At 38.5% G+C, this 576,716-nt stretch overlaps 1 protein-coding gene and 1 pseudogene across 1 annotated transcript; both read right to left on the bottom strand.

Annotated features, from left to right (window-relative positions):
• Positions 1-213,546: 213,546 nt before the first annotated feature.
• On the bottom strand, positions 213,547-550,641 carry CUNH8orf34 (chromosome unknown C8orf34 homolog). Its single transcript, XM_040261349.1, has 14 exons — positions 550,315-550,641; positions 486,250-486,397; positions 474,437-474,568; positions 459,657-459,785; positions 449,321-449,349; positions 435,273-435,445; positions 428,952-429,118; positions 344,201-344,336; positions 305,043-305,128; positions 296,355-296,431; positions 246,036-246,083; positions 236,492-236,585; positions 219,777-219,836; positions 213,547-214,571 (listed from the first exon to the last, which is right to left on the bottom strand). The coding sequence occupies exons 1-14, from the start codon at positions 550,639-550,641 to the stop codon at positions 214,564-214,566; spliced, it is 1,614 nt and encodes a 537-aa protein (XP_040117283.1). The 3' UTR covers positions 213,547-214,563.
• A 113-nt stretch (positions 550,642-550,754) lies between these two features.
• LOC120878810 lies at positions 550,755-572,117 on the bottom strand (annotated as a pseudogene).
• Positions 572,118-576,716: the final 4,599 nt, after the last annotated feature.

The following is a 576,716-nucleotide window of genomic DNA, read 5'->3' as shown; positions in this document are numbered from 1 at the left end:
ATTTTATTGGTCTTCAAATTAAGGTTGGTGGCCAGGTGCTATTTCAGAGCTTCATTGGGGCAACCTCGTGATAAATTTGAGTACATCGAAACTATAAGGAGGTACTTATTTTATACTGGAAATGTAAATACTGGTTTATGAAAACGGCTGCTGTAACAGGAAGTGACTTCATATATCATATATAAGATTGTGGGAAGATCTAGCTTTAAACTGAACGATCATTAAAACCTGGGACATATTGTTTCTCAAGGACTCTGTATTAGAATCCAAGTGACATCTATTTGCATTGTGAGCTTTCTACTTACTGAATGCTAGTGAAAACCCTGTACTTTAATTATTTCACATGTATTTGTATGTTTTCTAATTTTGTATGAAGACACAATGTTAAAGACATATACCATGATCCATAAGCAATCATGTCTTCTCTTTGAGTTATATCCTTTGCCCAGAAATAAATTTTGCTCAATATTAGAGCATGCCTGTACATGAGAAAAGAGCCTCATGTGAAGATTAGGATAGGTGGAGTTAAGTTAAAGGATAGATATTTGAAGTCACAAGACTTGAAAGGAATTCTAAGCACTAGTAGAAGTGTGTTTTAGAAAGATGGTAATGATAACACTGTATGCGAGACAGCAAAAGAGACACAGATGTATAGAACAGACTTTTGGACTTTATGGGAGAGGGAGAGGGTGGGATGATTTGGGAGAATGGCATGGAAACATGTATACTATCATGTAAGAAACGAATTGCCAGTCTAGGTTTGATACAGGATACAGGATGCTTGGGGCTGGTGCACTGGGATGACCCAGAGAGATGATATGGGGAGGGTGGTGGGAGGGGGGTTCAGGATTGGGATCTCACGTACACCTGTGGCAGATTCATGTCAATGTATGGCAAAACCAATACAGTATTGTAAAGTAAAACAAAAATAAATAAAATAAAATACAAAAGAAGTGTGTGAGTAAAGAAAAGATCATTTAACATTTTAGCTTTTCTTTTCTTCTTCTAAAATGGTAGCAATGGGTTTCTGTGTGCTCAGTCGCTTCAGTCATGTCTGACTCTTTGCGACCCCATAAACTGTAGCCCACCAGGCTCCTCTGTCCATGGGATTCTCCAGAGAAGAATACTGGAGTGGGTTGCCATGCTCTCCTCCAGGGGATCGTCCCAACATCTCCTGCATTGCAGACTGATATTAACCACTGAGACAATGCATGCAAAGAACTCAACAACAACAAATATTATCTATCCTTCCTCTCAACAAATACTCTGCCAAGTTCTTTTTGAACCTGCTTTGTGTTTTGCAAAATAGTGTCTAAGTAAAATGTTAGTTGCTCAGTAATGTCCAACTCTTTGACAGACCCTATGGACTGTAACCCTCCAGGCTCATCTGTCCATGGAAGTCTCTAGGCAAGAATACTGGAATGGATAGGCATTCCCTTCTTCAGGGGATCTTCCTGACTCAGGGATAGAACCCAGGTCTCCTGCATTGGCAGGTGGATTCTTTACCATCTGAGCCACCAGGGAAGCCCATCTAAGTAAAAGAATGTGCAATGTGTACATACATTTATGTCATTTATGTACCTGATTTTAAATGTTCATGACTAAGTGCAGCTGAAAACTAAATAATCAAATTATAAAACTTGCTATTTTTCTTCAGGTAAAACATTTTAGAATTTTCAAATTCACTTTGATAAACTCTCTCATCTACTACTTTATATAATTCTTTACTTTGTTAATTGAATTCAGTGAAACACATTCTGTGTGGGAATTCATTCTCAAGAGCAGAACTAGCTCAGGCGTCTATTAGAAGTTCATTTATTCTTCTATCCAACTCTGTCCTGAGTGGGTATGCAGCTGTCTAAGTTTTAGAGCTGTTTTGCAGATCATTTAGAACAATTCAGAGTCAATAAAATATTAACAGTTTGGAAAGCAGGCTATTAAGAATATAAAAATAAAACTGTGGTTTTATAACAAGTTTTGTAAATAAGTAAACATGAACAAAAATTTAGAGATCTCATGACTTTGTTTTAATAATTGAAAAATGCAGCAAAGTTCATGTCTAAGTAAAAATTTTAGCTAGAAAATTTAGGGCATTAGGCCCTATAGATCAGAGAACCAGGGATTTAAAATACTCATAAAATGTTGTCATTCATTTCAAGTATGATTAACTCAGAGGACACAATACACATAAATAAATGTTCTCCAGCGTTCTGCTTAGTCTTTTTATTCTAAGCCTACTTGTACTCTCAGAGAGACTGATTTCTTGATTTTATAAATACGACATAAATTTACAATTGCAGATTTTCACCTTCAGTTCATTTTTTCTCCTGTACTTTAATATTCTATTAGCTCTACTCTTTATAAAAAAGAACTTTTCTGGATTGATAACCATTAGGAACCAAAACTCTTGTCATTTAAGCCTTTTCTAGGTGACAAAAGAAAAATGTGATGAGAAATAATTTGTTTTAAACTTTAAATGAAAGGCATCTTTCTCTTCTTTGCTTCATTAGTAGAGAACAAAATAAAAAACAACCCATAATTTTGGTCTTGTTTTCCAACTTTCATTGGAAAAAAGGTAATCCTAATTGCAAGTAATAAACAAATCTTAGCATATTTAAATTGTGCTATGACACTAAATTACAGAGCCAGTCAGTCAGTTCAGTCCCTCAGTCGTGTCTGACTCTTTGCAGCCTCATGGACTGCAGCATGACAGACCTCCCTGTCCATCACCAACTCCCAGAGTTTACTCAAACTCATGTCCATTGAATGAGTGATGCCATCTAACCATCTCATCCTCTGTTATCTTCTTCTCCCCCTGCCCTCAATCTTTCCCAGCATCAGGGTCTTTTCCAGTGAGTCAGTTCTTCGCATCAGGTGGCCAAAGTATTGGAGTTTCAGCTTCAGCATCAGTCCTTCCAATGAATAGTCAGGACTGACTTCCTTTAGGATGGACTAGTTGGATCTCCTTGCTGTTCAAGGGACTCTTAAGAGTCTTTTCCAACACCATAGTTCAAAAGCATCATTTTTCAGTGCTCAGTTTTTTTTATAGTCCTACCCTCACACCCATACATGACTACTAGAAAAACCATAGCTTTGACTAGATGGACTTGGTTGGCAAAGTAATGTCTCTGTTTTTTAATAAGCTGTCTATGTTGGTCTTAACTTTTCTTACAAGGAGTAAGCATCTTTTAATTTCATTACTGCAATCACCATCTGCAGTGATTTGGGAGCCCCCCAAAATAAAGTCTGCCACTGTTTCCACTGTTTCCCTATCTATTTCCCATGAAGTGATGGGACCAGATGTCATGATCTTAATTTTCTGAATGTTGAGTTTTCAGCCAACTTTTTCACTCTACTCTTTCACTTTCATCAAGAGACTCTTCAGTTCTTCTTCACTTTCAGCCATAAGGGTGGTGTCATCTGCATATCTGAGGTTATTGACATTTATCCCAGCAATCTTGATTCCAGCTTGTGCTTCATCCAGTCCAGCATTTCTCAGGATGTACTCTGCATATAAATTAAATACGCAGGGTGACAATATACAGCCTTGATGTACTCCTTTCCCAATTTGGAACCAGTCTGTTGTTCCATGTCCAGTTCTGATTATTGCTTCTTGACCCTGCATACAGATTTCTCAAGAGGCAGGTCAGGTGGTCTGCTTTCCCATCTCTTGAAGAATTTCCCACAGTTTTTTGTTATCCACACAGTCAAAGACTTTGGCATAGTCTATAAACCAGACATAGATGTTCTTCTGGAATTCTTTTGCTTTCTCGATGATCCAGTGGATGTTGGCAATTTGATCTGTGGTTCCTCTGCCTTTTCTAAATCCAGCTTGAACATCTGGAAGTTCATGGTTCATGTACTCTTGAAGCCTGGCTTGGAGAATTTTGAGCATTACTTTATTACTGTGTGAGGTGAGTGCAATTGTGCAGTAGTTTAAGCATTCTTTGGTATTGCCTTTCTTTGGGATTGGAATGAAAACTGACCTTTTCCAGTCCTGTGGCCACTGCTGAGTTTTCCAAGTTTGCTGGCATATTGAGTGCAGCACTTTCACAGCATCATCTTTCAGGATTTGAAATAGCTCAACTGGAATTCCATCACCTCCACTAGCTTTGATCGTAGTGATGCTTACTAAGGCCCAATTGACTTTGCATTCCCGAATGTCTGGCTCTAGGTGAGTTATCATACCATTGTGATTATCTGGGTCATGAAGATCTTTTTTGTATACTTCTGTGTATTCTTGCCACCTCTTCTTAATATCTTCTGCATCTGTTAGGTCCATACCATTTCGGTCCTTTATTGTGCCCATCTTTGCATGAAAATTTCCCTTGGTAGCCCTAACTTTCTTGAAGATATCTCTAATATTTCCCATTCTGTTGTTTTCCTCTATTTCTTTGCATTGATCACTGAGGAAGGCTTTCTTATCTCTCCATGCTATTCTTTAGAACACTGCATTCAAATGGGCATATCTTTTCTTTTCTCCTTCGTCTTTAGCTTCTCTTTTCTCGGTTGTTTGTAAGGCCTCCTCAGATGACCATTTAACCTTTTTGCATTTCTTTTTCTTGGGGATGGTCTTGAGCCCTGCCTCTTGTGCAATGTTATAAACCTCAGGCCATAGTTCTTCAGGCACTCTGTCTATCAGATCTAATCCCCTGAATCTATTTGCCACTTCTACTGTATAGTCGTAAGGGATTTGATTTAGGTCATATCTGAATGGTCTAGTGGTTTTCCCTACTTTTTTCAATTTAAGTCTGAATTTTGCAATAAGGAGTTCATGATCTTAGCCACAGTCAGCTCCCAGTCTTGTGTAAAACTAATATGGAGAAAACTGCCAATAAATAAAGAATCTGTTTTAGATACTTTTTTCCTGACTAATAATGTCAGAAATACTAAACCTTACTAACTACGGTAAGTGATGGCTACCTATGTTCAGTTCAGTTCAGTCGCTCAGTCGTGTCTGACTCCTTGCGACCCAATAAATTACAGCATGCCAGGCCTCCCCGTTCATCACCAACTCCCGGAGTTCACTCAGACTCATGTCCATCAAGTCAATGATGCCATCCAGCCATCTCATCCTCTGTCGTCCCCTTCTCCTCCTGTCCCCAATCCCTCCCAGCATCAGAGTCTTTTCCAATGAGTCAACTCTTCGCATGAGGTGGCCAAAGTATTGGAGTTTCAGCTTTAGCATCATTCCTTCCAAAGAACACCCAGGGCTGAACTCCTTTAGAATGGACTGGTTGGATCTCCTTGCAGTCCAAGGGATTCTCAGGAGTCTTCTCCAACACCACAGTTCAAAAGCATCTGTTTTTCGATGCTCAGCTTTCTTCATAGTCCAACTCTCACGTCCATACATGACAACAGGAAAAATCATAACCTTGACTAGACAGACCTTTGTTGGCAAAGTAATGTCTCTGCTTTTGAATATGCTATCTAGGTTGGTCATAACTTTTCTTCCAAAGAGTAGGTGTCTTTTAATTTCATGGCTGAAATCACCATCTGCAGTGATTTTGGAGCCCCCAAAATAAAGTCTGACACTGTTTCCACTGTCTCCCCATCTATTTCCCATGAAGTGATGGGACCAGATGCCATGATCTTTGTTTTCTGAATGTTGAGCTTTAAGCCAACTTTTTCACTCTCCTCTTTCACTTTCATCAAGAGGCTTTTTAGTCCCTCTTCACTTTCTGCCATAAGGGTGGTGTCATCTGCATATCTGAGGTGATTGATATTTCTCCCGGCAATCTTGATTCCAGCTTGTGCTTCTTCTAGCACAGCATTTTTCGTGATGTACTTTGCATATAAGTTAAATAAGCAGGTGAAAATATACAGCCTTGACGTACTCCTTTTCCTATTTGGAACCAGTCTGTTGTTCCATGTCCAGTTCTAACTGTTGCTTCCTGACCTGCATACAGATTTCTCAAGAGGCAGGTCAGGTGGTCTGCTATTCCCATTTCTTTCAGAATTTTCCACAGTTTCTTGTGATCTACACAGTCAAAGGCTTTGGCATAGTCAAGAAAGCAGAAATAGATGTTTTTCTGGAACTCTCTTGCTTTTTCCATGATCCAGCAGATGTTGGCAATTTGATCTCTGGTTCCTCTGCCTTTTCTAAAACCAGCTTGAACATCTGGAAGTTCACGTTCACGTATTGCTGAAGCCTGGCTTGGAGAATTTTGAGCATTACTTTACTAGCATGTGAGATGAGTGCAATTGTGTGGTAGTTTGAGCATTCTTTGGCATTGCCTTTCTTTGGGATTGGAATGAAAACTGACCTTTTCCAGTCCTGTGGCCACTGCTGAGTTTTCCAAATTTGCTGGCATATTGACTGCAGCACTTTCACAGCATCATCTTTCAGGATTTGAAATAGCTCAACTGGAATTCCATCACCTCCTCTAGCTTTGTTTGTAGTGATGCTTTCTAAGGCCCACTTGACTTCACATTCTAGGATGTCTGGCTCTAGGTGAGTGATCACACCATCATGATTATCTTAGTCTTGAAGATATTTTTTGTACAGTTCTTCTGTGTATTCTTGCCACCTCTTCTTAATATCTTCTGCTTCAGTTATGTCTATACCATTTCTGTCCTTTATCGTGCCCATCTTTGCATGAAATGTTCCCTTGGTGTCTCTAATTTTCTTGAAGAGATCTCTAGTCTTTCCCATTCTGTTGTTTTCCTGTATTTCTTTGCATTGATCGCTGTGGAAGGCTTTCTTATCTCTCCTTGTTATTCTTTGGAACTCTGCATTCAGATGTTTATATCTTTCCATTTCTCCTTTGCTTTTCACTTCTCTTCTTTTCACAGCTATTTGTAAAGCCTCCCCAGACAGCCATTTTGCTTTTTTGCATTTCTTTTCCATGGGGATGGTCTTGATCCCTGTCTCCTGTACAATGTCACAAACCTCCATCCATAGTTCATCAGGCACTCTATCAGGTCTAGTCCCTTAAATCTATTTCTCACTTCCACTGTATAATCATAAGGGATTTGATTTAGGTCATATCTAAATGGTCTAGTGGTTTTCCCTACTTTCTTCAACTTAAGTCTGAATTTGGCAATAAAGAGTTCATGATCTGAGCCACAGTCAGCTCCTGGTCTTGTTTTTGCTGACTGTATAGAGCTTCTCCATCTTTGGCTGCAAAGAACATAATCAATCTGATTTTGATGCTGCCCATCTGGTGATGTCCATGTGTAGAGTCTTGTCTTGTGTTGTTGGAAACAGGTGTTTGCTATGACCAGTGTGTTCTCTTGGCAAAACTCTATTAGCCTTTGCCCTGCTTCATTCCATATTCCAAGGCCAAGTTTGCCTGTTACTCCAGGTTTCTTGCCTTCCTATTTTTTCCTTCCAGTCCCCTATAATGAAAAGGACATCTCTTTTGGGTGTTAGTTCTAAAAGGTTTTGTAGGTCTTCATAGAACTGTTCAACTTCAGCTTCTTCAGCATTACTGGTTGGGGCATAGACTTGGATTACTGTAATATTGAATGGTTTGCCTTGGAAATGAACAGAAAGCATTCTGTCATTTTTAAGACTGCATCCAAGCCAACTACTGCATTTCAGACTCTTTTGTTGACTATGAGGGCTACTCCATTTCTTCCAAAGGATTCTTGCCCACAATAATATATATAAGGGGCATCTGAGTTAAGTTCACCCATTCCAATCCATTTTAGTTCGCTGATTCCTAGAATGTCGATGCGCACTCTTGCCATCTCCTGTTTGACCACTTCTGTAAGTTTAATATTTGATTCATCCAGCTAACAAAATTTAAGAACCAATATTTGGGCTTCCCTGGTGGCTCAGTCAATAAAGTGAAAGTGAAAGTTGTTCAGTCGAGTCTGACTCTTTGTGACCCCATGGACTATACAGTCCATGGAATTCTCCAGACCAGAATACTGGAGTGGGCAGCTGATCCCTTCTCCAGGGGATCTTCCCAACCCAGGGATCAAAATAGGTCTCTTACATTGCAGGCAGATTCTTTACCAGCTGAGCTACCAGGGAAGCCCAGTAAAGAACCCGATGCAATGCACGAGATCTCTTGCAATACAGTAGACCTGGGTTTGATCCCTGGGTTGGGAAGATCCCCTGGAGAAGGAAATGGTGACCCACTCCAGTATTCTTGCCTGGGAATTCCCATGGACAGAGGAGCCTGGTGGACTACAATCCATGGGGTCGCAAGAGTCAAACAATACTTAGTGACTAAACCACCACCACCAAGGGACAATTTGTTGAATGAATAATTCAGTAAGCAAGTACTTGAAGTAAGATGATAAGATACAAAGAGGAAGAAATAACATGTTTACGGAAAAGCAAGGCTGTAGAGTCCCACAGTCACTGTTTTATTCTTGACGTTGAACTTGAATCCCACACTTTCCTTTACTCTGGGCTTCTCTTTCCTATTTGCTCCCTAGAAATAGAGAATCAGTGTGAGGAATTTGAAACCTTAGGAGAGCACAGAACCAGAGCAAATGCCTGGTTCCCAAAAGTGGACTGATGTAGAGTCTACTGGAGGATTGCATTGGACTGTGAGGTAAATGAGAGCAAACTTGCATTACATTAACCCCCTGAGATATTGGGTGAGCTAGAAACTGTTTCAAACCTATCTTGGCTAATAAAACTACCTCAAAGGATTGAGATTAAGATTTGAGATGAATATTTAATGTACCCGCATAGACGCTCATGCACTGTAAATACTGTACCCCCAATTTCCCTTTCCTTTGATATATAGAGACAATGAAAAGATTATGGATGGACCTTAAGTCTGTCATATAGAGTGAAGTCAGTCAGAAAGAGAATACGGTGTATTAACACATATACATGGAATCTAGAAAAATGGAACTGATGAACCTATTTTGAGGGCAGGAATAGAGAAGCAGACAGAGAGAATGGACTTGTGAACACAGTGCGGGAAGGAGAGGGTGGGATAAATTGAGAGAGTAGCAGTGATATATATCCACTATCATGTGTAAAATAGATAGTTAGTGGGAAGTCACTAAATAACACCGGGAGCTCAGTTCAGTGCTCTGTGATGACCTAGGGTGGGTGAGACTGGGGAGTGGCAAGGAGGGAGGCTCAAGAGGAAGGGGATATATATTTATATATAATTGATTAACTTTGTTATACAGCCAAAAATTAATGCAACATTGCAAAACAATTAGACTCCAATAAAAATATAAATACAAACACAAAAAATGAAATAAGATGTTGCAAAAATTAAAAAAAAAAAAAAGATTAGTGGTTGCCAAGAACGGAATTGCAGGGAAAAATGAATAGAAGTGGACTTGGGGGCAGTGAAAAAACTCTGCATCATATTATAAAGATGGAAATATATCATTATACATTTGTTCAAGCCCTGGGTCCAGAAGATTCCCCTGGAGAAGGACGTGACAACCCACTCCAGCATTCTTACCTGGAGAATTCCGTGGACAGAGGAGCCTGGTGGACTAGAGCCTATGGTGTCAAAAGAGTCAGACATGACTGAGGATCTAACACAAAAAAAGCAAACATAGAATGTTTAATACCATGAGTGAACTTTAAGGCGAACTATTGACTTAGGTTGATTATGATGTGTCAATATAGATTCATCCTTGGTCACAAATTACTGTTCTGGTGAGTGATGTTGACAATGAGGGAGGCTGTGTATGCGTGGAGCAGTGGGTATATGAGCAATCAATCCTGTTCTTAAATTTTTTGTGAACTAAGACTGCTTTAAAAATAATCTTTAAAAGAAAAAAGATTTTTTTAATTAAGAGGGAATAAAACTGGAAGATTCTTTGGTTTAAACTTGAAACTATATTTCACTTGATGAATTTTTCCTATTTCTAACATGAGTAAAACTACATTGTAAGTGTTACCAAGCGATATTGAAATGCTCCTGGCAACCGGGAGAAAGCAAGTAAAATTTTAAAAATAATGCAAAAGAGAAATTCTTCATGAGATTAGATAGGAGTTGGAAATAATTCTTTATGTTATACTAGGGTCTTAATATATATAATCAGTTATGTGTATAAAAGTCACATGTTTAAGAAAAGCTTATTGATGACTAACAAAAGAAACATTTTATGACAAGTTGTGTGTCTTACTCATTTTTATATCTATAAAGTGTAGCGGAGTAGCAGCTATAACAGATAGATACTTGGTAATGTTTGTTGAGAAAATGAGTCAGTGAACTGAGTGAAAGTATAAATTGTAGGACTATTTCTACACTAATGGAGCTTCTAGAAATTTGCATGAAACAGTTCTTTTCCTTTTTTTAATAGTAGAACGACAGTTTCTTCTCAAAGGGAAAATGCAAGCCTATTCTTTATTGTTATCTGTTAAAACTATGGTCTTTTCAGGTATTTATTTACATAAGATCACCTTCCAGATGTGCTGTTTGGTGTCACATGGGAAACATTTATCTTCACATGCTTCTAAATCTCTCTTATATGATTCATACTGAATTTCAGTCCAACCACTTTAAAAAAAATAAAAAACAAACATTCATTCCCCAAGGTGCTCAAGTTCATGCAGTCTCAATACACCCTATAAAGGGCCATAAACCATGTGTGGCAGGACTCTAGAATAAATAGCCCCTTTAAAAAACGGAGCTGCCAACAACATTGAGATTCCATTTTTAAATGATTTTCTGCAAAGTAAACATTTTTCAGGCTTGATCTCTGTGTAATTTTTCACTGGCATTTTTCAAGCTAGAAAAGACCTGCACATGTTCTTTTTGTAAAGAAGGGTTTAATACTCCACTGTGTCACTGAGTCCCAGGGAGCTAATTTGTTCTAAAGACAACATTACTACATCAATACAACGCAGCTTAACCTCCAACTAACCTTATTCTGTTTGCTTTCCACATCCCCACTGAGGTTCTCAGCCAAAACGTCCCCTCAATTCTGGATTCGTTTCTCCCTAGGTGGAAAGTGTGTGCATATAAACTATGCTGCTTTTGTGAATCAGAGAAAGGCAATATTCACACAATCCAACAATCACACACACAAACACACACACCCTCCTTGTCCCTATCTTACAAAATATGGAATCACTTTAGGGAGGCAAAATACTTAACACAGAGATCTACCTTAAAGCAAAGTCCCCAAAGAGAAATTGTAAAAAAGAAACAGAACAAACCCAAATCCACTGTTTAGTGTCTTGGCTTGTCTCTTCATTTTTTCTTTTCTAAGGCCTTTTGCTCTAACAGCTTTTCCCACATGAGCAGATGATGACAGTTCTTGGTGAAACGAGTTCTTACCCGAATTTTATCTGTTATTTCTCCCTTAGCTCTTCTTCTCTCTCAGAGCCAAGATAAAATAGAAGCATTTTCAGTGTTTCTTCATTTATGGAATTCTCAGATTTAATTGATTTGTCTATACTTGAACATGTTAGAACTAGGTCCTCCTCTGTGCTGGTAAGGTGATGTTATTTTCCAATTTTCCCCTGAAAACTCATGAAACATCGGTATGCTGAAACAGTTCTGAAAAACTTTGTTCAGACCTATGCTAGTTAGGCCAGTTGACACGTTCTCAATTTCTTTTACAAAAAGTAAAAAGTCTAATCAGAAATAGTAGCATGAAAAAAGAATGTTTTCTGTTACTTTAAAAGGGTCAATTTAGACTCAGGTGGTTTGCTGAATACTGAGATCAAATCAGACTATTTCAGATGACCATATATGCCCAAGGAATTGATACTAAGCTGTCAAAAAAAAAAAAAAAAAAAAAGAGAGAGAGAGAGAGAGAAAATAAAGAGAATATAAACCTAAATGAGCTTGATAACAGAAGAATCAAAATGAATATCTGTTACCCTCAGAATGACAGATTTTTCTACAAAATTTGTTTCAAGCCTGGACAAGAATTCATAGACATTTTTTATTAGGGAAAGTCTTGATATTTTTAATATAAGATGACATTGTTCCATCACCATCATCTTAGTTTTAAAATGTCTGTAAGCCAGTGCCTTCTTAAAATTTAGAGTGTTATCAAGTCCTCATGGATGTTTGGGAAACAGAGAAGTCATTGTAAAATGTCTTAATTGTAAGTTTATCTGGCCAGAATGGTCAATGGATGAACTACAGAATCTAATTTCTAAAGTTTTTAAGACTATAAATAAGATTTATGTTAGGTTCAAGGTAATTTACATTACTTATACTTTATTGAATTCAATTCCTTGAGAATTGATCATGCAGATATTACTAACGACAATGGATTTTTGGAGAAACAAACAGACATTGCTGTTGCCAGTGGAACTGTATCCTCTAAAAATTCATATTGAAATCCTAACCTTCAGTAGCTCAGAATATGACCTTATTTACAGATAGAGATTTCATGGGATTAATTAATTGAAATGAGATCATTGAGAGGGGTCCTAATCCAATATAGCTGGTGTTCTTATAAAAAGAAGAAATTTGGACAAAGAAGGAGAACTCCATGAGAAGAGAAAGGCAGCATCTACAAGCCAAGGAATGCCAAAAGTTGCCAGCAAACCACCAAAAGCTAAGGGAGAGGCATGGCGCATATTGCCCCTCACTATCCTCAGAAGGAACCAATCAGGCTGACAATGTGATTTTGGACATCTAGCCTCCAGAACTGTGAAATAAGAAGTCTCTGCTGTCTAAGTTGTAATACTTTATCATGGCGGCCTTAGCAAACTTACATGTCTGTTAAAGATCATCTCTTTTGCTGATACTTTCCTGACTCTCAACGTCTAAGTTTACATATTTAATTCAGTGACTTTATATACTTATTTTTCTCAAAGTTACCCGTGGACTGAAGTTTACATATTTAATTCAGTGATTTTATATACTTGTTTTACTCAAAGTTACCCGTGAAGGTTTTTTTCAAAACACAAATGTTTAGGCAAAACCTCAAAACCTACTGACTCAGAATGACTGATGTGGAGGTTAGAAATCAATATTCATAAAAAGTTCCAAAAGGACATTTCTGCATATCTTGTTTTGAGAATTACTGATCTGAAACAGGAGTGGATCTCACAGTTTTGGGGGGTATGGTTCCTTCCTTATTTTGGAAGAGGGTACTCTGGTTTTGTCAGTCTTGGGAGCTTCGAGGCAGTAACTTCAACCTTGGCTACACATTAGATTCATCCGGGGAAGCTTTTAAAAACCACAATTGCAGGGTGTACCCAGATCAAATAAAAAAGAATCTCTGGGGTGAGATCCAGACATGGGTATTTTTTTTTTTTAATTCCATGTGGTTACAGTGTGTACTCAGTACTGAGAACCTCAAGTTTAAGGTTAAGAAGTAAAAATTGTGGGCAATGACGAATCAGTTAATTAATATTGCAGAAGATCAGTTAACTCTCTGAAACCCAAATCAATCAACTAACACTCACCTCAAAATGTACTGAGCTGGTTCTTTCCTCCTTTGTTCTCCATTTCTCCCCTTGTCTGTATCCTCTTTTGATTTCTTTCTCTTCATTAGCTTTTGTCTTTTGGGGTCACTTGATTCTTTTCCTTTCCTTCTTATTCCATCTCTTTTCCAACACTAACTTGAAAAAAACATGAAACTGAAGATGAACACATGTATCATATTTTTGGTCAAGTTTTATTATCCTTGATCTTCTTTTGGAAAGTGTTTGAGCTGAAATATTTTCTATTTCTTTAAGAAATAAGGGCTTAGCGGGTGACTCAGTGGTAAAGAATCTGCCTGCCAATGCAGGAGATGTAAGAGATGCAAGTTCAGTCCCTGGGTCCCAACGATCTCCTGGAGAAGGAAATGGCAACTGACTCCATCCAGTACTACTATTGCTTGGGAAATCCCATGGACAGAGAAGCCTGGTGGGTTACAATCCATGGGGTCACATGTGATTAGTCAGGACTAATCACACATGTGCATTCACATGCATACACACATGCTCTAGAGCCTGGGAACTGCAACTACTAAGCCCATGTGTCACAACAATTGAAGGCCAAGTGCTCTCGAGCCCGTTCTCAAGAGAAGCCACTGCAATGAGAATCCACACACCCTAACTAGAAAGTGGCCCCCACTCACGCTACTTTCTCTAGTAAGCCAGAACAGCCAAAAATAAATGAATAAGTCATCTTAAAATGGAAAAAGAAATAGCATATTTCAATCCACGTTTCATGTTTTCTTAAATATACACACTCTTCACTCCCCACCCTCATTCCCTCCTGCCCTCGAATGAGTGATTGTGGATACTCCATCGCCATAGGATGTTCCAGAACATTGTTGGGTTACACATCAGGCTCTGGCATTAAAGAGCTTGGGAACATTTAGGGGGTGGTCATGTTTTCCCATTCCCAGTTATACTTCCCTGGTGCAGCCCTGAAGAACTTGGAAGGCTTTCTAAGGAGCATGGCAGTCACTGCTAGATAGAAGATGGCAGGGAAGTACGGTATGTTGCACTCAGAAGAAGGTGTTGAGAGGGTAACAATGAGTTGTATCACCACTGATGAAACTTCGAATGGTGCCAAGTGTTAAGAACTGTCAACAGAACTTAAGACTGAACAGCAGATAAACTTATTGGGGGTTGAGTTTAACTCCCTGGCATTCTTTTCTAGGAAAACTCAAGTCTTCAGTTCCTCTGGACTGATGGCTTCATGCTCTTTTTTCTTGTATTGAATACTAACATTTTGTAAAGGAAGAAGCTCTGTTTTACCTAGGTCTAGGTGGCTCACAGAAGTAATTCCTCAGTCAAAGGAGAGTGTACTGCAGTCTTTGTAAGACATCAAATCAACTCCCCCAAACAGCAAACCAGTATTCATGGTATATGAGTCCAAGAGAGAAAAAGTTATCTGTTTGCCACCTATTCTAAACTATTTTAGTTTTTCCTTTTGGAGGGGGGAAGCCCTTTCTCACTTTCTCCTTTTTCTTTCTTTATCCTAACAATTGTAGTAAGGAGCATAGCTTTTACAAATGTCTTCTGTTCCATGGATCTGCATGCACACACAAAATTAAATTTCATTATAGTGTTTTTCAAAAATTGGCCAGTTAGAAATATTCAGTAGAATATGGAACTGGAAAATAGAAGATACCCACATAATTACTTGATCACATTTTTTAAAAGTTCACCAAGTAACCAGGTTTTCATCCAAAATGACCAGTTGTTTTGGTGGGTTCTTTGTAACAGTCATTATTTATTTTGCAGGAAACATGCTCATTTGCTTAGCTAAGGTTTGGGATTTTTTTTCCTTCCTGCTTCATGATAAGTACTGTAATTCTCTATTCTTAAGATATGTGGTTAAAAAGGAAACACAAAACTGCCATTTGGAAAATAAAAAAGTCAATAACTCAGTCAACTGTGACCACAGGATTTTTTATAAAAAGGGTCATGTTAAAACAATGAACCATCCTCTTTCTACCTCCCTCCCTCCAGCATACAGATAGATAAGCAGACACCACCAATCTTATTAAGCTCAGTAAGTATACTAGTATCTCAGGTTGGCTGTAACAAAGGTCTGTAAGTTAGGTGGCTTCAAACAATGGAAACATGATCTCACAGGTTGGGAGGCAGGTAGAAATCGAAATTAAGGCATCAAACAGGCTGGTCCCTTCTGAGGGCCGGAAGGAGGAATCTGTTCTATGTCTCTTGATGAATCTGTTCCTTGCCTCTCCTGGCACCTGATATTCCTTGGCTTGTGGAAACATCACTCCAGTCTCTGCCTCCTTCTTCATGTTATATCCTGCCTGTTTCCCTGCATCCAAATTTCCCCTTCTTATTAGAACACCAACAAGTTTGGATTACAGCCCATCCTAATTGCCTGATGGTCACCTGAATACATTTTCAAAGATTTTTTCCAAATATGGCCACATTCATAAGTATCAGGAAAGGACTTTATCATGTTTCTGAGGGACACAGTTCAACTCACAACTATGGTTTATAGGAAAATTTTGCATATGTCCTAATACAACAGCTGAATTTCAATGTTAGCAAAACAAACTTTGGGGTAAAGAAAGCTGTAAGTATGCATCCAGCATAAGGTGTGCATACAAAATATTTCTGCCTATTTAAAAACTACTCAGCTTGAAAGTGAAAGTGTTAGTCGCTCAGTTGTGTCTGACTCTTTGAAACCTAATGGACTGCCAGGCTCCTCTGTCCATGGAATTCTACAGGAAAGAATACTGGAGTAAGTCGCCATTTCCTTCTCCAGGGGATCTTCCTGACCCAGGGATTGAACCTGGGTAGTGGAGTCTTTGCCATATGAGCCACCAGGGAAGCTCAGTATTACTTTAAGACTTCTCTGATGGCTTAGTAGGGTAAAGAATCCACCCACAATGTAGGAGACACAGGTTCGATCCCTGGGTTGTGAAGATACCCTGGAGGAGGAAATGCAACCCATTTCAGTATTCTTGCCTGAAAAATCCCATGGGCAGAGAAGCCTGGCAAGCTATAGTCCAAAAGATCGCAAAGAGTTGGACATGACTGAGTGATACACACACAGAGCATTATTTTGGTCCTCATTCTAGTTCTCACGCTCCATGAATTCTAGCTTTGTTATCTACTTATTTTTATATCGGTGAAATTCATGTGTTAGTTTTTATTTTTGTTTTAGCTTTTAACCTTTTATTTTGGAATATCTTAACATATACAAAAGTAGAGAAAATAATGTAATGAATGTACATGCTTCTATCCTCCAACTTAACTTTAACATATGTCTAATCCTAAGAGGTGTTACTTTCACACCTCTTACCCACTTTCCACATCCTTCTATATTATTTTGAAGTGGAGCCTAGACATAATGAACTGACATATTTTAAACATAATATTCCAAAATGTGTCTCTGAACATTAAATAGAGCCACAATGCCCTTACCTTTTCTACAAATCTGACAATTCATTAATATTATTAAATATTCAATGCCCAAATTTTCTTACACCTTTTCATTAGAGTTTATTTTTTTAAATCAGCCTTTAAACTACATTTAATGACAAGGTATTATAATTAGTTGATATTTCTATGAAGTCTTTTTTTAATATTTATTTGTCTGGCTGTCTTGGGTCTTAGTTGCAGCAGCCAGGATCTCTGTTGCATCATGCGGGCTCTTTTGCTGCAGTGCACATACTCTCTAGTTGTGGTAAGCAGGCTCTGAAACGCATGGGCTCAGTAGTCGTGGTGCATGAGTTTAGTTGCTTCATGGCATCAGGGATCAAACCCTGGTCCTCTGCATTGGAAAGCAAATTCTTAACCACTGGACCACCAGGGAAGTCCCTGAAATCTCTTTTAATCTTTTTCATTTCCTCTATTTAACACAGATTTCAAAAGGTCATATGTGATGTAGTGCTGTGCTAGTCAATGTACTGGTCTACATAAGATAAGGAGATTGCTCCAGAATGACAACTAAACACAGCTTCCATCAGCTGAACTACAGAGTGTGCTCAGTGTGTAATTGACTTACATTCTGACACAAGCTCCTTATCTCATCGTGGACAAGTAACAAACAGTTCCCAGATTTTTTGGGCTTCTGGGTACCACACTTTGAGAAGCACCATAGGCTGGGTGCTATTCACTGCATCCCCAGAATGTCAGTTAAGATGCTCTTTTGTTTCCGGTCTGTATATATTTTTTCTATAGACTGATAGTCCATTTAGTTTCTTGATCAGATTCAGAATTAATATTTTGCAAGACAGCTTCTTAGATAATGTTGTATATTTTCACAAGCAGGCTTGAATGTCTTGCTATCTCATCTTTTATGGTGTTATCTGCCATTTAGTAATTATTCCTTAGATTTATTAGTTCATAGGTGATGGAAAAAGAAAATAGTCTAATTCTCTCATTCTTCCTTCATTTATTAGCTTGGAAGTTCCTATACTGAGAAGTTTCTTTTTATCCACTCCTGGGTTACTTTGAGATACAGTTTATATAGAAAAGGCAAGATAAATCTTTTTCTTCATTACCAGTTTTCAAAATACTGAGGTGGTTTATTCACTATCTTTTGAAGGGAATCAGTGAAGGTAATGATGGATATGTATGTGTGTGTGTGTGTGTGTGTGTGTGTGATATGTCACGATTTTAAACATATTATTTAACTTCTATGCAGAGTACATCAGGAAAAACGCTGGGCTGGAAGAAGCACAAGCTGGAATCAAGATTGCCGGGAAAATATCAATAACCTCAGATATGCAGATGATACCACCCTTATGGCAGAAAGTGAAGAGGAACTAAAAAGCCTCGATGAAAGTGAAAGAGGAGAGTGAAAAAGTTGGCTTAAAGCTCAACATTCAGAAAACGAAGATCATGGCATCTGGTCCCATCACTTCATGGGAAATAGATGGGGAAACAGTGTCAGACTTTATTTTTGGGGGCTCCAAAATCACTTCAGATGGTGATTGCAGCCATGAAATTAAAAGACACTTACTCCTTGGAAGAAAAGTTATGACCAACCTAGATAGCATATTCAAAAGCAGAGACATTACTTTGCCAACAAAGGTCCATCTAGTCAAGGCTATGGTTTTTCCTGTGGTCATGTATGGATATGAGAGTTGGTCTGTGAAGAAAGCTGAGCGCCGAAGAATTGATGCTTTTGAATTGTGGTGTTGGAGAAGACTCTTGAGAGTCCCTTGGACTGCAAGGAGATTCAACTAGTCCATTCTGAAGATCAGCCCTGGGATTTCTTTGGAAGGAATGATGCTGAAGCTGAAACTCTAGTACTTTGGCCACCTCATGTGAAGAGTTGACTCATTGGAAAAGACTCTGATGCTGGGAGGGATTGAGGGCAGGAAGAGAAGGGGACGACAGAGGATGAGATGGCTGGATGGCATCACTGACTCGATGGACGTGAGTTTGAGTGAACTCCGGGAGTTGGTGATGGACAGAGAGGCCTGGCGTGCAGTGATTCATGGGATCGCAAAGAGTCGGACATGACTGAGTGACTGAACTGAACTGAAGTATTTCAATACACTGTACTTCCCACTATGAATGCTTAAATGATCCCATCTTTGGCCAGTGGGAGCCTTTTCAACTTGACTCCTGAGCCCTTTTGATATACGCTTCAGTAACTTTAATAGATTTCTTGATATCTGGTGCAACTCAGTGCCCCAGGTTCACCTGGGTATCCCTGTGCCTGACCTGAAATCAGTCAAGTCTCTAAGAAGCCCTGAACCTTTTATGGCCTCTGTTTATTGACTGCATTTTTGTAGTACTGTTCTGGGATCCAACTGCCCATTAGATAGTATTTTTAACTTCTTCCTATATTTTATAAAGGACATTGTTTTTTTTCTGAAATAGAGATTATCATGGATGCAACAGAGCGCTTATAGTCTTTGAGTTGCTCAGATAAAACCCAGATGGTTGGTCATAATAACCACAATAAAATTTAATTTTAAAATTTAATAAAGGGAACTTAATGATGAAGTTGCTAAGGTCCCTAAAGGTACATTTTGGATCTTCATCTTCCAATACATACCATTAAAGGTACAGCTGAATACCTGTGAGATTCAGTTCTATTTAGCTATGACAGTAGGTCCAACTGTAAATTCCCCTATAGAGATTTAGCCAACAATCTTTCAACAAACTAGTGCAGGCCAATTTTGGGGGGTTTTGTTTTGCTTTTAAATCACAATGTGGAGGAACTCTTAAGACAGGCTTGGTTTGAAATGATGTTAATTCCAGATTCATCTATCTATTTATTCTTTTGGCATATTTATTGCACACTCCTTAAGTGTATAGGGGGCTGGAGATTCAGAAGTAAAAAAGATAAGTAATTTGCCATCAAATTACTGATACTACATGGGAAAATTAAGTTTCAAACAGTATCTAAGATTTACACAACACGATCTAAGCAGCTTAAGGCAAAATTAAACATTTATTTTTTGAATCTTTAGTTTAAAAAGGTAATTCAAATATACAATATGTTACAATTTTATTATTTTTCATTGTTAAGATAGATTATGGAAAAAGAAAAAAGTCAGATTAATAAAAAGAAGTATATAGTTTAATGAAAACAATGGAACTTTGAGTTAAAGAAAAAAAATGGGTCTTTATCTGTTAAAACTGTGAGGCCTTTAAACCTTGAAGTGCCAGACATCTGGTTACTACAGCCTCAGGGCCACAGCAATAAGCAGGCAAGAAAAAAACGAGTATGTCATTCTTACAAATCCTGACCTCAGACTTGACATAAAGCCAAAGTGTTTTAGTACTTGGCCATGTTATTTTATTGACACATGTCAAATAATTCTAATTTATGGCCATATAATCCTACATCTTGAGGTTCAGCTTTGCAACACACAATGGAATTCAATACAATGATAATGTTCATATTAGAGCCAAGTAAAATGAGAACTCAGGTTTTATGTTGAGCTTCAGGAGTAACAAGGAGAATCATAAAGCATTTAATTGTTTTCATTGTTTTACTAATTCTGTGGCCTGTGAATGTAGTTAGAGCTTTACTAGGCATAGCATTTTTTTACCTTAAATAACCAAGGACACAGTTTGATTTAATAGCTTATGAATATAAAATATGTCATAGGCAAAAGTTTGATGTTTACATGAAATAAATAATATTCAATGGAAAGCTTTCTCAGTAAGGGTTCATTTTGATGAAAGAATTTACACATTATTTTTGATAGATGAATATCTTATTTTTGAATTAATCTAGGAAAAATATTCTCAATTCACTCTGCCATGCATGCCAGTATTGAATATCAGCGTTATTGGCCATTTTCTCACTTATTTTCACATATTAGGTAATTTTCCATTTAAACCAATAAGATCCTATTAGTTGGTGTTAAACTGGATTAAAAGTGCACAAAATGAACAACTACATGCTAATGTTATGAATAGCAAAGCAAAAATTATAAGATAAAAATTAGCAAACAGAATCCAACTGTGTATTTTAACAAGAGATGCAAGACTGTATGTATGGTTCAATATTAGGAAATTCACTAGTTTGATCACCACATTAATAGTTCTATGAAGAAAAATCACACATCAAACATTTAAATAGTGAGAAAGCATTCAATAATATTCCTTCCTTGACTTTATAAACATGTACTTCCACCCCCAAGCTAGCATTTTACATAAATGGGAAACTGGACCCATTCCTACTAAAAACAGGGATAAAAAGAAGAATACCTATGTTACATTGGAGATATTAAACTATGCAGTCAGAAAGGTGGCATTTAAAATAGTATTCATTAAAGTATACTTTTTGAGATACAATTTTGAATATCATCTATTTTCTATTATAACATTAATTAACTCTGTATGTGTGTTTCAGTTCAGTTCAGTTCAGTTCAGTTGCTCAGTCGTGTCCGACTCTTTGTGACCCCATGAATCGCAGCACGCCAAGCCTCCCTATCCATCACCAGCTCCTGGAGTTCACTCAGACCCACGTCCATCAAGTCAGTGATGCCATACAGCCATCTCATCCTCTGTCGTCCCCTTCTCCTCCTGCCCCCAATCCCTCCCAGCATCAGAGTCTTTTCCAATGAGTCAACTCTTCACATGAGGTGGCCAAAGTACTGGAGCTTCAGCTTTAGCATCATTCCTTCCAAAGAAATCCCAGGGCTGATCTCCTTCAGAATGGACTGGTTGGATCTCCTGGCAGTCCAAGGGACTCTCAAGAGTCTTCTCCAACACCACAGTTCAAAAGCATCAATTCTTCGGCACTCAGCCTTCTTCACAGTCCAACTCTCACATCCATACATGACCACAGGAAAAACCAAAGCCTTGACTAGACGGACCTTAGTCAGCAAAGTAATGTCTCTGCTTTTGAATATGCTATCTAGGTTGGTCATAACTTTTCTTCCCAGGAGAAAGCGACTTTTAATTTCATGGCTGCAGTCCCATCTGCAGTGATTTTGGAGCCCAAAAAAATAAAGTCTGACACTGTTTCCACTGTTTCCCCATCTATTTCCCATGAAGTGATGGGACCAGATGCCATGATCTTCGTTTTCTGAATGATAAGTTTTCAGCCAACTTTTTCAATCTCCTCTTTCACTTTCATCAAGAGGCTTTAGAGCTCCTCTTCACTTTCTGCCATAAGGGTAGTGTCATCTGCACATCTGAGGTGATTGATATTTCTCCCAGAAATCTTGATTCCAGCTTGTGTTTCTTCCAGCCCAGCGTTTCTCATGATGTACTCTGCATAGAAGTTAAATAAGCAGGGTGACAATATACAGCCTTGACGTACTCCTTTTCCTATTTGAAACCAGTCTGTTGTTCCATGTCCAGTTCTAACTGTTGCTTCCTGACCTGCATACAGATTTCTCAAGAGGCAGGTCAGGTGGTCTGGTATTCCCATCTCTTTCAGAATTGTCCACAGTTTCTTGTGATCTACACAGTCAAAGGCTTTGGCATAGTCAAGAAAGCAGAAATAGATGTTTTTCTGGAACTCTCTTGCTTTTTCCATGATCCAGCGGATGTTGGCAATTTGATCTCTGGTTCCTCTGCCTTTTCTAAAACCAGCTTGAACATCTGGGAGTTCACGGTTCACATATTGCTGAAGCCTGGCTTGGAGAATTTTGAGCATTACTTTACTAGTATGTGAGATGAGTGCAATTGTGTGGTAGTTTGAGCATTCTTTGGCATTGCCTTTCTTTGGGATTGGAAAGAAAACTGACCTTTTCCAGTCCTGTGGCCACTGCTGAGTTTTCCAAATTTGTTGGCATATTGAGTGCAGCACTTTCACAGCATCATCTTTCAGGATCTGAAATAGCTCAACTGGAATTCCATCGCCTCCCCTAGCTTTGTTTGTAGTGATGCTTTCTAAGGCCCACTTGACTTCACATTCCAGGATGGCTCTAGATTAGTGGTCACACCATCATGATTATCTGGGTTGTGAAGATCTTTTTTGTAGAGTTCTTCTGTGTATTCTTGCCACCTCTTCTTAATATTTTCTGCTTCTGTTAGGTCCAGACCATTTCTGTCCTTTATCGTGCCCATCTTTGCATGAAATGTTCCCTTGTTATCTCTAATTTTCTTGAAGAGATCTCTAGTCTTTCCCATTCTGTTGTTTTCCTCTATTTCTTTGCATTGATCGCTGAGGAAGGCTTTCTTATCTCTTCTTGCTAGTCTTTGGAACTCTGCATTCTGATGCTTATATCTTTCCTTTTCTCCTTTGCTTTTCGCTTCTCTTCTTTTCACAGCTATTTGTAAGGCCTCCCCAGACAGCCATTTTGCTTTTTGCATTTCTTTTCCATGGCGATAGTCTTGATCCCTGTCTCCTGTACAATGTCACGAACCTCATTCCATAGTTCATCAGGCAATCTATCTCTCAGATCTAGACCCTTAAATCTATTTCTCACTTCCACTGTATAATCATAAGGGATTTGATTTAGGTCATACCTGAATCGTCTAGTGGTTTTCCCTACTTTCTTCAATTTGAGTCTGAATTTGGTAATTAGGAGTTCATGATCTGAGCCACAGTCAGCTCCTGGTCTTGTTTTTGTTGACTCTATAGAGCTTCTCCATCTTTGGCTGCAAAGAATATAATCAATCTGATTTTGGTGAGCCGAAATCAGGAGGGCTTAGAGGAGCTATCCCACGTTGAAGGTCAGGAAGGGCAGCTGTGAGGAGATACCCCTCGCCCAATGTAAGGAGCAGAGGCTGTGCTTTGCTGGAGCAGCTGTGAAGAGATACCCCACGCCTAAGGTAAGAGAAACCCAAGTAAGATGGTAGGTGTTGCAAGAGGGCATCAGAGGGCAGACACACTGAAACCATAATCACAGAAAACTAGTTAAAACTAATCACACTAGGACCACAGCCTTATCTAACTCAATGAAACTAAGCCATGCCCACGGGGCAACCCAAGATGGGTGGGTCATGGTGGAAAGGTCTGACAGAATGTAGTCCACTGGAGAAGGGAATGGCAAACCACTTCAGTATTCTTGCCTTGAGAACCCCATGAACAGTATGAAAAGGCAAAATGATAGGATACCAAAAGAGGAACTCCCCAGGTCAGTAGGTGCCCAATATGCTACTGGAGATCAGTGGAGAAATAACTCCAGAAAGAATGAAGGGATGGAGCCAAAGCAAAAACAATACCCAGCTGTGGATGTGACTGGTGATAGAAGCAAGGTCTGATGCTGTAAAGAGCGGAACCTGGAATGTCAGGTCCATGAATCAAGGCAAATGGGAAGTGGTCAAACAGGAGATGGCAAGAGTGAACGTCGACATTCTAGGAATCAGCAAACTAAAATGGACGGAAATGGGTGAATTTAACTCAGATGACCATTATATCTACTACTGCGGGCAAGAATCCCTCAGAAGAAATGGAGTAGCCATCATGGTCAACAGAAGAGTCCGAAATGCAGCACTTGGATACAATCTCAAAAACAACAGAATGATCTCTGTTCGTTTCCAAGGCAAACCATTCAATATCACAGTAATCCAAGTCTTTGCCCCAACCAGTAACACTGAAGAAGCTGAAGTTGAATGGTATGTGTGTTTATGTATGTGTAAATGGATGAAAGGATATGTAGACAATAGCTTAGGAAGAATGCTCATCAACCAACACATTAATGGTGATTATTTATGGTATATGAGGGGATATTTTGGAAAGCTCAGATATTTTAAGCTCAGACAGTGAAGAATCTGCCTGCAATGCAGGAGCCCTGGGTTTGATCCCTGGATTGGGAAGATCCCCTGGAGAAGGAAAAGGCTACCCACTCCAGCATTCTGGCCTGGAGAATTCCGTGGACAGAGGAGCCTGGTGTGCTGGTCACAAAGAGGTGGACACAAATGAGTAACTAACACTTTCACGTCAAGAAATAGAAAGAGCCTTTTGATGAAAGTCAAAAAGGAGAGGGAAAAAGTTGGCTTAAAACTCAACATTCAGAAAACTAAGATCTTGGCATCCAGTCCCATCACTTCATGGCAAATAGATGAAGGAACAGTGCGAACAGTGACAGACTTTATTTTTGGGGGCTCCAAAATCACTGCAGATGGTAACTGCAGCCACGAAATTAAAAGATGCTTGCTCCTTGGAAGAAAAGCTATGACCAACCTAGAGAGCATATTCAAAAGCAGAGACTTTACTTTGCCAACAAAGGTCCGTCTAGTTGAGGCTATGATTTTTCCAGTAGTCATATATGGATGTGAGAGTTGAACTCTAAAGAAAACTGAGCACCGAAGAATTGATGCTTTTGTTTTTTTTTAATATAAATTTATTTATTTTAATTGGAGGTTAATTACTTTACAATATTGTATTGGTTTTGCCATACATCAACATGAATCCACCACAGGTATACAAGTGTTCCCCATCCTGAGCCCCCCTCCCTCCTCCCTCCCCGTACTATCCCTCTGGGTCGTCTCAGTGCACCAGCCGCAAGCATCCAGTATCATGCATCGAACCTGGACTGGCAATTCATTTCATATATGATATTATGCATGTTTCAATGCCATTCTCCCAAATCATCCCAGCCTCTCCCTCTCCCTCAGAGTCCAAAAGACTGTTCTATACATCTGTGTCTCTTTTGCTGTCTCGCATACAAGGTTATCGTTACCATCTTTCTAAATTCCATATATATGCGTTAGTATACTGTATTGGTGTTTTTCTTTCTGGCTTACTTCACTCTGTATAATAGGCTCCAGTTTCATCCACCTCATTAGAACTGATTCAAATGTATTCTTTTTAATGGCTGAATAATACTCCATTGTGTATATGATTTTGAAGTGTGGTGTTGGAGAAGACTCTTGAGAGTCCCTTGGACTGGAAGGAGATCCAAGCAGTCCATCCTAAAGGAAATCCAGTCCTGAATATTCATTGGAAGGACTGATGTTGAAGCTGAAACTCCAATACTTTGGCCACCTGATGCATAGAACTGACTCATTTGAAAAGACCCTGATGCTGGGAAAGATTGAAGGCAGGAGAAGAAGGGGACGACAGAGGATGAGATGGTTTGATGACATCATTGACTCGATGGACATGAGTTTGAGTAAGCTCCAGGTGTTGGTGATGGACAGGGAAGCCTGGTGTGCTCCAGTCCATGGGGTTGCAAAGAGTCAGACATGACTGAGTGATTGAAATGAACTGAACTGAACTGAATTGTAGCCCACAGGCTCCTTTGTCCATAGAATTTACCAGGAAAAAATATTGGAATGGGTTGCCATTTCATTTTTCAGGAAATCTTCCTGACACAATGATCAAACCCATGTCCTCTGCATTACAGGCAGATTCTTTGCAGTAATCCACTTGGGAAGCTCAGAATAGGCCATATCCTTGGTGTAAAAGGCTATACCTGGGTAAAATATTATGCTGGGTTCAGGCACTTGAATTTCACTACTATGTTCATTAAGTAGGTTATGATTCAGTGATTTAGAAAGACATTTGTTTCCCACCTGCTTCTACTCTTCAAAAATCTATTTTTCTTGGCAGAGTCATATCCAGAGATTTGGCTCTATATGAAGTTTGCATTTCCATTAATTCTGAAAAAAATATAGTCAAGGTTTAATGTGTACTTAAATTTTAGTTCAGTTTGCTCTTTTTATAGGCCCCAAGCACAGGTGTATCCAGCTTACACTGGTAATTATGTTATGATATTATGTTATTTTAAGCAGCAATATTGCTTTTGCTGAGAAATAGATTAAATGTGTATAGAAATGACTTTGTATAGGGCTTTGTTGCTGAAATTATTCAGGTGTTACAATAATCAAGTCACCTATATTTTAATAAAACAATAATTCATGAAATATTTATGACATCATCTATTCTGTCCCTGAGAGCATTTTAATTTGTAACATTTCTGTAATGTAAACAAAATATGAGTGGGTACACAAACAGAATCTGGTAGAGCCAGCTACAAGGTGTAGACTCTAAAAGTTATTACTTTATAGGAAGACTTTGACTCTTTAATTATTTAGCAAATTATTATTTAGCTGACATATTGTGCAAGGATCACATTACGTATGTAAAAATGTAGTAAATGTCTATCCTAATAAATTGAAGTATTAGACATTATGGGGACTATGAAGAAATTAAATAAAAATTCCACTGTCAATGAATGAGACATATATTTAGAGATATGACAGAGAGACATCAGAGATTTCTAAAGATGAGGATTTAGAGGATCTCTTGCTTCCCCAGTGGCTCAGAGGGTAAAGTGTCTGCCCACAATGAGGGAGACCTGGGTTCAATCTCTGGGTCAGGAAGATTCCCTGGAGAAGGACATGGAACCCCACTCCAGTCTTCCTGCCTGAAGAATCCCATGAATGGAGGAGCCTGGTGGGCTACAGTCAATGGGGTCGCAAAGAGTGGGACACAACTGAGCGACTTCACTTTCTTTCTTTCATTTTATCCAAACTCTTCATTTCACAGTTGAGGAAACACAGGTCCCAAGGGGAGAAGTAACTGGCCTAAAATAGCTGTGGAGCCTCCAAATGAAGAGATACAAGGCACAAGCAGTCACACTTAAGGCAAATGAAAAATCAACAGATTGATATTAAAAAATACATAGAACATATAAAAGAATGAATTAATGCCATTTGCAGCAACATGGATGAACATAAAAATTATCATACTGAATGAAGTAAGTCAGAAAAAGACAAATATTGTATAATATCTCATAAATTGACTCTAAAAAATTATACAAACGAACTTATAGTACAAAATAGAGGTAGAGTCACAGATATAGAAAACAAACGTATGATTAGCAAAGGGAAAAGGGGGAAAGAGATAAATTAGGAGATTGGGATTGACATATACACACTACTATGTTTAAAATAGATAACCAGTAAGGAGCTATGGGATAGCACAGGGAACCCTACTCAATATTCTGTAGTAACCTATATGGGAAAAGAATGTAAAGAAGAATGAATATATGTACCTATATAACTGATTCACTTTGCTGTACAACTGAAACTAACCCAACATTGTAAATTGACCTTACTCCAATAAAAATATTTAAAAATACATTGAAATGACTAAATCAAATGAAAATATGGGACAGTATTTGCAACATATGGGGAAGACGTAGCCTCATAGCCTGGACATCAACTGTGCCATGACTGACTGTCCTTATCTCACAACCATGCCTCACACCCTTGAACCTCCTGTTCCAGTTCCTGAGAGAAACAAAATCCATTCACCGGTGTCCACAGAACCCAGCCAGTATGATGTCAGTACATCGGCTCAGGAGCGTCACTACAGGTCTGAATGGTGGTGGTAAGTTAGGAGCCAGGGCTCAGAGTTCATGCTGACTGACATCCCTCTGGCTCTACTCTCATCTCTTTCTTCTTTCTATCTTTCCCCCTGTTTTCTCCCAGGATAAAAACAAAAGATAGAAGTCCTTATCTTTGAGAAGTGGAATTTTAGAAACAGAAAAAATAACTTCCTATAGTTTTAAATTTTTATCCTGTTTCTGTTATTTTATAATAAAAAACCAAAACAGTAAGCCTTCATACTTGAAAAAAAAAAGCAATTAGTTTGATGCAGTCCCTTTAATGGACCATAACCTAATGGTGTTCAGTTTTTTAAAGTCACATGATACATGCAATTAACCTTTGATAAAAAAGTTAAGATCAAAGGATGGAACACTTTATTGGTAAGAAGACCTCTAATTACCAACTCATACAATTGTTTTATTTTCTAATTATTTGTTTTTATTGTTATGATATCTTCCTTCTTTATATTTTGACAAGAGAAAATAGTACTGGGAGATAAACCAATATACCATTAAATATAAGTTGGCATATATTTTAAAATATTGTTTTTTAGATGTTTTCCACATGTAACTCATTTTAAACAAACAAAATCTGTTATTAAACTCAAGGCTATCTTCAGTTTACCTATTGATAAACTGAGCTGAGCTAGAGAAAATTGAGTGCCTTACTTCATTTCAAGGTATGACCAAACACAATATTTTGGCATGAGGATAAAGTAACATTCTTGTGTTAGGCAACAAGAAGTGTTTTTAAGCTGCCTCTTCCATCCATATGGGTGACCTAGTAGGAACTCTGACCTCTCTAGAAGCATATATCACAGTCACCAAAAGTGGCCTGTCATCCCTTCTGTCTTTCTTGTAGCCTGGAGTTGACCCAGTAGAACAAATCTGGTTTTATGAAATTTATATTGTGGTTTATTAATGGGTCATGAAATGAGTTTAGTAGATTGCAATCAGAATGTTTTTCAAAGAAGAAAAATACAGTGATACAGTAATAAAGAGAAATACAGTATTTCCAGACGTATTGAGTGAGCTTGAAGGAGCAAACATGAAGATCTTTTACTTCTGTTTACCTGTATTAGCAGAGGCTACCATAACAAAATATCACACACTGGATTGCTTAAACAGCAGAAATTTATTTTTTCACTGTTCTGGAGATCAGAGTCTAAGACAAATTTCCTGGTAGAGTTGGTTTCTCCCAAGGCCTCTCTCTTTGGTATGCAGACAGCAGCCTTCTCACTGTGTCCCCATTGGCCTTCAGTCTACTCGTATTCATCCTTCGTGTCTCTTCTTCTTATACACCAGTCTATTGGATTAGGGCCTTAATGACCTCTTTGAGACTTCATTACCTCTCTAAAGGCCTTATCGCCACTAGTCACATGGGGGTTGGGCCTTCAGTATGTGAATGTTGCTGAAGACATAATTTAGTCCATAACACCACCCTCCTTACTTTTTCCCTAAACCCCCACCACAGCTTTTGATGTAAATGCTAACATTGGAGATATCCTCAGCTATAGAGCAGAAAAATATTTGACTCAAGGTTAATGTAGAAACAAAGTAAACAAAAACTTCAAGGGGAATTAAAGCCAGTGAAAGTGTAACCGTGCAGGTTAAATGCATTTTAAGATAATTAAGCAGCAAGGTTTCTTTTGATTATTTTGAACTCACTGTTCTTCCCTTCAATAGCATACCTGCAGAGGTGTTCATTAAATTTAAATTTAAAAATTGCATTTTAGAAATGCAGCTAGTTTCAGATTTGCTAGATTATAAAGTAAAGATTACTTTTTTTTTTTTTTAATCTTTTGGCCCCATGGCATGTGTGATCTTAGTTTCCCAATCAGGGATTTAACCTGCACCCCCTGTTTTGGCAGCACAGTCTTAACAACTGGACAGCAGGGAAGTCTCTTACTTTGTATTTTAAAAACAAAATTTAAACATATTTGGCACTTGATTATCGTAATCTTTTCCCAGAAAAAAGAATCATAAAGTTTTACTTTTTATTTTTTTTCCTATAGAAAGCTTTCAGATATCTCTATGGTGCAGTACTGTGGTATAACCATGATAGTAGACCAACACATCCATGAAATACAAAGAACATTCTTAGATATTAAAGGAATTGTATGAAAATAAACAAAGGATATTCAAACAGCCAAGTAATGAATTACTTTAAAAATAGAAAGGACAAATTGGTTAACTATGTAAAGAACATGTACATACAAATGAATCCAGGTGAATGTTAAAACCGAACATAAATGAGGAAAACATGAATGAATATGTAATTGACTTTTGGAGTATAGAAAGACTTCTAAATATGAGAACATATAAAAGAACTGTCAAGGAAAAGGTTTTAAAATACCACTTTGTAAAAGATGAACTATTTCTTTTTCCAAAGCCAACGTTAAGTTGTTATGAACGAGAGAGTGAACTGAAACATTCTGCTGTTTCTTTCCAATATCCACTCAAATGACATAAATTGCTAAAGGAACAGGAGTAGTAAATTCACAAGGTCAAAGAGAAGAGAAGTGAAGATGATGCACATGGACTTGGAAGCTAAGAAGGAAATGGACAACTGACGACTGGCTTAGCAAACAAAGAAGGTAGAATTCTAAGTCAGCAGCAAGGAAAGCTGAGAAACAACTTGGTGTGTACTGCAGACCCCAAAAGTTCCGGAGTTAGTGGTAACAGACACCTCTTGAAGTGGACGGGAGGCTTGAGCTGAAACCTGTCAACCAAACAAAAATGCACAACCTAAGGACTTCCCTGGTAGTTGAGTGGTTAAGAGTCTGTTCTTCCAATGCTGGGGGAGAAAGTTCAACCCTTGGTTGGGAAACTAAGATCCCATATGCTGCATGGTGTAGCCAAAAAATTTTTTAATAAAAAGTAAAGATATTAAGAAATGCACAACTTAAAAGTTGAGAATTATGTTTTATTTGGAGGGCATACTGAGGTCTTAACTTAGATCGTTCTGAGGGACTGCACCAAAGAGGTAAGGGAGACCGAGATATAAGATATATAGGAGTTTTGGCAAGAACTGTAAGGTAAGTGGAACATCAAAAGACTATGGTCTATTAAAGAAGAACTAGACATCTTAATGTATTTAGCACTTTCCTTTGTATGGGAAGACACCAGAGTCTGACTGAAATCATTCCTTTGATATGCACCTTAACTATCCCCTGTTCTCCATTCCAAATTCCCTGAAGGTGTGCAATAGAGGCAGTGGTAGCAGGGGCTGATGACTTGATGGCCTGGCCTGGCCACAGAATCCTTTGTTTACTGAAGTGGTGAGTGACATTCTTTGTTCACAGAAGCTAGGAAAGAGGAGAAGTTCTGTTTAAAAAGCAGTTGTATGCTATGCTTAGTCACTCAGTTGTGTCTCACTCTTTGCAATCCCATGGACTGTAGCCTGCCAGGCTCCTCTGTCCATGGTATTCTCCAGGCAAGAATACTGGAGTGGATAGCCATTCCCTTCTCCAGGGGGTCTTCCCGACCCAGGGATCAGATCCAGGTCTCCTGCATTGTTGGTGGATTCTTTACCACCCACTAATCCCTGCACTGATGAAAAGCAGATGGGAGACTTCCCTTTTTTTTTTAACCTGGCAGAAAGTGAGAGGCATATTCTCTGATAGAGCAAAAGAGATGTTTTCTAGGTTGGAGGACACCAGGTATAATTGTAGGCAGAATTATTATGCTGAAAATAGGGAGATTAGGGAAGTATACAATTGAATGCTAAGAAATATCTCCCTTTGCTCCTCATTTAGACTCAGCTCACAGAATTTTGGTGGCCAGATCTAACCTTGTGGGTGGGAAAAGTAGAGGATTTTTTTGGGTGGAATATTGAACAGCCCAATAGAAATAAAAAATTTCCTATGTAATACGTCCCATCCCCCAATGAAATAACATCAACAGCAACAAAGACTTCCCGGGGCATCATTACCCTACAGTGAAGCCCACAATTGGCAGCTGTATGCCCAGAAAGACTGTATCAGTGATTTAGTTTCTCTTGCACATTAGCACACACCCAAAGAAAATTAGACATCTAGAGAAAACTCCAATATGAAATATATTTTTTTAAAGCTACTTAGAAACAATAGAGAAGATTCAAGGATATAGAAGCTTTAAAAAAAATGATAACATTCTCAGAAGGATAAAAGACTGATGCAGCACCTGAGAAGCATCAGTGGAATGCTGCTGCTGCTGCTGAGTCGCTTCAGTCGTGTCCGACTCTGTGCGACCCCATAGACGGCAGCCTACTAGGCTCCCCCGTCCCTGGGATTCTCCAGGCAAGAACACTGGAGTGGGTTGCCATTTCCTTCTCCAATGCATGAAAGTGAAAAGTGAAAGTGAAGTCGCTCAGTCGTGCCCGACTCTTAGCGACCCTATGGACTGCAGCCTACCAGGCTCCTCCATCCATGGGATTTTCCAGGCAAGAGTACTGGAGTGGGGTGCCATTGCCTTCTCTGATCAATGGAATAGAATTCTAAAATTTTACTTTAAGAAGAGGATCAACCTCCCAAAAGGAAATTAAATAAATGCAATAGCAACTTTTGAGAATGATGAGTTAATCTTTCAGAATGTAGAGGGAAAAGATTTTAAAATGGAAAATAACAGGGGAAACATACGAAAATCAGAATATTTGCTACTTAAATAATAAATATTAAAGAGAGAATAGAGGAAAATAGAGGGAAAAAAAGCAAGTAAAATATTTCAAGAACATTTTTCCTAACTAAAGGACAAGTCTCTGTAATGAAAGAGTACATTGAGTTCTTATTACAAATGGATAAGATGGAAACACACCAAGATATAACAACATGAAATTTCAGATATGCTGAGACTAAGAGAAAAAGCCTAAAATCTTCCAGAAAGAAAATAAAAATCAGATTATATTCGGAGGATAAAAAAACTGGAATGAAAGCAGACTCTCAACAATAACCTTTGTAGCTAGAAGAAAATGGAACAATGCTTTCCAAATTCTGAGGACAATTCCAACCAGAATGTGTCAGCTTCAGAATTATTATCTGGGAAGTTTCTTCCATTTTGTTAGGGAATCCATGATGACAACATCTTTAGTTTTCCTTTGGGGCTGGTCAAGATGTCATAGAGTAAAATTTTCTAAACTCTGGATGGAAGGGGGTAAGCTGGTAGCCAGAATTCTATGAGCTGAGTCCAGGAAATGAGTTGTGTGTCAAATCTGGACTATAAGAATTCTTCATACAGCCAGCTGATCAATAAAGTGTGTGGAGAATGAAGATACTCTCAGATATGCACCAGTTCAAGTGGTTTTCAGTCAAAGCAAGGGATTAAGCAAAGAAATCATAAAGCACAGAGTCCCGAGAAGAAGGGTCTAAAGTATGAATGAGGTGAGAAGCAGATCTGTGAGGATCCTATCTGCACAGAACGCCCAGGGAACAGCGTGTCAGGCTGCAGCTGCTCAGAGGCTCTGAGCTAATAACTTCCAGTAGATTAAATTGATAGGATTCGTGATGTATGCATGCTCAATCATGTCTGACTCTTTGGGGCACATGTGAATCTTCCCAACCCAGGAATTGAACCTTCATCTTCTGCACTGGCAGGCAGATTCTTTACCATTTCTATCACCTGGGAAGCCCCCAATTGATAGAATATTTATATATTAAAAAAAAACTATTAGGAAGAAATGTATGCCATTTAAAGAGTGTTCGGGGAAGAATTAGACTGTTCATCTTTCATAATAAAGAGTCAAAAGGTAGTGACTGATGCTTAAAAATTCAAGAAATGGAATTAGAGATATCAATACAACTGCCAAAAGAAAGAGTGAAAGCAAATTTTAATCCCTCTTAGAATAAAGACATTAATAGTGGGAGACTGAACTATAGACAGACATTTATGATAGGGATATAGATAGTTGGATAAATAGTTGATAGGAAAACAGATGAGATGATAGAATGATTAAGCTTTCTAGAACTACTTACCCCTAAATTATTTGCATGTATATCTTTACAGAAATTTAAAGTAAACTAAAAACATGTAGAAATTGAAAGGCAATAGTCAGCAGTAGATTCTACTTGTAACAAATATTACTTTAAGCTAATATTCATAAATTGCAAACTTTTAAAATTAAAAAAACAGTAACAATCCAGTAAGAAAAAAAATGACCAGAGGAGAGATAAAATGCAAGTAAGAAATGTCAAAAAGTACACTCTTTTAAAGTAAAAAACAATTGAAACAATAATGAGCCTTTTTTACCCCATAAAATTGAAAAATATAATGAAGCTATAGTCTTCTACACTGAAACAGATGGTCTTGCATGGACTCCTTTATTGGATCTATGAAATGATTTTATTTTTCCCAACAGGCATTTACCAATAAGTATAGAGAACTTTAAAAATTCTCCTTTTATTTAACCAATAATTCAATTTCTAGGAATCTTTCCAAAGGAAATAAAATCAGAATTGTAAATAAAGTTTTATGTGTGGGGAAATTGGAAGCAACTTAAACATTCAAAATTATGCTGTTTCTGTGTGTTTCTTAGTCTGGCTGCTGTATATACTAGTGATTTCACTTTGTGAACATTTGTCAAACTGTAGAATAATGATTTGTTCACTCTTCTGTGTCTGTGTATATATGATGCAGTAAATGCAACAGTAAAAAGAAAATGGTTAAACACTTAAAAACCATATTTTTAAAAAAATCAATAAAGCGAAATGTTCACATTATAAATGAAAAAGCAGAAGTATAGATGGTATTGCATAGTTCTTTGAAGTAACAGCATAAAAAGTAAACACACAATGTGCTATAGAATTCTGTTATAGGAACATATTCTTATAATGACATCTAAAGTAATAATATTGAAAAAATTACATTTGTGTAACAAGTTTTGGCAAGATTTTTATAATTTGTGATAAAGTTTCTCTTTTCTTTATCAAAGACTTCTGTTATCCAAGTCATTGTGTAATGAGTGCGATACATTTTCTCTCCTTTGGTGTTTATTTTCTGACAGTCTTAATTGCTCTCCTGAACATACAGATTTTTACAATGAGAATATACAAGAGAGTTTAGCAATGTTACTGGATAACTAGAGAAAAATCATGAACATTTATTTACAACAAAAATTCACAGTAGGAAACAAGATGCAAGGCACAGGAGCAAGAAACTAAAATTTAAAAGAACAATGACCAGAAGTGTCTATGGATAAACCTAAGTTATTTATAAGATCTCTACTGTAAAATTTAAAAATCTCTAATAAAGGATTTCCTTAATTATTCAGTTCAGTTCAGTTCGGTCGCTCAGTCGTGTTCAACTCTTTGCGACCCCATGAATCGCAGCACGCCAGGCCTCCCTGTCCATCACCAACTCCCGGAGTATTAGCAGGATTTGTATGTTTGTTTGTTTTTGAAACTTAAAACCAATTCTAACATGCATATGAACAATGTCCCAAGAAAATTTTTAGGAAAAAGAACACCAAAAAGGAAACTTTCCCTATTAGATATTGACATGCTATAAAACTATCAAACTTAAAAAGAACAGTGGTTTTGGCAATTGTCAAATAGGCCCACTGAACAAACAGAAAGCTCAGATTCAGGCTTTTTACATATGACAACTTGATAAAGATGGTGTTACATAAGTTTCAGAAATAAGAAATAATTCAGTAAATGATAAGGAATAATTTGTTCACAGCACGGGACCAAGATAAAGTCTGATTCCTGTCTTCCACATCATATATTACTCCAAATGAATCCTTGGACTAAATGCGAAATAAAGGAATAGAGGAAGTTACATGTATAATAACTGTTTGACCATAAGTAAACATAATGCAAATAATAAGGAATTTAACAATATCACAAGTATAGACTCTATTCAAAAAAGAATAGCAACACCAGTATTAAGAGATAGGTGACAGAATAAGATATTCATAATCTCTAAAACTGGCCATGATTTAAAAGCTAGTATATATAACAATTCCTTGTAAAACAGCAAGAAAAAAAATACCCCAAATACTGAACAAAGAACATGAAAAAAATATTCGGCCTCACTTGTAATCAGATAAATATACTTCAACTAACAAGATAACTTCTTAACTCTACTACAATGGCAAAAGAAAAAAAAAATGTTTTTAAACCCTTACTATAGGGAAATATAGGAGAAGGCAATGGCACCCCACCCCAGTACTCTTGCCTAGAAAATCTCATAGATGGAGGAGCCTGGTAGGCTGCAGTCCATGGGGTCGCTAAGAGTCAGGCACGACTGAGCAACTTCACTTTCTCACATTGGAGAAGGAAATGGCAACCCACTCCAGTGTTCTTGCCTGGAGAATCCCAGGGACAGAGGCGCCTAGTGGGCTGCCGTCTATGGGGTCACACAGAGTCGGACACGACTGAAGCGACTTAGCAGCAGCAGCAGCATAGGGAGATATATAGGGAAACAAAAGCCTTCAAGCATTTCTGATGAAAGGTTTAATCAGAGCAAGATTTCTGGAAACAAATCTGATAGCACTTAATGAAATTATGTATGTGTTAACCCAATAATACAGCAATTCCATTCCTGGATATGTAGCCCTGAGAAATTTTCACACAGCTCCCTAAGAGGATGAAGGATGTGTTGACATGAAGTTGGAGGCCATCCAGATCTCCATCCCAGGGGAATTGATGAGCAAATTGTGATTCGAAATAGGACAGAACTCTCTTCAGCAGTCACTAAGTAAACGTGACTACTGGAGTAAAGAGAACGAGAAGGAGATTGATAGTACTCCATATATGAAAAACCCAATAAAACATACACACACAACAACGTTGCATATTTTTCAAGGAAATGTGTATACTTAAGGACCACACAGGAGGTAGATTAGCAGGATGATATCAACTATACGAGAGTCATGACGCTTGTACAGCTTGGGAGTTTGAAAGAAAATGGAAGAGGAAGAATCAATATAAAACAAAAGAGGACCCTTGTAAATCACAAATGATAGCATGCCAGCAGTTGGGGATTATAATTAACTCAATTCTGTGACCTTGAATATTTATTATATAAATAAATATACATTTAAAATTCTAATCTGTATTTTTCAACCAGCACAGCAGGTGATTCTTAAACAAGAGGGCTATGGACAACACTTGGATAAGCACTGATGAAGTCTGAAATGCTAGGGCCCCACAATAATGGGCCTTGTGATTTCACCTTACAAACAGGCCATGCTACTTCTCCATGGTACCCAGAACTCTTAACTCCCCATCCCCACCCTAATCCCTGGGCCTGGAAATACACTCACCTTCTCCCAGGTGTTTAATCAAACACTAATCTAGTTCCTGCTATGAAGGGATTTTGTGGTTGTAATTAAGGTCTCAAGTCTGTTGACCTCAAAATAGGGAGATTATCTAGTAAGTTTATTTAATCACAGGAGCCCTTTCAAAGTAAGGAATTTTCTCCAATAGATCACAAACCAAGAAGTGAGAGAGAGACACTTTCTAGCCTGGAAGAAAGCCACGTTTTGGCTGTGAAGTACCGTGTGGCAAGAAATTAAGGGTGGCTGTTAGTTGTTGAAACTGGTCTCCGGCCAGTAGCTGGAAGTAAATGGGGACCCTCGTCTTTCAGCTGCAAGGAGGTAAATTCTGCCAACAACCTATGAACTCGGAAGAAGAACTCAAGTTTCAGACAGAACTATGAGCTTGACCAACACATTAATTTCAGCCCCTGAGCAAAGAGTCCAATCATCTGTGCCCAAACTTGCCACCTACAGAAACTGTTATGTAATTAATCTACATCTTGTAAGGCCACTAGGCTTGTGGTAATTTCCTGAGGCAACAGAAAATGACCACAATCTCTGGGTCTTCGCCTGTGTTATTCTCTCTGTTCCTGCTGATATTCCAAGGCTTTTCCTCTGCTCACCTGGCTCTGTGATCCTTTATGCCTCAATTCAAGATTTCCCTCTTTTGAGATGTCCTTGATATCTATTCGCCTATAATATATGTATTTCTACCACTTCACTGCTAATGTATTCTTTTTAATAATATACTTCCATGACTGTTTCTCCTGCAAGTAAAAATTTGTTGAGGACAGAAACTGTATGCCATTTATCTTTATGTCCTTAATCCCAAGGACAAAGAATGGCATATTCTCAGCTGCAAGTAGATACTTATTGAATGAATGAAAGTCAAGAGAACAGAAGATAAAATCCAGGCTTCTGGGTGACTGAAAGGATGGTAATTCCATCAACTAAAGCTAGGTGTATGTGCATGCTAAGTCGCTTCAATTGTGTCCAACTCTTTGTGACCCGGTGGACTGTAGCCTACCAGGCTCCTCTGTCCATGCAATTCTCCAGGCAAGAATACGGGAGTGGGTTGCCATTTCCTCTTCCAGGGCATCTTCCCAACCCAGGGATCAAACCTGCATCTCTTATGTCTCCTGCATTGGCAGGAAGGTTCTTTACAACTAGCACCACCTGAGAAATCCAACTGGTACAGTGACTATGTAATTCATTGTCCAATTGGGGCACTTATGCGTGAAAAGGTGTGCTACTAACAATTACTCAAGGATAACTAGGACTGTTCCTGGTTGAACTGTAATATACATTTTAGCTTCTCCTACGTATAGACTACACAAAACCCCAATGTTGTGTAAAAGTGTATCTCCTTTAACTTGGCAAGGCACCACATTTATAAACACTTGGTGTAGGACTTCCTTGGTGGTCCAGAGCTTAAGACTTCACCTTCCAGTGCAGGTGGTACAGTTCAATCGCTGAGGAGCTAAGATCCCACATGACTCGTGGTCAAAAACACAAAATAGAAAACAGAAACAGTATTGTAGCAAAATCAATAAAGACTTTAAAAATAGTCCACATTAAAATAATCTAAAAAATAAACATTTGGTGTGCTTAAGTTGAGGATGTTTCATTTCTTTAGCATAATTTCTTTGTCTCCCATATACCTGCTCAGATCTGGGTTCTCTTTGTTTTTTTGTTTCTTAGGACTGCCTAAGGAATGATTTCCTTCACTTTGCTCACCGAATTAGTTCCAGTACTCAATATTTACAAGATAGGATACAGCTTAGCGACTGAACAAAAACAACAATAAGCATCTGTGTGATTATGAGAAAAGCATACTTCTCAAAGTTTAAAATCAGGCAGTTAGTTGTAGCCTTGACCAACACCTTGATTTTAGCCCCTGAGGAAAGAATCCAACCAGCTGTCCCCAGACTTGCCACCTACAGATACTGTGATGTTACTGATACATGTTGTTTAAGGCCACAGTATATGCAGATGACAAGTCAAGGACCATAATTTTTATATAAACAAAGGAGCTATTTATAAGAATAACAACAAGCTCCTGACATGTCAGACATTTACTAAATAAGATGTATATACTAGTTCTTTATGTATCTAAGTTGTGTGGTTTCCTGAACTCTTCTGCACATTGAAAATATCATATCATATAATGAAAGTGTGTTCAATTTTTAAAGAAAATTATGCATCAGATAGTTACAAAATAATGATGATGATGACTTGACCTTTCATTCTATAGAGATAAATAATCCTTGTGAGCACACTGAAAAATTCCAGCTTTGTCACTTACTGATTATGCAACCTTGGGAAAGTTCTTTGGTCCCTTTTTATTTTGGTTTCCTATATTTAAAATGGGCTTCCCAGGTGGCGCTAGTGGTAAAGAACCCACCTGACAATCAGGAGATATAAGAGACATGGGTTCAACCCCTGGGCTGGGAAGATCCCCTGGAGGAGGGCATGGCAACCTACTCCAGTATTCTTGCCTGGAGAATCCCATGAAGAGAGGAGCCTGGTGGGTTATAGTCCATAGTCCAAGAAGTCCATAGTCCAAAAAGTCAGGCATGACTGAAGCAACTTAGCATGCATGCATGCCTAAAATAGAAATAATGAAAGAATTTTCTCATGGGACTGTCATTAGGATTAAATGCTGCTGCTAAGTCGCATCAATCGTGTCCAACTCTGTATGACCCCATAGACTGCAGCCCACCAGGCTCCCCCATCCCTGGGATTCTCCAGGCAAGAACACTGGAGCGGGTTTCCATTTTCTTCTCCAATCATGAAAGTGAAAAGTGAAAGGGAAGTCGCTCAGTCGTGTCCGATTCTTAGCGACCCCATGGACTGCAGCCTACCAGGCTCCTTCGCCCATGGGATTTTCCAGGCAAGAGTACTGGAGTGGGGTGCCATTAAATAAACGAGCACAAATAATTTCAAAAAAAATCTAGCACAGAGTAGTTGCTAAATAAGCGGTTTTCATTTTGCTATAACATCCCATGTTTTCAGAGTCTGCTAACATTTAAAGAGATTAAATAGAGCTAGTTGTGAAGCCCTAAGATTCTTGATTTTAGTACAATGCACTGTGGCTGTTTCCTGATACAATTATATGGATGTTGTATTAGTAGCTAGTTGAAATGGCAGACTCTACCTTCCAAAGATGGTCAGGCAAATGACTTCTATCTCACCTCCTCTTTTGAAATGTGACTTTGCCATTCTCCTGAGGATAGAGTTTATTTCTCTACTCCCTTGAATCCTGGTGGGCTCTGTGTGACAGCTTTGCCTCATAGAATATGGCTGAAGTAACTCGTTGCCAGTTCTGGGTGTAGCCCTTAACAGCCTCACAGCTTCTCCTTTCTGTCTCTTGGCATGTTTTCTCTTGGTACCAACAGCCATGCTATAAGTCCAAGTCTAATGAGAGACCGTGTGTAAGTGCCTTGGTGGTTTGCCAGCTGGGCACCAGGTCAAGAGCCCACATCCTGCCAACAACGTAAATGCCCACTTTAGCCATTCTCACCCATCCAGCCTCCGGATAACGACAGCCCAACATAACATGACCTCACATGAAGCAGAAACCCCAGTAAACTCATAGAACTGTGAGAAATTATAAAAAGTTTGTCACTATATTGGGGCATGGCTTATTATATCACAATGGACAGCTAATAGTTATGTGTCTACATTGTTTACATAGAATTTTGGGGCAGAACCAAGGTTTTATCACTATTTAAAGCATTATTTCTCTGGGAAAGGTTTAGTGGATTCTTAGCAGCTAGCATAGAAATCCGATTTAGATAATGTATTTGTAAGTCAGCACCACACGCATTAAAGCTCATCCAGACTCTCAACAATACTTGATTTTTTTTGTGGTCAGAGCTCACCAGGAGAAAAGCTAAGAATATGAGTTAGACATGCTTTGTTACTAGAATTCAGTGTCATCCTATTTTGCTCCATGTTCACCCTCTTCCTCTCTTCCTTTCCTTGATCGTTTGAATGTCTAGCTGCTACCTATGATTACCTATGACTCTCCAACTAGGAAAGATCTTGACTCCAGATTTTTCTTTTTCCCATCAGACAAATCAAAACCTATTTTCAGTGAACTTAAAATACTCTAATAAAAGATGAATGAGGAAATGCTACTGAGACTAGCATCGTGTATATGTAACTCCCTTCAGAGATATCTGCATTTCAGTGAGAGTCACAAACTCAATTCAAAGTAATGAAAGCTTAATGGTGAAGGTAAATAGAATATTTTTTAGGCTTAATCATCATTCTTACCCAGGACATTTATGCAGACACTAGTTAAGATCTGCAAGACAAACCCAACGGTGGATATAATACAAATATATATATATATATATGTATTTCAAGTAATTTCAGAGAAATAATTAATTCATGTGATGATATCAGTGTCAGTTGTAAACATTTTTTTTTGAACTAGTAGACCTTAGTTCAATCATTTATACACATCCATTAGGCATACACATTTGAATTTCTAAAAAGATATTCACATATCACATGGTATATTTCTTGGCTGAAATCCAGCTTCACACGCTGATTTACATAATGCAATTTGAATTAAGACAGAGGCTCTGAAGCCAAATACCAACTTCCCTCTATAAAGAGACTATAAATAGTTTCCTGATGAATATAGGTTAGTGGCTCTCTTCTGTCTTCTTCTGGCCTTAATTGCTGGCTCTCTGATTTTCAGCTATTTTATAAATGTAGCTGTTCATGTCCTCAATAGAGAACAGCCATTCATTATGACATTCATTACTTAGCATTCTATTTGCAGTTCTATTGTGAAAATTAATCCTTCATTTACCTTAAATTAAACATTCTGCCTGTTTTGGAACTCTGTGTTCCTAAAAATACTAAGGGAAGTTCCTGTGGGAGAATGAAAATATCTGAATTTTGCATACACTTGCAAAATTCCAGGACATTATCTCCAACGTAATGACTAATACAAACTAAGGAGCCTGCTGCCTAAAGCTAAAAAATGATTTATAACGGACAAATGGTGAACATTACCCCAGTTAAAGTATTGGTTAAGAACAATTACTCTCATGGACAGTAATCTATGTTTAGAGTTTAAGTATTTGAATACATGATAGGCTCCTATTAAATATCATGAGTGCGTCTCTAGATAATTAACCATCTAATAAGCTTTGATATAAGAAAGACAGATTGTTCCAAGTAAAGCCTTTATAATTTAGATGTTTTGTTTGAGAATTCCAAAAACCTTCCATATGCCCAGTCTGGTGAGGTTTTAATTTATTCTCAGTATTTTCAATTGGTTAAAAAAACTAAAAAGTACTTCTGCCAACTAATACTACTGATACTGTTCCTCCCTGAGTGAACATTTCTAGAAGATTTACCTGAGTCACCTACTGTATAAATTTTTAAGACACTTAAAATGAAGATTAATCATTAAAAGATATGGTACCTCAAAAGTTATTTTTTAAAGCAAGAATTTAAAATTAAATTTAAAACACAAATTTGCAGGTGCATTGGTTTTCAAGACATAAATGTGAATGTATCACTCACAGTGTAAATTGCCAATAATCTCAAAGCATAGTAAAAACTATAAAGATACTTTATAAAGTTTGCTATAAAATTATCTACAGCTCAAAAACATTGCATGGTCCCCTAGCAATCAAGTACCAGAGTGAAGTCCAAGATTATCTGGGATTAGGTCAGCAGCTTCCCAAGAGAATGTGGGCCTCTAATCTAAAATTGTCCAAGCCAGGCTTCAGCGGTACATGAATCGTGAACTTCCAGATGTTCAAGCTGGTTTTAGAAAAGGCAGAGGAACCAGAGATCAAATTGCCAACATCCGCTGGATCATGGAAAAAGCAAGAGAGTTCCAGAAAAACATCGATTTCTGCTTTCTTGACTATGCCAAAGCCTTTGACTGTGTGGATCACAAGAAATTGGAAAATTCTGAAAGAGATGGGAATACCAGACCACCTGACCTGCCTCTTGAGAAATCTGTATGCAGGTCAGGAAGCAACAGTTAGAACTGGACATGGAACAACAGACTGGTTCCAAATAGGAAAAGGAGTACGTCAAGGCTGTATATTGTCACCCTGCTTATTTAACTTCTATGCAGAGTACATCATGAGAAATGCTGGGCTGTAACAAGCACAAGCTGGAATCAAGATTGCTGGGAGAAGTATCCATAACCTCAGATATGCAGATGACACCACCCTTATGGCAGAAAGTGAAGAGGAACTCAAAAGCCTCTTGATGAAAGTGAAAAAGGAGAGTGAAAAAGTTGGGTTAAAGCTCAACATTCAGAAAACGAAGATCATGGCATCTGGTCCCATCACTCCATGGGAAATAGATAGGGCAACAGTGGAAACAGTGGCTGACTTTAATTTTTGGGGCTCCAAAATCACTGCAGATGGTGATTGCAGCCATGAAATTAAAAGACACTTACTCCTTGGAAGGAAAGTTATGACCAACCTAGATAGCATATTGAAAAGCAGAGACATTACTTTGCCAACTAAGGTCCGTCTAGTCAAGGCTATGGTTTTTCCAGTAGTCATGTATGGCTGTGACAGTTGGACTGTGAAGAAAGCTGAGTGCTGAAGAATTGATGGTTTTGAACTGTGGTGTTGGAGAAGATTCTTGAGAGTCCCTTGGACTGCAAGGAGATCCGACCAGTCCGTTCTATAGGAGATCAGTCCTGGGTGTTCTTTGGAGGGAATGATGCTAAAGCTGAAACTCCAGTACTTTGGCCACCTCATGTGAAGAGTTGACTCATTGGAAAAGACTCTGATGCTGGAAGGGATTGGGGGCAGGAGGAGAAGGGGACGACAGAGGATGAGATGGCTGGATGGCAGCACCAACTCGATGGATGTGAGTTTGAGTGAACTCCAGGAGTTGGTGATAGACAGGGAGGCCTGCTGCTGCTGCTGCTGCTAAGTTGCTTCAGTCGTGTCCGACTCTGTGCGACCTCATAGACGGCAACCCACCAGGCTACCCCAGTCCCTGGGATTCTCTAGGCAAGAACACTGGAGTGGGTTGCCATTTCCTTCTCCAATGCATGAAAGTGAAAAGTGAAAGTGAAGTCGCTCAGTCGTGTCCGACTCTTTGCCATCCCATGGACTGCAGCCTATCAGGCTCCTCCATCCATGGGGTTTTCCAGGCAAGAGTACTGGAGTGGGATGCCATTGCCTTCTCTGACAGGGAGGCCTGGTGTGCTGCAATTCATGGGGTCGCAAAGAATTGGACATGACTGAGCAACTGAACTGAACTGAACTGAATCTCACTGAGTAACCTCATTCCTGGGAAATCTTCCTTTTTGTGGGTGATGCAGGCTCTGGGGACCCACAATCTTTTGAGGTTCCACTGACTCAACTAAATAGCTTTTAATTCAGCACAATATTTTAGGAATTCATTACATTACTTCAATTAGAAGTATGGCAGGCTTTATTTGTTATGAGTTTTAAATATTACTTTTTTTTAGGTTTAAATGACAATCAATATTTGCTACAGATCATGTTCTCTGCCTTCTCCATTCCTCTATGCTGATTTGTTTTTTCCATTGATTATTACAATCTTTGAGCACTTTAGAAAAAGAGTCTGTCAATTGTATATTTCTAGTGCTGATACACCTTAAAATATATTAAGAATATTTTAAATTTCTCATTATTTTTACCATCATCAGAATTTTGTTAATATCTTGTGCATTTTTCCCAATACAGATAAGCCTAAAGAAATTCCACAAGCAATGGGATGAAACCACTCCTTAATTTCTATGTCCTATATTCAACCAATCCTCCTGCCAATGCAGAAGATGAGGAGACAAGAGTTTGATCTCTGGGTAGGGAAGATCCCCTGGAGTAGGGAATGGCAACCCACTCCAGTATTCTTGCCTGGGAAATCCCATGAAGAGAGGAGCCTGGCCAGCTACAGTACGTGAGGTCGCAAAGAGTCAGACATGACTGAACGACTGAGCACATACATACTCAACCCAACGTACTGGCTTTGTCAGTACTGAGATCAGAGTCTTCTGAGCAAATGTTTAAAAAAGCCATTATCTTAGCTTATTTTGGGTCAGAATCTTCATCCTTAATTCATACTTTCATACTTTCTTAGAGAAAGCTTATAGAACTTCACATTTTAAATTTCAAATTTGCTTATAACCTATATAATATGTCATCTACTCAATATAACGTTTACCTAGATAATAAACATTTCTATCAATTATTTGGATGTTTATTCCAAAATATAGGAACAAGTTAAAACTCTTAATAGAAGATTGTTCAGCCTTCAAACCTAAGAAGTCATTTCTCTCTAACTTTACTAGTAACCATGAATATTTTAATATAATCTTTGTACCAATCTGATAGTCAAAAAAAGAGCAGCAAAGCCCTTTGAAATATTTCAACAACCACATTTCCATGCACTGAAAAGGAAAACACAACACAAAAATTTCCAGTTAAAAGAAACTATGACAACTCCAGGAAGGATTAGGTTATGCATTTAATAGGTCCCACTGGACTAGTCTATTGGCCATTTGCACACCATGATCACTTAAGGATTTTTTAAAAGTAACCAAATCTGTCACTGTTTTTCCTTCAAGATTTTTACCTTTGGATTTACACTTAGAAAGATTTCTGAAGTTCTGAAAAAAATTCTTTCAAATAAAATAATAAAAGTTGGGTTTTTTTTGTTAAATGACGGTCGATGATAGGTTAAAATGGGATCATGTTGTAAATGCTGTAGATTTTTCTCAGTTCACAAGATTTTATTTTATGAGTCATATGTACTTCTGGAAATCAGATCTGAAATTCCTATAATCAACTACAAAAAGAGGAAGCTCCACTGAATTGCTGATGGTAAGGAGTGTCATGTGGTGGTGGAACTCCAGAGATAGAAATGACAGAGTTGCAATTCAAAGTAGGAGAGAATACATTTCCATAAACAAAATGTTGTGGTCAATCCTTTTATTTGACTTAAAAGTCCCTGACCTTTCAGAAAAACTTCTTTCAGACACAAATATTCTATTCCACATGAAATAGAAAAGAGAGCTTTACAATGGAAAGAATTGGTTCTCTCTCCCTCTCTAACTCCAGTGAAATAAGGGAAAACTTCCTTTATGTTGGTGGCAATTACATTGCAAATTTATCCCATTACTAAAGTAGATTACAACAAACAAAAAGTTTTTATAAAATATACATTCGGCTTTTTTTATGCATTCAGTTCAGTTCAGTCGCTCAGTCGTGTCCGACTCTTTGTGACCCCATGACCCACAGCACACCAGGCTTCCCTGTACACCACCAACTCCCAGAGTCCACCCACACCCATGTCCATTGAGTCAGTGATGCCATCCAACCATCTCATCGTCCATTGTCCCCTTTTCCTCCTGCCCTCAATCTTTCCCAGCATCAAGGTCTTTTCAAAATGAGTCAGCTCCTTGCATCAGCTGGCCAAAGTATTGGAGTTTCAGCTTCAACATCAGTCCTTCCAATGAACACCCAGGACTGATCCCCTTTAGGATGGACTGGTTGGATCTCTTTACAGTCCAAGGGACTCTCAAGAGTCTTCTCCAACACAACAGTTCAAAAGCATCAATTCTTCAGTGCTCAGCTTTGTTTATAGTCCAACTCTCACACCCATACATGACCACTGGAAAAACCATAGCCTTGACTAGACGGACCTTTGTTGACAAAGTAATGTCTGTGCTTTTATGCATTAATTTAACCAAAATCCTGTCCTCTATCTTAATTTCTTTCTGTCCTCAGTTTAGAAAATTCCAAGTTCCTGTTCCATTGTATCTCAAAGATGAGAGACCCAGTAATGATTTTCCTTTTTGTTGTCCTTGTTCAGTTGCTAAGTCTTGTTCATGGACCGCAGCCTGCCAGACTCTTCTATCCTCTGCTATCTCCTGGAGTTTGCTCAAATTCATGTCCATTGTGTCATTGATGCTATCTAACCACATCATGCTCTGCCAGTCCCTTCTCCTCCTCCTCTTCAATCTTTCCCAGCATCAGGGTCTTTTTCAATGAGTCTGCTCTTCACATCAGGTGGTCAGAGTATCAGGGCTTCAGCTTCAGCATCAGTCCTTCCAATGAATATTCAAGGTTGATTTCCTTTAGAATTGACTGGTTTGATCTCCTTGCAGAGATTCTCAACAGGCTTTTCCTTTAGCTTTTTTAAATACCCCACTTCTAGACAAATGCCAAGAAGACACAAGAAGTAGAAAGTTTTATTAAGATAGCAGAGTCTTATGAATATCATTTTAGAATATGAACACCCCAGACCATAATTTTAATTGGTATCTGTTTGTATGTCAATAAAAATGCAAAAAGTAAGAAACAAATCCCCTGGGCCTAAAAGAAGGAAAGAAATCATCAGGGAAATTCCATTTTGATCTGTCAGATCCATCTCGGAAAGATGGAGAAAGACTATGTTGATAATCCCAGTGCCTGTCAAGTTTATTATTTGGCCAACATTAAAAAAAGAAAAATCTGGTAATAGACTATTTTCTCTTATTTGACTTTAAAAAAGTAGAAAATTATATCCTGAGAACACATGAATATATTCTAAAAGGATATGCGTGATTTTCTCCTCCTTGGTGTATTATAATACTGTGGTGTTGATATTTTTATATGACAGAATGGGTGGAAAAGAATCTCCCATCCAAAAATCACTGAGAACTTTATGTGCCCTATTTTGTAACTCTTTAAAATAACTACCTTATTCCTTTACCACAAAAACCTTCTTCTTTTTGACTTTTTTCCTTGGGAACCCATTAAGATTTCTTCAGTATATTTGGTGAAAAGAGAAGTGTTTCAAAGTGTATGATTCAGTCCACTGTTTGGAAACTTGGACTAGGAAGACGACACATTTTTATACCCTATAAATGGAGTGTGACTGACTAAGAAGCTGCTATTCTCAGACAAGTCATGGGATGAGAATATCTGTTAGAGTCTTTTTTATTCTTAAATGAGGTATAGTTGATTTACAATTTTTTTCAGGTATATAGCAAAGTGACTCAGTTTATATATATATATATTACAGAATACTGAGTAGAGTTCCCTGTGCTATACAGTAGGTCCTCATTGACTATCTCTTTTATATACAGTATTGTGTGTGTGCTCAGTCGTGTCCAACTCTTTGCAAACCCATGGACATCACCCTGCCAGGCTTTTCTGTCCATGGAATTTTCCAGGCAAGAGTACTGGAGTGGGTTACCCTTTTCTCCTCCAGGGAATCTTCCCAACCCAGGGGTTGAACCCTCATCTCCTGTATTGGCAGGCGGATCCTTTATCAATGGGCCACCTGGGAAACCCTATATATATATGTAGAGAGAGAGAGTAGTGAAAGTGAAGTCACTCAGTCGTGTCTGACTCTTTGCAACCCCGTGGACTGTAGCCTACCAGGCTCCTCCATCCATGGGATTCACCAGGCAAGAGTACTGAAGTGGGTTGCCATTTCCTTCTCCAGGGGATCTTCCCGACCAGGAATCGAACTCTGGTCTCCCACATTGCAGGCAGACGCTTTACCCTCTGAGCCACCAGGGAAGTCTATATATATATATATATAGTAGTGTGTATATGTTAATCCCAAACTCCTAATTTATCCCTCTTGGTAACCATAAGTTTGTTTTCTATATCTGTGAGTCTGCTTCTGGTTTGTAAATAAGTTCATTCAGATTCTGCATATAAATAATATCATATATGTTTGTCTTTTCTCCATCTGACTTCACTTACTATGGAGAATATCTGTAAGCTTCTACAACTTCTGACAAAAAGATATCTTCTCATTTCTCTCCATACTTTGGATTATCCTTTATTGAAAAATTTTAAATAAGCATTTATTAGCTTCTATAGTATTTCTACAGAATGAATGTGTGTTGGTAGGAAGAGGAAGTATGTTGTGGTTTTCTGTATTTGGAATCTTCCATTTAAGCTATTTAATATTTTGATTGCTCTCTGATTTCTTATGAAATAATTTGATAGTTTCCTGGCCCTGTTTCCAAAAGAGTAAGCATTAGTTCAATGTGACTCTTTTTAAATAAAGATTTTTGAAATTATTTGTTTATTTTGGGATGTGCTGGGTCTTTGATGCTGCACATGGGCTATCTCTAGTTGTGGAGGGCAGAGGCTACTCTCGGGTTGTGGTGAACAGGCGTCTCACTGCAGTGGCGACTCTTGCAGAGCATGGGTTCTAGAGTGCATAGTAGTTGTAGTTGCAGGCTATAGTAAGTGTAGGCTTGGTTGCTTCAAGTCTTGTGGAATCTTCCTGGACCCTGCATTGGCAGGTGGATTCTTAACCACTAGACCACCAGGGAAGTCCCCAGTGTGACTCTTAAAGGCTTAAGAATTTTGATATCTAAATATAAGACCACTGCTTAGGAAAGAATAAAGGTCTTTGCCTATGAGCAACAGCCATGAAGCTACTCAAAAAATCTATAGGATCTCTTCCTAGGTTTTTGTACTCACTTGTTTGTGTTAAGTTCCAATGTGATGATCCATCCGAAAATGAACTCTTTGGAAGGGTAATGCCTAAACTCTAACTTGTGGTCTTTAGTTTTTGTTGTGGGTTCCTATCTTACTGTCATTTAGTGAGTCTTTGTTTTCTACAAAAACATCACAACAGAGCCAGTGTCTAGGCCACACATACAAACATTCTAGACATTCTTTACATTGTTGATGGAAGCAGCCCAGGTAATGACTAAAAAGACTTGAATACTGAGAGCCTTTCATTTTAAGCCCTTTAACATTCCAACATTCCTGTGAATGAAATATAATTCATATTTATGAATGGAGCTAATAAGGAAAAATGGATCCCGTGAAAATATAGTATCATAAAACAAAAATAGAAATACTTTGAATCCTACAACAAACGGCTTCTTCTGATACTTGTCCAAACTTGCTTCAGAAAATAGCAGGGTTTAGGAATTCTTCTAATGCCTCTTTTCCCAGATTAAGCCTTCAAAAAATCCTTACACATTTGTTAAATAGACTTAGAAATTTATTGTTTTAGAAAGAAGAAAGAGGAGCAATTAAAACCACTAGTTATTGTGCCGTGTCAAATTATAAAGCTCTTATATCACTTTTTCCAGTGATTGTTTTGTCTATTACTGCAATAGTATTAATTTTTTGGATTTAAAATCTGAGCTTGGGCCCATTGGAAATAAATTCATAATGAAAAGAAATCACTTGGCTTATAATGCTTATTATTAGTTATTTTTTTCTCCCCAGTACCTCTTAGAGACATTTCATGTATGTTTATTCATCCAAGCCTAATCTAGTGCCTTGTAGGCAGTTCAGTTCAGTTCAGTTCAGTCAGTTCAGTCACTCAGTCATGTCCAACTCTTTGTGACCCCATGAGTCGCAGCACACCAGGTCTCCCTGTCCATCACCAACTCCCAGAGTTCACTCAGACTCATGTCCATCGAGTCAGTGATGCCATCCAGCCATCTCATCCTCTATCGTCCCCTTCTCCTCCTGCCCCCAATCCCTCCCAGCATCAGAGTCTTTTCCAATGAGTCAACTCTTCACATGAGGTGGCCAGAGTACTGGAGTTTCAGCTTTAGCATCATTCCTTCCAAAGAACACCCAGGGCTGATCTCCTTTAGAATGGACTGTTTGGATCTCCTTGTGGTCCAAGGGACTCTCAAGAGTCTTCTCCAACACCACAGTTCAAAAGCATCAGTTTAACCAGACTCTAAATATTTATTTATTTTTGGCCATTTGTATATTTTCTTTGGAAGAAATATCTATTCAAATAGTTTCTTTGCTTATTTTTTAATTGGGTTATTTATTTTTTTGCTATTGAGTTGTGTTTCTTGCATGTTTTGCATATTAAACTTTTACTGGATATGTGATTTCCAACTATTTTCTCCCATTCTAGAAGTTCCCGTGTCGTTTTGTGGATGATTTCCTTTGCTGTGCAAAAGTTTTTAAGTCTGATATATTTTCAGTGTGTTTATTTTTTATTTTGTTGCCATTCCTTCTGTTATTAAATCAAAAGAATTATTTCTAAGATTAATGCCAAGGAGCTTAACCCCTATGTTTTCTTCTAGGAGTTTCATAGTTTCAGGTTTTATGTTCAAGTTGATTTTGAGTTGATTTTTGTGTATGGTGAACTATAAGAATCCAGTTTTGCTCTTTTTCATGTTGAGTATCCAGTCTTTCCAACACAATTTATTAAAAATGTATTATATATTTTTGGCTTCTTTGTCATACTTTACATGTGTGGCTTTATTTCTGAGATCTCTATTCTGATCTACATGTATGCTGCTGCTAAGTCACTTCAGTTGTGTCTGACTCTGTCGGTACCATACAATTTTGATTAGTATTACTTTGTAATATATATAATCTGAAATTAGGAATTGTGTTACCTCGTTTTTTTCTTCTTCCTCAAGACTTCTTGGGCCATTCATGGTCTTTTGTCATTCCATCCAGATTTAAGGATTATTTACTCTGTTCTGTGAATAGTGCCATTGGAATTTTGATAGAGATTGCTTTGAATCTGCAGATGGCTTTGAGTAGTGTTGGCATTTTGACAACATTTATTCTTCCAATCAATGAACACAGAGTATTTTCTCATTTACTTGTGTTCTTTTCAGTTTCTTTCATCAATATCTTACACTTTTCAGTGTACAGATCTTTTGCCTCCTTGGTTAAGGAGGCATCTTCAGTGGAATCCATCTTGGCTAAAAGATGTGTATACACACATGCAAGGATGCTGAGATGTAGCAAATATGAACTCTGAAGCAGGCAAATAAAAATGATTGGCCTAAGGAAACCCAGAAGTGCCCTATAAAAGTAATTCAAACTACCATGAGAGTGCAACTCAGCAGCTCTCCATCTGAGCCCGCCCATGTGTCTATCCACACATGCTGTACTCTTTCCTCCTAATAAACAATTGTTTCACTACTTTCCACCTTAGTATAAATTATTTTCCTGCAAAGCCAAAGGGCCAGAGCCTTGTCATTGACCACTGGTCTAGTGGCTGAAATTTGGTGCTTTCACTGCCACAACCTGACCTCAATCTCCGGTTGGGAACTAAACCCCTGCTTCAAACTGAGGCCACCTGAGATCAATATCATTTACTGAACAGGGACCTTGGATTTGCAGACCCTCCATGACAGACAAGAAAAAGTAAAAGGTTAAGGTATCAATTAAAGTTAGGTATCAATGAGTTTTAAAAAAGCACACTTGAAGATACTTTTGAGGTTTATCTCTTCGAAGAAATAGCTCTTAAATAAAACAAATCAAACACCAACTAGATAATTTCAGTTCTCTTCCAACAATGGCAGCCCAAAATGCAAGGGTTTCAGCCAGATGGGAGTCACTTATATGATATGCCACTGCCCTGGGAGCTAGTTTAGTGCTCTAATGGCTAACAATCACAGCACAATTACCAAATTGACAAATCTGACCTTTAAGGGAGCTGTTTTTGTGTTGAATTCAAACCACCTTTAAATACAAAAAAAGTATATTTTTAGATGTGGTAGAAATGTATCATAGAGTTGGCAAATAATATAGCCCATTTTCTGATTGAGTGATGTATTCCACTTTACTCGGTTCAGTTCAGTTCCTCAGTCATGTCCGACTCTTTGTGACCCCATGGACTGCAGCATGCCAGGCCTCCCTGTCCATTGCTAACTCCCAGAGTTTATTCAAACGCATGTCCATTGAGTCAGTGATGCCATCCTGTGGTTTCAGCATCTCCTCCCACTAGCAGATGCTGAAACCACACACTCATTTTTTTTAATTTGAGTAAATTTTCATCTTTCTGGAGTTTGATTTGGATTTATGGGGAAAAAAATGAGGAGATTCCATTCCACGTAGCTAAAGCAGTAAAGTTGAGATGGCAAAGGAAGCCATGGGAAGCCACATTCTCTACCTAGTTCCCACCACAAAATCAGAAACGGACACTTCACACGAAGCCACTCACCGCACTGCAGCCACACTGGCTGACTTTATTCAAGTCCTTATTTCTTTCACTGGCATTCTTTTTCTTCTCTCATTCTAGTAAAATTGCATATAGAAAAATGGAAACTCGATACATAGGCATTATTCCCCTTGTTTTAAACCTGTAATTGACAGATTGCAAGGAAAGCAAACTCAAAAATCAAGGAAAAGATAGGACGTGTTCTGTTTCAAGCCACTCTGTCTTAAACTAACTCTTTGATACAAAGTGTTCCGATATGAGAGGTACTCATTATTTTAACCACATAAAATATTTCCTGTTAAGGCACAAGGCATTTCTATGAAGTCAGATTTGACAAATGAGGATCAATCCTCATAAAACTATGATTATTTTCCCTTTTTCACTATATTTATACTTTTACTAGCTTCTCAAAGGCATTTAAATGGCTACTGTCTTCTCATGAAGCTACAGCAGATTTCTTGAGTCAGAGATAAGGCCCTTGCCCATCTGCAAAGGATAATCTCCAGGCAAGAATACTGGAATGGGTAACCATTTCTTCTCCAGAAGATCTTTCCAACTCAGGGATCTAATCAGGTCTCCTATATTGCAGGCAGATTCTTTAATGTCTGAACCACAGGGAAGTCCTAATTTTACACATGTATTAGCTTAAAGAAGTTCTCAGCTACCCTCCCTTTTCCACAAATAGGGGGTCAAGTGTTAATATTGGACTGTTTAATTTGAAAATATTGTATGAAATCACTTTGCTGGAGGTAAAGTTCAATTAAAACCTGAATGTAACTAGAAAGCTCTCTCTCTTTGGATATTTAGTAGTTCAGTGAAGTTGAGTCACTCAGTTGTGTCCGACTCTTTGTGACCCCATGAATTGCAGCATGCCAAGTCTCCCTGTTCATCATCAACTCCTGGAGCCTACCCAAACTCATGTCCATTGAGTCGGTGATGCCATCCAACCATCTCATCCTCTGTCGTCTCCTTCATCTCCTGCCCTCAATCTTTCCCAGCATCAGGGTCTTTTCAAATGAGTCAGCTCTTCACATCAGGTGGCCAAAGTATTGGAGTTTCAGCTTCAACATCAGTCCTTCCAATCAACACCCAGGACTGATCTCCTTCAGGATGGACTGGTTTGATCTCCTTGCAGTCCAAGGGACTCTCAAGAGTCTTCTCCAACACCACAGTTCAAAAGCATCAATTCTTTGGCACTCAGCTTTCTTTATAGTCCAATTCTCACATCCATATATGACTACTGGAAAAACCATAGCCTTGACTAGATGGACCTTTGTTGGCAAAGAAATGTCTCTGCTTTTGAATATGCTGTCTAGGTTGGTAATAGCTTTCCTTCCAAGGAGTAAGTGTCTTTTAATTTCCTGGCTGCGATCACCATCTGCAGTGATTTTGGAACCCCCCCCAAAATAAAGTCTGTCACTGTTTCCACTGTTTCCCCATCTATTTGCCATGAAGTGATGGGACTGGATGCTGTGATCTTAGTTTTCTGAATGTTGAGCTTTAAGTCGACTTTTTCACTCTCCTCTTTCACTCTCATCAAGAGGCTCATTAGTTCTTCAATTTCTGCCATAAGGTTGGTGTCATCTGCATATCTGAGGTTATTTGGTAGAAACCTGCATAAATGATACATACAGGAATGGTGATTTTTTTCTATTAACTGTAAAAACTTAATAATAAAATGCTATGAAATCTTACCATAACATTTTCATTTTAATTTATAAAATATATATTTACTCATCAATATTGTGATGCAGAAATAAAGATTTTCTTTGATGATATCTTTCCTTACTAGATTTTGAGGTCTTCCTTATAGAAACTATGCTTTTGTTATAATATCTGTAAATTCAGGAATTAACTTTTCAAAGTAGAACTGTGATTTAAAGATGCATTCAAAGTAATCTGAATGCAAAATGATTCTAAATTTGTGCAACTTTTTTTTAATAATTGACTTTCTCTTACCTAATTCAATCACAATATTTTAAATGACTTTCCTTTATTAGTTAAAAAATTAACTTTTTATATAATCAATAGTTTCAAATTTTTTTCTGATTTATCTTTCCCTTCACACCCATATTCACTAATGTGTTTTTTAATTGCATTATGTAATTACAACAATAAATTCAATTGGCAAAACATAGATTGGGGACAAGTACAACTGATTGTTCTTTCTTTTTTTTTTTGCTTAAAAAAGAGAGCACTTTGTAGAATTTGTAGTCTATTATTATTTGTTGGTTCACTTATATTATAAATTTTCCAAGTGTTTCTTTACTATTTAATTGGGATCTAACACATCACATTTTAAAATATTTTTTTTCATTTTTGCCATTATATATAATAAAGCAAGGTCTTCCTTGGTGACTTAGAAGTAAAGAATCCTCCTGTAATGCAAGAGACAAGGGTTCAATTCCTGCGTTGGGAAGATCCCCTGGAGGAGGGCATGGCAACCCAATCCAGTATTCTTGCATGGGAGATCCCATGGACAGAGGAGTCAAGTGGGTTACAGTCCATAGGGTCACAAAAGAATCGGACACAACTTAGTGATTATACAACAACAAAAACATAATAAAACAAAAACAGTTTGATATATCCTACCACATTTAGAGGGTTTTTTCAAAAAGGGCTGACTTAAGAATATAAATGCATGTAAATGAATATAAATGCAAAATTCACTTTAGGAGACCAGTGTGAGTATTTAAAGAAGGCATCAAAGTTTCTCCCAAGTAGCTACCAGTTATGATTTGTGTAATAAGGTGGATCTGGTTTGAATGCCTCTGGGTACGTAGAAGCCAAGGTTTGTGAGTTTATTTATGCTTACTAATTCTCCTAAGCTCTGCTGCCCAGAGTAGCTAGTTTGAGCTTCTGAAAGGGAGAGACCATGTCTTCTGTATCTTTGTATCTTCAGCAACCAGTGGTGTGCATGTCAGGTAGAAGGGACTCAATAGTGTTTGTAGAATGAATATTTTCCAAATGTACTAGACCCATATAGCCTAGATCTCTCCAATTCTTTCTTACAGTCCTCACAAGACAGTCAAATTCTGCAGATTTTGTCTTCTTTATTTCCACCAAAATGTAGACAACAGGGCAGAGACTCTGGGTATCTCCTTGACTTCTGTACCTTCAGCACCACTCAATGACTGACACATCATAGGCACTCCATAAGTATTTGAGGGATGAAGTCAGCACACATGATTTAAATCCTTCCTATCTTCTCTTTCTCCACTGCTACTGGCCAAATTCAAGTTGTCGAGAGACAGTGTAGATTGAAGCTGAGAGCATTAAGTACCGTCAACTGAGATCTTACTGAAAATAACACTGTTATACTGAGCAAGCTATATAATCTTAGTAAGTCTCTGCTTGCTAATCTTCAAAATGTGAGCAAATCAAACTATTGCTGGTTTAGAACATGTCAGGGTATCTTCTTTCTTTGCTTATGCTGAATTGTATGATTTCTTCTTTCCTGCCTGTGGATGCATAATCATCTTTAAAGACTCTGCTCAAGCATCACTTGCTCTAGGAAGCTTTTCTTATCTCTAATCTGTTCTTGTCACCATTGATTTTCACCCCCAAACTCCCACCTCATGTAAATCTGAACACACCTTCTTTCCCTGTTTACTATTCAGCCTCTCTATCACTGCAATGAGCAAGACATTGCTTTAATTTATTAGCACTTATGTCTTCCTCTATTGGAATGCAAGCTCCTGGTGGATAGGGTTGTGTCTTGTTGACATCAATATTTAGTTAGAATGGGCAATCAATACATTTTGTGACAACTAAAATGGTTTGCACATTAAAGTTATTTTTCCACCACTGGGTCTCTTTAGATCCAATCATATGAGAAAAATAAATCTCAAATTCAAAATACTTAATCAAGTATTTTAATAAGACTTTTCAGCTGGATGCTACAGAAATAATTGCAATAGTATATGAAAGGGAAATATTGATACACAGTAAATAAAGTGATGGGCGAAGATGAGTATGATAAATTTAACTCCAGTTTACCAGAGAAGATTTATAAATACTTACAAAAGTATATAAAGAATAATAATTATCTTTCATATTTGCACATACAAACTTGCATTTATATAAATGATCCATTCAATTGCCTAGCAAAATACGTAAGCTGTTTTTCTTTTTTCTAATAAAAATCATTGCTTTGGCTTTCAGTAATGAAAATAAGTGATCATTTTGACCTCATTCTGGAGTCAATAAAAAATAGCATGGAGAAGTTTGGACAATCAATTGGTTTGGCCTCTAAAGAAACCAAACCTATCATTGTCCCTCATTACACAGTGAATTAATTTAAAATCCTTGTGCCTAAGGAGACAAAGACCCCTTGCAACATGTCCTTATCCTTCCTGACATGCATGGCAGGCATTAGTTACAGTGAAATAATTTCCATCCTGAAAAGCAGTGTATGTATTCATGACACTTTGTCTTTGCCCTAGAGTTTTCTCTGCTTTGAAATCTTACCCAGCTGTCAAAACTTGAATATCACTTTCTCCATGTGACCTTTGTAGATTTCCAAAACTAGAGGTAAACTCTATGTTCTTTGAGGTGCCACGGGACTTCAATTATCCCTGTTGTTACCATCAACATTCTGTTATTCAGAATATGTTTCCCATCATAAGAACTTTCTGGAATACTTGATAACATACAGATGCAGAATGTTCGAAAACTTCAGGGGAGGCCTGTTGGACTCTTACTAGTACCCCCAAGTAAGTCATACTGTAGGGAACATTTGAAAAACACTCTTAATGTGTATTTTAGCCATTTGGGTAAGTCTTATCACTCTTTAAATTCATTTCAATGCCTTATTCAATTTTTTTATTTTAATCTTCCAACATTTTATGCAATATTTTCTATGCATTATTAATTAAAATTAATCTACTTAAATTGAAAATTATCATATATGGAGTAGGTATTTTGCATGTGCCTAAAAATCTTTCCAGAAAAAGTAAACATGAACAATAGAAACAGATATTTGGGATAGTGAGGCAGAACAGTTCACTTGAGAAATAGCATAATGAATTTAGGGCTTCTCAGGTGGCTCAGTGGTAAATAATCCACCTGCCAATGCAGGAGAAACGGGTTCAACCCCTGAGTTGGGAAGATCTCCCAGAGGAGGAAACAGCAACCCACTCCAGTATTCTTGCCTGGAGAATCCCATGGACAGAGAAGCCTACAGTTCCTAGGGTCCCAAAGAGTTGGACATGACTGGGTATGCACGCAACAGCAACACAGTGAGTTTAAGGACATTGGGAATAAAGCATCTGGGTCTGGCTTCCAGATCTGTGGCTCATCAGTTTATAACAAACATTTTCATTTTAAGTCTGCTCATGTTTAAAATGAGGTTGATAACATTTATGCTTTCTACTTTGTCAAATGAGACAGGGTGTGAAATTGCTTTGTAATCATATAAATACTAGTTATTACTGTAGAAGCAACTGTGTTTTGGAAGTTTATGAATCCTAGGAGTTGCATGCTTAAATGGGCTTAGGTAGAGGACAAAGTTCTTAAAAAGTGAAATTAGAAAGGTAAAAGGGAGCTTATTACATGGTTTGACTTTATCCATTTTCCTGCAGGGCTCTTTCCAAATTAAAGGCCTCTGTGAGGGTGGTGATATTTACTAGTTGGTGATTGAAAGCTTAGACTGCCAACTTATTGGGTTGGCCAAAAAGTTTGTTTGCATTTGTCCATACAATGTAACAGAAAAACCCAAGTCAACTTTTTGGTCAACCCAATGCTTTGCAAAATATTGGCTCAACATTTCTGAACCCCCAAATTTGTATCTTTCCAATGTTATATTTTATTAATTTTATTCATGAAGTTCAAAACCCATGTTTTTATATATGCCTTTATATATGTCATTTCTTCCATCTTTCTTACAAACCAGACTTTTGAGCACAGACAGAGCTCTATGAATTGGAGTGGTTGAATGTTTGGTAGCATTTTTAAGCTTGTTAAAATGAAGAATGGCAAGGATGGAATTTAACATTCTTAGCATAGATTAATTAAAGCCCAAGGCCAGAAACTCATAGAAGAGGATAAGTAATAAACTCTAGCCAAACAGGCTTTAAATAATACTAATGAGCATAATTAGTTTCAAAAAGAATTAATCCTTCAGAGTAGAGCAGTAAGTCTATGCCCCAACCAGTAACACTGAAGAAACTGAAGTTGAACGGTTTTATGAAGACTTACAAAACCTTTTAGAACTCACACCCAAAAAAGATGTCCTTTTCATTATACGGGACTGGAATGAAAAAGTAGGAAGTCAAGAAACACCTGGAGTAACAGGCAAATTTGGCCTTGGAATACGGAATGAGGCAGAGCAAAGACTAATAGAGTTTTGCCAAGAAAATGCAGTGGTCATAGCAAACACCCTCTTCCAACAACACAGGAGAAGACTCTACACATGGACATCACCAGATGGTCAACACCGAAATCAGATTGATTATATTCTCTGCAGCCAAAGATGGAGAAGCTCTATACAGTCAACAAAAACAAGACCAGGAGCTGACTGTGGCTCAGATTGTGAACTCCTTATTACCAAATTCAGAATGCAATTCAAGAAAGCAGGGAAAACCGGTAGACTATTCAGGTATGACTTAAATCAAATCCTTTATGATTATACAGTGGAAGTGAGAAATAGATTTAAGGGCCTAGATCTGATAGATAGGTTGCCTGATGAACTAAGGAATGAGGTTCGTGACATTGTACAGGAGACAGGGATCAAGACTATCTCCATGGAAAAGAAATGCAAAAAAGCAAAATGGCTGTCTGAGGAGGCCTTACAAATAGCTGTGAAAAGAAGAGAGGTGAAAAGCAAAGGAGAAAAGGAAAGATATAAGCATCTGAATGCAGAGTTCCAAAGACTAGCAAGAAGAGATAAGAAAGCCTTCTTCAGCGATCAATGCAAACAAATAGAGGAAAACAACAGAATGGGAAAGACTAGAGATCTCTTCAAGAAAATTAGAGACACCAAGGGAACATTTCATGCAAAGATGGGCTCGATAAAGGACAGAAATGGTATGGACCTAACAGAAGCAGATAATATTAAGAAGAGGTGGCAAGAATACACAGAAGAACTCTACAAAAAAGATCTTCATGACCCAGATAATCATGATGATGTGATCACTAATCTAGAGCCAGACATCTTGGAATGTGAAGTCAAGTGGGCCTTAGAAAGCATCACTACAAACAAAGCTAGTGGAGGTGATGCAATTCCAGTTGAGCTGTTTCAAATCCTGAAAGATGATGCTGTGAAAGTGCTGCAGTCAATATGCCAGCAAATGTGGAAAACTCAGCAGTGGCCACAGGACTGGAAAAGGTCAGTTTTCATTCCAATCCCAAAGAAAGGCAATACCAAAGAATGCTCAGACTACCACACAACTGCACTCATCTCACATGCTAGTAAAGTAATGCTAAAAATTCTCCAAGCCAGGCTTCAGCAATACGTAAACCGTGAACTCCCTGATGTTCAAGCTGGTTTTAGAAAAGGCAAAGGAACCAGAGATCAAATTGCCAACATCCGCTGGATCATGGAAAAAGCAAGAGAGTTCCAGAAAAACATCTATTTCTGCTTTCTTGATTATGCCAAAGCCTTTGAGTGTGTGGATCACAAGAAACTGTGGAAAATTCTGAAAGAGATGGGCATACCAGACCACCTAACCTGCCTCTTGAGAAATCTGTATGCAGGTCAGGAAGCAACAGTTAGAACTGGACATGGAACAACAGACTGGTTCCAAATAGGAAAAGGAATACATCAAGGCTGTATATTTTCACCCTCTTATTTAACTTCTATGCAGAGTACATCATGAGAAACGCTGGACTGGAAGAAACACAAGGTGGAATCAAGATTGCCAGGAGAAATATCAATCACCTCAGATATGCAGATGACACCACCCTTATGGCAGAAAGTGAAGAGGAACTAAAAAGCCTCTTGATGAAAGTGAAAGAGGAGAGCGAAAAAGTTGGCTTAAAGCTCAACATTCAGAATACGAAGATCATGGCATGTGGTCCCATCACTTCTTGGGAAATAGATGGGGAGACAGTGGAAACAGTGTCAGACTTTACTTTTTGGGGCTCCAAAATCACTGCAGATGGTGATTGCAGCCATGAAATTAAAAGACGCTTACTCCTTGGAAGAAAAGTTATGACCAACCTAGATAGTATATTCAAGAGCAGAGACATTACTTTGCCGACTAAGGTCCATCTAGTCAAGGCTATGGTTTTTCCTGTGGTCATGTATGGATGAGAGAGTTGGACTGTGAAGAAAGCTGAGTGCTGAAGAATTGATGCTTTTGAACTGTGGTGTTGGAGAAGACTCTTGAGAGTCCCTTGGACTGCAAGGAGATCCAACCAGTCCATTCTGAAGGAGATCAGCCCTGGGATTTCTTTGGAAGGAATGATGCTAAAGCTGAAGCTCCAGTACTTTGGCTACCTCATGCGAACAGCTGACTCATTGGAAAAGACTCTGATGCTGGGAGGGATTGGGGGCAGGAGGAGAAGGGGACGACTGAGGATGAGATGGCTGGATGGCATCATGGACTCGATAGACGTGAGTCTGAGCGGTCTGCAGGAGATGGTGATGGACAGAGAGGCCTGGCGTGCTGTGATTCATGGGGTCGCAAAGAATCGGACATGACTGAGCGACTGAACTGAACTGAACTGAAGTTTAGTTTTAGGAGTAAAGGGATATTTAAGCTTATCAGGCTAGACTGTTAAATGAATCCTGGTCAGCTGGGATGTGTAAAGGTGACCCAGAATGGCTTATGTTCTTTCAGACTGTGGACTGTGATTGTAGTCATGAAATTAAAAGATGCTTGCTCCTTGGAGGGAAAGCTATAAAAAACCTAAACAGCATATTAAAAAGCAGAAACATCACTTTGCTGACAAAGATTCATATAGTCAAAGCTATGATTTTTCCAGTTGCTATGTGTGGATTTGAGAGTTGAACTGTAAAGAAGTCTGAGCACCGGAGAACTGATGATTTCAAATTGTGGTGCTGGAGAAGACTCTTGAGAGTGCCTTGGAATGCAAAGAGATCAAATCAGTCAATCCTAAAGGAAATCAACCATGAATATTCATTAGAAAGACTGATCATGAAGCTCTAATAATTTGGCTACCTGATGCGAAGGGGTGACTTATCAGAAAAAACACCGATGTTTGGAAAATTGAAGGCAAAAGGAGAAAGGGGTGACAGAGGATGAGATGGTTGGATAGAATCACTGTCTCAATGGACGTGAATTTGAGCAAACTCAGGGTGATAGTAAAGGACAGGGAAGCCTGGCGTGCTACAGTCCATGTGATTGCAAAGAGTCAGACATGACTTAGCAACTGAAAACAACAATTAATCCTGGAGGCTTATATTGAGAAGCCAGAACAGAAGTTAGACCAATGAACTCTAGTGGGGAATTATGGTGCCAAGAATTAGGATGACACAAGCAACAGAAAAGATTGGGAAATCTAGAAGAGTTTTAGAGTTGTCTTGCCTGAATCAGAGCCCAGAAGCCTGAGAAATAGTCTAGTCTAGAAGCGATCGCACACTTAACTAGTTTGCATTTGCATATGCCTTTGGGTATGTGGAGGGTGCCGATTCTTACAGGTTTTTTGGTTATAGAAAATGCCATCAAGATGTTGTGGTATTCTAGGGGTGTGGAGAAGGCAATGGCACCCCACTCCAGTACTCTTGCCTGGAAAATCCCATGGACGGAGGAGCCTGGTGGGCTGCAGTCCATGGGGTCGCTAAGAGTCGGACATGACTGAGCGAATTCACTTTCACTTTTCACTTTCATGCATTGGAGAAGGAAATGGCAACCCACTCCAGTGTTCTTGCCTGGAGAATCCCAGGGACTGGGGTAGCCTTGTGGGTTGCCGTCTATGAGGTCGCACAGAGTCGGACACGACTGAAGCGACTTAGCAACAGCAGTAGCAGGGGCATGGTTAAATTAATTTTCTTCTTTCTTTTCTATTTTTTTGTTTAAAAAATTGAGATGAAATTCACATACTATAAACTTAATTTTAAAGGGTACAAATTAGTGGGGTTTTGTTATTTATTCAAGCTTTTAAAATTTATAATTCTTTAAACAATTTTTAAGGGATGTACTCCATTTACAGCTATTACAGAATATTGGCCATATTCCACGTGTTGTACAGTGCATCCTCAGTGAGTTTTAATACATTCACAATGCTGTACAATCACCACTTCTATCTAATTCCCAAACATTATCACCCCCAAAGAAAATCCCATAGCCATTAAGCAGTCACTCTCAAATTCTCTCCCTGCCCCTGGAAATCACCAATCTGTTTTCTATCTCAGTGAATTAGCCTCTTCTGGATATTTCAATATGGGACCTTTGGTGTCTGGCTTTTTTCACTTAGCATAATGTTTTCAAGATCCATGTACATTGTAGCTTGTTATCCATACTTCATTCCTTTGTATTGCTGAATAATACTTCATTGTATGCGTACACAACTGTTTGTTTCTTTGTTCATCCATTGATGGACATTTGAGTGGTTTCCACACTTTAGCTATTATAAACAGTGCTGCCATGAACATTTGTGTACAAATTTTTGTTCAAATACCTGTTTTCAACATGCTGGCTATATACACTGGAAAGAACTTGTTGGATCATATGGTAATTCTATGTTTAACCCTTTGAGAAACCATCAAGATTTTCTACAGTGTCTCCACTATTTTACATTCTTACTGACAAAGTCTGAGGGTTCTATTTCTTTACACCCTTCAGTTCAGTCGCTCAGTCGTGTCTGACTCTTTGCAACCCTGGGAATTACAGCATGCCAGGCCTCCCTGTCCATCACCAACTCCCAGAGTTCATTCAAACTCATGTCCATCGAGTCAGTGATGCCATCCAGCCATCTCATCCTCTGTCATCCTCTTCTCCTCCTGTCCCCAATCCCTCCCAGCATCAGAGTCTTTTCCAATGAGTCAACTCTTCTCATGAGGTGGCCAAAGTATTGGAGTTTCAGCTTTAGCATCAGTCTTTCCAAAGACCACCCAGGACTGATCTCCTTTAGAATGGACTGGTTGGATCTTGTTGCAGTCCAAGGGACTCAAGAATCTTCTCCAACTCCACAGTTCAAAAACATCAATTCTTTGGCACTCAGCTTTCTTCACAGTCCAACTCTCACATCCATACATGACCACTGGAAAAACCATAGCCTTGACTAGAGGGACCTTTGTTGGCAAAGTAATGTCTCTGCTTTTCAATATGCTATCTAGGTTGGTCATAACTTTCCTTCCAAGGAGGAAGCATCTTTTAATTTCATGGCTGAAATCACCATCTGCAGTGATTTTGGAGCCCCCCAAAATAAAGTCTGACACTGTTTCCACTGTTTCCCTATCTATTTCCCATGAAGTCATGGGACCACAGGCCATATCTTCGTTTTTTGAATGCTGAGCTTTAAGCCAACTTTTTCACTCTCCTTTTTCACTTTCATCAAGAGGCTTTTTAGTTCCTCTTCACTTTCTGCCATAAGGGTGGTGTCATCTGCATACCTGAGGTTATGGATATTTCTCCCAGCAATCTTGATTCTAGCCTGTGCTTCTTCCAGCCCAGCGTTTCTCATGATGTACTCTGCATAGAAGTTAAATAAGCAGGGTGACAATATACAGTCTTGACGTACTCCTTTTCCTATTTGGAACCAGTCTATTCCATGTCCACACCCTTACCAATGCTTATTTCCCCCGCCCCCCACCTTTTTTTTAAAAAAAATTATGTCTATCCTAATGGGTGTGAAGTGAAATCTCATTGTGGTTTTGATTTGCATTTCCCTAATGACTAAGGATGCTGAGCAAATGCCTGTTGCCCATTTGCATGCCATCTTTGAAGAAATACCTACTCACATGTTTTGCCTATTCTTTCATTGAGTTGGTGGCCTTTTTGTTATTGCATTCTAAGTGTTCATTATGTATTCTGTATACTGGACCCTTATCAGATATATGATTTGTAGACATTTTTCCCCATCATATAGGTTCTCTTTTTACTTTCTTGGCAATGTCCTTTGTTGCACAAAATTCTTAAATTTTTATAAAATTCAATTTATATGTTTTTTTTTTGTATTGTTAGCCATGTCTGTTGTGTCATATCTAAGTATCCTTTGCCAAATCTGAATTCATGAAGAATTATTCCTATGGGTTCCTCTAAGAGTTTCAGAGTTATAGCTCTTGCATTTAGATTTTGTTCCATTTTGAGCTAATTTTTGTGAATGGCATGAAGTAGAGGTCCAACTTCAGTGTTTTACATGTGAATAGTCTAGTTATTCCAGCACTATTTATTGAAAAAATTATTTTTTCATCATTGATATGTCTTGTTGTCTTTATCTAAAATCAACTGGCCATGGAAGTATGAGTTGATTACTATAACTTGGTTGCTGCTGCTGCTAAGTCGCTTCAGTCGTGTCCGACTCTGTGCGACCCCATAGATGGCAGCCCACCAGGCTCCCCTGTCCCTGGGATTCTCCAGGCAAGAACACTGGAGTGGGGTGCCATTGCCTTCTCCAGTGCATGAAAGTGAAAAGTAAAAGTGAAGTTGCTCGGTCGTGTCCGACTCTTAGTGCCCCCATGGACTGCAGTCCACCAGGCTCCTCCGTCCATGGGATTTTCCAGGCAAGAGTACTGGAGTGGGGTGCCATTGGTAGTACATTTTAAAATTGGGAAGTGTGAACTCTCCAGCTTTGTTCTCCTTTTTCCAAATGGTATCATTTACTCCTAATTATTTTTTAATAGGACTGGTCTCCAAATACAGTCACATTGGGAGTTAGGGCTTCAACATAGGAATTTTGAAGTGACATAGTTCAGTCCACGACAAATATGATGTTACCTATGGGCTATTTTTCATTAATATCTTTCATCATGTTGACAAAGTTCCCTTCTATTCCTAGTCTGCTGACTGTTTTTATTCATGAAAAGGTGTTGCATCTTGTCAAATGCCTTTCTGCATTTGTGTATATGATCACTTGGTTTTTCTCCTCATTCTACTGATGTATTATTCTGTGCTACATCTCACCAATTGATTTTTGAATTTTGAGTCACCCTGCATTCCTGGAATAAATTTCACTTGGACATGGTGTATAATCCTTTTAATATGCTTCTGGATTCAGTTTACTAGTATTTTTTATAGCGTTTTTACATCTATAATCGTAAAGGCTTTTGGCATGCAGTTTTCTTTTCTTGTGATATCTTTTTCTGGTTTTGGTATCAGGGTAATACTGGCTTCAAAAAATTAGTTGAGAATTGTTCTCTTCTCTTCTATTTTTAGAACTGCCTGAGAAAGGTTGGTGTTCTTCTTTAAATGTTTGACAGGATTTACCAGTGAAACCATTTAGTCCTCAACTTTGGTAGTTTTTGATTACTGAGTCAATCTCATTATTTGTTATAGATTTATTTAGGTTTTCTACTTATTCTAGGCCAGTTTTGGTAATTTGTGTCTCTAGAAATTTGTGCATTTCACCTAGATCATCTAATTGATTGGTATACACTGGTATACACAGGTTTACAGTGTTTTCTTATGATCCTTTTATTTCTGTGAGCAGGATTAATTAATAACATGTCATAAGCCGAAACCCACACAGTACAGCATTTACATATTAAATCATGTGTTATACTGATGTCTTCTAGAGTGACAGTGCCCAGAAATCAAGAACTTACATGTTCTTCTTTTAAAGTAATTTTATTTATGCATTTATTTTTCGCTGTGCCAGCTCCCCATTGCTTTTCTCAGACTTTCTCTAGTTGCAGAGAACGGGGTTACTCTTCATCGTGGTACGCGGGCTTCTCCTTGTGGTGGCTTTTTTTTGTTGTGGAGCGTGGGTTCTAGGTGTGAGGGCTCATGTTCTAGTAGTTGCAGCTCTCAGGCTCTAGAGCATGGGTTCAAGAACTTACATGTTCTTCGCTTGGCACCTGGCTTCCCAAAACACTCATGTAAAGTGCTTTCATTTGTAGAGAAAATATTGCTTTCCATCTTACTATGCATCATGAAAAACTGAATACCTTAAAGGCTAAAATGAAATAATAGAGTGGAAATATTAATGACATCTGCTATTATGGGCTCTTAATATTTTCTAGGCAACACACTAAACACTTTATATCATTTAATCCTCATCACAACTCTCCAATATAAGTACTACTTTAACCCCATATTTACAAATGCAGGGAAGGAAACTAAGCCTAAAAATTTTTTTTAAAGAAAAACATGACTCATAAGATCACAGAATAAGGAGCAGAAGTGAAACTTGAACCTAGATCTTTCTGCTCTTCCTTTCAAATGACTACATAGAAGCAGTAGAAATTAGTATTTTTCCATAGTTTGTGAACATTTGGGCACTTATTTCTCATAGAAGAGTCAGTTTCTCAATTCTCCCAATGACTGAGTTGGGTTGAGAATGTATTTGAGTTGTGATTATTTCCTGCTTACACAATGAGAAATGTCACAGGACTTTAAGGTTGTTGACTTGCCTGAGACATTCTGGAAAGAAGTAAAACCATTTCATAGCTGAATAGCATAGTTATTTCAAGGCAAGAAAGTTTACGTAGTTCTAAAAATTTCAATGTAGCATGAAGCACACGAGGCAAAACTGTAAAAACAAATATACCATATTTCAGTCTTTAATGACTCAATAAGGTTTTTATTATTCCAAAGTGGATTTACTTAGACCAATAAATCCAATAATCTAGCTAAAAGGTTCCTTTATTTTCTTTTTGCAGCTAAGCAATGAAATGAATTCTACCTAAAGACAAATGTATTAAAAGCAGATAATAGCATTTTTAAGGAGAAGCTAAGAGAAGGCTCACTGTGCCCAGAATTATCAATGGTCTTACTGTAGACATTATACAAAAAGATTTCTGATATTTTTGGTATAAAGTTGGCAGTTTTATGTATCTTGGAACTTGTAACTCTACCAGATAAGTATACACTTGATTTCACAATTGATGGAAAAAGGATGATTGCAAAAAAAAAAAAAAAAAAATCCAGGCCCATTAAAATTTGGAACATGTAGTTCCTGATTTTAAACCACTGTCATCTCATTAAAATGTTAGATTTATAATACATAACTGAAGATGAAAACAGAATAACTAAAAAAGTAGTGTAATCTCTCTTAAACCAAGGGCTAGTAACAACAATATGAAAGCCTATCCATGAGAAAACACAAAGGTAAAATGCCTCTGTCATCATTTTGTTTCATTATTCAGCAGTTCATTAGAACTGTCTCTTTTAGAGCAGATGGAAGACAATCCCATTTTTATGATTTAGGAAAAACTCTTGCACACACATTTAAGCCAAAGTCTTTGACTGTGTGGATCACAATAAACTGTGGAAAATTCTGAAAGAGATGGGCATACCAGACCACCTGACCTGCCTCTTGAGAAACCTATATGCAGGTCAGGAAGCAACAGTTAGAACTGGACATGGAACAACAGACTGGTTCCAAATAGGAAAAGGAGTATGTCAAGGCTGTATATTGTCAACCTGCTTATTTAACTTCTATGCAGAATACATTATGAGAAACGCTGGGCTGGAAGAAGCACAAGCTGGAATCAAGATTGCCAGGAGAGCTGGAATCAAGATTGCCAGGAGAAATATCAATAACCTCAGACATGCAGATGACACCACCCTCATGGCAGAAAATGAAGAGGAACTAAAAAGCCTCTTGATGAAAGTGAAAGAGGAGAGCGAAAAAGTTGGCTTAGAGCTCAACATTCAGAAAACGAAGATCATGGCATGTGGTCCCATCACTTCATGGGAAATAGATGGGGAAACAATGAAACAGTGTCAGACTTTATTTTTGGGGGCTCCAAAATCACTGCAGATGGTGATTGCAGCCATGAAATTAAAAGATGCTTACTCCTTGGAAGGAAAGTTATGACCAACCTAGATAGCATATTCAAAAGCAGAGACATTACTTTGCCAACAAAGGTCCGTCTAGTCAAGGTTTCTAGTCATGGTTTTTCCAGTGGTCATGTATGGATGTGAGAGTTGGACTGTGAATAAAAGTGAGTACTGAAGATTGATGCTTTTGAACTGTGGTGTTGGAGAAGACTCTTGAGAGTCCCTTGGACTGCAAGGAGATCCAACCAGTCCATTCTAAAGGAGATCAGTCCTGGGTATTCTTCGTAAGGACTGATGCTGAAGCTGAAACTCCAATACTTTGGCCACCTGATGCGAAGAGCTGACTCATTTGAAAAGACCTTGATGCTGGGAAAGATTGAGGGCAGGAGGAGAAGGGGATGACAGAGGATGAGATGGTTGGATGGCATCACTGACTCAATGGACATGGGTTTGGGTGGACTCTGGGAGTTGGTTATGGACAGGGAGCCCTGGTGTGCTGCGGTTCATGTGGTCACGAAGAGTCAGACATGACTAAGCGACTGAACTGAACTGAACTTGCAGTTTTCCTCCAAATATTTTTAAATCTAATTAGGAGAACAAATAGTTCTAAGCAGGTATTAATGAAGATGGAAATTTGTCAACCTGAATGTGGGACAGTGAAACATTATTGTTCCAAAGATTACTACTGGAATCCCTTCCCTGTAAATTATTTTTCATACAACACCTTTCCTCAGGAATCTCAGAATGTAAATGATGGTAACTAAGTAGAAGGAAATAGAATTCTACCAGGAAAATTCTCCTGTGGAAATTCGTTATGCTTTCTCTGATCTTATAGTTTCGAAGAACGCACAATTTATATCAATAGCATAGTTAATCACAGTAAAACAGTGATTCTGAACTCAAGACTATCTGGTTGGAGGCCTGTCTTCACCAAGGTGTGATTATGGGAAGGTCTCAACCTCCTTTTTTGTCTGTTTTTTTCACCTGTAAAAAAGACCAAAAAAAAAAAAAAAAAGACAAAAATAATATCTACCACATAGAGTTGTGAAGATTAAAAGTTTTGTTAAATTCTTAGAACTTCACACAGCACATGGTAAGATGCCAAAAGATTACCTGTCTTTTTTTTCTTTTCTTTTCTAAATGACTTCAGTGGTCTTCTACCAAATCTTTCTGGTGATAATCTTATTTCTATTCCATCCATCACCTGTAATTGACTACAGTGATCTTTCTGTAGGAAGATGACTAGAGATGACATCTCTTTGGTGATACATCTATCTTCTCAGTACTCTTTTCTTCATCTAATACATATTTTCACTTCACAAATAGCTTTGAAATATGTATATATTTTACACAAACATATAGAACATTTTGCTTATTCATTTACTTTACTTTTTATATTTCTCGTTCCCAATCAAATATACACTCCAAGGACAAGGATTTTTATCTGTTTTGTTCAATATGGGCAAGATGTGTGATGCCAAATATTGCAGTGTAATGTAGTCTGGATGCAGCAGTCAGACTTTATTGGGGAAATGCAAAAGTCAAAAAATCATTAAGGAGGAACACAATCTCCATTCTCTCACAGACTCCCAGAGAAACCTTCAAGATACTCGTGGACACACAATAGGGTTGTGCTCCATAGGAAGCATGGTCCCTGGTCATATCTTTCACAGTGATAACGGCCTTGTGTATGTCTATTAGTCAACAGTCAGGTCTCTGGCACCACAAAGTCTGAGTAGAAGCAGTTGTCTGTGAGCACCAGGTGTTAGCACCTGGTGATCCCTTGAGCAGTCTACTTGCTGAATGGCAGAAAGGAGGCCTCCTTCTGCCTTCCGCCATTCCCTTGGAAAGTTGGGTTCAGCGGTTGAGTTCAAAGACAAGCTATATTCCACTAAGAGAGTAGAAAACCCTCTCTCCTGATCTAATAGACACAGAGCCTCAAATTTTGGGAGATTCATTGCCAGGCATCCTGAGGTTCCAGGATAATTCCTCAACGGTAGTAGCTTACACCTTTATCAGCTTACATTTTAGTAGAGGCACATAGCCAAGGCCAAGTTTTAAGGTATTATCATATAACAAGAATAACCATTTCTTTCAGTCCACAAATTTCCAGTTGTGGCTAAGCGCTGAGCAAAGTTTTTATATACATTATTTCACTTAATATTTAAAGTGAAAGTGAAGTCGCTAGTCATGTCCAACTTTTCGCAACCCTATGGACTGCAGCCTACCAGGCTCCTCTGTCCATGGGATTTTCCAGGCAAGAGTACTGGAGTGGGGTGCGATTGCCTTCTCCAGGGGATTTTCCTGACCCAGGGATCGAATCCAGGTCTCCTGCATTGCAGGCAGATGCTTTACCTTCTGAGTTAAAAGGATCATATAAATATCATAAATCACATATTATGTGAAGAAGACATAAGGCTGAGAGGTAATTAATAATTGTTATTTAAGATGCTATCGTAGCTTTCAGATGAACTAGGACTTAAACCCAAATATGAAAGAGAAAGTGAAAGTGTTGGTTGCTCAGTTGTGTTTGTGATCCCATGGACTGGAGCCCCCCAGACTCCTCTGTCCAAGGGGTTTTCCAGGCAAGAATACTGGAATGGGTTGCCATTTCCTTCTCCATGGACTCTTCCTGAACCAGGGATTGAAACTGGGTCTCCCATGTTGCAGACAAAGTCTTTACCATCGGAGCCACCAAGGAAACCAGGGGTAAACCTCAATATATCTGACTACAAAGTTTATGGTATTTCTAGAATAAAACCACACATGTCTATTTCAATGAGATGCAAAATAAGCATTTTTGGTGAAAATTATTTGGAGATGAAAAGGCTGAGAGAGAAAGTGAATGAAAGGAGGGACAGGTGGATCAGAAGAGAACACAGTCTAGTCCACTAACCTGTCAATTGAGGCTTACTCCTCTGACATCATGGAATGACATTAAGAAGAAAAATATTGATATCTGCAATATTATGACATACCTATTGACTGATTTTTGTTGATATGTCTCAGTCTAGGGAAAATCATTTGTAGGAGGGTCATTAACGTTTGCTGAATGTTTTCATAATTAAAGACCTCTATGGCTCTTGAAATTTAAGCAAAATATGATACGGAAACCCAAATAGCTCCCTGAGGTTTAAGTATGCAAATGGGGGCATTTATTTCCACATTCATCTTTGCTCACTCCTAATCTTGAATGTCCTTGATTTCCAAGTACACACGTAAATATGTATATCCACACATACATATATACACACACACACCAAAGCCTAAAATCATATCATGTATTCCAATTCTTAAAAATCCTTTCTACTTCCAAGCACCGAGTTTTCTCATTCGCCCTTCCCTATGGGTTGTACGGCCTCTAGGTGTTTTATTGGCTACTCCCTTTCTTCCCTTCCCTTCTCCTCTCTCAAACAAACTCCCTTTACTTTTTCCATGCAGAGTAAATCAACGATCACTACTAGATTCCTCGGCTCGGACACCAATCCACACCTTCAGGATTTTATCTTTTACTCCAAGTGTTTTTAAATCTATTTTTTTGAACAAAGTCTATTTCCTACCTGTATTAGCTATCTATTACCATTCTCTCCTCCAGGATATCTTCCCAACCCAGGGATCGAAACCACATCTCTGGGGTCTCCTGCACTGCAGGGGATTCTTTACCACTGAGCTTCTGGGAAAACCCAACTATGTAAAAAAATTACTCCCCCAAACTAGTAGCTTAAGACAAAAAACATTATCTCACCATTTCTGTGGGTCAAGAATTCAGGAGCAGGTTATCTGGTGGATTTGTCCCATAAGGTTGCTATGGAGACAGCCTCAAAAACTATAGTCATCCGAAGGCTCGACTGGGGATGAAAGATGGCTCCCTCACAAGGTTGTTTGTAGGAGGCCTCAGTTCTTTGGACTCAGTTGTCAGAAGGCTCCAGTCCTCACAACGTGGACTTTTCCATATGTCTGTCAGAGTAGCACCACAGAATGGCATCCAATTTTCACTGGAGAGGATAATTCTAGAGAGGAAACCTCAATGCCATTTATACCCTCTTCTTGGAAGTTCCACACTGTCACTTCTGCAAAACGCTATTTGTTCAGAGCAAGTCAATATTTATAGCCCAATATCTAGGGAAGGCAGATTGAGTTCCACACCTTGGAGGGAGAAGTATCAAAGAATTTGTTGACATGTTTTAATGCAATCATACTTTTGAAAAGAAATTCTCATGCTAGAATGCATTTTTCTTCTCATTACACATAAAACAGTTTGCTATAACTGAGTATAAATTCTTATAGTAATACCTATTAGAATAAATGCTGAAGCAAGTGAAATACTTGCTTTGGTCTAGAGATGCATATATTTTACTACAGGAAATATTTAATGAATATTGCAAGTAACATTTGCAAGGACTTTGCCTTATGAGCTCTTTAGTGAGTGTGGTCAGGGCAGCAAACATTTCTTTCTAAACACCAGCAGTGCCGAATGGTAAAGAAGTGACAAGTGCAATAAGCATATGCAGTGTTATGATGTATCCATAATGTCTGTCTAAATATGATGACTTGTTTAGTATGATTGTGACATTTTTAGTCTCCTCGTGGATACTACCAAAACTTTTTTCACTAGAAACAAAGATGTTGAGAATCACTGTCCAATTTTTGGTAGTTTTACCTTAAAATGAAAAAAATAATAGAGGATGTGTTCAGTTTAGTTAAAAAGTAAAAAACAGGTAATTAAGTCTAGTTAACATATACTCATCCTCTGTTTTCTCCGCCCCAAAATTATGGTTCTATCAACTGAAAAGTTAACAAAAAACAGTCTACTAATCAGCTGTTTTGCTATTATGAAAAACAAAAGATTAATTTGTCATTTCTGCTGTAAAGGAACCAAGGTGATATTTTGACATCAAACAAAACTTTCTCTCTTAGGCCTCTTGAGTGAAATTCTATCCAGATAAATTGGCTTTATTTAATTTAGTAGCTTTTATTGAAAGTAAACACAGCCTGTCTGAGAGGGAAGCCAGATGTCCCCAGGACCACTGCCACTGTATTCTGCAGTCACCACATGACATGACAGATGAACAGCTGTGAGCTGCTCGCACTGAGAAATCCAGGGGCCCTCAATGAAGATTTACCTTTCCTGTGGCTAGATGAGGAGCACGCTGGGGATTAGACTCCAGAATGGCTGACTCATCATTGCTGATTCGAATTTTCACTTACTGTCTTTGTTCAGCTTGGAAAAGTCCCTTCTGTGTGGCCAGTAAAAGATATGAGGGATGCAGGGCTCCTGGGTGGGTGGATTCCATCGCAGGTTTCTGCCAACCTTCTTCTTGGGGCTGTGGGATTCCAAATGAGACACAGGACAGCTGCATAATCCTCTTAAGCACCATATGAGAGACTCACCATCACCCCCCCGCCCCCCCCCCCCCCACACATAATACTAAGCCATAATATTTAACTCATCAGTAATAACCGTCGGGCTTCAGAATACAGTGGCACTGTTTAACCAACATAATTTCAAGGAGTCACAGAAAAGCATAATTACTGAGTTCTAATCTTTCAAACATATCTCTGCAGGATGGGATTGCTGATGTCAGCATAATAGCCTTTTCAAACTCTGGGAATGTGTGTGGGTATGGATTTATGAATTTTCATTCACTGATTTATATTTTCAGGCTCAATCACTGATATCTCTTTCTCTGATGACATAAGGACAGAAGTAAACAATTGCAAGAGGAAATTTTTAAGAGAAATAAGAACTCCGTATAACTAAAATAGCATGGACAAGCTGTGCCTCTAGCTTCCAGAAGAGAAAAAGGATTCTAGATAAGCCAGGTGAGACACCCCTGATCTGCCTGAATTCTGTGTTGTGTGATGGACTCCAAGACAGTGCTCTTGGCCCCCAGGAGAGTCACTGACAGTTTCTGTTCCTCAAGTGGAAATGGGGATAGACAAGCATGGACTCACACAAAATCCTTTGAACTGGGTCTGAAACTGATAAATGGTCATTAAATGTCATCTATCATTATCATGCAGGAAACAGAAGGAAAAACCCCAACCATTTACTAGCTATTGAGTGCTGCTCTCTTAAAATTTTTAAACCTTTTTAAGAGTCCAGCCTTTGGCTATGTTGTCAGGACTTTTTGGTATATTCCCTAAAGTATGTCATAAATTCAGGGCCACAGATACAGGCTACAGAAGGGTGGCTTACCCTATTATCAGTCATAGAAGACAAATCTTTAGTGGACAGCAGAGTTTTAATTGTAAAGAAGTTTTTTTTTAAAGCTATCTAGATGAGATTTAGGTAAAGAATTTTCCTGCCAAAGCAGGAGATCCAGCAAATTTGGCCATCCTCTCAAGTGGGCAGTTGGATCATGAGAGGTCAACCTAAAGACCATCTTTAAAGCCATAAGGTTGGATAATATCATCAAAGAAGTGAGTTTGACTACAGAGCAAATTGATCCAAGAAGTGAGTCATGGCCCTTGGAATAGACATCATGTGATGAGGAGAATGTTAAAAGTTACTAAGAAGGAGAAGACAGAAAGTTAAAAGGGAAACCAGATGAGTGTGGGATAATAGAAGCCAAAATAAAGCAGTGGTTTCAAGCAGGAATGATTAATCCTGTCTATTGCTGCTGATAGGTGACAAATGATAAAGAGGACTGGGAAGCCATGTATCAAAGAAGAAATGTTGAATGACATCCTTAATGACGAAAACTTTTTTTTTTTGCTGGGTTGTGAAGGGGAAAATCTGACTTTAAGACTATGTTCAGAATTCTTTTGGATATGAAAACTCTCAAGGAGTTTTATAAAGTATAGAAAAAAAATTATGTCACTACCTGGAGATAAGGGGGGTGTCAAAAACTTCATTTTTTTACTAAAAGAAGCAAATGTTTGTATGGGGACCAGTATGATCCAAGAGAGAGAAAACATAATGATGCAGGAGATGAAAGGGATAACTGTTCCCAGAATATTGTTGTATTAAAAAAAAAAAAAAGAGGAATGGGATAGAGAGACAAAAGGGGGAACTATCTTTGGCTAAAGACACAGGTCAGCAAAAGTATGCATTAATGTACACACGGAAGTATTTCCAGGGGAAGAACAGAGATGCAGGAACAGGGAATGGACTGTGGACACGGTGGGGAAAGTAGAGGGTGGGACACACGGCGAGATCAGCACTGATGTATATACACTATAATGTACAAAACAGATCAGGTCAGGTCAGTCGCTCAGTCGTGTCCAACTCTTTGCGACCCCATGAATCGCAGCACGCCAGGCCTCCCTGTCCATCATCAACTCCCATCCATGACTCACATCCATCGAGTCCGTGATGCCATCCAGCCATCTCATCCTCGGTTGTCCCCTTCTCCTCCTGCCCCCAATCCCTCCCAGCATCAGAGACTTTTCCAATGAGTCAACTCTTCGCATGAGTGGCCAAAGTACTGGAGTTTCAGCTTCAGCATCATTCTTTCCAAAGAAATCCCAGGGTTGATCTCCTTCAGAATGGACTCGTTGGATCTCCTTGCAGACCAAGGGACTCTCAAGAGTCTTCTCTAACACCACACTTCAAAAGCATCAATTCTTTGGCGCTCAGCTTTCTTCACAGTCCAACTCTTACATCCATACATGACCACAGGAAAACCATAGCTTTGACTAGATGGACCTTAGTCGGCAAAGTAATGTCTCTGCTTTTGAATATACTATCTAGACTGGTCATAACTCTTCTTCCAAGGAGTAAGCGTCTTTTAATTTCATGGCTGCAGTCACCATCTGCAATGATTTTGGAGCCCCCCAAAATGAAATCTGACACTGTTTCCACTGTTTCCCCATCTATTTCCCATGAAGTGATGGGACCGGATGCCATGATCTTAGTTTTCTGAATGTTGAGCTGTAAGCCAACTTTTTCACTCTCCTCTTTCACCTTCATCAAAAGGCTCTTTAGTTCTTCTTCATTTTCTGCCATAAGGGTAGTGTCATCTGCATATCTGAGGTTATTGATATTTCTCCCAGCAATCTTGATTCCAGCTTGGGCTTCATCCAGCCCAGTATTTCTCATGATATAATTTACATATAAGTTAAATAAGCAGGTGACAATATACAGCTTTGGCATACTCCTTTTCCTATTTTGAACCAGTCTGTTGTTTCTTGTCCAGTTCTAACTGTTGCTTCCTGACCTGCATACAGGATTCTCAAGAGCAGGTCAGGTAGTCTGGTATGCCAATCTCTTTCAGAATTTTCCACAGTTTATTGAGATCGACACAGTCAAAGGCTTTGGCACAGACAACGAGGCTGTCATTTATTGTGCCCATCTTTGCATGAAATGTTCCTTTGGTATCTCTAATTTTCTTGAAGAGATCTCTAGTCTTTCCCATTCTATTGTTTTCCTGTATTTCTTTGCAATGATCACTGACGAAGACTTTCTTATCTCTCCTTGCTATTCTTTGGAATTCTCTTGCTTTATCGATGATCCAGCAGATGTTGGCAATTTGATCTCTGGCTTCTCTGCCTTTTCTAAAACCAGCTTGAACATCTGGGAGTTCAAGGTTCATGTATTGTTGAAGTCTGGCTTGGAGAATTTTGAGCATTACTTTGCTAGTGTGTGAGATGAGTGCAATTGTGTGGTAGTTTCGGCATTCTTCAGCACTGCCTTTTTGGGGATTGGAATGAAAACTGACCTTTTCCAGTCCTGTGGCCACTGCTGAGTTTTCCACATTTGCTGGCATATTGAGTGCAGCACTTTCACAGCATCATCTTTCAGGATTTGAAATAGCTCAACTGAAATTCCATCACCTCCACTAGCTTTGTTTGTAGTGATGCTTTCTAAGGCCCACTTGACTTCACATTCCAGGATGTCTGGCTCTAGGTGAGTGATCACACCATTGTGATTATCTTGGCCGTGAAGATCTTTTTTGAATAGTTCTTCTGTGTATTCTTGCCACCTCTTCTTAATATCTTCTGCTTCTGTTAGGTCCATATCATTTCTGTCATTTATTGTGCCCATCTTTGCATGAAATGTTCCTTTGGTATCTCTAATTTTCTTGAAGAGATCTCTAGTCTTTCCCATTCTATTGTTTTCCTGTATTTCTTTGCAATGATCACTGACGAAGACTTTCTTATCTCTCCTTGCTATTCTTTGGAACTCTGCATTCAAATATGTATATCTTTCATTTTCTCCTTTGCTTTTGGCTTCTCTTCTTTTCACAGCTATTTGTAAGGCCTCCTCAGACAGCCATTTTGCTTTTTTGCATTTCTTTTTCTTGAGGATGGTCTTGATCCCTGTCTCCTGTACAATGTCATGAACCTCCATCCATAGTTCATCAGGCACTCTTGTCTATCAGATCTAGTCTGTCAAATCTATTTTTCACCATCACTGTATAATTGTTAGGGATTTGATTTAGATCATACCTGAATGGTCTAGTAGTTTTCCCTACTTTCTTCACTTTAAGTCTGAAGTTGGCAATAAGGAGTTCATGATCTGAGCCACAGTCAGCTCCCGGTCTTGTTCTTGCTGACTGTATAGAGCTTCTCCATTTTGGCTGTAAAGAATATAATCAATCTGATTTTGGTGTTGGCCATCTGGTGATGTCCATGTGTAGAGTCTTCTCTTGTGTTGTTGGAAGAGGGTGTTTGCTATGACCAGTGCATTCTCTTGGCAAAACTCTATTAGCCTTTGTCCTGCTTCATTCTGTACTCCCAGGCCAAATTTGCCTGTTATTCCAGGTGTTTCTTGACTTCCTACTTTTGTACTCCAGTCCCCTGTAATGAAAAAGACATCTTTTCTGGGTGTTAATTCTAGAAGGTCTTGTAGGTCTTCATAGAACCATTCAACTTCAGCTTCTTCAGCATTTCTGGTCAGGGCATAGACTTGGATTACTGTGATATTGAATGGTTTGCCTTGGAAACGAACAGAGAGCATTCTGTCATTTTTGAGACTGCATCCAAGCCAAGTACTGCATTTTGGACTCTTTTGTTGACTATGATGGCCACTCCATTTCTTCTAAGTGATTCTTGCCCATGGAAGTAGATATGATGGTCATCTGAGTGAAATTTACCCGTTCCAGTCCATTTTAGTTCGCTAATTCCTAGAATGTTGATGTTCACCCTTGCCATCTTCTGTTGATCACTTCCAATTTGCCTTGATTCATAGACCTAACATTCAAGGTTCCCATGCAATATTGCTCTTTACAGCATCGGACCTTGCTTCTATCACCAGTCACATCCACAACTGGGTATTGTTTTTGCTTTGGCTCTGTCTCTTCATTCTTTCTGGAGTTATTTCTCCACTGATCTTCAGTAGCATATTGGGCACCTACTGACCTGGGGAGTTCATCTTTCAGTGTCCTATCTTTTTGCCTTTTCATACTGTTCATGGGGTTCTCAAGGCAAGAATATTGAAGTGGTTTGCCATTCCCTTCTCCAGTGGACCACATTTTGTCAGAACTCTCCACCAGGACCCGACCATCTTGGGTGGCCCTAGACAGCATGGGTCATAGTTTTCTTGAGTTAGACAAGGCTGTGGTCACTGTGATTAGATTGGTTAGTTTTTTGTGATGGTGTTTTTCGGTCTGTCTGCCCTCTGATGGAGAAGGATAAGAGGCCTATGAAAGCTTCCTGATGGGATAGACTGACTGAGGGGGATACTGGGTCCTGTTCTGATGGGCAGGGCCATGCTCAGTAAATCTTAATCCAATTTTCTGTTGATGGGTGGAACTGTGTTCCCTCCCTGCTATTTACCTGGGGCCAAACTACGGTGGAAGTAATGAAGATAATGGTGACCTCCCTCAAAAGATCCCAGGCATGTACTGCTAAAGTCTTGCTCTCAACCCTGCAGCAGGCCACCATTGACCCACGCCTTTGGCAGGGACTCCTGGACACCCACAGGCAAGTCTCCTGTGGGGTCACTGTTCCTTTCTCCTGAATCCTGGTGCACAAGGTTCTGTTGTGTCCTCCAAGAGTTTTTTTCCCAGTCCTATGTAAGTTCTGGCAGCTCTATGGTGGGGTTAATGGCGACCTCCTCCAAGAGGACTTATGCCATACCCACATCCAGAGCCCCTGTCTGTGTGTCAGACCACTGCCGACCCATACCTCCACAGGAGATGCTCAAACACAGTTCTGTCTTGGTCTCTGTGGGGTCCCTGGGTCCTGGTGCGCCCAATGTTTGTTTGAGCCTTCTGAGTATCTCTGGCCTGAATGGGGTTTGATTCTAAAGGCAAATTCGTCTCTCCTACCATCTTGTGGGGGCTTCTCCTTTGCCCTTGGACGTGGGGTATCTCCTCACAGCCACTCCAGTGCCTACCGTCTTACTGGTTTTTTTCTGACCTTGGACGTGTGGTGTCTCCACATAGCTGGTCCAGCGAAGCACAGCCACCGCTCCTGACATTGGACATGGGTTATCTCCAGCACCGCACAGCTGTAAACATACATATAGCTGTATCAGTTCCGTTCAGTTGCTCAGTCATGTCCGACTCTTTGCGACCCCATGAACCGCAGCACGCCAGGCCTCCCTGTCCATCACCAAATCCCAGAGTCCCTCCAAACCCATGTCCATCGAGTCAGTGATGCCATCCAACCATCTCATCCTCTGTTGTCCTCCTCTCCTCCTGCCCTCAATCTTTCCCAGCATCAAGGTCTTTTCAAATGAGTCAGCTCTTTGCATCAGGTGGCCAAAGTATTGGAGTTTCAGTTTCAACATCAGTCCTTCCAATGAATACCCAGGACTGATCTTTGTATACATACATACATACATTTAGCTAATTTATTTCATTGTACAACACAACATTTTAAAGCAATTATACTCCAATTAAAAAAAAAAGATACAGGTCATCAGTGATAACTTGTGATAAGGTGGCATTTAGGGCAGGGGTGCAATGAAGCTAGTAGAAGTGGTGGTGGGATTTAATGGAAGGTGATATTTAACTGATTGTGTCAGTTTTCTCAGCGAGGAGGTAATGTAGACAGTACTTTGATGAAAGTGAATGTTAATGAGAAAGTGTAAGGACTAAACCATTTTGTTTCTTGTCTATTTCTCAACTTTTTTGCAGTTTCATCTTTTCTGAATTTGTTCATTCCTTTCTTATAAAACTTTTGACTTTCCATCTTTTTTTTCTATCCTATTTGATGATGCATGTGTTGTATCTCCTCTCAGAGATTATAACCTCTCTGAAGGCAGAGTTCATGCCAGTTTATCTGTGAATTCCTACGGTTGGATCGCAGTAGATGGTCAAGAAAGATTTATTAAGATAATTAAGTTTTTATGATAAATAAATTTATTTATTTATTTTAAAATGAAATGCACTGTAATGCCCAGAAACTCTTTTCCTTAAGCTAAAATATATTCATCTTTTTTTTTCCTGAAGATCTACTCTGTATTGTAGAAGATTCAGACAAGTTAAATCAATTATTTGGTCCAGTAGTTATTTAAAAAATGTGCATTACAGAAAACACTGTAAGAATGTATTAGCAACATACACTGAACCAAAAAAAAAAAAAACTTTAGTGTGTATAAAATTATCAAATAGCATAAACAGAATTGCAGTTCAAAGAAAGAAAAATTCTTGAAGTAAAGCCACATAGATTGCAAATTGTAAGCAGTGTATTCTACATAGACCTTTAAATGCAATTTTAAAACAGAGTTTTTTAATGTTACCAACTATGTTCTTCTAAAATAATAACCAGATAAAATTATGTAACTATCTTCCAAAGGGTAAAAATATACAAAGAATTATTCTCAAGAAATCACCATATAATAGGGACTACAAAGTGTTGATATATTAATGTATTTACAAATAAAATAATAGTCAGTTGTACTTGGTGAGTAGATTAGGTATTAACTTCAAAAGTTTATATAATTATGGCTCTGGTTTATTTTACAGTATAGATCTAACCACACACTATGTAAATTTAAAAGATATTATATTCACTGTTTATGTAATTGTGTGGTATTTCCTCTAAAATTATAGTGAAAATATCTATAATTAAATAAATGCTCTCCCCAATTACTGAAAAGTCTCATAATCTTTTTGCCTCTGTAAACAAAGAGCTATTGTAACATCTTTATGAGAGATAGCCATTCTTGACATTTCCACACGTTTCCACTTTCTTTTAGAAGAAAGAAGTAACCAATTAATTCAGCAAACATGAGTTATCACATAAATACATTAAGCTTCATATTAAGCTTCAGTAATTAGGGATAATGACACTGTATTCCTCCACTATTACAGATTGGCTAATTGTCTTTTCAATTTATATATTGTGCATTTAACACTAAAACTGTTCCACATATTTCAGATAGAAAATGAATTTTTAGTGATTTTTAATCAAATGATCTATCTTCCATTGGCTCAAATAGTCCCCAAAATGTCAAAGAAACAACTACATCTGGATTCATCTTCAAACTATTTGATGTAACTATTTTCAAAAGGCTGGCTGGCTTAATAAAATAATTAATCAATTTAAACTTTAAGGTTATTGTAAACAGCTGACTTGCAAGCATGTGACTGTTGAAAGCTATCAGCCCTGATCATTTTATTCTTTTGAGTTTCATTTTATCTGCAAATTCATTCTTTTCTTTTCTGGGATTAAGCTCCTTTTTTTTTTTTTAAATTCAGGGAAAATTAACTTTTGGTATGATAGGAGGCTGAGATTTGACATTTAAATATATGTAGCATCTATTATTTCTAAATCTTCAGTGTCTGTGAATATTCCCTGGCTGTACTTCCTGTGGCGGGGGGGGGGGGGGGCTGTCATTTTCTGGGGCTGCTTCCTTACTTCTGGACTCCTCTGCCTTCTCTAAATGGGACTACTTCACTGGAGCTGCCCAGCATTATTGCTTTCCATGACTAAGACAGAACTAGAGAACACTTGAGTGGAATGCTCTGCAGAGTCCATCCTGTCTACCATCTTGCCTTATGGCTGAGGAATGAGGCCTAGGAATGGGATTTAACCTGACTTATAAGAGGCTTCCCTGGTGGCTCTGACAGTAAAAAAAATTTGCCTGCAAAGTGGGAGACCCGCGGTTTGATCCCTAGGTCAGGAAGATCCCCTGGAGAAAGGAATGGCAACCTACTCCAGTAATCTTGCCTAGAGAATTCCATGGACAGAGGAGCCTTGCAGGCTACATCCATAGAGCACCAGAGTCGGGCATGACTGAATGACTGACATACATTGAATAATGAGATAATCAGGACCAGAATCCCAGTCATATTACTCTCAACTGAGTGCTCATATTTTCATGTACTTTTAGGTTAAAATTTACTTTTCCATCTTCCTTCAACAAGAGTTGCCTGAATTCATTTTTCCTTACTTTCCACCAAAGATTTCAAGCTAGAGTATGGTTCTGTTTTCTTTCCTGCGATCATATTCATGTTTGTGACCTAGCTTAGAGCTTGCATGAGTACCTGCAATATTGGTATACCAGCAACCCTTTGGTGATCTGTTTTGTTTTGTTTTGTTTTTTTCCCTCCAAGCAAATGTTATCTAAGCAGTATAAAACTTCTCTTCTGGGTTGATTGGTGACTTAACTGATGCTCCTCAGTCTCCTCCTCTGTGAACTAAAGATGATAATATTCATACTTAGCATCACAAGGAAAAGTAGCCCAGTGACCTTTGTCGATGTTCACTATGTGTCAGACCTCTGGGTCTAGAAACATTACATAATCATTATTCTATTTTCACAAATACTTTATGATTTGGTTCTAATACTTGCTCTGTTTTATAAATGAGCAAACTGAGGTTTAGGAAGTTTAATTAACCTATCCAAGATCTTGCAGCAAGAAAGTGGGAGAGGTAGGGTTTGAACAAAGGCCCTTCCAGTGCACTATTCAAGAGTTCTTAGCACACATCCAGAGAGGACCAAACATGTAATCCCTCACACTCAGTCACAGCATTCTACAAGTGGGAATGATTATTTGGCATTATTTTGAGATATATCTGTTTTGTGGTTCTCTAAAATCATGACAAGGGACATTAAGGAGAAGGACATATACCTCCATTTTTAATATGCTCTACTCACCCATAGTGTAACTTTAGGCAAGGTTCTTATACTAATGGTATCCCTTCTTTCTTTGTCTTATTAATAAGTCACTTAACACAGTCACACAGTCATGTCCAACTTTTTGCAACCCCATGGACTGTAGCCCACCAGGCTCCTCTGCCCATGGGATTCTCCAGGCAAGAAAACTGGAGTGGGTTGCCATTTCTTCCTCTAGGAGATCTTCCCAACCCAGGGATTGAACCTGTGTCTCATGTCTCCTGCACTGGCAGGTGGGTTTTTACCACAAGTATCACCTGGGTTATCTCATAGAAAATGTGGGTTTAGGATTTAGGAGTCTTCTTCTAGGCTCTGCATCTGACCCCTAGCCTCATCTCAAAGTAGAGACACATTCTGCTTCAAAATTTTTACAGGATAATCTGAATAAAAGTGGTATTGAAAGTGTTAATACCAGGTGTTATTTAACAATATTATAAAACTATAAGCTAGAAATAATCATCCTTCTTAAAAGGGTGAAACATTTCAGTATATGAAAATATATTTTGTCATCAATGTTTCTTGTACCTAATCCCTGGACTGTGTTGGGAATTAGGATATAGTATATATTTCTTTACAGATATTGACTACAGCCCAAGAACTAAGCAGAAATAATAGCAGAAAAAGAGAACTAAAAAGATGCTTACTAGTGTAGCACTTTATTGTAATGACTAATCTTACAGTAAGATTTTTAGAATCTGAAGAAAACATATGCTAGCTAGTAGTGTAATCTATATAATTTTGTGAGTTCTTAATTTAAGCTTTGGAAAGTACTTGAAGGTTTGGATCAAGTCTTGGTGACTTGAACCAAAATTTCACTTTTCCTAAGTGACTCTAGAAGAAAAGACATTGTTTGAATCTTTATATATTATTCAGAATGCATCTATTATTTGTTCTTTAGATGACCTTTGTTCCTAAAGTTACTATGTTTAAAAACCACCTCCAAAAAATCAAACAAGAGCCACTTAAACAAGACATGGCATGTTAAGGAAATCACTTTAAGGTATTGTTTGCAGAAAAGACACATTTATTTAAAAGTCCCATATGAAGAGACTGTCTTAAAAACCAATGTTAGAGCCTAAACATGAGCAATCATTTGGTGATAAATATTAGATAAATATTAGGTTTCTCATGCCAGATACAAAGTAAGGCCTTGAAATTTGTTTTCCAATTAGGCACACACACCAATTTGTTTATTATCTGTCTTCCATATTGATGATAGCTTACTTCTCACAAACTTTCTGTTGTAGAATAAGGGACAGACCTGATCTAACCTTAAAAACAGACTAACAGAAATCCCAGCAATGGCACCGCACTCCAGTACTCTTGCCTGGAAAACCCCATGGACGGAGGAGCCTGGTAGGTATAGTCCATGGGGTCACTAAAAGTCAGACAAGACTGAACAACTTCACTCTCACTTTTCACTTTCATGCCTTGGAGAAGGAAATGGCAACCCACTCCAGTGTTCTTGCCTGGAGAATCCCAGGGATGGGGGAGCCTGGTGGGCTGCCTTCTATGGGGTCACACAAAGTCGGACACAACTGAAGTGACTTAGAAGCAGAAGCAGCAACAGAAACCCCAGAAAACACAAATTCTTTCAGTAGCTCTGGAATTAATTAGATACATTGACCATTTTGGAAACTAAAGACATTAACATGCTTTTAAAAAGATAGTTTTGCTCCTTGTAAACTTTGCGAGGACAAGAAAATAAAAACAGCCAGAAGTTAAGTAGGCAGATCATTCAAAGTTGTGCCTTTCGAAGATGGTCCACAAGGAAGAATCATGTTAGAAAAACTGTCCATTCTAGGCGCCCCCATTCCAAATCCACAATAAAAGCACAAAATGTTACCACATGGGACCACGAACCATAAAGTGTGGGTTGAGGGGGAAGTTTGAGCATGTTAATAGTTTACTCATGCAACCTATTTGGATGTCTGAGTTTACTTTTAATTAAAAAAGGGGATTATGTCTAAATACTTCAGAGCTGTTGAGAGTCTGAGCTAGGTTATCACCTGAATTATAGTGAGATCTCAATCAGGTGAAATGTTTTAACTTCAATGATAATGGAAGGCCTGAGGGACATAAAATCATTAACTCATATTCCAGAGACTAGAGGATGCCAGGAAATTTGAAATGATTAGGATATGAAATACAATGCACAATGAACAGAGAGTTCCAGAGGGCATCTCAGTGTCTCTCTGACATGGGATGTCAGGGCATGGGAAAACATGCAGGCATCCACAGGAAGCACGCCTCCTGGCATTGCAAACATTTTCTGGGGTGCTCATGAGGAACAATGGAAGAGAAATGGCCTCTTATCTATTAGCCAGATTTAAGAGTATGTCTCACTGCACATTCTTTCTGTACAGAAAACTTGCCTGAAGTTAGGTGAGGTGCCGTGAAGTTGCTCAGTCGTGTCCGACTCTTTGCGACCCCGTGGACTGTAACCTACTAGGCTTCTCTGTCCATAGGATTCTCCAGGCAAGAATACTGGAGTGGATTGCCATTTCCTTCTCCAGGGGATCTTCCTGACCCAGGGATCGAACCCGGGTCTCCCGCATTGGAGGCAGACGCTTTAACCTCTGAGCCACCAGGGAAGCTGAAGTTAGAATTTATATAAATTTTTAACATTCTACCCTGAAATGGGAAGACTTTGGTTAGGTGAGATAGTAAACTTCTTTCTTTTAATCTACTCAGAGTTTGGTCTTCTTTTGCTGTGGACTGAAAATATCCCAACTGATATATTGAACTTAAGGAAGTAATCAGAAACACAGATATAATTTTTGTATAAGGGTTGCTGTGTTAATTATCATGTCAAAAATGGAAACAATAGCAACTCGTTTAGTGTGGTCATGGCATGACACAGACTAAAGATACTCGGAATATTCCAAAGAATATTCAATGACATTGGAAAACAGACTATGATATTTTCTCAATTCTCAGTTGTATATAGAGGATAAGGCTTGAGTTTTAGATATATATAAAGGCTTCCCAGATGGTGCTAAAGAACCTGCCTGCCAATGCAAGAGACATAAGAGATCTGGGTTCAATCCCTGGGTCAGGAAGATCCCCTGGAGGAGGGCATGACAACCCACTCCAGTATCTTGCCTGGAGAATCCCATGGACAGAGAAGCCTGGTGACCTACAGTCCATGGTGTTGCACAGAGTTAGACATGACTGAAGTGACTTAGCACACATATATGTGTGTGTGTATATGTGTATATATATATATATATATATATATATATATATATGAAGAAACAATGGTTGTTAACATTTTTATGTTTATCTCGTTAATAAAATAAATATACATATATTACAAGGATGTAAATATAAAAATGCTAACAATTGTTGTATCTTAATTTTAGATAATTTAAATTTTTGTCTCATTACCTTTCTAAATGTTTGAAATTGATTTACAGTGAATAGGAAGTATTTTATAATCAGGAAAACACATGTATATATTTAAAGAAGTGCTTCAGGAAATGGAAAACCTTATTTATGAGAAAGTAACTGGGACTCCAGCTAAGAGTAGTTGGGATCCTGGAAGGAGAAACTGAAAAATCAGTGATTAATGGCAACATATTCATCACTTTGCATAAAACTAGAAAAAAACTTGCCCTTCCATGCCTGGCATGTGATAAGCAGTTTCCACATGTTATGTGCTAGGAAGCAGAGCACAAGGGAGAAATAGACATCTTTATATGATTTTTTTTTTTTTTTTTTTTTTTTTGCAGTTTGATGGGGCGTATCTATTATTGGAACTCTGGAAGAATAAGGAAGTTGGCATGATGACTGAGTGTATGGTCATGACCTCAACATTTTCAGCAAGTGTAACTCAGGCATGTGGCTCAGCTCCCAAGCTCAGCTTTCCCAATGTGGTGTTTCCTAGACCCACATTCTTGATGCTTGAGAGTTACTCTCCTGTTAAACACTGAGCCATGTGCTAGAATCATATACCTCCCTCTCAGAATATTTGCCCAACAAAATGGATTAAAGTTGTGTTTGCAAAGGTGGGTTATAATGATTTTACCTATTGAGAGTTATTCATCCGTGTGTTGTTTTTATCATTTCAGATGTTGTTTGTGGAAGGAGAATGTGATTGCTAGCCAAAATCTACATTATGTCATCTGCTCTGTTCTATAAACAGATTACACTCGCTGTACAGACATATGCTGTGGGCTGTGGTTAGCTAATTATGTTTAATCAAATACACACATGTACAATTCATTTTAAAGGGATTAATTATAAGTGCAATATTTTAGTTATGAGGGCTTTTGGAAAGACCTCATTAGAGAAGTACATCAGAGCCATTTACCAGTTTTGTTTTGTTTTTTTAATGACTGAAAACTATTTGGAATATTGTATATAAAAGTGATTCTTGAGAAAATATTCACTAAATACATTGCATATGAGATAATTTGGCAAAAATGCTCATCTATATTACAGATATATTTGCTCCAGGTGCATCTGTTGTCAAAACATAGCACTTCTATTTTTATTTCAAATCTAGCATACAAACTAGTTCCAAATACAGTCATTTGACTAGTAAAGATAAACAATGAAGCATAGCATTTGCCCTGATAACAAATAACTGAGCAAATGCATTTGTTCCTAGGTAAAGTAAAAAAAAACAAAAACAAATTAAATCCATCGTGTCAGACAAGCACAATGTTTATATTGTTCATTCAAACCACTGTTCACCACCACAGACACTTCTGCCTGCCCACTCATTGTCTGTTCTCCCCTTCACCTGTGGTGACAGCACCTGATTTTGACTGAGACAGTATGTAGCCAGGTGTATCATTGCATTTCCTAGCCTCCCTGGCAGCTACAAGTGGTCATGTGATCATCTTGGCCAATGAAGTGAAAGTGGAACTTTGGGGAAGGGAGCTCTAAATAAGTTTTTAAAATGAACCTCAATTCCACTTGTATACAATTTTTGTTATTCCACTTCTTCCTGCCTAAACTGCTGGATGCAGAGAATCCAACCTGTGAATACAAGGCAACAACCATTCATAGGAACTCTGCACCGCGGGTTACTGGACAGAAAGTTGGAAGGAGCCTACATTACTGCTGGTATTACAGAGTCTCCTATAGCAGTTCTGAGCAGCCTACCTCCAGGCATCTTGTTTCATGAAAAAAATAAAATCTTGTCATTTGAGTCCCTGTAATTTGGGTATCCTGTAAATGAGGCTAAAATGCATTCTTTCCCAATAGAAGTACCAATTATGATTGCTAACAGAAGTTTATTGTTTGGTAGTTGTTTATTGTTTAGCAAACTCACTTAAAAATTGCCCATTCCCAATTCATAAAACAACAACAACAAAAATGTTTGGGTGACTCAAAATCAAATTAATGCTTTGGGTAACTCAAAAAGAGTTCTTCTTTCACATCAGCCAACACATTGCTTCTTTGGCTTTAGGCAAGGGCTTTTTAATTCTGAAGACTATTTTTTCCATATTAAAGCATTTATAGTCTCTTTAAAATCCATGGTATCTTAACATAGATGTTTGCGAATGGGTTTCATGTATCCCAAGGTTGTAGATTTGTTCCAGTATTAAATAAGATATTTGAATATCATGAGTTTATGTTTACATGAAGGTATAAGTGAATGTTCTCTCTTTTTTTCAAATTATGAATTTTTAGAAATTGAAGTATAGTTGATTTACAAAGTTTCAGGTGTCCAGCAAAGTAATTCAGTTATAATATACATTATTTTTCATATTCTTTTCCATTATGTTTTATCTCAGGATATTGAATATAGTTCTCTGAGCTCTACAGTAGGACTTTATTGCCCAGCCATTCTATATGTAATAATTTGCATCTACTAACCCCAAATTCCCAGTCCATCTCCCTTGGTAACCACAAGTCCTGCCATCCTGCAGTCCATGGATTTACAAAGAGTCAGACACGACTGAGTGACTGAACTGACTGACTGATTCTCTATGTCTGTGAGCCTGTTTCTATTGAAGAGAGAGGTTCATTTGGTTCTACTGTCTTTAGAATCCCACTTACAAGTTGAAAAGCTAGTCTAACTCCAATCCTCACATCTACAATCCAGTCATCAGGAAAGATAAAGGGTTAAATGAAGGACATGCTACCTCCATTTAAAGATGCTTAGCAGAAGTGGTAGAGGACACTTGCTTTTATTCCATTGGCCAGAACTGAGGCATGTGGTCACAATGAACTGCAAAGGAAGCTGGGGAGTTTATCCTTTAGTGTGTGTAGCTGTGTGCCTCCTAAAAATAATTGGGGAAGTTTTGTTATTCTAGAAAAAGAGAGAATGGATAATTAGAAGACAATGAGCAGTGTATGGCAAACCAACCTAAGAATCTTATAATGAATTCTGTTAGGCATAGATTCCTGCCAACTTTTAGGAGGGAGAAACACAATCAGATTTGTTCTTTTAAAATGTCATTAGTGCAAAGAGTAGATTTGAGAGTGGCAAGGGAAAAAATGAACCAACCAATTGGTTGAGAGGCTACAGTGATAAGAAATGACAATCATAGGGGATACGGAGGATGGAGGATAGTTTTCCAAGATAATTGGAGGATATAATTTTAAAAATTTGATGACTGATTGTGAAAGGATAAGGGAAAGATAGGAAGAAAGATTCTTTAAAAAAAAAAATCTGGTCACATCCAACAAGATAAGAAAGAATTCAGAAGTGAACTTCTAAAAATGGATATAAAGTATCTCAATTGGGCAGAAGTAACCATTACATTTAGCAATCATGGTTGTTGTGCCTTTGGGTGCATTTTTCAGAGGCATCTGCAAATTTGCTCAGTTTAAACTACTATAATCTCAGTAAAGCAAATCTATAGTTTTGGCTATGTTAGCAAAATGGCCTAATCTTCATTCACTAGATCTTTCCACATACAGGAAAAGAGACAATACTAACAAAACTATTAGATTTTATTGTATGCCATTTTAATTCCTACACAGTATGTGCCAAGCACTGTGCCAAATTCTCCTACTCAGTTTTCTCAACTTAATTAAAATAAAAATAATAAACCAAGTAACTTTCCTTGAGTATTTACTCTGTCTCAGGCATTATACCAGTCAGTCTAAAAATATATTCTTGTTTAGCTTCACAACAACCTTAAGATCAGGTAATATTTTTCCCATTTTACAGCTAAGTAAATGAAGGGCCTAAAGAGTTTAAGATACACACATGAGATGATACAGTTATTGACTATCTGGTCCAAACTCTAACCTCTGTTTAAACTCTAAACACCATACCTATTTCCTTAATGTCTAATTGAAGTGAAGTGAAGTGAAGTCGCTCAGTCACTTCTGACTCTTTGCGACCCCATGGACTCTAGCTTATCAGGCTCCTCCGTCCATGGAATTTTCCAGGCAAGGTGCTGGAGTGGATTGCCATTTCCTTCTCTAGGGGACTTTCCCAACCCAGGAATCGAACCTGGGTCTCCCGCATTGCGGGCAGATGCTTTACTGAGGGAGCCACCAGGGAAGCCCAATTTAAAGAAGCATTTGCTAGTATAAATTCTGGGTATGATATGGAAGTGGAGTAACAGTCCTTAGTGTTCATAGGACATAACTTAGCATCCGCTTAATGTCATTAGACATTAAGACATTAGACTGGTACTCCACTTCCATATCATACCGAGAATTATACTAGCAAGTGCTTCTTTAAACTCTGAAATATTTAGAAGTACTTAAAATGGTGGTGTAGAAGCACACAGAGCTTCATGTGATAAGTCTCAGTGCCTTTGGCAAGAGAATTTAAGTCTCTGAGTAATGAAATGATGGGAAGATCAGTACCAGAAGTTGATCAGAGGAAGAGATATCTTGTTGTGGTTTTGGAGGCTCTCCAAATGTATCAAATGTAAATCATTCTATTTAGAGCGCCTTTAATGTGTTTCTGTTCTTTCTTTCTTCAGTGAATTTTCAATAGGATAATGAGTCATGACTAATTCTTCACCACAGTATATATGAGTCAATTTACTCCGGGATATTTTATCATTTTTAAAGGAGAATGTGCTACCACTCTAGAACACTTTTTGCTGCTAAGTCGCTTCAGTCGTGTCCGACTCTGTGTGACCCCATAGACGGCAGCCCACCATGCTCCGCCGCCCCTGGGATTCTCCAGGCAAGAACACTGGAATGGGTTGCCATTGCCTTCTCCAATGCATGAAAGTGAAAAGTGAAAATGAAGTCGCTCAGTTGTGTCCAACTCTTAGCGACCCCATGGACTGCAGCCTACCAGGCTCCTCTCTCCATGGGATTTTCCAGGCAAGAGTACTGGAGTTTAATAGACATTAAAAAGTATAGGTTGATACATGCTGAAAACTATAAAACATTATAAGAGAAATTGAAGAAGATTCAAAGAAATGGTAAGATACCTTTGCTCTTGGATTGGAAAAATTACTCTAGCTAAAATGACCATACTATTAATACTCAAAGCAATCTACAGATTTAATGCAATCACTATTAAAATGCCTGTGGTATTTTTTCACAGAACTAGAACCAATAATCCTAAAATGTATATGGAATCAAAAGACCCAGAATTGCAATTCTGAACAAAAAGAACACTGGAGACATAACTCCTCCAGACTTTAAGCTATAGTACAAAACTACAGTAATCAAAAGAGCATGGTATTGGCACAAAAACAGATATATGGATCTGTGGAACAGAATAGAGAGCCAGAAATAAACCTGTGCACCTATCATCAGTTAATGTACAACAAAGGAGGCAAGTATATACAATGGGGGAAAGATTGTCTCTTCAGCAAGTGATGTTAGGGAAGCTGAAGAACTACATGTAAAGTAATGAAATTAGAACATTCCGTCACACCATATACAAAATTGTTCAATAACCTAAATGTATGACACAACACCATAAAACTCTACTAGAGTACATAGGCAAAACACTCTTTGACATAAATCATAGCAATATTTTCTAGATCAGTCTCTTAAGGCAAAAGAATTAAAAACAAAAATTAAAAATGGGACCTAATTAAATTTAAAAGTTTTCACACAGCAAAGGAAACCATAAACAAAGTGAGAAGACAACCTATGAAATGAGAGGAAATAATTTCAAATGATGCAACTGACAAGGGCTTAATTTCCAAAATATACAAATAGCTGATACAGTTCAATATCAACAACACAACCAAAAAAATGGAAAAAAATACTTTAATAGATGTTTTTTCCAAGAAGATATATAGATGACCAACAGGTGCATGAAAAGATGCTCAATATCATATGACCTCACATAGATCAGAATGGCCATCATCAAGAAGTCTACAAATAATAAATGCTGGAGAAGGTGTAGAGAAAAGGAAGTCCTTGGACACTTATTGGTAGGAATAAAAGTTGGAGCAGCCATTATGGAGAACAGTATGGAGGTTCCTTAAAAAACTAAAAATAGAGTTATATATAATATATAAACAATAAGGGCCTACTGTAGACCACAGGGAACATTGAAAAGAATATATATGTATATATGAATATACATATATATGAATATTTTTATAACTAAATCATTTTGTTGTACACCTGAAACATTATAGATCAAGGATACTTCAATTAAAGCAAGAAAATAAATAATAAGTTTATAAGCAATCTTTTAGGGAAACACTAATCAGATCATTTAGTTAAGAAGTATTTTTGTGTTAGTTCTTCTGTTGTCCCTGACTCTTTGTGACTCCATGGATGGTAGCCCACCAGGCCCCTTTGTTCATGGGATTTCCCAGGCAAGAATCCTGGAGTGGATCGTCATTTCCTTCTCCAGGGGATCTTCCCAACCCAGGGATCAACCCTGGGTTTCCTGCATTGCATGCAGATTCTTTCCCATCTGAGCCACCAGGGAAGCCCTTTGCATAAATTAAGATGCAGCAAATTCCATAATAGATGTGCCTATAACAGCAAAGACGTATTCTAATATTAAACATGAATGAAGGGGAGAAAAATCTACCATGTTGTTTATTAGTAATTTAATATATAGAGAAATATGGGGCAAAAAGTTTCACAGGGGCCTGGATACCTTCATCAGCTGCCTTTCATCATTCTTCTACTTCTTGTTCATCAGCACATACAGGCTCAGATTCTTAGTTACATTGTTAGCTTACATTTTAAATTTATTGTTCAGTAAATGTGTCCTTTGATTGTTTCATGCATCTCAGTGGTGTGCAACAATTGTGTAAACTTGATGCCAAAGATAAGATAGCTATACACATGGTTGAGAGTTAATAAATTTGGCTGCCCTTAAATAAAGTTTACCTCTCTTGCAAATATATTTAAAGCACAGGAATTAAATGACACAAATCCTATTTACTACTGGAATTTAGCCCTATAAATCCCTAGCAGTGTTGAGATTATTTTGAAAGGTTGAAAGAAAAAGCATATGGTGAAAAAAAATTTTTTTGAAAACAGCCTTAAGAAACACACATTAAATATTTAAATATTTATAAGATTAACCTTATATGGAAACTCAAATAGAAAAATGGAAAATAGAAGTATAAACAATAAAGGTATAAAGAATAGAAGCACAATTAACTAGAATCCTTTTTTTTTTTTTTTGTAAAGTACAATGTAAATCTTTGATGGAATAAAATTTTTCTTGCGCTATGTACAAAGATACACAATACACACAGAACACACACATGGTGGGTGGGGGAGGGGAGTTTGAGTTCTTAAGTTTTATCCTAGTTGACCAATGTTAGTGATTTAAACAGATACTAGCTCTGTTGTTAAAGAATCTGTCTGCAATGCGGAAGGCCTCCTACAATGCATCCTGGGTGGTGAAGATACCCTGGAGAAGGAAATGGTACCCACTCCAGTATTCTTGCCTGGAGAATTCCACGGACAGAGGAGCCTGGATGGCTACAGTCCATGGCATTGCAAGAGTTGGACAGAACTTAGCGACAAAACCACAAACTTGTATCAGGGGACTTTTACAGGGGACTTTTGTGAGTAACGTGTGTGTATGTTTTGGGAGTTATGTGTGAATGTGAGTGTGTGAGTATATGTGGTATTTTTACATATTCTTTCTTAAGACATTAAACTTTTTAATCCAGTTATTTCATGCTTTTATTGTGAATTTTCTAAATTTTTAACTGCTAACATTTTAATATATGTTTTAGGTTATTTTGGACTAAATAGTAATTTACTGGTAGTTTAAATCTATTTTGCCCACTGGCTGGATCACTAGAATCTCTTAATGGTATTCTAAATCTGAAGCATCATGTTACATCGTTATCCTACTGGATTTACGATTTATCATAGCTCATAAAGTCATTATTACAGAGTGTCATAATTTTCTTTTTTCCCACTTGTCTTACATACAATTAGCCTTACTGTCCAATTATGAATCTATTTTATGAGTGTATAACCATCATATTGAATTGTAGCATTTAGCTCACATAATTCACATAATCACAAGCATTTCACAATGCCAGTTTAATTACAAAATCAGGATCAGTTCAGTTCAGTTGCTCACTCAAGTCCGACTCTGCGATTCCATCATTCACCAACTCCCACATCTTGCTCAAACTCATGTCCATTGAATTGGTGATGCCATCCAACTATCTCATCCTCTGTTGTTCCCTTCTCCTCCTGCCTTCAATCTTTCCCAGCATTAGGGTCTTTTCCAGTGAGTCAGTTCTTTGCATCAGGTAGCCAAAGTACTGGAGTTTCAGCTTCAGCATCAGTCCTTCCAGTGAATATTCTGAACTGATTTCCTTTAGATGGACTGGTTGGATCTCCTTGCAGTCCAAGGGACTCTCAAGAATCTTCTGCAACATCACAGTTCAAAAGCATCAATTCTTTGGCATTCAGCTTTCTTTATGGTCAAATTCTCACATGCATACATGACTACTGGAAAAATCATAGCCTTGATTAGATGGACCTTTGTTGACAAAGTAATGTCTCTGCTTTTTAAAATGCTGTCTAACTTGGTCATAGCTTTTCTTGCAAGGAGCAAGCGTCTTTTGATTTCATGGCTGCAGTCACCATCAGCAGTGATTTTCAGTTCAGTTCAGTTCAGTTCAGTCCCTCAGTCATGTCCGACTCTTTGCAACCCCATGAATCGCAGCACACCAGGCCTCCCTGTCCATCATCAACTCCCAGAGTTCACTCAGACTCAAGTCCATCGAGTCGGTGATGCCACCCAGCCATCTCATCCTTTGTCGTCCCCTTCTTCTCCTGCCCCCAATCCCTCCCAGCATCAGAGTCTTTTCCAATGAGTCAACTCTTCGCATGAGGTGGCCAAAGTACTGGAGTTTCAGCTTTAGCATCATTCCTTCCAAAGAAATCCTAGGCCTGATCTCCTTCCGAATGGACTGGTTGGATCTCCTTGCAGTCCAAGGGACTCTCAAGAGTCTTCTCCAACACCACAGTTCAAAAGCATCAATTCTTCGACGCTCAGCCTTCTTCACAGTCCAATTCTCACATCCATACATGACCACAGGAAAAACCATAGCCTTGACTAGACGGACCTTAGACGGCAAAGTAATGTCTCTGCTTTTCAATATGCTATCTAGGTTGGTCATAAATTTTCTTCCAAGGAGTAAGTGTCTTTTAATTTCATGGCTGCAATCACCATCTGTAGTGATTTTGGAGGCCCCCCACCCCCGCAAAAAAAGTCTGATACTGTTTCTACTGTTTCTCCATCTATTTCCCATGAAGTGATGGGACCAGATGCCATGATCTTCATTTTCTGAATGTTGAGCTTTAAGCCAACTTTTTCACTCTCCACTTTCACTTTCATCAAGAGGCTATTTAGTTCCTCTTTTTGGAGCCCCCGAAAACAATGTTTGAAATTGTTTCCATTGTTTCTCCATCTATTTGCACTGAAATGACAGGACCGGATGCCATGATCTTAGTTTTTTGAATGTTGAGTTTTAAGCCAGTTTTTTCATTCTCCTCTTTCACCTTCATCAAGAGACTATGTTGTTCCTCTTCACTTTCTGCCATAAGACTGGTATCATCTGATTATCTAAGGTTATTGATATTTCACCTGGAAATCTTGATTCCAGCTTCTGTTTCATCCAGACTGGCATTTCACATGATGTACTCTGCATATAAGTTAAAGAAGCAGAGTGACAATATACAGCCTTGATGTACTCCTTTCCCAATTTGGAGCCAGTCCATTGTTCCATGTCCAGTTCTAACTGTTGCTTTTTGACCTGTGTAAACATTTCTCAGGAGGCAGATAACATAGTCTGGTATTCCCATCTCTTTTAAGAATTTTCCACAGTTTGTTGTGATCCACACAGTCAAAGGCTTTGTTGTAGTCAATGAAGCAGAAGTAGATGTTTTCCTGGAACTCTCTTTCTTTTTTGATGATCCAATGGATATTGGCAATTTGATCTCTGGCTTCTCTGCGTCTTCTAAAATCAGCTTGAATATCTGAAAGTTCAAGGTTCACATACTGTTGAAGCCTGGCTTGGAGAATTTTGAGCATTACTTTGCTAGCTTGTGAGATAAGTGCAATTGTGCAGTAGTTTGAACATTCTTTGGCGTTGTCATTCTTTGGGATTGGAATGAAAACTGGCCTTTTCCAGTCCTGTAGCCACTGCTGTGTTTTCCAAGTTTGCTGGCATATTGAGTGCAGCACTTTCACAGCATCATCTTATAGGGTTTGAAATAGCTCAACTGGAATTCCATCACCTCCACTAGCTTTGTTTGTAGTGATGCTTCCTAAGGCCCATCTGACTTTACATTCCAGGATGTCTGGCTCTAGGTGAGTGATCACACCGTCGTGGTTACCTGGGTCATAAAAATGTTTTTTGTATAGTTCTTCTGTGTATTCTTACCACCTCTTCTTAATATCTTCTGTTTCTGTTAGGTCCATACAATTTCTTTCCTTTATTATGCTCAACTTTGCATGAAATATTCCCTTGGTATCTCTAATTTTCTTGAAGAGATCTCTAGTCTTTCCCATTCTGTTGTTTTCCTCTATTTTTTTTTTAAATTGATCACTGAGGAAGGCTTTCTTATCTCTCCTTGCTATTCTTTAGAACTCTGCATTCAAATTGGTGTATCTTTCCTTTTCTCCTTTGCCTTTAGCTTCTCTTCTTTTTATAGCTGTTTGTAAGGCCTCCTCAGACAACCATTTTGCCTTTTTGCATTTCTTTTTCTTAGGGATGGTCTTGGTCCCTGCCTCTTGTACAATGTCACAAACCTCCATCCATAGTTCTTCAGGCACACTGTCTATCAGATCTAATCTCTTGAACCTATTTGTCACTTCCAAGATTACCCAACCTGGGGATCTGGCAAAGGGACTGAGAAATCCCAGGGAATTTGTCTTTGGAGGCAAGTGGGATTTGATTAGGAGAAGGCAATGGCACCCCACTCCAATACTCTTGCCTGGAAAATCCCATGGATGGAGGAGCCTGGAAAACTGCAGTCCATGGGGTCACTGAGAGTCTGACATGACTGAGCAACTTCACTTCCACTTTTCACTTTCATGCACTGGAAAAGGAAATGGCAACCCACTCCAGTGTTCTTGCCCGGAGAATCCCAGAGACTTGTGAGCCTGGTGGGCTGCCGTCTATGGGGTCACATAGAGTTGGACACGACTGAAGTGACTTAGCAACAGCAGGGATTTGATTAGAACTTCCACAGGACTGAGGAAACAGACTCTTGGAGGGCACAAACAAAATCTTGCGTGCATCAGAACCCAGGAGAAAGGAGCAGTGACCTCACAAGAGACTGACCCATCCTTGCCAGTGTGTGTCCAGGAGTCTCCAGCAAAGGTGTGGGTTGGCAGTGGCCTGCTGCAGTGTCTGGGACACTGAGTGAGGCAGTGCATGCACAGGACTTTTTGAAGAAGGTCACCATTATCTTCACAACCTCCACCATAGTTTGGTCTTAGGCCAAACAACAGGGAGAGTACAGAACCTCGCCCATCAACAGAAAACTGGATTAAGGATTTACTGAGCATGGCCAAAGAAAGGCAATGCCAAAGAATGCTCAAACTACCACACAACTACACTCATCTCACATGCTAGTAAAGTAATGCTCAAAATTCTCCAAGCCAGGCTTCAGCAATACGCAAACTGTGTACTTCCAGATGTTCAAGCTGGTTTTAGAAAAGGCAGAGAAACCAGAGATCAAATTGCCAACATCCGCTGGATCATGGAAAAAGCAAGAGAGTTCCAGAAAAATATCTATTTCTGCTTTCTTGACTATGCCAAAGCCTTTGACTGTGTGGATCACAATAAACGGTGGAAAATTCTGAGAGAGATGGGAATACCAGACCACCTGACCTGCCTCTTGAGAAATCTGTATGCAGGTCAGGAAGCATTAGTTAGAACTGGACATGGAACAACAGACTGGTTCCAAATAGGCAAAGGAGTACGTCAATGCTGTATATTGTCACCCTGCTTATTTAACTTCTATGCAGAGTACATCATGAGACACTCTGGACTGGAAGAAACACAAGCTGGAATCAAGATTGCCGGGAGAAATATCAGTAACCTCAGATATGCAGATGACACCACCCTTATGGCAGAAAGTGAAGAGGAACTAAAAAGCCTCTTGATGAAAGTGAAAGTGGAGAGTGAAAAGGTTGGCCTAAAGCTCAACATTCAGAAAACGAAAATCATGGCATCCGGTCCCATCACTTCATGGGAAGTGGATGGAGAAACAGTGGAAACAGTGTCAGACTTTGTTTTCTTGGGCTCCAAAATCACTTCAAACGGTGATTGCAGCCATGAAATTAAAAGACGCTTACTCCTTGGAAGAAAAGTTATGACCAACCTAGATAGCATATTCAAAAGCAGAGACATTACTTTGCCGACTAAGGTCCATCTAGTCAAGGCTATGGTTTTTCCTGTGGTCATGTATGGATGTGAGAGTTGGACTGTGAAGAAGGCTGAGCACCGAAGAACTGATGCTTTTGAATTGTGGTGTTGGAGAAGACTCTTGAGAGTCCCTTGGACTGCAAGGAGATCCAACCAGTCCATTTTAAAGGAGATCAGCCCTGGGATTTCTTTGGAAGGAATGATGCTAAAGCTGAAGCTCCAGTACTTTGGCCACTTCATGCGAAGAGGTGACTCATTGGAAAAGACTCTGATGCTGGGAGGGATTGGGGGCAGGAGGAGAAGGGAATGACAGAAGATGAGATGGCTGGATGGCATCACTGACTCGATGGACGTGAGTCTGAGTGAACTCTGGGAGTTGGTGATGGGCAGGGAGGCCTGGCGGGCTGCGATTTATGGGGTCGCAAAGAGTTGGACACGACTGAGTGACTGAACTGAGCTGAGCATGGCCTCGTCCATCAGAACAAGACCCAGTTTCCCCCACAGTCAGTCTCTCCCATCAGAAAACTTCCATAAGCCTCTTATCCGTATCTATTAGAGGGAAGACAGAATGAAACCGCAAAATCAGGATACACAGTTCTTAATTAGGGCTTCCCTGGTGGCTCAGAGGGTAAAGCATCTGCCTGCAATGTGGGAGACCTCCGTTTGATCCCTGGGTCAGGAAGATCCCGTGGAGAAGGAAATGGCAACCCACTCCAGTTTTCTTGCCTGGAGAATCCCGTGGATGGAGTAGCCTGGTAGGCTACAGTCTACGGGGTCGCAAAGAGTCAGACACGACTGAGTTCACTTCACTTCACTTCAATTATGGGAGAGTACTATGGCAAGCCGTTCCAGTATTTTTGCCTGGAGAATCCCATGGACAAAGGAGCCTGGTGGGCTACAGTCCATGGGGTCGCAAAGAGTCGGACACGACTGATCAACTAAAACACAATATATTATGTATTCTTTTTCTAAATATTTTATTTATTTTTTTTATTTCTGACTGTGCTGGGTCTTTGTTGCTGAGGGAGTTTTTCTCTAGTTGTGGTGAGCCGGGGCTAATCTCCCGCTGTGGAGTAGAGCCACTAGGGGGCGTGGGCTTCAGTAGCCGTGGCTCCCAGATTCCAGAGCGCAGTCTCAGTAGTTGAGGCTGCTGCTGCTGCTAAGTCGCTTGTCATGTCTGACTCTGTGCAGCCCCAGAGACGGCAGCCCACCAGGCTCCCCCGTCCCTGGGATTCTCCAGGCAAGAACACTGGAGTGGGTTGCCATTTCCTTCTCCAATGCATGAAAGTGAAAAGTGAAAGTGAAGTCGCTCAGTCGTGTCCCACTCTTAGCGACCCTACGGACTGCAGCCTACCAGGCTCCTCCATTCATGGGATTTTCCAGGCAAGAGTACTGGCACTTGGGCTTAATTACTTGGGCATGTGGGGGTGTCTCAGACCAGAAATAGATCTTGTGTCTCCTGAATTGGCAGGTGGATTTTTTTTTTTTTTTTACCACAGAGTCCCCAGGAAAGCCCTTAATATGTCCTCTAGTCTTATAGGACAATGCCAAAAAAAATTTTTTTTCTTGAATATTTATACTTACTTTTGATTTTATTCCTTACAACAAGGGAATAAGAAACAATTCTAGATTTCTTGTTTTAAATATCCAAGCAGAATGAAACTATGAAGTTGAAAAGTGTGCAGAAAAAAAAAATTTTTGTTCTCTCTTGAAATTTAATAAAAACTAAAAGAAATAGTTGGGTGTGAATGATTTCAGATAATCTGTTAATATTTGAGCATAAATAAAATGGTCCCAAATTCGAAGGCAGTGAGGTGACCTAAAATCAATGTTATCTGCGTAACTTAGAATCTAATTAAAATAAAACATTATCAACTTGAGAGGCAACTATGGGCCTTAAGAAGAGTACCAGCAATTGAATTGTAGAACTTGAATACATGAGTGAATTGGGAAATTGATTAGTTAATCCAGCAACATGAAACTGTAGAAAGCCCTTATGATGAAGAGCTCTAGTTCTTCCTCTTACAAACGCCTAAGTTGGATATGTTTCTCTCCAGAACTAAGTAACTAATTTTCTTTGCAACACTTTCTGTATGAATTCTGTGACACCACATCCTTCTGCCACACTGGCTAATCCTCGCTTCTTAAATGTTTGATCTGAACTGTCCTTTTCCTGGGTCTACAGCTCTATTTCCCTTTGATGATATTATGTGGTCCCAAGGCTTCAACTATTATCCATCAGCTGATGACTCCCAAGTTTATATTTCTAGTTAAACCACTCTTTTAATTCCAAATTAACTATTTTCAACTATTGTCTTGAAATATCCACATGAATATATATGCTGTGCTTAGTCGCTCAGTCATGTTTGACTCTTTGTGACCCCATGGACTGTGGCCCACCAGGCTCCTCTGTCCATGGGGATTCTCCAGGCAAGAATACTGAAATGGGTTGCCATGCCTTCCTCCAGGGGATCTTCTGAACTCAGGGACTGAACCCAGGTCTCCCGCAATGCAGGCAGATTCTTTACCATCTGAATCACCAGGAAAGCCCATATGAATATATAATTGGCATATTTTTATCCTGTCAAAATAGAAGTCTTGACTTTCCATCTCACTTTGGTCCACTGAAACATCAGTAAATCATACCATAATCTACCAAAGTATATAAATCAGAAGTCTATAGCTCACCCTTGATTTCTTCCTTTTCCTCATTTCCCAAAGTTCACCCTGTCAGCAAATCCTATAAGTTTTATGTCCAAATTTGATCTTATATTCCCCTACTCCTTGCTTCCATGGTTGCCTCCCTGTCCAAACCACTGTCCTCTCTGTCCACAACCACTGCAATAGCCTTCTCCCAGGACTCCTGTTTCCAGAATCTGACCCTGTGCAAACCACTCACTGAATCACAGCCCCTCTCCCTCTAAAACCACATTATTAACAACTTCCCACTGTATTTATAATTGGCAAATCAATTGGTGTGGCTTATTGGCCCTACGTAACTTTTTCTGCCTGAGTCTCCAATTTCAGCTCTTCCCATTTTCTTTCTGTATCTGACTCTTGTCACACTGACTTCTTGTTGTCAAGCTCATGCCATCCTTTGGGACTTGCCTGACTCTTCATGGCTGGTTCATTCCTAGTCTTTGGGTCTGTGTTCCAATGTCACCATTGTAGAGACCTTTCTTTTTAAAATTTTTTTCAGATTTATTTTATTGAAGTATAGTTGATTTACAATGTTGTGTTAACTTTGGCTGTACAGCAAAGTGATTCAGTTATACATATGTATACATTCTTTTTCATATTCCTTTCCATTAGGGTTTATCAAGATTGTGAATATAGCTCCCTGTGCTATACAGTAAGACCTTGTTGTTTACCAGTCCTATATGATAGTTCACATCTGCTCACCCCAAATTCCCAATCCATCCCTCCCCCTACTCCCCATGCCCTTGGCAACCACATGTTTATTCTCTTCTTCTGTGAGTCGGGTTCTGTTTCATAGATAAGTCCATTTATTCCAGAGATCTTTCTTGAACATTCTGCACAAAGCATTTATTCAGATGCTTTCATTTTCTCTGTTATAGCCATCTTGCTATTTCCTTCAAAAATGTGTCATAATCTGTAAAGATCATATGATTTTTTTTCACTTGTTCATTATGTTTCTCCCCTCCTCAAAATGTAAGTTCTCTGAGAGCAGAATCCTGTTTATATGACCAAATCTCCCACTCTACTGAGAGTTTCCTGGAATATAGTTAGGAATTGATTTAATCATTGCAACCTTAGTTTATTCATCAGCTGAGAAGAGGTGTCTACATCCTAGTGTTCTTGGGAATGTTAAATAAAACAGTGTAGGTATTATCACAGGATATAAAACTTGGAATATTACAAACAAACAAAAAAATCCAAGAGCAAGCAGCCATTACAAACACCAACCAAACATGGTAGCCATAGATCCCTAGGGTTGTTCCATGATGGTATGGCTCACAGCTTGACAAACTATGGGTAAGAAGGATTTTTACATTTTTAAATGACTGAAAAAAACTAATATTTTACAACCCATGAAATTTATGTGATATTAAATTTTAGTGATCATATGGTTTTTGTGGAACAGAGACCCATTATATAGGAATGTTTTATTTACATATTGTCTGTATTGCTTTCTTGCTACAAGAGCCAAGTTGAGTACTTGTGATAGACACACTATGGTCAAGACCAAGTTGTCATGTGAGAGTGTATTATATCAACTCATATCTATTTCTCTACAATGTAGATTACTTTATCTTCATTTTGTTGATATAGAAACTAAACTTGAAATCTGAGCTTTCCTCTTATTCTAGGGCCCAATCTGTCTCTCCACATCATTTAATGTGATTTTTACAACAATCATATGATACAAGATTAGTAAATTGTCATACAGCTCATAAAACACACAGCTAGAATTCACCCCCTGATCTGACCCCAAAGCCTCTTCTCTTTTCATTATATTATCACTGATTCTTTCATAGTTGCCAATTGTGTGTATTATCCAGTTTATTTTTCCCACTCAAAGACATGGATACAGGTTTCCTACAAGCTGGCTGTCAACACTTATGACATTCTTAGCAATTTAACTCAAGACACTAAGAAAATCATTAAAGATCTTGTGGTGGTATAAAGGAGCCAATAATTATAGGCTTTGCATTGGATAAATACATGTAAAGTCCTAAAAACATCCTTGGAGAACAACTCAGTGAACTCAATGGCTCAGACTAATAGCCTGCATTAAGAAACTTGATCATCCAAGATTTTCACTGGTTTAAAAGGTGAAAACTGCCATCTGTGCCTACTTCTTGGGAAACTTGACTGCCAAAAGTTTATATAGTCAAGCAACAGGAAATAATTTTGAAATATTTTTAAGGTAAAAATGTAAAATGAAATATCAATTTATCTTCTAGAAGCTGAGGAACTTGAATAACCTAAACTTTGTTCCTCCTTCTTCTGGTTCAGGTTAAGTCATCTCAATGAAGCTTTTCTGGTTGCCCCTCCCCACTTACCCTGTATCTGCTGTATCTGGTACACTTCTGAGGGCCCATGTCCATGCAAGTGACTAACACAGCCCATCAGGTGGATGTATTCATTCACAAGTCCACTTCCCCTATTTAGCTCCTCAAGGGTTAACACCTCATTTATGTATCTCTATAATTTATACATGGCATTCCCAGGCTGCCCAGTGATAAAGAATCTGCTTGTCAGTGCAGGAGCTGCAGGGGATGTGGGCTCAGTCCCTGGGAGGTGAAGATCCCCTGGAGGAGGAAATGGCAGCCCACTCCATATTCTTGCCTGGGAAATCTCATGGACAGAGGAGCCTGGCGGGCCACAGTCCATGGAGCTGCAAAGAGTTACACAGAAAAACCAAGCACATAATTTCTAATATAGGACACTGGCTAACATCTAATGCTTTTTAAATGTATTTTGTTTATTCAGTGTAAGCGACCCCAGTAGTAGGAAAATAAAGGTCTATTGCCAAACAATGGTAATACACTATACTTGGCAGGATTAGGCAAAGTGAAGGAAAATCAGCTTCAGTGCTTCTGGCCAGACTTCAGGTCTGTCCACATTTTCATATTCTATCTTCACAAACTTCCTAGAGAGGGCAGCATCTTTCTTCACATAGTCCTGGCACTACTCCACACAAAAGCAGATATTACCTGAGCATAACAGCATCAGAGAAGCATAATTACTTCCTTTGCAATCTCTCATCTATGGTTTAAGCCATACATTGAACCCTTGAGAGTTTTGGTATTGTGGAGTGATTTAAGCTGGACAGTTAATGCAATCATCATAATTTTCATTATCCAGTCTACCTTAACAAATATACACTTTGAAATGGTGTACACAACTTTGAGAAAAGTCCCAAGATCTCATGCCATCCAAGTGCAATCTTTATGCAACTCCTTTCAACTGTCAGAATTTCTAGGACGACCACTTATCCTTGATATGGCATTGAGCCTGTATCTTAGGGAGTAAAACATTTTGATACAGGATAAAATTTGGTCTTCTACTGGATATTGATTACTGACTGGTTTAAAACTTATTCCTACAGCATCAAATCAACTTGTTCTATTGCAGTGGAGGGTGTTTGAAAAAAAAAAGAACAGAAGTAATTTTTTAGAAGGTACCATTTCTTTCCTTTTTTAAGGTAAAAAGTCTAGCGCAGGGATTTAATGTGTATTTGATATGTTTATTAGAATCTGTGAACCATCTCTTACTACATTTTATTTCTAATAACAATAAAGTACTATAAATGCCTTGAGGATCAGTGTATATGTTACTACACATAGTTAACTTTCTGGTTGAGGCAAGATTCATTAGAAAACCTAAAAAGAGGGGGGAATTCAGAAGATGGCGGAGGAATAGGATGGGGAGACCACTTTCTCCCCCACAAATTCATCAAAAGAACATTTCAATGCTAAGTAAATTCTACAAAACAACTTCTGAATGCTGGCAGAGGACATCAGGCACCCAGAAAAGCAGATTATTGTTTTTAAAAACAAGTAGGAAAAATATAAAAGACGAAAAAAGAGACAAAGGAGACAGGGAGGGAGCTCCGTCCCAGGAAGGGAGTCCCATCCCAGGAAGGGAGTCTTAAAAAGAGAGAAGTTTCCAAACACCAGGAAACACTCTCACTGCCAAGTCTGTGGTGAGCCTTGGAAGCACAGAGGGCAACATAACAGGGAAGAAAAATAAATAAATAATAAATAATTAAAACCAACAGATTAGGAACCCAACGGTAACTCCCCCAGTGGAGAAGCAGTGCAGACGCCTGCATCCACCACTAGCAAGTGGGGGCTGGGCAGGGAGGCGCCGGCTGCAGTGCTTTTTAAAGAATCCGGCCGGAATGCCCCAAATGTAACCAGAGCGAACCAACTTGTGCTAGCATACCAGACTGTGGGATAGCTACCACGTGAAAAGCTCTAACATAAGACACCACCAGGACCGCACACAGAACAAAGGACAGAAGAGAAATAGCCAGCTGCAGACCATCCCCTGCCAGTGACAGGCAGCCAGAGCCGTAAGGGCTGGAAGGGGGCAATTGCAGCCCTGGAGAGATTTACCTAACAAACTGCAAGGAGGCTTCTTTGCTAAGACTTCTTGGGGTTCTGGACAGTCACCATCTGTCTGATAAGGGGCACCAGCGGTACACCCAGAAAACTGAGCAGCAAGGAAAGGCGATAAGTCGCAGTGACCGCACTCGCTACACCTGAGCTACTTGGTCCTGGGAAGTGCACAAACCGCAAGCCCAACCGAATCTGTGCCTCTGAGGGCTACCTGAGAGCCACGCCTGAGCGGCTTAGACCAGGGAGGTGCACGCAGCTTAGGGTCGGCCTCAGACAGTTCCCGGCAGAGCAACGTAGAGCCTAGGCGGTGTGCGCACCGTGTGCAGGGGCATGCCCAGCATGGCTGAGAGACTGCGAGCACACACCAGTGTTATTTGTTTGCAGCATCCCTCCCTCCCCACAGCGCCACTAAACAAGTGAGCCTAAAAAAAAAAAAAAAAAAAAAAGTGTCTACCACCGCCCCCCTTGTGTCAAGGCAGAAATCAGACACTGAAGAGACCAGCAAACAGAAGAAGCTAAAACAGAGAGAACCGCCTTGGAAGTGACCCCACACTGCCCACAACACCAGAGAAATTCCCAGAAATATCTTTACTATATTTATGACCATTCTCTTTTTTTTGTTGTTGTTGATGTTGTTTGATTGTTTTTTCTTCTTTTCTTTTTCTTCTCCTTTTTTTTAACATTTAAAAAATTTTAAGTCCTCTATTTCTCCTTTAATTTTAATTTTTATAACCTACTATCACTTTAAAAAAAAAAAGACCCTATTTTTAAAGCAAACGCCGTATATATATATTTTTGTGGTTGTTGATGTTGTTTTTTAATAATTCTCGTGACTTTGTTTTTTTATTTTTCTTCTTGTTCTTCTTTTCTTTAATACTGTATTTTTGAAAATCCAACCTCTACTCTAGATTTTTAATTTTTGTTTTTTGGTATTTGTTGTCAATTTTGTACATTTAAAAACCCAATCTTCAGTACCCAAGTTTACCTGAGAGCGAGATTACTGGCTTAACCACTCTCTCCTTCTTTGGACTCTCCTTTTTCTCCACCAGGTTGTCTCTGTCTCCTCCCTCCCCCTTCTCTTCTCTACCCAACTCTGTGAATCTCTGTGTATTCCAGACGATGGAGAACACTTAGGGAACTGGTTACTGGCTGGATCTGTCTCTCTCCTTTTCATTTCCCTCTTTTATCCTCCTGGCCACCTCTGTCTACTTCCTCCCTCTCCTCTTCCCTGTATAACTCTGTGAACATCTCTGAGCAGTCCAGACTGACGAGCGCACACAAGGAAGTGATTACTGGCTAGCTTGCTCTCTCCTCTTTTGATCCCACCTCATCTCATTCCAGTCACCTCTAACTACCCCCTCCCTCTTCTCTTCTCCATGTAACTCAGTGAACCTCTCTGGGTGTCCTTCAATGTGGAGAAACTTTTCATCTTTAACTTAGATGTGTTATCATCGGTGCTATATAGATGGAGAAGTCTTGAGGCTACTGTAAAAATAAAACTGAAAACCAGAAGCAGGAGGCTTAAGTCCAAATCCTGAGAACATCAGAGAACTCCTGAATCCAGGGAACATTAATCAATAGTAGCTTATCAAACGCCTCCATACCTACACTGAAACCAAGCACCACCCAAGGGTCAACATGTTCCAGAGCAAGACATACCACACAAATTCTCCAGCAACACAGGAACACACCCCTGAGCTTCAATATACAGGTAGTTCAAGTTACTCCAAACCCATAGACGTCTCATAACTCATTACTGGACATTTCAGTGCACTTCAGAGAGAAGAAATCCAGCTCTACCCACCAGAACTCCGACACAAGCTTCCCTAACCAAGAAACCTTGACAAGCCACTGATACACCCCCCCCCCCCACAGCGAGGAAACTCCATAATAAAGAGAACTCCACAAATTCCCAGAATACAGAAAGCCCAGCCCAAACGCAGCAATATAACCAAAATGAAGAGACAGAGGAATACCCAGCTGGTAAAGGAACAGGAGAAATCCCCACCAAACCAAACAAAAGAGGAAGAGGTAGGGAATCTACCTGAGAAAGAATTCCAAATAATGATAGTAAAAATGATCCAAAAGCTTGAAATCAAAATGGAATCACAGATAAATAGCCTGGAGACAAGGATTGAGAAGATGCAAGAAAGGTTTAACAAGGACCTAGAAGAAATAAAAAAGAGTCAATATATAATGAATAATGCAATAAATGAGATCAGAAACACTCTGGAGGCAACAAATAGTAGAATATCAGAGGCAGAAGATAGGATTAGTGAAATAGAAAATAGAATGGTAGAAATAAATGAATCAGAGAGGAAAAAAGAAAAACTAATTAAAAGAAATGAGGACAATCTCAGGGACCTCCAGGACAATATGAAACGCTCCAACATTCGAATTATAGGAGTCCCAGAAGAAGAAGACAAAAAGAAAGACCATGAGAAAATACTTGAGGAGATAATAGTTGAAAACTTCCCTAAAATGGGGAAGGAAATAATCACCCAAGTCCAAGAAACCCAGAGAGTTCCAAACAGGATAAACCCAAGGCGAAAAACCCCAAGACACATATTAATCAAATTAACAAAGATCAAACACAAAGAACAAATATTAAAAGCAGCAAGGGAAAAACAGCAAATAACACACAAGGGGATTCCCATAAGGATAACAGCTGATCTATAAATAGAAACGCTTCAGGCCAGGAGAGAATGGCAAGACATACTTAAAGTGATGAAAGAAAATAACCAACAGCCCAGATTACTGTACCTAGCAAGGATCTCATTCGAATATGAAGGAGAAATCAAAAGCTTTACAGACAAGCAAAAGCTGAGAGAATTCAGCACCACCAAAGCAGCTCTCCAACAAATGCTAAAGGATATTCTTTAGACAGGAAACACAAAAAGGGCATATAAACCTAAACCCAAAACAATAAAGTAAATGGCAACGGGATCATACTTATCAATAATTACCTTAAATGTAAATGGGTTGAATGCCTCAACCAAAAGGCAAAGACTGGCTGAATGGATACAAAAACAAGACCCCTATATATGCTGCCTACAAGAGATCCACCTCAAAACAAGGGACACATACAGACTGAAAGTGAAGGGCTGGAAAAAGATATTCCACACAAATAGAGACCAAAAGAAAGCAGGAGTAGCAATACTCATATCCGATAAAATAGACTTTAAAACAAAGGCTATGAAAAGAGACAAAGAAGGCCAGTACGTAATGATTAAAGGATCAATCCAAGAAGAAGATATAACAATTATAAATATATATGCACCCAACATAGGAGCACCGCAATATGTAAGATAAATGCTAACAAGTATGAAAGGGGAAATTAACAATAACACAATAATAGTGGGGGACTTTAATACCCCACTCACATCTATGGACAGATCAACTAAACAGAAAATTAACAAAGAAACGCAAACTTGAAATGATACAATAGACCAGTTAGACCTAATTGATATCTATAGGACATTTCACCCCAAAACAATGAATTTCACCTTTTTCTCAAGTGCTCACAGAACCTTCTCCAGGATAGATCACATCCTGGGCCATAAATCTAACCTTGATAAATTCAAAAAATTGGAATCATTCCAAGCATATTTTCTTACCACAATACATTAAGATTTGATCTCAATTACAGGAGAAAAACTATTAAAAATTCCAATAGATGGAGGCTGAACAACATGCTTCTGAATAACCAACAAATCACAGAAGAAATCAAAAAAGAAATAAAAATATGCATAGAAACGAATGAAAATGAAAACACAACAACCCAAAACCTGTGGGACACTATAAGCGCAGTGCTAAGAGGAAAGTTCATAGCAATACAGGCATACCTCAAGAAACAAGAAAAAAGTCAAATAAATAACTCTACACCTAAAGCAACTAGAAAAGGAAGAAATGGAGAACCCCAGAGTTAGTAGAAGGAAAGAAATCTTAAAAATTAGGGCAGAAATAAATGCAAAAGAAACAAAAGAGACCATAGCAAAAATCAACAAAGCCAAAAGCTGGTTCTTTGAAAGGATAAATAAAATTGACAGACCATTAGCCAGACTCATCAAGAAACAAAGGGAGAAAAATCAAATCAATAAAATTAGAAATGAAAATGGAGAGATCACAACAGACAACACAGAAATACAAAGGATCATAAGAGACTACTATCAGCAATTATATGCCAATAAAATGGACAACGTGGAAGAAATGGACAAATTCTTAGAAAAGTACAACTTTCCAAAACTGAACCAGGAAGAAATAGAAAATCTTAACAAACATGGAAGTTGAAACTGTAATCGAAATCTTCCAGCAAACAAAAGCCCAGGTCCAGACGGCTTCACAGCTGAATTCTACCAAAAATTTAGAGAAGAGCTAACACCTATCCTACTCAAACTCTTCCAGAAAATTGCAGAGGAAGGTAAACTTCCAAACTGATTCTATGAGGCCACCATCACCCTAATACCAAAACTTGACAAAGATGCCACAAAAAAAGAAAACTACAGGTCAATATCACTGATGAACATAGATGCAAAAATCCTTAACAAAATTCTAGCATCAGAATCCAACAACACATTAAAAAGATCATACATCATGACCAAGTGGGCTTTACCCCAGGGATGCAAGAATTCTTCAATATCTGTAAATCAATCAATGTAATTCACCACATTAACACATTGAAAAATAAAAGCCATATGATTATCTCAGTAGATGCAGAGAAGGCCTTTGACAAAATTCAACATCCATTTATGATAAAAACCCTCCAGAAAGCAGGAATAGAAGGAACATACCTCAACATAATAAAAGCTATATATGACAAACCCACAGCAAACATTATCCTCAATGGTGAAAAATTGAAAGCATTTCCCCTAAAGTCAGGAACAAGACAAGGGTGCCCACTTTCACCGCTACTATTCAACATAGTTCTGAAAGTTTTGGCCACAGCAATCAGAGCAGAAAAAGAAATAAAAGGAATCCAAATTGGAAAAGAAGAAGTAAAACTCTCACTGTTTGCAGATGACATGATCCTCTACATAGAAAACCCTAAAGACTCCACCAGAAAATTACTAGAGCTAATCAATGAATATAGTAAAGTTGCAGGATATAAAATCAACACACAGAAATCCCTTGCATTTTTATACACTAATAATGAGAAAGTAGAAAAAGAAATTAAGGAAACAATTCCATTTACCATTGCAACGAAAAGAATAAAATACTTAGGAATATACCTACCTAAAGAAACTAAAGACATATACATAGAAAATTATAAAACACTGATGAAAGAAATCAAAGAGGACACTAATAGATGGAGAAATATACCATGTTCATGGATCGGAAGAATCAATATAGTGAAAATGAGTATACCACCCAAAGCAATCTACAGATTCAGTGCAATCCCTATCAAGCGACCAGCGGTATTTTTCACAGAGCTAGAACAAATAATTTCACAATTCGTATGGAAATACAAAAAAACCTCGACTAGCCAAAGCAATCTTGAGAAAGAAGAATGGAACTGGAGGAATCAACCTGCCTGACTTCAGGCTCTACTACAAAGCCACAGTCATCAAGACAGTATGGTACTGGCACAAAGACAGAAATATAGATCAATGGAACAAAATAGAAAGCCCAGAGATAAATCCACACACCTATGGACACCTTATCTTCGACAAAGGAGGCAAGAATATACAATGGATTAAAGACAATCTCTTTAACAAGTGGTGCTGGGAAAACTGGTCAACCACTTGTAAAAGAATGAAACTAGATCACTTTCTAACACCACACACAAAAATAAACTCAAAATGGATTAAAGATCTAAACTTAAGACCAGAAACTATAAAACTCCTAGAGGAGAACATAGGCAAAACACTCTCTGACATAAATCACAGCAGGATCCTCTATGACCCACCTCCCAGAATACTGTAAATAAAAGCAAAAATAAACAAATGGGATCTAATTAAAATTAAAAGCTTCTGCACAACAAAGGAAATTATAAGCAAGGTGAAAAGACAGCCTTCTGAATGGGAGAAAATAATAACAAATGAAGCAACTGACAAACGATTAATCTCAAAAATATACAAGCAACTTATGCAGCTCAAGTCCAGAAAAATAAATGACCCAATCAAAAAATGGGCCAAAGAACTAAATAGACATTTCTCCAAAGAAGACACACGGATGGCTAACAAACACATGGAAAGACGCTCAACATCACTCATTATCAGAGAAATACAAATCAAAACCACAATGAGGTACCATTTCACACCAGTCAGAATGTCTGCGATCCAAAAGTCTACAAGCAATAAATGCTGGAGAGGGTGTGGGGAAAAGGGAACCCTCTTACACTGTTGGTGGGAATGCAAACTAGTATAGCCACTATGGAGAACAGTGTGGAGATTCCTTAAAAAATTGCAAATAGAACTGCCATATGACCCAGCAATCCCACTGCTGGGCATACACACTGAGGAAACCAGAATTGAAAGAGACACATGTACCCCAATGTTCATTGTAGCACTGTTTATAATAGCCAGGACATGGAAACAACCTAGATGTCCATCAGCAGATGCCGGGGTCCAGCCCCCGCAGGATCCAGGGAAACCCGAAGGAGAAACGGTGTCGGCGATTGCGATTGATTTAGAGAGAGAGAGAGAGATAGATAAGAATGTTGTAGATAAGAAAATAGAGGAGAGAAAGAGGCTGATATTTCTTGGTTTACATAGAGAACCAACAAAACTTCAAGACAAGAAGTTTGCCCTGTTCACGGAGGCCACAGGTGCCCTCCTGGTCTCCTGAGGGAGTGAAGACGCAGAACATCTTCCCGTTCAGGTCTTAGAAACCCAGGCAGATAAGTGAACGCAGGGAGCTCCCATGCTCCAAGGGATCAGCCTGAAAAAGAGAGGGAGAGGGAGAGAGAGAGAGAGAGAGAGAGAGAAGAAGAAGAAGAAACACGGGATGACCAAGCTTCTGTGAGGCCCAAAAGCTTTATTTTTCAAAAGGTACTTTTGTACCTTGCCTTATACATAGAGGGAAATGAAAGATGCAAGGTCATACAGAGTCAGCCCAAACGTTCTAGCAGTTTTGCCCTTATCGAAACCAGGATTTTTCTGCATACCTTTCTCACAAATGATGTTGTGTACAGTATCTTCTGGCCTTGGAGGCCTGTGAACATTTTATGACCCTCTTTTGATAAAGGCTGCTCAACCAGAAAACTTATTTTCCCTCAAAGTGTTTTTTTCTTTATATTTCTAATCTATGTCAGCCTCAGAAAATGCCAAACAGAGTTACATTTTTCACAGAGCAAAGGTGCAGTGAGTTACAAGAAAGAACCAATTAGCTCAAAAGTCTGATATGGTTAAATTCAAGGCTACACTTGTTTTTCTTGCATTCTCACTATGTTAACTAATGCATTCCCAGGTGCACAGTGGATAAGAGATATGTGAACTTAGCAACAAGCATTGGCCCAGTAATGAAATCCTACATCAGCACTAGCATTACTCTAATAACTTTTAACTCTTTTAAAGGCTCTATGTTTTAGGCTTTCTGTGCCTCTCACAGTTGGGAGGCTGTAAATAATCACATGCATAGCTATAAGAGTCTGGATATACCTGCCGAGCAAGCTAGAATGCTAACAGAGGGAGTTTGATTTGAAATATTCCTCTCATGTCCAGGAGACTTATTAGCTATAGCCCTAAGTTGATTTTCTCCAGAGAAAGGTGGTCAGGGTTAACCCCCTGTTAATGTCAGAGGAGTTGGTGAAAGTCATGAAACAGTAAAACAGACAGATTCTGGTTTTGGGATAGATGCTCAAGAAAGCCTAGGGAGCCCCTTGAGTTCTGAAGCCTTGCTTAACAGTTCTCTTCCACATGAACTTGTCATGGGTGGGATCTCCCGTGGCAGCTCCCGGCAAGCAGATGAATGGATAAGAAAGCTGTGGTACATATACACAATGGAGTATTACTCAGCCATTAAAAAGAATACATTTGAGTCAGTTCTAAAGAGGTGGATGAAACTGGAGCCTATTATACAGAGTGAAGTAAGCCAGAAAGAAAAACACCAATACAGTATACTAACACATATATATGGAATTTAGAAAGATGGTAATGATAATCCTCTATGTGAGACAGCAAAAGAGACACCGATGTATAGAATGGACTTTTAGACTCTGTGGGAGAGGGAGAGGGTGGGATGATTTGGGAGAATGGCATTTAAACATGTATACTATCAGGTAAGATATGAATCGCCAGTCTATGTTCGATACAGGATACAGGATGCTTGGGGCTGGTGCACGGGGATGATCCAGAGAGATGATATGGGGTGGGAAGTGGGAGGGGGTTCAGGATTGGGAACATGTGTACACCTATGGTGGATTCATGTCAATGTATGGCAAAACCAATACAGTATTGTAAAGCAAAATAAAGTAAAAAAAAAAAAAAAAAGAAAGAAACTCTCCATGAATCATCAGGAGAATAAATGGATTTAAAATCTTTAAGTTTTAATGGACGTCCAAATAAACCCTTGGCTTCAAAATGCAAATTTCCAACTTCTTTAGATACAGGTTAAGATCTCTGGACCATCAGTGACAACTAGAGGGAGGTAAAGAATTTGAATTGTATGGCTGTCAGAAGGAGAAAGTTAAGCAGAGTTCACAAGTTTGTACAGAAAGATCAAATGACGTGGCCCCTAACCACACTAGATAAGGAGGGAAACAGAATAACATGATTTGCCCTTTGTTGGAATCACTGTTTTCTGCAGCAAGCACATGAAGGGGAACCCATGAAGATAACGGGGTTGGTTACACTGCTGGACCTGCAGAGAGTGCCCTGTGCCCTGAGTAAAAAGGCACTATGTCTTTCACAGTAGTTCTAGAATGCTCACTTCAGGTTTCCTCAGTTCAGTTCAGTTCAGTAGTTCAGTTGTGTCCAACTCTTTGTGACCCCATGGACTGCAGCACGCCAGGCCTCCCTGTCCATCACCAACTCCTGGAGTTTACTCAAACTCATGTCCATGGAGTTGGTGATGCCATCCAACCATCTCATCCTCTGTGGTCCCCTTCTCCTCCTGGCTTCAATCTTTCCCAGCATCACAGGTCTTTTCAAATGAGTCAGTTCTTCACATTGGGTGGCCAAAGTATTGGAGTTTCAGCTTCAGCATCAGCCCTTCCAATGAATATTCAGGACTGATTTCCTTTAAGATGGACTGGTTGGATCTCCTTGCAGCCAAGGGACTCTCAAGTGTCTTCTCCAACACCACAGTTCAAAAGCATCGATTCTTCAGTGCTCAACTTTCTTTATGGTCCAACTCTCACATCCATACATGACTACTGGAAAAACCATAGCTTTGACTAGACAGATCTTTGTTGGCAAAGTAATGTCTCTGTTTTTTAATATACTGTCTAGGTTGGTCATAACTTTTCTTGCAAGGAGCAAGCGTCTTTTAATTTCCTGGGTGCAGTCACCATCTGCAGTGATTTTGGAGCCCCCCAAAATAAAGTCTGTCACTGTTTCCATTGTTTCCCCATCTATTTTGCCATGAAGTGATGTGACCAGATGCCATGATCTTAGTTTTCTGAATTTGAGTTTTAAGCCAAATTTTTCCCTCTCCTTTTTCATCAGGAGGCTCTTTAGTTCTTCTTCACTTTGTGCCATAAAGTTGGTGTCATCTGCATATCTGAGTTTACTGATATTTCTCCTGGCAATCTGGATTCCAGCTTGTGCTTCATCCAGCCCAGAGTTTCTCATGATGTACTCTGCATATAAGTTAAATAACCTGGGTGACAATATAGAGCCTTGACATACTCCTTTCCCTATTTGGAACCAGTCTGTTCCATGTCCATCTCTAACTGTTGCTTCCTGACCTGCATACAGATTTCTCAAAAGGCAGGTCAGGTAGTCTGGCATTTCCAGCTGTTGTTCAGTTGCTCCATCTGGCTCTGCAACCACATGGACTATAGCATGCCAGGCTTCCCTGTCCTTCACAATCTGCTGGAGTTTGCTCAAACTCATGTCCATAATTGTCTTATTTCTTCTAAAATGCCAATAGTGATTTTTTTTAATTAAGCCAGCAATTGTGTTTTATCTTATTTTATTATCAAAACAAATCTATGTGACATTTCTATTTCCCCCACCTCAAATTCTATGTATAATCTAAAGCTTGTACCTGTAGAACTCTCTGCATTAGTGATCCCGTAATTAATATTTATGTATGGGCATTATTTTTAAGAGTTTTGACTCTGGAATCAACTCACAGCTCTGTTCCTCTATAACATATAACCTTGGACAAGTTATCTCTCTTAGCCCTCATCTCTCCCAGCTATAAAATGTGGAAAGTAAGTATCTGTCTCATTGATTGTTTTTTTACTAAAAGAAATGAAGCTATTGAACACCTAAAATATTGTGCCTGGCAGTGGGTCACAGTAAGTGCCAATGCATCACATTATTCTCTATTTAATATCTGTTGTTGTTGTTCAGTCACTCATTCATGTCCAACTCGGCAACCCCATGGACTGCAGCACACCAGGCTTCCTTGTCTGTCACTGTCTCCCAGAGTTTGCTCATATTCATGACCATTGAGTCAGTGATGCCATCCAACCATCTCATTCTCTGTTGCCACCTTCTCCTCTTGCCCTCAGTCTTTCCCAGCATCAGAATCTTTTTCAAGGAGTCAGCTCTTTATATCAGGTAGCCAAAATATTGGAGCTTCAGCTTCAGCTACATTTTCTCAATTAAATTTCTCAGTTTCTAATTTCCTTAGTTTTTCTTCTGTCCACTTAGAAGTGGGGGAGGGAGTTGATTTCTTACTCATCAATGTTTTATGTGTTCCTAGAAGAACTGAACGCTGCATTTGTGAAAAGCCACCAAAAATTAGGCTCAACAAAATAGCTTAAAAAGGAGAACCAGGAAGACATATTCATCTTGAGCCCTGTACAGAGGAATTCACCCACAGAGTTCTTCCTCATTCTTCAAACTGGGGCTGGACATCTGAGACACTTTAATGCTCCTCATTTTCAGAAGTAAGCAGCTCAGTGTAGGCAGCTAGAGAAATAAAACAGATAGCTGTCAAATAATATCGCCATATCAGATGGCAAGATGTAAAACCATCACAAAGGAAGAACAATCAAGCTTTGTCTGAAAGGTACAGGTTGCCATTGTGGATTAAGCTGGTTCCAAAGTTTATGGTTTCAAAGGGATCAGTCCATTGTTTAAGTCCTTATTGCTGTAAAAGCACCGGGTTAAGTATAGCATTTTTTTTAAAATGTTATGAAGCATTTAAGGTTTGGCTTCTTTGTGTATTAGTGGGTCGAAAGCATCTCTTCTGGCTAAGGAAGTGCATCCTGGGTCAGTCTTGGGATGGCTTTCAGCTTCAACTCAATCACCTCTGAAAATAAGCCAGCTTTTATTCTTGCAGCGAAGCAGATGTTTATGGGTGAAGATGGCAGTGTTATGAGAAGACAGAAGAGGAAGAAAAGCTTAGGAAGAAGATGAAATATTACTTAGCTGCTTTTAACGCAGCAAATAGCCAGGGTTCCGTGGCCTGCATTCCTTTGACATCTCCTTGCCCAGACATCCCATGACCTGGAGTCATTCTTTGTATGTTGATGTCATCCTAACCAGAAGCCAGATCTTGATTTGTTTTATAAAATGTATCCGGCGGAGTTGTCTCCGCCAGGAACCACAGTTTCCATTTTGTTTTTTAACTCAGTGGATCTCTTATTGTACTTTCTTTTTCCAGGATTACCCTAATTTGACAAATCATGAATTCTCATTTGAAGTTTTGACCAAAGAGAGAGCATTTGAACAGTTCAATTCAGCTGCCTAAAGTTATGATCAATCTACTATAAAGCCTGCTAGCAATTCATATGCTTTTAAAATCATGTTTAGCCTAGGACCATATGGAAAGAGCTTTGTGTATATAAGGGAATATTTTATCTTTTGCCTTTGTTTAAGGTACTTTAAATGCTCAGTGCAAATCCACATTTGGGAAAATAAACAGTATTGATGCTGTCTTTGACACAGTACTTACAGCAAAAGTATCTCTTAAAGAACACTCTATTAAATGAAACAACGTTTATGCTCATCTGACATTTCAGCTTGTGAGGTTCTTTTGGCATCCCCAGTCAATTAATCTTAATTACCTTTACCAATTAAGGAGACCAGCTATAAGAATATCTGGTTTAAGTGAATCATAGCTCATCTGATGTGCATTTTTATTAGGCAAATGATGTAGCTATTGCTTCTTGATAGAACACAGAGTGTCTGTGACTTATGATTAAACTGATTATTTTCCTTTTGCCTGTTTGCTGTGTAGCCAAAACTGATGCAGTTTCATCTTTCCTTGATTGACAGGAGAGACATGGTGTTTTTGCAATACTCAGACATAAGTTGTTTAGTTTGGGAGTGCCCTCACAAGGGTCAGGTCTCATAATTTTGTAAAACTTTATCAACCAGGATTAGAATAATTGAAACTGGAAAAGGAGTTAAAATTTTCCATCAAGTTCCTTTCCCTAAAGTAATCATTCACTTGTCTTGAAGAAGTTACCCAAACCAGTATGGTAAATATTTAATTAATCAATTTTTTAAAAGCACTTCTATTCTGGAAGGTGCTGAAGTGATTAGCATGCAGCATTCTGGAAAGAGCGTGTGTGCTCAGGCACTAAGTTGTGTCCATCTCTTTTGTGACCCTGTGGACTGTTGCCCACCAGGCCCTTCTCTCCATGAAATTCTTCAGGCAAGAATATTGGAGTGGGCTCCCATTTCCTTCTCTAAGGGATCTACCTGACCCAGGGATTGAACCCACATCACTTACATTGGCAAGGGGATTCTTTACTACTGAGCCACCAAGAAAGTCCTTATTCTGGAAGGAGATGGGATAGCTATTAACCTAAATGCAGATGTTTTAACATGAGCAGTTCCCTGTTCTCTTTGGTGATAAAAATTAATGTATGTGGTTAAAAGGAAACCATTTCATTGAGTAAGATTTTGCTTTCTGGGTGCAGGGGTAGGGTGTTGAGGGTGTGGATGTTTCCTGGGTATAAATGCATAGGTTGCAAGTATGACTACAGATTAGAAACACATAGGAGCTTATAAGACATTGCAAAGCTTAGACCACCCCCACTCTCCACCTCCCTTGGAGACTGTGAACCCTTGCGTCTGAGTGGGTGTGAGTATTTAGGAGTCTAGATGCTAACAGACTAGGGAACTGGTCTGAGGAGGCACTTCTGAGATGAGGGCAGTGTAGTCAGAGTTTCCCACATGAATGGCCAGTGAATGCAACAGAGAAGCCCAGGAGAGAAGACTCAGCACCCTGAATTTCAACTAACCTCCTACTTACATGTGCCCATCAACTGCAAACCAAGAATAACTGTAGGTCATAGAGAGGACAAAGCCAGGAAGAGAGAGGATGTCCAGCACTGACTATTGATCACACCCTTCCCTCTCCTCAGCCTACAATGACCCCAAGCTGGGGGAAAGAAAGAGGTTTTCTTTAGATAAAAATGGAAGTGTTAATAGTACAATGAAACTTCCTACTCCCTGAAATTAGACTGCTCTATGCAGATGACACCACCCTTATGGCAGAAAGTGAAAAAGAACTAAACAGCCCCTTGATGAAAGTGAAAGAGGAGAATGAAAAAGCTGGCCTAAAGCTCAACATTCAGAAAATGAAGATCATGGCATCTGGTCCCATCATTTCATGGGAAATAGATGGGGAAACAGTGGAAAGTGTCAGACTTTATTTTTTGGGGCTCCAAAATCACTGCAGATGGTGATTGCAGCCATGAAATTAAAAGACGCTTACTCCTTGGAAGGAAAGTTATGACCAGCCTAGATAGCATATTGAAAAGCAGAGACATTACTTTGCTGACTAAGGTCCGTCTAGTCAAGGCTATGGTTTTTCCAGTAGTCATGTATGGATGTGAGAGTTGGACTGTGAAGAAGGCTGAGTGCCAAAGAATTGATGCTTTTGAACTGTGGTGTTGGAGAAGACTCTTGAGAGTCCCTTGGACTGCAAGGAGATCCAACCAGTCCATTCTAAAGGAGATCAGTCCTGGGTGTACTTTGGAAGGACTGATGTTAAAGCTGAAACTCCAATACTTTGGCCACTTCATGTGAAGAGTTGACTCATTGGAAAAGACTCTGATGCTGGGAGGGATTGGGGGCAGGAGGAGATGGGGACGACAGAGGATGAGATGGCTGGATGGCATCACTGACTTGATGGACATGAGTTTGAGTATACTCCAGGAGTTGGTGATGGACAGGGAGGCCTGGCATGCTGCGATTCATGGGGTCGCAAAGAGTTGGACACGACTGAGTGACTGAACTAAACTGAACTGTGACTGAAAGGAAGCCAGGATCTCTGAAATTTCATCTATGGGAGAATGTGACCACTAAGATGTTAACTTATATGCAGAGTACATCATGAGAAACGCTGGACTGGAAGAAACACAAGCTGGAATCAAGATTGCTGGGAGAAATATCAATAACCTCAGATATGCAGATGACACCACCCTTATGGCAGAAAGTGAAGAGGAGCTAAAAAGCCTCTTGATGAAAGTGAAAGTGGAGAGTGAAAAAGTTGGCTTAAAGCTCAACATTCAGAAAACGAAGATCATGGCATCTGGTCCCATGACTTCATGGGAAAGAGATGGGGAAACAGTGGAAACAGTGTCAGACTTTATTTTTGGGGGCTCCAAAATCACTGTAGATGGTGACTGCAGCCATGAAATTAAAAGACGCTTACTCCTTGGAAGAAAAGTTATGACCAACCTAGATAGTATATTCAAAAGCAGAGACATTACTTTGCCGACTAAGGTCCATCTAGTCAAGGCTATGGTTTTTCCTGTGGCCATGTATGGATGTGAGAGTTGGACTGTGAAGAAGGCTGAGCACTGAAGAATTGATGCTTTTGAACTGTGGTGTTGGAGAAGACTCTTGAGGGTCCCTTGGACTGCAAGGAGATCCAACCAGTCCATTCTGAAGGAGATCAGCCCTGGGATTTCTTTGGAAGGAATGATGCTAAAGCTGAAGCTCCAGTACTTTGGCCACCCCATGCGAAGAGTTGACTCATTGGAAAAGACTCTGATGCTGGGAGGGATTGGGGGCAGGAGGAGAAGGGGACGATAGAGGATGAGATGGCTGGATGGCATCACGGACTCGATGGACGTGAGTCTGAATGAACTCTGGGAGATGGTGATGGACAGGGAGGCCTGGCGGGCTGCGATTCATGGGGTTGCAAAGAGTCAGACATGACTGAGCGACTGAATTGAACTGAACTGAAGATGTTAGACCTTTGACCAGAGTTACTTAGTCATTTTCCATGAAACACCAAGGAAGAAAGTCTGTCTTCATCCCAGTGTTCAATAGGACTTTCTAAAGAATGAACTAGACATCTGCAGAAGCTGAGACTTGGTGGTGTTTTCTCACCAAAGGAAGCAAAACCTGACTATACTAGGACCTGTTTGGCTATGTCAAATCAGTGTGCTAGTGGGTAAAACCTTAAAGAAATTCCCTGGTGAGAACAGAGACAATGGAAGCCAAAAGCAGCCTTAGGGCACTGGGGAAAGTATTGACAGAGATCATGATAAGAAACAGATACCAAGGGTCAAAGATAAATAAGTAACCAACTAAATAAATAAATGTGATGGTTGGTCAAAGACAAAATGCCCAAGAAGGAGGTCAGGATTATTTCCCCAGACATATGTGTTTAGTTCAGTGATATTATCATTTTGGTTAAAAAAAATCATTTGACTCATGTTTTATAGTTTTGAAATATTCAGAAGTTTATGTCTAGTTTTATTTTTAAGACAAATATTGCATTTGATTTGAAACATGGAAAGCTTAATACAATTTTTTCTCTTTTAGCATTTGCCATTTGGGTAGTTTATTTTGATTTTCATTTCAGTCCTTGTTGTGGCTATTCAGAAGTTCTTTGGAATGTCTAGAATAAGGGAAAAGTAACCTTTGTAAAATGGAATGGAATCAATAGTAATGCCATAGACAATTTCAAGTGCTGGGTTAATTTTTTTAAGGTTGATTTATAATGAAAGGCTGAAATCTAGGGAACCCAGGAATTTAGGGTCAGCACATCACTCAAAAATTTTCCATTTCCTTGAGGGTGAAGGAAGAGAACAGGGACTGAGAAATGGCACATTTAATAGTTCCAAAGAAGGGATAAGTATTTTTCCTAAGATTTTAAATAAATGTCTTCTTATCCTTTGTAATAACACTTAGTGTTAGTTACTCAGTCATGGCTGACTCTTTGCCACGCCATGAACTGAAGCCCACCAGGCTCCTCTGTCCATAGAATTCTCTAGGTAAGAATACTGGAGTGGATTGTCATTCCCTTCTCCAGAGAATCTTCTCAACCCAGGGATCGAATCTGGGTCTCCTGCATTGCAGGCAGATTCTTTACCATCTGAGCCACCAGGGAAGCCCAGTGAATTAAAATATCAGGGGAGCAATGAGTGGTAGCAGTTAAGCAGCTGAAGGATGTAGTGATAGGAAATTGGCCCCAAAACAGGATGATCAAACCACACCCTCTTCCTGCCCCTCACCCTAAAGAGAAATACATGTTTCAAAACCATTTTGCTTTGTGGAATTTCAAATGTGTCCTCCTCATCCCCAGAGTATCTACATTATTATTACTGTATTAACATGATTTATATTCATGAAATTTTTTTTCCTTTTTCAAAGCTCAAAGTGATTTAATAACTTTAAATTGGAGACAGAGAACAAAGGAATGGACACCTAAGTGGAAACAGGAATGTGAGATGAACTGGGAGGTTGGGATTGACATAGAAACAGAATTGATTATGTATGACTTCCCATACATAAGGTGCTAGTGGTAAAGAACCTGCCTGCCAATGCAGGTGACATAAGAGACTCAGGTTCAATCCCTGGGTTGGGAAGACCCCTTGGAGGAGAGCATGGCAACCCACTCCAATATTCTAGCCTGGAACACAGAGGAGCCTGGTGGGCTACTGTCCATATGGTCACAGCCAGATGACTGAAGCAACTTAGCTCACACTACATATAAAATAGATTACTAATGAGAACCTGCTGTATAGCACAGGGAACTCAGTGCTCTATGGTGACCTAAATGAGAAGAAAATTGAAAAAAGAGGGGGTATCTGTATATGTATAGTTGATTCACTTTGCTGTATAGTAGAAACTAACAAAAAATTGTTAAGCAACTATATGCCAATAAAAATTAATTTAAAATATTAGCAAAAGCTAATAATCCAAACTGCCAACATGAAGACATAGTGACCTGGCTGTTCCTAGTTCTTGTGGGGAAATATAAGCATATTAGCAGTTTCTTCACTCTTGGAGTTAAAGGGGCTATGGAAAATTGCAAGGATGCTTCAGTCCTTTATGGTTCTTATTCTAGCATATCTGTCGGCCCCTTCTTGCAGTTCTTATCAGCATTAAGACCATGTGTAGAAATCTGGGCTTCTCAGGTGGCACTAATGGTAAAGAATCCGCTGGCAATGCAGGAAACGTGGGTTTGATCCCTGGGTTGGGAAGATCCTCAAGGGGAGGAAATGGCAACCCATTACAGGATTCTTGACCGAATCCTATGGACAGAGGAGCCTGTTGGGCTACAGTCCTTGGGGTTGCAAAGAGTCAGACATGACTGAGCATCTGAGCACATAGAAATCTACCTTCACTTCCAGAGACTTAGTGAACTGCCAGAATAGTGGATCCAACATCTCTGTTTTATGGTGGCACAGGGCATGTTCGTACCCTTTCTATCGGATAGCAGACTGAAATGCTTGAGGTGGTGGGAAGGGTGGCAGACAGGACTCAGAGTTGTAGTCATCCCTAAGGGGGACTGTGATATTTTGGGCACATAGTTCCAGCTCTCCTACTATTATTTTTATGATTGGTGAAAATGACTGATTGGATAAATATCCACTTAATTGTCCAGTGATTTTGATGACTGCTCAAGACAATCAAAATATCCCTAGAATGTGCTATCCCCTCCTGCTCCCCAAGCCCAGATTTGTCTCATAAAATTTCTCTAGGTATTACGGAACTCTTATTTTACTTATCTGATATGCCTACTCAGGGTTATAAAGTACATTTCACCAACATTTTAATCTATTTAGGGTAGTGCTAGGGGATAAACCTTTTTTCAAGGAAATTGGTGAAAACATGGAAAATAAACCACGTTTTCCAATTTGGTTTTACAATTAAAAAAAATCTTTTGACGGTGCCTTGTGGCATGTGGGATCTTAGTACCCCCACCAGGGATTGAACCAGCATCCCCTGCATTGGTAATGAGAAGTCTTAACCACTGGACTTTCAGGCAAGTTCCGTGGTTTTGCAAATTTTTAATCTCAGAAGTAATCCTATGACTATTTCTCAAACTGTTCAGAACTGGTTGGGAATAAGAAAGATGATTAATTAGCATGCTTCCAAACCACAAATGATAATAGAATGTTTATGTTGGCCTTTGCTTTTGGTCTGCTTCTTTCCCTTCTTAAGGACCAAACACCTATCCTTGGTTAGTCATCTTACAAATACATGACATGAATCCAAAAGTGACTTGGGTGGAATTGTCACAGACTCAACAGAGCCAATGTACCTTCCTAGAACAGGACCCAGGCATGAGTGTCTTTTACAGACGATTCAGTGCTACTGTCTCCATATATGCAGACAAAGCTTACTATCGATTCAAATAAGTCTCAGAAATACTCAGAAATTTAGAGGCTCTATTGGAGTCTATTATTATCTAATAAGATCTCAAACCTTTACTTTTAAAAAATTTATTTATTTTTAATTGAGGGATAATTGCTTTACAATATTGTGTTGGTTTCTGCCGTATATCAACATGAATCAGTCACAGCCAAACCTCTACTTTTTAAATAAAAAACTCATTTGACTAACAAACTAGGTAGGTTAATGTCATTAATATTACTCGCATGCCCTAAGATTTCTCTGGGGACACAGAGTCAAAAATTATTTTGAAAATCTATTTTGTGTTGCTAATTATTAGCCTTTTCCCTACTAAATGTATAGATACATCCTTTCAAATGCTACCAGCAATTAAAATGTCTTATTAATGATTGAAAAGAGCACTCAAGAAAACTTATTTTCAAAATAAAATCAATCCTATGATTAAAATCTTTTTGTATTAAGTTTTTTAAATCTTCCAGTACATCTTGTTCCCAAATATCTTAGATGATCTCCAGTTGGGGGTTACATCTTTGCTTCTTCTGTTTTCTATTAGTAAAAATGTGGAAAGAACAGATAAAACCAAGAGAAAGAAATTTCAAATGCAACAGACACACTCTACAGAAGATCTTTGGGGTATAGCTTAGCTTTAAACTGTTAATAAGTACCATGCCACCCAGATCAAACGATTTAACAGTAACAGCATCTCTGTTATTTGGAAATTTTTGCACTTGGAAACTTCAAGGGGGGGAAAAAAGCTTTTTATTCGTGGAGTCGAGCATTTCAACAGGAAACGGGAGTTCAGACACTAAAAAAGCTTTTTTTTTTTTTTTACCCTGATACAAATTTTGCTATTGTGCCTTGATTGACAGCTATCCCACTGTCTATAAACAATCTACCAGTTGCCCCAAATCACCATTCCATACCCCATCCAGCATTTCAACATTGAGTGGTTTTGCGCTCAATAAAATTCCTTTTCATTTCACCCCAGGTTGCCATGTCTCTTCAAACAGAGACAGAAAAGCCATGGTCTGTGTCAGACAGATTTTAATTTTCAGTCCTCATCCATTCGGGGGAACTAGACACAGCAAACAGACTCTGCCTCAAAACCTAGCAACCTGGAGTTTAAGCAGCCAATGCATCTGAGTCCCGGGATGGGGGCCTGGACCTGTTCACACATGAATAAAGAAGATTAAGATTTTCTTTCAAAGACGTGAGGCCTTTTTGACAGCCAGTGTCAACAGCGCTGTCTGCTTTCAATGTGAACCAGTCTTCCAGCCCCGATTCCCACAGGGAGGTCCCGCTGATTTGCATGCCTCACACTGTCGCTCCGTGTCGGTATTTAATTGAAGAATAAGGGTGTAAAGTTTTGCAAACTCTTACTTACCCACAAAGAAAGGCTAACTTACAGGAATTGTTGAAAGAGAATACCAGTGAACATGAACACCCACAGGGAACATTTAAAAAGTGAAGAACGGATCGGGGAAAGGAGGAACCGCGTTGGTTTCTATTATCTAATTGCAGAGACCTTAACAAAAGATTTGTAGTCAAAATACATGTTTTGAAGTCACACAAATCGGCTTTGGCCCTGCAGAAAGAAAAGGTGGGGGGCATAGCTTTTCTTTCCAAATAGGGTTATAAAATTGTACTAGCGAATAGACATTTATTCTGAAAGCATTCAGCAAATTCTATTTGCTTTAGTAAATAGTTTAGGGGACAATCCTTATCCTGAGATATTACTAAAATGTTAAATAGGACTTCTTTGCACATAGTATTTACTAATGCTCAGTAAAGTAACTGAGGGCTTTATTAAATAGTATTTCATATCATCTTAACATATCCTTAATAAGGCTAAAAAGGAAAAAAATAGTCACATCTACAAATGTTAATTCATTAGTTTGGTTAGCCCACTTCAATGACAAGTTCACTTAAAGATGTTAAAATATAGACTATTTCTGCTTTGAAATTATATACTCCTATTAATTCAAACGTGTTGCTTATTTGGGGATGAGTTAGAATTTCTGTTATACCTATTTACAGGAACATTTCTGTTTTTTATTATACGACAAATGTTTATGCAACTTGATGTCATCTATGTATTCTTCAAGGCTGGATAAGAATGAGGGAAAATCCCATATGTGCTACCCACTTCTATAGATGCCATGCTTCATCAATGGCACATGAATATTGACTTTCTTGTCCAGTGGTATGAGGGGTTCACACTGATCTCTCCATTTTCATTCATTTGTTAAACACTTGTTTATTGCACACCTGGGCTTCCTTGATGGCTCAGTGGTAAAGAATCCACCTGCCAGTGCAGAAGACATGGATTCCATCCATGGGTCTGGAATAGTCCCTGGAAAAGAAAATTTCAACACACTCTAGTATTTTTGTCTGGAAAATCCTATGGACCGAGAAGCCTGATGGGCTACAGTCCATAGGGTCACAAAAGAGTCGGACATGACTTAGCAACAAAACAATGAACAACATTGAGCACATACTGTCTAGCAGGTGTCTGGGAGGGAAAAGGAGGTAGGGACTGCAGTATCCTGGGACCAGGTCCTACAGTCTTGGGAGATCGCTGTGTGCTCATCCCCTCCCAACTCTGGGTTTGGTGTCATCACGTTGGTATTTTGAAGTTGACTGTGGTGGGAGTATTGATAGCACAGCTGTCAGCAATCCTACAAATCAGGGCTTCATTTTCCAATCCATTATTAAACATTCACTAGGGTATCACTGCATAGAAGGATGAGTAAAATTGATAAAGTTCCTGCCTTAGGAGAGCCTCCAGCCAGGTGTTGCTTAGTTACCATTATCTGGAGATAATAGTGCATTTGTGGGAATAGACCTGGGAGAAATTACAAAAGGATTGACTCTAAAGTTTAGCTTACTGGGTTTTTAGCAGAGTTGGTACAAGGCAAGAATGTCTGCAAACAAATATCAGAGGCAGACAAAATGGTAGGAACTGGGGGTCAAATCAAGGCTTGGACTCTTCGGGGTCACAGTAAAACCTAACCTATAGTAAATTCTCAACTTATGAGACAACCATAGAGAATGAAGGAATGTCAGGTGTGAGCCATCAAAGATAAAATGTCTTTCAAGATATCTTTCTAAAACTGCATTAGGTCAATGCTACCTGATCACCTCCATATCTAACACGTATACTGTCTGCCAGCCCCTTATCCTTTCTTGATGTAGAGAGGTGCCCTAGGGCAGTCGTTCTCAAACTTTGGTGTGTATTAGAATCACATGGAGGCCTTGTTAGACCACAGAAGGCAGGTTCTTAGCCCTAGAGGCTTTGATTTAGGGTCTGGGAAGGGGCCCAAAGAACCTGTATTTTTTTTTTAATTTTTAAATTAAAACAAATTTTATTTTATGTTGGAGTATAGTTGATTAACAATGTGTTAGTTTCAGGTGTAGAGCAAAGTTATACATATACATGTATCTATACTTTTTCAAATTCTTTTCCCATTTAGATTACTACAGAGTATTGAGCAACCTTCCTTATGCTATAGAGTAGGTCCTTGTTGGTTGTTTTAAGTATAGCCATGTGTACAAGTCAATCCCAAACTCCCAACTTATCCCTCCCCACTACCCTGCCCCTCTGGTAATCTTAAGTTCATTCTCTACAGTATGGTACTGGCACAAAAACATATGTAGATCAATGGAACAGAATAGAAAGCCCAGAAATAAACCCACACGCCTATGGTCAATCACTCTACAACAGAGGCAAGACTATATGCTGAGAAAATATAGTCTCTTCAACAAATGGTGCTGGGAAACTGGACAACTACATGTAAAAAAAAAATGAAATTAGAACATTCTTTAACACCATACACAAAAATAAACTAAAAATGGATTAAGGCCTGAATGTAAGACTGGATAGTACAAAACTCATAGAGGAAAACATAGGCAGATATTCTTTGACATAAATCACAGAAATATCTTTTTTGACCCATCCCCTAGGGTGATGAAAACAAAAATAAACAAATGGAACCTAATTAAACTCAAAAGCTTTTGCACAGCAAAGGGAACCTGTACTTCTCACTTGCTACCAGCTGATGCTATTGCTGCTGGTTAAGGGGTGACACTTGGAGAGTCACTGTTCCACTGCTCTTGAATGGAATCAAACATCCCAACGTCACCTGGCTCAGAAGAGCAATAATCCAGGTACCACTTTGGGGGCATAAACTGCTTCCCATTCATGCAGGAGACTCACTAATGACTATAAAAATCCTAACTCCATGGGAAAATAAGATACAGATAATTACTGCCCATTAATATATTTCTTCTTCAACATCATTTGTGCTTCATGGGAAATGCAATTTTGGAAGATATCTGCAGAATCTTTTGAACTTCAAATCTCAATTCATCATTTAAAACAAACACACATCTGTAGCCTGCCAGGCTCCTCTGTCCATGGAATTCTCCAGGCAAGAATACTGGAGTGGGTAGCCATTATCTTCTTCAGGGGATCTTCCTGATCCAGGGCTCAAACCCAGGTCTCTTGCATTGCAGACAGATTCTTTACCACCTGAGTCACTAGGGAAGTCCTAGGTACTACAAAATATAGCAATTCACATACAAAATACTTTATTGTAACAGCAGTGACCACAATGTATATTCTTGTGCATATGCATCACTAATTATCATCTGGAGGAAGGCGTTTGAATTCAACCAATCAGGTCTCGGTGATGCTCTTTCCCCAGGTAACTTCCCAGAACTGTATTTTAATACCAGCCACAAGTAAAAAACAATCAATTCTAATCATAGCCATTGCAACATAGATCATTTATTTTTTTAATTTAAATTTATTTATTTTAATTGGAGGCTAATTACTTTACAATATTGTATTGGTTTTGCCATACATCAACATGAATCCACCATGGGTGTACACGTGTTCCCCATCCTGAACCCCCCTCCCATCTCCCGCCCCGTACCATCCCTCTGGTTCATCCCAGTGCACCAGCCCCAAGCATCCTGTATTCTGTATCGAACCTGGATCATTTAAAAAGTATATAAATAAGTAATGAAAAATAGTTCAGAAATACTCTACTCATGACCAGGAAGAACAATTTCACATTATGCAACAAACAAATGGAGCAACCTCTGCTAAAATGGTGTTACATCTTTCCCTTGCTTTGTCCCTTACTGTGTTCTAGCTAATTCAGCTCAGTGGTCAAAGAATTGGGTTTCAGTCAAATGTGACCTCATTTGTAGGAAGAGTAGGTGACTCTCAATGTTATTCATTTGACTGGTTATCATGAGGGCCCATTGCCAAAAGAGAGGCTCACTGCCTATCACTCCATAGTGATATATGTATCTGATATATAATAGTTGACTCATTTGGACCTTCAAGATCTATTCATATTCAGAAATCATCTTCACTGTTCGCTGTAAATGCCTTCATCAAAGACCTACCTCATGAAGCTTAAAATGTGATATTAGCTCAAACGCAAACATCACCTGTTCTCATGAAACTGGCACTTTCAGCCTGGAAACTGAGTCTTTGTATCTCTGTTGATTTGTGCCAAATAATCACTCACTCTTAACCCAATATTTACTTCTTCAAAGTAAACATGTTTTTACTGAAATCAATCGCAAAACAAATGACATAGGATATCTGAAAAGGCTGACTTTGAATTTCTGAATGCATCCTGAATGTTATGGAAAGTACAGCAAGTAAATTGAAAGAAAAAGAGGAGTGAGAACTCTGTTAACTGGAAATAAACAAAGACAGGAAAGGATAACTGAGATGGCAAGAATCAACATTGAAAGCATCAAAGAACTTCCTCTGAAATTATACTGTACACAAAATTGATGCCCAATCTCTGTAAATATCTGTGTAGCAGATGCTGCCTGACAATATTTAGTCAAAACCAGGTGTGCTATTCTATTCATATTTTAATGAATCCACTATCAACTTAAAATACATGATAAAATATTTTATAGCTTCAGTTTCATTGGGATTCATTTTAAGTTAGGTTAATTTGAGAAAATTATAACAAGCAGTTATTTAAATCATGAGCATGTATAGAATTTCATGAATGAAATTTTAATTGATAACATGTTTTTCATCCAGTTGACATCATTTTATGTTTCACAAATATAAGTCAATTTATACTCGAATTTACTGAAATAAATATGTCTAGACGCTGAAAGATTATAGGGAAACACGCAAAGATAAGAATAATAGATACAACACAAACACTCTGAAATTGATTCTGTTCTCTCAGATTTCAGCTCTTTACAGGAGTTCACTTTCAGGTTGAAGTATAGCATCTGACAGCAGTCAAGGACTTGTCATTTTAAAACGTAATTTTTACCACAAATAAAAGCACTTCATTCCAATAATTTGTTCTAGTGAATCCAAACCAACTTAGAGAATCATACGTATTGTTTCCACAATCCCTGTGACATTGTAGAAACATCATTCCTTCAGTGTGGTTCATGTGAACAGCCTCTTATTTACGGTTCTAAGAAAACTCAGAACAATCAGACGCAATGAAGGCATTTTGTTCCCCACTAAAACTGAGGCTTAAGACAGAATCTTGGTTCTTTTTATATAATCTAAGAACTCTATCCTCCATTGCATAGCATGTATTTTAAAAAGTAAGAAAAACTTTCTTAGCTTTAAATGAGTTGGTTGGAAGAACAGGATAAGGATGGATAAAAAATGCATGTATGCATGCTCAGTCATATTTGACTCTTTGTGACCCTATGGATTGCAGCCCGCCAGGCCCTTCTGCCCATGGGATTTTCCAGGCAAGAACACTGGAGTGGGTCGCCATTTCCTTCCCCAGGGATCTTCCCAACTTAGGGATCAAACCCCACATCTCTTGCATCTCCTGCATTGGCAGACGAGTTTTTTACCGCTGGCGCCACCTGGGAAGAGCAGAAAGAAACCCAAAGATTCCATTGGAAAGAATACATTATTTTCCTTCTTTCTAGTCCAAGTCCCAGCAACAGAGTCTGCATTTGTGTTCTTCAGAAGATACTGAAAAGGTACAAGTGTAGACACTCAAGACACAGCTCACCTTGTCATATAGCTGAGGGGGTAATCTTGTTATCAAAGGGAGGTGGAAAACTCAGAGCTGTCATTTTAGGGATTTCTCAAGACCTTGTTGTTTCAGATCAAATGCATATGAGTCCCACCACCTATCTCTCAGCGTATATCCCAGTTTCCTTCAGCACACACATATGCATGATACTGTAAATTGTGTTTATCTTCATTATAATTAGCTTAATAAATTTTTTCTTTAGCGTTATACTAGGTGGTTTCTCTCAAAATTGAAATTAAGTGCACAAATTTGATTCATTCTAGAAAACTTTATCATTCTTCAAGCACCTTTACATGTAATTCAACAACATATTCCATGGGCTACAGTTTAGATTTCAATGTTAGATTGCATTTCTTCCTCTCCAACCATCTCAGGTTCAAAAATTTAAGCAGATTGCTTTGTGCATTTGTACGGCTGTTATCACCATCATGTCAATGCTAACTTCTACTTCCTGAGCCCAACAGGACCCTTCTGAAAAGCTCTGTATATTTGTCAATATCCTGGAGTTCTGAAAATCTCAAGTGTTCCTTCCATTTAACCTAAAACTTCCTTTCTTCTCAGATTTCTGTCTCTAAACATAATTGAAACAAACCTTTGCTTAAATTAGTCCATGTGCGAATGTTTAGGTCATTTGTTTCAGATCCACAAAGACTTCAAGTCTCTTTGTGAAATTTTGATATATCTTTACTCAAATGCCAGTAGCCTGAACTCTAAGTCTAGCAATCAGACACCCTGTCAATTCTGTATTTGGATATTTGTACTCCATTCATTTCTCCTTTCAGAACATAACAGAAGTATAGGAATAGCACCTTTGTTGGATGTTGACACTGAAATAGCTGTCAATCTGTGGCACTTACAATAATCCTAAATTAGACCTCCCTGGTGGCTCAGTGGTAAAGAATCCACTTGCCAATGCAGGTGATATGTGTTCAATCCCTGCTCTGGGAAGATCCCACCCGCTGTGGGGCAACAAAACCTATGAGTCACAACTTATGAGCCCATGCTCTAGAGCCTAGGAGCCACAGTTACTGAGAGCACGTGCTTCAGCTACTGAAGTCCTCATGCCCTAGAGTCCATGCTCATCAACCAGAGAAGCCACCGCAATTGAGGCCCATGCACCTCAATGAGATAGTAGCCCCAGTTTGCCACAACTAGAGAAAAAGTCCATGCAGCAGTGAAGACCCAACACAGCCAAAAATAAATAAATAAAAAATTTTAAAGAATTTTTTAAATTTAAAAAATAAAAAAAGAATCTAAAGTTATTGATCGTTCTGTCAGTGTTTATGGACTTGATCATACTATTCACATTATTTGGAATTGCTCTTTTGTGGTCAGTTTTCTTTTGACCAAATAAACTCTGTTATTGATTATTAAATACAAAACAGCAAAAAATAATAATTAAAATTATTGTTTTGGGGGAATTTTGAATTGTAAAAAGATATGACACGTTAGATGTGATTTCTCAGTATTTCAGTCTTTGTTGCCTTTGGGAAAAAGCAGCACCTAAATCAAAATGGGATATTTTAAAATTTATATCATTTTCTTTAGTGTTGAGGCAGGCATTGTCATTCTCACAGCTGATTCAATGACTTGTCAGAAATGATGAAATCCTAAATAATACTCCTTAAAATTTCAACTGCCAACATATAACATAAATGCATTTTAAAAAATAAAGTTTTGCCTCTTATCACATCTGAATAACTTGTACACTATATAATTCAGGCAAGCAGTCAACATGTCATTCATTCAATAAATATAAACAAGGAAAATATGACAGATATTAGGAAACACATTAAGTAGAATCAGACATTACACAGGAAATTTATGTTCATCACACCTATTTAAATATTTCAAATAGATCTCTCCTGTCTATTATGATGTCATTAGAAAACTAGGTAAAATAATATTCTGAAACTTTGGTGAACTTAAAGTATAAATTAAACAAAACCTTGACAATGTTAGTAAATAATTATTCTTCTTTTCCAGGAAAAGTACATTTGATATGGATTTTAAAATGGTATCAAAGTAGAAGTCTGGAAAGAAGAGGGAGACAGTTGAGATACAAACTGCCTATGGGAGGTTTGAAGCCAACCACTGAGACTGAGTTTTCAACCATCCAGCAATCACTATGAGCCCTCAGGACCAACTTTGAGGGGCTGGAAAGTCCCCATTCCATTGACTTGGTCTTAGGACCTCTGCAGGAACTGAGAGAATCACAGTGACTGTGTGGAGATGGTGAGCTGCATCCTACTAACTGAACTTTAGTTAGAAACTGCTAAAAAAAACCCCAAAACTTTCAGCAACCCAGAATGACTCATTTACAGAGCTGTCCCAGTCACTAGGAGTCCTCTAAGAATTCTCAACTCAGTTCTTTCTTAAATGAACACAAGAGAAAAATCCAGGGCATTCAGCATTGACACCCCAGAGTAAAATTAAAAATCACAAAGTCATCAGCTGATAAAAATAAATAATTTTAAGGTGTTATGTGTCAAGGTATTGTGTTTCTATAATAATTAAAATAAATTATATCAATGATCCAGGGCTGAACTGAACCCACTCCAATATTCATGGACTACTTTACTTTGGAAGACTCTCCAGTCAAAGAAAAAAACAAACAAACAGGACCTTCCCTGGCAGCCCTGTGGTTAAAACTCTGTGCTTCCACTATAGGGGGCAAGGGGTCAGTCTCTAGGAAGGGAATAAGATTTTGCATGCCTCACAACCAAAAAAAAAAAAAAAAGAAAGAAAAGCATTCAAATACATATACCAATCAATAATGGTAATGATAATGATGAAGATGATGATAATAATAAATCTTCTATAGACAAATATAGAGACATTAGGGAATAAAAAATGAGTACAACAGCAATCTTAAAAAAGTTCAGTGACATGCTTCTGAAATTATTTAAAATTTTCCAATTAAAAATAGAGTACTTTACAATAGCTAATAGACAGAAAAAAACCTGAGTGACCATCAACAGATGAAGGAATAAAGAAGATATGCTATGTATACAATATTATCCTGGCCTTTGTGACAACATGGATGGAGCTAGAGGACATTATGCTCAGTGAAATAAGTGAGAAAAAGACAAATAGTGTATGCTGCTGCTACTGCTGCTAAGTCGGTTTAGTCGTGTCTGACTCTGTGCGACTCCATGGACTGCAGCCTACCAGGCTCCTCAGTCCATAGGATTTTCCAGGCAAGAGTACTGGAGTGGGGTGCCATCGCCTTCCCTGAATAGTGTATGATCTGTCTTATTTTGGGAATCTAAAAAAGAAATTTTTCTTATAGTCAAACTCATAGAAACAGAGTAGAATGGTATTTATCAGAGGCTGGGGAATAGGGAATACTTTGGCTGCCTCATGCGAAGAGTTGACTCATTGGAAAAGACTCTGATGCTAGGAGGGATTGGGGGCAGGAGGAGAAGGGGACGACAGAGGATGAGATGGCTGGACGGCATCACCGACTTGATGGATGTGAGTCTGAGTGAACTCCGGGAGTTGGTGATGGACAGGGAGGCCTGGCGTGCTGCGATTCATGGGGTCGCAAAGAGTCGGACATGACTGAGTGACTGAATTGAACTGAACTGGGGAGTAGGGAAAATGGGGAGATGCTGGTCAGAAGGTAAAAACTTTCTGTTCTAAGGTGAATAAGTTCTGAGGATCTCCTATGCAACATGGTGACTACAGTTAATAATAATGTGTTGTGCTCAGTCATTCAGTCACATCCAACTCTTTGTGACCCCATGGACTGTGACCCACCAGGCTCATCTGTCCATGAGATTTTCCAGGCAAGAATACTGGAGTGGGTTGCCATTCCCTTCTCCAGGAAATCTTCCTGACTCAAGGATTGAACCCAGGTCGCCTGCATTGCAGGCAAATTCTTTACCATCTGAGCCACAATAATACCATATAGTATATTTGAAATATGCTAAGAGAGTAGCTCTTAAGTATTCTCATCACACACACACACATACACACACAAGGTACATATGTGAAGAGATAGATTGTGGTTATCATTTCCCATTTGATATATGCACTGTGCTTATTCGCTCAGCGGTATCCAACTTTTTGTGACCCCATAGACTGTAACCTGCCAGGCCTCTCTGTCCAGGGGGATTCTCTAGGCAACAGTACTGGAGGGGGTTGCCATGATCTCCTCCAGGAGATCTTTCCAATCCAGGGATTGAACCTAGGTTTCCCACATTGCAAGTGAACTCTATACCATCTGAGTCACCAGGGAAGCCCATGAATATTGGAGTGGGTTCAGTTCAGTTCAGTTCAATTCAGCCACTCAGTCATGTCCAACTCTTTGTGATCTCATGGACAGCAACATGCCAGGTTTCCATGTCCATCACCAACTCCCTGAGCTTACTTAAACTCATGTCCATCGGGTTGGTGATGCCATCCAACCATCTCATCTTCTGTCATCCTGTTCTCCTCCTGTCTTCAATCTTCCCCAGCATCAGTGTCTTTCCAAATGAGTCAGTTCTTTGCATCAGGCAGCCAAAGAACTGGTGTTTCAGCTTCAGCATCAGTCCTTCCAATGAATATTCAGCAATGATTTCCTTTACGATGGACTGGTTGGATCTCCTTGCAGTCCAAGGGACTTTAAAGAGTCTTCTCCAACACCACAGTTCAAAAGCATCAATTCTTTAGTGCTCAGCTTTCTTTATGGTCCAATTCTCACATCCATACATGACTACTGGAAAAACCATAGCTTTGACTAGATGGACCTTTGTTGGCAAAGTAATGTCTCTGCTTTTTAATATGCTGTCTATGTTGGTCACAGGTTTTCTTCCAAGGAGCAAGTGTCTTTTAATTTCCTAGTTGCAGTCACCGGCAGTGATTTTGGAGCCCAAAAGTTAAAGTCTGTCACTGTTTCCACTGTTTCCCCATCTATTTGCCATAAAAAGATGGGACCGGATGTCATGATCTTAGTTTTCTGAATGTTGAGTTTTAAGCCAGCTTTTTCACTCTCCTCTTTCACTTTCATCAAGAGGCTCTTTAGTTCCTCTTCACTTTCTGCCATAAGGGTGGTATCAGCTGCATATCTGAGGTTATTGATCTTTCTCCTGGCAATCTTGATTCCAGCTTGTGCTTCATCCAGCCTGGCATTTTGCATGATGTACTCTGCATATAAGTTAAATTAGCATGGTGACAATATACAGCCTTGACATACTGCTTTCCCAATTTGGAACCAGTCTGTTGTTTCATGTCAGTGGTAGCCTATCCCTTCTCCAGAAAATCTTCCCAACCCAGGAATCGAACCAGGGTCTCCTTCATTGCAGGTAGATTCTTTATCAGCTGAGCTACCAAGGAAGCCCTGATATATGCACAGATATATCAAATCATAATGTTGTGTATCATATTGCAATGCTGCTGCTGCTGCTGCTAAGTCGCTTCAGTCGTGTCCAACTCTGTGTCACCCCATAGATGGCAGCCCACCACGCTCCCCCGTCCCTGGGATTCTCCAGGCAAGAACACTGGAGTGGGTTGCCATTTCCTTCTCCAATGCGTGAAAGTGAAAAGTGAAAGGGAAGTTGTCGCTCAGTCATGTCCAACTCTTAGTGCCCCCATGGACTACAGCCTACCAGGCTTCTCTATCCATGGGATTTTCCAGGCAAGAGTACTGGAGTGGGGTGCCATTGACTTCTCCTCATATTGCAATAAAGCTGGGGAAAAAAGAAAAAAGAAAAATGTTGCCTTATGTGGATTTTATAGAAGATGTTTTGGTATATATATTAAAAAATAGCCTATTTTTCTTGAATAGGATGATTGGGTTGAGATGATTTTCAGTTCCCATCTTCTAAAACACTTAAAACTATAAACATGATATTCAATTGTAAAAATGTTACTATGTCATTAATACTTGATTATTAACACAGATCCATTTTTAACCTTGAAGCTTCTCCTGCAGTTTGTAAAAAGGACATCATTAATGCATAGATTCAGACATTTCGGTGTTTCGCGATTCAGACCATAAGTATTCTAATGTTTCTGGTAAAATAAAATACCCAGAGTCTCTCTCTGTTAGTTGATATATATCTGTGACTACTTCACACCTCATTTGACAGAAATATTACAGGATCTGAGTTGGTATTTGTGGACAACTCTGTATATTTTTCTCAGGCAAAGAGCCAACAATAATTTTACTCATCTACTGCTTTTTATGTAGAGCTGTCTTTGAAAAATGCTTGCCAGAAATACCTCAATGGAGGTCTAATCTTAGATGACTGCCAACAAACAGATATTATAGACTAACATGGAAGGGATATGGAGAGACTGAAAAAAAAACAAAACAGAACAAAAGTAATTGAATTTTAACAAAATTCAGACCAAAATCAGTAAATGGTATATTAACAAAATGTAAAAGTATAAGGCAAAGCCAGCAGAAAAATAGATGGATAAATTTTGATAAGAAGACATTTCACAAGTAAGACATTTATGTGTTCATCAGGGAACTTTCATGGGGTTTCTAAAAAGACAGTACCCAAAACTCAGTCTAAATGGGGATGGCTTCCCCCTGGGTCTTAAGAAGTGTCTTGACAGAGCTCTGGATATAGGCAGACCTTGCTAAGGCATTTCAAGATACTCCTTAGATCCTTTGTTCTGTCTCTGAGCTTGACTAACTTTCGCCAAATATTTCTTCTCCCTCATCTCTGCATCTACTTTCATTTGCTTAGTCCTTCTCGACTGAGTGACCTGACCCTCTCAAGATTATTCTATTCTGAATACAAAGCTAAAAAGATAGTTTTTACATTTTAGTATTTAAGAATATTCACTAGAATAGAATTTTAGAAGCAGATTGAAAGAGAATAATTCAAGTTTTGAATGGATACATGATGTGGTTGCTTCACTGTTATTTTGACTCAAAGGAAGTCAACTTTTCTCAAGTGTGAATTTGGTTGTCTGCACTCTAGTTGTATCTTCTTTCATTGCTAACCCAATATGATCAGATCGTGTGTTTTCTCCCAGGATCCAAGATAAAGTCAGTTCTTCTTTTTCATTGCCAAATAAGTCTAAACCACGTCATACACACACAAAAATATTTCTGGAAAGTTTTCCCTTCCAGAAATTGAAAAGATTGAAGATTACCTATTTAGACATCTTCTGGTTTATATAAGATAAATGGCAACCCACTCCAGTATTCTTGCCTGGAGAATCCCATGGACAGAGGAGCTTGGTAGGCTACAGTCCACGGGTCTCAAAGAGTCGGACACGACTGAGAGACTTCACTTTCACCATATATCTGTATCTCAATATAGAGATGTAGAATTTGTGTTTTTTTTTTTTTTTTTACTCTACTTGCAAGCTAACAAGATAGCCTGCCATGGCTTCTTTGATGATGGAAGAAGACATGAGACAAGGGACAGATACAAAAGGTAGTTTGTGACTTGCAATAAACCACAATAGTAAATAACTTCTCTTGTTGATTTGGTTGTTACTCATTTAAAAGTTATTACTTAAGATCAGTGGACAAGAATACTGACATATATGAAAGAACATCAGAAGAGAATTCCCTTCAGTGTTTTCGTAATTTGCCTTCTTTCCAAAGTAGAACAGAGTCTGCATTATTCAAACAAAGAGTATCATCTGAAGCAATACAAATCTTATAGGAGTGTTTTCTGGAAGACTCAGTTCCCACTCTTGCTAAGTGATTTAAGTTGCCAAATATGAGAAAACACTAGGAAAGTGTCTGACTTGATAAGTAATCACTACACACACAGGAAAGTTATGACCAACCTAGATAGCATATTTGAAAGCAGAGACATTACTTTGCCAACAAAGTTCCATCTACTCAAGGCTATGGTTTTTCCAGTGGTCATGTATGGATGTGAGAAGTGGACTGTGAAGAAAGTTGAGTGCCGAAGAATTGATGCTTTTGAACTGTGGTGTTGGAGAAGACTCTTGAGAGTCTCTTGGACTGCAAGGAGATCCAACCAGTCCGTTCTATAGGAGATCAGCCCTGGGTGTTCTTTGGAAGGAATGATGCTAAAGCTGAAACTCCAGTACTTTGGCCACCTCATGTGAAGAATTGACTCATTGGAGAAGACTCTGATGCTGGGAGGGATTGGGGGTAGGAGAAGAAGGGGACGACAGAGGATGAGATGGCTGGGTGGCATCACCAACTTGATGGACGTGAGTTTGAGTGAACTCCAGGAGTTGGTGATGGACAGGGAGGCCTGGCGTGCTGTGATTCATGGGGTCACAAAGAGTCGGACATGACTGAGCAACTGAACTGAACTGAACTGAACATGTGTATTTGCAAATTATTATAACTTTGCAGTTTAACAGTACAGAATGTTAGAACAGACACCTTAATAAATATTTTATATTATAAGCTGCCACAATCATATGATTTGATTAAGCATAACACACATTTCCGGAGAAGGCAATGGCACTCCACTCCAGTACTCTTGCCTGGAAAATTCTATGGATGGAGGAGCCTGGTAGGCTGCAGTCCATGGGGTTGCTAAGAGTCAGATGTGACTGAGCGACTTCACTTTCATGCATTGGAGAAGGAAATGGCAACCCACTCCAGTGTACTTGCCTGGAGAATCCCAGGGACGGGGGAGCCTGGTGGGCTGCCGTCTATGGGGTTGCACAGAGTCAGACACCACTGAAGTGACTTAGCAGCAGCAGTAGCAGCAACATACATTTCAGAATTGATTCTGTTAAAATTGTATAACAATTTCTGCATCTCAAATTTATATACCATGCCCTCAGTGGTTTCCATAATGCTCATTTAGATAGAATGCTTCCAATATCCCTATAGGGATATTATCCACATAAAATTAAAATTGTCACCTAATTATTACTGCATTATTGAATAAATTCAAAACAGCCTTTTTGTATAAGAATACATGGCATTCATACTATACAAAGATGAATTACATTTAAATAGAGGTTTTTAAATTGTGTTTCTATTACAGAAAAGAAATTAATTTTTAAAAATTCATAAGCCAAACACTTATTTTGAGAGTTAGAAGCAGGTTCAATGCAGTTATGGGAATTGGTGATGGACAGGGAAGCCTGGCATGCTAGAGTCCATGGGGTCGCAAAGAGTCGAACATGACTGAGCGACTGAACTGAACTATGTGCAGTTAATAGTGTCAAAGTGAGATTCAGTCTTGGAAAGATGTTAGAAGTTATAAAGTTGTTAAAATTAGCAATGCTGAATATGGAGAAGACAAGGATGGCTGTATTGGATGGCATGGTTTCAACCAACAGATTCACTGAGTCCAGTCGCCTACAAGCTCCATCATTAAGTAGTGAGCCAGCATAGACAAACCACAACCTGCAGACCAAACCCAGTCCATTGCCTGTTTTTCTTAATGAAGTTTTATCCAAACACAACCATGCTCATTTGTTTATTATTGTAAACTGTTTTCTCACTGCAATGGTGGAGTTGAGTAGTTATTCCAGAGGTCATACAGCCCGCAAAGCCAAAAATATTTACCATCTGACTCTTTACAGAGTAGAGAAAGCAGTTGAGAAAGGTAACTCCACATGTTTTATGAAAGTTGAGAGCAGTTAGTCAAGTTTCTGCTGCTGCTGCTGCTGCTAAGTCGCTCCAGTTGTGTCCGACTCTGCATGACCCCAGAGACGGCAGCCCACCAGTCTCCTCTGTCCCTGGGATTCCCCAGGCAAGAACACTGGAGTGGGCTGCCATTTCCTTCTCCAGTCCATGAAAGTGGAAAGTGAAAGTGAAGTCGCTCAGTCATGTCCGACTCCTAGCGACCCCATGGACTGCAGCCTACCAGGCTCCTCCGTCCATGGGATCCTCCAAGCAAGAGTACTGGAGTGGGTTGCCATTGCCCTCTCCAGTCAAGTTTCTAGTTGATTTAAACAAAAAAGAAATTTGCTAATGGCTGCTGAGTAGCTCACAGCTTCATCAGGAGAGCTGGAGAGCTGATTAGAGCTCCCACTTCAGGAACAAGGTTGAAAAATCATGTTGTAGAACTAACCACTGCTATTGTTACTGCTGAGCATTAAGTGCTGCGGAATGCCCCACCAATACCATGAGCATTGACCACTGGTTGTTGCTGTTTGGTTGCTAAGTTGTCCAACTGTTTGCAACCCCATGGAATGCAGCATGCCAGCCTTCCTTGTCTTTCAGTATCTCTCAGAGCTTGCTCAGATTCATGTTCATTGAGTTGGTGATGCTATCCAACTCTCATCCTGTACAGTCCCCTTCTCCTTTTGCCTTCAATCTTTCCCAGCATCAGGGTCTTTTCTAATGAGTTGGCTCTTTGTATCAGGTGGCCAAAGTACTGGAGCCTCAGTTTCAGCATCAGTCATTCCAATGAAGCCATTGGAGTCCAAACACCACTGCTTCTGCCTCAGGACTCAGACCACTATGACTACTTGCCAGTAAGAAAGTCTTGTGGACAGGTGGGTCTGAGTGGAAATACTAGAGCATTGAGCCAGTTAGTAGACATTTTCCTTTGGATGATACGAAATCAAAAAAGATTATTTAAGATGTGAATCAGAGACTCACAAAGGCCCCACAGGCAAGAAGGTACATGAGATCGACTAGGTTAAAAAATAAAGTGACAAACAGGAGCACATAAAATCAATCTAAAGATAGACAGTTGCAATTATTTTGCACAAGATGGCTATGTAATATTCACCAGGGAAGTCAGGTCTTTGAAACATGGATAGAATTTCAAATTTAAGTCTGTAATGCATAATCGTACGTACAATCACATGACTTCTGGTAACTTAGAACTTTTAATTTTTAATAACATGTCTGCACCATTAAATTGAAAGGTTGTCAATATTGGCCAACATTATTTATTGTGACAGTTGCATTAGTTTGTTTATGCTCCTAAATTAGAACTTATATCAGATTGGGCCCTGTGGACTTGGATTCTCTCCAGAAGAAACAAAAATATAACTAGAATGTAGAACTATTGAAAGTCTATAAGGAGGTTATGGATGTGCTTAATGGCATTTTCTAACCACGAAATTAAAACCAAAAGTATAAAAATTAAAAGATTAATATAATGCATATATTTCCATGAACTAAAATGAAATATTCTCAAGTTCACCTTTTGTAGAATTCCTTGTCTATGAAGCTGATGGCAAAGATGCTAATAAATTCTCTCAGACCTTATGATTTCTACATGGTCATAATATACAAAGAATTCAACTATGACCTTTAAAGCAAACTAAAAATAGCCTAGCCTCTCAATTTCCTAATGTAAAGTTGCTAAGTATTTTGGGAAAAATCACAATTACCCGAAATCTAATCTAAACAATAAAATGAATGGTAGGAGAAATGTGTAAAACTAAATAATCAGTTAAAAAGTTGGAGATATCATACACATCACTGTCACTAGGAATAAACTTAGGTGAGCTTGAGGTAGATTTAAAATGTTCCAGAACCAAATTAGAAGGAAATGTGAACTTTGGCAAAGCCTAAATTCACACATAATTTTTTAAAATAATCAATCTTTTTTAGATTTGATCATGAAATTCATCTAAAATTATAAAGAGTTCTCTCCATTCTGCAGTAAAGTTTCATTTTGAGTTTTGTGCCTCTTGTTTTGTTTTGCAAATTACTGGGGAAGAAACTCTCGTGGAAAATAATCATGCCATATATATGGACAGAGTCTTTCCAAGATAAACCTTGGTCAATCAATAGTAAATGGTAAATCAGTATCATATGGGCTTTCATTTTGGACATTAACATTTAAAGTTTACATTTTCCCAAGGAACATTTGGACAAGACATTTTTCTTCATTGGCTTTAAAACCAAACAGAAATCTCACATTGAGAACTAGTAGCCCTGACTGTCCGCTGTTAGTATCATCTACCTAACCAGCATCTCTCTCTGTTATGTCCATTCCCAAACCATGTGATACTTGAAAGTGCACATTGAAACTTGTTTGAGGACACATATTTAGGCCCTTTGTCATATTTGACATATGTGACATATTTGTCATCATATAAAATTAGAAAACACAAAAATGTCCATCAATAAGAGAACAACTAGGCAAGTTAGGGACCATCACATACAATGATACGTGTTCTAAGTTATAAGGTAACTTTAGAGGTATGGACAGAAAAAAGTGTACATGATATATTACATTTAAAAAGAAACTTTAAAATGTGTATAGCATGTCCTTTCTCTTTTTAAAAGATATATACTTCATACCTGTGTTTACATATGCACAGAGAAAAAAATACTAGGATTAAAGAAGACAAAGGGATTTTCACCTCAGAGTCTACATAAATTTTAAAAGCTATGAGTGAGTTGTACTTTCTAATATGTTTATTTTTCTCTATTTTTCAAGTAAAACATCCCACTATTAATTCAGTGGGTGTATGCAAATAACTTTGCCAACCACTGTAAAACCAGAAACCTATTGGGGAGTTTAAAATCTCAGCCTCAGGGCGCCTTTGACCTCAAATCAAAAGAAAATGTGTTTCCTGTTCAGTTTCTAGTTCAATATATGGTGCTTTGTGATTTTTAAAAAATCTACTATAAAAACATTGAATTACCCTTCCATCCCACATCACTAAATGACGTTCTATTCATTCATGACTGGATTTTTTTTTTAAACTCTGATTAAAAAAAAAACTTATTTCATGTTTTATGCCTTTTTAGTCAGTTTCTGTAAGTTTTTAAAGAGTACTTTCTACATTAAAGTAACCGTGGTTAATTGGGATGTTCTTCAACCTCAATGCTATGGTAGTACTGAGGGAGGGCATGGAAAAATTTGCTTTAGCTATTTTTGAATACTGATCTATTAGCAAGAAAAGGTGTTCATTACATTTTACTTTGTGAAGAAAGCTTGCAGATTAGTGTCATAACATGCGTTGGTTGTGTACTCTCACTCATTCATTTCAGTCACTGAGTCATGTCCAACTATTTGCGACCCCATGGACTGCAGCACGCCAGGCTTCCCTGTCCATCACCAACTCTGGGAACTTGCTCAAACTCGTGTCCATTGGGTCAGTGATGCCATCCAACCATCTCATTCTCTATTGTCCCCTTCTCCTCCTGCCTTCAATCTTTACCAGCATCAGGGTCTTTTCCAATGAGTCAGTTTCTTGCATCAGGTGGCCAAAGTATTGGAACTTCAGCATCAATCCTTCCAATGAATATTCAGTACTCTCAGAGATCATCATATACTTTCAAATACTGTATTGTCTCAGTAAAGAAAATATTTCAGAAAATCAGCTCTTCTTACACTCACTGCCAAATCTCTGTTGAGGACTTATTGTGTTCTTAGCTTAGCATCCAAGTTCTTTTTTTGTTGGCTATGTCTTATGCATAGAAGTGGCACAAATAAAAATTTTTTTATAACCAAATATTCTAACAATTGGAGTGAAAAATATGGTTGCTTTAGTTAGATGTTAACATATTTGTACTGTTACCACCTTGACCTCTTTTGACCATATGTTGCAGCTTGGGTATATTAAGTATATATAAGATACTCAGCTTGGATATCTAACTGTAGAGGAATAAAGTCCTATAGGCAATGTTCATTGGCCCATAATAAGGAAATGATGTGATATTTAATGAACAGAGACAACTAGTAGTGTGCAATTGTTACGCTAGTTGAAATTTAGTTTTTAGGACCAAGACCTGATCACAGGTCACTTCTCCTAACATAACAAGAATAGTTTATAGTCCATAAGATTTATCTGCTCAGGGAGAAACATCTAAGAGCGTTGTTACACTTACTGAAATATGTGTCTCAGGTCTACTTCAGAGAAATTTATGAAGATATTAGTTAGAGCAAGACCCATCTCCTTGCCAGTCACTTTATTCTCTTCAGTTAGAAAACAAAATAGCTCCTGATGAGCAGACTAAATGGAAATGGTAAATACCACGGAGTACATTGTGACTTTCCAGGTGGCACTAGTGGTGAAGAATCCAGCTGCCGATGTAGAAGATGCAAGAGATGCAGGTTTGATCCCTGGCTCAGAAAGATGCCCTGGAGTGGAAAATAGCAATCCACTCCAGAATTTTGCCTGGAAAAGCCCATGGACAGAGGAGCCTGGCAGGTTACAGTGCACGGGGTCGCAAAGAGTTGGACACAACTGAAGTGACTGAGCATGCACACAAGCACTTTGTAGTTCATAATAGTGTTTCTTTTTTCCAATAAAAAGACTAATTGACGAAACTGAAGTAAGTCTTTGGGAGTAAAACTGATCATCTCTCTAAGATGTGATGAATTAGGTCTCCAACAAATCATTTCTTGAATATCATGTATATACTGTTTAAGTCATTGATGCTGTTGATCACATATTTCTGGCTCTCTCTTTCAGAGCACCAGATAGGACTGTGCTTCCCTATGGTCTGTGAAGTTGAACTTGGCCAAGCAACTTGCTTTAGTCAATGAAATCCAAGCCCACTATTCTTTTTTTCAATTTTTAGGAGTTACTTTTAAATATATATATATATATATATATATATATATTTATTTATTTATTTCAGAGAAGGCAATGGCACCCCACTCCAGCGTTCTTGCCTGGAAAATCCCATGGACAGAGGAGCCTGGTGGGCTGCAGTCCATGGGGTCGCTAAGAGTCGGACACAACTGAAAGACTTTACTTTCACTTTTCACTTTCATGCATTGGAGAAGGAAATGGCAACCCACTCCAGTGTTCTTGCCTGGAGAATCCCAGGGACAGGGGAGACTGGTGGGCTGCTGTCTATGGGGTCGCACAGAGTCGGACATGACTGAAGCGACTCAGCAGCAGCAGCAGCATGTTTATTTCAGAGCCTGGTTGAGGTTTGCTACATCCTCAGTAAAACATCCTCTATAGTAAAACAGAAGAGGACCCTATGGGGCCTTCCTAGGACAGAACTCCACCCCTCAACCTTCCATTAATTCAATTTGCCTTTTGTCTGTAGGAAAACTATAGGAAATCAAGAGATACCTGGAGTAACAGGCAAGTTTGGCCTTGAATTACAAAACGAAGGACAAAGGCTAACAGAGTTTTGACAAAAGAACACATTGTTCCTAGCAAACACCCTCTTCCAACAACACAAGAGATGACTCTATACATGGACATTACCAGATGGTCAATATCAAAATCAGATTGATTATATTCTTTGTAGCTGAAGATGGAGAAGCTCTAAACAGTCAGCAAAAATAAGACCTGGAGTTGATGGTGGCTCAGATCATGAACTCCTTGTTGCAAAATTCAGGCTTAAATTGAAGGAAGTAGGGAAAACCACTAGACCATTCAGTTTAGTTCAGTTCAGTTGCTCAGTGGTGTCCAACTTTTTGTGACCCCATGGATTGCAGCACACCAGGCTTCCCTGTCCATCACCAACTCCTGGATCTTGCTCAAACTCATGTGCATCGAGTTGGTGATGCCATCCAACCATCTCATCTTCTGTCGTCCCCTTCTCCTCCTGCCTCAATCTTTCCCAGCATCAGGGTCTTTTCCAATGAGTCAGTTCCTCACATCAGGTGACCAAAGTATTGGAGCTTCAGCTTCAACAGCAGTCCTTCCAATGAATATTCATGACTGATTTCCTTTAGGCCATTTAGGTATGATCTAAGTCAAATCCCTTATGATTATACAATGGAGGTGAGGAATAGATTCAAGGGATTAGATTTGATAGATGGAGTGCCTGAAAGAACTATGAATGAAGGGAGGTTTGTAATACTGTACAGGAGATGGTGAGCAAAATTATCCCAAAGTAAAAGAAATGCAACAAGGCAAAAAGGTTGTCTGAGGAGTCTCTACAAATAGCTGAGAAAAGAAAAGACGTGAAAGGCAAAGGAGAAAGGGATAGATACATCCTACTGAAAGCAGAGTTCCCAGTTTAATCAGGGAAGTGAGAAAATGCAAAAACAAAGGAAAACAGTCACCCAGGACAGAATAAACATAGCTTAGTCAATAAACAAAGTCAAGGACATTTAGTTCTTCCTCAAGGGCTATAGATAATATTCTAAGTCATATCTTATGAACTGTCTTGTAGATAGATACTAAAATCCCCACCAGCTGGAAAGAGATAATAACATGATGAACAGACTCCAGCCATGGTATCAGTTGTCACAGTTCTGATAACTGGCCTCAAAGAAATGGGAATAAATCAACTCTGGAATTAAACATTAACTGTACTTAAAACAATCATGCACTGATCAGACCACCAGTGATCAGTTTCAAGATGACTGTCAGAGCTCACTGTATGTAGTCCTCTCACTTCACCTCTGAAACTCCCGTTTAAAATTCTTGCCCATGGATTGTTGGGGATTAGGGCGAGTTGATTTTCAAAGGGCAAGCAGCCAGACTCCTCTTTGAATAACAGCAGTAGAGTTAAGTCAGGATGAAGCCTGTGTCATTCTAGGTCTTTGAGTGACCAGGATGAGTGGAACTCTGCTGGCCACAAGATGGATACCGAGTATGAGAAACCATCTTCTGTTGGGCTAAAATTTAGGAGGTGATTTTTTAACTCCTAAAGCATCATGTAGTCCATCCTGACTAGATACAATACCTATCTCCTTTCAGTTTGAACATCTGCCTCTCCCACCCTTTCATTCTATGTCTAATTTCATTTCTAACATCTGCCTGACTCGTATCTAAGAAGACAGTATCCTTTGTGAATTTCTGAGTTTGAAATGTCACTGGGATATAGCCAACTCTAATGTTATTCTCTAGGAGAATGAGGATGATAGATTACAAAATATATTTAAAATTTTTTCATGACATGGAGCATGGAACCCTGAAGAAAACAGACACCATATACTGTCATTTATTCTCTTGAAATACAAACAATGTTCTATCATCCTATCTTTCATGTTCACAAAGATTCCTAGGAAAATTATAAAATACAACTCCCATAATTCTTAAAAAGCATACTTCTGGGAAAAATACATAACAAACAAACAAAAAAATAAAACCTGGATTTAAAAAATCCCATTTTTTAACTTTGATATCAGCAAAGCAATCACCAACTTCCCTCAGGCTTAAGACCATTAAGGTCTAATATTGAATAAACTGCCAAAGGACTTTGCTGTCAGCTTAGAGAACATAATAAAGAGAACACCCAGCACAGCCTCAGTCAGATCTATAACAGTTAACATTTTAGAAACTGAAGAGGAAGCTCAGAAAACCTGGATGATCTACTTGTTTCCCTTGCCCTTTCACCAAATGCCTTCCCAATTGCTGAGGAGTAAAATTCAGTGTTGAAATTTTCAGAATTTTCCTTCCTGTGTTTCACGTGAGAAAATATTTATTGTTCATAGTGGAAGTGAAAGTCAGTGGTGTCTGACTCTGTGATCCCATGGATTATACAGTCCAGGGAATCTTCTAGGCCAGAATATTGGAGTGGGAATAAAAGTTGGGAAGAGCAACCTTTCCCTTCTCCAGGGGATCTTCCCAACCAAAGGATGGAACCCAGGTCTCCTGCATTGCAGGCAGATTCTTTACCAGCAGAACTGTACCTAAATACATTATGAAATATTTCTCAGCCATAAAGGAATGAAATTAGGTCATTTGTAGAGATTTGGATGGATCCAGAGTCTGTCATTTGGAGTGAAGTAAGTCAGAAAGAGAAAAACAAATATCATATATTAACACATACATGTGGAATCTAGAAAATGGTTCAGAGGAACCTATCCAGGGCAAGAATAGAGATGCACACATAGAAAATAGATGTGCGGATATGGGTGTGTGTGTGTGTGTGGTGGGGGTGGCAGGGAAGAGGAGGTTTTATGAATTAGGAAAGTGGGATAGACATCTATATGCTACCATGTGTATAACAGATAGCTGGTGGGAAGCTTCTGTACAGCTCAGGGAGCTCAGCTTGGTGCTCTGTGATGATATAGAGGGGTGAGATGAGAGGAGGGAGGGAGGATCAGAAAGGAGAGGATATCTGTATGCATGTAGCTGATTCACTTCATTGTATAGCAGAAATTAGCACAACATTGTAAGGCAACTACACCACAGTTAAGAAATATAATTAATTCCAGTACGAAATATTGAAAGTGTTAGTCAGTAGTGTCTGACTCTTTGTGAACTTATGGACTATAGCCTACCAGGCTTCTCTGTCCATGGGATTTCCCAGGCAAGAATACTGGAGTGGGTTGCCATTCCCTTCTCCAGAGGCTCTTCCCAACCCAGGGATTGAACCCAGGTCTCCTGCACTACAGGTAGTTTCTTTACATCTGAGCCACCAGGGATGTGAAATATATACTTTGATGATAATTACTGCATCCTCAATTAATAAGCCACAGCATCCTGGGTTTTTTTTTTTTAATAAAAGCAACAATATTTTCCTAAAAAATAAATTTCTTGAAGTTGTGTTCATATTTCCTTGAGTCTCCCCTTCCCTTCTGCTACCATGAATCCTGATCACTGGCAGATACTGATTTCTAAGCCTGGAAGGTATGTTAGAGTCTGATAATGAATATTTGGCAGCAGTTTTGGCAAGAATGAAAAATTTTCTTAATTAAAATGTTTCTTAAATGTATTTTAAATTGCTTTTGCAAACATGGACAGCCTCAATTGTAACTGTGAATTTTTTTAATGTGCAAGTAAATATGTTGTGTGCTTTTTTCAGGCTGATTTAGAAGAGCCAAATCAAAGGATGTAATTGGGAAACATCCAAAATAGGTTAGTTTAAATTATGAATACCAAGAAAAGTTTCTCTCAAATTTTATACTTAATATAATTCCTTTTTGTTAAGAGCATATCGATTACTGGTTTAGTAAAAGAAACAAACAAAAAGCCCCAAACAAACAAAACGGAGAGGAGACATATCTTTGAAACTCAGGAGCCTTTAAGTTCACACTGTTTTTTGGCTACATGAGAAATTAGAATGTAGGGAACTCATTAAGGAATCTTAATTTAGAATCAGAAAGTTCTGAAGAAACATGGAAATTAAATGGTCAACTCATCATTAACAGAGACTGGACTTCAGTTCAGTCACTCAGTTGTGTCCGACTCTTTGCAACGTCATGGACTGCAGCACATCAGGCTTCCCTGTCCATCACCAATTCCCAGAGTTTACTCAAACTCATGTCCATTGAGTTGGTGATGCCATCCAACCATCTCATCCTCTGTTTTCCCCTTCTCCTCCTGCCTTCAATCATTCCCAGCATACGGGTGTTTTCAAATGAGTCAGTTCTTCACATCAGGTGGCCAAAGTATTGGAGTTTCAGCTTCACCATCAGTCCTTCCAATGAATATTCAGGACTGAACTCCTTTAGGGTGGACTGGTTGGATCTCCTTGCAGTCCTAGGGACTTGCAAGAGTCTTCTCCAACACCACAGTTCAAAAGCATCAATTCTTTGGCACTCAGCTTTCTTTATCGTCCAATTCTCACATCCCTATATGACTACTGGAAAAACCATAGCCTTGACTAGATGGACCTTTCTTGGCAAAGTAATGTCTCTGCTTTTCAATATGCTGTCTAGGTTGGTCATAACTTTTCTTCCAAGGAGCAAGCATCTTTTAATTTCATGGTTACAGTCACCATCGGCAGTGATTTTGGAGGCTAAGAAAATAAAGTTTGTCACTTTGTCCCGGTTTCCACTGTTTCCCCGTCTATTTCCCATGAAGTGATGGGACCGGATGCCATGATCTTCGTTTTCTGAATGTTGAGCTTTAAGCCAACTTTTTCACTCCCCTCTTTCACTTTCATCAAGAGGCTCTTTAGTTCTTTGCTTTCTGCAATAAGGGTAGTGTCATCTGCATATCTGAGGTTATTGGTATTTCTCCTGGCAATCTTGATTCCAGCTTGTGCTTCTTACAGCCCAGCGTTTCCCATGATGTACTCTGCATAGAAGTTAAATAAGCAGGGTGACAATATACAGCCTCGATGTACTCCTTTTCCTTTTTCGAAGCAGTCTTTGTTCCATGTCCAGTTCTAACTGTTGCTTCCTGACCTGCATACAGATTTCTTAAGAGGCAGGTCAGGTGGTCTGGTATGCCCATCTCTTTAATTGCTCAATAACTTTATCCAAGATGTACATTTCTAATTACATGATAATAATATGATTGTGACAGTAACTTCAACAATAAGTTCATATTCCAATGAAAGCTTTCTTTGAAAATGATCATCAAAAGGAAAATGACTTACATAAAGGCACTCATTACTTTCTTCAATAGTCTCTAGAGAAATAAAAAATATTACAAATGGAGTCTTGCATCTGTTTGAAGCATGATTATGAAAATACTAAAGCTGGTAACATTAAGAACCCCACAGGATCTTAGCCTCCCACCTCAGCTTATATACATTCCCACTGAAGCAATACCTAGCTTCTTCCAAGGATCTGAATCTGTGGCAAAGTCCTGAATTTTGCTCTGAATAGTGCCTCTAATTTAGAACATAGCTCTCAGTGGTGGACGTTCCCTCCTATGAAGCTTTACCCATAGACTTTGAACTGAAGTTCCCTGGCTTTAATCCATTCCTATCATTTCCATCAGGTTGTATCTCAAAACTGAAACATTTTCATAAGAAAGCTATTTCATTCTTTTTTTATGGATTCTGTGCTGGTAAAAGCTTTCCTGGTGTTAGATACTTTTTTCCTCAACCAGAGAAGGCTATATTATACATTAAACATAGAATAACATATGGTGCCTTCTCTCAAAAGCTCTTTTAATCTCTACTGAGTTGAACTGAATTTCAATAGACCATGGCTAGTTGAAACCAAATAAAAGACAGTGAGAGGATCATTTGATGATGGGTTTGACAAATCAATTGCCTGATATTTGAAAATGGATATGATTTGCTTTGCTGAATTAAGACAACTAAGTAAAGCAACATGTCAAGAAATCAATAATAAAAGATCTTAAAATAAGTTGCATTCCTTATTATTCAAAATCTCTCCCCTCCTCTTATCATCCCCCATCTCTTCTTCCCTTTTTCGCATCTGCTTTGATAGCTCCTCTATTGGGATGAGTCAAAAAGTGAATGTGAAACTAAGGAGAAAACGCTTATTTCTCTCTGTGCTTAATTTTTATTAAGATTTTTAAAAAAAAATTATATTCAGTTTCTTTCATTTCTAAGATGAATTTATGTTGCTTGGCCCTTTCTAGTCGTTGTTCAAGATTCTTCAGCAATTGATATACAGGTAATTTGCAAAGAACACTTTCATATAGTTTTTGACAGATACAAATAATTCTTGGTCCAGGATACTAAGAAGAAAAAGAAAACTCATCAATCTTGTAAGTTGTTGGATTTACTGTGTGAATTTACCAAGAGACCAAGGTAAAAACAGTGTTCCTTAGATTTAGTTTATGTGAAAATAATCCATGGAGGCTCACTTGCCATCTGTCAGGAAACAGTGACAACCGTTGACTTTGAAATAATTTTTATAGGCAGCAGTAAATCACTCACCTTTTTCTATAAACACTAAATCCCTAATAGGCTTAATGTTTGTTTATTCTTAACAAATAAGATAACTATTTGTTATGATAACTGTGTTATGTTATGTTAGTAGAGACTAGCCCTCCAAATAATTTTAATTTAATATTTTTAAAAAATATAATTTATGCACCATAAAAGTCTATGTATAATAGCTGATGATTTTTATTAAATTTATATAAATGTGTTCAGTTCAGTTCAGTCACGCAGTCGTGTCCAACTCTTTACAACCCCATGAATCGCAGCACGCCAGGCCTCCCTGTCCATCACCAACTCCCGGAGTTCACTCAGACTCATGTCCATCGAGTCGGTGATGCCATCCAGCCATCTCATCCTGGGTCGTCCCCTTCTCCTCCTGCCCCCAATCCCTCCCAGCATCAGAGTCTTTTCCAATGAGTCAACTCTTCGCATGAGGTGGCCAAAGTTACTGAAGCTTCAGCTTTAGCATCATTCCTTCCAAAGATGTGTAACCACCATCATAACACAGTTTTAGAACATTCCTTCCACTCCGCAGAGTTCCTCCTGCCTATTTGTAGTCCTGCTCCCACTATCAGCCCCGGTCAACTGCTGACCTGCTCCATCTTTACGAATTTCCCCTTTATAGAAATTTCATGCCACATGAATAGAATATAGTTTCTTTTCTGCCTGGCTTTTTTCACTCAGCAGAAGGCTTTTGAGGTTCACACACATTATCCCAGGTATCGGTAGTTCATTCCTCTTTATTAATGAATAGTAGTTCATTATATGCATATACCACATTTTGTGCATTCATGAACTAGTGGATAGGCATCAAAGCTTGGTTTCAGGTCTCAGCTGTTTTAAATAAATGATGTTAGGAATATCCAGACACATGCCTTTGTACGGACCTGTGTTCTCATTCTTCTCAGGTAAGCAACTAGAAGAGTTGCTAGGGTATATGGTAATAACACGCTTTAACTTTTACGAAACTGTCAGTATTTTCCAAGGTGGTTATACCATTTTGCATTCCTATCCAAGGAAATATGAAGCTTCTGATTTCTCCATATTCTCACCAACACCTGAGATACAGCAATTTCAGTGAAAGTAAAGTGGTATCTGACTGTAGTTTTAATTTGCATTTCCCTAGTGACAGACTGGTTCCAAATAGGAAAAGGAGTACATCAAGGCTGTATATTGTCACCCTGCTTATTTATCTTCTATGCAGAGTACATCATGAGAAATGCTGGGCTAGAAGAAGCACAAGCTGGAATCAAGATTGCCGAGAGAAATATCAATTACCTCAGATATGCAGATGACACCACCCTTATGGCAGATAGTGAAGAGGAACTCAAAAGCCTCTAGATTAAAGTGAAAGAGGAGAGTGAAAAAGTTGGCCTAAAGCTCAACATTCAGAAAACAAAGATCATGGCATCTGGTCCCATCACTTCATGGGAAATAGATGGGGAAACAATATCAGACTTTATTTTGGGGGCTCCAAAATCACTGCAGATGGTGATTGCAGCCATGAAATTAAAAGACGCTTACTCCTTGGAAGGAAAGTTACGACCAACCTAGATAGCATATTGAAAAGCAGAGACATTACTTTACCAACAAAGGTTCGTCTAGTCAAGGTTATGGTTTTTCCACTGGTCATGTATGGATGTGAGAATTGGACTGAGAAGAAAGCTGAGTGCTGAAGAATTGATGCTTTTCAACTGTGTTGTTGGAGAAGACTCTTGAGAGTCCCTTGGACTGCAAGGAGATCCAACCGGTCCATTCTGAAGGAGATCAGTCCTGGGTGTTCTTTGGAAGGAGTGATGCTAAAGCTGAAACTCCAGTACTTTGGACACCTCACGTGAAGGGCTGACTCATTGGAAAAGACCCTGATGCTTGGAGGGGTTGGGGCCAGGAGGAGAAGGGGATGACAGAGGATGAGATGGCTGGATGGCATCACCAACTCAATGGATGTGAGTCTGAGTGAAGTCCGGGAGTTGGTGATGGACAGGGAGGCCTGGTGTGCTGTGATTCATGGGGTTGCAAAGAGTCGGACACGACTGAGTGACTGAACTGAACTGAGTGACTAGTGATATTAAGCATTTTCAAAGTTGGAAATTAGCCTTTCACATATTTGGTGAAATGGTTATTAAAATATTTTGACCATTTTAAATTGTTTTTCTTCTTATCATTGAGTTGTAAGAGTTCTTTTACATGCTGGATGCACGTTCCTTATCAGTATATAATTTATACATATTTTACCCAAGTGTTTGTGTTGACTTTTCCTTTTCTTAATTATGTCTTTTGAAGAGAAAAGTTTTTAGTTTAGATGTTTCAGCTGTATGATATAATGATTCAAAATTTGTATATATTGTGAAATGATCACCACAGTAAGTCTGGTTAACATCTGTCACCATACATAGCTACCCTAAGCACTTTCAATTAGAATTTTTGCAAATCATTGGGAGTAGAACAGGCAGAGAAACATGGTAAATTGATTATTGGTGCATAGTTGGAGTTTTCAAATTACTATTTACCACTGTTCATAGCAATTTTATTTTTCTTTCTTGGGATGCCATTTTCTCTTTTTTTTCTTTCTCAGCTATCTGCCTTGTTTAATCCCAATTTTCTTTTTTTTTTTAAGTTTTATTTTTATTTATTTATTTTAATTGGAGGCTAATTACTTTACAATATTGTAGTGGTTTTTGCCATACATTGACATGAATCAGCCATGGGTGTACATGTGTTCCCCATCCTGAACCCCCCTCCCACCACCCTTCCCAGTCCATCCCTCAGAGTCATCCCAGTGCACCAGCCCTAAGCACCCTGTCTCATACATTGAACCTGGGCTGGCGATCTATTTCACATATGATAATATACATGTTTCAATGCTATTCTCCCAAATCATGCCCACACCCTTGCCACAGAGTCCAAAAGTCTGTTTTTTACATCTGTGTCTCTTTTGCTATCTTGCATATAGGATCATCTTTACCATCTTTCTAAATTCCATATATGTGCATTAATATACTGTATTGGTGTTTTTCTTTCTGACTTATTTCAGTCTGTGTAACACCCTCCAGTTTCATCCACCTTATTAGAACTGATTCAAATGCATTCTTTTTAACAGCTGAGTAATATTCCATTGTGTATATGTACCACAGCTTTCTTATCCACTCATCTGCCAATGGACATCTAGGTTGCTTCCATGTCCTAGCTATTGTAAACAGTGCTGCGATGAACAGTGGGGTACATGTGTCTCTTTCAATTCTGGTTTCCTCGGTGTGTATGCCGAGCAGTGTGTTTAATCCCAATTTTCCATCGCTGGAAAATATAACAATAGGTCAGGAAAGAATAACCTGGAAAACCACTTTGGGGAGATAAAAAGGTACTTGTGACTAAGAAAAGACAAGAAGTTTGGAAATTGAGAGTCCCGAGTAGCTTGCCCCTCACCATGCTAGAGACCATCGCCTCAGAGTCCTAGCCCTTATGAGCAATTTCTCATCAACAAGGATTACTTTTATATGATCTATTTGTGTATTCTAATAATGCCAACATAGGACCCATGGTTTTTTTCTTAAAAGGAACAGAAATAAGATTTTCGTTCTCAATTTACCATTTCATCCCATCTTCTTTACAATATTCTTACAGCAATCTTCAAATATACATCATTTTCATTTTGTTTCATTTTGTTTCACCTGTAGCAATTTCAAACATAATGTCCCTGGAGGTTTGAAATTTTGTTCAAATTTTCAAACAATTTTTCCAGATAATCTTAGTTCCTTTACATTTAAATTATTTAATTCTTAATTTTAAGATATAGTTTAAGGTTTTCCTTCTGGCGATTTAAAATTCCACATGAAAATATTTACTTCATACTGTTATGATTTCAGGTTTTATAATAATGTAATCATTTTGAAGATTTAAAAATGCCACTGGATTGTATTTACTCTTATGATTTGCATTTTTTAATGTAGTCTAAGCTAAACATTTATCACATAGTCTAAGGTAAGCACAGAATTCACTTATATTAAAGTGGTGTTGGGAAATTGATAATGTCTAGCCAAATTGTGTGTTCTCGGAGTGAAGCAGCAGTTAGAGAAAGCAAATGAAAGCTGGAGAGTGGGAATGAGCGTGAAACTGAATAGATATTCTTCTAATTGATCAAATGCCAACAGCATTTACAGCATCTCCAGTAAGGAAAAACCACCACCAACAACAAATCTTAAATTTCTGTTCACCTCTTTAATTTTTAGCCCAAACCAGATAGAACAATGGAATTGGGAGTCATAAATAATTTCCAGAGAATGAAGATACATAAAGCCTGAGCTCAGGATATTCTGAAGTCAATAGGTCAGAGCCCAATAATAAACACAGAGGAGACATTGGCCAGAGCTGGAGTGTCTGAAAAATTGGCTACATGCACCCTTGTTTGAAAGCATGAGAAAATGGTCAAGCCCTGCCCGTGGTGATGGAGCTAGGATGAGGCAACATCTAAACAGCATCTTTCAGCAGTCTTATTTTGATGCAATAACTTCCAGGGCATTCTGTAGTACAGCACTAATGTTACTGGAATCTCTACCAATATGTCTTTTCCCTTCAAAGTTCACAGCTCCAAACCATATCTGGATTATATTTCAGTCAGAGCAATGGGCAGAGGAGAACCGAAGCCACATTGAGAGTAAGAGTGACTGTTTTTTGGGTGGCCTTGGAAATCAAAGGGAGACTCAAGTTTGAACCAAACTCTTCAGGGTCATTTCAGGAAAGCCATTAAGTGTTGGACACTATAAGCAGCACAAAGGACATGATCACGCTTGTTTTATCCACTACTGTATGCTCTGTTCCTGGTATAGAGCCTGTCCTGTAGAAAGCATGCAAGAAATGCTTTTAAATGAAAGATTGAGCAGAATAACTGGATTCCTCCTCTGTTCAAGACAACCTTCCCCACTTATGCAACACTTAGTTCACCAAATGCCTAAAGATTGAAAACTTTGTGATGTGTTGGTGATAACGAGATGACAATGCCAGCATAGGGTGTCCAGTGGAGATGGAGGCACCCCAATTTCCAAACTAAACTTTCTCAAAACTTTCTGATAGGATGGACAAATGCCCAAGAGGCAGGAACCAACTCCAAATGTAGCCATATGGACATACAGGACAACTGAGTCTCTTCTTATCAGGAACACAGTCTGGCCAGAAGTTAAGGAGTGTCCAGGGAGAAAAATATTTGATACAGATATAGTCTCACAGACATCCTGAGATTTACCCCAGATAGCTGGGAACCAGACGAACTTTCTCAATTTTCTTATAATTACTACGCTTTTTTCTTTGGCAGATCCTAGAATAATGTCACAATTGAGCAAAAGCAGCCCAGTGAGAATGCTGGCTTATGTTTCCAACACTTCAGTCCTAATACTTACAAAGAACAAAGTCTGTACTCCAGGAAAGGGTGACGGTTATTAAGCTACATTGATATATAGTGTAGACTAAGTAGAAACAGAAATATTTAATGGTATTTTTATATTCCAAATCTACTTGGGACTGCAGATAATCTTCTTCAAGTTAGCTGTCAAATTACATTTTATATACATTTTTATAAGGATGACCATTAAGAGATAATTGGGATCTTGCCTAGAGTCCATGGCTGAGAAAAACAAGTTTGCATATTATTTCTAGAAATAATGGAAAATGTTTAGAAATGCCAAGACTAAAAGGATGACCACATAATCAATTCTCTTAGTATAATATGCAATAGCTTAATTGGAAAAAAGTATTAATAACTATTAAAAAGTTGTTTGTAAATATCAAAGCTTTTATTTCTAATACATTAGTTCAAGTTTGATTTGAAGTTAGACTAAATCTCTATAGTGAAATATGTACTGGTTGTATCAGCCTTATAAGTGAAGCAAAAGTTATTCACTGACCCATCAGTAGACACATACTGCATTTATTTCCTCTGCTCAGTGGTGATATTACTCACTGAGACATAGCTGTCTCCTGACATGCTCAGTCCCTCAGTCATGTCTGACTTTGTGATCCCATGGACTGTGACCCACCAGGCTCTTCTGTCCATGGGATTTCCCAAGAATACTGGAATAGATTGCCATTTCCTCCTCCGGGGATCTTCCCAACCCAGGGATCCAACCTGTGTCCTGCTGCTCCTGCATTATAGGCAGACTCTGCTGAAAAACGTGCCTGAGTTATGGGACAATTTGAGACCACAGAACAGAATGAATCAAATGCAAAGGTTTATGAGTGATCAAACTTAAACATGGAATTTGCTATCTAGTGCTCTGACTGATCTCAAGAAACCTATGAAAGGGGCCCCTGTAAGTGTCTGACAATAGAGTGTTTTACTTCATTCTAGAAAAGTGTGGGCTTTGGATACTTTCATTTTCTCTAAATAAAGTAGAAAAGGCATGAATAACATAGTTCATCAGCATTTACAGAGTTCTAATGAAATCCCTCAACCTGGATTTTAAAGAACTAGAATTTTGAAGTCTCCTTCTTAGTTACAGAGCAGTTGAAGCCGCATACTTTAAAATCCTTAAGAGTTCATATTGAAGAAGATATATGAGTAAAATCATTCAGTAGGTCATCTTAACCTTTGGTGATTTGTACTTCCTGGAAACATGACTCTCTCTTCAATAAATCAGTAGAGAATGCCATTATCTTCCCCCCCCAAAAATGGCAGCCTGGATTATTCCATTGTATCCTTGATGCACAGAGTTGTTATTTAGAACATCATCCAAGAAAAGAAGATTAGGAGAGTTGGATGTCTTTATTAAAAAAAAAAAAAAACCTAAGAGATGTAGTTATGTACAAAAGAAAAGAGGAGAAATTTTTATCAAGAACTCTGAATGAATATATATTTCTATTAAAAAAATTACCATATTGTAGCCAAGTTTCATCAGCAGTTGCCATTAGCCAACTTTACTTGAAAATAAACATTCATAGAACGGAAACCCAAGTCCAAGAGCTCATATCTACTCAGATATTGGAAGGTAAAATAAAAACGAGCAGATTGCTGAATGTGCCAAGTTTCCACGGGAATAAGGCTTACTCCTTGCAAGCTTACTTTTTGAAAAAGAAGAAACTTACCAAATTATGTCATTAGGAATTTAATTTACACACTGCAACATTCACCACCACCAGCTCTTTTTCTTGTTCCATTTGTTTTTCCACTCTGCAAAACCCAATCCAGACTTTTGCATGCAACATGTTTTCAAAGAAAAACAAATACTGTAAGTAAAACAGACAGACATATCTGCCACTAAGAGTTAAGATTTATAATGTTTGTCGACGGACTACAAACTGAAATTCCATCAAGTTTTCTCTCTTTGCATTCTAAAAAAGAAAACATTTAACACCTTTTACAATCATTAAAGTAATTGAAAACACAGTACACATAGATTCCCATTTGTACTCGTTAGTGCTCATCATACATACATGTCTTCCCATTGTACTCATAGGCCATACATATCTTTTTCTTTATAATACTTCACACAGTTGCAGAAAGAAATACAATTTGATATTGACAAATCTGTTTTAATGTTCAAAGTTGTGCTGAAGAACGCGAGAAAGTTTTACTGACTAGAACTAAGGGGCATTGTCCCAATGCTGTTCTGAAACCATCTAAAGGATCCTCTACAAATGGCCTCTAACAAGGCAGCAAAAACCAAGGGAGACGTTCCTATACTGTGTATAGATCACGCAGCTCTCTGTCTGGAAGGCTTTGTAAAGAAAACACATTAACCTTAGTGACAGTGAAATAAGTAGTTTGGTTTCCTAAATGGTGATTTCCCATTAGGCTGTTAAGCTTACATGATACCTCCCTTCACAGAAAAGTATTATTAAGACCTGGAGCTCTTATTAAATTATACATCTATTATTTAGACTAAAAAATGACAACTTATCCTACATCTACAAATGTGTTCATTTCTTTTCTTACTGTTGAACCTGTCACTTGACTGGTGACTAATATAGAATAAGTTTTATGACAAAATGCCACTCTACTGCTTTATCTCTTATTCATATCTATTTTTCTCAATGTGGTCTATGCTCATGAAGGAAAATTTTATCTAATTGTCTTGATTAATGGGGGAAATAAGGAAGAGAAATGGCTGTAACTATGGGTATTGCTCTATTAGAGTTGGTAAGAAAAAAGTTCTTTAATAAGTGAATAAATGCAAATATGATATGATTTCTTTTTAAAATCAAAGGCAAGTATTGTACAAGAAAGAGTTTGGATTCAAAGACTTGGGAATGGTGTTGGTGTCCTGTTACCAGAAGGGAAGTGGTTGTTGATGAGTCAGCTATTTATACCCATTAGAGCAGTATCTCTAATGTATAAATTAAATGTGTTTGTAATACCTATCTTTGAAGCAATTACAAATGACTTTAGGATTTCATGAGTGTCTACTTTCAGAAGATAAAATATCAGAAGCATTTTTATATAGCAGAATATTTTGGAATTAAGCAATTGTATGTAAACCTCAGCTTTCAATAAAAATAAAGATCTCAACTTTGAAATATCCTCCTTTTCCCCTTTGAGACAGAAGTAACTATAGAAGTACTTTACCTGTTTGCCCATCAGCTAAGTAATTTCTTAACATGGGTCTATTTCAAAAATTCTTCTATGAGTTAAAAGATTAGCTCAAAGTTTCTTTGGATAGTGTCCAGTTACTTGAAATATAATAACCAGTTTTTAGTACAACTTTGAAAAAGTTCTTTTATGAAAACTTATAGGTGCAAGCATACATGTCTTTTAGCTTGTTTCTTGGGTTTTGGGTCTTATTTCTTGGATCTTAAAAATATAACTGTCATTAAAGAACTACTTTAAAAATCCTTGCGATTATAATAATAGTGATTTTTTTGTAGTTTAGTGGTCATCTATATTTCTTTGCAAGTATATATTTTCAAGCTCTTAAATAATGAGATGGCTGGATTGAATCAAACAAAGTCAGATTTTACCTTTTTTCTCACAAGACTATTTTGTTTACTAGTTTTCTTCTTAAATAATGGATAATATGTTCCATTATCAGTTTTCTGACATTCAACAAGCATCTATCAGGCTGTTACTCAGTTCCAGATAGTGTGATCATTGCCCAAAACACAGAGCACATTGATTTCAAATGAGCCCTTTTTGAGCATAAGATACATAGAGGCTACCAAAGCTATGATCTTCCCTGGTGGCTCAGATGGTAAAGCATCTGCCTACAATGTGGGAGACCTGGCTTCAATCCCTGAGATGGGAAGATCCTCTGGAGAGAGAAATAGCAAACCACTCCAGAACTCTTGTCTGGAAAACCCTATGGACAGAGGAGCCTGGTAGGCTACAGTCCATGAGGTCACAAAAAGTGGGACACAACTGAGCAATTTCACTTTCACTTTCACCAAAGCTATTAAGTCTTCCAAATCTGATTTCTGAGTTCCTTACAGAACGTGTCACTTACATATTTTCCATTTGGGGAAAATAAAATGTAGATTAAGTTCATAAAATTGACCCAGTAGACACAAGCACCATGTGACTATTAACTTTTTTTGGCAGATCTGTGCTTCTTTGATTTCTGAACTTTGCTCATTACAGTCTGACACAGATTTGAAGGGTCAGACTTAGCCCTGATTAGGACAGTGCCCTTTCGTCTGGGTTCAAGGCATTTGTAACTCGGGAAATAGGAAGTCCATAGAGAGGATTAAGAAAGTTCATGAACTTGAATATAAGCAACAATTGTTGTTGTTGTTCAGTCACTCAGTTGTTTCTGACTCTTTGCGACCCCATGGACTGTAGCACGCCAGGCTTCCCTGTCCTTCACCATCTCTCGGAGCTTGCTCAAATTTATGTCCATTGAGTCAGTGATGCCATCCATCCATCTCATTCTCTGTCATGCCCTTCTTCTCCTGCCTTCAATGTTTCCCAGCATCAAGGTCTTTTCTAATGCACTGGCTCTTTGCATTAGGTGGCCAAAGTATTGGAGCTTCAGTAGGCAACAAACCACCATACTATTAACAAAGGTTTGTTATTGCCTTTGTTGTTATTAACACAGTGTTGCAGATCTTTTGAAATATAGGTAAGAATTATTTGACTTATCTTCTTATTTAACATGTTAATAAAAAGCCCATAGATTACCATATCACAAATTTTCTAATGTTTTGATAGACTTGTGCTCAGTCATTCAGTCATGTCTGACTCCTTGCAGTTCCATGGAGTGTAGCCTGCCAGGCTCCTCTGTCACTGGGATTTCCCAGGCAAGAATATTCGAGTGGGTTGCCATTCCCTTTCCCAATGGATCTTCCCCACCCAGGGATTGAAACCATGTCTCTTGAGTCTCCTGCATTGCCAGGCAGATTCTTTACCACTAGCATCACCTTCGAAGCCTGATGCTTTAATAACTACATTTCAATGCATTTTTTTTTTTTTGTAGTCCTAGGTATTTTATTTTGGGTATTTAGCAACTTATTCTGGCAGATGGTTTTTTCACTAGCCTGCCAAAGGGGTCCATGGCATAAAAGGTAGAAAACCTCCTGAGTTAGAGGACCATTTAAAAGAAAAACATGGGGGACAGACTCATGAGGATTTCCTTTTGCTATTGATGGCCAATTCCTTTTAACAAATGTTTAATGAACAAAGCACAACTCTCATCATTGTGAGAATATTATTCTCAAAGTGTGCTATGACCGCTCTCCATGATAAGACATTTAGAGAATATGAACAAACTACTGATTGATTGTGCTAGCCACACTAGGGTACATCCAGGATGTGTGTCAAGATCCAAGATCACATACCAATTCAGAGGAACTTATACACTGCTAAAAATCTTCATAGAAAACAGATGCCCCAAGATCCTGTTATATTGATAGCAAGTTGCTCCTGCTGTGTGATTGTCCCAGGAGTTCCAGTCCTTTCTATGGTTCCCAAAGCTCTAGCTTGCCACAGTCTGTCTTTTGCCCTGGGTACTTTTGGCGTTCCATTCTCTTGAAAAGACTATTCCCAGGGCTTCCCTGTTGGTCCAGTGTTTAAGACTCTGTACTTCCACTGCAGTGGCTGTGAGTTCGATCCCAGCTTGGGGAAGTTCCACATGAAGTACTACCAAAGAAAGAAAGAAAAAAACCTCTCTTCCCACAAAATAACAACAGGCAAAACAAGAACTACACTGGAGTGTATGAAATATCACAAGAGGTACTTGGTCACTGTAATTCCATTTCTAAGTGACATTCTTTGCTTCAGAGTACTCACTGAATAAGTGTCTAATGGTAATTCAGGAAGACAAAGATTTTATACTTAGTTGTAGAAACATTATATACATACTGAGTATAAATGTACAATATATAATTATAAATATACTTCCTCCATATGAAGGAATGAACTTCATTTGCTTATGAACTATGGACAAATTTGCTGTTTCATATTTAGTGTTTCCCATGTCAACCACTATCCCTGGTGGCTCAACAGTAAAGCATCTGCCTGCAAGCAGGAGAGCAGGTTTTGATCCCTCGGTTGGAAAGATCCCCTGAAGAAGTGAATGGCCAGCCACTCCAGTGTTCTTGCCTGGAGAATTCCATGGACAGAATAGCCTGGTGAGCTACAGTCCATGAGGTCACAAAGCACTTTCACTTCATGTCAAATACTATGCAAAGCACAGATAAATGAAGTCACTGAGTCTGTATTACAATCTTATGGGAACTGAGGTGGCATCGCACCTGTTATACAAAAATAGGAACTATTAATCAGAGAAAGAGAGTAACTCACCTAAGGTCACACTTAAGTGACATGACAGAGATTCCAACTCAGGGTGTGAATTACTCTTACATTGCTATGTAACAAATCACCACAAGCTTATAGGTTTAAATAAGATCCTTTTACCAGATCCTGTAAGTCAGAGGTCTGGGCATGGTGTAGTCAAGTTCTCTGCTCAGGACCTCACAGAGTGAGATCAGTGTGTTGGCTGGACTGTATTCTATCCTGTAACTCTGGAGAAGGACATGCTTCCAAGATCACTGGCTGTTGGCAGAATCCATTTCATTGTGATTGGAGGACTGAAGTATCCATTGTCTTGCTAGCTGTCAGCCTGGTACCACCATCAGCTTCTAGGGGCTACTGTCAGATTTTGCCATGTGCTACCTCCCACCTCAATGCTGCACTCAATATGCCAGCAAATTTGGAAAACTCAACAGTAGGCACAGGACTGGAAAAGGTCAGTTTTTATTCCAATCCCAAAGAAAGGCAATGCCAAGAATGCTCAAATTACCGCACAATTGCACTCATCTCACACGCTAGTAAAGTAATGTTCAAAATTCTCCAAGCCAGGCTTCAGTAACACATGAACCGTGAACTTCCATATATTCAAGCTGGTTTTAGAAAAGGTGGAGGAACCAGAGATCAAATTGCCAACATCTGCTGGATCATGGAAAAAGCAAGAGAGTTCCAGAAAAACATCTATTTCTGCTTTCTTGACTATGCCAAAGCCTTTGACTGTGTGGATCACAAGAAACTGTGGAAAATTCTTCAAGAGATGGGAATACCAGACCACCTGACCTGCCTCTTGAGAAATCTGTATGCAGATCAGGAAGCAACAGTTAGAACTGGACATGGAACAAAGACTGGTTCCAAATAGGAAAAGGAGTACATCAAGGCTGTATATTGTCACCCTGCTTATTTAACTTATACGCAGAGTACATCATGAGAAATGCTGGGCTGTAAGAAGCACAAGCTGGAATCAAGATTGCTGGGGGAAATATCAATAACCTCAGATATGCAGATGACACCACCCTTATGGCAGAAAGCGAAGAGGAACTAAAAAGCCTCTTGATGAAAGTGAAAGTGGAGAGTGAAAAAGTTGGCTTAAAGCTCAACATTCAGAAAATGAAGATCATGGCATCTGGTCCCATCACTTCATGGGAAATAGATGGGAAAACAGTGTCAGACTTTATTTTTTGGGACTCCAAAATCACTGCAGATGGTGACTGTAGTCATGAAACTAAAAGACGCTTACTCCTTGGAAGAAAAGTTATGACCAATTTAGATAGCATATTCAAAAGCAGAGACATTACTTTGCCAACTAAGGTCCATCTAGTCAAGGCTATGGTTTTTCCAGTAGTCATGTATGGATGTGAGAATTGGACTGTGAAGAAGGCTGAGCGCTGAAGAATTGATGCTTTTGAACTGTGGTGTTGGAGAAGACTCTTGAGAGTCCCTTGGACTGCAAGGAGATCCAACCAGTCCATTCTAAAGGAGATCAGGCCTGGGTGTTCTTTGGAAGGAATGATGCTAAAGCTGAAACTCCAGTACTTTGGCCATCTCATGCAAAGAGTTGACTCATTGGAAAAGACTCTGATGCTGGGAGGGATTGGGGGCAGGAAGAGAAGGGGACGACCGAGGATGAGATGGCTGGATGGCATCACCATCTCGATGGACGTGAGCCTGAGTGAACACCAGGAGTGGTGATGGACAGGGAGGCCTGGTGTGCTGCAATTCACGGGGGTCGCAAAGAGTTGGACGCAACTCAGCGACTGAACTGAGCTGAACTGAACCTCCCACCTCAGCAACAGAGAAATCCACCTAAAAGGTCAAGAAGCAACATCTAAGAGGTCTACAAGTGCCCCTGGGGTTTCTGAAGGAAAAAATGCTTCTCACATTTCAAAATCCAGGTTTTCTGAGATGAAACCAAGAGATAACATGATGACAAGAATGTTGAAGAAAATGCAAGTGTGAAAGTCCTGAAAATTTCAAATTCCACAAGTATCATGAGTCAAAATTATTCACAAATGACACGAACACTTCTGTCATATGCAACAACCATTCATTATTTCCTTTTCCAAGAGATCAGACTCATGCTACATCTGCGGGCACAAAGTATTCTATATTTCACTTTCTTTAGTAGGATAAACAATCAGTTTTGACAGCACTTTTTATAACTAGCCAGGGAACATTTATGACTTAGAGGTAAATATACGAAAGGTTTGGGGAGACCTGTTTTTATCATAAAGCAAGAGGGTGAATTAAATACCTCTTGCTGCTGCTGCTGCTGCTGCTAAGTCGCTTCAGTTGTGTCCAACTCTGTGGGACCCCAGAGACGGCAGCCCATCAGGCTCCCCTGTCCCTGGGATTCTCCAGGCAAGAACACTGGAGTGGGTTTCCATTTCCTTCTCCATAAATACCTCTTAGTTGCCCCCAAACTTCTAGCAGAGTCAGATTAATTGAATTCCTAGCCTAGGAAGACCTAAACAATTACAGCGTTCACTCAGCTCTCAGAACACTTCAACAGACTCATAGCACTCACGAGGCACCTATGAAGGTCCTTACATTTATATGTATGGTTTAAAATATATTTTAGATTACACTATGTTTCTTGCATTTTATTCCAGAGACATAACGATCTCATTAATAGCAAGAACTATATTTTAGAATTCTTTTGTAATCTGCATCAGCATCTAACTCAATGTTAAAATACACTCAGAGCTTGTTAAACCATTGACTGATTGATTAAAAGTTACAAACTCTCAGGTTAGAAAAGCAACCATCCTGCTTACTCTGTGAGCCAGGACTCCCAGACCCTCTGAGCTTACATTGGAGTTCCTGTTCTCTAGTAAGGGCTGCCTATCAAAGCTTCCAAATGCACATAGGAACCCCATTATTCCCAGCAAGGTTTTCCATTGCCTAATTAATTCAACCCTACTCTTTCAAGATCTCCCAGTGAGTAGCACTATTGAATCAGAATGACTTAAGAGGCTGGTTCTCACAGCAAGGAGTTTTATGAACTGAGTGTGAATTAGAAGCAGTGATAAAATGTTACCTGTCCCTATTGCTCTATTTGTACTAAAGCTGTTATTTTGAAATTGGCTCTTCCTGCCTAAATACCATTCACATAGAACTAGGTTTTAAATCAGACAGATTTCCCAAGAAGCCAGACATGTTAGAAGGAAGAAGGGCAGTGAAATGATGAAGCAGAAACTGGTACTAAAATATTCACTGTGCTCCCCACACACTAAGGTTTAAAGGCTGAGTCTGTTCAAAACGTTCAGTTCTTATGGAGCTTGGTATAAGTTGAATTCCTGGGAGGCCAGTTGATGTTTTCTCATGTAATAAAGATGCAAACAAGACTTCTTTTAGCTCATGGTCTATGTCTGGACCATCTCCAGATTCCCAGAGTCTGACTCTCCAAGGCCAATGGTGAATGTTACATACTTATCAATCCAGTCCTCTGGAAAAGTTTCAAAAGACTTCCCCTCTGAGATGATATTAATATTTTGCTTCTCTTAGCCTCCCCTTTATGACATGTTGGCCATTTATCTTCTTTGTCTCCAACATAAAGATAATAAGTACTTTGAAAATCACCTGTCTTTCCCAGTGGCTTTATTATGCCTTTAATTGTTAACATCAAAAATAGTAAGCCCAAGACTACAATTATTTACAAATCTGGAACCGCCTGAAGTCCTTGAGGAGTAGGCGATCAGGCTCCTATGTAGAAAGTAAATCAGTGAACAAAGGTAGAATAAATAACCTCAACTTGCGTAGGTGTGAGAACAAGACCTGTGAAATATAGTTACACATAAAGACACTTGACAGAGAAAGAAAGACCTCCGTCTTACATCTGGAAGTTGAGTCGCATTTTCCAAAGCTCAAAACCCAATCCACTTCAATCTTACTTCCTGTTCAATGAAGTCTTTCATTTGAAACCTCACTCAATCACTGAAATTTCTGCTTATGATTTTTTTCCCCTCTTGCCCCACCTCTAGGTCATTTCTAAAACTAACTCTATTAAAGTATAACTTACACGCAATAGATGACATCCATTTAAAATGAATAGTCCAAAGAACTTTGACAGATCCATACATCACAACCAAAATACACAGTATTTATATCCACCCTCAGAAGCTTTCCCAGGTCTCTTTGTTATCCATTCCTTTGGCTCACTCTGGCCCTGGGCAACCACTGATTTACTTTTTATCATTTTAGATTGCATTTTCAGTATTTCATATAAATGGAATCATTCAATATGTAGTTTTTGTTCTTGACTCCCTTCATGTAAAGATTTTAGATTCGTCTAATGTTTTGAATGCTTTGCATGGGCTTCCCAAGTGGCACTAGTGGTAAAGAACCTGCCTGCCCATGCAGGAGACATAAGAGATGCAGGTTCAGTCCCTGGGTTGGGAAGATCCCCTGGAGGAGGGCATGGCAACCCACTCCAGTATTCTTGCTTGGAGAATCCTATGGACAGAGGAGCCTGGTGGGAGACAGTCCATGGGATTGAACAGAGTCGGACATGACTGAAGCAACTTAGCTGCATGCGTGCAATGTTTTGCATATGTCCACACTTGCTCTTTTTTATGGCTAAGTAGCAGTTTGTTGTATGAATATACCACATTTTGTTTATCCATTTACTTGTTGTTGTATTAATATTTATTTATTTGGCCATGCTGAGTATTAGTTGCAGCACTTGGGATCTTCATTTCATTATGTCATACAGGATCTTTTCATTATGGGGCCTATCAAATCTAGGCCCCCTGCATTGGGAGTGTGGAGTCTTAGCCAATGAACCAGGGAAGTCCCTCCATTCAGTTGTTGGCAGACTTTTGAGTTATTTTTAGTTTTTGACTATTTGAAATCAAGATGTGTGTAGGCATTTATTTTTTCTGGTTAAATACAGGGAAGTAGGAATGCTGGTTCATGGGATGGATGGATGGTTTTCTATTTGAAAATCTGCCAAAGAGATTTCCCAAAATTTTACATTCCCATTATCAATGCATGAGTTTTCATGTGGTTATAAAGTACATTTCCCCAGTGACAATGTGTTGTTCAGCATCTTTTCATGTTTTCATGTGGTTATTTGCCATTAGCACATCTTTGGAGAAGTATTGAAATCTTTTACTCATGTTTTCATTGGATTGTTAGTCTTATGACTGAATTGTAAGAGTTCTCCATATATTTCAGCTGTCAGTCTTTTATCAGAAATATGTATTGGTATCAATATTTTGTTTTATGATTCATGCTTTTTTATACTGCTTCTTGAGCATTCATGCTACCTATGCATTCTTGGCTTTCTCTAAGGGCAAAAGGATTTTCTCTTGTGTGTGTCTATTTTTTCCTAAGTCTTGTTAGAAGTGAACTCCTTTCAAGAGTGGTCTAGTTTTGGTCATTGAATATCTCATTTATTCAACTTATGGACTCTGATATTTGTATCTGATAATTCTGGGAGAGCCTCAGAATGCCTAAGGGTAATAAATGGTCCACAGAGGAATGTTGAAAATAAAGTTAGATTTTTGGTGTAAAGCTATTTATTTATTTATTCTTTTGGTGACTCTCAATTCAGTTCAGTCGCTCAGTCGTGTCCGACTCTTTGTGACCCCATGAATCGCAGCACACCAGGCCTCCTTGTCCATCACCAACTCCCAGAGTTCACCCAAACTCATGTGCATCGAGTCAGTGATGCCATCCAGCTATCTCATCCTCTGTCGTCCCCTTTTCCTCCTGCTCCCAATCCCTCCCAGCATCAGGGTCTTTTCCAATGAGTCAACTCTTTGCATGAGGTGGCCAAAGTATTGGAGTTTCAGCCTCAGCATCAATCCTTCCAATGAACACCAAGGACTGGTCTCCTTTAGGATGGACACTCTAGAAGCAGCTAAATTTCATCCATAGGATTTAAACCCAGAGGGGCCTTAGAAATCTTCTAGTCTGATTGCCTCATGCTGCAATACAAGAAATTTATAAAATGTTAAGTAACTTTTCCATGATCACCCAATTAGTCCTTTGTCTTTTTCCTACACAGTTTATCTTGTTTATTATCAGTGAATTATCAGTTTATTCAGTAAACTATTATTTATCAGTTTATTATCAGTGAATGATAATCTGATATTTCACATGCAGTTCTAAACTGTCATTTCAACTAGTCTTGATAAAAATCACTGAGAATATGCCTTAGCTTTAAATTTTAGTTTATACTATGCCTCATAAAGCCTATCTGAAACTTCCTAATTTGAATCAAGAATTTGCCCCCCACTCCCAACCTCAGGTGGCATTTTTCTAAATAAAAGAATGTCAGAAAAAACTCCACTTACCTAAACATTTGCTACACACCTGCTGTATTAGTTCTCTATTAGCGTTAGCATTGGTTGCTCAGTGGTGTCTGACTTTGCAATCTGTGGGCTACAGCCTGCCAGGCTCCTCTGTCCATGGGATTCTCCAGGCAAAAATACTGGAGTGGGTTGCCATTCCCTAGTTATCTACTGTATTTGCTATTGCTGTATAGCAAATTACCCTGAAGCTTAGCGGCAACTTATTTATTATCCCACGGTTTCTTAAGATAGGAATCCAGGCTTAGCTGAGTCTTCCGCTAGAGGATCCTTCACCAGGCTGCAGTCAAGGTCCTGGATGGGACTGTACTCAAGGCTTGACTGGGGAAGGATCAGCATTCAAGTTCACTCTCATGAAATGTTGATTGGATTCAGTTCCTTCTAGGATGTTGAACTGAGGGGTTTAGTTCCTCACTGACCATTGGTCAGAGGCAACCCTCATTCTTTGCCAACTGGTCCCTTCCACCAGGGCAAGCACACAAGCTAAGGGTGAGAGAAAATTCCACAGTCTCTAATAAGCTCACTCACAAGTGAGAGCTCTTCACTTTTGCTGCATTCTGTTTCTTAGAAGGAAATCTCTAGGTCCAGTCCACACGCAAGGGGAAAAGATTATATGATGATAAAAATGTCAGCGCCATGTTAGAAGGCTGCTAACCGCATCTACATATGACAATGCCTATACTTCCAGCATCAAAGCCTCCTAATGCAAAGGGTTGACTCATTGGAAAAGACTCTGATGCTGGGAGGGATTGGGGGCAAGAGGAGAAGGGGACGACAGAGGATGAGATGGCTGGATGGCATCACCAACTTGATGGACGTGAGTTTGAGTGAACTCCAGGAGTTGGTGATGGACAGGGAGGCCTGGCGTGCTACAATTCATGGCGTTGCAAAGAGTTGGACATGACTGAGTGACTGAACTGAACTGAATATTTAAGAATTGGAACTTCAAAACTGACATTCTCCAAAATGATTCCATTATGGGAATGATAACATCTTACTTTATTATTACATGTCAGACCTTTAATATGGATTTATTTGTTAGGGAACTAGATCCTATAATACAGGGTAATATAGAAGCGAATAAAAAGTAAAAAGTCCAAATTATATATTCTTAACCGGTGGGAAAAATTAAAATAGTCAAGCTGCTCCATGGAGGCTTGTAAGGTGGGAAAGAACAGAGAAGGGCAAAACAGAGTGGCAACAAAGCTCTTATATGGGAGTCTCTGTCTAGAAGCAACTTCAGCCTCAAGAGACAGAAAATCCTTGTACTGAAAACAAAAAACAAATGCATCGAATTTGTTGCATTGGCTCAATCTGTAGGGTGATCACATCTTAGCTTAAATTGGCTGATGCTACTTATCAGCTGTTCTCCACCCCTGCCTCCAAAAAGTGAAGTCGCTCAGTCATATCCAACTCTTTGCAACCCCATGGATTGTAGCCTACCAGGCTCCTCAGTCCATGGGATTTTCCAGGCATGAATACTGGAGTGGGGTGCCATCTCCTTCTCCAAAGTTCCCACTCAAATGAGACTTTTCTAGACAGCTCTAACCAGGGTTTATTCTAGTCTATGTAGTTCTCTTGATGAGAAAAAATACAAACCCCTTAAGAAAAAGGAAGACTCTGGACACATGACCGGGAGAGCAGAGGGCACATTTTAAGAAGAAATAGTCACCCTTTCCTCTGGTAGATGAGTCCTCTGTGCCAGTTGGCACCAGGCTTGGACAGGAGAGCACAGAATCTAATTTCAACCAGACTCCTCTCCTCAACTGGGAGCCTTGGTGCAGCACACACGGTGTACAACTGGACTCAGCAGACTGAATCTCCAATCAGAGTAAAAGCAGCGTTTTTCTTTTTCTTCTCCATACAAAGTTGAATTTGGATTTAAAAGACCCGAGATTCACTTTTGTTACATACTTAGTTGATGACTGAGGGCAAATATGTCTTAATGTTTCCGTTTCCTGTTTCTGGAGGAGCTTAGACATGACAGAGGAGATTTTACATGACATAATGTGTGTTAATTAAATGGCATCGTATTTGGACATTTTCTAAGCTGTAAGTCTTATATGGCAGAGACATTCTGATTGCCTTTTGGATAGACCAGTGAGATCTGGGCTTAGGGTCATGCTTTTTGTCTTCTCTCTGAAAGAGTTAGTTGGAGAAGTTGCAGTTCGGTAGGGTCACAGACTAAATTGGTCAGTTACGAGGTCTTCAAAGCTGTGTGTCCGTCATTCTTGGCTGCAGTCCACATGGATGCTCATTACCATAAATATGCTGCTACAGGTAAGCTTTCAGATGTCACGAAACAGTCCATTTCTTCCATAGATCAGAAAAGCTCATTTTTCTGAAAGAACTAATAAAGAAACAAAACAACTGCAAATGTATTTTGGAAGCATTGTGAAAATTATGGACATTTGATCTCCGTCTAAAAATCCATAAATTCTCAATGACAACTACAACAATAAAATGGCTTTTAAAATTTTCTTAAATCCCCCTGGAGAATTAGAGAGGGGCTTTGAGAGTCTTAATGGTCTTAAAGGACAGGACTCCCCTGGTCTCAGTTTTCCCACATAAATAAGCCCACACCCTCAGTTATCTGAGTTATTTCCTTGTAAGCATCTCCTCCCAATCTTATTGATAATGTTATGGTTAAGATAGGGAAGGTGGGGAGGCAGGTTATGGCTTTAATGACAATGACATGAAAAGGAAACCAGACACAGAAGAAAAGACCACAAAGGAAAAGGTTAATTTAGATATGAGATTAGATTAAATACCGAAGTATTAACAAACTTGGCCTTGTCTATGGGTCTCAAGAAATTTATATGCTGGATTGCAAAGGGAAAAGCAGGGCTGCCCAAGGGTTGAACTTTCTGTGAGGCAAGAACCTCAGCTGTGAGGAAGCACCTGAGTTCAGGAGGGGAGAGGTTCTGGGCTGCTCTTCCCTCCCTCCTAGTTCCCACACCCCCGGATGTGGAGGCTCCCCCAGGAGACCTTTCTCCTGAGAGATTTTGTAAACAAGTCAGCCAACCACTATGGGAGCTGATCTCCCTTCCTACCCGAAAAAGAGATGTGAGAAAAATCCGTTTTCAACCTACTGCAGCACTGACAAGACTAGAACTTAAGAAACATTCTCAGGGAAAACAAAACAAAAAGCCCACAACAGCTTGTCACACTGACCTCATCATGGAACAAGTACGAGAGGCAGTGGGTGTGTTCCCAAAGCTTGAACGAAGTACAGACTCATTTTCAGGGAAAATATTTTCCTCCTATCCCTCAGTGCACTAGAACATTTTGTCCTACTGTTGTAGGAAAGAAAGTGGGGCCAGAGGGGATGGTCATGTCCCAGGTCTCAGGGGAGTCCCTAGGATGGGCCACCAAGTGTGGGTTCTTGGCTTTGAGCTGGAAAGAATTCAGGAGTGAGTCATAATGAAATGAAAGGTTTTCATTCAAGAAGATACCTACTCCACAGCCAGAGTGTGGGCCAACTTGGAAGGTAGAGGTGCCAGGGTGCAGGGCTGTCAGTTTTTATAGGGGTGGATAATTCATAGGCTAATTAATGAGTGGGACTCATTGAGCATCACTGACTCAATGGATATGAGTTTGAGTAAGCTCCAGGAGTTGGTGATGGACAGGGAAGCCTGGCATGCTGCAGTCCATGGGGTCGCAAAGAGTTGGACACAACTGAACTGAACTGAATGAGTGGGAGGATTATTCCAACTATTTTGGGGAAAGGGTAGGGATTTCCAGGAATTGGGCCACCTCTCACTCTTTGGCCTTTTATGGTTGACCTGGGAACTGTCATGACACCTGTGTCATTTAGCACATGCTGCTTGTTACAATGAGTGTATACTGAGATTTGAGGTCTATTGGAAGTCAACTCTTCTGCCATCTTGGACCTAGTTGGTTCTAATCAATATATGTTATGTCCTCCATGGCTGTCATTCTTTTAAAGGTTGTGCCCTGCCCCCTTTCTGTCTCACTACTATCAAAGCGCCCCACCCAGTTACAGAAAGTTTGACTGAAGAAAAGGTATATTCCACAAAAATGACTTTCTATTGTGAATTATTATTGTAGCTTGTATTTATAACTTAATATGTTTTTGTATTCTCAGAATATGTCTGTGGACTCCCAGGCTTGAGAATAAACATTGAAATAGATAAAGGATAGTTTAGTTATGCCTAGTGTTGAATATCAGCACAGACAATTAAATGCATGATATATATTAAGTTGCTTAATTATTGAGCCTAGTGGGATTAACACAGAGCCTGGCACATAGTAAGTGCTAAATATTTTTCTCAACCTATATTCACAAACGATTTCATACTCTATTTTGCACCATAATCTAGGTAAGAAGTCGTTGAGGTGGCCTAAATTTATAAGATGTTTATTATCCCTTTGTTTCTTCTTTTTTTATTTTGGATCAAAATGAGGTTTCAGGTAAACATACTGTTTTCTGTCTTAAGACAGGGCATTATCACTTTCTCATCTTGAAAGATCCTCATCTCTTTCACTTACTTCTAGGCACTGTGAAAGGTCAGCTTACTGGGTGGTACTAGTGATAAAAGCAGGTTAGATGTAAGAGACTCGGGTTCAGTCCCTGGGTGAGGAAGATCCCCTGAAGGAGGGCATGGCAACCCATTCCAGTATTCTTGCCTGAAGAATCCCATGGACAGAGGAGCCTGGCAAACTGCAGTCTATAACGTCAAAAAGAGTCGGACATGACTGAAGCAACTTAGCGTGCACGTGCACATGTGGAAGGTAGAAACCACACAGATGGCACTCCTTGAAAACTCAGAAATGTTGAATAAAACAGAATAAGAAAAAATAATTTAAACTATATAGGCAAGTTCAAGAAAAGGAAAGAAAAAATTCTCTTCAATGCAAAAGTGAGGAGTGAAGGCAAAACTAAGGCTATAGCTATGGATCTGAATAAAGGTTTTGAGGAGTGAGGTTTTGGGACCTAAGCTGAGCCAGGAGAGATGGTCTGGGGTTGTGGGAGAGGGGACAGGATAAATCACAGAGGGCCATGAATAAACCTGGCAGGCTTGAAGGAATGCACCTTCCATGAAACTGAAACTAGAAAATTCTACCTACTGTCTAAGGAATTTGATATCTTCAGAGATTTCTGAGAGGCACAGAGGGATATTAAAAACCCTAGTCAATAACATATGCAAGAGTGAGGTGTGAATTTGTACCATACTGTGGTTTGGGAAACTCACATGGAGGAAGTAACATAATAACTGGTGTGGATCTTAGGGCACAGGAAGAATGCAAAAAATATGTAGAAATACTTCAACAACTCAGAATTCACAGCAGTTCCATGTAAGTAAATTCCACCAAAGATTTGCTTGCATCTAAAATAAATGATTATTCATAAAAGGAAATGTACTAGCATCATAAAAAGACAATCAGTTCAGTCAGTTCAGTTGCTCAGTCATGTCCAACTCTATGTGACCCCATGGATTGCAGCACACCAGGCCTCCCTATCCGTCACGAACTCCCGGAGTTTACCCAAACTCATGTCTATCAAGTCAGTGATGACATCCAACCATCTCATACTCTGTCATCCCCTTCTCCTCCTGCCCTCAATCTTTCCCAGCATCAGGGTCTTTTCAAATGAGTCAGCTCTTCTCATCAGGTGGCCAAAGTATTGGAGATTCAGCTTTAGCATCACTCCTTCCAAAGAACACCCAGGACTGATCTTTAGAATAGACTGGCTGGATTTCCTTGCACTCCAAGGGATTCTCAAGAGTCTTCTCCAACACCACAGTTCAAAAGCATCAATTCTTCAGCGCTCAGCTTTCTTTATAGTCCAACTCTCACATCCATACATGACCACTGGAAAAACCATAGCCTTGACTAGACGGACCTTTGTTGGCAAAGTAATCTCTCTGCTTTTGAATATGCTATCTAGGTTGGTCATAACTTTCCTTCCAAGGAGTAAGCATCTTTTAATTTTATGGCTGCAGTCATCATCTGCAGTGATTTTGGAGCCAAAACAAACACAATATATGCCCCAAAGTTGGGAAAAATAATGGAGCAGTTGACACGATATTGGCTTCCCCAGTGACACTAGTGGTAAAGAACCCAATGCAGGAGACATGAGAGGAATGGGTTTAATTTCTGGTTGGGAAGATAACCTGGAGGAAGGCACGGCATGTTATAACTGCAAAAGGAACTTTTGACAAAATGTCAGCACTTGAGGCTTCTAAGAAGCCAAGACAAAGGACTACTGTTCTTTTACAGGGTGTATATGTGTGTGCTTGTGAGATTTCGATAGAGTCTAGAGTGACTTAGGAAGGAGTTACCCATTATGGCCTGGAGTCTGTGATTTATCAAGACAGAGACCAGTCTTGAAAAGAGAATGGATGCAGGGAACTTTGCATATAGTTCAGTTCAGTTCAGTTCAGTCGCTCAGTCGTGTCCGACTCTTTGAGACCCCATGAATCGCAGCACACCAGGCCTCCCTGTCCATCACAAACTCCTGGAGTTCACTCAGACTCACGTCCATCGAGTCAATGATGCCATCCAGCCATCTCATCCTCGATCGTCCCCTTCTCCTCATGCCCCCAATCCCTCCCAGCATCAGAGTCTTTTCCAATGAGTCAACTCTTTGCATGAGGTGGCCAAAGTACTGGAGTTTCAGCTTTAGGATCATTCCTTCCAAAGAACACCCAGGACTGATCTTCAGAATGTCCTTGCAGTCCAGGAGACTCTCAAGAGTCTTCTCCAACACCACAGTTCAAAAGCATCTATTCTTTGACGTTCAGCTTTCTTCTCAGTCCAACTCTCACATCCATACATGACTACTGGAAAAACCATAACCTTGACTAGATGGACCTTTGTTGGCAAAGTAATGTCTCTGCTTTTCAATATGCTATCTAGGTTGGTCATAACTTTCCTTCCAAGGAGTAAGCGTTTTTTAATTTCATGACTACAGTCACCATCTGCAGTGATTTTGGAGCCCCAAAAAATAAAGTTTGACACTGTTCCACTGTTTCCCCATCTATTCCCCATGAAGTGATGGGACCAAAAGCCATGGTCTTCGTTTTCTGAATGTTGAGCTTTAAACCAACTTTTTCACTCTCCTCTTTCACTTTCATCAAGAGGCTTTTTAGTTCCTCTTCGCTTTCTGCCATAAGAGTGGTGTCATCTGCACATCTGAGGTGATTGAGATTTCTCCCGGCAATCTTGATTCCAGCTTGTGCTTCTTCCAGCCCAGCGTTTCTCATGATGTACTCTGCATAGAAGTTAAATAAGCAGGGTGACAATATACAGCCTTGACGTACTCCTTTGCCTATTTGGAACCAGTCTGTTGTTCCATGTCCAGTTATAACTGTTGCTTCCTGACCTGCATACAGATTTCTCAAGAGGCAGGTCAGGTGGTCTGGTATTCCCATCTCTTTCAGAATTTTCCACAGTTTCTTGTGATCCACACAGTCAAAGGCTTTGGCATAGTCAAGAAAGCAGAAATAGATGTTTTTCTGGAACTCTCTTGCTTTTTCCATGATCCAGCGGATGTTGGCAATTTGATCTCTGGTTCCTCTGCCTTTTCTAAAACCAGTTTGAACATCTGGAAGTTCATGGTTCACGTATTGCTGAAGCCTGGCTTGGAGAATTTTGAGCATTACTTTACTAGTGTGTGAGATGAGTGCAATTGTGCAGTAGTCTGAGCATTCTTTGGCATTGCCTTACTTTGGGATTGGAATGAAAACTGACCTTTTCCAGTCCTGTGGCCACTGCTGAGTTTTCCAAATTTGCTGGCATATAGAGTGCAGCACTTTCACAGCATCATCTTTCAGGATTTGAAAGAGCTCAACTGGAATTCCATCACCTCCCCTAGCTTTGTTCATAGTGATGCTTTCTAAGGCCCACTTAACTTCACATTCCAGGATGTCTGGTGAGTGATCACACTCTAGGCGAGTGAGTGATCACACCATTGTGATTATCTTGGTCGTGAAGATCTTTTTTGTACAGTTCTTCTGTGTATTCTTGCCACCTCTTCTTAATATCTTCTGCTTCTGTTAGGTCCATACAGGGCCCAAAAGATATCTTTGCTGTTGTTTCAAAAGGAACTAGAAAAAAATCCATCATCCCAGTACAACAGCCAGGGAGCATTGCCATTTACCTGGAACTACTGGTGACAAAAGAAAAAGGGACCAGCCTGAAACTGGGCATCCCTCATAGCTCAGTTGGTAAAGAATCCACCTGCAATGCAGGAGATTCCCGGGTTCGATTCCTGGATTGGGAAGATCCGCTAGAGAAGGGATAGGCTTCCCACTCTAGTATTCTTGGGCTTCCCTTGTGGCTCAGCTGGTAAAGAATCTGCTTGCAATGCAGGAGACCTGGGTTCGATCCCTGGGTTGGGAAGGTCCCCTGGAGAATGGAAAGGCTACCCACTCCAGTATTCTGGCCTGGAGAATTCCATGGACTGTATAGTCCATGGGGTTGCAAAGTTCGGACCCAACTGAGTGACTTTTACTTCACTTCACTTCACTGAAACTGAATACCAGCCTGTTCCATATGGGATAGAGGGGCGCATACATATTTAGCCCTTTTGGGGAGCTAGTACCCTAAGGCCAAACACTCTGAGATGAGTGAAACCCAGAGGTACTGGCAGAATCCAAAGCAGAACTATCTTCTGAGAATACAAACACGAATGAGCACATGAAAAGCCCCTGAAGAAGTTCACAACCTTACATCCACAACTATAGGAGAAAACAAGATGTAAATCAGCATATGGAGAGCAAAGGAGAATTAGCACCCCAAAATCTGGTGGTAAGAACAATCTGATTTATATTGTCAGTATGTTTATAAGTGCAACAGGGTAAAAGGAAGACGGGAAAGAGGTGGTGACTAGCGTCATGTGTTCTTAAAGACTTGCAAGTTGGAGAAGAGTTAGAGACCATTTCAGACTAATGGAGATTTTAAGGAAAGCCACTTAAAGGACAGAAATAGAATGAACAATTTCCAAGCTCATGGAGGGCTGGGGTGGAGAGCAATAAAAGTAAACTAGATTAACTAAATAGAGTAAAGGAAAAGAGGATAAAGAGAAGCAAAGGAAAAAGGTGGAAGTAAGATGCACACACACACACACAACAAAACTTGTGAAAAGAAGTTCAGATATATTAGTAATTATAATTTCTTAAAATAAAATATTCCATTGTATGTATTTTTGTAACTTGCTTTACCAGTCTCATAACTCATAGACTTTTTGAATAACTCCACCATTTTTTGACACAGTTAATACCCTTGTTTATGTACCTGTGTATATTATTATGCATGTATGTGTGTTAAGTCAGTTTAGTCACGTCCAACTCTTTGCAACCTGATGGACTGTAGCCCTCCAGGCTCCTCCGTCCATGGGGACTCTCCACCAAGAAGACTGGGGTGGGTTGCCATGTCCTCCTCCAAGGGATCTCCCAGACCCAGGGGCTGAACTCAAGCATCCTGCATATCCTGCATTGACAGGTGGGTTCTTTACCACTAGCGCCAGCTGGGAAGCCCGTGTATAACTATATACACACACCATTAAGAAATCTCCTGTTAAATCAATAGGCTATGATAGAAATGGAATAGTAAGATCAAAATATTGGTGCATTTTTTATTTTGTTCATTGCTATCAACCAATTTAACTTGCAACAGAAAAATAATAGAGTGTCTGTTTCTCTACCCCTTGGCCATAGTCGTTCATCATTTTTGTTTGTTTTGTTCTTTAATCTTTGCCAGTCTGATGAAGGACAATGGTTTATTCAGTTCTCTTCAGTTCAGTCGCTCAGTCATGTCCGACTCTTTGCGACCCCATGAATCGCAGCACACCAGGCCTCCCTGTCCATCACCATCTCCCGGAGTTCACTCAGACTCACGTCCATCCAGTCCGTGATGCCATCCAGCCATTTCATCCTCTGTCATCCCCTTCTCCTCCTGCCCCCAATCCCTCCCAGCATCAGAGTCTTTTCCAATGAGTCAGCTGTTCTCATGAGGTGGCCAAAGTACTGGAGCTTCAGCTTTAGCATCATTCCTTTCAAAGAAATCCCAGGGCTGATCTCCGTTAGAATGGACTGGTTGGATTTCCTTGCAGTCTAAGGGATTCTCAAGAGTCTTCTCCAACACCACAGTTCAAACACATCAATTCTTTGGTGCTCAGCCTTCTTCACAGTCCAACTCTCACATCCATACATGACCACAGGAAAAACCATAGCCTTGACTAGACGGACCTTAGTCAGCAAAGTAATGTCTCTGCTTTTGAATATGCTATCTAGGTTGGTCATAACTTTTCTTCCAAGGAGTAATCGTCTTTTAATTTCATGGCTGAAGTCACCATCTGCAGTGATTTTGGAGCCCCCAAAAATAGTCTGACACTGTTTCCACTGTTTCCCCATCTATTTCCCATGAAGTGATGAGACTGGATGCTATGATCTTCGTTTTATGAATGTTGAGCTTTCAGCCAACTTTTTCACTCTCCTCTTTCACTTTCATCAAGAGGCTTTGTAGTTCCTCTTCACTTTCTGCCATAAGGGTGGTGCCATCTGCATATCTGAGGTTATTGATATTTCTCCCGGCAATCTTGATTCCAGCTTGTGTTTCTTCCAGCCCAGCGTTTCTCATGATGTACTCTGCATAGAAGTTAAATAAGCCGGGTGACAATATACAGCCTTGACGTACTCCTTCTCCTATTTGGAACCAGTCTGTTGTTCCATGTCCAGTTCTAACTGTTGCTATTACTATTGCTTAAATTTGTATTTCTCTTAATTTGACTTTTAGAATCATTTGTATTCTTTGTTTCTCCATTTGCTTCCCTATCATCACTTTTAAACCTCACTGCCAGAACTGGATATCACAATCTATCATTCCTTCCACTGGGTTAAGCCTCCTCCCCTCAAACAAGTAATTCCCAAAGCCCCTGTAAGGCACCCATGGGCACCCTTACCCACTCCCAGCCTCAGCTCTGGCTGCTCCTTCTCTTTCTCTCTGCCCTACTGTCCCACTGGCCCCTTCTCAACTAGTAATATAAATTATATAATATTCATGATACCATGTCATTTACTCTACACAATAATTTGCTATTTACTATATAGTAAATTTTGTCAACTCATCTCCCATTACCTTCTCTTGTTCTTTACCATTTTTCTTGATTCAGTTGTTAGATTTTAAAATATGGATTTGTATGGGAGTTCCCTGGTGGTCCAGTGGTTAGTACTTGGCACTTTCACTGCCAAGGGTGGGTGTTCAATCCCTGATCAGGGAACTAAGATCCTGTAAGCTGTGTAGCATGGCTAAAAAAAATAGAGAAATAAAAAGATGTGGATTTATGGAGCATTTTTATAAAATGAAAAGTGATTTTTATTATATGTGTAGCAGGTTTTTTTCTGAACTGATTGCACATGTTCTTATTTTTTATGTTAAGACCAAATTTATTGATATTGTGCCTTCTGTTTTTTAAAGTTGTATGTTTAGAGGTCTTCCCATTCTGTGTGTGTATATGTATATAAGACAAAGAATATTGCTTGTTGTTTGGTTTTACAAGGATTAAATTATTAATATTTGCTGCTGTAGTCACTAACGAACTATATACCATAAAGGGAATTCAGAACCGAAAACACTAAGTAACACTGAGCAGTTATTTCTGTAGCTATCATGTAAGATAACATATTTAACTTTTTATTTATTTTGATAGATAGCAACTGACTGTCCACTATGAGGCCATAAGAAATAAGCCTCTCCTTCATCATTTCTGTTCTCCTTCCTTTCCTTTCTTCTTGCCACCACCATGTAATGGTTGATTGTATTAGTTTTGGTTCTCATAGTAGTTAGCTTCATGATATTGAAAAGACACTTCAATTACCTGATTTATCAGCTTTTAAAACAAAGGACTGATGCTTGTCTCTTGAGCAAGGAATTAGTTTTATTTATGCTATTTCCCCAACTCTCTACAAAAGTATTTAATTTTGCCTATGTTGTATGTGTACTTTTTTCGGTGTTAGGAGTAATCTTTCAGAGATAGTCCAATGTAGAACCATCTCTATATCACATTGTCAAAACCGGAAATCCAATAAAAATTTATGTCTCAACAAAAACAAATATACTTTAAAAGGGAAGGAGATTTTCCCACAGTCAATAAAGAGATAATCAAGGGTTTTCAGAAGGAATTTAGACAGAATAAAAGCCTGTACAACAGAGAAAAGAATAAGTTGAGTGGTCTAAGAGTAGCATAAAATGACTCAGTTCTTACAGAGTACTTTTAAGACATCAATTTATATTGTCTCCTTGAAGAAGTGTTAGTATATAATAATGTTGTGAGAAAATGTTGTGAGACAAAGATAATATTTGTGAAGTGAAATAAGAATGGTATGTTTTAGCTTCATCTGCCTAGTACCTTATATAAACACATTTTGTTTGCTCACTAGGAAGAATTAGTTGAGTACACAGTCACTGGACAGCTTGACATCTTGTCAAGAGGTGGAGTCTGCACTACTTGTCTAACTATGCAAACTTTTCATTTTGAGTTAAGTGAAAGAGGCAGTTTCTAATGGGTTTGTCTTTTGCATGAGAACCTCTTCACATCTCGTGTGACCCCAGGAGAAAATGCCATTGGGTTTTCTTGGATTAGAATTAGGACCACCAGAATTGGATGTGAGTTTTATTTTCTGGGTCAGGGAGAGCCTAAATGTCTATGGGGTGACAGCTGCTTTCTCGAAAGGCATTTAGTTTCAGTTGCTTGCCTGCGTGCTCACTTGTGTCTGACTCTTTGGGACCCTACGGACTGATGTAGCCTGCCAGGCTCTTCTGTCCAGGCAAGAATACTGAAATGGGTTGCCATTTCCTCCTCTGGGGATCTTCCCGACCCAGGGATTGAACCCATGTCTCTGCATCTCTTGCAATGGCAGGCAGATTCTTTACCACTTCACCATCTGGTAAGCCTCAGTTGTTTAGGAAGTCTCAAATGGGCAGTACCTGGGGTGGACTTTTATATACACTTAAGCAATTGAGCCTGCCTGATGGCATCCCCTGGAGTGCATAACATTTATAGACAAGGGTTATCTTCTACTGTCTGAGTGCGCTGATCACAAGTGCATCTTAACATTGCTTAACTTAACATTGCTCATTCATTCATGCATGTAAAACCATAAATAAAGATTCCCACTGACTTGATTGTGAAGTAGACCTGCCATATCCCATTGGATCTCTAACACTGTTCAAACAGTATTTTCAATGTTCTGGAATACAGACTCAATATATTAAAACCAGAGAGACAAACATTGCTGCCAAAAATGGCCCAGCAATTCACAAGCTTCAGCTACCATGCTTAAAATGTCATCAATATTAATCACATTTACCAAATTGTGCTCAGTTGCTCAGTCATGTCTGAATCCTTGTGACTCCAATGGACTGTAGCTCTCTGGGCTCCTCTGTCCCTGCATTTTACAAGTAAGAACACTGGAGTAGGTTGCCATTTCCAATTCCAGGGAGTTTTCCAATCCAGGGATTGAACTCACATCTCTTGCATCTCCTGCTTTGGCAGGTGGATTCTTTACCGTTGCGCCACCTGGGAAGCCTTTACCAAATTACCATCCTAAGAAAGTCAGTTTCCTTCCTACATGTTCTAACTAAACGTAGTGCTTCCAGCTCAGAGATGATTTTCAATCAATATCTCCATTGTGTTAACATTCCTGCAGCTTGGCTCTCAGCCAAGGCTATGCCCAAGACATGAGCCCTGTGTTCCTGGAGTGAATTCAGCCTTTCTTATAGGGTGCAGGTATTTAATCACTTCATGTCCACACAATATCACTGTGAGCCCTGGGAAGCATAACCACATTTCTGTTTTTATTTTGTCACTCACTCCCCTGACTGGTTTGTTTTCAGTGGTTTAACTCAGCCTTTAGCCTAGAGGTTGTTTCCTTTACATGTGTTGTACAAAAGTATGCAGGAATTTTGCCAAGAGGCAGTATAACGAATGTTGGAAATGGGATGGGTTTTAAGGTCAGATGGACCTGCATTTGAGATCTGGCTCTGTGACTCACTTATTAAGCAACCTAGGGAAGTTTACTTAACTTTTCAAAATCTTATGTTTGCATCTGTAAGGGTGCCTGCTATCCTACCAATTTAAAAAAAACTGAAAATTAGAAATAAAGCCATATATGTAGTAGATATTAAAAAATAAATAGCTTTTCTGTTTATGGGTATGTATGCATTGAAAGAAAAAGATTCATAGAAAAATGATGACATTAACAATACTATTAAGGAGGGAAAAAAAAGGAAAGAAAACATAGTTGTTACCATAAGAGAATAAGATACTCCTGCAATTTTAGTTCTAATATTTAAGTTAATATATTTCATATGAAAAAGTATTTTACAAATTTTGAGTTACAGATGACTCAGTCCAAGAAAGACCTCAATCCACAGGGTTTCACTGGTGGCTCAGCCGGTAAAGAATCTGCCTGCAATGCAGGAGATCCCGGTTTGATCCCTGGGTCGGGAAGATCCCCTGGAGAAGGGAATGGCATCCCACTCTAGTATTCTTGCCTGCAGAATTCCATGGACAGAGGAGCCTGGCAGGCTACAGTGCATGGAGCTGCAAAATGTCAGACACAAGACTGTGTGAGGATTGTGCAGAGTGCCATGGGAAATTTAAAAAGCATTGAAAAACCTTTGTTTTCAATGGTCATATAACCCAACATTGTGAGAGGGCAGAATAAGGACATTATAACATTGACATCATAAGCAAAACATCCCCCAAATTACCTAAGAACTGAGAATGCTATGTCATTTTAAAGAAAGAACTCATGTCTGGTTGCGGGGTGGGGGGAAAATTAGGAAGAACTTCAGAAAGGAGGAAATCTTTGAACTGAATCTGGCAAGATGGGTAGGAACTCCCCTGTGGGGATGGAGAAAAGGCATTCTAGAAGAACAAAATAAAAATAAAAGTAGCTGCCAGTGGTTTACATTTTTCTAAGTGCCAGACATTCTAATAAATACACTATAGCATTTAATCTCTGAAGTGGTCCTATGAAGTAAGCATTATATCCTTTAATAAAATAGAGCCAAGGCACAGAGAGATTAAGTCATTTGAGTAAGGTGAAATAGCCAGTAAATAAGTTCAGTCTTTCTTGTTGAATCAAGATCTATCTGATTCTAAAGTCACAATAGTAAACACTCTTCAATGTTTCCTGTAGTATGTCTGTAAAAATTAGGTAGCAATTCATTTTCCAGTTAAGCCTGGAGCTGTGTGGGATGGTCAAATGGACAAGAGCTTTGATTGAAAAAGCAAGACTTATTTTTAAAAAGCAGAGGGGTTTTGGAAATGTAGCAAAACAATTAAAATTTTGCCTTGAATATTAATTTGACTGTGGTATTTAGAATAGGGCCAGAGACAAATGAAAGTTAAATAATTATTTTGGAAGTCATTGCAATAGTCTAAGCAAGGCATAATAAAATCTGAACTAGCTTGGAAATAAGAAACATTGTCTAAGAATTATCAGATTATCTAAGAACTGTTCAATATAGAGGGTTTCCCAGGTGGTGCTAGTGATAAAGAACCCACCTGCGAATGCCGGAGAGGCAGGAGACAAGGGTTCGATCCATGGGTCGAAAGATCCCCTGGAGGAGGGAATGGCAACCCTCTCCCATATTCTTGCCTGGAGAATCCCATGGTCAGAGAAGCCTGGCAGGATATGGTCCATAGTGTTGAGATGCAACACGACTGAAGCAACTTAGCACAGCCATAGCACATTCAATATAGAGACTGACTATTATTTCACAAAATAAGGATAAAGTCAAAGATTGTCGTTGTAACATAAAGAATTTGACTGGCTCCTGGAAGTGAGACTGAATCTTTGGAGTTTCCCAAGTGATAGTATCTTGCTATTCAGGAGCCTATGGGATCACTCTGAATTTATGCTAAGAGATGAAGTGACTCAGGATTTGGGCTCATTACCAGAAAGAACAGTCACGTGAATAGGAAATTGAGATAAGAGATTGAGTTCAATCATATGGCCAATGATTTAATCAATCATATTTGTAGAGTGAAATCCCAATAAAAATCCTGGATGCCGAAGCTCCCTGGGGCTTTCTGACTAGCAAAGCCATTGTGGGAATATGATGAGTATTAATTCATAGAAAGAGAGGGCACAGAAGTTATGCATTCGGAACCCTTCTAGACCTTGCCCAATGTGCCTCTTCAATAGGCTAGCTCTGGTTTGTATCATTCATAATAAAGCTGTAATCATAATACTTCCCCAAGTTCTCTGAGTCATTCTAGCAAATTATTAAAACTGGGTGGGTGATCCTAAGAACCCCTGAATTGTATCCAGTTGGACAGAACTATGGGTGACCTGGAGACCCTAAAGTGGGGCTGGTGTTTGAAGTGAGGATAGTCCTGTTGGGGACCATGTCTGTGGAGTTGGACACAGGTTAAACCAGGTGGGCAGTATCAGAATGGCATTTCAGGATGCCAGGCAGAAGAGGTGCTCAGGGATTTCAAGCCTAATTGGAATGAAGAGAATGACAAAGATCATACCAAAAAATGTAGAAATCACTAGGAATGAAATTTGGAGGTGTTGAATATATTCAGAAGATTTCTAGAAATATAAATGGTGGAAAATTTTTATAGAGATGGGAATACCAGACCACCTTACCTGCATCCTGAGAAATCTATATGCATGTCAAGAAGCAACAGTTAGAAGTGGACATGGAACATCAGACTGGTTCCAAATCAGGAAAGGACTACATTAAGGCTGCATATTGTCACCCTGCTTATTTAACTTATATGCAGAGTACATCATGCAAAATGCCGGGCTGGATTAAGCACAAACTGGAATAATGATTGCTGAGTGATTGTAACTGAAGTTACAGTTCACGGCTGAACTGGGAGAAATACCAATAACCTCGGATATGCAGATGACATCACTTTTATGGCAGGAAGTGAAGAGGAACTAAAGAGCTTCTTGATGAAAGTGAAAGAGGAGAGTGAAAAATTTGACTTAAAACTAAACATTCAGAAAACTAAGATCATGGCATCCGGTCCCATCACTTCATGGTAAATAGATGGGGAAACAATGGAAACAGTGAAAGACTTTATTTTGGGGGGCTCTAAACATTCAGAAAACGAGGATCATGGCATCTGGTCCCATCACTTCATGGGAAATAGATGGGGAAACAGAGGAAACAGTGTCAGATTTTGTTTTGGGGGGCTCCAAAATCACTGCAGATGGTGACTGCAGCCATGAAATTAAAAGACGCTTACTCTTTCCCCAAGTTCTCTGAACTGTGGTACTGGAGAAGACTCTTGAGAGTCCCTTGGACTGCAAGGAGATCCAACCAGTCCATTCTGAAGGAGATCAGGCCTGGGATTTCTTTGGAGGGAATGATGCTAAAGCTGAAACTCCAGTACTTTGGCCACCTCATGCGAAGAGTTGACCCATTGGAAAAGACTCTGATGCTGGAAGGGATTGGGGGCAGGAAGAGAAGGGGACGACAGAGGATGAGATGGCTGGATGGCATCACCAACTCAATGGACATGAGTTTGAGTGAACTCTGGGAGATGGAGATGGACAGGGAGGCCTGGCGTGCTGCGATTCATGGAGTCGCAAAGAGTCAGACACAACTGAGTGACTGAACTGAACTGAACTGAACTGAAAATCACTGTAGATGGTGACTGCAGCCATGAAATTAAAGATGATTGCTTCTTGGAAGAAAAGCTATGACCAACCTAGGCAGCATATTAAAAAGCAGAGACATTACTTTGCCAACAAATTCCATCTAGTCAAAACTATGGCTTTTCCAGTAGTCATGTATGGATGTGAGAGTTGGACTATAAAGAAAGCTGAGCACTGAAGAACTGATGCTTTTGAACTGTGGTGTTGGAGAAGACTCTTGAGAGTCCCTTGGACTGCAAGGAGATCCAAGCAGTCCATCCTAAAGGAAATAAGTCCTGAATATTCATTGGAAGGACTGACGCTGAAGTTGAAACTCCAATACTTTGGCCACCTAATGCAAGAACCAACTCATTGGAAAGACCCTGATGCTGGGAAAGATTGAAGGTGGGAGGAGAAGGGGATGACAGAGGATGAGATGGTTGAATGTCATCACCAACTTGATGGACATGAGTTTGAGTAATCTCTGGGAGTTGGTGATGGACAGGGAAGTCTGGCGTGCTGCAGTCCATGGGACTGCAAGGAGTAGGACAAGGCTGAGTGATTGTAACTGAAGTTACAGTTCACGGCTGAACTGAAGTTATGGTTTATCATTAGTAGTAGTTTTCTAGAGTTGCATTGACAAAATGCCATAGACTGTGTGGCTTAAACAAAGGAAAAAAATTTTTTTTTTAGAAATTAATTTTTTCACAGTTTTAAAGATGAGAAGTGCCATCAGCAGATGTCTTAGTCCATTCAGGCTGCTTTCTCTGTAACTACACCATTCTGGAGGCTGGAAATCTAAGATCGGGGTGCAGGCACAGTTGGGTTCTGCTGAGTCCTTTTGGTGTCAGACTGTTGACTTCTTCATCTGTCCTCACATGGTGCAAGGGGCAGCAAGTTCTCAGGGTGTATTTTTTAAGGGCACCAATCCCATTCATGAAGATTCTGTTTTCATGACATAATTACCTCCCAAATGCCCCATCTCCTAATATCACCATCATCAGGATTAGGCTTTCACATAGGAATTTGGAGGGGACCTATTCAGACCATAGCATGGCACTGGATTCTTCTGAGAGCTTTTTCTTCAAATTACAGGTCACTGCCTTCTCTCTGTGTCCTCACATGGCCTTTTTTCTTTACTGTACACTCTGGTGTTTCTTTCTCTTCCTATCAGGACCAGTCCTGTTGGATTAGACCCCTATGCTCATAACCTTATTTTAACCTAATCACCCTTTTAAAGACCTTGTCTCTCAAGGTGGTTATATTCTCAGGTTATGGGAGCTGAGAAATCAACATGTGAGATTGGATGGAGAGTTCAATGGACAGTGGAGCCTGGCGGGCTATAGTCCACGAGGATACAACTAAGCATGCAAGCAATTCAGTCTATTAACACTGCAGTTTTTTGAGAAGCGGCTAAGTATAACCTATCAGTTGAAAATATGAGGTTGGAGGCAATTGCCAAGGGAATAAGTATAAAAGGGAACAGAGATAAGAGCTAATAATAAAATACTTGGAGCCCCCATGTAACAAAATTACAGAGCCAACAATCAGAAATCTAAGAATACATAAGGAATAAGAATGACAATAAAATCCTTAACTATCCAAATCCCACAAATAGTTCATGTTGGTTACTCACTAAATAAGAACATATCACTGTGACTATTTCAACAATTACCTATGCGTTGAGAGAAGAAGCTAATCTGGAAGGGAACTTCCAAAAAAGTGAATGAAGATGAAGAAAAGGAATGATGGGTATGGGCAGAAGAAAAACAAAGAATGAACATCCATGAGAATATCTATTTCATGAGGCCTTTTACTGAAAAGTGACCTCTGGTCCATGCCTAGAGGATCAGTTGATTGTCTATCTGAATATCTCTGCTATCCTGCTGCTGCTGCTGCTAAGTCGCTTCAGTCGTGTCCGACTCTGTGCGACCCCATAGACAGAAGCCCACCAGGCTCTCCCATCCCTGGGATTCTCTAGGCAAGAACACTGGAGTGGGTTGCCATTTCCTTCTCCAATGCATGAAAGTGAAAAGTGAAAGTGAAGTCGCTCAGTCGTGTCCGACTCTTAGCGACCCCATGGACTGCAGCCTACCAGGCTCCTCCATCCATAGGATTTTCCAAGCAAGAGTACTGGAGTGGGTTGCCATTGCCTTCTCTGTTTGCTATCCTAGGCATCTGGAAAAAAAAAAAAAAAAAAGCAACCTCTTCCTCACCCTCTTCCAAGGCTGAGGAAAATCTCTCATTGATTTTGCTTGAACTCATCAGTTTTTGGGAGAGAAGAAGACATAGAAATAGAACTTTAATAGGCTGATCATTTATGCACATGAATAGAAGGACTACTAACTTTTTTCCATTATTATAAACACTTAGCAATCTCTCTAGGAAGGAGGGTCCTTTCACCTGCTTACCAGGTACTAGAAGGCACAGAGGAATGAACAGTATCTATTGAAAATAGGCTTTACTAATGTACATGATTTAATAAACTCCAAAGCTATAGATTTTCCCAAAAAGAATTGTAATAGCAGTGAGTACACGAACACTTTCAATGTTCTATATTACTTCCAAATGCTTTAACAACTGTGTTGTTTCTTGAGTATGATTTTTCCACAAGCTGAGCTCTTACAGTCACTCGAACTGTTGCTAGTCAGCTTCACAGATACCATGAAGGTTAATTCAAGAGCAGAAAATGACAGCACAATGCTGTGCTTAGGCTGAAGTTCAGTATATATTTACTCATTTTGTTTTAGTCAAAGGAAGTAACTAGTAAGAACACCATATAAGTAACACATAAAGTCAACAATATATAATCCCTTCCCAACAAAAAAGGAATGAAACTTGTCTATGCTACTATATATCAAAAGATCCAAGCATTCTCTGTGAAAATAAGGACAATGATTAACTAAGTTTTGAGTTAACTATTCAGTTATATTGGTTGAGTGTTTCCCTAGGATGTTAAGTATTCATTTTTATAAATAAGAATATTTTGTTGAGGTAATAATAATTGTGAACAGAGTCTGTATTTCTAAGTCAGCTGAAAGACTAGGCTTTTACTTTCTTCTTCAACAGATAATATAAGTGCCCATAACAATATGAATAGAACCCTGTTCATAAAAAAATAAATAATCAATAGTCAAGTCTAAGAAAGAAATGGAAAATTTTATTCAGGACAATCTGAGGATTTTAAGCAGTTTTTCAGAAAGCTCAGAGGTGTTCCAAAGAGGTAGAGGGAGAGGCAAGTACATATGTGATTCTGGTGAAGGGGTACATGCAATCAGGCACACATCTGGTAGAAGATTATTACTACTCTCAAGACACAGGTATTAGTTAATGGTTTTAGGGCTTTTCTATGTATGGGAAAATGGGAGAAACCAGTCCATACAATTTTTTTCCCTGAAAATACCTAACCAGTTCTGCCAGTTTTCCCAGAGCACAGAAAGTCTAACCGTGCTCTTCATCCTGAATCCCTTCTGTGCTGTAGGTCAGCGACTGCCATGGTTAATGACTTGATTCTGGTAGAAATGGTGATGGGCAACATTATTTTATAATCCCCTCCCTTTTGGTCTTAATTTCTTCCAAGATTTGAGAGGCATTTGTGACCAGTTTGTTCCATGGTGCTAGAAATGCTCATTCCTAGGCCAGGGGAGGATTTCATCGACTGGCCACTCAATGTGCTTTTACTGGACTAAGCTTTACCAATAGTAGCCAAAAGACTCTGGACTGCCTGCCTTATTAGTTTGTTTGTTGTTTAGTCGCTAAGTGGTGTCCGATCCTTGCAACCCCATGGACTGTAGTATGCCAGGCTCCTCTGTCCATGAGATTTTCCAGACAAGAATACTGGAGTGGGTTGTCATTTCCTTCATGAGGGGATCTTCCCCTCCCATGGATCAAACCTGCATCTCCTGCATCCTGGAAATGGGTCCCTCTTGTTGCTTCTTCCCATGTCTAGAGCTAAACTATCATATGCAATTATTGATCTTATAAGACTATATACTTGGTCAATCCATTCAAGTCACCAAGTCATCACTATTTTTATCAGAGGCTCGGTCACACATTTGGTAAGACAAGTGTCAACACAAATGAATCAGGAGATCTAAGGAAGAAATGGAAAATTATATTCAGGGAAATTTGAGGAGTATAACCCAGGAAGAGCATCTCAGAAAACTCCAAGAAATGTTCCATTCTTTACAAGCCAAGGAAGAATTATATCAGCTTTTGGAGATAGAGGGCTGTACATTAAACTATGGATTATATAGTTTACACAATCCAGAGCTAAGCCTCACGTGGCCCCATATAAGATCAAGAAGGAATGTTATCTTTTAAGGAGTTGTCTTGTTGATGTGGAGAATGTTGTGTTTTATGGTTGAATAGATATTTCTGTTCATGGGGGAGGTTTGGCCAATGCTTGATTCAGACACACAGTGCACAGTAGGGGGAAGAGAGAGTGCCAAAGGGCAGAGAAATTTTTTTATGTTTAAATTTTTCTTGTCATGAAATATGGATTTTATCTCACACAAGAAATAATCTTATCAAACAGGCAGAATACAAGTAATACAGCTATGAACATTAATAAGGTCACATGTAAGTAATGTCATCTTCTGAGCAGTTACATGACTGGGGCTAGAAGAAGAAAACTGGATCTTTATGGTTGAGCCAGTATTTCTGCCATTGGGGAGGTCTGGTTAACACATAAAGCAGATGCAGAATGCACGCCAGGACAGGGGGAGGTGGGCCAAACAAGCAGAGAATGAATTTTCATTTAAATGCTTCTTATCTTCCCTCAAAATATGAATTTTACTTCATCAACCCCTAACGTGTTACTTACAGAAATGAAACATCTTTAGAAGGAAATGTCCCCAGTTCCTTTTCTAACTGGGGCATTTGATTTCTTTCCAGAAGCCGTAGTTCTTTGTAGCTTTTTATGACATCCATATTCTGCCTGTATCATGTTTATCCACGGACTTGAATTAGTTTGTCATTTGGTGTTAAGCAATTGTGGAGGAACTGGTTCAGAATAGGAATATTTAAAAGCTTCTCTGCTATAAACTAAAGAATGTTTGTTGCTATGACTTCTAACACAGTGATTGTAAAGCAAGACAGAATCTGCTGTTTTGTTTTGTTGAACTGTTTTTCTGAGCTGAAGCGATAAAACCGAGAATGTGGAGTTCCAACGTGGCTCACTTTACAAAGCTTACACAATTCACAGCATTTAAAGACATTATAAACAGGAGAATGGGGGTTGCTGGGGAGGACCTGAATGATTTGGAAATAACATTAAATCACTAAAAGTACATACATTGTGTTGGAGGGGAAATTTTTTTTCTTCTTCTCTTCTAATTTCTTAGGCTTGTTTAATAAGCAAATTGACATAAGACAGAAGAACTGGAGAAATCCCGCTTATTAACATGTTAAATGTTATCGTACATGGGCTTCCTAGGTGGCAGAGTGGTAAAGAATCTGCCTGCCAATGCAGGAAATGCAAGAGACGCGGGTTCAGTCCCTGTGTTGGAAACATCCCCTGGAGTATTATATTCTTGCCTGGAAATTTCCATGGACAGAGGAGCCCAGTGGGCTACAGTCCATGGGGTCGCAAAGAGTCAGACATGACTGAGTGACTAACACTTTCACTTTAATTTGATAACTTGTGAAATTATAGTTTATTGAGGAAAATTTACTATGCCTGATGCTCAAGAGGTGGGCCTGTGTTAGTTCTGAATTTTGGCTGAACAGACATTCCACAAGGGTGTCCCAGGCTTTGAGACACAGTCGAAGGGCCTCTGCTTTGTCTCTGGAGCTATACAAGTTCCTCAAATTGACATGCATGACAGGCACTGACAACAGATTGCTAAGTGTATCTTAGAGAGGTAATACCAGTTAGTCTTTATTTTTTGTAACCGAGCAGGACCCTATGAGGTCTTCCTGGGATGGACCCTTCCCCCTCATTTTCTGCTGTAGCCCCTCTCTGAAGTACCTAGATAATATTGCGGGTGAACCTGTTCTGAGTTGGTTTACAGATGCTAAAACCACCCCCAACAGGGAAGAAAGTAACTCCTTGAAGCCTCAGATCTACTGGCACCTAAGGAGTGATGTGAGGGTTAGACTATAAAGAAAGCTGAGCACCAAAGAATTGATGCTTTTGAACTGTGGTGTTGGAGAAGACTCTTGAGAGTCCCTTGGACTGCAAGGAGATCCAACCAGTCCATCCTAAAGATCAGTCCTGGGTGTTCATTGGAAGGACTGATGTTGAAGCTGAAACTCCAACACTTTGGCCACCTGATGCGGAGAGCTGACTCATTGGAAAAGACCCTGATGCTGGGAGGGATTGGGGGCAGGAGGAGAAGGGGACGGCAGAGGATGAGATGGTTGGATGGCATCACTGACTCAGTGGATGGGTTTGGGTGGACTCCGGGAGTTGGTGATAAACAGGGAGGCCTGGCGTGCTGCGGTTCATGGGGTCACAAAGAGTCGGACACGACTGAGAGACTGAACCGAACTGAAGGAATGATGATGCCCTGTAACCTCAACATCAACCAATCAGAGAATCACATAAGCTGATCACACACCCTAAAACACCCTCCCACCTGGCCTCTGAAAATGCTTTGCTCAAACCCTTCCGGGAGTCTGGGGTTATTTGGAGTTCTTACTCGGCATTCCAATAAACCTTTCTCTACTCCAAACCCCAGTGTCTCAGTTTATTTGGCCTCACTGTGTGTCTGGCATAGGAACTTGCATTTAGTAACACTGTATTTATTATCTAAGCAAAGTTACTGGCTACTCCATGACTTGGATCAGCACTGATAGAAGTAGACCATAGAAACAGCCCAGAGAGGAGAAGGAAAGCAAGGACTAAGTTGGTGGTAGTTTGGATGGAAGGGGAAAGGCTGCATTAAAGAGTTAATTAGAATTTTCTGACCAATTGGCTGCAGGGTACAAGAGAGAAGGGTCAGATATTTAGATGTTTCCCTCGTGGAATCAGGGTTGACTGCTAAACTACAAGAGTTGGTGAAAGCTCACAGTTGCAGTCATTTGAGAATTTCCAAATTCCAGAGTTCTTGGATTACTGATAGATCTTTTTTTCTAGTCTGTTTGGGTAGATTTGTAACAGACCAAGCCAGCAGTAGAAGTTGTCTTTTCTTTTAACTTGGGACTCACATAGGCCTGTAAGACACTAAGGGAGATGAGATGAACTTCTTTGTGTGATCAGAAGTTTGATTCATGTGCAGAGGTGAATGAATAAGTCGTCCATGATTAAGTTTTTGTAAAACAAACAAACAAAAAAAACCCTTTTCATTTTCCTACTTGAAATAAAATTAACTTTCTTATAATATTAATGGTGTGGTGAAAGGAGTAACCATGAGGGTGAAAAGCCAAGCAATATTTAAAATTTTTTGCCTGAAAAGAAATCTCTAATCTGGCATTGTAGCAAATGGATGTTACATACAAGCTTCTTCTAAGTCCCCACATAATTGATTTTTTTAGAACTATGACTTAAGACCTTAAAAAAACTAGCAAGACTCTACAGGGTGCTCATGCCACCCCCTGCACCCCATTTCCTGTTTGTAGAAGAATGCTTTAGTCTCCTAGGTCTTTGAGTTCCAAAGATCCCTGGTACAAGTAGTTAATAATTAGGGACTTAAAAATATGCGGAAACAAAGGAAATATGGTTAAACCAGAAAAATAATGACAACAGTTCAGCAACAAGAGTTCTAATTTCTCCTAAAGGGATACACATAACAATCTGATACATAGATTTGAGTTGTTTTGCAGGAACTATACACCCACCCCCATCCCATAACCACCACCACCACCAATGAGGAGTTTGGTGACTACATGCTGACCACAAAGAACTAGATTCCAGACTGGTTGGGACCCGAAGGTTGATGATTAAGATCCCTGAAACATCACTCCGTTACCTCACCACCAACTAATCAGAAGAAAGCACGTCCCCTGCAACCTTCACCCTGCTGTGCCCCCCCACCCCCACTGCCATGTTGCCTTTAAAAGGCTTCTCTGACAGCCCTTGCTGAGTTTGAGTTTTTAAATATGAGCTGCCCATTCTCCTTGCTTGAAAGTGGAAGCATTTCGTCACTCAGTTGTGTCCAACTATTCGTGACTCCATGGACTGCAGCCTACCTGGCTCCTCTGTCCACAGGATTCTCCAGGCAAGAATACTGGAGTGGGTGGCCATTTCCTTCTCTAGGGGAGCTTCCTGACCCAGGGATTGAACCTGGGTCTCCTTCACTGCAGGCAGATTCTTTGCTATCTGAGCCACCAGGGAAGCTCCTCTCCTTGTTTGATGCTATTCCATAAAAGCTGTCCTTTCCTTCATCACAACCCAGTGTCAGTAAACTGACTTTGGTGTGGGGCAGGTGAGTGGACTCAAGTTCAGTAACATTTTCAGGAATAAGCTATATAATCACAGAAAAACTACAGATATGTCAAGTTTCACTGAAGGACAGCAGGTAGAACCTAAGAGGAGAGGTCCTGTGTTTACTGAGGTACCAGAAATACACACACACACACACACAAACACTGACTTTCTAGAACTAGAGTTACAGACATGGCTTTAAGAGGACTAGGACACAAATCCCATTCCTCTCGTATTCCAGGAGGCTGGTTTGTTTAAAGGGCATCTGAGAGGAATTATCATAATTTCTTTAATACCACCTGGTCCTGAACTTTCCCACAAGTCTGGTGATGGAGAGATTTCCCAAGGAGTTCTGTTTTAAGTATTTATATCCATCTGACTTCCAGGAAAAAGCCAAGAAATTGACAGAGAAACAAAGGATCCCCTAAAGACACTTAGAGATGTACCAGACTGTAATGTTGCACATTTCTTATGACAACATAATATATTAGATTGGAGTGGGTTTGCCTGGATGAGAATCAGAAATTTGGGGAAACAAGGGCTCTGTTAGCATATGCAGCCTTCACCCCACCATGGAGCCTTGTTTTGCTTAGCACACTGTGGATTTAAAGTTATGGCCTGAGTGGCTATTCCCAGATCTCTTGATTTCTCATGAGCACATATATTCACATGCCCCAGACAAGATCATTTCCAGTTTTCAGCACTTGCAGTTCTGGGAAGAGAGAGCTAAACGATGTGAGAGCACTCCCACTGGGAGAATACATACAGATACTTGTTCTAGAAACAATAAAGCTAGAGCAGTAAAGGGAATTGAAGGTTAGGCAAGTCTGAAACCTCAGACATTGTGTTCAATTAATTATAACAGAAGGGCCTTAGCATGGATTCCAGCTCAAGTCTTAAGTATACAGTGGCTGGATGAGACTCATAGGAGAAAACCATTATTTCTGGGGCTCCTTATGAAAATGAACTCCATAAGAAGCTCTTATTTTCTTAGAAAATATTAACACCTCAAAAAATTACTGTGGGAAGTGGTTAGAGGTGGGAGTTGGTGCTGCAGGCCTGGTAGGGACTGCGGAGCTGAGATGCGGAAGGGGCCGCGCCAGTGACCGGAGCTGCCACACGACGTGTACTCGTTGGAGCAGGTGGAAGATCTCAGGCTTTCAAGGGGAGACTTACTGAAATTTTGTGTATATTATTGTGTATATTCTGGACACTGGGAACACAAAAGTGAGTATAGATGCTCCCACCCCAGGCTCCCAATTTCTGTACAAATTATTTATGGATTTGACAACAGAAACAAAATGAGAGAAATGTTATAACTAATAAGTCAACTCTTTTCTTAGAGCAGAAAGGCAAAAGAATATCTAAAAGCAAGAAGTTATTCTCAAAAATAAATTTTATGCTACTCTGATGCAGGTAGCTAATATTCTGTCTCCCAAGTTTGATCAGATTTTTCAAACTGCCACTGTTGTTGCTGCTCAGTCACTAAGTCATGTCTGGCTCTTTGCAACCCCTGAACTTAGCATGCCAGGCTCCTCTATCCTTCCCTAGCTCCTGGAGTTTGCTCAAATTCATGTGCATTGAGTTGATGATGCCATCCCACCATCTCACGCCCTGCTGTCATCTTCTCCTTTTGCCATCAATCTTTCCCAGCATCAGGGTCTTTTCCAATGAGTTGGCTTTTTGCATCAGGTGGCCAAAGTATTGGAGCTTCAGCTTCAGTATCAGTCCTTCCAATGACTATTCAGGATTGATATCCTTTAAGATTGACTGGTTTCATCTCCTTGTTGTCCAGGGGACTCTGAAGAGTCTTCTCCAGTACCACAATTCAAAAGCATCAATTCTTTGGTGATCAGCCTTCTTTACAGTTCAACTCTCACATCCATACATAACTACTGGAGAAACCACAGCTTTGACTATATGGACCTTTGTGGGCAAAGTGATTTCTCTGCTTTTTTAATACACTGTCTAGGTTTGTCGTAGCTTTCCTTCCAAGGAGCAAACATCTTTTTTTTGACTGAGACTTCTGCTCTTGAAGGTCTGGAGTGCAGATCCACTCACTCTCGTTCCCATCCCAGAGGCAGCAGTTTGAAAATCACCTGCCTCCTATGAAACTGAGATACATTGACTAACTTCAGTGCACAGGCTGGAGGGGCAGAGGTCTGGAAGATCTTCCTCTAGGGAAGGAAGGCACAAGTCCCCCACCCCCAGCCCCTGCTCCTCCAATCTCTCTGGCCTAGAACTGGCAAGCATATTTCCATCACTCTCCATCACCCAGCTCACCCTGTGTGCTTTCCAGGGTTCCATTCAGGATTTGCCCTGCCTAATCGACTGGCCCACCTGACCCTTTAAAGCAGCTCCTGCTCTGCCCCACCTGCCCTGCCAGGTGACCTCTGCCAGCACTAGACACATTTCCAAGCGGCTCCTGCTCTGGGAGGTAGTCCCACATACCAGTACCTCCACAGAAGTCATGGCCTGTCTTGTTTGCTGCTTGACTCTAGGTGAACACTGGGCTTCCCTGGTAGATCAGAGGGTAAAGAATCTGCCTGAAATGTGGGACATCCAGGTTCAATTCTTGGGTCAGGAAGATTCCCTGGTGAAGGGAATGGCAACTCACTCCAGTATTCTTACTGGAGAATCCCACTGCCAGGGGAAACTGATGGGCTACAATCCATGGGGTCTCAAAGAGTCAGACATTGAGCAATGACACTTTCACTTTCACATGAACATTATCTTTCATTGCCTGATATCTAACAAGTCAAAACCCATGTGTCATATATTTCGGTGGAAGGGTATATCTGGTTCTTGCTACCCACATTAGATGAAGTGGAAGTCCCGTGGCTCATAAAAGTGTAGCTCTGTCTCTACTATTCATAGAAGAATAATTTTCAGAGTAGCAGAAGTCATCTGGGGCCATCAGCAATTTGAAATGAGATGTGTTGTTTTGCACACATCATCAGTGTATATTGCTCATCCTATGTCTTGGGGGAACATGTCTCCTCAGGTGAACAGATCATCCAGACAGGTTTGTACGGCTCAAAATTAAGCATCCAGTTCATCTTCTGACAGGTCCTTCAATTATTTAACTCATGTCCCATTGGTTTTAATCAGGAGCTGGTATTTTCTGTGTCTTATTAATTTCACTTCACATTCAGATGATTTCTGCCATTGAGGAGCCCATATTTCAAAGAAACCTACACCGCACAGGGATGTTTATTACTGCAGCCCACCCAAACTCCGTTAGGAGCCACGTTTACTTTTATAGAATTCTGTACCTCATTCAAAATGTGAAGATATTCATTTGTTTTGGCTTTCCACAACCTTCCTCAATTCATCTGCATTTCAGAATGTTTGGCAGATATTCTTCAAAGACTGTGGTTTAGGGAAGTAGCTGTTTTCCATTTTCACTGCAAATAAAATTACCTCTTTTTTTTCTTTTGGTTTGGTTTCAGCAAGGATCATGGATTTTGCAAGTGCATGACTATCGTTCACTGAAAGCCCTGCCTCTGTTAATGAAGCTGTAAGTCTTCTTCCATTCATTAAAGTCTGAATCCTCACCTTTCTAAATATGGAGAACGAGAGAAGGGTGAGGTAGTCACTTAGCTTTCAATTATTTTTAACACGTCCTCTTACATTGATCTCTTTCCCCCATCACTAAAACACTGGCCTAAGCCTTTATCATTGCAAGCTTGACTACTGAAATTTACTTTTTGTGTATTATTTAAAACCCTCCTTGTTTAACAAGTATGATCATATTGACTTACAATGTGAGATGTGGTTGCAAGACTACTTAGAGGTTAACTTTTCAGTCTTATCCTGACCATCATATTTAAAATTGACATCTATTCACTCCTGAAGGAAATTAACCGTGAATGGGTTGGTTTGGCAGGACTGATGCTGAAGCTGAAGCTCCAGTACTTTGGCCACCTGATACAAAAAGTTGACTCATTGGAAAAGACCTTGCTGCTGAGAAAGACTGAAGGCAGGAGGAGAAGGGGGTGACAGAGAATGAGATGGTTGGAAGCCCTCACTGATCCAATGGACATGAGTTTGAGCAAACTCCGGGAGAAAGTGAAGGACAGGGAAGCCTGGCATGCTGTAGTTCATGGGGTCACAAAGAGTTGGACACCACTTGGCGACTGAACAACAACAAATTCACACATGAAACTATCTAAATTCAATTTATCTTGCTCTAATTGCTCTTTTTTAAATAGAGGTTACAGAAAAGCTCTTTTGTATACATAATAAAAATATATTGAGGTATATAATTAAGTTATATACTAAATACTCTAATAAATGTTCGACTTCCTTTTTTATTGTATTTATTGTGTGTCTCTCTTTCTTAGAAGGTGTGTTTAGAGGGTTTCCCTAGTGGCTCAGAGGTTAACGCACCTGCCCGCAATGCGGGAGACTGGGGTTCGGTCCCTGGGTCGGGAAGTTCCCCTGGAGAAGGAAATGGCAACCCACTCCAGTATTCTTGCCTGGAGAATCCCATGGACGGAGGAGCCTGGTGGCCTACAGTCCACGGGGTCGCAAAGAGTCGGACGCGACTGAGCAACTTCACTTTAGAGGAGCAAGGAATCTTTATTCACCTAGAACAGAGCTTAGAGATGTTAACACATATTTGTTGAATTAACAAACAGAGCTACAGGTACTTTTTGAAGTTTCATTTTAGCCTCTTAACTTTTATGAAAGACCTACATTAGTGTCTGTTTTCGCTAAATAGGAGAATTCTGAAGAGAATTTTTGCTTTAATGATAAAAGGTGAAAAGTGAAAATCGCGCCTGGCATTTATTAATACTTTGCAGTGAGCCTTTATGGAGGCATTACCCCAAACAGTGAGAGGAACGCCGCCAAGCGACTTCCCTAGGAACTGCACTCTGCACCAAGCCACCAGAGCTTTAAACTACTGTCTGTGAGCATCTGCGCGCTATCTTGATTTATCCTTTGTATTCGTTAGCAAGATTTGTCCTAAGGTAACTGCTTATTCACTTTATATCATTTTGGCTTAGGAAAATTTCCGTAGGAAAGCTCTATTTCTGATAGAGAGGAAAACTCTATTTAAAAACAGATAAACCATGTAATAAAGTAAAAGAAACAAATAAATGAGAAGATGGAATTAATTGCTGTGTTTGCTGAGTTTCTTAGCAGAAATATAGGAATGTGATGAACCACCAAGCTCACTTTTAATATAGATTAAAAGTTATCTTTTACTTAACATTGAACTCAGGAGAAAGATTACAACAACCTCTTGCCTTTTCTCTCTGCTCTTGAAAATTCAGCCTTATTCCTACAGGATTGTTCTCACTAACGTGCTGCTCTATTACTGAGCATATTGTCTTCTCCAAAAGTTCAAGGTGTGCCCATGCTTGTTACAGGATAAAATATAAACTTAGCGAAATTCAAAGTCACTGTCAACTTGAACCTAATTTATTCTATATTCTTTTCAGTCTTTTAACTTATCAAACGTTAAACTCCAAGGTTATCTACTTACTGGCCAAAATATTAATTAAAACAAAAAGACTTTTAAGGAGTACTGTGTATCTCTTCTTCCTCTCTTTTATTTACACAGTTCATGCTGTCTTAGCTTGCTCAGGCTGCCATAACAAAACACCCCCACAGACTGAAGGACTTAAACAACAGACATTTGTTTTCTAGCAGTTCTGGATAAAGAATAGAAAGCCCAAGGTTAAGTTCCTGGCACAGTTCAAGTTTTTGTGAGAGCTCTCTTCCTGACCTGCAGATGGCTGCCTTTTCAGCGTGTCCTCCTAAGAGGGAAAGACACTGAGTGATAGAGAAAGAAATCGCTGGTATTTTCTCCTCCTCTATAATGACACCAGTTTTACTGAATCAGGGTCCCACCTTTATGATCTCACTTAACCACAATCACCTTTGTAAAGACCTTAATCTCCAGCTTAGTCACACATGGGGCTAAGGCTTCAACCTACAAATTTGGGCGGTCAGCCCTATACACCTGTATACTCATTCTGCACTGTCCTGGATTTATCAATTTCTCTCTCCCTCTTTTCCCTCTCTGGCAAACTATTCCTCTTCTAAAACACTTTACATATTACTCATCAATTGTTTTCTCCTCCTCTAAGTGCCTATGAAAACAGAGAGAGGCATTTAATTGGAGGTTCATCACAGACTACTGCATGCTCTTTCTGTTGCTGAGTTTGTATATTATTTATCACTTTGGCTGATTAACCTTTTAAGTGTTTGTACTCTTTCTTTGTAACTAAATTGTAAGGTTCTCGGTGTCAGAGACTGTGATGTATCTCTTCGTATTCTATAAGCACCTAGAATGTATTCAGTACCTATATGCCAATTTTCATGTTTCATAACTATCAATAATTTTTAAAGCATTTGCATGTATTAATATAATACTGAATTTGAGTCTCATTAGATTACCTTGATAGGTAATACTAATCCCATTTTAAAGATGAAATGAAAACAGAGAAGCTATGCAACTTATCCAAAATAATACAAGTTAGCAACAGCACTAAGTCTAGGCTCTAAAGTTGATCTTTGTTTTGATCTTTCTCCAGCCACACTTACTAATTTATGTTTTGTAGAACAAGAGTTTCTTTAGCTGTCCCTTAAATAGCACAACCAAAATAATATAAATAATATGCCCTTTTGGCCACCCAGGTGGATTATCTCTAATAAACGGCAGTTGAACAAACGGTGTGGCTGGAGTTATCATCACTCGCCTTTGAATCATGACACTGAGTCCTCAGCTGCTGCAGTGTTAGTCCTTAAAGGCTCATCGAGACTCAGAGGCACAACAAGAACCGGTGCTTCCCCTGGAGCTGAGGACTCAAGGCCTGCAACGCCCCTCCTCATAAATGACCACTCATCATCTCTGAGGTCTCTATTACTATACTTTCAAATGCAGGACCTGACCCCAGATTGAATATGCAGGATCCTACTCGTGTCTCTCACTGTGATGATGGGCCCCAGGAGGGATGACTGTAGCAGGAGCCACCTTCCAGCCTAAGGGAAGAGGCCCTGGCATTCAAGGCATCTGTGGGCCAGAGCCCCTGGTTAACAGACTCCACTGCCTCTGCACTCCTTTGAATTCTTCTCCTCTGGATTTGATCATTTGAAGGAAAACAACTGCCAGACCCACCCCTGGGATGGCATTTTTATTCATGGGCTAGAATTTGTATTAAAGTAGCAGCAGAGTCGGACACGAATGAAGTGACTTAGCTGCAGCAGCAGCAGCAGCAGCACTTCATATAAGTCAAGATACTTAAGAGATGATACTTTCTTGGAAAGAGACTGAAGGCTTTGCCTTCAGAGAGAACGGGCTTGGAATCTGAGTCTAGCTCTAATGACTGGTGTGCAAGCCTAGGTGCTAAGTTGCTTCAGTCATGTCCAACTCTTTGCAACCCCATGGACTGTTCCCACCAAGCTCCTCTGTCCATGGGATTCTCCAGGCAAGAATGCTGGAGTGGGTTGTCATACCCTTTTCCAGGGTATCTTCCCCACTCAGGTACCGAACCTGTGTCTCTTAAGTCTCCTGCATTGGCAGGCAAATTCTTTACTACTAGCGTCACTAGTGTAAAATGTGGCCACTTAATTTCTTTGGGTTCATTTATAAAATGCAGATAATCTTTGCTTTATATGATTCAAAGAGATTGAGAGATAATGTCCATTAACAGTCTAGAATATTGCAAAGCCTAGGAGGCCAGTGATATAGAACTACTACTGAGAGATAGGTTGGGAAATTCTTTCTCCCACTTGGAGCCACCTTGGATGGTAACAAGAAATGTTGCAGACTCATGGCTATCAGGAATGAAATATTAGGTCAGAACTTAATAAGTTATCTCATATAATATAGACCCCTTTCAGGGATCACTACCTTGATTGAAGACAAGGAGAAGAGAGTGTCAGAGAATGAGATGGTTGGATAGCATCACCAATTCAATGGATGTTAACTTGGACAAACTTTGGGAGACAGTGAGGGACAGGGAGGCCTGGCATACTGGACTGCATGGGGTTACAAAGAATTGGACACAACTTAGGGACTGAACAACATAATACAGAAAAATGCCTCTCAGGGCATAGTTTGGTCTGAATTGGGGGCATATAGCACATTTGTGACCCCAGGAGTTACCTGCTCATCTAAGACAGACCATCCCACCAGTTCTCAGGATGAGGGAGCACATATAAAATCAGTCCCAGTTTAACTTTAGATGGTCAACTTTCACCATCCCAGATTGGAAACCTTTTCTTCATTTTTTCAAGAGTTGTGCAAAGAGAGAATGAGCAGCATATGTCTTGATTTTCCTTTCATTTTCCTTCAGCTACAAGTGTTAACCCAGAAAGCACAGAGAATGTAAGGGATGTCACAGTTTGTATGTAGGTGGCACAGAGTCATCAGACTCCCCTCCCAACCCTAGTACTTTCAATGTTCCTATCAGGAGGGTCAAGGGAACCAGTATCTCCATACATCCACTCTCCAGACAAAACCTGAGAGGTGAGCTGAAGGCAGCCCACGGCGCCCGGCGAGATCTATTAATGCGTCTCTTCCCAGCTGTGTGCTCAGTGATGACTCACTGATGCTTGGAATCGGCCATAGTGAGAGGCTCCTACGTTATAGGCATAAACTAGAAATTGAAGCCTTTTATTAGAGGAGAGTAGGTTGATTAATGGGCTTCGCTGGTGGTTCAGATGGTAAAGAATGTGAGTGGGAGGAGACCTGGGTTTGATCCCTGGGTTGGGAAGATCCCCTGGAGGAGGGAATGACAACTACTCCAGTATTTTTGCCTGGAGAATCCCATGGTCAGAGGAGCCTGGCGGGCTACAGTCCATGGGGTCACAAAGAGTCAGACAAGATTGAGCAACTAGACACAGCACACACGGCTTGATTAGTATTAACTTCTGCACCACCTACTATGACCTTCAGCAGCCTAAGGGTCTTTATCAAATGCAGAATCTCAAATGTAGACGGGATATGATTGAACTTTGATATCTCTTAGAGGAGGAAGAATTAGTATAATATTTCACACCCTGCAAAGTTAGAGCTTTTGGATTATTGGAAGTGTATTTACATAATGGCTCTGAAAAAAAGAAAGGTTAGCTCTTCAAATCAATGTTGCTGACAGATGACTGAAATAATAAACACAAAGCTTGCAAAGGCTCAGCCCGGGGAGGCCCACACGTCACTCCAAACCTCTTTGGTCTGGCTATCAGGCTGGAAATCTCAGACTGGGACTGGCAGTGGATATTTCCACTGTTTCTGGGGTTTGGCTCAGTCAGGGATGCCACAATCTCAGTTCACTTTCTTTTGTGGTGTTGCTCGACTTCCGATTCCATAAGAACCATGTAGTCAAAGGATCAGGCAAACAAAACAAAGAGCATGAAAAGGAAAACAGGAAGGGAATTTGATGAGCAACCCTCAGAGAGGATCTGGTTGCTTTGATTTTCATGGCAAGTATGGTCATGTATTTCAGACCAACTCAGGCTCCCCTCCCCCTAACCCTGTTCCTCGTCACCCCCTCACACTCTGCTTGACGAGATTTCAACGGAGAGATGCAGAGCCGATGCCATACGTGTGTTTTGACTTCTGCCAGCTCATATGAGGAACCCTGGTAGGTAACAGTGAACCTGTCTTTGGAACAAATCAACTTGGCAGATGAAGACCTTCAGCTTGGAGTGAAAGCAAATTTGGTGTATTTCCCATGTATCTGTGATCAGAACATCCAAGGCTTTTTTTTTTTTTTTTCTGCCTAAAGATGACCTGTTCTGTTGAGATGCAATTTCAGAAAATAACCAAGGAGCAACCCTACAAGCTCCTTCTGCTTTTGCCAAAGATGCTCACTCCAGAGCAGAGTACAGACAACCCAGCATCACGGTGGGCATCCACTCAGGAAGTCATCCCCTCTCTCCCCCTCTCTCTTAAAACAGCACTAACATCTACATGGAAACAAAAACTCTTCAGTATTTTACCACAATTTTCAAGGAAAAAAAAAAAGAGGTGTGACTGAATAGAGGCAGGCAGGACTGTCAGGGAATGAGGTACCAAGTTGGGAGGTATGCCAGGATTAGCCATCATCTCTTTCTCTAGGCTGATCAAAGCTCAAAGCTGCCTGGCCCTGGCTCCACATGGGAAATGCTTTGCTTTTACTGCGAGGCAAAGAGTTTGGTCTGCTGGCCTCTAAGGAGGTCACTGACCACACCGTCTATCCATGACCTGCCTTTGAATACCTATACAACCTCTGCCAGCCTGGAATGGTACATGTATTCAAGGTCTGTCCAAAAGTCTAAAACTAAACTGGAGAGGACCAGGAAATTTCTCTCTAAAGATCAGAGGACAATTGTAAATATTTACTTTGAATCCCATACTGCCCAGTCTTATCCAACAGAGGAAAAAGTAGAGAGTAGGCCTTTCCCAGTGGGGACAGGAAAACCGGGGTCTCACAGTGGTCTGCCATACATCTAATCACTTACTGCAATCAAGCTGATGCCATTCCATGTGCTCATGAAGAGGGGACAATGTAATAACCACAGCCTTGGTTTCACACATCAGACAACAGGGGTTCAAATCCTTGGCTCCACCACTCCTTGGCTTGAGTGACTACTCAGAGTGTTAACTCTCAAATACCTCATCCACCAAGTGATGAAGATATTAACTGATTGATGTGCTCGGGAGCTTCCCAAGTGGCACTAGCAGTAAAGAACCTGCCTGCCAATGCCAGTGCAGGAGATGTAAGAGACATAGGTTCAATCCCTGGGTGGGGAAGATCCCCTGGAGAAGGAAATGGCAACACATTCCAGTATTCTTGCCTGGAGAATCCTATGGACAGAGAAGCCTGGTGGGCCACAGTCTACAGAGTCACAACGTGTCAGACATGACTGAAGCAGCTTAGCACATGCATGACACTTGACCCAAACTTTGTCTCACAGTAAATACTAAATATGAATAGCTATTCTTACGACTGAACATATTAAAAATATTAAGCCTCTCCCAACATATGTTATAAAACAAAATGCTTCCAGGCGACAGTGTTTATAGTCAGTGGAAGAAGCCCAGGGTTCAGCGAGCCAGGCTGGACTCATCTGCTTAAGACCACTGGAGCAGTTTTCTCAGCATCACTGCTGGCTTATCTTCTTGCTATGGCATTCAAGGTCTCTCCTCATCAATAAATAGTGATACCCCTTGTGATAATCTGGCTCTTTGGTTTAATGCTGTTGGTTTTGAACTAATAACCAGAGTATTAATATGATTATTAATATTCTTTCATCTGCTCTTGTCATCAGTCCTTCCAATATAAACAGTCTGGGTATGTATGGAGCCTCACTGATAGATTTCAATTTGGGAGGATGCATGAGGTGACCTCCTTTCCAGGGTGGTGATACTGTTGTTGTTGTTTGTTTCCCCAAGAAGAGCCAAGCTTAGGAAAATTCACTAGTCAAGCTAGGATTCTCCAGCTGCCTGCACTTATCTAACCTTAATGCTTATATAACAGTAATCACCAGCACTGCATGTGAATAATGTCTAATGTGTGACTCTATCATCAAGTAAGCTGTGACATTGGGACTTCCTTGGTGGCTCAGATGGTAAAAAATCTGTCTGCAATGCAGGAGACACAGGTTCAATCCCTGGGTTGGGAAGATCCCCGGAAGAGGGCATAGCAACGCACTTCAGTATTCTTGCTTGGAGAATCCCATTGACAGAGGAGCCTGACAGGCTACAGTGCATGGGTTTGCAAAGAGTCAGACACCACTGAAGCAACTTAGTGCACGTGCACACACACATACACACACACACACACACACAGGTCAGCAGGAGCTCTGCACACACTCATGAACCCAAACATCTTTAAACGCTGCTGTCTTAATTTATAACATCCAGAATCACTGATGCAGAAAAGAGAGAGAGAGTGGAGAACTCACACCTCTACTAAATGCCTTGGGCTGGAAATGCAACACACTTCCAGGGCTGGTCCATTGGTCAGAATTAGTCACACGAACCTTCCTAAATGAAAGGCAAAATCTTTCCACAAGCCCAGGAAGAAGAGCAGAGCGGCAGATGAGGTGAGCGATACTCACTTCTATCACAGATCCAAAGAAAGACATTTCACAGCAAGTGTGAACAGTAAGTATAGAAGATGCTAAAAGCTGGCTCATAAAATACTTCAGATATGCATATATTTGTTTTCTACAGGGAAACTTACATTGCCACAGCTCCATTTCAGCCCCTAATATGATCCTGACTATGTGCTCTAAGGATTTTTTTCCTGTATATGCTCATGATCTTTGCCTAAAAAGTTTTGCAAAATAGGATCATAAAATTTCCACACAGTAGTTCCTCTTTCACTCAGGACCCAGGTGGTAAACTTTAGGCCAGTCATGCAGTCAAATGCCTGTGGTTTGTGAAGAGCCCTCAAGCACAGCTGCAATGCTCAGTGCTGGGAAACTGCAGGTCCACTGGGACAGCTGCAAGCTCTGTCAGAGCTTCCATTTTAAGCCATCAGTTGATCACTTCCCTGGAGAAGCCATGTATGTTGCAGAGTCATTCACTCCCCTTGCCATGGTGAGGCAGTTTTGGAGAGAAAATTGCTATGTGTTGGCTGAATTTGCCAGACACTGGGCTGTATTACTACTGTCATTTTGCATGGAACCCTTGAGGATCTTCAGACACATTTTTACCAATTAAAATAGTGAGAAGAATCATCAAATTATTGCTTCTGCCCACATCCAAATTCGCTTAGGTTGGCTTTGTGGAGATCAATCCTACAAACATCAAATACTCAAAAGAGACAAGAAGCCATCGTAGACATTTTTTAAAAACAAACAAAAAATAGTGGTCAGAGAGCCCAAAGCAAGAAACCAACAAATATCTGGAGAATAGGCAAGCCAGCATTTACAGCCAGGGAACAGCTCTGTCCCTGGGACCTGGGAGAATGACTGAGGCTCTGCCCTCTCCCCCATCCCCAACCCCCAAGAAGTGCCTTCTAAGACTCTGGCTTCAGCAGCTGGTGGTTAGTTTTCTTATAATCAATTAAAAACTTACGTTTGATTACTCTGAAGAAAAAAAAGAAATTAAGAATGTTGCTGCAGGACAAATTCTTAAGTCTTTTCCTAAGGCTTTTAGCTGTCTTTTCATCACTGTTAATCAAAGAAGGCATTTTCAAGATAGATGCTTCCATACTCTGACTTTTAGTCAGATTGGTAATGCCTTAGTTTTTCTTCCTAAATAAGGGAGACTATGTTTCTTCTCCTCCTTCCACTCCCATATAGCTGCTTTTTATTCCAGCTATGCACAGGAAGTATCTAGAGTCTCATAAGACCACTAAGGGCTGTTCCACAAATGACCACATGCCTGTCTCTTCCCTGAAATCCAGCTGTGCTTAGAGGAACCAGGGACCTTGAAGTGCATTGCTTTTGACTTTCTGCTTCTTTGAAACTGTGCGTGGGCCACCCACTCTGTCTGGTGCGTGGACATACAATCTTTACTCCTGAATTCAATTTGTCAGTCCCCGAGCGTGAGTGTGTGTGTTCCTGAGGCCTCTGTCCTGCTCTCACTGCACAAGTTCTCACTGGGTGATGCCGTCTACTGTACCGACCTCCATTATCTCTGCTACTGCTAAGTCACTTCAGTCGTGTCCGACTCTGTGCGACCCCATAGACGGCAGCCCACCAGGCTCCCTGTCCCTGGGATTCTCCAGGCAAGAACACTGGAGTGGGTTGCCATTTCCTTCTCCAACGCATGGAAGGTGAAAAGCGAAAGTGAAGTCGCTCAGTCGTGTCCGACTCTTCGTGACCCCATGGACTGCAGCCCACCAGGCTCCTCCGTCCATGGGATTTTCCAGGCAGGAGTACTGGAGTGGGGTGCCATTGCCTTCTCCGCCATTATCTCTGGTGGGTTGTTTTTATGTGGGTGATTCTCCAAGTCTTGGTTATGCCCAGTCTAAGTTCTACATGTTCCCAACTGAACTCAGTATCTTTCCTTCATTCTAAACGTATTTCTAGAAGCCTTTTTTGTGTAGGGTTTTCAAGCCTACCCCACCAATAACTCTGGAGTCATGTTAAGAAACACAAAAGAGACTAAGGAATGATAGCCAGGGTGACTGCCAAGAGATTCAGATTTCATGTGTGACAGTTGAAAGAGGAGATAGGAAAGCAATCTGGGGAAATTTCCTGTTTGGGGTTCTAGTTGCTTACTGGCCTTGGCCTCTGAAAATGATTACTGGAGTTGACAAAGAAGAGAGGACAGAGGTGTGTGTGTGTATGTGAGTATGTGACCTGACCAGTTGGTATTAATGAAGATTCTGTCCTTTCAAAAGTGAGCATATACCTAGTCTGGATCCTTTGAGCCCGCCTCTTTTTTTTTTTTAATATTTATATTTTCATTTTTTATTTGGCTACGTTGCATCTCAGTTGCAGCACATAAGGTCTTCCTTGTGGCAAACAGGATTTCTCACTGTGCGCACATGGGTTCTTTATTGCAACTCGTGGGCTCTTCTCTAGTTGTGGCACGCAGGCTCAGTTGCCCCGTGGCAGGTGGAATCTTAGTTCCTTGATCAGGGATCGAACCCATGACCCCTGCATTGGAAGGCAGATTCTTAACCACTGAACCACCAAGGAAGTCCCTGAGCCCTCTTCTTGATCAGCCTCAACCTTGGTCAGTAAAAACTGGAGACTCTCAGTAGGTATGAGTCTACCCACCTAATCCTACCCCCCATTAAAAGGCTTGAACCAATACAAACAGAGTTTCTAAGTCAAGGCATCATAGGATAATTCCACAGCCCCTATATGTTCCTGTCTGGGAAAGCCCAAGCTGACAAAAGAATCTACTCTTTGTTCCAGCTGACCTGAAAATAGAGTGCCCGCCACTCAGTCTCTGAGAGAAGATGGAAGTCAAACTTCCATGAGTACCAGTGAGCAAAATCAGATGGTTTCACATGGATCAACTCCCCTTATTGCTTTTAATAAATTTCCCTTTCCCTGACTCCGGCTCAAGTCCTGGACATCCCTCCTCCCTCCTCCCTCACTCCCTTTAAAACATCCAGTCACTTCATACAAATCGAAGCTGAGTTCAGTTCATGCTGAACCCTCTTCTCTATTGAAGTAATTTATCATGGAATAAAATCTGTCTTTGCCACTTTAATTCATGTCTGGTGGTAGCATTTTCAGGAATATACACTCTGATGGCCTGGTGGATCTCGTTTCTGAGTTTGACATGGCACTTAGTAGGGTGACTGTCTCTAGGAAAAGTCAGAAGACAAGAGGTGGACAAAAACCGACCAAGTGATGGTTGGAGGGAAGTCTGGCTCAGATGAAGGTACTGGGGTGATGTGTTTTAAGGAAAGTCAGTTCTTAACAGGGAGAACATTTGTATTCTCAGATCTTTTTTGAAGATATTCTTCATGGTAAGGATTTTTAAATAAAGGAACGGTGTGGTCCCATAAACTTACTTCCATGCCTTCTCTCTTTTCTGTTCAAAAATAAACTGGTTTCTAAGCCTTTAATTTGTTTCTACCCCTCAATCCCCCCAAAGGAATAACTTTTATGAAAATTAGTCTCATGAGTTTCTATGCACACAAAAATATTAATATAAGAAGGTTTATTATATTATTTCATTTAGGACTCTGACTTCATTCATACAATCAGAATTTCTTTGTTTATTCTTTAGTCATGTTCTGGCCTTTAATGTTTGTTTCTTTGACAGTTGTACACGCAGGTTTATAATTTAACTGTATGTCTTAAAGGTCCAGAAAGTAAACTTAGATTACAACAAGTCAGATAAAACAGACGATAAGCTACATAAAATGTACTTAGTTCCATTCACTTAGTAGCATCAATGCATAACACATTCCAAAAGCGGGCATATATCAAATTTAAAATGGATAATCTTAATTGGGTTCAGTGATTGGATAAATGGTCAAACAATTTTCATTGAATATGCTTTGGGCCATGCATTTCATTCCTTATTGATTTACTTTATGGAATTAAGATATCAATTATTTGTTTTGGTAGAAATAGGGAAGATAATCAGAGGAAGGGGCAGTGGTGGAGAATACGCCTTTTGCTGCTGCACAAAAATATATATGGCAGGTGATGACACGATAGCTAACTCCCATAGAGACTTAAATGGCTTATCTTGGCACGTGTGGATAAGTATGTTTATTAATCTAAAAAATGAGAAAATATTATAAAAATATAAGAAGTAGAAAACCCTAGACAAGTTAAAATACAGAAAAATTTTAAGCAAAGTTATTTGAATCAGGCAATATTTAATGTATCAAATAGTAATCTTAATAACTAGGTATAAAGTAATCTAAACCCAGGACACTAACCATGTCAAAAGGCAGCAGGCAGCCTGACCACCCCAGAATCCTTTGCCAGGGTTAGTGTTTTGTTGATTACACACTTAGGCACCCCCTGGTTACATGAGTACTTGTTTATTATTGATATTATAAAAATAACCATTCTTTAAATGATTACACGTAGTAAATAAAATTAGAACTATACATAAGGATTTGATTAATTGCCATTTCTTTAAGGACCACTTGTAACTTCTTCTGCCTGCTTCACAGACCTGTAGGAGAGAAAGAAAACAAAAGAAGATGCACTTAATGATATGTCTATAGCACAACATGTGAAAAAGAAAGATTGGGATTTTCACGCTTTCCTCTACTCCATCTGAACTTTTACAGGGGCACTGACCTTAGAGGACTATCTCTAGTAACCATATTTAACTGTCATTATGTCCATTTCTGGTACCTGTATACAACATCTTTGCATATGAAATATGCAAAAATAACTTGGACTGGTAAAATAGGTGGACTTCCCTCCTAATAGTGCCAATGAGAAATACGTGCAAGGTGTGTACACAATTACTCTCCTTGAAGGAATTCTGAGACTGAATTTAGAAAACTAGAGCAGCATAAAGTGAGTCAGCCTGTTCCACTTTGGCACTGAAACTATTGGTCCACACTTCTTGATGGAAAGAACTGATTTTTTCCCCAGAAAAATATGACTAGAATGTCAAGGGAATATGTCCATGCTTCAAGAATATTTTATATGTTTTTTAATGCTTTTTACCCAAGTTTTATATCTAATATTCATTGACTAGATCATAAACACATTGAAAGAAAAATATTAATCTCTGAATGACTCCCAGGACTTGAAAGAATCCTTTGTGTGTGGTGTTTGATTAGTAAGTAGTTGTTTGATGGAAGAGAAAGGAGGAAGGGAAGAAGAGAGGTAAGGAAGAAGGGAGTTGGGTTATCTGTGTGCATATTTCTCCTTTATCTAGAATATACCACTTATCCCAACTAACCTTGCCAACTCCTTTATCTCACTCTCTCCTTTAGGGTTTTCTTTTTTCTTTTTGATGAGGATCATTTTTGAAGTCCTTATTTAATTTGCTACAATATTGCTTCTGTTTCTATATTTTTGTTTTCTGGCCATGAGGCATGTGGGATCTTAGCTCCTGAATCAGGGATTGAACCAGCACCCCCTGCACTGGAAGGCACTGGACCATCACGGAAGTCCCATCCTTCAGGTCTTAAAGATCATTTTCTCAGGGCTCCTGACCACTAGTCAAGCAAGCATTCTCCAGCTGCATGCACTTATCTAACCCTAATGCTTATATAACAGTAATCATCAGAATTGCATGCGAATAATAATATAATGTGTGACTTTATCATCAAGTAAGCTGTGACACTGGGGATTCTCTGGTGCCTCAGATGATAAAGAATCTGCCTGCAATGCAGGAGACAGGGTTTCAATCCCTGGGTCAAGAAGATCCCCTGGAGAAGGCAATGGCTACCTACTCCAGTGTTCTTGCCTGGAGAATTCCATGGACAAAGGAACCTGACAGGCTACAGTTCATGGGGTTGCAAAGAGTCAGACACAACTGAGAGAATAACACACACAAGCTGTGACATCACCTATGACAGTGATGTGTCCTTCTTTGTTATAGTTCCTGATTCATTGTAGGCCTTTACTTAATATAAATCAGATGAATGAGTTTACACATTCAAATCTCTTAGACTGAAGGGCAGTATGCCTGTATGTCATGCAAAGAACGTTTTAAGGCCCAAGAAAGAAAATCACATATTCTTCACATCCCTGCAATGGTAGAGTTATTACATAGAAGGGAGATACAGTTTTTGATTGTGAAATGTAAAGACCAAACCAGAAAGAAGGCAGCTACAAGGATTCAGATTCTGGGACAAAAAAGGAGAGTGGTTTCTTTTAAAGTAGGTTTTAAATATTTTTAACAACATAAGAAATTCATGTTTGTTGTTTGTGGTCACCATGCTGTACATGATGTCCTCAAGATTCATTTTATAACTGGAAGTCTGTACTTTTCAACCACCTTCATCCATTTTACCCACTCTCTGCCTCTGGCAACCACCAATTTGTTCTCTGTATTTTGGAATGTGAAGTCAAGTGGGCCTTAGAAAGCATCACTATGAACAAAGCTAGTGGAAGTGATGGAATTCCAGTTGAGCTGTTTCAAATCCTGAAAGATGATGCTGTGAAAGTGCTGCACTCAGTATGTCAGCAAGTTTGGAAAACTCAGCGGTGGCCACAGGACTGGAAAAGGTCAGTTTTCATTCCAATCCCAAAGAAAGGCAATGCAAAAGAATGCTCAAACTACCGCACAACTGCACTCATCTCACATGCTAGTAAAGTAATGCTCAAAATTCTCAAAGCCAGAGTTCAGCAATACGTGAACTGTGAACTCCCTGATGTTCAAGTTGGTTTTAGAAAAGGTAGAGGAACCAGAGATCAAATTGCCAACATCTGCTGGATCATGGAAAAAGCAAGAGAGTTCCAGAAAAACATCTATTTCTGCTTTCTTGACTATGCCAAAGCCTCTGACTGTGTGGATCACAATAAACTGTGGAAAATTCTGAAAGAGATGGGGATACCAGACCACCTAACCTGCCTCTTGAGAAATCTGTATGCAGGTCAGGAAGCAACAGTTAGAACTGGACATGGAACAACAGACTGGTTCCAAATAGGAAAAGGAGTACGTCAAGGCTGTATATTGTCACCCGGCTTATTTAACTTCTATGCAGAGTACATCATGAGAAACGCTGGACTGGAAGAAACACAAGCTGGAATCAAGATTGCCGGGAGAAATATCAACAACCTCAGATATGCAGATGACACCACTCTTATGGCAGAAAGTGAAGAGGAACTAAAAAGCCTCTTGATGAAAGTGAAAGAGGAGAACGAAAAAGTTGGCTTAAAGCTCAACATTCAGAAAATGAAGATCATGGCATCTGGTCCCATCACTTCATAGGAAATAGATGGGGAAACAGTGGAAACAGTGTCAGACTTTATTTTTTTGGGCTCCAAAATCACTGCAGATGGTGACTGCAGCCATGAAATTAAAAGACGTTTACTCCTTGGAAGAAAAGTTATGACCAACCTAGATAGTATATTCAAAAGCAGAGACATTACTTTGCCGACTAAGGTCCATCTAGTCAAGGCTATGGTTTTTCCTGTGGTCATGTATAGATGTGAGAGTTGGACTGTGAAGAAGGTTGAGCGCTGAAGAATTGATGCTTTTGAACTGTGGTGTTGGAGAAGACTCTTGAGAGTCCCTTGGACTGCAAGGAGATCCAACCAGTCCATTCTGAAGGAGATCAGCCCTGGGATTTCTTTGGAAGGAATGATGCTAAAGCTGAAGCTCCAGTACTTTGGCCACCTCATGCGAAGAGTTGACTCATTGGAAAAGACTCTGATGCTGGGAGGGATTGGGGGTAGGAGGAGAAGGGGATGACCCAGGATGAGATGGCTGGATGGCATCACGGACTCGACGGATGTGAGTCTGAGTGAACTCCAGGAGATGGTGATGGATAGGGAGGCCTGGTGTGCTGCGATTCATGGGGTCGCAAAGAGTCAGACACGACTGAGTGACTGAACTGAACTGAACTGATCTATGAGCTTGGTGTTTCATTTTGTTTAGATTCCACGCATAGATGAGGTGATGTGGTTTTTGTTTTCCTCTGTCTGAATAATTTAACTTAACGTAATGGCTTCAAGTTCTGTCCATGTTGTTGAGAATGGCAAGATTTCATTATTTTTTATGGCTGAATAATATTCCATTGTGTGTATATGTGTGTACATTTCCCTGTAGCTTCCCTGTAGATCAGATGGTAAAGAAATCTGCCCACAATGCAGGAGACCTGGGCTTGATTCCTGGGTTGGGAAGATCCTCTGGAGAAGGAAATGGCAACCCTCTCCAATATTCTTGCCTGGAGAATCCCACGGACAGAGGAGCCTAGGGGGTTACAGTCCATGGGGTCACAAAGAGTCAGACACGACATATCTACACACACACACATCACATTTTATTAATCTATTCATCTATTAATAGACATTTAGGTTTTTCTCTATATCTTGGTTATTGTAAATAATGTTGCAATGAACATACGGGTGCAGATAGCTTTTCAAGACCTTTTTAAACTATCCAGACAATATTTTGTAGATGTAAATACAGCTGACCCTTGAAAAAGATAGGTGTGAACTGTGCAGGTCTACCTATATGAATATTTTTTCTGATAAATATGTACTAAAGTATTACACAATCCAAGATACTGAATCCACAGATGTGAAATCATGGATATGGAGGGCTGCCTGTGAAGTTATATGTGGGCTTTCAACTATGTGAAGAATCAATGCGCTAACACCCACACTGTTCAAGGACCAACTGTACATGATTGTGTATGTGTCTATGCATTATACATAACAAATAAGTGAATTGTATCTAGTATACTGTCCTATGACTCACTTTCTTATAAAACAATATTGTAAAAATGTTTACACATCAGATCATATATAGATATGACTAGATAGAACCAGTTAATATCAGTAAAAATCTATGTATGTATTAACACATCTCATTCTTTATAACAGATGCACAGTAACCCATTATATAGATTGCTGTAATTTTTAAAATCAATCTTCCTTTCTTGGCCATTAGACGGTTTCCATTTTTTATGTTTTCCATGTTTTATCATAAAACAGTTTCCTAGTTTTATCATAAAGCATGTGTAATGAACATAATAATATTTTGACAACTACACAATGGTACACTGCAGAAATTATTTCTTTAGGTGATTTTTTAATACAAAATGACTGTATCACTGAGCAACTACAGCAGAGCATAGGAGGTGGAATTACCACCATTACATAGAAGCTGGTTAACCATTTGGTAGGGGTGTTTCAAAGAAGGGGTGAGCGTGAAATGGGAAGAGAAGTAGACGGTTCTCAGATTCTTTCTTATTTTGATATTTTATGGTTTTATGAGTGCCATGGAGATATTCAATGCTTTACTCCTCCTGGTAACATCCTTGAGAGAGATACTGAGACTTTTTCATCTTTATACATCCAGTTCATAGAGTAACCTCATGTCCCAGGATATAACATTGTTTTGAGACAATTTCTATGTCTCTAAGATATATTTCATAGTATCTTAGGGTTAGTACAAAGAGGGTAGATGTTTGCATCTCACATATACCTAGAAGTGATCTTCCTGACACGGACAAGAGATTTAACATCCTCACCCCACTTCCTCCACACAGAACACAGACTCAACGAGGAGCCTGAGATCCACAGAACGTCAGAAAAAGAAAGAGAAAACATCATGGAGGAGGAAAATCTTTTTCTCATTATAGGTCATGAAGACTATGCATTTTTTAAAAATCTAGATTTCAGCCATTTTAAGTGGTGCCCATCATTACCAGACATTGACATTAAGTGCCCTGAGCAAACATACCGGAGTAGACCAGAGCAGGACAAGAAGAGCAAGGAACACAAAGAAGAAGATCAGCAGAACCTGCACAATGGAAAAAAAAAGAGGTAACGTACTGGACCAGGAAAAAAAAAAGTCAATGAAACACAATTCCCTTGTGGTTTGATCAATTTCTTATGAGGATTAACTGAAATCAATATCAACACTACACTCAGAGTATATAGTGATGGCAATCATACATAATTTAACCATTTAAGTGTGTTGGTTCTCATTTCATAAGCCATTTTCAATTTAAACTTTTTCTGATTTTAAATAAAAACTAGGGCAAAAGGCCCCTCAAGATAAGTGCTATGAATATATATGTGGATTGCAAGAAGATCCCATCTAATCATAGTTGTAATTCTTATATCCAGCATGGGTTTGGCAGCAAAGGCATGCTTTACAGACTACTACCCTAACACAGCATGTTCAGGTCTGGATATATACATGTCACATATTATGATGCTATAACATTTGTAATTTAACATAATCATCACAAAATTATTATGAGATTTATATAAAGTGGTATGTATTTACATGTATATACTATATTTGTAATGCCTGGCACATAATATTTGTTGTTGTTGCTGTTCAGTCACTAAGTCATCTCTTTGAGACCCCATGGACTACAGCATGCCAGGTTTCCCTCTCCTTTACTGTCTTCTTGAGTTTGCTCAAATTCATGTCCTTTGAGTTAGTGATGCTATCTAATCATCTCATCCTCAGCTGTCTCCTTCTCCTTTTGCCTTTAATCTTTCCCAGCATCAAGATCTTTTCCAATGAGTTGGCTCTTTGCATCAGGTAGTCAAAGTACTGGAACTTCAGTTACTGCATCAGTCTTTCCAATGAATATTCAGGGTTGATTTCCTTTAGGATCTACTGATTTGATCCTCCTTGCAATCCAAGGGACTCTCAGGAGTCTTCTCCAGCACAGCAATTCTTTGGTGCTCAGTTGTCTTGAGATATCAGTTTGACCCCTGGGCCGGGAAAATCCCCTGGAGAAGGGCATGGCAACCCACTCCAGTATTCTTGCCTGGAGAATCCCATGGACAGAGAAGACTGGCAAGGCTACAGTCCATGGGGTTGCAAAGAGTTGGACACAACTGAAGTGGCTTAGCATGTACGCACAGCTGTCTTTATAGTCTAATTCTCACATCCGTACATGACTACTAGAAAAATCATAGCTTTGACTATATGGACTTTTGTCCACAAAGTGATATAATGTTACACACATAATATTATATGCTAAACATGATTCCTCTGAATGCATCCTTGAAGCAGAAGAGCAGAACCTAGTAGAACAAGGGGACATGAGTATTTTAATTAAAAGAGCAGGGAAATAAAAACAGAAGATCAAAGAAAATGAAATAAAGGCAGCAAGGGAGATAAACCTTCACATTTGAGAAAGGAAATAGATTAAACCCAAGTTTTCCAAAGCAGATTTTGGAATGCTAGTCCTGCAAGGTGTTAATATAGATAATCCACAAATGGTTCCTTGATCAAAGACTTTTCAACATAACATACCATCTGCTTTTTTGGAGGCTCAAAATACACACAAGCATATTAAAGGCTCTTCGAAGTCCTATAATAAAGGGAACTATTTAACCTGATATTTTATCAAAGTTATCTGATAATAGATTTTCATATAACTCACTTTTTAAAATTCTACAGAGATATGTTGTAAATACTGCTTCAGCTAGAACAGAGGCCTGTCAGTGCAAAACAGAAAACTCAGTAACCAAAGAGAAAGCATAAGTTTTGTACTCAGATTTGAGTTCAAATTCTGACTTTACCCCTTCCAATACATCTGACTTGAGTCAGTTAGTATCGCTCAGAGTCCAGCACAGAGGAGGGTTATAAAGGAAGCACCTCTGGAAGTATCACTAAGCATTGGGCATTTGACAGTTTTAGAAAATTCAAATTTAGATGAAGAAGAACTACAAACATTTGGATTGAAAGTCTTGAGCTTTATATGTAGATGCTGAGTAAAGCTGTAGAACTTGATAAATTTTTTGAAATTTTACACATAGAGAGGTTTTGAATTAGAATAATGATGCATTCACAGTTAAATATTCTTCACCACTCAAAGATATTAGAGATCCTGGCAGGAGAGCAGTTAAATTAATGCTCTGTATTAGTGGTTATCTTAAATTCTGTGTATCAGAATTATCTGGAAGGCTTTTAAAACACATATTGCTGGAGTCCACTATTAGTTTCTGACTTAGCAGACACTGGGTGATGCCCAAGGAAATTGCATTTCTTACAATTCCCATGAAAGGCTGATGCAGCTGGTGTGTGGACCACACACTGAATATCACTGTTCTATGCAGCATGGACTTTAGGTTGAAGTCAACTGTGGTCTGGCATACTTGAAGCAAAAGGAGTAATGATGTGTCTGGGTACTAAAGTAAGATGGAAGTGTCGGTTTAACAAAAACTAGAGAATCTCAAAGATAAAAGGTTTGGGACAGACTGTAGACAATAGTAATCTAAAATCTTAGAGTAGGATACTATTTTGCATTTGATAAGAAAAAAAATTACACCGCCTTAGAAGAGCATTAGACTGGAGAGGGCCAAGGAATTTTAATGGTAAGACTTTGGATACCGAACTCAAATGAAAGTTAACATTTTCTGACAATAAGAGTGTGGTAGAAAGGAAACCAATGAACCAAATGTCAACTCGTCATGAAAGAACAGAAGTGACTGATGAGATGACAGTGACAAGGAAAGACACAGGACAGCAAGACAGATGGCATGAGCCTAAAAAACATCCAGGCAGAATATTAACGTTACGTCGTGGTGCTTAATACATGGCAAGTGAAAGGAGGAGCTTTTCCTGGTGAAGGCTAAAAGGGAAGCAGTGTCTTCTAGGAACCATTTTGAATAAGACAATAAAGGCATGGAGAATGTTCTTTGAATAGCACCAAAGTGATCAGTTTGCAAATCAAATTCCTGTTCCATAGGCCACAGTGGAAAGATCTGGGAAATATGTCAACAGTGGTTAAGAATACAAACACATGAGAAGATTTTATTTTGATAGGGGCCATGGGGCAAGGCAGAGTGGCCAAGGACAACAGGACTAAAGGGCAGAAGCAGCTGATCTCAAGTTTCTGAACTGAACTTCGGCATAACATCCTCGTACGGCAACTGACTTTAAGCGTCCAGCTGTATACTGCTGTGCTCTGTGCATCAGGGCTGCTGTACTGGGGAGAATATGCCCCAAACTCGTGGAGACGTAAGAAACGAAGCAGCTTTGGTGAGGGGAAGAACAAGCCATGAGTGGCTGTAAAGTCTAGATAAAGAGTATCTTAATAAAGATAGTATGTTTGTTTACAGATTAGAACCTGTAATTCTTTCTTCTTGAGTGGTTTATTCAGTGAAAACCAGCCACACAATCAGCTGAGGCAATGCATCACAAATGCACATAGAGAGATGGCTGGATATGCTGCGTGAATGCGCCATGTTCATCGCAGTTCTAATGGAACCATTGTTACTACAGACAAACAACACACTGAACATAGGAAACGTCACTGAATGTATCGTGTTTCGCTATGTATACTAATAAACCACTCATGATACACATCTGTCTATGTTTCTAGACATTATGACCGCTAAATAATCAGAAGAGGAGACTGAGGCTTGGCCTCTGCTCAAGTGATCTCCAAGTCACTTAACCAATTTGAACTAAATTCAGCCATCCCTCCATTCATTCATTCAGTTCATTCAGTAAACATTTATAGACTTCCCTGGTGGCTCAGACAGTAAAGCATCTGTCTACAATGCAGGAAACCCGGGTTTGATCCCTGGGTTGGGAAGATCCCTTGGAGAAGGAAATGGCAATCCACTCCAGGACTATTGCCTGAAAAATCCCATGGGCAGAGGAGCCTGGTAGGCTACAGTCCATGGGGTCACAAAGAGTCAAACACGACTGAGCGACTTCACTTCACTTCAAGTAAATACTGAATGTATATTTATTAAATAAATATGTGTTGAACACTTACAGCATAAAATAAGAGTGGTAAGACCAAAATTTCCCTAATAGGTCTATTTTTGGAATTAAGTACGTGGATGCAACTTATAAATTATAAAGCCTTAGATAACTAGGGGCTTCTCAGGTGGCGCTAAGTGCTAAGGAACCCACCTGCCATATAGGAGACATAAAAGACTGATTTTGATCCCTGGGTCTGGAAGATCCCCTAGAGGAGAATCCCATGGACAGAGGAGTCTGATTGGGGTTGCAAAGTTGGACACAACTGAAGCAACTCAGAAAATTATTTTAAAAGTTAACAAATGGAAAAACCTTTATACCCTAACATGAAGGGGAAAGTCATGGCATTTATCCTTATGAATATAGAGAAAAGTTGTTTTTGGTCTGAAGAATGTTTAAATATACTAAATTGATATACAGTTTTGGGATATTTAGTCAACATTTCAAAACAAGTCATTTTGAAGAAATTTGGCAGCATGCTTTGAACAGTTGTTCTATTTTTAATAGCATACTATGGAACTGAAACTGTGCTTAATATAATTACTAAATGTTATTTATTTTATACTGTCAAAATTTTAATTTTTATGTTTATCATATATGCCTCCCTTAATTTTCTGGATGACTTTGCCTGTAGATAATAATTTGGAGCACAGTGTAAATATAACTATCTCAAGTTGAAGTTTATATTAAAAGCAGATTTCCTACTCAAATATATTACTGCTTGTTTCTTTATATGTCACTTTCCCTTATTTTCATGTTTTATAGTGTTTTCTTTATGATACAAACTCTTCCTTTCTTTATGATACAAACTCTTTCAGTGCTCAGCTAAATAATTCCTTTCTTGATATTATCTACATACATATTCCTTCTCCCTCCCTCCTTTTTTAAGCTTTTAGAAATGAAATGACATTTCAGAGTAGAACATATGGCTTTGGATCAAGTTAGAATGTAAATTGTACTTACTAATTGTACATCCTTGGAAACAGGTTTTTAACAAATCAGAGTTTATAAAATCAGTAATGTCATTTACACACCAAGTTGTCACAAGAATTAAAGGAGATACTACATAGCACATAACAACAAAAATGTAAAAAATGTCAGTCTTTTTCCATTTTCTCCTTTTGTAGAGAAACATGTGTTTCTATGTGAACTTTAAAATGTCAGTGACTCATAATAGACTTTAAGGAAAAACTGAATACTATAATTCTAAATATATTCCCCAAATAGATTTTGTAATTTTGTTAGGCTATATGATAATTTCCCCAGATTATTAAATTATATATCTATTAGAATATATGCTAATTGTTTCAGTGAAAAAGATTTATTATGTCATATTTTTGAAACTCTGCGCTTAGTACTCCTATATTTGTATACCTTCTATATTATGTCTGTTATTACAAATAATTTCTTAAGCTGCAGTGTCTATTTTCAGGTTACAACTTCTTGCCAGACCCTAATAACAAATATTCCATTACCTCCTAAGAGATTTCACAAGTAAACTTTTAGTCTAACCAAAACAATGAAAATATAGCATCTTCTGGAGTACTTCATTCTTGGATTTTTTTTGAAAACTTAGTTTCAGAAGTAAGTGCTTGAGTCTTAAGTAGCAGGAAAAAGATGAATGAAATAATAAGGTTGGTTGAGATGAAACCCTGCATGGTGGCAGGTATTCCAATTAGTAGATACAAGATGAACTCTCACAGCCTGTGATAATATGTAAGAGCATTACATAAGACAATCGTGCCACCAATGAGGGGGCTTCCCAGGTGGCGCTGGTAGTAAAGAAACCACTTTCCAATGCAGGTTAGACATAGAGATGCGTGTTCGATCCCTGGGTCAGGCAGATCCCCTGGAGGAGGGCATGGCAACCCTTTCTAGTATTCTTGCCTGAAGAATCCCATGGACAGAGGAGCCTGGCAGTCCTTGAGGTTGCAAAGAGTTGGACACGACTGAAGTGACTGAGCAGCAGGCACCACCCATAAGCCCACTCAAGGGAGAGGTCAAAAATTGTTCTCTCCTCTGCAGTGTCAAGGCATATTAAAGGCAAGATATTGAATTGAAAAGACATATGATAATTAGGAAAAACGGGAAAGTGAGCTATAGCTTCACAAGTGGAAAGATAAATCATTCCTGGTTAGTAAGGAAAAGGCGAAAAGTATTTGGCAGAGAACCTTGAAGGATAGCAGTCTCCTTTATCCCTAGGTAATGTGTCTCTGAGAGTGAAAATCTGAGAATTGGACAACTGTAGATGCAGCTGAGTGTGAATCCCTTCTCTGCAACTTATGAGCCTAGGGACCACAAGGGAAGGAAGGACCTTAAATGTAAATGCACCTCCTGGCCCAGGGGGCCCACGGCTAGTGCCGGCCTACTGGTGGATAGGTAAGCCCCAGTGCTAATACGCTGGAGGGACGGCTTCAGAATGGGGCTTGCCAGCACCAGTGTCCTCGCATTAGAACAAGCTCCCCACGTGGCTTCTTCCAGCCAGCGTCTATATCCTTGAGGCGGGTGGTGAGGGGTCCCAGTTGCCTCCTGTCTCCTGCCTCTCCAGGAGACCCTTTGAGGTCAAAATGTGGGCTTAAGCCAGGCTCCTTTCAAATCATTGTTTCTGAGCTGTCTTGTTTAAATACAGCCTTTTCTGATACCAGTTATGAAATTTTTGACAGCTATTGCATGTGACAAGGAAGTTTTAATAAACAAAGCAGGTAGTCTGAAGCATGTAACCTTATATATTGCTGAGTAACTTGACACATTTTTCCTTTATACTTAATAATAGTTTATTTGGTGAGATTAAATTTTATATGTTATTAAATGTTACCCTTTAAATTTTTTCTAGGAGCTTAGGAATCAATTGAACCATTCATAATATCAGAATTTTACCACAGATGTGGGAAGCATTTCTAAGTAAGAATGCCACATGAATAATCCAGAGCCTTGGCTTCTAGAAATTGCAAAAACTTATTTATCACCAAAATAATTATATACAATCAGTTTATAATGAAAATTTCACTTTAACACGAGAATGTTTTGTCTCTAATAGATCATTAACAGCAATTATTAACTTACTTTTATATTTATTGGTTAAATATTAACTCTCAAATATTTATGATAACAGATACTAAGCATAGATATGGTGATATATTTGTAGGTATGCTAAATATTTATGTAATAATAATAGACCAAATATACAAATGTTGATATATTTAATTCAGGATAGTTATTGCCTGGGATGAGTTCAGATACCCTAAATGTTTTAGGACAAGCTTTAGAATTTTCTGTACACTCATAGGAATTTGAATACGAAAAGTGAGACAAAAAATTATCAAGATTTTTTTAGTCTTCAAAAATAACCTACTATAGTTTGCCAGAAGTGTTTGTCTTTCTTAAATTTAAGATCTCGTCTTCCTAATTATCCTTGTGCTATTACTATTGGATTAATATTATTGCTTCATTCTGGGTTGTTTCTAGTGTGTGCATGCCTTTTCTCTACAAATACATGACTTTTAAAGGAAAACAAAGTATCTAGTATATGCAGAGTACATTATGCAAAATGCCAGGCTGGATGAAGCTCAAGCTGGAATCAAGATTGCCTGGAGAAATATCAACAACCTCAGATATGCAGATAATACCATTTTAATGGCAGAAAGTGAAGAGGAACTAAAGAGCCTTTTGAAAAAGGTGAAAGAGGAGAGTGAAAAAGCTGGCTTAAAATTCAACATTTAAAAACAAAGATCATGGTATCCAGTCCCATCACTTCTTGGCAAATAGATAGGGAAAATGCAGAAACAGTGTCAGATTTAATTTTCTTAGGCTCCAAATTCAATGCAGACGGTGACTACAGCCACAAAATTAAAAGAACTTGCTCCTTGGAAGAAGAGCTATGACAAACCGAGACAGTATATTAAAAAGCAGACACATCACTTTGCTGACAAATGTCTGTATAATCAAAGCTGGGGTTTTCCTTTATGGCTGGACCATAAAGAAGGCTGAGTGTCAAACAATTGATGCTTTTGAACTGTGGTGTTGGAGAAGACTCTTGAGAGCCCCTTGGACAGCAAGGAGATACAACCAGTCCATCCTAAAGGAGATCAGTCTTGGGTGTTCATTGGAAGGACTGATGTTGAAGCTGAAGCTCCAATACTTTGGCCACCTGATGTGAAGAGCTGGCTCATTAGAAAAGACCCCGATGCTGAGAAAGATTGAAAGCAAGAGGAGAAGGGGGTGACAAAGGATGAGATGGTTGGATGGCATCACTGACTCAATGGACATGAGTTTGAGCAAACTCAGGGAGATAGTGAAGGACCAGGAAGCCTGGTGTGCTGCAGTTGATGAGGTCACAAAGAGTCAGACGTGACTTAGCGACTGAACAATGTCTTGTTAATCTTGTCTCATTTGTCTCCTGAGGTGTGTATAGTTGCAATCTAGTCTGCATTTCTGATGCCACGTTCCTAATACTATCAAAATCCTGAAAACTTCAAGTATCATGTACCCCTGACACTTTAACATAATAGTCTGTTAACTGATTTGAGTCTTTCAGTTATCTACAGTCCATTGCTCCCCAACCCACCCCTTCTACCCTTCACTTGGCAGAGTGTTAGTCCTTATCTTGAGACTGGTAAGATAATCAGCCATGCTACCCTAACTCCGCTGCCTCAAGCATTGTGCATATATGAATTTTGGGAGACTACCTGGAAAGAAATGACTAGAAGTTAGGTTAAGAAGAACAAAGGTTTTTCTTTAAGGTGAGAAGTTGGGTCACATCCTAGGTGGACAGTAGAATCCCATTGCCTTCCTTACTGCCCTAAGTAAACTCTGGCTCTCAAGAGTCACAGCATAAACTGTGTCACCCCCTTGGTAAGAGGGAGAGAAGGGAGGTACTAGTGAAAGATGAGGAAAAGGAGGTAAATATCACTGGACCCAAAGAGGAGCTCTTGGTTCTGCTCCTGCTTCTGTTATTAACTGGATGATGTGGCAAGATGACAATCTCTTAGAGCATCAATTTCTTCTCCACTAAGCTGAGAGAGTTGAAGTGGAGGGGATTAGACTAGGTTTGCACTTTGTAAAATCCCAGAATACATGTTCTTCGAGCAGTTAATAGGCGTTTTGCAATTTATAGGCTTTCTAGAAAATAGGAGTTAATGGGCATTCTGTAAAAAGGACTTCAGTAAATATGAAAAAAAGAAAAACTGGGATAAATACAATCAAGCAGGGGCTACCTGGTGACTTTACTAAATATTTTAGAAGAGACTCTGTAGTATTTCAAGTCAACAATGAACAACATTTCCCCCTACTTTAAGCCAGGATGCTGGTTACACTTGATCTGTTTACTTAGAATTGTAGAGCTGCCTTGCTCCTCTTGAAAAGGGATGTCTTACAATTGAGAGCCTCTCAAATATAATGATATCTAGAACTTTTCAATAAAAAGCAGAGACATTACTTTGCTGACAAAGGTCCGTATAATCAAGGCTATGGTTTTTCCAGTAGTTATGTGAGAGTTGGACCATAAACAAAGCTGAGCACTGAAAAATTGATGCTTTTGAACTGTGGTGTTGGAGAAAACTCTTGAGAGTCCCTTGGACTGCAAGCAGATCCAACCAGTCCATCCTAAAGGAAATCAGTCCCAAATATTCATTGGAAGGACTATGCTGAAGCCGAAGCTCCAGTACTCTGGCCACCTGATGTGAAGTGCTGACTTATTTGAAAAGACCCTGATGCTGGGAAAGATTGAAGAGGACAAAAGAGGATGAGATGGTTGGATGCCATCACTGACTCTATGGACATGAGTTTGAGCAAGCTCTGGTAGTTGGTGATGGACAGGAGCCTGGCGGGCTGCATCCCATGGGGTCACAAAGAGCTGGACATGACTGGGCAACTGAACTGAACTGAACGGAAAATTTCTCAAAACTTATTTTACCAAACACTTGTTTTTAATAGTTTTTCGTGAGATTGGATTTAAAGAAGCAGATACTGTCTGATTCTATAACCCATTACGAAGATATCATATTCTGGGGGCAAAGAGAAAACCAGGCTGTAAAATCAAGAAAAATAGGAGAGGAGAAATACTTCTAGAATGAGAGTATGTGCTGTGCTGTGCTTAGTCGTTCAATCATGTCCGACTCTTTTTGACCCCATGGACTATTTCCTGCCAGGCTCCTCTGTCCATAGGATTCTCCAGGCAAGAATACTGGAGTGGGTTGCCATGCTCTGCTCCAGGGGATCTTCCCAACCCAGAGATCAAATCCAGGTCTCCCAGATTGCAGGTAGATTCTTTACAGTCTGAGCCACAAGGGAAGCCCCAGATGAGAGTATAGACAGCTCAAAAAATCTGCTTGTCTAAATATACAATGAGAATGTAACACAGGGAAAAATCACTAAAATCAACTTTTTTAAAATTCTGGAAATTAGAGAAAGGCTTACAATAATCCATAGAACATTCATTAAAGAAAATCAGTTGAATCTCAATAGGAATAATAACTATGCAGGGTTTTAACTTACCCAATATTAATATCCTTCTCTCTGGTTCTGTGGGAGCCTTGCAAATCAGTATCCTCACAACAATGGTAACTATGAAACTAGCAGCCTATGGTCTACTAGAGGGGACAAAACAGATTTCGAGTTCCCAAATATCTAGAGATTTGTCACTATTTGACCTATATGGAAATGCCTCACTGGTATTTATTTATTTTTTAACATCACTCAGTGAGATACTCTGTCTGTATAACATTTGTCAAAAACAATCAGGGGTAATAGTTTTATATGGTAGCTGCCTGAGGCAAACAAGAAACTTACCAAAAAATTAAAAAGAAAATACAGTAAATGAGATGTCCACAGTAAGTTTTCAAAAACTCGACATAGCTGTGTAGCTCTAGAAGGCCACGCAGATGTTCAGTGCTATGCATCTATTCAGGAAAGATCTGATAAGGATCTCACCTCTGGTTGGCTTAGAGGCTCTATTTAAGCCACGCTGTAAACTTCTGGAATGTTCATGGCATACATCCATACTTTTTCCAATCATTGTGCAAATCACATGAGCACTGTGCTCAGTCGTGTCCAGATCTTTGTGACGCCATGGACTGCAGCCTGCAAGTTGCCCTGTCCGTGAGATTCTCCAGGCAAGAACACTGGAGTGGGCTGCCCTTTCCCCCTCAGGGGAGTCTTGCAAGGACTGCGTGTGCATCTCTTGCTTCTCCTGCGTTGGCAGGGAGATTCTTTACCACTGTGTCACCTGGGAAGTCCAATCACTAAGTTACAACTAAGTTACTGAGCAAAGACTTCAGTGGCTGTATACAACAAACTACATAGGCTTTACAAAATTAATTTAGGAAAGTTAGCAAACAAGAAGTCACAATATCACATATGACAATAAATGTAAAAGCATGGCCCACAAGTGGGGAAAAAATGCAGTCAACAGAAACTCCCTGAGGAAGCCGAGATGATGGAATTTCCAGACAAGCACTTTTAATCAACTACTAGAAATATATTCAAGGCTCCAAAGGAAATCATGTCAAATAATTCAAACATGAGAATAAACTCTTACACAATGGAGATTAGCATCAAAGAGATAAAAATTATAAAAGGATAGGTCAACTGAAATCATCTGAGGAACACACACACACACGCACACAAGAAAAATGAACAGTTACTCAGAGACTCTATAGGACACCAGCAAGTATACCAAATACATACAACTGGAGCAAGAATTAGTGACTTGCTTCCAAAGAATTGTATAAAAAGGCGGATTAAAAGTCACTTTACACGGGAGAAGCCAGCAAACAGTACCATGGCCTGGTGATGTAGGGTATCATCATGTCAATTGCACATACTCTCTAATATTAAATGATGAGGGTGTTTTACCTTCTTGGTCTTTTCTCCCAAAATACATAACCACAGTCTAATCATGAGAAAACTATTAGACAAATGCTAATTAAGCGGCATTCTACAAAATTCTTGACTTGTATTCCTCAAAAGGTTCAAGGTCATGGAAAATAAGGAAATACTGAGAAACTGTTAAAGACCAGCAGGGATTAAGGAAACATGACGCGTAAATAAAGTCTAGTGGTCAGTTAATAGTAGTATTGGTTCATTAGTTTTGTAAATTTACCAACATATTATGACATGTTGATGTAAGGTAAACTGTAAAGGTAATACATAAATTTTCTGTATTATTTTGGCAATGTTTCTGGAATTCTAAATTATTCTAAACTAAAGAATTAAGAATAAAAGTATAATGTAGATTTTGGGTCACGCTTTTGTAAGAGATAAATATGCATGTTGAAATTTTTAAATTAGCATTAACACAAAAACATACACAGAAGGAAAAATATTGAAACATAACACACTATTAAATTATATAATATTACTATCAAAATTAGTTTTGATAGGCTTTCAATGAGGTTGCCAACTGCAACCTTTAACACTAACTTCTGTTAATTCAAAATACACTTAATGAGAATGCCCAATGTTTATCATAATTTTGGGTTCCTACCAATATAGGTAGTTTAAGTTGGAACCTAACAGTCAAGGTACAAATCTGAGAATCTGATTTCTGATGAATATATTTATATTTTTCATCCAAACCCTAGAACAGATAGTAAACTACCTTGCTGCTTTTGACAGCTGGAAAGTCCAGCTTTTTGTTTCCCTTTTCACACCTGAGGCTGCTTTTCCAGGTAACAAACTTTATACAGCATCACCCTGCCAGCCTCCCAGACTTAAGCAGACCCAGGGTCAAATTTGCTGTTTTTATGTACAGTGAGACCTCAGACCCCAGGGCCTCAGACCTACATCCAAATCTGAGGTCTCAGTGGGTCACTACTATATTAGTTCCCACTTCATCTGGCTCTATTTCTTTATTTTGGGCATTTCTGCTGATTTGTTTCTTTGGTTTGGCTTTTCATTTGTTTGCTTATTTTCGATTTGGTTGTTCATGTCAGGAAGATCCCCTGGAGAAGGAAATGGCAACCCACTTCAGCATTCTTGTCTGGGAAATCCCATGGACAAAGGAGCCTGGCAGGCTACATCCATGGGGTTGCAAAGAGTTGGACACTACTTGGTGACTAAAAGACAACAATTCATTTTTAAAAATCCAAAATGTAGTCAGAGGGTGCTGGCTGACTTGACCGAGGCTGTTTAATGACGTGTGCCTTTGTAGATGTTGAACCTACTGACTAGGGGACCTGACTCTCAATCTTACTCCACATTTATTCCCTTAAATTTCAGCCTTCTTCTTCATCCTCACACTTGATATCTAAACTTAACTTACAGATAAAAATGCTGCCTAGAGAAATAAGGTCCAGAGATTAACAACACCATGGAGAAAATTCTGAAAACACAACCCTCTGATTCATTGGACTTTTCATTCCAGTAGTTCTCAGCCTCTAAAATAAGCAAAGATCAACGGAGGAGCTTACTGAAATGCAGAATTCAGAGTTCCATGCACAGAGATTCTGATTGACTAGGTCTGAAGTGGAGTCCAGTAACATGAATAGCAAACAAGTACCCCGGTAGGTGCAAGCGTCTATCATTTCAGTTCCTTAGTGACTTCAGATCATAATCTGAGCAATTAAAAACAAGCATAGTCCTGACATGAGTTTTTAAAATTTCTGATGCAGACTTTTATACCAAAATCAGAGTAGAAAGAAAAAGTCTACTTAAGGAGTCTGCTTCTCTTGTTTATAATAAAAGTTTTTAAAGCTTCCTATTGAATTATTCAAGACATATTTTCCTAAATGGTGCTCTTTTATAAAACTTACTTGTGATAAGTCTTAGTTTTAAATGAGGCAATAAGAAATATGCACCACTACGAATATTCCGACATTATTTTGAAACTTTCCGCCAAGATAATTTTGTCTCAGGAGAAATCTGAAAATTCCATAAAATTATCTACATATAATTTATAGGAAGTTGAGTCAAGAAACAGGTGTTACCACTGGAATGATGACTCTTGTCCTTTTCCTATTCATACATTTCTAATATATGAGCCTCTAGACGCTAAATCAGACGCTGGGACGACATAGATTTATGTCATTTATTTTCTTTCACTGAGAAAATAAAGAGGTAAATGATCTGTACATATCTTGCCAGCTGTTCCACAAACCTCATACATTGAATACAAACTGAGACAGTAAAGAATCTGCCTGCAATACAGGAGACCCGTGTTCGATCCCTGGGTCAGGAAGATTCCCCTGGAGAAGGGAATGGCTACCCACTCCAGTATTCTTGCCTGGAGAATTCCATTGACAGAGGAGCCAGGCAGTCTACAGTCCATAGCGTCTCAAAGAGTCAGACATGACTGAACGACTAACACTTTCACTTTGGCTTTCATCATAACCTCAGTGGCTCCATCTTACACTTGACCCAGTACTTAAATGTTGGATCCTGCTCTGGAAAAGTACTTGCATCTCTGTGCTATGAGTTTGACTACACTGCCAACTAGCATTCCATTTCCAGATGGCTCCTATTACCACTTAATTATTTTCAAATCCTGATTTTATTTCAAACAATTCAACATTGTCAAGGGTCACCTCCAAGTACAACATGGCTGAAATCAAATATTTTTGGTTCTAGGTCTATGGTTAGAAGAGTTGAAGAATGACTTTCCTCAGAGTAATTGATAGACCACATGGCAAAATCTATAGCTAAACTCTAAACCCAACATTAAAATTTTAATAAAACTATAGATATTTTATGACAATTATTCAGTCACAATTATTATTTATTGATTGATAACAAGTTAGTACCAAATAAATCTATGTATTAATTCATTAAATTTTCAGATATTTATTGAGGTCTTAATATGTAACTAAATAAGAAGACAAGAACAGAGTCATTTCCTCTATGAAGCTGCATTCTAATAGAAGATAAGATGATTACAGCTTATCATGAAAACCTTGTGAAAGTATATGCAGAAAGACAATATGATTAGATGACAAGAGTTGAAGAAAGTTTTGGGAATTTTTAATTTCCTTTGCATTATTAACCTATTTTCTAGACTTAATACTGATTGAGACATACGGACTTGAGGGAAAGGAATTAAGTCTGAATTTAATTTTTTTATTTTTTATTTTTAAGTCTGAATTTAGACTTGGATTAAATACAGTTTTGATCAATACTTTCTTGATTTTAGTTTTAGTTCATTAAAAATTATAGCACACACATAGAATTAATACACTATGCATCTTATAAAGGTGTTGTTTACCTGGTCATGCCCATGTTGGGCACATATGTGTTGAATCTAAGAGTTAAACTATCCCAATTACATACACTGTCTTTATACACCACACACATGAACACAAACACACATTCCCTTGAAGGGTTTGTTTAATGCAAAATTTACAAAGACTAAAAAAATTGATGAAAATTATTAAATCCAAACTCTAGAATGAGAGTTCCATATCTTTAAATGTGTGGGGAGTAAGAGGTATAAACATGCTTGCCTTTGTTTTCGTAAAAGTTGTGGGCCACTTGTTCTTTTAGATTTGGGGGATTCTCTTTTTATCCTATGCTGCCCTTTTCCTAGACTATTTTACTTAGGATCCCTTGTGTTAAAGATCTTCTAAATTATTCTATTAAAAATAGATTAAAAGATAAATTACTCTTTATTTTCATACTTGCTTAAACTACAGTCTACTTTCTGAGTCTTCATCGGTTGTTTTCTAAAGAAGGTGTTTCCCTCCACTAGAGTCTGTACAATGACAGTGTCTTATTCACTGCATTTCAGATGTGCCAGCTGAATGTCACTGCAGTTGTTTCCTCCTCTCACCTGAGCTCTTACCATATAGGTCCCCCTCCTGGCTATGTTCTTTCTGGCTACATAAGCCTACAGTTAAAGAAGCAGGATCAGGATATTTACAAATGCCTTTTCACCTGGAAGAGTGATTTCCTGAATCTCTCTGGTACAGAATCATGCTACCTTGTAACATATCAGGTATCTCCGATGACTATAGCTCAAAGGAACAGTTAATTGATCACACCAATTATCATGAGGGCTGGGTTATTATTTACAATTTTTATTTCTCTCTACAGGCTACCAAAAAAAAAAGGTAAAATTCTGATATCTCATTGTTTTAAAAATCAACGTTTTTCCTCAATGATCCAAACACTAACCTCTCATCTACAATGCTGAACCCATCTGTCTGAGCATGTCGATAATACCTCGAGAGCATGCACTGAATTACCCCCAAGTTATAGTCATTCATTCTTTGTTACGGTTATAATCCAATGACTTAAATTAGGGGCTAGATATACTGTCTTAAGTACTATGACAACATTAATCTTTTTGTGAACTTAGAACAGTTTTACATATATCAGTTTATTCATTTAACAAATACTGATAATTTCAAATATAATATTGACCAGTTCCTAATATACTTCAAAACATTTTAATAACCACGAGTTATATGGATATAAATCTACAGTATTAATAGAAGACTAACAATTCAAATAGACATTTTATATTGGTCTTCAGAAAGAATAATTCCTGTTTTAAGACACTACACCTCTTTTCAGAAAGTTAAGCTTATAGGTCTCTGCACCACAATTAAGACATCACTGAATCAAGATTTATAGCCGGAAAGTATAGCTTCAGTTTACATGTGCTCCACAAACAGGTCTGAATTTTTTGCAGATATTGTTTGATGTTAGGAAAAGAATGTACCATCATCACAAATGTCCTTGGGCTAAAAGCAATTTGTCGATAAACAGCAGTGTCTACTCACGTCTCTCCTGTTCCGCTTCTACTCCTTCGCTTTCTGTGTCACTCGGCAAGATCCACGGTTGATGAACCACCTGCAGTTGCTTTAAAGAGTCATCCTGCCAAAGAAGAAACTTATTTGGATTCAGTTCTAGAATGATATTGTGAATATGGGTGAACACTTCAGTTCCTATGAATTACATGTCAAAAAAACATAACAAGCATTTCCTCACAACAGAAAAGAATTCTAAGCTTAAATTCATTTCCATTTCATGGATATGCCACAAACTCTGAACTCATTATTTTTAACTTTCTCCTTTTAATAAGATTTAATGTCTTAATAAGAAATATCTAGGACTTCCTTCGGAGAAGGCAATGGCAACCCACTCCAGTACTCTTGCCTGGAGAATCCCAGGGACGGGGGAGCCTGGTGGGCTGCTGTCTATGGGGTCGCACAGAGTCGGACACGACTGAAGTGACTTAGCAGCAGCAGCAGCAGCAGCAGCAGGACCTCCTTGGTGGCTCAGATGGTAACGAATCTGCCTGCAATTCAGGAGACCTGGGTTCAATCCCTGGGTCAGGAAGATCCCTGGAGAAGGGAATGGCAACCCACTCCAATATTCTTGCCTGGAGAATTCCATGAACAGAGGAACCTGGCAGGCTATAATCCATGGGGCTGCCAAGAGTTGGACACGACTGAGCAACGAACATGCAACGCTAGACTATGTTTCTTCCTGAGGTAATGTTTTTATGAATTCCGGGCACTCATTCTGGGGAATATAATAATGAAATATTCAATATAAAACTGCATAAAATGTGTCTGTTTGCCATCAAGGTTCCAATTCTTTTAAATGTGATTAAGGATTAGCAGGATTCGGAGAACAGTCTCAACTTTACCCTTTAGTACTACTTCACTACCTTCTTCCTCGTATTACTTCCTATTTTCATTAATATAGTTCTTAAGCACCTCCTTGCTGCTCCACACCTCCATCACTGACCTAAGGCAGTCCCTCATCATCTCGCATCCTGACTGTATTATAGTCGTCTACAAGTTTTCTAGGATTAAGATTCACACCTCCCCTAATTCTCTCCACCATTTCCTTGCCACGGTGAGATTTTAACAACAGCACATGATGCAATCATTACCTCATTTATAACCCTTGAGTGGTCTTCTCATTATCCCCAGCATAAAATCACAACTCAAGGCCCTTCAGGCTTCAGGCTGGTCTAGCCTCTGATTTACCACCACTTCCATCTCCATTCCATCTTGACTGACACTTCCACTCCAGCTATCATTAACTGGTAGTTCCCCAACTTTCCCATTCTCTCTAATTTACTAAGATGTTTTCATATGTTATACTTCCTGCTTAGGATGCACTCTATTTATCTGTCTCAAACATTAACAGTCCTCCCAAGGCTCAGTTGTCATCTCCATTGTGATGTTGTACGAGTTTTGACAAGTGCTCTAATGATAGATGTGCATGCACACCTGTGAATTCGCTTCAGTTGTGTCCGACTCTTTTGTGACCCCATGGACTGTAGCCTGCCAGGCTCCTCTGTCCATGGGATTTCCTAGGCAGGAATACTGGAATGGGTGCCAATTCTTTCTCCAGGGGATCTTCCTGAGCCAGGGATCAAACCCAGGTCTCCTGCATTGGCAGGTGGATTCTTTACCACTGAGCCACCTGGAAAGTCCTGATTTATTTTTAGGATTTAATATTTTTTTCCAATACTGGATTTGGTCTTGCAAGAATAAAGTATAGAAGCAGCACAAATCTGAAAAATCTTAACTTTAGAATTCCATAACAGTACAGAGAACTACAGAAGTAAATTTTCAAAAATCTTCGGGAGAATGGCATTGAAACATGTATAATATCATGTAAGAATCGAAAAAAAAAATCTTCATGTAACAGAAAGGGTTATCACATCCCTGCAGTTTTTCACATGGCGTCTCTGGGTTTAAAGAATATGAAAAATGATCTTTTTGGTCTTATAAGGTAAAATTAAATGGCAAAAGCTCTTTGTTTAAAACAGAAAAAAGTTTAAAGTGATCATGAAAAAAATGTTTTTAATTGAAAAAGCATTTTGGCTATTTAGCTTTTTGGTCCAGATCCTAAAATCTGTTTTCATAAGAAAAGATATGACTAATAAGCCAATACTGTTAATTTTTCCCACAATAGTTCAGAATATTCAGTAATACTACTGATTGGTTTCTGGTCTTAATGGTTTTACTGCTGAACAGATAAGCTATTCTTAATTTATTACAAATTATTTAAAGTACAAATGAAACATTAGCTTGGTAAAATTTGTAGTTTGGGAAGAACTTTAAAATGTTGAGCTGTTGGAATCAGAATTGTAGAGATAGTATAAATATTTCTATTAATAGATCATTTAAATGTTTTACTTTGGTTTTCCCTTGAATACAGTCAGTAATATAATGCACCTGTTTGCTTCATCAATGCCAACAGGCAAAACTATGAATGGCCAAAGTTCAGCCCATCAGACTACTTATAATTCTTTTTGATGGGGTCAAGGAGCTAAACTTGTGAACATTTTTAAAAACAAGAGTTGACATGTTCCTTTTTTGCCAACTTATTCAAAAAATTTTCTACAGGAATACTTAACTCCTTCTGAGCATAGTACAAACTATTTCATATTCCCAAGAGCACGTTCTTTGGATTGCTTTTAGAAGAAATGCCATTCATCCCTTTTCTAAAACACTTTTACCATAAGTATGTAAATGTCCAGGGACCCGGAGTGGTGGGAAATAGTGACATGTATCATATGGAAAACAGTCTCTAGCCCTGTATCAACATATCATTTTATCTGCTAACAGAGTAAGTGCTTTATAAACTTTAGCAGTATTGTTATTCCACATGGCTGGTTTATTTTTGGATTCTCTAAATGCAGTCCATCAGTGATTAATGTCATGTGTGGCCATAGGTTATTCTGGTTTTTTAGAGAGGAAAAAAAGAATGGTCCTCTGCTCAAACGCTCACCATTGGATAATTTAACTCTGAGGCAACTAAATATTTCTTTCTTTTTGGTTAAGAATGAAAATAATACACAAAACATCAGCTTCAACCTTGCAAAAAGGATTGTCACTTTTATTTTATTTCTCTAAAGATCTTTACTTCTTTAAGACTCTAAAAAGCAAGTATTCCTGAAGCATGTTGCAAATAAAGCAAAATAATACTATATCCCACTTACATACATTTAATAGACTGTAAAACTGATAGAGAATTAAACCTATACTTCTGTTAAAATAAAATTCTCCCTATATAATTTATATACTTAATATAGTTTGGAAATAATTTTGTATTTGTTAATGAAATGGCTAGTATTATCAGGCTGAACACTGTAATTATTTTGCGAATTATACTTCTGTAGCTTATTTCTTTTGCATATTATCAGAGGACAATTAAAACATAAGAACAAGGAGACTTTCCCAGTGGCCCAGTGGTTAAGACTCTGCCTTCCAATGCAGAGGATGAAGGTTCCATAACTGATCAGGAAACTAGGATACTGCATGCCCAGGGTGCAGCCAATTTTTTTTTAAACTAAAATAAACACAGCATTGTAAATCAACTATATTTCAATTAAAATTAAAAATAATTACGAACAGAAAAGTGATACATTTGAGAAAATATAAGTTTGAATGAACAATATCTGGGAAAAGAAAAAAAGGAGCAATAACAAAGTTATAACAATACGGTAGATTATGAAAAACATTACAAAATAAACACAAGCTGCTAAAAAAATTTATTCAACAAATTTGCTACACTACACTATGTATTGGTATTGCTCTATGATAAAAGAAATGTTCACATATTGAGTTATAGGGAAGTATTCTGGCTTATGCATGAGTTAACTTGAATCTGATCCTAACTAAAATAGCCTGTTTGTGGCCTATCAAACATACATTGCACATCTGCTCTAATTATTAGAGAAAAGGACACAATGACCAAACAATAAAGAATGTCCATGTTAAAAATAAAGATTAAATGCCTCTCTTCCTGGGACACCAATGCTGGGCCTTCTTCAATGATAAGACTCCCTTCCCAGTTGCCAAGGCCACACTGACTTGCTGTGTACTTGCTGGACTGTTCTTTTTTTTGAAACCTTGAAGAAATGTAGCCCTGACTTGTTTGATGTTCTTTGTTCTGACAAGATACAAAACTGTGCTGAAAATCCTGCATCTCCTGAACAGTTTCTCAGAGTCATCTGGGAAGTAGGCTTCTGGGCTAGTCCTCCGTTTGGCTCAAAAACAGAGGACTTTTTTCTATGTTTCTTATTGATTATTTACTGATTATTTTCGTGACACCTCCATCTTATTTCTTAACTCATTCCTTTTTGTGGTTTTTCTATTCAAGGAAATTATAGGATGACATTGTAAAAACTTTGAAAGTAACAAAAGATGATTGGGTAGAGCCAATGAAAAACAAGTCACTTTTCTGGCAAGCACTTTCATTTGTCTGATTTTATGAAGGTTCTCTTTCATCGACTTGGAGCTATGTTATAACTGTGCAATTTATAGAAATGTATAGTAATGCAAATAATTCTTGTCTGTATAAAAGCAAACTGTGTCTACTTGAATGCACTTGATTAGTAACCTATAGATATTGATCAATTTTGCCATTTTTTACATGTATTTATAAATTCATTTGAACATTCTTTATTAGACTACACATGTGAGGATTTGAATTCTCCTTAGAACTGGCTGTAACATCTTACTGGTTTCCTCATTCATTAGTGAGTTAAATAAATTTTGACATATTCATTTTATATCTATATGAAAGCCATCATTATCATAACTTTTTAAAAACTACTATCCTTTAACAACATGTATTGATTCTTAATAAATATCAATGACAAAACAGGGTTTCCCTGAAGAAAAGCTTTGTTTTCTATTTCTCTAGAAATGAGAAATAAAATTATGATGCTGCGTTCTAGTTATTTCCATTTTTAAAAAGTAAATCCTTGTGCATGATAAAAAGCAAAGACCTCTTATTATTATAGGAGAATAATGTCATGCACACTCCTTCAAAAGTATAGTTGGAACTTCATTACAGTAATGATCACAGAATATACCACAGGAGGAAAAGATGCCAAAATCGGCATGAAAAGCAATTCTAAGTTATTTGGTTGCATAGAATCAATCCTCTTTCCAGTTTAGATGGTACAGCTGACAAAATCAACCTCAACATATTTGAAAAGACCTGTCTGAGTAATACTCCACTGTGTATATGTACCACAGCTTTTTTATCCATTCGTCTGCTGATGCACATTTAGGTTGCTTCCATATACTGGCTATTATAAACAGTGCTGCGATGAACATTGGGGTACACGTGTCTCTTTCAATTCTGGTTTCCTTGGTGTGTATGCCCAGCAGTGGGATTGCTGGGTCATAAGGCAGTTTTATTTCCCAGAGGGATGGTATGGGGAGGGAGGTGGGAGGGGGGTTCAGGATGGGGAACACGTGTACACCTGTGGCAGATTCATGTTGATGTATGGCAAAACCAATACAATATTGTAAAGTAATTAGTCTCCAATTAAAATAAATAAATTTATATTAAAAAAAAAACAACAACAACACACAAAACAAAACAAAACAAAAGACCTGTCTGCTCAACATGCTTCTTTTCCTGTCTGACACCCTTGGAGACTGTGATGCTGCCTCTTGACACCTTGAGTTAGTTTATCCTCCTCTGTGTGTTGTCTCCGGCCTTCAGCTACCTTCCTGAAGTTATGAGGAACCACTCTAAACTGGTTGTTGTGTGCGTGCATGCTCAGTCACTTCAGTTCTGTCCAACTCTTTGAGACCCCATGAACTGCAGGTCACCAAGTATCTCTGTCCATGGGATTTTCCAGGCAAGAATAGTGGAATGGGTTGCCACTTCCTCCTCTAGGGGGTCTTTCTAACCCAGGGATTGAACCCAAGTCTCCTGTGGCTCCTGCTTGGAGGTGGATGGATTCCCACGGAGCCATCAGGGAAGCTGCTCTTGAACAAGTTTAAAAAATCATTAACTTCAGTCTTGAGCTCTTTACAGATACTCAATCATTTAAACTGACAATATTTATCTGATGAATACATATGCAAATGAATACATTTCTCTAATAATTAGCAGTATACTATGCTTGTTGGTGTTGTTTAGTCGCTAAGTAATGTCCAACTCTTTTGTAACCCCATGGACCTGTAGCCTACCAGGCTCCTTTGTCCGTGGAGTTCTCCAGGCAACAGTACTGGAGTAGGTTGCCATTTCTTTCTCCAGGGGATCTTTCTGACCCAGGGACTGAATCCAGGTCTCCTGCATTGGCACGCGGATTCTTTACCATTGAGCCACCAGGGAAACCCATATTGTATGCCACTTTCCAATTACTCCTCTAGGAAATGTGATATTTTAAATGGTTTAGCTTCTCTACAAAAGGTATGGCAAGCTTTGCAAGTATTTGGTTTTAAGTTGTTTTCAATTATATATATATATATTTTTTTTTTGGAGTGAATTTTAACATTATAATTTTAACAGCTAAGATTTTTGCAATGTGAAAATCTTATTCCTACCCTGAGTTATTAAGTACCTTACATGTAAAGAACACATAATTTCTTTTTAAACTGTTAGAACCATTTTGAGGATCAAGAGAAGTAAATTATTATAAAATATCTTCTTTTCATTTGGCCAAGAATACAAATCCTATCTGAAAAAATAAATAATACATTAAAAATATAGAAAATATAGACATTTCATTTTAGCTTTACCTTTAGAGGAGACCATATTGCCTCCTTAGTTTTGATTTAGGTCTGAACAGAATTACCTAATATCACGTGGTTATGCTTCTATCTAATTATAAGACTAATTTTACAAAATACAAAAAAAAGGGGGACTTTGATGTACAAAGAGCTGTTCAAACTTTAGCAAGAAATGTTAAATGTAATAAAAATGTAAACTCTATGGTTTATTTGAGTTTTAGTGTGTACTAAATAAAAGCAAATGCTTGCTAGATCACTTTTAACTTCAGTGCTTCTAACATTTATAAATACTGCTCCTCACTGTTTGCTGATTCTACTAACAAGAAGGAGGGCAAAAGCAAAATAAGAGTGTAAGTGAGAAGAAACAAAAAACTATCATTTTATGCCTCACATTCTCAACATTTTTGCACCAGCAAGGAAGAAGAGTTTAAATATAAATTTTCTACAGACCAAATGAAGTGATTAACATCTGCAAAAAAAGAAACTATCAATAAATTATAATAGTTCATTAATTAAGGTCATGCTTAGTTTTTATGTAAAGGATGATTGTTTATTGGTTTTAAAAAGAGCTAAAATCTAAATATTAACCAATATTAGATCAAAAATACTATGTGATACTGACCCTCTAGAAAGGTAAGGCTTACCTTGAGTAGCTCACACACAGTCAAACTGAAAGTGAGCAATGAATCTCAGAAGCTAGAGAGATTATATACCCTAATCAACCGAAAAATACTATTCTTGAGAGTGAATGAAAAAAGAGTAAACAAATAAATTTATTAATAAGAATTTCTCCTTAACCTATGTTATACAAAATTGGGGATTTTCCATGATGTATGCAGTTACTTTCTAGAAATAGCATCGGAAAGAAGACGTCAGGGCAGCACTTCTCAAACTGTAGGGTATTTATGAATCACACAGAATTCTTGGTAGAAACGTAGATTTTGACTCTCTGGATCTGGTGTGAGTGCTGAGATCTGGCATTTCTTGCAAGCCCCCAGGGGATCCGGTGTCACTGGTCAGAGGAACACACTGAGGAGAAATGCCCTGCTAGTGCTTCCGATGTGTGTTGGTTGCTTAGTTGTGTCCGACTCTGTGACCCCATGGACTATAGCCTGCCAGGCTCCTCTGTTCATGGAATTCTCTAGGCAAGAATACTGGAGTGGGTTGCCATTCTCTTCTCCAGGGGATCTTCCCGACCCAGGGATTGAACCTGAGTCGCCGTGTTTCCTGCATTGGCAGGTGGGTTTTTTTTTTAATCACTGAGCCACTTGGGAAGCCCTTGTCACATAAAGTATTTACACAATTGCATATAACATGCACGTTTAGATTGCACATGTATAATGACGGAGAAAATAAGGATCTTTTCCTTGGATAAGAACCATAAAATCAGACTGTCTCTTTTTAAAAGTTCTATCACATATGCAGCCCTTTTCCCGTACTGGCATCTCAATGGTTCCCTTTCTCTACAGTACTAGATCCATACAGGACACATTACAAAAGGTATTAGGCACCTTTTTGTGGAGGTGACCTACTACCCTTAGTCCCTGGCGGGGAATGCTGACCAACGGCTTGAGCAACCATGGCATCCTAAAGAGAGGTTCTAAGTGTACATACTGAAAATAGTATCTCTATCTTCTTGGGAAACATTAATTGCTTTAATGTATTTATCTAGATTTCAACATCAAGTACATTAAACTGAAATTTAAAATTGATGCGCCAACCCTCCAATTTTTTTTTTTGCCCGATATATTTTGATTTCTAACCTGAGTTCAGAACATCTACCTAGTTGTTTCTTTGTTTTCCTTTTGCTATCCTTTCTCCATGTGCCTTTGGTAAAATTTCAACCACCTCCACACAAACATGCAAACCAAGGATGTTAGAAACTTAAAGGGGGAGCTATGCACTCGAATTGTCCTCTTCAAATGATATCTGGAAGCAAGAGTGACTTTAAGTATGGGTACACTGTTCTGAATAAATATATGAAGTACCTACTACACTGAGAAGGCCATTCAAAATGGTCTTTGAATGGATTCATGCATGCAAGAATAAAATATTTAGAGAAACAGTTTCTGTCTCACTGAGAAGCAATATTCAAACCAAATATTTGCTACTTCTATGACTTCATTGCCAAACTGTTTCCCAGTTTCCTTCACCTGCAAAAGATTCAGATGGCTAATTTAGTGACCATTATGGTTTGGCTTCAGACCAAGTTTTATGGAGTCTGTCTACTGGCTTATCTGAGAGTTCTGAAATGCAGTTTGCAGACAGAGCAAAAGCACATCCCGAGACACAGAGAATCCTTGGCTATCTCCAAAATAAAACCAGGAGTTTCAATGCCTTTGCAACAAAAGTCTGCCAGACATTTTTATTGTCAAGATAGCACTTTGCTTAATTACTTGTAGGGATAACATCCTTGGTGAACATTTATCACATGAATGAATGCCAGTTTGGTACAGCTTATTCTCTCCGTAAGAGCAATGATCGCGTCTTATTTTGTTGTGCACAGCCAATATAAAACATGTGTTTCTCATTTATTAGGATATCAACAAATGCTTGTGAATGAAAATACACAATAGCTTTAGGTTTACACCATTTTACATTCATATCCAAGATGAATTAATTATAGGATCTCCTCACCAGAGAGGAATATAACACCATTTTGATAACCTACTATAAATACTGTCTTTTTTTTTGTGGGCATGACCAGTGAATGGGTATAGACTGGAAACCCTATAGGCAGATGGAGAAAGCCCAAGTGGGTGCTTCACCCACATATGATAGACTGATTTCAGACCATGTACAAGACCACCTGAAAACTCACTTCTTCCATGTAGTTTTTCAATGACTGTCCTCCACTGACCGCTTCTCCCTAGAGGCAGACAGGAAGAGAGGTTGAAAAAGTCAGGAGAAGGAGAAAGAACAAAAGAAGAGTCATGAAAAGTAGTAGAATCTATACTATTCCCCCCTCCCACTTCTTTTGATTGTTGTTGTTTAGTCGCTAAGTCATGTCTGACTGTTCCGCAACCTCATGGACTGTAGCCCACCAGACTCCTCTGTCAATGGGATTTCCCAGGCAAAAATACAAGAGTAGTTGCCATTTCCTTCTCAAGGCAATCTTCACAATCCAGGAATCAAACCCACATCTCCTGCACTGGCAGGTGGATTCTTCACCACTGAGTCACCAGGGAAGCCCCACCTCAGTTGACACTTGTGGGGTCAACCGTTTGACAAATTCTAACTCGGAAGGAAATCATTTTTTCAAGGCAACAATATATCTTCCAGGTGGATTTTAGGTCATATAAAGAAATACCATCCAGTGGAGCTATAATAACTACTCCTTAGGCATTAGTCGCTCAATCATGTCCAACTCTTTGACCCCATGGACTGCAGCCCACCAGGCTCCTCTGTCCATGGGATTCTCCAGGCAAGAATACTGGAATAGGTAGCCAATCCCTTCTCCAGGAGCTCTTTCTGACCCAGGGATCAAACCCAGGTCTCCTGCATTGCAGGCAGATTCCTTACCATCTGAGCCACAAAGGACAACTTAGTACTGAATGCTAAATGACTAGCATCCAAATTTCTGTTATAAATATGTACTTATAACTAGGCTAATAAAAAAGTCACTAATTCTGTATTTAATAAATCTGTGTGAAGACCTAACATTATATAAATATATATGTAACAAGTCATATAAAAGTTATACATATATATATATACATACATATATATACACCTATATACATAACTATATGGAAGTATAGTTGATTTACAATATTGTGTTCATTTCAGATGTACAGCAAAGTGATTCAGTTTAGAAAACGATATACTTCTATACTTCATGGCCAGAAACATTTGGAAATAAATTCTGAGATACCATGAAATGGATAAATTCTAGGACACCATGTGTGTTTAAAAGATAAGTAAATAAATATGAATAAAGCTTACATTTGTTTCTATAACTTTTCAAAGACCCTCCTTTTTAACGTTTCAAGGCTCTCATATGCATGATCTTATTTGATTGATTTTTTTACTACAACTTGAGGGTAAAGCATCTTCAGGCCAATTCAATCTATAAAGAAGGCAGGGCTGCAGAAAGCAATGCTTAAAGGCCAGGAGCCAAAAAAAAGGCATTGCTGGGTCTGGAGTCAACCCTGACATTCTTATACCTTGCTGAAATGAAAATTCTAAAATTAAATATTAAATTCACTTTAGTTTTTTTTTTAAAAATGGTGATATGAGACCCAGGTTCAACCCCTGGGTTGGGAAGATCCCCTGGAGAAGGGAATCGCTACCCACTCCAGTATTCTTGCCTGGAGAATCCCCATTGACAGAGAAGCCTAACGAGATACAGCATGTGGGATCGCAGAGAGTCGGACATGACTGAGCAACTAACACTTTCACAACTTCACATACTCCAAAGCACTTTCAGAGGGTTAAAAAAAAAAAATTTTTTTTTTTTTTTTTTTCAAAACAAAAATTAATCTAGGAACAAAGTTCTGGGATTCTTTAGAAATCACAGATGGGGTCATATTTTTTCACAAATTATGGTTTTCACTAGCAAAAAAATTAATATGCTATAGTTTAAATGTTTTCAAATGCTTCCAAGTTTATGGGATTTTTTTAATGGATAAGATAATGAAAGAGATAGGATACTTATATTTATTTAAACTAAAGCATAAACTGTTAGGAAATACCAAATCCATATAAATCCCCCATACTGTGAGAAATTTAATCAAAGCAGGCAGACAGGGCTGGAAACTTACTTCAGATAAACTGCTTTTTACAGTTGAATTAAGTATACTATCTCCCCTCATTTGGACAACTGGTCTAGAAAGAATGCTGTGGGTTCTTCCAACTTGGCTCTTCTTCCTGACAGAACCAGTGCATTTCTGCCAATACTCCTTTCCTCTTTGCCTGTGCTGTTGGGGTGAGAGGCATGTGTGTGTGCTAAGTCACTTCAGTCATGTCCAACTCTTTGCAACCCTATGGGCTGTAGCCCTCCAGGTTCCTCTGCTCAGAGGATTCTCCAGCAAGAACACTGGAGTGGGTTGCCATGCCCTCCTCCATGGGATCTTCCTGACCCAGGGATCAAACCCACATCTTTTCTGTCTCTTGCCTTGGGAGGCAGGTTCTTTATCACTAGAGCCCCCTGGGAAGCCCAGGGATGAGAGGATGAGATGGCAAATGGTTTGGAATTAGATAGAGACCTGCCTTTTGGAAGGGCCAACAGCTAAGGCCTAACAGTGAGATGCTGGAGAACAGTCCCTAGGTGCTCGCTGAAAAGAACGATTTGTTTTCCTTGGCTCTGCAACGTGGTTGTTTTCCCCAACTGTCTGGAAACTTGCAGAATCTGGCCTAGACCTGGTGATGACTGAGGGCTTTCTTGATGACCAGATGTAACAAAAGCACTGTGTATCCTCCAGGGCTTCACGATAGGCTTTCTTTTTCCCACAGTGCCAGGTCCTTTTGAATATCTACACCAGGGAAAAGGGAGCGACCCACACAACACGATTTGTTTCAAAGGCCACACAGATTGGAGTCTGGCTGTAACCACCTCTCAGATCACTGACATGGGTAGCACTGATGAATGAGGAGCAGAAGTAAAAAACTTCAGGAGGAAAACCGAGGGAAGGGGTCTTTTGAGAGAGGATGCTAAACATGGCACAGAGCCAAGTGAACCAAATAGAGAACAAGACATCAGAATCTCTAAGCCTTGGGGTCAGAGGAGATGGCACTGGTTAGGAGGTTTGATTCAACAACTCTGTCCTCGCTTCCCCATTTCCAACATAGCGCTGCTGCCATGCTGACTTTCTTCCTTACCCTACTGGTCGTACGAATGAAATAAAACCACTTCCAAAGCACAAGGCTATCAACTTCAGTCATCTTTTTCTCAGTTTTAAAGAACTGGCATTTTAGATATCAAGTCATTCTAAGAATATAATATGATTTTAATCACCTGGAAATAAATCAAAAGTACCTAAATGCAATTTCCCTTGAAAAAACAAAGAGAAGAAAGGGGATAGAAGGGAGGCAGACTGGGGCGTGTGAAGGAAGGAAAGGGCAGAATACATGGAAACTGTGCCTAAAAAAAAAAAAAAAAAAAGAGGAAGAAAAGGTATTTCCTGAAATGTGGTTTCAGTTATCATGAATCTTAATATAACCAACAGTTGAGATAAAAGTGCTTTGAATGTGAATTACAAAATATAAACTCAGCAAAAGGAAAAAAAGAGGCTGATATGATTATTGCTTAACTTATGACACAGGATCACGGCTGTTAAGAGATGGAAGGCTCTCGTCACTCTCGTAGCTTTTTTTCCAATTAAGGAAGCATTCTTAGTGAGATGGAATATTCTAGAGACAGAGCTAGGATTAGACTCACACTCTCCCAAATCAATCACCATTTTCCAGCATACAAGGCTGCTCTTGTTTCTATCAGTAAGTATTTCCTGTTCCTCTCTTACGAATCTTTAAACAAAATATGTACAGACTTGCACTTGCATATAGGGTACATTTATTCTCAAACATTTTATGTATAATACCTCCGGTATTCATTTCCTTCAGAGAAAGTTCCAAGAGAATCCTACTTCCACCAGAATGTTCTTTCTTCCCACCTTTTTTTCAAATGAAACTAAAAAATAATTTTGATACAGAGGAGACTCTCTTAAGAAGTACCTGGGGTACTTATAACCCATAGAAGAATGGGAGTGCCATATAAACAGCCAAGACATTTCTGAACCTAAGGGACCCATGACACTTTACTCTTTTGTTTCAAAAGTGTTTATTAAGCACCTATTCTGTGTCACACAATTTACCAGGCTTGGGGACAAAGAGGTGAATAAGAACTAATCCCTACCATAGAAAGTTTACCTTGAGAAAACAGATCTACAAGTTATTAGAAGATAGAGCAAAAGTTACTTGACACAGGTAAGCCCAAGGTGCTATAGGAAAAAAACAGGAGGAAAAGGCATCTTGTCTTTCATTTATTAAAAAATCATGTTTTGAGAACGTCTATGTACTGGGAACTTTTATAACCACTTGATACATAGGATGAAGGAGTCAAAGGAGAAAGATTAAAACTGAGCAAGTTATTTTTAAGCTTAGTCCTAAAGACTTAGTTGATTAGCCAGATGAAGGAAATGAATAAGGAAGGCGACTCATACCAGGCAGAAGGAAAATTCTGTACAAGGGTCCAGATCCAACACAGCAAATACCTGAAGCCACAAGTATTACAATGAAAATCACCAGTACACCATGCATTGAAATATATATTGCATTTTGAGATAGACAGATATTAATATCATGTCATTTCCTAATTTTATACTATACTTTGCTGTAATATAGCTGCTAATAAAATGGTTATATGGTGTGTGTGTATGTGTGTGTTATTTGTCTTTTGGCCATGCCAACAAGGGATGGAAGCTGGGCCCCCTGCAGTGGAAGCACCAAGTCCTAACCACTGGACTGCCAGGGAATTCCCTGTTGGGTTTTCAAAAGTGCATTACACAGGATTACTGAATTTGTGATAGATGATAAAAAGATTCAAGTTCAACTTTCCAAACTTCAGCAAATTTGACAGGTGACAACTACTACTGATATCTAAGACAATAGGCAGTGATCTAGGTCCAATTTGTAAAAAATTGGGTGCCACAATTTAGAAAATCAAAAATTCTGGGCAAGTTCTGGAGTCTTTTATATCACTGATGTAGTCAATAAATTAATAGCTAACTTGTGCTTTCAGACTTAAATATATGAACAGATGTTCTTTCTAATTGACCCCAATGTCTTTTCATATTGTTGAAAAATATCTTTTCTGAAACTCTGTTTACAATCTCATGAACAAATATAGCATCAGTACAGACCCTCTTTCTCTGAAAATGACACTGCATACCTGGCAACAGTGAGCCAGACTGATATACTCTAGGATATTCGTATTTTAAAGAAAAATAAAGTCCTTTAGACATCTAAAAAAACATATTGTATGATTTACAAGGGGAAAACTTAGATTATCATTAGACTTTAACAGCAGTGATTTATAACAGTAGAAAAATGCAGGAATATGTTTAAGATACTGAAGGAAAGAAAATGTGAGCCCAGTAATCCAATGGAGAGTGAACTTCAGAAAACCAAAATGCCTAGATCTAAGGACAGATGGTGAGCATTAACTATAGAGTTACCTGTCCTAAGACCACAAGACAGCTGAAAAGCAGAGAATATATTGTGCATTGGCTATATACTCTTGACAGTGTGGATTTTGTACAACTATTAAAAAATTGGGGAGAGAATAGAAAAGGTAAATGCACTTTTTTCAGTACATTTTATATTGGTAGATAGGCTGATACTTTTATCTTTAGACTCCTGTATATTACATGGAATAAAACAAATGAGTTATTATGGAATATTTTAAATTCCAATATCACCTTTATCATTGAGAATTGTTGGTATGGAAAAAAGGAGCTAAAGCTATAATACAAAAAGTTTAAATATAAGTCTTAGCACTCTCCACTTTGAATTGAAAGTGTTGATGTGAACCAACTGTCCACTCAAGGCACTGGAAACAGGGCTTCTCTGGTGGCTCAGTGGTAAAGAATCTGCCTGCCAATACCGGAGACATGGGTTTGTTCCCTGGTCTGAGACAATCCCACATGCCATGGAGCAACTAAGCCCATGCACCCCAACTACTGGGCGCATGCTCTAGAGCCCGGGAGCTGCAGCTATTGAGCCCATATGCCACAACTACTGTAGCCTGAGTGCCCTAAAGCCTGTGCTCTGAAATAAGAGAAGTTGCTGCAATGAGAAGCCAGAGTACCACAACTTGAGAGTAGCCCCGACTTGTAGCAACTTGCAGAAAGCCTGCATGAAGCAATGAAGATTCAGCCCAGCCAAAAATAAATAAATAAATAAATTTTTTAAAAAAGACACTGGAAATAATAACTCAGGAACAATGAGTATCCCTGGTATCCAAATTGTGGTCTTGAAACATCAGTTTCAAGAAACTAGGACTTTTCAAAAAAAAAGGTTGATCCCATATTTGGGGCAGGATACATATAATACTAGCTTGGAATACCTTGTGCTATCCAACAGCAAGCCAGCTATCAGAGACTACCAGGGGCAATATGGAATGACCCACAAGCAAATGCGAGGAAGCTTAAAGAAAGAATTATTTATCTTCATCATCTTGAAAACTAGCAAGTAAAGGAGAGAAATCAAGCATGTATCCTTGCCTTTCTTAGAAGAACTGTATTCCTGGCCAATTACATAGTAACTTGAGAGAAAGGGTCTCTTACCAAATGCATTCCAACAAATAAATACAAAAGGAAGTGATGAAATTAAAGTATCATCACTTTTCAGCTATCAATGGATAAACAGATATTGGTATCAAGCATCTATGACTGCTAAGATGATAACATGAAAAAAAAAAAAACAACAACTAGATATTATGTGTCTCCTCTTGTCATGCCAAAGAGGAGCTTTATCCAGTTTCTGGATAAATACAGGAAAATATAGAGAACTGAAGAGCCCATTGAATTGCACCAAGAATACGAAGTTAGCAAAATTCAGACTGAAGAAAATCTGACAGGTCAAGTGGCCAGGGTTCTTTTACAGATAAATTGTAAGAAAATGTAAAAAATGGAAGAGTAATATAAAGTTTAAAAAAGACTTAAGCAGGGAAAGAGAAGGTGGGATGAACTGGGAGATTGGGATTGACGTATATATAATAGCATGTAGAAAACAGGTAACTAATGAGAACCTACTGTAGAGCACAGAGAACTCTACTCAGTGCTCTGTGATGACTTAAAGGGGAAGGAAATCCAAAAAAGCAGATATATGTATATGTATGACTTATTCACTTGGCCACACAGCAGAAAATAACACAAAACTGTAAAGCAAGTATATTCCAATAAATTAAATAAAAGAGAGAGACAAAAGACATATCTGACTTTTGAAAGTTGGCGAGGTTAACAATAGGGGCTTCCCTAGTGTATCAGATGGTACAAAATTTGCCTGCAATGAGGGAGTCCTGAGTTTGATTCCTGGGTTCGGAAGATCCCCTGGAAGAGGGCATGGCAACCCACCCCAGTATTCTTGCCTGAGAATCCCCGTGGACAAAGGAGCCCGGTGGGCTACAGTGCAGTGGGTCACAAAGAGTCAGACACGACTGAGGGACTAAGCACACAAAAGGTTAAGAGTAGTGTCAAAGAATGCATGTTTAGGGCTTCCCAGATGGCGCAGTGGAAACGAATCCACCTGTCAATGCAGGAGATGTAAAAGACACGGGTTTGACCCATGGGTCAGGAAGATCCCCTGGAGCAGGAAATGCAACTCACTCCAATATTCTTGCCTGGGAAATCCCACGGAAAGAGGAGCCTGACGGGTTACAGTCCACGGGGCCACAAAGAGCTGGACACAACTGAGCACACAGCATGATGCACATTTAGGTGATAAAGCTACTTTTAAAGCACAAGTTGATTATTATAAAAGTTAAAATAGTTTTTATTTGTGGAGATAGGCGGAAGTTGTGATTGGGAGAGGGTATACCGAAAGGACACCTTAGTTGTCCAGCAAAGCGTCATTTCTTGATTTGAGTAATATTCTCATTATAAAAGTAATTAAGACATATATTTGAGTGATTTTCTTTATTTGTATTTTGTAATGAAAAGATATTTGAAAATAAACAGCCATTTCTAATATTAAACTATATTGTTACAGGCATAACTGTAAGGTCCAGCCAAAACTCTTAAAAAATCAGAGTGAAATGTTATAAAGTTCTATTTATTGCTGGCTTTACCTACATGGTGACATACCCAATTCCCCATTTAAGCTAAATCTTTTGTTCTATGTAAAAAGGTAATTATTGGTTATATATCTAGAAAAGCAGTTAAAGGATACTCTTATCATTCTGATTCAATCTTAAGCTAATCTAATTATAACAGTGACCTCATAAAAATCAGTTGGCAATTTTGGTTTTTACCATTTGAAATAATTAAGCTTTTAAATTCTGTTCCATTAAGCTTTTAAAAAAATCAATAGATGTCACTCGGGAATCTGTAAAGTACCTGTATAAATTCTCTGAGGTCAGTGAAAAACGAATGTCAGTCTCATAATTTAAACCAAACATACAATGTGTTCTTTTAAAATTAAATTAACCTGTGTCTTTGCAAAATGCCTAAATGGCTAAGGTGACCAACTTCCTGAACTGTGACTCAGATGGGCGCCTGCAGGAAAACTGATATCCAAGGCTCATGAAATGCCAAGACTTTAGGTCTCTCTTGTTCTCAGTTCATGTTTCCTTAATTTAAAAAAATGATCAGTGTTTTCAATAAGTAATAATACTCGGCATTTCTCCACATTGAGGGAAACATATTTCTATAACCAAGAGAAATATGTTTGCATGGACCCAATCTTGAACACAATTACATGGACACAATCTTGTGCCGGTTTCTTTTAACATATGTCTCTGATTTTTTCATTCAACAACAACAACAAAAAAATCAGTCACATAGTTCAGACACCTTTGAATATTTTAATACACATTAAAGGGCTACAGAGTAACTTAAACATTGTAAGAAAAATGAAAAATTCATTGTAGGAAAAATGTCTTGTAAATAAATGCAGGTAGTATAATACAAAATTCTATTTGAAAGTTAACACATTTATTTGAAAAGGGCTAAATGTTTGGGGTTTTTTTTTTTTAATCGATTCCTTACAAAGTCCAAAAAGCATATCAGTAGAATTAAGGTCCAAACCAAATAAACCAAATGCATGAATTAACATTATCTAGCCTGTCACAAACTCTACAACTGATGCCATCAGCAGTGTCACTAGGACAGTTGTGACACGCTTGGGGGAAATGTGTAGAAACAGAATCAACTGTCCAAAAAACAGAGATGACTTCCAAATAAATCAGAGAAGTGACTTGGAGGGGAAGATAAAAGAGGTCTTTAACTGACTCAAAATATCACAGTATTACCTCTGAAAGTTTACCTATTGTTTCTAGGATAATTTGAAAAGGCAACTCTCACAAGTGTGTCCAAACTCACCACTTGTGTTTAATGTACTACAGAATTTCTTTTGCTTAACATTCCTAGTTCGATCCCTGGGTCAAGAAGATTCCCTGGAGAAGGAAATGGCAACCCATTCCAGTATTCTTGCCTGGAGAATTCCATGGACAGAGGAGCCTGGTGAGCTACAGTCCATAGGGTCACAAAGAGTCGGATACGACTGAGCAACTAACGCACACACACACAATATGGGTTTAATGCAGGCTGGTCACTGGACTAAGATTTGGCAGTTTTGTTTTGTTTTTGGCTGAGTCACACAGCATGTGGGATCTTAGTTCCCAGATGCTGGGAATGGAACCTGTGCCTCTTGCATTGGAAGCACGAAGTCTTAACCACTGGACCACCAGAGAAGTCCCTAAGACTTGGCCTAGATTCTATGTACTGTTGGAAAGAGGCTAAAGGTGGTAACCTCCTAAACAGGCAAGGGTACAGTGTTTGGAGTCAAGCAAATATGTGTTTAGACATCAGTTGTGCTGCTTATGCCTATGGGCATTGGACAAGTTACATAAAAATTTCCCTGGGGCTCAGTTTCCTGATCTGTAAATGGTGATAACACCATGGACTGTCACCATTATTAATCAGGATAATAAGTATTAGTGCTAGCATTAGGAGGTTTTTAGTAAAAGAAAGAGAAAACCAACCATATACTATGTAAGGTAGGAAAACTAGGAATATGCTTAATTCTTCAAGAATATAGCTGGGGGGTATGTGGTAGAATGGATTGAGAGACTGGGATTGACATATATACACTATTGATACTATGTATAAAATAGATAACTACTGAGAATCTACGGTACAGCACAGGGAAATCTACTCAATGCTCTGTGGCGACATAAATGGGAAGAGAATACAAAAAAAATTTAAAAAGAGGGAATATATGTATTTGTATAGCTGATGCACTTTTCTGTACAGTAAAAACTAGCATGATATTGTAAAGCAACTACACTCCAATAAACATATTAATAAAAAAGAATATAGCCAGGAAAGGAACCTGACTATGGGGAAATCAGATGCTATTTTTTAAATTCATCTATTCTTATTTTCATTCTCATTAAAAGTCGCTTTAAAAGAATCTTGCACTTTCAATGACAGGTAATTTTTGAATGACTTCAAACATAAATAAATTTTCAGCAGTAAATTCAAGGGTAAATGAAGGTTGACTGATGGTGAAATGAACTGGGAAAGTGTTAGTCAATCAGTCATGTCCCCGTTTTTGCAACCCCATGGACTTTAGCACACCAGGCTCCTCTGTCCATAGGATTCTCCAGGCAAGAATACTGGAGTGGGTTACCATTCCCTTCTCTGGGGATTCTTCCTGACCCAGGGACTAAACCCAGGTTTAGCTGTGTTGCGGGCAAGTTCTTTACCATCTGAGCCACCAGGGAAGCCCAATGGTGAGATAAAAAAGGACTTTAAAAAGCCTGTAACATCAGAAGGAGAAAGAAGCAAGTAACACAAGTCAAGAGAAATGAATTGATGAGAAAAAGGAGTGAGCCAGCATCCTTAACAGGACTTTGCTCCTGACCATCTGTCCTTCAACTCAAGACCCTCCACAAACTGCCAGCATATTGAAAAATCTCCTCACACCCCCACCAGTCAGTTTCCGTTTACACACTATTCCCTTCCCTCCTTCCTGTCCTGCCTGCCCTCCTCAGCCATCCCTCTGTGCATTCTTTCATGACCTCTTCCTGATGCCACTTCAGTTTAGTTTCCCAGTCATGTCCACCTCTTTGCAACCCCATGGGCTGCAGCATTCTACGCTTCCCTGTCCATCATCAGCTCTTGGAGCTTGCTCGAACTCATGTCCATCGAGTCAGTGACGCCATCCAACTATCTCATCCTCTGTCGTCCCCTTCTCCTCCTGTCTTCAATCTTTCCCAGCATCAGGGTCTTTTCCAATGAGTCGGCTTTTTGCATCAGGTGGCCAAAGTATTGGAGCTTCAGCTTCAGCATCAGTCTGTCCAATGAATATATTCAGGACTGATTTCCTTTAGGATTGACTGGTTTGATCTCCTTGCAGTCCAAGGGACTCTCAAGAGTCTTTTCCAACACCACAGTTCAAAAGCATCAATTCTTTGGCTCTCAGCTTTCTTTATAGTTCAACTCTCACATCCATACATGGAGGCCACCTAAGAAGATCTTACTCTGAACAAGTCCAAGTTCGGTGCCACTGTTTCAGCAAGACTTCCCTGACCCATGTGTTGAGTTGCCCCTGCCCACATGCCATGTGTTCCCATGATACCTACAACTAGAGAGTAAGCTATACTGATTGCCTCGGCCTGGAGTCATCTCTCCTGGTGGTCCAGTGGTTAAGACTCTGTGCCTCCAATGCTGGCAGCACCAGTTGGATCCCTAGTCAGGGAACTAAGATCCAAGATGTCCCCATGCCTTATTCTTGTATCCCTTCCAGTTTTGCACTGTAACTTGGCATAAAAAGGAGAGCAGGAAGGCAGTGCTGGCCCCAACTTCATGTCATTTTGCCCCTTTTCTCTCTTGCTTGCCCTGCTGAACCACAAGGGGCTTCATGAGTCTTGTGTGGATACCCCTGCTTGCATGCCCAAGCTTGTTGACACCTTGCCAAAATGTCTGTCTCTTGTCTACTCTTAAAACTGAACTCTTGGGAAAGATGGACTAGGGGAAAGGGGACCATGAAGGTCCAGGAAGTGAGTTTAGAATAATTTGCGCAGCAGATTCCAGGATCCTGGTACTTAGCATATGGTCAGGCTCCAGCTGGACATGTCTCTTTGACCCAACGAACTGCTTTTCCCATGCCCTTCCCATGAAGGGCACAGCCTTGGCTGGTCAATGAGAGCACTGAGGCTGTCTGGCAGTAAACACACTAACTCTTCACTGTCTAACATTTAGCACAGGGCTTGGCATCTAAAAATTATTCCCAAATATTTATAGAATGAATAAGCATTATTTTAAAGAAGCACGGATTTATAATTTAAGGTGCTAAATAATCAAAAGGTAGTAGAAGATGTGGTTAGAAGCACAGAAAGACAAAGACATTGTGGAAAAGTTTCAAACATTTCAGAAATGACAGAATTAGAGATTCTTGTAGCAAGACATAGGGAGAAAGGTCACGTTTAGATTTATTTACGACCCACAGAAAATACAGCCCAAATATGAGCTAGAGAAAGATATTTTAAAAACATAACATTGTAAAGCAATTGCTGTTTTTTATTGTTTAGTCACTAAGTCGTGTCTGACTATTTGCGACCCCATGGGCTGTAGCCTGCCAGGTTCCTCTGTCCATGGGATTTCCCAGGCAAGGATAATGGAGTGGGTTGCCATTTCCTCCTCCAGGGGATCGTCCTGACCCAGGGATCACACCCACATCTCCTGAATTGGCAGGCGGATTCTCTACCACTGAGCCACCAGGGAAGCGCTAAAGTAATTATATTCCACTAATGAATAAATAAATAAAGATTGACTATTTGTTTTGAGTTGGATAATGGCTTCAAAACAGAGACAGACAAAAATAAACTAAAGATAGAAGAATAACAAGAAAGGAGTGAGATTCAATGAAATCGCCCATCAAAAAGAGACCTCAGTCCCATCAGCTACAGTGGTCTGAGAAGAGAGCCACGACAAAGGTTTTTCTAGGATGGATAGAATGTTTTGTAGTGCGATTACTACCAAGAAATCTTGATAAAACTTAGAGAAGAAACAAAGTAGGAAAAGATGTGGAGAAATCTGTTTACTGAAGGTATCACAACCGTACTCTGCTTACTACAATATGTACCAAATCCCAGCAGCCTAGTTTCACATTTTTCTGTAAACTAGAGAATGATGGGAGAGTTTATACAGATCACCTAACATTCAAAAACCTTCAACAACCTTAAGAACAGCAATACAGATGCTTCATTAAATCTAAGACCAGGCACAGAGTGTGGAGTTCATGATGCTATCCTAAGTCTCTTTGAGGCAGTAGAGTTTTCCCTTTATGGTATAAAACCATTGTCCCCTTGGGACTGAGAGCTCCAAAATGTTCTATAGGAAGACATTTCTGTTAATTCTTAGTCCAAAAGAGTGAATTTAATGTGCCTTACAGAACAAAGCTAACTCTGGGGCCTTGAAAATGGCCAAACCACATCATAGAGGGTAAGAAGATACCTTCCATTCTCATGAAGGTATGCCCATCTTTAGAACCAAGTTCAAAGCAAACATCTTTTGAAGTCTTACTGAACACGACTGAACATTGAGGTTTATTACAATGTTTTTGCATGTGTTTGCATTTTGTGAAAACAGCTAGATCAGAAGCAGAGGAGCCAAAAAGATTTCCTGCCAGGTCTGAGAATCTAAAAGCCAGAAATGTCAAGAGAAAAAATAATTCTTATAGCATGTGTAGCCTAATTTTACACACTTTCAATGTTCATTGAGATAAACACTTGAAATACTGGATACACTTTGACAATGAACTTCAGAGCCAAATATTTATCCCTGTCTCCAAACCATGGCAATATTGCAGGTTAGAAGTTAAATGTAACTCATCTTAGAGTCACTGCCAGTTAGTTAAATATATTACTTTATTTAATAGTAAAGCCAAGTCATGAAAAAGCAGCCTCTATATTTTTAAAGATCACAAGTCTTCTGGGTTACAGTTCTCTTGACTCTTGTAGAATGCCCTTTGAAGCTCAGAGATGACACAAATCAAGTTAATCCAGGCACCTGCCATGCAGTTTTGCCTTAGAATATTCAAGGACTCTTTGAACACTCATCTGGCAGAACACCAGACTCAGGGCTGACTGCCACGAACAACCAAGCAGACTGTGCTTCAGCCAAGGAGGCTAGTGGAAGCACATGTTGGCCACTTTTGTAAACAAGAGAGAGCTTTGACAGCAAGTGACTTAAAACAAGGGGCTTCCCTGGTAGCTCAATGGTAAAAAATCTGCCTGCAATGCAGGAGACCCAGGTTTGATCCCTGGGGTGGGAAGATTCCCTGGAGTAGGAAATGGCAACCCATTCCAGTATTCTTGCCTGGAAAATGCCATGGACAGAAGAGCCTGGAGGGCTACAGTCCAGGAGGTCACAAAGAGTCAGAGACACACACACAGACCCTCTGTACTCAATCCTCACAATATTCTTGTGAAACAATTATCTCTATTTTACAGATGAAGAAAGATATTGAGAAAACTCAAAAATAGAGCTGAACCTCAAATCCTATGTTCTTGAAGCGTATCTCTTTCTAGAACACAGTAAATGAAATCAACCATTGCTTTAGTCAAATTAAATGCTTAAACTGTGACAGATGTTGCTGTAAGCGCTCACCTGGACTCTTAACTCAGTTTTCTGTCCATTAAGTTAGGCTGATTATTTTCAACTTCTTGGGTTTGCTAGTCCAGGGCCAGCCCAATAGATTATTTACACTAAATACTATATATATATGGGCTTCCCTTGTGGCTTAGCCAGTAAAGAATCTGCGTGCAATGTGGGAGACCTGTGTTTGTAAATTTTATATGTACATTATATTGTATATGTCTATATAGAATTTTTAAAATCATGCTTTATTCTAAAGCTCTGGCATTCATCTTGGAAATGCAGATAGTTAAAGCTAAAATAATTGGTTTTATTTTTATCACTACTATACAGAATGACAACAAAGTGACTGCTCTGCCAGTCTTACTGAGAATAGTCACAAGAAAAGTAGAAGATCTATAGGCTTTACTGAGTTTAGAACCACTTTCCACCTTTGAGCAAAGTCATAGCCGTTTGTTAATGAAGCCTACATATCAAATATAATCTAGTACTTAAACAGATGAGACTATAAGAAAACTACAAGAAAATAGCCTAAGCACAATTTGTATCACCGATTCAATGGCCATGAACTTGGGCAAACTCCGGGAGGTGGTGAGGGACAGGGAGGCCTGGCATGCTGCAGTCCACGGGGTCCCAGAGTCGGACACGACTTAGTGGCTGAACAACAACAACAGTTTGCATGTTTTGCATGACCTCTGCTTAGAGTAAAAAGAAGCGCAGTTCTGAAAGGCCTCCAGGTTCCCACGCAGACAGCAAGCCGCCACAATCCCTTATCACTCTCCCTGCCTGAATTTGGCATAAAGTTAGCAGACTTGAAAAGCTCAATTAAAGATAAATAGTTCTTAACAATGCTGCTACACTCCCTGAATTCACAGAACTAACGTAAATACGTTCATATATCACTTGTTTCAGGAGAGGCTATTCCGACCTGACAGTCCCGGGACATCAACTGCTGACTAAGGGTTTTGGTTTAAATTCAACTTCATAAGAGACTCATGCTTGGTGCTGTGCTGACTCTGGGCTAGCCTGGGAATCTGCTACTCTAATACAAAGGTTAGGGTTATCAGAAATCCCCAAGCCAACAGGAGAAAACCAAACCAGTCCACACGGGGGGCGGAAAAAGGAGTCAGTTTTGTCGTTTACATGAAATGCTTGTCTTTGTGACTTTCCTTACTGCCACCGCAGTATACTAAGCTCATCATTTGGTGATCCCTGCAAACAGACAAAAAGCCCTTGAAGGATGAGGGCTGAACCTCATCACAGAGATGTCCCCAGTGCTATCAGAGGGCTCAGCATCCAGCAGGCACCCTGTAAATATTTGCTGGATAGCAAGGAGATCAAACCAATCAGTCCTAAAGGAAATCAACACTGAATATTCATTGGAAGGACTGATGCTGAAGCTCAAGTTCAAGCTCCAATACTCTGGCTACCTTACATGAAGAGCCAATTCATTGGAAAAAGACTCGGATGTTGGAAAAGATTGAGAGAAGGAAGAGAAGGGGGTGACAGAGGATGAGATGATTGGACAGCATCACTTCTTCAGTGGACATGAACTTGGGCAAACTCCAGGAGATGGTGAGGGACAGGGAGGCCTGGCATGCTGCAGTCCATGGGGTCACAAACAGTCAGACATGACTTGATGACAGAACAACAACAGATATTTGCTGACAGACTGAACTGACTACTTTAACCCAAAAACCCAGAACAATCTGGAGCAATTGGGAACAAGTTCAGTAACTACCCACTTTAGCACTTGATATATAAGTGACCTCAGTTCATCCTGCCTGCATAGGTGTATACAGTTGGTTCTATGAGTAAAAATATCAAGTTCAGAGAGACTGTATTACTTGCCCAGTATATATCTTAGAGGGGCCTCCCTTGTGGGTCATTTGTAAAAAATCTATCTGCAATGCAGGAGACAAGGGTTCGATCCCCAGGTTGAAAGGAAGAAATGGCAACCCATTCCAGTATTCTTGCCTGGGAAATCCCATGGACAGAGACACCTTGGGCTACGGTCCATCAGGTCACAAAGAGTTGGACATGACTGAGTGACTAAGCACACATATCTCAGAGCTAAAACCCCTAAAGCAAGTTGTGACCTTGGGTCTCGAGAACTTCAGAGTCCATGTTCTATCCACTGTATGTTGTCTTGAATTTTCAGAACAGATTTGAAATTTGGTGTGGTCTAAATTTAAATTTTGGAAAAGCTCTGCACAGACTCAGCATAATATTCAAGGCGGGCAACGTTTTTATTTTTAACCTAGCAAATTTGTGAAGGTGAGTTGGTAAGGAGCAGCCTGCCCTACTGCCTCCACAGCTCAACAGTAGACATTGTGGAGGGGTACAGAAGTTACAGAACTTTCCTATTGATGATATAGGGCTTAATCTTCATTTATAAAGTTGTTTTAAAAGACCTTGGTTGTAAGAAAACTTCCAAAATAGATAATAAATAATAAAAAATGTTGCTACTTGTTGCACAGCAAGACTAAAAATGGCATCAAGTTCCCTTCCCCTTTAAAAATCACATTTTGACTGTGAAATGGAAGTGCACTGATAAGAGGCCTACTTTTTATGTTATGGTGGAGGAGTTGTTTCAATTTGTGAAGCATATACTTGGTATGCATCTGATCACCCTATGTGTGTAAATCATCTATTAAGCCACTGTCAACTGTGTTTACCTAAATAAGAGTTCTCTTTCATCGTATATGGGAGAAATAGCCATATGTAAAGACTCCATATTTTCACAGAGGAACAAGCTAGTTCTGTTCAAAATCATATCCATCAACACCATTTGAGTTCCTTAAGATTTTGATGAGGACATTTATTTATAGACAGAATGTTTGGAGTGTTGTGGTATGCAGATTCACTCCTGAACTAGTGCTGTTTAGATGGATATTCCTTAATATCCTTCCAGTTAACATATCAGTGAACTTAAAACAACACACACATACACCCCCTCCAAATACAAGGTACTTAGCTAAGATGCTATTTACATTTTCCAACACTTAAGAAAGTCTTGGGACTTTTCTGGCAATCCAGTGGTTAAGACTCATGGTTCCACTGCATGTGGCGGGGGTTCAATTCCTGGTCAAGGAACGAAGACTCCACATGCCACAGGGCACTGCCAATATAAAGCAAAAAAATCTTTTCCATTAAACAGAGATAACTTCTCTTTATCCTTCAAGACTCAATTTAGAATCAAAAGTGTCCTCTCACAGCATCCCTCACCTCAGCACTGAACACTTGGCAGAATGCCCAAAAGAAGTGCTTATCAAATATTTGGGGAATATTGCTGTAAATATTTATATGAATATATCCATGATTTATGAATGTACTGAATGAATTAGTGTCAATTCTAATTTTTTAAAAAGAAAACTAAGAGTATATTTTCTACATTTATCATGAATAGCAGCCAGAAATTTAGTAGAATTGCACTTTTCAAAATAGAAAGTTGTTCCTAAATGAATTAATTCTGAATAAGTGGTCTACAACATCTGAGTACTTACATCTCTTTCAGGCAACAAATGTATGGGAAAATAAAGTTTCCCAGCTTGCCTTCCTTCAGTCAAACACACGCTCTGGTCAGCATACTGTACTTGATGCTGAGACTTCAGTTGGTCTGATGGAAAATACAGGGCTGCTGGTAGCTCTGGTTTACACTGGGACTGGTCACTCTTAGTTTTAAGCCACAGGTGCACTTGTGTGTGGACTGACTTCTTACAATACCAAGGGTATGACTGCCACTTGGGTCCCCAGGTGGCTTGGGCGATGTGGGTGGTTGGACATGCAGAGAAAGGCAGCCATCTACTAGAAGGAAGAGCGTAGGCTATGGAGCCATCTGGACCTGTGTCAAAGCCACCCTACTGCTCTGAGGCTTCATAATCTTAAAAGATAGCTGAGTCTCCTGATAGCAGTTTCTACGGCTGTGAAACTAATGTGGACAAAGAATGTCAACTGCCATTTCAGTCAGTGAAGGATTTCATAAAGCCTCAGTCACAGCAGCTGTCCCTGACGGTGTGCCCGCGAGGAATTCAGGATGGAGAACACAGGATACTGGCCTTAGATAGTTAAGATGCATATCAAAGGAATGCTTTCAATAAGCCCAGACTCCTGCGTCTGCCGGTACATAGAAAAGCACTAACCTCATTAACCTGAGATGCTGACTTTTTGCGATTAGGAGCAATCTTTTGATGTTTGAGTTCATGGGTTTTCTTGTTTTGCATTTTCAGCAAAACTCCTACATATCCTCCTAGTCCCTCAGAGCTCCCTGAGAGGCTGCCATCTCAGGCTATAGTCCTCAATAAGACCCCAAAATGAAACCTAATTCTCAACTTTGAGGTTGTGCATTTTTTTCTGTTGACACTGGCATAACAATGCCTATTGCATATGATGATGATTTTACAAAATAGTATCTGTGAAGAATAGAGCGCTTATTGCTGTTATTGTGGTTTAGTCACTAAGTTGTGTCCAATTCTTGGCGACCCCATGGACTAGAGCCCATCAGGCTCCTTTGTCCATGGGATTTCTCAGGCAAAAATACTGGAGTGGTCTGCAATTTTCCTTTCCATGATATTCTTTAATATGTAAAGGTAATGCTCATATGCCACTGGCTTATTATACTATTACTGTTATTACTGACACTGCCAATTCTTTTGTCAACAATCCATATGGAGTTACAGAAGATTTAACATTTTCAATGTCAGAAAGGTTCAACAGCAGACCTCACTCATCTGAGATACAACTTTTCCTTGACAGTGAAATCATGACACTTCTTCCAGGGTTGCACTCAGGTTCTATTTTGAAGCCAGTGACTCTGACTGATCCTGTTATTTTCTAGAAATATCCCTTACACATGCCTGCTGAGAAATATTTACTGGAAGTTGAAAGGAAGACATTCGAAATAATGTGAGTATTTTAAATGACACAGCACACATTGTTTCATCAGAATAAACAACAAAAAAATACATTACAGTTGTGCTGCACAATTTTCATTTTCATAGTTCAGGAATTTTCTACAAGCTTAAATATTTCCAAGAGATTTTGAACACTCAAAAATAGATTAAGTACTATTTGTTAAATAAAGTTTCAGTAACCATTAAAAAGCATCTTACTGTGCCGATCCCATGGTGAGCCAAATTACACATGTAGTACAGTTGCCCTGAGAAATCTGATCTACCTTGGCTTTGTGTAAAAGGAGACATTTTATACAATATATACTACTTCTGTGACTGGTAGACTATGACATTCATATTTCCTTAATTTGGAAAGTGCTCAGCACACTTTCTGTGATAATAAACTTTCTGTTTATTATCTCTGTGACCTTAGGTAAAGTTATCATATAAAGAAGGTCTTTTGTTTACTTATAATGTGGTTGTTCTCTAAGATACACATACTTAGATTTTTATGAGGATTAGAGAATGGTGCCTGACACTTAGTAAGCATTCAAGAAAAAAAACGAAACAAACAAACAAAAAAAACTCCCTTTTGGATAATGTGGGGAGATTCCTTAGAAATGTGCAAGGGAATTGTGCAGTGGTTCAGTACTCAGGTTTTGGAGAAACACCGAGATTCGAATTGTATATATTCTTTGCGACTGTGGGTAAGTTACTTAACCTCTTGGAGCTTCAGTCGTTTCACCTTCAGGATTAAGAATTAGAATACAGAAAAACTCAGCATGATGCCTACTAACACAGAGCAAGCCCTTATTAAAAGGTAGAAGGACATTATCTGTTTTAGAGGTGTACTTTAAGATCAAAAGTATGCATTGTATATAGTTGATGCTCAAAATTTTTCTGTTGAAATTATTTTTTAAAAGTTTCAAAAGAAGAATTTCAATGGTTGAGCCTATCAGAGTTGCCTTTGCATTTCTGTATCCCAAAAGTTCTCCATACAACTAGTACAGTTTCAGTTAACTCAGACATTAATTCACTGTGACCAGGAAAGACTTAGGTATTCTCTCCCAAGCTCTAGATGTATTCAAGTTTCAAGGTAATTTGGGTGGGTGGGTTAAGTTTACTTAACATCTTCTTTGGCCTCAAGGTTCCAATCTTCACCTGTTGTTTAACATTCCTCTCTAGATTCTTAAAAGCCCTGCTTACATCAAAAAGGAATTTTATGCCTTAATACAAAGTAATCATGAAAGAACAGACATGTCAACTTCACTCCCTCCTGGTAGCAGGTTTTGGCTTCTTTTCCCCACTTTGAACTAAGGTAGCAATTTAACATAGCTTTAGAAAAAAAAATGTAAAAGCAACACTTTCAGGATATACTTTTCCATTTCTAAGGTCAACAGTATGTGTTATTAATTTACAGTATGATTTTTCCAGTAGTCATGTATGGATGTGAGAGTTGGACCATAAAGAAAGCTAGAGAGCTGAAGAACTGTGGTGTTGTAGAAGACTCTTGAGAGTCCGTTGGACAGCAAGAAAATCAAACCAGTCAATCCTAAAGAAATTCAACCCCAAATACTTACTGGAAGGACTGATGCTGAAGCTGAAACTCTAATATTGTGCCACTTGATGTGAAGAACTGACTCATTTGAAAAGACCCTGATGCTGGGAAAGATTGAGGACAGGAGAAGAAAGGGACATCAGAGGATGAGATGGTTGGATGGTATTAACAACTCAGTGGACATGAGTTTGAGCAAACCCTGGGAGATAATGAAGTACGGGGAAGCTTGGCGTGCTGCAGTTCATAGTGTCACAGAGTCAGACACGACTTAATGATTTATTAGTCTGTTTTTGCCCATAGCATAATAAGCTCCATGTAGTTCATTATATTTTTTAATAATTTTAACCAAATTACTCCTGGTATTTTTTTGGAAGTAATATTTTTAAGTTACCATATGCACAGAATTGCTTGAAAGAACTTGGTAACCAAATGCTAGACATCAACCACAGACATGAGAACTTGTTTAGAATGTGGGAGGCTCATTCTCAGAGCTCCCTGCTCCTGACTATAGCACGGCTTGACCCCTCCAGCAGTCACAGAAAAACTTGGCACCACCAGCAGTGACTCTGTTCCTTGCCGGGAATAGAACACCAAGAAATGTCATGGAGGGGCCACGCATGACAGATCAAAGTTACTAGTCAAATTTTAAAGGAAGGTCATATCAAATGTGGGAGAAGGCCATGGCACCCCACTCCAGTATTCTTGCCTGGAAAATCCCATGGATGGAGGAGGCTGGTAGGCTGCACTTTGACTTTTCACTTTCATGCATTGGAGAAGGAAATGGCAACCCACTCCAGTGTTCTTGCCTGGAAAATCCCAGGGACGGGGGGGCCTGGTGAGCTGCCGTCTATGGGGTCGCACAGAGTCGGACACGACTGAAGTGACTTAGCAGCAGCAGCAGCATATCAAATGAACCTGAGGTTCCTAGCTTCCTAACTTCTTTGTGCTTTTATTTTGCAGAGATAGAAAGATATACTATGTCAACTGGTAAAACAAGTCATCAAACATGACTTCTGTAGCACAAAGATCAAGTTTGATTCTCCCCTGAAATCTTACCTGACTGTTTAACCTATGGAAGATGCTCCTATTTTTAAACTGACATTATGTATACTGTCTGCATCATAAAATTTACTTAACAGTTTTCATCTTGGTGTACAGATAATCTTCCTAAGAGACCAGAATGTCCTTAGAGGTAAAAACATTTCACTTCACACCTTTCTTCTATGAAACTTTATGCAATGAGTGTGGTGAAAGAGAACATATTAATAACTTAATAAATAAATCAGTTGATTAACAAAACAGGGTATGTGCTCTAATAGTACACTAAATTCAGTGTTCACAGGTACATCTATATGATCCAAGGGTGTACATTTTCTGTAAAATAGTGATCATTTGATCTAAAAGAACATGTTTTCAGTATTCTAGTGTTACGACTGGAGAAAGCAATGACACCCCACTCCAGTACTCTTGCCTGGAAAATCCCATGGACGGAGGAGCCTGGTAGGCTGCAGTCCATGGGGTCGCTGAGTCGGGCACAACTGAGCGACTTCACTTTCATTTTCATGCATTGGAGAAGAAAATGGCAACCCACTCCAGTTTTCTTGCCTGGAGAATCACAGGGACGGGGGAGCCTGGTGGGCTGCCGTCTCTGGGGTTGCACAGAGTCGGACACGACTGAAGCGACTTAGCAGCAGCAGCAGTGTTATGACCTAAAACATGCTGTCACTTCCTTTTAGGTATTCCTTGAAGAACAAAATAATGTGCAGCAGTACAGAACTTTATAAGATACCATCTATCATTTTCTAACAACAACAGCAACAAATCAACATTCTTGATGGACTGGCAAGGAATTGGATCCATACTATTCTAAAAAAAAAAAAATTCCTAAAAATTTATGGAGAGTTTCCTGATATTAAAAACACTCACAATTCAGGAGCTAGCTAAAAAGAAATACTGTCCTAATCATACCACAGCATGTTAAAATTAAGAAACATTTTCCTTTTAACCAGTCAGTCTCACATCCATAGACTATGGCATCTCACTGAAATTTTGTGTAAGAATGGGAGAAAATTCCTCCACTAAATTTGGAAAATCCTAATCACACATTGGGCTTTCCACATGGCACAGTGGTAAAAAATCTGCCTGCCAATGCAGGAGACACAGGAGAAGCAGGTTCAATCTCTGAGTCAGGAAGATCCCCTGGAGGAAGAAATGACAACCGACTCCAATATTCTTGCCTGGAAAATCCCATGAACAGAGGAGCCTGGCGAGCTACAATCCATGGAGTTGCAAAGAATCAGCCAGGACTGAACACTGATCAATCACACATTATATACACCTCTGTGGATTCTTTATGAAGATATGTTTCTAGGATGCAGGCTCAGGAATGCCAGCTGTGCACCCACAATAAGGCTTGCCACTGATACCCCCAAGAAGTGACCCATCAGTCTCTATAGCATCATTCTTTGTATTTCTAACTGGAATCTTAATATCAGTGATATGCTGGTAAAAGCTCAACAACCAGTTCTCCAGGGGAAAAGTTAAGGCTCTAATATTACACAGCATTTGTTGATTTCTGTAACTTAAATATTCCCACTGGGCTGATTTCAAGCTATCAATTCGATGTTGGGCTTCCCGGGTGGTGCAGTGATAAAGAATTCACCTATCAATGCAGGAGATGCAGGTTTGATCCCTCAGTCGGGAAGATCCCCTGGAGAAGGAAATAGCAACCCACTCCAGTATTCTTGCTTGGAAAATTGCATGGATAGAAGAGCCTGGCGGGGTACAGTCCATGGGGTCACACATGCATGCAATGTGATGTCACCATACAAATTTGGGAAAGATGGCATCACCAGCTCCTAGGAGCCAACTCCAGCACAGTGTGCAAAATGTTACATCTGACAATCTGGTCAAAAGAAGACAACAGCCTAGACGATAGATGTCTTGCCAGGGAAATTGTTAAAAAGGTTTCAAGGAGCTGTTCATTCATAGAATTCTAAAGGGAGGGAACTGAATTTAATGAGACATCAACACAATCAGCGGGAAGCAAAAGGCACTGAATTTTGATCACTCTAAGGAAGAGCTCTCTAACAAGGAACAGTTTGTTCTTCATCTCGGGATCTCAGTTTTCTTTAACCTGGAGAAGTTGAGGAAAAGCTGGAAGATCTCAAAGCAGATTTTGAAAATGAAATCGCTGCTCAGGTTCTCTATATAATTTGAGCCTGTGACGCTGCAACTGCAGTTAAACTTGAACATAATGAACCTTGTGATCTGATATTGTGGGATATATCTGAATTTACACTTTTTTCAGAAATTACAATATGATTACCTTTTTAAAATGATAGAATAAGTATTTTATATTTTAAAATTTTCAACCAATGTAAATTTTGCTAATAATTTCAGGAAGCAATGTCATAATAAAATAACTCATACATTCCTTCTAACCCCTGTAGTCTATCTACTCAAGCTTGGAGATGTTGTTTGTTTCCTTTACTATAGCCAAATATTTCTCAATGTCACATTTTTTTTTCTAACAACTGTTGTTAAATCTTTATATCAAACAAATCCTAACCTACCATTTAGGAGACTACTTGTAATTCAATCTCCTAACCCTTCAACAAATGTGAAGTGCGAGAGTTTTAACTTTCTGTTGAGACTCTGTAAACAATCACTTCACAAAACCTACCTTTTTCTATTAAGGCTCACCAAGTACTAAGTCCTTTAGCCTTTGTGATATTTTCAAGCACAGCAGTAAGCTGGTCCACTTGGTTCTTAAAGTGATCTAAAAATAATAATCCTTTTCTGAACCTTGTTGCTGTCCTGGCAGTCAACTCTAATCCCTCCATCCAATATTAGGACATGGTTCTACTTGAAACGCCATGTAATTGAAATTACAAGCTCTGTGTTCTTCCTGGAACTAAGCCAGAATACTTGAAATCAGCTAACAGCATGCATATATATTGAGCTAGGACCTGTCAGGTTACAATATGGGACAAATTATGGTCATTGTTCCAGTTTACCCTGGGGTCCACTAGCATTAAACACAACGTGAATTTCCTAAAACACTGAGGTTTCCAATATGAGAGTTCCTTTAGAAATTCTTCTGTCTTCTCCAATGATAATGGTTTGTTTTCCTAATCTTTTACGCATGGTGCTTTCCAGCTAGTACATGCTCAAACAAGTTTAGAAGAACAAAATATAATATAGAATCCGTAGGTTTTAGAATAAAAGAGAATGTCTCCTGAATCCAGTTATAACATGTACTAACTATGCAACTATGGATAAATGAACCTTTTAGAGTTTCTATTTCTTAATCTTGAAAATGGGGGATAATTAGTCCTGCTTAGCTGAGATACTATGAAAATAGAGACAGTGTCTGTAAAGCCCCTGTGTTAGTAGCTGAGTCGTGTCTGACTCTTTGTGACCCCATGGACTGTAGCCCATCAGGCTCCTCTGTCCATGAGACTGTCTAGGCAAGAATACTGGAGTGGGTTGCCATTCCCTTCTCCAGGGGATCTTTCCAACTCAGAGAACATCTCTGAGATCTCCAGCTCTGCAGGCAGATTCTTGACCATCTGAGCCACAAAGGAAGCACATAGAGAGCCCTTAGACCACTGTCAGAATGGAGTGACACTGAATTAGTGAGCCATGATGAATAATGAGGATGAGTAATTGATTCTAAAAGAGATGATTTCCCTGAACATGCTGACTCTCTGGGTGCAGTGGACCAAAGCAAATCACTCTACTGTATTCATAAAGACTTCAGAATTTCCAGTTTGTGGATCATACAAAGCTTCAAATTTTTACTATGGTAAAATAAACGTAACATTTATGATCTTGACCATTTTCAAGTGTATAAGTCAAGGAAATTAAGTACATTCACAATGTTGTACAACCATCAACACTATGTAATTACAGAAAACTTTCATCTCTCCAAAAGAAACCCAAAACTATTAGACAATGACTTCCCTTTTTCCCCTCCTTTCAGCCCTTGGCAATCCCTAATCTACTTTCAGTCTCTATGAATTTGCCTACATGACCTTCTGTGTCTGGCTTCTTCCACTTAGCATACTATTTTCAGTGTTCTTCCACATAGCATGTATCAGAAATTTACCGTTTATGGCTGAATAATATTCAGTACAAAATTCTATAACTACATTTTGTTTGTCCATTCACTAGTCAATGGGCATTGGGTTATTTTTACCTTTTGGCTATTGTGAATAGTGTTACCACAAACAGTCATAATGAGTTTTTCTCTGAGCATCCATTTTCAATTATTTGGTGTATATACCTAGAAGTGGAATTGTTGGGCCATATAGTAATTATACGTTTTACAGCTTTAATTTTATGCCCTAAAAAATTGAAAATGAGGAATTTTTAAAGTTAAATATAAATGTACCACATGACCCAGCAATTCCATTCCTAGGAATCTCCTATGAGAAATGAAAATATATATTTACAGAAAGATTTGCACGTGAGTCTTCATAGCAGCATTGTTCATATTAGTTCAATATTGGAAACAACTAAAATGTCTATAAATTCATGAATTAGTAAAATGTGGTATAGCCAGCAATGAAATATCACTATTTATCAATAAAAGAGTGGATTACTCATCATATCACAACATCGATGAACCTCAAAAACATTATGTGTAAGAGGCCAAACATAAAAGACCACATGCTATATGACTGCATTTATATTAAAAGTCCAGAACAGGCAAACCTATAGAAGCAGAAAATAGACTGGTGGTTGCCTGGGACTAGGAATAGGAGGAGAGATTAACTGTAAACACGGCATGAAGAATCTTATCGGGGTGATGATAATGTCTTAAAACTGGATTATGATGGTGGTTGTACAGCTCATCATATTTGCCAAAAATGATTGAATTATATACTTGAAATAGGTGGATTTTATGAGAGATAAATTATATCTTAGTAAACTAAAAACAATCACATAGAGGAAAAGGCAAGTTAAAGAGCTTGCTATTCCTCTTTGTCATCCATTGCCACTCTAGGGTCATAAATTCATCACCCTATTCAAAGATTACAAAGAATCCTAATTGGTGCCCTTGCCATTTCCTTTTATGTGTTTTTTTTTTTTTCTTGCTTGCCATTTCTATAATTGTTCTCCATTCAAATTTAACCCTATCATGTAGCCACCAGGTTATTCCTTCAAATATTCCAAAATTAACTGAGCATGCCCAGAAGTGACTAGTGACCTGTATTACCCTCAACCTAGCATGCAGGATCCACAGTCTACCATGATGTCCACAACTCAATAACAAATCATTCACTACAACACAGTAGGTTTTTATGGCTCTTGCAATAATACCACTTATTCTAAACTCCACAACTTCCTTACACATCTCTTTCTTATCGGGTGATAATGATAGAAATTCTATTTTCTAGTATTTTATTATTGGTAAAAAATATCTTGTTGATAATCATACAGTTCATATTGTGGAAATCTCTGAACTCATATCAAACACAGTTAAAATTATTTGGTTGATGATTTTGCAAGCCATACTGCCACCTATATGCTAAAATTCTAAAGGACATTCAGAACAAGCCTAAAGAAATTCTAATTCTATGTGATTTGGGGCAACTTATCCTCTCTAGGTTCCTTTTCAAATTTTTAAACTGAAGGTGACAATAGTACTTACTTCCAGGATTGTTGGAATAATGTAAGAGTGTTTTATAAGCTGAAATGCATATATGAATGTTAGTTATTGATATTTGAAACCCAACCACAGAGATGTGTAAAGACAAAGTTTGCCTTGTTACAGTCTCCTTTACTGACTGTGTGAAAACACATCAAAAGTTGACTATTTATTTGACATTTGCACATCATAGCTGAGCAAAGACTGAAAAACCACAGATAAAATGAGTATGTTATGCTTGAATTTCCAATATACAAAAGATGATTTATTAAGTTTCTTTGCTTTCCTTTTATGTCAACAGCTGTATGAAAAAAACCACTTGCCTAAGAAATAAAAAACATCAGTCTTCACTTGTCTAGCAGAAAACCAATCAACAGTAGAATGAGGAGGTTTCCCTACATGTTAAAGAGGTGATGTTGAATGGAAGTTCATGAACTAATTTCATTCTGTAGAATCTGCCTTCCAGGACAAAATTTCAATAATTAAGCAGTCTCACGAAAAGAGAGATTAGTAGAAATTTGATATTTTACAAACTTGGATTAGGAGTAATAAAGCTAAAATTTAATGTTTTCTTAAAAGTGACGGTGATAAGACTGGCATGCTTCAGTCAAGTATAAAACACTTCCTCATGAAATTTTGAACTACTTTTATTTATTAATGACATATTGCACTTATGGGATTTTATTTCTCCTCTCTCTCAAGTTGAGGAGTAATTCTAAGATGCAGTCAAATATTTAATTAAATCTATATAGACTGAAAGACTAAACTGATATTCTTGTAAGTGATTTAAAGAATGAGAAATTATAACTGTGGCTTCATATCTAATTTAATCAGTCTTGAAAAAGTTTGATATCTTTTTGCTTAATATAACTGAATGTGGTTGTGTTTGTTACTTGAGCAAATCAAACATGATTTTCTAGACCCGGTGCTCAGTCGTGTCCAACTCTTTATGGCTCCTGGACTGTAGCCCATCAGGCTCCTCTGCCTGTGGGATTCTCCACTCTAGAGTACTGGAGCAGGGTCCCGTTTCCTACTCCAGGGGATCTTCCTGACCAAGAGATCGAACCAGCATCTCTACAGTCTCCTGAACTGGCAGCAGATTCTTTATCACTACTGCCACCTAGGAAGCCCTTTAGGACCTTGTGTGTGTTAGTTGTTCAGTCATGTCCGACTCTTTGTGACCCCATGGACTGTTGCCCGCCAGGTTCGTCTGTCCATGGAACTTTCCAGGCAACAATAATGGAGTGAGTTGTCATTCCCTTTTCCAGGGGATCTTTCAGACTCAGGGATCAAACCTGGGTCTCCTTCACTGCAGGCAGATTCATAACCATCTGAGCCCCCAGGACCTTAAAGGCATTCAAAATCTCTTATAAATTTCCTTGTAAGAAAAACAGCCTTTATACTTTTTTCAATCCTTGAGCTCTGAAAGTGTTTAAGAAAAAGGACAAAACATTTACATGACGCAAAAGGGACAGAGAGCTACATGTTAAAGTTAATGCTCTATAAGAATATAAATACAAATTTATGAATAATCTGAATAGTAATTTTCAAAGCTCATTTATAGCAGGGCAATTATTTTTGAAACAAATCTTAAACCTAAATCTTAAGTATGAGAGAGATAACACTGGAGTCACACTAGTTGAAGGGGACCAGAGCCCAGAATGGGTCTCCCTACAGCACAGTACATGCTCTCCAGCCTGCAAAAACAGGTGGAAAAGTGACTAAATGAATTCTAGTAGTGTCACAGAGTGTTCTGTCCTAGGTTGTTCAAATTGCTTTAACAAAATATCACAGATTGGATGGCTTCTACATAACAGAAATTTATTTCTTACAGTTTTGGAGGGTAGTAAGTCCAAGATCAAGGTGCCTGCAGAGTCTTTTTTAGAAAGGCACTAATCCCATTCAAGAGAACTCCATCCTCATGACCTAATTACCTCCCAAAGGCCCCACCTCAAAAATAGCATCACATTGGGGGTTAGAGGAATAGGTTTCAACATATGAATTTTGAGGGGACACAAACATTTGGTCTACAGCAGGTTCCAATCACATTTCCACCGTTAGTTGTGGGTTTTTTACCTTTAGCATGGGGCTTCCCTAGTGGCTTAGATGGTAAAGAATGTGCCCACAATGCGGGATACCTGGGTTCAATCCCTGGGTTGGGAAGATATTCTGAAAAAGGGAATGGCAATCTACTCCAATATTCTTGTCTGGAGAATCCCATAGACAGAGAAGCCTGATGGGGTTACAGTCCATGGGGTCACAAAGAGTCGAACATGACTGAGTGACTAACACTCAAATCAACTCAACCCAATCTTTAGTAAGACTTAAAAAATGAAGATAAACTTACCTCACAGAGTAGCTGAAAGAAAGTGAAAGTGTTAGTTTGCTCAGTTGTGTCCATCTCTGGATCTCATGGACTATAGCCTACCAGGGTCCTCTTGTCCATAGAATTCTCCAGGCAAGAATACTGGAGTGGGTGGCCATTCCCTTCTCCGAGGGATATTCTCCACCTAGGGATAGAACTTGGGTCTCTTGCATTGCAGGCAGACTCTTTACCATCTGAACCAAGTTAGTGTTGGTAAAGCTAAAGCACACTTCACATGGTTGTTAACAAGTTCATGTGTCTGACACATAGTTAGGCCAAAAAACTGAAACAGATATCTGAGTTTGGAGCAGAGAATGGTTTACCGCCAGGGCACGCAATGAGACAGGTGGCTCCTGCTCTAAAAAGCCCTCGCTCGCTGAAGCGTTTGAGCAAAGCATTTTTTAAAAGACAGGTGAGAGAGGGGGAGGGTCAAAGGTATGCAATCAGCTTGTGCACAATTCTCTGACAGTCAGGTAAATTCATTCCAATCCCAAAGAAAGGCAATGCCAAAGAATGTTCAAACTACCACTCAGTTGCTCTCATCTCACAGGCTAGCAAAGTAACGCTCAAAATTCTCCAAGCCAGGCTTCAATAATACATCAACCGTGAACTCTCAGATGTTCAAGCTGAATTTAGAAAAGCCAGAAAACCAGAGATCAAATTGCCAATATCTGTTGGATCATTAAAAAAGTAAGAGCGTTCCAGAAAAACATCTACTTCTGCTTTATGCCAAAACTTTGACTGCGTGGATCACAACAAACTATGGAAAATTCTTAAAGAGATGGGGATACCAGACCACCTTACCTGCCTCCTGAGAAATCTGTATGCAGGTCAAGACACAACAGTATGGTACTGTTGGAACAACAGACTAGTTTCAAATTGGGAAAGGAGCACATCAAGGCCATATATTGTTACCCTGCTTATTTAAATTAAATGCAGAGTACATCATGAGAAATGCTGGGCTGGATGAAGCACAAGCTGGAATCAAGACTGCTGGGAGAAATACCAATAACTTCAGATATGCAGATGACACCACCATTATGGCAGAAAGTGAAGAAGAACTAAAGAGCCTCTTGATGAAAGTGAAAGATGAGCATGAAAAAGTTGGCTTAAAACTCAACTTCAGAAAAACTAAGATTCTGGCTTCTGGTCCCATCACTTCATGGCAAACAAATGGGGAAACAGTGGAAACAGTGACAGATTCTATTTTGGGGGACTTCCAAATCACTGCAGATGGTGACTGCAGCCATGAAATTAAAAGACACTTGCTCCTTGGAAGAAAAGCTATGACCAATCTAGACAGCATATTAAAAAGCAGAGACATTCCTTTGCCAACAAAGGTCAGTCTAGCCAAGGCTATGGTTTTTCCAGTAGTCATGTATGGATGTGAGAGCTGGACCATAAAGAAAGCTGAGCACCGAAGAACTGATGCTTTTGAACTGTGATGTTGGAGAAGACTCTGGAGAGTCCCTCGGAATGCAAGGAGATCCAACCAGTCAGTCCTAAAGGAAATCAGTCCTGAATATTCATTGGAAGGACTGATGCTGAAGCTGAAGCTCCAATACTTTCGCTACCTGATGCCAAGAACTGACTCATTAGAAAAGCCCCTAATGCTGGGAAAGATTGAAGGCAGGAGGAGAAGGGGACGACAGAGGATGAGATGGTTGGATGGCATCACCAACTCGATGGACATGAGTTTGAGTAAACTCCGGGAGTTGGTGATGGTCAGGGAAGACTGGTGTGCTGCAGTCTATGGGGTCACAAGGAGTTGGACACAACTCAGTAACTGAACTGAACTGAGGTACCAGGGTGTTGTCATAGGGGTTAACACTTCCAGTCCTTAGGCTCTAGAAGGCCTGGGGCTGTGTGTTCATGGTCATCAAGTAGTTAACATCTTCCATTTGGTGGGTAAGGCAGGCAGTTTAACATCTGGAAAACAACTCAGGAAGTGTGCATCACATACTATTATCTAAGTAATTTAGGGATATCAGGGAGGGTCTGTCCCTGGAAGGCCCCATATTTTCCTGTTTGGTTACCTGGTTACATCCAGGGTACCCACTCTTAAGGAGATACAGTTTCAGAGAAAAAGAGTTGCTATTCAGTCTTGTTTCCCTTTCCATACATTTATCAATATCTACCACAGTGAATCTCAAGCAGGAAAGCCTGGCCCCTAGATTTATAGTTCACTATCATCCACATGGGGCTTCCCTGGTGGCTCAATAGTAAAGAATCCATCTGCCAATGCAGGAGACATGGGTTCTATCCCAAGGTCAGAAAGATCCCCTAAAGAAGGAAATGGCAACCCACTCCAGTATTCTTGCCTGGGAAATCCCATGGACAGAGGAGCCTACCATTCATGGGGTCACAAAAGAGTTGGACATGACTTAGTGACTAGACAACAAAAACAAAAATTGTTTTTCACTGCTGTGTTAGTTTCTGCTGCACAACGTGAATTAGCTATATGTATATATATATCCCCTCCCTTTTGAGCTTCCCTCCCATCTCCACCCCCCATTCAGGTCATCACAGAGCACAGAGCTGAGCTCCGTGTGCTATGCAGCAGCTTCCCACTAGCTAGCTCTTTTATACATGGTAGCGTATATACGTCAATGCTACTCTCTCAATTCATCCCATCCTTTCCTTCCCCCACCCCGTGTCCACTAGTCTTTCTCTACATTTGCGTCTAAAATTCCTTTCTTGAAGAACAGATTCTACATGAATATTTCTTAACTTTTACTGTCTCCAAGAATAATGTCTGCTATTTTTTTTTATCATTTTTCAAATTATTTTTTTCTTGACTTCAGTTGAGGTCTGTCTCCTTAGGCAAAAAAAGTTTATATTAATATTAATATTCTTCTTTGATGGAGTGATACTTCTAGAAATTCCCTTTTAGGACACATCTGCTTTCTTACTATTGGAATGCAAATACTTTCTTAATAAACGTTTTAAAAAATCAGTGAAACATAAAGGAAATGATGAGTTTCCAAAATTCCTACTTAAATAAAATAAGTACAGGCATCTGATTCACAATTCTTAAGAAACATGAATAATTTTTTTATAGTTGGGACATCATAAAGAGTTATTTATAAATTACTCATCTTCCTTTTTCCCAAGAAGCTCATGTTATTTTGAATCAAATGTCCCAATGTACTGAACAAAATAACTGGAAATGAAGATATCAATTATGTCTCTAATTTAGAACATTCATGTGAAAATTATTTAAGCCTTGTTTCAGAAATGCGGCAAAAACCACTAGATGAAATGCTTTTTATATAAGCAAACGAAATAATCTCCAGAGACTGGTGAGTAGGTTCCTGTATTCTAGTAAATGATATACCAAGCTTCCTTTGAAAAACCAAATGCTAAACCTATATTTAAAAAAAAAATCATAGAAGAAGTCACATGCTGTGATCAAGACTAGCTAGGTACTGTATGATGGTTACATTCCTTGATTTTGCAAAGTAAGAGTGAAAGAAAGGGCTTTCTCTATATTATTAATAAAGCACATAATAACTAAAACAAAAAGAGTGGGCACAGCAACAGAAGCTAATGTTCCAAATCCAGATGATACAGTGGTTAAGGGAGCAGACCCTGGACTTGGGCCACCTAGGGTGGGTGCACTCTTGGGTCCTTGGCTTACAAATGGAAGTATGGAAAGTTATCACATCTCCCTAACTCTCAGTTTCCCCATCTATAAGTTGGATAATCATTTCATTTCAGTCATTCAGTCATGTCCAACTCTGCAACCCCATGGACTGTAGCATGCCAGGTTTCCCTGTCCATCACCAACTCCAAGAGCTTGCTCAAACTCATGTCCATAGAGCTGGTGATGCCATTTAACCATCTCATCCTCTGTTGACCCCTTCTCCTCCTGGCTTCAATCTTTCTCAGCATTAGGGGCTTTTTCAATGAGTCAGTTCTTTGCATCCAGGTGGCCAAAGTACTAGAGCTTCAGCTTCAGCATCAGTCCTTCCAATGAATATTCAGGACTGGCTTCCTTTAGGACTGATGGGTTGAATCTCCTTTCACTCCAAGGGACTCTCAAGAGTCTTCTCCAACATCACAGTTCAAAAGCATCAATTCTTCAGCACTCAGCTTTCTTTATGGTCCAACTCTCACATCCATACATGACTACCGGAAAAAAGCTTTGACTAGACAGACCTTTGTTGGCAAAGGAATATCTCTGCTTTTTAATATGCTGTCTAGATTGGTCATAGCTTTACTTCCAAGGAGCAAATGTCTTTTAATTTCATGGCTGCAGTCACCATCTGCAGTGATTTGGGAGCCCAAGAAAATAAAGTCTGTCACTGTTTCCATTGTTTCCACATCTACATGCCATGAAGTGATGGGACCAGATGCCATGATCTTAGTTTTTTGAATGTTGAGTTTCTAGTCAGTTTTTTCACTCTCCTCTTTTACTTTCATCAAGAGTCTCTTTATTTCCCCTTCACTTTCTGCCATAAGGGTGGTATCATCTGCATCTGAGGTTACTCATATTTCTCCCAGCAATCTTGATTCCAGCTTGTGCTTCATCCAGCTCGGCATTTCTCATGATGTACTGTTCATATAAGTTAAATAAGCAGGGTGACAATATACAGCCTTGACTTACTCCTTTCCCAATTTGGAACCAGTTCATTGATCCATGTCCAGTTCTGTTGCTTCTTGACCTGCATACAGATTTCTCAGGAGGCAAGTAAGGCGGTCTGGTATTCCCATCTCTTTAAGAATTTTCCACACTTTGTTGTGATCCACACAGTCAAAGGCTTTAGCGTGGTCAAAGAAGCAGAAGTAGTTTATCTGGAATTTTCTTGCTTTTTTGATGATTCAACAGATGTTGGCAATTTTATCTTTGGTTCTTCTGCCTTTTCTAAATTCAGCTTGAACATCTGGAAGTTCTTAGTTCACATACTGTTGAAGCCTGGCTTGGAGAATTTTGAGCATTACTTTGCTAGCGTGTGAGATGAGTGCAATTGTGTGGAAGTTTGAACATTCTTTTGCATTGCCTTTCTTTGGGATTGGAATGAAAACTGACTTTTTCTAATCCTGTGGCAGCTGCTGTGTTTTCCAAGTTTGCTGGCATATTGAGTACAGCACTTTCATAGAATCATCTTTTAGAATTTGAAACAGCTCAGCTGGAATTCCATCACCTCCACTAGCTTTGTTTGTGGTGATGCTTCCTAAGGCACACTTGACTTCCCATTCCAGGATGTCTGGATCTAGGTGAGTGATCACACCATGGTGATTATCTAGGTCATGAAGATCTTTTTTGTATAGGTCTGTATATTCTTGCCATCTCTCTTTAATATCTTCTGTTTCTGTTAGGTCCATACCATTTCTGTCCTTTATTGTGCCCATCTTTGCATGAAATGTTCCCTTGTTATCTCTAATTTTCTTGAAGAGATCTCTAGTCTTTCCCATTTTATTGTTTTCCTGTATTTCTTTGCACTGGTCACTGAGGAAGACTTATCTCTTCTTGCTTTTCACTGAAACCCTGCATTCAGATGGATATATCTTTTCTTTTCTCCTTTGTCTTTCCCTTCTCTTCAGACAACCATTTTGCCTTTTTTGCATTTCTTCTGTTTGGGGATGGTTTTGATCACAGCCTCCTGCACAATGTTATGATCCTCCAGCCATAGTTCTTGAGGCACTCTGTCAGACCTAATCCTTTGAATCTATTTGTCATTTCTACTGTATAATCATAAGGGATTGGACTTAAGTCATGCCTAATAATTAAGACCTAACGGCAAACAATAAGGAATAACGTGTATAAGTTATCTGGCAAAAAATTAGTATTAAATAAGTATTAATTATGACATTATTATACCTTATTCAGATGAAAAGAAAAATTCAGAATAAGAAAAGGATGGGTTCTCAAAAATAAATGACACTACACATTTTATTTGAGAATACATTCTTAAATTCCTGCCTCACAATAACCACCAAAATAAATTCAAAACTGATTACAGAATTTAAGAGGAATATGTAGACAACTTTTAGGTAAATATCTCATATTGGGAAGGGGAGACTATGTGTAAAAAATGGAAGAAATCAGAAAGAGAAAAGCATAGCTTCAGTGTAATTAAAAAAAACTATCATGAACAACATAAAGCAAAACAAAAATGACTAATTACATCTATAAAATAGAACAAGTCATTATGCATAATGAATACTAATAAGTCAACAGAAAAACAAACACCCCAAAATAAATATAACTGATGGCAAGAAAAAAGTTCATAAAAATAGAAATACATGTTTAATAAGTTTATGTAAAATTTATTCATTTGTAATCAAAGAAATTTACTAATAAACAAAGAAACCCAACTTTAAGACTAAAAATAATCCATATTACATTTACCAGTAAGATAGATTTTTTGTACAATTTTTGTTTATTCACTTAAACATTTTAAGAGAACATTTAATTCCAGTAAAGGTTTAGGAGAGTCCTGGTTAAAGGGAAAAATGAACTTTTTCTGGAATGTATCAAGGACTTAAGAATAGTTTATACTCTTTGATCTTTTTAGGAATCCAGTCTAAGGAAAACTGATGATGATTTTGTGCAGTTATCTCCAAAACATTACTTCTAAGCCCCAAATCTCAATGTTTCCCATATTTTTTCACATAAAAACAAACACAGAAAATAACATTTGTACAACACACAGCAGGACATAGAATTGCCTATTTACACCAGAATATGACTCAGAGGATTTAATGGGAAAGCTGGAATGCCTGGATACCAACACACCTGTCCCTAATTCATGACCATCCAATTCATAACCATTAGCCTGGGACAAACTAACTGAGACTATCCAACCAAAACACCTAACATTGATTCAAATATAACTACTCTGAAATATAGTTTGACACTAAAATTAAAGTCTTAAACTTTAAAAATGTAAGAGGATATTTCATCTAATAGATACTAAAACAGATAAGGCTTCAAAAATATATGGGTATCAGAACAAGGCATTAAAATAATTTTATGTCAGATTATTATCATATGTAAAGAATAGAATCAAAGATGCTAATGGGCTACTTTTCAAAGTTTAAGTTATGATATGACATATTTACAGGTATATACATATGCATATGCTCAGCCAGTAAAGCACCCGCCTACAATGTGGGAGACTGGGATTCAGTCCTTGGGTTGGGAAGATCTCCTGGAGAAGGAAATGGCAACCCACTCCAGTATTCTCGCCTGGAAAATCCCGTGGACGGAGGAGCCTGGTAGACTACAGTCCATGGGGTCCCAAAGAGTTGGACACAACTGAGCGATTTCACTTTCACTTTCACATATGCATAAAAATATTGGAAAAACAAAACAAAATGTGAAAATTCATCTCTCTTGTGGTTTTTCCAATTTTAAATTACATTCTTTACTGAATTTTCCCCAAAATTTTATAATAAATACTATTATATTTATAATTTGAAAGCAAACAAATTTGAAATAAAACTTTAACATAGGTAATAGGAAGTTACACTGAACTGCAGTTTTAAAATATTTTGCAAATCTAATATTGATATAGATATTAATCTTTTATTCACTTTTGGAAATCTCTCTAAAAATCTGTGATGCATGGAAAAGAGAAAAAAAGAGTTCAATATCTTAAAGGATGGATATTCAGTATGACCCAACAGTCAACATCCTTTCAAGCATAGCTCTTAAAATAATCTTTCTCTAATGCTCTTCTAATATACATTATAGTTCAATGTAATAGCAGGAATATATTATATTTTTTTCCATTTGAGTCAGCAAACTCCTGAGACTCTGACTTTATATGTGGCTACTTCTTATATTAGGTAAAAAAAAAAAAATCTTGATTAAATTAATGTGGTTGAGAGGGCAAAGAAGCCCACAAATATTTAAGCATCTCTAGGAAAGCACTTTTGTATCCAGTCATTTTTATGTAATGGATGTAGTTTTTATAGCCAAAGAAGAAGACGAACATGTAAGGAAAAACCTTTTTATGAGGATCTTAATGTTTTTCCATCCTCACTAAGGGACTGAATATTAACTTCATGTGCTTCACACACAAAGAGACCATTTTGACATGCACCCTGCACATTTCATAATTGGAATATGAAGTTTTTACCTCACTATACAAACATCCATATTGCTTTTCCTCTGCTTCAGTATATTTATATACCGACCAAATGAAATTTGCAGGGGCTGGAAATCATTTTAATAGAGAATTAGCAATCACTTGAAAATACTGAAAATGTCAAAACATATTTTCTTTTTTGCCCATCCTATTTATAAGAATTAATGTACCATAACTTCCTTATCCATTCGTCTGCAGATGGACATCTAGGTTGCTTCCATGTCCTAGTTATTGTAAACAGCCGGTGCTCTGGAACAACCCAGAAGGATGGGGTGGGGAGGGAGTGGGGAGAGGGGCTTCAGGATTAGGGGGGAACATGTGCGCCTGAGGCTGAACTGTGTCAATGTGTGGCTGGGGTCACCAAAGTGATTGTCCTCCAAATAAATAAATTAATTTTTTAAAAAAGAATTAATGGAGTCATTGTGAGTTGTGATCTCAAGTCTTCAGTACCATGTTGTCATACATCTTCCTGAGGATTGTTTTCTTAGAAATTAATTGTACTTGTTATACATGAGTACATATTAGGTCATTCTACCTTCCCCAACTATCTATAAAATAAAATGCAGAATTTAACTGACCCCAAGAAATAATTTCATAATTTTACTAATGGAGAAATAGTGAAATTATGTAGAGAAAGTGATTAATTACAAAACTATAATCAATGTTTTACCACTCATTATACCATACTGTATCATCTCAGGTCATTTTTTCCAGGAAAAATGTGACATTTAGAAGCTATATTTTTAAAAAATCATAGAAGTTTTTAAAAATAATATTTGTATAGGTTTGGGCAAATATTTCCACCCTCAGTGTGTTAGAAATCAACAGACCTAAAAATGTCAAAAGGAAAAATCTCAGTAGATACCAAAATTTAGTTAGATAACTTGTCTACTATAGTACTTGGTTTTAAGCAGTTTATTGGCCTCCTAAATCTGTGAGTGATGAAAGCTATGGAAAAATTCTATAGGGTAGAGGGAAAATGAAACTGTAAAAACCTTTAAGGTGGAACAAAATGCATACTAATTTCTATTCATTAGCAGACAATTCACTACTCCAATTACCTGCCAGCAGTTTGTAAATATTGTTTTTCAAGAAACAAAATCCACCATAATTTATTTCTATTGGTGATATGATCATGAATATTAATCTTTCCTTCTTTATTTTGCAAGAGTGCAAGTTAAAATATATTTAATTTTAATTCTATAAATGCTGTGTTTCCACTTTTCACATGCTAGCCATACAGCGCAAGAAAAATTTGGAGCTTGTTCATTAACCTATACATTCAACATTTTGTCCCCTGGTTAGCTATTTAAATCAATTTACATAAATCACAAACTCTCTAAAATATGTGTAACAATTTACTCATCATAAAATTATACTTGGGTATGAAAAAGAATTTTGAAGATGTCTTATTAAAAACATTTAAAATGTCAAGTTGTGAAGATGATGAAACAGACATAATTTTCATTAGGGAAGGGCTGTTTGTAGGGAGGAACACCACTAATAAGAAAAAAGGTGGAAAGTAGGAGTATCAAAATTCATAGTTAAAGAAATTGTTTGCTGCTGCTGCTGCTAAGTCGCTTCAGTCATGTCCGACTCTGTGCGACCCCATAGACGGCAGCCCACTAGGCTCCCCCATTCCTGGGATTCTCCAGGCAAGAACACTGGAGTGGGTTGCCATTGTCTTCTCCAAAAGAAACTGTCTAGTAGTCCACTAAAAATTTATACCCATATCTTATACTAGAAAGCTATGGGAACAATTGTTTTATGCTTGTCAAGTCTAAGTGATAATTTTGTAATTTTATATCTTATTTTTACTAGAGTTAGTTGATTTACAATATTATATTAGTTTCAGGAGTACAATACAGTGATTTAATATTTCATAAGATGTATTCCATTTAAAGTTATAAAATATTGACTATATTCCCTATTCCCTGTGCTGCACCATATATCCTACACCTTATTTATTTTATACATAGATAATTTTATATCTTTTAAATGTATAGATCTCTTTTTTTTTTCCTTTAAATGTATAGATCTCTTTATGGTATGCTTTATGAGAGAAGAGGTAACAATCTGGGAGAGAAGAAATGGTGTAAAAGGAATGACTCTCCAAGGGGACCTACATTATTTGGCTTCATGCAGGTTTCTAGAGTAGAGAAATACAAAGCATTTGTGCATCCTCCATATTGTAAAAGTCATATGTGGATGCCTCATCTCACAATGCAGGGGACATGGGTTCAATCTCTGGTCAGGGAAGTCAGATCCCATATGCTGTGGGGAAATGAAGCCCATGTGCCAGGCCATGTGCCATAACTAAAGAGTACGTGTGCACAATGAAAGAACCCACATGATGCAATGAAGATTCTACATGCCACAACTAAGACCCAACACAGCCAAATAAACAAATAGATTTTTTTTAAGTAGTATGATTTCAGTGAATTGCAAATTTTTCCTTGTCTCAGCAGTAAGTGATCACTGAGTTCTGTGGAATTCTTTTTTTTTTTTTTAACATAATTCCAAGAGCACCCAAGATTTGTTATAAGAAGATTCAACTATACTTAACAATCCGACAGGGACTAGAAATACAAGTGGAACTCTTTGCTGAACTATCTACTTCACTGGCTGAATAAAACTTTTAAATATTAGCAAAATCAATTCACCTTCTGTACAATAAAAATAAATTCCCTTAGAAACAATGTCTTTCCTATCAAAGCTGTTTTCTGAATTTGCACATCAGCTGTATGCATTACTAGAGACATGCACATAAATGTTTATCTTTGTGTTTTCCAATTACAGTTGTTATCAAAAGAATATTGTATCTAACCCAAATTTACTCTTTTTTTAAGTTCATATTCATGGAATCTTGAGAAAATAAGATATGTGTGGGAAATTCCAACTTCAGACAATCAGGTCCACACCTTGCTACTTGAGAATAGAAATAGAGTCATTAAAGAGTTGGGGGGAAAAGTCATTATTTGTCCCTAGAACATCAATTTAAAAAATGGTTTCTTTACCTATCCAGAAAGCACACTTAATATTGTCAAGTCAAGCCTAAAGGTAATCAAAGCTCATCTCTAATCCAACTAAGTATACATCTACTTTATTAAGATGATTCTGTAATCACTTGAGTCTAACTTCTGCATCAGTTTGCCAAAGAAATATTTTCTGCTACATGTATTATTTTCCTCTTTGTTTTCCTTCGAGTACCCTCTGAATTTTAAGATTCCCTTCTTGTCAGGCTGCTCTGGTTTCTCATCTACCTTCAACTGTCAAGGATCCAAACAAGATTAGTCTTTTATGCTCCAAATTTAATTATCCTTTGCTCTCATAGAAATTTATTTAAGATTTAGTTCCTCAAATCACTTTTTCACCTTCAATCTAATAAATAATCCTATTTTTAATATTGGCTATTGATAGTGGGGGCTTCCTTGGTGGCTCAGATGGTAAAGAATCTGCCTGCAATGCGGGAGATCTGGGTTCGATCCTCAGGTTGGGAAGATCCCCTGGAGAAGCAAATGGCTACCCACTTTAGTATCCTTGTCTGGGAAATCCCACGGACAGAGGAGCCTTGCGGGCTACAGTCCATGGGGTTGCGAAGAGTCGGACACCACTGAGCGATTAACACTTTCGGTGTTCTAATTTTATTCTTTCTACATTACATGTGCTGTTTAATAGTGGCACCTGTGCCTTAAAAACTGTATGGACCCTAAAAGTTCTGTGAGAGTTTGGGTACTGGGAAATTTGAGTGTATCACAGAAGGGATGTCAAATCTAAGTGATAAGTCACAGGACTTGCAAAATTTAGAGAGGATATTAAATATGTGAAAATGCTTAACAATAAGAAAGTGCTATACAAATAGGTGATATTATTATTATTACTACCATAATACTACTTAGTTATACCTATCTCCTCAAACAGATAAGACTGTTTAGTAGGAAAATATACTAAAAATATAACTTTCAGTAACTCCTAGGAATTTTAGGAAACCTTTCTCTACAGGAGCCTTTCTATTAATTATTCTTCTACTTTAAGAAATGATGAATGACTAGTTATATAAAGTCTAATAAACAGTAAGCTTATGAAGGGCTGGTCAGTATTGACCAATTAATGCAATAAATAAGACACCTACAAAGGAAAAAGAAAAACAATCAGTAAAATACTAAATGCCAAATGTCTGTCTTAATTATCTTTTCATCTTCCTATTATGCTCACATGCTTGTTTAATATTTTCAAAACAAAATAGAATTTTGAAGGCAAATGATAGGAACTATAGAAGGGATATATGTAAACACATAGCTGAATCACTTTGCTGTACAGCAGAAACTATGAAACATGGTAAAGCAACTATACTCCAATAAAAATTAAGTTAAAAAAAAAAGATTGCAGGAGTGAACTTGCAGAGATAAGGTTGAAAAGATAAGATTTGAATAAAGTAAATGCTTCCAAGGAAATCTCAAAGGGGGGAAGAAGCAACTATATGAACTGTGAAATTTAAAACTCATTGATAATAAGTCTTCATGGATCACTGATTTTAAAAATTTATGTACTCCATTTTATGAACAAAAAGATCAACAAAAAGGTATCTGCTGCTTTGTATTTCCTTCCTAAGGCTTCGTTTTTCGTTGTTTCAATTTTAATGAACAGATTTATTTGACAAATCCAGCTTTAATCTTCACAAGATGTTGATATGTGGAGACATTCCAGAACACAGAAGGAGGGGGAGAGGGAAATTCCATAAGAATGATCTGCTTATTTGGGAAGGATAAAAATGTAAATCCAAATGTTGCTTTTACCTCACTCAAATATTCACAACATATTTTAAACACAGGTTAAGCCACTGGGGAAAAAAGTTTCCAAGAGTCTGTTACCCACTTATTAATATCCAATACCCAACATGGAAAGTTAGCAAATAGAGACAGTATGTGTTGAAACAAGTCTAAATGGTTTTCAACATTTGTGGCATGTTTATATTTTTGCAGGAAATGACTCAAAATTTTCTTTGAAGTATTTTGTATTTCTTACAGTAATAAAGGGGGAAAAAGTTCTGTTTTGTTTCAATTCTCCATCAATATTTAGATAAAGCCACAATTTTCTTCTTGTTTACCAAAAATACAATTGTAAGAAATATTATTTAGGGAATTTCCATCTTTAATGTAACATTAATCCATGTTTTTTATAATAAAAGCAACTACCATCTAGAAACTATATTTGAGGTCCTACTGTTAATTTATCCACTTATTGTGTATATTCCACACACTTCTCCCCCAAATTAGATGGTTAAGTTTACATTTGACTTTAAATGGAATTACAAAATTTTAAAAAATTCAAAATCAAGTGAATGTGTTAAGTTGACTTAGAACAAATTTCTGCATTAGAAAAACACTATGTGAGCACTGTGAAAAGAAGGTAAAACTTTCTGAATTTCAGTGTGAAATCACTCATAAGTTTGACCAAAAAACTATTATTTTTTCTTCTTTGGGGTATTAGGTACTATTAAATAAGCCAAATACTATGGACAGGATAAATCTTGATATTAGAAAATTATTAGAAATAGAATCTAACTGTATCCTTTGAGAGATGAGAAAGGTGGTGCTGGAATTCACAGATGATAAAACAAATCTTTGCAAAAAGTGATAAATGACAGACTATCCCAAACTCAATGATGACATGCTTTTATCATCATGAGATTATGAAAACATGCTGAAGTTTATAAATGTCAGAAAGTCCCTTTTAAAAAGTTAACACAGACCTGGATTAGAATCCAAATATAATATTTGTATCAATATATACTCCATTATAGTCTCTGATGTGGGAACATTATTTGAAACCTTTGGTTTAGTTCTGGCATTACCCACACTTTATAGGGGACTTGGCAAACAAGAATGTGTTCAGAGAAAGCATCCAGAAGAACTGAAAACTACACAATGTAAGAACTGGTTAAAAGAACAGATTGTTTTGGGGTGGAAAAAGAGTCTCAGTTGGGACATGCCAACAGCTTTTACTATCTAGAGATGAGTTTAGCAGAAGAAGAACTGGACTCAGGCTGTTACTCCATGAGTAGAACGAAGACCAATGGTTACAAGTGATGGTGAGAAATGTAAGAAAATGTCTAACAAATAGAAATAATCTGTTTCTAAAAGAAACAGGAAGGCACTAGAAATACCAAGAATGTGCAGTAGAAGGGAAACTGACTAGTGCTCAACTCCTGACCTTACTGCTTCTTTCAGCTTTGAAATCTTGGTCCAGTTACTAAACTTATCTTTCTGTTTCCTTACCTATAAAATGGATGTTCTTGTATTGGATAAAAGTGGTGTAGCAGGTCAGAATCCTGAGATAAGAGGGAGGAAATCTTGAACTGGGGATTTCCCTGGTGACTCAGATGGTAAAGCACCGACCACAACGCAGGAGATCTAGGTTTGTTTTCTGGGCCGGGAATATCCCCTGGAGAAGGGAATGGCAACCCACTTCAGTATTCTTGCCTGGAGAATTCCATGGGCAGAGGAGCCTGGCAAGCTACAGTCCATGACTGAGCGACTAACACTCTCGAACTAGATGGGCACCATAAATCTTGAACTAGATGGCCACCATGGTGCTTTCTAAGGTTCTACTATTTCATAATAAGTGAAAATATGATATTTTTCATCTCATGGTAAGAAATTATTGCCTAATAATTTTATTTAATCAACACATAGCTACTATGTTGTATAATAGTGCCTACTATATATAGGCACTCCTCTAAGAATACAGAAGAGAAAAATGCCCAAAAACTTTGTCGAGATAGACCTTAAATCATGTGGGAGGCAACAGACAATAAATGAAAAAAGTAAATCATACAGTGTAAGAGAAGGTAATAAGTACTATATACAATAACAGAGAAATTAGAGATTTTAAACAAGGTCTGGGAAGCTTCCATGAAAAGCCAACATATGAAAAAAGATACATTAATTTCATCAAAAATTTTACAATAATTTTATTATGAAATCCATTGAAAAACGTGGTACCCTCAACCAAGTCTTGTGACCCAAATAATGTTCCGAATAATGCAATCTCATCAGAGAATGTTATGGACTGAACTGTGTCCCTCCCACAATTCAAATGTTAAAGTTCTAAGCTTTAGTTCTTCACAATGTGACTCTATTTGTGAGGTGATTAAGCCAGATGAGATCACTGAAATGGGTCCTGACCCCAAATGACTGGTGTATTTACAGAGAAGGAGATTAAGACACAGCCATGTACAGAGGGAAGACCATGTGAAAACATAGGGAGAAGGCACTGTCTGCAAGCTAAGGAGAGAGGCCTCAGAAGAAACCAACCTTGCTCACACCTGGATCTCAGACTTCCACCTCCAGAATTGTGAGACAATACATTTCTGTTGTTTAAGCCACCCAGTCTATGGTGCTTTGTTACAGCACCTCTAACAAACCAACACAGAGAATACTGTGGAATTTTCCAGGCAAGAATATTGGACTAGGCTGCCATTTCCTTTTGCAGGGGATCTTCCCAACCCAGGGATCAAAAAATGCATCTTCTTCTATCTCCTGCATTGGCAGGCAGGTTCTACACCAGCTGAGTCACCAGGGAAGCCACTGGAGTATATTAACCCAGTCTAAATACTAAGTTTAGGATAATTCAAGATTGCAAAGCCATTTTTATAACAACTCAGACTTCTTTAAAAACTTTATATTTAGACTATATATGTAGATTTCAGTTTTTCTATGTCTATTCTTGTGAAGATCCTCTTCCTTGGAAGAAAGGCTATGACAAACCTAGATAGCATTTAAAAAGCAGAGCCATCATTTTGCCGACAAAAGTTCAGATAGTTGAAGCTATGGTTTTTCCAGTAGTTATGTACAGATGAGAAAGTTGGACTATAAAAAGGCTGAGCACCAAAGAATTGATGCTTTCAAATTGCGGTGCTGGATAAAACTCTTGAGAGTCCCTTGGACTGCAAGGAGATCAAACCAGTCAATCCTAAAGGAAATCAACCCTGAATATTCACTGGAAGGACTGATGCTTAAGCTGAAGCTCCAGTACTTTGGCCACCTGATGTGAAGAGCCGACTCACTGGAAAAGACCCTGATGCTGGGAAAGATTCAGGGCAGGAAGAGAAGGAGATGATAGAGGATGAGATGGTTGGATGGAATCATCAACTCACTGGACATGAGTTTGAGAAAACTCTAGGAGATAGTAAAGGACAGGGAGGCTGGGTATGCTGCAGCCCATGGGATCACAAACAGTCAGACTCGACTTAGTAACAACCACAACAAACCTTGTACCATTAAATTGCACTGAAAATCTTGAACCTAATGGTTACCTGGGAGTAACCATGGGAGAAAAGTGGAGAAATAACTCTAGGGAAAAATGAAGAGATGGAGCCACAGCAAAAGCAACGCCCAGATGTGGATATGACTGGTGATGGAAGTAAACTCCAATGCTGTAAAGAGCGGTATTGCATAGGAACCTGAAATGTTAGGTCCATGAGTCAAGGTAAATTAGAAGTGGTCAAACAGGAGATGGCAAGAGTGTACATTGACATTTTAGGAATCAGTGAACTAAAATGGACTAGAATGGGCAAATTTAATTCAGACGACCATTATATCTAGTAATGTGGGCAAGAATCCCTTAGAAGAAATGGAGTAGCCCTCATAGTCAACAAAAGAGTCCAAAATGCAGTACTTGGGTACTGCTCAAAAATGACATAATGATCTCTTTTCATTTCCAAGGCAAACCATACAATATAACAGTAATCGAAGTCTATGCCCTGACCAGTAATGCTGAAGAAGCTGAAGTTGAATGGTTCTATGAAGACCTACAAGACCTTATAGAATTAACACCCCCCAAAGATGTCCTTTTCTTTATAGGGGACTGTAATGCAAAAGTAGGAAGTTGAGACCTGGAATGACAGGCAAATTTAGCCTTGGAGTACAAAATGAAGCAGGGTAAATGCTAACAGAGTTTTGCCAAGAGAACGCACTGGTCACAGCAAACACCCTCTTCCAACAACACAAGATATGGACATCACTGGATGGTTAATACTGAAATCAGATTGATTATATTCTTTGCAGCCAAAGATGGAGACGCTCTATACAGTCAGCAAAAACAAGACTAGGAGCTGACTGTGGCTCAGATCATGAACTCCTTATTGCCAAATTCACATATAAATTGAACAACGTAGGAAAAACCACTAGACCATTCAGGTATGACCTAAATCAAATCTCTTATGATTATACAGTAGAAGTGACAAACAGATTCAAGGGATTAGATGTGATAGACAGAGTGCCTGAAGAACTATGGACAGAAGATCATGACATTGTACAGGAGGCAGTGATCAACACCACCCCCAAGAAAAAGAAATGCATAAAGGCAAAATGGTTGTCTGAGGAGGTTTTACAAATAGCTGAGAAAAGAAAAGAAGCTAAAGGCAAAGGAGAAAAGGAAAGATATACCCATTTATATGCAGAGTTCCAAAGAAAAGCAAGGAGAGATAAGAAAGCCTTCCTCAGTGATCAATGCAAAGAAATAGAGGAAAACAACAGAATGGGAAAGACTAGAGATCTCTTCAAAAAAAATTAGAGATACCAAGGGAGCATTTCATGCAAAGATGAGCACAGTAAAGGACAGAAATAGTATGGACCTAACAGAAGCAGAAGATATTAAGAAGAGGTGGCAAGAATACACAGAAGAACTACAAAAAAGATCTTCATGACCAAGATAACCACAATGTTGCAATCATTCACCTAGAGCCAGACATCCTGGAATGAGAAGTCAAGTGGGCCTTAGAAGTCATCACGACAAACAAAGCTAGTGCAGGTGATTAAATTCCAGTTGAGCTATCTCAAATCCTAAAAGATGATGCTGTGAAAGTGCTGCACTCAATATGCCAGCAAATTTGGAAAAACTCAGCAGTGGCCACAGGACTGGAAAAGGTCAGTTTTCATTCCAATTCCAAAGAAAGGCAATTCAAAAGAATGCTAAAACTACCGCACAGTTGCCCTCATTTCACACGCTAGCAAAGTAATGCTCAAAATTCTCCACACCAGGCTTGAACAGTACATGAACCATGAACTTCCAGATGTTCAAGCTGGATTTATAAAAAGCAGAAGAACTAGAGATCAAATTGCCAATATCCATTGAATCACAGAGAAAGCAAGAGAATTAAAAAAAAAAAAAAACCTTCTGCTTTATTGATTATGCCAAAGCCCAGACCACCTTACCTGCCTCCTGAGAAATCTGTATGCAGGTCAAGAAGCAACAGTTAGAATCAGACATGGAACAACAGACTGGTTCCAAATTGGGAAAGGAATATGTCAAGGCTGTATATTGTTACCCTGCTTATTTAACTTATATGCAGGGTACATCATGCAAAATGCCGAGCCAGATGAAGCACAAGCTGGAATCAAGATTGCCAAGAGAAACATTAATAACCTCAGATATGCAGATGACACCACCATTATGGCAGAAAGTAAAGAGGAACTAAAGAGCCTCTTGAGAGTGAAAGAAGAGAGTGAAAAAGCTGGCTTAAACTCAACATTCAAAAAACAAAGTTCATGGCATCTGGTCCCATCACTCCATGGCAAATAGATGGAGAAACAATGGAAACAGTGACAGACTTTATTTTCTTGCTCTAAAATCATTGCAGATGGTGACTGTGACCATGAATTTAAAATATGCTTGCTCTTTGGAAGAAAAGCCATGACTAACCTACACAGCATATTAAAAAGCAAAGACATTACTTTGTCGATAAAGGTCCATCTAGTCAAAGTTATGTTTTTTCCAGTAGTCATATGGATGTGAGAGTTGGACCATAAAGAAAGCTGAGTGCTGAAGAATTGATGCTTTTGAACTGTGTTTTGGAGGAGACTCTTGAGAGTCCCTTGGACTGCAAGGAGATCCAACCAGTCAATCCTAAAGAAAATCAATCCTGAATATTCACTGGAAGGACTGATGGTGTATCTGAAACTCCAATAGTTTGGCCACCTGATGCAAAGAACTGCCTCATTGGAAAAGACCCTGATCCTGGGAAAGATTGCACGTGGGAAGATAAGAGGATTATAGAGGATGAGATGGTTGGATGGCATCACCAACTCAATGGACACGAGTTTGGGCAAACTCCAGGAGATGGTGATAGACAGGGAAGCCTGACATGCTGCAGTCAATGGGTCATGAAGAGTTGGACACAACTGAGTGACCGAACTGAACTGAACGGTTACCTCCCAATGTACTTTGTGGAAGAGATAGAGTTTAATAAAAATATCAGAAGGACTTTACAACTAATAATAGCATGCTTAAATTATATCTGGGCTTCCCTGATAGCTCAGTTGATAAAGAATCTCCCTGCAATCAGAAAGATCCTTTGGAGAAGTGATAGGCTACCCACTCTGGTTCTTGGGCTTCCTTTGTGGCTCAACTGTTAAAGAATTTGCCTGCAATTTGGGAAACCTGGGTTCAGTCCCTGGGTTGGGAAGACCCCCTAGAGAAGGGAAAGGCTACCCACTCCAGTAGTCTGACCTGGAGAATTCCATGGACTGTAGTGTCCATGGGGTCGCAAAGAGTTGGACACGACTAAGCAACTTTCACTTTAAGGTATATGTAAACTTCCAGGATATGCAAAACATTTATTTTTCTATCATGATATGCTGTTGCTGCTGCTAAGTCACTTCAGTCGTGTCCAACTCTGTGTGACCCCACAGACAGCAGCCCACCCGGCTCCCCTGTCCCTGGGATTCTCCAGGCAAGAACACTGGAGTGTGTTGCGATTTCCTTCTCCAATGCATGAAAGTGAAAAGTGAAAGTGAAGTCGCTCAGTCATGTCCGACTCTTAGCGACCCCATGGACTGCAGCCTACCAGGCTCCCCCATCCATGGGATTTTCCAGGTAAGAGTACTGGAGTGGGTTGATTTATTGAAGTTTGAGATGGCAGCTCATCATCTTTTAGAATGTTCATGTGCACAACCAAGCAGTTAATAATACCAGGACTTAGGTCCCCCCTCCCCTCTTATTCAACTCTTCTTCTCCAAATGCTGAAAGAGCTCAGTGCAACTTTGTAGTTTTGCTGTGTACCTGTAATCAAGCTGACCACCTACTTAAAGGAGCATTTCCATGACTATGTGGGTTATACTGGATGCACATTTTAACATATTCTTTAAATGGCATTGCTTCTTATTCCTTTCTATTCCTTTTAGATGTTCCTGTTAGGGATATACATTAGTTTTAGAGATAAAATTAAGTCAATGAATATACTTACAGGTCCTGTTAATTTAGATACTTTCTCAAATTCTTCACCCTCTTCCATTAGTGCTTCTTCCTTCCCAGGTAAAGAATCTATTTTCATAAAAAGAATGAATAAGTTAGGAAAAAAAGAATAAGTTGGAGTCACATATTGCTTAATATATGAACTTATCTATGTTTGTATATAATTTTTATACATTAATCATAAACTCAGATATATAAACTCATCATGAGAAGGATATGAAAGTAACTGAACAGGATGTTGAAAAATCATAGTATTTGAGATTTCAAATAGTGTGTAGAGTGGTTTTTATTTAGTGTACAATGTATGCAAACCTTTAGCATTTCTAATTTGCATGCTTGCATGCTCAGTTGCTTCAGTCATGTCCAACTTTTTGCGACCCTATGGACTGTAGCCTGCCAGGTTCCGCTGTCCCTGGGATTCTCCAGGCAAGAACACTGGAGTGGGTTGCCATGTGCACCTCCAGGGGATATTCCCAACTCAGAGTCTGAACCCGTGTCTCTTTCATCACCTGAACTGGCAGGCAGGTTCTTTACCACTATCACTACCTGGGAGAAGAGGACTTATTATTAAATGATGGTTAGTATTCCATTTTAATGTATCAAGGAACAAGTTGATATTATTTGCTTGACTAGATTGATGAGTGGGTATGTAATGACTTTCAAATATGTGAATAAAAAGATGGTGAACTTTTCCATATGTCTGCTAAATTAAATTAATTATAAAAATGAAGATTTCTACAGGCTCTAGAGAATTCTTCAATAGAGATAGATACATAGAGCATCTAGAAATAGCTTGTGCTTTAATACCTTCCATTCAAATAAAAAAAAATCAGTTATAAGGAGGGTATTTTAAATCACCAGAAGCTTTAAACATTGATTGATTATTAATATTTTAAAGAGCCATATGCATCCTTAAAGAAGGCCTTCCTTCACATTCACACACACAAGTGGAGACAGATTTTTTTGTTTCATAAAATGTGTGCTCTGAGAAGAAAATCAGAGCCTTAAATCCTCTGAGTCCTTAATGGCCAGTCAAGACCAGAGAGACAATGGAAAGCTTAGCACAAATCTATAATCACAATTTTTAAATCATGGAGCTCTAGCTGCAATAATTCAGAATTTTGTATTCAAGCAAAAAAATCAGGATAAATGATGAGAGAAATGTACCACATTAAAAATATTAATCCACTAATGAAGGAAACCTGAATCCCTATCTATTAAAACCCTGTCATAAATGTGACAATAGATAGATTCTTGACTTTAAAATGCATAAATTAGCATAACTTAAGTCCCCCAAGACTAAATTATATTCTGCTGAACTGTGATCAAATATTACTGTAATTTTAGTACTCACTTGGTATTTTTTCCATTTTATTATATGTTGAAATTGTTATTTGTGTGGAATATTGACAATAATATTAAAATGTCCTACCCTACATCATAAAGCAAATTATTACATTTACAGAAGAAAACTCACTCTCATGGATTTGCTAGGATTTTTATAGTTGGAAATACTATATGTCAGGCTTTTAACTAGGAGCTGTTAAAACAAGTTGAGCAACAATTTCAGAAAAATAAACAACCTAATAAGAAAAAATGGGCCAAAGAACTAAACAGACATTTCTCCAAAGAAGACATACAGATGGCTAACAAACACAAGAAAAGATGCTCAACATCACTCATTATCAGAGAAATGCAAATCAAGACCACAATGAGATACCATCTCACGCCAAATCAGGATGGCTGCTATCAAAGTCTACAAACAATACATGCTGGAGAGGGTGTGGAGAAAAGGGAACCCTCTTACACTGTTGGTGGGAATGCAAACTAGTACAGCCACTATGGAGAACAGTGTGGAGATTCCTTAAAAAACTGGAAATAGAACTGCCATATGACCCAGCAATCCCACTGCTGGGCATACACACCGAGGAAACCAGAATTGAAAGAGACACGTGTACCCCAATGTTCATCGCAGCACTGTTTACAATAAGCCAGGGCATGGAAGCAATCTAGATGTCCATCAGCAGATGAACAGATAAGAAAGCTGTGGTACATATACACAATGGGGTATTACTCAGCCATTAAAAAGAATACATTTGAATCAGTTCTAATGAGGTGGATGAAACTGGAGCCTATTATACAGAGTGAAATAAGCCAGAAAGAAAAATACCAATACAGTATACTAACACATATATATGGAATTTAGAAAGATGGTAAAGATGATCCTATATGCGAGACAGCAAAAGAGACACAGATGTAAAGAAGAGACTTTTGGACTCTGTGGGAGAAGGTGAGGGTGGGATGATTTGAGAGAATAGCATTGAAACATGTATGTTATCATATGTGAAATAGGTCACCAGTCCAGGTTTGATGCATGAGACAGGGTGCTCAGGGCTGATGCACTGGGATGACCCTGAGGGACGGGATAGGGAGGGAGGTGGGAGGGGGGTTCAGGATGGGGAACACATGTATACCCGTGGCTGATTCATGTCCATGTATGGCAAAAACCACTACAATATTGTAAAGTAATTAGCCTCCAATTAAAACAAATAAATTAATTTTTTAAAAAAGAATATGAAGATTTGCTAAAACAACAACAATAAAAAAAACCATGGTACAACTCAATAATGGACAAATAGTTCAATGGGCATAACAGAATTTTTAGGTCCAAACCCATGAGAGCTTAGTTTTTGATAAAATGGTACCACAAATTTATGTTGAAAGAACAGACAATATAGAGATGGTGATGACTAACTCTACAAAGGAAAATAAAATATGATCTCTACTTAATCTCAAATACAATGACAGACTCAAAATGAATCAGAGAAATAAATGTGGAAGATAAGATTATCAAGTTAACAGAAGACAATGTAAAGGAAAAATTTTTGTTATTTAGAGGTAGAACCTAAATAGATTAGGAACAACAGAGGGTGTATGCCACTGCCATCCTCATTCACCATTGCTTATAGGGTTTCACTGTATACAAAAAGAAATAAAACAATCAGTATAATATTTTGAAAAGAAAAAAAATTTTGAGCAAGATAATCTCCTATGGCTTTCTCTCTTGGAGTTTACTTGAACACCTTCACACAATATGGATTTCTGAAAAAATAACAATTAACATTTGTAAAAGGCTTGGCAATGGTTTTCCATTTTGTTCTGTTCTTGTTTTAGTTCAATTCTTCCTGGTTATTGGTGTCACATCTAGTGAGATCTACAGTGTGGTGAGATGTGAAGTGTGCCAGAATATTTGAAAATTAACATATCCATCATATTTACATATCTGACCATATTTACATATCCAACCATATTTATAGTCGCTAAGTAGAAAGGATCCTTCTAAATAGCCCAAATCTAGTAGCACCCCACTCCAGTACTCTTGCCTGGAAAATCCCATGGATGGAGGAGTCTGGTGGGCTACAGTCCATGGGGTCGCGAAGAGTCGGACACGACTGAGTGACTTCACTTTCACTTTTCACTTTCATGCACTGGAGAAGGAAATGGCAACCTATTCCAGTGTTCTCGCCTGAAGAATCCCAGAGATGGAGGAGCCTGGTGGGCTGCCGTCTATGGGGTCGCACAGTGTTGGACACGATTTAGTGATAGAATAGCAGCATAATAAGCTACTTGGAACAATAAATATTGTGAAAACAGGATGGACCTAGAGACTGTCATACAGAGTGAAGTAAGTCAGAAAGAGAAAAACAAACTTTGTATATTAACACATATACATAGGATCTAGAAAAACAGTATAGCTGATCTTATTTGTGAAGCAGAAATAGAGACAAAGACGTAGAGAACAAATGTATGGACACCTGTGCAGGTTAAGGGTGGCACGGGATGAACTGGGAGATTGTATTGATATATATACACTATTGATACTATGTATAAAATAGATAACTAATGAGAACCTACTGTATAGAACAGGGAACTCTACTCAGTGTTCTGTGGTGATTTAAATGAGAAGGAAATCCAAAAAAAGAGGGGAAATATGCATACATACATATAACTGATTCATTCTGCTGTACAGCAGAAACTAACACAACATTAAAAACCAACTATACTCTAATTTAAAAAAAAATAAAAAACACCTTAGTGTTTAATGCTTGGAGAGGTGCACTTCATTTTTAAAGTGCTCTGAGTACACTGCTTATTATCAACTATTGGCGGGCACATACATGTAAACTATGTTGCTCTGTCGATTCCAGAGCAATTTTTTCTAAGTATTAATTTAAACGATTTTCAAAATACAAGCTATGAATTTTTTGAGCTTTTCTGAATTACATGGAAAGGAAAATGATGTCCATTCCAAAGCATTTTTTCTAACTATTAATATAAATGATTTTCAAAATACAAGCTATGAATTTTTGAGCTTTTTTGAAATCACATGGAAAGCAAAATGAGTCTCTAAATTTGTCAAATGTTAGTTTATCTCCTCATTTGAGAGAAGAAACTGAAGAACAGAAAGATAAAGTAATTTTGTCAAAATCTAACAGTCTCTGGCACCACTTGTACTTGAAACTTAGCCTCTGTGGTCGATGGGGGCTGCCGGTAAGAACCTGGAGATCTGTAGGGTTTGTCAATGATGTTTAACTTCATTTAATGACTTCCTGTCATTATTTATACTTTTGCTGTTTGTGTCACAACAGGTTTTTTTAAAGCACAAAGTTACACCTGCTCATAGAAATATTTGTTTATTGAGCCAAGTTCAATGTGGATGCATAGTTGACATAAAAATCACATTAGCACTTTGGATCTAGCGAGCTGAATAACTTAAGTAGAAAAGAATGTACTGAACCAGACGGCATATTTTGGAATTTGTTGATTAGGTCTCTAACATCTGAATGTGAAGAATGCAGGATATAAGAAGCTCAAGGAAGGAGCTTAAGCTTAATGAATACCTTTTTTCCCCAGTGAATGCAAGTAACTATAATCAACATATTACTGATTTCCTTGTTTAATTTTCTAAAAAAATTTAAGTCCCAACAATACTCAATTATAATGTAAATGTGACTGTTGAAGGATATATTATCTGTAGATCAGCAGATTGGAGTAGTTTTGATAGAATTCAAAAGTGTGTGTGTGTGTGTGTGTGCGCTCAGTCGCTCAGTCAGCCAGTTCTTTGCAACCTCTGGACTGTGGCCCACCAGGCTCCTCTGTTCATGGAATTTTCCCAGCAAGAATACTGAAGTGGGTTGCCATTTCCTTCTCCATATCTATATATACATGTGTGTATATATAGATATTTATATATATATATATATAATGGGCCAGTAGTTAATACCTGTTTTGCATCTAGTTTTATATTGAGCATGGTAGAGAACACAAGAAACTCTCAAGAAGCATATAACACAATTGATGAGAGAACAAACACACAAGAAGTAATTCAAGAACAATTAGGGGCTAGAAACAAAACATTTAAGTTTTGCTGTTGTCATGTCCTGGCTATTGTAGATAGTGTTGCAATGAACATTGAGGTACATGTGTCTTTTTGAATTATGATTTTCTCTGGGTATATGCCCAGTAGTGGGATTGCTGGGTCATATGGTAGTTCTATTTTTAGTTTTATAAGGAACCTCCACTCTGTTCTCCATAGTGATTGTATCAATTTGCATTCCCACCAACAGTACAAGAGTATTCCCTTTTCTTCACATTCTCTCCAGAATTTATTGTTTATTTTTTGTAGATTTTTTTGTACAATTTATTTTAGATTTTTGATGATGGCCATTCTGACTGGTGTGAGATGATACCTCACTGTAATTTTGATTTGCATTTCTCTAATAATTAGTGATGCTGAACATCTTTTCATGTGTCTGTCTGTCAACTGTATGTCTTCTATAATCACAACATGGAAGCAACCTAAAAGTCCATCAACAGAGAAATGGATAACATTGTGAAATATATATGTGTATATATATATATATATATATATCATATATACAATAGACTACTACTCAGTTATAAAAGGAACAAAATTGGGTCATTTCTTAAGACATGGATGTACATAGAGACTGTCATACAGAGTGAAGTAAGTCAGAAAAACATATATTAATGCATATATGTGGAATCTGAAAAAACTGGTATAGACGATCTTATTTACAAAGCAGAAATAGAGACATAGATGTAAAGAACAAAAGTATGGATAATCAGGGGAAAGGGGGATGGGATGAATTACGAGATTGGGATTGACATATATACACTATTAAAAAAAGAAAAAAGAAGAAAACATTGCTTGTGAACTGGACTTCAGAGAGACTTGACATCATCTTAGCACACAGAATCTGAATAGGCAGATGAAAAGAGACAGAAATTTCTATGAGTCAAAGAAGAATGGCTTAAGTAAATGGACACTTGTGAGAAGAGCAAAGAGGAGAAACCAGGTTGACTCTAAAAACTAATGGAGTGTCCACTAATGGCCAGCTTGGGGCCCCTAAGTTGCTAGTGACACAGTGCACACCTTTCACTGTCAAGTATTAATGTCTGTCATGAGAGTGTTTCATCTTATCAGCACTAGGAAAGAGCTGAGTGTGTAGAAACTATTACCTTCTTTTTAGTATTGTGCTACACTGGCCCTGGTTTATGTTCCTATGATACCTTATTTTTTAACATTGATTTACATGTTTTTAATATGTGACATATAAAAAGTATATTTAAAATATACATGCAAAATAATATATATGTTACAAAGCACAATGATAAAATAAACACCCCCAATCCGCCACCTGACTTAAGAATTAGAACACTTCTAATAACCTTCATATACCTATGAATTCCTTCCTAATCCCATCTCTTCTCTTCCCCTACCCCCGAGAATAGTCACCATTTCAAGTTTTTCGTTCCCTTCTTTCAGTATAATTGTACCACTTAAAGTATGTTTTCCTAAAGAGTATACTACTTAGATTTATTAGTTTTGAGCCTTAGAAAAATGACATTCTATGACTGCTTTTGTTCAATCAATATTGTTTTTTATAGACAAATTTTATTTTATTGAGATATGTATTTTTACAAGTCCTTTTTTTAAACAAATATGATGCTTTTAAGATTCATTCAGTTGTGAGTTGCAACCTATTCACACAAGATTGGAAGGCCCAAATGCTACTTCAAATGGGTGGCTTGAAGTCGGTGTTTATATTATATTTATATCATGGAAACCAGCAATCTCTACAAACCAGGGCTTTTCATTTTCAGACAGTTGTTAACATTTACCAGCATACCACTTATATCATCCGTCCTGAGTGTAGCTGACATGCATTCAGTTTCCCACAGTATAACAATTCCACAGTTTATCCATTTTCCGGTCCACCATCATACTAACAAATTTGCTTACATTTCATGGTACATGAGACTTGCTTTCTAACATATTTATCCAGAAGTGAAGTCTCTGGGCTTCACTCAGATTTTAGGATAATGGAAAACTATTTCCAAAATTGTTTATGCCCCAGCTGTTGTATGATTTTCTTTTTGTCTCTGTCTTCACCAGCACTTGATTTTGTCAGATTTCTCAGTGTCACATAAAAAGTCATAAAACAGCATCTCTCAAGGGCCTTACTTTTCCTTGGTTACTAGAGTAAAACATTTTTCATATGCTCATTGGCCATTTGTGTTTCCTCTTCTGTGAAATATCTATTGCTTATTTTTCTATTGGTTTGCTGATTCTTTGTTTATTAAATTATAGATACACTTTACATTTTTTGAATATTAATCTTTGATCAGTGACAAATATAGTTTCCTATTTTGTAGCTTATCAACCTCTTTTTTTCCTGTCATTTTTTGATGAATAAGAATTCTTAACACTCTATAATTGAGCTTTTTTAATGTTTAGGAATTTTTGCATCTTGTTTAAGATGTCCTTCTCTAGCCAGGTGTAAGGAAAATGTTTTCCCATGGTTTCTCTTCTAATTATTACAATTGAATGTATGGACTGCTTCCTGCTAGAACAATGAATGATGAAACAGTAATATACCTTACATGCCACTGTAGTGGCAATACATGTACTTATTTATATATTCAGCAAACATCTTGAAGTGCCCTGGCATGAACTTAATATGCTAAGCCAAGGAGTTTGAATTTTGTTCTATAGAAAATAGAACAAAAAATAAATAAATTTTATTTTTTATTTAAATAAAGACATAAAATTTATGTTTAGAAATATAATGAACTGCATGGGGTGAGACTGTACAAGGAAAATCTATTTATAGAGCTCTTACACTAGATGGAGAAGGGCAAAGGCATAGACTAGGCAGTCTTGGGGGAAACGAGACTGCCTTGGTGACAATGACATGATTTGAGTTCAATTTAATATAGGGCTGAGAGAGGTGAAAGTATATCAAGTCTGATATTGACATTTCTGCCCAGAAGACTGAAAGGATCCTCAAAATGAGAATGGTAGTAGGTGATGTAAGTTCCAAAACCAAGTTGGAATTAGCGACAAACTTTGAGAGTAGAAAATGTAGTCACCCTGTACCTTAAACAAGCACAGGAATTAAGAGGCTGCTTCTCACACTTCTTTTTCTCCTTTGCCCTTAGCTTCCTGACACACAAAACCTGCAGGAGTGGTGAGCGGATGACTGACAGCTATGGTGATTTGGTGTAAGCAAAGATGCTTGGTTTAGTTTTCTTTTTAAAGACATCTTTAAGTGATACTAAAATCACAATATATCTTGTTGGATTTAAAACTCACCCAAAGACTCTGGGACTGTTTCATCTGGAGACTGAAGTATTTGCGAAGTCTCTTCTGTCCTTTCTGCCAGGTTGTCTCCTTGAAGCCTAAATGATGAAAAACAGTTATTGAAATCTCCAGTAATGCTGACTTGTGAAATGTGAGCTATGTGTTATTGGGAACATGATTATGAACTTCTAAATTCTAAAACCAGGCATGCTTCTTCCAAGTAGAAATAAAGCTTTACTGAAATCCTTGTCATATAGTGTTTTTGCTTTTCTGACTTTTAAGGAAAAGGCTTTCATCTTTTCTCCTGTATCCGTGGGAAGATTAGTCTAGGTAGAATCTGCTTTTCTTCTTAGTCTGACTGAGGAAGGTTTATAAGTAAATGTTTTCACGGACACTGCAATGGGGAAGTGAGTGGAAGAAAAGCAAGCATCCGACATAGCGTGCTCGCCTGACTTCTGGGTCCAGGGGCCTGAGAAGGTTTCCATGGTTACACAGAGGTTCATCAAACACAGTTTTCCAAATCAATCAAACCTGAGCTTAAATGCCTGCAGGTCAAAATCTGTTTCATCAGGGGGCATAAAGATTCAATACGTGGATGGCCCAGGGTTCTCAAAGACACTGGGTCTTCAGGAGAGGAAGACTGCATGGGGACTTTCATGACAATAGATTTCTGAGCTTCTGTATCCTCATCTCTGTAGTGAGGTTAGTCTGGGCTTAGTTATACTGTGAAAGCACTCTATCAAAAGAGGTAGAGCTCATCAATAAACGTGGGAACTCTGACCTAAGTAAGCAGAATAAGCTCTGCTTACATTGGAGGACAGTATATCAAATAATCCAGAGGTTGGAGGTTTCTGCCAGTGCCCTTACTTTTTTCTTGCATTTCCTGACAGTGAGTACCCTCATAGAGTATTAATGAAAACATGATATATACTATTAATATTTTTAAAAATGCAAACTCAAATATAATCCATAACTGTATCAGAATTTTTCATAGTTAAAATCTTCAACTCTTTTATATCTTTATTTGTATATATCAGACTAGAATCCAATAATGTATATGCATGACTCTCTTTCCTTTTGTATAAGTATAAATATTGTACATTATATTTTTGTTATTACAATAATAAATTTTAAACATTTGTGTATGTATTATACATTTATTGCTGTTGGTGGTGGTTAGTGGCTCAGTCATGTCTGACTCTTTTGTGACCCCATGGACTACAGCCCTTGAGGCTCCCCTGTCCATGGAATTCTCCAGGCAAGAATACTAGAGTGGGTTGCCATTCCCTTCTCCAGGGCATCTTCCCAACCCAGGGATGGGGACCGAACCCATGTCTCCTGCATTGGCAGGTGAATTCTTTACCACTGAGCCACCTGAAAAGCCCCATGATACATTTATACTTACATATTATCTTCTATACACCAAGTTACTATATTATATAAGCTAGTTAAATAATTCTCAAGAGTAATTTGCTGATAGTCGTATAAAACTTTTCAGTCAAAAATCTTAACACTTCTAGTTAAGTTTCAATTTTTACTCTAAAAAAAAAAAAGCATCATTTAAGTGACTGATTTAGCTACATACTTCTCAAATCTTCCCAGCTCTTTCTTTTTATTTTGTTTACTTCTAATAATTGGGGTAAACATTTTACTCATCGGCAACATCAAATATTCTTTTTTCATCAAAATTATCAAAGAGAGAATGTATGTAGGTATACAAGACATTGAAGTATGTAAATGAAGATTACTATTAAAAATTGACAACCAGTTCCAACACATTTGGGTATTTACCATTAGGTTAAAAACCTAAATGAGTACTCCCCTCTCAGTCCAGTGCTTATCACGGCACACTTCCAACACAGAGGACATGGGTTCGATCCCTGGTTGGGGAACTAAGATGGTATACCTAAATGGAAAATAAATCTCCAATAAAGGTAGAATGAAACAAGAAATCAAACCTAAGTTGCAATTTTTTTTTTTTATTCATTGCAAGCTTCAATAAAAACAAATACTGGTTTAGTATTTATCAATATGCTCAATAATAACCCAAATGTTGTGGCAATGTAAAGAAATAGGAACTGTCCTTGATTTCATGGAGTTCTCAATTTAGCTGAGTTGAAAAGAAAAATGGCCAGGATAACCACCAACAAATTGGGTAGCCTTGAAGCTGCCTCATCATTGTCCAAACTGTGCCCTCCAGACACCTTTGGAGTTGAATTGGCCGTGACTTGGCATCAACCCATTGAGGAATGCCTCTGAGCCCCGTTATCCTTGAGTGGTCTGCCAATGTTTCCCAAGCTGAAATCCACACAGCACTACTTCTGTAGGAGCTTAATAGGTGCTATGCAAACAAGGGTTGTGTGGGTAAGTCCAGGAAATACAGTTGCAATAAAAGTTAAATCACTTTTTTTTTTTTTTTTACATTACAAGAGTTGTACTCATACCCTCAAACATTTTCTCTTTGCTTTCTGAAACTCTCCTTCCATATTAAGCACTCTTCTATATTCGCCAGCCTCTAAACACAATGTTCCTTGCTCCTCCTGTCATAAGGAAAGCCCTTTTCTCATCTAAGAATAGGACATCCCTTTTTCCTCTAAGAATATTATAGTACCTCCTCTTCAAAGGAGGCTGTGTAGCCCCTCAACCTCAGCTAACAGAGGAGTATAAAGATTAACCTGTTTTCTCTCTGCCTGGGAAGACTTTGATCAGGCTCAAAATTTTCTTCTTCAACTCAAGTGTCACTATTATCTTAAATGAAATTTGTGTTCACGTTTATGTACTGACTAATTTCAAAGTCCCTCAGTCTCAAATCTGGAGTCTTTCTTTCCATTTCACCTTCCCCAACCCAAGGACAGATAATTCAATTGCTTTGTCAGAAATCTTAAAATCTAGTGTTCTGTTCTCTGATAACAAACTCACTTCCTTTAGGTGCTTTCACAAAGTCATCTTTCTTATTTATTTAGTTTTGACTGCACTGGGTCTTTGCTGCAGGGGGTGGGCTTTCTCTAATTGCTGCTCACAGGCTTAGTTGCTCCACAGCATGTGGGATCTTAGTTTCCTGACCAGGGATTGAACCTGCGTCCCCCACGCTGAACGATAGATTCTTAACCACTGGGCAACCAGGGAAGTTCCTCAACTTCCTCTTCAGTCAAATACATATCTTCATCTTCTCTCAGTTCTCTCCGGGTTTTGCTCCTCTCCTGATTTCTTTCCTGCCCTACTCAGATGGGACCTATTGTCCCCTCCATCCCCATGCACCGACATCTTTTAGTCATTACTGCCAACCAGACCCTAATCCTGTATTAACCTGTCATTTTCGTTTACATAGGAGCTGAAAACTACTGGTAAGCATTATGACACTCTAGAACTGATGAGTACAAACAAATCAATAGTTCTCAACTTTAAACTTCAGCTTGTTGGTAGTTTTTCTTCCATTCCTTTCAGTCTTCAAAAATATCACCTCTCTTTTGTGTCCATCCAAAAAACTATGTAATCAAAAATAAAGACCTTCTACTCCCACTCACACAGCACCTGCAGAAGTATCTTTACCCTGACCTGTATTCACCACCTTTCGAATTCACAAAGGGTGAGAGACCCTCTCCTCTGTCCAAGGCTTAGATCATCCATCAGGCTGGTGATTTGAGTCCCATCATCTCCTCTGCCTCTTGGATCTTCATTTATTTTACTCACTACCACTCATTCTATTCATCTCTATGGCTCATTTCCCACAGCATAGAAATAAGCTCACTTCTCTTTCAACCTTAAAAAAACAAACAAAACAACATCCCTCCCATAATTATCTAAAACATCTACCTATTGCTTTTTCTAGCTCATTATTCTTTGAGTCAAACTCCTTAAAAATGCTTCCATCAATGCCTTTTTAAAAAAATCAAAGTATAACATAAGACATCCTATTAGTTTCAAGTGTACATTATAGTGTTATATATATATATATATATACACATAAATATATTTTATCAGTCAGTCAGTCAGTTGAGTCATGTCTGACTCTTTGCGACCCCATGAACTACAGCACGCCAGGCCTCCCTGTCCATCACCAACTCCCAGAGTTTACTCAAACTCATGTCCGTTGAGTTGGTGATGACATCCAACCATCTCATCCTCTGTCGTCCCCTTCTCCTCCCACCTTCAATATTTCCCAGCATCAGGGTCTTTGCCAGTGAGTCACTGCTTCGCATCAGGTGGCCAAAATATTGGAGTTTCAGCTTCAGCATCAGTCCTTCCAATGAATAGTCAGGACTGATTTCCTTTAGGATGGACTGGTTGGATCTCTTTGCAGTCCAAGGGGCTCCCAAGAATCTTCTCCAACACCACAGTTCAAAAGCATCAATTCTTCAGCACTCAGTTTCTTTATAGAAAGCTGAAATATGTATATAAATATAAATATATATATATATACATACACACATATACATTCTGAAATGGTCACTAAGAGAAGCATAGTTACCATCTGCCACCAAGCAAAGTTATTACAATATTATTGACCATATTCTTTATGCTCTACTTTGTATCCCCATGACTTACTTCTTTCATAACTGGATGTTGATATCTCTTAATCTCTTTCATTTATTTTGGCTGCCCCTCAACCTCCCTCCCCTCTAGCAACCAACAGTGTGATCTCTGCATCCATGAGTCTGTTTCTGTTTTATTTGTTCCTGTTTTGTTTTCTAGATTCTACGTATGAACATGTGAGTTGTCCCATATCTTGGCTATTATAAATTGGAAATAATGCTGCAATGAATATACGGGTGCAAATATCTTCCTGAGTTAGCGTTTTTGTTGCATTTCCAGAGAAATACTCAGAAGTGGAATTGTTGGATCACATGGTAGTTCTATTTTTAATTTTTTGAAGAACTTCTGTGCTATTTTGTATAGCAGTCACACCAACTTACATTCCTACCAACAGGGCATGAGGATTCCCTTTTCTCTGTATCCTTTCCAGAACCTGTTGTTTTTTGTGGTTTTGATAATAGCTGTTCTGACAACTGTGAGGTAGTGTCTCATTGCAGTTTTGATTTCCATTTCCTTGATAATGAGTGATGTTGAGCATCTTTCCATGTGCCTGTTGGCCATCTACATGTTTTCTTTAAAAAAAAAAAAGGTCTATTCAGGTTCTCTGCCTATTTTTTAATCCAGTTTTTTAAGTTTTTAAATTTTAAGTTGCACAAGCTCTTCATATATTTTAGATATTAACTCTCCACCAATGTCTCTACTTCCACAGTTTTATTTCACCCCTCAGTCTATTTTAATTTGGTTTGTCCTGCTGCCATTCTGAGACAATTGGCTATACACTAAGACTGCCAGATCTTCTACTTGCCATACACAGAGGAAAACTTCCTGATCTTGTTTTTATTTTACTTTCATTTCTACTTTGTGTGAATACTCTGTTCCCAGTCTGTACCATCTCCCTGAATCAGTTCACCCACTCTTATGGTTTAACTACATGTAGGGTGGTTTTTCAAAAATTTATCTTGAGTTTTCATCCTGAGATTTGTATAACCCAATACTAATTGGACATTTTAACTGAACTAACCAGAAACATCTCAAAGTAAATTGTCCAAAGCAAACTCTTCTGCATCATTCTCTGCCTTGCATGACACATGGCTAATGAATCTCATTCTTATTAATTACATTTCCTAAAGGAATTTCCTGAATCCAGCACTTCTTTATTCTACTACTACAATCATGCTGCTCATCTTGTCTTGCTTGGATTATTACATAGTTTCTTTGATGTTATTTATACACAGAAACTGTCCTTCAAAAATTCATTTTCCATATGGCTACCAGAAAATTCCAAACAAATCCTCATGCTTTATTATTTTCAGGCTTTAAATATTTCGGTGCAAGGAATTTTAACACGAGTATTCTTAAGGGACCCATAAACAGGTTTCAGGGGAATCACTGCAATTCACAATAAATGGAATAAAAAGTTTTTGGTGGATGTGCCCTTTTTTGGACAAGGAGACAGTAACCTCAACCAGATGCTCAAAACTAATCTTCGACTCAAAAGACTTTAAGAACTACCATTTTTACTGGAGACTCTTGTGCAAAATGAGTAATGGTTTCCTTACCAAATCATTCAAATCTCGCTATTGCACGATCCCTACCTGTGTCTGCAACTTCACCTTCTTGGATATTTCACTGTGGATTTTATACTCCATAAACTCCAAACTGCTTTTACTTTTGTGCTGATATTTTATTAAGCCTCTCTGGCTTATAATTATCTCTGGCAGAATTTATGTTGCCCTTGCCTGGAGAATCCCAGGGACGGGGGAGCCTGGTGGGCTGCCATCTATGGGGTCACACAGAGTCAGACACGACTGAAGTGACTTAGCAGCAGCAGCAGCATTTACTATTTGGCTTAATCCTAGGTTTTAATTACAGATTCTCCTTTTTTTCAGAAGTTTTTCTTCCAGAAGTCTTACTACCTATGCAAATCTTTACCACAGTTCTTACTTTACTATGTTTTGTTTGCTTTGATGTCTATCAACACACACCAAGTGTCTTAAAGGTGAGTTTTATTTTTCATATTTTTATGTCTCTAAAGCCTAGTTCATATTGAGCTTGATACACTGCAAACTCTGAGAGAGATTTCTTAAGGTATTTTTTAGTGATGAGCTCACCTTGGAGAAAAGGAAAGGAAAAGGGGACCCAATCTATGTATAAGCAGTTTTCTACAGAATACCTGAGTATATTTACATTCTCTTGAAAAGAGGTAAGAATTATCCTGCATTTCTTAACCTGGTTCACCCTAATACAGAAAGTAAACCAGAGGCTTACGTGCAATCCAATTTATGGTCTGGGGTGGAGGCAGGAGTGAGGAACACCGAGTGACACATAAAAGGAAGAGAAAGGTGTGTTATTGAGTCACACCCTTTACTGGTGGTTGCTGCTCAATCCCACAAGAATTCTAAGGATCGTTGCAAAACATGTCCACTTGAAGAATGAAAGCATAGAGCATTTATCCATAGGCTCCTGGTCAAAGGTGGTCCCTGATCATTGATCTCCCTGATCTTTGCAGTTGTGCATATATTAGTTTAGAATGATTCTCATTGGTCATCCCAGGGCAGGAAATGAGATGTAAAAGATACCAGTGAAATTGAGATGCTAAAGTTTGCACATGCACAAAGCTGGCTCCCACAGTTAGAAGAAGCATATGTCAAAACAGTTGCTAATAAAACTTGGGGCATTTTAAGTGAGGTACAAGCAGAGGTGACAAAGATAGCAAATGTGTTTGGGTTTCAAACAAATGAGTCAGATCTCATTTTAATTGAACTGACCAGTATGACTTGGCTAGGAAAAATCTCCAAGTTTATGAGTCAACAGTCACCTTCCATTGACTCAGTCTTAATGGTGAATAAGCCAACGAAAGATAGCATCCTCAGAGACTACTGTAGTGCATATCACAGCCTGTCATAGTACCAGGCACATGTATGTGATCAATAAACATTGTTAAGTAAATGTTGCTGAAGAGTCCCTATGTCTTACCAGACAGACTTAAGGAAGATGGACCAGTCAAGAGGAAACATATGGAAGCTCACTCAGGAGACTGGTGGCTGTAGCAGTAATTCAAATTTTGCTTGCTTGGTAATGTTTTGAGATCCAGCTGATTCCAATGTCTTGCTTTGTAAGAAGAAACAAGGAAAAAAAATCCAGGGCCAAGTGGCTGTCTAGTGCTAGTCCAAAATGTTGGTTAAAACATACCACCACCAGCCATATGCATTTTGGGGGCAAGGTTTGAATAGTGTAAGCAGTGGGAGGATAGTGATGAGTGCTACTTCTTTTTTATACTTTTTTTTTTTTTAATCCAAAACACTCAATATTTTTCTTTTTTAAAAGCTTCTGGTACCATCAGTTCAGTTGAACCATGTGATGTGATAAGACTCAAATAAGTGTATTCTTAATTTTTCACATTTGGCCTAGAAGACATTCAGTCATCTTTCTGTTTTCATGCCATCATGCTATGTATTCTATACTTCAATCTTCCCTTAATACTTTCTGGAAGAAAGCAGTATCTAACTAAAGAATAAAGAAAGAAAGAAAAAAAGTGAAGTCGCTCAGTCGTGTCCAACTCTTCGCCACACTGTGAACTGTAGCCTACCAGGCTCCTCCGTCCATGGGATTCTCCAGGCAAGAGTACTGGCGTGTGTTGCCATTTCCTTCTCCAGGGAATTTTCCCAACCCAGGGATCGAACCCGGGTCTCCCGCATTGCACGCAGACGCTTTACCCACTGAGCCACCAGGAAGCCCTAACTAAAGAGTAAACACTCATCAAATTTGTTTTTTTAACTAAATTGAATGCACTATGGCATGCATGAAGTTAAATGCCAAGTTAACATTTCTAACTTATCTAGTTCAGAGGAGAGGATGAATAGAATCTGGATTAATTCAGGAAATGTTAATGGAGTAGGTGGTACTTGCACTGGGCTTTGAAAATGCTGAAGTTCGATTAGGTGAAGAAAAAGAGGAAGGGTATTTCAAGGAAAGAGTAGCGAAATAATACAGTACACTTACTTTGGAAAAAGAAGTCTCCCTTGAAGGGGGGAAAGATGAGAAAAGAAAAGAGAGAGAGAGAGAAGGGGAAAACCAAGTATAACAAAAAAACTAACAGCTTCAGTGAAAGTAGTGTATTGAAAGCAACAAACACATCTAGATTACAGAATGTATTCAGATGGGATCTTGCAAATTAAATGAAAAGATGTAGACTTAATAAAACAGGACACTGTGAAAGTTTTAAATTATTGCCTAATATAATAAAAGCTGCACTAAGAAAATAATATTCATCGGGGCCTCTTGGAAGGCCATTTGGGAAGCTTTTACAATAAACTAGAAATGGAAGAAGGAGGAGGGTCTAGGCAGGTGCCTACAGTGGCCCAAGCACTGTTTCAGTTTGGGGGTTAGGGGGCGGGAGCTGTGGACACAGTGAACCAAATTTCCATCCTCACGGAGCTTTCATTTTAGATATGCTGGTGGAGGTGCAGAGAGGCAGCTGGACAGAGGGGAGATGCTGAGCAGACTGAGGTGTGTACCAGGCTTGCCCTCCCCGGGATCCAAAATTTCCACAAAGAACTTCAAACACAATTTAGCAACTGAACAAAAATGACGATTTAATTTAGCTGTTTTGAAGGACATGATATTCTGTTTCACTGGAAAACAACAGTATATCATAACTGCCAACTGGATTCAGGGAACCACCATAAACAGTTTAGGTTTTAAGAAAATTTGAACCATTTTCTACAAAGGGGTAGAAGATTACCTTATCCTTGTCCTCCAAAGTCTCCCTTTAATTCTCAAAGTGTCTTTCATAACATTGGTCATAGAGTTATTTCTAAGTCTCTTTCTAAATGTTCGTTTTCCATTTCAGGATTCCAGCGTTTCTCCAGAATTATTTTTTGAAGGAAATTCTAACAATTTAGGGGTGGGCTTCTCTTGTGGCTCAGCTGGTAAAGAATCAGCCTGCAATGTGGGAAACTTGGGTTTGATCCCTGGGTTGGGAAGATCCCCTGGAGAAGGGAAAGGCTACCCACTCCAGTATTCTGGCCTGGAGAATTCCATGGAGTGTATAGTCAATGGGGTCACAAACAGTTGGGCACGACTGAGCAATTTTCACTCACTCACTAACAATTCATTGTCACTTATTCAGTTTCAAAGTCTTATAAAAGGCAAATTGTCATCAACATCAAAAATTTATCAGAGATCTTCAGAGGCAAAGCCCTTCACTGAGTAATGAGACTGCAATCTGCTGTAAGACCTGGGTGTATTTTCAGGATCTCTCCAGTTACTTGTCAAGCTTCCTGAGGCTTCAAATATCAGGTCTGATATCCTCCACGCCATCAGGGCTTAGCATACTAATTTACATTTATGTGCCCCTCCTACCCCCCTGAGTAACTATCTGATGTAAACAGCATCTTATCTGAAATCACTAAAGACTTGTAAGAGTGTCTTCGCTACTCTAGAAGAATGGCACTGCGGTCTGTGGAACTTTGCTGCCCTCCACCCAGTCCCAACTAAGCCTCAGTTCCTCGGGGAGTTCCCTGGATGTTCTTCCTCTCATTCTGCTTTCCAAACCCATTGACTCCATCTCTGGGTCTCCCTTACCCTTGGCCATTCCATTTGACCTCTGGTGGGTGGTCTGGCCCTCTGACACCATTTCTCAGGCCCCCCTAGCGGCACTATCTGTGTGCCAGATACAGCTTCTACCTTCCAGAACCTCTGATAAACAGTTCTACTCCAGGAACTCTTTTGCCAACAGGAAGTTTCCAACAGTACCTAGATTTTACTCTTTATTTTAGTTGCTGTTCGTTGTTGTTCAGTTACTAAGTCATGTCCAACTCTTAGCAACCCCATGAACTGCAGGATGCCAGGTCTTCCTGTCCTTCACTGTCTGCCGGAGGCTGCTCAAACTCATGTCCACTGGTTCAATGATGCCATCGAACCATCTCATTCTCTGTTACCCCCTTCTCCTCCTGCCCTCAATCTTTCCCAGCATCAGAGTCTTTTCCAATGAGTCAGCTCTTCGCATCAGGTGACCAAAGTATTGGAGCTTCACCTTCAGTATCAGTCTTTCCAATGAATATTCAGAGTTGATTCCCTTGAGGATTCCTTGAGGACTGGTTTGATTTCCTTGAGGACTGGTTTGATCTCCTTGCTATCCAAGGGACTCTCAAGAGTCTCCCCCAGCACCACAGTCTCAGCCTTCTTTATGGTTCAGCTCTCACATCCATATATGACTACTGGAAAAACCATAGCTTTGACTATATGGACTTTTGTCAGCAAAGTGATGTCTCTGCTTTTTAATACGCTGTCTAGATTTGTCATAGTGTTCCTTCCTAGAAGCAAGTATCTTTTAATTTCATGGCTGCAGTCATCATCCACAGTGATTTTGGAACCCAAGAATAAAGTCTCTCACTGTTTCCCCATCTATTTGCCATGAAGTAATGGGACCGGATGCCATGATCTTCATTTTTCGAATGTTGAGTTTTAAGTCAGCTTTTTCACTATCCTCCTTTATTTGAAGTCATGATCTTAGTTTTTCAAATGTTGAGTTTTAAGCCAGCTTTTTTTCACTCTCCTTATTTTAGTGTATTCTCTTAAAAATCTTCCTTCTAGCATTCATCTGTAGGCACTCTATTTCTTTTCTCTTGCTGTTTATATCACATGAGGTAACAATACATCAAGACAAAGCACCTTTCTCCTGACCCTGGAATGGAATAGAATAACACTCCCCTTCACCAGAGGGCTTTCTTCATATTCTGCTTTTTAAATTCTCTCCCTTGTTCACAAGAATCTCTGAACATAAACCTCTAAAACAAAATGATGGATGGTGACATGCTCTTTTCTCTCACATTTTCCTTTTAACTTCCTATCTTCTGAAAGTGAGATATGAGCCTGCAAACTATCGGTAACTCTCTAATCAAATTTATAGTTCTCTCACACAAGCCTGACTGCAGACATGACGCTGATGTTGGTGGCCTCTTATCTAGGCTGCTAATTACACTCCTGGCAGAAGTTTAAGAATTTTAAAACCAAATCTACGGAGGGCACACATGGAAAATAGATTTGTTTTTGTTTTTTTTTTTTTCAGTCTCTTCTGCTTTACCTCAACTCAGATATAAAAATGTCAACGCACAATTAGGTAGAGAAGATGACGCATGGAGCAGGACTGATCCTTACCACCCCTTGGGACCAACTAAACTGGATTTTCCAGGCAGATTGACCAGAATGTGGACCACTGACACACACCTTGGCCAGGTTATTACTCACACCATGGATGACCCAGGCGACATTCCAACCTTCCTGAAATTTGAGGCAGTCATGAAAAAGGATTACATTCAAACTGCCAGACTGCCGTGGGGCTAAGGAAACTCCAAGAGAAAACAGCCAAACACAGAATGTCTGAGCTAAAAGCAGCTCTAGGCATTGGAATCCACAAGCTTCCTTCAACATGACCATTGGTCCGCATTTTAAACTGGATTCCCTGTCTCTAAAATGATCTGGCGAAGTGCGAGTATGCTTTCAGCCTGCTGTCATCCTTAGAGAGCACCCCTTTAAAAATCTATCCACATAGAAATAGGCAGTTGAGGTCCTTATTGGACAGGCAGCGTGGAGCAATGTTCTCAGTTTCTAGGGTGCACTACACTCGCCTGGACTGCAGGAGTCCCCGGCCTCCAGGCCACAGACCTCCTCCGAGCTGACAGGTACCTCCTGTCAGATCAGTGGCAGCTTTAGATTAGAAATAAAGTGCACAATAAATGTAATACACTTGAAATATCCTGAAACCATCTCCCCCAACCCCTAGCTATGAAAAAATCATCTTCCACAAAACTGGTCCCTGGTGCCAAAAAGTTTGAGGACTGATGACCTGGAGGACTTCTTAAAACATAGATTGCTGAGTTTTATCCACAGGGTTCCTGAGTCTGGTCTGGAGGATGGTCTAGGGATTGTCTTTCTACCAAGTTCTCAGTTGATACCGATACTGTCAGGTAGGACACAGGGCCCATAAGTGCCTCCTCTTTATATTAATAGCTCTGGTAGGGGATAGACCTCCCATTCATCCCTATTGTGTAGTAGTATTAGACTATGTCTGGAATGCCAAAAATAGGTAAGACTCTACCAGAGAATGTTGGTATTTTTCTTTCTCCAACTAGCGACTTTTTAGTTGAACAGTCAATTTTACTGCCAAGTATGTACGGTTTTTCCAGTAGTCATGTACAGACCTGAGAGTTGTATCATAAAGAAGGCTGAGCACTGAAGAATTGATGCTTTCAAACTGTGGTTCTGGAGAAGACACTTGAGCGTCCCTTGGACTGCAAGGAGATGAAATCAGTCCATCCTAAAGGAAATCAACCCTGAATATTCATTGGAAGGACTGATGCTGAAGCTGAAGCTTCAATACTTTGGCCACCTGATGCGAAAAGTCAAGTCACTGTAAAGTCTCTGATGTTGGGAAAGATTGAGGGCAGGAGGAGAAGGGGGCAACAGAGGACGAGATGATGTAATGGATATTAGTTAGAGAAAACTCCCACAGATAGTGGGAGTCTGGTATGCTGCAGTTCATGAGGTCGCAAAGAGTCAGACTGAAAGTGTGAATGCATTAGCCGCTCAGTTGTGCTCAACTCTTTGCGGTCCCATGGACTACAGCCCACCAGGCTCCTCTGTCCATGGCATTTTCCAGGCAAGGATACTGGAGTCGTTTGCTTTTTCCTTCTCCAAGGGATCTTCCCAACCAAGGGATCGAACCCAGGTCTCCTGTAACACAGGCACCATCTCATCTGATCGAAGTTAGAAATCTCAGAGTAGATGCACTTGAGCTTGGGGCGCTGCATCTGTAGCCTCCATCAGAGCGCTGCTTAGCAAGTCTGCCTAGTAAGCAGCATCCAGCATGGAGCAGCTGCGGGAAGTCTTAAAGTGCTGATTTCTAACAGGTTGAAAAATGGGATTGTGTGGGGAGCCAAACCACCCTTTTGAAAAACTGCCAAAGCTTTTGTTCCCTCCTCAGCCATTCCTTCCTTTAATCAGGGACCATTCCCTCATGGTCCTGAAATGGAAAGCTGCCTCACATGCATATCTGATGGGAGACCACCCCCTCTTTTGTATGTGGCCCTGGGAACACGTTAGATCGCTGAGTTCTTCTATATATAGTCAATCTCTCTCCCTCTCTGATGTGATCAGAGTTTTCCATGCCACAGCCCTGGGAGTGACAATATGTTGAGCTGCCTTAGTCAGATGGTTCATGTGTCTTTCTTTGCGATTTCCATTCCATAAGATTGGAAGTAATTGAAAGTAATTTGTGATGAGCAGCAGAATTATGAGGCAGACCAAAATTGCCAAATTACCAGTAATATTACTTTGTACCAAAGAGCGGTAAGAGTTTAGCAGGGTTAGATGGCACCTGAGGGAATATTGCCAGTGATGCACACATCACAATATCTGAGAAATTGTTACTGGATGTAGAATTAGCATGAGGGAAGGAATCATGGGCAGCCTCCAAGCAATTCTTCTTGAGAAAGTTGTACATTTTTCTGAGGAGGAAATAAAGGAAGTTCCAGCAAAACCCAGCAAGTTCCATCTACTTAGGAGGGATCAGAGGTAGAGCAGGGGGATAAAGTATAGGAAAAGATCCCTTAGAAGGGATCCCTGAGAAAATCCCTTAGAAATCTGAAACCATTGTGTTCGGAGGTTGAAGTTTCAGCCAGGTGAGCTAGCTTGATTCATATCAAACAGAAAGGCTCCCAAAGTGGGTATTTTATGACCCTACTTATTCTCCATAACAGTAACATTCTCTATATTTCAATAGAACACGGTAGAATGTAAGATGTGTGAGTATAGCAACAAAATTTGGTCTCCTCTATGCCATGCTTTATTTATGTACCCATTCCTGTGGTCATGTATGGATGTGAGAGTTGGACTGTGAAGAAGGCTGAGCGCCAAAGAATTGATGCTTTTGAACTGTGGTGTTGGAGAAGACTCTTGAGAGTCCCTTAGACTGCAAGGACATCCAACCAGTCCATTCTGAAGATGAGCTCTGGGTGTTCTTTGGAAGGAATGATGCTAAAGCTGAAACTCCAGTACTGTGGCCACCTGATGTGAAGAGTTGACTCATTGGAAAAGACCCTGATGCTGGGAGGGATTGGGGGCAGGAGGAGAAGGGGACGACAGAGGATGAGATGGCTGGATGGCATCACTGACTGGATGGACGTGAGTCTGAATGAACTCCAGGAGTTGGTGATGGACAGGATGGCCTGGTGTACTGCGATTCATGGGGTCGCAAAGAGTTGGACACGACTGAGCGACTAAACTGAACTGAACTGAATAGGGCTTCTCTGGTGGCTCAGCAGTAAGGAAACTGCCTGCCAATACAGGAGACTCAAGAGACATGGGTTTGATCCCTGGGTCAGGAAGATCCCCTGGAGTAGGAAATGGCAACCCATTCCAGTATTCTTGCCTGGAAAATTTCACAGACAGAGGAGTCCAGGGGGTTACAGTCCACGGAGTCGCAAAGAGTCAGACATGACTGAACACGCACCTTTACCTTTACCTACTAGGTGACAAACAGTTACTAATTGAATAAAGTTTCTGTTAGTACTATGCATAAGCTTGATATACTTCCTAGGTTTTAAGTTCGTTTTGAGGCAGGAAGCATAATTTAAGTTTGTTTTTCTGATAACTTTCTGTAATAAATACAACTCGCGTAATGGTTTTCAAATGAGTCAGTGTTAAAGTGCTTTGTTTATTAGGATTTGGAGAGCCTACACTGAAATTTGCTGATAAGTAATTTGATGCCCTGGAAAACAAGATTGGCTGAGAAAATGTCAAGTATATGGAGTCCTTGCAGAGATTTTAATAGACAAGATAAAGACCTTCTTTCATTCTTGTAACTATGCTCTTAAAATTCTTAAGAAAGACAACACCAAATACAAATGTCTGCACCAATAGAAAAGGCAATAAGGTATAAAGATTTTAGGATGATTCATCTTTTGGCTTAACAGTCTAAAAAAAGAAATACATTTGGTGACTTATCTCAGAATATAAACACTGATTTGTTAAATTTTAACTACCTTAGTCTAGAATTTATTTTTTCTGATGTACACCTCAATTGATCTCTTAAAAGGATCACAGAATTTATTTATAGTAAAACTACTTTCTCTCTGACTTCTGCAAACTAAAACAGTTTGCACTGGTAACCAGAGTTAGCTTGTAGAATAGATTTTCTCAAGGGGTCTTAACTAATTTCTTTATCTAACTTATTATATAATTACCATATTTCAAGTCATAAGTTACTCTTTCCAAAATTTCATTTCTTTTTCTGACTTTTATATGGCATGATTTAGATGTTACGGGCTTCCCTGAGGGCTCAGATGGTAAAAAGTCTGCCTACAACGTGGGAGACCTGGGTTTGATCCCTGGGCTGGGAAGACCCTGGAGGAGGGCATGGCAACCCATGGACAGAGGAGTCTGGCAGGCTGCAGTCCATGGGGTCATAAAGAGTCAGACACGACAGAGTGACTAAGAACAAAAAGCATTTAAATATCATAGAATTTCTGGTTTTAAGTAAGAAAATAGACTATTATATTAACATTCTGAAAAAAAATGTTAATTTTAAAACTTAAATGCTCTTTCCTGAAAACACAGATTTACTGAAACATAATACATGATGCCATTGATACACAGTTATTTGCTTTTCTGTTTTAGGTAGTTCATATTCAGTTTTAAGCACTAATGATCACAATTGAAATAAATACATACTCTGAATTTTGATTCTTATTCTGAAATGTTAGTATTCTTTGATTTATAGCAATAATATATACAGTCTGATTTGATCTAAAATATTTATTTTATACCAGCGAGACAAATTAACTGTTCAGTGATTAGGAAGATAACAGAAGACATACATATAGATAAACTAAATATATGTTTGATTTGGTTTATGTAGGCCATTTAGAAACTGTGATCCAATTATAAGGGTAAACAAGTAATTGAACATAATTCGATTTTAATTTTACTACAAAGGGTACCTGGGAGGTCCAGCATGCCAAGCAAGTGAATAAACAAGAAGGTTCCACATGTGGATAAAAATGAGAAATATAATTTTTTCAGTATTTCTTCCCATATCTCACATTAGATACCTCATCTTATGCCAGTATGGAAGTTAAAATTTAAAAAAAGAAGACTCATTTAAGTGAAACTTCTCATATTATAAAAACAAAATAAAGTCCTACAAATCTTATTGCTATTACATTATCAGACAGGGTGTTTAAGCAAGAATAAATACTAGAATGTTTTCAAAAATTATTATTGTCACATCATGATTGATATTCTTGGTACTACTTATATAGTGATATATAGTGAAAATCTCTATTGTGTCCAGCTCTTTGCAAGCCTATGGACTGTAGCCTGCCAGGCTCCTCTGTCCATGGGATTCTCCAGGCAAGAATAGTGGAGCTATTCCCTTCTCCAGGGGATCTTCCTGACCCAGGGATGAAATCCAGTTCTCCTCCCATTGCAGGCAGATTCTTTACCATCTGAGCCAACAAGGAAGCCAAACAGGAACTCATTATTTTCTGTCATGGCAATTTCTATAACTATTTTATCTACAGAAGTAGCACATAACGGAAAAATCCTTTCTAAACCAAATCACTTAAAAACATGTTTTTACTGTTGTCATTCTGTCAAACACATTATTTTAATATCCCCAAAGGAAAAAAAAAAAAAAGTGCCAAATGCGTATAAGGTCTATGATTCTTGTTTTCCTAAGATTTTTGAAGGCAGTCCATTTTTGTATATAATTAATTTGCTTATATGACAATTATCCTTCAATCTCTGAAAGCCCTTAGAAAATAGTCAATAAAAATCTTTTATTAGAGGCTTAAAAAAAAGGCTTTCAAAAATACAGCAGCAGATACACTGGACATTCCTCTAGTTGTGGGGCTCCTTCCCGATTTGTATGGGAGCTGCAAAATGTTCAGTGCTTTTATTTGCCAGTCACTGGGGAATTAAACAGCTTGCCCAAGGATGCTCAGTGAAACTGGGATACTGTTAGATGCCGAAATCTAAGGATTTAAACATCACACTTCATTTGTTTCCATGGGCTCAGCTGGTAGGACAGAAACATCATCTTACTGGATCAACTATCAAATCAGAACAATTCAGTCTGAAAATAAGCTTCATCCTCACAATTTAACCCCTTCCTAAATGCCCCTCACCTCCTAATATCATCAGCTTGAGGTTTAGGATTCAACATATGAATTTCGGGGAGACACAAACCTTCAATGGTAGCAACTAAATATTTTTGACAAGTTTATGCTTATGAGAAGAAATCTAAGTAGAACTTGAATTTTAAATAAAACCCATAAGAATTAGAAACAAGTTTTTCCTTATATGAAACACAGTCATAGCTAGAATCAAGATACCTATAAAATTCATAATGCTTGTCATAGTGTTTTCATTTCACAATAGCAACTAAATTTTTACTTAAAATACAGCTAGAAAAAGGATATTTAAATAATCAATGTCTCACTTTGAAGTTACTCATTACTTTATTGGTTTCAGATTTCTAGCGTAGTATCTTAATTATAACACTCATAACCTAAAAATAGGGTAATTATTTTATCTCAATAATATAGGTAAGAATTTATCTGCTTGCTTTATTTGAACTTTTGTTGCCTAACAGTTGTTTTTTTTTTTTTCCAATTTCATATAAACATCTTGCCTTACTCCATCCCATTGGCCTTTTATCCTAAAACAGATTAGGCAGTACAATGAATTTGAAAAATGTGCCTAATTCCACAATGGAACCAACAATCTGTTTTAAAACTGGGAGGCAGCATTGTAGAGTAGCAAGATTGGGGCTTTCAAGTCAGATTGGGCAAGGTTCAAATTCTACCTGTGCAACTTAGGAGTCTTTGGTGCTTAAGCAGCTTACTTGGTCTTCTTGAACTTCATTTGTTGCTTGCAAAATGAATCTTAAAAGCATCCACTTGGAAGAGTTGTTTGTGAGGATTAGAGAAAATGTCTCTAAATACCTAATCGGATGTTTGGTACCCAGCTGGTGCTTCTTAACAAGCATAACTTCAAAATGCTGTGGACACAATGGAGTATTACTCAGCCGTTAAAAAGAATACATTTGAATCAGTTCTGATGAGATGGATGAAACTGGAGCTGATTATACAGAGTGAAGTAAGCCAGAAAGAAAAACACCAATACAGTATACTAACACATATATATGGAATTTAGAAAGATGGCAATGATGACCCTGTATGGAGGACAGCAAAAAAGACACAGATGTGTATAGCAGACTTTTGGACTCAGAGGGAGAGGGAGAGGGTGAGATGATTTGGGAGAATGGCATTGAAACATGTATAATATCATGTAAGAATCGAATTGCCAGTCTATGTCCGATGTAGGATATGGCACGCTTGGGGCTGGTACACGGGGATGACCCAGAGAGATGTTGTGGGGAGGGGAGTGGGAAGGGGGTTCATGTTTGGGAACGCATGTACACCCGTGGTGGATTCATGTCAATGTATGGCAAAACCAATACAGAATTGTAAAGTAAAATAAAAAATAATTTAAAAAATAAAAAATAAATGCTGTGGAGAAAGGAATGCTGTTCATGTGCTTCTTAAAGCAATACTCAAATCCATGCCTCAATGTATTTGGGGCATGTGTTTCAATAGTACATATATGGCTATTGAATTGATCAATTTGGCTGAACTCATTCACTGGGAATTTTAACTGAACTGATCACTGGTTTTAACACTTTACAGACTAGATTTTTGAGCCTTCATTGTTCAATATACATCAATTCTGGCTCTGAATCAACACAGCCTTTATTCTGCTCTCCCCAACATTTTTCTGACCATTTATCTGTGAGAATTTAACAAGCTACAGAATTGAATCTGAACTCATTATGTTTCTGAACTCTGTGTGCTAACTGATAGCAGAGATAATGAAGAGGAGCTCTGGTTGACAAAAAAAAAAAGGCATAAAGAGGAAAGTTTGGGATAACAAGAATTTCATGCATTAAATGAACATTATATTCTTTCGTGGATTCTCTCACTACTTTCATTATCACAATTGTTTACGACGTTGCTTACAGAGTTTCTTAGATTCAAAGTAACATAATGATAAAACAACTGGTACAAATTTCTGATTTTTTGAGATTTACTAAAATAGGATCATTGAAATTTGCATAATTATTTATGTAAATGATCATGTTCTCATTTTATCTATTATATATTAACATAATATAATTAGTATAATAATAAGTAATATTACATACTGCTGCTGCTGCTAAGTTGCTTCAGTCGTGTCTGATTCTGTGTGACCCCATAGACGGCAGCCCACCAGGCTCCCCTGGGATTCTCCAGGCAAGAACATTGGAGTGGGTTGCCATTTCCTTCTCTAATGCATGAAAGTGAAAAGTCAAAGTGAAGTCGCTTAGTCGTGTTCGACCCTCAGCAACCCCATGGACTGCAGCCTTCCAGGCTCCTCTGTCCATGGGATTTTCCAGGCAAGAGTACTGGAGTGGGGTGCCATTGCTTTCTCCGAATATTACATACTAAAACTATTCTAAATTCTTATCATTTATTTTACTAAATTCAACACTAACACTTATTTTTATCATACAAAATTTTTAATTTTTTTTTACAAACAGGCTGTAACATTTTTTCCTAAAATTCTTCTAGAAAGCTACATAACATTAGATGAGCATTTTAAAAAACCCTTAATTTTCACATTTATTAGCATAATTCTTATTACTCTTGGTTTTGAATATTAAAGCCTAAATATTTTGCTAATTTTCAAATCATTCTCAGAAATCACACCTAAGTTAGACAATCACTTAGAATCGGTTATACCTGTTCAAATCTAAAATCAGACAAGTTTAAAAAGAGGTAATGACAATTCATGACTTTGGAGAAAGGAGTCATCCTTGCTTGATTATCTAAACGACTTAACAATCCTCTTTTCCAGAGCAATATACTCCTCTACAGAATTTATGAATATTTCTTACGACTCAAACTTGTTTGCAATCTCAATATCTACCCAAATCAGCTCCTAAATAAATCCTAATACTTGATTTTTGTTAAAGATTTTCTTTCTGTGATGTGGAGCTATTTTATGCAAAGTATTTAGGTCCTCTTTAATTCTCTCTCTCTTCTGGAATGGTGATATTGTATTTTATTTTTGCCATGAAGATGACATATCCTGGGCCAACAGTGACACACACTGATTCTCATAAGAAAGCTCAATCACATTCTGTATTTCTTATGAGCTCAGTGAACACTTTTAAATAAACAAGGTTCAGTTGGTCCCATGGGACTTAAATAAAGGAAAAGAAACAGAAAGAAAAATAAGCAAGCTTATTCTCCTTCAGATGTTATATATAATGCTCACTGTTCTTATAGGTTTTTTATTTTAAAAAGTCAATTTAAAAGCTTTAGCCAGTCTTTAAAACAGTTCCGAAGGTAAATACAGTACAACTCCTGTCTACCCTTACCATCTGGGGTTTAGAGTCAATGCAGATTTTGCCAGCTAGATGCTGACTTATACAACTGGGTCTGCCCGCTTCTAACTCTTATGATTATTTTCATAATTTGAATGTGAAAAATTTCCCCAAAGTCAGGTATTAAAAGTAATGAATGTAACATCTTTTTTACTGTTTCCTAACTGCCATCTATCTTTTTTTTTTCTTATGATTATTAGAAAGCCTATGTATAATTAGATTTTGGTTTTTCACTGCAATAAATATTTAAAAGCTATTGGGATGTATGTTTTCTTTCTGAAACTGAGGCTTCTTTCCAGACTGATCAAATTTGTCCTTTTGATTTCTACTCATGTTTTAAATCTGTATACAGCACAGTTCTTGGCTTGTTTATTTATTTCTCTTTCTTACTGGAATCAAAAGGAGCAAAGTAAAACAGATCTACAGTCCTTTATATTGTCCTTTCTCCAAGCCCTTGAGAAAAAGTTAGTTAGCAGAGAAACAGATCAATACTTCCAGCTAGGTCATGATGGAGTCTTTGTTCCTCTTCACAAGCATCAATTTGAAGATCCAGGCTCCATTTCTAAAGCTTCAACGGTGATCAGGATTGATACTCACAAATTAATTCCAAGCCATAATTTTGTTTAAATCTTATCAATAGCCTGTTAAGTAAAATCTGAATTCCCAAAACAACATTCCATACGATGTATACAACAGAATTTGAAAATCATCAACTAACGGAACCTGTAGACCAGGATCTGAGGCTCCAGAGTTCTTGCTGTTCTCACTATTGTCAAATTCAACTGTAAATCACCTCATTTCTTTCTGTTCAATATGACTATACTGAAAAGATTCCTTCAGTCCAAAATCAGTGTTAAATCTCAATATCTGTGGTTGGCAATCAATCTGTAATGCTGGCACTTGGCTACAATGAGTCTATAAGATGTGGGTTTGCTAGGAGTGCTTTCTAAGTACAGCTGCACAAAATATTTTTTTTCCTCTTGAAAGCTCAATGGTTTGCTTCTTAATTTGGAAAAAAATAAAGAACATTTTTAAAAGAATTTCATGGAGTTATTATAAAAGTTCTTTAGCTAATAAAATACTGTGAATATGTCCATGCTCTGAGCTTAATTTTTAATTTCCAAATTAATTTCAATGTGTGTTAGTCACTCAGTCATATCCGATTCTTTGTGACCCCATGGACTTCGGCCCGCCAGGCTTCTCTGTCCATGGGATTCTCCGGGCAAGAATACTGGAGTGGGTTGCTATTCCCTTCTCCGTGGGACCTTCCCAACCCAGAGATCGAACCTCAGTCTCCTGCATTGCAGGCAGATTCTTTACTGTCTGAGTCACCAGGGAATACTTTGGTGCAAACTGATTTAATTCAACAATTGTTTGTTGATGACTTAATCTGTTACATTATTCCCTTAAAAAACCAAGGTGAAACTAAAATTATAATTAATAAAGCCAAATTCTAATAACAGACTAATAATATCAAATTCAAATTCTAATAAAATCAGAGCTACACACTGCACTTTAAACCCCACTCAGGGACTTCCCTAGTGGTCCAATGGTTAAGATGTTGTGCTTCCAATGCAGGGGGCACAGATTCAATTCCTGGTCAGGGAACTAAAATCATAAGTGCCATGTGGCACAGTCTAAAAAAAAACAAAAAATAAACCCCACTCAGAACCTGTTGATGGGATCCTGAAGTAATGGGCAGTAGCCAACATAAGGTGAAAATTCTGACCAGAATCAGGTCTCCCAAATTTCTCCAAAGCACCCAATTGAGAAAGGAAAATAAAATTTCACCATGTCCCTTCCTTTGCCAGTCTGACTCACTGGTTTTTGATTCTTCCTCTCCTATGGATGGCTTCTCCAATGGCAAAAGTGGGAAAGAGTTTGCCTGGAGTGAGGGAGACTTGGGTTCAATCCTCAGGTCAGGAAGCTCCCCTGCAGAAGGAAATGGCAATCCACTCTAGTGTTCTTGCTGGAAGAATTGCATGGACAGAGGAGCCTGGAGGATTACAGTCCATGAGGTCTTGAAGAGTCAGACACAGCTAAGCGCACACCCTCCTAGGGGTATTATCTTCTAATTTGTCTCATTTTGTGTCTTAAGAGTTTGGCTTAGATTTCTGCCTGCCTGCAACATGTATTTCCTGCTTTTGGCTATCTTTGGGAGTGACTCTGGATTTTGGGAGAGGCTTCCCAGGTGGCTCAGTGGTAAAGAATCCACCTGCTAATGCAGGAGACCTTGGAGACACAGATTGATCCCTGAGTCTGGAGGAGGACATGGCAACTCACTCCAGGATTCTTACCTGAAAAATCCTGTAGACAGAGTCTGGTGGACTATAGTCCATGGGGTTGTAAAATGACCGAGCAACTGAGAATACACGCACACATTGGATTTGGGGAAGGTAGTAACTTTTGCACCTCTTTGAGGATGCCTTTTAGTCCACGGACTTTAATATTGTCAGAAATATTTACTCTTTGTCCAGGCTGAAAGGTTGACAAGATATTTGAAAGGAAAAGACCCTGATGCTGGGAAAGATTGAGGGCAAGAGGAGAAGGGGATGATAGAGCATGACATGGTTGGATGGCATCACTGACTCAATAGACATGAGTTTGAGTAAACTCCAGGAGATGGAGAAGGACAGGGAAGCCTGGTGTGCTGCAGTCCATGGGGTCTCAAAGAGTCACACACAACTGAGTGACTGAATAATGATGAATAACTCTATAATCAGAAATTTGGCCAAATTAGAAGCTAATATTTAGGGTCTGATAGAATTTTCTTTTAGGCCTTTTCCTTTATTCTAAATGTACCCAGAGGGAAAGGTGGATGGGTTGTGTCAGTCCCTAACCATCTAGGCTACGACTCAGTTCTTAGAGGAATTAAAAGCAAATGTCTCTATCTTACAAATATTTGCAGAACCAGAAATGCAGTTCTAGAGGCAAGTCAAAGTTCACCTAATCCTACCAACCCTAAAACCTCTCCTATTTATCTTAAAAGGCCTGTTACTTGCATTCCTTCTTTATGCCTTTGAGATGTGGATATTCTACAAACTTCATGGAGATAATTCTTATCAAAAGGGGAATAAAAGGTGAAAGGGTCATTTGGAATTGAGGCAAATAAAAAATCATGTGTCTTCACAAATATTTATATATAAAAAAAAAACTTTAGCCATCAAAGCAGATAACTTATTCCAAATGTCCTTTTGTAACTAGTGAGCTTTGTATCATTGTACCTGATTCAAGGTAGAAATTTTTAAATGAAACTATAAAGTCTCTGTGTCTGTGTCCATATTGTATCTATTTATGTGTTAAATATGTGGTATATTTTTAACCTCTCAATGATATTACTTAATTTGTAAAAGAGCTCCATTTAATTGGCTTAAAGAAAATCAGGCACTTATAAGAATTAAGCAGTCATAAAATTCTCAGAAATATATTAGAGATTTAACCCAAATAGTTTTCAGGTTCATATGCTCTAGGAAAATATTCAGAAATAAAGCTAGTTTGTGTTGATTCTATTAGAATAGGCATAACTTTAGAGTTCTCAACAATGAATATAATGCAGACATGTAACTCTTATTTCATCTGGGTTTATTAATTTTATTAATCAAATGAGTTCAGGTTATCTCCACTAAATTCGTCCATGTTATCTCCACTAAATTCGTCAGCAAGAAAAGGTAGCTTGGGATGATGGCTGACTTTGCTTAATGTCTCATGAAGTTTTTGTGGATAGTCTAATTGTTAAGTAAATGGAAGAGATGTAGGACAAAAAGTTTTTAGGTGAACTTTTCTAACAGTTTTCCCAAATCTTTTGGTAACCTGGAACATCAAAGTTTTACTGAGTTCAGTTAAGTGATGAGTTAGCTAAATTATTAAATATCCAAATCACTTCCAAATAAGATAAAATATTGCAACATTAATTGCTAAACACAAGTTTATCCACTTTTGGTTTTCTTTTATGGAACTAAAAGTACTTGTGCCAATTAGTAAACATCTTTTATGCCATGTTGAGAAATTTTCTATGAGAAAGCACATGTCTGGAAATTATAAAAAGTATTTACAGACTTTCCCAGTCACAGAATGCTAGTACTGAAGATGGTTTACAATTGTTTAATCTTTTAAAAAGTATTCCCTCTGCTTCTGTTCTCTGAAAGAGACTGTAAAGAATTAGAATAGTTTCTTCCTAAATGTTTAACTGAATTTATTAGTTATTCTATCTGTGTCTGGTACTATTAATTATTAAGTCAATCTTTAATAAATACAGGCCTATTCATATTGTTCATTTCTTCTTATGAGTTTAAAAATTGGGTTAGGAAGATCCCAAGGAGAAGGGAATGGTAACCCACTCCAACATTCTTGCCTGGAGAATCCCATGGACAGAGGAGTCTGGCAGGCTACAATCCATGGGATCTCAGAGTCAGATATGACTGAGCTACTTACACACACACTTGTATCTCTCAAGGAATTGGTCCATTTCATTTAGATTATCCAATTTGTTGGCATAGAAATCCTTTATTATTCTTTCAATAGCCATGAGACCTGTAATGATGTCCCTTCTTTCATTTCTAATTTGTGTCTACTCCCCCATTTTCTCTTAGCCTGGCTAGAGTCTTATTTTATTTTTATCATGGTGAGATGATAAAAACAACATTAAGGATGAAAATGTCATTTTCTTGACCATGTCACTCTGAAAAGGCAATAATCATATTAAAGCCAAAACAAACACCTCAATTTATTTTTATTCTAAATTTGCTTATATTTTGTGTGTAAGTCAAAATACAATTTGGGGTACACCCACACAAGAAGAATATGTCCAAGCAAATCTTATTGCAAATCAACATGAGTTGAATGCAATTCAAGTCTATTTGCTACGATTTTGGTTAACTCATGAGTGCCAGACTTAATATCTTATAAATCTCTACTACCAGCACAATGCCTAGCATAGTGAATCTGATGACCCAAACTTTTTTTTTTTTTATAGATACACATCCTTTTCTAGAGAATTACAGTGAAATTACTTTGTTGGAAGCATTTCAAACTTTTTGATAACACTGTGTACCTTTTCATTCTACTTTAAACGGCAATATTGTTTAGATGGTATACCACACACGGACTAGGACCAGGGTGGACGTAATAGCATCAGCAATTCTTATTGATTGTTCATCATGCTAATAAAGTAGTGATGAGATAACTCATCATGAAAATGCCAACTAATTTAAATAACCACTTGCCACACAGCAACATCATTCCCTCCTTTTCCTGGCCTCCTTCCACACCTACATCCTCCCATTATTATTGTTGGTAGCAGAGGATAAAAGAGCGCCTTCTTTGGAGCAAGACCTGCTAGTTAAACTCCTTGCTCTGTTATTTACTGGCTGTATGACATTTGGTAAACTGTCCAAACTCTCTGATGTTGTCAGCATTAAATGAATTAAAATACATAAAGTGCTTAGAAAAATACCTGATATGGAATACACTCAATAAAAATTAGCTATTATTCCTAATTTTAATAACTAATGTGCCTCATGCACTTTCCATTAATTTATTCAACTATTCAATAATTATGCGTTCCAAGCACTGTTCTTGGTGTTAGAATTATAGCAGTGAACAAAAGAGACCAGATTCCTGACCTCACGCAGGAGGAGACAAAGGGAGCAAGTAGTAAAATAAATAAATAGCAAGTAATGAAACCTCAGGGCTTCCTGTTGGCTCAGCTGTAAAGAATCCACCTGCCGTGCAGGAGACACAGGAGACAGGCTCAGTCCCTGGGTGGGGAAGGTTCCCTGCAGGAAGGCATAGCAACTCACTCCAGCATTCTTGCCAGGAAAATCCTATGGACAGAGGAGCCTGGCAGGCGACAGTCCATAGGGTACAAAGAGCTGGACAGGACTGCAGGGACTGAGCACAATGAAACTTTTGAGAAAAAAGTCAGGTAAGGAGAGAGAGAGATGAAGTTAGGATAAGAAAAGGCTTCAGTGATGAGGTGACATTTGAAACGAAGAAGGAAGCCAGGTCAATGATCAGGGGAAATAGGAAGTGTCAAAGAAGAGCAAGATGGGAAAGCACTTACTTGACCTGTTAGAGAGAGAACCAGAAGGCCAGCATGATCGTTGGTCCCTTGCAAGTGGAGAGGGACTTCCCTGGTGGTCCAGTGGTTAAGAATTCGCCTTCCAGTGCATGGGGTGTGGTTCAATCCCTGGTCAGGGAACTAAGATCCCACATGCTGTGGGGCAACTGAGCCAGCATGCTGCAACTTGACAAGGCTGCACACAACTACTTAGTCCATGCACTGCAACTAGAGAAGCTCGTGTGCCATAATGAAGACCCAGCAGAAACAAATTAAAAAAAAAAAAAAGCAAGTGGAGAGAGAAGCCAGAAAGCACTGGCACCCTGTGGACAGTTAAGAAGGAATCAGTGCTTCTGGTAAACGTAGGAAGGAGGACTCGGATGAAACTGTTATCACCCAGCTGCCTGTACACACAATGAAGGGAAGAGGCAGATGGAGAAAAGGTGTGTGTGTGTTCACTCAGTCAGGGTAGCTGTGGAGAAAGGTATGTTTTACTCTTTCCTGCCTGTTTCTGTGAAAGCAAAAGAACTCTGAGTAGAGAGTCAAACAATTATCTCATAAATTCCTTTTAGGTAAAGCAATAACATGAGGTGATTGGATCTAAAAGACAATCTTCCCTCTCCTCCCAAATAGATACTTTCCTAAAATTTCAAAGTAAGTGGGCACACTCACTCTGCACATTGCCTATGTACACAATTTAAAGTTGCCACTCTTATTTCCACCTGTATTTTACATCAAAATTGATCTACTAAGACATACCATAAATATCTCTATATTAACTCACTTGAACGAATGGACTAGTCATTACACAAATGCGAATTTCATCTTGACAATGACTTTTCTCCCAACCTTATGACATCGCTAAATTGAGCCCACGTTGTCTTGGCTGAATCTCTGGCAGCAGAGAATTAACTTTTACAACACAGGCTGTTCCCTGGGTGTCATTTTATTGGATGATGGTTTTTATAAATCCTTAGGTATTCTCTCTATTGTAAAAACATGTGGGATAGTCTAAGATCTACATCAGAAATTCTCTAATTCTAAAATGGCATGATTTAAAATGTGAATTGGACCCCATCATATCATACTTTTCTGACTAGTGGCCATTGTGAACCATCTTGAAATATGACTTCCCCAGGCTGCAGCCACTCTGCCACCAGCACGCCTCCTCGTGGCTGCAGCAGGACATGCCATCCTGTGGATTCTCTGGTGCTTTCTCAGCAATGGACCAGAGCACTCTCACTCATTCAAGCCACAAGAAGGAAGGGGCATCTGATTAACTGTGTTACAAAGGAATGGCAGATTATTAACAAATGATAACGTGATACCTTATTTCAGTTGAGTAAAAAAGCCTAAACAGTCTGGGTACTCATTTAAAACTATAAGTACCTGCTCTGGGCAAGGTACTCATAAGGCTACTGAAACCAAAGTACATTCATTTTATACAAAGTAGTCCTAATTCTCTGATTTCAGAAACTTACACCAGGGATGCCTTAACACTGAGGCACTGATACCAAGATGACGCAGAATAAGACCTCTGCTCTTCATGTCTGGACACAATACTGAATGGTAACTGGAGGAGAGATTCAGAGTACCCTTGTCACAGCAAGAAGATAAGTAAATTTTAAGGAAATCTTTAAGTGGTTTTTTTTGGGTTTTATAATGGTAAAACCTCCTAACTTACTGAGAGCCAATGAAAAGGGTTTTGATTCTGTTGTTTTGGAAAAAAATGAATGTGGGTGGGAGGGCAGACATGGGGTGGGAGGGGAAAGATGGGGTCAGTCACCATGCCATGCCTGCTCATGAGGAACAAAACTGCAGGTGACAGGTGAACAAAATCAACAAACTGTATAAAGACAATTGAAATATGTAATCCTCAAGCCATCCAGCAAGAAATAGCCAACTTTCAGACTTCATGACCAATTCAAACAAACAAACAAAATTCTGCCTTTAATCTTGGTGCCAACCATCTCTCCTTTATTAAACAGACAGACAATTCGGTAGGAATGATGCCTCAGATTTGGAACATATTCCCTGTAGACTGTTGGAGCTCTGAACTGGATTCAAAATGAATCCATCCATATAATATCAATCAATACAATCAATATTTTGCTGCCTTTTCCTCTAGAAGGGGCTTCCCTGGTGGCTCAGGTGGTAAAGAATCCACCTGCAATACGGGAAACTCAGGTTCCATCTCTGGATCAGGAAGATCCCCTAGAGAAGGGAATAGCTATGCACTCCAGTATTCCTGCCTGGGAAATTCCATGGACAGAGGAGCCTGGCAGGCTACAGCCCATGTGTCCAACAAAGAGTTAGACACAACTGAGAGATGAACACTTTCCCTCTAGAAGAGGAGAGAAAGTCAATATGTAACAATTAGTGAGAAATTGAACAGGAGAAGATGTAAAAAATGAAACAGAAAGCCCAAAGATGTACAACATTCTCAGATACCAATATCTAGGGATATCTATGTGTTTTATATAAAATGGCCTAGACAGTTGGCCCTCCAGCAATATTGTTGGGTTTCACATCCCAGGATCCTGAGGGACAATTTTGGTTTGTTTTTTTAGTCACTAAGTCATGTCCAACTCTGTGACCTGCCAGGTTCCTCTGACCATGGGATTTCCCAGGCAAGAATACTGGAATGGACTGCCGTTTCCTAACTGCTTTCAGTTTAGAAGCAATGAGAGAACTTTGAGGGAAGGAAGGAAATATGAGCTGTGTGTGGAGAAGAAAGAGTGTCTGAATGTCTGTAGGTTGTAGGGAAGGAACGAGTTTTTCCATGCCCCTGAGGTCGGCTCACTTTGGAAGAGAGAACGTGGGTAAGATGGGAGATAATCACAGAATCTTAACGTGGAAAAGAGACAAGCCTGGTTTGGTTGGGAGATATATGCATGTCCTCAGGCTGTTTCTCTCATACCCACCTCCTACCCTTATCAGCAAATGTCAGAAGAAGATACCACTTTTCAGGACTCCTAACTCCTAAGCTTTTTGCCATGCTGACTTATTACTAAAAGAATCTAGAGTCACACTATATGAATTCTTACATTGTAAAAGAAGAAAACTACTTAAAATGGAAATTGGATCTAGGAAAGCAAAGGGACTGGGCTGAAAGACAGACTGGGCGTTCAAAGCAAAAGGAAACTGTCCCTAAGGTAGCTGTTGATGGCTACTCAAGTGTTTGTTGGATCCAAGACTGGAACCTGCCATTAGGCTTACTAGTGATACAAATTAGTGGGAAGGAAACCATACAGGGCTTTTAATCTCAAGTTAGAAAATGGAAGGTGGGCAATCGCACTGAGTATCAGAATGACTTATAGAGCCGTGTGCCATAGCTGGAAGAATATTGAATTTTGATTCAGAAGTCTTGGGTTTATGTCCACCAAAGACATTTCTTGGCTGTGTGTAGAAGTTATTTAAACTTTCTGGGTCAAGTTTCAACCATCTGTGCAGTTGGTGTAAAAATTAGGAGGACTGGTTTTAAGATGAATTAATATTTGCTAGAGTACTTAATTGGAGAAGGAAATGGCAACCACTCAAGTATTTCATTCACTCAAGTATTCAGTGGCTATTTCACATGGGTCACAAATGTTCTTGCCTGGAGAATCCCAGGGATGGGGGAGCCTGGTGGGCTGCCATCTATGGGGTCGTGTAGAGTCAGACACGACTGAAGTGACTTAGCAGCAGCAGCAGCAGAGTACTTAATATAATTTTAAGCTCTCTATGAATCAAACATCTTATTAATTTTATTTTGTTGGGATGGTCATGCTATCATTCTGTCTTCACTGAATCTCTTTCTCTTGATAAATGCTTCTCCTCAACTTTTCATGATTCTGGTGGAATTTCCAACTAAGGGGCGTTTCTTCCCCTAACATAGGAGTCAGCTTATGACCAAAGGTAAAGCAGATATCACACCTACTCTGTGCCTGATCTCTTGCAGCACATACTTGGGGATATGCTAGCAGAGTCTTTCTAAACATTATCATATGAACTCTGGGTGAGAAAAAGGCCCAAGCTTTAAGGATATTTATAATCCTGGAGTACGCAGGTGCCAGGGCCATTCTTACCCACATGGAGTGGTCCAACAGAAAGTTGAATCTGGAGGTAAAAATAGAGATGTTGATGGAAAGAAAGAAAGTTGAGTCTACAGATAGTGATGGAGAGACACAAGTGGACAAAAAGGGAGACAGAAAGAGAGGAAGAAAGAGATCCCGGTTGATACTTCTCCAATCTTTCATTCACTCAAGTATTCAGTGGCTATTTCATGTGGGTCACAAGTTATTTAATGTACTGAGGATATATCCGTGATCCAAGAAAGCCTTGGTTCCAGCTCCCATACAGTTAATATTTTAATGAGAATGAAGGAGTGATAAACAATTTATGTAAGATATTCAAGTCAAGCAGATTATGATAGATGGTAAGCCAAGCATGCCTGGAGAGGTGAAGAGTTATGAGGTGTGAGGTCATTTCTGATACATGTACAATGTAGCCTACTAACCCTAATGCTGATGACAGTCACAAAGCCTTTTCTGGAAAGACATGACAAATCTTTCACTTCTCTCATACTGCTGCTAAAAGAGAATGGAAGTGAAGTGAAAGTTGCTCAGTCATGTCTGACTCTCTGCGACCCCATGGACTGTACAGTTCATGGAATTCTCCAGGCCAGAATACTGGAGTGAGTAGCCTTCCCCTTCTCCAGAGGATCTTCCCAACCCAGGGATTGAACCCAGGTCTCCCACATTGCAGGTGGATTCTTTACCAGCTAAACCACAAGGGAAGCCTGAAAGAGAATGCAAAGTTTTACTCTACTAACTATTAGTTCTGTTGCTGAGAGAGAGATTTTGACTACATATGTCTAATAGGCAACCTAAATTTAACATGCAAATATCTCTGATTCCTCATCAAGCTTCTCCCTATCTTTTTATTTCACCAAATAGTACATTTTAGAACTTCCCTGGTGGTCCAGTGCTTAAGAATCTGCCTTGTAATGTGGGGGACACAGGTTTGATCACTGGTTGCGGAACTAAGATCCCACATGCCGTGGGGCAACTAAGCCTGAGAGCTGTAACTACTGAGCTCAGGTCCCACAACTAGAGAGAAACCCACACACCACAACAAAAGACCTCACATGATGCAATTAAGATCCCAGGGGCTGCAACTAATACCCAATGCAGCCAAAGATAAATAAAACCTTTTTAAAAATCACAATGGACTAATACTTTATTCTCAATAGGATGACTATTACTTGAAAGCAAAACAATGAAAAGAAAGAGTAACAAAGGTTGATGAGGATGTTGAAAATTTGGAACTCTCATACATTACTGGTGGGATTGTGAAATGTTACAACCACTTCAGAAATCAGTTTGGCAGTTCCTTAAAAGTAAATACAAAATTAACATATGACCCAATAATTGTATTCCTAGAGATATACTCAAGAGAAGTGACAAAACATGTTCACACTGAAACTTGCACTGAGATATTCCTAGCAGTATAGTTCTTAACAGTCTAAAAAGCAGAAACAACCTAAATGTCCATCAAATGATAAAAGAACAGGAATGAAGTGCCAGTCCGTCTCCTTCAGCTGGTTCAGGCATCCTTTTCAGGGATATATTGGGTAAAGGACGCATAGTAGATCAACAGCAACAACAAATACTTTATTTGTTCCTAGATTTTCTAATTTGTCCTGCTGCTGCTAAGTCACTTCAATCGTGTCCGACTCTGTGCGACCCCATAGACGGCAGCCCACCAGACTCCCCCGTCCCTGGGATTCTCCAGGCAAGAGCACTGGAGTGGGTTGCCATTTCCTTCTCCAATGCATTTAAGTGAAAAGTGAAAGTGAAGTCACTCAGTCATGTCAGACTCTTAGCGACCCCATGGACTGCAGCCCACCAGGCTCCCCCGTCCATGGGATTTAGTTACATCTTATTGTATGTGCTGTCCTACTATGCCTATTAGTGTGGGGAAGCCAGTCCATGGGTACCACTGAGCGGGTACCCCACTGGAAACTTAGGACTCTTCTCCCACCCTGAAATTGACAATATTGACTTTCTCAGACAATATGCTATTTCCATTCCCTAATGATGCTGCGAGGGATTGGAGGCAGGAGGAGAAGGGGACAGACGACAGAGGATGAGATGGCTGGATGGCATCACTGACTCGATGGACATGAGTCTGAGTGAACTCTGGGAGTTGGCGATGGTCAGGGAGGCCTGGCGTGCTGCAATTCATGGGGTCGCAAAGAGTCAGACACGACTGAGTGACTGAACTGAACTGAATGCTAAGATGCTTATTCTCTGCACTCAGTCATGTGTGCGTTCAGTCATGTCCGACTCATTGCAACCCTACAGACTGTAACCTGTCAGGTGCCTCTGTCTATGGGATTTCCCAGGCAAGAATACAGGAGTTTCCATTTCCTACTCCAGAGGACCTTCCCAACACAGGGATTGAACCTGTGTCTCTTGCATTTCCTGAATTGGCAGGCAGATTCTTTACTACTGTGCCACCTGGAAAGCCCATTCTGTGGGTGGATTTCCCCAAAAGGACTCTTCTATAAATCACAGATAATACGTAAGACCCAGAAAGTCCATAAAGGAAAAAGAGGTTACTCTGATTGAAGATCACAGTAGTCCTGACAAACTCTATAGAGATGCCAAAAAAATAATTTCAGGCATTCTGGTATGAACTGGAAAATCAGCCTACTAGTACTGGCTGTGGGATTTGCAAACAGTTTTTTGGCTCTCATTCAAGGCTGCTGTTACTTAGCACAGATGACTAAAAGACCATCTTTCCCTGCCTCTCTCATGCTATCCATTTCCTTCTAGTGTCTCTTACATCACAGTCTTAGAAAGGGTTTATAGGAGGGATGGATAGATAGAGAATATAAGTATGTAGACTGGTACTTTCACAGAGAGAGGAAATATGAGGAAAACGATGAGAAAAAGTCTCTGTAATTAAAACACTTTTGTGCATTTTGTTCAAAATCAACCAAAAATTACCCATAATATTCTATCCCTAAAACCTCATAATGTTTCCCTAGATCTTGACCTTGATGCTCGTTTTGTTTTTCTCAGTATATAACATGACTTCCCTGTATTTCAAAAGCATATTTAACTTCTTCTGAAATGTATATAAATATTTTTATTCTTGTAACACTTTTTTTCCCCAGAGTAGACTCAGTGTTTGAAACTGAGCTAGCCACTCCAGTCTGCTATAACTGGAAATGGGAAATGACCACTTCCAAGTTATATGTGGGAAATTGAGGTATAGAGAGGGTAAGTGATTTCTCAGAGTTGTCCAGTGGAGTGGGCAAGCTGAGATTCCAACCTTAGTCTTTACTGCTCTAAAGCCCAGCTCTTTTTCACATAATAAGAAGTAGTCTTTTAGAGTGTGGACTTCCCTAGGGGTCCAGTGGTTAAGAGTCCACCTGCCAATGCAGAAGACACGGTTCAACCCCTGGTCTGGGAAGATTCCACATGCCACTAAGCACATAAACCTGTGCTCCAAAACTGCTAAAGCCTGTTTACCTAGAGCCTGTGCTCCACAGCAAGAGAAGCCACCACAAGGAGAAGCCCTCTCACCACAACTAAAGAGTAGCCCCCCTACCCCTTGCTTGCTGCAACAAGAGAAAGCCCACAGAGAGCAACAAAGACCCAATGCAACCAAAAGTTAATTAATTAATTAAATAGAGTAGGTGTGTACTTACGCGGCCCAAGGCCCTCCCTCTCTTATGAATCACAAAACAACCACTAAAAAAAGTAGAGATGGAGAGGATATTGTATCGATTTATAAACAAAAGAACTATGAAGTTAAAGTGTTTAAAACTGAGATAAAGTGGTCTCCAGTTTCTGGCTGATACGTGTTGGCCTCATTTCTTCCTTCACGCAGAATGAACCATGCAAGTCATATTTCAATCTTTCCGAGGGTATGGACTTTCCCCACACCAACAGCCCCAATACAATCATGTCTGGCATAACCGAGTCATTTTACGATGCTTTATTTTTTCTAGAGAACTATCACTGTCTGACATTTTGGGTTACACTTATTTTTTCCAAGTCTGTTTCCAGCCAGAATATAAGTTCCTAGTGATCAGCAGTGTTAATTTTTCTTTCCAGAGTTTATCCCAGGACTTGACACAGAGAGAGTCTGCCATAAATTCATTTTGGTTCAAATGAACCATTTCTGTCACTTAAGACATGGACTATATTCATCACTCAAACCAAACCTTTTAATCTAGGTGTAGGAAGTCAATTTTATGGAAAACTTTGTAATTGTAAACAATGATAGTAGTCTCTTTTTGTCCTTATCCATTTTCCTTTAGGTCAGTTTGGCTCACTTTTTTCTCAGTGGAAACTTACTGAAAATAAACCTTATAAAAGAAGTCGGGAGGAAAAAGGAAAAAAAAAACGCATAGCAAAGTGAAACAGAATATAACATATCACTAATGATGTCAGCTTTCTTAACTAGTAAATCCTAATATAGTTAGTTTGAAATTAGCTCATATTTATAAGCGCTGACATTTCTCTTTTCTTCAGCATCCTATCACCAGCAATCATTGGCTTTTGCTTTATCAAGTCAATATATGAATAAACTCATTATTTTAACGTCACGATGTACAGAAGAAATGGTGAACAATTTTTGGCACAATGACGTAAAGCAAATCAGTGAAAAATCAGCAGGCTATCTGGAAACAAATTTCTCCTAACATTCTCAGGCTGCAGTTTCTGAGCCAATGTCACTGTATGTTTTCTATAATCCAATTTCTTTTTAAATGGCTTTCCGTTCCTTTTTTGTGCTCTATTGATGTTAGGCATGAATGAATGCAAACACTTGCACCATCAAAAACAAACAGCACCCTACCACCCGGAATGCCCTGGCAGGAGTCCACAAAAACAAGATTTATCTCCTCAGAATGGCAGTCGGTAGACAGAATTAATGGGTGGTCTTTCCAGAAAAAATTGCTTATAAACTTCACTGAAATAGTAATTTGCTGCCTTGGTATCAGCATTTGTTTGCTTGTTATTGATATCTTAACTGTTACCTTAAAAAGAAAATTCAGGATATTTAATAAAGAAATTTAATTTGAAACTCACAATTCTCCAAACCACTGTTTTTTAAAACCCCACAAGCTTTGCTGATAATTACTGACAATGTGTATTATTGACCTACTGACATTTTACTTTTTGGTTGATATGACTAGTGTGACTCCAAGGCAACAAATTAAACTTGTTTTGCCCACGCCATTCAAGACTTTGTAGCTGTATGAGTAGAATTTTCTAAAAGTCAAACCAAGACACTCAATGAATATATCAAAAAAATCTAACTTGTAATGCAAAAAAAAAAAAAAAATCAGCAGTCATAAGGACACTGCTATATTATATTATACATAGAAAATTCTTTATTTACTTAAAATTGTTTTGTAATGGTTTCTTTCCCTTATGATCTGAGGGGAAAATAGAGACATTTTGGGTTAGAATCGCAATATATCTTGGTGAGCAGACACCTATTAACTATGCATTTTTCTACTTGCCAACTGATGTCATCTGTTTGTTTAAACCATACAAATTGCAGCAATGTCCACATCAGATTAAGGTCACTAACAGCTAAGGTAATAACATTACCCTGGAATAATTTTCCAGCTTGAAAACATAAGGTTTCTTCCATCTGCACTTTTCTAACAATGTATGAAATATTTATGGAAAAAGTTATAAATTTATTTCTTGTAACCATGCTAATCAATACATTTTTTACATTCTTGATAGTTTAGCCACTTTGTTGCACATAAAACTTTACAGAGCAACTTAATGTGGGCTGAATTCCTCTTTTTCTGATCTCTTGAAAATCAGAAGTCCTACCAATGATCACATATATATTATATCCATCAACTGTTCCTAGAGCAATGTATTAGTTTCAGGACAGATCATGTCTTCTAATCAGGTTCTGAATGAGAAGGGCTCTGAGGCCTTTGGCTGTATGCCCTCAGTTTGATAAGAGTAATAATGTTCTGGACATATCTTATGCAAACTTCCTTCTAGATACTGTGACCCCATACACAGCTCAAAAGCAGTGCAATATTTCAAAAAGAGATTGAGGAAAATGCCAATTTTAAGAGTACACTCCACCTCTTTACACTAACTTGCTCACTGATGGGTTCTTTGCAGAAGCTCTGACCATCCCTTGAATCTCAATGACTCTTGGGTGTCTTGGGGCTACAGCACTATTTCAAGAAAACAACATATCCTTTAAGCTTTTAACTTTCCAGTTCTACCTGAAAAAAAAAAATTCTTGACCACAAGACTCTGAGAAACAAACACAAAAACAAAAATACAACCCCCTACACTGTCTTATTGTCCCGGATGATCAGCTATAGTTTTCTCCCTAGTCTGTAAGAAGCGTAAGGCAGAAAATTCCTTCATATCAGGAAAATGAGGCTCTTTTTTCTTCAGTGCCTGAGTACTTTAATGTGGGCCTTTCTAAAAGAGTGGGGAGAGTGGAAACTCAAAACATTTTCAACTGCTTAAGCATTTACATGGGAATTATCCCAGCGCATGGGAGAAAGAAAAGAGAAGCTTCTTATTCCTTGAGAATCCTGCACTGTGACCACTTGGCTGGCTGTCTATGCACTCTTGACCCTATCTAGCTGTCTCCATCAGGGCTCCTGTATTGCAGGCAGACTCTTTACCATGTGAGCCGCCAGGGAAGCCCTTAGAGATTAGGGGTTCATCTTATACGCAGGTAGTTTATAATTTATCATCTAGCTTATCACTGGGAAGCCGAATGTGAATAATTTAGGGCTATGTGATGGGTTTGGTCCTTTCCCAATTCAAACTTTCACTACTTTAGTAAAACATGTTGCTTTCATGGGATTTCCTTTCCAAAAAAAAATCCTCATATCCCAATCTTCTACAAATAATATGAAGGACCAAAGACCAAGAACCAAGCACCAACCCCTCCCAGTCAACCTGTAAATGTACAAACATACTACAAAATTCTTTTTAATTGCCAAATGACTCTTCCACACTCAGGATGCCTAAATATCATTGCATAAATATTTGTAGTTTTCTTCATACCCCTAACCAAAAAAATCGATCCACCCAAATATTACTCGTCTGAAGCAATGTTTCCAGTGGTGTTTTCATTTTATCGTGGCATTTCTCTTAATGATGTCAAATAATATCCTCTGATTTTTCTATTTATTTTTATTCTATCTCTTTTTATTTTTCTAAGCCCATGACAACTACAATTAAACTTCCCAAGGGGTAAAGGCAAGGAAAAGCTACAAAAATCTGATTTGATTTTCCTACATCTCCCCCTGCTCCCTATTTCCAAGCCACTAATCCCCTCTCAAATTGTACAATAGAACAGCTAGACATAAAGCAAAGGAGATAAAACTGGCCAGCCAGGGCATTGTTCTTGCTAATCTGCACCATTTACATAAGGGTTAGAAGACTTGTTTTATCATTTAAACAGGCTTAAAAGCCTCTTTGCAAATGAGATTTAGTTCCTACAAAAGAATGCATTCTAGCTATTTGGTGAGCTTCTGCTGGACCAGCAGTGGGAGCTGACTCGGCAGTTAACTTAAGCTACTTCTTTGGCCACATACACTATATGCAAAAATTGCGTCCAGCTGCCAAAACTGAAAAGCATCAAGCTGATTGAATTCTTTCCAGGAGGTGAACAAGATGAGGAACAGGTTAAGAGGCCAATAAGGTCCGATCTTCAACTGTACCTGGGCAAACTCTCCTTTATCCAGGTGCCTTAGAAGTGGCTTTGAACTTCTAGAGTCCCTTGAATCTTCTTTTGAAAAGGAACAGAAAGGCAGACAGCAAATGAAATTCAGAGGCAGAAAGTCTTAGAATAGTCTCCAACTGTGAAGCAAAGACAATCTAAAGTCTTTGATTCATTGTTGGTCTGAGTAGCCTTGGGCATGAGGATAAACTGTACAACTAACTCTCTTGTTAACTCAGCACAAAAGATAACCAGAAGGAAAAGATTCTCTTAACACAGAGAAGTACACCCTTTGCATTAAAACCTTAGATTTAAAAAATCAAGATCATGTTTAGACATAGATACACCTATAATCTGTTTTACCTGGCACACCTTGAACAGATGTTCAATGTGACTTTGGCCTGAGGTTCAGCAGAGTAAGTAGCTCGACCTTGGTTAAATTTGCTCCCAGAAGGTGTCAGGGTAGTTACTCCCTCCATTCTTAAATCATCAAGATCCTCTGTAACAACATAAACAATTGCAGATAAAAAATTAACTCTAATGGAATTAAGATGAAAAGTCCATGTTTTCAGATACCTGCCAGTAGATTAAGAAAAATGTTATATTTCCACTTTGCAAAATCTTAGTTCATTATCTTTCAAATCATTTCTAGCTGTAGCTGGAGAAAATTATAAGGGAAAAGGGTGAGAGATCAATCTGTTTGGATAATGAATAGGCAGGCCACATATAGAACATAGAGCCACAACTTCTACTGTAACCATCTACAGAAGTCAACCATAATCTCTACGGCACTTGGCCCCAAATGGTCAAGACTTGGTCGGTGACTGCCAGCTTCCAACTAGAACAGTCCACAAGCATACGCATGCTCAGCTGATCAGTTGTGTTCAACTCTGCAGCTCCGTGTACTGTAGCCCACCAGGTTTCTCTGTTCATGGGATTTTACAGGCAAGAATCTTTCTGCATCTCCTGCATTGGCAGTTGGATTTTTTTAGCACTGAGTGACCTGGGAAGCTCAAGAACAATCCAGAGGAAGACAAATATGCTCCCAAACCAATTACGTCAGATCATTCACTTCTAATTTGCCTGTCTTGAGCTTCCCCATCCAACAGACTCCAATCAGAACATACCTGATGCCTTCTCTTTTTTACCCTAAATCTTTCCTTTTTATCTTCACCTGGGGAGGACAAGAATACACCAGGATAGTCACACCCCAGGTATTCACTGAAACCTTCTACTTCATCCAGGCCCTCAATCAACATTTAAAAGGTCTACATTTCTCTTGTAATTTAGTTCTAGCCAAATCTGTACATGATCTACTTTATTCCTAGTATAAGGAACCTTGTAAAAAGGACTCGATTTACTTGCTCTGAGCCTTAGCAAAAGAGGGACACAAAGTTTCAAAAGATAAGTCATAATTTTGCCAAAACATAATCCATGACTGAAGTTATATAAGAAGGGCAATCACTCTTTTCTGATAAGGCTGTAAACTATCCAAACATCTGAACTTTCACAAAACAACTGACAGAATTTCTAGGTTAATTGTGTTAAAAACATGACAGCATGCCCATAATGAAGTTGCTCATACTAAGTCCGATGTTATCAAACTGAGATTTAATTTAATTACAGTTTAAATGTTCCAAAAATGGAATCCTAAACAGTCAGAGTTTGTTTGTTTCCAAGGCAAACCATTCAATATCACGGTAATCCAAGTCTATGCCCCGACCAGTAATGCTGAAGAAGCTGAAGATGAACGGTGCACTGAAGACCTACAAGACCTTCTAGAATTAACACCCAAAAAAGATGTCCTTTTCATTATAGGGCTGGAATGCAAAAGTAGGAAGTCAAGAAACACGTGGAGTAACAGGCAAATTTGGCCTTGCAGTACAGAATGAAGCAGGGCAAAGACTAATGGAGTTCTGCCAAGAGAATGCACTGGACATAGCAAACACCCTCTTCCAACAACACAAGACTCTACACATGGACCTCACCAGATGGTCAACACCGAAATCAGACTGATTATATTCTTTGCAGCCAAAGATGGAAAAGCTCTATACAGTCAGCAAAAACAAGACCAGGAGCTACCTGTGGCTCAGATCATGAACTCCTTATTGCCAAATCCAGACTTAAGTTGAAGAAAGTAGGGAAAACCACCAGACCATTCAGTTATGACCTAGATCAAATCCTTAACGATTACACAGTAGAAGTGAGAAATAGATTTAAGGGACTAGATCTAATAGACAGAGTGCCTGATGAACTATGGACAGAGGTTCATGACATTGTACAGGAGACAACGAACAAGACCATTCCCAAGAAAAAGAAATGCAAAAAGGAAAATGGCTGTCTGAGGAGGCCTTACAAATAGCTGTGAAAAGAAGAGAAGCCAAAAGCAAAGGAGAAAAGGAAAGATATACCCATTTGAATGCAGAGTTTCAAAGAATAGCAAGGAGAGATAAGAAAGCCTTCCTCAGTGATCAGTGCAAAGAAATAGAGGAAAACAATAGAATGGGAAAGACTAGAGATCTCTTCAAGAAAATTAGAGATACCAAGGGAACATTTCATGCAAAGATGAGCTCAATAAAGGACAGAAATCGTATGGATCTAACAGAAGCAGAAGATATTAAGAAGAGGTGGTAAGAATACACGCAAGAACTGTACAAAAAAGATCTTCATGACCCAGATAATCACGATGGTGTGATCACTCAGCTAGAGCCAGACATCTTAGAATGTGAAGTCAAGTGGCCTTAGGAAGCATCACTATGAACAAAGCAAGTAGAGGTGATAGAATTCCAGTTGAGCTATTTCAGATCCTAAAAGATGATGCTGTGAAAGTGATGCACTCAATATGCTGGCAAATTTGGAAAACTCAGCAGTGAACACAGGACTGGAAAAGGTCAATTTTCATTCCAATCCTTAAGAAAGGCAATGCCAAAGAATGCTCAAACTACCACACAATTGCACTCATCTCATACGCTAGCAAAGTAATGCTCAAAATTCTCTAAGCCAGGCTTCAACAATACATGAACAGTGAACTCCCAGATGTTGAAGCTGGTTTTGGAAAAGGCAGAAGAACCAGAGATCAAATTGCCAATATCTGCTATATCACTGAAAAAGAGTTCCAGAAAAAACATCTATTTCTGCTTTTTGACTATGCCAAAGCCTTTGACTGTGTGGATCACAATAAACAGTGGAAAATCCTGAAAGAGATGGGAATACCAGATCACCTGATCTGCCTCTTGAGAAATCTGTATGCAGGTCAGGAAGCAACAGTCAGAACTGGACATGGAACAACAGACTGATTCCAAATAGGAAAAGGAGTACATCAAGGCCTGTATATTGTCACCCTGCTTATTTAACTTATATGCACAATCATCATGAGAAATGCTGGACTGGATGAAGCACAAGCTGGAATCAAGATTGCCGGGAGAAATACCAATCACCTCAGATATTCATATGACACCACCCTTATGGCCGAAAGTGAAGAAGAACTAAAGAGCCTCTTGATGAAAGTGAAAAAGGAGAGTGAAAAAGTTGGCTTAAAGTAAAACATTCAGAAAATGAAGATCATGGCATCTGGTCTCATCAATTCATGACAAATAGATGGAGAAACAGTGGCAGACTTTATTTTTGGGGGCTCCAAAATCACTGCAGATGGTGATTGCAGCCATGAAATTAAAAGACACTTACTCCTTGGAAGGAAAGTTATGACCAACCTAGACAGCATTAAAAAGCAGAGGCATTACTTTGCCAACAAAGGTTCATCTAGTAAATGCTATGGTTTTTCCAGCAGTCCTGTATGGATGTAAGAGTTGGACTATAAAGAAAGCTGAGGGCCGAAGAATTGATGCTTTTGAACTGTGATGTTGGAGAAGACTCTTGAGAGTCCGTTGGACTGCAGGGAGATCCAACCAGTCCATTCTAAAGGAAATCAGTCCTGAATGTTCATTGGAAGGACTGATGTGGAAGCTGAAACTCCAATACTTTGGCCACCTGATGTGAAGAGCTGACTCATTTGAAAAGACTCTGATGCTGGAAAAGACTGAAGGCAAGAGAAGACAGGGATGACTGAGGATGAGATGGTTGGATGGCATCTCCAACTCAATGGACATGAGTCTGAGTAAACTCTGGGATTTGGTGATGGACAGGGAGTCCTGGCATACTGCAGTTCATGGGGTCACAAAGAGCTGGACATGACTGAGCGACTGAACTGAACTGAACTGAAACAGTCAGGAATCACCTGGTCAGCACCATGAGTTAATTTCTGAGAGACCTCTGGTGTCCCCTAAAGGAAACTGCCTTCACCACAACATATCTTCTTTTTGCCAGTATAGCTTCCTGTATCCACTTCCTTCTGTCCATAAACGTCTTTCTTTAACAACTGAATATTGCAAACAAGTGTCAAATGGCTCAGTCAGTAAAGAGTCTGCCTGCAATGCAGGAGACCCCAGTTCAATCCCTGGGTCAGGAAGATTCTCTGGAGAAGGAAATGGCAACCCACGCCAACATTCTTGCCTGGGAAATCCTATGTGCAGACGAGTCTGGTGGGCCATGGTCCATGTGGTTGCAAGAGTTGGACACGACTTAGTGCCTAAACCTACCCACCTACCTAAGTCATAAACAGACTTTCTGTCATTTGAAGAGGGTTAGTCAACAGACTCCTATAGGCACTTCTAACTACAATCCTTTGGTTCAGCAGTCTTGGGTTTATGTCCTCCAAACCCAAGTGGACATTTTGTCTACTTGAACGTAAGCAATCTAGGCATGTCTTTAGAGTTTCAACATAACTTCATGGGAGTCAAAAAACTCATCACCTTGACCTGGTCATAAAGGCATAGTGCCCTCTTTGTAGGGCAATAACCACTGCTTCAAAACACAGTGCTTCTGCTAAACTAGCCATAAGTGCAACTCTGTTCTCATGTGGCACAGATATTACTACTGTCCAAGAACACACAACCTTTTTTAGTTAGGTCATCAGCCCCTGATGAGATTCTGTTAGTTTCTTCCCCCTCATGCTACTATTCATCATTGAGACACTGTGCCTGTCCACCTTCTTGTCCCTACCAAGGGAAGGGAAACTTAACATTTTCTTAGCTCATTTAGGAACTTGTTCTACCTCATTCAGCGTTTTTAAAACTCTGACCTAATATTATTTGTTGACAAATCATATCTCAAAACTTGAACCTGGAGCAGAACATGCTAACACCCATTGAAGCTTGCCTTTATAATACAGTCCTCCACCTGAGTGAAAAATCAGCCCCAAGGGCAAAACCATAGCACTTCCTTGACCTTGTCAACTTGTCAGAGACCACAGTGGTGGCTCAGATGGTAAAGAATCTGCCTGCAATACAAGAGATCGGGGTTCAATCCCTAGATCGGGAAGATTCCTTGGAGAAAGGAATGGCTACCCAGTCCAGTTTTCTTGCCTGGAGAATTCCACAGACAAATGATCCTGGCAGGTTGCAAAGAGTTGGACATGACTGAGTGACTAACACAGATACATATTGGGCATGATTTAAAAACAAACAAACGAAAAAACTATTACTTTGGGTTGCTTCGGAAACCAAGAGTCAATTCTGCTAGAACCTCCATCAAAAATGGACAACATACTTAACATACTTTTAGGTGTACTCCTAGTTCATACTGAGGTAGCTGCTGTAAGAGTTGAGGCTTATGAAAAAAGAAATGACGTGGAAGCTAAAAGAAATACTCCAGCAGATCATTTTGCTAAATAAGCAGTCTTTTCTCCTTTTTCTCATCTTAAAAATAATTAATGTATTTATTTGGCTGCACTGGGTTTCAGTTGTGGCATGAGGGATTCCTTTTTTTTTTTTTTTCTTGTGGCTTCTGAACTCTTAGTTGCAGTATGGGTACTCTAGGTACCTGAATCAGATTGAACCTGAGTCCCCTGCATTGGGACTGCAGAGTCTTAGCCATTGGACCACCAAGGAAGTCCCTAACAAGTAGCCTTAACCAACGTTTGGATCCTATTAAAACTCTTAAAGGGTAAATTCTTAAAGAAATTCAAAGTAACCATTATAAAATATCAATATTTAGCCTCTGAACTTCACTCAGATCATCTCTGGTACTCCCAACGCAAATGGCAGGAGGCACTAGATGGTTTCAAGTGGACATTTGCTAAATTTCTCCATGAAACTACTCATCATGGTATAGACAAACTGGTTACTATCATAAATCAACATGGCTGGGGAAACTTTAAAAAGACAGCTAAGGTAATTTTTTAAGTCATGTGGATTTGTCAACAGCAATATTCTAGAAAAAAACTGTAAATGTGGGAAATGGTCATGGACCAAAGCTTCAAAGCCCTTTAAAAACCTCATAATGTTATATTATGTACCTTCCACTTTCCATGAGATCTGAATACACTTTAGTTATTAAATGTCTATATAATTTCAGGATGAGTTTAAACATCTCTTTGCCAAAAAGCTATAATCTTTACAGTTGCTAGAGAGCTGGTCTATTTTGTATTTCTAATATTATGAATATAAACTTTTATATCAAGTGATGGTTGTGAGAGCTGGAATGTAAAGAAGGCAGAGAGCCAAATAACTGATGCATTAGAACCATGGTGCTGGATAAGACTCCTTAAAGTCCCTTGGACAGCAAGGAGATCAAACCAGTCAACCTTAAGGGAAATCAACCCTGAATACTTGTTGGAAGGACTGATGCTGAAGTTGAAGCTCTGTATTTCAGTCATCTGATGTGAACAGCTGACTCACTGAAAAATTCCCTAATGCTGGGAAAGACTGATGGCAGAAGGAGAAGAGGGCATCAATGGATGAGAGGGCTGGATGGCATCACTGATGCAATGGACATGAACTTGGGCAAACTTTGGGAGATGGTGAGGGACAGAGAGGCAGAGCGTCCTACAGTCTATGAGGTCGTAAAGAGTCGGACATGACTGGGTGAGCGAACAACAACAACCAGGTGACCAAGGTGTACACTTCCCAAGAAATATTACTTAAAAAGAAAAACCTCTATAAGGTATTAACCTTTACTCAGAAAGCATACTGCACTTATCATCTACAAACTTCTGAATGGTGAAAAGAACCAATGACATCTTGAAATATAATTAACAAACTTTCAGAAACCCTTGAGCTCCCTTGGTCAAAGGTACTCCCACCCTCCCTTAGGCCAATATGGTTCACTCCCTAGAGTGTTCAGTCATGTCATGCCCTACTCTCTGAGACCCCATGGACTGTAGCCTGCCAGGCTCCTCTGTCCATGGGATTTTCCAGGCAATAATACTGGAGTGGCTTGCCACTTCCTACTCCAGGAGACCACCCCAATCCAAAGATTGAATCCAAGCCTCTTGCATCTCCTACATTGGCAGACGGATTCTTTACCACTAGGGCCAGCTGGGAAGCTCCCACCCCCTCTGGACACATGGTTTATTTCCCTGTGAACTGGTAACTGGAAGGCCCAAGGGTTTCAGTATCTTACCTATGATACTTTGCCCTGATGCATGTAGACATTGCAAAATGTTACAAGAGACTCGTGTACTAAGCCCAGTTCTATCACAAAAAGGTTAAAGTTGCATTTAAACATTTTAAACAACCTCTTCATGACATTCAACTATAAGATTTCATCTGTCAGAGAGACATCGGAGAAAAGTTGCTCTTGAACCTCACTGGAAGGGATTCTATCAAATACTGTTAACAACAAATACAGAAGTTAAGCTCCCTGAAGCAAATTCTTGGGCTCACAAAGAAACAATTTAGAACCAATAACATTGGAAGCCTTCTTTAATAGGGGGCCTCAAAATGAAGATTCTCAGAGATTCTCCTGAAACAGCTGATTTTCAAAGTATATAGACAAATGACCCAAAGCTCTCAGAATGACCTGATGACCTCAGATCATAGACAGCTTCTGCACAAGATATTGCATCAAAACCTTTGTTTAATTACTATTTTGTTTTCCATCTGCTTACTTAAAATCATTCTTCTTGTAATTTCTATAAATTCCTGGTCATCACTCACCCCTAATGGCCCTTCTTCTATTCCCTTCGTACTAAAATTGTTAGAGCATAATCATTCTTATACCAATCTCAGATTTCCTGAACAGCAGCCTTTGAGCTTACTGATTGCTGGATATGCTATTCCTCACCAGACCCCTGTGATACAAACCAGGGATAATTCTAGTATCAACAAATGAGATAAAAGAGAATTACAGTCAATGGCATTTCACTTGAACCTATGTAGATAAATGGCCCAAAGCAAATCAGCTCGTGACTGTTTATGTTGCTCTCTTATAGAAAGAGAACAAATAATCACAGTCAAATAGTTAGAGCTTCAGTTCAGTTCAGTCACTCAGTCGTGTCCGACTCTTTGCGGCCCCATGAATCGCAGCACGCCAGGCCTCCCTGTCCATAATCAACTCCCGGAGTTCACTCAAACTCACGTCCATCGAGTCAGTGATGCCACCCAGCCGTCTCATCCTCTGTCGTCCCCTTCTCCTCCTGCCCCTAATCCCTCCCAGCATCAGAGTCTTTTCCAATGAGTCAACTCTTCGCATGAGGTGGCCAAAGTACTGGAGTTTCAGCTTTAGCATCATTCCTTCCAAAGAAATCCCAGGCCTGATCTCCTTCAGAATGGACTGGTTGGATCTCCTTGCAGTCCAAGGGACTCTCAAGAGTCTTCTCCAACACCACAGTTCAAAAGCATCAATTCTTCGGCGCTCAGCCTTCACAGTCCAACTCTCACATCCATATATGACCACAGGGAAAACCATATTCTTGACTAGACGGACCTTACTCGGCAAAGTAACGTCTCTGCTTTTGAATATGCTATCTAGGTTGGTCATAACTTTTCTTCCAAGGAGCTTAGGTAATCCTAAATTTGATGATTAAACCAGGAAATTATAATTCAGATGGGAGCTCCAAAACAAAGTTCCCCTTGATTATTCAGACACTTTACCTGGGGGAATTACTGATCCATTGTTTACGCAAACAATCAAAGCAGTGCTTCCAAAAACAGGGATCACACAAAAAAGGCTAAACGACATAGATCATTTTAATTCAGGCAGAAGTTATAAATAGCTCAGTAAGTAAAGAATCTGCCTGCAATTTGGGAGACCCAGGTTTGATTCCTGGGTCAGGAAGATTCTCTGGAGAAGAGAATGGCAATCCACTTAAGTATTCTTGCCTGGAGAATCCCATGGACAGAGAAACCTGCTGGGCTACAGACCACGGAATTGCAAAGAGTCAGACCCAACTGAGCAACTAACACATACACACCCTCTACACGGACTATAGATCAGTTTCAATTCCTTGGCAAGAGGCAAGAATAGAGATGGACAATCTCTGTCACCGAACTCTATCCAGAGTCTGAGATGCTTTTATGCAGCCACTCTCTCATCAGATGCTTACCATGATAATACAACATTGAAAAGACTGACTATGGAAACAAGTGAACGTCATGAAGCAGTAAAGACTTGGATCTTGAGTCTTGTCTTGTGGCCAACTTCTTGCAAGGGAGAGAATGACTAAAAGAGGGGACTGAGAGGCTGAATACAGAAAAAGACAATGAAAGATCATATATGGCATCAGAACACTGACCCACCACCTCTGATGGAAACAATCAGTGAAGCCAAATCACAAGCTCTGAAGCAGTTGGCCTCAAACATTTAGGACTGGGTTAACAGAGGCCAGATTACAGCTTCTTGCCCAACTGAGAACCAAGCAGAGAAAACCAAATATGCTCCCCAAGCTAAATGCATGTTTCCACAAATGGCAACCTTCAAATATCTAAAGGTTTGTCCTTAAGAAGAGATATTAGAGTTCCCAAAGTCAGTATATGGAGGAGAGACTTTAGCCAACTAGAAATTTCTTTGAAGCAACCAGTGATACTTTTTTCATCAAGGAATCTCACAATTTTTAAGGTAACAGTAATAAAGAAAGATTATATGAAAATAACCTGATGAGAATTTTTAAAAATATACTTGTTTTATTTTGATACTCTGAAATCAAACTATGTAGTGACTGTTAATGTCTAGTTACAAAATTAGATAACTAATAATGTAATGTGATCAGCTCTATCTCAGAAAAAAACAAAAATAAATGTCTTATATTTATATTTATGGAAAACACATGAAAAATCAATTAACTGAAGATAAAAACAAACCCACAAAACTGCCAGTAATTATCTGTCAGCACTTGGCATTATTTCATTTTAATCATGTAGATTAGCTTCAGCTTTCTAACTGAAAGCTGAAAGATAAAGGAATTATTAGGAAGTTGAATAATTAGGTAACAGTTGAGTAAAAATATACAAGCCAGACCAGGTGGTGAAGGAGTCTTCAGAGGGGTGTAAGAACATGAAAAAGCAGAAATGTGAAGGGACACCATGCTTTAGGGAAAGTTATGCAGCTATATGACCATAACCTGAGATGCACAGAGACAGGTAATACTGAAAAAGAGTTCAGTCTCAGATGATGAAAGGAGATAGAGTCATCAAATCTGTGTTTTATAGAGATAATTGTGGCTGTATTTACTGAAACAATTTCCTAAATTTATAAAATTGCTTTCCTGACAGCTCAAGATAGGAATTAAGTCTTTCTTCTTTACTATCATAATCTCACTTTCTTAAAAGTGTGTCTAGTACAGGGTGGGCATTCACTGATACTTACTGACTACTAGACTTTTTTATTTTTTTCTGCAAATGACAGTCCTGAGCACCCCTGAGGCATCACTCAAAGCACCAGTCTCAAGAGAAGATTTTTGTATAATTCGACAAACTTGGTTAATTGACTATTTAACAAATTGATCCTTATGTGGAATTGGCTTTTGGAAAATTGGATTTTGAAGGAATACATCTGTTGCACTTGCCCACAGCCGTGTGGCAAAGTGAAAACTGGAAATAAGGAGACGAGGAAGGAAGAAGCCTGCATCCTTCATAGTGTGTGTATTAGCTGCTGAGGGCCCAGGGCAAAGAAGTAGCAAGAGAGAGAAATGTATCAGAAGGTAATTTCAGAGAAAGATTTAACAGATTGTGGAAGGCAATGGCACCCCACTCCAGTACTCTTGCCTGGAAAATCCCATGGACGGAGGAGCCTGGTAGGCTGCAGTCCATGGGGTCGATGAGAGTTGGACACGACTCAGTGACTTCACTTTCACTTTTCACTCTCATGCATTGGAGAAGGAAATGGCAACCCACTCCAGTGTTCCTGCCTGGAGAATCCCAGGGACGGGGGAGCCTGGTGGGCTGCCATCTGTGAGGTCGCACAGAGTTGGACACGACTGAAGCGACTTAGCAGCAGCAGTGAATGATTACACATGAAATCCTTGCAGGTTTTTACATATTACCACTTTTAGGGAATATAGGAAGAGATTGTATCTTTGGTTTCACACTTGCTGAGATGGAGTTATCGTTAAGACATCTGTATGGATATTTGGTAGACAGTTAGAAGGGCAAGTCTGGAGCTATGGAGTGTGGAAAGAAGCTACAGACCATATGGCTGAGAAACTTGATAGAATTACCAACACAGCAGTTGAAATCAAGCAGTGATACTTCTTCTCACTGCTTTAACTTTCACTTTAACTTATCACTTCTTTAACTTTCCTTACAAGTGAAATATGTACATGATATGAATGTTAGATTTTAAAAGAATGTAAAATAAGAAGGCAGTGGCAGAAGATGAGATGGTTAGATAACATCACCGACTCAATGGACATGAATTTGAGCAAATTCTGGGAGATAGTGGAGGACAGGGGAGCCTGGTGTGCTGCAGTCCATGGGATTGCAGAGTCTGATACGACTTAGCAACAGAACAACCATACTTATTATTTTTCACATTAGAAAGCCCAAAAGTGGTCATTTATTTTTAAAGATAGCCAGGTGGTGCTAGTGGTAAAGAAGCCGCCTGCCAATGCAGGTCTGATCCCACGTGATAGATCCCTAGGTGAGGAAGATTACCTGTAAGAGGGCATGGCAACCCACTCCAGTATTCTTGCTTTGAGAATCTCATGGACAAAGGATCCTGGAGCGCTACAGTTTACAGAGTAGAAAAGGGTCGGACACGACTGAAGTGACTTAGCACACACATAACTTTTCATGCATCTTTTGAATCACAGGGTGACTATCGAGAAAAACGAACTAATTTATGACTAAAGACATGCACACTTTATCTTCTTGCAATCCAAATAACCAAGAATTAATCAAGCAAAGAATTGTTTTCATTTAATTTAAGGAAGTAACAGCTGCCTAGATGAAATAATCCTAGGACTTTCATTTCATTCATGTGTAATCCATGAAATAATTTACAGCTGCTTGAACTAGACAATGTGGGATATGAGTGAATTTTCACATCTGTTTCTAGGAACTTTAGAACAAAAATTAAAAACTTTCCAAACATTAAGTCTCTTCACAGTGATTCAGTGATGGGATACACAAGAATTATATGGCAGTTTCCCCTGGTATGTTGATTTACATCAATAGAGTTGATTTGGTCAAATATTTCAAACAGATGTTATATATTCTGAGTGAATTATTAAAAATAAAACAAATGTTAAGAAAACATATAAGAAATTAGACACGTTTTAATGAAATATTTACGAATACTTTTTTTGTTATAGTATAGACGGCTACACTATTTCCTTAAAAGGAAAGAAAGAATTAAGAGCAAAACATAATTCACTTTTCTGGGACAAATTCTGGTTGAAAAGTGGAAGAAGGATGTTGAGGCCATGCTTCTATTGGTTCTGTGTTTCTACATGCATGCTCCAGTATGAGTTCAGTATTCTTTCTCAGGATATCAGAGCAGTACAGCTTAAACAAATTCACAATGAATAAGAACAAAATGGCAGATATAAGAAATTATATGCTGGAACTTTTATTAGAATAACCTAAGTTTAAAAGGGGACTTCCCTGGTGGCTCAGATGGTAAACCGTCTGTCTACAATGCGGGAGACCTGGGTGGGCTTCCCAGGTGGCTCAGCAGTAAAGAACCTGCCTGCTAAGTGTAGGAGATGTGGGTTTGATCCCTGGGTGGGGAAGATTCCCCTGGAGGAGGAAATGGCAACCCACTCCAGTATTCTTGCCTGGGAAATTCCATGGACAGAGGAGCCTGGCAGGCTACATGCCATGGGATCACAAAGAGTTGGACATGACTGAGCGACTGAGCACGCACACAACTTTAAAAATAATTATGTTAGTATCCCATTAAAAAAATGCCACGGAATTTAAATGCTGTGATGAATTTTCCCATTTTAATAAAAAAGTAAGTTACAGAATGTTTATTTTACTTGATTATATGAGATCAATAAACAAAGTGATTTGGCCAGGGTTAAGTTAGGGAAAATGTTTGTGTAAACTTAAAATTACATATCTTTTTTATCTTCCATTGTTAACTGAAAAGTTCAAGAAACTTCCTGAGATATTTTTTGTTAGCTACCAGTTCCTGTTTAATTTCTCTGACCATCAACAGCCAAATACACAATAACCACAAACATTTGTAAAAATTTATGGGCTGAAACTTGTTCACTTAGATTGCAAATGAATCACAAGACTTGTGTTAATTGAACCCATCATTACATAAATTGTGAAAGCTTCTCTGTTAGAAAAATTAAGACATCTGGGAGTGGTTTTCTATTTCTAGTCTGGAAGAAAATACTAGTGTTTCTAAAAAATTTAAACCCAAATGCTACTCAAAGTCTGATTTGTGCATCAGAGTACATCTATATTTTCTTTGGTTTGTACCTATCACAAATTCAAGACATTAATTGTATTCACCAAAAAAACACACAAAAAACTGACTTTTTCCTGAAACTTTTGTCACCCTCTAAAGGGCTGGCAGATAGAGGTTGCAAACAATTCTCTTTATTTTAAAAATGACTGAAATTCCAGGCATGTGGACTAATGTCAGGCAGGGTTAGATAAGCGGACTGGTCTGGTATGCCTGAAAGCTTGGTCACGGCTCTCAGAGAAGTAAGGACACCTCGTGATCAACACAGAAATATAGACACAGTGTCTGAGGAGGACCATCAACAATCAGATTTGAGGGGTGGGGGGTGGTGCTAGTGGTAAAGAATCTGCCTGCCAATGCAGGAGATGCAAGAGAAGTAGGTTCGATTCCTGTGTCGGGAAGATCCTCTGGAGGAGGAAATGGCAACCCACTCCAGGATTTTTGCCGGGAGAATCCCATGCCAGAGGAGCCTAGCAGGTTATAGTTTGTGAAGCCGCAAAGAGTCCGACATGACCAAGCACACACATATTCACGCATGCAGGGGGAGTCCTTTAACAGATCAGCAGAGCTAACTAGAGATGTTCAAGAATAGAAATGGAAACAGAAATGAGTCCAGGACTTCCCTGGTGGTCCAGTGGTTAGGACTCTGTTTCCACTACAGGGGGTGTGGGTTATATCCCTGGGGAACTAAGATCCTGCATGCTGCTCAGTGCAGACAAAAAATTAAAAATAAATTTTTAATAAAATAAAAATTAGGCCTGGAAATTAAAAATGACAATAACAGCAATATTGACTAAAAAAGAAATGAGGCAACTCAAGCACAGTGTTAACAGTGTAGACATGGGCAAAGCAAGGATGGCTGGTTAATCTAAAAGGCTGGGATTAGATAAATTATTAATTTTTGTAGGATGATGGGTAAAATATGTAATTTTTTTCAAATATGAAAATCACACAAAATCTTGTAGAGCTCATCATTTTAACCACCATTTAAAAGTGTATTTAATTTTAATTCCCCTGAGGTGTGCCTCTGCCTAAAGCATTCATACAAGTTATCTCTCTCAATAATGAGAAAGCATTTCTCATCAAAATAGTTTAGTTATGGAATGACTTCTTACCCTATTGGGTACCATTATGTTACAGTAGCATGATTTCAGCCACTGCAGGTGATACATCAGGCTTAGACTTATTATTTTGTTTCTAAACTAATTATGAACACTATTTAATATAATTTTTATGTTCCAACAGACTCTATGTTAAATAAATAAGGTCCTATGTTGAAAAGTTCCTATGAGCACCGTATCAATTTGTTGCTTGCTAATGAACTTTGACCACAAACCTAATAATTACATGCTATACCATACCAGATGATATTTTTATTCTTGATCTAGACTACAAATATTAATTGAGTTCATTCTGATAAGTGTCCCTGCATTAATTACATAATTTTCTAACTCAAAATAAGCCCTTTAGAGAGAGTGTGGTAAATTCACATACTAATTGCTTATAGCCCTAATGCTAGCAGTTTTTTAAGTTTTAAAAAAATTAAAAAAAATTTTTTTTGGCTGCACTAGGTCTTCGCTGTGGCACACAGCCCTCTCTAGTTGTAGCCTCAGGATCTCTCGTTGTGGTGTGTGGGCCCAGTTGCCCCAAAACATGTGGGATGGTAGTTCCTGGACCAGAGATGGAACCCATGTCCCCTACATTGGAAGGCGATTTCTTTACCACTGGACTACAAAGGAAGTCCTCGTAGCAGCTTCTTCATCCAGTCTCTAAGCTTGTCTTTGGTTTCCCTGGTGGCTCACTGGTAAAGAATCTGCCTGCCAGTGCAAGAGATATAGGTTTGATCTTGGGGTCTGGAAGATCCCCTGGAGAAGGAAATAGCAACCCACACCTGTAATCCTGCCTGGGAAATCCCATGGACAGAGGAGCCTGGAGGGCTACAGTCCAAGGGGCCGCAAAAGAGTCAGTCACAAGTTAGCAACGAAACAACAACAACACACTTGTCTTTAGTAAAGATAATTCTGCCTGAAGCCAGGTGACTTCATACACATGACACAAATATAAAAAACTAAATTGATATGAGGTTAGTGAATCAACTCAGAATTCGTTTACCTTTTTCTTGGATTTCAAATCTAACAAGTCTCCCATTACCACCCCTCCTTTCCTCTTTCTTGTTTCTATCTTTATTTTTGCTTAAGTCTCAAGTTTTGATAGTACCCTTCCTTCACTTCCTTTTCTCTTGCCTGGAGAATTCCATGGACAGAGGAGCCTGAAAGGCTACAGTCCAAGCGGTTGCAAAGAGTCAGAGACAACTGTGCAACTAACACATTTCCTTCACTAGACCCTCCACATAGTAGACTTCTTTTGCTTCAGGGGTCTTCCATTTTATTTCCTTTGTACTTAGCTACACTCCGCTGAACTTCGTGTTGTTGATACTGAGATTTTCAACTCATCATACAATATTCTCATTGAAGCAAATTTTAACCAACTAAATGAATGTTACAAAGTAAAAAAAAAAAAAAAAACATTAAAAAAGTATTTTATTATGCTTTTATATTTGTTGGGATCCTAAATCCAATATGCGCTCAGTCACTCAATTGCATCCGACACTTTTGTTACCCCATGGACTGTAGCCTGCCAGGCTCCTCTGCCAACTGATTCTCCAGGCAAGAATACTAGAGTGGGTTGCCATTTCCTCCTCCAGGGGATCTTCCCAACCTAGGAATCGAACCTAAGTCTCCTGCATCTCTCGCAGTGCAGGCGGTTTCTTTACCATCAGGGAAGCCCCAAGTCCAATACAGCTAGTCTAGAAAAGACGTTAAGTCTCATAACTGCCTCCTACCCTCTCCCCTTCAACCTTTCTTTATTTCTGTTTTACATATAGCCCTTTGGGATAAGGAAAAAAAGAATCACATTTTTTGAAAAATAAGTAAAGAAGATTGTGGTGGCTGGTCATACACTGAAACTGCTGCTGATGGGCTGTGGCTGTGGCTGCCAACTTGTCCTCCCTGTGGTGTGCCGCAGGCTAGAGGCAGGCACAGGACATACCTTTCCCATCACTGAGATGCGAGCCACACGCCACAGGATGTTGCCACCCTGTCTGACACATTGTAAATCCTCTTTCCGTTCTGCACTGCTTTCTTGGAATTCACATGCTGTTCTCATCCCTTACACTTCAAGTCACACGACATTGCCACCTCACATTAAATTCTACAAGATTATTTTCAACTTGTTCCATTTCCTTGGATAGTTGCCTCCTTGGATAGTTGCCTCTATCCATTTCCTAGCTGGAACTGTTCTTTAATAACGTCATACCGCATGATACTGCCTAAGAACCTCATCTCACTTCCTACGTTATATAAATTTTTGAGTGTCTTAAAAGAAAGAGTTGTTGTTTAGTCACTAAGTCGTGTCTGATTCTTTGTGGCCCCATGGGCTGTAGCCTGCCAGGCTCCTCTCTCCATGGGATTTCCCAAGCAAGAATGGAAGGGGTTGCTTTTTCTTTCTGCAGGGGATCTTCCAGACCCAAGGACTGAACCCGCGTCTCCTGTACTTGCAGGTGAATGCTTTACCACTGAGCCAGCAGGGAAGCCCTTACAAAAGAGTATTTGGTGATAATATATATATATACGTGTGTGTGTGTACATAAACATCTAAAAGTGTAATGAACTGATTATGCAATATACTTACCTATACAGCAACCCAAGCCTCTTCCTGTGCCATGAACTAACCAAGACTATAAATATCTTCAGGACTCTGTACCTGCTATGTCTTCTCCCTGGGGTGCCCTTGCACCTAATATGACCATACTGTGCTTCTCTCCCTTCGTTCAATTCTTTGCTCAAAGATTGCCTTCTAAGAGGGGATTTCTTTAACTATTCTATCTAAGACAGCATCTTCTGTTACTCTTTATCCATGTTCTCCTTTATCTTCAGAATGATGGTTACATCCTGGAATTGTTACGCTTTACATTTATTTGTTCATCATTTGATTCCACACTAATGAATTCTCAACGTGGCAGCGAATTTCTCACATTTCCTACACCCGAAACATAATATTAATGGGTGCTCAGTAGGTATGCACTGAATGCATGCATGACTGAATCATTCAACACCATGATAGACACGTCACTGTTACTCCATTGTATTTGTAAGGTGTGCTACAAATAAAGCCCCTTAGAAAGTATGAAGGGCTTCCCCAGAGCACACAGTATTCATGGAAGAGGACTGCAACCGAAGCTCCACTGGTCTGACTTTACAGGTGAGGGGCAGCTTTTATGTGCACACACAAATATCTGTAACAAACGACTTTTTCAAATTAGTGACTATATAAATTATTACATACAGGGTTATTTGCCTTCTGGACTTGCCTGGTGGCTCAGATGGCAAAGAATCCACCTGCAGTGCAGGAGATCTGGGTTCCATCCCTGGGTCAGGCAGATCCCCTGGAAAAGGGCATGGCAACCCACTCCAGTATTCTTTCCTGGAATATCCTATGGACAGAAGTGCCTGGTGGGCTAAAGTCCATGCGGTCACAAGGAGTCCAACACAACTGAGTGAGTAACACACACACATACACACCCTTGCCTTCTGTGTCTCAGAAAACTTATGTCAAATTATATAAGATACTACTCTCCAATGCCAAATGTTAGAGGAAAACCATCATTTATTGAGTCACTATTACATTTTAATTACTCTTTTAGGTGCTTTGAGATGTAACACGTCATTCTGCTCCACACAAAAAACCTCTAAGGTAGAGCTCTCAACCCTGGGTAATTTATCCCTTCCTCTACTACAGGAAGACATAGGACAATATCTGAAGATATTTTTCGTTGTCATAACTGAAAGGAGGGTGTGTGTTACATACCATTGAAATTTAGTTGGCACAGCCTAGCTTCTCACCACAGAGAACTGTCCAGCCCAAGATGTCAGTGGTGCTGAGGCTGAGAATCCCTGCTCAAAGGTTTGTTTTATCCCCTATTTACCTGCATTATAGGCAGGTACCATATAGGAATAAGAGAGAAAGGTACAGAAAGCAGGGTACTGGCTGGAGATAGGGCAGTTTTGGAAAGCATGTAAAGTATAGGCCAAACAGTGTAAGCCATGTTCAGCTGATGAGATCTGACATTTGAGTCCAAGTTTAGTTGGATCAAGTCACACAGCCAGGACTGGAACAAAGGCCATGTTTTCCCAATCAACACAATACCCTGTTCACACTATGCTTCCAGTTAAGTCTATGTTATACAACACTGGTCAGCAATGGCTGCTCAGCCTTTATCTTGACACTAATCTCAGAACCTCACACACACCCTCTCTTCAAATGATATCTAACTAATAGACATTTTTTACTGAAAATTTCATGAGACTATGGAAGAGATGGGGCTTCCCAAATGACTCCAGTGGTAAAGAACCCACTTGCTAATGCAGGAGACATGGAGACACAGATTTCATCCCTGGGTTGGAAAGATCCCCTGGAGGAGGTCATGGCAATCCACTCCAATATTCCTGCCTGGAGAATCCCATGGACAGAGGAGCTTGACAGGCTACATTCCACGGGACTGCAAAGAGTCAGACATGACTGAAGCAACTTAACACACACAAGAGATAGTTAAATTGAACTTTGTGCATCAAAACTTTTCCCAAACACCTCTGAACTTCTTAGACATACATTTCATTAAGTTTTGTCTCAATGACTGCTCCATATTTTATAGCCCATTTTGTTTTTTGATCCGCCCTCCTTTCTAACCAGAGTCTCATCTGCAGTCCTTCTGAAATAACAGTTGAACTAACGCTTCTGTTTGCACCTCACTCAACACTGTGATTAGTAAAGCAAAGATTCTGCCTTGAAATTCATCTCCCTTATGGCCATTGGTAACAATGTCTCTCAATAACATGAAGACATCAAGCTTATAACTATACTATCATCAACCTACGACTCAGCTCTATAAGCAACACAAAAAGCAGTGTTCTGATCCCTTTTCCACTCAGCATACTGTGAGCTCTTTCCCTCCAAGAGCACTGTAAATGAGAAAGAGAGCAAGAGAAACAGATACATAAAGATCAACATGTGGAACATGTCTGTGTCCAGATGACTCTAAGATACCTATGATCCCTACTGTCTCTTGCTCATGCCCTTGTAGCATCCTCTCCCGTTGAAGATGAGTGAAACGTGGCATTGCGGCTTCTAACCAGTAGATGCAGCTAAGTTGATTGGACATCACTTCCGTGGTTGCTGCTGCTGCTAAGTCGCTTCAGTCGTGTCCAACTCTGTGCGACCCCATAGACGGCAGCCCACCAGGCTCCGCCGTCCCTGGGATTCTCCCGGCAAGAGTACTTGAGTGGGTTGCCATTTCCTTCTCCAATACATGAAAGTGAAAAGTGAAAGTGAAGTCGCTCAGTCGTGTCTGACTCAGCGACCCCATGGACTGCAGCCTACCAGGCTCCTCTGTCCATGGGATTTAGGTTATGAAAAACTGTGGCTTCCATCTTGGTGGCATGCTGTTACTTTTTTGCACATTTTTTTGCACACTTTGATGAAACAAGTTGCTGTCTTTTGAAGGCCCATATAACAAGAACTCAGGATGGCTTCTGGTCAATGGCAAGTTAGGAACTGAGGCCCTCAGTCCAACAACCCTTGAGGAACTGATTTCTGTCAACAATTGGGTGAGCTTGGAGGGAGATCCTTTCCGAGTTGAATTTCAGAGGAGACCTCAGAACCCTGACTGATACCTTGATTACAGCCTCATGAGAAACCTTGAGGTATAAGACACAGTTGAGCTGTGTCTCGGTTCCTGATCCAAAGAAATTAAAGTGATAGATCTGTGTTGTTTTAATATGTTAAGTGTATAGCAACCTGTTAGAAAGTTATAGACAACAAATGCAACGTGCAAACCATTTTTAAATTTTCTCTAATTACTTAGAATATAGTTCTTAGTGAAGTCTTAAAGAATTACTTTAGTAGGTGGCTTCACATTAAATAAAATTGATCTTCAAATTGAAGATCAGTTGAGACTTATCAAAATATATAAAAGACAGTTAAAATTTCAGACTACCTTATTTTAAAATATCTGGTCATTCAAATTATTCTTTAAAGCCTCTTCCTAGTTTCAAAATGTCAAGTAAAAGTATGAATTAAAATTATCATAATTTTACAGTTGATCAAATACATGATAAAGCAAAGCTGTCAGTAGAGTTATTATATACAGTTCACTGTATATTGGAGTCTCACAATCATTTTATATAGTAATTTTATCCACAGTTTATAACATTATGATATAATTTTAAAGATTTGTAGTAACTGAATTTTTCCCTTTGCAGTTGTGGTGTTGATTACAGCTATGATTTATTTGAGGCCATGTCTTAAATTCAAACCAAAATTACAACATCATTTGGGTAGGAAAAATATGATCCACTTTGTGAGTCTCAGATCCAGTATGTGGTTTTTATGAATTCATTCTGACCAAAAAATGGAAGAAAGCCTATAGCAGCTTTTCATAGAAGATGTGCAATATGCACTCACACACACACACACACACACACACACAGGCAAAGTTACATACACATACTGCTGGAGTAACTAAAGCAACACATGACCCATGATAATCCACACAGTCCTAGCTCAGAATTCCAGATGGACTATAGCCATGACTTAGATAAAACCAGAGCCAAAGAAAAATTCATCCAACATTTCTTCTGGGGTTCATCTGGAACTTTTGAAATTAGAGCACTTTTTCATATAAAATATACTGAACATATTTTCAGATCCAACTTCAATATATTGGTGTTCCCACATCCAGACAAATATTTATATTTTTCTAACTCTATGGATCACTATTTCCTAACACAAACACTCCACTTTAGGAGGCTTGGTTTATTCATAGCCTCCAAAACACATGCAGACTGGCTCCAAAACTAACTACAATTAAGATGAGTAAAAATGGAGAATCTTTGTTTTCTATAAGTGATCTGAACCTCCATCCTTTTGAGTCATAGGGAAAACAAAATAAAAATAAGAATAATAACCATAAATTTGCCTTTTAAAGGTATCAATCTCTTCTAGCTTAAACTTTTGCTTTCAATAATCTTAGTCTCTTTTTAACATAGAAACACTCAAATTTATGTTCAAAATTCCCAACAAAGACTCTTTCTCTTCTTTGAAGTTTACTTCTCTCCCTGGCCACCTAAGGCAGCATGGCAAATAAGAGGAAGTACTGGATTGGCCACAAAGTTCATTCAGGTGTTACTGTGTAACATCCTACAGAAAAACCTACATCCTACATATTGAGTTGGCCAAAAAGTTCGTTTTGGCCAACCCAATCCATGTATCCTCTGGACAATGGCTGGCAGGCAGCTACTTTTTGTGTAAATCCTTATGGTCTCCTTCACTGGACTCTGAGAAGACTACTCTCACCCACTGTTCTCAGTATGGTCTGGAGCCTGGCGATCATCTCTCCACCTCGATCTAGCTCCACCTTTACTCTGGGATCCTCTGGGTCCTGCCCGCAGCCTACTTTGGCTCAGCCTAGACTGGGACATCACATCCTCTGATGTCGAGTCCCACTGATCCTCACTATGGCTGCTGCTGCTGCTAAGTTGCTTCAGTCATGTCCGACTCTGTGCGACCCCACAGAAGGCAGCCCACCGGGCTCCTCCATCCCTGGGATTCTCCAGGCAAGAACACTGGAGTGGGTTGCCATTTCCTTCTCCAAGGCATGAAAGGGAAAAGTGAAAGTGAAGTTGCTTAGTCGTGTCCGACTCTTAGGGATCCCATGGATTGCAGCCTACCAGGCTCCTCCATCCATGGGATTTTCCAGGCAAGAGTACTGGAGTGGGGTGCCATTGCCTTCTCCGCCTTATGGCAGCCTCAGTATTCTCTACTGTCAGCTACTCACCCTCCCTCCCTTGTATCCTTCACAAAACAAGTTTGGGTTGCCAGGTTTCCTCCACCTAACCTAGGCTCAGGGAGAATCGGAAGTCCTTACCTAGGCCTGTCTTGCTGGTCTCTCATCTCCATGTTTTATTTCATGGAGCTCTGTACTGTATGAATGTAAAATAAAAATCTAGTCCAACAGCACACAGATTTTTACATTAACTAGTCTAAGGATCTGTGTAAAGATTCTGTCACATTTTTCTCTAGCCCTAATCCTTCTGCATGTTTCTACAACCTACACATCCTGAGGGGTGAGCCAGGGCATTCATCTCTCACCTCCTGGTCTTTCTTTGTATTTTTCCCTTTATCAAGGACTCTGTGGGATTTTTTTTTCTTTCATTTGATCAGCCAGGGACTTTCTCTACATCTCATTTTCCACAATGAATACAACCCATGATTAAACCTCTGAAGAACTTTGCTCTGAAGATGCAAAGGGGGAGTTTTCAGAATTGAGAAAATAACTTTCTTTCTTCACAGATCTTGCTTAAACTGTATTCCTTTACCTCAAAGAAGTTAGCTTTGAAACATAAAGGTGATAAGTAAATTACTCCTTTCTTTTAGGTGGTACTTCTTTTTCCCTGGTAAAGAATCTGCCTGTAATACAGGAGACCTAGGCTCAATCCCTGGGTGGGAAGATCCCCTGGAGAAGGGAATGGCCACCCATTACAATATTCTTGCCTGGAGAATTCCATGGACAAAGGAGGCTGGCAGGCTACAGTCCGTGGGGTCACAAAGAGTTGGACACAATTGTGCCACTAACACTTTCACTTTCACCCTCTTTTTCCCTGAAGTAATAGCTTTACTGAAGTCAAAGGCAGAAAGGAAGCATCATTTAAAATTAAAACATAATTTTAATTTTTTAAGAAATTGGTTCAGTGGCAAAAATATTATTCCCATTGTCCATGATAATCTTTTTTTCCTACATGCCTTGTTAACTGTGTCTCCTCTCATGACTTCTCTGCTGATAAAATTCTAACCTCACAGACAGAAGACAGACATGTGGACACAGAGGGGGAAGGAGAAGATGAGACGAACTGAGAGAGTAGCATTAACGTACGTGCTACACTGTGTGTAAAATAGATAACTAGTGGGAAACTGCTGTACAGCCCACAGAGCTCTGCTCAGTGCTCTGTGATGACCTTGTCGGGTGGGATGCAGTGGTGAGCAGGAAGTAGGTCCAAAAGGAAGAGGATCTGTGTATACATATGGCTGACTCACTTTGTTGCAGAGCAGAAAGTAACACAACATTGTAAAGCAACTATGCTCCAATAAGAAAATTTAAAAATGGTTAAATTAAATTTAACCTCTCCTTATAAATTCAGCTCAAATGCTACTTCCTCCATGGAAACTTTTTCAACACCTTAGCTCTCAGTACTTACTTATTTCCACTAAACTACAATGACACATTACCCATGATATCTGAAACTTAACAATACTATATTGCTCTGAATCGTTATCTAATTTTCAATATTTGTCTGCTCATTCATTGACTCATACATCTCTTATTGAAACCAGACACACAGGTGTGGATCATTTTTTGACTCTTCCCCACCATGTCCATTAAACTCTCACCAGCTTGATAGAAAACTGCCAAGCTTCAGATTGATAATATAGCTCTTAATATTGTCCACATAATTGTGACCTTTTCAATGAAGTAATAGATATTCAACCTTTGGCAGAGGTTAAAAAAAAATAAAATAAAACTATACATAAGGAAATGGAAAACAGATAATGAAAAAAACCTAAAGGAATACACAAACTACATCTTTATAGGGGAATTAAAGGCTTTAAATATTTATTTCAGGGTCATAACTTTGATCTGTCCAATCACTAGCTGATCACTCAGCTAATGACAGAACTTCATTCGTGACAAAGAACACAAACTTGACAAATTATTTAGGACACTCACTAAGCAAACGATCAACAACTAAATAAACAGCAAAAGCAACCTCTTGAGAGAGTAGAATCTGATTTCTAGAGCTGCTGCATTATAAAATTAAAAATGTCCAGGGACTTTCCTGGTGGTCCAGTGGCTGAGACTCTGTGCTCCCAATACAGGGACCTGGGTTTGATCCCTGGTCAGGGAACTAGATCCTGCATGCTGCAACTGAGACCAACACAGCCAAAATAAATAAATAATAAATGTAAAACTAAAATAAGGGATACCGAGAAAGACTTTTTTTAAAAAATAAAGATACTTTCTTGTAAAAGGCATTCATTTCTTGCAATCTCAGCTAACAATCCTAGAAGAGACCCAGCTGAGATCTCAGGGTTCTTTTGCTAGACCGAGGAATTATTTGATTTTCTTTTTACCAAAAGAAATACAGATGAACTGAATTGACAACTAAGAACAAGAACAAATACCATAACTAGTTCTATCTTTCTTATAAAAAGCTCATCTGTTTCCTTACCTTTTCCTAACCATTGCTGGTTTGTTCCCATCTCCACACCTTAGCACAGGCTATTTCCCTGGTGTCTCTCTGTATTAGTCACTCTCTTAAAGACATTGGAGTATCTTTACTTCCTACATCCATAAAACTTCAACTGATTCAAATTCTTTCAAATCACTTCTTATTCATGATTGGAATACATAAATAAAATACACATTGCATTACTATGCCCTCATCCATTAAATCTTAAACTTTTTTCTTATAGTTTTCAGGTAGGCTCAAACTAATTTAAAAGTTGAGGAAGAAATAATAATGTCTTCTGCATCCTCCTGTAGCCCTGGCTTAGTAGTTTCTTGCCTCCTCAAACTTAGTGGACACTAAATAGGACTGCTGGAGCATGTGAATGAAGGCAAGAATATATGAAAGTATGTCTGGTTATTTGTAATAATCTAAGTCCAAATATGATTACTTTAGACCATAATATCATACATCTTCCTGAGACCTTGATATAGATTTACCATACCAACATGCATTTGATTATTCCCTAGGAGTGAATCAGAGAACTTCTAGGCAGCACTTCATTAGAGAGAATCACTACATAAATAATATGACCACTGTTTATACACAAGTGTCAACACCAACTCTTGGTACATGTAGTGCCGCAAACAGTACATTCAATGCTTCTGACTATGACTGAGCTTCACTGAATCACTGCTTTCTATCTCCCTTCACATGTCACATTATTTCTCAGTCCTGTACCTTTGTTCATATTGCAGTCCTCTCTCCTAGTCCTGTTCACCCTCTTCACCAGAGCAATTCCATCTATAATTCATTTGCTGCAACCCTGCCCTTGGAGCTCTACTGTGGTTTGGCTTTCTTTTCTCTATGTTCCTATTCTATTCCTCCCAATACCACATGGTATTAAAATTTCTGCTGGATATGTCTTTCTCTCCCACATAGAGAGTAAAAAGGAGAGAGGCCACGTTTTATTGTTCTTTCTGTGTTCAGGGTTTACTTCACTGTCCAGCATATACAAGAGTAAAGAAAGGCTTGTTGAATGAATGAAAGAATGAATAAAGTAATTTTAAAAATAATGGCACTGCTTTCTACCATCTATTTTTTTTTTACTAGAAAAATCCATTAACTTTCTCATTAGGAACTTCATTGGCCTCTCTGACCACACAGACTTCCAAAGTTGCTCCATAATTCACACTCATTAGATCTTGTCAAACATCTCAACCATATCCTTTTGAACACCTCTTATCCATAAACTTTGCCAAATCACAATGAAGACTAACCATATGTGCTACCTTCATAAGGACATTACTCACTGGCTCTTTTTAATGCCAAAAACTTTAAATGAAAAGTAACTAGAACAGAGATTCTCCAGATTTTGGAGAATGAATACACCATCATATGACCATACCATGAATAATTTCTAACTTTCCAACAAGCCTGGACTGTTAGACTTCAAGGTGAATAAGAAAATGTTATTCGAAACTGTGAGTCCACCCCAAAATTCTTATGTCCTAACTCCCAGTAGCTCAAAACATGACCTTTTGGAGATAGGGTCGTTAAAGAGTTAATTAAGTGAAAATGAGATCGTTAGAATTGTCCTTGTAAAAAAACCAAATCTGGACATGGACATGTGCAGAGGGAAGATGATGTGAAAACACAGAAAGAAGATGGCCATCTGCAAACGCAAGATAAGAGGCCTCAGAAGAAATCAACTCTGCAGGCATCTTAACCTTAGATTTTTAGCCTCCAAAATTGCTGTTTAAGTCACTCAGTCTATGCTTTGTAACAGCAGTCTGAAAAACTAATACAGTAAGTAACAATGTTAGTCTCAAATATCTGACTGTAATAAGGAATCACTTATTACACTTCATGGCAAATAGATGGGGAAACAGTGGAAACAATGGTTGACTTTATTTTTCTGGGCTCCAAAATCACTTCAGATGGTGATTGCAGCCATTAAATTAAAAGACGCTTACTCCTTGGAAGGAAAGTTATGACCAACCTAGACAGCATATTAAAAAGCAGAGACATTATTTTGTCAACAAAGGTCTGTCTAGTCAAGGCTATGGTTTTTCCAGTAGTCATGTATGGATGTGAGAGTTGGACTATAAAGAAAGCTGAGCCCCGAAGAATTGATGCTTTTGAACTGTGGTGCTGGAGAGTCCCTTGGACTGCAAGGAAATCCAACCAGTCCATCCTAAAGGAGATCAGTCCTGGGTGTTCATTGGAAGGACTGATGTTGAAGCTGAAACTCCAATACTTTGGCCACCTGATGCAGAGAGCTGACTCATCTGAAAAGACCCTGATGCTGGGAAAGATTGAGGGCAGGAGGAGAAGGGGATGGCACAGGATGAGATGGTTGGATGGTATCACCAACTCAATGGACATGGGTTTGTGTGGACTGTGGGAGTTGGTGATGGACAGGGAGGCCTGGCATGCTGCAGTTCATGGGGTCGCAAAGTCGGACATGACTGAGCAACTGAGCTGAACTGAACTGAATAAGGAATCATCATTTCAGGGAAACAGAATTTTTTCTACCAATGAAGCAGGGAGAAAAAAAATTAATTTTCTTTGTACTTTTTGATCAAGAAAGTCTTAGGAATACCTTCAGTTGTTGGTAATATACTCTAATTGTAAGAAAGGCACACAGATGGTACAATAGTTTTTTATTTTCTAATACTCATAAATGATAAACATCTGGAGATGTGTAGTGGGTGGGTGAATGTTTCCTGAGAGATGGCTACTATTACTTTCTATTACTATTACTAAACTGTTACTAAAATATCACTTTCTGACCAGAAGTGCTTTGAGGGTAGACACATGGAGATCTTAGTTCCATTAGTTTATTTTCATTTTGAAATATCTATGAAACAAGTAAGCCAATGAAACTCAATCTTTCTAGCAGGAATTAATTAAAATTGTTGTCATTTACTTTTATTTCTTCACGATAGTAATTAAGTTTAATATATATTATGCATGATCTTCCTCATATATACCCTTTTTCACCCACCTGTTGCACCACCACCCACAGCTATCCTACAAAAAATCCAATGCCCATTGCCTTATCTTACAACTTTTTTCCAATAATAAAGATTGTGTGTTAGTCACTCAGTCATCACTGACTCTTGGCAACCCCATGGACTGTAGCCCACCAGGCTCCTCTGTCCGTGGGATTTCCCAGGCAGGAATATTGGAATGGGTTACCATTTCCTTCTCCAGGGGATCTTCCCGATCCAGGGATTGAACCTGTGTCTACTGCGTTGGCAAGTGGATTCTTTACTATCTTAGCTACCAGGGAAGACCACTGGAGGCAGGATATCAGGTTGCCTATGCTGACTTAGTTACAGATTTTTTGTATGACATTAATCTCGCTAGATCCAGACTAAACACCAACAAATACAATTTAGAATTCTTTAAAAAATGGCATTGGAGTTCTTAAAGTACAGTCAATTTCTTATTATTAAAGCGATAACAGACAATAAAATCCTTTATTCTGTTACTGCTCCCAATAAAGAACACATACATGTCAGCAAATCAAATCAAAAAGCCCACCTTTAATCTATAAATATTGTGTTTATTTATGATTTTGTTAACAGCTGGTCAGGATATGTCAGATAATCTTCTCCATCAACAATATTTGTTTTTCCCTAGATATTCTTTTGACACATGTGTATGGGTAAGTATAAATATTTCCCTTGGTCTTTTTCATTTTCTTAAAGATGACTTTGATAATTTGACCTTTTAAATTTTGATGATGTTTATCACTTTTTTTTAAGTGACTGGTATGTTCCATGTCCTCGCTAAGAAATCTTTGTTTCCCACAAGCCATGAATACATTATCCTATATTTTCACCTAGAGTTTTTATAGTTTTAGCTTTTACTTTTAGGGCTATAAAATACTTGAATTCATTTTTGTATATTATGTGAAAAAGGAGTCCACCTTCATTTTCATTGAGTACTTCATTTAAAAAAGAATTTCCTTTCAGACTATATTCCCAAAGTTCATTTCTAGACTATACATTCTTTTCCATTGACCTATTTTTCTGTTCTTATTCTAGTACTACACTGTATTTACTGCTGCAGTTTAAAAATATTAAATTCAGGTAGTTTGACTTTCCACTTTGTTCTTCTTTAACGAGTTTTTTTTTTTTTTTTTTACCATCTAGGACTTTCATGTTTTCAATCAAATTTTACAAACTGCTTGTCAATTTCTACAAAAAAAAAAAAAAAGGCCTGTTGGGATTTTCACTGGGAGTTCATTAAAACTATAATGACATCTTAACAAGACTGATTCGTCCAATCCAAGAACATAATGTAACTTCTGTTTGTTTGGGCCCTCTTTAATATTTCCCAGAAAAGTATGTTTAGCATTTAGTGTATACTCTTACAATTTTTTAAAAAAACTTATTTCGAAGTATTTTATGTCTTTAATGACATTTTTATGCAGGGTGTTTTGTGTGTTATTTTTATTTCATCTTTTGATGCTAGTATATAGATATAAGATTGATCTTTGTGTATTGATCAAATCTCATTTCATTTTAGTTTCCCTTTCTTTCCTCCAGCTCCATTTATATTTCACTATGTTGCCTTTTAATATTCTTTTTTCATAAACTTCATATTTTTTCAATGTTGAGAGTAAAAAGCAAATGTCTGAATTTTACCTATCTCTTATATAGCAAATATTGTTGGCCTATCAACAGAAAATTCTTTTCCCCTGTATACTAGATTCTGCTATTTATCTTATGATCCAGAACATTTTCACTTTTATTTTAGTTAATTTCATGAAGGTTTTTTATTCATATCTGATATTTTCCCTGAAAGAGAACTGATAGGTTCTCATTGGATTTTTTCATTCTCCCCTTAATTACAATTAGAATCTTCTTTTCACATCTGAAAAGGAAGACCTTACAGATAAAAAATTCTATAATGTAGTCAATGAATCAGAAATTTTAAAATTTGGAGATCATAATAATAGAGTAATGTCTTCATCTAGTTTCTGGTTTCTGTTTTGTTTGTGGACACCCTAAGGCCATGCTCCAGATTTTTATACCCATGTCAGCATGGTTAGCTATGCCATAGATCCATCTCCCTGGTGTTTTTGGCTGTTTAAGGAGTTAATTTCACCACACCAGGGATAACTTCAATAAACCTTGGACCCCAAGAACGACTGGTACCCACTGCTTTCAAACACCTTGTAGCAAAAGTAATTGCAACTGGTATTTGGGGGATTTAATGGGACATGTATTACTGTTTAGTAAGGGACAATAAAGCTATTCTAAACTCTGCTACACTATTTCTAGCAGAAATGCTTCAAGGATTAGGAAATATTTCCCTGGTCATCAGTACTAATGCATTATTTATTTTGATTGATATGGGAGCGGGTGAGAAAAGAGGGAGTAGCTTAAATTTGTTCAAGTGGTCACCTTAGCTTAACATTACTTTTGAATTTGTAGAAACAACGATTAACATTATTTTGAATCTGTAAATTACCTTATCATAATTGTGTCAAACTGTTAATTTTCTTGAATGGAGGTAAGGAAGAGGGTAGGTCATAATTCAAAAGGGCTTTAATCAAACTAGTTGTGGGAAGAAAAAAAACTTTCTGGTTTTAAAATAAGGTATTCACCACCTTCATTTTTTTGATTAGTATAAACAAAGTCAGAACTAAGACATATGCACTACTGGCTGTCATAGTGTGACAAGAAACAGGAATAAAGTTACTCTTTCCTAGTAGTTATATTACTTTAAGGCTTAAAGTGGGTTTAAAGGTATTATATGAAACATGAGAAAAATTGCTCTTACCGTATCAATTTTCTAGCAAAGAGAGTCCCTTTGGGGCTCTTCCTTGGATGCCAAAATAATGAGGAAAGAATCCGTTTAAATTTCCTTCATCAGTATATACACACACACACACACATGGGCACATACACACACACTAACTTGAGATAATGAATTATCTGAACTTCTGAACTGCAAGTTGAATCTATTTAAGTTCCCCTGATTTCCCAAGATTTGTACTTAGAAAAATAGATGAATGAGTTTTCAGTGCAAGGTTCATGCCCTTATAATTCAGCCATTCTTCCAAAACACATGGATCCTTTGTTTAAAAGATAAAGTCATTCCCTATAAAATCATTTAAAAATAAACACCGCCGTATTCCATACATATAAAAAATGCAGCCACTAGAATAGAGTCAGAAAGCCAATCTGTAGGCCACAGGAGAGTGTGCATGTGACTCCCCTCTCATTTGAGACACTGGGCACCTGGCTCCGGGCTGACACAATGCTTCTCTTTGTGTAACCTTCACCCCTTGATCCACGGGGTATCTATCCCAGGAGCACGCTTAGGAGGGTAGGTTCACTGAAAATTCTATCTGGGATCTCTTCTAACATCTCTGATACTCTGAGATCAGAATTCTCATTTGAGAGCTTCCCTCTGAGTTTCATTTGCATTTTTACAGTTTTTGAAAAGTAAAATCCTCTTTGAAATGATTCAGATCTCACTTATCTTTGGCATTTAAAACAATGACTTACTTTGTCAGATTTTTAGTCTATAAGTATACAGTTTGTTTTGGAGAAGGATGGTGGTCTATTTAAGAATTCTTAGCAAAATCATAACTTTCCACCTCCATGTGAAATGTGGCTTTGAAAGTGTGCATGTTTTCAAGGAGAAAAATGGCTCTAAAACATTATTTTAATTAAAAATAAATAAGCCAGGTTTCAGCACTCAGCTATAAAGTATTTTAAAGGCTTCAATGATTCATAGCAACTATATGTATATTGAGGATCCATTACTACACATAATTTGAGAAATTCTTTGAATTGGTTACTAAAATAGTTTACCCACCTATGTTCAGAAACAATAATGTTTCTGCATGCCTTCACTGACTTCTGTTACAGACTATCCCTTCAAGAATGCGCAGTCTTGGAACACAGAGAGTATATCACTAAGATGCAGAATAAAGGATTGTTTAGAGATGACATCTTCCTCCAGGATAAAAGTTAGGCAGGTTTGCTCTCAGCCCATTATTAATAACAAGAGTTGCCTCAGTTATTATATATAACCTTGGGGTTATTTTCCTGTACAGAACTCACAGGTGTCACCTGGTCTTATTATGTCACCTGTAGGTACTGAATGAGCAGTGGGAGTAAAGCTGATCTATCTTATTGAAGTTATGAAAGAATAAAATAATGATGAACAATAAATTTAAAACAAGATGGCAGAACTATTCCCTGACAGGAGAATAATTTCCAAGAAGGTACATGTGTTAAGTTCATTGATCAAAAGTCTAAGACGTTCAGGTGGAATTTTTAAAAGATCCAAAATTATAATGGCCCAGAACTATACATTTAAAACAAACAAACAAAAAATGTAGAAAGGTAGAACATATGGATATAAAAATAATGAACCATGAAGATATAAACAATGGATTCTAGAGTACCCATTTTGATATCTTTAGATAAAAGATAAGTTAATATAAAAAAATCTTAACAGGAAAAGGGAAATCAGATTTAAGGGAACGATAGATGAAGAAGACACAATCGACATCTCCATATGTGGGTCTGACATTATCTTTAAAGATGTAAAGTAACATCTGACAGAATGAAGGAAGAGACAGACAAATGCATACATAAAAGGATCAAGAGGACAAGAAGAGCAGAATATTTGATAGCATATTTACTATCATCAACACACAGATACAGAGGACATCACACTCTTAAGCAGAGAGTAAGCTTTTAAAGATTTTAAACATTCTAAAAAATGTTTCATGACACAAGACATTCAAAAAATGCCAATGAATGGATATTGAAATTACGTCCCCCAAAGTATACCTACAGAAACCACAAAATCTCTAGTATTTATAATTCAAATGAATCACTATTAAATATTAATAACCCTTCGCCTAGAATGTTTTGAGGAAAGTAAACAACAGTTAAATCTAAATTAAAATGAAGACATTATATATCAAAATCTGGGGGATACAACTAAGTTTGCACTTAAGAAATGTTACAGAGTTGAGTACGTTTATTAGAAAATAAAAAAGAACTGAAACTCCTAACAGTACAAGATAATAAAACCTGAGGACACTAGAAGGATATAATGATAAAGGTAAGGTCAGAAATCAACAAAATAGAAAACAAACAACATCAAAAAGAGATGATCAATAAAACTAAAAGGTACTTCTTTGAAAGGACTATTAAGATAGATAAATCTCTGGAAAGTTGAAAGAAGAAAAAAAGGAGAGAAGAGTTGCAAATGAACAAAATACAAATGGTAAACAGGACAGTGGGCTTCCCAGGCGGCTCAGTGGTAAAGGATCTACCCGCTAAGCGGGTTTGACCCTTGGGTCAAGAAGATTCTCGGGAGAAGGAAATGCAGCCCACTCCAGTATTCTTGCCTGAGAAATCTCATGGACAGAGGAGTCTGGTGGGCTGCAGTCCATGGGTTGCAAAGAGCTGGACACAACTTAGCAACTAAACAGCAGCAGCAGCAGGAGACAGGATAGTATAAAAATAACAGAGATTTTATACACAACATACACCATAGTGAAACACTCCTAAAAACAAAACAAGAGAAAAATATTTTTAGTAGAATAATAAGCATTAAAGAGATTTTTAAAATAATATTAAAAATAAATCTCTACCTAAGTGAAAACAAAGACAGTTTCACAGGTGATTCCACCAAACTTCAATGTAACCAACAGTGAGTTTCTGTATTATACAATCAACTCATTAAATTGGGAGGGGTAGGGGAAGTCTAGGTTTCATCTGCTCTTGGTGAGTTGAAAGGTGTTACCATTCATATCTGGCCTCATGAAATTGGTTAATATATTTTATTACCCAGTTTTAACTAATCAGCCTTCAAAAATAGATAGTTTTAAAGGCTTCTGGAGAAACTACTGAACTATTACTGATGATAGAAGACTTTTTGCTATATTTTAGAAGCTAAGTCATATTCAACTCTTTTGGGACCCCACAGATTGCAGCCTGCTAGGCTCCTCTGTTCATGAGAATTCCCAGACAAGAATACTGGAGTGGGTTGCCATTTTCTTCTCCAGTGCATCTTCCCAATCCAGGGATCGAACCCATGTCTTTTATGTCTCTTGCACTGGCAGGCAGGTACTTTACCACTAGCACCAACTGGGAAGCCCAGGTCTGCATTAGATTCAGGAATTCTATTTCTCCAACTAGTCCTAATTCCATAGTACCACCTTAAAAAACAAACAACAAAAAATGTTAGTATGACAGTTAATAAACTGCAGAAATAGAGGAAAAGTGATTTTACCTACTTCTATACCCTCTGAAATCCTTTCAGTCCATCATAACTCAATTCATGTTTATTATTTTTATGATGCCAAATATTCCATTTTAAAGCAATAAGAACCATTTTTTTTTAAAAGAAAGCAAATCAAGACAGAAGGAAGTTTCGGTTGTGATTTATTTTAAGACCTATGTTTTAAACAAAGTTTCTCAAGATGACTGTTTTGTCAGAGGGAAGACTCTCCACCCACAGGGATTTTTTTACCTTGATCCTGGCCATGTTTATGCCTAATGATTCCCAGCTGTTCTCTTTGTGTTACATGTGCTCTTTCTGTCCATTTGGTGCCTAAGAGATTGGACTCTGAAGATATGGACATGTATATTTATATGTATATAAGTAGATTTCCACAGAAAGATATATACATCTCAGTTGGTGCGGCAGAACAGTTCCCCTACAGAGGAAAATGGATACCCATATAAATGCTATGTTTTATTAATTGTATTTGCATTCATTATTTGATCAGGTTCAGTTCTTTTTCTTCTGGAGAATTCTGCTGGAGATGGAGGGCTTTTTGTTACAATCTCAAGTGAGTTTGGGGCTTCCCTCATAGCTCAGATGGTAAAGAATCTATCCGCAATACAGGAGACCTGGGTTCTATCCCTGGGTCAGGAAGATCCCTGGAGAAGGAAATGGCAACCCGCTCTAGTATTCTTACCTAGAGAATTCCATGAACAGAAGAGCCTGACAGGCTACAGTTCATAAGGTCACAAAGAGTCAGACATGACTGAGCAACTAACACTCACTCAAGTGAGTTTAGGGGCTAAAAGGAGAGATCTGATCTGCCTCAACACACCATTTAAGAATTAGGGGCAGATTTTCTTTCTTCCTATGCAATGCATTAAAAACACTAGGCACATAATAAATATTTGTTGAATAATAAAAACAATAATGCACCAAGTGACTGCCTATGAATCCATGGCAAGAGAAAAGTCTATCTCAATATTCTGTATCATTAATTCTCAACTATATTTCCTTCCATGATAAAAATGTCACTTTTACATGATATATCATATTCACATAGATGACATACTCTTATAAGAAAATACAGAATGTTAAAACAATTTTTGTGATTAGGTAAAATACTTTAAGATTCATTACCATCAATAAACCCTACTCACAATGAATGTTGAATTTGTTTAAAAATAGTGCGTTGCACAGTAGGATGTCTATCTCATCTTTACCTCCCAATAATGCAAACTGAAATGGAAGTGAGATAATGATGGTGTTTTAGAAAAACATTGAATTCGTTCTAATAGGAAAAAAAGGCATCATTTATAACCTTAGGTCCTTTAACTAGTATTAATATTAGTTACAATCACAAAGTTCTTCACCGATGTTGATGGCAATAGTATATATTTATATCTTTGTTGAGAATCATTTATATATATGACCTATTGACTTCTAAATAAATAGAATTGGATTAATATACTGAAAAATACCCCTGTGGGGAATTGGAAATAGATATTAGCTTAAACAGATAACTTAATCATTACTTATTTGAAGAATTCATTGAAGTTATCACTACATAGCAAACAGGGAATAAATTTTTGATTCAGAGAAAACTGGTTTCAAATACTAAATATTTGCTCTGTCATTTACTGGTTATATGAATTTGGACAGGTTATTAAAGTTCTCTAAGCTTCAGTATAAGTGGGGATAATTAAAACTTGTTGGAAACATTAAGTTAAAAAATTTAAGTGAAGCCCTTACAGTTCCTCATGCATGGCAGGCATCTAGTGAAAGTGAAAAGTGTTAAGTCGCTCTCAGTCATATCTGACTCTTTGCGAGCCCATGTTCTGTCCATGGGGTTCTCCAGGCGAGAATATTGGAGTGTGTTGCCATCCCCTCCTCTAGGGAATCTTCCCTTATTTTCCCTCCTGCAAATATTCCTTTTTTCCTAAATGTCTTTGGCTATTGCCTACTTCTGCTCAGCACCCATTCATATCCTTTTATATGCTTTCCACATTTCATAGGAGTGGGAAGACAGGAAACTACTTTTCTGAGATTCTCTTACAGCTAAGATTCTGCATACAATTTGATTCTACCAATGAGATACACTAGCAAGAAATCAGGAAGGCGGGAGAATGCAGAACATTTTCCCTCTGGCAGTAGAAATGTCTGGCCAAAGGGCTTTAGCAATGTGAATTTCTGCAATGGGAGGCCTCCACTGCTAGTTATTCACTTGGGGACTGCAGGACAGTTTTGACACAGCAGTAGTTTCATGAAGCTTCCTGATCTCCAGGTGGTAGCAGCTGCTTCAGGAACTTTGGATCATAGAGATCATAGAAGTGGAAATCTGAAAACATAAAACCCTGACTTTTTTACTTCTCTATCCTTCCCAATAATTTTGTTAGCACCTAATCCCCATATTAAATCCCTCATAACTTGAAATAGCGAGAGGGTTTTCTGCACTGAAACTGTTTAGGTTCTAAGCATGTTCTAGACACTGGAAATGTAAAGTGGAAGATTTTCTTTCAAATCTCAACAATGTCAAAATCTATGGAGGAGTCAAGTCCATCATCAGAAAAATCAATATCTTTTCATTATTCAGAAGGTAAGTTATGGCTGGAAAACACACTATTATTTTATACTAAATTTTATACTTTTATATTTACTTATATTGTATATGTATATATTTTATACATACTTATATTTTATAGTAAATTAATGACTTTGGTGCGTGTGTGCGTGCTGTCGTTCAGTCACGTCCTCCTCTTTGAGACCCTGTGGACTATCGCCTGCCAGGCTCCTCTGTCCATGGGATTTTCCAGGCAAGAATACTGGAGTGGGTTGCCATTCTCTCCTCCAGGGGATCTTCCTGACCCAAGGATCCAACCCACATGTCCTGTGTCTCCTGCATTGTTGGCTGACTCTTTACCACTGAGCCACCTAAGACTGGGGTGAAATGAAAGAAAGAAAGTGAAGTCACTCAGTCATATCTGATTCTTTGTGACCCCATGCACTGTAACCTACCAGGCTCCTCTGTCCATGGGATTCTCCAGGCAAGAGTACTGGAGTGGGTTGCCATTTCCTCCTCCAGGGGATCTTCCCAACCCAGGAATCAAACCCAGGTCTCCAGCATCACAGGCAATGCTTTACCATCTGAGCCACCAGGAAAACCTGGAGTACATATTCTTTAATTTCTGGTTTTCTGAGATGTAATTAAGCCTGTTTTCTCATGATTTATTAGCATTAGGCACTGATTATGCTGGTAGATATAAATTAGTATCTCAATTTTTCTATTCATACCCTCTGTTTTCTTCTGCAATCTAATCGTTAAAGGCAGAACATATGTTGAACTTGAATCAACCTGATTGGAGGTGTAAGTACGTTATAATTGTATTGATAGCATTTACTATAGAACTGCCCGAGTATTTAAACTTCAATCTAAGTAAGTCAGAATCCCAAGTCAAATATTAAACATTATATTTAATAATATAAATGAATATATGAGCAAGTAAAGCACATTAGATCTCCTTTCTCATCTCCTCTTCCACTTTATTTTTTATAAATTTAAAAAGCAGGACTTGAGTAATTTCTCATATACTTTAATGCTCTAGTATTCTCTTTCTCTATTTAGGAAAAAAATAAGCTATTGGTTTACAGAGATTTTTGTCCCAGATATTCTTTACAGTCTGAAATTAATAATCCTCTCTCACTATGTTTATGTCAACCCTTGTTACTCACTCATAATTTTTCTAGATTCCCTACTTACTATGAATTTATAATACTCTTATGAGAAGCCATTTATAAAGTAATTTCTATGTCTTAGGTTTCTCTAAGAGTGAATAAAGTTGATAATCTGAACACTGAAGCCTTAGATAAGATATAACGAATAGATTTAGTATAAATCTATCTTAGATGCCACTTGGAGCTCTGGGTTGAGAATTTGTCTTAGGCAAAGTCTGGGTTCAAGGGAAAACACTGGCAGGCTCTTTTACTGATGGCTGTTATTACCAATGGTTGGTACAGAGGAAAGCCATAGCATATGTGCCATCTATTTGCAATCCTTCATCTAAAATTCATTTATTCAGTCATCTTTGCTCTTAGGATAAGCTCTCAGCTAGGCACAACCTTCTGATTACAAATGGTTAGGGGATACAGGTGTGCATTTCTAACAACCTGCCAGGTGATACTGATGCTGCTGATCTACAGACACACTTGGAAGAGCAAGGTAGATGAAGTCTCATTTAGTAAAAAAGGAAGTTAACTTGACACTGTTTACAAGAGTGACATAAACCATCAGACTAGTTCTTAGGCAATAAACAACAAGACAGAAAGAAGTCAGTCTACCTGGCTGAGAAGTAGGTAATGTCTGAGAAGGAACTAAGCCAGGGAGAATGAATTTAAAGCAGTGCTAGGTCCTCTGCAGGGCTGGAGACTTAGATGGTAAAGAATCTGCCTACAACGCAGGATACCTGGGTTCGACCCCTGGATCAGAAAGATTCCCTGAAGAAGGGAATGGCAGCCACCCCAGTATTCTTGCCTGGAGAATGCCATGGACAGAGGAGTCTGGTAGGTGGGCTACAGTCCATGGGGCTGTAAAGACTCAGACATGACTGAGCAACTAACACACATATACACACACACACATCTTTTGGAACTAATGTGTCTTGATATTATGATAAGAAAAATTAATTAATATCTGTTCAGTATTTCTATTTTACATATTCAAAAATAGAGATGTTTTGGAAAAATAAACATTTTAAATTCTATTTTATCAATTATTTTTGTTTTGTGTTCACACAGAATTTGATAAAACTTGTTCAAGAATTGGGAGAAGGCAATGGCCCACTCCAGTACTCTTGCCTGGCAAATCCCATGGATGGAGGAGCCTGGTAGGCTGCAGTGCATGGGGTCGCTAAGAGTCAGACACGACTAAGTGACTTCCCTTTCACTTTTCACTTTCATGCACTGGAGAAGGAAATGGCAACCCACTCCAGTGTTCTTGCCTGGAGAATCCCAGGGATGGGGGAGCCTGGTGGGCTGCCGTCTATGGGGTTGCACAGAGTCAGACACGACTGAAGCAACTTAGCAGTAGCAGTTCAAGAATTCTCTCACTCACGTCAAGATGAACCAAGGCAAAGTAGCCTCTATACCCAGGGAGCAGAGGGACAATGTCACAGTCATGGTTATAAAAAGTGAAGTCTCAGAGCCTTAAGGAGACAAGAACTCAGAGGGGCAAAGTCTGGAACATAACTCATCTAAATGGATGCCACTCCTTAATTCTCATTTGGGCATTAAAAACAAACAAACAAACGTGTTTTGCACTTGTGTTCTAGAAGACTTGTGCTGTGTTCTTTTAATGAGGGAGTATTATGCTTTATGAGCATCTAAAGAGCTCTACCCCTTAGCAACGAAATACATTTCATTATTTTACACCTTAAATAACGGAAATACTCCAAACAAGAAAGTAAAAATAGCAAGTTTAGTCATTTTAATCAGTTGTTTGCTTCGAACTTTTAAACAATATAGCTTTTTCTTCTAAGCAAGAACTTCTGCCAAAATTAGAAAAGCTATAGATCAAATTTTGATTAGAAGTACAACAGCATGTAATGTATTAGTGACAATCAAGTGTGCTTTCTATACTAATGACAGCAAACCAAGGCAAAACCTGCCAATTAGTTAAAGTCTTCAGATTGTAGATAAGTGTTGGAGAATAGATATAAATATTTGCATATCTACAAGTATCTTTCACTAAATATTTTACTTTTTTTTCCTCCTGGGACTACATTACTTATTCTATCAGCATATTAATGAAGCCTCTTAAAAAAATGTGCGTCTTTTGGACACCATGTTTATTCTGGATTTAGCAGGAAGCACATCGAGGGTACTCTCCTGACTTAAAAGAATTAGTATATCCTGCCAGGAATGGAGATGCAGACATAGAGCATAGACATGTGGAGGGACAGGAGGGGGAAAGGAGGGTGAGATGAATTGGAAGACTAGGTTTGACACATACAGACTATCAAGTGAAACAGATATATAGTGGAAACCTGCTGTGTAACACAGGGAGCTCAGCTGGGTGCTCTGTGATGACCTAGAGGGGTGAGCGGGACGTTCAAGAGAGAGGGGGTATATGTACGTGGGTGTGTGTGTTAAGTCAGTTGTGTCCAACTCTTTGAGACCCCATGGACTGTAGCTCACCAGGCTCCTCTGTCCACGGAATTCTCTAGGCAAGAACACTAGAATGTGTTGCTGTTCCCTTCTCCAGGGGATCTTCCCAACTCAGGGCTCCGAACTCAGGTCTCCCACATTGCAGGCAGATTCTTTACTATCTGAGTCACCAAGGAAGCCTGGATATATGTATGCATATAGCTGATTCATGTTGTTTTCCAGCAGAAACCAACATTGTAAAGCAATTATCCTCCCAAAAAAATACAAAAATAAATAAAGTAATTAGTATATTTGGTCAGAGGAATATGTTTAGTACTGGTTTAAGCATAGTCTAATTCAGTAAGAAGTTTCCACTGAAAGAATGTACAGTGTTGCACTAATTGAAGCAGGAACTAAAAATGAAATCCTGTTACTTTCCTTGTAGCCTCCACATGGACCACAGGAAAAAAGAAAAGTTCAGGGCCTATCCTGGCATAGTACATATTATGTAAATATGTAACTATATCAGTAAGACTTCAGTTGGTTTGTTTCTTGTGTCCTAAAATATGTTTAAATAATTTGCAGGTCTCAAGCAAAATTTGAGTCTTAACAGCCAAGTATCTTGGCAAAGCAGTGCTAATCTTTCTCTTTCTTTCTTTCCTCTTAACCTCCTAACTTCTTCCCTTCCTTTTTTTTTATTGTTATAAATGTAATATCCTATGACCATAGTAGAAAATGAAATGGAAAATGCACAAAAACACAAAGAAGAGGATAACAATCTCCCATAATGCCTGTCTCATGAAGTAGTCACTATTCACCTTTTAGCATATTTTAGTCAATGTTTTTATGTTAAATATTTTTCTTTAAACTTTGCAGAAAGTTCAAAATAGTAGAAATATGAAGGAAGTTTTAAAAATTATTTTACATAAAAGAATCTTGTATAGCACATGTAATTCAAAACCCAGGCTTCCATTTTAATAATAATAATCTACACCCTTTCATCCTGCATGAGGTTTACTTACAGATTACATATATTCATTCTTTTCTTTATGAAAATCATTTCATGTACATGTGAATTTTTGAAATTGCAAATCAAAAGCATTAGCACCATCTTGTGGTATAACAAATTTTAAGTGCAAAGGAGTGTGGGTGTCTTCAAACTTGCTTCAATTTTTCTCTCATTCATCTTGCTTTTAACAATGCATGAAATAATCTAACATCTCTTACTTGTAAATTATTATTTTAAATATATTCTGATCATTTCAAAGGGCAAATGTAGAGCATAAATCAATCAAAAATATTAAAAAGTCATATTACTGACTCAAAGAGAAGTGTAATACTTTGTTACATATTTACATGAACACATTCTATATGATATTTTCTTTCTTTACCTTATGATAATGACAGCACATTTCAGAAAGTAGATGTAACTTGTCAAATGTATGTATGAATCAGCTGAGGTTTTGATGAAACGCACATTTTGTTCAATAGGTTTGTGTGGAACCTAAGAGTCTTATTTCTAATAAGCTTCCTGAAGATATTGATGTTGCTGATCAAAGCAGCACTTTGAGTACTAATCGGGTAGAAAAAATATTTAATTTTTTTGTATAAAGCATTTAAAATATTTATAAATATTTTACATGGCTGGCTAAATTAAAAAAAGATACAATTCTTTGGGAGATAACTGCACTTTAAAAAGAGGAATACTTCTATGAACTAATTGATTCATCTGCATTTTAATATACTACCTTATATTAACAAGTTCACAGAAAATTTGCAAGTGCTATTCATGGTTTTCTTTCATGTCTTTTGATATGCAAATGAGCAAAAGTCTGTTTAGATATATATTTTACTTTTAAATGTTCTTATTTATCAGGCATTTGCAGAAATCTTTGCTCAAGCTAAAAAAAAAGTCACTGAGAAGAATGAATTTGACCCTTGAACTTTTATCAGCACCAAATTATAAAGGAACAATGCAGTTTTGGGCACATAATAAGAACTCTTTATATTTTAGCTATTATTAAATCATTCCATCAAATACAATAATCAAACAAAGCCTCCACCTATAACATTAATGACTTTATAGACAATTATATTGAAAAGACTATGGCTTGGAAAAAGTAACCAATTAGTTATGCCTCCTTCTGCTAAAGGACACTGCCTGTCACCTATGTTAACATCTATTTTAAAGACTCTTTGTTTCAATAAATTTACATCTCTAATTCAGCATTGAGTGCCATACTTAGAAGATGGAAAATACTACTTGAATGTGGGCTGAACACTTGACTGTTCATGCTTTGTCCTTTACCACAGAGGATTTAAGGGCTTCCCAGGTGGTACTAGTGGTAAAGAATCCCCCTGCCAAAACAGGAGACAAGAGATGCAGGTTTGATCCCTGTGTCAGGAAGATCTCCTGGAGTAGGGTATGGCAACCCACACCAGTATTCTTGTTGGGAGAAGTTCATGAGGTCGCAAAAGAGTCGGACTTGATTAAAAGTCTGAGCACAAAACAGGACAGACTATTTAAAGCTTTAAATCCTCAGTGAAAGGTTATTATTTATTTTTAAATATTTCCATATACTTATAATATTATTCTAATCATCTTTATTTCCAGAAAGGCAGATAGATAACATAATGATGTGTGTGTGTGCAGGTGTAATAAAGGAACATTAATTGGTGATAAATAAATAAATTGGTGATGACCTAATACCTTGAATCTTGGGGTAGGAATAAAAACAAAGTTATTGTACAGGTTTCTAGGAAACTCTGGGAATGACAGTTACTTTGATGTCCAAATAATATAATTTTATTAAAAAATAAATAGAAAAGGGGAAAAAACCTCAAAGCATATGTAAGTGTAAAAGGAAGAATGAATTATTATTCAATTTGTCCAAACTAGGAAATCGAAGTTTAAATAGGTAAATAACTAACTTACCTTGTCTCTAGCAGCCAATGGTAACACTTGATTGCATGCGTGCATGCTTAAGTCACTTCAGTAGTGTCCAACTCTGTGCACCCTATGGACTGTAGCCTGCCAGCCTTCTCTGTCCATGGGATTCTCGAGGCAAGAATACCGGAGTGGGTTACCATGCCCTCCTTCAGGGGATTTTCCCAACCTGGGGATTGAACCCTTGTCTCTAACGTCTCCTGCACTGGCAGGCAGGTTCTTTACCATTAGCGCCACCTGGGAAGTGTGGGAAGCCCAACATTCGATTCAGTTCAGTTCAGTTCAGTTCAGTCGCTCAGTCGTGTCCGACTCTTTGCAGCCCCGTGAATCACAGCACGCCAGGCCTCCCTGTCCATCACCAACTCCCGGAGTTCATTTGATTAAGTCACCATAAAAATGTTATGCTCCTGAATACTAGGAACTATAGCTCCATAATATGTGTAGGCCCTTTAGGACATGGGAGATTCATGATATTGCCTCTGATCACTCTGAACATAGGGTTCCATTAAAAGAGCACCCATTGTTGGGTGGTCATTGCTCATAGCAGGGGCTGGGCCCTTCAGCCTCAAGATAGATTTAGAATGTCCTCACTGTGTGTGAGCTCTGGGGATGATGAGCCTCTATGCTGATAAAATATCTTTTTCTTACTTTAATTATTTCATAAGATGAAAAAGGAGTATGTATGTCTAACATCAGTTCATATTTTTGTCCAGTATACCAGTGCCCCCAAAATAAAGTCTGTCACTGTTTCCCTTGTTTCCTCATCTATTTGCCATGAAGTTATGGGACCAGATGTCACAATCTTAGTTTTCTGAATCCTAAGTTTTAAGCCAACTTTTTCACTCTCCTCTTTCACTTTCATCAAGAGGCTCTTTAGTTCTTCTTCACTTTCTGCCATTAGGGTGGTGATATCTGTGTATCTGAAGTTATTGATATTTCTCCTGGCAATCTTGATTCCAGCTTGTGCTTCATCCAGCCCAGCATTTCGCTCTGGGCTGCAGATGTACATGCAGATGTACTCTGCATAGAAGTTAAATAAGCAGGGTGACAATATACAGCCTGATGTACTCCTTTTCTTATTTGGAACCAGTCTGTTGTTCCATGTCCAGTTCTAACTGTTGCTTCTTGACCTGCATATAGATTTCTCAGGAGGCAGGTCAGGTGGTCTGGTATTCCCATGAAATTAAAAGATGCTTGAAATTTCCATAAAATTAAAAGACAGTTGCTCCTTGGATGAAAAGCTATGACCAACCTAGAGCGCATATTAAAAAGCAGAGATATCACTTTGTCAACAAAGGTCTGTCTAGTCAAGGCTATGGTTTTTCCAGTAGTCATGTATGGATGTGAGAGTTGGACTACAAAGAAAGCTGAGCACCGAAGAATTGATGCTTTTGAACTGTGGTGTTGGAGAAGGCTCGTGAGAGTCCCTTGGGCTGCAAAGACATCAAACTAGTCCATCCTAAAGGAAATCAGTCCTGAATATTCACTGGAAGGGCTGATGTGGAAGCTGAAACTCCAATACTTTGGCCACCTGATACGAAGAATTGACTCACTGGAAAAGATCCTGATGCTGGGAAAGACTGAAGAAGGGAGGAGAAGGGGATGATAGATGATGAGATGGTTGGATGGCATCACTGACTTGATGGACATAAGCTCTGGGAGTTGGTGACGGACAGGGAAGCCTGGAATGCTGCAGTCCATGGGGTGGCAAAGAGTTGACATGACTGAGTGACTGAACTGAACTACCAGTGCAGTCCATAACATGGGATTGGAAGTATCAGTAAGCAGTAATAGAATACAAGCACTCCAGGAAGTGACAGGATGAAGGATTGGAAAACAACACTGTTTCTAGTAGTAAAAGTAGCACTATAAACCAAAGAGAAACAGCTTGACAAGAAGAGTGATTGGGAAGTAGCTGTTATAAATTACTTTTAGCTTTATACATTTAATTTACACTGACTTAGATGTATAGCCATTTTATTGGCATTTTAATATAATTCACTAAGAATGTGACTGCATCACAGCTAAGTACAAGGCATGTTTACAAGCAAAAAATTATCAACATGATAAACTTGTGGCATTTCGACAAATGACATTTCCAGCTTTCAGTGGCTTGTATTCATATTCCATTCTTTGCAGACACAGTATAATTGATATAGAAATATCATTTAGTGTTTAAATTTTATATAAATATTCTTTTACTTAGAAGAGCTTCAAACTATGGGGTTAATATTTATTTAAGTTTCTATACATATGAAAATAAGGAATTCAGATCTCCCTATTTCTTTTTTGTTCTTAAGAAGAAGAAATATTTCACTGCTGCTGCTGCTAAGTCGCTTTAGTCGTGTCCGACTCTGTGCGACCCCATAGACGGCAGCCCACCAGGCTCCACTGCCCCTGGGATTCTCCAGGCAAGAACACTGGAGTGGGTTGCCATTTCCTTCTCCAAAGCATGAAAGTGAAAAGTGGAAGTGAAGTCGCTCAGTATTTCACTAAGGAGCCCTAATAAGCACAGAAAACCTATCAAACAGATCTGGACTATCTTCCAGTTCTAAATAAATCACCACTGCTGTCAGATTTTTAACAAATAAACTATAAAACTAGTAGCATTTCAAATAAGATCATGTAGAATAGTAGCTCCTTATGCATGTGTTTTGAGTTTATGTGAAATGGAAGACAAATGCATGCAGTATATTACAACACGTAAACAAAAATATAACCAGTTCTTTGTTACTCTGATTTCTGCTTTAGGTTAGATCCTGCCTGTTGATCCTAATATGATCTATAAAAAGTCTTATCTCTCTCTTCTGCAGTTCCAAAAAGTTTAAAGCATAATGCAGTACAGCAGAGATCATCTTTGCCATACATTAGAATTTTTTTGAAACTGGAGAAATAACAGGATTGTAAGACACTGGATTGTATTTTTACTATCCAGGATAGATTATCTCTCAAGTAGATGATTAATTGCTTCTTGAACAATGTTGTTTAAAGAATATCACATAATTAGGGGACAAATGACAAGCTTAGATAAAATCTTTAGTAGCTTGTCAAACACTAACTTTTTACCATTTTCTCAGTATCTTGGATGAAGATAAATACCACAGCTATCAAAAGCTTACCTTTTTATACAGATATGAAAATAGCAGCTCATATTATTGGCAAAACAAATCAAAATTAAACAGATCAAATAGACAAAGTTAATAATTCATGAACTATATTAAGCAGAACACTGGCTTTATAGTATAACATGAGTATTACTTGAAAAATAATACAGTGGTCAAGTAAATTTATAAAATGTTGGGTAAATAAAGTTTAAATTGGTTATGTAACTGTAGAACTTCTCAGAAATTTTGATTATCTAATGGTCATTGAAAATCTGCAAGACAGGAATATAGTATAAATACTTTTTATAAGTTTATTTGACCATAGATTCTTTTTTCTTAGGGAATACCACATAACACTAATATTTCATGAGATGCATTTTTGATGGTCTAATACAAATGGCCAGATGACAAAACTGAAATTTAATAGGGATCAATATAAAATTACATGTTTAGATTATACTCAAAAAGGTCAACTAAATGAGTAAAAGACAAAGGGATCTACTGTAACTAAGAATGACCCAAGAATAGGTTTGCAATATGAGAACAGAAAAAAGTCAATGCAATACTCAACAGCCTCTAACTAGAGTAGATCATGAAGAGCAATATGGGATAGAAAAAGCCCCCAAAGCCATGATATTATGGGATAGTTGAAGAAAATCAGATGTTTAGCAGAAGAAAAGATGACTTGCATTACCCATGACTCGACTCTACTGAGTAGACTCAACTCTACTCAGCTAAGAGTTGAGTATGAACAAATTATTTAGGATTGCATCAGGAGACAGAAATAACAGAAAGGCAAATTCCAGCCCTATGTAAGAAAACAGGCCATTCATTATCATTATCCATGTTGTTTTGAACCACATAAAATCTGTCACATTCAAAGCAATGATCATCACAGTGCAATCCTGCTAAGCTTATCACTTTCAGGAACAGACAGCAGCCATAAAACCCAAACATATTGTTTATGGTGCACTAAAGTGTAATAACCAAATCTGGGAGAATAGGAGTAAAATACATTGAGTTTCCCTAAGTATAGCTTCAAGCAGAGCAATATTCTATAACCAGATAAGAAACAAAAACCCCATATATATCAATTAAAGATGTACCTAAATGAAATGGAGTTCTTTTTATCCTGGATCATCAGTGTTTTATACATACATATATATGCAGTGCATATACATATATAGTCACACACATATATACGCATATATACTAAAATTATATATATCTTAGATGTTATATATAAATTATATTAAACATATATTCTGGAAATATATACACATATTCTTGGAACTGTGATTCCAATAACACAGCAACACCATTCCAAAAATCTTTATGTATTTACAGTGAGAAAGTGTAGATGGAGAGTGGAAGATACACAGCGAGCATACAGTCTTAATGATAGCTTTAAATGGAAAACATTAAAGGAGACAATCTCATATGGAAAGACCAATGATCAAACTCATTGAAAACTATTGTTTAACAGATATATGCATCTTACAAACAGTCCAAACAATACTGTTGGCCAACCCAATACACATATATAATTTTATATTTACCATTATTGTTAGTATTAAAAAATCTACATGCTTACTTTTCCTAGCAGATAGAAGACTAACTCAATGTGTTCATATACTGAAATCCATGAGAACAGTGTAAGTGAACACTGAGCTCTTCTTGGCATTAAAATACAAAAAGAAGGCTAGTTTGCAATTTTCCTATGCTTTTCCCTACTGTGATATAAATGCTTTTTATCATCCATAACAGATAAGCTTGCACACAGAGAGTGTATTTTCTTATCTCTTTTTTATATTATTCCGGGCACACAGGCATCTGCCTACATTAACTTCAACCACTAGCACATTAAGAGCAGTAGGATTAAGAGTAATTTTTACTTACAAGACAGACAGAGACTCATACAGAGAATGAACTTATAGTTGCCTGTACACAATGCTGTATTTAAAATGGATAACCAACAAGGACCTACTGTATAGCACATGGAACTCTGCTCAATGTTTTTTGGCAGCCTGGATGGGAGGGGAGTTTGGGGGAGAATGGATACACGTATACATGTAGTTGTGTCCCTTTGCCATTCACTGAAGCTAACACAACATTGTTAATCAGCTGTGCCCCAATACAAAATAAAAAGTTAAAATGATAAATAAAATAAAGCATCTATGGGCTGTTGGAGCTCCATACCTATTTTTAGATGATAGTTTCTGATGGACTGACAGTGTATCCACTGTCACAGCTGTCTTCAAGTTTAAAGCTAGAAGACTGACTCCTGTCTATCCTAACTACAAACATCCCTTTATTCCCTTCTGGGAATTTACCTATGGAAAAAGTATGCAGAATTTTCAATAAATGCCTCATTATATTGGAAGGAGACATACCGACAAATTAATGTGGTCCTGCGACTAAAAGAATCTGGGTTTAGCTAGAGGCTCAGAGCACTCCCTCTGCAGGGAGGAGGGGTCTCGCTGGAATGGCTCTCTTGAGATCGCTGAGGTTGACCACTTACGTACTCTCAGTGTTTAATTCCCAAAGGTGGGCAAGTTCCTTCCTGCAGGACCTCACTCTTCTACGAGGGCAGTGCCATTTCCCAATAATTCCCTTACACCAGAGCCTCGTCCATCAGTTTTTACGATCGGAGACCAACAAAAGTACCCATTCCATTCTCATCAGTAGAGGAAACTCCTTTTATCCCAGGCTTCTGAATGCACTCAGCATCAACCATCTCATAGAATCCTTTTAACCACTTATATATTATATGGGTTTCCTGGGTGGTACTAGTGGTAAAGAACCTGCTTGCCAATATAAGAGACAAAAGAGACGTGGGTTTGATCCCTGGGTCGGGAAGATCCCCTGAAGGAGGAAAAGGCAACCTACTCCAGTATTATATTATGATCTCTAATTGAATGAGAAGACTTCAAGTGTTCAGTCGGCTCATCTCTTACCGTTAAGTTGCACGTATATGACAAGGGATCTTGTTAAAATGCAGACAATGACCCAGCAGCTCTAGGTTTGGGACTGATATTCCACAGGTTTGCAAGCTTTCAGGTGATGCCTATGCTGCTGGTTCAGAAGCAACCATTGGGTAGCAAGGGGTGAATGATTGATTTCACAGAGCTTACACTTAGTAGGGGAAAAAAAGAAATCTGTGCCCATAACAGTAGTCAAAACGATATTTCAAGCTGTGTTAAGTTAGGTAGAAAGTGAAAGTCACTCAGTCATGTCCAACTCTTTGCGACCCCTTAGACTATACAGTCCATGGAATTATACAGGCCAGAATACTGGAGTGGGTAGCCTTTCCTTTCTCCATGGGATCTTCCCAACTGAGGGATCGAACCCAGGTCTCCCGCTTTGCAGGCAGATTCTTTACCAGCTGAGCCACCAGGGAAGCCCAAGAATACTGGAGTGGTAGCCTATCCCTTCTCCAGTAGATCTTCCTGACCCAGGAATCAAACCCAGGTCTCCTGCATTGCAGGAGGATTCTTTACCAACTGAGCTATCAGGGAAGCCCCAAGTTAGGTAGAGAAACGGCAATCAATATTGGATGCTTCACAAATATTCACAGTGAGGTTGGTTTGCATGTTTTCATCGGCACAAGGATTGCCCTCCTCACCACAGGAACACCTTAAAGCTACATTGCTGAATAATGACTTCTCTACATCGCTCTGTGTAGGTGGGAGATGAGTCTCCTATTGTTGTTCCCATGATTAAGTGTGTTTGGACATTGACTAGATTCATGACAACATAGTTAGCAAACGCACATTTGATGGGAAGCTTTCTAAAGATGAGCAGGAAACAGTAAATGTAACATAAACATATATATATATACACATACATACACACACACATAGATATGCTTCTCATGTGGTGCTAGTGGAAAAGAATCCACCCACCAGTGCAGGAGATGCAAGGGATGAGGTTTCAATCCCTGGGTCGAGAAGATCCCCTGGAGTAGGAAACGGCAACCTACTCCAGTATTCTTGTCTGGAAAATTCCAAGGAAAGAGGAGCCTCACCAGCTACAGTACATGGGGTTGCAAAGAGTTGGACATGACTAACCACAGCACAGCACAGCACACACACACACACACACACACACACAAATAAAACTAAGGAAAACTGTGAAGACTATCCACAATTTTTTTTAAATGTTCTTAAGTCAAATTTAGCTTGGTAGTGACTCTACGCTGACGACATGCTCAGGTTTGCCTTTTGGTAATGATTCTGACACTCTGAAGAGAGAATGGTCTTCAATACAGAAAAATGTGGGCTTCCAGCCAATTATTTTGAGGATAATAGAAAATATAAGAGAATAGAACAGAAGCAGTTGATTAATGAGAAGAGACTTAGTTTAGGGAAGATTGAAATTAAGGGGCATCTGGAACAGAAGCTTTGGTGCGGGTAACTTAACTGATGACTCAAAGTTTATTAAGTTATTGTTAGATAGCCTCTAAGCATGGAGCCAATGTAGGTACTCTACAGAGGCAGTTTCTAAAATGCTAAAGTTAGCAGTATTTGCCCACAAGGCAATTTTAAAAGCAGAGGCAAGGGTAGCATGTTTAAACTTTAATGGCATTGACTGACCTCCTCCGAGTTCCTTGGCAGATGATGCTCAATCTGGCTGCATGGTTCATTGTATCCTGTCCTGCAGAGCTCAGGGATAAGGACTCTGCAGGAATGCGCAAAAAGGAAGAGAAACAGTCGCCATGTAGAGGCTAGAAAGGTGGGGTAGACTTGGGTGAGGCGGTCTTGGGTGCCGCAGTGGGGAGCTGCAGTCACTCCCGCTTCTGCTAGATGGCTGCCTTGGGGGGTCTGTGACCTCCAGGCCAGAAGCACATGCTGTTTCTGCAGGGAGTCGCCTCCATGCGTGAAGCTGGAGGCCAAGAGTGGGTGGGACCGATGTAGGCTCCAGCCGGTCCTTGTGGTTTCTGCTTTGCTTTTGCCTTCTGCTTCATCACGTCTGTCTTCTCTCCTTCACTTCCCACTCAGCTGATTTCAGCCCAACTCCAGACACAAGCAACATTTTCACACAGATATGTAACCCACTCTCACCACGTGAGTGATCAGGCCCTACAGTAAATCCCTTATTCTGTATCTTAGAATTATTGTTTCTCTGAGCACATTCTAAGTGAATCAAGGTTAGTTCCAAATTATCTTTTCTTAGTAAAGGACAGCATGTGAAGACTGAAATTCTTGGCATGGAAACTTCTACCTTACTTCTGTGCATGCATGCTCAGTCGCTTCAGCTGGGTCCCATTCTTTGCAACCCTATAGACTGTAGCCTACCAGGCTCCTCTGTCCATGAGATTCTCCAGGCAAGAATACTGGAGTGGGTTGGCATGCCCTTCTCCAGGGGATTTTTGCGACCCAGGATCAAACCTAGGTCTCCTGCATTGCAGGAGGATTATTGACCTCTAAGCCAGCAGGGAAGAGTCATTACCTTATTTCTAAGAGCCAATAAACCAAGTGGTTATTTTAGGGGGAAAGATAAATGAGTGAGGGGAGGGAAAGAAAACAGGCTATAACAGGGGTTGACAAAGGAAAGTTCAGAGGCCAAATCTGACCCACTGCGTTTCTGTAAATAAAGTTTTGCTGGGTCACAGCCATGCCCATTTGTTGACTTATTATGACTGATCTTGCCATAAGATGGCAGAGTTATATAGTGAGAGAGACTTCAAAAGACTACAGAGCCTAAAATATTTGTTATGTGGCCCTTCACAGAAAGTTTTCCAATACTTATTCTCAACCTTAAAGACAAAATCCTTTTTATCAGGTTCAATATTAAAATATGTTTCAATTTGATGCAGGTTTATATTGTTAGAATTTTTCATATAAAGATCTTTCAACAAAGGATTATGAAACATTCGGGCCTTTATAAAATGTACTGATCTAGTTATTGTGTAAATTACCATATATTAGTCATCTACTTTGTAAACACTTTGAAATCAACTGCTCCATACAGTAATCAGAAACGTTTAGTCGCTCAGTTGTGTCTGACTCTTCTACGGCCCCATGGACTGTAGCCTGGCAGACTCCTCTCTCCATGGGATTTCCCCAGGCAAGAATACTAGAGTGGGTTGCCATTTCCTTCTTCAGGGTATCTTCCCCACCCAGGGATTGAACCTGCGTCTCCTGCATTGCAGGATGGTTCTTTACCACTGAGCCACAGGGGAAGCCCAATCAAAACTTTAAAGAACCTAATAAATTTCTTAGTGTCACATAACTAGAGTGACAGAACCAATATTAAAACCCAAATCCTATTCAAACCCTTGATCTTAAAGTCTCTCTAGTAATCTTTATATTAAATATTCAGTAGATTCTTACTACTAAAGTTTAGTAAACTAATACTTCACTAAAACAGAAATAAGTAGTATTTTGATATAATTACATGCAAAATTTTAAAATACACTATAAATAAGTAGCCACAGATATGAAATTATAAATTTCTTTGAAATGATTAACAGGTAAAATAAAAATATAATCAAATACAGATTTTTAATTAAATATAATTTTAAAACAATGCTATAATATTTAATAACAATATCTTGACTAAAACTCTTGTTAGCTACTTCTTATCTGTTCTTGTATAATATGGAACTTCTTCCTCTTTCTTACATGATTGTCCTATTTGGATACACTAACAATTTTATAGAAAAATTCCTTCATAGCCATACAGCTATATTTCATTTAAAATATCACCTCATCATAAACACTCTAAATCCTTTTCAACATTATGTTTAAAGGTAATATAAAACCTGAGTAAATCTTAGTCCATGTTGCCAGATAACGTAAGAGTTTAAGCAGTGTTATAAGAAATTTTGTACAATCCATCCCTGTTCTTCAGTGGCTAGAGAACCCCCCTTGAGTTTGTTATACTAAAGATAGACTCATTATGCTATGAGTATTATTTTAGCTTTTCAAACGTACCCTGTGTTTCTGTATATTCCTTTAAATGCTCATTCCCTCTCCTCTCTTCCTTCATCACTCTTTGCTTTCTCCTCTCCTCTCTCCCTTGGAAACAGAGTTGAAGAAAGTCCTGCTGTGCAGGGGATGCTCAGAGGCTATTTGGGGAATCACACTGCTATTTTGTTTTGGCTTCACCTGACCTCTAATCATTAGGGTAGCAGCTTTATCTTCTGGGAAATTAATTTGCTTCCTAAAATGTAGGGAGAGTAAGTTAACCAAGTTATATCTAGGAACGATCTATATGTACAAAAGCCATTCTTCAAGAAAGCAAAGATCCAATTCTGTAAACACTGTTAAAGGTACCCCCCGAAGGACAGAAGCAACGAGACCAACCTGGGAAAAACAAGAACAAAATAAAAAGGCTTAGATATTATATGAAGCAGCCCCATGGAATTGACTTCTACCTACACACCTGTTTTCTTTCTGATACTGGCTTTCTCTCACCCTCTCTGCTTTCTGTCCTGGTGTCCACAGATCACAGGCCAGCAGTGTAGACCAATGACAGATATAGACTTCAGGGGGTAGGGCAGATGAGAGGGTTAGAAGGAACTGCCACTCTGGGCCTGTTCTTAAAAATATTCTGAAAAGTAGAAGCCTGGTCCAGATAAGGCTCCTGCATCCAGCTATACAAAGACCAGGATCAAAGAAGGTCATGGGAGAAGGATGCACTAACTCTTCATCACATCAATCTTCATTACATCATTTCAGGGCTGAAGAGAGAAACAGATAGCATGTTACTAAAATTACAATCCTAAAGGAAACCAACCCTGACTATTCTTTGGAAGGACTGATGCTGAAGCTGAAACTCCAAGGCCACCCAAGGCAAAAAACTCATTGGGAGAAACTCTGATGCTGGGAAAGATTGCAGGTAAAAGGAGAAAGGGGCAGCAGAGGATGAAATGGTCAGAAAGCATCACCGACTCAATTGACATGAATCTGAGTAAACTCCAGAGATAATGGAGGACAGAGGAGCCTGGTCACAAAGGGGGTCGGACATGGAGGTCACAAAGAATCGGACATGACTTAGCAACTGAACAAAAACAACAAAATGCTTGTCAAGAAGTAACTATGTATACAAATCAACCCTCACTCACAAATCCCTCTTAGCCTTATTCCGCATTCTAACCACAATCGTTCTTGCTGGAACCTGGCAGTAAAGTGAAAAAAAAATGCAAACTGAAAATATTGAAACAGACAGAAAAATAACATGAAGTGCTGAAACTGGCCAGAGAACACTTGGAGTCCTAAGTTTAGAGATTGAGAAATGAGGATTGGGTTGAGCTTGAACCATAAAGAATAACTGAAAAAGAACAGACATAGCAATGATGAGATCACAAAGGCTTCATAAGAGCAGTATTTGCATATCAAGGGCTTGAGAGACAGCCTTGGAAGCATTATTGAAGCCTTCGAATAATTTTGCAGAACTGGCCATTTCTATGAAACTGCCAAAAAATCAAATGTGGGTGAAGGCTATGATACTAGCCTGCAGTGACTACTATCATCCTACACTGACCATGCCAACAAAGTCCACATGACCCATTTATTTTTTTTTAAGAGTGAGTACATAGTAGAATAGCCACCTAAATTTTATAAGTAAAATAAAATTTAAAATTGTTTATTTTTAGGAAACATTCTAGTCATACTTTTCTCCAGTATTAACTCTAAAATTATGCACACCATTTTAAATGAATCTATTTTAAGAGATCTTTTCCTGATACCAGTTTTTCTAAGACAACAATGCCTTCATCTATGAAGTAAGAACTTTAGGAACCCTTACTCTCATTCTCTCACTTTAAGAGGAAGAAATCAGAGACCACAGAAGGCAATGGCTTGTCCAAAGTCAAGAGGACCCAAGACAAGTGCAGAGCTGTCAACCAGCCCAGTGGCTCCAGCCTAGGTCTCCTTTGTCCAAATACTCTATCTTCAGTCTAGACTCATTTATACCCTTGAGACTAACGTGCAAAATATGTAAAAGCAGAAATTTTTTACTTTGTAAGCATGTTACACTTCCCAGGGTGAATCCTGAGTCAGCAGGTTTTACATATCCTTTTGAATATCTTCTAATTTCAAAGGTAGCATTCCAAAGAGTGATGACAAAATATGTAGTCAAAATATCATCTTTTTTAGAGACTAACATTATGATGGTCAGTTACACTTTATTTTATGTTTGTTTTTTTAAAATAGCATAGTCATTTTTTAGATGGAATATACTGTCTGCAAGTCTCATTTTGCAAAGTACATAAAACTGGAGTTTTTGTTCATTTGTAAAATAAAAACTTCAAAAAAACAAATTTATACATGGTATTTTTTATCACACTAACAAAATGTAGGGCATAAAGGTGTTTCCTACTAAGAAGTAAACAGCAAACTTATATAATTAAGGATAATGCAGACTCTGAAGTTACATATCATAGCAATTTTTATTTTGAAATTTAAATAAAGTACAGGCATTTATTTTTCAGATATCCTTTTATCTTATCTAGTCTTCACTAAGTATTATATGATAGCTCCTAGCAGTTTTCTGAAGTAAATCACTTTCAGTAATTTCTTTTCCTCTATATATCTGTTAGATTTTTTTTAGACAATGTAATTTGCTCCATTCTTAATTCCCCCTAGAAATTTGCACATGCTTCTGTTACATCACTCACCAGGCAAGGTAAAGTATTCAATTACATGTCCATTTCCTCACTCGTCTGAAAAAGTTTTAAGGATAGAAACTTCATTTATTTAAGTATCAATGCAATATAACATGACACACACAGTGAGTACTGATGGGAGTCAAAATACCTACCCTACGTCCTAAAAATATTTAGCTCTCACAAGCAGATAACACCAAACCTGAATAATATCTGATTATACTAAACACTAGCCCTCCAAAATCTGGCTTTCCTTTGAGCTCTCCTTCTCCCTTTGTGGCAATGGGATCTGCAGGTCACCCAATTTGACAAAAAAAGAAAACATTTTATTAGAACCCATGAAAAGTTGTGTTTTTATTTTAAACTTCCACCGACTTTTGTTAAAGTCACTGATATGACTGTTTCTTTTACTGGCTCCAAAACACATAGCATTTTCAAAATACTTTTATTTTCCTGACTCATTTTCAACCACTACTCCCTTAACAGAGCTGGGAATATTAAGAGATGCAGGCTGCAAGTGTAAAATCTGAGAGAAGAGCTTTCCAAAATATAGGAAGGTATGGCCCTAGGACTTTATTTATACGTGTTTACATAGCTCTTCACCTTGAATAGAAAATCAGTATTGTAATTAAGTTTCTTGTCTTATAACCATTTCCCTGGCTACCTAACTAGCTTAGTTCATTTCTCACAAGCCTTGTTAACTAGTGGCAGTATTGAGGATGAGGCAATATTAGCAGTATTGCAAATTAATAGTATTAAAATAGGTCAAACAATCCTGGTTCACTGAGATGAATACTGGACATGTTGTATAAACTAACAGCTCCCCCAACAATAGTTTCACACATCTTTGAAAGGCATACTTCATTAGTCTAGCAACATAAAACCAACATGAACTGTGCCATTTAGGAATTTTTTTTTAATTTACAGTGATATGCTACAATACATAGTTTTGGAATACAAATCCAGCAATTATGGATTCTTACTTATCAAGATTAAGACATAAATAGAAATTTTAATTTCTTAAGGAAATATTAATGTGTCAACTTTTGACAGGTATTGGGAATACCAACAATTGTTTCAGATGGTATGCTAAATTACTGGGTATAAAAATAGCAAAGATCAAGTCTTCAAACAATTAAATTTTCCATATTATTAAATTCTTTGAGGAGGAAAAAATAAACTCCATGATCAGGAACTTTCTTTTCTGTTTGCTGAAAACAGTTTAATTTATTGTAAGAGAGGTATATTTTATTAAAGAAAACATAATAGCAACAAATATTTATTTTCTAAATTTTTTTAATGGCAAAGTAAAAAAAAAAAATCTTGTATTTCATGTTAGCTATCAAAGTTAGGCTCAAAGCCCAAAACAAAGTGACAGATATGTAGCTTTTAACCTTCCTCCTAAGTTAGATGGCTGCACAAACTATATTTGTTGAACAATGGACAGCTTGTTTTGTCTGTGCTGATTCAGAATGAAAATGCTTAGTGGTATCATGTATAATTTTCATCTACTCTAACTTCCACCAATAAAAATTTCAGAACTTAGAAATGAATACCAGAAGATGAAAAACAGATTCATAAAGAATGACCTTCTGAACCACAGGTTTTTTAGCATCTGTTCATAGTTTAAGCGGAAAATGTCCACTTTTTCTTTCTCCAGTTACAAGGGCATATCATTCAAGTGACCAAAAATCAAGAACATTCTAAAACATTTCATCACTAACTCACATCTGTCGCTAATTCTTAGCCTCTCATCTTTGAGTGCCAGCATCCATGCTACCCATTATTCTGATGGTTATGTTACGAGCACCTTGTTTGGAAAGGTTCCATCACTCACATTTATTATAATAAAACTGCACACAGGAAAATATCTCCGTTAGTACAAATTGAATATTAAGTAGAAACCATAATGAAAGCCACAATATTCCCTGAATAACAATGCCTCTCCATCACTGTTTGGAAGTATGTTATTTCTTATTGATGTAGAAAGCTGATTTAATAAAGACATATTTTTTGTTACATGATATTCTATGGCAAGGAAGTTTGTAAGGAAACCAAATCACACTTTGATAGCCCACAAGCAAGGTGTGGGGTTTTCTATTTACTTGCAAGATCTAGGTAGATATATCACAAATAAATACAAGCGAAATATAATCACAGTTTTGTTTGGATGAGCTACTTAACTCCTAGGATAAGTGGCTTCATTGTTGGTCTAAGAGTTATATAAAACTGATATTCTTATGAAATAATGTGTAAGTAGCTTATTTTAAGAGGAGAAACACTTTGGGTAAGCTTTTGAGGACCAAGTTCAAAATCAGTTTCCAAAGGATCAGCTAATTAGGCAATTTAATTTATGAGAAAATGATTCTCCCACAGAGAAGGTTAACGGATTTTTCAGTGTAAAATTATTTGCCTGGAACCAACTGTAGAGTAAGATGTCAAATGTAAATGTGTAATGAGTTAATTACAAAACACAAAAATTAACAAACTTTATTTTACCCTGCAGGGGCATAATATAGTCTGAAATACTATTCAATCAGTACGTAGAGACAGCAATATTTTTTTTTCCTAGTTCTATTAGTGTACTGAAATTCAACAAAACACATATTTTGTCTTTGTTTATATGAATAACAGGCTGTATATATCGTAGAAAGGATCTATGCTGCTGCTAAGTCACTGCAGTCGTGTCTGACTCTGCGTGACCCCATAGACGTCAGCCCACCAGGCTCCCCTGCCCCTGGGATTCTCCAGGCAAGAACACTGGAGTGGGTTGCCATTTCTTTCTCCAATGCTTGAAAGTGAAAGTGAAGTCACTCAGTCGTGTCTGGCTCTTAGTGACCCCATGGACTGCAGCCCACCAGGCTTCTCCATCCATGGGATTTTCCAGGCAAGAGTACTGGAGTGGGCTGCCATTGCCATTTATAAGATGGATCAAAAACAAATTAAGAAAACAGGTTTTAATTTCTTGTGAAATTTTATTATAAGCATTCTTATTTCTTATAATGAATCAAATATGGCTTGTGGAAGACTGAAAAAGAATGAAAAATGTTGAAAGGTGGTATATGAAGAATTGAAGTCAGTGGGAGCTATGACAGGGAAATTCAATTGACCTTTAAATGCCATTTGTGGATAGTATCTACCATGCCTACAACCTACATTACTATAACTGCTTTAAAATCCACAAGAACTTTGTGACCTTCTATAACAAACTCAAAATGCCACAAGGCTGACACAACAGGAAGGACACAGTCTGATGACTGACATCTCCCGTGCATGGTTGCAATTGTGGTCTGATTCACACAGTCCTCCACTTCAGAAGGTATCCAGTCTTGGACACCTTGCTCTTGCTCTCTTGGTCATTTCCCACCACCTGCACCAGTACACAGATCCTGGGGTCTGCTGTGAGGTGGAGTATACTTCAGACTTACCCATTACACTTCAGTCTGTGAAACAAGTTCCCATTCTGCCTTTTAGGTATATAGGGTTTTCACTGTTAGTAACTATCCAAATACTAATTGGGGAAATTACAGAACACTTCACTTTAAAATAATTAGTGGTTTTAGCATCTATTTTTTTGTTTCTTTAAAATGCCTTTGTACAAAATCAAACAATAAGGAAATATATAAAGAACAAAATGAAAGATTCCTCCCACCTTAATTCTGCTCCCTTAAGCTAATCATGGACAGTAGTCTGGTTTAACACATAGAGATAAAAAGAGACGTAAATATTTACAGCTCATAAAATTCCTAGTTTTGACCACATTTTTTTCAATAACTATAAGACATACATAATATATGTTACTTGTTTTTAAAAGGAAATATTTTAATATATTTCCCTATATATTTCTGCTGAATCACCAATATGACCAACTGAATGTGACAAAAGGCTCTCTGCCATTCCAAATACAGAAATACTAGATAAAGTATGACAAAATAAGATAAAGACGCAGGTATGGCTAGAATGTTGGAACTATCACACTAGAAAATTAACGCAACCACGATTAATGTGCTAAGGGCTCTAATGGATTTTAAAAAAAGCAAGCAAGACTAGAGGGGCAACTTAAGCAGAGATGAAATTCTAAAAAAGAATCAAAAAGAAATGCTAAAAATCAAAAACTTAACAGAACAAAGAGCTGATGGGCTCATCAGTAGATTAGACATGGCTGAGGAAACATCTCTGAGTTTGAGAATATGTCAATAGAAACTTCCAAAACAGAGAAGCAAAGAGGAAAAAAAAATCTAGAACAGAATATCCAATAACGGTGCAACAACCACGAAAGTATAACATATACATACTGGAAAGAGAAAAGAGAAAGAAACAAAAGAAACATTTGAAGAAATAGTAACAGAGAATTACTCCCAAATGAATGTCAGCCACCAAACCACAGACACAGGAAGCTCAGAGAACACCAAAAAGGATAAATGACAAAGAAAACCTACACTTAAGCACATTATATGCAAACTACACAAAATCAAAAAAATTTTGAAGTCTTGAATGAAGTCAGAGGGAAAAACTCCTTACCTCCGTAGAAGAGCAAAGATATAAATTACTTCCAACTTCTCAGAAACCACACAAGTAAGAACAATGCAAAGTAAAATATTTAGTGTTGAGAGCAAAAATCTCACCAACCTAGAAGGCTGAAATCTGTGAAGTTATCCTTCAAAGATGAAGTAGAAATAAAGGCTTTCTTGAACAAACAAAAATTGGAATTGATGATCAGTAGCTCTGTTTTGTAAGAAAGATTAAAAGAAGTTTTTCAGAGAGAAAGAAAATCATGGAGGCAAAACACTCAGATCTGCATAAATAAAGGAGGAGCATAGAGAAGGAATAAGTGAAAGTAAATAAAACTTTCAATTTTCTTACTTGATGTAATAGATAACAGTTTGTTCAAAGAAATAATAGCAACAGTGCACTTGACTATGTGGATACATAAACATAGTATTCTACATATGCTTATGTATGCCCATAATAAATGTGAAATGAATGACAGCCATGATACAAGGGATGAGACAGAGGAAATATGATTTTTCATTACTATAATGTGTTACCTATGAAAAGGTACACTGTTATTTGAAAGTAGACTTGGATGAGTCATAAATGTATTTTGCAAATTCTATGGCAACCACCAAGAAATTTTTTTAAAAATATAATTGCCATGCTAAAAAAGGAGAGAGTATAGAATAACATGAAATGCTCAATTAAAACCAAACAGGCCAGAAAAAGAGTGGAAGACAAATATAGGAACAAAGAACAAGACAATGAATAGAAAATAATAACAAATAGGGTAGATATTAATTTGATTGTATCAACTACACTTCAAACATCAATGGTCTAAATGCACTAATTAGAAGACAGATACTGTCACAGTGAATTAAAAAAAAACAAGATTTAGCTATATTTATTTATAAGAAACACACTTTAAATATAAATATACATGTAGATCAACAGTATATGGATGGAGAAATATACCAGGATAACAATAATCAAAAAAAGTGGGAGTAGTTATATTAATTTCTGACATATAGAATTCAGAGTGAGGAAAGTTATCAGGGATAAAAAAGGAGCATTATAGCATGATAAAAGGGTCAATTCGCTTATAATATTCCTAATATGTAAATGCTCAATGAACATATACATGTTGAGGCATACATATGTATGCCTTAAAAACACATGAGGCCAAATAAGAAAGAACTGCAAGAAGAAAGAGAGGATTAATTGTTAGAGTTGGAGACTTTACTAGCACTCTTTCAGAAATGGAGAGATACAGTAAGCAAAAAATCAGTAAGGATACAGTTGAACTCAACAGCATCATCCATCAACACAAATAGTTGATATCTATTGACTACACCATCCAACAATAGCAGAACACACATTCTTATAAAACTCATGGAACATTTTTCAAGATATATAATATTAAAAAAAGATATATAATATTCAGAGTCATAAAATACAACTTAATAAATTTAAACAAATAAAAATGATAAAACATCTATTTTCAGACCACAAGACTGAACTGAACTAGAAATCAGTAACAGAAAGAAAATGGAAGATTCTGCATGCCAGGGGACAACTAAGCCGATGTACCACAACCGCTGAGCCTGAGCTCTAGAGCCTGTGAGATGCAACCACTGAGCCCATGTGGCACAACAACTGAAGCCGGTGTGCCCAGAGTCCACGTGCCTGGAGCATATGCTCTGCACAGGAGAAGCCACTGCAATGAGCAGCCCAAGCCCCATAACCAGAGAGTAGCCCCTACTTACTGCAACTAGGAAAGCTCATGTACAGCAAAGAAGACCCAGCAAAGCCATAAATAAGTGAATAAATATTTTTTAAAGAACTAAATAAATAGATATTCCATTTCATGAATAGACTTGGAATGATCAAGATATAGTCTTTCCCATCTTGAGCTATAGATTGAGTACAGTCCCAATCAAAATCCCAGTAAGTTTTTTGGTGGCTATCAACAAACTAATTTTAAAGTGTTTTGAAGAGGCAAAAATCTCAGAGTAGCCCACACAATATTGAAGCAGAAGAATCAAGGTGGAGACTAACAAACTTGACTTCAAGATGTACCATAAATCTAAAGGAATCAAGACAGTATCACTGGTAAAATAGACAACAGATAAATGAACCAAATAGAAAGCCTAGAAATAGACGCATATAAATATAGTTAATAGAATCCGCCTGCAATGCTGGAGACCTGGGTTTGATCCCTGGATTGGGAAGATCCCCTGGAGAAGGAAAGACTACCCACTCCAGTATTCTAGCCTGGAGAATCCCATGGACTGTATCATCCATGGGGTTGCAAAGAGTCGGACATGACTGAGCGACTTTCACTTTCAAATACAGTTAACTGATCTTTGACAAGTGATCAAAGGCAATAAAATGAATATAAGATAGTTCAGTACTGGGATAATTAGATATCCATATGCAGAAAAAAATGAATCTAGACACACATCTTATGCCTTTTACAAAAATTAATTCAAAATGGGTAACAGACTTAAAGTATAAATTGCAAAAGTATAAAAGTCTGAGAAGATAACAAAGGAGAAAACTTAGATGACATTAGGTAAGGTGGTGCCCTTTTGAATAAGATACAAAGTAACTATCCATGAAGAAACAATTGACAAGCTGGACTTCATTAAAATTAAAAACTTGCTCTGGGGACTTCCCTCGTAGTCCATGTGCTAAGACTCTGCTCCCAATGCAGGGAGCTCAGTTTTGATCCCTGGACAGGAAACTAGCAAATTTGGAAAACTCAGCAGTGGCCACAGGACTGGAAAAGGTCAGTTTTCATTCCAATCCCAAAGAAAGGGAATGCCAAAGAATGCTCAAACTACCGCACAATTGAACTCATCTCACATGCTAGTAAAGTAATGCTCAAAATTCTCCAAGCCAGGCTTCAGCAATACCTGAACCGTGAACTTCCTGATGTTCAAGCTGGTAAAGGAACCAGAGATCAAATTGCCAACATCCGCTGGATCATGGAAAAAGCAAGAGAGTTCCAGAAAAACATCTATTTCTGCTTTATTGACTATGTCAAAGCCTTTGACTGTGTGGATCACAAGAAACTGTGGAAAATTCTGAGAGAGCCAGGAATACCAGACCATCTGACCTGCCTCTTGAGAAACCTATATGCAGGTCAGGAAGCAACAGTTAGAACTGGACATGGAACAACAGACTGGTTCCAAATAGGAAAAGGAGTACATCAAGGCTGTATATTGTCACCCTGCTTATTTAACTTCTATGCAGAGTACATCATGAGAAACGCTGGACTGGAAGAAACACAAGCTGGAATCAAGATTGCTGGGAGAAATATCAATAACCTCAGATATGCAGATGACACCACCCTTATGGCAGAAACTGAAGAGGAACTAAAAAGCCTCTTGATGAAAGTGAAAGAGGAGAGTGAAAAAGTTGGGTTAAAGCTCAACATTCAGGAAACGAAGATCATGGCATCCGGTCCCATCACTTTATGGGAAATAGACGGGGAAACAGTGGAAACAGTGTCAGACTTCATTTTTTGGGGCTCCAAAATCACTGCAGATGGTGACTTCAGCCATGAAATTAAAAGACGCTTACTCCTTGGAAGGAAAGTTATGGCCAACCTAGATAGCATATTCAAAAGCAGAGACATTACTTTGCCGACTAAGGTCCATCTAGTCAAGGCTATGGTATTTCCAATGGTCATGTATGGCTATGAGAGTTGGACTGTGAAGAAGGCTGAGCGCCGAAGAATTGATGTGTTTGAACTGTGGTGTTGGAGCAGACTCTTCAGAGTCCCTTGGACTGCAAGGAGATCCAACCAGTCCATTCTGAAGGAGATCAACCCTGGGATTTCTTTGGAAGGAAGGTTGCTAAAGCTGAAACTCCAGTACTTTGGCCACCTCATACAAAGAGTTGACTCAATGGAAAAGACTTTGTTGCTGGGAGGGATTGGGGGTAGGAGGAGAAGGGGACGACAAAGGATGAGATGGCTGGATGGCATCACTGACTCGATGGACGTGAGTCTGAGTGAACTCCGGGAGTTGGTGATGGACAGGGGTCGCCAAGAGTCGGACACGACTGAGCCACTGAACTGAACTGAACTGAACTGAATAGGGAACTAGATCCCACACGTTGCAACTAAGACCTGGCACAGCCAAATAAATAAAAATAAATATTAAAGCCCCCCAAAGACTTGCTGTGAAACAATGTCAAGAGAATGAGAAGACAACCACAGACGAGGAGAAAATATTTGCAAAACACGCACCTGATAAAAGTCTCTTCTCCAAAATACACAGAGCATATACAAGATGGGAGAAATGGTCGAAAGAAAAAAAAGTAGCTCTTAAAGTTTAACGAAGAGAAAACAAGCCAATTAAAAAATGCGCCAAAGATAGGAACAGACCCTACCTCACCAAAGAAGATATATAGATGGTAAATAAGCACATGAAACTGTGCTCAACATCACATGTTATTAGGGAATTGTAAATAACAATGAGACACCACTGGATACCTATTGCAACTGCTAAAATTCAAAAACCTTGCTATACCAAATGCTGGAAAGGTTGTGGAGCGAGAAACTCTCATTCTTTGGTGGGAATGCAAACTAGTACAGCCACTTTGAAAGAGAGTTTGTCAGTTTCTTACAAAACTAAACACATTCTCACAAAACAACCCAGCAATCATTTTCTCTGGTATTCACCCCAATGAACTGAAAAATGTTTAAGACCACAGAAAAACCTGTACACAGATGTTTTTTAGTAGCATTATTCATGACCGCCAAAACTTGGAAGCAACCAACATGTAGAAGAATGCAAAAAAAACTGGTACATTGAGAAATGAAATACTATTTGGTGTTAAAAAGAAATGCTATCAACCCATAAAAAGATCTGGAGGAAGCTTCAATGCATATTACTAAGTGAAAGACGCCAAACTCAAAAGGCTACACACAGTATGACCCCAACTTTACAATACCCTGGAAAAGAAAGAACTATGGAGACAGTTCAAAAGGATCAGGGACTGTTAGGGGTTGCTAGATGCATGAATCGGAGAAGGCAATGGCACCCCATTTCAGTACTCTTGCCTGGAAACTCCCATGGACAGAGGAGCCTGGTAGGCTGCAGTCCATGAGGTCGCTAAGAATCGGACACGACTGAGTGACTTCACTTTCACTTTTCACTTTCATGCATTGGAGAAGGAAATGGCAACCCACTCCAGTGTTCTTGCCTGGAGAATCCCAGGGACGGGGGAGCCTGGTGGGCTGCCGTCTATGGGGTCGCACAGAGTCGGACACGACTGAAGCAACTTAGCAGCAGCAGCAGCAGATGCATGAATAGACAGAGCACTGAGGATTTATGGGAAGTGAAACTACTCTGTAAGATACCATAATGGGGCATCCATATTATTCAACAGTTTTCATATCTAAAAGAATGAACTACACCCAAAATGAGCACTGATGTCAAATATGAACTTTGGGTGATAATGTGTTTAGGCATGTTCGTTTATTATAACATTTTGCTCTGCTATGGGATGGTGATAGCAGGAAAGGTTGTGCAAACCCAACAGGATGGAATGTGGGAAATCTCTGTGCTTCAGCTTAATTGTCTTGTGACTCTAAAAATGTTGTAAAACCTAAAATTTTCAAAAGAAAGAAAAAGGAATAAGGAATAAATTCATGCTACAACATTGATAAATCCTATAAACATTATGCTACACAAAAGAAGTCCCTCATAAAAGACCACATATATTAAAAAGCTCAAAACAGGCAAACCCATAAGACAGAATAATAAATTATTGATTACTTAGAGGTGTGGGACTGGGTAATGTCAGGGACAAGAAGTGACTGCTAATTTAGTTTCCTTAGGGTATTGAAAATGTTCTGAATTAGATTGTGGGATGGTTGCACAACTCTGTGAATATAGTAAAGCCACTGAATTATATATTTTAAAGGAGTGTATTTTATGTTATGTGTACGTATTAAGAAAGATGTTTAAAAAAAGAATATGAGCAGATTTGTGTTTTAATACTACACATTTGCAGTTGATAATAAGGACATTTGCAGGTCAAATTTCCACATCTTAAACTCCTTATAGCATAGACAAATTGATAAGAAAGGAAATTTCAGTATATCAAATAAAAGATAATATGACCATATCCGAAGGGTATTCACACTAGGATATTAATCATCAAAGATCAAATTCTGCTTTTCCAAGTGTTATTATAAAATTAAAATAACAAGTCCTGTTTCTGCTCAGAATTACTCAAACATCACGCTACAATAGGCACAGACTTCTGGAAAATTTATCAGAGGTCACGGTTATGAGACATTTTTCCACAGCAAGTGCCCATATGATTGTCTTGAATTACTTTCATACCTCAGTCTTTTACATAACATTTAATCATTTCATTTCAGAAACATTTACAAATGTCAACTTTCATTTTGACTCCTCAAATATTTTATGATGCAATATTACATAGCCATGATTTTTATATATTTGAAGGGGCAGTCATGATTTATATATATTAAAATGGCTAGTTTATTTTTAATTCAAATTTAACAGTGAAATGTAAATACGAGTTTTGACAAATGAAATGAATTCCGATCAATGTATACACCTATGAAATGAACATCCCAGTAAAGATATAAAATATTTCAATTACCCTAGAAAGTTTTCTCATGCCAATCCCTGCTATGTTCTGATTTCTATCACCATAAATTAGTTTTGCCTGTTCTTGAATTTCTTATGATTAAATTAGTATGGCATGTAATCATTTCTGTCTGGTTTCTTTCATTCAACATGTTTATGAGTATCTTATTCAGCTGAAGCTGCCATAACAAAATATCTTAGACTGGGTAACTTAAACAATAGAAATTTATTTTCTCACAGTTATGGAGGCTGGAAAGTCCAAGATCAAGATGCCAGCAGGTCTTACAAGTGAGAGCTCTTGCCTCGGGTTGCAGACGGCCACCTTCTCCCTCTGTTCTCACACCACCTTTCCTCGGTTCATGCAGGAAATGGAGACAGGAGGGGAGAGAAAGAACTCTTCCTATTCTTACAAGGCCACCAATTCTACTGAATTAGGAACCCAGCCTTATGACATGTAGCCTTAAGTACTTCATAAAAGCCTTATCTCAAATATAACCTATCACATTAGGAGTTATGGCATTAACATATGAGTTTGGTGGGGGAGCAGGAAATGATTCAGTCCATAGCAATGAGATTCATATTATTAAATGTATCAGTATTTACTTCATTTTTATTGAATAGTGTTCCATTATGTGAATATACAGATTGTTTGCAGTGATAGTAATTTTGATAGTTTTCTGTTTGAGTTATTTTGAATAAAACTACTTCAACATACAAATATTTGTGAATATGTTTCATTTCCCTTGGGAAAATATCCAAGAACTACTAGACCACAGGATAGGTACATATTAAATTTCACAAGAAACTGCCATTTTCTCCAATGGCACTATTTCTATCCAGAGTGACTATAAAATTTTATGTCCATGAGCAATGTTTGAGAATTTCAGCTACTCTCCAATATTGACAACCTTCATTTCAGCCATTCTAACTGGCGGAAGAGGTATTTCAATGTTGTTTTCATTTGCATTTCTTTGATGGCTAATGATGTTAAACAGCTTTTCATGTGCTTATTTACTGTTTACCTCCTTTTGTGAATTATACATTGAAATCTTTTGTCTATCTTAACTAGGCTATTTGAAAAATGGATTTGCTGGAGCTCTGTATATATTCTATGAGCTTCCCAGGTAGCTTAGTGATAAAGAACCAGTCCAAGGAGTCCCAAAAGAGTAGCACAGGACTTAGTGACTAAACAACAACTATACACATTCTAGCTCCAAGTCCATTGTCAGATACACTTCATATACCCAGCCAGTGGAGTGCCTGTATATTTGGTTTATTTTCCTCTTATTTTATTTTCATTTGCTATGGAGAAATTTCTAATTTTAATGAGGTTTAATTTTTCAAATTTTTCTTATATCCTTAGTGATTTTTTTTTTTAATCTTTAGGAAATCTCTGCCTGCCCCAAGATTGTGAATATATTCTACATGTCCTTCTACAAGTTTCAGAATCTTTGCTTTTATGTCTGCAATTGTAATTCATTTCAAAATAAATTTTGTTATGGTATGAAGTAGATGGCCAAAGTTCATTCTTTTTCTATATATTTATCCAATTGTTTCAGCACTAATCCTTGAAAATATTTTCCTTTCTATATCAAAGTGCCTTGAAGCTTTTATTGCAAACTAATTGACCACATATATTTCTGGACTTTAATCCATTCCATTGATTTGTTGGTCTAGTTTTAAGTCAATACCACAGTCTTCTTATAGCCTTATGGTAAGTTTTGAAACAAGGGATTGTAATTCCACAGACACTGTCCTTTTCTCAAATGATTTTGGTCATTCAAGGTCATGATTTCCATATAAATTTTAGAATCAGCTCATCAATTATTTTTCTAAAGCCCATTAGGAATTTGATTCAATTGTACTGAATCATACAGATCTAATTTAATAATATTTTGTTAAGAACACATATATCTATGTTCATGGGGGTATTCATCTGTGGTTTTTTTCTTTTAATGTCTTTGTCAGGTTTCAATATCAGAACCATGCTGGTCTCAAAGCAATCTGAGAAAATTTCCCTTTTCTCTATTTTCAGAGTTCACCACTGAAACCTTGAACCTGAAATTTTCTCCTGGGGAAGAACTTTGTTTATGAATTCAGTTTCTTTTATATATATATACATATATAATTATTCAGACACACTATTTTTTCTTGTTTTATCTCTGGTATGATGTGTTTCGCCAGGATTTTTTCCCATTATATCTGAATTAAATTTACTTGCAATATTCTTTTGTTATCCTTTATGTCTGTAAGATCTATGGTGAAGTTTGATCCTGTCTTTCCTCTGTATTAATAATATTGGTAAACTGCATTTATATACCATTTTTTTGGTCAGCATTACTAAGAATTTATCACTTTCAGCACTGCTAATATTCTGGTAGCCTTTTTTTTCTACTTCATCAATGGTATTTCATTACCATCCTTATCTGTATTATTTCCTTCTTTCAATCTGTGCTGCTGTGCTAAGTCACTTCAGTCATGTCTGACTCTGTGGACCCTATGGACTGTAGCCTACCAGACTCCTCCGTCCATGGGATTTCCCTGGCAAAAATACTTGAGTGGGTTGCCATGCTCTCCTCTAGGGGATTTTCAGTGGATTCTTTACCACTGAACCACCAGGGAAGCCCTCTTTCAATCTATTTGAATTCAATTTGTATTTATTTTCTAGCTTTTTGAGGTAGAAACTTACATCAATAATTTTAAAAATTCTTTTGTTTAAAACTCGAGTTTCCTTTAAGCAATATTTTGGTTACATTACCCTAAATTTTGTATGTTGTATCTTCGTTCTTTTAGTTTGAATTATTTTCTAAGTTCCATTTTGATTTTTCATCTGTGTGTTAAGAACTAATTACCAAATTTTGGAATTTTCCTACTTGTCTTATTGATATATAATTTAATCCTGTTGTGATCCAAGTACAGAAAGTTGGCTCAGCATACAGGTTATTTTGATGAACATTCCATCAGCACATGAAAATAATGTCTCTGCATTATTGAGTACACTGAAAATTGCAACCTACAATAAATGTTGATAGTAATGTTCAAGCCTTCCATATCCCTACTGATTTTCATCTACTTTTTCTATCAATTATTGACAGAAATGTATTAAATATCCAACTATGATTAGCCAGCTGCCTATTTTTTTTAATTTTGTCAGTTTTTACTTCAAATATTTTAAAATGCCTACATATTTACAATTGTGATGTCTTCCTAATGAGTGTGCTTTTCATCATTGTGCTGTGAGAACATTCTTGTGCCTACTTTTGGCATGTAATGAATTTCCCATCCTCTTAATTTCACCTGAGAAATGAAAGAAAGTGTTAGTCGCTCAGTTGTGTCCGACTCTTTGTGACCTCATGGTAGCCACCGGACTCCTCTATCCATGGAATTCTCCAGGCAAGAATACTGGAGTGAAGTGCCATTTCCTTCTCTAGGGAATCTTCTCAACCCAGGTATCGAACCCTGGGCTTCTGCACTGCAGGTAGATTCTTTACCATCTGAGTTGCCAGGAAAGCCCATTTGTAGGTAGACTGTAATAAGCTAGGGAGATACTGCTTTACTCCTAAAGCCAAGTATTAAAAATAAATAAATAAATAAGAGCTTTAGCTTAAAAATTAATAGAAAACATTACAAAATACTGAAATATATTCAGCTAAGGAGGAACAATGGAATACAAGGCAGCTGGGACAAATATTAATAGAATACAAACAGTGTGACATTCAATTTAAAACTAAGCATATTAATAATTACATTAAGTATAAATGTAATTTATACTTACTAATTAAAAGGAAGACATCAGCAGCCTGGATAAATAAGCAAGATTCATATGCTGACTGTAAAATTTATAGCTTAAAGATCAGGTAGGTCAAATTCCTTTTAATTTCACCTACCTGATCTTTAAACCTTAAACTCTGTTATGAATAGAAGCAGAACATTCTGATGTTAAATTTTAAAACTTTGTTGACTATGTGAAAACTGCCCATATAAGCAAGTAAGCCTATATAATATTAACATAAGTGGATATTTTAATTTGTATGTATTCCACAGTTAGTGTTTGGCAACCCACTCCAGTATTCTTGCCTGGAAAACCCCATGGACAGAGGAGCCTGGTGGGCTACAGTCCACGGGGTAGCAAAGAGTCAGACAGGACTGAGCAACTTCACTTTCTTAAGGCTTAGGAATCTGACTCTTGTGTACCAATCATGTAATCTAAGTAATTTTGCTTTGCAAGGATCTGTGTTGTTTTCTATTGAGCAAGAATAATTATATTGTCTACTCCATGGTATTTTTGTGATTAAGTAATGCACACAAAGTACCCAATGCAGTGCACTGCATACTGTAATGCACTTAAATGTTAATATTATTATGTTTCATATATATATATATAAATACCTAGAAAGTACATCACTGAACATCAAAAGTAATTATTTGTGGGTAACATTTATTTACTTATTTTGACCTCTGTAATGCCATGTCCTTTAAATGAATATCTATCTTTTAATAAACAAAGAATACTTTTTTAAAGAAAATTTGATATTGAAAGTCCCTAAAATTTTCCTCATTGACTTATAGTTCAGTTCAGTTCAGTCACTCAGTCATGGCCAACTCTTTGTGACCCCATGAATTGCAGCACGCCAGGCCTCCCTGTCCATCACCATCTCCCTGCAGCCATTGACTTATAAGTGCCAATAATTTTCCCCCAAAAAAATCATTCTTTGCTCAAATTTTTAAAATTCTCCACTTATCAAGAAGATAATGAATAATATAATCATCTTGACAGTATGCATATCTGAACATTCAGTAACACAGAAATACTAAGATTCTGAAGCTATTATAAGGCCAGTAATGAGCACATATGACTTTTCTTGCTTTTTTTTTTTTAACTGAGAATTATTTAAACTCCTGATTATTAGGGAAAGCAATGATATAATAAATAAATATATAAATGTGTATATTATGATGGCATTGCACTTTATGGTTGTAAAGTGTATTTTAAACAAAGACAGGATTTCTAAAGAAACAACCATGACTGTCCCTTGGTGGAAAAGGGAATAGCTTTATGATTGAATAAATTGAAATTTATTGTAAAAAGAATATTACTTCTGTGATTTTTTTTCATGTATCATCTTAGGATTTTCTTTCTATTGGTTAAAAGCTTTTATATTGGAGGATAACTTCTCTCACATTTGTAATTTTCTTTAATAAACAGGGCTACGTGGAGCTTGTTTGTCCTTTTGGTGTTTATATATGTACAGAGATACATTTCCATCTTAAACTACTTTCTACAAAAGATGTCCTTAACTCAGAAACCAAGATGTTAGGAATCAAATGAGATTAGATATTAACAATGCTACTTGAGAGTCTGGGCTTCCCTGGTGCTCAATGGTAAAGAATCTGCCTGCCTGTGTAGGACATGGGTTCATTTCCTGGGTCAGGAAGATCCCTTGGAGAAGGAAATGGCGACCCACTACAGTATTCTTATCTGGGAAATCACACGGACAGAAGAGCCTGCTGCTGCTAAGTCGCTTCAGTCGTGTCCGACTCTGTGCGACCCCATAGACGGAAGCCCACCAGGCTCCCCCATCCCTGGGATTCTCCAGGCAAGAACACTGGAGTGGGTTGCCATTTCCTTCTCCAATGCATGAAAGTAAAAAGTAAAAGTGAAGTCACTCAGTTGTGTGGGCTACAGTTCATGGGGTTGCAAAATAATCAGACAGAAGTTAGTGATGAAACAACAACAATTTGAAAGTTTTAGATCATAAATATCCAAAGTCCATATAAAGAAGACAAGAACATCAGACTGTAGCCTGGGAAAAAATAGGAAAGAACCCTGCCCCCCTTCTCTCTTGATATTTTTGCTTTTATTATTAGATATGAATTCTCTAAACTGTCAGAAGATAAAGTAACATATTATAATATGAAAGTGCATATAGCCTGCATAAGTTTTGAAAAGTGTTTACTTCTTTGACCTAGTCTTGGAATCATATTCCCATTAATTCATATCATATTCCCATTATAAACTGGGATTCATGGGGGCTGATAAAGTCGTTGTTTTTACAAGCCAGATATCATCTTCTCTCTGCTACAGAAGGGCCTAAGAATGTCCATGATTTTAATCAGGGAGGCAGTAACCTGGTAACAAAAATAAATACAGGAGAAAATCAGATATAAGTTTTCAGCTTTTCATACTTTTTCTTTTAGAAGTTTTCATATTTCAAATTGCTTAAAATAATTTCTTTAGTCAAGTTATTAGAAGAATTTGAACATTATAATGTTCTCTTATACTGAGGGTACTGTCTTAAAAAGGAAAAAAGGGCCAAGATTTCTTCTAAGACATTATAAAAATTAGTAAAAATTTAGGTTCATGAAACATAATCTTTTGAAAAAGCTGCTTGTGATTTTTTAAAATTTTATTTTATTTTTAGTTGAAGGATAATTACTTTACAATGTTGTGATAGTTTCTGCCATACATCAACATGAATCAACCATAGGTACATATATGTCCCCTCCTCCTTAAACCTCCCTCCCACCCCCCTCCCTTTCCCACCTCTTTAGGTTGTCACAGAGCACCGGCTTTGGGTTCCCTAGTTGCTTGTGAATTTTAAAAGAAAGGAAAACATTAGAACTTGAATATCAAGTAGAGAATACTTGTTGAAATTATATCTAAATATGTGGAGTATATCTAGATTAAATATTTATGACAAAAGATAATAAATCTTAAGGACAAGATCTTATGGTCTCATTATCCTTTTTAAATGTACTCAACCTCATGTGTTCCTTGAAGACAGGAAAGGAACTGATATAAAAATGATATGAATTACAGCAACAAACCTTTTTTTCCCTAGGTCTAATCCTTTATCAGATACACTGAGCAATTTACATAAACAATTTTACTTAATCTTCATAAAATCCTATGATATAAGTATTGTTATAATTCCCATTTTTCTGACGATGAATCTGATATTTGGAAGAAGGAAGTTACTGTTCTCAAATCAATAATAAAAGGCAACAGTAAAACCTATAAATAGGACTACCTGAAAACAAAGCTAGTACATGCTATTGTTATTTCTAACACTATGTTCAATTATCTTCCATAAAATTAATTTCATAAGGTTAATTTCAATCTTGTTTTATGATATTAATAATATTCTATGTTAAAGTCTTGAAATACAGAGTATCCAAACAAATGTCAGTGATTAATGAGTAAATATGACAGCACTTGAGATGAAAAATAGTTGACCTAACAAACCCCCTTCTGATAATTCTTGAAAAACTAAGTTTTAAAGAAGTTATAATTTTATATGGAATTTTATTTCTATTCCAACATAAGCAAATTCATTCTATTCCAACATAAGGCACTCAATCATCTTTTGCAAAAAGCAACTAACTGAAAAATTGAAAAATAAAATATAAGTCACCAAATCTAATTTACCTCCATTACAACACTGTCATATTTTTTCCCATTGTGCACTTTAGCACTTTTTTATTTAAAGCTTTAGAACAATTTTCAAACAAAAATACATTCATTACTATTAAGAATATTTCCTCTCTGGAATTACTGAAGATAAGACTATTGAAAAAGAAAATTATATTTCCACTCCAAAAGAAAGTCATATACAGGACCAGTTTAAACATTTTGAATTTTGAAAAACGTGCTTATAAAAGTTTAAAACATTTGGATAAAATATCATTTCAAAAAAAATGACTGTTTTCAGATATTGAAAACTGGTAAATTTTAAGAGCACTCTTCTGTTAATGCATATTCAGTGTTCAACTTCAGTAATTTTAAGGTTTCTATTTAAAGATAATTTTAAAAAGATATCAGTGGTATTATAACATGAAAATCTAAATAGATCACTATAGTTATACAAGAACTTTCAAGCAATTCAGAAAAAAGTTTTAATGCCTCTATAATATCTATTTTTTACATTAAAATGCAAATAATTGCTGAATTAATCACACTTATTTGCACATTTTCAACCAAGAAAAAAATACAATAAAGTCATGAATTTTGTACCAGTTTCAAATGGCTCTTACACAGAGTACAAATTTTATTCAAATTCAGTCAAATTATATAAAAACCATTACCACGGCTAAACAAATCATCTTGAAGTATAACATCACCATTTTATTAAATATCTGAAATAGGCAAGTTTATTTCAAAAGCAACAAAACCCTAAAATTATTTAATACTGATTTTCAATTTGGTTGTGATTTGTTTATATAATGAATTAATGTAAAACCATTGGAATTGTGGTCTTTCAAATATGTTCATACTTCTCAATATAATTAAAAGAGTTTTTGAAGGTCATAGATTTTTCAACACATTTTTAACTTTACTTACACATAAGTATGTAAACACAGAACATAAATTTCTAGTTCTTCTGTCTTTCCTCCTTGTCTCTCCCTCCTCCTATTCCTTCTTTCAGCTCAACATTTACTGTTGGGCATTTATGTGTAAGTACAAAACATTTTTCCTTTCCTCCTAAAAAACATTTACATGGAAGAAAATTAAAGAGTGGAATAATTTCCTCTGTAGCCTTAACCAAATCAGATAATGTTTGTCCTTGGTTAATATCCATGTTAAAAATTGATGCAATATCTTATAGTGATCCAGCAAATGCTCTGACTTGCAAATACATTTGTGGTTTTACATTCTTTCTCTTCAAGCCTTTGGTTTTACTGTTTTGTGGGAAATTTTTACTGTCAACAGGCAGTTTCCCAATGGTAAAGAAAGTTATTTTCTTTTTCCTTTGCTTATAACTAGACAACATATATGTCAAAAGATATGAATTTATTTGGAAGGAAAGTTTCACATATAAATTCCAGTGTCTTCTTCCAAATATTTTTGTTAAGCATGACAAAAAGAAATAAAGTAATGGTACCTTTCAGAGAATACTTCATTTTTATTCCCAAAGCAGGCCTATGAGACAGAAATATTGCTATCTGCACATTACAATGAATTACTTGTAGTTCAGGTGACAAAACTAACAAGAGGCACATGAGAGCTGGAGCCAGTCTTAAGAGTTCTAGCCCAGTGCTCTGACCACAGACTATATGCACCACCTAACAATATGACTCATGCTTTTGCAAAATAATCAGTGAAAAGCTATGACCTAAACATGGAAAAGCACATTAGCTTATAACATTTATGTCAAAAATTTATAACATTTCAAAGCAAGAAAGACATATTAAAAGAACCTCTTGATGAAGGTGAAAGAGGAGAGTGAAAAAGCTGGCTTAAAGCTCAACATTAAAAAACTAAGATCACAGCATCCAGTCCCATCCCTTCATGGCAAATAGATGGGAAAAAGATGGAAAAAGTGACTGTTTATTTACTTGGACTCCAAAATCATGGCAGATGGTTACTGTAGCCATAATATTGACACATTTGCTCCTGGGAAGAAAAACTATTACAAATCTAGACAGGGTATTAAATAGCAGAGATATCACTTTGCTGACAAAGGTCTGTATAGTAAAAACTATGGTTTTACCAGGAGTCATGTATAAATGTGAGAGTTGGACCATAAAGAAGGCTGAGCACTAAGGAATTGATGCTTTTGAACTATGGTGCTAGAGAAAACTCTTGAGAGTCCCTTGGATAACAAGGAGCTCAAACCAATCAATCCTAAAGGAAATCAATCCTAAATATTCATTAGAAGGACTGATGCTGAAGCTGAAGCTCCAATACTTTGGCCACCAGATGCTAAGAGCCAACTCACTGGAAAAGACCCTGATGCTCGGGGAAGACTGAGGGCAAGAAGTGAAGCGGATGACAGAGGATGAGACGGTTGGATGGCATCATCCACTCAATGCAAACTCCAGGAGGCAGTGAAGAACAGGGAAGCCTGGTGTGCTGCAGTCCATGGGGTTGCAAAGAGTTGGACACAACTGATCAACTGAACAACAACAACAAATCCTACATATACTAAGAACAGCTCTCTCTCAAATAAAGGAATTTTCACACAGATGTACAAGTAAGATGAAAGACAATTATCAATAATTTGCTTATAGGTTTAAATTTTCTTTTCAAACTATTGACTTCATTCTGTTATGCTGATCTACTTTCCCCATTGGAAAATTTTTTAAAGGAAAAAAGCAACATTCTTCATTAAATACTATAAAAGTAAATCATGTAGGATAGCATATACTTTTGGTGATAGACAAATTTATGTTTATTTAGAAGGCAATCTCTATATATAAACCTTAGCTATCATCTGCAAATGTTCTGATATTTTTGAAAAGAGACACAAATAAAGAGCAAAGAGTATGAAATATAAATACAGTTCCAAATATTAAAGAAGTACTTCTAGAAGGCAGCGAAGGAGGCTTGTGAGTCACATCTAATGAAAGTGAGCTAAGAATCCTAAATAAAGATTTAATGTAAGATAGAAACTCATCAGAACCATGTTCTCAGGTCCATGCTAGAATCATTTCTTAACATGTAACTTTTGGGGGCTTCAAAATCACTGCAGATGGTGACTGAAGCCATAAAATTAAAAGACACTTGCTCCTTGGAAGAAAAACTAAGATCAACCTAGACAGCATATTAAAAAAAAAAAGAGACATTACTTTGCTGACAAAGGTCCATCTATTCAAAGCTATGGTTTTTTCAGTAGTCATGTATGGATGTGAGAGTTGGACTACAAAGAAAGCTGAGCACCAAAGAATTGATGCTTTTGAACTGTGGTGTTGGAGAAGACTCATGAGAGTCCCTTGGACTGCAAGCAGATCCAACCAGTCCATCCTAAAGGAAATCAGTCCTGAATATTCATTGGCAGGATTGATGCTGAAGCTGAAACTCCAATACTTTGACTACTCCAATACTTTGACTACCTGATGTAAGGAGCTGACTCATTAGAAAAGACCCTGATGCTGGGAAAGATTTAAGGCAGGAGGAGAAGGGGACAACAGAAGATGAGATGGTTGGATGGCATCACCGACTCAATGGACAAGAGTTTGAGCAAGCTCTAGGAGTTGGTGATAGACAGGGAAGCCTGGCGTGCTGCAGTCCATGGGGTTGCAAAGAGTCAGACAGGACTGAGCAACTGAACCTAACTGAACTGAATTTTTCCACCTTAAGCAGTTCATTTTTTTAAGTGCTCCTCTAAATAAGATATCAGGAAGAAAAAAATAATAAGGTAATACAAACTGCATCACCCAGAGCTTTTTAGCAAGAGTTTTCCTTATCTCCAGGAAACTGTTCAAAAGAATTTGGTTAACTCAGATACCTCTATTCCATGTACTTTCTGTTGTAAAAGTTAGACTTTCTAATATTTTATTCCTCTTGTTTCAGGATATATCACATCAAACAAAAGAATGCATTGACCATATGGGCTTCCTTGGGTGCTCAGACAGTAAAGAATTCACCTACAATGCAGAAGACTGGGGTTCAGTCCTTTTGTCTGGAAGATCCCCTAGACAAGGAAATGGCAACCCACTCCAGTATTTTTGCAGGGGAAATCTCATGGAAGAGAAGGTTGGTGGGCTACAGTCCATTGTGTCGCAAAATGTCAGACATGACTGAGTGACTAACACTTTGACTTCACACACCAAGATTAGAGTTCCTCACTATATGTTCTGAACAACACCTGCAACAGAATCTCTTGCAAGATGGGAGGAAGGGCAATTATGTTGAAAAACGTTGATTCATGGGCTGTATCCAAATCTAATGAAACAAAAACTGGGGATAAAGGCCACAGGACTTGGCATTTAATAAGCTTCTCAAATGATTTTTAAGCAAAACAAGTCTTAAGAATCATCCCTGAAGAGTCGACAGTTTATGAAACATATCTGCAATTGTGCAAATTTGAACTCCCAGGAATGTGCAGAGTCACTGTCAGTGGAAACGTTAACAATCCTATGAGTGAATTAATGGACTAATTGAGAGCTAAAGCAAAGATCTACAGGATATTTGATTTCTATGTAGATGCCAATATTCACTAGATTCACTCTTCTTTCACAGCCTAAAGAGGTCAGTGTTAGTTGCTCAGTCGTGTCCAACTCCCTGCAACCCCATGGACCGCAGCCTGTCAGCTTCCTCCCTCCATGGAATTTTCCAGGCAAGAATACTGGAATGGGTTGCCATTTCCTCAGAGGGCACAATATTCTTAGTGCTGTTTATTAATATGTACTAGCACTGTTCACATACCAGATGTGTGACAGTTGCTGAATGGAAGAATGTGTTTCAGTGGATTTTCTCAAATGTTTTCACTTTAATCCAGAAAGACAAGGACTGTGCTATTAACCCCACTCAGGTTACACTTTAAACCAAGCTCACTTGGCATTTGTGCAGGCAATGATGGTACAGAAGCAAGATGAAGTCAGAATTCAGAAATACAGGACAAACTCTATAGCAAAAGTATTTCATGGAATTTCTTTTACAATATATTCCATGGCTTAACAGGAGGAAATCTTTATTATTCAGCATGTGAAAAAGATTTTCACACATCTGTGTACATGCATCTTAGCTCTTCAATTGTACTAATTAATTTAGTGAACATTTAAAACTATATGTACCAATTTTCTATAAGGTTTGGTTAATATTGCCAGTGTAATTACTGGAATTTTTGAGACTATCTAATATTTTTAAGTGAGAGCTACTTAAATTGAGAGGTGTGGAAGGTATTTTATTCAGTATGTTCTAAATTTAGAGTACTAACTTCAGAAGTGCTCAAAATTGCTATGTCTTAACATCCACTAATTTGGATATTTTAATCTCAACTATATTATAATTCTGTATTAAGTTACTTTTGTATATGCTGAATGAATTTCTAAACCATATTTAAAGCAATCTTGTAGACAGTATTAAAGGATCCATAAATATAATTTTGGAAAGTCCTGAGACTTTTTAAAAGAGAAATTTCTACAAAGAATATCATTTTAAAATTATAAGTTTTCTGACATCCTGATGTTCCTAATAATCAATATACAAAAGAAATGAGGTTTTAAAGAATGTCCCTCTGTGATTTAGACCATATCATATGCTTTAGATTATTAAAATACAGGTATAGAGGTAAGTAGATATATATTTTTTTAAACATTTAAAGGCCTCTCCATTTTTTTCTTTAACATCAATGAGTGACAGTATCCATTTCTCATTAGTTGAAATGCATGTTTTTATTCTGCAAATATGAATTATCTGTTTTAAGAAGCATCCAATTAAAAAAAATAATTTGTCAAACTTTTGACAAATAAGTCCTTCTAGAAAATTAAGTTTATATTTTACATAATTTGGCAAGATACTGCCAACTGAGTTTTAGAATTCAATTACTGTATTATGCAAAGAATACCAGAGTAATTATACTTTGTTTTAATTATTAAATTTAAAATTTTAAAAATATATTTGCAATCACCTTGTTTTCGGTAAAACAGTTTTAATTTTGATATGATTATATATAAGCTAAGACCAGGAACTATAAAGCATGACTAAAGCTGTTTCTCTTTTTCAGTCTCTCTGGAAAGTGATTTTTAGATATTTGTCTCATCATCAATTCAGAGAAAAATCTAGGAGAAAGCTTTTTAAAGTAATACCATACTAAAATATGCAAAAAAGTAGCTTTCAAAAAGTTCTGATGACATTTAAAATGAGGATAAATTATATACAGAATAATCAAACACATAACTGCAATGAAAGTCCCATCAAAAATAAAATGAAAGTTCCATGTAATATAATGAAAATAGACTCACATTTACAAGCTGAAATATCTTTTAAACTAATGAGGTTCCTCAAATCTTCTATGCAAGTGAATGGAGTAAAATATACAGGTATTTGTTTCACCACTTTTGAAAAGTTATTCACTTTAATAACTCTAAAAATAATGTGAATATTCTTCCTCATTCTATTCATTGTGATCAATTCTAGCATAATTATTGAAATATTTGACAACATCTTATATTTGAAGTTGAAAACTACTTAATTTGAGATGAATTGGCAGATATCTTATTCAACCTTTTCTATAATTACAGCACCAACTTCAGAGGTGCTTAAAATTGTTGTATCTTAAAATTTCACAAGTTTGGATATTTTATTCTCTGCTATATATTAATCCCAGGCTTTCCAGGTGGCATAGTGGTAAAGAATCCACCTGCCAATGCAGGAAACACAAGAGACATGGATTTGGTCTCTGGGTCGGAAAGATCTCTTGAAGGAGGTAATGGCAACCCACTCCAGTATCCTTGCCTGAGAAAACCCCAAGGACAGAGGAGTCTAGTGGGCTACAGAGCATAGAGGGGCAAAGAGTTGGACACAGCTGAGCACACACACATGTATATCTTAATTCCATACTAAAAGCTACTTTTATATCGTGAGTTTTTAAATAGCATTTTAAGTAATTATAGAAAAAATCTACTTAAAATTATAGATATTATATTATAATATTTTCACTTGTCTAGTACACTTAGAAAAGAAATTTACAAATACACAACTGTGAAGAATTAAATATTAGCATATATTAATAATAATAGATTCCTTAACAAAACAAGGGCTGATAATTTTACTCTTAATAAGTTCTACTAATTCAATTAAGTTTTCTTCCCTTCAAATCAATAAGTTTTTACTTAGGAATAATCTTCTCTAATATTAACATTAACTAATAATTATGTTTTTTACTTATTTATCAGTGCACAAAGTGTATAGACTGCTTCCCATGCATAATAAATAAAACTTTCAGCCAGTTACAGTATAGTTAACAATCACAAGTTAAACCCTTAAAACACATAAGCTATAGAAAATTCATTCTAAACAATGTTGTAGATTCAAAAAGATATTTTAAATACCAGATGTCTCTATTGCAGTTTACAACGATTTCACATGCTAAAATTCAATTTCAAGTAAGTTCAAGAACTTAGTATTTATATTTTCCTCAAATATGTACAATCACTTCACTTATGTTTTTCTAGAATCAGAGTTTCAAAATGATTATCTCAAAATTCTTTAATAATAAACAAGATGCAAATCTAATATTAAAAGGACTAGGAAGATAGATACTATAGAGTTTCTGAATTGATTTAGCAATGTTGCATCAATTGATTGGTGTAGGATTTAAAATCCAATGGAAAGCAGAAACCTACTGAAGATGCAGTTCTTAAAATTGAGTAACTTAATTAACCATTTTATTTCATACCTGTACTTCACACATTCATCTACTACTATATCATGGCTGAAAAATTCTTAGCTCCTTCACTAACTGAAATTATTCATGGACATCTGTTTGATTTCATGTAAGAGATGAGCCATTCCCTACATTAGTTAAAGGCATAACTAACATTATAAGTCATGAACTTACATATACTACTTTGGAAAAAAACTTTGAGTCTATATTTTAAATAAATATTTCTAAATAATAGAATAATATTAATGAGTAGGAATATTAGGGCCTTAGAGACAAATATATTTCATATTCAAAGAACATTTTACTTAATTGATGAAGTCTCTGGGCACAATAATTTGCTGATAGATTTTTCTGTATTATGACCTTTGTTCACTGAGACAGCTAGGCAACAGGGTTGTATATGGCATTATTTTAGGGGACATCCAAGTGTGCCTGGAATATTCTATATTATCGCAGAGAAATCTCATACCCTAGAGACAAGTGTTAGTAAACCATCATCTGCCTGTGCTGACATATGCAGACTTCAGAAGGAGAAAAGTCCAAACCTCCAACTACCTCTCATTCTTAAATTTGTTCAGACCACAGGCTAAACTGTCTAAATGAAAAAAAAAAAAAAAAAAAAAGCAACAAAAACTGAGACCCAGCTATTAATTGCTCACATTAGGAAGTCTCCAAAACCCAATCCTTTGGTCTTCATCTTCGGAGACTAGAAACTTCAGAGCAGCAGAGCTGAGATATAGGGATGCCAATACTGAGTGGATGCCTGAGTCTCCTTAAAGAATCCCTTGGTGTTACTGAAGCAAGATGAGTTCCTATGCCACTGCAGTATTCTTGCCTGGGAAATCCCCTGTACAGAGGAGCCTGATGGGTCTCAGGGCATGGGGTTGCAAAGAGTCAGACACGACTGAGCAACTGAACAACAACAACCACTCTGATAAGACATTCCTGAGGTTCTCAGGAATCTCAAAGCAATTCAGAGAATGCCTGGATTTCTTCAAAAGATACTCTCTGCAAGATAGAGTAAAACTGCCTTCATATAGCTATCAACTGACCATGAGCTGTCATTTAAAGGAAAGGGATGAGACAGAAGGATATCTGTACAACCGATTATCCACATACCGATACATCAACACTGATGTCACATAGGCCACATCCATGACCAGTCACTATTCCAGACTTACCCCCTTCACTGCTACTGATGAGGGCAGAAGAACAACATATAGGCAGTGTCATGGAGCACAAGAATCCATTCCTGCATCAGCAAACCTGCAAGGGTCAGGACCACACTCTGCCTGCCAAACTCCATCCACCTATCCTCTGGGACTTAGCAGAGGAACAAGTCTCCCTAGAAAGCATTCCTTGATCACCGGCCCCTACTTCCACAATGGATGCTATTCCTATGTACGGCTCTGTGCTTAACCAAATTAGCACCTGCAGTGAAAACTGAGTGATGTATTTGTATTTTCATTTTGAACACTGGAACATACACCGAAACCACAATTATTTTTACATCCCCAGGACTAAGCCCAGTGCCTAGCATTCAGTAAACGTCTGCTGAACAGAGGTTGGATGAAGGTACAGCCACCGCATCTGGCACATCTGGTGGGAGATGAGATCCCTTAAAAAATACAATGAAACTTAACAGTTCTTTTAAAAAAAAAAAAACGATGGACAGCATGAAGCGAAAATGCCATGACACAGTCTTCTCACTTTTGGAATGAATGCAGTTATTATAACATCAGACAACATCAGTGAACCTGCCGTCACTAACTAAGTAACACTTTGTAAGCCTATCCTTGGAGACCTATATCATTTATTATAATAATATATTTTACTCCCCTAAACACTTAATACCCAGGAAGCTAGTTTAGAAAAAGATCTTTTAAAAAATCTGTATATTTCTGGGGGTCCTTTTTCTATATGTAAAACTTATTTGAAAAATTCAAATGATTTTTATCATTTTTTCATTTCCTAGTATAATGTTACAAAATATTTGAAAATTGTCCTAATTATTTAGAATATAATAGATAACATCACTGAAATGAAAACCCTGTTTTATATGTGGATCATTCACTCTGAAATAAAATTTCATTTCTTTCTCTGAAAATATGGTTTTACAAAAGGAATTTCAATTAAGAAACAAACTACCATGCAGAGATTTCTGATGAAACAAAAATAGACATCTACTTCATTAAAAGATACAAAAGGACTTCCTATATATACAACATCAATAAGGTTTCCATAAAAGTAATAAGACTATAAAAACACTGAAATCTCTGCAAACTTTCCTGTCACTTATGGAAGACATACAAACATTAATTTACTATCTTCCCCTTTAAGTTTAACTTGCTTTTTCTATTGTTTTTTGAAACAATAGGGAGACAGCTTGGAATGAACTCTGAAATAGGTACTCCGGATATATTGTATAGACAGAAGATGTGATCAAGGCAGTAATAATCAGAGAATAAAGCAGACAGACCTGAATTTGTATCACAATTGCACAGAGAATAAAGTTAAGCAGGGAGAAGGTAAGTACTGCCTATACAAAGCACAAAATACAATCTGATAAACATTTTACATGCTGAGTTGATTTCAACTTAATTCTCACATGCAACTCCATGAAAGTCTAATGAAAAGTGTGTGTTAAGTAGTTTCTTTCCCCTATGACAAAACCACTCAAAACCTTTAAAATTTCTAAACCACTACAGACTTTTACAATGCCAGAGAAGAAAAAGAGAAATTATTAATTTTTAAAATTACCCAGCAATTCCATTGCATCATCTTCATTATCAATATCTTCTTCTGTTACAGATGGGGTGGGACTATGGACAGACTCAAAAGAATCTTGAGAAAGCATGGCTGCCAGAAGTTTCTTGTGTTGCTGTTGCTGCTGTTTTAGTCCTTTAGTCTTGAGCTCCACCTTTAAGCTGAAGAAATAGTTCAATGTGAATTTTCAATGATGATGACATTATCAGTTAGCTGTGGTAACTAAAGAAAATCTACAAACAAATTTTCACTAGATTATTTTGCTTTGCAAATCTATGCATATATTAGCAAAATATATTAAAATTAGCAAGATATATTTTGCTAATATATGCATAGATTTGCAAAGCAAAATAATCTAGTGAAAATTTGTTTGTAGATTTTCTAATAAAATAAAAACTCTAAATGTATAATGACTACATATATTGTTGTTTAGTCAGTAAGTCATGTCCATTTTTTGTGACCTCATGGACCTCATGGACCACCAGGCTACCCTGTCCATGGAATTTTCCAGGCAAGAATACTGGAGTGGGTTGTCATTTCCTCCTCCAGGGCATCTTCCCGACCGAAGGATCAAACCTGCAGGCAGATTCTTTACCACTACTGCTGCTGCTATTAAGTTGCTTCAGTCGTGTCTGACTCTGCGACCCCATAGACAGAAGCCCACCCAGCTCCCCCATCCCTGGGATTCTCCAGGCAAGAACACTGGAGTGGGTTGCCATTTGCTTCTCCAAAGCAAGAAAGTGAAAAGTGAAAGTGAAGTCTCTCAGTCGTATCCGACTCTTAGCGACCCCATGGACTGCAGCCTACCAGGCTCCTCCGTCCATGGGATTTTCCAAGCAAGAGTACTGGAGTGGGGTGCCATTGCCTTCTCCGCTTTACCACTGAGCCATGTGGGAAAGCCCATTAATATACTCCAGGACTCCACTTTGCTTTGGTCTAACACATAAGTTCTAAACAAGGATCACCTGGAAAAGAACAATTGAAAGTGGCCATCCCTCTGCCTCCTCCCACTCGATGGTCTGCCTTTTGGTATCTGCTCTCTTCCTCCTGGCCCTACTCTTTCAGGGGCTCTGACCTTGCTCCCTTTTATTTCACATTCTGATTATGAACACAGGTTGGGAAGTGTTAGACTTTTCTTGCCCTGCGTGGTCTCTTTTGTAGGAAAACTGGATGACTCCTCTCTTGAGCTATCTGCTAAGCTTGTTTAGTTCACCACTGAAGCTTAGTAAGAAAATCTGTGCCGTTTGTCTTGACTTGTAATCAGAAATTAAAAGGTTCTCTTTGTATTAAGGCCCAAGTTGTTGAAGAGATCACAAAAAGTTTCACCCTTAATTGCTGCATTTTGATTTATGCAAAAGAGCTCTTTTTTTCTTTGTATGTCTAAATGTGATATTTTTATAATTTATTTAGCAAGACATTTATTAACTGCTTGCTATGTACCAGGTATTGTATGCACTGAGCTGCAGAAATAAGATATATGTCCTTGCCATTCTCCTCACTTTAAAGCAAGAATTGCTTTTCTATAACATCTTAGGGGAAAATCTGTACAAACTTTCTGGTCAACCCAATACTTGGAGTCTACAGTTTTTGTTTCCATATTGGTCTCGCCCAGTACCTAGCACATTACCTTGTGTTAATTAATGCTCAATAAATATTTAACAAATTCACCCTTTCTTTTTGAATCTCATATTTTCTAATAAAATAAGAATTAATTTAAGTAGATGTAATATGAGTCCTCCAACTTGAGAGATGTGAGAATCCAGGGAAATGGAAAGATAGGTAGTGAAACGAAAAACGAACAAATAGATTGGAATGTGAATAATGAGGAACAAGCAGCAGATAACAAATGTGTAACTGCCATTCATCACCTGACGATGCCCAAGACCATTTCATGAACGGTGAAGCGAGTGTTTTCTTTAGTCTCATTAAAATACATGATTTGGTCATGAAGATGGTGGCGTGCTACCAGAACGAGACGCAGATTGAATCCAAAAAAGCTGTCTAATAACAAGTCCATCAGTCTATGAGTCCAAAGAATGTTTCATAAAATGACTATTTGAATCAGGGTATTTCCTAACTAAATAAATGAATACATTCTTAAATGAGAGCAAATTTTTAATATATTAAAATTACCTCATCAACCTTCTGAAATATATGATAGTTATATACTTTTTTGGTTTTTAAGAGAAATTTGTGAGTTATAAAGTGCAATTTTTGTATGTTTTAGATATTTTTAAGATTTCTGTTTTTTAATTGGCAAAATCACTTTTGATTAATCAATATTCTTTATGCTAAAAATCTGTAAATGAGAATATTTGAGAACAGCAAATAAATTACTAAGTTTAATATGGTCTCTACCACATGTATTATATATTTTCTAATATGCCCACAACAGCCAAAATTAGACAATTTTATGATTATTTCTTTATTCTTGACTTCTTTTTTTTTTAAGTGCCCTCCATCCATTTTCTTCTTTCTTGTTCTGGTTTATTTTCCATCATACCTCTTACCACTACTTGAATTTATGGCATAAATTAATATATTTGCTTGTTTGTTGTTTCTTTCTGGCTGCCAACAGAGAAGCTCTAAGAACAGGGGAATATTTCTAGGGTTTGTTAACAGATATATCAGAAGCAGTTATGAGCTTTAATGAAAAGGAGCACTGCTTGTGGCAAGTGAATTTAGCTTTCAATATTTAATATATATTTCCAGGTTATAAAATTTTCTATTCATTTTATGGCATATTTACATCTGATAACAATGCTCGCAATGAATAAAGTCAATTTACAGGATATATAATATTTATTGATGTTATTCTTACTTTAATAAAGTGGCTCATCTTAGAGGAGCTTCATTAGGCTTTCAAGGCTTGATAAGCCTATTTAAAAATTCAATTATAATTTAGCAAGTAATTTTAGGAAGTCTATTATCAGCTATTGAAAATTCTACTTAAGATGGCTCAAAATATAAGTATATAGGTTTATTAACTCAATTTTTATTTACATTTATATTATCAATGTGTGATTATTTTTAATAACTCTAAATGTGCAATGAATATATATGCTTCCCACTAAACACCGAGACAAGCCTCAGCAACCAATGTCAAATGGTAGCACATGACAATCACAGAAAGCATGCATGTCAATCTATGCCAAAACCAATACAGAATTGTAAAGTAAAAATTAAAAATAAATAAATAAATAAATTAAAAAAAAAAAAAAAGAAAGCAAGCATGCAATCCCCTAACACATTCACCTTTCTCTTATGACTCTTTCTTCTGTTTTCTTGTTCAGATGCTTTACTTTCTTAAACTCTCTTAACAATTAACAATTACATTGTCTTGCCTTATTTTATTAATTTCTCTATATTGCCCTCATAATTGCCTTCATTTTAACCATCACTTAACCTTTCAGATGACAGCTATGTATACTAAAGTTGTTTACCCTCTTCACACAATGCTGTATTTGTAGGACCTAAGGAAAAAGTTCAGGCAAACTGTATCATTTTTTAAAAGTTCCAGAAAAATATGGTGGGTAAGAGTCTATTCATAAGACTCTCAATGGTTTACTGCACAATTTATTTAATCCTGTCTAATCTAATGATGGAAGTCCAGCCTATTATGTCTGTATTGTTCTGAATGAGAGGGAAAATTAGTGATGTACTAAAGATTGGGTGTTGTAATAACAACCATTCAAATAAGACCTGAGCAATTAACAGGAGGGGAATCCATAATAGGAAAAGAGATAAAATGTTAAGATAGACTATGAACAACCCTTCGTATAAATAACTTTTATTTATTAGATGTCTACTCACAGTCTTCTGTGCCTCCTTCACTCACATAGCAGATGTCTACTGACAATGGCAACGTAGGAGGTCCAGTCAGGGAGAGAAAAACAGAAGTCATCCTTAAAAAGTAAGTCTTCTCTTTCAGGAGTCTAGAATGTAATTAGTCTGCTAATTTTTAAGACAAGTTATATTTTTAAGACAAGCTAATTTTTAAGACTAGTTATAAGTTATAAGACAAGGTCATTACTATTCAAGGGCAAAAGCTAACACTCTAGTAACAGACTCTTGAGATACTAGGAAATTGCTCCCCAATCTGTTTTTATTCATTCAAGTCAAATTTAGTGCTGTGTGAGCTCCTGGCATAAATTCAGAAATCCTGGTTTTGTATTACATGATGGAATATAGTTTCTAACCCATAACTTTATTGCTACTCTTTAAATTTAGTTCAAAAAGTGTGCCTTCTTTTTTCTCTAATGGGGCATCTGAGTAGGATTTTCACCACTTCCTTCGTTTCAAAGGTAATATATGAACTTATTATTTAAAGATAAGGTAATATAGCAACTCATTATTTAAAGATAGAGAAAAATAAAAGTGAAAACAAGCTTTCAAAACAAATATTTGAGCGAGAGCTCCATGGACTGAGTTTTCTGGGTAGTGGATATTAGTAGGATTGCAAGAGAAAGTCTCCTTTATTGGATATTCAAGAGGAAATAAAAGCTCACTGAAGCTAGGAAGAAAATAGAAGGACTAACATTTGCAATAAATAGCTCCTATTTATTATTATGACTAAATGAAAGCACAATGAAAATTGACATTTCTCTATTTTATATTTAAGAACTAAAGATCTAGCAATGAATAAAGATAAAGGTCTAGTGTGTTTCATATGTCTAGTGTTAAAAATAAAATTACCCTCATTGACAGGTGAAATTGATCTGACATTTCATGAAAGAAGGTAAATGGATTTTTAGAAATGGTTTCCTTCTCCTTATACAGTACACTTCAACTATTTAAATAATTTAAAAGTTATTTCTCATGGAAACAGAATCAATTTTCTATATGCCTGAAGCACATTAAACAAGTATTCTGAATTTCCTTCCCTCTAACTAAGTGATAAGTCAAAGTAAAAAACCCCTGAAAGCTATTACATTGTAGAAAATACAATTTTCTCCTTGAGAAAGAATGGTTATTGGTTGCTGCTAAATTTAATGTAGGAAACACAAAGTTACTGTGGCTATGCTATGCACAGGAAAAACTCTTCTGTGGCGCTCAGCTAGCAACACTCACAGAAAGTTTAAGTTCCTGTCACACTTCAGTCCATGAGTATTTTTCCTCAATCTTGTGTAAGCCACGCCTTGATAATGCCTTTTCACTCCAACTTCCTCATAGAAGTTTTCATTTGCATTTCAAATTTTACTCACTGCAGTTAGTACTACAAGAAATAGTTATACTGAATACACTTTTTCTAAAAAATATTATCTAGACTTTTCAAAATTATCTGACTTCTACTAGTATATAGAGGGGGCTTCTCAGTAGTAAAGAACTGCTTTCCAATGCAGGAGACATAGAGAGACGCAACTTTGCAAGAGCCCCTGGAGAAAGAAATGGCAACCCACTCCAGTAATCTTGCCTGGAGAATCCCATGGACAGAGGAGCCTGGTGGGCTACAGTCCATAGCATCGCAAAGAGTCAGACACATTGAAGCAACTTAGCATGCATGCACACCAGTACATGGAAACTTAGGCCAAATCTTCTGAAACCATTTTGAGTATCATAGGATTGAGTGAAATAAATCAGGGACTTTCAAATTCACAAATTATAATAGTTTCAAAATCATTTCAAAAGTTAAACCATAGAGAATATAAATAATTATATTCAATCATAGTTATCAACTCTAAATTCAAATGGTTCTAAACCAAGGTTTCTCTCTATATATTCCATCTAATTCCACCTTGTATAGTCTTTCATACTTGGGTTCAATCCCAGGGTCAGGAAGATCCCCTGGAGAAGGAAATGGCAACCCACTCCAGTATTCTTACCTGGAAAATCCCATGGACAGAAGAGCCTGGTGGCCTACAGTCCATGGGGTAGCAAGAGTTGGACATGACTTAGCAACTAAACCACCATAGTCTAATATATACTTAATAGTTTTCTTCTTGCTGAATAACTAGATCTCTCTGGTAAATCAGAAGTCTTCCCTCTCCAATCTTAACCCTCACCCTAATAAGCCGGTCTTGTCCAATATTACAGTAGGTCTTGACCAACAGTTTATGTCCTTGTAATTAGTTTTCTATTTGGTTTTGGTAGCAAAGAAATGATAAGCTTGCTAGATGTAAAGCAAAAAATCAAAACCAAATCTAAAAGCAAATCTGAGAAAACTCTAATTTTAAGAAAGAGAAATTAATTATCTTATATGTAATATAATATTCTATATAAAATTCTAAGAGTTATCTCATCAAAATCATGCATGTGATTTCCCTTTTGTCTGAAATGATAAAAGTGTTCAGAATCTTAGAAGACATCTCATCTCACCTTCCTGCAGGGCTAGAGCTACTATCTTCATTTTCCCATTGTTCATTTTTACTTCTGGGAAATGGGGGCTGTAGCATTTCAGCAGCCAGTGGGTCAGCATCATTCTCTTCTCGACCAATCCACTCTCCAATAACACGAGGTCTCAGAAGAGAAGAACTAAATGCCATGGTTTCCTGAAGAGAAGAAAAGAATTTCTGTGCCTTAGATATTGCCATGAAAAGGGCGATAGGGAAATATTCTTGTCTAGATTTTAAACTGCTTCCTCAAATCAAAATGTCCCTTTTTTTCCCTTTCTTTCTGAATTGACATAAAAGTTCAGTTCTTTCCATCTTTACAGATGACTTCCTCTATAGGATAGGTGCCCACTCATGAAGGCCGTTTTGGTAAAGGATCCAGGAATGAAATCTTTGATTTGGCTTTCTTAGTCTGTGTGTTTATTCTCAAGATGGAAGAGGGGGAAGATTAGCATTTGTAACACAAGGAGGAGTGAATGGGAAGGCCCACATAGTGAAAGAACTTGGTGTTGTTAGAAAATGATGCATAATTTCTCAAACATGGAAGAAATTGAGGTAGAGTCAGAGAACAAAGTCCAGGAGAGTTAGGGTTAGAAGGATACATTGCCTCCAACTGCAAAGCATTTTGGACTTCTAGAAATCCAGGGGCTTCCCTGGTGGCTCAGATGGTAAAGAATCTGCCTGCAATGCAGGAGACCTGGGTTCAATCCCTGGGTTGGGAAGATCCCTTGGAAAAGGAAATGGCAACCCACTCCAGTATTCTTGCCTGGAGAATCTCATGAACAGAGAAGCCAGGTGGGCTACAGTTCATAGGGTCGCAGAGTCAGCCACAACCGAGCAACTAACACTTAGAGAAATCCAGTAGAGGTTGGAAGCAGAGCAGTATCAATGACAGGCATGCTATGCTAATTTTAAAAAATGCTAACATGTTCTTTTTTCATAAACTAGGATATGATGTGAGCCTTAAAATATTTTAAATATTTACATCATTTAATACTTTAAAATGAATACCAAAGACATGCAACTGCTAGGGATACCTCAATAGGGAAACAAAGTAGATTAAAAAGCAATACCTATTGTAAGATCTAATTTTTGTTTAAAAAATTCATATGAGTATATCTTCATGTGCCAGTTTCAGCCTACCAATAACTAACACTGTTATTGAACCAGCCCTTGTGGTTCTTTTAAGTGCAAGACACTCTTCAGCAATAATCACCAGGCAACTTGAAAAAATAAAGGTTTATTACAGAACTTCAAGAAGGATTTACAGAAGCATCTTTGTGTGGCTTTAGGAAGCATCACTACAAACAAAGCTAGTGGAAGTGATGGAATTCCAGTTGAGAGATTCCAAATCCTACAAAAATGATGCTGTGAAAGTGCTGTACTCAATATACCAGCAAATCTGGAAAACCCAGCAGTGGCCACAGGACTGGAAAAGGTCAGTTTTCATTCCAATCCCAAAGAAGGGCAATGCCAAAGAACATTCAAACTACCACATGATTTCACTCATCTCACACACTAGCAAAGGAATGCTCAAAATTCTCCAAGCCAGGCTTCAACAGTACGTGAACCATGAACTTCCAGATGTTCAAGCCGGATTTAGAAAAGGCAGAAGAACCAGAGATCAAATTGCCAACATCTATTGCATTACAGAAAAAGCAAGAGAGTTCCAGAAAAACATCTACTTGTGTTTTATTGACTACGCCAAAAGCCTTTGACTGTGTAGAACACAACAAACTAGGAAATTCTTCAAGAGATGGAATACCAGATCATCTTACCTGTCTCCTGAGAAATCTGTATGCAGGTCAAGAAGCAACAGTTAGAACCGGACATGGAACAACAGACTGGTTCCAATTGCAAAAGGAATATGAATAGGCTGTACATTGTCACACTGCTTATTAAACTTATATGCAGAGTACATTATGTGAAATGCCAGGCTGGATGAAGCACAAGCTGGAGTCAAGATTGCTGTGAGAAATATCAATAACATCAGATATGCAGAGGACACCACCTTTATGGCAGAAAGTGAAGAAGTAAAGAGGCTGTTGATGAAGGTGAAAGAGGAGCATGAAAAGCGTAGCTTAAACTCAACATTCAAAAAACTAAGATCATGTCATCTGGTCCCATCACTTAATGACAAATAGATGGGGAAACAATGGAAACAGTGACAGACTTTATTTTGGGGGTTCCAAAATCCCTGCAGATGGTGACTGCAGCCATGAAATTAAAAGACACTTGCTCCTTGGAAGAAAAGCTATGACCAACCTAGACAGTATATTAAAAAGCAGAGACATTACTTTGCCGACAAAGATCTATCTAGTCAAAGCTATGGTTTTTCCAGTGGTCATATATGGATGTGAGAGTTGGACTATAAAGAAAGCTGAGTGTGGAAGAATTGATGCTTTTGAACTGCGGTGTTGGAGAAGGCTCTTGAGAATCCCCGGGACTGAAAGGAGATCCAAACAGTCCATCCTAAAGGAAATCAGTCCTGAATATTCATTGGAAGGACTGATGCTGAAGCTGAAACTCCAATACTTTGGCCAGCTGATGCAAAGAACTGACTCATTAGAAAAGACTACAATGCTGGGAAAGATTGAAGGCAGGAGGAGAAGGGGACAACAGGATGCGATGGTTGGATGACATCACCGACTCGATAGACGTAAGTTTGAGCAAGTTCTGAGAGTTTGTGATAGACAGAGAAGCCTGGCATGCTGCAGTCCATGGGATCACAAAGAGTCGGACACGACTGAGCGACTGAACTGGACTGCTGACTTACAGAATCTCGAATTACACAGTATACCTGGTACCACACAGAGGGAGAGTGAAAGAAAGCAAGCATGGGCCTGGGTTTCTGCTTTTACTGGGGTTAAAGGTGGGAGCTATGGGTTTTTATGGGCTCATTCTTCACTGGCAAATTTAAAAGAGAGAGTAGAAATGTAAAGTGGGAAGAGAAAAACTAAGTAGCCAGGTTAAAAAAAAAATGAATCATCAGGTTATTAAAATCAATTAATACCTCTAAGACAAAGGAGCTACAAGGTGGGGGTGGGACCTGGATCTCTGACATATGTTTATTAGTGATAGCTACCCTTGAAGTAGGCATCCTTGGCAGCTCAATCAGTAAAGAATCTGCCTGCAATTCAGGAGACCTAGCTTTATCCCTACGTTGAGAAGATCCCCTGGAGAAAGAAATGGCAGCCAACCCCAGTATTCTTGCCTGGGAAACTCCATGGACACCGCCTTTGAAGTAGATGCCTTGGCAATCAAAGCTTAAAGTCAGGCGCTTTCAATAAAAAAATGACAAACAAAACCTCTCAGGGTTTCTACTAGAAACCATCAATTCATCATTCATAGACTAATTCTTTCATTTATCCATTCTTTTATATTTATTATGATTCACTATGTGCCAGACACTGCTTGATTTACTGGAAAACACAATGGTAACACCAAAATTTAATGGTTTTTATCTGAATGGAGGGACTACAGGTAATTCTTAATTCTTTTGGCATTTGCATGTCTTTTCAAAATTCTATTATAAATGTGTACTTATAATAAGAAAAAAAAATTTTAATATCTTAATCTGAGAAACAAGCTTATAATTTGTAATATTATAAGAGTCTTGAACAATCCCTTAAAATTCAGATCTGATCAACTGAATCTTTACAATTTTCCCAAATATTATACAAATACAATATTAAAATATATACAATGTAGTATTAATTAATATACCAATACACACCAAAAACATGTAAAATATGATTTAGACATAATGGCAACCCACTCCAGTGTTCTTGCCTGGAGAATCCCAGGGACAGAGGAGCCTGGTGGGCTTCCATCTCTGGGGTTGCACAGAGTCAGACACGACTGACACGACTTAGGAGCAGCAGTGAAATTTATCCAAGTGATAATAAGTGACAGAAAATAGTCAGATATCTTGATATTGAGTCCCCAACCCTCATGAAAATTATAGCAAATAATTTATACTGTTTTCATAAGATAGCAACTGATCTGATATCCTTCTGTATTTATATTCCCAAAGCTAGGAAATCAAAGCTTTCAGCTGTGAAATCATGCAATCAAATTAATGACTTGCAATTACTGAAAAGGCATATTTATCTGCCACAATTTAATATCATTTGAAGTATAAGAATGAAAATTAACAGTAATACTATTAAATGTTAAGCCTATATTTGCACTAAGAGGATTAAGGAAAGACATATTTTAGAGAAAAAAAATCCATAAACATATTTACAGCTTCAGAATCAGTTTTGGCCTGTGCAACTTTGAAATGTTAACTTACTCTCTGAATCAAATACCCAGGAAACACAAAAATTATTTGAGGTAGTTGGCAAAGGCATTAGCCTGAAGTAAAAAGGACTGAAACTATTCCAAGAAATAATAAATAGCCCTTAGCAACTCCATTTTTTCTACACAAAGTCAGAAAGTTGAAGAAGTTACTCAAAGGAATCCTTTCCAATGTTTTCTTCAGAAGTAGCCAAAAGGTTAAAAAAGAAAGAAACGTTCAGATGGTGAAGCCACAAAATATGGAAAACAATGGATGGGGAATCCCAGGGAATAGAACTAGGGCCCAATTAAGGAACACCTCCCAACACCTTGGACAGGAAGACCTGATGACATCTGTCCAGCAAGATTTGAGAGCTTCTGGAAACTGGAAACAGTGTCAGACTTTATTTTATTGGGCTCCAAAATCACTGCAGATGGTGACTGCAGCCATGAAATTAAAAGACGCTTCCTCCTTGGAAGGAAAGTTATGACCAACCTAGATAGCACATTCAAAAACAGAGACATTACTTTGCCAACAAAGGTCCGTCTAGTCAAGGCTATGGTTTTTCCTGTGGTCATGTATGGATGTGAGAGTTGGACTATAAAGAAAGCTGAGTGCCAAAGAATTGATGCTTTTGAACTGTGGTGTTGGAGAAGACTCTTGAGAGTCCCTTGGACTGCAAGGAGGTCCAACCAGTCCATCCTAAAGGAGATCAGTCCTGGGTGTTCATTGGAAGGACTGATGCTAAAGCTGAAACTCCAATACTTTGGCCATCTCATGTGAAGAGTTGACTCACTGGAAAAGACCCTGATGCTGGAAGAGACTGGGGGCAGGAGGAGAAGGGGACGACAGAGGATGAGATGGCTGGATGGCATCACTGACTCGATAGACCTGAGTTTGAGTGAACTCCAGGAGTTGGTGATGGACAGGGAGGCCTGGCGTGCTGCAACTCATGGGGTGGCAAAGAGTCGGACACGGCTGAGCGACTGAACAACAACCACATGAAATCTGAACTTGGATGGTGGCCAGGTAAGCAAATTAATGGCTTCCCAAAGATGCCCACATGCTAATCCTCAAAACTGTGAACATAGTGCATTACATGGCAAAAGGGGCTTTGCATGATTAAGGTTAAAAGGTTAAAGTACTAGGTATAATTCATTACACTGCAATTATTATTCTTATTCATGTTCAAGTTTTCTCAACTCTTTCCAGTAGAAGACTACTGAAGCTGGCTCCTGAGCTCTTCTGACACAACCCTAGTGATCTTTCATAGTTCTTGCCTTCTGGCATAAGCCATTTTAGGCTCATTTTGTAAATACCATCTGCTCTTGACCTAGACTCAACCATTATTCCAAGAGACTGATTCTTTTTAGTTGAAAATATATTTTAAGACTAGAATCTGCATACTTGGGGTACTCGCTGTTTTGGTGTTGGTAATAGTGGATAGATCTAAGAAATGTCTATGTTTTAAACTTAAATAATTCAGCCTTACAGAAAAGTTGAGAAAAAAGAAAGAATCCCTTGCACTCCAGCTATGTTCACTGCCTGTAGAGACTGTACTTTTGTTTTTAAAATGAAAAAAAAAAAACAACTATGAGTTCATAACGGTATTTTTCATTCAAAGCAGGATATAGGATTTTCACTTTTGTATTTTTTCCCCTATGCCAAATATTCTGGTTCTTAAGAATATCAACATAATTAATTCTTTGTATATCACACAAAGCATACAGTACAACAGCCTCTTTATAATAATACCAAAACTGCCATTAACAACACAGTCACTAAAAACAGGTTAAGAGCTGATGTTGTTCCCTCTGTCCTTCGGGTATATTCCACCAGAGAAAAATCAAATCACTAGTTTACAAAGATGGAGTAATTCATCTGAGTGTGTTTTGCCATACTGTTTGGGCTCATCTGTTAGAAATCACTGTTTTAAGAGTTAACTGTGCTTCCCAAAAATTATATATAAAATATTTAAATGGTTCCAAAGTCTCATAGATACAAAGTTTGAAGAAGTCAAGATTCTATCCCTACCCTCTACTCTCTATCTGCTTCACTCTCATTTTCTCTTCCTCCCCTTCTCTCATTGGTAACGTTTAAAAAGTAATTTTGTGTGTGTGTGTGTGTATGTGTTTTACAATATGACAGGTTCTGCCATTGTTATTTTGGCTTTAATGTAAGTAAATACATATCCACAGTTCCATTACACTTACTTAAATAAATGGTAGCACACTATAAACACATTTATCCTTGCCTATTTTATTCAACAGTATATCCTGGGGATTGTTCTATGTATTTACAGAGATACTCTTTCATTTTTATAGCTGTACAGTACTCTATAGTAGATGTACTATAATTTATCCCTTACTCTTCTTTTAATGAACATTTAGTTATTTCAACCCTTTTTCTATTACAATAGCACAACAATGAATAGTCACACACATTGGTCTTTCTATAGCTTTGCCAGTGTGTCCTTGGAATAGACTTCTAGAAGTAGGATCATTTGCTCAAACAATAACTGTGCATATACAGTGTTTTAGACACTGAAAACCTGAGCTTGAAGGATAGAAAACAGCTGGAAAAGGGGAGGGGATGACAATCAGCAGAAATGTAGAAACATATAAAATACATGATTTCAAAATACTAGAGCCTGGCTGCCACACAGTATTCCTGTTTCAGCACAGCTCAGACTCTGAGTAGAGGAAAAAAAAGGAAAATAAAGCAGAAGATACAGATCTGAATGACAAAATAGTCTGTTCATTCTAGTCTTAGGAAGTTGGACTTAACCTGTTAAATAGCAGCGAGTCACTGAATTTTTTTTTAGCAGGATTCCCTAGGGAGGGTTCCCTAAAAGCAGATAATAAGTAAGTGACTTACTGATGGGGGTCTCTTAAGTGAAGCTTGTAAGACAGTGAAAGAAGCAGAAGATAGGAAGAAGCTAAGCAAAGATAAGCATTCAGCTCACTCAGCTAAAGTCTGCTCTCAGGCTGATCCCACAGGAAGCTCTGTAATGTAAATGAAAACTCAGAGCCTCATTTTGGTTCGTCACTGGTGACACCAATCCAAGCATCTCTGGGCAGGACGGCCTCCAATGAGTTGAAACAATTCTCTGGAGGAGGCTGAGTCCACAAACATCCAACTTTCACAGGAGTTGAAGGACGGGTCATACTGCCCTACTAAAGGGTACCTGAGAAGGTATCAGTCAAGTGTATTCTATGGCATTTTGAAGGGCAAATTAGAATGGTAGGGGCCTAAAGAATAAGATAAAGATATGAAAAGTATCTTTCATATAAAGATAAAGAAGATAAAGATAAAGAAGGCTGAGCACCGAAGAACTGATGATTTCAAACTGGTGCTGGAGGACTCATGACCCTTGGACAGCAAGGAGATCAAATCAGTCAATCCTAAAGGAAATCAACCCTGAATATTCACTGGAAGGACTGATGCGGAAGCTGAAGCTCCAATACTTTGGCCACCTGATGCAAAGAGCTGACTTACTGGAAAAGACCCTGATGCTGGGAAAGACTGAAGGCAGGAGAACGGGGCAACAGAGAACGAGATGGCTGGATGGCATCACCAACTCAATGGACATGAGTTTAAGCAGACTCCAGGAGACAGTGAAGGACAGGGAAGCCTGGTGTGCTGCAGTCCATGGAGGCACAAAGAGTCAGACACGACTGAGTGACTGAACAACAACCACATGAAATCTGAACTTGGATGGTGGCCAGGTGGCTTCCCAAAGACGCCCACATGCTAATCCTCAAAACTGTGAACATAGTGCATTACATGGCAAAAGGGGCTCTGCATGATTAAGGTTAAAAGTGAGATCAAGGTGAAATTATTAAGATTAGCTGGACGGTCCCAGACTAATCACAGGATTCCAGAAAACTGAATAGCTTTTCCTGGATGCAGTTAGAGAGAGGTGAGACATTGCTGGTTTTAAAGATGTAGAAAAGGGATCATGCACCAGGACTGTAGCAGCCTTTAGAAGCTGGAAAGGCAAGGTAACAGATTTTCTCTAGAACTTCAGGAAAGAATAAAGCCCCATTACACCTGATTTTAGCCCAGGAAGACGCATGTTTACCCTTTAACCTACAGAATTGTAGGATAATAAACTTGTGTTATTTCAATTTTTTACAACAGCAATAGAAAACCAATACAGTGACTAAGAAAAGAGAAGGGAAAGACTAATAAATAAGACCTTTATTTTTTTAAAGGTCTTACAAATAATATCTTCTATTTTTCCATTTTAAGTAAAATTAATAACTCTTATTACCTTCATCAGAATTCATAAACTAAATTTAAAAGTCACAGAAAAAATAATTTCATAAAATTATAATTGAGTTAGAATATGAGAATAAAAGATCAGTATTTTATAAAAGTTAAGAAAAATATACCTTTAGTGAACCCCCCAAAATTTTAATGGTAGATTGCAAGGAAGAATATGTATTGATTTCTACTACTATATTAAAGAAATAGGTGCTAGCTCAACACATGGTGAGCCTTTTTTTTGACTGCTGTTTTATACTGCCTGAGATTCACTTTTTCTTACTGAGAAAAATGCAGGACTATGAGCTTCATGGCCAGCAGAGGGCGCCATGAGACAGGCGCGCGCGCTCTCTCTCTCTCTCTCTCTCTCTCTCTCTCTCTCTTATCCAAGGCTCTCTCTCTCTCTTAACTAGGGGTTTTTTCCTAGGCAAACAAAGGATCCTGGCTTTGATCCTGTAAGCCTGTGTGCCCTCTGTGTGACCTCGTACTCCTAAATATCAGGTGTGAAAGTAAGAGCAATATTTTTGCATTGACATAATTTTTTTCAATAAAAGCTTATTTATGATAATTGTTGGCATCTTCCAGAATAAAAATGAAAAATAATAAAATTTCCATTTAGCCTTCAATAACAGGAACATTAGGTAAGTAGTAAAAATGTGCGGTGTTATGCAACTTATTTAAATGGAAACTCTCCCGAGCTAGTGCTTTGAAGAGAGGTGAGAGGAGGGACAGATGCATCCTGAAGAGGGTATTTAAATAAGTGTCAAGGCTTCCACAATTTTATCCAGTGAGGCCGAAATCCATTTTCAGTTCAAAGAATAATTAGAATGTTCTTTAGCTCACCAAAGATAGGTTAATGTAGAAAGCAACCAGGCTGCAAGTCAGAGAGCCCAGGGGAAAAAGGGAAGGATAAAGTCCAAGCAATCATTCAAGCTAATTTAGGGTTCAGGCAGCTACGGCTTTGTAGAACATACTGGAGGGAGCAAATGAACCCAGAAATAGTGATAATTATGTCTTTGTACTTAGAATGAACACAAAAATAAATACAAGATAGAGATTATTAAATTTCTGCAAATTATAAGCTAAGTCACTGTGTAAGATGGAGACCCGCTGGGGCAAATAACAGTGATGGACAGAGGAGGCCTAGAAAAGCAGGACAAAGCCAGGAGACCTCATCTGTTACTTATTCTACCTGCTATGGTGACCAAACCAGCCAATCCTCAAGGAAATCAGCCCTGAATATTCATTGGAAGGACTGACTGTGAAGCTGAATCTTCAATACTTTGGCCACCTGATGCAAAGAACCAACTCACTGAAAAGGTCCCTGATGCTACGAAAGATCGAGGGCAGGAAGAGAAGGGGTCGAGAGATGATAAAATGGTTAGATGACATCATCAACTCAATGGACATGAGGATGAGCAAACTCTGGGAGACAGTGACGGGCAGGGAAGCCTGGTGTGCTGCAGTCCATGGGGTTGCAAGGAGTCGGACATGACTTGGCAACTTGAACGACAACAATGGCATACAGTCAAGACCGAGTTTGCACAGAATTAGTATAGATTGAAATTTTAATGATTTTAAAATATTATGATGGCTTAGCGTATGTGAAATAGATCACCAGTCCAGATTCGATGCATGAGACAGGGCGCTCAGGGACAGTGCACTGGGATAACCCTGAGGTATGGAATGGGGAGGGAGGTGGGAGGGGGTTTCAGGATGGGGGACACATGTACACCCATGGCTGATTCATATCAATGTATGGCAAAAACCACCACAATATTGTAAAGTAATTAGCCTCCAATTAAAATAAATAAATTAATTAAAAAATATGATGATTTATCAAAGTAAATCCATATTTAAAAGTACATTCACAAATTCATTTATTCAGAGAATCAGAAATATGCTTTTGGTATCAAACTCAAAAGGTACAGTCTTACTTGGAATAGAAGGATTCTAACTTTATTGCATTTTAAAATTATAATTATTAACATATAGTCCATTATTGAACTAACTCCCCCCAAAAATGTCCTTTTCATTATAGGGGACTGGAATGCAAAAGTATCAAGTCAAAAAATACCTGGAGTAAAAAGCAAATTTGGCCTTGGAGTACAGAATGAAGCAGAGCGAAGGCTAATAGAGTTTTGCTAAGAGAACGCACTGGTCATAGCAAACACCCTCTTCCAACAACTCAAGAGAAGACTCTACACATGGACATCACCAGATGGTCAACACTGAAATCAGATTGATTATATTCTTTGCAGCCAAAGATGGAGAAGCTCTATACAGTTAGTAAAAACAAGACTGGGAGCTGACTGTGGCTCAGATCATGAACTCCTCATTGCCAAACTCAGACTTAAATTGAAGAAAATAGGGAAAACCACTCGACCATTCAGGTATGACCTAAATCAAATCCCTTATGATTATACAGTGGAAGTGAGAAATAGATTTAAGGGACTAGATCTGATGGATACAGTGTCTGATGAACTATGGACGGAGGTTCGTGACACTGTGTAGGAGACAAGGATCAAGACCATCCCCATGGAAAAGAAATGCAAAAAAGCAAAATGGCTGTCTGGGGAGGCCTTACAAATAGCTGTGAAAAGAAGAGAAGCGAAAAGCAAAGGAGAAAAGGAAAATTCCCATTTAAATGCAGAGTTCCAAAGAATAGCCAGGAGAGATAAGAAAGCCTTTCTCAGTGATCAATGCAAAGAAACAGAAGAAAACAACAGAAGACTAGAGATCTCTTCAAGAAAATTAGAGACACCAAGGGAACATTTCATGCAAAGATGGGCTCGATAAAGGACAGAAATGGTATGGACCTAACAGAAGCAGAAGATATTAAGAGGTGGCAAGAATACACAGAACTGTACAAAAAAGACCTTCACGACCAAAATAATCACAATGGTGTGATCACTCACCTAGAGCCAGACATCCTGGAATGTGAAGTCAAGTGGGCCTTAGAAAGCATCACTACGAACAAAGCTAGTGGAGGTGATGGAATCCCAGTTCAGCTATTTCAAATCCTGAAAGATGATGCTATGAAAGTGCTGCACTCTATATGCCAGCAAGTTTGGAAAAATCAGTAGTGGCCACAGGACTGGAAAAGGTCAGTTTTCATTATAATCCCAAAGAAAGGCAATGCCAAAGAATGCTCAAACTACCGCACAACTGAACTCCTCTCACACGCTAGTAAAGTAATGCTCAAAATTCTCCAAGCCAGGCTTCAGCAATACGTGAACCGTGAACTTCCAGATGTTCAAGCTAGTTTTAGAAAAGGCAGAGGAACCAGAGATCAAATAGCCAACATCTACTGGATCATCAAAAAAGCAACAGAGTTCCAGAAAAACATCTATTTCTGCTTTATTGACTATGCCAAAGCCTTTGACTGTGTGGATCACAATAAACTGTGGAAAATTCTGAAAGAGATGGGAATACCAGACCACCTGACCTGCCTCTTGAGAAACCTATATGCAGGTCAGGAAGCAACAGTTAGAACTGGACATGGAACAACAGACTGGTTCCAAATAGGAAAAGGAGTACATCAAGGCTGTATATTGTCACCCTGCTTATTTAACTTATATGCAGAGTACATCATGAGAAACGCTGGGCTGGAAGAAGCACAAACTGGAATCAAGACTGCCGGGAGAAATATCAATAACCTCAGATATGTAGATGACACCACCCTTATGGCAGAAAGTGAAGAGGAACTAAAAAGCCTCTTGATAAAAGTGAAAGTGGAGAGTGAAAAAGTTGGGTTAAAGCTCAACATTCAGAAAACGAAGATCATGGCATCTGGTCCCATCACTTCATGGGAAATAGATGGGGAAACAGTAGAAACAGTGTCAGACTTTATTTTGGGGGGCTCCAAAATCACTGTAGATGGTGATTGCAGCCATGAAATTCAAAGACGTTTACTTCTTGGAAGGAAAGTTATGACCAACCTAGATAGCATATTAAAAAGCAGAGATATTACTTTGACAACAAAGGTCTGTCTAGTCAAGGCTATGGTTTTTCCAGTGGTCATGTATGGATGTGAGAGTTGGACTGTGAAGAAAGCTGAGTGCCGAAGAATTGGTGCTTTGAACTGTGGTGCTGGAGAAGACTCTTGAGAGTCCCTTGGACTGCAATGAGGTCCAACCAGTCCATCCTAAAGGAGACCAGTCCTGGGTGTTCACTGGAAGGACTAATGCTAAGGCTGAAACTCTAATACTTTGGTCATCTCGTGAGAAGAGTTGACTCATTGGAAAAGACCCTGATGCTGGGAGGGATTGGGGGCAGGAGGAAAAGGGAATGACAGAGGATGAGATGGCTGGATGGCATGACCAACTCGATGGACACGAGTCTGAGTAAACTCCGGGAGTTTGTGATGGACAGGGAAGCCTGGCGTGCTGCGATTCATGGGGTCGCAAAGAGTCGGACATGACTGAGTGACTGAACTGAAAGGGGTTCTAAGATTTAAAAAATGAGAATTTCTATTTCAATGATGCCTAAATGCTGCTGCTAAGTCACTTCAGTTGTGTCCGACTCTGTGCGACCCCATAGATGGCAGCCCACCAGGCTCCCCCGTCCCTGGGATTCTCCAGGCAAGAACACTGGAATTGGTTGTCATTTCCTTCTCCAATGCATGAAAGTGAAAAGTGAAAGTGAAGTTGCTCAGTCGTGTCTGACTCTTAGTGACCCCATGGACTGTAGCCCACCAGGCTCCTCCGTCCATGGGATTTTCCAGGCAAGAGTACTGGAGTGGGTTGCCATTGCCTTCAGATGCTTAAATGCATAACTTCAAATTAAACCTCCCTCATGAGCAACAACTCATATAAATATGTTACACAGACAAACTAAACAATCCAAAAGAGAAATCTTGATGCTATTTCAACCTGCAAAATTTGCTGTTTCCCCAGGTTTTCCAATTTTGCTAAATGGCACCAAAATTTACCTACTTGCTCATCTCCCAAACCTAGGACTCACCATTGACTGATTTCTTCTACACTGAACTACTACCAAGTTCCACTGACACTACTGTTAAAATATATTCCGAGTCACATCACTTTTCACCACCTTCAAAACTATCACCCCAGTCCAAGGGGTATATTCCCTTGGCATCTTGGAATTATTTTTTAAAAAATCTTAGTAAGGTTTCCGAAGGGTAGTTCTACAAATGTATGTGTCTTCTCATCATCATATAGACACAGGCAGAACCCAGTTTATATAATATTAGTTTTCATTATTAGTATAGTAATTCAGTGACTACAGTGATTCAGTTTTCTCTAACTAAATTCTAAAACTCTCAACTCAGAAGAATAGGTGATATCATACATTTCATGCATTAACTTTCATAAAAGCATAAAAGTTTGAAAGTTTTCAAATGTTAGCACCCAGATAAATTAAATTTAAACACTTCCTGTTTCAGAAACTCTTTCATTTAGACATTGGATTAAAATGTAAGTTCTATATTTTATTTTCACTAGATGGATAGTTCAACGTACCTTATCGAGCTCATCTGAAATTGCAATACCTGGGAATCAAGAGAGAAAAAAGTTTTAGTAGTAATCGTTAATAACCCCGTCTTAAAACAAAAGTTCTATTTGTAGAGCTAATACATTTTCCATTCTATTTTTTTCTTGTTAAAGGTACTTCAGAACAATGTGGTACTTTCTTTCTACTGATGAAAACAAATTAGGAGTTTAGACAACTATAACAGCTGCTGAAACAACGGAAATGATGCAACAAAAAACAAATACATTACTGCTTGTTAAATGCAGAACAAACTTGCAAAGATGACTGTAGAGAGACTGTCTTTATGTGGTAATGACAATCAAGTGCAGCTTGTTACAACAGTGTTCTTTTTTAAGAACTGATCAGATTCCTAGAGTAGTAAAAAAATTAAGGCAGAAAGATGGTTGAAGATCATGTATTTTAATTCCCTTATTTTCCAGATGAGGACACAGACAGGGGAACCTAAACTATTGTGTTCCATGTTCCTTGAGATCAACAGCTTCTTGGGGCCAGTGGATCAAGATTCCTCCTCACAAGCTCCCCTTCTATACACATACTCCTTAGTCCAATTTTTGTCTCTATTATTCTTCCAAAATTGTTCTAAGTTAGTAACATAAAAGTTTTAGTCCTTAATTTATTTCTCTGTGATGACAGACTCTGTTAACTCCAGTCTCTTGAAATGCAGTCCTACATTTTCTATTCTCCTTTGTCTCCTTCACAAAGATCTTCTTTGGGGGGGGGGTAGTAAGTCCTTTCCTGAAATACCAAGGGTTCTCTTCCCCTTGCCTTGGCCCTGCAAAAAGAGTTTCTTCAATCACTTTTTAGAAAGTTACCAGTTGATCTTAAAAATTTTTTTGCACATCTCAGATTTATGAATCCATTATTCATATAGACAGCAGTAATACTTCACCTACCTAGAGTGTAGCCAAGAACTGGCAAGTAAGTCAAAAGGCCTTACCGGCCTTGTATTATCAAAATGCATGTCACACAGAACTTAAGCCTCACTCAAGAGCTAGTCCCTGCATCCTCTGACCACTGTCCATTTAGCAGTTATCAGGAGCTTTTGCAGGGCCAAGAAATTTTACCAGTGGAAAACAAAGATGAAGAAAAAGGTTGCTATGAAGACACGTTAAAGACAAAGAATGATAAAAGCTTCTTGTGAATTCTTTCAAATAATTTTATCAGCATATATAAATATACATACAAATGTTTTATGCTGCTCTATGCACGTATAAAACAAAATTGGAGGCACACACACTATTTTGTTATCTGTTTTGTGTATAAAACATATTTTTATATTAGTAAATATTTTCTACAATATCATTTTTAAATAGTATAAAGTAGACCATTAAAATAAACAAATTCCTTTAAAGAGTTTAAAAAAATAAAGTATACCATTGTATGAATGTGCCATGATTTCTTCATCCATTTTTCTTTCTCTAATAAAAGATACTTAATTTCAAACTTTTCCTATTAAAACTCCCATGGCAGTAAACAATGGAAACATAGGTTGGACATGGCTACACACAATGAATATGTTTCCTATCCTTTTCCGTTTTTTTTTACCAACTTATCTGCCACTTCAGACAGTTAGATTTTCGGAAGTACTTTCCATCCTTGATTTTTCTAAAACATTCTATCTCGATTTTCATCTTATCTCTCTGAAAACTCCTTTTCAGTGTTCTCAGCTAGATCACTTTTCTACCTGTATCTTAAAGGTTGATGATGTATGTGCCAGTGGGTGGGCTCTTTTTCCCTTTATACTAATAATTCCCATATCTGTATCATGCAAAGGCTGTTCACCTCACACTCCCACAGAAATGTCTGAAGACTAGATAAATAAACAAAACAACCGCCCCGTTATCTGCTTCCATTTTCACTCAGAGGTTGTTATCCTCTTAACTCCTCAGGCTTTTGTCAGAAGAGACTTTTGTGGGATGTTCATGATTGATGCACTAAAAAAGTTCTTTTTTTTTTTTTCTCAATTGATTCTGGACAGCTGTTATCCAGTCACAGAGCATAAAATATCAGCCCTGTTTCCCAAACAGCTGGACATTTTTCCCTGGAAAAGCTCCAGCCAGTGTTTCACCTGAACAGCAAACTGCAGATTGATGTCTAAATGGACTAAAGATACCCGTCCTATCACTGCCTCCCTTCAGACAGATTAGACTCAGAAAAGCTTTCGGTTCACTCGTTGTTGGCATAATCCTTTAATAGATTTCTGTCTCGTTCAGTCACGAAGTCATGTCTGACTCTTTGCAACCCCATGAACCGCAGCATGCCAGGCTTCCCTGCCCTTCACTATCTCCCAGATGCTCAAACTCATGTCCACTGAGTCAGTGATGCCATCCAACCATCTCATCCTCTATCACCCCACCTTCTCCTCCTGCCCTCAATCTTTCCCAGCATCAGAGTCTTTTCCAATGGGTCAGCTCTTCGCATCAGGTGGCCAAAGTATTGGAGCTTCAGCTTCAGCATCAGTCCTCCCAGTGAATATTCAGGGTTGATTTCCTTTAGGATCGACTGATTTGATCTCCTTGCAGTCCAAGGGACGCTCAAGTGTCTTCTCCAGCACCACAATTTGAAAGCATAAATTCTTATGACTGAGTTATATGCTAATTACTGTACTACATGCTGGGGAGTCCAAGTCCTGCGTTCCCCTGCCTCCCCACAGTGCAGAGTCCAGCAATCTCTGAAAGTAGATCACAGCATGTAAGTGTGCACAGAGAAAAGCATGGAAACACAGAAAGAGGGGGACAAAACCCAGTCCCAAGAAAGACAGCAGCAATAAATCATCAAGGGCATTTGAGCTGAGACTGAAGAGAGGAGTAGAAATTAGCCTGTGGTGAGTAGGAGTGAGATGTCAGGGCACAGGCGCAGCATAAGCAAATATGAGAAAGGGAAGAACATCAGTGAGTGTGAAACATTCCCCTGTTACTGGTGCATAAGTGGCCTGATGATGAGTCATGAGAGATGATACCAGACACGTGACTAAGGGTCAGAGCATAGAGAACCTTCTATGAGTTTATTTTTTCATAAAGATTGTTTTTAATGTGGACCATATTTAAAGCTTTTATTGCATTTGTTACAACATGGCTTCTGTTTCATGTTTTGGTTTTATGGCCAAGAGGCATGTAAGATCTTAGCTCCCCGATCAGGGATTGAATTTGCATCCTCTGCATTAGAAGGTGAAGTCTTAACCACTGGACCACCAGGAAAGTTCCTATGAGGTTTTAAGGAGCCACTGAATGTCTGCACCAAGTGGTATAGGTTTTCACTGTAGATCCAGCCCACTGACTGGAGTAAGGGCTGTTTGGAGGAACTGAGAAACAAGAGTGTGGACAGGACTGGTTACTCATGCCTCAGACTTTCCCAGCTCTCCTGGGCTCACAAACTGGACTACATCCCCCAGCCTCCTTTGCAGTCAGTTGTGGAATGTAGGTGATGTTATTCGTGCACTTCCACTTCAAAACATTAGAAACGACCCCTGTAATCCTCTATTATCTCTGTCTGCATGCAGGCACCCTTGGATCAGGCGCTAAAGATGGGAGAATAACAGGATAGAATAGTCTGTATCCCCATCACACTCTGTTGTTGTTCAGTACCAAGTCGTGTCCAACTCTTTGCAACCCCATGGACTGCAGCATGCCAGGCTTCCCTGTCCCTCACCATCTCACTGAGTTTGCTCAAGTTCATGTCCATCGAATCTGTGATGCCATCCAACCATCTCATCCTCTGTCAACCCCTTCACCTCCTGCCTTCAACCCTTTCCAGCATCAGGGTCTTTTCCAATAAGTCAGCTGTTTGCATCAGGTGGCCAAAGTATTGAAGTTTCAGCTTCTGCTTCAGAGTCAGTCCTTCCAAAGAGTATTTAGGGTTGACTTCCTTTAGGATTGACTGGTTTGATCTCCTTGCTTTTCAAGGGACTCTTCAAGAGTCTTCTCCAGCACCAGGCACACTCTGTGCAACGACTGAAGACTTACATGGTATTAAGCCACAGAGATGTTGGCCATGAGACTCCCCTAACATAAAGTTATGGCAAGCCCTTCAGCCACAGGCTCAATTCAGGTAAGGACTACACTTGGTTTTTTCCTGTCATGGAGCAGGAATGAAATGAAATAAAAATGGAACATGTAAATGGATGAACCAATGGTCTGATCAGTGATGTTGAGTGTGAATTACAGGGTACTAATAGGGGCAGAGAAGAGAATCACACCCAAGAGAGAGTGTGTGCTTGCTAAGTCAATTCAGTTGCATCCAACTATGTGCAACCCCATGGACTGTAGCCTGCCAGGCTCCTCTGTCCATGGGATTTTCCAGGCAAGAATACTGGAGTGGGTTGCTATTTCCTTCTCCAGGGCATCTTCCCGACCCAGGAATTGAACCCACGTCTCTTATGTCTCCTGCACTTATGAACCTGCACGGCAGGCAGGTTCTTTACCACTAGCGCCACCTGGGATGCCCCCCAAGAGAGCGGGGAAATCTCAAGACTTGGGAATTAAACAGTTAGAGAGAGGAACTTCCCTGGTGGTCCAGTGGTTAAGAATCTGCCCAAGAATGCAAGGGACATGAATTCAATCCCTGGTCCAGGAAGATCCTACATGCCACAGAGCAATAAGCCCCTGAGCAGCAAATACTGAGCCCATGTGCCTACAACCTGTGCTCTGCAACACTGAGAAGTCCACTCACAGCAATGAAGAGCAGCTCCCGCTCGCCAAAACTCAAGAAAGCCCGTGAATAGCGACAAAGACCCAGTGCAGCCAAAAATAAATAAATAATAAACATTAAAAAAAACACTCTGCCTTCTAATGCATGGGGTGCAGGTTAGATCCCTGGTCGAAGAGTTAAGATCCTTACATGCCTCATGGCCAAAAAACAAAACATAAAATAGAAGCAATATTGTAACTAACTCAAAGACTTTAAAAATGGCTCACATCACAAAAATCTTAGAAAAAAAAAAGGTTAGGGAGAAAGATGAGTCCAGTTTGGCTGAACCAGTAGGTAGGTGTCACCAGCTAAGATAAAGCAAGTAAAGAAAAGTAGTGGTAAAGAAGGAAGTATGATCTACTTAGATAAACTGAGTTTGACATGGCAGTGGGATACCACCACCTTGTATAAAATCAGAGGGATGGTACAGGGAGGGAGGTGGGAGGGGGGTGCAGGATGGGGAACACGTGTACACCTGTGGCGGATTCATGTTGATGTATGGCAAAACCAATACAATATTGTAAAGTAATTAGCCTCCAATTAAAATAAATAAATTTAAATTAAAAAATAAAGGTATTATAAAAAGAAAAGAAATAACTGAAAGTAAGTAAATGTGAAAAAAAAAAAAACATAAATAGTCTGGATGGGAAATACGCTCATTTGAGTTAGCTGTGTAGGGGTGATAGTTAAATCTGTGAGGGAGGAGAAGGCTAGACACAGAGAACATTTGAAAGAACAGAAGCAGAGGATGAAAAACATCTATAGCAGCAGGAAAGAAAGAGGTGTATTAGAATGAAACCTACAAGAAATGTAGGGCACCTAAAGACTATCAAATGAGGGCCAGGTCCCAGAAACTAAAACATCGAGGGTTTGAAGACAGACAGAGTCATCAGTGGTGTTAAAATGGCCAAAGCAATTTTTGAAAATGAGAAAGCGTGTCCACTGAGTTTGACAATTTGGATCCAACTGGTGGTGACCACAGTGAGAAAACTCTGAATAGAATGACAGGTTCAATAATTATACTGAGGAGTGAGAGGAATCTGAGCAGGCGGAGAAGATGCGCATTAACTATCCTCTTTGAAAACTTGGATGAAAGAGGAAGAGGGAATTCTGATGCTATCTGAGGGAACTCAACCTCAAGAGGAGGTTGTGTGTGTTTGTTTTAACGTCAGTTAGAGCTGTGGTGTTCATCATGGGAGCTACTCATTAGATGGCTAACGAACATTTGAAATGTGGCTTGTCCATGCTGAGGGGTGCTGTAGAATAAAATTCACAACGGACTTTTGAAGACTCAGTATGAAAGAAAAAAGAAAAACAATATAAAACACCTCAATAATAATTTTTAGATGGAATATACATTAAATGATAATAATTTAGATATAGTAGGTTAATATGGTGGAGAAGGCAATGGCACCCCACTCCAGTACTCTTGCCTGGAAAATCCCATGGATGGAGGAACCTGGTAGGCTGCATTCCATGGGGTTGCGAAGAGTTAGACAGGACTCAGCAACTTCACTTTCACTTTTCACTTTCATGCATTGGAGAAGGAAATGGCAACCCACTCCAGTGTTCTTGCCTAGAGAATCCCAGGGACAGAGGAGCCTGGTGGCTGCCGTCTATGGTGTCGCACAGAGTCAGACACAACTGAAGTGACTTAGCAGCAGCAGCAGGTTAATATTGTATTAAAATTAATTTTACAGGTTTCTTTTTTGCTTTTTTGTAATGTGCCTATTTTGAACATATAAAATCCCATGTGTGGCTCATGTTACATTTCTGTTTGGCAGGGCTCAGCTGAAGTATGTTATTGGCTTTCAGGGATAAATAGCAATAACACTAATAATACCTGTGGCAGGCAGAAATCTAGGACGGCTCCCAAGATACACTCCTGGGCGGTCTTTTCCCTTTGAGTCTGCATGGTGGAACCACTGAAGATGAAAGGGTATCTCTCTCTTGGCTTGGTTACTAAACAGCAGACTGAGTAAATCAGAAGTAAATCCTGGTGGTCCTGACCTAATCAGATGAGCCCTTTAAAAGACGGCAAAGCTTCAGAGAGGTGCTCCCCAGTGGCCTCAAGGAAGAAACAGTTCATTGTTGTTGTTGTGAGAGGAGGAGAGCACAAGGCAAGGACCTGGGAATGAGCTGAGAACACTCCTGGCCAACAGCCAATGAGGAAAAAAAGGGGTCTCAGTGTTGCAAGAGCAAGCACTGAATTGGACCAACAATGTGTATAAGCTTAGAAGACCCAAGCCCAGGAGTAATCCCAGCCTCAACCAGCACCTTAATTTCAGCTTGCCCAGACCCTGAGAAGAGGACCCAATTAACCTGCACTCAAACTCCCAAAACACAAAAAGAGTAAGATAATAAATTTTTACTTTTTAAAGGTACTAAGTTTCTGGTAATTTATTATATAATAATAGAAATGGAATATTATATCTAATGTTTGTGCTGTGTGTGCTGTGCTTAATCAGTCAGTCATGTTCAACTCTTTGCGACCCCGTGGACCGTAGCCCACCAGGCTCCTCTGTCCATGGAATTCTCCAGGCAAGAATACTGGAGTGGGTTGCCATGCTCTCCTCCAGGGGATCTTCCCAACCCAGGAATCGAACCCAGGTCTCCCACATTGCAGGCAGATTCTTTACCAACGGAGCCAGCAGGGAAGCCCAAGAATACTGGAGTAGGTAGCCTATCCCTTCTCCAAGGGAATCTTCCTGACCCAGGAATCAAACCAGGGTCTCCTGCATTGTAGGCAAATTCTTTACCAGCTTACCCACCAGGAAAGCCCCCTATATAATGTTTAATTTGCAGTTATATCTAATGTTTAATTGGCAGTTATTTCATACCAGGCACAATATTAAACACTTTAGACACAAAATCTCATGTGATTTTCATAACACCTTCAGAAATAGTACCATGATTATTCCAACTTTATAGCAAAGGTGACAGAAACATAGTAAGGTTTATTCTCAAGGTCATGAAGCTAATAATTGGTAGCATTCCAGGCCACTGAAACTATTCTAACATAACTACCTTGAGGTAAGGAACACAGCATGAAGAGGGTCACAGGTCATGTCTGACTGTAAGATAAAGCATTATGCTGAAAGGTTTGCAAAAAGCCAGAAAAAGAGCATGGTACATCTGCAAACTGGAGAGAATTTCAAATCTTTCCTGTTATTATTTGAAAGAGCAAGAGAGAGAGAAGGAAGGAGGGGGGTTGCATTTAAGTCTGTATAAGCTGACAGCTGTAGAGATGAGATAATTCTACTATTTTGAGGGGTATAAACAATTTTTTACTGTCAATCTCTACTAATAACAAACACTTTAAATAATGTATTATCTTTTAGGAAGTAAAACTAGGATAAAGCAAAGACCAGCCTTGCCAGAGAGAATTCTATCAGAGACTGTATGAAAATTAGGCACTCACTAAAAACTTCCAATCTTTCCTGTGGTACAGGAAAACAGTTCACGATAATAAGACAATGAACATTCCTTTTGACCGTAACTGGAGGAAAGATTCCATTCCCTAAGTCTTCCTATTAAATAAAACAATGGTTAATAAAGTCACCAATATTTTAGAGAAAGAGTTATCAAGTCAGTCTATTATAAAAGTCAAACAAGATCAAACAGGAATGAATTGACATCTAGCTTCAGGAAGATGGATGAACAGTTTGAGATTAAATAGTTCAATTCTGGGCAGCGAGATCACTAAATAAACATTGTGCTCATGCGTGCTCCCTCATGTCCAAATCTCTGCAGCCCCTCAGACTGTAACCCACTAGGCTCCTCAGTCCATGGACTTTCCCAGGCAAGAATACTGGAGTAAGTTGCCATTTCCTTCCCCAAGGGATCTTCCTGACCCAGGGATCAAACCCACAACTCCTTCATCATCTGCACTGCAGGCATACTCTTTACCGCTGAGCCACCGAGGATATTTCTACTAATTTACAATGATCATCTCAGGTGAACTGATAACCGAATAGTTAGACACATGTTGGACCTAAGACAAGAAGTTAATATTAAATCTCAGATAGCAAAATCATAGAAACTCAAGTCATCCAATAAAGTAGGCTTTTGTTCCAAAAGAGACTCAGAAATTTACCCAGAGAAATAAGCAACCTCGCCCTGTGTGACCAACTGCTCCCTTACCCCACATAGACATCACCATTACTGCTACAAAAAACAGAGCCCCTTTATAATGATCAAGTGACACGAAAAGAACACACACACACACACACACACTATAGCCTCTGACATATTAATGGATAAGGTTCTTTTCATGAACATAATAATTAGCTGAAAACTCATTTTATCATTATTTGGTCCAAAAGTAAACCTAGCCAAAAATAGGATTTTCTTGAATCTCAACCAAAGAGTTCCTACTAATGGCAAAATTATGAGAATCTATCAGAAGCCAAGTTAACACTGAGACAGACTTACTACACAAAGGTTAAATAAAAAATCTAGTGGCTCTAATGAATTATAAATTAAGAAGTATGAAAAAGCTAAATCTCTCTAAAAAATATAAAACAGTATATAAATACATAATTATAGTATAGTACAATATATAAACACATAGATATTTATATAAACAATTCTCCCAAAATATGCTAAGGGAAATTTTTAACTTGGAAAAATATCAAGAAACTAGTAACTGCTATTTTTAAAACAGACTGATCCTAAAACATAATCTATTAGAATTTACTAGTATTCTATTTTAATATGAATCTTTAACATGATATCACACCAAAAGAAAATTTTAGTGAGACTATCTATAGCATTAATATGTTTCCAGAGATGCCTAATTTTTCAAATTTAAAGATATTTAAGAACCAGAGAAAGAGAGAAATACTTTGAACTCACTACAAAAACTGCAAAGTGTATACATATATATATATTTACATACAAATATATACTTTATGTATATACTATACTATATATATAGAATGCATTGATCAAATCAAATATTTGTCTATCTGAAATATATCATTTTAAACATTCCCACCCATCAGAAGAAGGAGATGGAACCATGTCTTCCTGATCTGGAGATGAGAGGACCAAGGCTCATACAGGTTTAATGATAGGTTAATGATTTATCTAAGGTTATTAACCTCATAGAAGGCAAAACTTCCAACTCAGGCCCTTGGATTACAGATCACTGCTTTTATAAAAAGGTATATTGCTAGGTTCTGAGAGGATTCTGAGAAGAATCTGGCCCAGTCACTATTAAGAAGTTTAGAGACATCAAAAACTAATGGAAGCAACAGGTTTGTGCATTGACTGGGATGACACATAACAACAGGGTTCAAAAGAGAAGAATGAATAAGATGCCATTAGGTTTACAGTTGACCTGGGTAATGAACAGAGGCCGTGGAGGGAGACTGGAATCAAACAGCCATTGTGGGGAGGGGTCTATAGCTCTTTCTACTCTATATAACCAGTCTTCTCATGAATCCATGTAACACACATGATTGGTCCTCAAATCCAATCTCATGCTCTAGAACTCTGCAGCCTCTCAAGGAATTATAATGAGGATGTTGGAAGTAGGTTATTGGTAATGGTAATGAATGTTTCTACTTTCATATTGGTTAGGAATTCCAATTACAATCAAGTAAATGAACTTACTTCGAGAGAGATTCTCAAGGGCTTTTCCCAGTTTCTTGCTCTCTTGAAGGATGTGGTTCAATTCATCAAAATCACGGCTTTCTGGTTTAGTCCGCCAGTTCCACTTAGGATGATCTACTGACCTTGGCACTATGTTTAAAAAAAACGATTACTTCATAAGCATGCTACAGAATGATAAAAACTTACTATTCATCATTATGTGAAAGATTGTCTCAAGATCAGTGCACAGAATAAAAATGGTTTTTGGAAGTAGTTCTCTTGTGAGCAAACAGAAGGGAAGTTATAAGGCTGGATTTTAAGAAATGTTTTAACTAAACAAGTAAAGGAAGTGTGACAGTGTTTATAGAAAAAAGAAAATTCAGGTACTGATTTAACACTAGTAATTCATATAAATTAGGGGAAAACACAAGCAAAGTATTTGTTATATTATGTTTCAGCAACTTAAAAAATAACTGCTACCTTCTTCATGAGCAATTTGTTAAATGATTTTAAGACATTCTTGCTGTCTTCTGATAAAACAAGACTGAATACTTATATTTACCTTCACTTTCCCTCAAATTCTCAATAAAATTATATTATGGTATTTTCCTTTTGTCAAAGAATTGGTTAAACAAAGAGAGAAGACAATACATTTTTTTAAGGAAGATGCAAAATGAACTGATGAGTAATAAGTGGATTTAACAAAAGAGAGAAAAGTGAAACCTAGGCCTTGAAGATAGAGATGTCAAAAAAGTGGACATTTCAAACCATTTAAACATTAAAGTATCAATCAAGGAGGACCAATGCCAAAATAATAAGAATATTATTACCATAACCAATAACCTACTTCCAACATCCAGATTAGAAGGATCCATTAAATGTTCAGTACAATGCAAGGCTGTGCTGTGCTTAGTCACTCAGTCATGTCCGACTCTTTGTGACCCCACGGACTGTAGCCCGCCAGGTCATGAAATTCTCTAGGCAAGAATACTGAAGTGGGTAACCTTTACCTTCTCCAGGGATCGTCCCAACCCAGGGAAAAAAACTGAGGTCTCCCACTTTGCAGGCAGATTCTTTACCATCTGAGCCACCAGGGAAGCCCAAGAATAGTGGAGTGGGTAGCCTATCCCTTCTCCAGGGGATCTTCCCAATCCAGGAATTGAACCACTGTCTCCTGAATTATAGGTGGATTCTTTACCAACTGAGCTACCAGGGAAGCCCATAATTCAAGGCACATTATCACAAAATTTTACAACAGTGGTAATAAAGAAAACATTTTTAAAAGCTTTCAGAGACAAAAATAGCAAATCAAATTGTCATCTGATTTCTCAGCAGCAATGCTTGGCCCCAAAAGACACAGGAGAAGTTCCTTCAAAATTTTAACTGAAGATTACTTCTAACTTAGAATTTTATTTATTTTTTTAACTTAGAATTTTATACCCAACTAAAATGGGCTTCCCTGGTGGCTCAGAGGGTAAAGCGTCTGCCCACAATGTGGGAAACCTGGATTTGATCCCTGAGTCGGAAAGATCCCCTGGAGAAGGAAATAGCAACCCACTCCAGTATTCTTGCCTGGAGAATCCCAGGGATGGAGAAGCCTGGTAGGCTACAGTCCATGAGGTCACAAAGAGTCGGACACAGCTGAGCGACTTCACTTTACACTTTAAGGGTCAATCGGGTTTCCCAGGTGGTAAAGAACCCACCTGGCAATGCAGGAGACATAGAAGACGAGAGTTCAATCCCTGGGTCAAGAAATCCCCTGGAGGAGGGCATGGCAACCCACTCTGGTATTCGTGCCTGGAGAATCCCATGGACAGAGGAGCCTAGAGGGCTACAGTCCATAAGTCTGCAGAGTCAGACACGACTGAAGCGACTTGGCACACAGCACAAGGAGTCAGTCAAGATACTTGTAAGGACTCAGAAAATGTACCTGGCAAGCACTCTAAGAAAGTTCCTAGTGGAGGTGCTCCACCAAAATAAGCAAGTAAACCCCAAACTGGAAAGAGCTGAGATTCAGGAAACATAATCCCCCATAAGAAAAATGAAAACGTAAGCCTCAGGATGACAGTAAATGATGGACTCAGCAGACAGCTGAGAAAAAGGAAACTAAGGAGTTAAGACTGGAACAAGAGAACAAAGGACTACAGGAGAGAAGTCTCTAAGACTTTTTAAATGAAATAAAGTATAAAATGTAAATTAAAGTAAGATAGAAGAACACGATGTGATTTAGTTATTGAGAGTGTTAATATTTTAAGGCACGTTTTGGTGAAGCATTAGTGATGGGTACAGAGAAAGCAAAGCAAGCAGAAAACAACCCAATTATTGATTCTAGAAACAAAATAAAAGTTGGCTTTCCTATGATTCTACTATGAAAAAGGATAATTAACACAATCATAAAAATATCAGTGCAGAGTCTACATCATTCGAAATATCTGCCTGCCTGTACTGTGAGAATGTGATGGGCCTTGGGAATAAAGCACATGATGTCTCAGAAGAGATCAAGAGATGATGCTTCAAATTTAAAAGCTAAAAGAAAACTATGCAAGTATCTTCTATGTTTATATATATAGATCTGCGTACCAAAAGAAACATCTAAGAGTTAAAAATGGGTCCACATTGGAAGCAGAACAGGAAGAACAGAAGGATACTTGCCTTATGGTATTAATTTGCTCTTTATACCATATATGTCTATGTTCAATAAAGATAAAATAAAATAATTTAAAAATATTTACATGGTAAGGCTATAGGAAAAATACTCTCAACCTACTGAAAAAATTTTTTGGCCACCTTTTTAGAAGTAATTCAGAAATATTTATTACAATAGAACATATACTGACCCTCTGACTCAGCAATCTTATTATTTCTGACAAATTATAATACATAAATGAAAACACTCATAGTTATGTATATATGTACAAAGGTTTATTTTATCAGAAAGTGCATAATAATTGTTTATTTCCAAAGAGTTTGTGGTTGTAAAACTCTGCAAATAATCATAAAACTAAATGTACTTCACAGGGAAATAAATTATGGCATATTTACACTATGGTACAGGTATATACTTATGAAAATGTATAACACAGATCTAAGTTCATTGCATGGAGATACGTCCATAATACATTTTAAAACAATAAAAACAAGTTGCTTAGGAATGTGTACAGTTTAAAGCCAGTTTCATAAAGCAAATCAACTCCCACATATTTTATGTTAGTTTATACAAAGAAAAGGATGTAAAAGAATGTAAATCGCTTCAAAGGATGTGAAAAGATACAAACTATTTCCAAGGGAGTAGAATAGGAAATGGCTCATGGGAGAGGATCTATCTTTCTACATGTTTGTATTTTTTTCATTGTCATTATAAGCAATATTTAAAGATTTATTTAAACTAAAAACATGCATGTGCCTCCTGTGTTTCTTTGTTTAAGGGACTCTGGGATGGAGATGTCAGCTAACATCAGCACCCCAGTTTTCAAGCAGTGGAGAGGGGAAGCAGCGATTGTGATCAATGGTTCTAGAAAACACCTTCAAGCATACACCTATTACCCCACAGGTAATACCCCAGGAGTTCCCAGGGGACAAGCTCAGGCACAGGGAAGAGAAACTCAGAAAAGGAGGCAGAGAAAACTGTACTTGTACCAGATCCTTCAAAACACTTACTGGTACTTTTGTTAGCCTTTTTAAAAGTAATTTATCTAATCTGCATCATTATATTATCTAACTTTTCTGAAAATTACCATATCCTATCAAGACATCTTCAAATAAAAAAATAAGAACATAGTCTTTAAAAAAAAATATCAGTCCCAATCAACCTCCCCAGATAATCATGAGACATGCCCCGCTGCCCACCCCAGCAGACTTTGCAGAACACCACCTGAATGCCCTCGTGGGCAAACTGAGATGAGACCAGCAGAACTGCGCAGCCAATTTGCTGAACCCTGAGAAACTATAATTTGTTGTTTAAGGCCACGGAGTTTGAGGAGGTTATATGCAGCACTGTAGAGAAATGATACGACATCCAAGCTCTTTCCCTCAGGAATTTTCAAGAGAAACTAAGACAAATTTCTTTCTACATTTCTGTAGCTTGTGACAAATGTGCTAGATATGTGATATTCAATTTATCATGGGATCCAAATATAGGACAAGGAAGGCCACAGGATAATCACGGTCTAATCAACTACACTGGATGATTTCAGAAGATGTTTTGAAATAACTAATGGAAGATGATTTGGGAGTCATCAGCCCAGTTTACAGACTCCAGGTGAGAATCTTTAAAGGTTTCTGATGAATTAAAAACCTTGCTTAGGTAATACTTAGTACTAAAACTCAGGGCTACAGTTTAAATATATTGTCTAAAAAATGTCCTCAGGAGAAATGGATAATAATAGAATGGTATAAATAACCGAATATTAATATGATCCATATGAGGTGAAACAATCTGAGATTAGGGACAGCCTATAATTATCCTTGAGATAAAACACATCCCCAGAGGACAGCAGGAATGCATCCACAGCACCATATAAATGGTCATGCTCCATTCATTCATAAAGAGGTCACTACTTCACAAACAGCCTACTGTATACTGAGCAGGGCCTATTTTGAACAACATTAATCAAATCAGAATTAATTAAATCCTGATATCTCCACCAATAGTTTCCATCTGTGGGTCAAATAATAAATTTACTATTTCCTCCAAATGACTTGATATATTATTTATCCATTTCTTTTGAATCAAAATAATTTCAATTATTTAGATCTTTTAACTCTGTTTTCTAAAAGTTTAGTAAATGCTAGTATTCTTTCCTGAAAGTTCCTCCCAAGTACTTTACCTTCACTTATAATATGTCAGGAGATTTCCCAGTACTATAGTTATGATATACCTAAAGTTGATTATAGTGAATTTATTATTTCATGTCTCTTGCCTTCTGCATTTCCATACCATGACTTTTCAGACATTGCATTGCCACATTAATTCTCTTGTATCTATGCAATTTATGTTTTCTACACAGATGTATAGTCTTTTCATTTTTTTCCTAAAATTTTAACAAATATACAGCTATTCCTCTTTGCATATGCTGTGCTAAATGAAACATTAAAAAAATAAGAAATCTCTGACAAATACAACAGCATAAATAAAAATACTGAGAACTGGTTCTAGTTTTTGGTTTAACTGAAGTTAATGTACTTACCTCAATTTTCTCATCTGGATCACAAATTTGAAATGGCTATAAAAGAATCAGTATACACTATCATGCATAGGGAATTGATAGATAAATGTTTTTCTGGCCCCTTCTGCCAAGACTCCACTGACCATCCTCAACCATTCTATCAGAAACCACCACTACACCAAGTAAACAGTAGAGATGCTTCAAGCACATAGGAAAAACTTTAGTGAACTCTGTCATATCTTCCTTCAGTCATGACAATTCACAATTGAAAATTAAAATCATAGTATTATCTTTCAGATCTTTGTACCTATACTAGCTTGTATTGTGTAACGTGCTCTTTTTTGTTATCTGAAAATGCACAGCTTCTAAACTGTTATCTCATGAGACCAGGACATATTTTGTACTAAGTCACCCTTAAACTCTCTTCATTTACTCATTTATACTCTCATTTGTATAGCACAAAACACTGTCCTAGGTTCTAGGAGTAAACCAGTGTGAATAAATATAACAAAATTCCTGGTACTCATGGAAATGACATTCTATTCAAGCTCACAGTCTATTGCATAGGATAACAGGTTATTGTGTTCCTTACAAAACTAGCCTTAAATAATATACAGTATATATTTTAAAATAAGTTTTAGCAATAAAGATCTTCTGTAATGAATGTTAATGATATTTATCTCATATGAAATCTTCGCCATCCATGGGATTTTCCAGGCAAGAATACTGGAGTGGACTGCCATTTCCTTCTCCAGAGGATCTTCCCAACCCAGTGATCGAACCTGGGTCTCCTGCACTGCAGACAGACGCTTTACCATCTGAGCCACCAGGGAAGCCCATGATGTGAAAGTTAATAACTGTTCATATGGTCTTTTTTCCTTTTATTATTGTCTTTGTTCTTTTAAGAACAGTCACTTAGAAAACTTTTTATACTTATTACACAAATATTTCTGTCAAATAATACTTCAGCTAAGAAAATACCTTTTTATTTTGAAAGTCTCTTTATCAGTTTTGTTTTAAGGTAAGAATTGTGAAATTTTATCAAATACATTCAAATATTATGAGATGTCATATGACTTTTCTTTATCAATTTGTATATTGTACCAACATACACATAATGGCAGTCCCAAAAGGAGAAGAAAGAACATTTGAAGAAATAATGCTTGAAAGATATTCCATGAAAACATTAATGAAAAAGAGTAGGGGTGGCTATGCTAATATCAGACAAAATAGACTTTAAAACAAAACTTGTTAAACAAGAGGACAAAGAATATTACATATTGGTAAAATGATCAACCAGTTAAGATTTAACAATTATTTAACATATATACATTTAACAGCAGATCCCTCAAATACATGAATCAAACACTGATATAACTGATGGTATAGAATTCTACAATAATAGCTGGAAACTCTAATACTTCTGTGTCAATAATGGATAGAAAAAATCTAAACAGATCAATAAGAAAACAGAGCACTTGGACAACACTATAAATCAATTAGGCCTAATAGACATATAGAGAACAATACAAAGACTAACAGTCATATGTGTTTTTCTTCCAAGTACATGTGGAACAATCTCTAGTATAGACCATATATATGTCAGGTCACAAAATAAGTCAAAATGTATAGACTACAGTAAAAGTGGTTTCTCAGATGCGAATTTGCAATTGTAAAGCCCACAATAAAAAGAAAGAAACATCTTATATCAATAACTGACCTTTATACCTTAAAGAATTAGAAAAGAATAGAAAACTAAACTAAACCTAGCAGAATGACATAAATAATAAATATTAAAACAGAGATAGGTGAAGTAGAGGATTCAAATGTAACAGAAAAAATCAACAAAACCAAAAGTTGAATCTCAAGAAAGAGCTTAAAAATTAATAAACCTTTAGCTAGATTCACTAAGAGAAAAGGGAGAAGATTCAAATTACTAAAATCAGAAATGTAACCAAGACATTACTACAGACTTTACAAAACTGTTTTTAAAAAGAATTAGAATGTTATGAATATTTAATGCCAATAAACTACACATGAAATGGAAAAATTGCTAGAAACAAACTGCCAAAACTACTCAAGAATAAACAAAAGATTTATAATAAGACATGGGATCAGTAATCAAAAACCTCACAACAAAGTCAAGCACAAGACAAGGTGGCTTCACTGGTGAATTCTACCAAACATTTAAAGAACTGACATCAATTCTTCTCAAATACTTCCAAAAAAATGTAAAAGGGGGGAATGCATCTAAACTCATTCTATAAAGCCAGCATTTCCCTGACACAGAAGACAAGAACATAATACTAAAACAATACAGCAGCATCTCTTCTGAAAATAGATCCAAAAATGCTCAACACAACAGCAACATATCAAATTCAGCAGTATAATAAAAGGATTATGGAAATACAAAATAGTCAAAGCAATCTTGAGAAAGAAAAATGGAGCTGGAGGAATTAGGCCCCTGGACTTCAGATTATACACTGAAGCTATGGTAATCAATAGTAAGGTACTGGCACAAAAACAGAAATGTACATCAATGGAACAAGATAGAAAGCCCAGAAGTGCACCTATGGTCAATTAATTTACAACAAGGTAGATAAGACTGTATTATACAATGGAGAAAAGACAGTCTCTTCAATTAGTGGTGCTGGAAAAACTGGAGAGCTCCACGTAAAAGAATGAAATTAGAACATTCTCTAACACAAAAACAAATTCAAAATGAATTAAATACCCAAATATAAGGCCAGATACTATAAAACTTAGAGGAAAACAGGCAGAACACTCTTTCACATAAATTGCAGCAGTATATTTTTGGATGCATCTCCTATTCTAATGAAAATAAAAATAAAAAAATTTTAATGGGACCTAATTCAACTTAAAAGGTTTTGCACAGCAAAGACAAACCCACAGCAAACATTATCCTCAACGGTGAAAAATTGAAAGCATTTCCCCTAAAGTCAGGAACAGACAAGGGTGCCCACTTTCACCGCTACTATTCAACATAGTTCTGGAAGTTTTGGCCACAGCAATCAGAGCAGAAAAAGAAATAAAAGGAATCCAAATTGGAAAAGAAGAAGTAAAACTATCACTGTTTGCAGATGACATGATCCTCTACATAGAAAACCCTAAAGACTCCACCAGAAAATTACTAGAGCTAATCAATGAATATAGTAAAGTTGCAAGATATAAAATCAATACACAGAAATCCCTTGCATTCCTATACACTAATAATGAGAAAGTAGAAAAAGAAATTAAGGAAACAATTCCATTCACCATTGCAACGAAAAGAATAAAATACTTAGGAATATATCTACCTAAAGAAACTAAAGACCTATATATAAAAAATATAAAACACTGATGAAAGAAATCAAAGAGGACACTAGTAGATGGAGAAATATACCATGTTCATGGATCGGAAGAATCAATATAGTGAAAATGAGTATACTACCCAAAGCTATCTACAGATTCAATGCAATCCCTATCAAGCTACCAGCGGTATTTTTCACAGAGCTAGAACAAATAATTTCACAATTTGTATGGAAATACAAAAAACCTAGAATAGCCAAAACAATCTTGAGAAAGAATAATGAAACTGGAGGAATCAACCTGCCTGACTTCAGGCTCTACTACAAAGCCACAGTCATCAAGACAGTATGGTACTAGCACAAAGACAGAAATATAGATCAACGGAACAAAATAGCCCAGAGATAAATCCACACACCTATGGACACCTTATCTTTGACAAAGGAGGCAAGAATATACAATGGATTAAAGACAATCTCTTTAACAAGTGGTGCTGGGAAAACTGGTCAACCACTTGTAAAAGAATGAAACTAGATCACTTTCTAATACCACATACAAAGATAAACTCAAAATGGATTAAAGATCTAAACTTAAGACAAGAAACTATAAAACTCCTAGAGGAGAACATAGGCAAAACACTCTCCGACATAAATCACAGCAGGATCCTCTATGATCCACCTCCCAGAATACTGGAAATAAAAGCAAAAATAAACAAATGGGATCTAATTAAAATTAAAAGCTTCTGCACAACAAAGGAAACTATAAGCAAGGTGAAAAGACAGCCTTCAGAATGGGAGAAAATAATAGCAAATGAAGCAACTGACAAACAACTAATCTCAAAAATATACAAGCAACTTATGCAGCTCAAGTCCAGAAAAATAAACGACCCAATCAAAAAAATGGGCCAAAGAACTAAATAGACATTTCTCCAAGGAAGACATACGGATGGCTAACAAACACATGAAAAGATGCTCAACACCACTCATTATCAGAGAAAAGCAAATCAAAACCACAATGAGGTACCACTTCACACCAGTCAGAATAGCAGTGATCCAAAAGTCTACAAGCAATAAATGCTGGAGAGGGTGTGGAGAAAAGGGAACCCTCTTACACTGTTGGTGGGAATGCAAACTAGTATAGCCACTAAGGAGAACAGTAGGAGATTCCTTAAAAAGATTGCAAATAGAACTGCCTTATGACCCAGCAATCCCACTGCTGGGCATACACACTGAGGAAACCAGAATTGAAAGAGATACATGTACCCCACTGTTCATCGCAGCACCATTTATAATAGCCAGGACATGGAAGCCACCTAGATGTCCATCAGCAGATGAATGGATAAGAAAGCTGTGGTACATACACAAAATGGAGTATTACTCAGCCATTAAAAAGAATACATTTGAATCAGTTCTAATGAGGTGGATGAAACTGGAGCCTATTATACAGAGTGAAGTAAGCCAGAAAGAAAAACAGCAATACAGTATACTAACACATACACATGGAATTTAGAAAGATGGTAATGATAACCCTCTATGCGAGACAGCAAAAGAGACACAGATGTATAGAACGGACTTTTAGACTCTGTGGGAGAGGGTGAGGGTGGGATGATTTGAGAGAATGGCATTGAAATATGTATACTATCAGGTAAGAAATGAATCACCAGTCTATGTTCGATACAGGATACAGGATGCTTGGGACTGGTGCACGGGGATGATCCAGAGAGATGATATGGGGTGGGAAGTGGGAGGAGGGTTCAGGATTGGGAACTCATGTACACCCGTGGCTGATTCATGTCAATGTATGGCAAAACTAATACAGTATTGTAAAGCAAAATAAAGTAAAAAAAAAAAAAAAAGAAAGAAAGAAACACACACACAAAAATAAAAATTAAAAAAAAATAAAAATGGAAACCATAAAAAAATGAAACAAGAACCCACAGAATGGGAGAAAATATATGCAAATGAAGCAACTGACAAGGGATTAATCTCTAAACTATACAAACAGCTCATGACAATATCAAAAAAACAAATAACTCAATTAAAAAATGGGCAGAAGATCTAAGGAAGACATACAGATGGCCAAAAAAGCATATGAAAAGATGCTCAACATTGCTAATTATTACAGAAATGCAAATTAAAACTACAATGAGGTATCACCTCACAGTGGTCACAATGGCCATCATCCAAAAGTCTACAAACAACAAATATGGAAGATGGTTTTGAGAAAAGGGAAAACTTTCACACTGTTGGTGGGAATGTAAATTGGTAAAACCACTATGGAGAAGAGTATGGATATTCCTTTAAAAAATCAAAATAGAGCTGCCACACAATATAGCATTTCCACTCCTGGGAATATATCCAGAGAAAATCATAATTTGAAAAGATACATGCACTCCAATGTTCACTGCAGCACTACAGTAGCCAAGACATGGAGTTAACCTAAATATCCATCCACAGAGGAATGGATAAAGAAGGTATAGTATGTATATACAATGGGATATTTCTCAGTCATAAAAAAGAATGAAATAACACAAAGAGTCGGACACAACTGAGCGACTGAACCGACTGAACTGACTGAATGCCATTTGCAGCCAACGTGGATGGATCTAGACAAGATCGTAACAAATGCTGTAAGTCAGACAGAGAAAGACATAAGTAGTATGATATCACATGTTTGGAATCTAAAAAGATGATATGAATGAACTTATTTATAAAATAGAAACAGCCTCACAGATTTGGAAAACAAACTTATGGTTACCAAAGGGTAAAGGTTGGTGGGGGGGATAATTAGGAGTTTGGGATTAATACATACACACTATTACATATAAAATAGATAATCAACAGGGACCTAATGTATAGTACAGAAACTCTACTCAATATTCTGTAATAACCTATATAGGAAAAGAATCTGAAAAAGAATGGATATATGTAGATGTATAACTGAATCACTTTCCCATACACCTAAAACTAATACAACACTGTAAATAAACTATACTCCAATGTCAAATAAAAATTATATTTTAAAAGTATTTATAAGCTGTTACCATGCAATAAAAACTAAAACTAATAAATGAACTCATTAAAAAAGGTTAAACATCATGACAAAGTGGGACTTATCTCATGAATATAATTAACATAAGAAAATTAATCAATACAATAATTGTGTTAACAGAATGAATTTTAAAATACACCATCATTTTGACTGATAGAGAAAAGGCTTTTGACAAAATTCAATATTCTATCATAATAAAACTCCCACTAAACAAGTAGAAAGGAACTTCTTCAATATGATAAAAGAAACTCACAGCTAACGTCATGTGAAAGTTTTCCTCTTAAGATGAGGAACAAGAAAGGATGCTGGCTTTCATCACTGACCTTCAACACTATTAAATTTCTAGCCCGAGCAAGTAGGCAAGAAGACAAAATAAACAGCATCAAAATTGGAAAATGAAAAATAAAACTAACTCTACTTGCAGATAAAAAGAATAACAACTTACTTGAAAAAATGAGCAAAGACTTCAATAGACATTTCTCCAAGGAATCTATACATACAGCCAAGAACATGAAAGGACATACAATATCATTAGTTGTTATAGAAATGTAAGTCAAAACAAGGTAACACTTCACACCCACTTGTATGATATAATATTTTTGTTATAAATAGAAAGTAACAAATGTTGGTGAGACTGTGGAGAAACCAAAAACCTTTATATTGCTGATGGGAATGTAAAATAGTACAGCCTCAATAAAATACAACTGCAATTCTTCTCCAGTTAAAACATGCAATGTGACCCAGCATTTCCACTTCAAGGTATATCCTCAAAATCATGGATCATGAGTATTCAAACAAGGGAAAAGAGGATGACAGAGGATGAGATGTTTGGATGGCATCACTGACTCAACGGACTTGAGTTTGAGTAAACTCCGGGAATTGGTGATGGACAAGGAAGCCTGGCGTGCTGTAGTCCATGGGGTTGCCGAGTCAGACACGAGTGAGCAACTGAACTGAACTGAACTGGGTGACTAACACGTTCATCCTAATAGAATCATATGATGTGTGATCTTCCTGTGATTGACTTATTTTACCTAATGTAGTATTTTCAGGTTCATTCCCATTGCAGCAGGTAATAGAACTTCATTCCTTTTTGTGGTTGAATCATATTCCATTGTATAGATAGACTACTTTCTGTTTATTCATCCATTTATTTTAGGATATTTTGGTTTTTCTACATTTTGCTATCATGAATAGAAAGTAGTCGGACACGACTGAAGCAACTTAGCAGCAGCATCCAATGTTGAAGGGACTGTTTCTTTTCTTACTAGCTTAGATGTCCTTGTGAAAAAACAATTGGCTGCATATGTAGATTCTTTTTTTAAACTTTTTATTAAGGTCAATTGATCTATTTTTCCATCCTTTCTCAAAAATCACACTGTCTTGATAACTACAGTTTTATAAAAAGACTTGAAGCCAGGCAGGGTAAATTCTCCAAGCTAGTTCATGTTTTTCAAGATTGCTTTAGAAAATCATGGTCCTTTGCCTTTCCAAATCCATTTAAAATAATATAGTCAATTTCAAGGGCCTGTAGAGCTTGGATAGAGATTGCACTTATTTCAATAAGAGGTTACTATTTGTTTCTCTGTTTTGTCTTTTCTTGTTTTTGTTTTGGGAGAATAAATCAAAACATTGAGCCATCCTATTTTAATAAACTTATTAACATTTTATTTATTGTTTTTTGTGCTTCTTTCTAGTGGTGCTTTATATATTACAACATACAACTGTGACTTACTACAGTCTATGTTCAAAAGATATTCTATTATTTCAGGAACAATTTATGTTTAAACAATATATTTCTAATTAATAACTCTGAATCCTATAATCTTAATACCACATTTATTATTAAAAATGCATGAGACTGTGTTAATAATTTTCCTTTAAAAAGCTAATAGTCCAGTGGAGCCAGAGGTTAAGAGTAGGGTACCTGAACAGAAAAGATATTAGATGCCAGCTCACCAGTAACATTTTGTGCCTACAGAACATCCATAAATAGCCACGTCTCTGCAAAGTGAAGAACCTTACAGCATTCTGTCCTCTAAGTGCTGAGATCCAGGACTTAGCTCTTTAAAATTAGCAAGTTCTAGGGATATGTATCAATATTTATCATTGGGAAAGAATGAAGACAGACAGACAGACATTTCCAAGGATAGAAAGAGAAATGTGAGACTGAGAACTGATTGATTTCATTTATTCTTTTATTCTTTTTTTTTTCATTTAACACTATTCATTGAGCCAGGAACTGTACTAGATATTACTGGGAATATGGTTGTGAACAACACATTTAAATTTTAAACTTGTATGCTTTTTTTAAATGTTGGGACCAAATATTATAAACCAACCTGGTGAAGCAGTATAATTTAGCTACAATAATAATTTTAAAAGAACATTTGTAGTTTATAATACTTCACATAATTCTCACTAGAATTTTGTGGCTGAAACAATTCTTTTTATAAGTGTCATTGTATAAACAAACAAACAAAAAAACCTCAAGGAGTTAATTTCAGTTATTTTCACAAATGTTCCAAATTCAGAATCCAGTTAGCACATAATGATTTTTCAAAATTTTCAAACAAAGATAAGTATTTTCTACCTATACCTTTCTCTGTTTAAATTAAAATCACATATCTCAGTCTGCAACAAGCACAAGAAACTGATGTTTAAGAACAGCTTTCAGGCTCTTTTGTCCTCAAAGAATAACTGACTTGCAACAAGATCCTAAGCTATATGACATGTTTATGCATATGTGATGGTAACAGAGCACTGGGAAAACTTAGTAGCTGGAAAGGCAGAGAGAAAGGAGGATGGGCAAGGAGGTACTTATTATTGTGGGAGAGAACAAATACACAACCTTCAGTAATAAATGAGTAGCACTTTAGAGAGACCCTGGATGAAGGATTTTTTTTTTTAATTTTGTTAAATGTTTTGAATAGAAATTCTCTTTACCTTCCCTCTAAAAGATTTGTTTTTATATCCTTTATTAAATGCAGGGTTGGTATTGCTCTGAATATGATAAAATACTGCAACTATTCATAAGAGGCAAGGGATCTGCTCCATGAAGTTTACATTCTTAAAAGAATATTATATTATACTCAAAAGTCTAAATCAATCACATATGCTTGAGAATATATGTTAATGCTAAAACAAATGTGAAATTCATTAGAATTCATAGGCAGAAATATCAGAAAAAAATTTGGCTTCAATTCTTACCTTTTCTTCACTTTACTAACACACACTTAACATACATTAAGTTAATATTTAAATGACAAATTTCCTTACATGATTTTGATTCTGGAGATGGTGGATAAATATTAGACACAGCAAGGTCACTTTTTGACTTTTTAGGCTTCTTTGCATTTAACTGCCAGGGTTTATCATAGTTTCTGAAATCTCTTCTTGTTCCTTTATGTTCTGTCAAACAAAAGAAAATACACAATAAAAACAATAAATGATTTCATGATTGATCAAAAATTAAATCCCTGAAGTAATTAGATATACCTAGCAAAAGCTATGCTGCCTTGTATCAAAATAATGCAAATATCCCAGACTATTACTTGCTTTATTTTTCCTGTAAATGTGAGTTTTGCATGTGATATGAATTAGTTTATATATTAATATGATTAAAATGATGTTAAACTGTACAATTATTTGAAAGTCTTTTTAAGGCACAAATTACTTAAAATAACATTCTATAAATGGGTGTCATACAATAAAGCACTGTATTTTGCTGTAAATAAAAACAACTAAATGTTTAAGTAAATTTTACTCATCTGATGTTACCTTATCTGTTATTCACTATGACACATAAAACCACTGGTGCACACATACATTTCCACTATAGTATTTGTTAGGGAAATTAAATAAATAGACTTGTTTACTCTTCAGAGACAAAACAGAACAGGCCTCTGACCTTGCTTCTAACCTTCTTGGACACAGCCCTAACTGGGAGTGACTGCGAATGACTGCCTGCTGTGAGTGCAGGACTTGCAGCACCATACATAAGATGGGGAAATGTTGAGATTGTTTAGCCCCTCTGGTGGCTCAGAGGTTAAAGCGTCTTCCTGGAATGCGGGAGACCCGGGTTCGATCCCTGGATTGGGAAGATCCCCTGGAGAAGGAAATGGCAACCCACTCCAGTACTCTTGGCTGGAGAATCCCATGGAGGGAGGAGCCTGGCGGGCTACAGTCCATGGAGTCGCAAAGAGTCCGACATGACTGAGCAACTTCGCTTTGAAGAGGGCCTGAACAGCCAAGTCCTAGGCTGTCAGGAGCCGCGTTAGGCATTACTGACAAAATGGAGGCACGACCCCAGCCCACTCTCCTCATTCTGCAGGCACAGACCCGGGATGAAGGAGTTAGGCCTTGTAATTCTGACTTGTTTTTTCCTCTCCTCGGCTGAGTTGACCAAAAAGGAATATTAAGGTGCTTATTGTTCTTGAGAAGAGCATGAGAAGGCACAAAGCCTTCTGCAACTGTGCTCAGAGAATAATCCATAAACTTAATCACTGACATTTGTTTAAGGACTTTTACAAAAGAGTGTTCCAGGATGAGCACATAGGCCTCAGCTTGAGGCCATGGGAGGGATTGCTATCTGAAGCCTATTTGTGAGGAAAATGTTTATGGCAAAGGAGTTTACTGAATTTAGGGCTTAGAAATAATTAAAAGAGTTAGAAGTTAAAGATTTAAGGAATGTTGTAAAGTTAGCATATTTTACCATAGCTTACAGAAGTTAGGAATTTTTAGAGATACTAGAGCTAGAAGTCTTTTAAATTAAGAGAGAGTGAGCTCAGGATGTTAGGGGCAAACAGGACTTAGGAAGGTAAGTAGTAAACCAAGGAATGTAACATGAGTTACAATGTAATCACAAGTTAACTATAGAACACATTACAGGAAGCAGATAATAGATGGTAAGGCTGATTCCCAGAGAATCACTGAAGCAGGAACTCTGTTTGAAGAGCAACAATGATTTATGGAGATAATAAATCTGGGTGAGGGGGAACTGAAAATGTCAAACCTCTGACCTAATGCTTTTGTAAAGTATAAAAGAAAATCTTAAACTTGAAATAAATAGGCAGTCCAAGAAAACTGAGAGGCTGCCTCATCGCCGACACTGTCCATCTCTTCAGGTTGAATCCCTGGATGCTAGAGCTGGACTCCGGCACCAGGCTTAAACTACATTACAAGTTTTATAAGACAAAACATTGTACAAGAGGCAGTGATCAAGACCATCCCCAAGAAAAAGAAATGGAAAAGGCAAAATGGTTGTCTGAGGAGGCCTTACAAATAGCTGTGAAAAGAAGAGAAGCTAAAGACAAAGGAGAAAAGAAAAGATATACCCATTTGAAAGCAGAGTTCCAAAGAAAAGCAAGAGAGAGATAAGAAAGCCTTCCTCAGTGATCCTTGCAAAGAAATAGAGGAAAACAATAGAATGGGGAAGACTAGAGATCTCTTCAAGAAAATCAGAGATACCAAGGGAACATTTCATGCAAAGATGGCCACAATAAAGGACAGAAATTGTATGGACCTAACAGAAGCAGAAAATATTAAGAAGAGGTGGCAAGAATACATAGAATAACTATACAAAAAAGATCTTCATGACCCCAATAATCACGATGGTGTGATCACTCACCTAGAGCCAGACATTCTGGAATGCAAAGTCAAGGGGGCTTTAGGAAGTATCACTATGAACAAAGCTAGCAGAGGTGATGGAATCCCAGTTGAGCTATTTCAAATCCTAAAAGATGATGCTGTGAAAGTGCTGCATTCAATATGCCAGCAAATTTGGAAAACTCAGAAGTGGACACAGAACTGTAAAAGGTCAGATTTCATTCCAATCCCAAAGAGAGGCAATGCCAAAGAATGCTCAAACTGCCGAACAACTGTTCTCATCTCAAACACTAGCAAAGTAATACTCAGAATTCTCCAAACCAGGCTTCAACAGTACATGAATTGTGAACTTCCAGATGTTCAAGCTGAATTGAGAAAAGGCAGAGGAACCAGAGATCAAATTGCCAACACCTGCTGGATCACAGAAAAAGCCAGAGAGTTCCAGAAAAATATCTAATTCTCTTTTACTGACTCTGCCAAAGTCTTTGACTATGTGGATCACAACAAACTGTGGAAAACTCTTCAAGAGACGGGAATACCAGACGACCTTACTTGCTTCCTGAAAAATCTGTATGCAGGTCAAGAAGCAACAGTTGGAACTGGATATGGGACAATGGACTATTTCCAAATTGGGAAAGGAGTATGTCAAGGCTGTATATTGTCACCCTGCTTATTTAACATATATGCAGAAATATGGTGTGAAACGCCAGACTGGATGAAGTACAAGCTGGAATCAAGATTGTGGGGGAAAATATCAATAACTTCAGATATGCAGATAACACCCTGCTTAAGGCAGAAAGTGAAGAAGAACTAAAGAACCTCTTGATGAAGTTGCAAGAGGAGTGTGAAAAACTAGCTTAAAACTCAACATTCAAAAAACAAAGATCATGGCATCTGGTCCCATTGAGAGAGTAACAGGCAGGAAGGCCAGGGGTCTCCAAACGAAGGAAATAGCCTGCAAGTGTCAGACATTTTTATCTCTCTTAAGCAGCAGGAGGAAACAAACTAGTGATATTTTTTCCTTCTCTATACAAATTTAAAAGGAGGTTTCTCTTAAAATTCTGTGTTGCCGTAGTGACACCTGGTTTCACCTGAAGTTAACCAATGTCTTTTTCTTATGGAAATGGTTATCTTAAGCTATGCTAATGTACTATGCATTTACCCCAAACTCTGTCTTCAAGTTGCCTTTTGGCTCAGAACCTACTTGATAAACCAGTATGTTATACTCTGATATTGTTCCTCTAATCTATGTAAATGAAACTATTTGTATGGTGATCTACCCTTCTTCAAGATTCAAGTTAACCATTTTATGGCCCAAGATAAACCATTTGGTGCCAAGATTATCCCAAAATACATCTTATGGGTGAAGGGCCTGGTGCCATTCTGAGTATTGAGACATTCCTTTCTTTCATTAACAGGCTGCTTGTGACTATATAATATCCAGCTGAAGACTAGCAGGGGGGTACTCTTTCTACCCCCTTCTGATGCCTATGTCAGAAGGTTTCTCTATCTCCTTTATACTTTAATAAAACTTTGTTACACAAAAGCTCTGAGCAGTCAAGGCTCGTCTCTGGCCCCGGATTGAATTCTCCGCCAGGGGCCAAGAATCCCGGTGTCATAATTCAACAACAACCTTTCACCATCAATTCATGGCAAACAGAAGGGGAAACAATGGAAACTGAGAGACTTTACTTTCTTGGGCTCCAAAATCACTGCAGATGGTGACTGCAGCCATGAAATTCAAAGATCCTTGCTCCTTGGAAGAAAGTTATGACCAACCTAGATAGCATATTCAAAAGCAGAGACATTACTTTGTCAACAAAGGTCCATCTAGTCAAGGCTATGGTTTTTCCAGTAGTCAGGTATGAATGTGAGAGCTGGACTATAAAGAAAGCTGAGCGCTGAAGAATTGATGCTTTTGAACTGTGGCGTTGGAGAAGATTCTTGAGAGTCCCTTGGACAACAAGGAGATCACACCAATCAATTCTGAAGGAAATTAGTCCTCAATATTCATTGGAAGGACTGATGCTGAAGCTGAAAGTCCAATACTTTGGCCACCTGATGCGAAGAGCTGACTCATTAGAAAAGACCCTGATGCTGGGAAAGACTGAAAACAGGAGGAGTAGGGGACCACAGAGGATGAGATGGTTGAATGGCATCACTGACTTGATGCACATGAGTTTGAGTAAGCTCCAGGAGTTGGTGATGGACAGTGAGGCCTGGTGTGCTGCAGTTCATGGGGTTGCAAAGAGTTGGACACGACTGAGCGACTGAACTGAACTGAACGAGTTGGACACAACTGAGTGACTGTACTGAATTAAACTGAGGCTGGCAATTTGGTTACACATTGATGATGATATCAGTTTGCGTCCATCCTGGGTTTATAAGGGGGAACCCTGAACTGTAATCTTTGAAGTCTCACACACAGAGCTGATACACTGCCCAGGACCTTTTCCCAGCTGGAACTCCAGACTGCTATCACATGGGACTTCTCCACATTGTTTAAGTCTGAATGTCAGCAAGTCCAATTTGGTGATGTATCTTCTGCTTTATTTCTCTTCTTTTAATGTTAGTATATGAAAGTAAGCTAGATAATTCTCTAATAAATATTTTTATTATTTATTTGTATATAACGAGTGGCTTATTAACAAATCCTTTGACCCTGAGACGAAAGTGAAAACTTTCGGCAAAACAGTATTACTGATTTTTTCCACTGTTCTGTTCACGAAAGAGTAGTTCAATCACCTTTACTGAAAGCTACAGTTCCCCTTCAAAGGTGGCCAGTATCATACCAACTTTCAAATGAAATGATCTTTCCAGGAGTTTATCCCTCTTGACATCTTTTCATCCCATATTTTTAGACAGACTCTTGTGGAGCTTTTTCTTCTTTTATTCTCAGGGCATTATATTCTCCTTCTTTGTCTTATTCATTGCTTCCTTATCTTTTATCTACATGACATTCCTTAGCTTCCTTCTACCTTCTTGTTTAAATTTCAATATTTTCAAATCATCCTAGCATATGCATGATTTATAAATCTTTCTCTGGCTACTCCCTTATAAACACCAAGTAGACATCATGAAACACTATAGAGAGCCTTCAAATTCTCAAGTTAAGTTTGTACTTAATGAGTTGTTATCCAGTTTTTCTACTGCAAACATCCCATTAAATACCAAAAGAAGTATAAATATTCTAAAATACTAGTAACAGAAACATTGGTCTATGAACAGAAATACTGGTCTGCATTCTGCCATAGACAGAATTAAGACAAAAATATAGACATTATCAGTAATAGACTGAAAAATATCTAGCCATTCGCAACGCTTGCCCCTACCTCAGATTCAGCTCCTGACATTGTTTCACAGTCTATCAGAATTTGTCTTTCTATATCCAGCCTAGGACCATAGTTTCTTCTAATGCAACACAGCTAAAAGAATTAAGAATCATGGACACAAAACACAGTATCTCATGATACAACAAAAAAATAAAAGCAGCCACAGAAGAATAATACACTGGATTTTGCAGCTTTTTAAATTCTCCACTATTGGAAAGAAAAAAACAATCCATATTAATTTGACTATCTTAGCAATGATACTGTTCTTATTTAATGTGTTGAAAAGAGATGTGAGACAGAAAGTCACTTGTCAGTTTCTCAAAGACCAATAGTAGCAGCCATGATCTCATCTGTCTCCCCCAAATTTTTTAAAACTATCTAAATAGTTCTAAGCTATATGGTAAGGGGACAAAATAGAATACCTACACTATTTATTGACAAACCTAAAACGAGATGGACTTCTCCATGGGTCAGCAGTAAAGATCCTCCTGCCTGCCAATGCAGGAGATCCCTGGTTTGGGAAGATTCCCTGGAGGAGGAAATGGCAATTCACTCCAGTATTCTTGCCTGGGAAATCCGATGGACAGAGAAGCCTGGAGGGCTGCAGTCCATGGGGGTCACAAAAGAACAGGACGTGACTTAGCAAGTAAACAAACAAAACCAATTTGAACATCCTTCATTTAAATTCAAATAAACAAAATAAATATTTTAACAAGGAAGATTCAACACAAAAAGCAAAAATACATCACTCAAGATATAGAAGAAATTCATAGTTTGAGGGAAGATTTACTATGAAAAAACCTTTAAATTTTAGAATATGGCTATTTTATCTTTTTAATACAAATAAAATAGACTCTGTGAAGCAAAAAGAAATGAGAAAAGAGATAAAACTGTAAAACTATAATTGCTAAGATAAATGAAAGAAGATCAAGAATACTGACAGGAAATTAAAATGCAATATGTACAATATTTGAATTTGTATACAAAGCCAGAAAGAGAAAAGTAATACTGTAAAAAATTGGATCAGTGACAGGGAGAATACACTTGACAAACCTCCCTAGAAGTTATCGATAAAGAAAACAATTTACACATAGCTGATTTTTCTGAAGAAATCAAAACAAATACAATAGAAGCATTAAGTACACAAGAAGACAACTGTTCTAGGATAAAGATGCGGGTTTGCTAATTGAAAGGATTCACTGGATAAAATGAAAAATAAGAAAAGAGACAAACATCCAGATGTGTTCCCAGTAAAACTTTTGAATATCAGAAATAAAAAAACAAATCCCATAAGTGTTTAATAATAGAGCATCTAAAAATAAGTAAAAACAAGGTTGCTTTCAACTTTCTCCTAGACATTAAAAGACAAACTTCTGAGAACATGTTAAGTCCCCAAGATGCTAGATAAATTTAAAAGCAAAAAGGGGGCACCTTCAGATATTTTCAAAAAGTATTAACCTAAATAGTTTGAATATTGAGACCTTTTCTAACTAATTATAACAAGCACCAAAAGAAATAATTCAAAATTATAGTTCAAGTTTAAACTGGCACTATTTACTGTCACCTGAATTATAACCTCTTCTACTAATACTCGTATCGAAGAATTAGTCTCTGCTTTCCTTCTCTCTCCTGTCATATCCTCCCCTCTAAAATCTTTCCTCTTCACCTTCTGGGGCATACATTCCATGATAAACGATAGTCCTCCGTCTTCAAATCCTCTCCTTCAAGAGAAGAGCCACATCAGTCTTTCCACAAGAGTGCTTCCTCCTCTGCAGTTTCTTGGAATGAAAGGTGTTCATCCCCTCCTCACATGTCACCTGCCATAGGCTGGGGTTTTCTGGTACCTCCACGGTGTTTTTTGGTTTGGTTTTGTTTGTTTGTTTTCGAGTGTAATTGCTTTACAATGCTGTGTTACTTTCTGCTGTTCGATGAAGTGAATCAGCTATGTGTATACATGTATCCCCTCCCTCTTGGACCTACCTCCCACCTACATCCCAAAGCCCACTCTCAACTCATCACAGACCACCAAGCTGAGCTCCCTGTGCTATACAGCAGCTTTCCACTAGCTCTCTATTTTATACATCATAGTGTATATATATGTCAATCCTAATCTCTCAATTCGTCCCACCTTCCCCTTCCTTACTGTGTCCACAAGTCCATTATCTATACTTGCCTCTCTATTTCTGCCCTGGACATAGGTTCATCTGTACCATTTTTCTAGATTCCACAAATATAGCAGCTAGGACAAGGAAGCAACCTAAATGTCCAATGACAGATGAATGGATAAAGAAGATGTGGTACATATACATGATGGAATATTACTCAGCCACAAAAAGGAGTGAAACTGGGTCATTTGTAGAGATGTGGGTAGGCCTACAGTCTGTCATACAGAGTGAAGGAAGTCAGAAAGAGAAAAGCAAATGTGGTCCATCCATGTTCAGCTGAACGTTTCTCCTCTCTTGTGGTAGGTGCTGCGTGTCTATACTGCTCACCACTCTTCATCACTGCATCTTTCTGCTCCTGATTACTCTTGCAGCCCTACTCAAGACACTGGCCCAGTTACCCTTAACCTTTCAACAAACAGAATGAAACCCTGGTGACCTCTTAATTTCTTAAACAAACCATGTATTGAGTATCACAATTCACTGTCCTTTCAAACCTTAAAGAACTTCACTTCTCTGAACTTCAGAGCCCACAAACTCAGGACACCCACAGGACTTTCTCATCATCTGGAATCATTTCCCCTCAAAAGTCTTGGTCCCAAACATCACAATTTCCCTGGCCTTCTCAATCTTTCATATTTTCACCATACCTTCCCTTACATTTGACCTCTTAAAGATTCTTAGTTCTCTGATCTGCTTTTTATGTCTAGACTGTTTCCTTGTTCCCTCCCTCTAATACTGGGCCACATGCTTTGATTGCTTGTACAATTTACCCACAGACATCCTCAACACCTTCATAAAACTGTCTGTCCACCCTTCATCCTCACTGCTGTACATCCACAGTTCTCATCAGTCTCTCAAACTGCTTTTCTCCCCTTCCTCCAAGCACTTCTGGGCACTGTGGGGGAAAAACCACAATCCTGCCCATAATTTCCATGATTATTACTTCATGTCTTGAATTTTAGATAAGCCCCTGGACTGCTTCAGTCTTTTTTATTTTCCTTTGCCAAGTCTCTTTTTATTCCCCAGGGTGACTTCACAATTGTTATCATTCACTTCAATTTCCATGATTTATTCCCCAAAACTCTTGTCCTTAGCAAACAACTTCACTTCTTAAAAAACTGGAAAAATATCGATGAAATATATCATCTCACACTTGCCTTATCCCAGTCCAGCTCCTACTCTAAATTTAAGCACAACTTCTTCCATTCTTCCGTTCTCATAATTTTAATGTGCACAATCCTGAATGCTATTCCTGAACTTCTGCCTTAACCCATCCACAGTTTTAGACTCATATCCAACAGCCTGTTGGAATTACCTACTAAGATGCCCCAAGAAATTCAAGTTCATCCAAAGAAACTGGATGAATTTTAGTCCTGTATTGCCCTCTTGCTTTATTTTGTTGTTGTTCAGTCACTTCGTGTCCAACTCTTTGTGACCCCATGAACTGCAGCACACCAGGCTTCCCTGTCCTTCACTATCTCCATCCACTATCTTCACTATATACTTTGTATTATAAGATTCCATCTTAGCAAATCTTACTGAAAGAAATTCTCTTCCTTGTTACAGAAATAAGCCTGCTATATTTAAAATGGATAACCAACAAGGACCTACTGTATAGCGTACAGAACTCTCCTGAACGTTATGTGGCAGATTAATGAGGGAGGGGATGGTGGTTTAGGGGAGAATGGATCCATGTATATGTATGGCTAAGTCCCTTCACTGTTCACCTGAAATTATCACAACATGGCTAATTGGCTATACTCCAATACAAAATTAAAAGTTCAAAAATAAATAAATAAATGTAAGAAGGCTGAGTGCTGAAGAACTGATGCTTTTGAATCGTGGTGCTAGAGAAGACTCTTGAGAGTCCCTTGGACAGCAGAGATCAAACCAGTCAATCCTAAAAGAAAGTCAACCTTGAAGTCATCAGAAGGACTGATGCCAAAGCTGAAGCGCCAATACTTTGGCCACCTGATATGAAAAGCCAACTCACTCGAAAAGATCCAGTTGCTGGGAAAGATTAAAAGCAAAAGGAAGAGCGGATGACAGAGAATGAGATGGTTAGACAGCATCACCAACTCAATGAACATGAATCTGAGCAAACTCTGGAAGATAGTGAAGGACGGGGAAGCCTGGCATGCTGCAGTCCATGGGGTCCCAAAGACTTAGATACAACTTAGCAACTTAGCAAACTGAGTTTGCTTAGCAACTGAACAACAACAACAACACATTCTCTCTCAGGAAATAAAAAGAAATAAGCTGCCATGATGCGAGAGCTGTGTGGAAAAGAACTGTGGGTTGTACCTATTTGTTTAGAGCAGCTGCTGGCTGAGACTCAGCAAGAAAACAGGGACTTCAGTCATATAATTGCAAGGAAACTAATTCTGCCAACAACCTGAATGAATTTGGAAGCAGATTCTTTCTTATTCCAGCCTCTGGATGAAGATACAACCTGGCCAACATCTTGATCTGTAGCTTTGTGTGATGAAACAGACAATCTGCTTAAACCCTCCACAGACTTTTGACTTGTGATAAATGGGAGCTATTAAATGTGTGTTGATTAATACTATAGAATTTAATACATTATTGTCTCTCCAGACACGATAACTTACAAACATGGGTTCCAATGAGTTTTAATGGGCTCATGGATGTTTATCTGGTCCACCTTCACAAGAATGGATTTCTCTCTGCACCTACAAACCAGAGCCTATGCCTAATACTCATCTTGCTAAGAATCTAACCCTATGAAAGTGACCAAGAAAAACCAAGAGTTCCCTCTTATTATACCAAAAGCTCATATTCTGGCTTCCTGTATGCAGCAGAGAACTTCTATATAGATAACTAACACCAGAGTTGTCTACATTCTGCAGAGAATACCCTATCCCTTACCCACTTTAAGCACCAATGTGAGAATACAGCCAAAGAGGACCAAAATCTTTTCATGGGATCCCAGAGGGCATGAAGAGAAGAGAAGCTACGGTGCTATCCCTAGAAAGCATTTGAAATCCAGTCAGTCAGATATCATGGGAGTCAAGTGAGGAGTTAGCTACTCTAGCCAAGGTTTGGGGGTGGGATTTGGGTTCGGAAGTAAACACCAAACTAACAGACCAGTGTGTAAAAGAAATAAGCTATCAGACACACATTTTATAAATAAAAATCAAAGACAAGTCTACCCAATTATCTCACTAGTGCTTACTGGAGAGGTAAGGTTGGTTCCTCAATGTTTACATTAAATAAATCAGGTTGAACTTATAACATAAGGTAAAATTAGAACTGAGGGAAACAGAGAATAATTATCCATTTAGGCTACAGAAAAGGTAACTCTAGAAATGTATTGTTTACCTTTTTGCCCAGAGGAGCTATAAGCGCTTAATTCAAATTCTTCATAAAAAGAGAATAAATAACTAAAGTTTAAAATAATTAGTTTGAATTCATATGAAATGAAAGCTTTCCATGCAAATCTGAATCTTACTTCCATTCAAATTGAATACAAAAATTCTCATGTTTGGAAGCCTAATAAATAACAATATATTCAAATTTGAGAATACTTTTTGACAAGTTCTAGCGTATGGTCGGAGAAGGCAATGGCAACCCACTCCAGTCCTCTTGCTTGGAAAAGCCCATGGGCAGAGGAGCCTGGTAGGCTGCAGTCCATGGGATCGCTGGGAGTCAGACATGACTGAGCAACTTCACTTTCACTTTTCACTTTCATGCATTGGAGAAGGAAATGGCAACCCACTCCAGTGTTCTTGCCTGGAGAATCCCAGGGATGGGGGAGGCTGGTGGGCTGCCGTCTATGGGGTCGCACAGAGTCGGACATGACTGAAGCGACTTAGCAGCAGCAGCAGCAGCAGCATATGGGTGAATACCAATGAATACATGAAACCATAGGTAACTATCTAGATTTACTTGTTATAAAAAGAAAGACTTTCATAAATTTTACATTAAATGTATTAACATTAACTGTAAAATATATCTTTTCATTTACCTAATATTTCACTTTCTGCCCAGAGAGCTGCAGATCCAGATAAGGTTCTTTGAAGTTGCCCACGGTTTCCTTGTTTTGACTGAAGATGGTCAATGAGAAATGGGATTGGCTGGTCAGGTGTCTCAGTTATTAACTTGGTCATTAATTCCTGAAGGCAGAGTAGAACATACATTTACATCTAATAACAGCAAACACATACACATCACTTACTATTACTAGGCACTACTTTACCTGCTCTATACACAACAACTAATTTAATCCTCATAACAAACTTTTCAGGCAGGTACAAGTTATTGGTCTCATTTTGAGGAAAGTAAATTGCCTACATTACACGGCTAATACATAGCAAAGCCAAGACATATTTGCAGTTTTAATATTTTATTTGTCCAAAACATACCAGAAGTTTAATTTCCGTTGAAAAATTACAGTCAAAGAAGTTTCAGATTACTATTTTGGGAGACACCATTATATATCAAATTTTCAACAGACCTCATCATACGACTTATATGCCAATGTCATTTTTCTTTCTTAACTATACATAAATATCCCCAAATGAAGAAAACGTTGGAATGAAAGAAACCAGTAACAAGTCACAGCTTCACAGAAACCAAAAAATATTTTAAACTGGTTCTTTAACAGAAGTTTCTTTTTTCAAAAGGCCTGAAAGTTATTAATTCTTTCTTGCTCTTTTTTTTTTTTTTCCTAATGAGTGAGGCAATGGAGAGTTCCATTTTTGGACCACTCTAATGATGCTTTAAACTGGGGAGAAGTCTGCCTAAGGGCAATATCTACACATTGCTTTTACCGGTCAGAAATGGCAAGAGCAAGCTCCAATTTGTGGTCAATTAGAATCCCCAGACTGTTCTTTTATCAACAGCTGCCAAGCCAACTGAACATCATTTTGAGCTGTGTAACTGGGCTTATGAACCTGCATACACCACTTTAGATTCCTGTTAGTCACATTTTATCTTGTTCAGTTTAGCTCAGCATTCTAATCTGTCAAGTGTCATTTTTTAAGTTCAGATTCTGTGAGAAGCAGTGGATTAGTGATACAGTGTGTATCAAGTATTAGCAGTGCTGATGGAAGGGATACTGGAAATTTCCCATCCCACTGTCTTTTATTGTTAGTGGCCTATTTCTTCTGCCTTGAATGTTCTTTTCTGGTATGTTTAGATTGCTGGCTTGTCATCAGTTCAGTTCAGTCGCTCAGTTGTGTCCAACTCATTGCAACCCCATGAACCGCAGCACACCAGGCCTCCCTGTCCATCACCAACTCCCGGAGTCCACCCAAACCCATGTCCGTTGAGTTGGTGATGCCATCCAGCCATCTCATCCTCTGTCGTCCCCTTCTCCTCCTGCCCTCAATCTTTCCCAGCATCAAGGTCTTTTCAAATGAGTCAACTGTTCACATCAGGTAGCCGAAGTTTTGGAGTTTCAGCTTCAACATCAGTCCTTCCAATGAAAACCAGGACTGATCTCCTTTAAGATGGACTGGTTGGATCTCCTTGCACTCCAAGGGACTCTCAAGAGTCTTCTCCATCACCACAGTTCAAAAGCACCAATTCTTCGGCACTCAGCTTTCTTTATAATCCAACTCTCACATCCATACATGACTACTGGAAAACCCATAGCCTTGACTAGATGGACCTTTGTTGACAAAGCAATGTTTCTGTTTTTTAATATGCTGCCTAGGTTGCTCATAACTTTCCTTTCAAGGACTAAGTGTCTTTTAATTTCATGGCTGCAATCACCATCTGCAGTGATTGTGGAGCCCAGAAAAATAAAGTCAGCCACTGTTTCCAGAATACATCATGAGAAACACTGGGCTGGAAGAAGCACAAGCTGGAATCAAGATTGCCGGGAGAAATATCAATAACCTCAGATATGCAGATGACACCACCTTATGGCAGAAAGTGAAGAACTAAAGAGCCTCTTGATGAAAGTGAAAGAGGAGAGTGAAAAAGTTGGCTTAAAGCTCAACATTCAGAAAACGAAGATCATGGCATCCGGTCCCATCACTTCATGGCAAATAGTTGGGAAAACAGTGTCAGACTTTATTTTGGGGAGCTCCAAAATCACTGCAGATGGTGATTGCAGCCATGAAATTCAAAGACGCTTACTCCTTGGAAGGAAAGTTATGACCAACCTACATAGCATGTTAAAAAGCAGAGACATTATTTTCTCAACAAAGGTCTTTCTAGTCAAGGCCATGGTTTTTCCAGTGGTCATGTATGGATGTGAGAGTTGGACTATAAAGAAAGCTGAGTGCCAAAGAATTGATGCTTTTAAACTGTGGTGATGGAGAAGACTCTTGAGAGTCCCTTGGAGTGCAAGGAGATCGAACCAGTCCATCCTAAAGGAATCAGGCCTGGGTGTTCATTGGAAGGACTGATGTTGAAACTGAAACTCCAAAACTTTGGTCACCTGATGTGAACAGTTGACTCATTTGAAAAGACCCTGATGCTGGGAAAGATTAAGGGCAGGAGGAGAAGGAGACGACAGAGGATGAGATAGTTGGATGGCATCACCAACTCAATGGACATGGGTTTGGGAGGACTTTGGGAGTTAGTGATGGACAGGGAGGCCTGGCGTGCTGTGGTTCATGGGGTCACAAAGAGTCGGACACGACTGAGTGACTGAACTGAACTGTTTCCACTATTTCCTCATATATTGCCATGAAGTGATGGGACCGGATGCCATGATCTTAGTTTTCTGAATGTTGAGTTTTAAGCCAACTTTTTCACTCTCCTCTTTCACTTTCATCAAGAGGCTTTTTAATTCCTCTTCACTTTCTGCCATAAGGGTGGTGTCATCTGCATATCTGAGGTTATTGATACTTCTCCCAGCAATCTTGATTCCAGCTTGTGTTTCTTCCAGCCCAGCGTTTCTCATGATGTACTCTGTATAGAAGTTAAATAAGCAGGGTGACAATATACAGCCTTGACATACTCCTTTTCCTATTTGGAACCAGTCTGTTGTTCCATGTCCAGTTCTAACTGTTGCTTCCTGATCTGCATACAGGTTTCTCAAGAGGCAGGTTAGGTGGTCTGGTATTCCCATCTCTTTCAGAATTTTCCACAGTTTCTTGTGACCCACACAGTCAAAGGCTTTGGCATAGTCAATAAAGCAGAAGTAGATATTTTTCTGGAACTCTCTTGCTTTTTTGATGATCCAGTGGATGTTGGCAATTTGATCTCTGGTTCCTCTGCCTTTTCTAAAACCAGCTTGAACATCTGGGAGTTCACAGTTCACGTATTGCTGAAGCCCGGCTTGGAGAATTTTGAGCATTGTCATCATTCAGTGTGTAATGATATCTTAAAAAGTTTACCCTAACAAATCTTCATAATCTTTTATCACCGCATTTAGCATTCTCCAGAATCATCTCATTTCATATTTCCTATTCAGTTTGTGCCTGTCTCTCTTCCTCCCCTACTACAGCACCAAGACACAAGAACCAACTGATCTGATTGCTACTCTTTCCTAAAGGCCTAGATTTTACAGAGCTCATAGCTGGTATTAAAAGAATGAATCAATATTTGGTGTATCAAACCCAGGGGATGACAGAGGATCAGATGGTTGGATGGCATCAGCAACTCAATGGACCTAAATTTGAGTAAGCTCCAGGAGTTGATGATGGACAGGGAAGCCTGGCGTGCTGCAGTCCATGGGGTCGCAAAGAGTTGGACACGACTGAGTGACTAAACTACTAAAGTCCCTTGCTGTCCTAATAAACAATGATTAAAGCATCCATAGATTTCTTAGCCCAGTAAAATACATTATTATGAACTGCTACACCAGAAACTGCTGTCATATCTCAGAGATATTTGCTGACATTTATAACAGTGTAGGAACACATGGATTTGTCTGATTAGAGGCTAAATGGATTTTGTAGATGACAAGATTACAAGTTGATCTCAGAGACATGGATAAAATAGTACAAGGTATCTCAAAACTGTGCAGACTGAACATAAAGTTGGAACTAAAAAGAGCAAAGGATTTCTACCACAAACACATTGTGAAGCAACATATTTGTCAGACAAATGAACATAACAAGTTTTTATATTCTGAAAAGTAGGTAAGCAAACAATCAGTTGGCACAGGTCTTCTTTACTTCTGTTATTTAAAATTGTAAATCATTTTAGGTTTTGCTTCTGTAGAAAAAATGTATTATATTCCATTTAAATCAGTTATACATTATAAAAGGACTTCCCTGGTGGCTCAGACAGTAAAGCATCTATCTACAATACGAGAGACCTGGGTTCGATCCCTGGGTTGGGAAGATTTCCCTGGAGAAGGAAATGGCAACCCACTCCAGTACTCTTGCCTAGAAAATCCCATGGACAGAGACTCTTGGTGCAGGCTACTGTCCGTAGGGTCGCAAACAGTGGGACATGACTGAGCGACTTCACTTTCACTTTCTTTCATATATTATAAAAGCAGTGAGAAAAAGAGAAAAATAAACAGAAAGACCAACTAAACTACTCTTGTCACAGAAGGCCTTTGCTTTACTCTGATAAAGCAAAATTAGGTCAGATGACAGGACTTTAACTTAAATTCAGAAACTTTCCATATAACTTTTAAGTTAAAAAAAGAAAGAAGCATAAGATCTTACAAGCTTTTTTTTTTTCTCTCCTTTTTTTAACTTTCAAGTTAGATGGAAAGTTTCTGGGTTTTTTTTTCCTCTTAAAGTAAATTAAAGTGTCCCTATACTGTCTTTATTTTTTTTACATATTTTTTATTGGAATATAGGGCTTCCCTGGTGGTTCAGCCGTAAAGAACCCACCTGCCAATGCAGTAAACACAAGTTCAATCCCTGGTTGGGAAGATCTCCTGGAGAAGGAAATGGCAACCCCCTCCAGTAATATTCTTGCCTGGGAAATCCCATGGAGAAAAGACCCTGGCAGGCTACCGTCCATGGGGGTCACAAAGAGTTGTACATGACTCAGTGACTGAGTACACCACATGCTTTGGAATATAATCACTCTACAAGGTTGTGCTAGTTTCTGCTGTAGAACAATGTTAATCAGCCACATGTATCCATATATCCCCTCTCTCGAGCCTCCCCTCATCCTCCTCCATTCCACCACTCTAGGTCATCACAGAGCACCGAGGTGAGCTCCCTGTGCTATATAGCAGCTTCCCACGAGCTGTTTTACACTTGGTAGTGTATATATGTCAACGCTACTCTCAATTCGTCCCCCACTCTTCTCTGCACTTCGTCCACAAGCTCATTCTCTACGTTTGAGCCTCTACTCGGGCCCTGCACATCGGTTCATCAGTACCATTTTTCTAGATTCCATATATATACGTTAATATATGATATTTGTGTTTCTCTTTCCAATTTACTTCGCTCTGCATGACAGGCTCTAGGTTCATTCACAAAATGACGACTGAATTTAGTTCCTTCTGATAACTGAGTAATATTCCATTGTATATATGTGCCACATCTTCTTTACCCATTCATCTGTGTTAAAACCTATATGACCCAGATACAGACTGGCTTCTATTTTCCTAACCAAAACCCCTTTAATGATATGTGCAAAAGTGGTGTTAGCTAATATTTTCAAGTTTACTATTACTTTTATGTATGTATATATTATTCTATATATGTATACATTTATTATTACTACTGCTATTGACATTTTATCATATGTTTTTATAGCATATGCTTTGATACAATATACACATTGCATCATTTTATTGGATTTATTTTTTCTGATTATTAAAACTGATAAATGTTCTCTTAATACAGTTTATTATAAACTGCAGTCTTTAACCTTGAATATACTATATTGAGACAGCCTCTGAATTGATATGCTTCCTTTTTTGCTAACCATAATTCTGTTACCTATTAAAATATATCATTTTTGAAATATAAATATATAGGAAGATAATATTATTTTTTAAATGTTGAAAAACAACCTAGAGAACATAAATCATTAAGTAACTACTGAGCATAAATTTGTATTATATGTCATGTAAATACATGGAAGTTAGGGCTTATACTATATAGAACCTTGTACTATATAGAACCTTGTCCTATATAGAACATGGTCATAATTAATAAACTGGAGAATGAATGCTAACTATCAATTAATAGCAGAAATGACTGTCTCAAAATGAATTTTAGTTTGAATGTCCACCAGATAAAAGTGGACCACCACCAAATGTCCACCAAAACCATGAATAAGTTGGTAGCTCATCACAGTCATTTATTATTAAATAAGTGAACAGTTAAGGCAACAAGTAATCATGACCCATTATAAATAATTTTAATAATAGATTCATTTCATTTGATGAAAACTATGGAATCCCTTGGTTAAAAAACCAAAAGCATGTGTATACACACAAACATCAAATTTTACATAATGTTCCTGGATGTTTACCCACCTAAGGGCTGACACTCAAAGGTTTCAATGATTCTAGGTTAAGAATCTTTGCTCCAGGTCCCACAGCAAATACAGAGCATGGCATTATGCCTAAAATATTACTTATTTACTTAATTACTTACTTGGGAATTAGTTACTTCTTACTTCATTTCCTGAGATAGAAGTCCTAGCCTCAGTAGAAAGTTATCAGGAAACAAAATTAAAACCATTTCCAAAATATCAGGACTTTCTCATTATATAGTCTTTTTGTTAAATCAATAAACATAAAGGATATTACACTCTAGTAATAATGGAGATGTGCATGCAAGCATGCTTAGTCGTGTCCGACTCTGCAACTCCATGGACTATAACCTGCCAGGTTCCTTTGTCCTTGGAATTTTCCAGGCAAAAATACTAGAGCAGGTTGCCATTTCCCCCTCCAGGGAATCTTCCGACCCAGGGATCAAACCTGCATTTCTTATGTCTCCTGTATTGGCAGGTGGATTCTTTACCACCAGCGCCACACGTGAAGCCTAATAATGGAGATGATGTCAATCAAACGTATTTTTCACTCAACACCCATAATTATCTTAAATATTAATTGGCATGTGGCACATTACCATCTGCAGGATATTTTAGTTCAAAACTGGCACTAAGATCTGATGACTGAATTAATTTATTCTAAATCTGCATATGTTTCAATTTTCTCTTTTTAATTAGGTCTTATTAAAAATTAGCATGAGATCACAACCTTCCAGACACTCACCCTCTCCACCACCACCTGTTTTTCATAAATAGGCAGTTAATGGGCACTGAATTGTCAACAAATGAATGAGAGAATACTTGAAAATCAGCTGTCTCCAAAATACCTTATGAAACACCCTTATTTTAAACTGATGTCAGGATTCCCAATTGATAGAATCCCGACTGGTTTCCACCCCCACCAGAATCCTTGCCTTGTTTCTCATTCCATTTTTCTAAACAGAAGTAGAATGGAGGAATTTTTTTTCTGCTTCATTACACCTCTAAACTCTATTATGGTTTTGCCTTTGGCAAGAAATAAGTTCCAATGCAGCACTAGGTCTCTGTGTACAAGTGAGACAGACAGATATCTACTCGATGTTTTCCAGCTGGACCCTTCTGCTCACAGAACTCAGCCTGTCCTCTGGTTAGTCAACCTTCCTCCACCTCAGGACCATGCCCAGGCCTGCCCTAAACCTTCTCATTCACAATGAGAACTGAGATTTCCCTGGAAGGCTGAGCTCAACAGGAAAGGAAGAATGTGAAAATAAATGCTTAAAAGTATCAGTTATTTACTGTCTGATATGCACAGATGTCAAATATTTTACATAGATTTAATCATTCACTATACATTAACAGGGCTTTCTCTGGTGGCTCAGCAGTAAAGAATCCGCCTGCCAATGCAGAAGACTCACGTTCAATCCTTGCGTGGGGAAGATCCTCTGGAGGAGGAAACGGCAACCACTCCAGTATTCTTGCCTGGGAAATCCCATGGACAGAGGAGCCTGTAGCCCTCCAGGCTCCTCTGTCCATGGGGTTGCAAAAGAGTCAGTCACGACTTAGTAACTAAACAACAATACATTAAAGGACTTCATACTAGATGCACAACCCAACTAGGATATATGCACTTTTACTAAGGTGTGTGTTAACTCTCTACTCATTTCAGGTCACTCACCCCTCACCAACAACCCACCAATGCAAACAATCTTAGCCACACATCCAAACACAACCATACAGACCTAAGAAACTTTCATCCCTATTTGGAAATGTTCTTTGGTCCTTCTTAAATATAATTTAATACAATACTAGATTTATAATACTCATTTGTAATACAAAATAAAAGGCAACTAAAGTCACATTGTATATTACAGAACATAATCCAGGTATGGAGAGTTTAAAAAAAAAACACAGAGAGAGTGGTTTTGTAATGAAGTTTAAGAATAATGAAAATACCACATTTAAAAAATAATTATTCTAAACTCTAGAGCTGAATTTTAGACACTAAATTCTTCTGCTGTCAATAATATAGGAAAATAATAAACCTAACCAGCAGATAACAAGTGATGGAGTATTTTATCTAATACCTATTAATCCCTCCTAGAAGACATCTTTGTATTAGAGATACTAAAGTAGATTTCATTTTTAATTTAATTTTTGAATATTTAGTATCTACTTTGAAAGTTTTCACATAAATGTGCAAGCTTGTAGTTAAATTTCCATGCCAACATCAAGGTCTCCAGTGAGAAATATTAGCATATATGGATCTACTTTTAGTTAAGGAATTTATATTATTCAATATAGTAGTCTGGGCTTCCCTGGTGGCTCAGATGGTAAAGCGTCTGCCTGCAGTGCGGGAGACCGGGGTTCAATCCCTGGGTTGGGAAGATCCCCTGGAGAAGGAAATGGCAACCCACTCTAGTACTCTTGCCTGGAAAATTCCATGGACTGAGGAGCCTGGTGGGCTACAATCCATGGCGTCACAAAGAGTCGGACATGACTGAGCGACTTCACTTTCACATAGTAGTCTATCAATGAAACTATTTTGATGTTAGGTAGGGTTCCAAAATCACTGTGGATGGTGACTGCAGCCATGAAATTAAAAGACGCTTGCTCCTTGGAAGGAAAGCTATGACCAACCTAGACAGCATATTAAAAAGCAGACATTACTTTGCCAACAAAGGTCTGTCTAGTCAAGGCTATGGTTTTTCCAGTAGTCATGTATGGATGTGAGAGTTGGACTATAAAGAAAGCTGAGTCCAGAAGAATTGATGCTTTTGAACTGTGGTGTTGGAGAAGACTCTTGAGAGTTCCTTGGACTGCAAGGAGATCCAACCAGTCCATCCCAAAGGAGATCAGTCCTGGGTGTTCATTGGAAGGACTGATGTTGAAGCTGAAACTCCAATACTTTGGCCACCTGATGCAGACAGCTGACTCATTTGAAAAGACCCTGATGCTTGGAAAGATTGAGGGCAGGAGGAGGAGGAGACGACAGAGAATGAGATGGCTGGATGGCATCACCGACACAATGGACATGAGTTTGGGTGGACTCCGGGAGTTGGTGATGGACAGGGAGGCCTGCTGTGCTGCAGTTCATGGGGTCACAAAGAGCTGGACACGACTGAGCGACTGAACTGAGCTGAAGGACTTTCCAGTCTTGAAAATATCTCCGTAGAAGTACAATACAGGTGATACTCAGCAGAAATAATTAAGCACTTCCTGACTCAAAGAAAATAATTAAATCAATCCATGGTGGAAGTAGCAGATGTATGCAGAAGTCACCATAAAAAGGAGGACGTCCCTTGGTTGAGTAAGAATTACTTTATTTTAGCCTTTTATCATTTATAAATAATGTGTACCTAAGACGGGATGCTCAGCATAATAGAGTCATGAGGAAACTTCATAGGGTACACCTGGCACTTCCTTTAGGAGCTGATGATCTAAGGAAAGGACGTCTGTCTCCATGGCAAGGATATTTTCAAATTGGGTGTGGATTCACTGGACATTCCTTACTTAGTAAGGCCTTACTCTGATTCAATTCTAAAAGAGTCATAAATCAAAGGAGCCATATAAATATGGGCCTATTTCTAGAAGTACATTTTATTTCATTTATCCATTTGTCAATCTTATATCATCACTGCAATGTCTTAATGACTACAGCTATAAATAATTGTGAAAAAAAATCCTATTTTATTTCTATCACCTTTTTAGTTATTCTGTCAAGATTATGTTCATTTTTTCTCTTTTTTTCTTTGGGTTGATTGAAAATTTTCCTACTTTTCTCTCTGTTAGTCTGAAAGTTATACACATGTTTAAGATACTTTTAGTTGTTACCTAGAGATTATAAAATTAATACTTGACTTAGCTACATTAAGTATTAACTGGCATTTTTCCCTCACCTCAGCTGTTGCAAGGAAGTTAGGATACTTTGACAGTACTTATCATGCCTGGTTTTTATGTTTATTGTTACCTATTATAACTATATATAATACACAAGATATATGAAATATATACATATATATGACTCCACGGGTATTTTTAATTTTTATTTTATACCATTAGCATGCATTTATATGTACCTATATATTTACCATTTTTATTGCTCTTATCTCTTCATTCATATCCAATCATCCATCTGGGATTATTCTCAGCAACAATAAGGAATACCTTTATTTTAGTGCTGACAAGTTATGTTTTGCTTTGCATAAAAATGTCTTTTTTGTTTTTTAAACATGAAGATAATTTCACTGTATCTATATATTGGGATTACTTTCCATTTTTCCCCATGGTTCCTTTTAAGAATTCAACCATATTTCTTCTTTTCAAATCTAACTTTTTCTAGGGATTTTAAAAAGATTTTCTATTTTTTTGCAACTATATGAGATGATGGATGCTAACTAAACTTATTGTGGTAGTCATTTTGCAATACATGTATGTCAAGGCATTATGCCATACACCTTAAACTTATAAAGTACTGTATGTCAATTACATCACAATTAAAGTGAAAAAAATAATATTCCAAAAAAAGTATGGTTCGGTCAAATCTAGTTTGGACAAAAACATGGATTTATTGGCTCATGGATTCAGAGTGGCATGGATAATCAATCTACAAGAAGTATAAAGATGATGCTAGGTTTTAGGAACAAGTAAAGGCAGGCATTTGAAGCCTACCACATGTTTCTGTCCATCTCTTATCTCCACCATATGCTTTAACGTTTGCATATGGTTTTCTCTACATCCTGGGAAACCTGATTCTTGATCATGCAGGACTTTGGTGTTACACAACCATACATACACAGCCAACCTACTTATCGCCTACGTTTTAGACCAACAGACAGTAGTAAAATTTGAGTCTGAGAGTCCTGAGTATAAATATTTCCAGAAGACACAGAGCAGACATAGTGATCAGGTGTCCAACTGGAGCTATCTGACTGTAACTAGAGTGGTAAGACCAGGAAGAAAATTATAGCCTTGTTAATAGTCATATGAATGTTTGAATTAGCATTTATTAAAAGAAGAAGGAATTGTGGTCAAATGATATCACTGATGCCAACTAAATACAGCTTCAAAGAAGTGACCATCATAATAGGAACCACATGGAATTCTTTTTTTAATGGCTCTGAAAAAATTAAAAAAGACTCTGATCAGGCCCAGAGTTAGTTAGGCATAGTCAGTGTTTGAATAATATTAAGAATATAATTTTGCACAACACTCATACCACTGTATTAAATTATGTGTTTACCAGTTCAGCTCTCTGCGGGGTTCTTGAGGTCAGGAAACATGTCTTAGACATCTTTGTTTCCCAAGATCAAAGAACAGTTCCTTGCACATGTGCTAAGGGAAAGAATGAATAAATGAATAAATTAAGTAAATAACTTTATAAAAAACCTTCCTTAGTTGCATTATTATATGCAAAAAATATCTGCCCCCAAAACAAACTCCACATGCTTCCCTTCATAGCATTCAAAGCTACCTAAAACAGGTCCCCAATTGGCAGTTTCATCTCTTATGATAATATGTTCTAGATTCTACAGACAGCAAAAGTTCCCTTGATATATCCTTTACTTCCATATTACATATTTATAGTAGACTCTTTTTTCAGAATAAACAAGACTGGCATGGTCCAGGCATTAGGGAGCTTATTCTTTGGAAGAGTGAGTCAATAAATAAATAACAAAGACAATAAGTAAAATATGGGCTTCCCTGCTAGTGGAGGTGATGGAATTCCAGTTGAGCTGTTTCAAATCCTGAAAGATGATGCTGTGAAAGTGCTGCACTCTATATGCCAGCAAATTTGGAAAACTCAGCAGTGGCCACAGGACTGGAAAAGGTCAGTTTTCATTCTAATCCCAAAGAAAAGCAATGCAAAAGAATGTTCAAACTACTGCACAATTGCACTCATCTCACATGCTAGTAAAGTAATACTCAAAATTCTCCAAGCCAGACTTCAGCAATACGTGAACCGTGAACTTCCTGATGTTCAAGCTGGTTTTAGAAAAGGCAGAGGAACCAAAGATCAAATTGCCAACATCTGCTGGATCATGGAAAAAGTAAGAGAGTTCCAGAAAAACATCTATTTCTGTGTTATTGACTATGCCAAAGCCTTTGCCTGTGTGGATCACAAGAAACTGTGGAAAATTCTGAAAGAGATGGGAATACCAGACCACCTGACCTGCCTCTTAAGAAACCTATATGCAGGTCAGGAAGCAACAGTTAGAACTGGACATGGAACAACAGACTGGTTCCAAATAGGAAAAGGAGTACGTCAAGGCTGTATATTGTCACCCTGCTTATTTAACTTCTATGCAGAGTACATCATGAGAAATGCTGGACTGGAAGAAACACAAGCTGGAATCAAGATTGCCAGGAGAAGTATCAATAACCTCAGATATGCAGATGACACCACCCTTATGGCAGAAAGTGAAGAGGAACTAAAAAGCCTCTTGATGAAAGTGAAAGTGGAGAGTGAAAAGGTTGGATTAAAGCTCAACATTCAGAAAACAAAGATCATGGCATCTGGTCCCATCACTTCATGGGAAATAGATGGGGAAACAGTGGAAACAGTGTCAGACTTTATTTTGGGGGGCTCCAAAATCACTGTAGATGGTGATTGCAGCCATGAAACTCAAAGACGCTTACTCCTTGGAAGAAAAGTTATGACCAACCTAGATAGCATATTCAAAAGCAGAGACATTACTTTGCCGACTAAGGTCCGTCTAGTCAAGGCTATGGTTTTTCCTGTGGTCATGTATGGATGTGAGAGTTGGACTGTGAAGAAGGCTGAGAGCCAAAGAATTGATGCTTTTGAACTGTGGTGTTGGAGAAGACTCTTGAGAGTCCCTTGGACTGCAAGGAGATCCAACCAGTCCATTCTGAAGATCAGCCCTGGGATTTCTTTGGAAGGAATGATGCTAAAGCTGAAACTCCAGTACTTTGGCCACCTCATGAGAAGAGTTGACTCACTGGAAAAGACCCTGATGCTGGGAAGGATTGGGGGCAGGAGGAGAATGGGACGACAGAGGATGAGATGGCCGGATGGCATCCCTGACTCGATGGACATGAGTCTGAGTGAACTCCATGAGTTGGTGATGGACAGGGAGGCATGGTGTGCTGCGATTCATGGGGTCGCAAAGAGTTGGACATGACTGAGCGACTGAACTGAACTGAACTGATGGCTCAGATGGCAAAAAAAACCTACCTACAATGCAGGAAAACCAGGTTCAATCCCTGAGTTGGGAATATCCCCTGTAGAAGGATATGGCAACCCACTCCAGAACTCTTGCCTGGAAAATTCCATGGATGGAGGAGCTTGGTAGGTTACAGTCCATGGGGTCATGATCAGTCGGACACGACTGAGCAACTTCACTTTCACTTTTCATACTCAAATATAAGTTAATTTTTAAAAGAGCTGTCAAATGTCAGCAAGGATGGAATAGTATGCTAGTTGAGGAGGGAGGCAGATGACAGAACTTGCAGATTTTTGTCAGTTAAGATATGTAGACTGAATATTACTTTAAATGGAGTGCAAAGCCAGTGATAATTTTCATTAAGGAAATGAAATTGATTTGCCCTGTTAAAAGATGTGGTTAGACTGTTCCAAGACTACTGAACTAAGTGGTATTTTAAGTGAGGGTGCAAAGCAATGGCCTGACTTTACACATCAGTGCCTACTCAGATCTGACCTGGGGAGGAGAGGGTCACAGCAGCCTGAAGAACGAGTCACTCAGGTATTGAGTTTGAATGAATGGTGAAGAGCTGATGTCACTGCCATTCACTAAAAACAGACCAATGAACAAGGGATGGTTCAGTGGTAGAAGACCAAGAATTCCAACATGGGTGTGGGAAAGGAGCTGTCAACTAGCCAAACAGAAGAGATAGTGCTCACAGCAATTCTTCAATTAATATTTTTCAATGCTTCATTTAGAATGACAATAATTCTCTTTATTTGCACAACAGATATTTATTGAGCACTCACTGGCCTTCCCTGATGGCTCAGTGTAAAGAACCCGCCTGCCAATGCAGGAGACCTAAGAGACGTGGGTTTGATCCTCGGGTCAGGAAGATCCCCTGGAAGAGGGCATGACAACCCACTCCAGTATTCTTACCTGGAGAATCCCATGGCAAAGGGAGCCTGGTGGGCTACAGTCCATGGGGTCACAAGGAGTCGGACATGACTGAAGTGACTTAGCACTCACACACGCACTAGAAACTAGGCACTGTGTGTTGCAGATGGTTAGTGAACAAAACAGAAACATGTCCTTACCCTGCACTTGTTGGTTTTGGTCTGTGGGCTTCCTCTAATAATTATCTGGATTATCCCAGTAAAGCAGGAAACAAGGTTAACAGCAGAAATAGAGGATGGGGGATGAACACTGGGAGTTTTGAGAAAAGGGAAACAAACGGAAAACAGTGACTCAGGACTGTAGGATTATTTGGCCACTTGAGATTTGTTGTTGCAAATTTAAAGTAAGACAACTTTGTGTGGCAGCATGTTTTTCTCACAGTCATGTTCAGCTGCACATGTGGAGGCACGAAAAAGGCAAAAGTTTGTATTTAGGCAGGTTTATGGTTTAGTGAATTGAGTAGGAGGAGCTGAGAGAGAGACAAGGTATCAACATTTGAGAGTACGTGGAAGGAGCAATTAGAATGACTGGCCACTGGCCCCCGAAATTCAGCTGAGTGAGGACATCAAAGAGGTAAGGGCAGATGGAAATGTGGTAGGATCAATGAGTTGGACATCCAGCGGAGGTCAAAGAAAAGTTGGAGTTGGGATACTAGAGGCAGTGAGCTAGAAGGAGAGAAGAAGATGGTCGGAGAGAAGGACACTTGAAAGTGAGACTCCAGAGAACCACAGTCATTAGTAACACCACCAGGAGTGGCTAAGATAAGAAGTAAGAAATAAATCCCTGGGTGAAAGGAGTTCAACAAAGAGGCTAATGGAAAGGTGTGATGGCAAGGTCATCCACATGTACATGAAAATTGCAAGAATGAATCTTTCTAATGTACCATTAGAAAGAATGGCAATATTTAGGAATTAAAGCTATTGAGAAATACAGGGAAATCACCCAGAGGTCTAGAGAGTTAAAACTATTGAGGAATATAGGGGAGCCACCCAAGGGTCTGTAAAAGTAACAACGGGAGATGGTAGGCAATGTAATCTGATGAAACAGAGTGGAAGGAATGAGTCTATTTTAAATTTTTCTTAAATCTACAACTTTAATTTTACCTCATTATTAGAAATATTTCATCAGCAAAAAATGTTTCAGTTAGGAAAAAACACCATACTATTTATTATTAAAATCCAAAACTATAAAACATTAAATAAACATACAAATTTAACATGCTCACAGAACACCAAGTCAATGTACAAAAACATGAAGTCAACTGATGAGGCATTTAATTCTAAACCAACATTAAAGTCATGGCATTAGCATAGACAGAAATTCTCATTTACTTTTTTTTGGCCATGCTGAGTGGCATGTGAAATCTTAGTTCCCAGAACAGGGATCAAACCCACACCCCCTGCATTGGAAGAAGAATTCCTAATCACTGGACCACCAGCAAAGTCCCTAGACAGGAATTCGTATATAAATTAATTTAGCAGCATGCTGACATCAATATTATCTATGGTTTATGAAAAGTAAAAATGTATATTGACATCATTAGTAATTGCTGGTAATAAATTTCTATCTCAGATACCTAATACCCCCATTCACAGAAGGTATGTGCTAAAATAAATACACTCTATGTAGGTTCTGTAGAGTTATATATGTTTTGATAAAAACAGACATCATGTGCTTAAGACTACATTCCTTAATGAATAATAAATAGCAATCATTTCAACAAACCCTCACTGAGTTTGACCAGGCTCACGGCAGCTGATAAGCAACATGATGATTTAGAGAGATTTACAATCATTCAATAAAATCTATTTTCTGCTATAGCAATGAACAATCTTTCCAGCTGTTTTCAAGATTGTTTTACACAAGAAACATGCTATGTATGCTTATATATTTTTGTCTGACCAAAAACATTTCCCCTCTACACTGACTCCAGACCACAAACACTATCAAAAGCCGTGTGGTCCTATAACTTTTAACAGGTTAAATACAAGTTGGTTTCTTATATAATACAGTGGAATGACCTCACAAGTTTACACAATGACTAGCCCTTCTCTCATTCCCCAAAGTTATACTAAAATAAGAAATAATGTTATGTGCACAACAGCACAGGAAAATAAGAGAGAGTGCTATTGATGGACTAGAAATTTTAAGAAACTCTAAAGCATAAAGAACTAAGCAGATGGGTTAAGACGAGTGGTTATATTAGAACAGGTAAGACAATACAGCCCAAGACACCAGAAGGAAGTTCTCTTCTTCCCAAGAGAGCCAGGGAGAACATTCAAGCTAAACAAAGCTTGTGTTTAACACCAAACACAAACCAAAGAGAAGCCATCAGTGGACTAGGCCGGCCAAAATGTTCATTTACATACATAAGATGTTATGGAAAAACCTGAGTGAACATTTTGGCCAAACCAATAATTCAGTAAAGAAGAACATTCTGATCAGCTAGGCTTGTAGGGACTCATCTCCCTCTTCTAAGGGATGCTGTTCGCAGCAGGGGCTTTAACACACAGAGTGAGATCAGAGAACTCTTTTCCAATGCCATCTAAGAAAGTCCCCAGTAACAGCAGTAGACTACAAGAAGCCGCAGAGTAGAACCTGAAGTAGCCCTGGGCTTCACATCTCATGGAAGGTGAGGACAGAGGCTGGTGAGCTAACTTTGGGAAAGCATTCTACCCCGAGGTGAGGGCCCTCCTTTCTTGGGGATATTGGATCTCCACCTGCACATTGAACAAAGACATATGACTGCTGAGCTCTCTAAGTCCATTCACCCGGTCCACTCACTCAAAGTAGAGGATGAGTGGAGGAATCTACTCAAGTACAGAGAAACACATACAAGCTACCTATAATAACCAATCTTATCTTTCACTCATATATATGAACTGACAATCAGAAATCAGCAGAAATATTAGGAAGAATTGTGCAAGCATATAAGTAAGGCAACTGGGACAAAAATAAAGCTATTTCAGGAAACCACTAGAAAGACTGCTGCATTTATAAAACAGGACCTTGTGGCTGTGAAAAATAAGAAATCTAAGGAAAATAGTGTCAATGAGGATTAAAATAGTATTCCTAAATCAAATATAAATGGAAGGACTAAATAAATTCAATTCAGGGTCATACCCACAGTCTTCTGTATATTGTTGTTTGTTGTTCAGTGGCTAAGTCATGTCTGATTCTTTGTGACACCATGGGATACAGCATGCCAGGCCTCCATGTCCCTCACTATGTCCCACAGTTTGTTCAAGTTCAGTCCATTGAGCTGGTGATGCTACCCAACCATCTCACCCTCTGATGCCCTGTTCTCCTTTTGCCTTCAATCTTTTTTCTGTATCAGTTCAGTTCAGTCCAGTTGCTCAGTCATGTCCGACTCTCTGCGACCCCATGAATCGCAGCACGCCAGGCCTCCCTGTCCATCACCAACTCCCGGAGTTCACTCAGACTCACGTCCATCGAGTCAGTGATGCCATCCAGCCATCTCATCCTCTGTTGTCCCCTTCTCCTCCTGCCCCCAATCCCTCCCAGCATCAGAGTCTTTTCCAATGAGTCAACTCTTCGCATGAGGTGGCCAAAGTACTGGAGTTTCATAGTGACATATAAATTCAAGAAATAAAGTTGAATAAATCTAATGATAAATGAAATAAAAATATAAAAATGGGAAAATATAAATTAAGAGAATCAAACTGAGATATGGAAGGCCCACCATCCTTTAAAGAAACATTTCAGAAGAATATGCTGACAATGCAGATAAGCAAATGAAGAAACGTATAATAATTCTCTAAGCTGAAGAAATATACACAAAGCAACAGACTGAAAGAGCTCAGAATTAATGAAAAGACCCATAATTAAAAACACCCTGATGAAATGTTATGAGTTCACAGACAAAAGAAAAACAATAAAAGATGTCAGTGGGGTACAAGGCTGCCTATAAAATAAAAACCTCAGTGATATCACCTTCTTATCAGTAAAACTCAAATGTTGAAAAACAAAAGGGCAGTACCTTTAAGATGCTCAACTAAGGTGAGTAGGGGATACAAACTTAGAATTCTATGAACGAGAGAGGATATAAATCAAATGTGTGGTGGGGGGGAAATAAGGCTATTTTTAACATGAAATTCAGAGAGTTTATTTCCCCTACTTTATGGGGGAAAAAAATGTTATAGAGATGCTCTATAATGATAAAAAAGGGATTGGAGCAAAACTATAAAAGGAATATAAAAGTTAAAGGCAGCCAGGTATTCAGAAGTATGGTGAAATGCTCCCCCAAGTTATTTTTATGATAGAATTTGACATTTAGGGAGTTCTTCAGGTAATAATATTTTAGTCAAAGGTGATTACTTTCCAATTTTTGTGGGCACGGTCACCCCACATGGCTTGGCAGCCACACGGCAGAGGCAGCAGGCCCCACCTCGTGCTCACCGTCCAGTGTTGTATGTCTGAGGCAGGCTGGCCCTCTTCTCTCAGAGCCGCCCACACCACAGCTCCACCTGAAAGAAGATGCTCCCACAGCCCCCTGCACTAGTCTACCCAAGGAAGCAATCTTCCAAGACATCTTCACTGGGATCTGCAGGGAGAACAGTCCTGTCCAGGAAGCTCCTGATTCCAGTGAAGTGGGTGACCTGCCTTCACGCTCAGGGCTCTCAGGAGGACCCATCACATCTCACCTCTCCCAAGTGAGTCAACAGAAACACAAGCCTCCTAGTTGATCACCCAGACTGTGATACCCATGTGTGTACTCTGTGCTCAGTCACTCAGTCATGTCTGCCTCTTTGCAACCCCCTGGACTGTAGCCTGTCAGGCTCCTCTGTCCAGGGGATTTTCCAGGCAAGAATACTAGAGCAGGTTGCCATTTCCTATTTCAAGGGATCATCCCAATTCAGGGTCATACCCACAGTCTTCTGTATGTTGTTGTTTGTTGTTCAGCAGCTAAGTCATGTCCGATTCTTTGTGACACCATGGGATACAGCATGCCAGGCCTCCATGTCCCTCACTATGTCCCACAGTTTGTCCAAGTTCAGTCCATTGAGCTGGTGATGCTACCCAACCATCTCACCCTCTGATGCCCTGTTCTCCTTTTGCCTTCAATCTTTTTTCTGTATCAGTCAGTTCAGTCGCTCAGTCATGTCCAACTCCCTGCGACCCCATCAGTCATAGCACAACAGGACTCCCTGTCCATCACCAACTCCCGGAGTTCACCCAAACTCATGTCTATCAAGTCGGTGATGCCATCCAGCCATCTCATCCTCTGCTGTCCCCTTCTCCTCCTGCCCAATCCCTCCCAGCATCAGGGTCTTTTCCAATGAGTCAACTCATCACATGAGGTGGCCAAAGTATTGGAGTTTCAGCTTCAGCATCAGTCCTTCCAATGAACACCCAGGACTGATCTCCTTTAGGATGGACTGGTTGCATCTCCTTGCAGTCCAAGGGACTCTCAAAAGTCTTCTCCAACACCACAGTTCAAAAGCATCAATTCTTCAGTGCTCAGCTTTCTTCACAGTCCAACTCTCACATCCATACATGACCACTGGAAAAACCACAGCCTTGACTAGATGGGACCTTTGTTGGCAAAATAATATCTCTGCTTTTCAATACGCTGTCTAGGCTGGTCATAACTTTCCTTCCAAGGAGTAAGCGTCTTTTAATTTCATGGCTGCAATCACCATCTGCAGTGATTTTGGAGCCCCCCAAAATAAAGTCTGACACTGTCTCCACTGTTTCTATTCACAAATAAAAGCTATATTTACCCCTCTCCATGATTAAACACCCTTCCTCCAAGTTCTATGATAATACACAGCAAAAAGAGTGGAAACCATATTTAAATTTACTGAAACCAAAGCAACCAGCAAACCAGCAGATCGAATCAATCATGTTACTCCTCCCATTCATTTCCTCACTGTGTCTACCTATGCAGGTGTTTAGCCCATGGTTGGGTCCTCAGCACCAACCCTTGCTTTATGTTTCAGGACCACACTCCCTCCCTCTCACATTCAATTCTCCACCGCATAAATTAAAATACTTTTGGTCCATCTTATTCTGTACCTTTTACTTGGCAACATGGGTTTTATGTCCCCATACCTCTGATTCCTTCCTCTAATAGCAAACATTTTTGTAACCTTTTGGTATTTTTCATGGCCAAAGAAGTCAAAAAAGTTCAGGAAATCTGAAAGTTGAGACCCAACAATACACCAATTCTATAATAGTTTTATTATAGCAGGAAGATGAGAGAGTTTATCTGCTTTGTGAATTTTAAAAGTAGTTGATTTGCCTTTTTTTTTTTTTTTTTTTTAATTAATTTATTTATTTTTAATTTTTACTTTACAATTCTGTATTGGTTTTGGCATAGATATTTTAGTTTCTCATGGAATTATGGGAAGAAGTGAAATCCAAAACAAAAATCAAATGCTTATTTTCTTCTGAGTTAGTTTTCAGTAGTGGTAAATAACCAGATTTTGTCTTATGTGCTTGTTTTGCCAATCCTTTATGTATCTGACACAGATGGTTATAGACTGAAATACTGTCAGAGGTAAATGACCCTCTTTGGAAAAAACCTTACATGATGTATGAACTGCAATCTGTCATACAACCTATCAGCCCCCTATACGTTCTCTCCCAGCCCAGAGTTGAATCCACCATCAAGTTCTCATGGCAAATCTATGATAGCCATCCTAATAGTAAGTCATGACTCAGACTGACTCACACTTTTGAATTTACACTATCTTAGGGAGATCATGTTAGGTAACAGATTTACAATGTTTTATTTTTGGACCTGGGTGAACTCAGTGATCCTAGAATAAACCATATTCTTAGGCTGAAAGAAGTTCCAAGCTCTCCAGATTCAACTATCCTAAGAGGTCCAGTATTTCATTGCTCTTTGTGAATATCCCATATAGTATCCCTATGCAAAGATAAGCCCAATCTACGTGGCTGAGGCTTCCCTGATAGCTCAATTGGTAAAGAACCTGCCTGCAATGTGGGAGACCTGGGTTTGATCCCTGGGTTGGGAAGATCCCCTGGAGAAGGGAACAGCTACCCACTCCAGTATTCTGGCCCGGATAATTCCATGGACTGTATAGTCCATGGGGTTGCAAAGAGTCGGACACTACTGAGCAACTTTCACTTTCATTTTCATGTGGGTCAGATGGTAAAGAATCTGCTGTGATACAGGAGACTCCAGTTCGATCCCTGGGTTGGGACAGTCCCCTGGAGAATGGAATGGGAATCCACTCTAGTATTTTTGCCTGGAGAATTCCATGAACAGAGGAGCCTGGTGGGCTATAGTCTACAGGGTAGCAAAGAGTTGGACACACTGAGAGGCTAAGACACTAACTTTTGGAGAAGGAAATGGAAACCCACTCTAGTTTTCTTGCCTGAAAAATCCCGTGGACAAGGAAGCCAGGGGGGTTACAGTCCCTGGGATTGCAAAAGAGTCAACAACAAGCTAACTTTGATGTCAGACTCTAACTGACAAATGATTCTTGAATCATCTTAAGAATACAGAGTCAAAAGACAAACTGATTCACTCAGTTTGTAGTAACTCTGAGGCTTCCAAAAGATAGGGAAGTGAATGTGAAAGTCGCCCAGTCATGTCCGACTCTCTGCGACCCCATGGACTATACAGTCTATAGAATTCTCCAGGCCAGAATACTGGAGTGGGTAGCCATTCCCTTCTCCAGGGGATCGTCCCAACCCAGGGATCGAACCCAGGTCTCCCACATTGCAGGTGGATTCTTTACCAGCTTAGCCACCAGGGAAGCCCAAGAATACTGGAGTGGGTAAAGATAGGGGAGAGAGGAGCAATTTAAGAAAAAGAGCAGTCATTGGTGAGAATGAACAAGTCAACAAGGGATGGAAAAAGAACTGATGGGCATGGGAATCCTTCCCTGTGATCTTCCTGCCTTCCAGAGGCATAAAAGTACCTCATGGAGGAGGTGTCATCTCTACTACTACAAAGATAACATCACAAAGCTCCTTACTGATGTCTGTTCCTGGTTGACTGAGGATCTTCAAAAAGAAATCTGAAACTAATGCAACACTGTTAATCATCTATCCTCCAATATAAACTAAAACCTTAAGAAAAAAAAAAGTAATCTGGCACTTGGAAACAGTGAACTGCATAGATTTGAAACTCCTGGAATAGCAGGAAATCACATCAAGAAGTTTCCAAGGCCTGATGCTTCTCAGTGACCAGGAAAGGGAGATAGATAGGATTAGGGCAGCAGGGGTTAGTTCCATAGCCCCTGCAGGGATAAGGATTCCAACTGCAATCAGCATTCATTGGCCCCTGGTTTCCAATAGAACAGATATATTCATACAGATCTCATTCTAAAGTTTTTCTCTGTAATTAGGATTAACACTGACTCAAGGATACATGCTAATAAACACAGTTTCATCCTGAAAAATTTACTAAGGGTAGGACTGGCTGTAACATTTGTAGGGTCTAGTGCAAAATAAAAATGTGGAGCCCTCTGTTCAAAAATCACTTAAAATTTCAAGATATTGAAAGCAGATTATTAAACCAAGAGTGAGGACCTCCAAACGTAGGGCCCTGTGTGACTTCCCACGTCACATGCCCATGAAGCTAGCCTTGGCTTCAGGAGTGCAAAGAGTTGCTGAGTCAGGCACTGCTGTGCTATAAACTGCTTTTTCAGAAAATTTCTCCAATGCTAAAACTGCATGTTTAGCAAAACCATTCAAATATAGCATGAACATCTCAAGAGTACTTGAAACTTTTTCAAACTGCTATAAAGTCCTTTCTTTCATAGGGATGTTAGATTACGTAAGTAAATTCTTCTGTGTCAAAACAAGAATTCTGTTTTGTGATAACACCACTGGATTTTCAAAATATTATCTCAGAATACTATGTTTTGCTCCTGTTAACTGTTTGATTACATATTCCTTTCAGGCTTATGCAAACCAGCCTATGAGTATATATTTAAGATAAATAGGATACTGTTCACAGATACTAATCACTGGTTCATTTGCAAGTGAATTTTAATTAGCTGTGTTTAAACATACCTATTAGGCTTTTAAATTAATTAAGAGGTCCTGCAGCCTTCTAATAGTTAAAGTGACTACAGAAAAATAACAGGCTATATTTTAGTACCTTCATTTCTATAATCTATGTTTCAGGGTTGTACATTGCTTTACTTTGCTTTTTTCTTTAGAAGAAAAGCCATGAATAAAAGAAACAATAGACTAAATTCAATTAAAACTATACTGAGACAATTCACAGGACAAAATGAACGGCTCTTAAATAGTGCAGCATGATTTAGCAACGCATTTCAAAAGTAAAAATGTGCTTCCTGATTTAGCAATTCAAAACTAACAAATATACATGAATATTTATTGAGCATTGTTTAAAACAACAAAGACAATAAGCAACCTAAAAGTTCTGGATAAGACTTTGACTAAAGAAATTACTATACATCATACTTTGGAATATGTTACAAGTACGAAACAGAAATAAAGCAGTTTATATGTACTCATATGTATCTTTCTACAAGTTAAATTACTAAATGGAAAAACCCACTTGAAGAGTTAGTTTATGGCTTTTAAAATAATCCAATAAACTGGAAATTGGGAGTCTAATATTGGATAACATTTAGGAAAATAGGGGAATTGACAGGAGAATGGAGAAATATTTGGGGTGGGGGCTGGAGAAAAGAGACTGCCTCACTGTGAAAGCAACGAGGGGGTACAGGTGAGACGAACAGTCTAACCAGGATGGATCTTCAGAACGATGGCAGAACCTCCTCACTTTACATGAGACAGAACAGAAGACCACAGGGATGAGCTTGATACTGACTAGGGTTCTTAGCCTCCTTAATGAATAGAAATTGATCAAAGGCTTTGGTGTCTTTGATCTTTTGTCCAGAATTTGTCCCACGTGCCCCATGTATGCAGTTAGCTTTAGTCCCATAGAGTTTCTTTGTATTTTGTTGCTTGAAGAGCGGTGTGTCCAGGTGCAAGCACTGCAGCACAGAGTCCCAGGTCCCAGTCTGTCTCAAGATGACCTAAGTTTACAAAGTCACTCAGAGTTGCACCGTATACTGTACAAGAGTGAATTTATCATTAATTTATTGCAATGATTAATTATTAATGATAATTAATTCATTAAAATTGTAGGAAATAATATATTTTTAGAAACATGCTGACATATTCACTAAACAGACATCAAGACTCTCTTTTTATAAATCACATCCAAATTCCATGTTAGAGCCTGAGAGATACTAGGATGAACAGGACATATTTCCTACTGTTTGGTGGCGGGTTGGAGGGGGCAGAGGTTGAGACAAAAATATGCCCCCAAAGTTGCCATTTTGTATAAAAGTTGCTACACTTTGGTATGTATTGCCTTCTTAGGAACAGATATAGAAAAAACGTGTGTGATTTTATATCATGCACCATGAAAAGTACCCAGCACACTATTTCTCTGCCTTCAGAATCTATAGGTTTCCATAGCACTGAATGCTTTGAACAAAATATGGATGCTAGTTTTCTATCCCACAGCATCAAACTCCAGCATAGATACTTCAAGCTGACTGGTTTCCTACTTGGCCCTACTAACACCCCTCTCTTATATAATTGTTTGAATAACATATTCTAATATAATAGTTGCCCAGTCTCTCACTCAATAGACCATAAATTCGTAAACCCTAAGGATCTGGACTCCTATCAGTTTCTAAATTTCTCATAGTACATAGCAGAGATTTGTACCAGTTGAGCAAGATGGTTAATGTATATTTGTCTTGTTTTGCTTGCTGTACTGCGTGGCATGCAGGATCTTAGTACCCCAACAAGGGATTGGACCCATGCCCCCTGCAGTGGAATCCTGAGGTCTTAACCACTGGACCCCCAGGGAAGTCCCAGGATTGTTCATTTCTATGTTAATGTTTGGTTCGTTTGTTTGACATGGTGAGGCATAAAGTATAAAAGAGAACACACTGTTTGACATCAAGGAGTTCACAATTAGTAGTCGACCAACAAATTTTAGTAGGAACAGGAAGTACCTTCCAGATGTTCAGAACTTTGAATTATTGGTTGGAGAGAGAGAGACAGCAGTAGTAGTAACTGGATTCAGGGAGGAGTGAAACAAACACAGGGTATTTTACTATACCTTGCCCTGTCCAGGGAAAACCTCCATGTTCTACTCTTTGCTTGTGTCCCCCAGAGTATGATGGTGTTAACCCTGGGCACACTAAAGCTGTTAATTAGGGATGTTGATTGTTATAAAAATTCCTTTGTACCTTTTCCACATATTTGCCGTTGAGGTGCATCCTCTTACTTGACATAATATGGAAGAATTCAAATTCTTGCTTTATATTTGCTAAATTCTCCCTAAAGCTGCTAAAATAAGTTGTTTCAAGTCCTACTCTAGAAAAACTGTAGAACTTAATTAAACTAAAAATTTAACAGTATCTTCCTATGGGCTTCCCTGGTGGTGCAGTTGGTAAAGAATCCAACTGCCAATGCAGGAGACCCAGGTTCAATCCCTGGGTCAGCAAGATCTCCTGGAGAAGGGAATGGCTACCCACCCCAGTATTCTTGCCTGGAGAATTCCATGGACAGAGGAGCCTGGCAGGCTACAGTCCATGGGGTTGCAAAGAGTCGGACACGACAGAGCCACCAACAGTTTCACTTTCACTCATGTCACTAACACTCTACATGGTATAATTCATTCAAATATAAGGAACTCTACTGCATCTTCAAAGACACTGGTTCTCTAATATTTACTTTTTGCTCTGAGTAACATTCAAGAGCTGAGATCTTGAGCACAAAATAAAGGGACCATAACTAATAGTGGCCACTAGATGGCAACAGCAGAAATGTCATTATTTTTAAATTCTTAATTATTTTAAATAATTAAGATAACCGCCTTTACTTAAAATGAGAAATTATGAATTTACTGTAAAGTACATGAGTCCAAAACAAGATGGAATTCATCATTACAGTTGTAGGAAATGTATAAATTGAGAAACAAAATTACATTGTACAAAGTTGCTGTGCTTAGTCGCTCAGTCGTGTCTGACTCTTTGGGACCCCGTGGACTATAATACTTGGCACTTTAAATTCATGCATAATTGTCACGGATGTATGTTTCTTCCCTCAGAAACAGCATGCCTACCCACTTGATTCCATCAATATGGCATCATTCCTGAATCCTCCTTTACCTGCACCCCCACAGGTAAGTCAAACACTAAGTCTGACTGACAGCATCTCCTAAACAGATCTCGAATCTCATCAGTCCTCTCCAGTCCAGATGCCATCCCCTAGCGTGGCCACCGTCTTCTCTCCCCAAGGTCACTATAATGGTCTCCTAACAAGTATCACCACCTTCAGCCTTGTTCTCCAATCCATTTTTTCAAACTGAAGCAAGAGCACATTTGCAATGCTCTCATCTGATAATTTCACTCACCTATTCAAAGCCTTTTGATGACTTGCTATCACCTTCAGAATCAAGTTCAAATGCCCAGAGATGGTTATAGGAACTGGCATGAAGTGATTCCGCCTGAATTCTCTAATTTCCTCTCCTGCCACTTCTGTTTCCTCAAACTCTACAGTGATATTCTTTCCTTTGGTAAATCTTCTAAAGTTGTCTTTTCTCTATTTCTTTGCCACAATGTTCATTTTCTTTCCCTATGCCATTTTTAGGAAGCCAAAGGAGGAGAAAGTCATGCTGAAACATGACTTTTATTTTAAAAAATTTTTTACTGCACTGAGTCTTCATTGTGGCACATGGGCTCAAGGGCTCACAGGCTCAGTACTTGAGGCACTTGGGTTTACTTGCCCCATAGCATGCAGGATCTCAGTTCCCCCATCAGGGATAAACTTGTGTCCTCTGCATTGGGTGGTGGATTCTTAACCACTGGGCCACAGGGAAGTCTGTGAAACTTGACTTTCAGACTGTGATCTAACTTCTGATTTGCCACTGCAGGCAAGTACTGTTGAATCATGGTAGGAAAAAAGGTTCATTGCAAAATTCACTGGTCTGCTCACATTTTCATGCCTTGTTCTATCAAAAATGTGAGATTATTACTAAATTTTATTTTGCTTCAGGATATCCTCCACTTAGTTCATGCAACAATGAACAAGTCTGCCTAGAGGAATGTGTCCATTCTCCACATTTTTATATTTAATCAAATCACATTAACATAGCCAACATTCCTTGTCATGTACAGAATGAGTCTGAACTCTCTGGGTTTCAGATGGACTAGACTCGACCAGTCATCACTAATACCTGAATTCAACTCCTGCTACTCACAAAAAGGCTATTCAGTTGTAGGAAATTCACTAAATACATAAATATACATAACTTTTGTCTTCAGCATTCCTTCTTTCACCAGCCCCAAATAGTTTAAAGGATGAGAGAGAACTACAGCATTGTTTTACAAATAAAATTAAATTTGGCTAATGGATTAACAAAATTTAAAAAGTAGTATGTTTCTCTAATATATTCTCTTAGGAAACATTTCCAAGGTCAAGACTCAATTCTTGGGCTTCTTCCAAAGCTTAGTCTTTATTTCCTAAAGCCAAGAAAATGATATCACTTTTCAGAATCATAATAGCCTATGAAAGAAAATAGGACTTCAGATATATTCTTCAAACAAAGAATAGATGGAGGATGAGCTAGGGCCATCCTCAATGGATTTAAAATGGATTCTCAGAAGCCTCTGAAAAGAAACCCATTGTTGATATTTTAATTGCAATACATGTATTACTTTTTAAAGTAATACATAATTTGGTATGCAAATTATTTGTAACAGAATTTTACCTGTAATATTTTCAACTTTAACAAGCAAAATAATAGTTTTGGCAGAATATGACTTTTTATATTTGGGAAAAATATACAAAAGCTTACAAAGATTAATCCAGCATATCTGTCTCAAACATATCTGTCCTCAAAACTTGAAAGTAACATCAGTTATTTTTGTTTCCAGGGTTGTTGTTGTTGTTTTGTTTTGTTTTTTTGCTATAAAATAAGTAGAACATTGCAGAAAAAGTCAAAATCCCCTATGCACCCAAGTAAAGGTGGGAATTTAATATATTTTAGTGATGGGCTTATATATCAGAGGAGGAAAATGGAACAATTTTAAAAAGGATATTGGGATAATTTTCTTTCTATATATATATATACTATGTATATATAAACTGGATTCCTAATTCAAACCCCAAGCAAAAACAAACTCTAGATTTATTTAAAACTTAAATGGGGAGAAACAAAATTGTAGAAGAAAATATAAGAAAAAAATCTTTATAACCTCAGAGAAGAAAAGTATTTTATTTAGATAAGAAACAAAAATTATGGCAAAAATTTAAAAATTAACAATTTTGAAATCAGAATTTATATTCTCTTCAAATCAGTTACCCTTTACCAATAAAACCAATGTGTTTTACATGAGGGACAAATTATATGAACTATTTGATATTTATCAGTGACAGCCTCCATTTTTTCTGGTTTTTCCCTTGCAGGCATGTGGTAGGATTACACTTGCCCAGTTCTTGGTGGGCCGTGTGGTCTGCTGTGGACACTCAACCGTGATGGGTGATTTATGTCACAGTGGGCAGAAGCGTTAACAGCTAGTGCTTGATCTTCCCTATTCCTGGCCCTGTCATGGCAGCCGGTCATGGCAAGTGGAGATTCTCCAGCGAAGATGGTAGAGACCAGAACTTAGCACTGACTAAAGATAGACACTAAGTATGAGTGCGAATTCAACACTTGTGATTTCAGCTCCTGAGATCTTATGGCTCTTTGTTACCCATCACTTGGATAGCAATGTGACCGGATCATTGTCCAGGCTCCTCTGCCCATGGGATTTCCCGGGCAAGAATACTGGAGCGGGTTACCATTTCCTTCTCCAGGGGCTCTTCCCAACCCAGGGATGGAACTCGCATCTCCTGCATTGGCAGACGGATCCATTACCACTGAGCCCCCAGGGAAGCCTGGTGGCTGGACTCTTAAACAACAAGTAACAGAAACCCAACTCAGAGTTGCTTAAAGAAAGAAAAGCAGCAATTAGTTAACAAGGTCAAGTTGGAGAAGAGGAATGAAACATTCATGGTTACTTTTCTCTGATCCTCATCATCTTCTCTAAGCATGCTGACCTCATGCTTTTAAACATGCCTCTTTCATGGCCATAAGCACATCAGTTCAGCCTTTAGCTTTGAGAGAATAAAGAAAAACATTCTCTTTTCCAACTTAGATTTGGGGGACAGGACTTTGGTGGACTCACACATGATCTGGCTCCCATGTTTATACAAGTTGCTGTGGGACACTGGCACATTTTGTCCTAAGATTATAATAGGTCCTCCTTGTGTGTTTTATCAAAACTAAATGAAATAATCTATGTGAACAGTTAGCTCGAACAGTAACTACATATTAACTATCATTAACATGACAATTGTGTGATGGTTAGTTTTATGTGTCACAAAACTCATCTAATCAGTTGAAAGCCTTAAGAACAAAACCTGAGCTTTCCTAAAGAAGAAATTTGTCTCCAGACTGCAACATTAACTCCTGCCTGAGTTTCCAGCTTGCCAGCCTGCCCTTACAGATTTCAGACTTGCCAGCCTCTACAATTGTATGACTCAATTTCTTAAAATAAATCTCTGTTGGATCTGTTTTCTCTGGAACACCCCGACTGATAGGAACTATAACCACACTCCTGAGCAACCTGCATCTCTATCTTAAAGATAAAAAACTGAGCTGATAAGTGGTGGAGTTTAATTCAGATTCAGATGCACTGATTCCAAAGCCCATGCCTGAGGGAGATACTCAAGCTGGATTTTTATAACTTGGTAAAATTCCCATAGCCAAAGAAGGAAAAAAAAAGACAGAGATGAAAAGAGTTTGTTCTACTTTTAAAGAATTCTACATGATACAGCCTCCATTCATAATCTTTTCTTATTTGTACTAATTTACACCGAGCATTTGCTTTGTACACATTATCTTATTTCTAGCTATTCCTTCTTGACTCATTGTGGTTTATGTAGAAAGTAACAAACAGCCTTCATCTTTTAGTTCAACAAACTTCATAGATGTAATCAGTGGAATCAAGCTACCCCTCAGACTTATCTTTTCCAAAGAGAAGAAACTCAGTTCAGGATCCTCAACACACAAACACAGAACCCAAGATGTTAATACTTTAGGGCACTGATCCAGGAGTCAGAACCCACCACCCTCATCTCCAATCAAGTGTATTCTCCTTGAATCCTTACTCCTTCTCTTTCATTCCATGACAAACGACGTCACACCAAAAGGAAAGATACAACAGTAAGGGAAAAGGGAAAACACAATCAAATTTGAAATGATGCTCAAATCTGGGGTAATGGAGAAGTCACCTTTTCACTAATAGTGATGGGGGTAAGTTCAAGAGTAACTAGCTCACCAAAATGCTTACTCAGATGCTCAAATACATAAACACCTTACAACAGAGATTCAAAGAAAAGTGATCATCATTAGGATTATGTAAGCCAAAAATAATTTCCATCTAAAGAAACTGTCCTTGAACCAAATATTCTTCTTATGTGAAAAGTAAATATATCTCTAGCCACATTAAGTTCTCTAAGACTTTAAATAAAAAAGGAAAGAAATTGTTAAATCATCTCTTCTATGTATCAAAGATCACTGTATTTCCTTAATTCAGTCTCACTTTCAGATTTTTAATATATAACCCCTTGTATAAATAAGTTTCCAAGTACCTGATAAATTCTGATTCCTAGGTTCACCTTGTATTCTTGACTGAATTGGTTTATATACCTTCTACTAATATTTGCATTTTGAAAAGACTTTTAATGCCTTTCCCTCTATCAGTAGTTATCAATCAGTGGTGATTTTGCCCTTTGGGGCATATTTGGTAATGTCGAGAGATATTTTTGTTTGTCACGACTGGGGTAAGTATTACTAGCATCTAGTGGGTAGAGTTGCTAAACTTCCTACAACTCGTTCCCCCACAACAAAGAATTATCTGATCCAGAATGTCAACATTGCTGAGGCTGAGAAACCTTGCACTAATGCTATAAATAAGATGGAAGCTTAAAGGTCTATGAAAGTTCTAGTGGTAAAAGGTGTTTTGGAAGGTGAAGGGACTCCCTTGTGCGTGCATGCTTGCTCAGTCACTCAGCCGTGTCTGACTCTTTGCAACCCCATGGACTGTTGCCCACCAGTCTCCTCTGTCCATGGAAGTCTCCAGGCAAGAAGATGGGAGTGAGTAGCCACTCCCTTCTGCAGGGGATCTTCCTGACCCAGGAATTGAACCCAGGTCTCCAGCACTGCAGGCAGATTCTTTACTATTTGAGCCACCAGGGAAGTCCAGGGAATCCCTTACCACTTCTCAAATTATAACAGAAATCCAAGTAGAGTTAACCGTTACTTAAGACCAATCTCTTGTGTCATAAACATCGAGGAGCTTGTACAAGGAAAAATAAACCAAACAGTTAGTATCATCAGGAAGTTCTCATGTTGTTCTTACCTATTGATTTCAGTTTTGTCTCCTGAACACACACAGAAAAATATTATGTTCCATACAACAATCTTTCCTGTATTTGAAGACATATGTGATGTTCCCAAGTTTTCTCTCTTAAATTTAATATTTCTAAATATTTCAAATATATCTCATTACCCTAGCCATTGTTGTAGTGACCATTGCATTTGGAATGCATATGCATGCATGCTCAGTCGTGTTTGTCCCTTTGCACACATAGAATGCAGCCTGCCAGGCTCCTCTCTCCATGGGATTTCCTAGGCAAGGATACTGGAGTGGATTGCCATTTCCTCCTCCCGGGGATCTCCCTGACTCAGAAATCAAGCCCACATCTCCTGTGTCTCCTGCACTGGCAGGCAAGTTCTTTAGCACTGAGCCATTTGGGAAGCCCTGTGTTTAGAATATTTCCAACTAAATGTTCAACTTCATCTTTATTCCTAAACTCCGAGCAATATCCCAGTGTTTAGAATAGTGACTGGCACATAGTAACTGTGGTTAGGTGTCAGCTTATTAATTAAAGACGGCACACCATGATTCTATGACCTCAATCCAAGTTGTTTAAATTCACAAGGATGTAAGTGCTCCAGACCAAGAGACCTTTAACTGATGAATAGTATAGTGCATTATGTTTTCTCATTTCTAGGTCTTCAGCTTCCTCTCAGTGAAGAACATCCTATCTTGTAGTGTTTAATGACAACCATTTTTGATAGAAAATATAGCAACAAAATAAAGGTTGAATTATTCCACTTTTTCCATGTCATCTGCTAAAATCTCACCATCTGCTCCCACCATGAGCTTTGTTCCATCATGATATTATTAGAACCTACATTTCCAATCTTCCAAAATGTATGCAGAGAGAGAAAACAATACTTTTGGCTGAGTGGAAATAAGTTATATCTACACATAATAACTGAGTTAATTTCCTTCTCAATGTATTTTTCTGTATTTCAACAACCAATTTTAGCCTATTAATCTCACAGTGACCAACAACAGTAGAGGGTAAATTGTACACAGTAAGCTCATACTGGCTTCTATTGAGCATAATTTTTCTTCCTAAGTACGCGATGTTTTTATTATGCAACACTTAATCATAAATCTTAGAAGTTTAATATTAACCAATTAATATTGTCTTCCTCCATTTAACAAATAAAGTGGTATACTGACAAGAAAAGCCTGGAGCTAGAAGAGATCAGTTCCATATACTACATAATCATTCCAAACATGATTTGGGGGCCACTCAGCAAATCTCCTAGAATTAATGCAAACAGCAATGCATTTGTATGTAGAATATTAAGCTGGCAAAAGTCACTGAATACATGTTCTTCTGATCCACCGCTTTTGCTGATGATATCTGCTCCCTTTGTAATTAAGGAACCTATTAAAACTTTAAAGAAAAGGGTTAAGAAGTCTAAATTGATAATGACATGAGATGCAAACAAAATTTTAAATCAATAGTTTCAGAAAACAATTTGAACAGGCTCAATTTCTATCTAAAAAGATTAAGTTTTACTTCAAGTTATAAAAAGGGGTAACATTTCCTATTTTATCTGCTGAGAAATGGCAGAGAGGTTAAGTATCTCATCATAAACAGTGTTTCCCTGGTGGCTCAGATGGTAAAGAATGTGCCTGCAATGCAGGAGACTCAGGTTTGATCCCTGGGTTTGGAAGATCCCCTGAAGAAGTAAATGGCAACCTACTCCACTCACTGGGAGACTCCCATGGGCACAGTAGCCTGGCGGGCTGTAGTCCATATGGTGTCACAAAGAGTCGGACAGGATTGAACGACTAATACTTTCACTTTCACTGTAAATAGACACATCTGAATGGCAGGCTACTTGAAATACACCCATATGTATACCAAAGTGTTGTATTTTGCTTTCAGTTAAACAGAAATTGTCCTCTCACCCTACTGAAAAAGCTACTCAGCTTCACTGAGACAGCCCAATGATACAAACCTGGATGCTTTCACTCAATATCCTTTCAGCACCTAGTAATTGCCAGAATGGGCTTTCCAGGTGGCACTAGTGGTAAATAACTCACCTGCCAATGCAGGAGACCCAGGTTCTATCCCTGAGTCAGGAAGATCCCCTGGAGTCTGGCATGGCAATCCACTCCAGCATTCTGGTCTGGAGAATCCCCACAGACAGAGCAGCCTCATGGGGTACAGTCAATAAGGTTGCAAATGATTGGACATGACTGAAGTGACTGAACACACATGCACACAACTGCCAGAATATTCTCCTGGGCACACTGTTGCCAAATATTTATGGAGATACTGGTGGCCATAGAAAGGATATGACCCTAGAAAGAATCAGGATAGGCTCAGGGAATGGGGTAGAGAGAAGGAGAGGTAAGGGAGCTCTTTCCTAAAGGTCCTCCATTGCCCACTCTACACCCTGACGCACAAAATTAAATGCAATGATACAGAAGCCTCTTCATCAACCTCACTTTGAAGGTATAGATATATATATATATTAGATCTAAAATCTTCAAGAAATCTACCAGACCCAAACATATTTCCTCTCAGTAGGCAGCTTGAATGTGAATTCTTAGTAACATAAAACTATAAACTTTAATCTTAACCCTGGAAGGAAAGTTTCATGATGGGGAAAGGTCTGAACCACAAAAACACAACACAGACCTTCGGAATAGCTCATGAATCATCATGATCACTATTACACAGGTATGAAGCAGGCGATGAAAGGATAGGGGGACGGAGGACATAATTTCATGGTTAACTCTTATCCAAATTTAGTCAAAAGGTTCTCTCAACGGGCTGCCTACAGTACTGTTGATACAAGGTCAGCATCTTCAATAACATTTTTACTAAAGACTATGAAGTAAGAACATAAATTCATGGTAATTATCTCAGATCATTTTACTTTCAAGTGTGCACTAGACCAAGGATGACAGTTACATCTTGCCTGTCTTTTGCATTTTTTTTTTTCTGATTCTTGGCCCAATGCCATCTTTAACCTCTGCTGCACTGAACAGTCTCATAGATATCCAAACCCAATGCCTAGTCCAAAGGAGAAGATAATACTCTTCTTCTAGTTACTAGAGTCATCCTCTCAGTTTTTAATTCTTGTCTAATGAGCCCCCTCTTTCCCAGGAAGGTGGAACTGGAAATAAATACAAGTGGCAAGGATGTAGACATATCAGAAGACACAGTATGAAGTGAAAATAGAAAATTCAAAAATTGTCAACAAACAGAAATTTGAATTCATAGAACTGGACGATCTCTAGGACTGAGCCCTGAGAATACTTAACATTTAAACAGGAGGTAGAAGTGGAGGAGTTCCCAAAGGAGACAGAGAAGAACCAGCCTAAAGAGGCAGAAGGAAAACTAGGAGAGGATGGTGTTATAGGAGCCCAGAGAAAATAGCTTCTCACTATGTGGAATAGATGGAAGGCCAGGGAGAATGGGAAGAGGAGAATCTCTAAAGTTGAGCCAAAGCTGTGCAATTACATGTTCTGCAATGGTGGCAATAACCCACGTCTGTGTGTTCAGTTCAGCAGCCATGTGTTACTACTGAGCTCTAACATGTGGCCAGGGAGAATGGGGACTGGATTTTTAATTTAATTTAGTTTAATCTAAACAGCCACAAGCAGGGTTGGACAGTGGAAAATCAAAGCAGACAGAAAGCAAACTAGACTAGCAGACAAAAATATGAGCTTTGATCGTCAAAGAGGCAAGAGATAACAAGTGATGGTGAAGATGTGAAGAAAAGAGAACTCTTGTACACTGTTGGTGGGAATGTAAATTGGTAGAGAAAACAGTACGGACATTCCTCAAAAAATTAAATGTAGAACTACCAAATGATCTAGTGATCCTGCTTCTTGGTATGTATTTTTAGAAAGAAAATGGGATCTTGAAGAACTATCTGTACTCCCATGTTCACTGCAACATCGTTAACAATAGCCAAAATATCGAAACAACCTAGCTATCTGTCAATGAATGAATGGATAAAGAAGATGTACTAAACGTGCACACGCACACAACAGAACAGAACATTACTCAGCCATGAGGAAAGAAATCCTGCCATTTGCAACAACATGGATGCACTGTGGAAGCATTATGCTAAGTGAAATAAGTCAGAGAAAGACAAATACTGTACGATATCACTTATATGTGGAATCTGAAAAAGCCAAACTCATAGAAACAGAGAGTAGAATGGTGGTTACCAGAAGATGGGTGGGGGATTGGGGAGACGTTGTTCAGAGTTATAAACTTCCAGTTATAAGATGAAGCAAGATCTGGGTCTGATGTACGGTGAACAAAATCTGGATCTAATGTACAGCATGATGATCATAGTCAATAACACTGTATCATATACTTGAAAGTTGTTCTCGTTCAACTTATATGTGTGTGTGTGTGTGTCTGTGTGTGTGCATACACACACACATATACAACTTCCACTAAACCAACACTTTATACCTTAAGCTGACACAATGTTATAATGATATATGTCAATTATACCTCAATAAAGTTGAAAATAATTTTAAATTAGAAAACTTTAAAAGTATAACTTTTGTGGGTGGTGCGGGAGGTGGAAGGGAGGTTCAAGAGGGAGGGGTCATATATACACCTATGGCAGATTCATGTTGATGTATGGCAGAAACCAACACAATATTGTGAAGCAACTATCATTCAATTAAAAATAAATATTTTTTTTAAAGTATAAGCTTTGGACTCAGACATACGCCAGGTCCCAGTCATATCCCCAATTTATACTTTGCATATTTTGGGAAAGTTATGTCAATTCTATAGCACTACAATTCTTCACATGCAAAAGAGGCATGATAAAACAAGAGCCTATTAAAAGCATAAAGCAACATAATACATACTGACTGCATATGACTGATTTGGTAGATAATCAGAGCCTGGTCAGTTAAACTACAAAGGCTCTCTGAAAGATTTAAACTTAGAGCAGGGCTTTTGAATACAGATTCACAAAGTTTATCATTTTCCCTTCAGAAAAATCAATAGCCTAATCTTCCTCCTTCGGATAATGAGACAAAGTAATCAAGCATTTTTGTTGCATTTCTTATTATTCAGAAAAAATGCATAAGTATTCTTTCATTGGTCTTCCCAGGATGCTCAGTGGTAAAGAATCTGCTTGACAAGGAAACACAGGTTCGATCCCTGGGTCGGGAAGATCCCCTTGAGTAGGAAATGGCAACCCACTCCAGTACTCTTGCCTGGAGAATTCCCATGGACAGAGGAGCCTGGTGGGCTACAGTCCGTGGGATCCCTGGTAGCTCAGAGGTTAAAGCATCTACCTGCAATGTGGGAGACCTGGGTTTGATCCCTGGGTTGGGAAGATCCCCTGAAGAAGGAAATGGCAACCCACTCCAGTAGTCTTGCCTGGAGAATACGATGGATGGAGGAGCCTGGTGGGCTACAGTCTGTGGGATCATAAAGAGTTAGACATGACTTAGCAACTAAACAACAATGGACACAACTCTTTCATTAACCTACTCTTGTACTAAGTAACTGAAATCCTTCAAGCTTTAGTTTATGATAACTTCTTTTAGAATTCTTCATTGTAATTCTCTCACCTCAAAGCCTTCTTTTCCCTGGAACAACGAATCTCACTAGCTTTCATCTTTCTGCTTACACTTTATTACCTAACTTATTAACAGGGACTCTCAGTTGGAATTTAGCCTCAAGGCATCACTTGACACTTAAAAAGGAGTCAAGGTTTTTCCCCTAAAATCTTCAGAAGCAAGTACATGTGTTGTAAATCTTGATTGCTTTGAATTGATCTCTTTCAATCCTGAGTTTCTTTCCAAATTGTCTGCATACACACAATATTTGCTGAGCTCATCAATGTTTTAACTATATCTCTCCATCAAATTATACAACTGAATTCAGTTTGTGTAGCATAAAGTGGGGGTGGGGGGGGCGGTTTATGTCGATGAAATAGCAATGGATACAACCAGCCTGGGTTAGAAGAAAGACATCTGGGATCTCATTCATCTGATCTAAAAAATCTATCAAAACTTTTGCTGGCTTGACAGCCACAGAGCCAAACAAAGATAAAAACACAGTAGCTTGGAGGCAGAAAATTATCCTAATCAAAATGTCACTTCTGGAAATATCTTTTTCTAAATGACAATAATGTAAACAGAAATTTCCACAGTAACAATTAAACATAATTAAATACTAGATTCCTCTTCAAGCTTCTTTCATTCTCTAAAACTTGTTTTTCTGAGCTGAACTCAATTTCTCTTTCAAGTACATCTTGTTCCCACTAGAGGAAAATGCGGCTCCCACTTTTAAAAAATTTGTTAAGTGAATTTAAAGACATATTGGACCATATTATAAATCTGACTCTGAAGGTATTTTATGTAACCATAAAGCCTCCCATTAATATACAACATAGAAAGGGTGGAGGTGTAGACACATCCACCCATGAGGGTCAGAAGGTGCCTGGCACATCGTATCTAAGACAGTATTTGACTTTTCTTTGTTTCTAGAAGGTGGCCTATGCTGGAAAGGCTTCATCTCATCTAGATTTTTAGGACGTGTTTGTTTAAACAGGAATCAGTGATGTGTAGAAGGAAACAGATAATGCTTCAGGAAGAAGTGAAGGGAAGGTGCAAGCCATGAAAGTGATGGAAGGAAAGAGAAGAGGTGAATTTGTAGCAATAGAAAGAGAGGAGCAAAGCCAAAAAATAAAAAGCTAGAGTTGCCACAATGGTTTAAATGATATATCAATAAATGTTAAATCAGTGCTGCCATGAATGGGGGCAGGCAGAGATAAATGGAGATAAACTTCATGATTGGTTAATTTGCCTGTAGGATTGTGAAAACAACATTAGACATTCTTCTTTCGTAGGGGAGGAAATAGTTCCTTCCTGGGTTTTGTTCAGAAGCTAGCTGAATTCTAGCCCCTAGGAATGGACTGGGTTTGGGACTGACAGTTAAAGTAACACTGAAGTTTTTGAGAGATGCAAAGTCTCTGATTCTCTAATATCCATGAACAGCTAGATTAGGCCATCGGCTTCTTCCTCTGTGGATGATGATCAATTATAAGCTGTTTCCAAATTAGTACAATATTCCATTTAATTAACTGATTCATATAAAAGTTTTGGTTTATTAATATAAATAACATAAATGTATCTAAGATTGTTTTGTTCACACAGCAAGTCTTCTTTCTTGGAAAATCCTAAGGAACAACTTTAAAAAGACATTTCATAATATACAGGGAATTCATAGAAATGTCTGTGGTCTCATTTTCTCTCCTCATTTCAAAGATAATTCTTCACTTTTTCAAATGTATAGCAGCAGGTTTCTATTTTAACTGGATGTTCTTAATACCAGCCTTGATATGTTGATTGAGACTTTAAACTTCCAATGTTCCTCAAAATACAGACATCCCAAGCTATTATGTATCCTCCAACTTATCGATCATATATGCATATTGTTTAAGAGGTCTGGAGTTGCCTGTGACAGAAAACCCAATTCTAACTCGTTGAAAGAATAAAGGGGAGTCATTGGCTTGAAAGACCTGAAAGTCCTCAGCTTGACAGACTTCAGACTGGTTGACTGAAGACTCAACATCACCAAGGACCATGCAAGGACCTGGTCATTTCTGCATTTCTGCTCTGCTGTGCATACCGTGGACTCCATCTTCAAAGGATCTCTCTCCATGGTTACAGAGGAAAATTAAATATCATCTTGGCCAACAAATCAAGGCATGGGGGAGTTAGAGAGCAAGGAATTTATTCTGAAGACTACTGCCACTCCAGTACAGAAAACAGGGATTTCAACAAATATTTGTTAAACAAATAACTGAATTAACCAGGAAATAAATTAGTATGATTCCAATCTATCAGGTCTCTGATCACACCACCACAAATGATCCTGTACCGCAACCAAGACCTAGTACAGCCAAATAAATAAACTTAAAAAAATTTGATTCAAACTAGACATGTCTGACTTTTAAAGCCCACTCTCTTCACTACTTGGCAATCTAGCCAAATGCATCCACGTATTATCTAAAATATGAAGTGTCTTCAAGTACAATCATGCTTGTACCAGTTAAAATCTAGCCCAGTGGTGGGCACTAATAGATGCTAATTCCTAGACTGTTGTTATTGTTTAGTTGCTAAGTTGTGTCCAACCCTTTTGAGGTCTCATGGACTGTAGAACCCCACCAGGCTCCTCTGTCCATGGAATTCTCCAGGCAAGAATATTGGAGCAGGCTCATTTCCTCCCTTAGGGGGTCTGCCTGACCCACAGATTGAATCCATGTCTCCTGCTTGGCAGGCAGATTCTTTACCACTGAGCCACCAGGGAAGCCCAATTCCTAGATTACAATACAGCAAAACATGTATTTTAAGTAGTGTGTGCTTTTTTTTTCAAAGAAAATAATATTCCCAGGGATCCACTCTAGGGCAAATGCTTCATAAATCATTTTTCATGACTAAAAGATCACCTCATCTTGGGTCATCCCATTTCTTTTCTGGGGTTTGACCAAATTGTGAAAGGCACCAGAAAACTAATAGGAGCTGAAATAAACACATGAACATACTATATAATGAGTCTGTATCACAATAATGCTGTACATGCCCACTTATCGTTTGGAGCAGCAGTTTCCTAAAAGGTTGGACATGACCATCTATTAGGAAATGGAAAGAGAGTAAGAGAATTTCTACTTTGACTTACTACTTTAGAAAATGTCCTAGTTTACATGTGTTTTATTATATATAAAATGTACTGATACAATTGTACATGCCTGCAGTTTATGCATGAACATAAATATCATGGATGCATAAAGAAACCATTTTATGAATAGGGTTGCACAATCAAAACATTCTGAAACCACTGAGTTAGAACGTGATGGAGACAAGGTCTATGCCAAAAATTCAATTTCCTATGTCACCTTACTTCACATAAATAAAAGCTCACTCCTAGAGGACATGAAATTAAGTCCAATTAAGAGGACACAAATGAGTCATCACAGAACAACTTCTGCTAAAGAGTCAGAAAAACATCGCAAAGAATCTTACTGATGTTGATTCTATAACATGCTTTTCCAAATGAAGAGAAAAAAGAAAACTACTGTTTACTGATGTCTTCTTTTGCACTAGTCACTAAGTCAAAATATATATTCCTTTTTAATCTCTATAACAACCCATTAAGATACAGAATATTTACCCTGACTGAACTGAAAGTCCCTTAGTCCTGTGCAACTCTTTCCAACCCATGGGTTATATAGTCCAAGGAATTCTACAGACCAGAACACTAGAGTGGGTAGCTGTTCCTTTCTCCAAGGGATCTTCCTAATCCAGGGATAGAACTCAGGTCTCCCACATTACAGCCAGATTCCTTGCCAGGTTAATTCAATAGATGTTAAGAGAGTTAAGTAACTTACCAATGTCACACTCCTAGTGAAAGGAGAATTGGTATTGGAACAATTTTTAATGAAAGTCCAAGTATTTTTCCCTTAAGGAAGAATTCCAATTTTAGTGCTTACATGTGATCTTCGGAAAATTATTTAAATTCTTTAATCCTAGATCATTTATTTTTTTTAAGTGAATGATAAAGATAACTACCTTTACTTAATTAGTGTGTTTCACATATGGGCTCTTTGAAGAACTGAGAGAGATCTGCTAATATTTTAGGAGTTACGTGGTGTCCTTGAGGCTTCACTCTCAATCTCAAAGCTCAAGTCGAATAATTACGATGAAGTTCAAATATTTTTATCTGTGTTTGGTGAATAGCTGGACACTCAAAGAATATCTATATCTGGTCAGTTTTGAACTACAATAAATCCTGTCTAATATGAATAATAAAATAGATTCACAGCTGCTGTGCCAGAGTCAGAAATGGGGGAAAACTTTTATTTTTAATTAGATTTCATGAGAAGAGAAGCTGAGTATTAAGGAATAAGAGTTCTTATTCAGTATTTGCTATAAATTTATATACAACATACCAGAAGAGACATATATTTCTAAAATAAGCATCACATTGAAAAGTATAATAATATCTAAAGTATAATCATTATTTAAGAAAGAATTACATAATTTTGGATTTGCTAATAATAACAATGTCTTTGCTAATAATAACAATGCCATATTTATTTTAACTATATACCAAGATTACTGATTGGATAATAAACTCCAAAATATATATTTACTGCAAAATATAGAGAAAATACATTGTAAATGTTGACCATGTGCTGCTATAAATAAAATATCCTGTGACTTAAGAAAAGGAAATAAAGTCCATTATTAAATTAACCAGAGTAATAGGATGTAGAACAGACAGTCCCATCTGTCTCAGAAATTTTGGCTAAAACATTAAAGCTGAGAACAGTGGATGAGAAGGAAACCTTATAATATTGTGCTCTGCTGTGCTTCAGTTGTGTCTGACTTTTGTGCTTCAGTTGTGTCTGACTTTTGTGACCCCATGGACTATAGCCTGCCAGAATCCTTTGTCCATGGGATTCTCCAGGCAAGAATACTTGAGTGGGTTGCCATGCCCTCCTCCAGGGGATCTTCTCAACCCAGGAATCAAACCCAAGTCTTTTATATCTACTGCACTGGCAGGCTGGTTCTTTATCATTAGCACAACCTGGGAAGCCCTACTGAAAACTGTGATGGCTACTTTTATGTGTCAGCTTGACTGGGCTAAGGGATGCCCAGATAGCTGGTATATAACATTGTTTCAGAGTGTGTCTGTGAGGGTGTCTCCATAGGAGATTAGGATGTGAATTAGTAGACTGAGTAAAAAAGACTGTCCTCAGCAAGGTGGATGGACATCATCCAACCCCTTGAAGGTCTGAACAGAAAAAAAAGGCAGAATGAGGGAAAAGTTTCTCTGCTAGAGCTGGGACATCCAACGTCACCAAACTTCGAATTCTGGCATTCCTCTGGTTCTCAAGTCTTTGGACTCAGAATGACTCACACCCTTGATTGCCGTGCATCTCCAGCTTCCACACAGCACAGCAGACCATGGGACTTCTTGGCCTCTATAGTCACCTGAGTCCATTCCTATAATAAATATCCTATTTATGTGTGCATGTATGTACACAGGCTTCCCAAGTGGCATTAGTGGTAAAGAACTCACCTGCCAATGCAGGAGCCTTAAGAGATATGAGTTCGACCCCTGGGTCAGGAAAATCCTCTGGAGGAGGAAATGGCAACCCACTCTGGTATTCTTGCCTGGAGAATCCAGGGGACAGAGGAGCCTGGCGGGCTACAGTCCATGGGGTCACAAAGAGTCAGGCACCACTGAAGCAGTTTAACACTCACATATGTACGTGTGTATTCTGTTTATCTGGAGAACACTAATGCAATATGAAGCTATACCTACATCTGTCTAGGACTTGTTAACGGTCAAACTGCTTCAACTTCCGTTAGTACAATAGCCAACGTAAGATTAAGCTAGGGAGAAAAACTCTTTGAAGAGAATTCCTATGAATCCAGAGTGCTGGGTTGTTTCAACTCCTCTCTTTCCCTTCTTCCATAGTGTCAAACCCCCCATACCAACCCAAGAGGCAATATCTTTATGCCAATTATGAAATTATTTCTTAACAAATCCATGTCTACATTCTGTTCAATAACATAGAAGCTGGGCCTCTGAAAATTTCACTTCCTTTGTCAGCTGGCTTCCTGTTCAAATTATACCAAAAGCAGGAAGTCTCTGAGGAACCCTTCATCCCTCAGGATATTCTCTCCAAAGACGCTGCACCCACACCAGCTAACAGGACAGACAGGCATGCTCTCTTTGGACTTTGGTATGTGCGTGTGAGCTCAGTAGTGTCCAATTCTTTGCAACCCCATGGACTACAGCCCGCCAAACTCCTCTGTTCATAGCATTTCCCAGGCAAGTATACCACAGTGGGTTGCCATTTCCCTCTCCAGGGGATCTTCTCAGCCCTGGGATGGAACCTGCATCTCCCGTGTTGGCAGGCAAATTCTTTACCACCGAGCCACCTGGGAAGGAGGCATTGTATACCACAGTACACTGAGCAATCCATTAGATGCCCCTCCATTTTTTAAAGATATGTTTGATGTGGACCCTTTTTAAAGTCTTTATTGAATTTGTTACAGTATTGCTTCCATTTTATGTTTTTGTTTTTTGGCTGCCAGGCATGTGCGATTTTAGCTCCCTGATTAGGGACTGAACCTGCATCCCTTGCATTGGAAAGCGAAGTCTTTTTTAACCACTGGACCACCAAGGAACTCCCAACATGCCCTTGTGACTGGAGTCCAGAGCAAGATCAGACCCTGCAGCAGGTCCAGCTTCAGTGCAAGCGGCCCCAGCACCCCATCCTCACACTCTGGTAGACCCAACAATACTTGCCTGTGCCTGGTGAGATGCTGCTTTGAGTGGCTGGCAAGCCTGCATAGGAGAATCACAGCAGATTCCTAGGCATTCTTAGTAAAGCCCTGTCTGCTTCTCCAGGTAGCCAGTTTCTTTTTGAGATATACCTCCCAGTTTTTTACTGGATCCTGGAAGAACACCTGACTCTGGGACATGAATTGGCCATAAGATTTAAGCTGCCCATCATGAACTGGGTATTCTCTGACTCATCAAACCACAGGATTTTCTTTTAAGTCTTTATTGAATTTGTTACAGCATTGCTTTTGTTGTTTTTATGTTCTGATTTTTTGTACACAAGGTATATAGAATTCTTGGGTTCCTAACCAGGGATTCGAACCTGCAATCCCTGCATTGAAAAGCAGAGTCTTAACCACTGCACCTCCCTCAAGGAGAGTCCCCAGACAAGAAGAATGAATGTGCACAACAGCAATCCAGAAGGCACAAGCAAGTTACATGTACAGGTAGCCCAGATTCTCCCAGCACACACTCAGGCCACATTCCTGCTTTCCCTCAATTTATACATATGTCTTCATGGAGAGCCCTTCACTAAACAAAACAAAAACCCTTGAGACTGATTTAGACCTAGTCCTGCATGATAGAGTGGCATAAAATCAGTAGGCATTATATGTCCACTCGGAAGTATCCTAGAAAGGCAGGCAGAAGGACTCCCAAACTTTCATAATATTTACTTGTCCACTTAACTGATCCATTGCCAGAAGTCAGGCACCACTGATTTATGGACAGTGGATAACAGCATGGCTCAGAACAGAATTGAAATATTGGTTTCAAAGATGTCGAGGGAGAGGTAGGTAAAAGAACATCTTTAAATGTGTACAAAAACTTAAGGTATTTGTTACCTACATCTTTTGAGTCTGAAGCAAATTTAAAAAAGAATTGAAATAATGAACAACAATATACAAGGTGAGGAAAGTGGTGGCTAGAGGCAAAGCATTATTCAGGAAGTTCTTGCGTTATTCAGAAAGAAGGTAATGATACTGCTCAATTTCAAATTTTAAGATAAACATGCATCCCATTATCTCTGAGATAACAGCAAAGAAAAGAAATTGAGCTCAAAACTTCTAAAACTGAAAGGAAAAAATGTTAAGCAACATATTAGCAACTGAAATTCAGCAATACAAAAAACAGATTATGTCTTTTGATCAGAATCATTTTCTCCCAGAAATGCAAAGTTGGTTTAACATTATAAAATCTAGTAATACAATTCTCCCCATTAATAAAGAAGAAAAATCATATCCTAATCTCAATATAAACAAAGAAAGACTTTTAAATACAACCAAACTCAACTTTTAATTTAAAAATCCTAGCAATCTATTAAGAAAAGGAAACTTCCCTAAGATCATTAAAGGTTTTTTTTTTAAAAAAAAAAAAAAATCTACTAATGTTGCAATGATCATTCTTCTTAAATCAGTTCAGTTCAGTCGCTCAGTCATGTCCAACTCTTTGTGACCCCATGGAATACAGCATGCCAGGCTTCCTTGTCCATCATCAACTCCTGGAGATTGCTCAGACTTATGTCCATCAAGCCATTGATGCCATCCAACCATCTTATCCTCTGTCATCCCCTTCTCCTCCTGCCTTCAATCTTTCCCAGCATCAGGGTCTTTTCCAATGAGTCAGTTCTTCTTATCAGGAAGCCAAAGTATTGGAGTTTCAGCTTCAGCATCAGTCCTTCCAATGAATATTGAGGACTGATTTCTTTTAGGATTGACTGGCTTGATCTCCTTCCCGTCCAAGGGATTCTCAAGAGTCTCCTCCAACACCATAGTTCAAAAGCATCAATTCTTCAGCACTCAGCTTTCTTTATAGTCCAACTCTCACATCCATACAGGACTACTAGAAAAACCATAGCTTTGACTAGACAGACCTTTGTTGGGAAAGTGAAGTCTCTGCTTTTTAATATGCTGTCTAGGTTGGTCATAGCATTTCTTCCAAGGAGCAAGTGTCTTTTAACTTCATGGCTGCATCACCATCTGCAGTGATTTGGGAGCCTAAGAAAATAAAGTCTGTCACTGTTTCCACTTTTTTACCCACCGTTTTCCACTTTTTTCCCCATCTATTTGCCATGAAGTGATGGGACCAGATGCCATGATCTTTGTTTTTTGAATGTTGAGTTTTAACTAACTTTTTCTCTCTCCTTTTTCACTTTCATCAAGGGGCTCTTCAGTTATTCTTTGCTTTCTGCCATAGGGTGGTGTCATCTGTATATCTGAGGTTATTGATATTTCTCCTAGCAATCCTGATTCCAGCTTGTGCTTCATCCAGCCCAGCATTTTGCATGATGCACTCTGTATATAAGTTAAATAAGCAGGGTGACAATATACAGCCTTGACGTACTCCTTTCCCAATTTGGAACCAGTCCTCTGTTCCATGTCTGGTTCTAAACTGCTTCTTGATCTGCATACAGATTTCTCAGGAGGCAGGTAAGGTGGGCTGGTATTCCCATCTCTTTAAGAATTTTCCACAGTTTGTTGTGATCCACATAGTCAAAGGCTTTGGCATACCCAATAAAGTAGGTGTTTTTCTGGAACTCTCTTGGCTTTTTCAAAGATCCAATGGTTGTTGGCAATTTGATCTCTGGTCCCTCTGCCTTTTCTAAATGCAGCTTGAACATCTGGAAATTCATGGTTCATGTACTGTTAAAGTGTGGCTTGGAGAATTTTGAGCATTCCTTTGCTAGCATGTGAGATGAGTACAATTGTGTGGTAGTTTGAGCATTCTTTGGCTTTGCCTTTCTTTGGGATTGGAATGAAAACTGACCTTTTTCCAGTCCTGTGGCCACTGCTGAGTTTTCCAAATTTGCTGGCATTTTGAGTGTAACACTTTCACAGTATCATCTTTTAGGATTTGAAATAGCTCAACTGGAATTCCATCACTTCCACTAGCTTTGTTCGTAGTGATGCTTCCTAAGGCCCACTTGACATCACATTCCAGGATGTCTGGCTCTAGGTGAATGATCACACCATTGTGATTATCTGGATCATGAAGATCTTTTTTGTATAGTCCTTCTGTGTATTATTCTTAATATTTTCTTCTTCTGTTAGGGCCATACCGTTTCTGTCCTTTATTGCGCCCATCTTTGCATGAAATGTTCCCTTAGTATCTCTAATTTTCTTGAAGAGATCTTTAGTCTTTCCCAGAGCTTTTTTCTTCTTAAATCAGGACACAGTCAAAAAACAAAAAGTATTACCACTTCTATTCAACACTGTATTAGGGATCTTAGTCAAGAGAATAAGACACAGAAGAAAAAAAAAAAAGACAAAAACTATTGAGACTGAAAAGAAAAAAATGGCTATTTTTCTTTTTTTTCACTAATAACACCCACCATATGAAGACTGAGAAAAAGAGAAAATTTAAAATGACTAGAAAGAAACAAATGACACTATCATTTTCACAAGCAATACAGCTGGCTACAAAGGAAAATTCAAAATAATTTCAGGCTACTGCTAAGTCACTTCTGTCGTGTCCGACTCTGTGTGACCCATAGATGGCAGCCCACCAGGCTCCCCCGTCCCTGGGATTCTCCAGGCAAGAACACGGGAGTGGGTTGCCATTTCCTTCTCCAATGCATGAAAGTGAAAAGTGAAAGGGAAGTCACTCAGTCATGTCCGACTCTTTGCAACCCCATGGACTGCAGCCCACCAGGCTCCTCTGTCCATGGGAATTAGGCATGTTCCTAGATGCACATTTAAAATAAAAATTAAAACCTTCCTTCATCATAATGAAATCCACTTTCTAGTCCAATCTCAGAAAATTAGTAGTGGTAACACCTCCTTTTGCTTCTTTCTCAGAGAACAGATTGGACCTGAAACCCTCTGTGTCAGGACTTCACCAAGCTCAACAGTTTTCCCAAATTGCACTTTCAAATATATACTAAAATACAGAAGAAAGCAAACCAATCAATATAGTTTTGCCAGCATCTTCACTGGTCCAGCATAAAGAATGATTAACTTATCTATCTGTAGCTCACTGAAACATTTGTTCTACATTAATGAAAAGCAAGTGTGGACTCCTCTGTATATTCAATGATAAAATCTCAGGGCTAATGAAGAAAACTTCAAGTTGGGAATTAAACCATAGTACATATGCTATGGTTTTAATGAATAATCTTCATTATTTAGTCGATATGAGACATTGGGAGAAAAAAAGAAAAAAGAAAAAAACACCCTCCATTTAAGAAGCTCAGATGTAAACGCTTTGGGAGTGTACTTAGTCACTTAGTCATGCCCGACCCTTTGTAACCCCATGGACTGTAGCCTGCCAGGCTTCTCTGTCCATGGGATTCTCCAGGCAAGAATACTGGGGTGGGTAGCCATTCCCTTCTCTAGGGGATCGTCCCAACCCAGCGATAGAACTCCAGTCTCCTGCATTGGCAGGAGGAATCTTTACCATCTGAGCCACCAGGGAAGCCCCTTTGAGAGACAGAAGGCAATCAATTCAACAAACAAAAAACGATGCCCTTTATTTCTGTCTCATCTTCCTCATGCTCGCATAGATTGAATGGAGTCATATAAACAGACATGTTTTATCTTTACACCAATTACAATATTTGTACCTACAAGGATAACCTTATAAACAACAGAAAATCCAAATCAGTCTGTCACACACACAAATAAGGGGATCAGCTGACTCACACAGCTGATTACACAGATTTTAATTCCTTTTATCTCTGTAGGTCTTCTTTTAACCTTCTTTGAGGTCTCTGCATATTTTTCATTGTGAAGCTTAGAAAGAGTCGAAAGGTTTTGCCTACTTTGTGTATAAAGACTACTTTCTGTTTCTGAAGACCATGCAGTTTTTATGCATTTATTCATTCAACAAGCATTCAATTAACTTCTATGATGCCTATACTACAAGTTAGATACTCTGGAAAAAAAATTGGAGGAAAAAGCCAACAATATGTTTAGAAAGACAAATCATAACCCAGAAAGTAGTGAAGTAACAACATGGTTAACCACAAAAAATGAGTGGCTTGGCCCCCAAATGCAAAAGGAGTTCACAGAAATGGAAAATCTAGGGAACTTGGGAGAGTACAAACATATTTAATGAAAGAGGTTTAGCTTAACTATACCCTGGTGAGCGGCACATATTGAAAAGGGAAGGTACAGTAAATTCCCTACATTCAAACCTTCAAGTCGCAAACTTTCAAAGATGCAAACGTGTTCCATCAAAGTCAGGTGTGAGTGAAACTGCAGCCTGCCCTCCATCTCCTACTGCTGGATCCTTCAGGTCTACCAAGTTCCACCTCCTCTCTCTTCTCCAGTCAGTAACTCTTCTTGCCTGGTTACTAGATGCCAGCCCTTGTGTGCCAGCTGTTATACTGTACTACTGTACTTTTCAAGGTACTATACTGTAAGATTGGAGCTTCCCAGGTGGTGCTAGTGATAAAGAACCCACCGGTCAATGGAAGAGACTTAAGAGACATGGGTTTGACCTCTGGATCAGGAAGATCCCCTGGAGTCTGGCATGGCAATCCACTCCAGTATTCTTGTCTGGAAAATCCCCATGGACAGAGGAGCCTGGTGAGCTACAGTCCACAGGGTCTCAAAGAGTCAGACACAAATGAAGCACTTGGCACGTACTGTAAGATTAAAAATGCTTTATTTTTGTGTTTATTTTATGTATCATTTGTGTTAAAAGTATTATAACACAGTAAAGTACTAGATACTCAATTGCATTAGTTGGGTACCTAGGCCAACTTTGCTGGACTTAAAGCAAAACAGAACTCATTCGTATGTAGGGAACTTGCTGCAGTAGACATTGGGGTATGTGTCCAGATCCTTCCTTCAAAAACAAAAGCTCATTCTGCCAGCTGCCAGGAGTGTTGACTCTGAAAGGCTCTCACCTGAGGCCTTGCCCAGAACTGTCCTTGCACAGAAGGCAGCTGCCTCATCCAAGGTCACATTCTCTCTGTTGGAAGCCTGCTTCTAATGACTGGAATACAAAGGGCTGACCCTTAGGCTGTTACTGGAACAACCCTGAAGGGTCTTCCAGTTCCAGGACTCCTGAGGCAATCCTCCCTACGTGCTCAGCCGAAGACTCTGTTGTCAGTGCCTTGGAGTATATTCTTCCTCTGTGTGTGCCCTTTGCAACCCCATGGGCTGTAGCCCACCAGGATCCTCTGTCCTTGGAATTTTCCAGGCAAGAATACTGGAGTGGGTTGCCATGCCCCTCTCCTGGGGATCTTCCCCACCCAGGGATTGAACCCAGGTCTCCTGCATTGCAGGCAGATTCTTTATCATTTGAGCTACCCGGAAAGCCTGACTTTTCTCTTACTTCCTCCTCTACTCAAACTCATTTCCCTCACTCCCTTCAAGCTGCTTCTCCCATAAGCATCCCACAATTAAACCTCTGCTTGCAAATCTCCACTTCAGAGTATGCTTCCCAAGGAAGCTAGTCTATGACATTATAGAAGAAAGGGAAAATATTCCATGTAGAAAGAATGTCAAGCAAAGACTTGGTATTACATGTATTGGGGCAACTGGACAAACCAGCCTAGCTACCACTGAAGGGACAATGAAAACCATAATTAAGTAGAGGACTCTGAATGCCACCCTGGTTTGGAATTTATCCCATAATTCAGTGTTTCAAATTTTTTGCATCTTCAGAGGCCCAGCCCTGTGATTTTATCATCTGGATGCAGTACCAAATATGACACAATGTAAGCTTGAAAATTCTCTAAAGTTTGAATACTTTGAAAATTTACATGACCCTTACATTTTGTTCATAGTTATAAGCATCTGTCATAATGAATGCATGCTCTTGTTTAAGAGGCATGACCATAGTGAGTGGAGAACAGCGTATTCTGTTGTTGCTGTTTAGTCACTAAATTGCGTCCGACTCTTTGCAGCCCCCATGGACTGCAGCCCACCAGGCTTCTCTGTCCATGGGACTCTCCAGGCAAGAATACTGGAGTGGGTTGCCATTTCCTTTTCCAGGATACCTTCCTGACTCATGGATCAAACCTGCATCTCTTCTATTGTAGATTCTTTACTGCTGAACCATCAGAGAGCCCATATATTTATTTTTTAGTAGAGAAATACATGGTAAATAGTACTGTTTGGATGGTCAGTGTTAGCTACATGTAGAATGGATCAGAACAGGGCAATACAATGGACTTGTGCAGGCGCCAGGATTATGTTGGCGATGATTCAAAAAGAAAGGGAAGTGTTTTACATGAGAGTCTTTTCACAAGACCTAACTGAAAGGATTTGATAATTCACTGGATATATTTGTGGAAGGAAAGGGAGGAGAGAAAGATATCTGGGTCTTGGGAATAATTCTTAAACCACCACTGAAACAAAGATGCAAAGAGAGCAGAGCTTCTTGTGATGTTCCGTCTCCTTTTTTGTCACTTCGAGTTTAAGGCACCTAACGGATGTTCTACATAGAAAAGCCTTTCAAATAGTACCCACTCAAAAATATCTGTAGGGTGGGCCATGTATGAGCCCATTGATGTGACAGCAGATTTCAGTCTGGCCTTATAAGTAAGTAAGTTAGTTTCAGACGCTCAGTCATGTCCAACTGCTTGCAATCCTGTGGACTGTAGCCCACCAGGCTCTTCTGTCCACGGGATTTCCCAGGCAAGAATACTGGAGTGGGCTGCCATTCCCTTCTCCAGGGGGTCTTCCTGATCCAGGAACTGACCCAAGTCTCCTGCATTGCAGGCAGATTCTTTACCATCTGAGCCACCAGGGAAGACCAGTCTGGCCTTTCATGTCCAAATGAAATGCAGTGTATTTCCTCTACAAAGCTTTTGGTCACCTTCTTGAGGCTATCTCAGTTTTAAAGCCTCTTCATGCTTAGGGCAATTGATTCCTGAGTATTCTGACAAGGATCTGGTGCACAGGATGAAATAAAGAGTTTTGTGAAGCCAGTTAGCAGGTAAAATCCATAGTTCTGTGTTAATAAAGTGCTTAAAAGAGAAGCTGAGGGAGTGAGTATGGCATGACTCAAGGGTTGTTTCTGAAAATGTTTGACTCACTCCTTTCCACCTCCCCACCTGGCACCATTTCTACTCACCTGGTCCTCATTTTCACTCTACCTGCTCCTGTCCTCTCAATACCATCATTTCTAATTTCATCAACTCTATTAGTGTTTTCCTCCCAACCTCTGCCAAAACTCTCCATGAAGGATCTAACTGGCAAGAAACGTACCATTAACATGCAAATAGAGTACTCACATGGGCCTCAGTAAGGGCCTCTAGAAGATGAAATGATATTAAATAAAGAACTTCATACTAAAAGAAATAAGAAACAGTGCAGTAATTCAGAGAGCTTGAAAAATTGGATGGTTTGTGGGAGCAAAAAGTGCCTATCAACTTGGTACCTTATATAAAAACTATAAACCATTATTATTTCCATTCTTTTTATATGTCAAATACAGTTATAAAAATATTGCAAATGTAATCTTGAATTCATTTCTTCTACATTTTTAATGGCTCTAAAATATCCTACCGGGGGAGAGGTTTATTTAACTCTTTTTTAAATGTTTGGTAAGAGGAATAAGAATGAAAGCCAGCTGCAAGAAATGGACTACTGTGTATCACTGGGATAAGTCAGAACAAGGGAAACCAAGTCCCTTTCCTTGTGGAGGATATATTTATAAGGGAGAGTCAAATATTGAACAAATGAATAAGAAAAAATGCCAGAGATTGATGAGTATGGAAATAAAACAGTGTTGCATGATGGAGACTAACTGGGAAGCTGTTAGACTGAATGGTCCGTGGGAAATCCCTAGTAGTCCAGTGGCTAGGACTCTGCACTTTCAGTGCCAAAGGACTAAGATCCCACCAGCCAAGCAGTATGGCAAAAAAAAAAAAGTTATCTGTGAGAGCCTCTTTGATGAGATATTTAAACTTCTGAATGGAAGAGAAGCCAGCACAGGAGATGAGGGGAAAACTTTCAAGCAGAGAAAACAGATCAAGCAAAGACCCTGAGTCTCAGATCTTGCCTTTTAGGAAGCTTCATCTCTGCTCCTCAAAAGACTCATGCCAGGAGACATCATCCTGCAAATAAACTCTCCCTAAACAATCCGGAAGAAACCAAAGAAATATTTCCAAAAAGAAAGTCAGTGAGAGTGTACATCAATAGGAAACATCATTCAAATATATCCTGTAATGCACCTAATTTACTCAGATTATGGGTGGGTCACTTTGTGATTTATACCAAACTTGTATTCAGCCTTATTTCAGAAAGAATTGAAGGCACTCTCCAAAGAAGCAGAAATTATGATCAAATGGCATTAACAAAAAGTGGGAGGGAAAAGATAAAGTAAAACAAATGAAGACAATATGGGAAAAGGAATGAGTGTATGAGTCGTCATGATGATGGCCTACATTCTGACTATCATCAGGCTGAGTTTTCCAGAAACCTATGACAAAAAAAAGGGGGGGAGGAAATACTTATAGATACATAATTCAGAATGTTTACATACTATTTTTGACATTATTAAAATGTGCAGTAGTTCTTACAAAAGATGCTGCCTAATGTTATAAGCATGCCACTCCATACATCCCATAGTAGACAAAATATGCATTATCATAGTCTAATTTGAAAAATGACTCTCAGTGGCAGTTTCTGAAATCACTCCACAGTTCAGCTCAGCAAAAGTAATTCTTCCATGGGGCAACTTTATGCAGACTGGGTATCCAAATCATTGCTCAACTAAATGTATCCTAAAATACACTTTTAATAACTTGAGAACTTAATGCACTTCAGGAATTCTTCTCTAAATATTATTTCTCAAAACTGAACTATTCACAAACCGAGTGACTCTGATCTCTGTCTTGGATTCCTGACCAATCTCTAGATGGTAGCAATGAGATGTAGCCAAGTGTACACAGACCTCAAAGTCTTAACCTAATATTAAGCAAGGGTTAGAATGAAAATAATTCTGCAAAAGCTAAGACTTTTTGTGAGCTTCCAAAAAGCAGAGTATTTGTCACCTGTGCAGCAGATGATGAGATGGTTAGATAGCATCACTGACCCAATGGACATGAATTTGAGCAATCTCTGGGAGACAGTGAAGGACAGGCAAGCCTGGCATGCTGCAGTCCATGGGATCACCAAGAAGCAAACATGACTTCACAACTGAACAACAACAACATATATATATATATGCATATATATTTTAGTATTTATTTATTCACCTGGCTGTCCAGGGTCTTAGTTGTGGCATATGGACTTTTTAGTTGCAGCATGTAAATTCCCAGGTGTGGCACATGGGACTCAATTCCCTGCCCAGGGATAGAACCCAGGCCTTTTGCATTGCAAGTGCAGAGTCTTAGCCACTGGACCACCGAAGAAATCTCCATCTGCATATTTTAACAGTGTTGTTTTTCATATCATTGTTATATTACTAACAGGAAAGATACTAGGGAATGTTTCGAGAAATATTTGTTTCCAGAAATATTTCCGGTCAGAATAATACTCTGTTTAATTAATTGTAGCTATTTAAATTATAATCTTATACAATGTTAACATGGTTATTATATTTAGGAAATAAAAAATGTATTGGGAAAAGGTGAAATAACCAAAACAACACTAGATCCTATGGAGAGAATTCTTAGGAGTACAAGAGTAGTGAATTAATGTCTCAAAAGCATGCACCTACAATGTCTTATACAATGGAGTTCACTCCATACAAATAGAAAAGTTATTTCAATGTATAGGCAAATCAAATGCATTCTCAATTCAATACATCTTGATCACTATGAATTTAGATCAATATGTTCAAACAGTGAGGGAATACACTCCTGTATGCTGCAGGTTACAATTCAAAAAGAAACTGATCTTTTTATGTTAAAGGAACAACTTACAACCTAAAACTATCAATGTATTTCACATAGAGCACTATCCAACTATCAGATGATTTAGATACTAATACTAATTCATGTTTAGATGTCTTTCTGTTGCCAAGAACTTTCAGGAACAAAAATAATAACAACAGAAGTTATTCTATTAACAAATCTGCCCTTTACCTTATTCGATTTACATACTTGATTTCAAGGCTAAATTTCTTGAAAACTAATCTCTAAATGAATTTTAAATATGAATTTTTTACTTCTTATAGTATAATGATGGAATATATCAACGAGCATGAAGTGGACCAAGAAAATCAAGGTGTGCTTCTGCAAAATTATCAGAACAGAATGGTTCAGAGTGTCCCAAGTGTATCAGTCTTTTCTATTAGTAAATTTACAGGAGTTTTTGAGGACAGGAAACCTTTTATATAAATTTATACTTCTCAGTATGTAATACAACATCCAGTAGGTACCAAATGAGTGGAAATGAAGTTCCAAACATGATGCACTGAAGAATTTAATAGCTGTTGAAAAGACAAACTTGTGATGAATTTTCAAGACAGTGAAATCTCCCATAAACTACTGAGAACATTTCCAGATTCCTACTACAAAATATAACTCAAACACAAACCATAATTTTGAGATGTGACAGGTTGGTCCTGATTGTCTTCATTCATAAATGTACTGACAACTATTTAGTAGAATACCTACCACCCACCCCCTTCATGGATCACAGCCTTGTTGTGGTGAAGGGGCTTGCATAACTCAATGAAGCTATGAGACATGTCTTGCAGGGCCACTCAAGACAGATGGGTGATAGTGGAGAGTGCTGACAAAACATGATCCACTGGAGTATGCAATGGCAAACCACTCCAGTATTCTTGCTGTATATTGTCACCCTGCTTATTTAACTTATATGCAGAGTACATCATGCAAAATGCCAGGCTAGATGAATCACAAGCTAGAAACAAGAGAATTATCAACAACCTCAGAAATGCAGTTGTGACTACTCTAATGGCAGAAAGCAAAGAGGAACTAAAGAGCCTCTTGATGAAGGTGGGAGAGGAAAGTGAAAAAGCTGGCTTAAAACTCAGCATTCGAAAAACAAAGACCATGGATCCAGTCCCATAACTTCATGGCAAATATAGGAAGAAAAAGTGGAAACAGAGACAGATTTTATTTTCTTGGGCTCTAAAATCACTGTAGACAGTGACTGCAGCCACAAAATTAAAGGACACTTGCTCCCTTGAAGAAAAGCTATGACAAACCCATACAGCATATTAAAAACAGAGATATCTCTTTGCTGACAGAGGTCCATATAGTCAAAGCTGTGGTTTTTCCAGTAGTCATGTACTGGTGTGAGAGCTGGACCGTAAAGAAGGCTGAGTGCCGAAGAACTGATACTTTTGAATTGTGGGACTGGAGAAGACGACTCTTGAGAGTCCCTTGGACAGGAAGGAGATCAAACTACTCAATCCTAAACGAAATCAACCCTGAAAATTCATTTGAAGGACTGATGCTGAAGCAAAAGCTCCGATACTTTGGCCACCTGATGCTAAGAGCCGACTCATTGGAAAAGACCCTGATGCTGGGAAAGACTGAAGGCAAGAGGAGAAGGGGGCAACGCAGGATGAGATGGTTAGGCAGCATCACTGACTCAATGGACATGAGTTTGAGCAAACTCCAGGAGATAGTGAAGGACAGGGAAAGCATGGCATCTACAATTCATGGGGTCACAAAGAGTCAGATACAACTGAGAGACTGAACAACAACATAACATTGTCATATATCTTCCTCCATGTTAAATGCAAATGCACTTGAGAGAGGGCGGAGTTATGCACTAAGCCTTGTAGAGTGGTGTGAATTAATTTACCAGGCCCTCTCTAGGAAGCAGATACTAAAAAGTGGAAAATATGGCTGAAAGTGAATTAGGTAATTAAGTACATAATTATATGTTATTCACTGTACATAAAGGTTAATTAATGGGATGTGGGATATTTTGCTCTAGGTCTTAAAGGAATATACATCAAGATGGTGTTTGCTAGCTGGTTCTATCTTCAATGTTTTTTCTCCATAGAAAGGAAAAATATACACAACTCAATGTTTTGTTTAATTCAATTAAACAAACTGAACAAAATTTTGTTTAACATCGGCTGAGCACCTGATTTATAGTCTGGGCTCCACTAGACACTAGAGTAGATACACAATAAAGCAGGAGGCACTTGTTTCCCACCTTCAAGAACTTAAGATCTACTTCTAGATACAAGACATGATATATGAACAAATACTTATTGTTATCACCTTACTGATGTTCACATATCCTTCACTGCAGAAGGGCCCTCTCTCTCATTGGATAGACTGTCCTCTACTATTAGGAGTGGACAGCGGAATGGCATAGAAAGAGCAGTCCTATTTAGGTCAGTCATATTATCCACTTTTTTATCATATGCATTTTAGTGTTTCAAAATTCCCTCTCCACCCTGCTTGAGCTGCATCTCACAAATTTTAACATATCTTCCATTTCATGGTTTGATGTATTTTTACTTCCCTGTGATTTCTTCTTTGACCAGTAGATTAGGTAGAAGTGTGATGTACAGCTTCCCAGTGTTGGGGGAATTTTCCTCTTTTCTGTCTATTACTAACTTCTAGTTTTATCCCACTGTGATGGAGAAAACATTTGTATGACTTCAATTGAGGGTTGTTTTGTGGTTCAGGGAATGGTCTGTCTCTATATGCATTCCATGCAACTTGAAAAGAATGTGTTTTCTGCTGATGTTGCATAGAGCAGTCTAAAAATGTCAACTAGATCCTGTTGTTTGATGTGCTGTTCCTTTCTCCTGTAGCGTTTCTGATTTCCTGTCAAGTTGTTCTTTCAATTGTCAAGAGAGGGAAATCTTGAACTATAATTACAGATTTGTTTATTTCTCTTTTTTGTTCTATCAGTTTCTGCTTCATAAATTTTGTAACTCTGCTGCTCAGTACATACACACTCAGAATTGCTCTTTCTCCTGGTGCGTTAACCCTTCTATTATTATGCAATGACAATTCCTGTCTCTGGTAATTTTCTGTTCCCCAAAGTCTACTTTATCTGACATTAACATAGCCATGCCTGCTTTCTCTGGATGTCTGCATATTTTTTCCACCCTTTTACTTGTATCCTGCTTATATCTTTATATTTGAAATGAGTTTCTTAGAGATAGCATTTAGTTGGATCATGTTTTTAATCCATTCTGACAATCTATCTTTTAACTGGTATATTCAGACCATTTGCATTCAATTATTGACATATTAGAACTAAAGCCTGCCCTGTTTTGTTTTTTTTTTTCCGTTTGTTCTCTCTTTTTTTTTCTCCATTTTCCTGTTCCTGTGGGTTATTTTCACATTTTTTAAAATTTCTTTTTTATTCACCTATATTTTTTGAGGGCATCTTATTGTATAGATTTTTTACTTGCCCTAGTATTTCAACTCCTAAAAGATGATGCTGTGAAAGTGCTGCACTCAATATGTCAGCAAATTTGGAAAACTCAGCAGTGGCCACAGGACTGGAAAAGGTCAGTTTTCATTCCAATCCCAAGGAAACGCAACGCCAAACAATGCTCAAACTACCACACAATTGCACTCATCTCACACACTGGCAAAGTAATGTTCAAAATTCCCCAAGCCAGGCTTCAGCAATACGTGAACCATGAACTTCCATATGTTCAATCTGGCTTTAGAAATGGCAAAGGAACCAGAAATCAAATTGCCAACATCTGCTGGATCATGGAAAAAGGAAGAGAGTTCCAGAAAAACATCTATTTCTGCTTTCTTGACTATGCCAAAGCCTTTGACTGTGTGGATCACAAGAAACTGTGGAAAATTCTGAAAGAGATGGGAATACCAGACTACCTGACCTGCCTCTTGAGAAATCTGTATGCAGGTCAGGAGGCAACAGTTAGAACTAGACATGGAACAACAGACTGGTTCCAAATAGGAAAAGGAGTATGTCAAGGCTGTCACCCTGCTTATTTAACTTATTTGCAGAGTACATCATGAGAAACGCTGGGCTGGAGAAAGCACAAGATGGAATCAAGACTGCCAGGAGAAATATCAGTAACCTCAGATATGCAGGTAACACCACCCTTATGGTACCAAGTGAAGATCTTAAGAGCCTCTTGATGAAAGTGAAAGAGGAGAGTGAAAAAGCTGGCTTAAAGTTTAACATTCAGAAATCTAAGATCATGGCATCTGGTCCCACCATTTCATGGCAATTAGATGGGGAAACAGTGGAAACAGTGGCTGACTTTATTTTGGGGGGCTCCAAAATCACTGCAGATGGTGACTGCAGCCATGGAATTAAAAGACACTTACTCCTTGGAAAGAAAGTTATGACCAACCTAGACAGCATATTCAAAACAACAAAGCTCCATCTAGTCAAGGCTATGGTTTTTCAAGTAGTCATGTATGGATGTGAGAGTTGGACTATAAAGAAAGCTGAGTGCCAAAGAATTGATGCTTTAAACTGTGGTGTTGGAGAAGACTCTTGAGAGTCCCTTGGACTGCAAGGAGATCCAACCAGTCCATCCTAAAGGAGATCAGTCCTGGGTTTGCATTGGAAGGACTGATTTTGAAGCTGAAACTCCAATACTTTGGCCACCTGATGGGAAGAGCTAACTCATTTGAAAAGACCCTGATGCTGGGAAAGATTGAGGGCAGGAGGAGAAGGGGTGACAGAGGATCAGATGATTGGATGGCATCACCGACAACGAAGTTTGGGTAAGCTCCGGGAGTTGGTGATGGACAAAGAGGCCTGGCGTGCTGCAGTTAATGGGGTTGCAAAGAGTCGGACACAACTGAGTGACTGACCTGAACTGAACTGAAGCTTCCCAGGTGGCACAGTGTTACATAAAGAATCTGCCTGTCAATACGGGAGACGCAAGAGACTAGGGTTCAATTCCTGGGTTGGGAAGATCCCCTGGAGGAGGAATTGGCAACCCACTCCCATATTCTTGCATGGAGAATCTCCATGGACAGAGGAGCCTGGTGGGCTATAGTCCATGGGGTCACAAAGAGTCAGATACAACTAAGAAATTGAGCACGCATGTACATACTACATATTATACATGCAGAATTAATCAACAGGTGTTGTCATTTTACCAGCTCAAGTAAAGAACAGAAACCTTACCTCCTTTGTACCCCTTTTCTCTTCCCTGATTATATTAATAATACAATTTTCTTAAGTATTTCTTCTATATACATTTAGAACCACATCTGGCATTGTCATAATTAGAACTTCAATCATACATAATTTAATAAATTCAAGAGGAGAAGGAAAATGTATTACCTGTACTCATTTTTGTATTATCTGTACTCATTTGTATTTTTGCTCTCTCCATGTTCTTTCTCTTTCCTGATGTTCTAAACTTCCTTCTTCTTTTATCGTTGCCTTTCTGTTTAGAGAAATTCCTTTAGCCGTACTTTTCAAGAAGGACTGCTGATGACAAATTCTCTTGGTTTCCCTTTTATTTCTGAAGGATGTTTTCTCTATAGAATTCTAGATTCTTGTTATATTTTTTCAGCACTTGAAAAATACTGTTCCATTGCCTCCTGACCTCCATGGGTATGATGACAAATCTGGTGTCATTCTAATTGTTTTTTCCTCTATAGGGACAGTGTTGCATTTCTCTGGCTGCTTTCAAGATTTTAATCTCTCTTTTTTCCCTAGAAATTTCATTATGATGTCTCTTGGCATGGATTTTATTACAGGGGTGGCCTTGTTACCACTGCTTTCTTAAACTGAAGTATAGTTGATTACAATGTACACAGGTACACAGCAAAGTGATTCATATATATATATATGACTATGTGCACATATATATATATGAATATATAATCTTCTTCAAATTCTTTTCCATTATGGTTTGTTACAAGATATTGAGTAGAGTTCTCTGTGCTATATAGCTTGTTATTTCTTTTATATACAGTGGTATGTATCCGTTGATAGCAAACTCCTAATTAATCCTTCCCTCCCCTTCTCCCCCTTTGCTAACCATGCATTTGTTTTCTACATCTGTGGATCTGTTTCTGTTTTGTAAATAAGTTCATTTGTATCATTTTTCTTTTTTAGATTCCACATACAAGTGATTTTACATGGTGTAGGATTTCCCACACTTGTGCGTGTCAGTCACACACAAGAGTGAGTGTGACCTTGTGAGTGTGACCATGCTTGAACCAAGATATACGACTGCCCTGAGCACCATCCCAACCAATAATTTTCAGTGACAAAATGTTAGAAATAAGTAAACTGAGTAAGAAATTAACTAAGTAAATAACCTGTACAGGTTAAAAAAAAGATACAAGTGTTCTCACAACCAGTATATGTTACCCTTGCTATTGTTTTAAGTAACGTTCATGTGTTGTCTTTAAAGTGTCTCACTCCAATGTGTTTTCTTAAAACAGTCCTAACAAGATCTTTAAACGGAAGGTACTGTCTGGTTCTGTATATTTTTAAAACTAAAGTAAGCCTATGTCACCAACTCCAGTTTCTCAACACACACACACACACAAATCACAACAAAGCACAGATAATAAAACCTGGCATCACCTAACGATTTCAATTTGTGATTGGTAAATGGAGATTTTAGCTTATATCATTTTTTCTTACAATGTGGCCCAAGAATTAAATATGTGACAGTCCTTTGTTCTACTTTCTACTAAATTCAGATGCCTCAGCTCCTGTTCTGATCTCCTGAAGCAGTTTTTATGAGCACCATTAACTAAAGTCCTGAGAGCTTTGAGAAGAATGATAGATCAATATGTCCATTTTACACTAGTTTTACTAATTTTCTAGTATGAGGAGATTTTCCAATTTTGTAAAGTATATGTAATTCTACTCTCAAAAACTAAGCTCTCTCATGATTAAGAAAAAAAAACTGTTTCATAAGGAACTCTTCTTCAAATAGGAGAGAACTTATCCATTTTCTCCCTTTAATCACTTAGAGTGCACATCAACCTTAAAAAATTAACTACTCTAACTGTAATCCAAGCTAATAGAGGAATATATGTAATATGTTACTCCCCCAAATCAATAAAATACAAAGTGTATAATTCTGTCCTTGTTTGTTTTTTAGTGAGGAGGTCTAACACTTCATGACACAATTTTACCATCACTTACAATTTATCAGTGGAATTAGCTAGTCAGTGCCTGAAAATGTGAACATTTAATAAAAACCAAGTTGGATCTATTTCCTAATTATGTAGAACATTTACATATATTCCAAACTCTATTATTATCACTTGGAGAGAATCTGGGGAATTTTAAAAGTTAACAAACACCAACAGCATCTATTAAAAACTATACTTATATATTCTAGAGAACACTCCAAATGTATTTATGTTTCTTTTGATGTAATCAACTGTGCCACAGAGGGTTATTATGTTTCTCCTTTAAATATATTTAGTATATGTATATACATAATTTTATATATATATATATATATACACAAAATTGTATATAGTATCTAATCTTTAGACTAAAGGCAAAGAAAGGAATTCAAGTAGCTCCAGCAATTCTGTTAATATTCTATTAATACTCTGTTTTTGTGGACTTCCTTTGTTCACACTTTTGACAAAAACAAGAATCAAAATATATACTGTAGGACTTTATGAATACTCTACAACAATAAGTTTGGGTTGAAATAATGGTTGCATATCTCAAGACAGTACATCGTTAACTTAAAAGTTGGTCAGAAAAATAAGAGATCTTGAAAATCTTGGTAATGTGAAACCCGTTATGATCACACCCTTGTCTGCTCCCTTTTTGTGATGGGACATTAATTTGCATCCTTGTTTTTCCTGCAGTTGTCATTCTCCTTTCATCTGTCCTAGCCAAGGTGCTCCATCCTCAGCTTAGCTCTTCCTCTTGCCGCGTTTCAGTCTTAAAACACCGCGGTCATGTAAAATGCAAAAATGACCACAATGTTTTGGGGTTTATTGTGGGGAGTGGGGGAATCTCGACCCCCTCCCCACATCCTCTCACAGCAGGTCGGTGCCCAACTGGCCGGCTGAACCAGAGAGCACGGGGGCTGTGGGGACCCCCTCCCGGCCGGTCTCTGCAGCTGCCCAGAGCCCTGGCCACCGGCGGGACGCTCTGCCCCTGTCGGCTTTCAGTCATTCTCTCCTGTTCTCCCGCTCTACAGTATTTTGTCATCAATCCTCTGATGGCGAGAAAAAAACAGCTCAGAGTCCCACGTCTCCTTCCCATAAATATGCGTGTGCTTTTCCCGAACCTTTCTCCGCCCCCTTTTCTTCCCCCTACCCCCACCCCAGCACAGGTAAGGGCTGCAATGCAAAGGGCTTTTTTTTTTTTTTTCCATCCAGAGACCAATGTCAGCGCCTCAGCTGGACAATTTCATTCAACACGCCCGCACCTGCTGAAACCGACTCCCTATCAATTCAGTTTTCTCCCGGTTAACCTTATTCCATCCCACTGCTAAGCACCTCCTCCACCTTTTTCGGGTTCTACTACTGCCCACATTTGGAACAGGAAGAAAAAGAAAGCAACGCGCAAGACAGTGTGAATTCCAGGAAAAAAGTGAGCGTGTGTAAGACTGAGTGTGTGCATCCATCCATCTCAGCCTGTCAGGGGCCCTGTGCATGTGGTGAGCGGTACAGGACAGTCGGACACCTCAAACTATCCCTGCCTGGGTCAGGCTGGCCCTCCCAGAGCTCACCTGTCCGCGCCCAGGTAACCGAAAAGGTGACCGCGCGGCCGCGTTCCAGGACACCTGGCCCGGGCAGAGCAAATGCCAGAGAACCGGGGCCACGGGGGCGCCCCTCCGGTGTCTCCCTTCTCTCCCCGTACTTCCCTCCGGGGTGTTCTGCACCCCTTCTTCCTAAAACAAACGGGACCGCCCGCATCCCAGCGCCTCACCTCAAACAGCGGACCGATCCTGTTCTTCTCCAGGTAAGCCTGGATCCGGGATTGCTGATGCGAGGCCATGGAGAGACTGAAGGGCCACGGAGGTAGCGGGAGAGAGTGCGACCGTGCGCCTCTGCCGGGGGACACCCCTGCTTTCCGCTGGACTGGGGCCGGGCCGGGAGCTCGGGAGCCTCGGCTCCCCCGGAGCAGTGAGCTGGGGCTCCGGGCGCGGGCGTGGGCTGCAGCCGCGGGAGCAGCGAGCGCGTGGGGCTCCGAGAGCCGGAAGCTGGGGCGCGGCGCCGCCAACTCACACAACTCGGAAGCGAGGCGGGCACTCATTCACCGCGTTCTCCTCCTCCACCCCAAGCCCGCAGCTCTCCGCAGCGCCCGCGCCGGGGGACCTGGAGCGGAGGCTCCCGCTTCCTTTCTCCTCCGGGCGGCGGCGGCGGGAATCAGGGGGCGGGCGGCAAGCTGAGAGGTGCGGCTCTGCTTAAAGCACGCGCCCGGGGGCGCCCTCGGGCGGACCGGGGCTGCGGGGCTCGAACCCGCGGGGAGCGCGCGTGTGCGTGCGTGTCCGCACCCGCCCGCGGCGGCGCTCTCGCCCAAGTGAAGGGAACACCCGCCCGGGCTGCTCCCGGGTCTCGGCTCGCCCTGCCCGCCCGCCGCTCCCTAGCGACAGCGCCGCTCGGAAAGCCAATGGTGGAGATGCTTCTTTCAAAGTGCACGTAAATCTGGCGCTTGTTGGCTACTCTTTGGCAGCTGCAAAGGCATTCGGAAAGGGGTCGTCCCCACCGCTCCTTCTGAGCCTCTCCTCGCACCTCCACCAGCTCAGGGTCCAAGGTGGACAGAGTTGTGAGAAGGAGCGTGGGTCTGAGGGTGTACCACGAACATGAGGTAGCCGTCCATCAGGCCCTCTGGCTTCGCTTAGAGCGGGTCGATGGGCTGAGAATCCCGCTGAAAACTCCCAAAGTACAGACACCCAAAGGTTGGGAGCAAACCTTCAGGTTTTGTCAGCAGGAAAGCGATGAAAGCGAGCTAGCCCCTCCTTCCAGTTTGCCTTCCTAATCCTCATGTGGATTACCACCCACACATAATTATGGCTATATATCTATAGCTGCATCTCCAATACTACAGGATTGCACTCAACGATGTTTCCTTTAGAGGCTTCCTGTGTGTGTGCCTATGTGCTCAGTCGCTCAGTGGTCCCTGACTGTTTGCGACCTTTTGGACTGTAGTCGGCCAGGCTCCTCTGTCCATGGGACTTTTCAGGCAAGAATACTGAGCTCCTTTGCTGAGCTCCTCGAATTTAACCAATAACTTTATTGTGCAGGGGTTTATAAGGGAAGATCTCCAGGCAGCAGAGGTTCCTTCATAAGTTCTCTTTCTTGTGGAAAAAAGAAAACTCAACGAAGCCTCCAAAGCCGACTTCTCTGTCTCCTAACCATGATGTGCTGCCAAAATAATATTTATTTTAGAAAACGTGGTTTAAAATGAAGGGAATATTTATCCTAAAGTAGACTGCAAGAGTATAGAATTCCTTGTCTTTTGCCAGCCACTATGTTCTGGGTTTCTGAATAAAGATATTCATATCATATTCATATCATGATAAAGATATTCATAATATCTTTTTTGGTGTCATGTCAGTGGTTTTTCATCTATACATTTTAAATTTTTTGTATTAATTAATTTTTTAAGATTGTTTCTATATGGACCATTTTTAAAGTCTTTATTGAACCTGTTACAATATTGCTTCTGTTTTATGTTTTTGCTGTTTGGATTCCAGGCATGTGTGGTCTTAGTTCCCCAAGCAGGGATCAAACCCACACCCTCTGCATTGGAAGGGGAAGTCTTAACCACTAGACCACCAGGAAAGACCCTTATCTGTATTTTAAAGGAACTACTTAAGTAGAAACATGCACTAGTAAGGAATGGAATATCCCAGAAGGTATTGTTAATTCTATTTCAAAATTCAGATAAGAAACCCGCCAGAATACCTAAGAGTGTAACCATCATTGATAACCTGAAATAGACATGATTTGCATTGGAAAGATGCCCAAGTTAATACTTTTACAGCCAGACTCAGGTTATCTGCCCAGGGTGAGCTAAACTGAATAGCAGTAAGGTACCCTGGGTTATCACATATATTCTACTGACAATCAAAGGCCTACTTACTTACATATTTTTTAGCATGTTAAGGAGAAATTAAATATATAGAGTGAATATCAGCATTTTATTTGATATTAGGTATTGTATAGTATACTTAATATGACTCAGCTAAAAAGTCAGGCATTTTCAATATCACATAGTACCAGAGAATCAGAATGGTACCTTTTTTAAAGAGACATGAGGAAAATGCTTCTTTAAATCAGACTATTAACCTACTTAATAAGTCTTCATCATGCTCAGAGTACTGCATCCAGGGCCTTGAATGGAAAAGACAGTTTTCCTGGCAAAATACTTAAGCAGTAAAGGGAAGATGATGAAGATATATATAGTATTTATGTGTATATGTATATTAAAATACTAGACATCCCCAAATTATAATTTTAAATTCATGAAATATTTCAGAAGTTTTTCAAGGCCTTAAATACCATCTCTTCCACAAGGCACTTGGTTCTTTCCACTTTTCCCCAAACTTCAATGCACAACCTCTCTTGGTAGACATTACATTAGAAGTGAGAATTCAAAGGTGACAGGCCTTGTCTTTTTCTCAGTTGTTCAGTCTTTTTGAGACAATTGGTATATACAAGGATAATGACATTATCATAAAATATGTATTTATATACATAAAACACATAAAACATAGATACATACAATATGCTGTGTGAGTACTAAAGAATGAAAAAATTACCTGTGCCCACATCATCAAGGAATGCTCTGTAAAGATTGCATTTGAGTAAAGGGTCAAAAGAACAATAAAATTTTAAAGTTTTCTAGATAGGATTGGTGAAGTGAGAATGAGGATGAAATTTCAAACTTTGGCATTAAAAAAAAAATTGCTTTGGTTGCGACTCCACACTCCCAATGCAGGGGACAGGGGACCAGTTCAATCCCTGGAGAACTAAGATCCCACGTGTGGTGCAGCCAAGTAAACAAAAACAAACCAAAAAAAAAAAAAAATAGCTTAAGCAAAGGTACACAGGCATAAAGCACGCTGGTGGTTAGAGAAACATAGGGTAGATATGGAGGAAGATTGGCATGTGTGGTTAAAAATGTAAGCAGAGTTCAGCTCACTAAAGGTCTTACTTCCTAAGAAATACAGACTTGCATTTCCTTGGTGATGAGACAAGACTGAAGAGTTTTGAAGAGAGGACTGTTATACTCGGGGAAAAGTTTTAAAAAGATTGCTTTGGTTACAACATGCATGATAGATTGAAGAAAAATGATATGGGAAGAGCAAAACTAATTTAGAATCTGTAAACAAAACTAATCCAAACCTAATTTAAGGTATGGAATCCATAAACAAATCATGAGGGCGAGACTTTGGACTGGGGATAAAAACATGGGGAGGATGGAAAACATTCAAGGAACAGTGAAAGTCTGATTTGTTGATTACATTTATTTAGGATGAAATTAGAAGAGGGAATCAAAGATGACCCTCTAATTTCTGCAATAAAGCTAAAAGGATTATAAATTATTTGCTTAAGTCACCCAATGAATAATTGATAGGGCCAGGTTTTGATTCGGTATTTTCAAACTCCAAAGCTAAAGCTACTTCCATTTTTTACCCTGTATCCTGAAAATTAGTCAGGAATTTCATTTCCGAAAATCAGCATCCCTTGGTAGCAAGGGCTATATCTCCAGACCTGGCACATAGTAGGCACTCAATAAATAGCAGTTAAATGAATGAATTAAATTTTAGTAGATAAATTCAATCCAGGTATGTTCTTTTAGGCCAAACTGTGCCTCTGACAAAGGGTATTTATATTCTGTCTTCCTCTATTTAATTAATTGCATGCGTATCTTTAGTCTCTCTTTTAAATTACAAACTCTTTAAAATCATGAACTGTATCTTAATATTTCTCTGTGCTTTATAGCATGTAACATTGTATATTTTCATACAATATGTTTTTCATAAATATATCTTTAATTAAATTCTGTACCTTTTGAGAATTTATTTCATTTAGTCGCTTTAAGATTGGCTGAAAGTAACCACTGTCAAAAAGTAACCACTGTCCTGCATTGAATTTCTTTTGCAAACATAACATAGTACCTTTATGATCTTTTCCCTTTTTTTGGCTTGAGTACAGCACAAAAAGGCCATTTTCGATGAGACTGTCTTGACCTCATTGTGCTACAAAAGTGCTTATCAGCATAATTTACAAATATACAGAATCCAATTTATACAATGTTCTAAAAGCTCTCCTCTAACTCCACTCTGCATAGCTCCCGAAACAAATGATTTCTGATTAGAGACAAGAGAACAATGTTGAAGGCCAGTAGGCCTAATTAGGAATTATAAACAATGTAATCCGCTGAAATTAATTAAATATTGAAATAAGAAGACAGAGAAGTTCTATACCAATACCAGTACATTGAATTTAGGCTGGCCTGAAGCATACTTGCCCCCTTCCTGTATCTTGCTCACCTTGCTGCTTTAAAACAAACTCAGACAATTGTTTTTCCAAAGACCTCAGTGTATCACACAGGATTTTAATTTTTGAGTAATTAAGTGGAGAGGCAGCATCAGAGACTGAAATGGAAGAGAGAAAGCAGAGACCTGGAGACATGAATAAAGTCCTGAATGAGGAACTTTCCAAATATCCTTTGTATAGAAAATGACTGATAATTATGGCTTAAACCACGTGATGGGGTATTCCATAGATGGAAACTTTCAGTGTACACATCTCAGGAAACAATTCCAAAGATGTCTGGGTATATTTTGATGCATTAGCATCAAAATACTATAATTTCACATAGTTCCATATACTTTCAGTTATAAAGACTGATTTCAACATAATGCTAGGTTTTTAATTAGCCTAAGGACCCATATCTGTGTTAGTATGTGTGAAGGATCATTTAGGTCTCCCTTGAATTTGATTCTCTCTTTAATATCACCTCAGAAAAATGTAGAGAGTGTTTTCTTGTTTGCTCTTAGTTGGTGGTTCAAATGCAGCTGAAAGCAAGGGTGAGGGGGGCGGCATTATTTGAGAATCCATCAGCATCATCACTGAGAACGCTGACCTTGGAGTTCTAGCTCAGGATAGAATCTAGGTTTTGCCATTTATTACCTGTGTGATGTTGAGCAAGTTACTTAACCTCTCTATTCACAGCATCCTCATGTAAAAACCGAAGATAAACAGTACCTAGTTCATGAGTTTATTATGAGTATTTCATGAACTAATATAGGAAGCATTAATATGAAGCCAGGTACACAGCAAAGATTCAATAAAAGATAGTGCTAATATTGCTATTGTCATCATGCCATCATCATCACCACTAGCATTATCAAATCCCTAAGACATGGACTTGCAAAATTCACATAAGCTGTATTAAACCAGTTATCTGAAGAATTCCTAAGTAGAAAGAATGTCTTGCAAATTAAAGTCGTAAGGCAGGATATGAAAGTCTCTTAACTAAAGAAAATAAGAAAAGTACTTCTAAATTCAAAAAAAAAGCTGTAAAAAAATAATAAAGAGAGCTATAAGGTGAAATAGCAACCCACTCCAGTATTCGTGCCTGGGAAATCCCATGGACAGAGAAGCCTGGCGGGCTACCATCCAAAGAATCAGACACAACTTAGCAACTAAACAACAACAAAGGTGAGTATAGAGTATAATATAAAATTATCTACTCAATTGGATTACTCTACATAAGAAATTACTTATAAGGGATGAAAGGTTTCCACATGAAGCCTGGTAAAAGGAGAACCAAGAGAAACATTTTGGTAATTATCCACACCTATCGAGCAGGACAAAAAGCCACAGGACCCAGCACAAATGAAACATTAAGAGAGGGTCATTAAGAGAAGGTGGTCACAGAGAGCTAGCTAGTTTTCTTCATTTCTGCCTGAAGTGCTTCTCAGAATGAATTCAAATAATGAGCACATATACAGTATGGCTTATGTACCAGGTAATGTTATAAGCACTTTCTACACTGCACTAGGTCATCTCATCCTCAAAACAACATCCTGAAGTAGTTACCACTATTATCCCGTTTTATTCAGATGAGGCAACTGAGACATACAGAGGATAAGCAATTTGCCCAGGGTCCCAGCTAGTTAGTAGCAAAGTCCATGTTTGAACTGAGGTAGTATCTTAAACATCACTGTATTGTCTCCCAGAGCTCTGACCACTTGTGTCATTTCCTTTGTACTGAATTTGTTTGGACCAAGAGGTATCCTGATGGCTGCTTTGACCTCACTGCTATGTTTATATGAGGAAGGAGGTAACCAGGGTGGCAGATATCCATGTAATTTCTGGTCCCATACTAAATGAAAACTTTGGCAAACTGGCTTATATGTGTCTCTTGAGAGTTCGCATAATACTAATCAGTCACATTGACACTGATTGAACTGATAATATTGACTCACTGGACCTCCTAAAGTGAGAACTCAAATGATACTGGCAGCTTGTGAAATCCTGCCATCCAGCCTTCTCAGGGAACATCTCTATCACTTTAATTTCCACATTTAAATATTCTCAGGTAACATTTCTATCTCTTTAATTTCCCCATTTAGCTTTTAATATGTGGCATGTTTACAAGCAATCACCATCTAAAATGCTTTGTACCAATAACTTTTTATATATTTGCATTACATCATGAATCATGGAAAGGAAATCTACAGATATCAAACTGCAGATATCTTTGATATACTCATTTTCAATAAACTTTAACCCTGACATGCTTTTTGCTTATAATTTCCAAAATGATTTCCGAATGCTTTTTCATCATAGTAAGTGAGAGCCTTTGTTAAGAAACATAGCTTAAACAATGAAAACTGCTACAGAATACTGTAACATGATACTGAATTTATTGAAATGGAGGAGGAATAAGAGCAGATTGAGCAAATAAAAGATGAGTTAGAAAGGAAAGCAGTTCTAAATGGTGTACACCCTGGGAAGCCAGGCACTCTGCCTAGGACTGGATGTGCTATTGCTCCAATCTAGCTATCAAGGAATAAGTAACACGGGACCTATTTCTCAAGCACACATCCCTGTAAATGCCACTAATGCTCAGCCATAACGTGGCACATCACAACTACCACAGCACTAAAGGCTAAAGGTACATTTTAGCAGAATTAGTGGACCCACCATTGCCTAGGGGGAATTTAAATTTAAAAGAAAAGAGTATGGCAGCTCTCTGCAAAAACACTCTGTAAGCCATGGTACCCAAAGCATCAGCAACTTTTCTCCTTCCCAAGGAAATATTGGTCCATTTCCTATCAAAAATACCCACCCCACCTCCAGCCCTCTGGTAGTTTTAGTCCTGAGAGTCAGAGATGTCTCTTTTGTGAGGTCTAAGTTTTTTTGCTAGGTTTCATATATGTGAGAGACTCACACTGAGTTATTGTATATCTACTGTGAAATATTTCTGATGAGGTCATGAAGAATAGCAGCTAAACTTACTTTGTCTGGGAGGATTAGAAAGCTAAAAGCTAAATGAACAAATGAATGAATTCACAGATGGGTGGACAGATGGAAGAACGGAGGAAGGAGAGAATGAATTAATTAAATGCTGATAATTTATTAGGTAATCATGTGTATGTGTCTGTGTTAATTGCTCCGTAATGCCCAACTCTTTGCAGCCCCATGGACTGTAGCCTGCCAGGCTCCTCTGTCCATGGGATTCTCCAGGCAAGAATACTGGAGTGGATAGCCATTTCCTTCTCCAGGGGATATTCTCGATCCAGGTATGGAACCCAGGTCTCCTTAATTGCAGGCAGATTCTTTACCATCTAAATCACAAAGGAAGCCCAGGTAACCGTGTTGCATATCTAATAATCAGGTCCTCAGTCCTCCTTTTCATGCATAATAAAGTTCATTGATTTTGTTCAATACACAATTCTTCTAAATATTTATGAAGTATTTAAACATAGCATTCCAATAAGATGACAGCATTAACTTGCCTTTGTGTGTTTTACTTGAGTCTCTGTTCTTCAATTTGCCATTTCTTAACTTTTCTTCTTTTCATTTTTAAAGGAGAGTTTTTCATCTTGAAGCCTGAGCCTGAAACAGAAGTACAGAATTGTTGATCAGTAAAAACCAATTGACTAGAATTGATGACAATTGTTTTCTGCAACATCTGTCTTCCAACATGTATTTTAAGATCCTTTTGTCTGTAAAGGCTTGCCCCTGACAGTCATATACCTAGGCGTATTTTAGTATCAAATTTCTGACACTGAACCCAAGATTTAATTTATTTTAGAATGGCCATTCCTTACTCTCAGCATATACTGACTCATATGATCTGTTTTGCCAAAAATATTATCCAAAAAACTCATTTATTTATTCCTTTTCACTTCATTATCTTTAATAAAGTGGCATTATGTAAAAACTTGCCTTAAAAAAGCAATGACACTAAGGCTATTTTGGAATTTAAGCTGAGAACAAAGAAATATGGTTCACCTTTTACATTTCTACATTTCCTAATATTTAATTTCAAGATAGTCTCCCTCCAGTGAAAAATTAAAATTAGGCACTCACAGACTAGCACCTTAGGAAACAAAAAAATGCAAGACTGAATTTTTTGAGTATGTGTCTTATCTGCTTCTAAGCAAAAATAAATGGTCTCTGTATTTGTTCAGTATTTTAGCCACTTGCCACAGCTAAAGTGTCCACTGACATTTCTATCTCCCTCAGAGTGTAACTTTCTCAAAGGTAGTTAACCTGGCTTTTGTGTCAAACTTGAGATTGAATTATTGGTCAGCTGTACACACAGCTACAGTTTTGTGGCCACGATTACTCTTTTCTTTTTGCCCTGCCAGGCAAGTCATGCTGGATCTTAGTTCCTGACCAGGAATCCAACCTATGCCCCTGGAAGTGGAAGAGTGGCATCCTAACCGCCGGACTGCCAGAAAATCCCTCACCCACTATTATCACTGCATTTTACAGAGGATAGAACCACAACCAGAGCAGTGTAATAACATACCCAACTAGTTGGTGGGAAAAAAAATCCTAATTCAAGTCTGTCTTATTTGGAAGCACGTGTTCTTTCATTTCATTACATAAGAACAATTTCTGTTTTAATTGCTTTGATTACCCATCAACATTTCAATTGCTTCTCTCTTTTTTTTTTTTTGGTAATCTTCTGACTTTCATAGCTACTTCTCTTTGGAACAATATTCAATTATGCCATTGAATACACTTATAATGCAACTGATCAATCTCATATTTTTCAAGAGTAGGAAGAGGTATGTGTTTGTAATACCTCCTGCAATATTTTAATATAATTTTTTGGTAATTCCTCACGAATTGTAGAATAAAAGAGGTAATATTGGAGAATGTTTAGAAGTATGGGCTCTAAAGTTAGACTTTGTATTGTTTACATTTTACAATTTTCTGTATATGATGATGTTTGACATCTTTTCATTATTTTTTATTGGAAGTATAGGTGATTTACAATATTATGTTTGTTTTAGGTGTACAACATAGTGATTCAGTATTTTTGCAGATTATACGGGATTATAAATTATTACAAGATAAGGGTAAAATTCTCTGTGCTATACAGTATATTGCTAATTTATTTATATATAGTAGTTTATATCTATTAATCCCATAGCCCTAACTTGTTCCTCTCCACTTCCTCTCCCCTTTGGTAACTACAAGTCTGTTCTCTAGACATGTGACTTTGTTTCTGTTTTGCATTACATTCATTTGTATTATTTTTTACCTTCTACATGTAACTGACATCAAACAGTTTTTGTCTTTGATGTTTAACATCTTGAGAACATTTCTGACTGGGGACAGACAGTACACCCTCAGACTAGCCAGTACTTAGAAGTACATTGTTAAAACAAGTAAAAGAAAATCTAAATAAAATGAACAATACCCTGTATTCATAGATTGTTAAGATGGCAATACTCACCATCTGATCTACAGATTCAACACAATTCCCATCAGAACTCCAACTGGCTTACTTAAAAAAATTGGCAAGCTCATCTTAAAATCATATGGAAATGTGAGAGATCCAGAATAACCAAAACGGTCTTGAAAAAGAGTGAAGAGGAAGACTCACACTTCCTTATTTCAAAACTTAGTAAAAAGCTATAGCCAAAACAGTGTGGTACTGGCATAAGAACAGACATACATATGAACGAACCAAATCTAGAGTCCAGAAATAAAGCCTCACATTTATGTTGACTTGATTTTAGACAGAAGTGTCAAAGTAATTCAAAATTTTCATCAAATTGTGTTGATCAATATTTTCATCAATATTTCTATCAAATGGTGTTGAGGTAACTGAATATCCACATGCAAAGGAATGAAGGTGGACTTCTACCATACTACATTCAAAACCTAACTCAAAATGGATCTCAAAGTTAAGATCTAACACTATAAAATTTTATGAAAAAACAAAGGTGTATGTCTTGAGGATACTGGATTAAAGCTTCCTTAGATATGTTGTCAAAAGCACACACACACACAAATAAATTGTATGTCATCAAAAATAAACACTTTTTTAATGCAAAGGTTACTATCGAGAAAGTTCAGTTCAGTCACTCAGTCGTGTCTGACTCTTTGCAACCCCATGAATCACAGCACGCCAGGCCTCCCTATCCATCACCATCTCCCAGAGTTCACTCAGACTCACGTCCATCGAGTCTGTAATGCCATCCAGCCATCTCATCCTCTGTCATCCCCTTCTCCTCCTGCCCCTAATCCCTCCCAGCATCAGAGTCTTTCCAATGAGTCAACTCTTCGCATGAGGTGGCCAAAGTACTGGAGTTTCAGCTTTAGCATCTTTCCTTCCAAAGAAATCCCAGGGTTGATCTCCTTCAGAATGGACTGGTTGGATCTCCTTGCAGTCCAAGGGACTCTCAAGAGTCTTCTCCAGCACCACAGTTCAAAAGCATCAATTCTTCGGCACTCAGCCTTCTTCACAGTCCAACTCTCACATCCATACATGACCACAGGAAAAACCATAGCCTTGATCGGCAAAGTTAAGACAACCCAAGAATGGGAGAAAATATTTTTAAATCATACATCTGATGACACATACCTAGAATATATGATTAGCTCTTACAATTCAGTAATAAAAATACCAAATATTCCAATTAAAAATGGACAAAGGAGCTGCTGCACAGACGTTTCTCCCAAGAATATATACAGATGGCCAATAAGTACATGAAGATATGCCTAATGCCTTTATTCATTAGGAAAATACAGATCAAAACCACAATGAGATACCATTTAAAAGATAAGGATGGCCATGATACAGTTACAAAGACAAACAATAAGAAGTGTTGGCAAAGCTGTGTAAAACTTGGAACCCTCACACATTACTGCTATGTATGTAAAATGGTGCGGCCAATTTGAAAAATAGTCTGGCAGGCCCTTAAAGGGTTAAATATCAAGTTCTATTACCCAGCAATTCCACTCCTAGGTATAAACTTAGGTATGAAAACACATGACATCAAAGGAACTTATACATGAACGTTGTAGCAGCAATATTCATGAAAGCAAAAAAAGTGAAAGTAATCCAAATACTCAATGTTCATTACCAGATGAAAGATTAAATGAAATGTGATATGTGCATACAATGGGCTTCCCTGGTGGCTCAGTGGTAAAGAATCCGCCTGGCACTGCAGGAGACGCAGAAGATTTGGGCTCAATCCCTGGGTCAGGAAGATCCTCTGAAGGAGGAAATGGCTACCCACTCCAGTATTCTTGCCTGGGAGATCCCATGGACGGAGCAGCCTGGCAGGCTACAGACCATGGGGTTGCAAGAGTCAGACACAACTGAGTGGCTGAGCACACACATGCTCATATCATATCTTATATGTCCATATATTATCTTATGATTTGGTAATACAAAGGAATGCAATACTAATCCATGCTACAGCATGGATGAACCCTGTGAAAGAAATCAGTCACAAAGTACCACATATTATGTGCTTCCACAGATATGAAATATCCAGATTAAGCAAATCTACAGGGATAGAAAGTAGGTTAGTGGTCTCCTAGGGCTGGTGGGAAGCAGGTGGCAGGTAATGGGGGAAAGAGCTTGGAGAGGGGAAGGCTCAGGCAGAAACAGGGTGGATGAATGATGAGTGACTGTTGATGGGATTTCTCTTAGTGATGATAAAAATGTTGTAAAATTCATTGTGCTGATGGTTGCCCACTCTGTTGAATGTTCTAAAAAACATTCAGTCATATACTTTAAATTGGTGAATTGTTTTATGTGAATATTGAATTTCTTTCAATAAAGATGTTTTTAAAGAATTAACAGTAATTGTTATATTATGTCCTGGGGTCTTCTTGGATTCTTGTTTTTGATCGTTTAATTGTGTGTGATGGAAAAAAAAGGTGATTATAAAGCACACACTCACAGTTATAAACAGATCCTTAAAACCATCCTTTATTTGGTGAGCAGCATGATGGGCTAAAACTGCAGGTTTAAAAACCAAAGGGAATTAAATGACTTTGTATTAAGTTTGAGAGTACAAGCATCTGTGTGGATTCAGGAAAGAGGAGACACTTGGCCAGGCCAGAGAGAGGCAAAGATGCAGCGTGGGGAGAAAGAAGAATTACAGCTATATTGAGCTGCTTTGCTTTTTGGTGCAATAGATGAGAATGTGCATATATTCATTTAAGTAGAAAACATCCAGCAAAACCATTTCTTTCTCACTGGGCTCTGGGACCTGTTTTGAGAGTCTGTCTGGAGGGTAACTGCCACCTCATCTGAAATGCTGATGGAGCTTTCCTATTGGAGAAAGATAATTAGAAGTCCTTTTTGGTTTCTTTCCTTCTGGAGGTTAAGAATTAAAATTTTTAGGGAGTTTCTTGGTGGTTTAGTGGCTAAGACTCCATGCTCCCAGTTCAGGCGGCCTGGGTTCTATCTCTGGTCAGGGAACTAGATCCCACAAGCCACAGCTAAGAGTTTGCATGCCATAGCTAAAGATCTCACATGCTGCAACCAAGACCAACACAGCCAAATAAATGACATATAAAAAAAAAGAATTACTATTTTAAAAATTCTGATTTTCTACCTTTCAGCACTTAGTCTTAATGCTGCAAATAGTCTGCAACTTGTCTTTCTTTTTCACCAAAGTGAAGCTATTGAGAACTATCCCTGATGATACGTGTTTACAGGACATTGATTTTCACTGCTCTGTGTATTCCATGGTATGAATATAACATAATTCATTTATCCCCTCTCCCATTCTAAGTTTTTACTGATGCAATGTTACAATAAAATTCTTGTCCATGTTTGATTTTTTTCCATAGCCTAGAATTTCTCCAGGGCATAAACCTAGGAAAGAAATTGCTTGGTCATAAGGATACACATATTTGAATTCATGGAACATGGTTACATTACTCTCCAAAGCGGCTGTATAAATTTATAGTCCTTCCCACAACTTCTGAGAGTCCCTTTCCCTGAATTCTCACTCATACCGCAGGAGTAATCCTATAAAATGTGTGGGTCTCCGTTCCAACTCTCCCTACATTGGTATTAAATTCAAGCCCCTATATTAAGAGTGATAAATACCTCCAGGCAGTCAGTGTCAGCTCGCCAGTTCACTGTCCTGATTTTCAGTTCCTTCTTCATTTATGGCCCAAGGCAATTTCCCTTTCTTAGCAGTTCAGCCATGCATTTATAAGGATGTTAGTTATAATTTATTGAGCAATCCTTGGTGTTTGTAGCTGGAGGGTTTTCAAGTTATCTGTACTTCCAGACCTTTAAATGCCTGACAGCATTTTCAGCACCTGAGCAATCTTTAAACACACCCCAGATGTTGGATACCATAAAGGAAGTAAGTGCAATCAAATTAGCCACTACAATGAGCTATTAAACTCTCTCCACATGTATTCATTAGTCACCATGCTGCCACATATGCGAATCTGCAGCTTATCTGAGGTTGAATCTCAACTAGTTTCTTACTAGCTGTGTGACCTTGGGCAATGTATTTCACCTTTCTGAACTGTAATTTCTTCATCTATAGAACAAGGATGTAAATCATAGAATTTGACTTGTATGACTGGTATAAAAAGTCAATCAGTTACTATTTATAAAAATACTTAGAACTGTATCTGATGTACAGTATGTGCTTTGTAATTGTGTGATAAATGGAAGAATAAATATTAGACATTTATTTTTGTACCTCTGAATAATTTTTTAAAAATGATCTCCCCTAAAATTGCCAGCATGGACAATCTAATGTTGGCAGCATGATAGCACTACTTCTCAACTTTAATGATACTAATGATAAATGGATTTTACCTAGAAGCCTCTCTCTGCTTCAGAATACAAGCAAAATAATTGTTGCCCGTTGTGGGCCAGTCAAGTGGTTATACAGGTTGGGAGCAAGGATATTAAATAGGCCCCTCAGCTTTTTTTTTTTTTGGATTAAAGAGGCATTCTGAGCAAAAACAAAAAACTTCCAAAAGCTTTTCCTTTGTCTAGAGTAGTCACTTTTAGTGTATGAAGATGTTCAGGGTATGAGAAACGATGTCTCAGGATTTGACTCTGCACAGGAATGGAAAATTAGGACCAAGTCTGTATGACATACCTTTTATTTTGCTCTTACGTCATGTGTGGTCTTTATCCTCTGACCACGCTTTTCAGGCCATACACAAGTCACAGCATGTTTATTACACTTAGTAGTCATACCATACTCTGCTGTGCTCAGTCATGTCCAACTCTTTGCGATCCCATGAACTGTAGCCAACTAAGTTCCTCTGTCCATGAGAGTTTCAGGCAAGAATACTGAGTGGGTTGCCATTTCCTTCTCCAGAGGATCTTCCTAATCCAGGGACTGAACCTGCATCTCCCACATTGGCAGGAAGATTCTTTACCACTGAGGCACGAGCGAAGCCTACTATCATAATTTACATTAGATCCTCAGACTTTATCTTTCACCAGCTTCTATTTACCCGACACCCCTGACTGGCAACCACGTTTATACTTCTGTTTCTATGAGCTTGACTATTCTTTTACATTCCACATATAGGTGACATCAAGCAGTATTTATCTTCAAGAGGTATTTATCTTTCTGTGTCTGGCTTACTTCACTTAGCATAATGCCCTTAAGGTCCATTCACGTTGCCGCAAAGAGCAGAATTTCCTTCTTTTTCATAATATATTAGTATATTAGGGAGTATATGGACTTCCCTGGTGGCTCAGACAGTAAAGCGTCTGTCTACACTGCGGGAGACCTGGGTTCAATCCCTGGGTTGGGAAGATCCGCTGGAGAAGGAAATGGCAATCCACTCCAGTACTATTGCCTGGAAAATTCCATGGACAGAGGAGCTTGGTAGGCTACAGTCCATGGGGTCGCAAAGAGTCGGACACGACTGATATATCTATAGTGATCTTTGTAACTTTCCAGAACTCCACTGACATTGCTTTGGTGGGCTTCCCCATTTGCTCAGTGATGAAAGAATCTACCTGCAGTACAGGAGACATTCAGGAGACCCAGGTTTGATCCCGGAGTCAGAAAGATCCCTTGTAGAAGGAAATGGCAAACCACTGCAGTATTCTTGCCTACGCAATCCCATGGACAGAGCGGCCTGGTGGGCTACAGTCCAGAGGGTCATAAAAGATTCAGACATGACTGAGTTGACTAAACAACAACAGCAACAAAGTAGTCAAAGACCTAATTAAACCTAAAATACATCTTTAAGCCCTTTCAAGAAACATAACTCTAAAAGATAGAATGTAGATCAGATAATAGCTAGAAAAAAAAAGATGTAAGGTTAACGAGGACTTCATTTTTCAGGTAGAAGAATTTATTTTTAATTCTTAAGAAAAGAATGTTTAAGATAAATCATTGCAAACATATATTTACACTAAATTAAACCATGCAAATTTAAATATATCAATAATTTTTAAGTAAATCAAATTTTAGAAATGAGGTAAGAGCTTGCTAAGCAGTCAACAGCAAACAAAAAACAAACAAAAAAAGTCATGGAGACAATAAATAAATATGAAGAACTATTGGAATCTCATTTTGACTCTACTGAAGGGTACACAAAGGAGAACAGCAGTAAATTACCTAGAAAATATATTTTATGGGTAGAGCACAGAAAACATTAAATGTCAAGGTAAGAAATTCAGGCTTTATTTTGTAGGTGATAAGGCAGAAGTGATGTTTTGAGCTTGGGTGACCTGCTCAAAGCTGTGTTTGATGGAAATCAATCCAGTAATGGCTTATGTCCATGACACATTCTGTTAGCTCTATACAAAACACAATAAAGGAAGTTTTACAATCACTTCTTCTAAGTAAATTCAATATTCCCCCAAATTTTCTCTTATTTTTCTATTATTCATATTTCTAGTACTCTTGGTAAATTTCTTGGGTGCAGAGAGCTCTAGAAAACATCACTGAGTTTTCTTATATACCAAAAAATAAATACATACATTCACTGGAAAATGTTCATTGCCTCACTAAAGTTTATACTCATAAATTTCTGGTTAACAAGTTTAACACTTCCATAGCCAGTTCCCAGGGAAAGAAATATTAAGATTCTTATATTTTATAATAAGAATTTGAGCTACAGGGATGAATTTTCTCAGCAAAGAGTCATTGGAGTATTCTATAACATCACTACAAATTAAATTTTATTTTCTCATCTGTTTATCAGAAAGTCAAATAACTTTACATGACTTAAAATAAATTGTTTTAAAAGCTGTCTTCTGATCTCTTCTTCACCTCTGACTTGTGTTTCCAAGAGAAAAGATGTTCAAGTCACTTTCTTCTGATATTTACTATTGTATTCCTAAATTATAATGCATATTATTGCTTTTTGATTTGAGGACTTCATTTTCTTCTGTACCCATTCCTCCATTCACCTAGTCATTTTTGGTTAATAATAATTCAATTTGATATTAATACTGTCATGTAATAATCACAGATGAACCATGTAGTCATTGATGAAGGAAAAATTTCCTTGTATAACTTTTTGCTTCCCTGGCTTCAATCAATGCCTTATATATATTTATTTCTGATGTACCTTCCACTCATTTGTGTAGTGTAGGCAAGCTGAATTAAGGTTCCGAATGGAGCCCATCCTTTTTCAAAATGACATATTTTTACAGTGTATTAACAGAGCCAGTTGTCAATGGAAGATTGCAAATATCCCATTGAACAGCATCTTTGGGCAAGCCCCAGGGTAGTTTGCATTCTTCTTTTTATTTTTGTTGTTTCAGTCTGCCTTATTTAATTTGGCTCTTGATCTCCAAAACGAGATGTATGGAGACCTGGGTTCCATCCCTGGCTTGGGAAGATCCCCTGGAGAAGGGAAAGGTTAATCACTCCAGTATTCTGGCCTGGAGAATTCCATGGACTATACAGTCCATGGAGTCGCAAAGAATTGGACACAACTGAGCGACTTTCACTCACTCACATGCTGCTCTCATCACAGCCACTGAACTACTGTTTATTATTATAAACAGTAGAATAACAGTGAAATCATTCAGTAGCCCTCTCTCTTGTTTCCGCCCCTCTTCCACACACTGGACCAACTATTATATCAGGAGGGTATGGGGAACACAGCCTGAGCATCCACTGGCAAGAGAAGAGCTGAGAGCTGTAGATTCAAAATGTGACATTTCTTTGGTGGAGACTCCTCTCAATGCAAAGCCATGGTGATTTCATTATTATGAATATTCAAAAGAACTTCCACAGCAAAATTGATTATGTCAGCCTTCCACTTAAAATAATCTTTTTTTCTTTTTTAAAAAATTTATTTTTAAACACCAAAAACATTTTGTATTGGGGTATAGCCAATTAACAATGTTGTGATAGTTTCACGTGAACAGTAAAGGGAACCAGCCATACATATAGATGTATCCATTCTCCCCTAGTCAATCCTAAAGGAAATCAACCCTGAATATTCACTGGAAGGACTGATGCTGAAGCTCCAATTATTTTTGCCAGCTGATGCGAAGAGCCTACTCACGGAAAAAAAAAACCCTGATGCTGGTAAAGATTGAGGGCGAGACAAGTAGGGGATGACAAAGGACTAGATGCTTGAATGGTGTCACTGCCTCAATGGACGTGAGTTTCAGCAAATTCCAGGAAATGGTGAAGTAGAGGGAAGCCTGACGTGCTGTAGTCCATGGGGTCACAAAGAGTCAGACACAACTGAGTGACTGAATAACAGCAACATTCTCCCCCCAAACCTCCCTCCCATCCAGGCTGGCACATATCACTGAGCAGAGTTCAATGTGCTAAACAACAGGATTTTGTTGGTTATCTACTTTAAATATAGCAGTGTGCCCATGACCTTCCCAAACTTAAAATAATCTTGAACAAACTCTTTTGTGGTTGCATTGAGGAAAAGCTATGTTTCCCTCCTCCCGTGTTGGATGGGAATCCAAACTTCAGCCACTGAGAATCCATTTCTTCTTTTGAACTTCCATCAGTCTCATATTTGCAAGGTGCCAAATCATCACCTACTATTGTTGGTATCCCCTCTTTGATGGCTGGGTTTTCATACTAGTCTAAGCTATGAATCTAAGGCATTGTTAGTTAATTGTTTTTTAACATCTTTCTCAACTATAACTATTTGTCTCCTTGTCGATTATTGATCTTCCTTTTACTTGAATTCTGATTTATCTTTTTTCACTTTTTTTCCCCTTGAAACAGGCGACAACTTTCCCTACTTTCAAAAGTTCTGAGTGCAGGCGTTTCCCAGTCAATATTCAAAATGCTTTAGAATTTCATTTTTTTAAAACCTTTGAACTGGATCTTTAAACTCCTGAACAACCACAAGTTTATCAACTGATCTCAAACAATGAACCTGAGCCAGACTTTCCACTGAAATATCAAAATGCATCTTGTCTGGTATTTGCTGATTTTGCATGATGACCTGAATTTCTCTCTCAGTTTATCTGCCCGTTTGTTCAAAACCAGTCAGTACACTTCAGTTCAGTTCAGTTCAGACGCTCAGTCATGTCCGACTCTTTGCAACCCTATGAACTGCAGCATGCCAGGCCTCCCTGTCCATTACTAACTCCCGGAGTTCACTCAAACTCATGTCCATTGAGTCAGTGAATCCATCCAACCGTCTCATCCTCTGCCGTCCCCTTCTCCTCCTGCCCCCAATCCCAATCCCTCCCAGCATCACGGTTTTTTCCAATGAATCAGCTCTTCGCATGAGGTAACCAAAGTATTGGAATTTCAGCTTCAACATCAGTCCTTCCAATGAACACCCAGGAGTGATCTCCTTAACGATGGACTGGTTGGATCTCCTTGCAGTCCAAGGGACTCTCAAGAGTCTTCTCCAACACCACAGTTCAAAAGCATCAATTCGTTGGTGCTCAGCATTCTTTATAGTCCAGCATCCATACATGATCACTGGAAAAACCATAGCTTTGACTAGACTGACCTTTGTTGGCAAAGCAATGTCTCAGCTTTTGAATATGCTATGTAGGTTGGTCATAACTTTACTTCCAAAGAGTAAGAGTCTTTTAATTCCATGGCTGTGATCACCATCTGCAGTGATTTTGGAGCCCCAAAATTAAAGTCAGCCACTATTTCTACTGTTTCCACATCTATTTGCCATGAAGTGATGGGACCAGATGCCATGATCTCAGTTTTCTGAATGTTGAGCTTAAAGCCAACTTTTTCACTCTCCTCTTTCACTTTCATCAAGAGGCTCTTTAGTTCCTCTTCACTTTCTGCCATAAGAGTGGTGTCATCTGCATATCTGAGGTTATTGATATTTCTCCCAGCAATCTTGACTCCAGCTTGTGCTTTCTTCAGCCTAGTGTTTCTCATGATGTACTCTGTATACAAGTTAAATAAGCAGGGTGACAATATACAGCCTTGACGCACTCCTTTTCCTATTTGGAACCAGTCTGTTGTTCCATGTCCGGTTCTAACTGTTGCTTCCTGACCCGCATACAGGTTTCTCAAGAGGCAGGTCAGGTGGTCTGGTATTCCCATCTCTTTCAGAATTTCCAGTTTATTGTGATCCACACAGTCAAAGGCTTTGGCATAGTCAATAAAGAAGAAATAGATGTTTTTCTGGAACTCTCTTGCTTTTTCCATGATCCAGCAGATGCTGGCAATTTGATTTCTGCTTCCTCTGCCTTTTCTAAAGCCAAGTTAAACATGTGGAAGTTCATGGTTCACATATTGCTGAAGCCTGGCTTGGAGAATATTTACCATTACTTTTACCAGAGTATGAGACGAGTGCAATTGTGCGGTAGTTTGAGCATTCTTTGGCATTTCCTTTTTTGGGGATTGGAATGAAAACTGACCTTTTCCAGTCCTGTGGCCACTGCTGAGTTTTTCAAATGTGCTGGCATATTGAGTGCAGCACTTTCATAACATCATCTTTTAGGATTTGAAATAGCTCAACTGGGATTCCATCACCTCCACTAGCTTTATTCATAGTGATGCTTCCTAAGGCCCCCTTGACTTCACATTCCAGGATGTCTGGCTCTAGGTGAGTGATCACACCACTGTGATTATCTGGGTCATGAAGATCTTTTTTGTACAGTTCTTCTGTATATTCTTGCTACCTCTTCTTAATATCTTCTGCTTCTGTTAGGTCCATATTTTCCTTTATTGAGCCCATCATTGCATGAAATTTTCCCTTTCTATCTATAAGTTTCTTGAATAGATCTCTAGTCTTCCCCATTCTATTGTTTTCCTCTATTTGTTTGCACTGATCACTGAGGAAGGCTTTCTTATCTCTCCTTGCTATTGGCTCTAATAGTGACTAGGAGACTCACACTCATTTCTGAAACCACTTTCTGTTGCTTGAATAGATCTCTGATTTTCATGAAAGTTCACATCCAGGAGTTGGTTAGTGGCTTTTTGAATGTCATACACGTTGGCAATGCTTCTAAGATCCCTAATATAGTCTTAGCCACCAGCACAGGCCCCTCAGGCCCTGGCATTCCTGCAGGCCCAGGGTACCCAAATGCTTTGCTTTCTCTTTTCTCTAAAGATGTTGACTATAGCACTTGAGATTTTGAAAAAAAATGTAATCAAACTTTTGAAATATACAGCAAAACTGAATTTTAGAGTAGAACGTCAATATATCCACCACAGAGATTTTTGGGTTAACATTAACCCTTGCTTTTTCACATATTTATCCTTTCTTTGATAAATCATGTTTTTATGCATTTTACAGTAATTTGCAAACAAGTGTATACAATTCAAGAACCCCAGGTACTTCAGCATTCTTGCCCTGTTGTTATTGTTCAGTTGCTCAGTCATGTCTGACTCTGAGACCCCATGGACTGCAGCATATCAGGCTTCCCTGTCCTTCACCATCTCCCAGAGCTTCCTCAAACTCATGTCCATCAAGCCGGTGATGCCACCCAATCATCTTGTCCTCTGTTGTCCCCTTCTCCTCCTGCCCTCAATCTTTCCCAGCATCAGGGTCTCTTCAGATGAGTCAGGTCTTTGTATCAGGTGGCCAAAGTATTGGAGTTTCACCTTTAGCATCAGTCCTTCCAATGAATATTCAGGACTGATTTCCTTTAGGATGGACTGGTTAGATCTCCTTGCAGTCCAAGGGAATCTCAAGAGTCTTCTCCAACAACACAGTTCAAAAGCATCAGTTCTTTGGTACTCAGCTTTATGGCCCAACTCTCACATCCATACGTGACTACTGGAAAAACCATAGCTTTAAGTATATGGACTTTTGTTGGCAAAGTAATCTCTCTGCTTTTAAATACCCTAAGTTCGTCATGGCTTTTCTTCCAAGGAGCAAGCATCTTTTAATTTCATGGCTGCATTTACCATCTGCAGTGATGCTGGACCCCAAGAAAATAAAGTCTGTCATTGTTTCCTTTGTTTCCCCATCTATTTGCCATGAAGTGATGGGACCGGATACAATGATCTTAGTTTTTTGAATGTTGAGTTTTAAGCCAGCTTTTTCACCGTCCTCTTTCACTTTCATCAAGAGGCTCTTTAGTTCCTCTTTGCTTTCTGCCATATGGGTGGTGTCCTCGACATATCTGAGGTTATTGATATTTCTCCCATCAACCTTGATTCCAGCTTGTGCTTCATCCAGCGTGGCATTTCACATGATGTACTAAGCAGGGTGACAATATACAGCTGTGGCGTTCTCCTTTCCCAATTTGGAACCAGTCTGTTGTTCCATGTCTGGTTCTAACTTTTGCTTCTTGACCCGCATACAGATTTCTCAGGAGGCATGTAAGGTGGACTGGTATTCCCATCGCTTGAAGAATATCCCACAATTTATTGTGATCCACACAGTCAAAGGCTTTAGTGTACTCAATGAAACAGAAGTAGGTCTTTTTCTGTAACTGTCTTCCTTTTTCTATGATCCAGCAGATGTTAGCAATTTGATCTCTGGTTCCTCTGACTTTTCTACATCCAGCTTGAACATCTAGAAGTTCTTGGTTCACGTACTGCTTCTGCCCTAGAGTATTCTTAACCTAGAGTTCAATATTTTTTTTTCTCTTGATGTAAAATTTACATATAGTCAAGTGCACAAGTGTTGCTGAGTTCTAAAATAAGCAAATATTTGTATAATCCAAAGCCCTTTATGACAACATCACTATCATCCCAGAAAGATCCTTTATGTCCCTTCCTCATTTCAGGAAGACCATTATTCAATATTTTTCCATTACTGATTATTATTTTAGAACCTCATAAAAATAAAATAGCATAGTATACACATTTTTTGGTCTGGATCATAGGTTAGTATATGTGTAGTTTAAAAAAAAAAAGTGCTGGATCTTTTGTCAAAATAGTTGCTATTTTACATTCCCACCAACAATACATGTTTTCCAGCTGTGCACATACTTACCTAAATTTGGTATTGACAATCTAATTTTATTCCTTCTGATGTGAGTTGTGGTATGTCCACGTAGTTGTAATTTGACAACTAATGATGTTGAACATTTTTTTGTGCTCATTTCACATGTGTGTTAATGTGTCTGTTCAATTCTTTGCTCAGTTTTGTTGAGCTGCTCTTTCATCATTGAACTGTAGGAGCTTTCAGTATACCCAGCATCCCAGTCCTTTGTCAGATCTGTGGTAGTCCTGTTCAGTTTATTAATGCTGCCTTTTGTTAATTAGTTTTTGATTCTGACAAGTCTAACTTATCAGTTTTTTCTATTATGGTTATTGCTTCCAATTTTAGAACTTTGCTTCCTCACAAATCACAATGATACTCCCCTGTATTTCCCTTCAAAAGCTTTATGATTTTTGTTGCAGTATTGTTCAGTTTCAAAATATTTTCTATTTTCTCTGGTGATTTCTTTGCTAAAGACAATAGAGGAGTTTTCTGTTTTTTTCTGTGATTTTTCCCAGATGTTGTATTGTTCTTGATTTCTAGTTTAATCATTATACTCAAAAAACATATCTTGTATGCTTTTACTTTTTGAATTTATCAAGACATGTTGCAGATTCTGGTGTATGATCTATTGCAATGAACATATCATGTGCTCTTGAAAAGAATGTGTATTCTGTAGATGTTGAGAATAATGTTCTAAAAATAACATTCATGTCAAGGTGGTGGTAGCTTGCTCATATCCATCTATGTCTTCACTGATTTTCTTTATATAGTTCTATCAACTGCTGAAAAATAGTGTTAAAAATTCTTCAATTATGACTGTAGAATCATTTATTGCTCCTTTTGATTCCATCACTATTATTTTATGAATTTTGAAGCTGTTCTGAGGGAAAAACATTTATAAATATTGTCCTTCCAAGGAACTGATCCTTCTAGTCTTATGAAAAGGCTCTCTTTCTTTTCAGTGCACTTAATTCCTTCCTGAAGTTTGAATTTTGATGTGGTATCATTTCTTTTCAGCCTGAAGAATTCCCATTAACATTTCTCCAAGGGCATATCTGTTGACAATGAATTCTCTTTTCCTTATCTAAAGTTGTCTTTATTTAGCTTTTGTCATTGTTGCTAAATATAGAAATTTGAGTTGTTAATTTTTTTTCTATTCTATCAGAACTCTAAATACATTGTTCCATGGCCTTGTTCACCTATTAGAATGTGTTACTTTTCTCTAGATGTTTTCAAGATTGTCCTCTTCATTTTCAGTTCAGTTCAGTTCAGTCGCTCAGTTGTGTCCGACTCTTTGCGACCCCATGAATTGCAGCACGCCAGGCCTCCCTGTCCATCACCAACTCCCGGAGTTCACTCACACTCACGTCCACTGAGTCCGTGATGCCATCCAGCCATCCCTTCCTCTGTCGTCCCCTTCTCCTCCTGCCCCCAATGCCTCCCAGCCTCAGAGTCTTTTCCAGTGAGTCAACTCTTCACATGAGGTGGCCAAAGTACTGGACTTTCAGCTTTAGCATCATTCCCTCCAAAGAAATCCCAGGGCTGATCTCCGTCAGAATGGATTGGCTGGATCTCCTTGCAGTCCAAGGGACTCTCAAGAGTCTTTTCCAATACCACGGTTCAAAAGTGTCAATTCTTCTGCGCTCAGCCTTCTTCACAGTCCAACTCTCACATTCATTTTTAGGACTCAGTAATTTTACTGTGATGAACTAAAGTTTGGTTTTATTTTACTTTTTCACATTTGGAGTTCCCTTATTATTTTCAATCAGCCTAGTGAAGTATAATTGGCATACCTTTATCAGCATGTGTTATAATAATGGTATACTTTACATATACACTTTAATATATATATACTCAGGAAAACACCACATAATCAAAATATTGAGCATATTTATTACTCTAGAAAGTTTTCTTCTGTCTCTTTGTAATTTTCCATTTTTCATCTCATTCACAAATTCTTTGATCTCCTTTCCAACACTATATGTTACCTTGCATTTCCTAGAATTTCATGCAAATGAATTTCTCCAATGTATCCACCTTTTTGTCTAGCCACTTGCAGTCAAGGTAATTATTTTGAAATCCATGTTATTGTGTATGTTAATAGCCTAATCTTTTACAGTGCTGGTGTTCTATTTTATGGATGTACTACATTATGTTTATATATTCACCTGTTGATGAACATTTAGATTGTTTCCTCTTTGGGACCCTTACAAACAAAGGTGTAACGTTCATGTTCAGGATGGGAGCGGGGGACATATGTATACCTGTGACTGATTCATGTTGATGTATGGCAAAAAAAAAATCACAATATTGTAATTATTCTCCAATTAACATAAATTAATTTAAAAAATTCATGTACAATCTTTTCATCTTTCTTGGGTAAATACCAAGGAGTGGAAAGGCTGGGCCATTTGTATGAGACAGAAGCAGAAGTCACAGTCATTTTTCACATTTTCTTCTCTCAGTCTCTTCTCCTGGGACTCAGTTACACATGCCTATCAGACATTTCATTCATGTCTCACAAATCCCTAAGGTGTCCATCCTTTTTCTCCTCTCTTTTCCCCCAACTTCTTCATATTAGACAAATTCTTCTGCTGTATCTTCAAGATTACGTATCTTTTCTTCTGCTATATTATTTGGCTAAATCTATTCAGTAACTTTAAACTTCAAACATTTCATTTTAAATTCTAAAATTTTCATTGAAGTTTATCTTTTCATTCATTATGAGTACACTTTTCTTTACTTATTCAGCACAGTTATAAAAATCCATTTAAAAATCCTGTATACTATTACCAACATCTGGGTCATTTATGGGTTGAATCTCTATTTGCTTTTGAGACTGGGTCATGTTTTCCTGTTCTTCTTTGCTGATGAATTTCATATTGTATCATATTATGAACTTTATGATTTTGAAAATCTAGGTTCTGTCTAGTTCCTTCAAATAGTGTCAAATCTTGATTTCTAGGTAGTTACTTGGTTGATCTCATATTGGACTCTGTGCTCCTTGGATTGAGTTTCACATGTATACATAAGGATCAACCAGGTATCTTTTGCAAAACATGAACATAACATTTGGAGATCACGCCCTCTTGCTCTCACCATTTTAGGATTTTCCCCACACTCTCCAATGTCTCTGATAGCTCTAGACCCTGTCCTTTCTTTCATCTGGCCAGAAAGACTACATGTATCCTTGCTTGGTAATAGTCACTCAGGGTGGCATCAGCCTCAGGCTGCTGTTAACCTACGTTCAGTTCAGTTCAGTCACTCAGTCGTGTCCGACTCTTTGCGACCCCATGAATCGCAGCACGCCAGGCCTCCCTGTCCATCACCAACTCCCGGAGTTCACCCAAACTCATGTCCATCAAGTCGGTGATGACATTCAGCCATCTCATCCTCTGTCATCCCCTTCTCCTCCTGCCCACAATCCCTCCCAGCATCAGGGACTTTTCCAAAGAGTCAACTCCTCACTTAAGGTGGTCAAAGTTTTGGAGTTTCAGCTTTAGCATCAGTCTTTCCAATGAA

Source organism: Oryx dammah, unplaced genomic scaffold (assembly GCF_014754425.2).
Source record: "Oryx dammah isolate SB20612 unplaced genomic scaffold, SCBI_Odam_1.1 HiC_scaffold_19, whole genome shotgun sequence".
Classification (NCBI taxonomy): domain Eukaryota; kingdom Metazoa; phylum Chordata; class Mammalia; order Artiodactyla; family Bovidae; genus Oryx; species Oryx dammah.
Note: the sequence above shows the minus strand (reverse complement) of the source record. Positions and strands in the feature narration are given on the sequence as shown.

What these genes read in the sequence shown, in the direction of transcription:
- CUNH8orf34 (XM_040261349.1), bottom strand. Translation starts at nt 550,641, where the DNA reads ATGAGTGCCCGCCTCGCTTCCGAGTTGTGTGAGTTGGCGGCGCCGCGC. An exon ending in GGCAGAAAGTGAAATATTAG is followed by an intron (nt 474,569 to 486,249) that starts GTAAATGAAAAG and finishes TTTGTTTGACAG; the next exon opens with AACATAAAGGAACAAGAAGA. An exon ending in TATCTAAATTAACAGGACCT is followed by an intron (nt 246,084 to 296,354) that starts GTAAGTATATTC and finishes GTCTGCCTCTAG; the next exon opens with GGAGAAGCGGTCAGTGGAGG.